This window comes from Poecilia reticulata, chromosome 3 (assembly GCF_904066995.2).
Source record: "Poecilia reticulata chromosome 3, P_reticulata-male-v2, whole genome shotgun sequence".
NCBI lineage: Eukaryota > Metazoa > Chordata > Actinopteri > Cyprinodontiformes > Poeciliidae > Poecilia > Poecilia reticulata.
The window spans coordinates 32,643,954-33,105,659 of record NC_088832.1 but is presented as its reverse complement, the minus strand read 5'-3'; the positions used below and the strand labels follow the sequence as shown (position 1 = coordinate 33,105,659).

The following is a 461,706-nucleotide window of genomic DNA, read 5'->3' as shown; positions in this document are numbered from 1 at the left end:
TTTGATTTATAACAATATTTGTTTCATGTTATAAGTGAAATAATTTCCCGGTGGAACTAGAACTTTTTCATCAATATTATCGAGTTATTAAAACCAGCTCCTATATATTGATAAAAAATTACTTGTAAATTAGTTTTATCTTATTTCTAGTGTACTAACATATTTGCACTAGAAACTAGACCAAAAGTATTTGGTAAGATTTTGTGGTTTTTTGCAGTTTACCTGTGAAATTATTCAACTGTTGATGGGCAGGACAAAACCAAAACCCTTTTTCATTAAATTTATCAATCTGATTATATTAAAAAATAATAACTTTAATATTTAATTTTTGTCCTGAATACTGCTGATTATTTTTAATTTTAAAAGTATTTACCTGTAAAATTATTTTGTTGATTAGTAAGATAAAACCAAAACACTATTTATGCAGTTTGTTTATGTTTTATAATCAAATTGCATGTGATCATCTAACTTACAAGCTTTTATTGGAGAAAAAAAAGTATTAAATTATTCTCCACTGCTTTCAGGAGCCAAAATATTACTTATTATTGATCACAAGACAAATCTAAATATTTGTTTTTTTGTTTTTTTGCTTCTTTCACTTCCATAAATCCAAACTGTAATGATTCATACGGCCACCAGGGGGCTCTGTGCTTTCATCCGTCCATCCAGCCTGGGATTCAAACCCTGAACCTTCTTCCTGAAAGACATCAGTACATCTTAGCTGTGTAATCATAACCATCAAAGCTTTAATAACCACCACTTATTATAAAGAGATCCAGACATTTTAAAAAAGGAACATTATATTTGATAGAAACATTTTTCTAACATCTATATGCTATCATCAGCTCTACTTGTTTTACATTTAAAGGGTTTTCAGGTTCACACATTACTAAAGTAAAATTTATTTCTATGGCAGAAGTTGAAATCTTTATGAAAATAAATTAAATTAATGAAAAAACAGTCTAAAGTCGCTGACAGAGATGAAGGTGTAACAATATATCCAGTTTAAATGAGAGATCTTACCATGAAGTAGATGTTAGTGCTGCATTTGTTTCGTTTAAATCTCCCCAAACACCTGAAAATTTTAAATTGCATAACTATATGGTCAGTGGAAACACAGCTGTAGATTAAAGGATTTCTCAATCTAAGGATGCACCGATTGCAGTTTTCTGTTCAATCGCCGATTATTGATCCGTAAAAAGCCTGACCTGCCGAATCCGATTTCAGCCTATACCATTTTTTTGTTTGAAATGTTGCTCAATACAGCAAGAAAGTTGCTGATTTGGCAACATTGGGGTAACTATTGTTAACTGTAAACGTGCAGAATGACCTGGTGGGCCGTCTGTCAGTCAAACCTCAGCCTGCAGATCAGAGGGCAGTGGCTGATTTTAGACCTGAGGTGGAAAAGATCAGGGAATAAGATCGGCTTCACATGGAAGTATCGTCCAATCACCAATCTCCCAAAATTAAGGAAATCGGCACTGATAAATCGGCTAGTCAGTAAATCGGTGCACCCTTACCTCGAACATGCAGGAAAGAATTAAGGTATGTTTTTGATGAAGGAATAACGTTATAACATGATGTAAAGTTTAAAAAAAAATATTTAACACAATACTGCCTCTTTAAAAAAACAGCAGCTTAACCCACTTATCCTCATCTCTGGCTGGCAGAGGCATTTGCTTCAACGGTCACCGTCAAAGCCACTGCAGGGCGTCTGAAGCATCAGCTATCTACCTGGTGACACACACACACACAGCAGGGATCACGGTAAAAACAAGCTGGACAATGGTGTGTGTGGACCCACAGATTCCCCTCACCTCTCCTATAACCAATCTTAATTCTGCTTCACGTTGTCCGTTGTTTAAAACAGGAAGCAGTGAATGTCTGTCGCTCTTTCTTTGGGACTTTGAGCAGCGATATGAAACAATCTGTTCTCATATAAACAGAGTTTCAGCTCAACACAGCCAGGGCGCGATGTTTAGTTTCAGTCTCTCATCTTGTCAGAAAGATTCAAAACAAAATCTTAAGTATTCTTACAGTGATACAGTGAAGTATTATTTGAGGAAGTTATCGGAGCTTTTTTTAATTCAACAATTTCTTAATATTGATGAAAAAGGTCACAATTTTTCACTTGGAATATTTTTTTATCAGAAGTGAAATAATCTGCCAGTGAAACTGGTGCTTTTTCACTAATATTAACTGTTAACTCTAAGTAAGCTCCTAAATTTTCCTAAAAAGTTACTTATAAGTTAGTTTTGTTTGATTTCAAGATATTTGTGTAAGAAACTATGATAAAAATAGTTTAGAGTTTGTGTTTTTGCAGTGTTACACAGTGAAGTGACTTTTTTAAAGCCTTTCATCCATGATTCCTGATGTGAGAAAATAAAATTTTCCAACTGAAAATCGTTTTCTTTGGAGGAAATGATCCAATCAAATCCTGTTCTGTGCATTCATGTAAGTCAATTTAATCTCTTTTCACTATTTGTGCTAATATATCTCGGTAAGATGTTTTAGTTTTTTCTGGTAATGATGAGGCCTGGATCTGAAAGTATTGTGCTCACTCAGGTTTTCTTTGTCTGCTTTTAAAACTCACCTGATGATCTGAGACATTTAATTGTGACAGAAAAGCAGAAGAAAATAGAGTTTGTGGTTAGTTTAGTCTGTTCCTTTGTTCTATTCTTACTCCAGCGTTGTGCGTCTCTTCCCGGCCTGACGGATGGAGCTCCTCGCTGATGAAACGGTCAACAGCCACACAGACTTTCCTTCCATTGTCTGCATGCCAAGCCGATGTGTAAGCTCCGCTCTCGGCCTTCTGTCACTGTAAATTTAGCAACAGAAGCTTCTCAGCTGCTCCTTTCCAAAACCTGAGCCCTCCTCTTCCATCCACAGTATTCCACCCATCTCCTTCTCCAGGGTCATGGATGCACTTCCCCCAGCCTCTCCACCTTCATCCACACACACACACACACTCCACTCTCATCCCGCAGCCAATAAGGGCCTGATGATCTCAAGTATCACTATAGCAGCAGGACTTATTCTCTGAGCGGAGCCTGTGGATTCTTACAGACCTTCATCTTCATCGCTGAGGGAGCTGCTCTTCCTCTTTTGGGTAAGAATTCACTTTTCATACACCTGAAAAACAGTTTTCCTATTATTTTGTTTCTCATTTTATGTGGAAAAAAACTATTTTTCCACAAAAAGTAATGAAGATATTAAAAGATTTTAGCAGAGATTGTTCACTAAACGCAGAAAAAAATCAGCTTTTAAGGGAAAGTAGGTCCATTGGTCAGTGAATTGATTGGTATTTTTATGCAGACATTGAAAATCTTTTGAAGTGAAGCGCCGGATTGCTGGTGGATGTATATTAAGACTTGTGAATTGTCCGCTATGACAATGCTGCTCACAATGTTCTGGTCAAGGCATTTGACATGAGCGCTTTATTTATCTGAGCTCTTTTTCTCTTTGATACTAAAGCTCTAAAATATATCCCATTAAAAACCAACACATCATCTGAAATTAAATCCTCCATTCATTTTAAACCAATAAACAATCCTACATGGTTAAATTATTTAATAAATACTCTATTGTGTCACAATTTACATTTAAAATAAACCAAAAAATGTTGATGGAAACTTGGCTATTTTCTCTTTCACATTGGAAAAAAACACAAAATCGTAAGTATTTTTCTCTATTTCTAGTGTAAATATTTTATAAAACCTGAGATAAGACAAAACTAATTTACAAGAAATTTTTCAACAAGATATAGAAGCTTGTTTTTATTCAAAAGGCTCTTTCCACTGCTACAAAATGTCTTGTTCTCAGTGAAATAATCTGCCAATGCAACTAATAGTTTTTTTTCATCAATATTAAGGTTATTTTTACTCAAAATAAACTCCTATATCTTGCTATTAAGTCTCTTTTAAGTTAATTTTATCTTATTTCAAGTGTAGTAAGATATTTGCACTGGAAACTAGAGTGAAAATACTTGGTATTATTTTGCGTCCTTGCACTTCCTGGCCCGTGTTTCAGAGTTTGAACTGATTCCCACCTGGTTGTTTAGCTGGAAACAAGGTTCACGCCTTGAAGACATGAGGTTTTGAGATGTGCAAGAGGTTCTCCATCTCCATCAGCTACTTCTCTCTCTTTGACACAGCACCTAAGAAGCTCCGTCAGTTTCAACACCAAGTTTCAGTTTCAGAAAGTCTTACGTTTTCAGAAGAAGAAAAAAAACAGAGAGCTCACTAAATATACAGCATGCTGAAATGTCGGTATGCGCAGCGCGACCACTGTGCACACAGAGGCGAGAACGCTGTCAGCTGCAGGTGGATCACAGCGCTGGTTGGTTGGAGGTGGGCTCTGATTGGCTGGGTGGGAGCAGGAGATCCTCCCGCTGGACCAAGCAGAGGGATTAAACTGCTATTTGAACACTGTTCCTCAGCTGATGGGCAGAAATGTGATCCAGAACTAATCCACAGAGTCCTCTGCAGCTGTGCCCACCGCTGAGTGCGAAGAGTCATCCAAAGGCAACTTATATATAACAGATATGATATAGAATATAAAGAGAGGTGATTTCACTAAAGAGAGACGATTACTGATCCGCAGAGAGAAAATGAATGGGTTTTACTTCATTCTGAAGCCTTACGTTGCAAAAACACAAAAGTTTCTACTGCAAACATTTTAGTACATTTCACATAAGTAACTTTTCAGCAAGATACTGGAGCTTATTTGTGTATTTTTGGTGAAAATGTACAAGATCCACTGGAAGATTATTTCACTTGTAACTCTGGGGGGAAAATGTCTTGTAAGTGAAATAATCCTCCAGTAGAACCAGAACTTTTTCATCAATATTAAGGAATTATTGAGTTTTAAAAACTCCTATATCTTACTGAGAAGTTATTATGTCTTATTTCAAGTTTCCTAACATATTTGCACTGGAAACTAAACTAAAAATACTTGGTAAGATTTTTAGTTTTTCCAGTGTATGATCTGTGCTTCTTTTTTTAAACTGTTTAGAAATAGAACAAATAAATTTTATAATTTTTCTGTCGGTGTACCAGAAAAGTTGTGTTTTCTCATTAAACTTGTAAAAAGTCAAAGCGGCTTTAAAATTTGCTTTTATTTTATGTTTAAAGGCAATTTGTGCATCATTTTACCTCAGTACATCTCAAGGAAGTAAATAAAACAAAACATGGGCGTATCTAGAACTTTTTCATCAATATTAAGGAATCATTGACTTAAAATAGGATCCTATATCTTAAAGAAAAGATACTTGTAAGTTGTAAGCTTGTTGTAAGTAAAAAAAAAACAACTCAATATTGATAAAGACGATGATAACAACATATTTTTCCTGTTACAAGTTAAATAATCTGCCAGTGGAACTAGTGCTTTTTCTTCAATATTAATGAATTATTTAGTTAAAACAAGCTCCTATATTTTGATGAAAAGTTATTTGTTCTGAATTATTGCAAGTGCACGTGATGTTTGCACTGTAAACAAGACAGAAATACTTGGTAATATTTAGTATTTTTACAGTGTTTTCACTAAAGTGGCTATTTTAAAGATTCTCATCCTCAATTTCTGATGTGAGGAAAAACAGATTTTCCAACTGAAAATCAAAAAATAACCTTTTCTTTGGAGAAATTTGAGAAAATGATCCAATAAAAGCCTGTTTTGTTTTTCTTTGTGCATTTAGCGCAGAAACAATCTGTTCATTTTTAATCGTTTCTTTATGCTTATCTGGGTTTACTGTGACCCATCCATCCTTGTCCCTTCGTGGGGTCGGGAGATGCTGCTGCCTCTCCAGCTATCGTTCTGGGCGAGAGGCGGGGTCACCTGGACAGGTCACCTGGACAGGTCGCCAGTCTGTCGCGGGGCTGGGACCCAATGGCATGTAGATAGAAAAACGGAGCGTCTGCAGCCAGAGGCGTCTTCATTGTGTCTAATTAACCTTCATGATGTAGGTCAACTAGACAATCCTAAATGCTAAAGTATAAGAAAACTGGATTGCTCTTGTGCCAAGAAACAGGAATATAAGTCTGGTTGCCCTCTGGTAAATAACCGCTCCGGATTGTCCTATAAATGAGAATCTAAACCGGTTCATTTATCGTTGTCCCCATCTGGAAGGTTCTGTGGGTTCTGAAGGAGTTCTACAGGGAAGCAAATCAGCTTATATACGCTGCTGAAATTTACATCAGTTAGTTTTGTCTTATTGCAAGTGTTCTAGGATATTTGTACGAGAAACTAGATCAAAATTATTTGGTAAAATTTTGTGTTTTTACAGTGTTGAGGGATAATGAGCCAAAACACGTTTCCAAATCAAACGCATCAATAGTTCATAACACATTATTCTTCCTTAGCAAACTCAATCTTCACCTAAATCCTTTAGAAAACCTGTTTGGTGAGCTGGAAAAAACATTTTTCAAATATTTTGAGATTGTTCCACTGCAGTAACATGTGCAATTTCAGAAATGAGGCTGCAGTACAGCACATGGAAAACTTTCAGTTTCTCACACAGCAATAGTGCAGATGATCTGCTAGGCGGTTTGACTCAGAACCAGAATTAAACATGTGAATACAAACTTGCAAAGGCGGTGATAATACTCGGTGCACAGCTGAGTAAACAATCCTGAACAAGCCGTGAAAATATTTCAGGACACGGCCTGCTGCTGCAGCTCTCTGCTCTTATCACACAGGCCACAAGCATTTGTCCTGCGACGCTAGTAATGCAGGATATTCTTTTCCATGAGAGCAAAGAGTTACTGACAGGAAACAGACTGACCTCAGATCACACAAACGTTTGTGTCTTAATTAAAAGTCTTCGTTGATAGCAAAGTGGAACCGAAGTGAAATCCCTTAAATAATAATAATTCTTAATAAGTTTTTCATTGCCAAAACTACAACGTCGTATTATAGAGGAGTACTTTTCCGCCAAAAGACTCCAAAATTTTTATTAATTTCTGAAATTTTCTTTTAAAAAAAAACCCCAAAGAACTTCTGAAATTCACAAGTCGAAAATTTGCTGGAAAAAATTCTGTAATTTTGAGATAAATCTCAGAATTTTATCTCAAATTTTTGAGATAAAAAAACTTGAAAAGTTGAAAATGTTCAATTTTTCAAACTCAGAACTTTCTGAATATTTTCTAGATCCATCCATCCATTTTCTTACGCCCTTGTCCCTCAGTGGGGTCGGGAGGGTTGCTGGTGCCTCTCCAGCTGGCGTGCTGGGCGAGGGGTGGTGTCACCTGGACGGGTCGCCAGTCTGTCGCAGGGCAACACAGAGACACACAGGACACACAACCATGCACACACACACTCACACCTAGGGGCAATTTGGAGAGGACAATTAACCTGACAGTCATGTTTTTGGACTGTGGGAGGAAACCAGAGTACCCGGAGAAAACCCACCATGCACAGGGAGAACATGCAAACTCCATGCAGAAAGACCGGGGCCGGGAATCGAACCCAGAACCTTCTTGCTGCAAGGCAGCAGCTCTACCAGCTGCGCCACTGTACAGCCCCCCCCCCGAAGTGAAATCCCTTAAATAATAATAATTAACTACAATGTTGTATTGTAGAGGAGTACTTTACCGCCAAAAGTCTCCAAAAGTTTTATTAATTTCTGAAATTTTCTTTTTAAAAAAACCCCAAAGAACTTCTGAAATTCAAAAGTCGAAAATTTGCTGGAAAAAATTCTGTAATTTTGAGATAAATCTCAGATATTTTTCTCAAATTTTTGAGAAAAAAAAAAGTTGAAAATGTTCAATTTTTCAAACTCAAAACTTTCTGAATATTTTCTAGATTATTCCTGAAATTTTAGTGGACATTTACTCCTGGTTTTTTTCTCTCTACAATGACTAATACGCTGTACAAAACAGTAGACGTAACAAAAAATAGCTTTTCTTTTTCAGTAAAACCTTATTATTAAAACTGAAGAGTTACTGGATATTCTCTGTACTTTGTATGAACCCAAAGCAAAAAGACTTCAGAACTTTTGAGATATTTGTGAATTAAGTTGTATTGTTACTCTGTCATGTCATGTTACCAGATATCACACGGCTGCTGTTTATCGTAAAGCTCTCATCGGTATAATGTGATTATATTTATTCTGGTTGAGATGTGTGAACTTTTTTTTTATGTATTTTTCTTCAGGTTTGAAGTTTGTTGTCATCATGTCCGACACTGAAGAAACGTAAGTGAATTTCATCACATTCATGTTATTCAGGTTTAATAGAAAACATAGAAAATTAAGTTGAAATTTGCTGGATCTACTTCATTTTTTTTCTTTCTCTGTCTTTTCTTCCTTCTTATTACAGGTATGAGGGTAAGTGAGACATCCACTTATTGAGTTTTACTTTTTATTTTTCCAAAAACACACTGTAGATAATTTATGACCGTTTTTGACATCCACAGAAAGTTTTCAACTAATTTTTGCTTCCTTTAATTCTTTACACAGTTTCTGTTCACAAAGACCTGACAGAATTTTTCCTCTTATTTTCTTGTATTGTCACATAAAATGTCAGCATCAGTAACTGAGAATAAACTTGAATGTTATGGTTTGTTCACTTATGTTTGTTTTTCTATTCCCACATATTTTTTTTTTCATCTTAATTTTTGCAAAACTGAAGAGGAGGAAGGTAAAGATGACTGAACCAACTTCACATTTATTACTTTTTTAATTTTTTTTTTTACATTCACACTAATAAGTAAATTGCCTTTCACCCTTAACTTGAAGTCTTTGACACTGACACCTGTTAGCCTTTACCTGCATCTGTCATCTTCTAATTTCAAGATATTTCAGTTAAATTTACAGCATCTTTAGCGCTTTTGCTTTACAGTTCATTAAATTTTCTGGTTGTCATCAAAAACTTTCATGTTAAAGGTGAATTTTGTCTGCTGAGTGACATTTAGACACATGGTTAAGAAAAAAATTAGACCTATTTATTTTCTTAACATGTGAAATCTTCACAGTGCCGTCTCTTATTGTCAGTACTGCTGTCATTGACCTGATTCACTCAACGGTCATATTTCAACTGGTCAGTGTGGAAAACTACTTGGGAGGAATTTAGAAATTAAAGACAACTGAGACGTTATGCTGAGAAAAATAATAATAACGGAAGGTGTCCTTAAAAAACTTTACTGGAAGTTTGAATGTTTCAACATATTTATTGTCCAGAAAAGTATGTATTAATTATCAGAGTTCCCAAACACTGTATTCAAATAAAAGTAGCACTGCAACATATTTTTACTCAAGTAAAAGTAAAAAGTATATATACAAGAAATTAAAGTATTTGGTAAAAAGTCGACTCAAGTACTGAGTAACTGATCAAATTATATTTTAATATTTAAAAATCACATCATCAGATGGACCAAAATATAAGCCAAGCGGAAAGTTTGGTATTTAAAGGACCAAAAGTACAATATTTCATATAAGTAACAAAAAATAATTACTTCCAAGTCAGTTTCTTCCAGTAAAAACCTTCTGAAGCTTTAACAGAAACTGCAGGTGAATTTTTGGTTAAAACATGTTTGTTTTTAAAATCGAGACATTTTACTCAAGTAACAAAACTACAGCATAGTAAAAATACTGTTAAGAGTACATTTTTCAAAAAGTTACTCACGTAAATGTAAACGAGTAAATGTAACTTATCACCCAACTCTGATTATACGACACTGATTGCTTTTTCTTATCATATTGTTAATTTGAGCTTGAGAAATACTTCTTCACATTTATGTGAATTTTTAGACTTTTTTTTTTTTTTTTTGGTTAATCGCCACTTTACAACTAATTTTCTTGAAATTTTAATAACTCAGACTGAAAATGTAATCTAAGTTAAGGGAGGAATCTGTTCTCTGTTAACACTAGATCAGTGGTTCTTAACCTGGGTTCGATCGAACACCAGCGGTTCGGTGAGTCGGTCTCAGGGGTTCGGCGGAGCCTCTGCCGACCGCGGAGGTAAAGACACACTTGTGTAAAGTCGTGATGACGCGCCGCTTCGCCATCACTTAATGCAGAGGATCAGGTTACATTGCTTAGCCAATCAGAGGATCACGTTACGTTGCTTAGCCAATCAGAGGATCACATTACATTGCTTAGCCAATCAGAGGATCACGTTACGTTGCTTAGCCAATCAGAGGATCACATTACATTGCTTAGCCAATCAGAGGATCACGTTACATTGCTTAGCCAATCAGAGCTGCGGAGGAGCCCTGATTGAAGGAGCTCCACTCTTTTTATCAAAATCTATAGTCTAAATCAGTGTTTTTCAACCTATTTTGAGCCAAGGTACATTATTTTAATTGAAAAAATCCCGAGGCACACCACCAACCAAAAATGTAAACAAAGATACTCTGTAGCCGCCTATATTACATATATAGTCATTCTTATCAAAGTGTCTTGAATAGGAATCAAACACAAAAATGCATTTTTATCACATTTTACATTTCTTATTTCAAATTGCACTTAACATATCCACTTCAAAAATACACCTGAACAGTGCTACAACACTGTGGTGTTAAATTTAAAGAAGTTGTAGAAAACTTCAAACTGTTTTACAAACTAATCCACATTCTTATAGCCGGAATACAGAAAATAATTCTTATTCTGAAAGAAGCAATAATATTTGGGAAACATTTCACTTCTTATTTATTGTTAAAATATGAAGAGTTGCATGTACAAAATGTAAATATCTTCATATTTTACCACCTAGTGTGAAACCTGTGCATGTTTGGATGAAAACAGCTGATTTACTGGCAGAAATTGAAGAAAGACAAAACTCTTCCTCAACAACTCTCAGTCTCTCTGGTTTTTGTTTTTATAGTAGCCAGGCTTCAGAAGCTCATTTCACACAGATATGTTGTGGGAAATGGACCCATGTTTTTTCCAACTACTGCTGAGCTTCACTGTCTTTTTCTTCACTGTCGTCAGTCTTGCTAGATACGATGCTCTCACCGCTACCTCTAACATTCACGCATCACTAATTCTCTTGTTTTAATGTAAAAGGCTGTGTACCTACTGCCATCTAGTGGTAAGAATATTACATGATTACGGCGCTAGTCGCTGCTACAGCAGACACTCGAAGATGGCATTATTTGCAGATAATTCATTTTCAAAAAATATTTTAAAATCAATTACTGTATTTTTAGGACTATAGAGCACACATACTAGCACCTTCAATTTTTTTTTTTTTTGAAAAAAAAAAAAAAAAAAAACTAGAAGCTGGAAGCTGCTCTCGGTTTTCCATAAGGACCCAGCAGAAGGCGGCGTCCTAATAAATCTGCTGGACGCAGCACTCCGTCTCCAAAGCCGAACCATGGTTTCGTTCACACCGAGCTTAAATGCAGCGGCTCTATTTCCCTCCTGAAGTGCCACATCGACAGCCCTCAATTTAAAAGCTGCATGATATGAGTTTGAAAACATTTCTCTGTCGTGCCTGCTGCTAGCATGTGGTTGAAAATTAGCACGTTCTTCTTTTGATTTACAATTTTTACTTCTAATGATTCACTTCCTGCTAGAGAGCCCCCTGGTGGTTGAAGAAAAATACACATCAAAGCCCCATCGGGCTACAATCCGCATGGTTCAAAGCTTAGGAAAAGAGTAGCAGTTTATAGCCCGGAAAATACGGCACCGTAATTGAATAATTTCCACGGCACACCTGACGATCACTCACGGCACACTAGTGTGCCGCGGAACAGTGGTTGAAAAACACTGGTCTAAATCTGCTCCTTAGTCGCATCTTTTCGGGGTTGCTACTGCCTCTAGTGGCGTGGGGGTGGTAACACAGCTAATATAATTACATTACTAAATCAGAATACCGCAAAGTATTTTGTGTGTCGGCGGTGGGGGGGGTGAATGCGCATATGAAACTGGGGGGTTCGGTACCTCAAAAAAGGTTAAGAACCACTGCACTAGATATATATTTATTTCCTGCTATTTTAAAAGTAAATGTAACTGGTAAATGTAACTAGTTAACAGCCAACTCTGTTACTGAGTAAAGAGTAATTTTGGACCCGACTCCCTGCTCCTCCAGTAGTCGTACGCATCAGCAGTTCAATATGGCTTCTGGGTGAAAGGTCACTGGAGTTTCTGCCTCCATCCATCATCTGTTTTTCTCTCCATTCTCCAGCAGCGTCCGCCGCTCACCCATCCATCCACCCATCGTTTCTGTAAATCTCGGTTTCACATTTGGTTTCTAATGGCTCTGTCATGTCTGTGGTCTTCCATTAACGGCCTTCTCCGGCACGCCAACTCTGCGGTTTGGTGCATGCTGCGTAGCCCAGGAGGAGGTAGTAGAAGTAGAAGTAGCCCCTGAGGCGGAGGCCCAGGTAGAGGCAGAGCCAGAAGTAGAGCCTGAACCAGAACCAGAACCAGAGCCTCAGGAGGTGGTGCAGCAAGTGGCTCGGGAGGAGGAAGGTACGTTTATAAACCCGCTGCAGGCCAGACGGCACTCTGCCTAACAGGGTAGACCTGAGGGTGCAACAGTTAGTCAAACTTGATGGCAGAAAGCTTAAAAATTATCTATATTTTAAAGTTCATTTGCAAAAACAGTAGGAACTGTGTCCATGCTTTTATTAGTTACTTTAACGTTTTATGTGGGATTGATTTTCAACAGAAGCCAAGAGCATCCATACCCTTTATAATGTCATATTTTTCAGTTGTTTTATGATAGCAGGACTATTATCTCAGGATAATGAAAGTTATTACTTTGTGGTAAATAGATTATTGCCTGGAGAACAAAAAGGCTTATTTAATAAAACTTCTTTAGGTCTACGGTGATACAAAACATCTTCATTACATTTTTAGCACAAAATCATTAATAGATAATTAGATTTTAGTCTCTCAGGATGAGCTGCTTTAGACGCTCCTGCCACTTTAAATCCAAATAAGCTGCTGATGGCCACGCCCAGCTGGCCAATTCCGCTTGGTTGCTAGGTAACAGGCTGGGCTTCCCTGCGGTTGCTAAGTAACGGGCAGTGCCTACTGCTGATTTGTAACATCACCTTCCACAGCTTTTTAAAACAACATCAATATTCTGTTCTTGTTGTTGAAAAGACAAAAAAACTAGAAATGATTGTCAATCTGAGATATTTTGAGATATGGTTTTCTGTTGTTTCATTTTTAAATATGACTTAACTTCAATCAACTTTATTTATTTAAACTCTAAAAGAATTTCCTTACACTTTGCTACATAAATCCAACTGTTTTGCTTATTTTATTAAAATATTATGTGTAGAGTTTATTATTTATTTAGCAGGTGTAAATAATAAAAAAATAGTTTATCCCATTATAATTAAAAAGAAAAATACTAAAAGGTGACTTTAATGTTATCACGAAAAGTTTTTGTTATCCTGAAATATGATTATATCCTGTTATTTCTAGAAAATGGCTGCTCTTGGCTACTATTATTTCCAACTATTTAAAGAGATAATTTTAAGAGAAGGATGCACTGTATTAATGAGGCCTGCAAAACTTTTTTTAATGATAATCTAAACATTTTAATAGTTTTGCAGTTCATTAATCGGTTCCTTTTTAACGCGTGTTTAGCTTCCTCTTTATGACTGCTTTCTTTGAACACATGAGTTGGCAGAAAATGTGAAGTAAACACAATCAAATGCTAAAATTTCATATTTTGGTACATTTTGGGTAAAACTGAAAATCCAGAATATATTCAGAAAATGTAATCTTTGGTTTAAAGTCACACGTTATTTCACATTATCAGGTCTATTACTTCACTATATTAGGAGTCTGCTGCAAACATTTTCCTCATAAACACCCACAGCTGTCACATCGTCTCCATCCACAAACAGTTAAAAACCGTTTTGTCCTGTTTCCAGCGTTATTGTTCTGTCATTTGTGTCTTAAATATGAGCTGTGCATACATGTCAGAAAGGGAGGCGTGATCAGGCGGTTGCCTTTACATGAGTCAGTCGCCCCGTGTCATCCTTGGCCTTCTTTTTGTTGTTATTGACCATCATCATTAGTTGCATTTTGGAAAACTCACGTCGTTTTTTCAAGGCCAAACCAGAAGGGATGATGGGTATTTTTGTGGTCATGTAAAGCCAATTCTTCACCTCCCTTTAGTCCATGTTTAAGCTTTTATTTTTGTTGTTTTTCTGTCTGCAACTGAAGAATGAAATTTGCCATTTGCGACAAAGCATTTACATTGGGGTGTTGGGATGTTCGGCTGATTTCAGCTGATCAAATTCAAGCTAATTCCTTATTCAGATGTGTTTCGAGTTCTGTGAATCCCATGGAATCACGGCAGAAGTCCCAGGCTTCGCCTGTTCAGCTAACACTTCATTGCCTTAGCAGCTACAATCTCAAACTAATAAAATTAGAATTATCTAGAGAATTCTGACTTTTTCTGACTCAAATTTTTGAGGAAAAAAAAGTTGTAATTCAAAAAAGAAGATAGAATTCTTGAAAGTCAAAACTGAGCAGTAAGAATTCTTAAAAAAAAAAAAGTCAAAATTCTGAGAAAAAATTATAATTCTAAAAAAAATTGAATTCTCAGAAAAAGAAAGATTCTGAGGTGGAATTTTTATTTATTTATTATTTTTTTTAAGTCCTAATTCTGAGATTAAAATCAGAATGCTGAGAATTAGAATTAAAAAGTTAGAATTCTAAAAAAAAAGTTAAAAATAAAAAGATGGTCAAAATTCTGAGAAAAACTCAGAATTCTCAATGAAATTCAGAATTTTGAGATTAAAATCAGAATTCTTTTTTTTCAGTGCCCCTAATCCTTTTCCATAGTCAAGCTGCTTTTGGGCATTGTAATTATTTTAATGAGTCACTTATGTATTTCTGTGGTTATTCTTAATTATGACAGGTTTGGTCTTCCACAGAACATCAACCCATCGTTGTACAAAGTCTTAATTAACATAAAGTGTTTATTATTGTGCCGACAAGTAAACCCTGGTTATCGTTAGGTATGGAGCTGCCTGCAGTGTCACAGCAGGATTAATGCTTGACCCGTTATGGGACTTCTGCAGCGTCTCCATAGCAACGCCCCAATCCAGTAAATGTGCTTTTTGAGCTCCAGGCTTTGTGAACATGTACCGGCTGCTCAGTCGGGTCACTAATGGTCTCTGTTCTGCTCTTGCTTTGGACGCTTGCTGCATGCAGAGGCCTATGAAGAGGAAGGTATGTGGACCTGCATTCTTCTCTGTCCTTCTGATTCGACCTTTTATGCCTCCCTGTTGAACAAGGGACTCTTCTAAGCCTTAATTCTAAATAATGAATCGGTCCTGGGTTCAGGAGGTAGAGGAACAGGCCGGAGGATTCATAAACAGCGAGTCGGCTCATCTCTGCTTCTTCTCTTTTTTGCATGAATGCGTCCTGCCAGGGGAAGATGGAGATCAAGATGGTAGTTTGTATTTCATGCTGAGTCATCGTTGCTTGGCTTGCGATTTCCTCCCCTCTGTTGTCCGTTTCTCTAAATGTTGTCGAAGTCTGAGGGTCACTTAAAACGAAACAAAGTCTAATCACACGCCTCCCGATCCTGAAAACCATTAACAGTACCTACAAGATCCAGTCCCTCCTGTTGTGTGACTTGATGTCCTGTATGCTTGGAAACTTTAACTATTAAATAGATAAATGTGATGATTTATATGACAGCATACTGATCCTGATTAGCATCTTAGCGATAAAATGGGTTTGATTTACATACTAATTCACAGTAAATTAACACGGATAAATAGAGAAGTTGGGTATAACTTTACTGTGACTATACGTTGGTACACAGTGCTGTGAAAAAGTTTCTGCCTTCTTACATATTTCTGCTATTTTTTTATTTTTATCACTGTTACCTTTCAGATTATTTAACACATTTTGACAACCAGAGCAAATGCAGCTTTTAAAATTTAAATGATGATTTAATTTATTAAGGGGGAAAAAAACTTTGTCAACCATTTCATCCATAACGGAGATTTATTTATATCAAGGAATAATTTGTTGCTTTTTTTATTTTATTTTTGGTTTATTTTGTGTTAAATTAATGGGATTTATTTAGTTAGTTAGTTAGTTAGTTAAACTTTATTGTCATATTGCATACACAAGGTGAATACAAAACGAAATTTCGTTGCATACAGCTCAGGACAGTAAATACGTATATAAATATAGAAAAATATAGAGTGAAGGAATAACAGTAAAAGAGTTCTTTGTTCTGTGCAAGAGGCAGATATAATGTGGAGACCAGATTTTCAAGTGCAATACGGTTGGGAGTTCAGCAGTCTAATGGCAAGTGGAAAATTATTCAATATTTAATATTTAATAATTCAATATTCAAATATTTTATACAAATATTTCAATATTTGTATAAAATTTTGTAAATATAAGATTAAAAGCATCTATTAAAGTGAGCTGCATTGAATAAATAATAAAATAAACATGTTATTTGACTTTTTTTATTTTATTTCCTTCTATATTTCTGTTAGTTCTCTTACTACAAAGTAACTCGATTTATAGATGATTTATTTATTGTACATTTCCAGCGCTAACCTGGTCTGGTTTGCTGCTGAAAGTTTTCTAAACTTTTAAAATAAATCCTGTTAATCGTGGTTATTTTATGATTTAATTAATTAATCAATCAAGTTGATGAGTTTAGCACATTTCAGCAGCAAGGCGGATCAAGGCGCTTTTAAAAACGGGGATGATTTGTTTTTTCTGGGTAAGTTTGGAGAGGATTAGAAATCTGCAAGAAGGCGAATATTCTTCCTCAGCACAGTTTGGTTATTGAAAAAAAATGCACAGTAATACTGCTTCAGTTATATAAATATACATTTATAAGATTACAGTTGATTAGCTTCGTGTCGCTTTAGCTAATCAGCTGTAGCATTAGCACAGCTGTGCTATGTTTAGCTTAGCTTCGCAACTGTAAAAGTTAGTTTGGTTAAAAATAAAACGTGAAAATTCTAAGATATAAAAACAAACTCGTACAAAAGCAGCCAGTTGTGTGCAGTTTATATATTTATGTAGAGGTTTGAAAGGAAACTTGTTGGTTTTGTTGTAGACTTGGCAGCTAAAAGATCGTATAAACTGTTGTTTTCACCTCAGCCAGTATTGCTGTGTGTTTATGTGACTTCAAACAGAAGCTTAACGAGCATTAATTAGGTCTCTGTTGTTGGAAAGGATTGTTAAAATTAAAACTCACTCTCACATTTCAACGGAGGTGAAGCATCCCTGAATCCAATGCAGACTTGATCCTAACTTATCGATATTTTCTCTTTTTCATTCCTGGTTTTATTCCGATCAGAGGAAAAGCCAAAGTTCAAGTGAGTATAAATATATATATATATATATATATATATATATATATATATATATATATATATATATATATATATATATATATATATATATATATATATATATGTGTGTGTGTGTAGTGCTTTTTAAATGTATTTTATTTATTACATTTTTATTATTTCCTTGAACAGACCCAGTGCTCCAAAGATCCCTGATGGAGAGAAAGTGGACTTTGATGTAAGTCATCACATTTTAGTAGATAAATGAATCATGATTTATTAATTATATATTTATATAACTAAATATATAATTATAAATAAATATTTCTTTTAATATTCATAGGATTTTTAAAATATAAGACTTAAAAAAGTATTGAAGTGAAGCTGCATTGAATAAGTAAGATAAATGCTTGTTTCATACTGGGTTGCACAGGAATCAGTTTCTCTAAAATCTTCATGTACCTCAGTTATACATTCACTGCTAGGTAAAAGTTTCTGTTGCCTTTTTTCGGTCTGTTTTTGGGAAAACAACACCCAGCCCCTCGTTGTTCAGCAGCAGGTTCTTAAAGTCGATCTGTTGTGTTTTTATCACAGGACATTCAGAAGAAACGTCAGAACAAAGATCTGGTTGAGCTTCAGTCTCTGATCGACGCTCACTTTGAGTGCAGGAAGAAGGAGGAGGAGGAACTGATCGCGCTCAAAGAAAGAATCGTGAGTTTCCCACGGCGTGCAGACATGCACATCGCATTCAGCTCCAGGAAGTGAGTCTGCTGCGCTTGTTGCAGGAAAAGCGCCGTGCGGAACGAGCCGAGCAGCAGAGGATTCGCGCTGAGAAAGATAAGGAGCGACAGGCGCGGCGTGAGGTAAAGCAAAGGAAACAGGCAAAGATGGGCAGGAACTAGTTACATTTACTTAAGTAAGTTTTTTGAAAAAAAAATTATTTAGCAGCATTTTTACTACGCTGTACTTTGAGTAATTTTATTATGAAGTATCTCTACTCTTAATTTCTTGGATTTTCTACCAACTGAATTAAAAACAAACCAAAAATTCACCAGACTCAGACCTGCAGTTTGTTAGTTTCATAAGATTTTTATTGAAAGAAACTGATTTGTAGAAATGCATTCTCCCTGATTTTGTTATTTTTGTTACTTAAAATAAAATACCAAAATTTCCACTTAACTTTAAATTTTTATCCGTCTGATGATGTAATTTTTAAATATTAGGTAACTGATCATTTGATCAGTTACTCGTACTTGAGTAAACTTTTTACCAAATACTTTTGTACTCTTGAGTAATTTATTTGAATTGCCTTGTTGCTGAAAATGTGCTACATTAATAAAATGACCTTACCTTGGATACCTTTTACTTTTACTTGATAAAAATATGTTGAAGTACTTTTATTGCATACTCTGCCCAGCTCTGGAAACAGGAAGTATGAAGCCTCAGTGTTTCACTGACCCCTGCTGGCCTGGAGGTGTTTTTGCATGTTGCTTAATTTTCTTTCTGGTTTTAATGTTTCCACAGGCGGAGAGGATGAGGAAGGAGGAGGCGGATGCACAGAGGAAGGCTGACGATGACGCCAAGAAAAAGATAGCTCTCACCAACATGGGGTCAGGCTTCAGCAGCCACCTGCAGAGGGTATTTAACCTGCTTCGTTTTTCCTTTCATGGAACATTTTACATTCAGTCTCAGGAAAGGCAGCCGTGAAATTTAACTTTAAATGTTTTTATTTCTCACCAGATTGATGCAAAGAGAGGCAAGAAGCAGACCGAAAGAGAAAAGAAGAAGAAGGTTTTGGCAGAGAGGATCAAACCGCTGAGCATCGACAGCCTCACAGACGACCAGCTGAGGTAAAAACATTTGATTCTCTGGGTTTTACTGCAAAGCACCAGATCTCACCAAGTAACTTTAATCTAGTTTCTAGTGCAAATATCTTAGTACACTTGAAATAAGACAAAACTAACTTACAAGTAACTTTTCAGCACAAAATATGGGCTTGTTTTAACTCAGTAATTCCTTAATATTGATGAAAAAGTTCTGGTTCCACTGGCAGATTATTTCACTTCGACAGTAGGAATAATATCTTGTTATAAGTGAAAGTTTTTATTTCTATTTTGATTTTCAAGCTCAGTGAAGCTTCACAGGCAAACTGTTAAATAAAAAAATCAAATCAAATGGTAAAATATAAAGAAATATGCTACATATTTAAGATAAACATTAATAAATCAGTACAACCAGATTAAAATCAAATATGCCAGCATGTTGGTGACGGTGGATTATAAATCAGAGTAAAAATTGGTTGTTTCAGAAGAACTTTGATTAAAAACTTGACTGCATTAAGGGGATAACGCTCTGTAAATAAAATACGGTAATAAAACTGTGATAATAAAATCCTAATATAACCAAAATAAAGTCATTATTCTCATAATGCCCTGACTGTATTCTCATATTACTACAAATTTATTCTTGTATTATTTCAGCTTTATTCTCATCATATTATGACTTTATTTTTTAAATATACCTTTTTCTCATATCATTACTACTTTATTCTCATATTTTTTAATTTCCCTCAGTATAGCCCTTATATCCTGTTTTATGTAAATGTAAAGAGTTGCAGAATTTGACTCAACCCAAATTTAAGATCAACCCAAATTCTTGCAAATGGATCCAAAGCTAAAATGACTGAAGTTGATCAGGAAAGGTCAACACTTTAAACTGCTTTATAAATAAAATTACCTCACAATGGAAAATACCACACATTCCTTTTGCCAAGAGGTCACAATTTACCAAAAAAAAGAAACATTTAAAGTGATGAATCCCAGGCAGTGAAAATGGTTCCTGCTGTGTTTGTCAGGGGAAAGGCCAATGAGCTTTGGGACTGGCTGACCAACCTGGAGGCGATAAAATACGACCACTGTGAGATGCTCAAGAGACAAAGATATGAGGTGAAAAATGTGCAAACCAGAGTTGAGCTTAAAAATAAAAATGTTTTATATAAATGTATTTGTCATAGGTTGAAATACTAAAGCATATAGAGAATTTCTCTTTAGATTTAATCTATAAACGCCAATAAATTAGTGACTTGTGGAAAAAATTACGTTTGTTTATTTCCTCCTCATGTGATCATGTGAATTTAATCGAAGCAAAATGTGAAGTTTCTTTTTATTAACTCAGAGTTGTTGTTTTCAGGTCATCTCTCTCAGAAACCGCATCGACGAGCTGCAGAAACAGTAAGTGACAAAGAAACAAAGCAGCTTCAAAATGGATTCCTGCAGTCTGGAAAACTCTTGAATATAATTAAAATAATTTTCCTCATTTGAATAAGGCTGCAAAAATATAAAAACATCCATGCACATTTAGTTTTTAAGTCATTTTATTAAAACCCTGGAACTGACAGATATCCTGACCTCGCTGGACATCATTTCTGTTGAATTACCAGAAACAAACCTGGAAACTATTATTATTATACTTTTGTTTTGTTTTAGCCGTAATAAGATGGAGCAAAGCTGTTTATGTGGTTGTACACTGCAAAAGCACAAAATCTTACCAAGCAGTTTTGTCTAGTTTCTAGTTCAAATATCTAAGTACAATTGAAATAAGACAAAATTAACTTAAGAGTAACTTTCCAGCAAGATTTAGAGGTGAGATTTAAGTAAAACATTTAGTGTCGATTATATTGTTTTCAAAAAGTACCAGTTCCACTGGCTGAAGACATTTTTACAGTTATAAGTGATAAAATCAGTCTGCACTTTTTAAATTTCATTTAAAAAAATGTAATTTAAATTTAAGAAATATCTACATATTTGAATATTAATATTTTCAACATTTGCTGGAAATAACTCAGAAATTTTTAGACTAACTTCAGAAAATGTACTGACATTTTTTTTTTTTTTTTTTGTATTTCCGAAGTTAAAAGTTTTCTACCTTTGAAACTCAGAAAATTTCCAAAAGTCACAAATTTGCAACTTTTGAAACTCAGAAATGTCATAGATTTTTCTGTAAAATTTCTGTGATTAATCGCAAAATTTCTACGTTTTTTTTGTTTTTGTTTGTTTGTCTTTGTTTTTTCTAGAACATTTCAGAGATTTTTTTTTATTTTTTATTTATTTTTTGGCCATAATATGCTGACAAATGCAAATGACAAATGCATGTATTGAATTTTTCATTTCTTGTGTGAAGAAATAAAGTAACATTTTGTATTTTTGCAGTGTAGATGAATTTATACAACAGTTCTCATTCTTTGGTTTAGGTTCAGTTTTCTGATCACTTGGTGTTGACTTTCTTCGCATCAGCGCCCCCTGTTGTTCGCTTTTAGTATAGCAGTGACTCAGAACGTTTTGTCATCTGCCAGCAGAGGGCGCTGTTCATCTGAAGCTCATCAGTCCGCCTCAGTTTGGGAGTTTCGTCTCCCTCCAGGGTTTTTATATAAAAGTATATGAAACATTTCTGTTTTATTTCTGAACTCGTGTTGCTCTTTGCGCCCTGCAGCAGCAAGAAGGGAGCCGCCTCACGCCGCAGGAAGTGAGCAGCGTCGGGGTAAAGGTCGGCCAAGGTCGCGACCTCAGCGCAGACTGTGTGGCGACGGCGACAACTGGATGTCTTAGTTCCTGTTTCTGCTCAAGTGCAATGGCTTCAGAATAAATATAGCTCCAATAAAAAAACTGTTTTAAAAGAAAATGATATTTTTGTTTAAGAAAAACTCTTTGCTTTGGTTTGTGGGAATTAAAAAGTTACTTAAATAAAAGCCTGATAAAAATAATATTAAAATAAGTATTAAAAAGTTGCTTCTTTGGTTTATTATTATTATTTTTAATGTATGATATTTATGGCTTCAGTATTTATCAATTAGGCAATTTTGCTAATTCATACTGGAAATTAAAGACCATTTTTTGTTCTTTAATATTTAATTAATTTAACAGGAATGTTCACTTTTATCCTTTTAGTGGCTATGTGTTTAAATGTTTATCTATATTCAAAACTGCTTTATTTTTAGGTAATTATAGCTGAAGACATTGTTACTTTTAATAAGCATCTTCACCAGATTATGCAGATATTTTATTTTTTAAAAACAGCATAAAGACCATTTGGCTGGCTTTTACACTGCAAAAACAAAATCTTACCATATAGGCTATATATATATTTTTATGTGAATATTTTTATACATAAGAATACAAACTTTAAGTAACTTTTAAGCAAAAAAAAAGCATTTAAAGTCAATGATTTCTTGATATTGATGAAAATGTGCTTGTTCCACTGGCAGATTTTCATTTTTATGTGAAAAATGTTTTGTTACAAGTGAAATAATCTGCCAGTGGATCTAGCATTTAAAATCAACATTAAGGAACTATTAGCCTAAAACAAGCCCATATGTCTTGAAGAAAAGTTACTTTTAAATTAGTTTTGCATTATTTAAAGTGTACTAAAATGTTTCCACTAGAAACTAGACCAAAGTACTTGGTAAGATTTTGTGTTTTTGCAGTGTACGAGTGAAAACCAGCAAACGGATCATAAATTAAATCGAAATGAATCAATATTATGCTCTAAAAAGAGCTGGAAAGTGTAAGTTTATGTTTTTGGCTAATAGCTCAGCCATATTTCATTAATGTATGTTGGTGAAATAAAATAATTCTGGATGTGAGAAGTTGTGGTTGTGAAAAAAGTCACAATATAAATATGTGTTTATTAAGATTTCACCAGCTCTTAAATATCATACAGACATTCACTCCAACACTTTAAATGTGTTTTGTATTTTGGTTTTTTTTTTGTCATAGCGTGACTAGTCAGATGTGCTAATGGTCCTCAGTTCTTATCAGCAGGAATCACGTGAAAAAAGTCGTCTCCAGGAATCCTGGATGCTTAAAACAGACAGCAGAATTCATTTTTTCAGCTAAAATGTGAAAAAACTCAAGGGAAAACTGTTTCATCCATAAGAAAATGCAGCTATTTCAGTGGCTTACTTCAGAAATCAGGAATAATTTAGAGTACTCCTCCTTAAAAATGGAGGCAATGTTTCAGTCCGTGCGGCAGGGGGCGCTGTTGGCTCCATCAGGATGAGATTGGCTCGTAGATGCTGCCGGGATCCGCAGGTGAAGAAGAGACGCCGGATCCGTCGTGAGGGGATTCGGCCCCCTGGGGGACCACGCTGTCTCCGGCGGGGGCCACGGCCCGGTCGGTGCTGATCCGCTCCACGATGCTGGACAGGCAGTCCAAGCTGGAAATGAGCGACGACTTGCTGCTGCTGCCGCAACCTTCACATGGGAAATTTTAAAAAGTCAGATAAGGTAACATTTATACAAAGGCATATTTATATATCAATATATCAGAGAAAGAGAAAAAAGTACATTTCAGCCAAAAAAAACAAAAAAACTCAGAAATGTTGAGATTTTAAGAGAATTTCTAGAAAAAAAACCAAGGAAATGTCGGAACTCCAAAGGTATAAAATTTGTAAGAAAAAAACTCAAAACATTTTGAGATTAATCAAATTTCCCAGAAAAAAAAGGAAATGTATGTGTTTCAAACTTGCTAGAAAAAAAGTAAGAAATTTTGAGATTAATCTCCGAAGTTTTCCGAGAAAAACATTTCTTAGCTTCGAAAAATAATTTGATTATTGAAAAAAAATCTCAGAAAGTTTTGAGAAAAGATTTAGAAGTTTCTGAACTACAAAAGTCGAAAATGTTTCACTTTTGAAAAATGTTCTTCCTGAACAGAAATGTCCTTGTTTTTTTTTTGTTTGTTTTCAGGCAAAATTTTAATATTCCAAACAACATACTTGAGATTAATCTCAAAATTTGAGCAAATTTTTGACTTTTCAAATTCAGAAATCTTTTTTCTAGAACATTTCAGATTTATCTCAAAATGTCTGAAGTTTTTTTTTTTTTTTTAAACCCAGAAAATTTGAAGTGTTTTTCTAGAAACTTTTTGAATTTCCAGCCTTAGAAATGTTGAAGTTTGTTGTAGGAAATTTATGACAGGATAAGAGTCCTGAGCATCTTATCCTAATTCTTCCTAATTTTTCTTTTAAAAAAAGCTGTTTTTATTAAATAATTACAACTTAAATTTTGAGTTACTTCAGATTCACTTTTTTAACTTTTCAGTTTTAATATAATTAATATAAATTATGCCAATAAACAAATGTCATCTCAAGGCTGCACAAGATCAAATATATAACCCCAGTGAATCCTGTTATCATACAATATAGTTAAGATCATAATGAAATTGGTCAAAGATTGTCTGTCTACAAAATGCCAGAAAATCACAGTAAACAGTGGGGAGGAATCATTCCTATAAGAATGAATTGGAAGCAATAATTAAGTGTTTTTTCACACCTGATAGTCCGGTAGACTGTTTGATTTGGGACCAAAATCACATTTGTTACATTTTCAGCTGGTGCAGTTCTCCGTCACTGCACTGCGTCTAACTAACCAAACTTCTGAGAAAACTGTTCCCCTCCTCGCCTGTGGGGGCGCTGCACCAAGAACCACTGAACGAAACGACATGAAAACCTCTGAACGTTTTCATGTCTATGCCTTTGAAAAAGACACTGAGCGCAACTTCCTTCTTCGCACAATTTAAATAAAAATGGAGCGGCGTCAGCTTTTAGCTGTTGTGGAATTTCTCTTTTGTCTTCGGCTAAAAACCACAAGTCATTTCTCCTGCTAGCTCTCGGCTAACGCGTTTGTTTTGGTTGTATTTTCCCATAATGCCCTGCTCTACAATCCGCTTCCTACTTCTTGCCCCAACAAGTCCACCTTTCTCCAGGAGACAACGTCCTTCTGTTTACCGGACCAGACACTCGTCCTGACCTCTACACGCTTAGCTTCAGGTCAAAGGTCATGATTTTAAAGCAACAACAAAACCGCATCACCTCCAAAAAGCAGCAAAATGAGACAGAAAGAAAATCCTCAGCACATCTTACTCCCACTGAACTTCAACAATGTGAGTCCTGTCCTTATTTGTTTAATGTTTTGTTTTAAAATTAAATGAACATACATTTTTTTCTGTAAATTTGGATTTTATTTGCTTTCTAAAACGTCTAAAATGACACTAAATTACTGAAATAACAGATTTATTAAGAAGAAATCTCAGAGGATTCGTTTGTTATGATTAAATTGAAGAAAAACCCCATCCAGAAATAACATGAATAAAAGAAGAAACTCATAAATTAAAAAAAACTTCTATATGGTAAAGGATTTAAAAAACCACAAGTACTCACCGTCTACTGTTTGTTTTCCACAGGAAGTGTTTCCGTTTTCACTGCTGGCCGAACACGGAGAGATGAAATCCATCTGGAGACATAAACATCAAATAAGGTATTTAAATTTTATTCACTGCCAAAATTACCACAAACTAAAACTTAAAAAAACAAAAATTAACCCAATTTTAATCTTTAAAAAGCTATTTTCTGACTTATATCACATTTGATTTTAGACACTTTTTAAAGTTTCCATTGATGAAAAAAATTCTCTCCAGTTCCTTCCTTCCATCCATCCATCCATCCATCCATCCATCCATCCATCCATTTTCTTGACACCCTTGTCCCTCAGTGGGGTCAGGAGGTGCTGGTGCCTCTCCAGCTAACGTTCTGGGCGAGAGGCGGGGTCACCTGGACAGGTAGCCAGACTGTCGCAGGGCAAATTCTCTCCAGTTATTTTAGCATTTAGCCGCAGAAGCGAATTCCAACAGACAAACATTTAATGTTTAGCCTGATTTACTGAGACAACGAAACGGTATGTGTTTTTATACCTTTTATGTAAATACATGATTTTTAATTAAAAAAGAAAACAGATATGCTTTGATAAAATAAAAACAATGTTTTAATCTTTAATTTGTAATTTTTAAAATCCATTTGCTGACTCACTTAACATTACCAACACCTGAAAAAGGTGAACTAGTTCCCTTCTAGACACTTTTTAAAATTTCCATAAAAAAAAAAAATATTTTTTTAAATGAAACCTTAAACTTTAGTTTTAAAAACAACAACAAATCTTAGCTAAACTGATGAACATGAGTTAGGAATTATATTTAAAACAACTTGGTGTAAAGAAACAGCCATTACACTGCAAAAACAAAATCTTACCAGGTATTTTTGTCTAGTTTCAAGTGTAAATATTTTAATGCACTTGAAATAAGACAAAAATAACTTTTTTCAGCAAGACTGACGCTTGTTGTAAGTCAATAATTCCTTAATATTGATGTGTTTTTTTTATAATTTGAGTTTTTCTTTTATAACTCAATATTTTGTGAAAAACATCTGCCAATGGAACTACAAATTTTTTCAATCACTATTAATTATTAACTGAAAACCAGCTTGTATTTCTTGCTAAAAAGTTACTTGTAAGTAAGTTTAGTCTTTTTTTAAGTGTATTATCACAGTGTGTTTCAAAGTGGCCCTGCAACAGACTGGCGACCTGTCCAGGGTGTACCCCGCCTCTTGCCCGAAACGTTGGCTGGAGATGAGCACCAGCACCCCTCCCGACCCCACTGAGGGAAAAAGGGTGCAAGAAAATGGATGGATGGATGGATGTTTCAAAGTGGAGACCGCTAGGGGGCGCTAGAGAGCTTCAAAAAAGTTGAAAGAGGAAGGAGGGGGAAAAAAGGAAAACTAAAAAATAAATTTTTAAATCATAAATGTACATTTCTTTACATAAATATGATCTGTTTTTCAGACATTACTATAAAACATAAGTTAAAATAACTAATTATTAGATAGAAATATCCTTTATTTCAGGAAAACTGTGCTGGCAGCAAATTTGATCGGTTGAAAGTCAAATTTATTTAGCTGCTTCGCTTCTTAACCCAGAAATGAAAACACTTCTGTCAAGAAAATGAGCAAAGGAAGCTCAGCTGTACTAACAAAACTAAAAACCAAGGAGACTAAACAAAATTTGAAGATATTAATATAAAAATCAGACTTTTTTTATCAAAAGAGGGACAGAGTTTATCTAGTACACTGCAAAAACACACAAAATCTTTTTTCTACTTTATAGTCCAAATATCTTATTACACTTGGAAGATAAAACTAACAAGTAACTTTTCAGGAAGATATAGGAGCTTGTTTTAACTAAATAATTCTTCAAATTGATGAAAAAGTACCAGTTCTTTTACCTTATTGTTTCACTTTTAAGATGGGAAAATGTCTTTTTATAAGTGAAATAATCTGATAGTTGAACTAGTGTTTTTTCATCAATATTAAGGAAATGTTTACTTAAAAAAAGCTTCCATATGTTGCTGAAAAGTTACTTGAAACAAGATAAAACTACCTTACAAGTGTACTAAGATATTTGCACTAGAAACTAGACCAGAAGTATATTACCATACATATATATATGTATACTTGTTTTTGCAGTGTAATATATTCAACATTATTGGCAACTAAAATCAGAAGGTATGAAGCAGCATTTACGCTAAATGAATGTAAATAAAAGTGAGGAAAAAATGTAAAACTCTGTTTCTATGCATATTTTGGAGCATTATCCAAAGGGTGTTACTGGTGGGGAAAGCGTTTGAATCCCTGGAAAATACTAGATCCCCTGGCCAGAGTATTTCACTTATAACACAGGAAAAATGTCCTGCTGTAAGTGAGATAATCAGCCAGTACTTTTTAATGAATATTGATAAATTATTCACGTAAAACAAGCTCCCTAATCTTGCTGAAAAGTTACTTGTAAGTTAGTTTTAAAATCAGAAGACATGAAGCAGCATTTATGCTAATGAATCTAAATAAAAGTGAGAAAATTTTTTTAAAAAATTCAATGTTTCTTTATATATAACATCTGCATTAGAAAGTGGACCCCATAAAAAAAATCGCTTTTGTGTTTTTGCAGTGCGTGTTGTTCCATTCTAAAGACACCATTCATCAAAACTAATCACAGGAGCCCAAAATAAATCTCCGGTTCCATTCCTCACATTTCATGAGGCAGCACATGGACCGTTCAGCTGTCGCGGCCTCACCGTGTTGTCGGAGCAGCTGGACTGGGGGCTGGAGGAGTCCGACTCGCCGCCGTAGCGCTCCAGCTGCGGGTAGAAGCCGCCGCCGTCGTTCTGGCCGGCCCGCAGCAGCGCCTGCAGGGACTCGATGTAGCTGATGGCGTTCCGCAGGATCTCCACCTTGGGCAGCCGCTGGTTGGGGTTGGAGGCCGTGCAGCGCTTCAGCGTCTCAAACGCGTCGTTCACCTTGCTGAGGCGCCGTCTCTCCCGCATCGTCGCCGCTTTCCTCCTGTCGGCGTGCGTCGTCTTCCTCTTGCAGGCCTTGCAGGCCCACAGCAGGCAGTGGCCCCCCTGGTGGAGGCCCCCGGGGGCCCGCACGTGCTGGTCCTCCTCCTCCGCTGTTGGCACGTGGTGATGGAGATGATCCTCCTCCGACTTCAGCAGGCCGCCGTGCGTCAGCCGTGCGTCCAGGTCATCGAAAAAGTTCAGGTCGCTGGTGTTGAAGCAGGGGTCATAGAGGTCATCAGCTGACGAGAGAGGGAAGGGAAAGTCTGACAAATCCATTGACAACCGCAGAACAAAACAAAAAAACACAAACTCTTCTGAGATCTTCCCAAAATCTCGAATATCGGACGCAGAGAGAAAATGTCAGCAATTAGTTGTATCTGAGCTGACAGGGAGTTTAAAGGGCCAGTCTGTGTAACTTCACTCCTTTGGTGTGGCCTGCCTTTATAAAGCAGACGGTGCGGAGGCGGACCAGCCACACCAGTGACCAATGGGTGTGTGTAGGTGTGTACTGCGTGGCTGTGTGTGATCAGTGCAGAGAAACAGGAAGCAGGGGAAGCGACAGTCAGGTTCAAATTCACAAATCACTGACAAAACGTTACGCTGACTGAAAAGACTCTGCAGCTCTGATGGGTTAAAACCAGCAGAACTTATTCCAACAGCTGTTTCTAACCAGCTGGTTGCAGAGAATTAAAGGTGAACCATTGTGCTTAACAGGTTAGGATGGATCTATGGGCGAAACAAAACATGTTCATTTTGAGTTTTTGCTCAAAATCTTCTCAGAATGTTTTAGAGCTTCTGTCACTTTAAATCTAAATAAACTGCTGCTGGCCACGCCCCCAAGCTCAATGTTTACACACATACATGAAAATGGCTGCAAACAGACGCACAATTACACAACCATATATCTTTGAAAAGCATTAGTAGAGCCTCCTGCACAACCAACAAGAATGCAGCAAATGGTTTCTGGATGGTGAGTCAAAAACATAGTTGGGTAGTAATTGGTTACATTTACTGGAGTAAAATGTACTTTTAGGAGTATTCTTACTACGCTGTACTTTTTACTTTTACTTGAGTAATTTTATTATAAAGTATTTCTACACTTACTTGAGTAAAATTTCGGAATTTTCAACCCACTGAATGAAAAACAAACATGTTTTAACCAAAAATCCACCAGACTCAGACACACACCTGCAACTTCTGTTAAAGTATCTAAAGTTTTATTTTGAAGGAAACTGATTTATAAAAAATTTTTGCCGTATTTTATCTTTTGTTACTTGTGTGAATTATTGACTTTTTTTGTCCTTAAAATACCTAAATTTTCACTTCACTTTATATTTTGGTCCATCTGATGACGTAATTTTTAAATATGAGATGATTTATAATTTGATCATTTACTCAGTACTTGAATAGAGTTTTTACCAAATACTTTTTCACTCTAAAGTAATTTCTTAGACGGCTTCTTTTTACCGTATTTTCCGCACTATAAGGCACCTAAAAACCTTCAATTTCCTCAAAAGCCGACAGTGCACCTTATATAATATATATGGACCAATATTGAGCCACAACAGGTCTAGCAACTACGGTAAGCAGCCGTCGACTTCATTTTCCCCGTAGAAGAAGAAGTGCGCGGTGCTTGCTGGGATAGTTGTCAGAACGCTTGTTTGTTAATAAAGTTTGATAATACATTTAAAGCCAGGAGGGGAGGGGTGGGGGAAGAGAGACAGAGACTGCGGCGGCAGCGTGTCGGTTGGTCTGTGTTACCCAGAATGCAGTTGGGCACAATATCGCAACACCAACACCGTGAGTGAAACGACGACTGGAGCAGCTACTATATAAAGCACTCTGGGACCATTTCTTTACAAATTTAGATGTGTAATAATAGAGTACAGAACAAATTGACAAGCCTCTATTCTATGCGCCTTATAATGCGGTGCACCTTATATATGACATTTTTTTTAAGTACCCCTTTCATTGAAGGTGCGCCTTATAATTTGGTGCGCCTTTATAGTGCGGAAAATACGGTACTCTTGAGTAAAAATAGGTTGAAGTAGTGATACTTTTATGTGAGTACAATTTTGGGGGTTATTTTACTCATCTGTGGTCAAAAATAAAATGTGGAGCTCAACTTGGGTTGCTAGGTAACAGGGCTGGGCTTCGCTGGGATTGCTAGGTAGCCGGGCTGGGCTTTGCTGGGGTTGCTAGGTAACTGGGCTGGGCTTCGCTGGAGTTGCTAGGTAACGGCGCAGTGCCTGTCGAGTGTAACTGAACAATCATAAGGTTTTTGAAACGGCTCATTTTGATGCTGTAAGTCATAAACAATCATAATCTAACTTCATGGTAGCGTTTGATTTCTTGATATAAATCAGAGAGGGAAATGTGCAGAGGCTTGTTTCGTCCAAAAAAACCCTAAAAAACAAGCAATGGGAGAAATTTAGCATTAAAATGTCAAATGTACATAAGATGTAATTATTTTTCCATTCAAATCGTTAAAACTGCCCCAGCATCTCTGAGTTTCTGCACATTGCTCCGTTTTCCTGTTTGCTGTCAGCAGCTCTAACTTTCCCCTGGAACGAGCCCAGTAACAGGATCCAGATCCTCCCATCATGAGTGGCTGAAATCAATCTGAAGGAGAATTTCTGGGAAGGTGTGAGGAACGTGCATGTGTTCTGCATCACAACTTCCCACTTTAACAACAATCCTTCATTCATTAAGAAAAACAAACAGCCGGTCAGAAACAAAATGAGAGGGAAACCGTGATAAACTGTTGATTTTTTTTACACCAACATTTAACATTTTGGCAACTTTCTGCCGCCAGTGGAAAAACTTTCTGCATTTTTAATTGATAGAATACATATTTTTTGTAATTTATACTGTTGTATCCTTCATGTTTTTTTCTGCAGGAAAAAAGTGTGCCCTTTTTAAAAAGCAGGGAGTGAATGCATCTCTCAAGTGTTAACAGAATACTGATGTCCTTAACTTAGATTACATTTTCTGCCCGAATGATTAAAATTTAAAGAAAATTAGTTATAAAGTGTCAATTAACCTAAAAGATATTTATTTTATAAACATTAAATGGTTGATAATTTGAAAAATTACTCAGTACTTGAGTAGACTTTTTACCAAATACCTTTTTACTTGAGCAATTTCTTGGACGGCTGCTTTTTAGTTTTACTTGAGTAAAAATATGTTGAAGTAGTTCCACTTTTACTTGAGTACAGTTTTTGGGAAACCACCTCTGTGAAGTTACAGAGCAGATTACTGTAGGATCTGACATCTCTCTACTCTTGTGATTCATAGCTTCAGGGGGTTTTTTTATCTGGAAGATGAAACCATGACAGATATCTCATAGTAATCAAAAAGCAGCAACTATAACCTGACTTCAGATCAGAGTGAGCATCATTTTCTTGCACTGCTTGCTTAATGCATCCTCTGCACTTGTATCAAGAATGTGAGTCATTCAGTTGCACAACATGCACAGCAGCTAGCAGGGTCAGGCCGTTAACAAGAAGGACCCACTTGAGCAACTCATGTATTTACGACTGACTGCATGCTTTCTTGCAACTGTAGCACAACATTACTCATAAAACGTCCTATGAAAAGTTTTCAAGGCATTCTTTCTTAGGCTGAAGGCAGCCTGAAGTGACACAAATTTGATTTGCTTTCTTTGCTTTAATGCGACCCACGTCACCTGGATAAACGATACGTAGCTGATGTTTTCAAATTAGACTGTGTCTGTACGGCCAGGTATTCGTCACGTCACCATTCTGCGTCCTGATAAGCGGGAATAAAAGCAACAATCGTAGCGCACTATATTGAAGATTAAGTCGTTAATGACTTAATCTTCATTAAGACTAAGTCTTAATGAAGATTAAGATTAAGAGATGGCTCCTGTCATTAGCATCCATGTTTACTTCCGCAAACACGGAGCGCTTCTTCTTCTTCTTCTTTTTTATGGCGGTTGCAAAACACCGCCATGCGCCATCTACTGCGCATGCGGGACAAATTCAGGTCATTCACAGGAGATCGTGAACGTTAGTTCACATTGGAAAATGTGAACTAACGTTCCCAAAAGAAAAAATATATATCTGATTTCACAAAAAATAAATCAGAATTAAGCTTTAAGGCCGGCAGTGTAAAAGTTGCTTTATTGAATTAAATGTAACCAATGACAGAGTTAGCTTACTGCGCTGCTGCTAATGCTAAATATGCTAGCAGGTTTAAGCTTATGGTGAAATAGGCAGCGTTGCTCTTTTATGAGGTTCAGTAAAAGTTGGTCACACATTTTTAGATGACAATGAGTGTAGCTACAACAGTAACAGGAAGCGTTATTTTTAGTTTAGCTCTGGGAAACAGTTATGTTAACCTATTAACCTCCTTCACTGGAAAAACAAAATGTTTGTCTAGTTTCTAGTGCAAATATCTTAATACACTTGCATTAATAAAAATAACCTACAAGTAACTTTTCAGCTACATACTGGAGCTTATTTTGAGTTATTTAATTCCTTAATATTGATTTTAAAGAAATGTATTAGTTCCGCTGGCATATTATTTCACTTATAAGTCGAACTTTTTCATCAATATTAAAGAATTATTCACTTAAAATAAGTTCTTGTGTTGTGCTGAAAAGTTACTTGTAAGTTAGTTTTGTCTTATTTCAAAGGTTCGAGATATTTGCACTGGACAGTAGACTAAAAATACTTATTTGCAGTGTTCCTTCATGTCAACAAAGCTAAAGCTGCAGCATTTTTTCTTATAAATTTTGTCCAATGATCACATCTGTTGTCAGCAGAATGAAGCAGACTCACCATCTGTGGGTTTCAGTTCTGCTGACACTATAGATATAAAAATATTTCAGATGTAAGGCATGTTTATCTGTACATCACATGATTAGAAGAAAAATAAAACAAACGAGCAACAACAACAAAAAACCATTACATTGCAGTGATAAACTAAGGGGAAACACCATAAACTGTAGTTTATGGTGTTATTTATTTTAGTTTATAGTTGTTTATTTTTTAGAGTTGATTTAAGGGAACTCAGTGTTTCAGCATCTTTGCAGTTTGCTAGAAGTTTGTTCCAGAATAGAGGAGCATAAAATCTGAACGCTGCTTCTCCGATTTAAATTAACTTTATTTCATGACACTGCAAAAACACAAAATATTACCAAGTATATTTGGCCTGTTTTGTAGTGCAAATACCTCAGTACACTTGAAATAAAACAAGTAATTTTTCAGCACGATAGAGCAGCTTGTTTTATGTCGATTATTCATTAATATTAATGAAAAAGGATGAGTTCCATTGGGAGATTATTTCACTCATAGTATGGGGAAAAACGTCTTGCTATAAGTGAATTATTACGCCAGTGGAACATTTTTAATTTAATAACAACAAATTGCTGACTTAAAACAAGCTCCTATGTCTTGCTAAAAAGTTACTTGTAAGTTATTTGCATATTATTTCAAGTGCACTACCAAGTTATTTGTTATTTGCACTACCAAAAACACTAATAAAAGTTAAGATTTTGTGTTTTTGCAGTGAATAATTTGCCTCCAATCAAAAGATAAAAATACTTATAGAAATGAAAATATTTTTTTCCCCACACAAAAACATTTTTATTAACTTCTGTTCATTTTAGTGGATGCGTTTACACCTAACCGTTACCAGTATATATCTAAACTTAGCCTGAACATAGTTTACAAGAAACGATATTCCTGCATCAGGAGGTGATTTTAATTTGCTCTAAATGAACTTGCGTACATAAAACCTGCAATCTGTGTGGGAGTGAATCTTCCCAGATGTCACACCCACATGTTTGGGTTTTGTAGAATTAGGGAGGAGTGAGACGATCAGTGACAGACACTAAAAAAAATTACACCAGGTTTGACTCACTGAAGTTTTTATAACCTAGAGATGAGATTTCAGGTTTTCTTCCAGAGTCTTGATTGGTTGTTCAAAGTAACAACAAATCTGGTGTTTCATTTAACTTAAAGGAACCACAAAAATTATCTAATCAAAATAAAAACATTAAGATAGAATTTAACTGTTACTTGTTTTTATTTTCTGCTTTTATTTGCTTTAAAACACTAATTTAGTAAATTAATTTCAAGGCTGACCTTCATCTTGAGCTTTAGAAACAAACTGAGATCCATCACTATGGCAACAGATCCATAATGTGAAAAGGACGAACCAAAGTTACATCTTGTTAACAAAAATGTGTTAACATTTTATATTAATCAAAATGGGGTTGCATAGAGTAACTATTAACAGTCAATATCCTACTGCAGGCCAGATGTTACATGATGGAAGAAGAAATATTACAGTATAGAGGTGTGCTGATCGATCGGTCACCGATCATAATCGGGCCGATTTTCGTGAAAAATGCATGATTGGTGATCGGCGATCATTGGCTCTTGTTGCCGATACCGATCACCTGCATCTCATTTCTCAGCCTGCCTGTGCAGCTGGTCTCCTCTTTCCTTCACACTGCGCAAACGCGCAGCAACAAAAAATAATAAAAAAATAAAAATAATAATTATGTGATCGGTATCGGTGATCAGTATCGGCAGAAAAAAACCTGATCGGCACAATTTAACTAACAGATTTTTATTTAAATTGCTGTGATCTTTGTTATTATTTTTATTATTGGCTACTAAAGAGTTGACTTGAAACTAATCAAAAATAAGTTTTTCTGATTAGTTAAGAGCAGCAGAATTATTGGAATTGATTCAAGTTTTGTTTAGCTTTTATTTTATTTAATTACTATCTAAAAAAATTAACTCGCCTTATCAGATCAGTTTTTATGCATCGTTAAGAAGTTACAATGATGTGCTGAGAAACACATCATTAGCTAATATAAGCAACCGGCTAACGCATTTTACACTGCAAAACCACAAAATCTTACCAAGTCTAGTTTCTAGTGCAAATATCTTATTACACTTTACATGAGACAAAACTAACTTACAAGTAATTTTAAGTCAATAATTACCTAATATTGATGAAAACATGATGGCAGATTATTTCACTTCCAACATATTTTCCCCATGTTATAAGTGCATTAAATATGATTGGGAGTTTTTATCATAACGATGTTAAAAACGTCAGCGTGTCAGGAGTATTTTCTTGCCCTGCATTCATGTTTGCAGTTGCAGCAAAGTTTGAGAGCTTTGCAGATCTGCTGAAATGATACCGCAGCTCGCCCTCTTCTAGAAGGGTCTTACATTTCATGAGCTGCTAAATTTAACAGAAAGCCTCCCCAGGAAGCTGCGGGACGTTTTGGGTGTGAGCTATTCTCCTCCATGCTGCAACTTTATCTGTCTGAAGCAATTTAAAGTGAAGAAAAAGCTCATCAGTACGAGACAACAAGAAACTCAAAAAATGTTTCAAAGTTGAATTTTCTCACGTTTTTCCAAATGTTTGAAGGAATTATCCAAGATTAAATTCAGAGTCTGAACCAAATTTCACAAAACGATAATGCAATGCCACCACTAATTATAAATATGCCTAAAAAAATCGAAATAATGTGTGTTTTGGTGGAGCACACTGCAAAAACACAAAGTCTTAACAAGTATTTTTGTTAGTTTCTAGTACAAATAGCTTAGAACACTTAATATAAAACTAACTTTTACGTAACTTTTCAGCAACACATAGGAGCTTCTTTTAAGTCAATAATTCCTTATTATTATTGATGGAAAAGTACCATTTCCTTTGACAGATTATTTCACTATAACAAGATGTTATAAATTAAATTATCTGCCAATAGAAATAATATTTTTCATCAAAATGGAGGAATTATTGACTTAAACAAGTTCCTATATTTTGCTGAAACGTTAGTTTTGTCTTATTTCAAGAGAACTAAGATATTATCACCAAAAACTAGACTAAAAATACTTGGTGAGATTTTCTGTTTTTGCAGTTTTTTTGTATTGTTTGTTTTTTTACCACCACACCAATATTTCAGATAATCAAATAAACTCAAAGATAAACTGTGAATTATTTTATTAACATAAACAAGCTGTCCAAACCAGAACGGTTTTATTAACTTAGTCACATTCAGACCTAAATACTGTTTCTTTAATCAAGAAATAGCAGAAGATGACTTCATCAATTGATGACCTCTGACCTCTATCTGGTATTCAGGTGCTGTTTTATAAGGTAGAAGGTAAAAGTAATCTAAAGGAACGAGCTGCGGTAAGTGAAACATACTAGAATCAAGAACACAAAACACAACCAAGATCAACCAATTATGTGATTTCAATGCACATAGTGCTATTTTATAGTCCAATCAAGAAACTTTAGTTATTATAAAATTATATATATATATATATATATATATATATATATATATATATTAAATATGACTTTAAAATGTTTTCCTTCCCAGTTTAACCCTTCGAAATTGAGTCTTTGTCCCTAAAAAGCTAAAGCTTTTTCTGAAACTCAGGAAGTCAAAACAACATGGCTTCTCTATTAACCCTTTAACGTTTTCACCAGCGTCTCAATGAGAAGTAGCTCAGACCTCAGCAGCTCCACCAGGTGTTTGCTAATTGCTGCAGGCTAGTCTGAAGGAGCTGAGTGGGGGCGGAGCAGCGTCTCAAAGGCGGAGCTAGGTCCACCCAGCCGTTTTGTACAGCTGAATGGTTGCCATGGAGATTAAAGGGTTTCTCAAACATAAATGAAAGAATCAAAGCAGGTTTTTGATGAGGGAAAAAACATTTTTAAAAAGTTAATTTTACATGATGCCGCCCCTTTAAACTTTATGGAAATGTTTGAGTAAAGTGCTAGTCTGAAAAAAAGTTTTTATAGTCCAGTATAGCTAAATCAGACCCACTCGCTCCCACCAGTCAAGTGTGTGTGTGTGTGTGTGTGTGTGTGTGTGTGTGTGTGCGCGTGTGTGTGTGTGTGTGTGTGTGTGTGTGTGTGTGTGTGTGTGTGTGTGTGTGTGTGTGTGTGTGTGTGTGTGTGTGTGTGTGTGTGTGTGTGTGTGTGTTCCTGCAGCTGCTCCAGGCTCATCAAACTGACAGCTGGTTTCCACTGAAGTCACTGAGAGCCTGAACCCACCGGGCATTTCTCACTGGCTCGGTTTACCGACAGTTTTCGGAATACGACCGGTATTAATGGAAATCTCTGTGCTGATGACACAAATCCCAAAATATTTACAGGATCTCAGTTTTCAGAATTATCCAAACAGAAACCAGTGTGAGGTTATTTTCTAAACATTTCTGTTTTTCCTTCACTCATTTAAACATAATGACTTTCTAAACCGTCTCATGTTGGTTGGATCTGAAACTAGAATATATTTTAAACAGTAGTGTCAGGCTTCTGAAATGCTTATTTTAATGCACTCAGTAATTGGTTGGGGCTCCTTTAGCAAGATTCCACACTTGTTCCATCCATTAAATTGTCAGTTCTCATTAGATAATCAGCATTACAAGCAATAAAACCATGAAATATTTTACTATATTTTAATCTGTGTATGAGTTTCACTTTCTGAAATAAGTGACAAAGGATATTGAAACTTTTCAAGATGTAAAATTTTTGTAGTTGTACCTGCATTTTCTACTTTTCTTGATTTCCATTGTGGTTTTGAGAAATAAACCAATTTTGATACGGCCGGGAAAAAAAACTATTTTTCTTTTTTTTAAGTTGTCGTGTTTCTATTGAGTGATTTTATTTTCTGAATGTCAAATTGTGCAAATAAATGCATCAAAAGTGTTTCCATACTTTATTACTTTATTTCGCAAAACTGAAACCCTTTTTTGTATCACTGCAGTCACATGATCAACCGGATGTTGCCACTGGAACAAACCACAAAGAAGAAGATGACAACAGGAAGTAATTTGAGGACTTCCATATGTTTTTAATGATTTATCACATGAACAAACTTATTTCACGTCTGATTTAAATTGTGTTTCTTATTTAACAAAACCACCACAATTGAGAAATTGTGTTTTTATTTTGGTAACATTAGTGGAAAATTAAAGTTTTGCGCACATTCGTAATGGAAGCGCAGCTATTGGAAAACTACAAATCCTCTCAAAATCATTGGAATCAAGGTAGAGTGGTCCAGTCAAAGTCCAGATGCTCCAAAATTCCTCCACAATGATTTGAGCGACTGATCAGTTCAGTAATCATGCAGAAACAATCTATGTAATGACCTAGTGGGGCTGATGCAGAGAGACTAAAACGGATTCATGCCCGCGGCCGAATCGCTGGTTTGTTGCTAAGCATTAAAAAGGGAGCATGACTTCATCCAGAAATCCCAGCAGCACCAGTATGAAGGGGCGACCCAGTCGTAATGGAACCAGTCTGATTCTGATCTTAATGCCTGTAAGTGCCCCCTCGGGCTTCACATTTGTTTTGTTGCTGCAGATGTTGCCGTGGCGTCACTCAGCATGGAGCTACATGGCTGCTGACGTCAGAGTGCGTGGTTCGGGCCGCGGTCCAAACGGCTCGGTTATCAGCCGTTAAAGCGGCAGCTGTGTCACTGTGAACTTCATGACATCCATCCTGATCAGATGATCACTGTGTGTGCACTTCTCCGGGCCTGGTCGGTTCGGGCTAGCGGCAGCGAGTCGGTCTGAGATCAGGACGGCAGCAGCGCCATTTTGAAACTGCTGCTGTATGGCAGGCCGTTTTAAAATAAAATGGGTTTCACCAAACTTAACTTTCAAGATTATCTGAAATTTATGATGGAATTTTAGGGTCACGCTAAGAAAGAATATATATATATATATATATATATATATATATATACCTACCAATAAATAAAACCTACCAATGGCTGGAGAAAGCTGGACTCAAGGACAGCACAGAGGCTCTCATCCTGGCCGCCCAGGAACAGGCCCTAAACACCAGAGCAATAGAGGCTCAGATCTACCACACCAGAGAAGACCCAAGGTGTAGGTTGTGCAAGGAGGCCCCTGAGACAGTCCAGCACATAATAGCAGGGTGCAAGATGCTGGCAGGGAAATCGTACATGGAACGACATAACCAAGTGGCGGGCATAGTGTACAGGAACATCTGTGCAGAATATGGACTGGAGGCCCCGAGATCAAAGTGGGGAACACCCCCAAAGGTGGTGGAGAATGACCGAGCTAAGATCCTGTGGGACTTCCAGATCCAGACAGACAGGATGGTAATGGCGAACCAACCGGACATTGTGGTGGTGGATAAAGAACAGAGGAAAGCCGTTGTGGTGGATGTAGCAATACCAAGTAATTACAACATCAGGAAAAAGGAGCATGAGAAATTGGAGAAGTACCAGGGCCTCAGAGAGGAACTGGAAAAGACCTGGAAGGTGAAGACCACAGTGGTGCCTGTGGTCATCGGGGCCCTCGGGGCAGACAGTCACCCCCAAACTGGAGCAGTGGCTACAACAGATCCCAGGAACAACATCAGACATCTCAGTCCAGAAATGTGCAGTTCTAGGCACAGCCAAGATACTGCACAGAACCCTCAAGCTCCCAGGCCTCTGGTAGAGGACCCGAGCTCAGAGGATGAAACAGACCACCCACGGAGGGTGAGAAGGGAATTTTTTTTATTTTTTATATATAAAATAATAAAGTAATATTACAGGGATAGTCACAAGATTACTGGGATAAAGTCATATTACAAGAATACAGTCATAAAATTAAGATTAGAGTTGAAATAATATGAGAATAAAGTAATACAATTTGAAATAAAAGGATATTACAAGAATACAGTCATAAAATTAGGGAATAAAGTCATAAAATTGCAAGAATAAAGGAATATTACAACTATTACAACTTTATTCTTGTACAACAGCCTTTATTTTCAAAATATGACTATTCTGACATGACTTTCTTGTACAAATTATTCTCGTTATTTTATCTAGTTTCTTAGCGTGGCTATAATACTCCATCATAGTTTATAACTAGACATATTAGGAAATGATATCTGTAATTACATTCTGACTGATATTAATGACGTCAGATCTACCATTGAGTTGCATGTAAGCTTTAATTCAAGATATCTGTAATTAATACTGACTATCTGAAACATATTTCAGATTTAAACAATTAAATTCTGATTAGTCATGAAGCCCATTTAAGATATTTCATATTTTGTTCCGACTGGAATCCGTTCTCTATCAATACTGCTGAATAATCACAACACAACTGTTGAGTGTCCAAAAGATTTATTGAAAAGTCAAATGTACATCTGTATGATACAAATCCTCTTTAACTTAAACTGTCCAGGAGTCTGTTGGTCACAAACATTTTTAAAAAAAACATCTTGCTGTTTCTTCTCCTTTTGGGTCGAATGCGTCTTACAGAGCAGAACTTCTGCGTTGTAGCAAACTCCAATAAATAAATAAAGTGCTCCACAAACAGCTGGATTTCAGTCAGTTAATGATGATTACAGAAAATAAAATCCACATCGCAGAATATACATTTTATGCCAGCCTTTCTAAAAGAGACAGAGAGAGAAATCTAATTTATGCACTGCAAAGAATTTCAAGAGCACTTGAATTTAGTTATTTACAAAAGACAACACGCAACGTTTTAGGTCAAATTTAAAAATGAAAACTGAGCTGGGAGGAGTTTTCTGAATTAAAAACGCTTTTTTCCTGATAGTTCTTATGAAATTATAAGTGAGGCAGAGATGGCAGGGTGCTCTTTAAAAGTATTTTTCTAATTGGCACGTCCCTGTGAGGGCAGGGAGGTGGGAACGGAGCAAAGCAGCAGGAACCAGCAAGATATTAATCAGATAATTAAATATCAGTGTGTTCTAGTTCCACCAGTAAAATTTGAAAGCCTACAGAAAGTGTTGCTTTATTAAGTTTTGACTGTAGTCACAAATTAACTGAGAATATCAGTGCTATTGTAGAGCGGGTCCTGGTTGCATCTGCTTCTGTGCTCCACAGCTCCACCTCCCTGCCAGCAGAGGTACTACACATACTGACTGAGATCAGCACAGAGAAGCCGCCGTTCGCATCCTCCCAGCACCTTGCAGTGGTGTTATTCACAGTCCCACCGCCAAGTTGTCCTCTCCGTGAGCACCTTTAGGCCTCACGCACCTGGTGCAGGTGAGGCCTGGGCTGCTGAAGGTGAGTGTTTGAGCCTAGGACCACTGGCAGGAGCAGTCGGTGGGCTCCTGGATGCTGTAGCTGACCCAGGTCGCGTTGCTGCTGCAGTAGAGCTGCACGGAGCGCCGCTGCAGCCCCGTCTCCCTGCAGCACTTACAGAAGCGAGCGTAGGTGTTGATGTTGTAGTTGTAGATGCTGGCGGAGGGACACTTCCCGTCGCAGGACACGATGTTCACCTGCAAGAAGCAGGCGGAGACGTCGCCATGGATACAGAAAATTACGTTATCAAATTTTATTTGTATAGCACATTTCAGCAGCAAGGCATTTCAAAGTGCTTTACATAATTAAAATAAAAACAGCGTTTGACAGTGAATAAACAGAAAGACAGAATTTTTATTTTTTAAAAGAAAAAGTTAAAAAAGATAAAAACATTAAAACCCGCACCCCTTGTAGGACTTCAGTTAAACGTCTCACACCTCAGAGTTTTAGTTAAAACGCCATTAATCAAGGATTATCACACCTCAGAGTTTTAGTTAAAACGCCATTTAACAAAGATTCTCACACCTCAGAGTTTTAGTTAAACGCCATTTAACAAGGATTCTCACACCACCCCCAGATATAGATTAGTTTTCCGGGCGTAGGGGGGGGCTTTACATAGACAGTGTGAAAGAGAAATAAAAAGAAGTTAATAACTAGATGAAAAGTAAAGATAGTGGATTGGATATTTACAGTTAACTAAAACAAACAAAATAAAAACCGAAAACATTTTTGTTAATTGGAATAAATGAAAACTTTAATTAACAGATGGATGGACGGATTGATTGATTTTCCTGAGGGAAAACTGAAGGATCCACATATTGAAGTGGCATGAGTCATATTTTTTGGGGTCAAAAGGTCGGAGTTCAGACTGCGATTAAAAGTTATTTTTGGTTGTATTTCCTGTGTGAACGTAGCGTTAGCCGCTTAGCCTGTTAGCCACTTTGCCTGTTAGCCTGCTAGCCTGTGGGACTAAAGCAGCAGATCCTCACCGGTCGGTTACTGCGGCAGTCGTTCTTCCTGATTGTCATCCTCACCGTCACTTTCTGACACGACTTCCCGTCTTCTTTACCTGTTCAAAGTCAAACCGAACAGAAATCTGTTGCAATAAAGATTAAAAGAAAATCAGAAGTTAAATCCTCACATTAAATAACACAGGAGAGGAGGATTATGGGTAAGAAAAGGGGAAATGGAAAGCCTGATAACATTGGTTTTATAGTCAGATTGAAGGGAAAAAGAAGAACAATTTTCAGAAGTAGAATTGATCCGTCATGCAGATATACCACAAAAAAGATTTAAATGATTTGTATACAATATAATCATATTTGACAATAATTAAGTACATATTTAAATAAATAAAATAAAAAAACACCAACACACATGATGTGCAACTAGAGATGCTTTGTGTGGCATTTTAGCTTGAAGGGATTTCAGTGACTTTTTCCTTCCAGACAATTTTCCATTGTTTTAAATGTTTTTTATTTCCGTTTGACATAAATTAAACTTTACTAAACCTTCAATTACCTCGATTCATGTAAAGTTCCGCCCAGAATGATTAACTTTGATCCAAATAATTTGGGAACATTTATTAACATGCAGGAAGTAGGGTAGTTTTTCAAAATAAAATGCCACACAGCAGCTTTAGTTTTTCACAAAGGTTTTTTTTTTCTTCCTTTAATCTTTACCTTGATGATCTGAAACAAAAAAAATAAAAAATACAGAAGAAATTTCCCACCTTCATTCCCAAATCGTCACATACTTACTCGTCTTTTTCTTTTTCTCTCAATGTTTTTCAATAAATCAGTTAAAACTCCAGATCATACAGATATTTCAAGACATTGAATAAAAAGACAAACTTTGTTTTCTCCCACTGCCTGAAGTTCAATCAGAATAAACATTTTTTATTTTTGCTTAGTTGAAATTAACAAAATTATTTCTATTTGCTAAAAGCCAGAAAACATTTTCAAATTGTCCATTTAAGAGACAGTTTTTCCTGATACTCACCAAATATATGGAAACTTTTACAAACAAAATTTCTAAAAAAAAAAAAAAAAATGTTCTCGCAAATAAAAATAATTTTAGTGATTCTGACAGACATAAAAGAAGAAAATGTTCTGATTTGAGTTCAGTCAGTGAGATAAATGTTTTTATTCAGCGTCAAATGTAAATGTTTACAAATGAATTGCACACTTTTCAGATGTTTATATGCTGAACCAACCTGAAGTGGTGAAAACATGATGCAAAGAGAGTCGATGGATGTTAAATTTGTTTTTTAAAGGGGAATTGTGACATAAAATCAACTTTGTTTATCTTTACATCTTCTTATAATAATATTCCCTCACAAAAACATACCTGGAGTGTTGATTTGATTCTTTCATGCATGTTTGAGAAACACTTTAATCTCTATGGCAACCATTCTGTTAGCCCCGCCTTCAGGGACAAAACTCCTCCCCCTCTCAGCTCCTTCAGACTAGCCAGCAGCAATTAGCAAACACCTGGTGGAACAGCTGAGCTCATGAGAGGAGCTGCTGCTCAGTGAAACGCTGGTAAAAACCTTAAAGGGTTAACAGAGGAGCCATGTTGGGATGACGGCGCTTCAGAAAGAGCAGGAGCTTCTTAAAGAGACAGAGGCCCAAGTTCTACACTTTAAATTAGAAAGTTAAAACTCTTTAAAGTCATAATGTATATATGATAGTGGTACAAAATGGCACTATATGTGTCATTTTGAATTTAAGCCATAAATTGAAACCTTGTTGCTTTGTGAAGCAGCAAATCACAAAAAAATTATATTAAACTAAACCAAGTTTAATAGAAAACAAAACAAACAGATAAAAAAATAGTGACAAAAAGAGGAGAAAACTTATTTATATTACTGTTATTGTAATTGTAATGAGGATCTACATGTTCGTTGACATAGTTACTATTAGTTAATGTTTATCTGAGGGATCAACATGTTTTTTTCCTTTAGGTCAGCAGCCTAAGACGACTTGTCCCACAGTTGGAACTAAACATGTTTAAAATGAAGGATGCACAAATAAGATGTTAGTAAGATGTAAACTGGGACAGGAATGGATCCGTTAATGTTTGTATAAAAGTTACTGGAAAATAAGAGGCGATAAAATACCAACATTAGTTACTAATTAAATAGTCTGTAAGACGCAGAGCTGCATCTGCTGCCTTGAAAGGAACCGATTAAAAAACTTGTATGTGACAAGTTGGGTATGAAAACTGTTTGCCAGAAAAGAACCCAAACACCGAAACTCTGACTCTACGGAAACATGCAGGCGTCTACAGGCCACTACCAACAGTACATTGTTGGCAATCAACAATGCACTGCCCAGACAGTGCTAATGGGGAGGGAGCTCATCTTTTAGGAGCTTGATGCTACATGTTTGTGTCCTCTCAAGTGTGAGTTCATTTTTTGTTGCCTACTCCTTTAATTTCAAGTAAACCACCATTTTAAGAAATTAAATCCACAGTTGATTGGTTTTCTGAAGAGTAAATGTTGGATAAATTAGCCTAATGAAATGAAGTGACAGATGAGAGGACGGTTCTGTAGGTTGCAGTTGCACTTTTTGGGCTCTCTTGTATCTTTTCTCATCTTTTTTTTCTTTTAAAGGGAGTACATTGTTGAATATCAACAATGGCACTAAGAAGCCTTGTTGTTGTGGTACCTTGTTCACAGTTTGTGTTAGCTGTGGGAGTCATTTGGCTAACTGGGAAGGGGAACAGATGAAATCCAGTACCTGGTGGGATCGGTACATGATGGTAAGGTGAAGCACACAAACCCACTTCAACGTCATCAGACGCTTCTCAGTGTCGAGTTTCAGAGAAGCTCACTGAGAAGCGTGGAAATCTGAACTAGCAGCAGACAGACGTATCTGAAAACAGCAGCTGGGATCCAGATGTGAGCCAATCCAGGTGAGTCTTTTGGGTTTAACTGAAGTGCAAACGTGTCGTAGACTAGCTGAACGGCAGGTTCAGTGTCAGCTGCAGCCTACAGCGCTACGCTAACTACAAACTGCTGCTACGCTCAGATCAGATACTCACACGTCTTGCAGCATCCGTCCATGTAGCTAACGACGGTTCCTCCGATCTGAGAGGAGACGAGAGTCAGCGAACGCATTACCATCATTTACCACAGGGAAGCTTTTCTGCAGCAGAGGCTCTAAAGCAGAGGTTCTTAACCTTTTTTGAGGTACCGAACCCCCCAGTTTCATAAGCGCATTCACCGAACCCTTCTTATTCCTCCTCCTCCGGTTCTCATCCTGACACACAACATACTTTGCGATATTCTGATTTAGTAATGTAAATATATTAGCTGTGCTACCACCCCCACGCCACTAGAGGCAGTAGCAACCCTGAAAAGATGCGACTAAGGAGCAGATTTAGACTATAGATTTTGGTAAAAAGAGTGGAGCTCCTTCATCAGTGCTCCTCCGCAGCTCTGATTGGCTAAGCAATGTAACGTGATCCTCTGATTGGCTAAGCAATGTAACATGATCCTCTGATTGGCTAAGCAATGTAACATGATCCTCTGATTGGCTAAGCAATGTAACGTGATCCTCTGATTGGCTAAGCAATGTAACGTGATCCTCTGATTGGCTAAGCAATGTAACGTGATCCTCTGATTGGCTAAGCAATGTAACGTGATCCTCTGATTGGCTAAGCAATGTAACGTGATCCTCTGATTGGCTAAGCAATGTAACGTGATCCTCTGCATTAAGTGATGGCAAAGCAGGGTGTCATCACGACTTTACACAAGTGTGTCTTTACCTCCGCGGTCGGCAGAGGCTCCGCCGAACCCCTGAGACCGACTCACCGAACCCCTGGGGTTCGATCGATCCCAGGTTAAGAACCACTGATCTAAAGTCATCTGACCTCTGCAGGTCAAGAGTTTTAACATCTTTAAAGCTTCCGGATTAAAACGGTTCCTGTTATTTTGAAAAGACTGAAACGATTTTCTGTCGGGCCTCATGTTCGTCCCACGTTCGGAAAACTGAACAACACGAATGATTTTGAATGTTTAACGTTAAAACAAAAAAAAAAAAAACACGGTTCCCGAGTTTTCACGAGTTACATGTTTACACATTTATTTTATAATGTCATATATTTTCAACTATTTCACATATATCACATGTGATGCATGTGTTTCACATGTGTATCATATTTTGTGTCACATGTAAGACATTAAATATGTGAAACACGTTTTATTTGTCTGATTTCACATGTGCATCATAAACCGTATCACATATAAATGACATGTTGCACATGTTTTTTCCACATGTAGCATTTAGTTATTTGCTTATATATTTACTAACTTAGTTATTTACTTGGTTAACGTTATCACTTGTTTCTTAGTTTATTATTTACTGATTTACTTAGTTAGTTACTTCTTAGTTTTATTGTTTGTTACTTGTTAGTCATTAACTTACCTTGTTAGTTGCTGCTGAGTTAGCTGCTTAGCTATTAGCTTAGTTATTCACTTACCTATTTACTTAGTTACTCTACTGTGTTTCTATTTAGGTACATATGTTCTTATCCATTTAGTTAAATACTTACATAATGAGCTGCTTCTGTAAGCTGCTGCTCATACAGATATTTACTTTTAGTTATTTTCTTACCTCATCAATGATTTATCTAGTTCAGCTAATAAAGCTGGAGCTAGCAGCTAGTAACTGTTAAAGCTGGACCTGCTAGCTGCCAGCCAGCAGGTCCAGCTTTATCAGCTGTGTGTTTCTGCTTCCTGCTGACCTTCATGCACTCCGTCTCATTGAAGGGGGGGCAGCTGTAAGAGTAGGAGATGAGGGTCGGTCCGAATGACGTGTCGGAGCAGTCGAACTTCTTGCAGTTTGACACCCAGGACCTTCCAGGCTGAAAACATCATCATCATCATCAGGTTACCTCAAACGTTTAACAACTTTACACAATTTGTTTTTATTTACAGGAATCGAACTTCAGCAAACGCTGGATGCATAGCAAACTGCTGACTAACATAAAAAACCAAATAATCTCTAAAATTATTATTGATAATTGCAGAGGTGGGTAGTAACTAGTTACATTTACTCACATTTACTTGAGTTACTTTTTTTCTAATTACTTTTAGGAGTATTTTTACTACGCTGAACAATTTCTGGGTACTCTGACCACCTTACACATCTAACACTGATGCAAAACTGCTTTTCCAGTTTCCCTTTTTTTTTAAAAAGAAGTTAAAACATCTTAAAAATAGATTATTGTTAAAAAGTTTAAACAAAGTTACAGTAAATATAGGAATATTGTAATATTTCACTCCATGTGTAATTTATGAGTTTCTGTGCAAAATGAGGTAGGAAAAACTTTAAACTTTCACAATATTCTAATTCTGTACCGACACACACAATAAAAACGATTCAGAAACTTATACAATCAACGTCTAGTATAATAAAAACTGAAGCTTTTCCTGCCTTATAGAGGCCGACCGTCCCGTTCTCATGTTGATAGATGCAGGAGATGTTTTTACATTCGCCGCAGCAGGTTGACTGGTCCTTAGGAGGAACATAGATCTGATTCTGAAACACAAGAATTCAGGATAATTAAACCCAAGAAACAGTTTCCTCTCAGTCTCACAGCCGATGGGTTCCTGGTGTGCCTCAGGAATGAGTCTTTGGTCCTTTCCGTTTTTCAGTTACAGTTCGGTTTTCGCTTTAAGTTAGCCAGTAGACATTTCATATTGAGCCTCAATTTCACTGAGAAACATGTTTTCCATAATATCCAAAGAAAATTCAGCTTTCTGTCCTAAATTCTCGCCGTTTTGTTGCTACTATGCCCACAAACTTGCCTACCAAAGTAGGATCATATTTTGGTGCTAAAGTCAACATTTCAAGACATTCCTTGCAATCAAAGAAAGAAAAGTCAGGAAAAATATCAGATACACACTGCATTACTGTAAACACAAAGTTTCTGTTACAGCTAATCCATAAAAATTAGAAATGTGCCGATCAGGTTTTTTCCTGCCGATACCGATACCGATCACCCATGAAGGCCGATCACCGATACCGATCACATAATTTATTTTTTTTTTTAATCATAAACACTACCGGTTACATTATGTGGAAAAAGGAACCATGAATTCACCTTAATTTAGACAAAAACTTGTTTTTAATCACTTTTTCCAAGAAGAAAACTAAACAAAACAGGCATTGTGCAAATTGTCCTGCTATCAGTAAAACTATCTTTAACAGACTGATAACATATGGAGGCTCTGAAGAGGCTAAATAATGCAAAGAGCCAAAATAAAACCTCTCAACATTGCCAAAAAAAATTTAAATATAAAACATTCAAAGGCAAATAGAGGATCCATTACAATAAACAATCCAGAGTTACTGAATGAAAACTTCCTGTTAGCATGGCGGCTAGCTGATTACTGCTAGTTCTGATTGGCTGTTTCTGACTGAGCGGAGTAATTATGCAGAGCAGGGAGGAGATCGATTATTTTTTTAGAGATTATCTGTCTCATGTTAGGATAATGAAAGTTTTAATACGTGTGTAAAATTTATTTTTTTAGGTTAAATGCTGCAGCTTTAAGCAGAGGTTCGGTGTGAGAGTCACTACCAGGTGGAGCAGAAGCGGCGCTCCGTCTGTGAAATATTACTACCTGTAGCGTAGCAGCGGTTCAACAGCGAGAGCAGAACCAGCGTCTTACATCGCAGCTCCAAGACTTAAATAATTTTGCGGGTTATTTGTTTAGCTTTCTGACCGTCATGCTAATCCGGGTGAGTTTTTGTAGCTGTGCTGCTTTACCTGCTATCTGATCCTCCATATGTCTTTTTTACTGCAGTGAGCCTCGATGTAGCCAAACTCCGTCAAGTATGACATTGTTTTTATGTCGTATTAGCTTCGTCGTGTTGATGCATTTTGACCTGCTTCAATTTTCCGCCGCAACACACAAACTTCCCCATTCACCCAGTGCGTTATAGTTATAGTTCCACATCACTTAGGATTTGTTGCTGCGCGTTTGCGCAGAGTGAAGGAAAGAGACCAGCTGCACAGGCAGGCTGAGAAATGAGATGCAGGTGATCGGTATCGGCAACAAGAGCCAATGATCGCCGATCATGCACTTTTTTACGAAAATCGGCCCGATTATGATCGGTGACCGATCGATCGGCACACCTCTAATAAAAACAATTACAAAACTTCAGCAAGTAAAATTTTACTGCCAATATCTTTAAAGTTATGAGAAATGTTACACTGCAGATACTGCATCTAATAAAATGTTACAGTCAATATTCTTTAAGGCTTTTAGAAATGTTAGACATGTTTATTCTTTCTTACAAATTATTGTCGACTACTTTGCATACATTTTTCTAAAATTGGAAGACTCCATGTTGAGACTTTTCTGCAGATCATACACTGCAAAAACACAAAATATTAATATTGTTGGTCTAGATTTTAGTGTAAGTATCTCCGTACACTTGAAATAAGAAAAACTAACTGAAAAATAATAATCAATATTGATGAAAAAGTTTCACTTGCAGATTATTTCACTTATAGAAAAATGCCAGTGGAATAATCTGCAAATGAAACTAGAACTTTTCCATCAATATTAAGGAATTATTGGCTTAAAACACAGATTCCCTACAAGCAGCTTTATGCTGTAAATTGAGTCTAAAAAAGCTGCCAGAGCCTCTAAAACATCAATAACAAACGTTTAACTTTGTGTTTTGACGCCTGGATGCGTCCAGACAAAGTAATAAATTTCCGTTATTGATCACGTCTCACCGGGTGGCAGTGGGCGGAGCAGTTCACCGTGGAAATGCGCAGCAGGTAAAATCCACTCGCCGGGTCCAGAACCTGGCTGCAGTGGCGACTGTAACACAAACCGTCGTCTCCGTGCTCCACGAGCGTCTGGCCCGGCCGCAGCAGTCCGAGCTCGCCGAACACACACACGGCCTCGCGCACTGAACACACACACACACACACAGATATGCACAGACACACACGTGCATGCACACGCACACACAAGGGTCACATTTTATGTGTAGATCTGCAAAAGCTGATTAAACTGGAAAAAAATTGAGTTTATGTAACATTTTTTATTAATTTGGAAAAAAAACTGATAATTTAAAAGAAAACTTTCCCTTTAAGTGGTGAAATTAATTTAACTGCAATAAACTGAATTCAACTGTGCTGTCATTAAAAGTGCATTTTGTGTGAGGATAAGTAAACGCTAATAAAATGAATTCAGTTTTTTAAAACTGAATTACAGCTGAGCTCCAGCATGTTTGGTCAGCTGGTTTTACCACTGCATGCCCTCCAGCAGTACAATGGCTGCTGGAGCACACAGGTGTTTTGTGGTTGACTCACCATCCACTTTCTGCATACTTGTTGGTTGTGCAGGAGGCTCCACGTATGCTTTTCAAAGATGTACGGATGTACAATTTCGCGTCTGTTGGCATCCATTTTCAAGAGCGACTGTAAACTTTGTCGTCGCATTTTTCGATTTGTAGTTGTGTTTAGTGATTTGTTTATGTGTTTTGCACTTCAGGGACACCGTACAGAAGTAAGCAGACTAAAATCTGATTATCTAAGAATTATTTTGTGGGGAAAATGTAATTAACATGTTTGGTTTTTGTTAGTGGAATCACACCGGGTAACGAGTGTTTGGTGTGCAGAATCACAGCCTGAGTGTTCAGTCTGAGCAGAACTCACCACACTTGTATCTCTTGCAGGAGCACTGGTTCTGTGGGTCGGACAGGAAGGCCCGGTCAAGCTGTGCAGCTTCTCCCTGAAGAGAAAGAGAGAGAGAGCAAGCCGACCCTTCATCCTGAATACTGTAAAAACAGAATATTGTTTCTCACAGGCAGGACTTACCAGGCTACATTTAGGAGAGACGATCTTTTCACAGCTGCAGACTGTAAACAGAAACGAGAGGAATGAAGATTATTTAGGTTTCCATTTTATCACTGAAGCTGAACAGCAGCGTGTTGGGATCTTACCGCATGTTTGGTTGGGACAGCAGAGATCTGGACTGGAAACGGACACGACCGACATCCCAACAGGACAGGTCAGCTGGGGACACCTGTAGGGCTCACACACTGCACGCACACACACACACACACACACATACATACAGAGTGAGACTCAGAAAGTTTCACTAATTTATCCAAAACCACAACAGAAGCTGCTGTTTTTATGTCCTAAATTTATTTCTACCACAGAATTATTTTCTGTCTCGATAAACTGTGTGGTTTCCTTCGGGGCTGAAACGATTAATCATGATTAATATGATTAATCAATTATTGAGATAACCATCAACTAATAATACACACCATTTGTTGAAACAACATAAACAGACCAGTAATTAAGTCAAAACTGTACAAAAACATGTAAATTTTGCCTTTAAGATAAAAAAACTTTGTAAAAATGTTCATAACTCCTCAAGCAACACTTTTATCTTCACCTCCTTCAAATTCTGTAAAAAACAAACAAAAAATCAAATATTAAGCAACTTTTTCTCCCCAATTATTAATTCGATTATCCAATAAATCAGCAAATCATCTCAGCTCTATACTGTTGAGTCGGACAGAAAGTTCAGACTTTTATAGCTGCTGTTGTTTTCTTTGCATTCACTAAAGGAATGTTGTTGCAATTTAGGCAACAAAATGTTTATTTTCTTATTTAAAAAGTAACTGAATAATTTTTGACTTGCATCTTTTAATGTATATCTAATATTGTATAAAAAAGGCTAATGTGGTTAAATGGAAAATCTACAGGATGCAGAAAATGTCTTATATGATTAATCGATTAATCACCAGAAGAATCGATTACTAAAATAATTGTTATCTGCAGTCCTGGTTCCCACTTTCTTCTCAGTCATAGTTACTGCATTTGCATTTGTTTGGATTTATTTTGGTCCACTTTGTTACAGAAACTAACTGTATTTCATTAATGTCGAAAAAACAAAATTTTGTAGTTAAATAAGAAACGCAATTAAAGTTACACATGAATACTTTTATTCACGTGATAAGTCAGTAAAAACATCATCCTCCAACTGATTCCTGTCGTCTTCTTTGTCGTTTCCGCCAGTGGCAACATCCGTTTATCACTTTTGACGCGAAAAAATGTTTCCATTGCATTTTTTTAAATAACTAATTTTAAAAAAACACCTCATCCAGGTCAGTGAGTGTGTGTGTGTGTTTCCTCACCGCACTGGTAGAACGGGCAGCATCGATCCGTGCCGTTGCTGTCGACGCTCAGCACCTCGCCGTCCCGGCAGGAAGGAGGCCTCTCCGCACAGGAAGAGCACACTGCAGGAGGAAAACCCGCCCAGAATCAACAAAATGAGGATTCAGAGGAGGAATAATCAGAAAAGGAGGCTGGACTGACTGCAGATGTGGGCCAGGCAGCAGCTGCCGTCGGCTCTGGTGGCGACCGGCGTCTGGTCGTCTCTGCAGGCGGGCAGCTCAGACTCACAGCGCTCAGGATCGCACTCTGAAAAAAAAACACAAAGAAGGTCAGAAACAGTCGCAGCGAGCGACGATTCACATCTGCAGTCAAACCAAAAAGAAAGTAAAAACGTAAAAAGACGTCAACTTTTGAAACTGAAAATTTCCACGCTTTTAGTAGAAAAGTTGGAAGATTATAATCTAAATATTAAATTTTTTTCTCGCTAATTTTCAACTTTTGGAGCTCAGAAAGCTCCTTATTTTTATCAAGATAATTTCTGAGATTAATCTAAAAAATGTTTGGCATGAATTTACTCTTTTTTTTGTTATTTATAATGGCCGCCATTATAGTGAAATTGTTTAAATATGTTTTGAATCATCTTCATTTACCACCGGCGCTTATTTTAGAGATAATTTTATCATCGTTATTTCTGTTCTAGAGGCTAAAAAACACACAACTCAACAAAGAGGCTGGAAGGGAGAATAATATTTAAATATTTTAATGTTTTTTTTGTGACTGTTGTCTAAAATTACTGATTTTCTGGCACTTTTTCAAAAGTTGCTTTTTTAAGCTTTAGTTTTCAGTAACATGGTTTTACAAAAAATCTAAAATTGCCGCACATGACCTTCCCTTCGTTCAGGATTAGTCTGAGTTTAACAGGCTAATTTCTACCTACAGCGTCTCTACTAAGCCGCTAAATCTGTAAAAAAGGAAACTCACCACAGACGTAGTCCGGACAGCAGGACTCTGGCCTGAAGTACGACACCAGCTTTTCCCCGTATTTACACTCAGGAGGGAAGCGATCGCACAGACTCTGGTTACAAACTGCAGAACATGTCAAACCACAGCATGATGCCTCACGGTTCTTTTAGTGATCAAAACGAGCCGAGCGAGCGCTTCGTTGGCTCACCGCAGACTTTGTGAGGGCAGCAGCTCGTGTCGTCAGACATGCTGATGATCATCTCCCCGGATCGGTGGCAAACCGGCGCCGGCGCGCTGGAGCAGTCGTACTCCACGGGAACGACGGTGTCGTTGTCGCAGCGGTACATGCAGCAGCCATCCTGCGAGGCCTTCCACACCTCGCCGTGCGACCGAGGGACGCCGCCGCTGTCGGTGCAGGCTGCAGACAGACAGAAGAAATCACATAGAACCCTGACAGGAATCAACTTCAGACAAAATAAAGAGACTTTAACTGATTTAAATCCATTTAAAGGTGTCAACTGTCACAAATAACATGCAGTACGAATGGCTGACCCATTTTAATTTAGCTTTTATTTAACTGAGCACTACAAAAACACAAAATCTTTCAGATTCTTCCTAATCTTAATCCCACAGAAGAAGCAAAAACACACACGTGTGTTTATGATTGTTTTGGACACCAGCTACACTGAAAAACACAAAATCTTACCAAGTATTTTTGCCAGGCTTCTAGTGCAAATATTTTATTTCACTTGAAATAAGACAAAATTGACTTACAAGTAATTTTCAGTGACATACAGGAGCTTATTTTAAATCAATAAATCCTTAATATTGATGAAAATGTCACAGATTATTTAACTTATATCAGGGTGAAAATGTCTTGTTGTGAAATAATCTGCTGGTGGAACTAGTGTGTTTATTCTTTTACTGCAGTGGTTCTTAACCTTTTTTGAGGTACCGAACCCACCAGTTTCATATGCGCATTCACTGAACCCTTCTGTAGCGATAAATAAAATATGATTTCCCCCCCAAATTCAAGACATAGAGGTGACACACCTAGAGTCTAGTTGGGTCACCCCATGATCACCAAGTCTTCTTAAAAGGTAGAGTCTCTGAGATCAGTTCTTCAAAATGTAGTCAGTGTTTTCAGCAAAGTTGATCTGACTGTCCAGGAACGACCCAAGGTATTTAAAATGTGCCACAGTTTCAACAGGTTGGCCATCGAGAGAAACTGGAACCTTTGTTTAGGTCATTTAATTAGCTCTACATTCTTAAGATGATGAAAAATTAATAATAAATAATAAAGACTTTGCTGTATTCTGATTTAGTAATGTAATTATATTAGTTGTGCTACCATCCCCACACCACTAGAGGCAGTAGCAACCCCGAAAAGATGCGACTAAGGAGCAGATTTAGAAGTTCACCGAAAGCTACAGAATTTGGTAAAAACTGTGAGCTTTGCTGAAGTAAATAAAGACACAAGTTCAAATCCCTGCTGAGAGAGGAGCTCCTTCAATCCGGGCTCCTCTGCAGCTCTGATTGGCTAAGCAATGTAACGTGATCCTCTAATTGGATAAGCAATGTAACGTGATCCTCTGATTGGCTAAGCAATGTAACGTGATCCTCTGATTGGCTAAGCAATGTAACGTGATCCTCTGCAGCAAGTGACGGCGAAGCGGCGCGTCATCACGACTTTACACAAGTGTGTCTTTACCTCCGCGGTCGGCAGAGGCTCCACCGAACCCCTGAGACCGACTCACCGAACCCCTGGGGTTCGATCGAACCCAGGTTAAGAACCACTGGTTTAGTGTTTATATGGTTTTTAATATTTTAAAGTATTGAGAAACAGGCTGTTTTGAATAAAGTTATATTCATTTTTATTGTTGTGACGATGTGAAGTGTAAAGCTGACTCAGGTCACTGCAACCAGATCTACCTAATGGCATGAATAAAGTTGATTGAGTTGTACCTTTTCATCAATATTAAGGATTTTATTTTTCTTAAAACAAACTCATATTTTGCTCAAAAGTTACTGCTTTTTTTTCTTAAGTGAACTAAGATATTTGCACTAGAAACTAGACACCTCTTGGTAGGATTTGGTGTTTTTTCAGTGCAGGAGTCTTTATTTCTGCACATTTGCTGATGTTTCTAATCCTGAGCGTGTCAGAAGAAAGCGGTAAAGTTTTGTCCTCCTTACCGCACTTCTCAGGGCTGATGCAGAGAGCCGAGTACGGCCGGTGGAGCAGCGTTCCCTCGGGGCAGACGCAGCCCTCCGTCAGGCCAGAGCAGTGGTCCGGATCGGAGTCAAAGTCGTGGTTGGGACAGGACTGAGACGTGCAGGCCGGCAGGCAGGCCTGGTAGCTCAGAGCGCCGGGACACACGAAGGCTGCAGGAGAGAAAATGTCAGCGAATGAAGTCAGGATGCACCGCCATCAATTCATCTTCAGGCACTGAAAGACAAATATTTTTCCATAATCTACCTTCTTTTTTCAGATTTATCCCACCTTGCAAATATTTAAAGGGGACTTATTGTGCGAATTGGGTCTCAACTGCTTCTAAAAACGGCCTGAGCACTTTAAAAAAAGTTTTTTTGTCTATAAGCTACTGTTTGTTAATGTCTGGAAAATCAGTTGTTTCAAAAACCTCCCAATTGTTGAGTCACATTCCACGGGCAGTGACTCGTTACCTAGCAACCCCAGCCGAGCCCAGGCCTGTTACCTAGCAACCCAAATGGAACTCCAGCAACTTTGGTCAGCTGGCTTTAACCCTACCGGGACGAAGCCCGCTGTGGAGCGGGCAAGCATGTGACACATTTATAAGGCTTCGTAGTAACACAGACGGCATACCGAGTGTTCATTTCACCTCTGGTGGACAGTACGGACTTCAAACTTTATAAAAGTGGTGTTTTCATATTGGTTTTGTGGTTATTTACTTGAAAATAAAGCCAGGAATATGATCGATCATTTCCGCCTTACTGTGTGGGGGTCTAACTGTACCACATTTCGACACAACCAATGAAAATGTCTTGATGGTCTGTTGCTAGGTAGAACGGAGACACGTGGGGACAAACGAGGAGGGGGGGGATTTGGATACGGCAAGAGACTAGGGAGAATTGATGCTGTGGATTTTACTAAGAGTGTTTCGATAGGTTTTTTTATACAGTAAGTATGTTATTTAGAGTTTGTGGTGTGTGTAGTGTTAGTAGTAGTTTTGCTAGCGATCGCTGCATGGCTTCGTAGCGAGCTCTGACGCACTGAGAAGAGAAAGACTGCGAGCCGGAATGGCCATTTAGACCTTGGCCTACAAGGGTTAACCACTGTATGCGCTGTAAACACTCCAAAAACACAAAATCTTACAGAGTATTTTTGGTCTTCAAACATCCGACTTCAAACATCTTAGTAAATTTGAAATGAGACAAAACTAACTTAGAAGTAACTTTTCTGCAAGATACAGGAGCTTGTTTTGAGTTTCTAAATATTAATTAAAAAGTTCTAGTTCCTCTGGTAAATTATCTCAGCATGGGGAAAAACGTCTTATTTTCAGAGAAATAATCTGCCAATGAAACTAGTATTTTTAGCTATTTTAAATAATTATTTACTTAAAACAAGCTCCTGTATATTTGATAAGTTACTTGTAAGTTATTTTTTTAGTTTTTCAAGTGCACTAGAAAACTAGACACAAACACTTGGTAAGATGATGTTTTTTTTGCTTTACAATGGCTGCTGGAAAAGGAAGTTTGTTTTGCTGTGGACTTAACGTCCAGAAACCACTCGCTGCATTCTTATTGGTTGTGCGGGAGGCTCCACTAATGCTTTTCAAACATATGAAGCTGTGTAATTGCTCATCTGTTTGCAGCTACTTTCACATGCGAGTGCCATGAAAACAGGAATCTTACGACAGTAATCCGGCCTCCTCCACTCGATGCAGACACTGAATTTATGGCAGATTGCCACATAGGCAGCCAGAGCCACACAATGGTTGTTCACATACTCTGAATCTCTCACCCAAACCTCACAAAACGTGCTGGGCGGCACCTGGAGACGAAGAAGCAACGATCAAACTAAATGCAACACGAGAACTCAGAAAGACGGGAGCCTGTTGAGGAGTTCGACGTACGAACGCGTGGCACGGCGTGAAGGCGTGGTCCTCCAGCATGGCCAGGCAGCGGGAGCAGTCACTGGTGGAGCAGTTCTGTTCACGCCGACGGCTGTAGCTGACGTAGCTGGTGGTGTTGGGAACCTGCCAGCTGTCGATGAACAGAACCGGGTCCTGGCTAACGCCCAAAACCGAGCCGTTGGGCAGAGTGAGGTCGTTGGTCAGATCTCCATCGCAGAAACCTGAAGGGGTTAAATATTAAAAATACTCAAAATGTTTCTGAGCGTGACAAATGGAAATAAACAGACTTCAGTTCTGGTTAATGTTTTCCAGAGTTGGGTAGTAACTTGTTACTTTTACTCATTTACTTTAGTAACTTTTTTGAAAAAATTGAGTACTTTTACTACGCTGTACTTTTTACTTGAGTGATTTTATTTTGAAGTATTTCTACTCTTAGTTGAGTAAAATGTCTGGAGTCTCTATTCACTGAATGAAAAATAAACATGTTTTAACCAAAAATTCACCAGAGACAGACTCAGATCTACAGTTTCTGTTAAAGTTTCATCAGTTTTTTATTGAAAGAAACTGATTTTGGAAAAAAAAATTAAATTGCCTGATTTTAGTTTTTTTGGTTACACAGCCCTGCGACAGACTGGCAACCTGTCCAGGTGACCCCGCCTCTCGCCCGGAACGTTACCTGGAAAGGCACCAGCACCTCCCGACCCCACTAAGGGACAAGGGTGTAAAGAAGATGGATGGATGGATGGTTATATGAATTATTGTCATTTTGGTCTTTAGAATTCAAAAATTTCCACTTAAATTTATACTTTGGTCCGACTGATGACGTTAAATATTAAATGATTGATCAGTTACTTTTGTACTCTTACATGAATACAGTTTTGGTTTCTCTTCCACGTCTCACAACTATTCAAGAAAACATGTCTCCTTGCTTGGAGGGAAGGTAGAAACATCTTCCTACCACAGAGGCCCATGGTGGGGAGTTTGCTGCCCGCGTCGTCGGCGTCGATCACCATCATGCCGGTGCTGTGGTACCACTGCACCTTCAGTCCGGCCGGGCTGCGGATCAGGTACATGTTGCCCGTGTCGTAGATCTCAAAGCCGTACTTTTTAAAACGAGGCTTGGCGTAGCGCGAGTTCACGAAGAGCTGGTTAAAGATTGAAGAGTGCAAGATGTCAAATATTTACGCAGTGCAGGACGTTGCAGTTTAAGGTAAGACGAGCAACTTACTCTCCTCTGCAGTCTGTCGACGACAACCTGGTTGGATTTGTGAGTGATGTTGAGTGAAACCAGACACAAGTTGGTGAAATTCCAGAGGAGCTTTAGAAAGAATAAGGAAAATATTCATCAGTGAGGCTTTGGCTGCATCACACAGCAGGTAAATACGACAGAAATCAGTTTTTTTCCACTGTGACTCTTTGATAGGTATTTTCCTAGAACCTACATAAAAGAACCACAGACAACGTATATGAATTTCATGACAAAGCTTTTGCAAAAGGAAAATACTCTGTCAACTGCTCCTCCGAGCCGTTCACAGACCATTCTGAAGATCTTTGGGTAGAGCTTGTCTTTTATTTTCAAACTTCAAAGAGGGAGGATAGGCAAGATAGACAGCAGAGGAAAAACAGCAAAGGTCGTAAAACATTTTACCTAAACAACTAGCAACCCAGTTCCAGATGCGATATCTGATCTACGGCCTGAGCCCGGTTCAAATCTCGATCAAACTGTTTCACATGTAGATGAACGGGCAGTTGTGACCTCCAGGTCAGTTCATACACACTAAAGAAGAGAACACTTTAAACTGACTAACATTAGACTGAATATGAACTAAAGTAACAACAAAATGATAATACCAAAAAATCTCTATCACTCTTCTATATGTGGTGCTAATGAACGGTCATGTCGCATTTTATCCATTAAAAGCATTAAATAAGGATGTAAACGATGACTAAGAATTATAATTATGAACTTGTGAAAGAAATCTGTCACTGATCCCAAAACTCCAGACTCTGACTCTTCATCCAAACAGATTTATCTACAGAAACTAAAAAGATCCACAAAAAGCTGATGCTGTTAATTGTGTTTTTTTCAGCTTCCTTCGTGTCGATATGATCTTGTGATCCAGAACCAGAACCAAACGAGAAGAAGCAGAATTCAGCTTCTACGCACCACAAATTTGGAATAATCTTCCAGAAAACTGTAAAACAGCTGAAACACTGGGTGCCTTTAAATCTCAACTTAAAACCCACCTGTTTAGAGTTGCTTATTTTTAATGTTTTTATCCTTACTTTTTAATTTCTTTTTATTTCTCACTGTTTCCTTTTTAATGCTTTCTTAAAATCTCTTTCTCTTCCTCAATGTTTATTCTATGTCACATGCTGTTTTTGTTTTTATTTTTATTTTTATTTTGTGAAGCACTTTGAAATGCCTTGCTGCTGAAATGTGCTATACAAATAAAATTTGATTGATTGATTGATTGTGATGATACCGTCAGCTCTCATTGCTCAATAGACTTTAAAAACTTTAAAACACTGTAAAAACACCAGATTTTACCAAGTATTTCTGGTTTAGTTTCTACTGCAAATATCTCATTATACTTGAAATAAAACAAAACTAACTTACAAGTAACTATTCAGCAAGAAATAGGAGCTTGTTTTAACTAAATAATTATTGAATATAGATAAAAAGTTCTAGTTTCACTGACAGATTATTTTAGGTGAAAAATGTCTCATCAAAAGTGAAATAATCTGCCAACAGAACTATAACTTTTTCATCAATATTAAAGGATTATTTACTTAAAGCGAGCTCCTATATCATTAAGAAAAGCTACGTAGTAAGTTAGTTTTGTCTTGCTTCAGGTGTGCTAAGATATTTGGACTATAAACTAGAAGAATCTCTTGCTAAGGTTTTGTTTTGCAGTGTAAAAAATCAGCTTCCATTTTTACTCTGCTGTGCGATATCAACGTTCTTCTTCTTTGCTTTGGGGTCATAAATTGTTCATGCAGAGGTCAGATTGTTGAGTCTAATTAGTAATATGAACAATCAACCGGATTCCAGCCAAAAAGTCAGAGCTGAGCATCAACACCTGCTGCCTGACGGTGGATTTGTGACGGCGCTCACCGGTCGGTCAGAGTCCGCCGGACATTCCTGAATCAGGACACTCAGGGTCTCGTTGGGAAGCTGGGCAACGATGTACGAGGCAGCTTTGAAAATGGCAATGCTGTCCCCATCAAAAGTGATCACATTCAGATCGGGGAACATCGAGCAGCGACCTGCGACATGAAACAATAAAATATGAGGGGAACTCCTCCTGAAGCACACGACTGAACAAGAAATGATCAAAACCTCTGGATAATTCTGTTTCCTCACATGGACAATCCCATTTCGGGCAGCACTTGTCTCCGTTGACCAGAACAGCAAAGCCAAGCAGGCCGCAGTTTGGAGGCTCGGCTGTGAAGGGGCAGCTCTGGGATTTGTTGAACAGGATCAGCTGGTTGTTGACACAGATGTACTTTGTGCATTCGTCGACTATCTCTGCATATGGAGGCTGAAAACATTTTTAAAAATTGGAGAGATGCTTGTAAATAGGAAAACAAGTGAACGGAGTTATTCTTCCATAACCTTTTGCCTGAAATATGAACAGGAGACTCATAAGTCTGAGGTTGTTTCCACAAATGATAGTCGGTTCAATCGGGGACCAAAGTTGCAACATTTGTTACATTTTCAGCTGCTGTGGTTTGCTATCACACTGCAATGCCCCTCCTCGACTGCAGCGGCGCTCTATTAATGCCCTGCGCTAAACGTCACAAGATCCCGCCCACATCTCCCTGCCGGAAGGCAAAAAACTCCTGGCCGACAATGACTAGCATTGGTTTTAGCTGTTAAGTTATGAATATAATCCACTAAATCTTAAATGTACACGTGATACATAAAAGAAAAAGGTATGCAGTGCTTTGCTACCAATTGTCAACATCACCACAATAAGACTACAAGGTCAGGAAAAAGTTGAATAAAGAAAGAAAATATCGCAGGAAAGGGAAGTAGCTCAGTTATGCTAGCTTGACTTCCACCAACCTTGACGTGGGATTCTGTGTTTTCAGGTTCAGTTAAAAACACAAAAAAAGATCTTTTGGGAAATGTTTGAGTGTTTTTTGGTGTTTAATCCTAAAACATAGTGATACTGTTGTCAGTTGTTATGGTGACAATTCTATGTATAGAGATTGAAAGAAGAAGAAAGCGAATGGTTTGGATCTTTTCTTCAATGGCTTTTCTGCGTTATTTTTCCCTTTGTTGTGGCAAACTACACTAAGTTAGTAAAACCTACATCTCCAGGTTTCCTTGACAGGATTGTTGTTTGGATTAAAGCAGACTAAACAGGGTTGGTGTGAACGCTCCCTTAGTGAACTTACAGTGCACGTCCTTACAGGAGTTTCTGACATTGATGTTAATCGCTCAACTGAAGAACTCGTCGATGCGGGCGCTGCGCGAGGAGAACTTGAAGCTGTTGTCAATGCTGGACTTGTAGGAAGTTTTTGGAAGGCGGTGGTGGATTCTTGCTGCGTTGTAGTTGGAACTGGAATAGCAGGCTCCTGGGTTGAGACAAAGACATCAGGTCGGGACGGAGATGTTGTCGTTTCAGCTTCTTTGGTTGTGGTCGACTCTCTGGTGAAGGCGGCTGTAGATGATGGTGAAGCCACTGGAGCTGTTGTTGTGGTCAAACGGGAAATTGATGTGGCAACATGACCAATCCTGCTTGCTGTTGTTGCAATGGTTGGAGATGTAGTAGCCGGTGAGCCAACCACGGTTGATCTGGTGGTGGTAGCTGAAGGTCTTGTTGCAACGGTGACCCTTGCGGTTGTCGGCCTGACTGTGGGCGATGTGGCTCTGGAAGTAACTGTAGATGTTGCAGGAAGTCTGGGTGTTGCTGAAAGGATGGATGTCCTCACAGCGGTGGGTGTGGCTCTTGAAGAGGACACCAGTCGGGTCGTGACCTTCTCCAGGATCGTAGATACCTCTGGAGTTGTTGTAGAGGTCGTTGTGTGGAGTGAAAACAAGGACGGAGAAGACATGCTTGTGGTTGTAGTTGACACTCTGGTCGTAACTGGTTTTGAAGTCTCTATGATTGGCTTAAGAGTGGTGTGAAGACTGGAGGGTCTCGGTCCTCTAGTGGTGGAGGTGAAGAGGGAGACAGGTGGAGTAATCAGCTTCCTGGTGGTTGTGGCTCCGCTTTCTGGAGCCGATGTTTCTGTGGTGGTGGTAGAGGCTGCAGAGGTAGATGTTGTCCTAGATGTTACTGGAAGAGGAGGAACTTCAGGGGATTTAGCAAACATGGTAGAAGATTCAGAGGGCAGCCCAGGTGTTGTCTCCATTGGCGGCCGGTAGGTGGTAGTGGAAGTGGAGGTGACCTCCCAGTGAGGGGGATACAGAGGCTCAGAGGTTCGCTCAGTGTACGGAGGATGGGTGGTGCTCTGTGTGGTTGGAGATTGTTGTAAAGTAGTGATTCCTGTTGAGAGTTTTGTGGTGAACTGAACATCTGTGGACATTGTGGATGTTTCTGGAATGACAAGGGGTCTTGAAGTTAGCTTGCTGGAAGTGGTTTTCCCCGTTACTGGAGCAGCAGCGGACCAGGAAGTCCTATCCGAATAGGCAGCTGACGTGTACCAAGAAGGAGCGGTGCTGCCTGTCGTCTCAGCAGGTCTGGGTGAAGCTGTTGCTGAAGAGACTGTAGAGATTTCAGATGCAGGAGATTCTGTGACTTTCTTTATGGTTGATGTTTGCCACCTTGTAGTAGCTGAAGTGAAGGCAGACGGAGTTGTAGAGGGTTTAACTGTTTCTGTTGTGGATGACACAGAAACAGTGGAAGAAGTTGTACGATCGGTTGGAATGACGTGCGAGGTCCTTTCTGTGGTTCCAGTTTGTGTTGCCTTACTGGTAGTGAAAGAGCTAACTGGTTGGAATGGTTCTGTCGTTGCTGTTGACAAATATCCAGTTCCTGCTCCTTTAGTGGGCGAGGTGAGAACAGGAGAAGCTGTTGTAGAGCTTGTGGTTGGTAGTTCTGGCAGGACAAACGGTGCTGTTGTCATTCCCTCTACTGGTGCAGCTTTATAAGAGGTAGTCGCTGTACTGGAGACAGTGGTTCTGCCTCTTACTGGAGATGTTTCTGAGACTCGGGGAGAAACTGAACTCAGAGTTGTTTGAGTAACTGCTGAACTCGAGCTTTCTGATGTGTCTTTATGTGGAGGACCAACCGTGGAGGTTCCGATTGTGGTCGACCTCCCAGCAGACGCTGTAATGGTGGTGAGCGGGGAGTACTGGGAGTCGGTCGGTTTAGTGGAGGAGGAGCCAAAATGACCAGTGGTTGTTCTGGACGTGGTGGGGCTGAATGAGCTCAGCCTGGTCGTCCAGCTTGTTGCAGCTGATGACGGAGTTTCAGTTACTCTGACTGTGGACGCTGCCTCCACTTCCTCTGGCCTGACAGCAGAGGGCGCCGTTGGCCCAGACAGAGTTCTGGACGGCTCAGGAGTTGCAGATGTAACTACGGTTTCCGGGCGGGCCGCCTCATCAGGGGCAGGTGGCGCTGTGGTTGAGGTGGAGTATTTGCTCCCAGTAGTAGCTCGAGGAGCAGCGCTGGTGGGAATTTTCGCTGCGTGGGGTGTGTGTGGGGCTGTGGACGATGTGGTGACATCATGACGTTCAGCTACTGTGGACGGCGACGCAGGCGCCACTGAATCTGGGAGCCGAACACCTGAAATCACATGAGCCCAATAAGGATTACAAAAACAAAATGTTCATCTAAATTTACCGTTTTCCTGAAAATTGAGCATCGTGAAAATCTTTCATTTTAGTTTTAGTGTTTTTATCCTTCCTATGCAGTAGATTTGACATAAATCCCCTGGACAGAATAATAAATATGTTTTTTCTGAAATATATTAACCAAATATTTTATCACTGCCCCTTTTTTTTTCTTATTGAGTTTTTTAATGTTATTTATTTTCAAAGTGATTGACCTGATCTTGGCGTTTATCAATGGGCTGAAATTAATACCCACAACGAGCCGCGCAAAATTAAAAATATAATTAAAGGTGAGTAAATGACCAAGATGTTGAAGTGATGCTGCTCTTACTCTGGTAAAGTTTTTCCTGCTCTACCACGTCTTTTCTCCAGACTGAGTGTCGGTGAAGCAGAATTTGTGCTACTTACAGTCGTCAACATCAACGCATCGACGGGTGATTTCATCCAGGACCGTGTTTGGGGGGCAGACAGGAAGGCAGCCCTCTACTCTGCACAGGAAACACATTCACAAAATAAAAGCCTCAACATGTCGGCTCCCATTAAACTGATCGTTTCACATCGTGTCAGAAACAGGTGAAGGTCAAAGGTCTGACTGTGGGATGGTGACGCAGGAGTCGGCGGACGGGTCGCTGCAGGTCCTGAAGCAGGGGCTGATGCAGGAGTCGTACCTCCACTGGCAGCGAGGACCCGGAGGGGTGTCTGGGCTGGGGCCTGAGCAAAAAACACACATAAATAAATAAATTACCACTTAAGATTATTTCCTCTCATTAACATGGCCACCAGGTGGCGCTGTGAAGGCCTAAGAAAGATGGAGGGAAAGTTAAAAAAAGATGCAAAATTAAAAATAAATTGAAACCCATCATTTTTTTTATTTTAAATTTTTCATCTTAATTTTTGTTTTCCGTTATTCAATCATATTTTAAAATAAAGCAAAAATTAAAATAACTTATTTAAATGTTATTTCTGATGCTGAAAGAATGTACGTAGCTGAACATAGACAACATCGGTAGCCTACAGGCTACTTATTAAGCTTAAGGTATTGATATTAGCTAGCTAGTAAAAACTGTGAAAAGTTCTTTGCGTTTTGCTGGTTTGCTGCCATGATTCTAACACAAACCTGTGCAGCTCCGCACAGCAGCAGCAGCAGGTCTCCTTCACGGCGCACAGGTGTAAACCCAGCGCGAGCGTCGTAGCGCTCATGTTGCGTTTAAAGGCGGCTCAGAAAAGCAGGTTACCACATGTTAACAATGGACGAAATAGTTCTAACTGCTGATAAAAGTGACAGAGGACACAGATATGGGAAGTGCAGAAGCCCCTACTGTATCAAATTGACATAGGAATAACAGAGTTGGCCATTCTAAGGTAAAAACCCAGCGCATACAGTGTTCAGGTTTTTTTTTTTTCCATCCAGACGGCTTCCCATGCCCCCATCAGGGGGCGCGCCCCACAGTTTGGGAACCTCTGGTCTATCTTATTACCCCAGTTTTTAATAGTTTTAAAGTGACGACCAAATGTATTTTTTCTCCAGCTTAAGGTGTAAAATATTACATTAGCAACACAAAAAGTGGCTCTTTTTTCGCTACTTCGGCATATTTTTACTGAAGGAAAAGTAAAAACTGCAGCATGGTACAAATAATCCTAAAGGTAAACCTTTAAAAAAAAAGTTACTCAGGTAAATGCAACTGAGTGAATGTAACTCGTTACTACTAAACTCTGGTTATTTCTGTGATGAGTTTGTTTTATGTTTGAATCGTTTGAAAACTGCTGTGTTGTGATTCTTTGTGTGACTCTGACCCGTCAGTCTGAACAGCGACGCCTTGCGGAAACCGTAGCTGTGTCTGAACTTGAGCAGGTGGAGGCGTGGCGGCGTGGCGTGCAGGAAGAAGCCGGGTTTGGCGTGCGACTCCAGCGAGTCGTAGCCCGAGATCCAGGTGTTCCTGTGGAGGACGAAGGTGGCTCCGTCCCAGAATGCATCACTTCCCTCCCACTTGGCCAGCCTCACCTGGCCGCTGGCGCTCGCGTGCAGGAAGTAGTTCGGTCTGTCGACGGCTTCAAAGGAAACCCGCGATGCATCTGTGGAGAGGAAAAAATAACTATTCACCGCTTTTGTTTCTAATGGTTTTGGACACCGCCTACACTGCAAAAACAGAAAATATGACTTCAAAGCACTTAAAAAAAACACCTACCTGATTTGTGGCAATAAGCTAATGTTTGTTAATGCCTGGAAAAGGAGCCGTTTCAAAAACCTCCCTATTCCAGGGGCAGTGCCACGTTACCTAGCAACGCCTGCCCTGTTACCTAGCAACCCAAATGGAATTCAAATGTGTAATTCGGTCAGCTGGTTTTAACCACTGTAGGCACTGTACACACTCCAAAAACACAAAGTCTTAGACAGTACAAAAATAATTGTACTGTCTTATAAATCTTGTTTGTTTTTTTTATTACCGGTATGTATTTTATAATTTGCTTGCTTTTATGTCAAGGTGACCTTGAGTGTCCAGAAAGGCACCTACAAATAAAATGTATTATTATTATTATTTTTGCCTAATTTCTAGTACAAATATCTTTGCACACATGAAATTAGACAAAAACTAACAACTTTTTAGCAAGATACAGCAGCTTGTTTTAAGTAAATAAATATTTAATATTGGTGGGAAAAAGTACTACTTCCATTGGCAGAATGTTTTCACATATAACATGGGAAAATTTTATTTTTATAATTTAAAAACTCTGCCAATGGAACTGTTTTAAAAAAAATCAATTTTAAGAAATTACTTAAAACAACCTCTTATTTCTTGCTGAAAAGTTACTTGAAAGTTAGTTTTTTTCTTATTTCAAGTGAACTAAGTTATTTACACTAGAAACTAGACCAACTAAGATTTTGTGTTTTTGCAGTGCAGCTCCTTTAAAATGTGTAATATCAGTTATATTTTAAGAGATTGTTATGGTTTTGAAGTAATAGATCAACTTACTCTAATTTAAAAACCTGCTCCTCTAATTCAAATGGCATAAACAACAACAAAAGTAATCCTGAACACTGAAACTTGTGAAAGTTATTATTTTAAGGTAATCAGCGTTGAATAATAAGCGATAACTGGTTGAAATGAGTGTTTGAAGGAACCAGCAGGAGCTGGAGCAGCTTGTTGCAGGTTTGGCCGGCTGTCAAGCCTGCAGCTTGAGTTGCTATATGAGAGTTTGCCAATCTGATCTCTGAACCCTTTTACAATGAGTCCATCGCCTTCATCGGTGTTTCACAGGAGAGCTCAGATCAACAGCAAAGGAAACTGCAGGAGTGAAGCCTGGCTGGCTGTCAAACGGCTGCACACCGAATCTGATTCACAGAGAAGTTTAACAGTTTACAAACAGATTCAGGGCGTTTAGCATAGAAAAATGGGCTTTTCAATCTATCCAACATCTTAATATGTACAACCTGAAATGAAAATATTAGTCTCTTAACTCACTCTTTGTTGTTTTCTTTGTGAATGGCCTCAACAACATGAATTAACATGTCTACTTGGGGCGTTTTGAGCTACTGGCCTATTCTGAAAGAGTGGATTTTAACCTTCCCAGTGATGTCAAACACATGGAAATCAAAAAATAAGTTTTTAATTTACTATAAATGTTGTGTGAATTAACATTTTAGGGCTATTTATAATTTAGAAGCACAGTAAAAGAGAAATAGACCCGAGTTGCTTTGGCAGAAATAAAAATCATTTCCTGCACTATTATCCACATATTTCTATAAGTTGTATTTATATGTTGTGTTTAATCATTTCTAATTAAATAAAAATAACAATAGCTGTTGACATGCGAGCAGAGCATCATAAACAAGCAAAGTCGTAACAAACAACAGTTCTTACCAACCGAGACTCGTTTGTTTTTTACTCACACATGTAAATTCAACAAAGATTCTTTGTTTTGTGACTTCAATTTATGTAAATGATGTTGTAATAACCCCTGGCTGATGTTATTAATACTTTGACATGGTATACTGTTTTTTATATACTTGTTGTACCTTTTTAATAATAAAAAGGAAAAAAACTGCTAAGATTTTCTTCTTTTCCTTCAATTAAAATAGCAAAAATGTGACTTTTACCTACAGGACAATAAATAAAACATGTGATATTTTACATCTGCCTTAATATTTAACATTATTTAACCTTTTAGGTTTATTATTTTCCTGTTTTTTTAAGTCTTTAAATGTTTGTAGTTTATTACTAGAACCAACAATGAGAATTTTCTTCTACAATCTTTGCTGTATTTAGTGTGTTTTTGAGCAGAAACAACTTATGAAATAAAAAGCCTACCAAAAGAAAAATTGGTGTTATGCTAAACATTTTCTGTTTAAGAAGATATAAACTTAACATGGAAAATTCCCGTCCTGAAAAAATGACAAAAAGTCTCAGAGGGCCAAATCTGTGCTATTCTTGAATTCTGGTTGGGGGACCACACAAAATTAATCAAAGGGCCACAACTGGCCCCTGGGCCACCCTTTGGACCTCCCTGATTTAGAGATTCTAAATCTAAACAAACATGAACTCACCGTGCGGCCGAGCTCTGCTGAGGCCCGGCGTCATCATGAACTCTGAGAGGATCCCAGGAGCGGCGCCGGCGCTGGTGTTGACCCGCTGCAGGAACACGAAGCCGCTGGACCGGCTGGCTGCCAGCAGAAACGTCTGATCCCACAAGGTCCAGAGCCTGAGCGGACCTTTACCCAGAACTGCAGGGAGGAGGCACCAATTTTACAAGAAACCCAACATGTCTGAAATCCACAGAGGTTTTTGACTATTTTATGCATTATTGTGTTTCCGTAGTCTCTAACAGTTTGTAACTTCACTTATTTTCATTCAGAAACATGAAAATGTCTTTCATAGCTCAAAGTCATCTTCCTTCAGATAAATAAATCAAAACATCATCAACTAAACTCTTTATCAAAAACAGGGGAAACATGAAAACAACTATTCCTCAGTTCAGACAGCATGAAAAAAAGTAAAGAGAAATTAGCTCAGGTTTCTGTTTTATTATGGGAATTATAGTTTTTAGGAAAACAAAACATTACTGACGAAGTAATAAATGTACAGCCAGCATATGAAGGAAAGTTGTTTCTTTTTACCTTTGTTGTAGAATTCACAGTCATATGCTGCAGGAAAGAAATAGAAACAGGAATTTAAAAAACATCTTATAATAATCTTGCAATATGTTATATTGTTGTTATTTGTACAACGATTGTGCATTAGGGCCAACGCACAACAAAAAACGAGTAAATTTGTGAGAAAATTCCAAGATTAATCTCAGAAATTTCCAATTTTTTCCCTTGAAAGATTTTTAGATTAATCCCAGAATTTCTGTTTTTTTGTCTCAAAAATGTACTCGTATTTTTCCCCATCAATAATTACCCTAATACACCATCGTAAGTGTGTCTATCTATTGAATAATTTGGCAGCAAATAAGGTTTTTGAATTAAAAAGGTTACTTATTTTGTCCATATGTGGTTTTCAATTAAAATGCAATTACCATGAAATGAACTCGATTAAAAATTTCAATTGAGGCTCATCAGGAATTATTATGTTATGCATCAGATTCAAATGTCAAATTTAAAGAACAAAACAGCAGAAAATCTTTGAAAGAACTTCAGGAAGAAAAACTCTGGCTGCTTAGAAAAAAGAAATGATATCAGACATCTGTTGGGTAAAACAAAGAAACGACCAATCTGGGAGATTTTTCCTTACGGCAGAGAGACGGCGAGCGCCAGTCGACAGGAACGCCCTCGTGGCAGCAGCGCCCTGCGTACGCCGCCACGCTGGTGCAGAAACACTCGCAGTCGCCGCCGCGGCTGCAGGCGCATGTGTCAGCGAGGCAGTTCATGTAGAACCAGGTGACATCCACCTGAGGACACATAACAGGCTTCAGGGAGTGAAAAATCATTTTTTCTATTTTCATGTCAACTATATGGAATATTTTTAAAACTTTCATGTTATATAGAGTCATTACATACAAAGTGAAACATTTCAGGGGTTTAATTTGAACAGGATTTAGTTACTCAGAATAATAAAATCTTATTTAAGCAATGATCATCGCATTAGTGCCATTGTAGACAGGAAAAAGTAAATTGTTGCCAAAAAACAGATAAATTTTGAGACTTATCTCTGAAATTTTCTATAAAAAATGGGAAATTTCTTAGTTTGAAAAGTTAAAAAAATTTTAATAAAAAAATTGAAATTTTGAGATTAAGCTCAGAAATTTTATAGAAAAAAACAGAAATTTCGGAATTTAAAAAGCTGAAAATTTTAGATTTCAGAAATTTCTAAGATTTTTCTAGGAAATTTCTGAGTTCAAAATATAGAAAATTTAATCATAAAATCTCAGAAAATTTGAGATTAAGTTCTAGATGTAATGTAAATTTCTTAGTTCGAAAAGTTGAACATTTACTTGAAAAAAAACTCAGAAGAAATTTAAAAGTTAAAAAATTTAGCTTTTTGAAACTCGGAAATGTTTGTGTTTTTTCTTGCAAATTTTTCACTTTTGGCGCCCAGAAATTTTCAAGTTTTTTCTAGAAAATTTCTGAGATTAATCTTGAATTTAAATAAGAGTTTTCTGGTAAAAAGTGCACTCTCTTTTTCTGACTACAATGATCCTAAAACCCTGTCATACAAGGAGATCTTGATCTTAACTGGGTTTGAACCTGGTTGCATACAGGAAGATAAATGAGTAAAACAGAGATGTGTTGTAGCGCCACTCCTCACCACCGGGTGGCAGGTCTGGAAGACTTCACTGAGCAGGACGCCACACTGACGCTTTGCAAAGGGCTCCCTGAGAGGACTGAGGCTGCAAGGATGTCTGATGTCTGGACTGTTCACACACTGAACACACAAACACACACAGGAAATTCAAGCCTTATAGATTTATTAGGGGAAAATTAGGACAAAGTATTACAATATTACAAGAATAAAGTCTTATGGAAAAAACTTGTAGTATTATCAGAATAAAGTCATAATATTACAACTTTACTCTCATAATACTATGACTTCATTTTCATATTATTACAACTTTATTATGAGGATAAAGTTGTAATAATACAAAAAAAAGCCATAATAATATGAGAATAAATTCATAAGAGAATAAAGCCTTAATATTTGGACTTTACTCTTATATGACTCTTTTTGTATTAATTTATTCTGATAATTTTATTTATGTATTAATTTTTTTCAGTATGGTCCTAATACTCCACCGTAGGAAATACTCACGCAGTTTTATCTTAAATGAAATGTCGCAGTTAATTGTTAAAACATGCAGCTAGAAGAGATGAAATACTCAGTTTTATTTTTCTCCTCAGTGAAATATAAATTATTTGCAGGACGCTCCGCTCACCTCCATGGCCGTCCAGCTGTTTCCAAACTCCTGCGGCGTCGGCGAGTCGATGTTGTCAGGCGTCCGCATTTCGTTTATTGTCTTCAGGTCAAAGTTCCCACACAGGCCGCTGAGTTTCCCCTGGACACGTTGCGTTATCTCACTTGGCTCTGACCGCTCATCGTCATGCATGCTGAGCAGAGTAAAAACAGAGACCTACCTGCCAGCGGGGGCCAACCTGGACGTGAACCGTTGTCTTCCGGTCCCACAGCACCGTCACGTCTTCTTCTGGGAAGTGAATTATTGTGAAATATCCAGCTGGCCAGATGAACATCTGCTGCTTCCTGTCGATCACACTAGACGGATTCTGCATGGGATTTGGTTACCAGTTACCTTCTTGATTCATACAGGAAATGTTTAAAACACAAAGATGGCGCTTACTGGTTTTCCAGAATCGTCGTCGAAATATATGAAAGATCCGCGGATGTTGATCAGAAGGGATTTCCTGCAGATGATTCCACTGTCAAAGCAGTCGACGTTCTCCACCAAAACGCTCAGCATCACATCAGCGCTGCTCTGTGGATGACAGGACACAAACGTAAACTGTGTTCCCCCTTTCAGCAGACTGGGAACCAGTTCACCCTCAGAGTCCAGCAGACTGGGAACCAAAACGGCAGCATCCGTTTCAATTCAGCTGCTGTGGTGCAAAAATCGGTTACAAATCTCTACATTTAAAGAGGAAGTATTATGCTAAATTCACATTTTGCACATTCTTGTACTTCAAATTGAGTTTCTGCTGCTGCTACAAACAACCCAAGCGATTAAAAAAAAACTATACAGACAATTTTAGGCAATAAGTTCATGTTTTTTGGTGTTAGCTGTTTCAAAAACCTCCAGAATGTTTGTGACTCCAAGAAAATGTCACAAATCGTCAGGCACTGCCCGTTACATAGCAACCCCAGCAAAGCCCAGCCCGTTACCTAGCAACCCCAGCAAAGCCCAGCCCGTTACCTAGTAACCCCGGCAAAGCCCAACCCGTTACCTAGCAACCCCAGCAAAGCCCAACCCGTTACCTAGCAACCCCAGAAAAGCCCAGCCTGTTATCTAGCAACCCCAGAAAAGCCCAGCCTGTTACCTAGCAACCCCAGAAAAGCCCAGCCCGTTACCTAGCAACCCCAGCTAAGATCTAGCACGTTTGGTCAGCTGGTTTTACCGTTTTAATGGATGCTGGAAAACACAAGTGTTTTGTTGTTGACTTACCATCCAGAAATCAGTTGCTGCATTCTGGTTGTGTAAAGAATGTAATGAACATGTACCGTTTTGCCGATAGACCTATCCTATCCTGTTTATGGAAGCAGAACAGTTTACCTTTAAACAGATGCAGAAATGATTAGGTACCTTAACAAGATAGACCTTGCAGGCCCCGACGTAGTCAAACAGCAGTCCGTCGAACGTCCTGTAGTGGCGATCACCGTAAGTCGTGCACATGGACGGACACGGACGAAACACACACTGGAACATCCCGTGTTGGCAAACGCTACAAGGAAAGAAAAGCTTCAGTGGTTTAGCATCAACTTGTTCCCACTTACTGCAGGAACCGCTTTTCACCTCTAACCGTCTCCATTTGTGAAGAGCCTTTGGTTTACCAAAGGCAGAAAAGTGCTGGTAAATTGGCCAATTGTGCCATTAAGCTGTCATCTACATCATCTTCCCTGGCTGTAACTTGAAGGAGAAGGACGGGAGAAAAACCGAGATCACTGGGAGGTTTCTTTCACCAGCCAGGGTCGGTTTGAAGCAGATGGAATCAGAGACATGTACAAGGGCCTGCTCTGTTTCCAAGGCCTATTCTCTGCCTCCCGATAACAGAGAATTACACATATCAGATGGCAACTTTTGCTGCTCTGACAACCTCACAACTCTGTGCTGTCAGGATAAACGTTGCAGCAGAACATTGTTGGAGATTTGTCTTCATTCTGAGGCAATTCTTAACTTTTTGATAAGAAGCTGTGAGATAATCTTGTCATATACTTCATACGTACCACTGGTAGCAGGGGGAGGAAACTCGGTCGCCAGGGAAATATTCTTTCCCTTTCCACAAACAGGGGCAGGCATCAGGCTCAAAGCACTCATCCCCATGTTTCAGTAACCTGGGGAAGGGAAATATGAGGTCAGGACTTCCTGTTTTAAAACAAGTCAAACCGAAATTATGCTCAAGGTCCAACTGAGAGATTGTGTAAGTCAGGTGACGTAGGCAGGGTTCCCACCGTGTTTTTGTCAAAAAATGTTAAGTTACAAAATCTGGTCTGTCAGCTCAGTCGCCTGTAGCAGTGGATAACAGGAACATCAAGTTAAACGAGTACTTTTGGACTTCCTTTACCAGAAATACCTCATCCAGCTCAACCAAGAGACTAAATGCTCCCCCAAAGAGAGCCACAAGTTCAAGTCTCTCCATTGACGACGGGATCTGGACCAGTCTCTTCTACTGCAAATGGAAAATCTCCAAAAACCTCCTACAGTGACTCTTTGAAACATGGCAGAGTGACGACACCATTCTGCACTCATTTGGGATATTGACCCTGTTCCTAAGGACGAACCTTAGTTCTTATAATCCCATTATTTCCATCACCACAACTCATGGTGAGGAATGTCTTTGGCTCTCGGACATCCATCCCTTTATCCACCCTATAAATCTCTCCTTCTCCGAATGACAGTAGCTCATTCCCAGCACTTCACCTGCTGGTTCCAACCTTCATCCTGGTGGTTTCATTTGGCTTTAAACAGCTTCAGTCCTTCCAGGTAAAGAGACACAAACAGAACCACATCATCTGCAAACAGAAGCAGTACAGACTGGTTCTCCTAAACAAGATATTCTGTACAAAACGGCCAACATTGGGCAACACCGAGTCCAATACTAACTGGAATAAAGTCTGTGCCTTTATTCTCGCTGGAATGAATGACCCTTCATTAGGTCCTAAATTACCACCAGGATTAGATCAGTAAATAAATCTTCTGGAGTTTGTTCCTGGTTCCTCTTGGACTCTGGCAGGGATCTCCCTGGTCACCAATCCTGTTTGTGGTGTTAATGGACTTCAAGAAGGCTGGCTGGTTTTGGAAGGTCTGAGTCTTTGCTTTTTTTCTACTGGCATCTTCAAGATGTGTTTTCCAGAATGTGCTAAGACGGTTCAGAGCTGGGATAAGAGTCACTTTCTCTAAGGGCCCCCAAATACTGAACTTCACTCCATGAAGCAGACAACGGTCAGGACACTAGCCAGGGAACTCCTTGGCATCCTCCGTAAATGATCTGGCATCCGCTACCAGAAGGCTTTCTTTCATGAACGGAAAATCTCTGCAACACAATCTCGAAAAGAGGAGAGCAATAAAAGGTCTTTAACCAAACTGTTGGAAGGTAATGGCTAAAAACTGAATCCAATAACTTAATGCTGAAGAAACTCTTGGTAAAGGGATGCTACCAACTTCCTGTCATCTGAAGTCTGAGTTTGCCTCTAGCTTAGCCTCATTTGTGAGTTCACTGACAGATGTTGGCTTCCACTGCAGGAACATTCCAGCAAATGAAAGAGAGCTTCAAGGGTGGGCAGCTGTGAATAAAAAGGAATAACACTCGTTCGCTACATGAGAAATCCAGACAATTAGGATTCTCAGAGATAGAGGGAGAAAACCAGTCTTTGTCTGGATGCCTGCATTTGCTCTCCTCCACTCTGCAGCACCAGGCTGATAAGTATCTTGTAATATGCAGAGTTGAGCTACATCCACTGGCGAGGCAGCAGACAATGACGTGACACACTGAATGGTGCCGCCATAAACCCGAGGTTCATCTGAGTAGAGTTACACGACAGATAAAACGCCGCTAACAGCTTCCTTTATCTGCGCGCCAAGCGGCCGTATTGATTACTCTGATCAAAGATTCTGCGATCACTTATCCTGCCGACCTACCAACATGTCACCCATAAATCCTCACAGCTACAGCCGGTCGGGGTGAATTTAATTTCATGGGACAATGTAAAAGCGCAAACTTGATCTCAACAGGGGTAAGAAGTTACCTCGTCTAAATTGTTATCACAAAATCAAAGCAAAGATTTGTACATTTAATTAGAAATTAAATATTTGCATCTCTAGTCGGAACCACAGATTCTCAATTGGTCTCAAGTCCCCAGCTGATTCTAATGGGTTTTCTTCCAGGATTGTAATTATCTCCTGAAGAAAATCCCACAGCATGACTCGGTCACCACCGTGTATCACCGTTTCCAAAAACTGTGTTCAAAACTACTTCGACATATTTTTACTCAAGTAAAAATAAAAAGTAGCCGTCAAAGAAATTACTCAAGTAAGAGTAAAAAATATTTGGAAAAAATCCATTCAAGTAGTAACTGATCAATTTATTAATCGATTCATATTTAAAATTACATCATCAGAAATGTAAAGTTCAGTGGAAATTCTGTTACCAAAATGACGATAATTCATACAAGTACAAAAAAAATTAAGAAAATGTTTCTAAATCAGTTTATTTCAATAAAAAAACTGATGAAACTTTAACAGAAACTGCAGGTGTGAGTCTGGTGAATGTTTGGTTAAAACATGTTTGTTTTTCATTCAGCGGGTAGAAAATCCAGAAATTATACTAGAAATACTTATAAAATTACTGAAGTAAAAAGTACAGCGTAGTAAAAATACTCCTAAAAATAAATATTTTCCAAAAAGTTACTCAGGTAAATGTAACTAGTTACGACCCAACTGTGGTTCTGGCCAATTAGTTTTCTGACAGAAAACTGTTTTCTTGCAGATATTTAGCTGAATGTGAACAATAGCAAAGTTAGCATTGGAAATATTTACAATTCTTCTGAATTTTTACTACATTTGTGCCGTAATTTTTGATTCAAGACTCTAATTTTATTGAACTATGTCCACTGAAAACACCATTTTAATTTCAGTACAATAATATTATCTTTAAGTATTTCTTCCAATTCCTTTGACATACTTAACAAGCAAAAACAATGTTTAATCGAAGACGTTTTAATTTAATAATGACTGTTCATTACTGTTTTATTGTTTTCTGTTTGCTGGTTGTTCCTTGGCATTAAAGCATCTACCGTCTCCTTTAGGAAGGTTTGCATCTCTTAAGTCTTTCCTGGATTTTTACCAGTTTTTAGCATTAATTTCTTACAGATAATGTTTATCTGGTGGTAATTGTATTTGTTTGCAATCACACACCTGCTCTTCGATAATTTTCCTCACTTTTAAGCAGACGCTGCACAGTCTGCTGTCATGGTCTCGCAACAAGAAGTCTAGAAATGCCTGGATTAATGAGAGAAACATTGTTCCTAAAATGATCAGGTTTAAGGACTAAGTCAAAAATCCTGACTTAAAAAAGGTGAAGCCAGTGGAGAAACTTTTGAAAACTATCAGGCAGTTTGGAGAACGATTGACCAAAACTGGTTGAAGAGTCTAGAAAAAGTCGGGGGGGTTTAAGACTTTTGCCCAGCATGATGTGTACATATAAACTGAAACTGATACCAAATTCCAGGAAACCGCAGGCTTCTGTTTTGGACCTAAAAGTTCAGGTTTATATGAGGTCAGCTGACACAGAACGAGGGAATGAATGGTCGACATTTTGATCATAAACAAAGTGTTCCTTTGTGAACGAAGAAAACACAATGGGGTCCTCAGTCAACACGGCAGCTAATTATTCCCCATTAGAGGTTTCAAAGTCCTGCTGCAGATAAATACCACACAGACGAGTTGAGGTTGCTTTTCAATTTTTATCTTTGTTTTTTTTTACTTCTTAAACTAAAGCCTTGCTTTGTGTTGGACTATTTTCAGTCCCTCAGCTAAGCAGATAGCGCCAAAATCAGCAAAAATCGGCGTTTTCAGGAGATCCACTTTGTCTGAGAGGAACCCAACGCAAACCTCTGTTCAGACTGACATAAAAACCAACAACTCTGTTGGTTTCCTGTAACTAACCCAGCTTTTAAACACAACGCATGGACATTTTATCCAGAGTTCAGGGTCATTGTCCCCTTTGTCCAATTATCAGCACCACATCTGTAGATCTGAGGTGAAGCTGGAGCAGATAAACAGTCCCACAGCATGATGCTTGAGAGTTTTCTTAGCTCTTCTCCAAACAGAGTTTTTATGAAATGGCTGTGAATAATAGTTTAAAAGCTTCAACTGAGCTCCTTCTTTTTAGGTTTCACTGTAAAAACACAAAGTCTTACAAAGTATTTATGTCCAGTTTCTAGTACCAACATCTCAGAATGCTTGAAATAAGACAAGCTAACTTACAAGTAATGTTTCAGCAAGATATAGGAGCTTTGAAAATCTCAGTTAAGATATAGTCCGCTGGTTTTATTGCTCTATGCTCTGTACAATGGCTGCTGGAAAAGACAAGTGTTTTGTTTTTGACTTACCAGCCAGAAACCACTTGATGCATTCTTGTTGATTGTGCAGGAGGCTCTACTTCTGCTTTTCAAATATGTACAGTTGTATAACTGTGCATCTGTTTGCAGCTATTTTAACATGTGAGTGTAAACGTTGAGTTTTGGAGGCGTGGCCAGCAGCAGCTTCTTACATTTAAAGTGATAGAGGCCCAAAAACAGCTGATTCTGCAGAACCAAACTAGAATCTCACTATCTAAGAATCATTTTGTACAAAAAACGTAATAAACATGTTCTCTTTCGCACTCAGACCCATCCTAAGCTGTTGGAGGAACCATAATAGGTCACCTTTAGCATCAAAGCAGAAACCAAAACTGTGATTCAGGTTGATGTAACCTCACAACCTTTAGTCTCTTCATTAGAGCTGAATCATCGCTGACCACCAATGAAGCATCTTTGTGGCCATATTTACCCCTAAATGCGTCCCCTCTCAGGTTTCAGCAAGTTATTAACCGCTCTTATCAAGGCCTGACCATCGGGTCCAGAGTCTGATGTCACCGTAAAGGTCGTCTCGTTTAATGTGTCGAACAGAAACGCCAGTCAGCTTTACACGTCTTAGATGAGGCATCTCTGCACATCTCTGACCTTTTCACAGCATCTTGTTGTGTTTCAAATGAACCTGAAAACCTAAACCACTTATCCAGGTTCAAAATGAACAGATGCATCTAACAAACCGGGAAGGATTACAGGGATCAGTGAACTGAAACAGACCTAAGGTTGTCTGTCTGCATCATCCACCGGCTTTAAAGACTTTTCTGTCTCCCAACGGATGAATCAGAGAATCCTAACCAACACCAGAACCAACACCATACGTGGCAGAAACAGTAAGATTTAGGAAGCATTTACTTTTTAAATAGAGCCAGGTTTATTTAAATCAATCAAGTTTATTTGTACAGCAAATTTCAGGAAGAAGAGAGAGGAAGAAGTGCTTTACATCATAAAAACACAAAAATAAAAAGTCACATAAACACCATTTGATGAGAACGATAATAAAAATTATTAATGTACATCATGTGTTGGTCGATGTTTCTTTTATTATTAATCAAAGGCAGCTCTAAGCAGGTGGGTTTTTAGTCTGGATTTAAATGAATCAGTGTTTCTGCAGTTTTGCAGTTTTCTTTTAGTGTGTTCCAGATGTGTGGCACACAGGAGCTGAATGCAGCTTCTCCATGTTTGGTTCTGGTTGTGCAGAACCAAACTCCAGACTGGTCCAGTTTGGAGTTTGATCATTTTCATGAGCTTCCATTCATAATAAATCAAGCTGCTAACTCACCCAGGCGGACAGGCACAGCCAGAGACGCAGGGCTCATGCGCAGAGCAGGTGATGTTCAACAGGTAGGACTCACAGGTGTGCTCACAGGCCACGCCCCTTCCTGCTGATTGGCTGTTCTCCCCGTCTGAGCAGTTCAGATGGAGCTGACCCGGCGGGCAAAGCCTGTCTGCAGAAAGTCAAAAGTCAAAATGTCAGCCAAAACGTCCAAAGCACTAAAAACTGAGTCAGGGAATCATCTTACCAGTTTCTCCAGTCTGAGGAACCAGTTTACCATTAAGACACAGTCTGTAGGGGAACATCAGGGTATGTTACACATTCAAACATTAACACATTTTAAAGAAGAATGAAAGTGGGCAGAAACATGACTGTATGCTAGCATAATGAAATGATAGCATTATGCTAGCATTATGATAGGATAATGCTGATAGCATCATCTAGCATGCTAGCATAATGCTATCATACAACCATACTGTTGGCCAAAGGCAATAGTATGAAATGCTGAAATGCTAAAAGGTCGACAGCTTCTACAATGTTTCTCTTCAGCAACATTCAGAAAAATCTCCCATAAAAACACTAAAGCATCAAAATTTAAATTTACTGAGCCTGGAAATCATTATTATGTTTTTATTCTATGTTTAATTCAATTTTAATCCTTTCCAGACTGTTTAAAACCAGGATTATTCTCATTTTGTGGTTTAACTGAAGACAATAAAAACCTGGAAACCTGAAGCATCTTGTGAGAAAGAAACTTTGGAGAAGATCTTACTGAACACCTGCTGATGTCAAGATCACGTCTCCGGGTTCGTAGTCGGCTCCGAGGAAACTGCAGGGACACTCGGACCTGTGGAGGAACAGGAGGACGGTATGACAACAAGAACATTAAAAACCATGAAATAAAAGGTCATTACTTCACTGCAGCGTCCTCCAGTTCAGGAATGTCACTCAAATGCACCACTAATGCATTTTACAAAACTAACAGGTCCAATTAAAACACTCCAGTTGTTCAGTTACATATATCCTAATTAAATTCTAGTTTAGCATCAAATCAACAATAGAGTTCAAAATGCTTCACATGATAAAAATATAACACAATTTGGTGTTTTTTGCTTCTCCACTGCAAAAAACACCAAATCCTACTGAGTTTCTTTTTATAATTTTTAGTGCAAATATCTTAGTTCACTTAAAAAAAAATAATAATAACTTACAAGAAACGTTTCAGCAAAATGTAAGAGTTTGTTTTAAATCAATAATTACTAGGTATTGATTAAAATGTATTAATTCCACCACAGGAAACTGAATTTTTATTAATACTAAGGAATTATTTACTTAAAACAAACTGCTGAAAAGTTACTTTTAAATTAGTTTCATCTTATTTCAAGTGTAATAAAATATTATTAAATATTACCATCGACTAAAAATACATGGTAAGATTTAGCATTTTTTGCAGTGGCAAAATAAAGAAAGTAATAAAACCAACTTGCAGAAATGTGTAACTTTAATCAAATTCTGGAAAATAGAACAAAAATAAATATAATATTAGAAGAAAAAACAATGGAGTATTGGGGCCAAACATTTTTTAAATAATTACAAAAACAGATATATTTATTCTTCATTCTTTATCCTCATAATTGAAATATTATAAATTTATTCTTATATAATGTTGACTTTATTCTCATACGTGATTCTCTTAATATTATGACTTTATTCTCTTAATTTTACTGTTTAGTTTTTTTTATTTGTTCCTAGTATGGGCCTAATGCTGTAATAAAACAAGAATTGTGTAGAAAAAATCTTTACGGAGATTCAAATATGATGAATCTATCTAAACGTGTGAAGAGTTGATACAGTGAGCTTTGTGTTTCCCTAAACAAACCATTAACTGTAAGAAAAGTTTAGGAAATGTTTGATTCAATGAGAAAGCCTCCTTAAAAGAGAGACTAATAAAAATAAAAACGTACAGAAACCATACATGACGTTAAACTGCATCCAGTTTAAAGTCAAATCAGCCTCTGTACTACAAACTCTTTCTCACTGGTTATCAGATATCTGTGTCTTCCCGGCCCGAGCGGGAATGAAAAGGGGGTTTCAGGGTGGATTCCTAGGTGTAACTCTATCACATGCTAAGTAAGGCACCGCGCTGCAGTGGGATGTAAAAACCCGGGACATTTAAGAGGAATTAGGCTGCGAGTCTTCCAGGGCGGAGCACGCTGAAAGGCAGAGCGCAATTATGGGGGTCCTCGAGCTCGACAAGGCTTTCCACTTAAGGGCTGACCCCAGATCCAGAGCAGATACAAATATCACTCTGAGAGGGTTTGTTTGGTGGAGAGCTTCCAGCTCAGCAGCCGTCTGCAAGGAAAACGCTGGAGCTGCTCCAGCAGCCAACACAAAGGCGGAGGTTCAAACTCCTCACTCGACACCCAAACGATTTTCAGCAAAACGCATCAGGAAGGCATATAAACCAAGTTAAACGACAGAAAAACTAACTCACACCAAATAAATTAGGCAGACAGGTAACTGTAACGACTGCAGGAACTGAAGGAAAACCTAAAGCTGGAGAAATACACTGCAAAAACACAAACTCTTACCAAGTATTGTTTTATGTCTAGTTTCTAATGCAGATGGAATATGCAAAGAAACACATAATCTTACTTTTATATTTATACTTAAATATAAAAGTGAGAAATAATTACATTTTATTTAGAAATATCATAGTACCCTTGAAATAAAACAAAACTAACGTACAAGAAACATTTCAGCAAAAAACAGGAGTTTGTTTTGAGTCAATAATTCTGTAACATTGAAGAAAAAGTTCTAGCAAATTATTTTCCTTATAACATCGTAAAAATGTTAAATGTCAAAATCAAGAAATTATTAACTTGAAACAAACTCAAAATAACTTGTAAGTTAGTTTTGCTTATTCTAAGTGTAACAAAATTACTTGGTTGGATTTTGCGTTTTTACAGTGTAAAAACAGTTCAAGCGCTTTAAAAAAAAAAAAAACACCCAGCAGTTTTTTGGCAACAAGTTAATGTTTTTTGGAGCCATTTCAAAAGCCTCACAATTGTTGAGTCACATTCCACAGGCATTCTGCCGTTACCTAGCAACCCGAGCTAAGCCCAGCCCGTTACCTAGCAACCCGAGCTAAGCCCAGCCCGTTACCTAGCAACCCTAGCTAAGCCCAGCCCGTTACCTAGCAACCCTAGCTAAGCCCAGCCCGTTACCTAGCAACCCTAGCTAAGCCCAGCCCGTTACCTAGCAACCCTAGCTAAGCCCAGCCCGTTACCTAGCAACCCAAGCAGAACTCCAGCAGAAGGTTTGGTCAGCTGGTTTCACCACGGTGTTCTGTACCAAGGCTACTGAAAAAGTCAAGTGTTTCACTGCAAAAACACAAAATATTTCCAAGTATTTTTGGTTTAGTTTCTGGCGCATATATATTATATAAAACTAATGTACAAATAACTTTTCAGCAAGATATTGGAGCTTGTTTTAAGTGAATAATTGTTCTGATAAAGCAGCTCATTCTGGAGAACTGAGCAGGCTGAGAACTGGTGGTCATACCTGTGCACACAGGTGTGTGTTCGGTGGTTGTAGAAGGAGCCCTGGGGGCAGACGCAGCCCTCCTCGCAGTCGCCCCCACAGTGCTGCGGGACGGACAGGGAGGAGCAGCGGCGCTGGCAGGTCGACACACAGGTGCCATACTGCATGGTGGCAGGACAGGCGACAGCTGGGCGAGGACGAAGTTTCATAATGAAGTTAGAATTATGGTAAGAAAAGCAGAAATGAAAGATCTTTTTCCCGAATCCTCACCACAGTCCGATACGTGCGCCCGGAAGTCGACGATGATGGAGAACCTGCGGCAGTGCCGAGCGTAGTGAGCCAGGGCGGAGCAGAGGCAGGGCGTGCCGCACCTGCAGGTGTCTGCGCGGCACTGCAGGTGGAACGGCGTTGGGCTCAGGTACTCATGACAGGCGGCGAACAGGTCCTGGTTCAGGATGTCACACATCTCCGAGGCGTAGGTCACTGAGCGCCGCCGGGGGAAACACAGGAACGAGGGTTTCATCACGGTTCTCACATCACTTCATTTCCCGCTATGCAACTTTCCCAGTACAGAGTTTTAAGGTTCAGACCTGGAGGCGTTGTTGAATTATTACAGCATGTAACCGAATACATACATTTGAAGTTTTGCAGATGATACTTAATAGAAATACTTCATCTTTTATTTTCAGTAGCAAAATTTTGAAATTTTGCTACTGAAAACAGCTTTAGAGTCCAGTGAAATTGCTTTTGAGTTTAAGCTACAGTGTGTCGTAAAATATGCTGGATTCAAAAATGTTGGGCCCCTTTTGTAAATCTCAGAGTTAAAGTGGGAATCTTTAGGTTCAATGCAAATACGCACAGTTTTAGCTACGCTACCTGCGCTAATTACAGCCAGCATCACTAAACTTCACTCGGCGTTTAATTTCCATGACAACAGATTCAAATCACCAATGTTTATCCTTTTACAGATTAACTTTTCTAAAAAGAAATCACTCTGATTAGTGCTGGTTAAAGATATGAGGCATACAGGAAGTTACCCAGGGCGGCATTTCAGGGGGCGCACAATCACTACATAGATATAAACGCAAACTAACTGCATTATATTTCATCCCAGAGTCTCAGATAAGTCCCTGCATTTTACGGAAAACCCAGAACACCTTGTGTGAAATTATACATTGTTATATTAAAATGGTACAAATTCCATCACGACGACGTATTAATAAAATCAGCTAAACAACTGATGGGAAATGTAAAGTAAATGAAGCGCTGCATTTCCCAAATTTATATTTAACCCCTGGAAATGGGTCAAAGAAGGAAACAGAATCAGATATTTAGCATGATTAACCTCTTCAGTCGACAGAAACATGAATTAGAGAAACGAACCGGCCTGCTGGTGGGTGTCACAGGGGTCGAGTGGAGGCGAGCTCAGGCTGAGGGAGCAGGCTGACGACACCTTCCAGGCATTTCCAAACAGGTGAGGGGTGCTCTCGATCATTCCTGAGGGAGATCTGCAGGAGATCCAGATCACCACATTGAGCGTCATCAGACCTTAAAACAATAATCTGGGTTCTTCACAGCAGACTTACACAAGTTGGAGAAGTCATTCTTCCTTAATACTGATTTTTTTTAAACGTACTGGTTCCACTGGGAGATTATTCTGGCATTCTGACATTTTTTTTATGCTACAAGTAAGAACATCTACCAGTGGAAGTAGATCCAAGGAATTATTGATTTTAAAAAACCTCCTGTCTCTTTTTGAAAAGTTATTTAAAATTTTTTAAGTGCACCAAGATATTTTCGTGAGAAACTCGACAAAAAATACTCGGTAAGATTTTGCGTTTTTGCAGTGCAGTTCTCTTTTAGCGCATTAGCATTTTTGCTAACTTTGAAAATGCTTAGCACTTAGCTTCTCCTACAATGATTTACTTAGCTGCAGGGCTGGACGATATAAAAAAAATGTACCATAACATAGGTATTTCTAATCAGTCGATTCTGATAATTATTGATTAGTTTTTTTGTTCTAGATATCTGAAATACTGCCAAACTGTTTCCTGTTTTATCCACAGTTTCCATTCCATCCCATTATTTCAATTTTTAAGCAGTTATGACTCAGTTCCTCAGCAAGTTGTTGCTAGGTAACCAAAGAATGAATGAGTTGCTAGGTAACCAGAGAGTGAGAGAGTTGGTTGATGCCAACAACCTAGCTTAGCTAAAGGATTAAAAGATTTTTTATCGTCACCTTTGATTGTTTGTGGTACGAAATACGGAGTCAGGTCCCAGAAGAAGAAATTTATCACACAAATAAAAAATAAATTTGTGTAATAAATAAATAAATAAAGTGATATTACAGTAATATTATAGTAATATTAAAATATTAGTAAAGTAGTAAAGCCTTTCCTCTGCCTACATGTCCCAGAATGCCAAGCGATTCTGGATTGGAGTTCCAATTCTATATATTGAATATTCGGGGAGTGGGAGGGGCGTGAACCGTCAGATAAGGCCTCTGCATGTTGGTGTTCCCGCTAAATCCTGAATATACCCAATTTGGGTTGTCTTGGACTTTTTATTGCAGCCTGTGGGGTTTTTCTTGTCTGGGAACGAGAATACGACCTGCTGAATGTGACAGGTAGCCAATCAGAAAGCGCGGTGACGTCAGAACAGAGGGGAATCCCAAACAGCTGACATATCGCGCAACTGAGAGTCCGGTGGATATCGGAGATGATATGTGGAAATGTTTATTATTAAATCTAAAGGTCATTATTATATATGTTTATGTTTATTCAGTTAAAAATGTTAACTGTAAAAAAACAGTCACCTCCAAATCATAGGGCAGCAAATAGAGCGGCTGCTTCCGTCGTCTTTTATCCACCACCTTTTCTTTTTATTACGTCTTTTATCTCTTAAAATGACTCCACAAACTATCACTACTGCTTCTACATCGTCATCCGTGTTTGGTTATTCTAAATTCCCGTATGCTATGGTGGGAGTTTTGTGGATTTTCTTCTGGAATCGTGATGTTCATTACTGGAATCGGTTCCTGCCGTGTGGCTGGAGACACGAACCGATCGAACCTGTTGGACTTTTATCAGCTCTGTGGTCACAGAGATTTGGAGAATCGGCCGACAATTCTTAAATCTTTCCATCTAAACCAGACTTAAGACTCACAAGCTCTACTCATCTCCTCTCGACCACTGCCCAAACACTCTAACTCTGGTCGCTATGGTAACGTTTATATATCTCTTCAAAATAAGATACAGATGCGCCACAAAAACGAACATTTTATTTTCGCGAAAATTTTAACTCACAATAATGACTAACGAAGCCCTGAGCTTGTTTCTCTGCAACAAGACGGTCCCATCTGGGAGTGATGAGAAACAATAACACCCGAAGTGTTGCTTATATCCACAGCCTGTTGGTCTCTACGTGGCAAAGCAGCTTGAAGCTTCATTGCCTCATTAGCAGCCGGTCGCCGCATGTTACGCAGAGCGGCTTGTAATGTGGGACTCACCTACCGGTCCGGGATAAATCCATTCTCCTGTCTCTTCTCTGGGCCTTTTCCCCTTCAGCAAAGAAACTTTCCAAAGACATCTGATTTGTTTCTTACTCATTTTGCTGCTTGTGGCCTCAGTGTTGGCGCGCAAGTAACCGAGAGAATCCGGTTAAAGGATTTTCAAAATAAAAGATCCTCCAGACTCAAATAATACATAAAACAGAAATATTTAATTATTTCTTGCGCGGCCCGGTGCCAATTGGTCCACGGACCTGTACCGGTCCACTAACCGGGGGTTGGGGACCACTGTTTTATCAGATGTATTGATATTGATCACGTATCTATCTCAATATATATTGTTATTGATCAAACCTACTTAGCAGTTTTATAAACTTTCAGTTGAATAAAATTTGACATCTGTTAAAAAAGTTCTGATCCATTTCCGATGTCAGCCATACGACAGTGACACCAGCAACCTGTCCAGTTCCCATAATTCATTGCATTTTTCTGTTTGAAATGAGATTAGCCACAGAAAGGTGCCGTCTTCCTGTGAACATTATGCACAAACAGCTATTTAATGTAAAGGGATGGCTGTAGCCTCAGTTTTCCTATAGCTGCCCCTTCAGCCACCGGCGGTGATGTATATCCACTTACAGCTGTCAGACAACATCCGGCACATTATGGTCGGCACAGTGGAGCCCCTTTTCCACTAACAGTAAATTCCTTGTTGGAGCGGCGTGTCCAGTCGGGCGCTCATCTGGCCGGCCTAAAAGAGCTGATCAGAGAGCGCGTCTTTTGATGCCGACTCGTGTGCATTACAGAGGGGAAGAGCACTTCACCTCCCTCCTGTCACCTGAAACAGGAGTGCGCGCTCCATCGCTCTTAATCGTCAAAAGGGAGGAGGGAAGGGTCAACGGAGGGCGCAGGAGGGGTCAAAGGGCAGCCGTCACACACTTACAGGAAGTCGTCCTGAGTGTTGCCATTGAAGGTGCCGCACAGCCCCACCGTGTCGTCTTTCCACGTCTCGTCGGCCTGCAGGTAGAGACGAAACTCCGTCCAGCTGTACTGCAGATGCAGGCCGAACGCCGTCCTCACCTGGAGGAACATGGACGACAGCTCCTGGATGTGGAAGATATCTGTGGGAGAACGAGGACATCAAGGCTGGTTCCACACCTGACAGTCCGGCAGACTCAGGTAGGGACCAAAACTGCAACATTTATTACATTTTCAGCTGCTGCCGTTCTCTTTCACATCGTCAAACGATTCAATCTAATTAAAAACCTGTTCCCCTCCTCGCCTGTAGGGGCGCTGGACACAAAAACCATTGAAGACCCAAAAACCTCTGAATGAGACACTGAACACAACTTCCTTCATGATGAAACTTGAACCAAAAAATGTAGGATTTCTCTTTTGTTTTTGGCTAGAGACCACAAACCATTTCTCCCGCTAGCTCTAGATTAGCTTGTTTTTGTTGTATTTACCCAGAATGCCCTGCGATGTAGTCCACTTCCTGCTTTTGGGGCAGTCAATAATCATCCCACTGTTGCCGCCTTATGGGTAACTAAAATCAGAAGGTACACTGCAAAAACAAAATCCTACCAAGTATTTGTGGTCTAGTCCAGGGGAGTAATATCCTGGTCCTGGAGGGCCGGTGTCCTGCAACTCTAGACGTTTCCCTGGTCCAACACACTTGAATCCAACAGCTGAATCACCTCCTAAGTGCAGTCAGGTTCTCCAGAGTCCTGCTAACGACCTCATTATTTGACTCAGGTGTGTTGAAGTAGAGATGCACCTAAAAGTTGCAGGAGACCGACCTCCAGGCCTGGAGTTGCCCACCCCTGAGCTAAATCTGTGCAAAAATCTTAGTACACTTGAAATAAGACAAAACAAGTAAATTTTCAGAAAGATATAGCAACTTGTAAGTAAATAAGACATTTTTCTCTTGCTATAAGTAATCTGCCTATGGAACTATGGTAGTACTTTTTCATCAAAATTAAGGAATTATTGACTTAAAATATCTTGCTGAAAAGTTACATTTAAGTTTGTTCTGTTTTACTAAAATAGTTGCACCAAAAACTAGACCAAACATAAGATTTAGTGTTTTTGCAGTGTAACTCTCTAGGCTTCATTAGATGGAAAGATCTTTCCAATCTGTGTAAAATGATAATCTGAGTTTCCTTTAACCGTATTGAACTCGATTTATTTTGTAATTACAATACGTCATTTATTCTTGCATTTATTTGAATTTATTTTTATTAATCTAGTGGAGTTATGATTGTTGGTTACACAGACAGAGGATGTTATCAGCCAGCTCCTGGGACAGAACATAAAGTATAAATGTTGATGTTATTCATTTATGTATCAAGTATCACGCAGCTTCACATAAGACACACAAAAGAGCATTGATTTGACCACCAAGACGCCGGCGTGTAATGAGAGCAACACTCAGAGGGGACGGCATTTTCTGCTCACAATGCAGGAACTGAACAGCTCTGCATTGGGAAAATATTTCCTCAATAGCACAGCTGTCATTCAATCTGCCTCCAGCATGAGTGCTGAAAGAGTCCTGGACGAGACAATGGCGGACGGCGATGAAAGACGAGGGACAGTACCGTCAGAATAGGGCAGCGAGACGCGGTACTGGCCGGCCATGAAGACCTCGCCGACGTGACTCAGTGTGATCTCAGTCCTTGGATCCTCGTCAATGACCAGGTTAACTGATTGGATGCAGGCCCCGTCTAGATTCTGCAATCGAGACAAGATGGACGTTTTCCCAAACAGAAGAAGATTCAGGAGACACAAAGAGAGCAAAAGTACAAAAGCAGTCAGGATGAAAAACTCTGTCCCACAAAATGAGATAATGTGGATATGGACCTTTAAGCAACAACAAATACAGCATTTAGCAACAACAAATACACTTTTCTTCTGGAATAAGAGAAATCCAGGTTGTGGCTGTTGGAATCGGGTCTGTGCAAACTGCAGCTTTTTTAAGTCTAGTTTCTAGTGCAACTATCTTAGTGCACGTTTAGTGAAATAAGACAATATTAACTTACAAGGCACTTTTCAGCAAGATATAAGAGCTTGTTTTAATATTTCCTTAATATTGATAAGAAAGTACTAGTCGCACTGGCAGATTATTTTACTTACAACAACAACAAATAATCTGCCAGAACTTTTTAATCAATATTCAAGATTTATTCACTCTTTAAATAAGCTCTTATTTCTTACTTTAAAGTTACTGTAAGTTAGTTTTGTCTTATTTCAAATGCACTAAGGAAGCACTGAGCAGACTAAAATCTCATTATTTAAGAATGATTATGTGAAAAACTGTAATAAAAATGTTTTGTAAAGTGAATAAACCTTTCCTAACATGTTTAAGGAAGCATAACAGGTCACCTGTAGTGTAAAATCCGCCGATTTAAATGATAAAAGCTGCATCACTTTCGCTTCTGAAGTGCTCTGATGTTTTCAGATGAATCGTTCCTTTCATAAGTGGCTCCACAGCCCAGAGGTTTTAGCGCCCACCTCTACCCTCCCCACTTTTACCTCCCCTTCCCATCATTCACCTCCTGCTTCTCCTACATAACCTCCTCTCTGTCCAGAGCCGCCGCCCCTCCCTCTCCCACGGCTCTGTCAGTCGGGCCAGATAAGCTAATCCTGCTGGCTGTTAGAGGTCTCTGCTCTGATGAGTGGGACATCTTATATCTCACCTCTCCCTCGCTCTGCTGGGAAACCCAGCGGAGAGGAGAAGAAGCCCTCAGTCTTTTGTCACTTTTCTTGCTGATTATCTACTCCTGCAGTCAAAACCCTCGACTCAGCAGGGATTATTGAGCACTTAAATTCTGATATGATCTACATGATGGACAAATTGCAACCCGAGCCAACAGGAGCCGCAGTAAAAGAAATATCAGGTTAGGAGTGACTCACGGCTCCGCAGGGGGCGTTCTGGATGGTGACGGCGAATTTCCCTGAGTTGCGACTTTTGGCGAGGACGTACTGACATGTCGCAGGGAAGGTGAACATCCTCCCGTCAAACGACTGGAAGTACATATCGCCTGTAACCGAGCATTCCCCTGGAAAAAAGCATTTTTCAACTTTACTTCTGCACACGAATATGCAAAAACACAACATCTTACTAATTATTGTTGCCTAGTTTCTAGTGCAAATAGACAGTAAGGCTTCCCTGACAGATGACTAATAAAACGTTTACAGAATTAATCTATAAGCACTTCATAAATCATTAGTAACTGTTTATTATCCATTAAGTAAGGGTGAGAAGGAGGCTGTATGCTAAATGCTTATTGTGCTTACAAGGTAGAAATGTTTAGTGTAAATAAAATACATAGGGGAACAGATTTGGTTCACTATTTGGCAAGAAACTGGCAGATTTTGTCTCCTTCTCACCCTTCACTTTCCATAATGAAATGCTTAGAGATTAATTAATAACATACTTATTAGCATTTATAAGAAGAGCCTTATTAGGGCCTGCTATGCAATGCAAAGCAGGAACTTATTGAGCTACACCTAATAGAATGTCTCTTTATTATTTATTATTCTTCCGTGACCGATAATAATAATAACCCCCACAAAAGTGGTATCAAAACGTGCGGCTTGATCCCGAGAAGGGAGCTTTTACTTTTAGTGGGATTATGAGTTGAAATGACGACATAAATTGATAAAAATGAGAAAATTTGAGGCAGAGTGTCTCACAGAATCTGTAATCTTTCTCTCTGAAACCCACACACAGCACAGTGGATTTCTGACTCCAAAACTCTTTTTAACTGCCTCTCACAGGCATAAATATCGCCCTATTGGTCTAAAAGTTGGTCATGACATAGATACACGGGCCTGCTCCCGTAAAATGTTTTCAAAAATTTGCTAGGGCTTTTGGTTTTTTGTCAGCGTCCTTGAGACCGACACTGGGTGTCTCACAAGTATAGAAACTCTGTCTCTAGCATACTGTCTGACAGAGAGAGTCAGCCCAGCTGCACATAATTAATTACCATAGCAACGGGTCCCAGAGAGCCGCAGTGAGCAGAAAGAGGTCTCACAATGCATTGTGGGAAGAATATATATTTCCTGTGACTATTCATATTTTGCTTAGTTAAAATGATTATTTCTCTGAATTTTTGAGTGTGAATTAAAATCCTTAGTGTGAAGGCTGAACATTTTTTTAGAAATAAAGAATTACCGACTGTATGTTTTTTATTTTGGACCGTGAGTGAGAACGATATGTGTGAGACTTACAGTCGTCAGTCCCGGACAAATTTTCAATGTGCATGTGGTTCAGCTCTTGTACTATAGCTGCGAAACAGATCAGCTTTAGCATTATGGTGATAGACGTGGCAAATGCTCCAGTCATTGCTCTTTGGTGGTGAACATGTTCACTATGACAGTATTGCACGGATAAGATCCTGATACTTAAAAAGGTGAAGTCCAGCATTGTGAGCTATAGATACAGTGCTGGATCTGAAGTGACATGCACATTTCAGCAGGCCCTATTTAAATTTCTTCAGGTATTTTCTAGTTGTAAAGTAGAACCCAAATATCTTAGAACAATTGGAATAAGACCAAACTAACTTTTTCAGCAATGTGAGCTTATTTTATGAAAATAATTCCCTTAAAATGATAAAAAGGGACTAGTTATAAGTTAAATCATCTACTTTTTAATCAATACTAAGGATTTTTTTTTTTTAAATGCGCTCCTATGTCTTGCTGAAAAGTTACTTTTAAGTTTGTTTTGTCTTATTTCCAGTGTAATAAGATATTTGCATTAGAAACTAGATCTAAAATACTTGGTAAAATGTTGTTTTTTGTGTATTTTTGAATATGAATTTTAATTTAATCAATTAATCGCCAGAATAATCTAAAGAATATTCGACACTAAAACGATCGTTAGCTGCAACCTTACTGTAAAGCATTTACAAACTATGAAAATCAGTTCTTCTTGTATGACCTTTATTAATTAAAAAGTCATTATTGCATGCAGTTGGAGGAAAAGCACAAACCTGGGCATGTGTGGTCGGTGCAGTTCCACACTCCACCCTCACATGTGCTGCAAAGAGAGCAGAGAAATCCACATGAAAGGCTGAGCTAATGGCAGGATTACCGGCAGAAACTGGACACACAGGCGGTCAGATCCCAGCAGATTAAAGGGACCGAATGCAGCTGTTAGGAAAAGAGCAGATTCTGTTTGCAGGAATAAAAAAATGTAACCCATGGACAAGAATGTCCAACTTAAACATTGAGTTAGTTTGTTAAATATATTCAAATTAAGTTTTCTAAAACTAAATTCATTTACTTTTGTTTAACTTAACTAATTTAATATATCTACTTGGATAAACTTAATTTGATAACTTATAACAAATAAACTAAATTTTTTAACTTGGATCACCTCTTTTCTGACTTTAGCTGCTTTAACTCGCTCACTCTTTGGTAACCTAGCAACAACTTGGAGAGTAACCTCTGGTTACTTAGCAACAACCTGCTGAGTGGTAGTAGTAGCAGTTTACGGTCTGGAATTAAAACTGTGGATAAAACAGGAACGTTTCAGATATTTAAAACAAAACGCTAATCAATAACTATCTATAATCTGCAAAAACACAAAATCTTACCTTGTTTTTTTTTTGTCAAGTTTTTAGTGCAAATATATTTGTACACTTGAAATAAGATAAACTAACTTACAACTAAATTTTTATCTAGATATAGGAGCTTATTTTAAGTCATTAATTCCTTAATATTTATACACAAAAGTGCTAGTTTTCACTCATAAGACATTTTTCACATGTTAAAGTGAAAACATGTGAAAAATGTTTTGTTCACATGTTTTCAGAATCCAAAGGACTTGGATTTGGAATATTTTCATCAATATGAACTTGTTTTAAGTTTATAGACTTAAAACAAACTCCTTATTTTGCTAAAAAGCTACTTCTAAGTTCCTTTTCTCTTATTTCAAGTGTACTAATATATACTCTGTAATATTTGATGTTTTTGCAGTGTATTGACGGATACAAAACCCTTATACGGTGATACGTTTTTCCGTCATATCCTCCAGCCTTAAATTTAAATTAACATCGAAAAGTTTTCAATGCAATACTTTGAAACAGTAAAACCCAAAATATTTAAGAAAAAGCAGCAGGGAGAAGTTATTTGATGCTCACCAGTTGTTGCATTCTTCCTGCAGAGTTTGTCCAGAGGGATAAAACATGCCGTGGTATTCACAGGGACAGTCAGCCGGGGCCACACAACTCCCTTCCTCATAAATCAGACCTGGGGACACATACAGAGAAAACTCAGGAATTAAAAAAATATAATAAGCTACTGTGAAAACATAAGTCGGAAAAACTTGTGTTGAATAATGCATCCAACAGTTTACCTTCAGGACAGTAGCATCCATCTAAGCAGGCCAGCTTGCTGTCTATGCATGTCCGCTCCAGGTTGCATGTCTCTGGGCAGCAGCTGATGCATTCCCTGTACTGCAGCCCCAGAGGACACTGCTTCACTGGTCACAGAAAAAGAGTTTCAAAACATTTTGACTTGAAACAGTCACAAATGGACTGATCCTGACTGTTTTTCTCAAGAAATACCTGCAGGGCATTAAGAACTAGGGATGTCCCGATCCGATCACGTGATTGGAAATCGTGGTCTAGATTCGATCAAAATCCGGCGTACATCCGGATCAGGAATCAGTTTGATATGTATAATTATTTTTAAACCTAAATACTATTAACAACAGTTAATATCTACCTTTATGTGGTGGTAAGGAGTCACACCAGTCAGACTGTCTGGAAACATCACATGCGCAGCACTTTGCAGCAGTGACTGCCGTAAAGTGAAGCAAAATAGGCATTAGCATAGATGGGCATTAGCTTGAAGTGGGAACACAGCTGCTAACTTAGCTACGTCTTAGCCGAATTTAGTGACCCCTCTAACGACTTTATTTTTTAAAAAGTGACTAGCTACAAGTCTAGCAACTTTGTCTGGGGACATAAACAACAAAACGGCCAAAAATCTGTGCAGTTACAGCGAGCAATGAGAGCAGCGCTATTGTCGTGCCACAGCCTGTGATAGAGAAGAGAGGATGTAAACACGCATGCGCAAACATCCCGATTATCCTTGGCGGTTGCCAAACAATGTTATGTTTTTTTTTTTTTAAACAACCAAAGCCAAAATAATTACTTGCATTTTATTCACGCAAACTCAGTGTTCTGCTAAATGATAAATAAAGTGGATCAAATAAAAAATAACGTACTTTCTGGATTTGTTTCTTCGCTCTTAGATTTTTAAATGTATCTTTGAAGTCTTGGATCGGCTAATAATCAAAATCAAAGGACTTGGATTCGGAATCGGGACATACGGAAGTTCTAAGAGGTTTCTAATCCACTACTAGATAGGGGTGGATATTGATTTTGATTTATGTTGTCACAATAAATTCCAATTACTACTATGTCCATATCCTTAGGATTTTTAATTTTACAATTTTCACCAAAGTTTTTTTTTATTATTGAGAATATCAATAAATGTGAAAACAGGATTAAATGCAGTTACTGTGTGCAGTTTAGTGATACCAGTCACATTTCTGTACATATGACTGGTGTCCTAAAGAAGCATACTTTAACGTCCCAGTTAAACGACGTATAACTACAGTTCTGCAGGGTTTAGAGTCCCAGTTGGCGGAGTTCAACTAAAAACCTAGAAGTTGGAGTCAGCTACAGAAACGTAGGTGAATTTTAAAAGGGCTACATCTGAGGTTTTGAGTATCCTTGTTAAACAGCGTTTTAACTAAAACTCTCAGGTTTTGGGGGTTTTTTTTATCTCTTTTTAATGTCACATGATGTCTTTAATGTTTATAAATTTCTTTTTATTTCTTTTCTACGTTTTAATGATGTAAAGCCCCCTGGAAAACGACCCAGTTAAACGTCGTTTAACTAAAGTTACCCTTGTTAAACAACGTTTTAACTAAAACTCAGAGGTTTTGAGTACCCTTGTTAAACAGCGTTTTAACTAAAACTCAGATGTTTTGAGTACCCTTGTTAAACAGCGTTTTAACTAAAACTCAGAGGTTTTGAGTACCCTTGTTAAACAGCGTTTTAACTAAAACTGAGGTTTTGAGTACCCTTGTTAAACAGCGTTTTAACTAAAACTGAGGTTTTGAGTACCCTTGTTAAACAGCGTTTTAACTAAAACTGAGGTTTTGAGTACCCTTGTTAAACAGCGTTTTAACTAAAACTGAGGTTTTGAGTACCCTTGTTAAACAGCGTTTTAACTAAAACTCAGATGTTTTGAGTACCCTTGTTAAACAGCGTTTTAACTAAAACTCAGAGGTTTTGAGTACCCTTGTTAAACAGCGTTTTAACTAAAACTGAGGTTTTGAGTACCCTTGTTAAACAGCGTTTTAACTAAAACTGAGGTTTTGAGTACCCTTGTTAAACAGCGTTTTAACTAAAACTCAGATGTTTTGAGTACCCTTGTTAAACAGCGTTTTAACTAAAACTCAGAGGTTTTGAGTACCCTTGTTAAACAGCGTTTTAACTAAAACTGAGGTTTTGAGTACCCTTGTTAAACAGCGTTTTAACTAAAACTGAGGTTTTGAGTACCCTTGTTAAACAGCGTTTTAACTAAAACTGAGGTTTTGAGTACCCTTGTTAAACAGCGTTTTAACTAAAACTGAGGTTTTGAGTACCCTTGTTAAACAGCGTTTTAACTAAAACTCTGAGGTTTAAGCCCAGTTAAACGACGTTTTACTGAAGTCCTAAAAGGGGTGCGGGTTTTAATGTTTTTATCTTTAAATCTCTTTCTCTTTCTCACTGTTTATTCAATGTCACATGCTGTTTCTATTTTAATCATGTAAAGCACTTTGAAATGGCTTGCTGCTGAAATGTGCTATACAAATAAAATTTGATTGATTGTTATTTTTTCAAGAGTAATATTTGTTGAGATATGATTGTTGTGTCATGTAGTCACAGCCATAACCAAAGTTACCTACAAAAAACAAATAGTAAATCGCTCTTAATGTCGTTGTTAGTTCAATAATAATAAACTGACATTTATCGTGGTATTTGAAAGTAACATCAGCTGATAAACACTTAATTTACAATTAACAAGAAAACAAGTTTGATATCTTATATTTCCCCAACAGCCATTAACAGGAAGAAATTAACAATTATTCATGCAACAAGTACAACTGTTTACTAGATGTAATAGCATCTAGTTTTATTATTCAATGTTATTGTAAATATATATATGTTTTTGTCATGCTAGTTTGATGCTCTTGGGGGCCCTCTGGTGGTGTGGGGGGGCTCTAGGCAGCCGCTTAACTCACACTCTGCATATTACCCGCCCCAAATGGTTGGTAATTTTGACAGAAAATCAAATCTTGCCAGCTACAAAGCTGCACATCAGAGCATGATTAGTAGAGTTTGGTTGTTTCTTGACTAAATGCGAGTGAAAGCGTACCACACTGAGGAATGCGCTGCCTCCAGTTGTGCAGTGGGTGGTCAGCATGGGCGCAGGCTCGAGCGTATTCGCTGAACACCTGGCATACCACATCGCCGCTGGGACCCGACCTTCAACGGAGTGAAAAGACAGAAAAGGACTGTTCGAGCGGAGCCAGGAGAGGTGTGGTTACACAACCCTGGTTCACTGGGCTGGTCCGACTCAAAATTACAACCCAAAGCCTGCGCTGCCGTAAACAAAAAGACAAATCACTGAGTGTGTGGAGCAGATTACTGGGGCTGAATCAATTTCAAAAACACACAAATGGGTGCAAATATAACACAAACAGGCATTCCCCAGGTCAGATCCTTGTAAAAAATGACAAAAAGTTCAAAAATTTAATTGTAAAATTGAAAAAAATGCAGCTTTAAGTTTAATCCACATATTTTTTAAAGGAGTGAAATCATTCCAGAGTCTCCATTTCTTCTTATCTATTATAAACACCAAACTGCAGCAATATAAAACCCTACCATCTATTTTTGGTCTACTTTTTAGTACAAATGTCTTTGTACACTTGAAACAAGAAAAACAATAACTTATACTTTTCAGCAAGATATAGCGGCTTGATTTAAGTTAATAATTCTTGAATATAGATTAAAGGTCTTGATGCTTTTAATGAATTTATCAAACTAAACTCATTTTAATTAAATAGCTAAATACTTTTTAATTAAAATGACCTAAATCTTGTTTTTATTTCTCAGAATTGACAGAAAAATGCTCTATTATTTAATTTTAATTTAAAAATCGTCAAACTGGTAAAATAAAAGATAAAAAAATCACAGTATTTTATTTCTCCTTATTATTCTTGATGATTTTTGGCCCTTGTGACAAAAATTGTGGACCCCTGTGGTCTAGTCAAAGCCTTGTGTTTCCAGGAGGATAAAATAAAAATAATTGCAGTCTCTTTCAGCAGTAGAGATTGCGACCGGTTGTTCTTACATGCAGAGGTCGTTGGAGCAGCTGGCCATGTAGGACAGCGGACTCACAAAGTCATGGCAGCTCTGGAAAGGCGGGTCCAGCAGCGCCGCACACACTTCCTCCACTTTCTGCAGCCAAAACAAGCCAAACAGAAAAGCTTCTCCAGACAAAACTGTAAAATACATCAGGCTTTACTTTGTTTCAGGGTTGGATGTGGGAATTATTCATCCTTCTTTTCCCGTCTCACCAGGAGGATTTGAGTTTCAGCGCCAGCGCAGGGCGACGGGAACGCAGAGGGAACATGGGGACATGGGTCCTGGTGGGGTTCCATCTCCATCCAGCTGTTCCCAAACATCTCTACGTCTGGAGTCAGCACACCTGAGCGGCAGGAAAACACTCAGCCTGACTGTGAGCCAGCTCACTTTTTACGTGTTTTTATACTTCTAAAAGCAGCCCAAGCACTTAAAACATATATATATATACATTTGTTTTGGCAACAAGTTAAAAGTGACCTGTTATGCTTCCTTAAACAGGTTAGGATAGGTCTATAAATTTTTTTATTTTTTTTTTACACAAAGTCATTCTTAGATGATGAAACGTTTGTCTAATTTATGGCCTCTGTCACTTTAAATCAAAATAACCTGCTGCTGACCACGACCCCAACTCAACCTCTGCAGTCGCATGTTAAATTGGCTGTAAAGAGATGCACAATTATACAACCGTAGGTCTTTGAAAAGCAGAAGTAGAGCCTCCTGCACAACCAACAATAATGTAGCAGGTGGTTTCTGGATTGTAAATCAACAACCAAACACTTATTTTTTTCCAGCAGCCATTGTACAGGGGACACAGCAGTAAAACCAGCTGACCAAACGTGCTGGAGTTCCATCTGGGTTGCTAGGTAACAGAGCAGTGTCTGCTGATTTGTGAGATAACATCCCGGAGGTTTTTTGAACGGCTTGTTTTCCAGACTCCAAAAAACATTAGTTTATAACGACTTGGTGGTTTAATCGCTTTAACTGTTTTTAGAAACAGTTGGAAGAACAAAAACATGCAAAAAGGGAATTTTGCACAATAGGTCCCCCATAATGATTTTTAGTGTCTGGAAAATTTGTCATTTCAAAATCTTTCAACGAATCACATTCAACGGGCACTGCACCGTTACCTAGCAACCTGAGCTGAGCTCCAGCTCATTTGGTCATCTGGTTTTACCGCTGTACAATGGCTGCTGGAAAAGACAAAGTGTTTTGTTGTTGACTAACCCTCCAGAAACCAAAACCACTTGCCGCATTTTTGTTGGTTGCACAGGAGGCTGAACTTCTGCTTTTAAAAGATGTACAGTTGTAGAATTGAGCATCTGTTTGCAGCCATTTTCACATGCAAGTGTAAGCGTTGAGTTGGGGGGCGTGGCCAGCAGCAGCTTATTTATATTTCAGGTGACAAGACGCCGTAAATTAAACTACATTTTCATTATCTAAGAATGATTGGATCTATCCTTACCTTTTCAAGGAAACAAAATCAGTCAGCTTTAGGTTTTTATTTACCGTAGCTCGTCTTCAGGTCGTCCTGAATGTCTGCATTGAAGTTTCCGCACAGGCCGCAGGTCCGGCCCACGAACTCCGGGCTGAGTTTAATGTAGACCGATCCGCTCCGCCCCTCCCAGGCCAGTGTGAAGCCCTGCTGCTGTGTCACCAGCACATACTGGGAAATCTGCTCCAGATGCAGCTCATGGATGTGATGAGGAAGCTGCAGACTAAACAGAGAGATTTTCATACATGAAGATGTAAAGTGAAGCACACGGACAGCAAGCACTGGTAGATCTCTAACCTTTGACCTTTGAAGGTAACGCTGGTGGCGTGGAGTCGTATCTCGCCGTCCCAGGGCAGGAAGAGGCTAACGGACCGCTGACAGGCGTAGGGAGCCGAGTCGCAGTTTGGGTCATTGTGGACCTGCAAATGTCCAAATCCGGGAACGTAAACGTCTAAAGGCCAACAGGTTGGCTTTAGAAACTACTGCAAAGCTGCTGCAAGCATTATTTAAAAAACTAAACACCATCCTAGTACTCCGTTAAACAATAGCAGTAAGCAGTGCTGTGCACAGAGCCATTGAAATGTTCGGTTTAAAACCAAACTTAATTTTCTGTTTTTTACATGGCCATCTTCAACTAAGCACAGGATCCCCTGACAACACTAAATAGCTAACTAAATATTTAGTTACCAAGCTAAACATTTAGTTTACAAGGTAAATATTTAACTTCAAACTAAAGATTTAGCTCAAAACTAAATATTTAGTTAGCAAGCTAAATATTTAGTTTACAGCAAAACATAACTTGTAGAGACTAAAACAAATTTGAAGGATTTTGAAAAATGCACCGTTTTAAGATGGAACCTGATTTTTAAGCAGTTTGTAATTTTATGTCCTTCACTGAAAAGTATTGGTTTGTTTACCTGGAAGAAAATAGAATCTAAAGTTTTGCCATCATGTTCTTGGTTGTGATAAAATTGTGATTGAAAAAAAAAATCAATCAGTAATCAAAATGCGTGTTTTGGTTTTCCCAGGCAGAGATAAAGTATCCCCTGCGTTTTCATGGAAACAAAGCCCTCGTCTGTTCCAGGTACTTTCAAGGCATTCTGGGAAATTGCAGTATTTAAAGGTAATTGATTCTAATTATCCTTTGAATCAACTTAAGAACAAACTTTCCTCAGGCTGGGATTGATACTAAGAGGGTAACGAACCAGATAGAGAAACTTCTGAGCTTCTCAAAGTCGTGAGGATTTGTTTAGTGTGAACCAACCTGGACAACAATGCTGGCCTGGGTGGTTTCCTCGCAGTCCCGCAGCAGCGTGTACGTGCATCGGCCAGGGAAGTGGAAGTAGAGACCGTCAAAGGTCTCAAAGTTGTACTGACCCCACGTCCTGCAGGTCATCTCCCTCTCAAAGCCGAGATTTGGGACTGGGCAAGCAACGAGAAAATAATGAAAATATCTGTTGAAATTATTACAATCATTAAAACACGACGCACGAGTTTAAGGATTTTCTAGACTGAAAAACGGGAATAGATTAACCAAAGTATTTTAGTGATGGCTGCTGAACACAAATAGGTCAATAACACATCATTCCTGTTTGCTGACAAACCTTTAAAAAGTATTTACTTAAAGTAAACTCCAATATTGTGCTAGAAAATTACTTGTAAGTTAGTTTTGTGTAATTTATAGTGTATTAAGATATTTGCACTAGAAACTAGACTAGAAATATTTGGTAAGATTCAGTTTTTGTTGTCAGGACATTCTGGATGCTTAAGTTAGCATTAGCATCAATTCTAGAAAAAGTTTGTGTTTTTGATTGGTCAATTGGAACTTCCCATATTGTACAATTTTAATGTGGAAAAATTAATTCAATTGAAATAAGTAGATTTAATATCCATTAGAAGGAAACTGAACTGATTACAAAAAATTGTGGCTTATGCATCAATGCTAAGTTTGTAAATAATTTTGTGCAACTAATTCTTGTTTGCGTTAATTATTGCATTTTTTATTGTAAATATATCTACTTTCTATTTGATGTTAAAAACAAAACAAAAGTAAATCTTTTCTTTCAACATTAATATTACCACATTATTTTTGAAGACAACGACCCAAAAGCAGAGCAGTGAGAAAAATCACTTTCGCAGATGACATTTTGATGATGTCATAAAACTGATCTCTCTATGAACAGCTTTAATTTCAAGTCAGGTGGCTCTTACGCTATGAAAAGTGAAAATATGCTAAATGTATGAGTTTAGACGGAGGGATTTATGAAAGTATTTGCCATGAAACGGAGAAAAGAGAAAGCAAAGCAAACTGACTCTAACTTTCTGTTTTAAGATCAATTTATGTGAATTTGGATACGTTTTGTGTTGTTACCTGTCTGACATCTGTGTCCAGTGGCCTGAAACAAGCTGCAGTCACATGACTCCGTCAAATAGCACTGTCCTCCATTAAGGCAGGGATACTCACACGGCTCCCCTGAGAGAAACCAGTAAAACCAGTAATTACCAGCCAGCCAGTTGGAACAGAAACATTTAAAGAGGATTATTTCTCCTTTCGTTTTATTTCAACATTCTAGATTCAGCAATATGTGTGCTGTGGCAGTAACAGATTACCTATTTTAATAATTTGCTTAATTTGACCACCAACCCCTCAACTTGCATTAGCACCATCTGCTAGGTGGGCTTTAGGTTTCTCTGGCCAGTCAAGCACATCATGCACAAAAGCACATGTATGGTAAAAAGGACGGTGGATATCACTCAGATCTATCACTCAGATAAATTGTTCACTGACACCAGGGAGTCTTTCAATAATAATGAAAAGTCTTCACAAAGATAAAACACTAAAATGGAGCTTCATCGGAAACCATAAAACTGGCAACAGTTTGATTACATTAATGACAATAAACGTCTGTATTCAAAAAATTTTGACATTTTTTTAAAGGAGAATAAGAGAAAAGTAAAACAAAATGAAGAGAACTGAAGAGAACTGCATTTCTCTTGCATTCTACCTGATCACCAGCAGGGGGCAGTGTCATTTGTCGTTAAAAGGGATGATATCCATTTCTGCGATTCGCCATTTTGAGGCATCAACTCAAACCAATCAGAGAGACTTTCCACACGCTCTTTGACAACCAAATATTTTAAGTAACTTTATATTTAAACTTGGCTGTAAAAAAAGAAAAAAAAAAGTAAATAAATAGTAAATAGTAGGAAGTCGCTAGGAGTTGTTTTGGTTTGAAAACCTAAATATGGAAAACGCATGATGTACCTTTATGAGTCGATCTGTATTTTCCACAAAAGTTGGAAACAACTACTTACTTTACTTTTCTATATGTTTTTTAAACTGTCTTTAAGTCCTGACAGTATGAGACAGATAATCTATTTAAAAAATCAAGCTCCTCTGCCTTCACCCAGTTCTCCCAGTCCTAACTAGAAACAACCAATCAGAGAAAGGAGGAGGGTCTTAGTGCTGTTAATCACCCTCTGTTTGGCACTGCTCCTTCTACTCCACCTTCCTCTCTGGTAGCAGAGCCTGTCATGAATGCTAAGGCTAGTTAGCATGGCCACTGATGATGGCACCTAAGCGGTTTTTCTATAACGATTCTCCGCCATTAGCTCATTTAACAACGCCTACACCAGATTGATTGACAGCGGTAAGACCCTTCTCCTGGTTCTGATTGATTGTTTTTAGCTCCCTGCCTTCTGCATTTCTTCAGAAGGCAGGAAGAAGGTGGGGGATATTGATTTTTTCACAGATTATTCGTCTCATATATAGCCATGTTAGATGGTTTTAACAAATATTTAATAAACATATTTGGCATCAAAGACACCTGATAAACGATAAAATGTCTGAAGAAAACCAGTGAAACTGGTTCAGTTCAGGCACTTTGGAAAACATTAATTCGTTCTTTCTTTTAAACCTTACCTGGTATTCTACGTTTTGAAGACTTTAGGGTCTCCTTTGCCTGCCTGGTGAGCAGCGAGACATTAACCGGCCGATCATCTGGTGAAAAGGCAACCAGTTTTCCTGCCGTTGTTGAACCAGTTGCCAGTTGGTTTAGCAGTAAAGGTCCATTCAGGGTTTGATTATTCGACATCCGGTTGTGAGATGTGTCTGCTAAAGCCACTGAATTTGTCACTGATTGATCAGCTGGAGTTGAAGTAGCTGGAGATTGACTAGAAAATGTTGTTGTGAGATCAGACTGGCTTGTTGGTCGTGATGAAGTAGCTGAGGGGCCCGGTGATGTTTGGCTGGAGGACAGTTGGGCTGATTTTGTTGTACTGCCATCTGGATATGAGAGCCTGGGAGGTGATTTACTGACTGCTGATTGGCTAACGGGGTCTGTACCTTCCAGTGATTGTCCAGATTTTGCTGTGATTATCAGGGAATGGTTTGACCCTGTCTTTTTAGATAATGATTTTCTGGACGGTGCTTTAGCAGGTACTTGTTTTTCAGGCAACTTCCTGGCTGATGTTGTACTCTCTACTTGTTGGATGGGGTGTTTTGTCTTTCTGGCAGGGTGAACTGGTGCAGTAGTACTGTGTTGTAATTGGGACTGTTTGGGATCTGTTGGTTTGGTTAGTGCTATACTTCTAGATGGTTTGGACATTACCGATGTGGTTGAAGACTGAGTGGTTTGTGTTAGTTTATCTAGGGACTGGTTTTCTGATGAAGCAATGCTTGGCATTTGTCCAGTAGGTCTTATTCCCTTGTTGACAGATGCGGTGTTGGTTGACAATTGATTTGCTGGTTCTCTGGAAGTTGCTGATTTGTTGTTTTGGGTTGTTGTGATGGGAGATTGACTGACTGATGTTTTGGTGGCTGGTGGTTGGGTGGGTGGTCCACCTTTGTTGTGTGGTGTCATTTTAGTGGGCAGTTGGTTTGTTTGACTAATTGATGCAACAGTGATTGTTGTTGGTTTGGACGTCACTTTGGTGGCTGACAGTGGGCTAGATGGTTCTATAGTTGATTGACTGGTAGAAGTTGTGGTCGATGGGTTTTTGGTGAATGGCCCAACGTTGACATCTGATTCGCTGGTTTTCACAGTCGTAGCTGTGCTGCTTGTTGATTTATTAGTTTCTGATGATATGCTTGATGATTGACTGGTCAGCCCCATGCTTACTGTTGACTGGCTGGTTGTTTGAGATTGGATACGGGAAACTAGATCGGCTTGAGTTGTCTCTGTTGTTTGGCTAGTTGATGTTGCTGTTGATTGTTGTTTGGATTTTGTTACTGGGCTGACTTCTGAATGGCTAGATGCTTCTGTAGATGATTGACTGATAGATGTTGTGGTTGTTGGGTTTTGTGTTAAAGGCACAACGTTGACAACGTTGATTTTCACAGTCTTGGTTGAGGTGTCACCTGACTTACTAGTTTCTATTGCTATGCTTGATGATTGACTGGTCAGTCCAGTACTTATTGTTGACTGGCTGGTTGTTTGAGATTGGAAACGTGAAGCTAGACCGGTTTGGGTTTCGTCTGACTTAGTTGTCTCTGTCGCTTGGTGGGTTGATGTTGCTGTTGACTGTTGTTTGAATGGTGGTACAGGGCTGATTCGAGTTGTTGTTGATGACAGACCAGCTGAAACTGTGCTGCTTGATGAGTGATTGATATTCTCTGTGGTGTGTTTCAATTGACTGGCTTGTCCAATGTCTTGGGACTGGCTGGTCATTGGGTTGGTTTGGGATTGGACTGGGTTAGTTGTTTGGCTTGTTGACGCTGTTGTCAACCTTTGCTGACTGTGTGGCACTGGGCTAATGTCTGACCGGTTGTACTGTGTAATCACAGCAGTAGGCAGACCAGATCTTGTCTGGAATTGGTTTGATGGTCCGTTCTTAGTCAAAGATTGTTTGGATGGTGTAGTGATTTTTATTGACTGACTAGTTGTTGGTGGTTGATTGGTTGACAGATTGGTTTGGGATTGGTTTAGATCTGCAGTCTTAGTTGGTAACCAATTAGGTGAGGTAGTGCTGACCGGTAATTGACCGCTGGTTGGGAGTCTAGTCTCAGTTACTGACTGAAGGGATGGATGGGGGTTATTTTCTGTATCGCTCTCCACATCTTGGCTGCCAGCTGTTGATCTTGAGGATGATTGACTCATCAACGGTACAGATGATTGGTCAACGCTTCGTCTCCACAAGTCATTTTGTGTCCTCTCTATCCTGGCAGACGTCAGGTTGGATGCAACAGTCCCGCTAACCAGTGATTGCCTGGAGGCTGAAGTGTTTGTTTCTAAAGCAGAAGTGGCTGAATGGAGGTTCTAGAAGGAGAGAAACTGAATCATTAAGTGTTTCAAGCAACTTTCAATTAAACTCTTTTTTTTCTTTTAGCTCTTAAAATGTTGAACTGTGCGGACAGTGTTGGCTAAAACACATTAAAATTAAGGCCCACAGAATAATTCACATTAGGCCTGTCGCAATAAGAATAAGAAATTGAAACAAGCTCAGTAATTTCCATTTGTCTGATTTATTATTTCTCTTTTTTCTCCTTCTACCAGAAACTGGATGATAAAAGTTTTCAGTCTGGTGCTTTAGTCTCAACCAGACCTTTCTTTCAGGACAATTTTGTTTACAGATACCTCTTAATTAATTTTATTTGTTGTTTCTGTTACTTTATTAATTTTGTACATTTAAATTGTCTTCCAGTTTCGATGTTAAATGTTCATTTTAATTTAAAGTTTATTGATCTTTGAGAATGTCATTATTATTATATTGCTTGAAAATGGTCTCAAAACAACAATATTATCGTTTATTACAATAATTTGTGGGACAATTTATTGTACATCAAAATTTGTTATAATGACATTTACAATACAGTATCACAGTACAGAAAAATATATGTGCAGTGTTATTTGAATGTAACTTTAAATAACCTTTAAAGTTAACTGGAGTCTGTACACTTCAGTTAACAATTAATCAATTACCAGGTTAGTTGACAATCATTTCTATGATGGATTAATCTTATTAATTGTTTCCGCCTGGTGATTAAAATAGCTTGTCTACTTTATTACAGATGTGCATTTGGGAAAATGTTCCTGTTTGAATTATGTTGAAGAATAAAAGCAACACAAAAGCAGGACTGGGAAAAAAAGGATTAAAAGAAGGAGAAGCCTTTGTTGTTATTCTCTTTTTCATCCAGGTCATCTGAGCCTCGCTCTCCATTTTGGCGAATAATCAGGTGTGTGATCATCTGAAATTTCTAATCATGAGATGTTTTCCGTCGCGGGGAATCGTTCTTTCACAATTGCCAGGGATACAGAAGCAATACTTGGGTATAAAATTTGTCAAAAGTTGGAATTTAAATCATCATCAGATTTGTTTTGGAAAGATTTTCAGTTTTCGTTGATCGCCTTGTTCCAACAGTTTGAGCCTCCCTCGATACCTGAGCCCTAAAACGAGGCTTTCATCTCGATGAGCACGAACAAAGCAGATGGCAGGCGGCCGCGGTGGGAGCGTGACCACGAATTATTAATCACTGATCAGCATCAGAGATCAGGAAACAGAACACACACAGTTTGGCTCAGAGATCCAGATGAGCTTTTGACCTCTGACCCCTTGCTGCTAATTGCATTGTTCATGAAGGAGCTCCCATGGCTTGGACCGGATTCTCACGCCTCCTGGTACCGAAGGGAGGCCCAACAAAAGGGAGACCAGATAGCGGCTCGGACGGAGGAAGAGCGAGACAACAGAGCAGCTACTGAATATTCCTGCTGGGACACGCCGACATGTCTACCGCTGAGGAGCAAATGTCACTGCACTGCAAAAAACACCAAATCCAACACAGTATTTTTGGTCTAATTATAATGCAAATATCTTAAATAAGATAAAACTAACTTACAAGTAACTTTCCTTCAATAAATATGAGCTTGTTTTAAGTAAATAATTTCTTAATATTGGTGAAAAAGTTCTAGACACCTCCATGTTTCCTTCTATTTACTTCCTTGATGGGTATTGATGTAAAATTAATTTAAATATAAAAGGAGAGCACATTTTAAAGCTGCTTCTACCTTTTACAAGTTTAACGTGAGAAGATTTTTTTATGGTATACTGAAAAAAACTCAATTTAATAAAATTTGTATGTTTTATATCTAAACTTTCAAGGAACTTTCAGGAAAAAATAGGAGCTTTTTCAGGTAAGCAATTCCTTAATATTGCTAAGAAACAGGTACTGGATAGTTTCATTTACAATTGGGCATTTTCCCATGTTACCAGTGAAATAACTTCCCAGTGCTCCCAGTAGTAACTGCTGAAATACAACACTCATTCAGAATTAGCTAATCAGAGCCAGGAGAAAAGTGTTAACAATGTCAATCATGCTTGTGCATGCGCCTCTTTGCTAAGCTACAGCTGGTTACCTACAACATAGCCTACCACAAATGCTAAAGCTAGTTAGCACGTCATACAAGTTTTTTTTCTGCCATTAGCACATTAAGTAGGATGCACAAGCTTGATTGGCAGCGCTGAGACCCTCCTCCTGCCTCTGATTGGTTGTTTATAACCTGGAGCAGCACATTACTCAGACTACTTAGAGAGAATGGATAGCAGATTGATCTTTTGTTATCCGTCTCATACTATACTGTCGCCATGGTTTTAACAAATATAGAAAAAACATATTTTTGTAACCCTTGACCTCTAAATATTGTGTAATCTTGGGCGAGTGTTCATGATTGGCATTTTTATGTGTATTTTAGGGCTGAAAACGTATCCCGATATAAGCGTTTCTGTCGGCATTGATAATTATTGATTATTTTTTTTGTTTTAAATATCTGAAATACTGTCAAACTGGTGTCGCTACCTTTCCTGTTTTATCCACAGTTTTCACTCCACAATGTTTTTTTTTAAGCAGTTATGAAGAATGGTGGCGAAACATTAACCTGCTGCTGCGCAAGCTAACTCAGCAGGTGGTTGCTAGGTAACCAAAGAATGATTGAGTTGCTAAGTAACCAGGGAGTGAGAGAGTGAGGTGATTCCACCAACCTTGGATCAGAGTTCAGTGAATATATCCTTCCAGATCTATTATCTATTGATACCGATCATGTGTCTGTTGTGATGTATATTGTTGATTTATTGATTGATTGTCCGGGACCTGATCTATTTACAACAGCACATCTGTCATTGAATGTTGCACTGCAAAAACACAAAATGTTAGCAAGGATTTTTGTCTAGTTTCTAGGACAAATATCTGAGAACCCTTGAAACAAGACAAAACTAACTTATGAAAGTAACTTTTCAGCAAGAAATGTGAGCTTGTTTTAAGTTATTTAAAGTATTAGTTCAACTGCAGATTATTTAACTTAAAACATGGGGGAAAAAAGTTTGTTAAAAGTGAAAGTATCCACCAGAGGAATTTGTACTTTTTCCTCAATATTAATCAATTATTGTCCTATATTTTGCCTGAAAGTTGTTGATGTAAAAAGTAAAAAGTACTAGTTTCACTTATAACAAGACATTTTTCCCATGTTGGAAATGGAACTAGCACTTTTTCATCAATATTAAGAAATTATTGACTTAAAAAAGTGTAAGATATTTGCAGTAGGACGTAGACCATAAGTAGTTGGTGTGTTTTTGCAGTGAAGGAGCGTTTCGCCGCTGAAGATGCGAGCCGTGCTGATTTCTCTGTGATCTGTGACCGTGTGTTCGCCGCTCCAAGCGGCTCCATCAGCATCACTGATCAATGCGGCGGCCTACCTGCCCTCCCTGGGAAGCGGTGTCCCATTTCTGATGCTTTATCCTGCTGCTCCCGCTGCAGGGACAGAGAGAACAACGAGACGTTTGTTCCTGCTGACCAAGCACTCACTCACCGATCCCCCCCCAACTGGACAGTGGAAACCCACCACCGACCCAGGAACCATCCCCACCATGCAACAAACAGCAAAACAAGACAACTAATACCACAGATACACTCAAAATGTGCATAATTAACAAACTGAAAATACACAACATTTTATGCATACTTGAAATAGGACAAAACTAACTTACAAGTGAGATTGGCACTTATAAATTATAATACTTTTTCATCAATATTAAGGAATTATTTACTTAAAACAAGCTCATCTAGAAAAGCTACTTACAAGTAAGTTTTGTCTTTTTTAAAGTGCTCTAAGAGATTTGCACCAGAAAGTAGACCAAAAATACTTGGTAAGATTTTGTGTTTTTGCTGTGTGATACCTGACAATGTTGCTATTTTTAAACAATCAGTTTTGTTTCGATAAAATTAATATATAATGGTTGTTTGATGTTGTTTTAGTGGTTAAATTGAAAGTTTTGTTGATACCATTTTGCACACAAACACAAAATCTTAAGTGTTTTTGGTCTAGTTTGTATTGAAAATATCTTAGAACACGCTTGAAATAAGACAAACTATCTTACAAGTAACTTTTCGGGAGCTTGTTTTGAGTAAATAGTTTCTTAATATTGAAGAAAAATTACCAGTTTAATTGGCAGATTATTTCACTTAGACATTTCTCTATCTTACTAGTGATATAATCTGACAGTGGAACTAGAACTTTTTCTTCAATATTACAGAATTATTTACTTAAAGAATCTTTTTTTTTCTTATTTCAAATGTGTACTTGGATATCTGGACCAAATATTCTTCATTTTAATCACTAAAATCACCCAAAATTGAGCTTTTTTCAAGTTTCCTAAGATCTTTGAGCTAGAAACTAGACACCAATAGTTTATAAGATTTTGTATTTTTTTTGCAGTATGCGACACACCAAAAAGAAAGAGTACACTTTATGCTTCCATTTTTTTTAATTACCAACATTTGTCAACAAGCATCAACAAACAGCGGCTCTGGTTTTTCATCCATATCAAATGTCACGCTGCATATTACACTGCAAAAACACAAAATCTTATGTCGTTTTTTGTCTAGTTTCTCATGCGAAAATCTGAGTTTGCTTGAAATAAGTCAAAACTAGGAACTTTTTAGCAAGAAATAGCAGCTCGTTTTAAGTCAAACTTAATTAAGTTTCAGTTAATGTTTTCATAGTTAGATATTCGTCATCAAGATAACTTTTATTTTAGAAATAATGTTACTTTTTTCCCCCAATGGCTGTCAGTAAATTTGAGGTTTGATGTCACAAAGTAAATAAAAACATGGACCAAGAACAGATCCCTGTGGTATTCCTGGCTTATGACAATAACAACTATTAAAGGTCAAATATTTCAGCTTTCTGGATTTTCTGTATTTCTGTGACCATCAAATTGTTTCAATAAAATGTACATTGATGGTCAGTTACTTTTATCAAAAATGTCAGCCTTATCTTTATTACATAACTGCATTAACAACCATTTCCCATTGATAAACAAACATTCAATTTAAGATCTTTTTTTGGGCTAAATCAGATATTGAAATGAAGACATTGGTAGTAACTAGCTACATTTACTCAATTACATTTACTTGAGTAATATTTTTGAAAAATAAGCATTTTTTCTTTTGTAGTACTACTCCTACTTCAGTAAAAATATCCGGGCGTAACTTCAACACATGCAGAAAAAAACATGTTGCAACCAGAAATGCATCAGACGCAAACATAAACATACATTTTGCATCAAAGTGAGACTTCCTGTTTTTAATCCATCTTTGTTTTTCTAACGTTTAGCTTCCAAATATTGTTACAGGAAAAAAAAAACATCCAAACATATGTTACCTACAATATTAGTTTTATACGTTTTATTCTTTAAAAGTGATTTACTAGTGTTCCCCATTGTTTAAAAGCAATGCTTATACATATTATACATATATTAATTAACTCACTTATTTAATGGATCCCAGTTTGAATCGTTTGATCTTTCAACACCTCTGGAAAGATTTGCTGAAATAAAACAAAAATAGTAATAACAATCACAAACGATGCATAAAGTAAATAGTAAAAAAAAGAAAAAAAAGAAAGTAAAACAAGACCAGGTAAAAAAAGTTATAAGAATGAAAACACGAAGCCGCGTGTTGAAATCATCTCCGGTCGCTGCACGTGAGACTCACCTTGATAAATGAGGATGACGTAAACAGTTATTAAAGAGTGAAGCGGCCTCTTCCAGCTGCGCGTGAATAAATCGGGATCCATTCGTGATCCGGTCAGGGAACCAGTCGGGATCACCTGGTGAAAACCCTCCGACTGGACTCCACGCGGCGCTCCATCGGCTCATCCTCCGGCCGCCCGCCGCGCGCCTTAAGAACCGCTGCACCTGCTCATTAGCATAAAATATGCGCCGGTAGGCGGAGTCTAATCTGCCCTGCACTCATTATCGGACAGAAAAAAACTCCTTTCACTTGACAGCACGCAGGGCCACAAAAATGGTGCTTTTTTCAAAAGTAACTTCTTAAAACAAAGTTTTAGTGTGTATTACTATTATTATTATTATTATTATTATTATTATTATTATTATTATTATTATTATTATTTTAGCTATTACAATGTTATCAAAATTAACAAAATGGTCAGATATTTGTAGAAAATAGTTGTGTACATGCAAAACAGGCTCTAAGTTTATGAACTATTTGGGTTGATTAAATGAGAAGTAAGATTTGCTTTTCAGAAAAAGAAGGTGAATGTTTGTGGTTTTAGTCACCAAAATTATAGATGAAAGCAAAAAATGTCATTTATAAATGGGAATCTATTTTTTGTACCTATTTTTTAAAAGAAAATGTAAATTTGTAAAAGAAAAAAGAAGTTGAAAATGTTACAGTTGGAGGATTTTGATCCGTTTGGGCCGCCCGTAATCCAGACCGCATTTTGGACACCCTGGATGTAAGAAAAACAAAGATTTATTCTCAAAAATCATCTGTTTTATTTAATTTTAGACACAAAATGACCATGCTGCGCTTTGAGCAGAAGACAGCGCCGTCCAGTGGCCATTTGATATGTTGTTAAATGAAAACGTCACATGAATGGCAACACTCTTTAAGTAAAAACTATTTATTTAATTAAATAAGTGCAAATAAAAATATTAAATAGAAATTAATTAAATCATTTAAATGATTTGATTTTACAAATGTTACAAATGTTGAGTAAATCCAAATCAATTTTATAGCAAAAACTGATATTTACTAATTGCATGAATAATATTTAGATTTGCAATTTCAAAAATCAAAACGTTTTGCTTTTCAAGCTCAGAAGTTTCCAAGTTTTTTCTAGAAAAATTCTGAGATTAATCTCAAAATGTGAGTTTTTGTTTTACAAATCTTTGACTTTTCAAGCTCAGAAATTTCTTAGTTTTTTTCCCTTATCCAATATGTTGTCTTAACATGTTGTACTTTTATGATCAGCAACAGAAACTTCAGAGTGGTAATATCACCAGTGTCAAAGAGCTGAATTTACATGTGAAAGCGTGTTTTTTGGCAGAGGAAACACTTCCTGTGTCCGTCAGTCAGCCGGTCTGGGTAAAAAGGCCGGACTGACGCCTCAGAGACCCGAAATGCTTTGTGTGGCCAAACCAGGAAGAATCTGATTTCATAAACGGAAAGTTGATCTGTAGAGAGCAGCCAGGCTGCAGAGGAACGAGAAAATAAAATAAAAAACACACTGTGCAGCTTTACAATTTATGCAAAGTTACATTAGTACAGGAAATTTGGGCTTAATTTACTTCCATATGCGTCGGCTAATATCTTAGCATTTCTACAGACTAAAGTAAAAAGCTGCATTTGAAACTTATGAATAAATCCAAATTTTCAGACTGAAACAAGCTGCTGAACTCACACACATTAGTGCACTTCAAAAAAGACATTACCAAGTATTTTTGTCTAGTTTCTATGGTAAATATCTTAGTCCTCTTGAATTAAAACAAAACTTACAAGTAACTTCAGTAAAAACGAGAGCTTGTTTCACTAAATCCTTAATATTTATGTAAATTTTCTAGTACGTTATTTCAGTTTATGAAAACCAAAAACCTTTCATTTAAATCAACAACAAAAAAAATCATGAAGCTTTGAAACAAAAACTTTTAACATAACCAAATTTATTATTGCCGATCTGTACCATCAGGTTTTCCACCTGCGCAATTTTCTGATTCGCTCGCAGACAAAAACCAGCTAAACACGCAGGACCTGCATGTTCATCCACCTTCCATCTTATTTACTTTCAATTTTTACAAACTGCACATAAAAAATAAATCAACATAAAATCAGGTGCAATGGAAAAACAAAACATTCAGTGTGAGGAATTTGACACAAACTCAAAAGGAAAACAAAATGAGAGTGGATGAATGTCAACTTTCAAAGATCAATGAGCGAACACTTTGTTGTGTTTGAAGTTCATAAACAATCAGCTGAAGGAAATCTTCCGTCCTCCATTTTCAACTTCAAGCTAAAAAAACAACAAACAAAAATGGAGGAAGTGGACCAGCAACCCCAAGCTAGTAAATCTGGATTAGTTAAAACACATAAATACCAACCATGTGTTCAACAGAATCATTATTTTCAGAAATGTTTCCTTATATACACGAGTTTCCCACACAGGGATCCACATTTAGTCGGTTTTCACACATCTGGCACATGACGTCTTCAGAGTTGTTCATTTGAGCAGAACCTAAATGATTTTACAAAGTTTTTCTACAGAATCAGCAGGAAAAAAAGCAGAAACTAACCTTATACGCACTGCAAAAACACAAAACTGAACCAAGTATATAAAACCAGTTTATAGTGAAAATGTGTTGGTGGACTTGAATTAACCTTTCAGCAAGATATGAGAGAGCTTGTTTAAAGTCAATAATTTATTTATTAATATAATATTATTTCACTTATAAGAAGTTATTTTTCCCATATTAGTGAAATAATCCTCCAGTGGATCAAGACCTTTTTATTAATATCAATTAATTATGGACTTATACACTCTTGTATATTGTTAAAAGGTTACTTGTAAATTTTATTTTAAATTAAAGTATACTAAAATATTTGCACTAAAAACCAGACAAAAATACTTGGAAATACTTTGTGTTTTTGCAGTTAAGTCAACGGTAATGTTAAGAGTTTACACTGTGCATGCACTTCAAAAACATAATGTTTTACCAATTATTTCTGGTCTAATTTCTTGTGCAAATATCCAAGTACACAAGTGATATAATACAAAAACTAAAAAGTAACTTTCCAGCAAGATATAAGATCTGATTTAAGTAAATAATTATTTAATATGGAAGAAAAAGTTCCAGCTCCACTGTCAAATTATTTCACTTATAACAGAGAAAAAATGTTTGGTTATAAGCGAGATAATCTCCTAGTCAATATTAAATAATTACCTTAAAACAATATATCTATATCTATATAATGCACAAAGATATTTGCACTAGAAAAATACTTTGTAAAATGTTGTGTTTTTGCAGTGTAACTCACCTGTTTCTCCTAAAAACTTAACATTTTTACAGACTAAACATAGTAAGTAAGCAGCCATGTGAAACAGCGAATTAAAAAGTTTGTGTGTGGATCTTTGGATCGAGTCCTGTAAGCCAATGAGCTCGCGGCGTTATCTGGGCCGGTGGTTGGCTAGCAGGAAGTCCTTGTCTTTGCAGGTGAGGCAGAGTTTGAGGTTCCTCAGGGAGCCGCCTGCGGTGTAAAACGCCCAGATGCCCATGAAGAACATGACGATGTAGGTGGGAACCAGGCTGGAGACGTACTGCGGGTTCTGGAAGGTCTGCAGGGGGAAAATGTGCAAATTAATAATTTCTCATTAAAACTTCTTAAAATTCTCATTTCAACTCTGAAATATTAAGATGTTGACAACGGATGTGAAAAATATTATCTGCATATAAATAAAAGGAAAAAATATATATATTTTAGCTGTACAGAGGCCTGGTAACAAGCAATTAATTAGATTCAAGTGTATGGAGCTAATTTGGTGCCATTAAGTTTGTTTATTTAAATTTTTTTTAACTGACAAATAATTTTGAAAAACAATAAAGGGATTTCAAACTAAAAAAAAAAATAGCTCAGAACTACGACAACATATTAAGGCCATTGATCATAGAAAATAAATGCATAAATTTCTCTGCCAAAAAAAAAATCTCTTCTAGAAAACACATACATTTTCAGCTTTTGAAACCAAGAATTTTTTTTGTTTTTCAATAAAATTAATCTCATTATTTGAGGGTTATTTTTTACAGTTTCCTTTTTTTCTTTTCTATCTACGGTGGCCCTAATCTGCCATAATAACCTACTTTTATAGATTTATTTCCTTTTTTTTCCCCAGTTAAATACATTATTGCCCATATTTGGCTCCATGATTGTTAACCATGATTTCAAACCTCCACATAGACCCGCTTGCCCCCTTCTGTAATTTTTCAATTTCAAATCCCGTTTCCCCTTTTTATGTTTAAAACATTTTTATTGACAAATTTTATGGCCCCAACTTAGCTCCATACATGCAGAAAGGAAGCAGAACAGTAGTAGCTCTAGAAAACCGGACCAACATGTAAAATGGGTCATTTTGCACGACTCCATTTAACTTCTAGTTGGATGTCATAATACCACGTCAATAACTAATAAAATCATAATACAAAATTAGAAATTTAGTGGTCATGTTGGAAATGTGTCTTTGTGGAAAAACCTAACAAATCTCAACAATAAGGTAACTATCCAAAACAATAACTACATAATTGTAAATAATTATTTATTTGGAGAGAAGTTTACTCACCAAGGAGGAAACCAGGAGGTGACTGGCGACGACTGCAGCTACGGCTAACCAGCGCTGCTTCTCACAGCCGTCGAAGAAGATGACGCCCCAGAACATGTGAAGCAGGATGATGGCCATGGTCATGAAGGCTGAGGAATTTAAAAACAAATGTGAGGGATGTTTAAAAAACCCTTTGTTTTGTTGGGAGCATTAAAAAACAAACAAAATGCTAATGAAGTGTTTTTGGTCTACTTGGCTACAAGTACCTGTTCTTTAAGATATAGAAGCTGGATTAAAGTAAATAACTCCTTAATATTAAATAAAGGAAGTACTAGTTCCACTGGCAGATTATTTCACTTAAAACAAGATATTTTAAGTGAAATAAAATGCCAGTGGAACTAGTACCTTTTCATCAATATTGAGGAATTATGTATTAAAATCAAACTCTTATATCTTGCTGAAAAGTTCTAAGATATTTGCACTAGAAACTAAACTAAAATTACTTGGTGAGAATTTGTGTTTTTACAGTGTCAGAGTATTCACAGAACCTTCAAAACCTAAATTCTCTACAAGTGGAGGTTATTAAAAATAAACTGTTTTAATTAAACTTCTGGCATTTTTAATATTATGTTTATATAAAACAACAACAAATTCTGTAATAAAACAGAAAAAGATCAAGTCAGAAAAATAAGTCTGAATGTCTAAATTTGACTCAGGTTTTCTACGTGATGAACGTTTGTAGGCAGTAATTTCATTAAAAATGCGTATTTGAATGCATTACAGTGGGTTCCACAAACAAAGCAGCAGCTAATTGAATAAGGAACATTCAGGAAGTGATACCTGATGACAGGAAGTAGTGCTGAGAGTCGCCGTGGATGCCCACAGTGCCTGGACCCACAGAGTCGGCCAGGATGTTGACCACAGAGAACGCTCCGCTCATAAAGCCGAAGCCGAGGCCGGACACTGACACAAAACAACAAAGCATAATAATATCCCTCTGGAAACCTAATATAACCAAAACTCCTCTCTGTAAAACTGTTTTATTTATTTATTTACATAGAAGAATCCTAGCTGGAACTTTTCTACTGCGTTTCTGGTACGCCCATTAATCTGACGCACAAGCAAGAGTAACAAAAATAATAATAGATTTTATTTCTATTCCCTTTTATATCTTTAGATATCAAAGGGCAAATGCAAAACAAGCAGTTGTAATGGATAAAAATAATTAAATAAATAAGAAAATGAACCAAATATTTTGCTAAAATTAAACGTCTTAAGGGCAACAGCAATGGACGACAAAACCGATTCTCTGGGGATAATTTCTGCTTCAAAACACAATCTGATTGGAGGCTAAAAAAACTATTATTACATTCAAGTTGTGCTAAAAGCAGTTAGCCTATCAACAAAGCTAATAAACCTAAAACAGCGTCTCAATGCTAGACATGTAGCAGCTAGCTCAGACGCCGACATTAATGTTAATTTTTAAAGAAGCTCCGTGAATGATCAGCGCTGGAAAGTTAAATATCTGCAATAGCACTTTGCACCAATTTGATGGTTAAATAACCTATATAAAAGATTAAAAACAACAAATACCTTTGATGCTGAGCTCATATGTCTATATATTTAATCGTTTCTGAATTGAAATTGTTGCTTATGTTGCCAATCATGGTTTTTGATTAAAACTAATTACAGACAATTGATTAGTAATTCTTATTAAGTTTCACCTCTAGTTGTTATTTAAACTAAGTGCAGCTGATCCGTACCGTAGGCGAGCTGTCGTATAGAAATTGGCATCGTTTCCTCTTGACTCAAAGCAAGAAGGCCTTCATTTGCTTTCCTGCAGGAAAAAAAATTTTTTTTAATTTTCTCTCGCTTTGTTTTGAGAAATTTGTCAAGAATATGTTCAAAAACCAGTCGGAAAAGTGTAGAACAAGTGAAAATTCCTCATTTTGTTTAACAGACAATGGCGTCGGTGTGGTGGGAAGACGCTGAAGCAGCTTACTTGAGCAGTTTGTAGTAGGCGAAGCGGAAAGTTTCCTGCAGCAGGACGGACAGCACCACACCGAAGATGAGCAGACCCTTCTGCTGCGACGCGCTCTCCTTGTTGCTGATCTGAACCGAGATGAACCACACCAGGGAGGCCAGCAGCAGCGACACCAGCCAGAAGAATGCCCTGGGAGGAAAAAAGATGAGAAAAATGTCAGTTTTTATCTCCAAGATTTAAGCATTAATGAACACTTTAGCAGAAAAAAAGAGACAATTTATTCAAAAGCTTTTCAAGCAGGGAGGCAGATAAGTTAGGATCTCGTCGCCGTATTTTTTTATTTCTAGCTCCCGGGATTCTGAGCAGATACAGGATGTACCCCAAAGTTTTACTCAAATAAGAATAGCTCTACTGCAACATATTTTTACTCAAATAAAAGTGAAAAGTATCCAGGAAATGACTCAAGTAAGAATAAAAAGGTACTTGACAAAAAGTTGACTCAAGTACTGAGTATCTGATCAAATGATCAATCATTTCATATTTAAAAATTACATAATCAAACAGATAAAAATTTAATTCAAGAGAAAATATTGGTATTTTGGGACAAATGACAATAATACATATAAGTAACAAAAAAATGACCAAATCAGGCAAAAGAAAATGTTTCCACATCCGTTTCCTTCAATACAAAACATGTTTGTTTTTCATTGAGTGGGTAGACAAACCAGAAACTTTACTCAAGTAAGAGTAGCGATGTTTCCTAATAAAATTACTCAAATAAAAGTAAAGCATGCAGTGCAGTATAATGTGTTCTGGGTGTTTTGCAACGCCAGTTTACTACTAAAGCTTTTAGAAATTAGATCAAAAAATCTAATTTTGGTATTATCTGAGATTACTTACCAATATTTGCTGCATTGCATCCTTCATGACTAGAAACATTTAAAACGTGCAAGACATTAAATATCAAGGATTGCAATTACACACAGCAGTCAGGTCGCTTGTACTTGAATAAAGGAGATCTGGTCTGAGGCGTATTTCCAATATCGGACAAACTGTTAGCTTGCCTCGTTTCTTCTAAATATCTACATAAAAAATTATTATTATTATTAAATTTGTGTCTTTCCGATTGTAAATAAGAGTTTTGAGTGTAATCATGACAAACGCATGTTTTCTAATAGTGGGTGAATACATCCATGCACTTGGCTTTAAACGGGAAGTAAACAAAAGCTATCATTAGCAGCCCAAGAGAGTTAGCTAGCCGGTTAGCAGCGATAGTTAGCACGTTTGTATTTCATGTCGTTCAGTGAACTGACAGAAAAATACTCCACAAACTATTTTAGCACCAACAAAAACCTCAAATGACGCCGCTTTCTCACCCTGCTATGAGGAAAATGACCCTCAGCGGCTCCCGGGCGATGGTGAACAGGAACAGGGAGACGGCTGGGCCGAAGGCGATGAATGTGCAGCCGAAAAACACCGCTGCCGTCATGTTGGCTCGGTGGCTGGCAGGTCCAGTGGCTCCAAAACCCGGTTCGCTTCTGTTCACAGCGAAACCGCAGGGGTTTGTCTTTATTTTTGACGAGGTAACAGCCTAATCTGAGCGCTGATTTCTCCTTCCTAATTTCACTTCGGTATCACAGGATTGTCGTGACGTCACACTCTACCACGTGATTCACTGGGGGGGGGGGGATTCATTTGTGGGGAAAATTCATTTCTTTTGTGCCTTTATTTAGAGACAGTAATGTCAAAAGTTTAAAATTCATATATACACACAGTGGCGCAAAAAGTGGGTATGCAGGGTATGCAACGCATAGGGGCGCAGCACCAGAGGGGGCGCCAAAACCCCGTCTGGAGGGGGCGGCGCGCCGATGATGTTTTCCTGTACACTTCTGCACATAACGAGGTAAATGTAGCGAGTTTTACCTTTCACGTATCGTCGCCTCGGGGGGCTGAGTGAGCGTCGCTCCTTGACCCTGACGTTCCTTCCCTCGGTTGGGGGGAGGGGGGGCACCGATCTATGTTTTCGCATCCACCTGAATAATGTGTAGTTGCGCCACTGTATACACAGACACCTACATTGCAAGAAAACATAAAAATATATATCAGAATGTATATCAGAGAAAGCTAATTCTACATAACAATGTAGGTCAGTGTAAATCAGTGTTCACGAATTTGTTTTAGCCAATATTTTGTCCGGGAATCGAAAACTTTAAGATCATTTTCCAATTTTATTCCTCAGGGTGGGGTCTCTGTGTGCAGGTCGGGTTTTCTGGTGGGGCTGGCCACCTGTCGGGGCTCGGGACAGTGGGAGGGCTCACGGCAGCGTGGGAATTCTGGCTCTTTGTGGAGAACAGCGGCTCTATTTGCTGCACTATCATCCATCCATCCGTCCATTTTCTTGCACTCTTGTCCCTTGGTGGGGTCGCTGGTGCCTATGTCCAGCTGACGTTCCGGGCGCAGGGCAACACAGAGACACACAGGAGTAACAACCATGCACACCCATGCACACACTACACCTATGGGCAATTTGGAGAGGCCAATTAACCTGACAGTCATGTTTTTGGACTGTGGGAGGAAACTGGAGTACCCGGAGAAAACCCACCATGCACAGGGAGAACATGCAAACTCCATGCAGAAGGACCGGGGCCGGGAATCGAACCCAGAGCCTTCTTGCTGCAAGGCAACAGCTCTATCAACTGTGCCACTGTGCAGCCCCCTGCATCATATGGAGGTGAATTGTTCCATGTGAACTTGGTTTTAACTTGCACATCAACATGCAGTAGCCTCATCTGACGGTTCAACACCCCCCGCTGCCCGTGGACAAAGATTAAAAAATAAAAATGACAAAATAAAACATCATGAACAAAACTGTGATTGACAAAATAAGCTCCACATTTAAAACATTTTCTAAAATATTCAACTTTTATTTTACAAGGAACGTTTACATCAATAATATTCATTCATTTTAGAACGAAACGGGTAAAAAATAAAGCATCCTAAGTTAATTAACGTCAAACAAAAATTATGTAAATTAAATATCAAAAGTATTGATTAGAACCAGAATACTGGACCAGATAAAGCACTTGGCACTTCAATATTTCATATGCTGATATATCATAAAATATTACATATTTTATCACAATAACAGGGGGAACTGTGTTTAAAATTTGTAATTTCTGATAACAGAATTTTCCGCCACAGAACTCATAGCCATCGAACATCAGACGTTATGGGGCAGCGCAGTGAAAAATCTAATTTTCCTTCACCTCCCAGGTTGCAGTTTGAGCAGCTGCTCAATGTGAGAACCAGAAACAGGAAAAAGATCCTCCAAGTTTAGACATGACAGCTGCTTGGCGGCTTTTTCTGGTCCGGCAGCAGCCGCTCCAAAACTATGAAACACCATCAAATAGCCAGGATCACTAACGGTCAGGAAAAAGATGACAGGAAATTCTCACCAATTGGAAGGAAAACACATAAAAATCATGTATAACTGAGGACTCACTCTGCATATTTAGTCATCAAGCAGGTTTTCCTCAAACTTTGCCCAGATGATTGAACTAAACTGAGCTAAATCAGTCGATGCTCCACTATTGTGCAGAGAAGAAATTCCTCAGATGTTTGTTTCAGGCTCAGCTGTTGCAGTCAACCTTTGGACCTTGATTTCAGACAACTGGCCCCTGCCTCATCTCAAACACACACACACACACACACACACACACACACACACACACACACACACACACTGAAGCCAACGTCTATAAAGACACCAGGAGCCAGTGGAGGTTTAATTCATCTCTTTTCACACACAGAAAGCAGGAAGGAATCAGCTGCAGGGACGATGGCTGAGTAAGTCTCTGTTTAAGGATGACTGTCTGTGATTTAAAATAAACCCTGAAAATCTGTTCCAAAGCTTCACATCATCCGTTTTGTTTTGGAAGGAAGAAGATGCCGCTGAGCCGCAGAAATCATCTCAAGGTATCGATAATGTTGGTGTTAACCTGCCAGATCTTCAGAGGTTTGAAATTATTTTACTTCTAGGATGCAAATAGAGAATCGAATCAACTTTTAAAGGTCAGAAGTATTAATTTATACAACCTGATGCCTTTTGGACGTTTACCTCTGATTTGTATGCTTTCAGTCAGTTGCTATTTATTTTGTGTAATGCACCTTTAGCCTGACTGCCACCTTTGCATTTTTGTACCACTTATAGTCCATCGTGGGAATAAAATATCCTTGCAGAAATCTGGTTTTTACTTTTTTCAATTCATAATTAAATGTTTGTACTACACTGTGTTATGGCCTTTGTAGGGAGAGACAAAGGAGGAGTAAGTTTCAGAACATTTTTGGCCCTTGAAATGCAGGAATTTAAAGGTTTTTCCCAGAAAATATCTGAGATTAATCTAAAAGAATTCGGATTTCTGTCTCACACATTTTCTACTTTTGAAACTCAAACATTTCTAAGTTTCTCCAAAAAATTTCTGAGACTGATTTCAAAATATCTGAGTCTTTTCCCCAAATTTGAAACTTCTAAGACTCCATTCCTAGAAAATTTCTAAAATTAATCTGAAACGTTCTGATTTTGTTCTCACTTTTTTTTATTTTGAAACATAGAAATTTAGAATTCTAAAAAAAAAAAACTTTTCTTGCAAATTTTCTTTAGAAACTTAGATTTTCCTAAAAAAAAATTATCTAAAAATTTTTGAGTTTTTCCTCATAAATTTGTAACTTTTTGGAACTCAGAAACATCCTTGTCTTTTTTTTTATTTCTGAGATTAACATCGATATCTCTAAGATTCTTGGTGGAAGTTTCTTTTTTTTTCTGTTTACAATGTTTCAGACCATCAAACAACTTTTCACATTAGAGAAAAGAGTAAATTCAAGAAACAGTTTTCACAGGAGGATTTGTTTATTAATTTGAGTAAAAACATCTATTTAAATCATCCTGATCCAATTATTAAAAAAAACAATTACCTCCACAAAATGTTATAAAAAACAGAGAAAACAAGAAACTGAGTAATCTTAACATTAAAAGTTAAACTACCAAAATTACTCCAAAAGTGCATCAACTCAGAAAAACTAACAATTGAAGATTTTGTCTACATCTGAAAATTTTGCAGAAATACAATTCTTTTACTTGCCATCCATCTGTAGAACAATTCAATTAACAAAAATTAAACTTGAAGTTGTATGTATTATCTATTTACTGCACAATAAAGGGAAACATAACGCAGAAAAATAGTTGGAAAACAGTACAAAACCTCTCTTATTCTTTTGTCTCGCCCTCTGTGCTAAGCTACATGCAGCCACGTTGCTATAGCAACTGACTGACAACCGATCTACGTCCATAACATCACATGGTATTTTTTTATTATTAAGGTTAGGTTAAACCCGTTAACCATTATTTCAATTGATAAATGAAATCATCATTAAAATTTCTCAGGATGTCTGAGACTAATTCTGTTTAATGATCTGAAACATTCCAGTTCGACATGGGAGCATATAGAGAAGAAATCTAAATGGGAGTTTTTGACCTCTCTGTAAGTAAGTGAACAGGTGTTTAAACAGCTTTAGCTGCATGTTTCCATTTCTCCTGCCAGAGTCTGCTGCTCCAGATCGGCAAAGAAATGCTGGAGGAGGAGGCCCGGCAGGCCGAGGAGGAGAAAATGGCGTACATGAGGGAGAACTGCCCCACCTTCTCCTTCCCACAATGCACCCTGGAGCTTCAGGTAAACTAAATATTATTTTTTCAAAATAACATTTTGAAATACCTGTACCTCCTTCTTTTGTTTGTATCTTTAAATAATTTCCAACTTTGCACACACACCATATGCATTAGCTAAACAAGCTAATGCAAGTAAGCTGCTAATAAATTAGCTAAATGAGCTAATTTAACTTGCATTAGCAGCTTATTAGCCAAATTACCTAATGCAACTGGTATTAATCTAAATTCCCAACATACTGTGAGTGTTAAATTAAAGATAATTGTTAAATCTTACTAAAAAGTTGGATTTAGGTATTAAAGTGTTTAACTTATGACAATTAACTAAATAATCAGCACATTTTTCATGATTTTAACACCAAATAGTAGAAGACAACCCTAATCCTGTTTGTGTTTTTAAGCCAATAAATGAATTGGCTGTTATTAGACATCTAAACAAGCTGTGGCATAAATTATTCTGAGGATTGATCTTCTTACTTTTGGACCATAAAGCTCACTGTTGCTCTGTCTCACCAGGAGCTGTGTCGGCAACTTCACAAGCAGATCGATTTGGTGGACGAGGAACGATATGACATGGAGATGAAAGTGAAGAAATCCAACAAAGAGGTTTTTCTATTTAATAAATTAATTCTTCTATATTAATAGAATAGCTTCATTATTTTTGAAAAAATATATACTTTTAATCATTTAGATTGTTAGGTTTAACACCATAACGCAATAAAATGGTCAAACCGGATAATTTATATGCCTAAAATTTGATTTAAAAGTCCCATCTGGCCTGAATGTCAACACCTGACTCTGTGCCAGATCGATGACCTGAAGATGAAGGTCCAGGATCTGAACGGCAGGTTTAAGAAGCCCACTCTGAGGAGGGTGAGGATGTCGGCGGACGCCATGTTGGCTGCCCTGCTGGGCTCCAAACATAAAGTGTCCCTAGACCTGAGAGCCAACCTGAAACAGGTGAAAAAAGAGCTGAAAGAGGAGGTGAGTGCAGCAGATGCTAGCAACCTCAACAGAAAGACTGTTTGTGACAGAACTGTGAAAGCTGCGTTTATGTTGCTGTCAGGAGAAGCAGACAGGCGACTGGAGGAAGAAAATCGAAGATAAAGCCGGGATGGACGGTAGAAAGAAGATGTTTGAGGCAGAGGCTTAAATAATATTGACCTCTGTGTTTTTAAAAAATGTAACACATTACAATAAAGACTTAATTGTACAACTAATTTCACTGATTTTTTTTATTTTTATTTTAAAAAGTCCAATAATCCATTTTTCATTTTGTTGTCAAACAACATAGCTACAGAGATATTCAGAATCCTTTGCAGGGGTGTCAAACTCCAGTCCTCAAGGGCCGCTGTCCTCAGGTGTGGTGCAACTAGTGGCGCAAAAAGTGGGTATGCAGGGTATGCAACGCATAGGGGCGCAGCACCAGAGGGGGCGCCAAAACCCCGTCTGGAGGGGGCGGCGCGCCGATGATGTTTTTCCCATACACTTCAGCGTAGGGGGGCCATCTATGTTTTCGCATCCACCTGAATAATGCGTAGTTGCGCCACTGGGTGCAACAGAGGCACGTCTAAAAGCCGCAGGGCAGTGGCCCTCCAGGACTGGAGTTTGACGCATGTGCTTTATGGCAATCAGTCAATCAACTTTATTTATGACATTAGGTAGATTTGGAGAGGTGTCAGCTTTCTTTACATCAACACACTATAAATATAAATATAACATGATTCAAAATGGTCCAGTAGTCAAAACACTACATTAAAAACCATAAAAAGACTCAAATACGGTATCCTCATTGGGACAAAATTAAAAAAAACAACAATAATAAAAAAAACTATGTCAAAACTATGCTAAATCAAATTTTGGAAGCTTTTGGTAACAGGAACAAAATTGGTTTTATGCTGCTTGATTTTACATTTAGGAAATTAAACGGCAAATAACAAGTGAAAATACCAAAACAAATGTGTGTGTATTGTTTTCTGAAAAGGTAAAGTATGAAAAAATATATTTTTGAGAGCAAATCAAACAAATATGTTCTAATAGTAGAGTTGATAAACTACAACACAATAAAATAAAATGTCAAGAGGTAATCTTAAACTATGGTATCAATATCATTACGTCAGTATCTTGGTTTCAACATCAATATTTTGTGTGAATCAGCCCACCTCTAGTCAATATAGAAGTTTGTCTATTAAATGTGTATTAATTGTTGGCAATTATTTATTTTTGATTTGGTTTTATTAGTCATACAGTTCCAGTTTCAAACTGAATAGGCATATTTTGATTGGTTTTCTTTTCTTCTTTTACTTAATGCTGATATTAAAGTGTGAATAATTTGTTTGCTACATTATCTGTGAGGGCTCTATCATCTCAGAATGTTGTTTAACCCTCTTATGACCAACCTGTCGGCGCCGACAGGATTTGGCTTGTGCACTTCCCATTACCGTAATTTCTGAACAGTTCAACATATCAAAAAAATTCCAAAAGTGCAGAAAAGCTGAGACATTGCGGTTTCAGGGCATATATGATACGTTACGAAAGCCACCCGGGAAAGTTGTGATATGAGTTTGACCAATCACAAGAAAGATTCTCAGTTGTGTCGTATTTGTCACCCAACCTACTCTGTATCGGTTGGTCGCATTCAAAAAATTCCAAAAGTATTAGAAAGTGCATAAAAGAGGCTTTTCAACGGTGTATCACATGTGCATGTTGCAGCAGATATTAGAGTAAATGTTTTCGTTACGGAATTTTCCTGCGTAGCTTCGTATGGACCTTACCAAGCTCTGCCCAGAAACGCCCCTCGAAAGTCCCACGTGGCTGCATGTCTCACAAACAAAGCCTTGCGGTGTTTAGTTTCTATGTGTAAACATGGTGTCTTTCATTTTGACTGACTCTCTGCAGAGTATTTTTGAGTCGATTAGTTTAGCATGTCTGCCGGATTTTCACAAAATATCAGCCACGACAATGGACAGGGGAACCAACAAGTTCATGTCATCTTTTTTGGACGACATCAAGATGTTTGAGCCACGCGATGCCTCCAACATTGTGCGAGTCACAGCTAAATGCTACCAGTTGATAAGGAAAACAGCAGATCCTCAGACCCTCAGCATAAATATAGCTGTGGACAAGATCGCTGATGGCTGTTGTTCTTGCAAGGCTGGGTAAGTCGGGCATTCATGGTTTTGAGGGTTACTTTTGAAATCACTGATTTCTGTTGGCAAATGTTCGAATGTGCCTAGGCCTGATACTCGGTACTCGGTGCTAGCGTGGCTAACACGATTACAGTTTAGTAAAAAGCCTTTTCAGGTGAAATAAAATCTTTAATGTATGTCAGATACGGTACACATTGCATATTAATCTGTTCAGCTAACGTAAAGCTGTAACAGACAGGCTTCAGGATGTAGAAGTTGTATCGGTACTGCCATTATGCTGTACTTGGCTAAAAGGTTTTCATAATGGATGTGTTTATTATTGACTTTATTTTTCTCACTCACTAAACACAAAGAAAGCAAAGCAATAATACTTACACCAGCAGACACTTAGTTCTTATTGATCCTACGGCGGTTGAGCTGCAAATGCGGTCGTGCACAAGCTTTGATCCAAGCAAGGCTTTCCGTTTCAGATTTTGGAAATCTGTGAATTTTAGTTCCACAAATACGATCAGGATACCTGACATCGCCTGTACAGATACCCCACCATTCTTTTTCGAGTCCTGACGCAAAAACTTTCTGCAGGTCTGCTAGTCCACAATGTACATTAGCATGTGTTTACTACTGTAGCTTGTGTTTGTGAGACGGTCAGGCACGTGGGAGCTGCGCTGTGACGTGAAATGTTCATTAGCCAATGAAACGAGGCCCCTGTGGTAAGGTCCATTGTATCAACGGAGTAGCAGTGCGAGAGAGAGAAGACGGAGGACGATTTGAAATTGCGCATAAAATAATGGAAATGTCTAAAAGAAAATCCACCAGACTGACAGAGGCTCCCAGAAGGCTGATATCTGAAGGCAGTGAACATGGCAGACATATATATCCAGGTTATGTAAAATATTTGTACAAGCTAATGTTAGTCATATGAATGCTGCACAACTATTGGCTAACTGTTAGCGCCATCTTGATTCCTGCATAATTTGTGCAATAACTATTTATTATACTGTGTAACAAGGCGGCCTTTTGCGGTTGGATTTTACAGTGAGGAAGACTACTTGAGGCAGAGTCAGGTGGAACCAGCAGTGGGTTTATTCTTCACAGCATCAACACACACAACTCTGTCCCTTCACAGGTGAAACTGCAGGCTTAAATAGTCTCAGCTGTGTTGGACCCAACCACCTCCAATTCACAGGGGGATCTCTCTTAACAAATCTCCACCTATTTAAATAAAATACATTTTATTAAATATAAACATTTAAATTTACTTTTTATAAATATTTTATATTTTATCTTACACCAAATGAAACAACTGAAAAACCCATAAACAATTCCCCGCCCCCACTTTTCAATGGCCTCTCCTGGAACCTTTAAATGGTGTCTGGACCCCCAGGGTAGTAGTGATGGGCAAATGAAGCCTCATGAAGCAATGAAGCTTTCCAGCCCTTTGCAAAAAGGTTAATTACTCGATGCTTCATTCATTGCTCACTAGTGACATCTGCTGGTGAAACTGTAACAGCCTTGTCACTCAGTTGGATCATTCTTCCAAAAATTACTAAATGCAATATTGTCACAAAGTTTTCCTCAAACTCATGTTTAGTAACAGGAAAATCAATGAAACCATATTTAATTATCATATGTTTTAATTATTAAAATGATTTGTAGCCAATCAAATCCTGGTATGTATTTAACATCAGTGGTTGTGTTGGGTTTTCTTTTATGTCATAGACGGATTTGACAATAAAGACATTTAATGTTTTAGTGTCTGGGAGTGCAGTGCCTGTTGGGGCGTTCACTTTTTCTTGGATTTATAATTGGCTCCAATCCCTTATATTTGGCTACATGTTGAATTTTAGTTCTGCAACACCATTAAATCTGTTTCTGCTGTGAAAGACTGATATATCTTTGCTAATCAGACTACAAATAACAGTGGAACTTTGCAGAAGGTGAGAAATTGGGAGGTGGAGGGTTAATTATAATTTAAGAATTTTATTGTGAGCGATCATCTCAAAGTATTCTCAGATGTCAGAGATTTTCCTCTTGCTGGCTCCATTTCAGACAATCAATCAAGTTTACTTGTGTAGCACATTTCAGCAACAATGCAGTTCAAAGAGATTTACATCATAAAATCACAAAAATATAAAGTTATAAAAAAACAACATAATCTACAATTGAGAAAAGCAGAAACAAACATTACATTTTAATGAGCGCCATCATCAATACACATCAAATATGTCGGTCAATGTTCATTTTATTTTGGCCACTGAAGACAAATATTCTCCCCTGATGCGAGACCAAAAGGACAACAACCCATGATGCAGCACGGCTCATCGCGCTTTTATTTTGAAAACAGACAGCAAAATGAAGCAGTCACGTGACCCATGCAACGCGAGGCCTCGTTTGTTGCCAGTCACGTGGTTTTCAGCAAGACGACACAAGCCTCGAAGCGGGGCTTCATCGGACACGCCCCCTTTTTACTCGGTACAAACCTCGAAGCCTGGATTCAAATGGCCCATCACTACAGGGTAGTATTTGTCCAAACACCCTGGAGAGGACACAGAAAAGACAGGTGAGTCACTTAATATCAGCACTCCACACCTAACAGATTATGCACAAACATTTGCTCAGTTTGACCCACCAGTAGCTCATTGCTCTGAGTAACAATTATCCTCCTCAGGGAACCACCTCACTTGTCAATGAGGAGCAGCTGTGCAGAGCCCAGAACAAAAGGCTACATGCTAATTACTAAAATACTCAAATACAATTAAAACTTCTCGTGTGCAAATTGTTATTTATGCGCAAATCTCTGCTTAAAGTGCAATGCTAAATAAAGTGCTTGTTAATAAAGTGCTTTTAAAGTGCGATACAGTGACTTAAGTAAAAACTGTCCCAGTAACGAAGCTCTTCGTTACATACTGAAAATAAAATCATGGCCTTCCAAAAATAATGTTCTAAGTAATATTTTTACCTAAAATGATTTTAGCGAAAAGAAAAAAAACACCACTTTTTTTTTCTGCCTAAAGATTAATTGGGCAAAAACAAACAACAACAAATCGGCAAAGTGAGGGATTGGTGACCTGTCCAGTGTGTACCCTGCCTCACCAGGTAATTAGCTAATAAGCAAATTATTTTAGTTTCTCCCAAATTAGGAAAAAAAAAACACTGGAAAGCTTTAATTTTCTATTGATCTCTTTCTGAAAAATGCAGCTACTTCCTGAAGTCGCATCTTTTTTAAGATTTCTAAAGTTTAGGATTGTCATATGCAGAGATTTTAAGCTTTATTTCAAATCATTCCACCCAGATGATTGAATACATAAAGCCAGCAACTTTATTAATGCAGATAAAGTGAAATTTGTAGAAATATTGGCACCACATTTTTTAAGTTTTCACCAAAAAGTGTGAGCTTTACAGGAATTTATCTTCTGATTCAACTTTAAACATGAAATGTTCCTTTAATATAAGCTTAGCTCTTCCTCTGGTTTTAGCTAAAGTTATTGTATTGATATTGGAAGCATTTTCCAATGTCTACTAACATTTATGAATTTTGTTAAAAATTCAAAAGGAACAGTTTATTGGTACAAACACCACTAAATTAAATCAGAATACGTGAATATATAATATTTGTATATATAATTGTAATGAGACTATTTCTTCCATATTTAGATTGAATACTTCTCCTCCACAACCTTTTCTACTAAAAATGTGCGTTATTTTTAATCAGGGTGTCCTGAGGAGGAAGACATGTTCAGCCAATAATAAATGCTCAAATACCTTTAACAATCCTTGTAGGTTAACTGTCAACCATCGGCTAACCGGCCCAGAGTTAACAGTTGGTTTCACCTTAGAAAAATGTGAAAAATTTAATTTATAAATTAATTTACATCTACATGGGGATTGAAAATATGGGCCAATAAAACCCTGAATAATAAATTTTTATTTTATGTTCAAAATCTGCACGCAAATTTGGTAATGCACAATTACGCTGGTTAAACAAAAATAACATTTTTATGTGTAATACTTAAATTTTGCATTAGGAATCGATGTTTTATGTGAGTGATCTTCAACTCTGATTTAAAAAAGTAAAATAAGTCCTAAATTAAGAAAAGGTATGGTAACCTACTGTCCCACAGAGCGCAGAATAAGTTTGGAGCCACAGTAAAAAAGCGTAATAATAGATAAAATGACTAACTTTAAAATTTCTTTATTAAAGATTCATTATTATTATTTATTACTTTGTTTCCTCATCTGAATGTTTTACATTATAAATCAGCAAAATAGTAAATTAACGGTTCACTACAAGTAATGAACACAGGTGTATAGTATCTGTTTTATAGGCCACAGCTGTGCTGAGATTAAATGAAAACATTTTGTCAATTTTTCTGGAATCCACTGGGAAGTGGTCAAGTTTTCCTCGCTCCTCAGCTGTTTGTTTAAAGCCCAGGTGCAGATCCAGGTCCTGCTTCATGGCTCTGGACGTTTGTGTCGCACACACACCCCTGTAAGACAAGCTGCATGCATCTCTGAGTTACTGGAAGCGCTCCTCTCTCTTATTGATTGCGAACTGCGGGGTTTGCAACAGTTAACATGACTTGGAAGAGACGTATAAGCTTTTCCAAGCGATCCCCTCACTGCAGCTCCCTCCTCTGTGCATTAGAGGTCGGGAGGAAGTGAGCCGACCTCGTTAGTCGATCACTTTCTAAAAATGTCCGTGGAGGGGAAACTCTGTAACATTCATGTTAAAATACTTTCAGTTTTATTCATTGTATATTCAAAACGACTCATGAATTTAGGAAGACGGGGGAGAAGCAGAACTGGGTCGTAACTCGTTACACTTACTTGAGAAACATTTTTCGAAAAGCACAATTAACTTTTAGGAGTTTTTTTTTTCTAAAATTATTTTACTGAATAATTTTATCCTGAAATATCTCTACTCTGAATGAAAAACAAACATGTTTTAACAAAAAAAATCATCAGACAAACACACATCTGTACTTTTTGTTAAAGTTTGATAAGTTTTTTTTTATTGAAAGAAACTGATTTGGAAAAAAAATAATTTTTTACTTGTATGAATTATTATAATTTTGGTCCTTAAAATACCTAAATTGTCACTTAACTTTATATGTTTGATCATCTGATGTAATTTTTAAATATTAAATGATAATATTTTAAAATATTATCATTTCTAATGATAATTTAGAAATGATTATTTTTAAATTATCATTTAAAAATGATAAAAACCCAATTAACCCAATTTAAAAATTGGGTTAGCTACTCAAGTACTGAGTAGACCTTTTACCAAATACTGTTTTACTGTTACATGAGTAATTTCTTGGTCAGCTACTTTTTACTTTTACTTGAGTAAAAACACAGCTCTGGAAAAAAGACCATTTAAAATGATCAGTTTCTCTAATTTTACTTTTTATAGGTTTGTGTTTGAGTAAAATGAACATTGTTCTTTTATTCTATTTACTACCGACATGTCTCTGAAATTCTACGCAAAATTTAGTATTTATTTGCAAAAGTGAGGAATAGCAAAATAAAAACAAAAAACATGTCATGTAAAATCCACTTTTTTATCTGTCAGATGCATTTTATTGTATATTTGGAGTTTTCAAAAGTGCATAAAAGTTTAATTTAGTCTCTACTGGTACTGCCTAGATACTTTTTAGAGATTAATTAATCATTTAAATAATCATCTAATTTAGTAATCAATTGTTAATTGGAGCTTCCTTCCTTCCATCCATCCATCCATCCATGTCCCATGTGGGTCAGAAGGTCTGGGGTCACCCTAAACAGGTCGCCCGTCTGCCGCAGAGCATAACTGGAACATATAGATTCAAAAACGGTTATTTGCTGAAAAAAACCAAATCTGTTTTCATTGAGTTCACAGAGTGACGTTAATGAGTCATAACTCATCTTTTCCTGTGTGGTTTGGATTTATTGACTGTGAGCAGCAATAAGGAGAAATTATATTTTCATCTCCAGTCCCGTCCTCCTCATGTTGCTCTTGGTATTGATTCAGAAACTCTGCTCCCGTGTTGGAGGCTTTACACCTTCAGCTGACTCACATCCTGCTGCGTCCACCATACATACCAATACATTTATTTACACTATAAGTTCATCTATTTATAGTAGAAATAAATCAATACAATTAGATAAATATGACTATTTATTGGACAAAAAAATCTTAACTATTAAATAAAGCGTTTTTGTTACAGAACACCATCAAATAATTTAAATTGGCGTTATAGAAAAATCCTAACTTTTGATTGGCTAACCTGCAGAGCAAGTCAACTTTGGGTCGATTGGCTCCATTAACAAAGTTCACATGCTTCATAGTATATTTTAATTTAAAAAGTAAGTATTTTATTTTTGATGTTAAGCTGCATATTTGGAAATTTTTTTTTACTTTCTTGTTAAATTGGTTATTGAGATTTAACTTGATTAGTTTCCACTCTTGGCTTTTTAGTGCGTTTTAAATGGATCTGCTTGACTAAATTAAACCAATGCTGATAGCCCATTAAATACTTTAATTGATACTTTTAATATTTAAATATAATCCATTTTATTGATGTTATTTCAATTTATGAGTACAATTTATGCAATGATATTTGTTTTAAAAGGGGTGCGGTTTTTTTTTTTCTGCTGATTTGAAGGGCAGAACTTTGACTCAGCGGAAAATTTAATGTTTTTGGTTGTTCTGTATTTTTGTGTTTAATGATGTAAAGCGCTTTGAAATGCCTTGCTGCTGAAACGGACTATACAAATAAAATTTTATTTGATTTGAATTTGATCTCATATTAGATTTTTCTTGTTTGACATTAATATTTTTATTTAATTTTAGTTATTTTATGTGTTATACTTACTCTCATTTACATGCATGTAATGAAACTTGGAAGAAAAAAGAGTAAATTTCCACACACAAAAAAAGAAATTTCTGAGATTAATCTAAAAATGAACTTTTTCCTCTAGAAAATGTTTGACTTTTGAAACTGATTTCCAAGTTATTGGTAAAAAAAAAAAAAAAAAAAAAGATTTAGAGATTAATCTAAAAAAAAAAAAAGTCTCATAATTTCTTCACTTTTGAAACTCAGATTTCTAAATTTTTTTCTAATTTTTTTTCAGATTTTTTTTTTCTTGCAAATTTTTGACTTTTGAAACTCAAAGATTACCCCGTTGTTTCTTTAGTACACTTGAAATTTCTGAGGTTAACCTCAAAATTTGAGATTTTTAGCAGAAATTCAATCCCTTTTTCATCTGCCTAACTTCCATCCATCCATTTTCTTTACACCCTTGTCCCTCAGTGGGGTTGCTGGTGCCTCTCCAGCTAGCGTACCGGGTGAGAGGCGGAGTCACCTGGACAGGTCGCCAGTCTGTCGCAGGGCAACACAGAGACACACAGGACACACAACCATGCACACACACACTCACACCTAGGGACAATTTGGAGAGGCCAATTAACCTGACAGTCATGTTTTTGGACTGTGGGAGGAAACCGGAGTACCCGGAGAAAACCCATGCATGCAGAGGCAGAACATGCAAACTCCATGCAGAAAGACCGGGGCCGGGAATCGAACCCAGAACCTTCTTGCTGCAAGGCAACAACTCTACCAACTGCAGCCTCTGCCTAACTTACCCAGGTTAATGTAAAGTACTTATGTTTTTTGGGGGGGTTTTGTGGCACTTTCTTTGTTTTTAGTCCACAGACTTTTCCCATGTAAGTGCATCTCAAGGGAAATGCATGCATATCCACTGTACTTGCTTAGGTATATTGGGTACACTGAAACCCGGTGTGCGTGGAGCCGCGGGGCTTAGGTTACGCTCTCGCTAATAAGGAGCAGCACAGAAACCTTGGCCGATGTGCCTTAGTTGCGGGAAGCCGGGCGGCTGCAGGCATAAATAAATCTCCCCAGAGGAAAGTCGATACAGCAGCTCGCATGTCGGCAGCAGATGAATATCCAGGCCAGTCTGCATCCTAATGGCTTCAAAGCATTGATAAACAAATCTAAGCAGAAGTAGAAATATGACAACTGCTGCAGGAACTCTCACTTCAGCGAAACTCGCAGCCAAAATTTAGAGAAATTATCTTGGTACATTTCAAATAAGTCAAAACTAACTTGCATAAAACTTCTGCAAAATATAGGAGTTTGTTTTAAATCAATTATTTTTTTACATTGATTGGAAAAAGTACTAATTCAATTAGATTATTTCACTTATAACGAGACTTTTTTCCCATGTTATAAGTTTAATAATCTGCCAGTGAGACTAGAACGTTTCATCAATATTACAGAATTATTGACTTAAAACAAGCTCCTGTATCTTGCTGGTAAGTAAGATATAATTATATTTGCAAAATAAACTAGGCAAGAAAAAACTTGGTAATATTTAGTTATTTAACAAGGTACACCTAACAGACTTTTATTTCCTACTGTCTGAAGTTAAATCAGACAGCACATTTTCTAATTTTAGATAAGTTATAATTACAAAACTAATTTCTATTTGATAAATACCAGAAAACTTAATGAACACATTTTTTTAGATTTTGGTTTTGTTACTTTATTTGTAAATTACATCAGAGACCAAAAAGCTAAATAGCAAATAGCTTAGCACACTTGAAATAAGTCAAGACTAACTGACAAGTAACTTTTCAGTGAGATATGAGCTTGTTTTAGGTAAATGGTTCCTTATTATTAATGATTAATATTAATTAAACTATGCAAAATAGTCGATTAAATTATGGTTTTGCAGAGTAATATGTGTAAAAACACATGAAACTATCCCTGATCATCCAACTGCAGCTGTAAAGAAGTAATGGAGGACAGAGATAAGGCAGCATAAGATATCAGGTTTTATCCAGTTGTGGTTTGCAAAACTGGCCAGCAAGGCTTTTTACCCATTTCCTGTGTTTACATAGGAAACCCGTTTAGAAGATTATCGGCCTCTGCATTCACGTCCTGAAAGAGGAAATGGTTGCAGCTCTGGTCAGAAGTTTAAGTCTACTCATCATGGGCATAAATGCTGTGTTTATTTTGGTGTTTCAGAGCGATGAATTTTCCTCAGTGAAGTAACTCGGACACTGAAATCACGAAGAATGGGCTCACATGGTGAGCTGCACTGCAAAAATACAAAGTCTTACTAACATCTTTAGTCTAGTAGTTTCTAGAACAGTGCATACCGCGGTAAAACCAGCTGACCAAACTTGAGCTCGGCTTTGGTTGCTAGGTAACGGGCAGAACTCTGCTGGGGTTGCTAGGTAACAGAGCGGTGCACGGCAAGAACAGAAATCTTACATTTGCTTTAAATTCTAGAACAAATATCTTTAGTACACTTGAAATAAGAAAAAGAAACTTACAAGTAACTTTTCGGCAAGATATAGGGGTTTGTTTTGAGTAAGCAATTGATGGAAAAAGTACAAATTCCCCTAGCTGACTATTTTAATTAGGAAAAGACATTTTCCCATGTTATAAGTTAAATAATTTGCCAATAAAACCGGAACTTTTTCAATGTAATCTTTTTCAAGATTTGTTTGGATGTAATGAATATTTATTATTATTTCTAATTTCTCAACTGACTAATTGTTGTGTGTTACTGAAATACTTTTAACAAAGTTATTGAAATTGGTGGGATTTTTTGTTGTTGTTAAATTAGTGTTTTTTTGTTTTTTTTTATCCAGTCAGGTGTGTTGGATATATGTGAGACAGACATTTCAAAAGATAAAATTTTGTTTTATTTTACTTTGTCCTTGCTATTACGACTATTGGTAACAGTAATAAATTATATAAGTGAATTGAAATGTTTTTTTGTTTTTTTTTACCATCATTTGTTTTATTTTTATCTCCAAAATGTGATGCTGGGAGAGTTTGAAAACTTGCCTTGAAAATGTTGAAAAGTTCTTGAATTTTACTGTGGGGAAAAGTGTATATTTAACTAATTATCTTCAGTAAATGGAGGGAATTAAAAATGTAAGCAAAATTGGGGAACAATGAGAGAACCTGCTCACTCATATGCACCAGTTTGGGTTTGTTTGGACGATGTTAGGTGATCATGATCATCTTTTGCAGTTTAATCGTGTTTGGGGGCGACAGCAGCTGCTTTATCATCATGTTGGCGATGATAAAGGAGCGATGCAGTTACTGCTGTTCAGTTGAGTCTTCTGATAGGGATCAATGGAAACAATGGAGATCAGTGGAGCCACACAGACTCGCTGCTGATTCAATTTACCGTCTCCATCATTCACATGATGCTCTGCTCCGACAGTATGCATGCAAACACACACGTTGTGATCCTTCAAGGTCGAATGCGTTTTGGAGTGCAGACAGAAACGCAAAATGATGTGAAAATAAAAACTCCTAAAATTAATTATGTTCTTATTGCAGCAGCATAATTTATCCTGAAAAGAAAATTAAATTTCCAAATTTGGGTACATTTATTCACAAGAAAAAGAAAATCCAGCGTGAAACCACAAGGCAATTCAAAGTGCTTTACATCGATATAAAGTCTTAAACAACTTTTTAACATAACCTGCTAGTGGAATCGTTTAACTCACTCAGCTTATGTACTGTTATTTGTCTGAAATAAAATTAAAAAAAGGAAAACCCACTCGCTCTACGGTTACCTAGCAACTCACTCACTCCTTGGTTACCTAGCAACAACCTGTTGAGTAACTTGTGCAGCAGCAGTTTACGGTTCCGCCACTTCATCCAGCACGACTATTTCATATGTTTTGCTAGGGTATTGTTTATTAACTTTATTATTAAGCAGATAATACTGAAAATTGTTACAATAAATTTGTTTTTGTAATTTTTAGACATTTAAAAATTTTTTAGACAATTTTGTGCCCTGAGGCAAAAATAATTGAACACTTGTACATTAAACCCTATCGAGTTTCAAAATTATGAGGTCAAGAAAATGTTTTTTCTCGGCTGCCATCATGAAAATAAACTTGACTGTCAAGTTGTCAGTCGCCAGAGCTTATGGCTCTCTCTAAATACTTCTGTTTGTCCTGTAATTAGCTAAATTAGTTGGGCAGCGACACAAAGACAGATTTGTTTTTATTTTTATATATGTAAAGGTGCATGCAGAGTAGCGTCTGTTCATTCATAGCTGAGTGAATTATTCATTGGTGCTCCTGCAGACTGTTCAGGGATCAATGCCTCCGTGTTTTGAACTGATATGGTTCTCTGCAGCAGGTTAATGGGGCCATCACAATTTAATCCAATGTTGGAGGTACTTCCTGAACAAAACGCTGCGCCACACCCTCTTGACACACTTTATGCAAGGCAGAACAAACCGGAGAGAAAATCACTGCCACTTTCTTGGCTATCACAAAGGTCAAGGGTTACCACCTGATCCAGTGACCTGATAGTCTGGTAGATTCAGTTCGAATGGGGACCAAAATTGGTACATTTTTTACATTTCAGCTTTTGCGGTTCTCAAACGAAACAGATGCTTTGAAAAAACTGTTCCCCTCCTCGCCTGTGGGGGCGCTGTACAAATAATCACTGAAGGAAACAACATGCATTTCACTGTACAAAGCCTGCTTTGTTTGGGGAGATGTGAATGTGTAATCAAACATTGATGTGGAACAAAAAAAAGCTAACTCTGGTCCGCCTCCAAACCTCCGTCTCAGTTCGGTTGAAGTGAAATCTGGTTCGGTTTGAATGCACACGTGATCGCCAAGCGGACACCGGGACTGATCCAAAAGCAGGAAGTGGACTGCAACGCAGAGCATTCTGGGTAAATACAACCAAAGCAAACGCATTAGCCTAGCGCTGGTGGGAGAAACGGTTCGTCATCTTTTGTCAAAGATAAAACAGAAATCCTACAGGCGCTAAAATCTGATGCTGCTCCATTTTTGTTTACATTTCACGAAGAAAGGAAGTTGTGCTCGGTGTATTCTGAGATTTATGTGTCGTTTCCTTCAATGTTTCTTAGTGCATCGCCCCCACAGGCAAGGAGGGGAACAGGTTTGTCTGCAGTTTTTTTTTTTTTTTGCTCAACTTGGCTATCTTTAGGAACTATTTCAACACAAAAATCTGATTTCGTTTGGTAAAACAATGTAAAATGTCTTATGTTTGTTCTTTTGCCTTTGTGTACATATTTTTGAAATGAAGTCCACTTTTGCACTAAGGGACTTTTCCAACGTTCTTTGATCAGTCTTATGAATAAAACGTTGCTGTTTAATCCTCATCCTTTCGTCTTTCCCTTATTAACCAATGGTGGAGTTAACATGATCCTTTTAAGCGCAACTTTTTGGAGTTCACTTTCTGCAACGCGCATCCCAAGAGTTTGCAGTCGAATAAATTGATTTCCTTCTTTTCCAGAGCGAGTGGCATCCATCATTCTGTCGGTCGGAGTATTAATGTGAACGGCATTAAATATTCAGCTAAGAGGAAGCTGAGTGTCACTATATTGTGTTTGATGATAGGAGTTTATTGATGACTCCAGCAAAAGGAGTTCATTGAAGCAGATCCAAGAACACCCCAAAAACCACTGGGAGTAATAATATTTGTCTGATATGAATCATGAATTATACATCCTCCAAAATCCTCAGAGCTCAAAGGAGTGCCTGCATGACCTCATGTTGACTGATGACTTCGTTCAGCTGCACTTTCTGGAAGTTTAAACCAGGAGAGACTGGAAGGTCGTTGGGTCAATAATCGAAGCTTTGTCGTTTCCTGTGCTGGGCTCAATCATTAATTCGAGCGAAGAAGCTGCGGTTAATCTTCAGGATCAATCTGTTTTTGCTCCACAGTCATGCTTAAACAGATTTAAAGCTTCTCGAGAAATGCACTTTGATGTTTCAAGCTCTAATGAAGTTGAAACGACTCAAACAAGCAGAAATAATTCACTTTGAAGCACTTTCTGGCCGCTCTGCTTCTCTTTTATCTTAATTCCAGTTTTTTGTGTGTAAAAGTGGAAGTGGGTCTGAGTGGTGGATGCTCTGCTCCCATTAACCCGACACCAGTCCTCCCGCCCCGCCCCGCTCTGCCCATTCGACCCATTCATTGAGACTGCTGGAGAGGAAACTGCTGCTCCCTCCGGGGACTCGGCATTATTATTATATAGGAACAGAGCAGGCGGCCGTCTGTTAGAGGACAGAAAGGTTCAGGCTAACATGGACATTTACTTCTGCTGCTGATACTTTATAGGAGGTAAGAAAACCATTTTTTATTTAAACTTCCATTTGCTTATAATCAATTACAAACGGGTTTAAACAACTTTTATCTTTCTACAGCTCGGAAATTTTATTAAGACTGTAAATAAATATTAAGTTGAGGTGAGTAAAGTACCCCAAAATTATACTCAAGTAAAACTACTAAAGGATATTTTTTACTGAAAAGTAAAAATTAGGCATCCAAGAGATTACAAAGTTCATGTTTTATCCAGGTCTGAAAACCTCAAAGCGACCCTGATACTGTATCATATCTGATTGTTGGTAGGACGTTCTTTTCTAAAATGCTGAGATAAACGAACACAAATGTTCCAAAAAGTTAGACTGGAATATTTGCATAAAACTCTTGGGGATTAATAAGATACTTTTATGAGAAATAACTTGTTACTTTTGGTTTAGGTGTGGTTTTGGCTTCCAAACTCCATTTTTTTCTCCAGTCTAATTGTTGAATCATAAACTTTAACTGAGGTTATCAGTCCATTAGCATGCTAGCTTCTGCTCTGATTCTTTTGTGATTTTCTATATGAAATAAGCTAATATGATCTTAAAACAAGAGGAAGCTTCATAAGATTTTTAATCTATACAGTAGTACACTTCTGCTTATCCAGTGGTAGGTTAAGTGTTGAAATTTGGCCATAAATGTGTTGAAATTTGGGTGATCAACTGCTAGGATCTTTAAAACGTTGCTGTTTTTGTAGCAGTTTGTTCTGATTTTTGAAGCATTGACATTAATTTGAACTAAAGGGCAAGTTTTCCTGTCCTATTTTAATGACAGCTGGCCTGTGGGATACATTGAATACTAAAAGGTGACCTATGCTTCCTTGAACTAGTTAGGATTTGGCTATGCTGCAAACAGATGCACAATTAGGGACGAGTGCTGCGAAGCTGTTGCTATTGCACCATGATGCAAACATGGGATGATGTTTTATTCAGTTTGTCTATGTCGATGTGTGTCTGTCCCTATCAAATAAACTTTATTTTTTAAAAATTATACAGCTGTGCATCATTGAAAATCAGAAGTGGAGCCTCCTGCACAACCAATAAGAATGCAGCCAATGGTTTCTGGACGGCAAGTCAACAAAACACTTGTCTTTTCTAGGAGCCATTGAACAGCAGTAAAACCAGCTGATCAAACATTCTGGAGCTCCACTTGGGTTGCTAGGTAACGGGGCTGGGCTTCCCTGGCGTTGCTAGGTAACAGCAGTGCGCTATTGTTGAGGTTTTTGAAACGGCGCAAAAAACATAAATTTACAGCCCCCAACCAAGAAAAAAAAGGCTACGTCGGCTTTTGCAAGGACAGGTGCTGTTTTTGGAAGTAGTTGAGACACAAATTTAAATACAAAAATGTGCAAAAATGTTTTAAGATCAACTTAAGCAAAGTCAAACTTGGTGACATTTGTTTTATGAAACCTGATAAGTGTGGCCTTTCATAAAACAAAAGTCACACTTATCAGCTTTATTATTTATTTTAACATATATAAAAATAAATATGTTCCTGTAAAACATGTTTTACAGAAAGAGAACAGACAGCGGCCATGTCAGAGAAGAAGCCTCGGGGAGCGGACACTCGACCCAAATCTGGCCTCCGCAGCTGGAGCGCCGACAGCTACATCTGGCGGGGGAAGAAGCGTTCCCGGAGCTCCCGCAATGGATCCAGTCCCGGCGGGTCGGAGGCGGACGGTTCCGAAGAGCTCGGCATGCGGTCCACTTCCTGTTCCCGGCGGCGCAGAGAGCGGAAGTGCAGCTGCAGCGCTCTGGGCGACTCACTGATGGCTGGAGACGTGGACGGCGTGTGCCGGAAGGCGCTCCACCGGCGGTCTCTGAGGCAGAAGTTTCAGGACGCCGTGGGTCAGTGTCTCCCTCTACGCCATCACCACCACCACCACCATTACCACCACCCGCCCGGCTCGTCTCGCCCCTTTTCCGTACTGTTCTGGTCCAAAAGGAAGATCCACGTCTCGGAACTCATGCAGGACAAATGTCCGTTCTCTCCCAAGTCTGAACTGGCCAAATGTTGGCACCTTATTAAAAACCAGGTGGCTCATCCAGGTTCGCTGAAGGACATGGAGACGCCGCTGAAGCCCCGGGTGTCGTCTTCCACTTCGCCACCGCAGACGCCGCTGTCCTGGGAGGATATCTGCTGCTCGCCCGCGCCGCTGGAGGACTGGGACCCGTCCTGCCTTCACGGCAGACCGGATGGCGCCTGTGGCAACACTGACTACATCCTGGTCCCCGATCTGCTCCAGATCAACAACAACCCGTGCTACTGGGGCGTGCTGAACCGCTTCGAGGCCGAGGAGCTCCTGGAGGGCCAGCCGGAAGGGACGTTTCTCCTGCGGGACTCCGCCCAGGACGAGTTCCTGTTCTCCGTCAGCTTCCGCCGCTACAGCCGCTCCCTGCATGCGCGCATCGAGCAAAACGGCAAGCGATTCAGCTTCGACGTGCGCGACCCCTGCATGTACCGGGATGCCAGTGTGACGGGCCTGCTGAGGCACTACAGCGACCCGGCCACCTGCCTCTTCTTTGAGCCGCTGCTCTCCAAGCCACTGCCCAGGACCTTCCCTTTCCCTCTACAGCACCTGTGCAGGGCGGTGATCTGCAGCTGCACCACCTACCAGGGCGTGGAGGGGCTGCCGCTGCCGCCTCAGCTCAGGGAATACCTCAGACAGTACCACATCAAGTGTGACGGGGCCTGCGCCGCGTCGATGCCCACAGCGGCTAACACGCAGGATCTGCACTGACGAGGAGGAAGCTACAAGTTAGGATGCTAACAACTAATCTGCTTATGATTAATTGTTGATTTATTAGATTCAAACTAGTTCTAATCAATTAATTAATCCGCTTAGATCTTCTTTTAGTCCAGCAGAGAGCGCCACTGGTCATCGTTAAGGAGCAGTTGATACAGAAACAAAGATGGCAGGCAAATCAGAACAGACCAGAGTCCGGTGTGGGTTGAAAAATGCACTTTATGCTGTTCTGTTTAGAAATGTAAACACTTGGCAACCTCTTTAAGTTTTCTGCAACTGAAGAGGTTCATGTTTGGTTATATTTTATAAATATGTCTAAGTTTAATAATGTAAGAGAACCACAATATTCTGTTTATTCTTTTATATGTAATACAGGTGACAAAAAAATATGTTACAGTAAAAAGATGTTTTTGTTTTGTTTTCTTTAAATTAGAATATTAAAATGTTGCCTTTTACATAATGCAAAGATGGTCTGCCATTGTCATACAAGAGAAAACTAAGGCTTTTACGAAAATGGCGGCTTATCAATTGATTAGTCAATCAACTTAAGATTGACTAATTATTCGATAACTTGCATCCTCACTTTAAGTCCATTCTGTGGTACAATTTTATCACCATTTCAAACAAAAAATGGCTCTACAATAATTTTACGAAAAAGCTATTGTACAGCCGACCTAATAAATTATTGATGTTGTAAATATAAGCACCAAAATAGCCACTTTAATAAACTGAAGCACATTGTAAAGCATTCTTAACTTAACTGTTTTACAGACTTCATAATAGTGTTTAATCATAAAGTGTAAAGAATAAGCTACATGGTTTTCAACTTTTTTTTCTACAAAAAAAATATCTTTTTAGTGTTTATTTGTAATCAACATGGTGGCCACCATCAATTTATATTAAACATCAATGATGGCCACGCTTCTGAAAAATTAGCAGAGCAAATTTTTCGTCAAGCTAGCTAAGTTTGCTAACTTTGAAAACATTTAGTGCACTTACTTTCTCCCAAATAAAAATTTCTAGATCAATTCCAAAACCCCAATTTACTTGTTTGTTTGGTAAACTTTCAGCTGAATAAATTTATTCAGCAACTGTTTTAAAGTTTTTGGCTATCGACTGTTGGGATTTTTTCATGTAGTTCTATTCATGCTCTTATTTTGAAGTGGGAGGAAACTGTCTACGCAGCAGTTTCGTTTCTCTCGTCTCATGTTCTTTCCCTTTTTTCCCCTCTGGATAACTATTTTAAATGAGTACAAAACACGGGCAGCAGATATAAATATAAATATAATATGGCCATTATATAACATGTAAAATATAATCCCAAAATTAAATTAGTTCCCGACGGTTGCAGTCTTTTAGGGGCTGATATAATTTGAACTGACATTAGCGCTAGCTTTAGCTTCTAGTTCTTACTATCACATTAAAATGAAGAGGAAAAAAGGGCTACCACAAGAAAAATACTTTGTGTACCAAATATTTTGCATTCAAGAAAACACTTGGAAGATTTGAGACTAATTAAAAGCAAAAAGGTTCAGATTTTCAATCTTGAAAACCATGCATCCTTTTTTCCACTTGTTTACTACTTTGTGTTTGTAATGTTAAAAAGTTCAGGGGTAGTGAATGCTTTAGTATAGCAATGTGCCCGACCCTAAATGTTGTAGCATTTCGCCCAAAATCACACCTAATGCCTTATTCAACTGCACCTTTCATCACTCCTTTCTGCTCAAACGTCTCTCGTCACTACAGGTAATTGTTGGACATTTTTGATCATTCGGACTGTTAAATCTCCAGATAAGGGACAAGTTGTGGTTGTTTCACATAGTTTGTTTTCTAGACTGTGGCAGGCTTTTATTGTCTTGATGTCCAATATTCATGAACTTAGTCTGTCTAAAACTGGCTTTGCATCTCAAACAGATTTCCTCTCATCGCCCCCAGAAAATGTCATCATTCCTCCACTTTTACTTGAGCAGATTGTCATAAAAATAGTACAAAAACATTCCTTTAGCATTTAACTGTTAAACAAAAATAATAAAATGTGTTTATTTGTAGATCATCTGATTCTTTTGGGAAGAATTCAGGAATAAAATCAAATGTAATTCTGCCTTTCGACCACAAGATGGCGCCAGAACTTAAACCTCATGCACTGAAACATGTTTAGCCGTTTTAGTTTACCCACGGTTGTGTTTTTACAGTATTAACGGTTTTATTTTTGAGCATATTCACCACACTGATAAACAATCCAATAAAAATCCTTTCCACCGTCTCTGTGCTGTTATTGTTTCTCAGGATTCTCTCATCTATGGAGCGTTTTAGGTTCAGCAGCTTGAATCATGCTTTGTTTTTGTTTCCGCTGTCATCTTTAGACAAGCTAATGATATGGAAAATGTTACTTAGAAGCACCTAGCTGCAAAAATACAACAAAGAAACAATTTATCCACCCTCCTTTGCAAAGGACGGCTCTAAATGGCAGAGCAAATTGAAAGATAAGGGCATGAAAGATTTGCTTTTTGATGGGATTCAGTTTTTTTTGTGAATGCATGAGTCATTCACAAGTAGAAAAATGACCTCAAGGGATTTTTATTTGTCCCTTTTTATTGAAAAGAGTGCTCTATTTCCACCATTTATGGATAAAGATTGGATAGTTTACCTGATGCATCAATTAGTGATTAATTAACTCAACTTATAATCACTCTTCAGATTGTCAGTTGTAGAAAATTAACCAATTTTCTAAAAAATTAGCATCGATTATTTTTCCTCTTATAAAATCACTAAGGCTCTTAGAAGTGATCATATTTTGCCAAAGTTGTAAGGTAAATAAATAAAAGTACTTTGTTAGTGTACTTTGAGGTATCTGTGCTTCTACATTTTTACAGATGTTTTAGGAAAAACATAATGAAGAGGTAATTATTGTGATGTTTATCTAAATATTTGCAGAACCTCAACCCATTAAATCAAAACACTAAAACTACTATTTATCCTCTATTCATTCGTCGGATGTTTCTCTGTATTAAGGGCAGACTTTACGCTGTTTATACTGTCTTTTTACACAAAAATCAAAACAATTAATACCTTTAAAACTTCTTAATTTATTCAATAAAAACGTTTACTCAATAAAAAGTTTCTATATAAAATAGAGTAAGGATACATGAAACAATAATCCTGCTAATGGCTCTTATGCTTTTCATAGGCGTATTTTATGCCTCGTCATGAGTTTTCGATTTTCCACCAGCTAGACAAGATACCGAAGCTCCAATAACCAAACCTCTCTTTCTTTTTGCTTGTTTTTTTGAAGAATGGCCTCTGACCACTGCCTTCACTTTGGCATTAACTAACAAACAAAATTAGCCATGTTTATTGTGAGATCAAATAATAATAAATCAGTTTCAGTTGGTAGAGCTGTTGCCTTGCAGCAAGAAGGTTCTGGGTTCGATTCCCGGCCCCGGTCTTTCTGCATGGAGTCTCCATGTTCTCCCTGTGCATGGTGGGTTTTCTCCAGGTACTCCGGTTTCCTCCCACAGTCCAAAAACATGACTGTCAGGTTAATTGGTCTCTCAAAATTGCCCCTAGGTGTGAGTGTGTGTGTGCATGGTTGTGTGTCTCTGTGTTGCCCTGCGACAGACTGGCGACCTGTCCAGGTGACCTTTCCTGGAACGCTAGATGGAGAGGCACCAGCAACCCTCCTGACCCAATTAGGGACAAGGGTGCATAGAAGATGGATGGACTTAAATGTAAAAATTATTTACACCACCTTAACACAAAACAAAGAGAATTATTATTTTCACCATTAACCAATACTTACGAACAAATCTTGTCTGAAACACTCCACATATCAATATTCAGCTTCATTTAGGAACTCTTCAGGGTTTCGTTCCACTATCTTGGATCTCTATTTTCTTTTTTTGTCGTCACCAAACAATATAACAAAATATCGACCAGGTGGAGTCCCGGTGTGGGTTTTCAAAAACTTGGTGGTCCAGATTAATTTCCAAAAGGCAGCATAATGCCTGAAAGAGACATTTATGCCACTAGATGTCACTCTTTCATCTTTTTAAGATTATGTACACAAATTAGGAAAGTAGAAATTAATAAATATTTAAGGGAAAACAGTAAAGCTCGTAAAACTTTACTGTTTTAGATTGTACTTTGCTGTAATGAGATAAATAAATGATCCTGAAATGAAGAAGTCTTTCTTTTTCGGGATTCCTTTAAGTGCCAGCATGGTCTCGGACACCGAGGAGCCTTTTGTATTGATTTTTCAGAACCGCTACATGAAATATTAATTGTACCTTGTATGATCCGGAATAAATTTTTCACATTTCAAAGCTAATGTTTATTACCAGATGCATGATGGATTTGAAATCCATGTGGAAATAATGACAATTTACTCTTTATATTTTGATTTATCAATCAGACTTTGTGTTGGAGTCAGACAACAAGCAGGGTTTAAGAAGCTTTTATTTTGTAAAAAAAAAAAAAAAATCCATCAAGTTTATCATGTAAAAATATAATTAGCAGAATGTAATATTTAAATAGAAATGTTAACACAAAAATTATGTGCTTTATTTTTATGTTTGCATTTTTATGAGCCGTCTTTAAGTTGGGAAATACTGGAAAGGTTGAAATTCAGTTCTGATTAATTAAAACTACACTAAATAAATAAAGATTCTGCCTAAATTGTAAATATATAATAACTGTATTAATTTTCAGTAAATTAACTGCATTTCTTATTGCCACATCAAGATTTATTTATCTGTCATAAATATGTTTATATTTTTCTATGAAAAATTAACACTTAAAATTAACACTTTATTAAAGCATATGAATGCTTTAATAAAGCATTCATATGCTTTATTAAAGCATATGAATGCTTTAATAAAAACAGAAATATAGAAAATTTAACAACAAGGCCAATATAATTAAAAAAAGAGAAAACGTTTCATATATTTCTGACAAAAATGTCGTTTTAACAGCTCTAGAGTTAAGTTCAATGTTTCATTGAGTTTAAATCAACTTTAAAAATGTTTGAGTTTCTGTTTAATAACATAATAAAACATTTTCACCGGAAGTTAGTCTGAAAAGAAAGTAATAAAGTTAACAAAATTCAGATTGTTACAAAAAACATCTGATTAGCCAATTTAAAAAAAAATAATTAGAAAATCAAAATCCAGAATATCAATGAAAACACGTCCCTTTCGGAGGGAGGGTCTTACGCGGTTACGTCATGACGTAACCGGCGGGAGTTGTGACGCAAGGCTTCCTTGTTTTTAATTCAGCGCGGGAGTTCCATTGGAGGAAGGTGAGAGCGCTTTCTCTAACTTTTGTTTTAAACCTTCTTTAAGCTGTCAGGACAACAGCTTTAAGTAGTTTGAGTTCAATGTCTGCCGTTTGTGGACCTCAACGTTCAGTTCAAAGAAGTTTTAACCGTGAAAAATAAATTTTAAACTCAGCGTTAGCTTCGCTGCTATTAGCTGAACTCAGAAATAGCTTTGACAGCTAGCATAACAGTGTTCCACAGAGTTGTTACAGTTGTGTAACGTGTTTATGTTTATATTTTAGTAAGTTATTTTATTTGTGTGTTCAGTCTGGTTTGTTAAAATGCCCTGCGAAAGGAAGCCGATGCGCTACGGCCACTCGGAGGGACACACCGAGGTCTGCTTCGATGACACCGGGAGGTACGTTTATTCATTTTCTGTAAATATGAGCAAATTAAAACCACAAATACTATGACTTGGACCAGTTTAGATGCTGAACTCGTTTTCTGCTGGACATATGCGCCGTCAAATCCCCTCACAGTCCACAGATCTGCAAAAAAGATCAAACGGAAAATTGAAAATCCAATCCAATCCAACTTTATTTATAAAGCACTTTAAAACAACCACAGCTGATACAAAGTGTTGTACAGTAAAACACAACATAATAATAATAAAAAAAAACTAAAAATGGATAATGTAGGTTGTTTTTGGATCCCAGCATTTGGAATCCAAAAGAACTGATGACAAAAATAAATAATAATATTAATAATAATTAAGATATTTTTAAATTTATTTCAAGGTGGGAAGAATAACAAACCTTGCAATCAGGGAGCTAAATTACAAAATTAGTTTTCTGTAAGAGAGAACTTCATTTCTGGCACCAAACAGAAAGGCTGTAGCATGGTAACACTTCAATCAATCAATCAAATTTTATTTGTATAGCACATTTCAGCAGCAAGGCATTTCAAAGTGCTTTACATGATTAAAATAAAAACAGCATGTGACATTGAATAAACAGTGAGAAAGAGATTTAAAGATAAAAACATTAAAACCCGCACCCCTTTTAGGACTTCAGTTAAACGTCGTTTAACTGGGCTTAAACCTCAGAGTTTTAGTCACTTCAGAAAATACATTTAAAAAATCCAAAATATTTCCTAAATCTGCCGTACAAACGTTTTCATGCCCTTCCCATTTACAAACATAAGTTTCACTTTACTTCTCTGTAAAGCAGTTCAGGTTGAAGAAAACTATTCATGCACGGCTGTTACCATAGTTTTTTATACATATATAAATAAGCTAACTGTTTTGAATTTTATTTATGGCAGTCAGAGTAAAAGGGGCAGGTTTTTCATTTTTCTATCCCATAAAAAACACATTGAAATGTGTGCTTATTAAAATATGACAAATTATGCATTAAATTTAGAGCCTTAATGTCATTTAAGGACAGAATTAAATTAAAAGAATTGGAAAGAGAAAAAAAAATTTAGACTTAATGGTTATTTATGGGGGAAAAGTTTAAAATACTCCATAAAAATGGAGCAAATTTTAATAATGCAATTCATCCACAAACTGTCAGATTCAATAATGTCATAAAGAAAAATATTTTATCTTTTTTTTATTTAAAAACGTTTGTCCAGGTATATTGTAACATGTGGAAACGACGGCGATGTTCGGATTTGGGAAAGCCTGGACGATGATGATCCAAAGTTCATCACCGTTGGGGAAAAGGCTTACTCCCTCGCACTCAAGGTTCGCCTCTTCTGTCGGATTGCAGCCTTCAGGTTGTTGTCAAATCTGATAAATCGGAGTGTGTGATTGTGGAAAACTTTTGTCTTTTGTTTCCACACAGAAAGGCAAGTTGGTGACGGCGAGCTCCAGCAACACGGTGCAGATCCACACGTTTCCCGACGGTGATCCAGATGGCATCCTGACGCGGTTCACCACCAACGCCACTCACGTCACCTTCAACCGCAGCGGCACCAGAGTCGCCGCCGGATCCAGGTGACTGACACCAGAAATGACCATGGGATCATTTTATTCTGAATGTTTTGTTCCCAAACAACTGGCTACTTCTCCAGTTAGTGTTAGAAATCAACTGATATGAGTTCTGGTTTAAGAAGTTCCATTGGCTTAAATTGCATACCAGTTATTTTTGTTGTATTGGATAAGAAGTATTTTTTCATTTATTTATCAACTGGGGACCAAATTTTCATAATTTATTTGACTCTACGGGGATAATAATCTTTTACTTTCTGGAACTATGGCACAAAAGTCCAAATTTAGTTTCATTAGACCATCAAAACTACTAATAAACATTAATCGTTTATTAGATCAAAAGTGGCTCCTATTAACTAATGCCCATTTTAGATTTTCGTTCAGTGTTGTAGTTTGTCCGCCACCCAGCAGAAGGCGCCGCTGGTCATCCTGAAGCGGAGCTGATGATACAGAAATCAAAGACGGCGGCCATCTTTGATTGACCGGAAAAGACAAACGGTCCAGAGTCCGATGTGGGATGAAAAATGTATTTTATGCGGTTCTGTTTTGAAACATAAATACTCGCTATTAAGTTTTCACCTTAATGGCGCTAATTCAGCTGAGCTACACGACAAAACAGCGCCAACTTTTCGATTAAAAAGTTACGGAAGCGCTACGAAGACAAGGCTGAGATGACAGAAAACTGTAGATTACCCAGAAAAATGGAAAAAGACATGATTTTGAGGGCTGTGGTGAGTTAACCCTTATGTTTAGAAATGGGGTCCAACCGACCCGTTTTACGTATCATTTTACGTATCATTGAGGCAAATGATACGTAAAACTCGTATCATTTGCCTCAATGATACGAGTTTTATTTAGCGAAGTTTTATTCGCTAAATAAAACTTCGCTTTATTTAGCGAAGTTTTATTGTTCCTACAGGAACAACCGCAGGTGTTTATATTATTATCTCCACCCTAAGGGGGTATAAATAAATTTCCGCCTGACAAAAACACACAAAAGTAAATCACTTATAGCCTCACAGCTATTAGATTTAATAAGAAACTTTTGGTACCTCTGTAAAGGTAAGATGTCATAGAATGGTTTTCTGGTGTCAGCACCATTGTAGCTTTGACCCTGCCTGAAATATTAGGGACAATATACAAAATATTTTGCATTTTTTTAACCTCGCCAAAATTTTCTTTGAAATAAACATTGCAAAACACTACCAAAATATTATTTATAGCACAAAAAAGTAGTACAGACTTTTAAATCTAAATGTTGTGTAAAAGTATACCAAATTTGGACTCAATCAGATGAATCATATTTATTTTAGAATGGTATTAGTGAGAAATTTCTTAGGCGGAGAGGCCATTTTGGCACATTTATCCAAAAATGTAACTAAACTGTGCCAAATGTGTTTTTTACATCAATACTGGGGGTTTGTTAAAATTAAATAGCTTATTACCATCTAATGACACTTTCTACATATAATATAACCATTGGTCATGACATTTACCCCATTTATATGCAAAATGTACCATTGTGCACACTGTAATATGTGTAATAATGATGACCTGAAAGCTCTTTCTTTGACTCCAAATAGAAAACTTTTATTGAAACAAGATAAAAACAAGTCAAAAATACTTTTTGAATAATTTAAAAGAGCAAATAAACAATTTTGAAAATCCACCACCACCAAAAAAAGAAAAAAAACAAAAACAAGTTCAAAAATAAAAAAAAGACCACAAACTACACGTTTTTGTGGTAGTCCTCAAAGCAATTCCTGTCTGGCTGAAGACATAGGGCAACGTTGCATTTGGGACAGTATAGTGGTGTTTTTCTCTTATTGCCATTCTGCTTGCACCACACACAAATCCTTCGCTTTTCCTCTGCTGTTCCCCCAAAGTATCTGGGAACTGACCCAGGGCATTTGAATGCACCGGGTTGAGCCGAAAATGATGTGCTAGGTTGAGGACAAGCTGCTTCTCCTTTAGACTCCAGTTATTACAAGCCGTTATTACAAGCATATAATCACAGAAATAAATAAATGGAACCAAAACATCAAATAGTTTGTGTGAAATTGCAGGGGAAAACTTACACATCACCGAGATCAAGTCTGTCAGCTGTGTCCGGCTCTTCCTCTTCCTCCTCGTCCGAATCCCACCAGCTATCAGAAGAGTCTTCCAGCTCAACATCGCTCCGAAATAGTTCTTCCAGCGCCTCCACATCGGACATTTTCCTCCGCGCCATTGAGATAATTTTTCCAAGATTTAGCTCCACTCGTAGCAAATCGAAAAACCGTTGTTCAAAAGCCTTCAAAAGCCTCTAAATCGTCCAGTTTCTGCTGCTATGATCGATTTATCATAAATAAATCAAAACTGAACTCACGGAACCGAGATAACTCCACGTGCTCAGACTCCCGTATACAACACCTGCTTACGCACGGAGAGCGCATGAATTACGCATACATTTAGATCGGGTTCCGGAAAATACGTCATGATTTTGCGTAGCCGACATCTTGTGCCATACTCTGAGAGTCTTTCCACTGTCTCGTGAAGCCACAAAATGGCCGTGATGATCAGCTGATCGGGTGTTTTCCGGGCAGTTGAGTCATCGCCCGAGGACCTTTAAATCTCATCAGCTGTTTTTAAATAGCTCTAAAATCTTAACATTTTGGGCAAAACCTTTATGCGGAATAGTTTTTGAAAGATTAAAGCCTCTTTTAGCGGATAAAAAAAAAAAAAAATGTTAAAGGCACGTGGAGCCTTTGTTTACAGAGGGAGCCGAGGTCACGTGACAGCTGGACCCACCGGTGGGTCCTTCGGGCTAAAGTCAATGTTTCACATATTTTATTTTTCTATTCAACTACTTAAGAAGTTCCTCTAATATTTAATGATGTGACAAAATCACATTTATTCAGTCGCTATTTAGTACAGCTGACACAAATATTGGTAAAATTTAAATTATATAGAAATATCGGCCATATTGACAAGAGAAAACTCAGGTTTTAACAAAATGGCAGCTTATCAGTTACTCTTTTTTTTTTTGTGGATCGTTTCAAATTCAAAAATCCTTTATTGAATATACATTCAAATTCTTCAAATTGTTGTTAGAAATGGTGATGGCTAAGATTAGCCATCTTTAAATTAACTCATTGACAACTTGCACCCCTAATAAAATTTAAAAAACAAAAATGAGTTTTCTCTTTTTATAAAGAGAATTTAATCTTATGGACATGAGAAACCTTCACAAAATGTTTTTTTAAAATCTCATAATCAGAGTTATATTTATGCTCCAGAGGTTTTTCCACATGTCGGTTTTGCTTTGTGGATCCGTCTGTGTCTGCTCTGCTGTGATTTGATTTCACGTTTCTGCTGCAGCTGAAACCCACCTGGCAGACAGAGCGCGCCTCTTCGGGTTGATTGGCTGTGATTGGAGCAGGATGTGTGTTTCCTGCATGAATTGATTCGTTTTGAGCAGCTTGATCACAACAATAGAAGCTCAGGACATGAAGCTGCATCGATGTTGCTGTTTTCTGGCTAATGAGGCCTGTTGTGTCATCGATCCCTTAAATTCTGGCTTCGTCGCCGCCGGAGGAGGAAGTCCGGATTATTTTTCCTGTTTCACTGTGACGGCGTGAAGTTTTTATTATTCTTCTGTTGTTTTGTTTTTTTTCTCAGTGATTTCATGGTGAAGGTGGTGGAGGTGTCAGACAGCAGCCAGCAGAAAACACTGCGGGGTCACGAAGCGCCCGTCCTCAGTGTGACCTTTGACCCTAAAGATGAATACTTGGTGAGAAAAAACAACTATTTTCTCTATTAGATTTTTACTCAGACATTAGCTGCATGTTTTCTTATTTTAATAATTATTTCATTTATTTACTATATTTTATTTCAGTACATTTATCAATAATAGTGCAAATAATTTATCATTTTTAAAAACATTTTCTTATATTACCAGGAATAATAAGATTAAATAATTAAACTTTTTCGCAATGTTTTATTTTAGTACATTTATTAATAGAAATGGTAAAAAATTATTTCTAATTATTTTTTCAAGTGTTTTTATAATATTACTCAGAATTATAATGTTGATGATTTAATTTATTTCAGTCCATTTATCAATAATAACAGTACAAATAATTTATCATTTTTAAAAAACATTTTCTTATATTACCAGGAATAATAAGATTATATAATTAAACTTTTGTTTTATTTTAGTACATGTATTAATAAAAATAGTAAAAATTATTTCTTAATTATTTTTAAAAAAAATTGTAGTATTACTACTAGGAATAATGATAATAATCCAAGTGCAATAAATATGTCACAATGCTTACAGATTAATCACCATAATGATACTTTATAGAGTTTTATTTCAGTATTTTATGTTGTTGTACACCTGAAATAATACTTTTAAAATGTCTTTTTGTAAGAGAAACAATCTGCCAATGGAACCAGTAATTTTTTAATACATTTTAATTAATTATTTACTAAAAACAAACTTCTATATCCTGTTGAAAAATTACTTGTAAGTTACTTTTGTCTTATTTCAAGGGCTCTTAAGATATTTACACTAGAAAACAGACAAAAATACTTGGTAAAATTGTGTGTTTTTGCAGTGTAAACGTTTTGGAGATCAAATTTTTAAAGTAATTTACTTAATAAAATAAAACAAATCTATTTCGACATGCATCTAGAGCCGTATTCTGAACTGATTTGTGTGTCTGAGGGGTAAAGATGATAAACTTGTTCTTTATTGATTCGTTTGCGCCGTCTGGTCTCTGTCAGGCGTCTTCCAGCTGCGACGGCTCGGTCGTCGTGTGGAACATCGAGGATCAGGTACGTCTGATTCCCATCAACCAACAAACGTTTCGTTTCATAGGTTGGAAAAACGCCGGGGGTTTGGAGTCCAATAAAAAATAACAAAGAAACAAAGCAGTGACTTTTTTATGCTATTCAACAATAAACTAGGTTGGATACTTTAAGTAAAAGAGTAAAATATAAAAAAAACATTGAAGAATAAATTATTGAAGATGAAAGTGATGAAACATTCTTTGTATAATTTGAGCAATAAAAATGAGATTCAGGTCATTTTGTTGAAAAGTAAGTTTAATAAAATCATTAAAAACTGGGTCTGGGTATTGAAAACTTTGTGCCAACATTTTCAATTCTAAGATTTTAATTGGTCTAATTTTACCCTGATTAAAAATGAAAAGTCTGAAAATTTGCTGGGGTTTTGAGGCAATTTGTATTATTGTGAATTGGACTTATGTTTGTCATGGTCATAAATTTAGCTTTAATTTATGCCAGAAGTTATTGGGATAAACGATGATATTGTTGTTTTGAGATTGTTTTCCAGTAATCTAGTAGTAATGGCATAATAATGCATTTGCAAATATCAATAAACTTTAAATTATGGGCTGCACAGTGGCGCAGTTGGTAGAGCTGTTGCCTTGCAGCAAGAAGGTTCTGGGTTTGATTCCCGGCCCCGGTCTTTCTGCATGGAGTCTCCATGTTCTCCCTGTGCATGGTGGGTTTTCTCCGGGTACTCCGGTTTCCTCCCACAGTCCAAAAACATGACTGTCAGGTTAATTGGCCTCTCCAAATTGCCCCTAGGTGTGAGTGTGTGTCTTGCATGGTTGTGTGTCTTGCCCTGCGACAGACTGGCGACCTGTCCAGGTGACCCCGCCTCTCGCCCAGAACGTTAGCTGGAGAAGAACCAGCACCTCCAGACCCACAAAGGGACAAGGGTGTAAAGAAAATGGATGGATGGATTTTAAATTCTAATGAACATTTAACACTGGAAATGAAAAACATTTTAAATATCCAGAATAAAGAAACAAAACAAATAAAATGAATCATGAAGTTTCGGTAAACAAAAAGGTTCAGTTGAGACCAAAACACCCGACTGAAAACCTTTTTATCATCCAGAGAGAAATGAGAAAAACAATAAATCATGCTTTAATTATCATGTTATTGATTGATTGTTTATTGACGGCTCTAATTTTAGTTGTGTTTTATCCTTTTGTTTGTGAAATCGTAATTTTCCTGTCTCCTCTCAGACCCGGGTGACCAGCTGGCCGCTGCTGCAGAAAACGAACGACGTCAGCAACGCGGCGTCTCTGTGCCGCTTGGCGTTCCAGCCTGCAGCTGGGAAGGTCGGTGAGCCGGGGTCCGCTGAGCGGGCGCATCAAAGGCGCAAATCGTCTGAAAAACGTTTCCATGTCAGTTTTTAGCTGTTCCAGTGGAAACCAGAGTTCACCTGTACGAGCGGGGATCCTGGGATCACGTCGGCTCGCTGTCCGATGAGCTGCTCACGCAGGTGAGAGCAAAACTGCTGCACTGTAAAAAAAACCCAAAATAAAACGATTGAGTTTCAGTTTGCTGTTTTTGGAAAGTGCTTGATATTCAAACTGCAGAGTTTTGTAATAAAATCAAATGATTAAAAGCCTAAATTTGGAAATAAAAAACTTTATTTACAGTTAAAACTAGATATTTTAATACACTGCAAAAAACACAAAACCTTACTGAGTGTTTTTGGTCTAGTTTCTAGTGCAAATGTCTTACAAATAACTTTTTAACAAGATGTAGCAGCTTTTAGATCATTTAAATATAATTTTAGATAACTTTTTAAATAATTCCTTAATATAGGACAAAAATATTTTTCTAATTGAAATGATTCCAATGCAACTAGTATTGTTTTATTAATCAATATTAGACAATTACTGATTTAAATTAAGGACTTGTCTTGCTGGAAAGTTGCTTGTAAGTTAGTTTTGTCTCATTTAAAGTGAACTAAGACATTTGCACTAGAAACTACAGAAAAACTTGGTAAGATTTTGTGTTTTTGCAGTGTATAGCCTAAAATCCATTTTTTGTTTTAAGTCAGTAATTCTTTAATAATGATAAAAAAAGTTCTAGTTTTATTAGCAGATAATTTCATTTGTAATAAGAATTTTTTTCCCATTTTAGAAGTTAAAAATACTTGGTAAGATTTTGTGTTTTTGTAGTGTACTCCTAGTAAAAAGACAAATAATTTTCTTCTCACTGTCTGAGGTTAAATCAGATTAAATCTTCTTGTTTTAGGTCAGTTGGATTCACTAAAATTATTTGCTAAATGCAAGAAAACAAAATCCTATAAACTCTTTTAGTTTCTTGTGCAAATATTTCGAATTTAAAAATCGGATTTTACATTAAGTTATTGAAACTGAGAGATTTGTTTATTTTTTGTTAAATTGCTGTTTCATTTTCAAACTAATCAGATGGAGACATTTCAAATATAGATACTATCACAAAATGTTATAGCTACTAATTTCATGTAATAGTGAAGTGAAACTGTTTGTATTGTTTTTTTTCTCCAAAGTGATCCTGGAAAAGTTTGAAAACTTACCTTGGAAGTGCTTGAATTTCTCGTTGGGAACAGTGTCTGGATGGAAACTCTGGTTCAGCTGTAAAGAAGCGTTCTGGAGGTTTTACTCCTCATAAATAAAGGTTCTTTTCTCTCTCTGCAGCCCGTGAACGTGGCGGCCTGGTCCCCTTGCGGCCGCTTCCTTGCAGCCGGCGCCGTCGGAGGTTTGCTGACGATCTGGGACGTGAGCAGCCGGCTGGTGGTGGAACGGTGCGGCCCAGAGTCGGATCTCTTAGGAACCGTGTTTATTGTCGTCGTTCTTACAGGTGAAATGTGTTTCCTGCAGGCAGAAGCATGAGAAAGGATTCACGGTGTGCAGCTTGGCCTGGCATCCGTCCGGGAGCCAGATCGCCTACACGGACACAGAGGGCTGCCTGGGGTTGCTGGACGGACTCGGCACCTCCGGTACCGGCTCCACCACGGTACCGCCACCTTCCACCTCCATTCTAACACTCACTGCTGTCACCAAGCAGGAAGCTCTTCCTGAACTGCTTCACTGTTTTTTAATAAGATTTCTGATGGTACTTGCAGTTTATACAACATTTCTGATGGTATTTGCAGTTACAGTTATTTTAAATAGCATTTCTGATGGTATTTGCAGTTACAGTTATTTTAAATAACATTTCTGATGGTATTTGCAGTTACAGTTATTTTAAATAACATTTCTGATGGTATTTGCAGTTACAGTTATTTTAAATAGCATTTCTGATGGTATTTGCACATCTCTTTTGTTTGCACAGATTTATTTTCACCAAAAGTATTTTTTTAATGCACATTTGTACATTTTTAAAAGTTGTCCTAACCATCCTACTCTGCAGATTCTTTTAGATTTATGGTGTGTTATTCTTGATAACTGCACTATATTTTATATCCTTTTTCAGTTCTTTTTAATTTTGTTTTGATATATTTTTGTCTTTCTAAAGCCCTTGATTTTTTTTTTCTTTTCTTTTTTAGCCAAATCTATTAGGCTCCTGCTTTGCTCAGTTTGTTCCACCAGTTAATTGAAGGTGATGAGATTAATTTCTGTCCAACAGAATCACTACATTTAATTTCTGTTTTGTCTTCAGGCTCCAGCTGTGAAACCCGCTAACGGCTACGACGACCTGTTTGACGAGGATGATGACAGACTGATGGATGAAGGACTCAGTGACACCAATTCACCAGTAAAGAAGGCGGCGGCGGCGGCGGATGAGGACGATGACGACTTCCTGATCCCGTCCACGGGTCGAGTGAGGAACAGAGGCGCCATCCTGGACGATGAGAACTCGCTGGGTGAGGAAGAGTTGGATCATTTCAGGTGTTTTCTGAACCTGCCATTTAGCTACAAGACTCTGAGGATATATTTCAAAACTTGCACGTTTTATTCCAGTATTTAAGTCTAACTCGCCTGGAACTTTCACGTTACATTCTGAAACTGACGTGTTACGAGCTGGACACATTTCAGGAATTACAAACTTCGCTCCAGTAATATCCGTGTTTCCATAGAAACGTTAAGCTTGTGTTTAATTTACCGGTTACATCCCCTGAATTTCATGTTTTTGTCTAAAAACTGCAGGTTAACATTTGTAAAGGTAACATTATAGAACTTGTATGTTACTTTCTACAACTTGTATGGTACTCTCTAGAATTTGTATTTCACTTAGCAGAACTTTTAAGCTGTTTTTTAGAGCTTGCATACTAATTTTAGATGCTAGTTTTTAGAGGTTGTATTCTACCTTTTAGATTTTTACGCTACTCTTATAGCCCACATGCTACTTTCTAGAACTTCACGCTGCTTTGTTGACATTTTATGCCACTTTTCAGAACTCGACCGCAACTTTTCAAAAAGTAGCATTAAGTTTAAAAAGAACTTAATACTACATTTTATATTTTGTGTGCTACTTTTTAGAACTTTAAGCTGCTTTTTAGGAGTTTACCATACGTGTTAGGATTTGTGTGCTACTCTTCAGAATGTGCAGGCTACTTTCAAGTACTTGCATGCTGCATTCTGGATCGTGCATTTTTCAACTTAACATTCCCAGAATCTAACTGGTGCAGATTGCTCAAATTCCTAAGGGGGAAAACTAACCTGCAAGTTCCTGAAACTGATCTGCGTTCTGCTTTTTAGAAGTTGCATGTCAACAGACAAAGTCAAACAGGTTGTTTGAATTTGAAAATTTTTATTTTTGGAACAGTCTGGAAAGTACCAGATTCTCTGTGTTCGGAGCAGCGAACATGAAGACCTGGGAAAGGATTGGCTGCTTTCTGTATCTTTAATGATTTTAAATGCAACACATTAAATTGTAAATGAGTTTCAAAACTAGGGCTGTAGTGGTACAATAATCTCACGATACGATGCACAATATTCTGCTCACGATACGATATATATTGCGATATTCAGCAAACGCTACAATTCAATACACTTTTGCGATTTTCTGAAAGATTTTAGAGGGACAGAGTGATTTTGGTGACATTTTGTGACATAGACTTGGATTGAATTAATTTAACTGAAAACTGATTAAAAGCACCAACTACACAACACCTGGCTCTGGTTGGACACAGACTTAAAGTCGACAGCTGGACAAAATGAATGAAAGAAGTAGTGAGAAAACTTGTTTCTTTTAATTGAAACAGTACAAACTGTAGCTTACATGAATGTGTAAAGTAAATAAAGTCACCAAGTACCTGCTCTGAATAGTTTGATACCTTTTTAACGCTTAACATCTGAAGGAATCACTCTAAGCCTGATGACCTAATCACTCTCCCGGCGAAGCAAGCAGTGAGTGAGCAAGGTGACAGTTGGATGTTACGATACTCGCGGATGAATATCGATTTTTTTCTAGGAAAGAAAATATCGATATATATCGCAAAACCGATATTATTACACAGCCCTATTCAAAACCTGTCGCTGTTTCAGCATAGACATGTCTGAAGTGTATGTTTCTGTGAGTACCTGTTAAATTTGAAGTTTTTTGTTCTTATGCTCTAATTTCAGACACAGGATCCCTTAAACTCGGTCAAGATAAGTTTGGGGACAACGATGATGACGACGCCGGCAGCTCTGTGGCCCCGGCGGCGGCGGCGCTGCGCCCCGTCTACGACGGCCCGGTGCCGACTCCTCCCCAGAAGGCCTTTCAGCCCGGATCCACGCCAGCTCACCTCACTCACCGCTTCATGGTAGGATGGACGCCCGGACTCACTCCTCCATTTTCCCGCTGTGGGTTTCCTCCCTCATGCAACCTAAACTGTCCAGATGTGGAACTCTGTGGGGATAGTGCGAGGCTACAACGACGAGCAGGACAACGCCATCGACGTGGAGTTTCACGACACCGCCGTGCACCACGCCATGCACCTCACCAACTCCCTGGGTCACACCATGGCCGACCTTTCCCAGGAGGCCGTGCTGCTGGCCTGCCCAAGCACAGATGACCTCGCCAGGTGAGGCTGGATGGACGATGCGGCTGAAAAACGTATCACGATAAAAGTGTTTCATAGGAGTTGATGTCAATAATTAGAGCTTTTTTGTTTTAAATATCTGAAAAACTGGTTTCCAGTTTTCACTCCACGCCATTTTTTAAAAAAAATTTTTTTTATTTTTGAGCAGTTAAGAGGAAAAGTGGTGAAACCTGAAACTGCTGCTGTGCAAGTTTCTCCACTGTTTGTTGCTAGGTCGCCGTCCTCTGCAGTCACGTGCATCGATGGCTTCCTCCAGAACGTCTCTAACGTCTCCTGTTTGCTCCCAGTAAGCTGCAGTGCCTCCACTTCTCCTGCTGGGACACCAATAAGGAGTGGATGGTGGACCTGCCGCAGGGCGAGGACGTGAAGGCGCTGTGTCTGGGTCAGGGCTGGGCGGCCGTCGCCACCAGCGCGCTGCTGCTGCGGCTGTTCTCCGTCGGCGGCGTCCAGAGGGAGATCTGCAGCCTGCCGGGGCCGGTGGTGTGCATGGCCGGCCACGGGGAGCAGCTGCTGGTGGTTTACCACCGAGGTACGACCCAAACTCACTCCAACGCGGAGGTTGCCCTCAGTCCAAACAAAGCCACAGGCTGAACAGAGTTAATTTTAATCATTTCTGTGTTTGTTTGCCTGAATATTAGCCTATCGAGGCAGATAAATGGGATATAAATAGGAACTCGGGACACTCAGAACTATCCTGAGTTCACTTCTTTTGCAGGTTTTGTATTTAAAATATCTTCAAATTTGATGCAGGTCTGACATGATTAATTGTGATAATCGATTATTGAATTAATCAACTAATTTAGTAATTGGTTAATCGTTAACTAGAGCAATTTGCAAAATGCAATTTGCTGAGAGAATAATATATCGTCACCTTCCTAAAATAATGGCCAAAGTCATTTTTACCAAAAGTTATTATTTTGTATATTTTTTAAAACTCACCTGGTTTAAATTCAGTAAAATTAATCTATCACGCACCAATTGTTAATGAAAAAAACAGAATAATTTACAGTAATTTTTACCTGCAGATTATTCAGTTAAGTAATGCTGTTATCCCGTTTTAGTGATTAATCTGACGATTAATTGGATAGTAAATGTTGTGTTTTTGTCAATAAAATGTTTATTTTCTTATTTAAAAAATTATTTGTTTGTTTATTTGCATATTTTAACATATTTCTAATGTATAAAAAGGTCAAATAAAAAATCTGAACAATCTGCCAATTTTTTTTATGATAAATCAGTTATTATACAGAAGAATTGATTATAAAAATGATCATAGCTGCAGCCCTAAGTTCGCTCTACAATGTTCGTAGAGGCTTTGAAATAAAACAGGCCCACAGCATCACACGTCTTCAGCCGTACCTAACAGCTTTGTTGTTGAAAATCTCAGTTTGCGTCACATGTTCGTGTTTGTGATGGTAGGACGGAAAAAGCCTCTTCTAAGCTTCATTTCTGATCCAGTTTGCATATAAATGGCGTCTAGTGGTTGTCATGGAGACGGGTGGGCTCAGTATTTTACAGATCTTCCCTCGTTATCCACCTGCTCTGTGGGTTTTGATGGCTATCAACTGTTACCTCTGAGATGAACAGGCTTTCAAAATGGCGGCCCTTGGAATTGCGTTGATGCTCATGTTTTTGTGGCTTCACGCCCACAGCGACGGGTTTCGACGGAGAACAAGCTCTCGGCGTTCAGCTGCTGCAGTTTGGTCGCAGAAAGAGGCAGCTGATGAGCGGCGAACCGCTGCCTCTCTCCCCCAAGTCGTACCTCTGCTGGGCTGGATTCACCGCCGAAGGTCAGAACCCGGACGAAGCTCCTCACGTCCGAACGAGGAGTTTGGTTTCAGAGCCGGTTTCTCGTGTTTGCAGGCACGGCGTGCTACGTGGATTCAAACGGGCTGGTGCGGATGCTGAACCGCGCGCTGGGCAACACCTGGACGCCGGTTTGCAACACCAGAGAAACCTGCAAGAGCAAATCGGATCACTACTGGGTGGTCGGGGCGCATGAGAACCCCCAGCAGCTCAGGTGAGCCGCAAACAAGAAGCTTTTACATGTTACTGCTGAGAGAAAAGATGATTATATATGGAGAATGAAGTGTTTTTATGTTGAAGATTATTACAGTGCAGCTCAAAGTATTTGAATATTTTTTTTACTCCTTTCAAAAACTTAAACTCTCTTAGATTCATTACATATGGAGTAAAATATTAAAAACTTTTTTCTTGTAAGTTTTATTATTATGGTTTACAGACAATGACAACCAAAAATTTGGTGTCTCAAAATATCAGAATATTATAAGATTAGTTTAAAAAAAGTATGTTTTAAAGAGCAAATTCAGGCGAATAAAAAGTGTTCAAGTCTGTACCAGGGCTTCAACCAGCAATTATTTTAGTTATTGATTCTGTTTATTAATCAGAAAATCTGATTAAAAAATGAGTCACATTAAAAATAAAAAGTCTCCAATAATCAAACATCTATGGAAGATTAGGGTCACATGAAAAAAGATTCTGTCTTTTTCCTTAAAATTTTATGTTTTAAAATCCTAATTCTTACATTTTGTCTCAGATTTATAACCTTCACGTCAGAATTTTTGTTTTTTTCCTCTGAATTATGGCGTTTTATTCCCCCAAAACTTTTACTTTTATCTGAATTATGACTTTAGTCATAAGGGGGAAAAAAATCAAAATTATGAGAAAAATTCAGATTTTTTTTTATTCTCAGTGGCACTAACCCTCTTCCATAACCTCTGGTTCCAATTATTATTATTACCTTGAATTGGAGTTTTGGGCCGCAAAAAATCAGTCCAGTAGCAGCAAACGGCCCCCGCGCCACACTTTGAACACCCTTGCTTTAACTTATTGGCAGGAATAAAACCGTTCCGTTCTGCAGAAATAAAGACTTGTGACATTTTGCGCTGTTAGTGAATCTATAATACATGAGCTTCATTGTTTTTTTAGCAGTTCTTGTTTACGGTTTAAATTTTGAAGTTCATGTTGGTTTATTTTTATTTGAATGCCTTCAGGTGCATCCCATGCAAAGGCTCCCGGTATCCTCCCACTCTGCCTCGGCCGGCTGTCGCCATCCTGCCGTTTAAGCTGCCGCTGTGTCAGACAAGCACAGAAAAGGGACAAATGGAGGTGAACCCAAAAACCCAACACACGTCGGGGAAACGGCTTCACTCCTCGTCTCATTTTGCTTCTGAGGCATGCTGGGTTGTTGCAGTGGAACGGTTTCAGGAAGTGATTCCTGAATTTTCCGTCCTCCATTTTGTTTCCAGGAGCAGTACTGGCGCTCCGTCCTCTTCCATAATCACTTCAGCTTCCTGTCCTCCAGCGGCTACGAAGTCGACGAGGCTGCGCAGACGCAGTCGGACAAGGAGCAGCAGGAGCTTCTCATGAAGATGTTTGCTGTAGGAGGGAGCATGAACCTTAACAATACACTAAAATACTCTAAAATACACATTTTTATGCTGTTTTGACTGATTCTAAAAACAAAAAAACACTTAAAAAAAACATCCAGCTACTTTTCAGCAATAAGTCTTTAATACATTTTTAAAATAAGCCATTTTGAAAACCTTCCTCAGCAGGCAGTGACTTTTCACCTAGTAACCCCAGCCACGTTACCTAGCAACGGGGCTTGGTAAGGGCAACCCCAGGGGAACTCTGCCCATTACCTAGCAACCCCAGGGGAACTCTGCCCGTTACTTAGCAACCCCAGGGGAACTCTGCCCGTTACCTAGCAACCCCAGGGGAACTCTGCCCGTTACCTAGCAACCCCAGGGGAACTCTGCCCGTTACCTGGCAACCCCAGGGGAACTCTGCCCGTTACCTAGCAACCCACGCTGAGCTCCACCACTTTTGGTCAGTTTGGACAGAAAGGAGACAACAAGAGAAACGAAAACCAGAATAATTTAAACGGCAACAAGCAATAAATCAGTTAATTTAATCAAAACAAGCTCAATAAGTTCTATTTGCATGACTTATCATTTTTCTCTCTTCCTGCTAAAACTCGGATGATAAGTCTTCAGTCTTATCATTTTGTATCGACCCAACCGGTTCAAGGAAGCGTGACGGGTCACCTTTGTTTGTTCCAGTTGTCCTGTAAACTGGAGCGGGAGTTTCGCTGCGTGGAGCTGGCGGAGCTGATGACCCAGAACGTGGTGACTCTGGCGATCCGGTACGCGTCCCGATCCAGGCGGATGAACCTGGCGCAGCGGCTCAGCGAGATCGCGCTGGAGAAGTCGACCCAGCTGCAGGAAGACGAGGAACCCGAAGAGGAGCCGGAGTTCTCCAGCGACAGACGGACTTCGGGGTAAATCAGAACACATCGATTAATCGATTATTAAGATAACCGTCCACTAAAATTGATAGCCAGAGTGTACAGACTCAAGAAGGCCTTTTGCTGAATGAGCAACTTATTGACAGAAGTAATTAAACTTTATAGCATTTTAGGCAACAGAATGTTTATTTTCATAGTTAAAAATTAATTGAACTATTTCCTAATTTGCATCTTTTAATGTATTTTTAATATAATGTAAAAAGTTAAAGGAAAAATTTGCAGAATGTGGCCATTTTTTTTATCCGATTAATCGCCAGAACAATCGATTAATCAAATAATCGTTAGCTGCAGCTCTAGATTAAATGGTCTATAATCTGGAATTGAACAAATGTTTCCAGTCTGGTTATTTTCCACATCGTTAATCGTCCTTTAACTTTATTTGGCCAGGTATCGGCAGACTGAAACTTACAACACGAGGCAGAACGAGGAGGAGGATGAGGAAGAGCGTGAAGAGGAAGAGGATGGAAGGGAAATGGAGACAGAAGAAACTAAAAGACGTGAGTTTTCAGCTCCTTTCCTCTCAGTTTTTCCCAAACTGTGGATGAGTCCAGCTGACGATCCCGTTTTGTTTCTCAGGTTTGAATCCTTTCGCTAAAGAGTCGGATTTTCCCGCAAAGCCGTCACTGACGCCAAGTGAGTCCAGGCGACCACCGGCGTGTCGAGCTCCGTTTGCTAACTTCAGTATCGTCTGTCTGGATAAATTACTTCAGACATGTTGAAGTAAAACTCTTTGGTTAAAATTAAAAATAAATAGGTTTATTAAGCGACTTATCAAAGTTTTACATCTGCATTGCATCAGGAAAGCTAAAAAATATATCTTTACCCATTTATGTTTATTTATCCATCCATCCATTTATCATCTAGCTGTCCGTTTATCCGTCTGATCAATGTTCCTGAATCTTTGCTTCTTTCTGGTCCAGTTGGTCGAGTTGGAAGATCGAACCCGTTCAAGGTGAGAACCGCAGCGCGTTTCTACGAGGCAGAAACAGGTTGTGTTTTGTAGCGTAAGCATTAACTGTGGGTTAAACCCGACGCGTTCAGGTTGCTGATTCTGGCAAGCCGACGTCTTCGTCTGGACAACCTCGAGTGTCAAACATCCTGGACAACATGAGGTCCAGCAGGAAGTTGGCTCCGCTCAGCGGGTCAGCAGGGAAACCCAGCAAAGGCCCCGTCCTCAAGCCACTGGCTCCCAGAACCAAAGCCAAGGTAACTGCGGCTGAAACGATTAATCACGATTAATCGGATTAATCACGATTAATCGATTACTGATCGATTTATTAAGCTGTTTCTAATATTATCTAAGACTTGAATAAGCGTTTTTATTCAATTATTTGACAGATTATTTGATAAATAAAAGAATCGATTAATCGTTACTCGCTGCCCTAAGGTGACATCATCATCTTTAAAATATGTGCGACTTGTTGACATATCTATTTAAATAATATGGATCATACTTTAGTGTTTTTTAGGACTTTAAACAAGTTATGACATTTCTGATCTGTTTGAGCAAAACAGAAGGTCTTTCATTTTTATTTCTTGTGTTTTTCTCCGACAGGCTCAGTCAACTTTGCTGCAGATCTCCAGCAACAAGACGGCCAATAAGAAAACTCCGGAGGCCGCGGAGCCGGCCGCAGATCTGCAGAAACAGCCTGACGCTGCAGCGCCACCTGCAGAGAACACAGAGAACAAGAGGTGGAATATATTAAAAGAAGAGCAGATCAGTGAAACTTCTGCGTTTAAAAAAAGAAATTAAGAAACTCTCTTTGTCTTCAGGCCAAAAACGGGCTTCCAGCTGTGGCTGGATGAGAACCGGAAGATCATAATCGCCGATAATCCGGACCTGGACGAGACGGACGTCATCAAAGAGGCGATGGGACGATTCAGGACGCTGTCAGCAGACGAGAGACTGGTACAAAAATATGAATTCAATTAATCCGTAACCTCAACACCTGCGCCGCTGTCCTGCAGAGGGAGATAAATATTCCCAGCAGGGAAAGCATGGTGGGGTTGGTGTCATGATATGGGGTTACATCGTTTCTGGATGGTTTTATATGGCATTTCTGTTACCTGGAGAACAAAAAGCTATGGTTAGCTAAAATGTTGCCAGTAGCATGTGGGCTATCGCTAACATTTTGACTAACATTAACTCACTCCATTCAGTATCTATTTTATTAAAATTAACTAAAATGCTAATTCTGGCTACATGCTAACGTAGCGTGAGGGCTTTCAGAAGCATGTTGGCTCATTATTGGCCACAAAAAGTTTGGACTAAGTTGCACCTGCATCTGCTTTTGAATTAAGTTTTTCTTTTTGCTATTAACTCCTTAAGTGCCACCCTCAACATGCCTACATGCAAGTCAAAGAATTTTAACTTGTAAGTAAAAATTCTTTGACTTGCACTTCACTGTCGTCATGACAGCTAAGGGTTCAAAAGAAAGTGAAAATCATGATTATTAAAAGATTAAAACATTTGTATACTATGAAGCAGCGGCCAAAATTTCCAAATTTATTTTGGAAATGAATTTATTTCCAAAATAAATTAATTTGAATGTTGGGGTGTTTGGACGGCGTCACCGTCGGTCGGTAAGGTGGGAAAATGAGGGCAGCTGTGTCACAAATGAGTCGCTTCACCTTTTCATCTTCCTGCTCCTGACCCTGCATACATCATGTCTGTCAGCGGGAAACGGGATCATTCAGAACAGAAAGCGAAGAGGATGAGGAGGAGGATGAAGAGGGTCGTTGCCTGGGAACCCGACGGTCCTGTGATGATGCTTTCAGCTGGTTGATATTCAGGAGAGGAGACGACATTTCTTTTTATCTGCTATTTTGTATTTTAGAGGTTTCTTGGATTTGGATACTTTAAATTTACTGATGCAAAAAAATAACCAGACACTTGCAGTGGATCCCCTTGACCAGCAGGGGGCGCCCAGAGTAGCAGTTCACTATTATTCTGCAAACCTTTACAAATTTATCCAGTTTAAAGAAACTGATTGAAACAAAGATCCTCAAAGTCTGGAAGCCAAAAAATTACATAAACTTTATTATATTTACTGTATTTTATGGCCATAAGTATCAAATCCTCTTCCTTCCTTCCTTCCTTCCTTCCTTCCTTCCTTCCTTCCTTCCTTCCTTCCTTCCTTCCTTCCTTCCTTCCTTCCTTCCTTCCTTCCTTCCTTCCTTCCTTCCTTCCTTCCTTCCTTCCTTCCTTCCTTCCTTCCTTCCTTCCTTCCTTCCTTCCCTCCCTCTCTCCCTTCCTTCCTTCCTTCCAGTTTTATTGAAAATCAGCCAAGAAGTGGGGAAAAAAAGATGTTTGATGATGACATCTCAGACCCTGAGGTCAGATTAGCAACAATCCACTGCTTTTCATGTCAGACTGGTTTGTTACCGTTAACGACAGCTGCTGGAGGTGTGTGTGTGTGTCTCTCTCCACTCGGCGGCCTGATGATTCATCCCAGATCTATTACGTCTAGGAAAACGCTTCCTTTTGTCTCTGAGAGAGAAAAAATAAAATCACGAGGGGGAAGAGAGACGCCGCCTGTCAATAGTGATTAAACATGACAGGATGCAATTTCCAGCCGCACGCCTGAGTGTCCGTGTGCGCCGTTAGTCATCGCCGTGCAGGTGTTCGCCGCCTGCGTTGGACGATGAGCTGAAATCTCTGGGTTTTTGTCCCGAACTGCAATTAACGTGAGCGTCTTGGTGTCTTCTGTTCCAGTTGTGGACAGAAAGGGCGAAAGGACAAAGCGGAGACGCTGCAGACGTGAAGAAAAGAAAGAGAGCAGAAAACGAAGCGGTGGAGAGCGATGAAAGTAACGCCAGGAAGAAGTCGTCGTCCCTGGATCCGTCCTCCAAACTGTCTGCGTTCGCATTCAGCAAAAGCTGAATGTTTTGCTCATGAAAAATGTGGAAAAAGATGTTTTTTTTTTGACGAGTTATATTTCTGTGTTGGATCAAAAGGTCATCATGCTCCGTCAGAGATGATGACAATCTGGTTCCTTTTTATATCCAATTTGTAAAAACCTTTCTGTATTTTAGCAATTTAATAAATATTAAAATTCAGATTTAGCGTGAATTAATGGTATTTTTTTAATGCAAATTAACAGTGCCGTTTGGAAAATACCCAACATTTTAAATTTTGCACATGTTTGTACTTCAATTTTGTGTCTTAACTGCTTCTAAAAACGGCAATAATTTAACTCCCCTCACCCCCCAAAAAGCCAGTTTTTGGTAATAAATTTGTTTTTTGGTGTCTGGAATATGAGTCGTTTCAAAAACATTTGGAATGCAACGTCACAAATCAGCAAGCGCTGCGTCGTTACCTAGCAATCCCTGCCTGTTGCCTAGCAACTGGTCCTGACCTGTTGCCAGGTTCTGAATGTGCATCAGGAGAATTTATTGGGGGGGGGGGGTTCTAATTTCCTAGAAAATAATTAAGAAAATGTGATATTTTAGAAGTCAAAAAAACTATGGAAAAAAACTCGGAAATGTTGGATTAATCTCCATTTTCTAGAAAAAAAAACAACTTGGAAATTTCCCTTTGAAAAGCCAAAAATTAGCTTGGAAAGATTAATCTCCAAAATTTTCTAGAAAAAAAAACAAAAAATTTTTTAGGTTTCAAGTCATTTAAAAAGTTACAAAAAGCAAAGATTTTTGGATTTCAGACTTTTGGAACTGAAATTATTATTATTTTTTTGTTTTTCTAAGAACCTTAGTGTTGATGGATGCGTTAGCTCCACCCCCTCCTAATCTCCTCAGCCAATAGGATCGCTCCCTGGATTATCCGGCCGTTATAAAGCCGGTGCTGAAGCTGAGCGGTTCACTTTCTCAGCTGAAACGCTCATCTGTTGAAACTCCAGAACTGGTCCGGACCGGTTCGCCAGGTTCTGAACTCGCATCTGGTTAAAAGAAAGAAAAACTGGTTCAACGGGCGGAGTTTAAGGAAGCAGAAAGCGGGATGGAGCACTCTAAAAAGACGAAGTACAGCTCGGGAGACAGGAAGGACTCCTCCGCGGACGGCGGCGCCGTCCTCAACGGACACTTTGACGGGATGGCGAAGCGGCCGGCGGCCGCCTCACCGGCGGCGGAGCCCGGCTCCCACCGGGCGACCAGCTCGGTGATGGAGAGCTGGAAGGAGGAGCGGACCCGGAGCCTGGAGGACAACGAGATGAGCCTCCCGTCGCTGGCCGCTGCCTACACCACCATCCTGCGGGGGCTCGGGGAGGACCCGCAGCGGCAGGGGCTCCTGAAGACTCCCTGGAGGGCCGCCACCGCCATGCAGTTCTTCACCAAGGGATACCAGGAGAAAATTATCGGTGAGTTTGTTTTAAAACCCACAGGGCTACTCGGAGGAGTCCTGCCAGGCAACAGGTGTGAAGCAGCTCTGAAAAACTCTCTTCAACTACATAAATAATCACTAAATTTGAGAAATGCGTCATAATTTGGTAATTTTTGCTTTTCATGATCACTTAAGGATCCATTTAGTGTTTGTGAGCAGAGATGGATGGAAGAGTGTTGAGCCAAAATGTGATCGAGCGCCTCTATGGCATGCCGTTGTAACATAAAATCAACTGCACTTCAGTTCCACTTCAGGTGTTAATTGATTTATGGCTATGGCAGACCGTTTTGACATATAATTTAAGAGAGTTTAAATTATTCTGACTAGGATAAATGACGTCATAATTACCATTGACATCTGTGGATATTTCTATTCAAGATATCTGAAACGTATATTTAAAAAATATACCATTAAATTATGTATAGTCATAAAGTAAATTTAAGATCTGACTTTTTGTCATAATTGTAATTAAATATAGCTTAAATATATTTTCAGACAGGAGATTCAGAGATTAGACAAGAGCAAATTCAATTCTAGTTACCTTAAAAGCAAAAAATACAAATAAAATTAAGATTGCTTTCAGCGTGAATCTGTCAGTAATGTGGGTTTAATTCAGTTAATAAGAATTTAATAAACTATAATGGACGTCCTCTTCCAAAAACGCTTCAGTTGACCTATGAGAGACTTTCCCCTGAATCAATGAAACGGTTGTTTGATTTGGGGGAAAAGCCTCTCAGCCATATAACACTAAGCAAACTGGTCTGCTGAAACCCGTCAGCGCAGCCTTGAGTTTCTGTTGTTCAAGCTCATTTTTATTTAAATGTACCCTCTAAGCATTATGTAATTCTGTTATGTGCTTAGTGCATCACAATAAATTCCTGTCAAGTCTTGTGAAATAACAACTTGAGCAAAAGTCTTGAGTTCTTAATCAGATTAGATGAACTTTCAACCTAAATCCACCCTCTGCTCCATAATGACTTGGTTCTGTTTCTTTTGCGTTTTAATCCTTTCTCAGCTAGATTAAAACCACTGAACTCAAAGGATTAAGAGAAACATCAAATTTTAACCACTTCACTCTAATGTCTCTGACGACTGAGTTACAAATGTTGGCATGAATTCATGCCAACATTATCCAGACTCCTGGGCTGTTTTCACACCTGATAATCTGGTAGATTCTGTTCGATCAGGTAACAAAACTGCAACATTTGTTACATTTTCAGCTGCTGCAGTTCTCAAAACGAACCCAGACTTTTTAACAAACCTGTTCCCCTCCTCGCCTGTGGGGGCGCTGCACCAAGAACCACTGAAGAAGACCTTAAGCGCAACTTCCTTCTTCGCGAAATGTAAACAAAACTGGAGCCGCGTCAGATTTGAGCGGTTGTAGCATTTTTATTTTCTCTTTGGAAAAAGACGTTTCTACGGAAGAGGATTAGGGCCACTGGAAGCATAAAAAATCTGACTTTATCTCAGAATTATGAGAAAAATGTCAGAACTGTTTTTTTGGGGGGGGGGTTTCCAAGTGGCCCTAATCCTCTTCTGTACATTTCTCCCATAGACTAGCGCGTTTGATTGGCTTAATTTACCCAGAATTCCCTGGGCTGCAGTCCGCTTCCTGCTTTTGGAGCGGTCTCCGGTCCGTTTGGCACCAGAGCTCAACCGAACCGAGACAGAGGTTTGTAGACGGACCAGAGTTCAAACCGGACTTTCTAAACAAACTCTGTGAAAGTCTTAACTCTTCCTACGTTTCCCAGAATGCTGTGCGGTTCTGGATCGGAGTTCAGTTAGTAATTTTTGAATATTCTATCAGATCTGATGTATTATCTATTGGTATTGATCACGTGTCCATTGCAGTATATTTTATCATTGGTTTATTGTCCAGCTCTGGCTTAAACACTGCAAACACAAAATATCACCAAGTATTTTCAGTCCAGTTTCTAGTGGAAATACCTGAAATAAGGCAAAACTAACTTACAAGTAACATTTCAGAGGATATAAAAACTTGTTTTTGGATAAATAATTATTTTATGTTGATGGAAAACTTCTAGTTCCACTGGCAAAATAATAAAACATGCTTCCCATATTACAAGAACTTTAATATTAATAAATCCTTGACTAGCCCCTATGTCTTGCTTAAAAGCTACTTAGTTTTGCCGTATTTCAAGTGTACTAATATATTTGCACTAGGAACTGGACCAAAAACGTGGTAATATTTAGTGTTTCTGCAGTGTAACAGCATTGGGCCGGGGTTGTTGGGTCCAACTGGGAGGACTTCTCGGCGCTCTACGGAGTGGCTGGAGTTGGGGATCTGCCCCCTCACAGCCCCATCTGGACGTAGTTTTGCTGCCATGGGTGGGGGTTGTTGTGTGTTTAGCAGCTATAAAGAAAGGAATGCGTTGGCTGGAAATATGCGCCGCAAGAAAAGCAGGTGATTCTTATTTTTCCTGTCTCATGTCACCTGAAAGCATCTCGCCTGAAGCGGCTCTTGGACGGGTCAGAAGGTGATGCAGGTAATGATGGCTGCGTTTGTCCGCTGTCATCAAGATGGAGGCGGCGCGCCTCCTTCCTGCTGATAGGCTGCAGCTGGAGCCTCCCCTCCTCTTGTTGGGAGGTAAAGAACAACTGAAAACACGCAGAGATGTTTCTGAAGATTGTTTTTACGTAAAACGTCACGTTGTGTAGCTGGAGCGTTCAGATGTTTGTTCAAAGGTCAAAGGTTAAATCCTCCTGTTGTCAGCTGCAGGACTTAAAAGAGGAAAATTCAGCTAAAATATAAAAATATATAGAAAAATAAAGAATATTCTAAATGTAAAATATTAATAAATTGCTCTGGATTTTACCAGATTAATGGGGTTTAACACGTTTCCTGACAAAACGTATTATTGGTGAGAAAATTGGAACAAAGTTTCTTTTACTTCAAAATTTACATTTATGATTCTTCACCGCAAAAACATAAAATCTTAAGTATTTTTGTCTAATTTCAGGTGAAAATATTTTTGTTTTGCCTTATTTCAAGCAAACTAACTTACAAGTAACTTTTCATTAAGAAGTCTGAGCTTGTTTAACTCAATAACGCCTTAATATTTATTTTTAAAAGTAATAGTTGGAAAATTATTTCACTTATAAAATTGGGCAAATGTATTATTAGTGAAATAATCTGCCAGTGGAACTAGTTTTTTCAGCAACATTAAGGATTTATTCACTTAAAACAAGCTTTCCTGTCTTTCCTAAAGTTATTTGTAAGTTAAGTTTCACTAAGTTCATTTAAATATTTGCACTGGAAACTTCATCAAAAATATTTGCCAATATTTTTGATTTTTTTTTAGCAGTTTTGTGTTGGTTTATCACATAAAATCCCATTAAAATGCATTTTGTTTGGTTTAATTTTAAAGTCCCAGATGTTTGGTCAATATTGGTCAAAAATAAAAATAATGAAGCAATTATATCTTGTCAATAAATAAAAGGGGTTTCCCTCATTTCCACTAACACACTGAAAAGAATAAACACCTTTAACTCTTATTTATATGATTGTTTTTTATATTTATTTAAAATGAGAGATGAATGAAAAGTAAACATGTTTTTAGATTCTTGTGCACAATAAGAACTTTAACATATTTAAAGCTTTAGTTAATCTGAGTCCTCTCTGTGTAAATATAGAGGAAGTTGGTGAGATTTGATGTTCAAACATCGGCCGTCGTCAGAGCGGATCGTTGACCCGGGACTGAATCTGTGACGCAAGAACCACACAGACTTCTGTTTGGTTCTAACTGCTTGTTTGGACTCGCTGCCCTTCTCTGAAACAAATTTAGACCCAAGCAGACACTTCCCTGATTGGGTTACACCATTGATAAAAATCTGAGTCATAAATGGGAGGAAATAAACCTGACGTGATTCGCTGTTTGAGCGGGAATGAATGGGTAATTGTTCCTGCTCCGTTCAGCTGGTGTTTGTCTGCTTGTGTGCAGAGATGATGGCTGATTGTGAGTAACGCTCCCATTACCCGATAAACACCTTTTCTTTCCGTCACCAACCTGACTGACACCCACTTCAGAGTCATTTATCCAATCATTACTGACCTGATGCCATTTCCCCAGAGGACGCGAATCTGAGTGAGACGCAACTTTCACCAACGAGTTAAAGACAAATAGTTCAGCAGATAATTTATTATCATTTCACATGCAGATACAAGGTCATAACTTGGTGCATATGTGCCCAGAGGCTTGCTTTTGGGGAAAAAACAACTTTATCTACTGAAAAATTCAAGATGGTGGGCATTTTTCAAGATGGCTTCCATGGTTATCATAAAAACATTTTGCACTAAAATTAATTTAAATGTGTTTGGTGTCAAATCATAATCTACATATTTTGATCAACAGAAATCAAATTTTCTTGAGCTTGTGCTTCATTTGTCTGGTGGACATTTTTCAAGATGGCCGCCATGCTTGTAATAGATTATATGTCTGCAGTTGAATAGGCACAGCTAGCCAAAAAGTTAGCTTCACTAACCACTAATTAGCTAAAGAATTATCTTAGCTATGCTAATGCTAAACTCTTAAGCACATGAAAATAAGCAGAAGTTAGCATTGAGCCACTAAACGCATTAAAACAATTAGCAGGAGGCTAACACTAAACCGCTAAGCTGTTTTTTAGTGCTAACCATTAAGGCAGCTGTCCCTCAATCTGTATCGCACATTTTCATTTCCTTCCAGTTGACTGGAGTAAAACTACGAATGGCAAAATCCTCAGTTCCAGTGTTTCCATCTGGTTTTGCTGAAAATTAAAGTTTTATGAATAGGATGATCAAAGTCAAAATGTACATTTGACCCCAAACAGAGATTTAAAATGAAAAGTCAAAAGCAAAGGATGTGGATTAGCAGTTTTTGCTAACAGCTGAGGACATTTGATTGTGAAATATCATCTCTGCTACCCAGATTTTGAGCTGTTAGCATACAGCAAGTCTTCTGTCAGAGGCCTCTTCAGAACTGTTGTAAAACTGACTGCTACTGGAGCTCCCAGTAAATCCTCAAAGGAACAGGATAAAATAAGGTTTAGGAATTAAAATGTATTACTGGGAAATATCCTCAAAATTATAATTAAACAAATATAAACCTGTTTACCTGCTGTACTGTTTAGACTCAGAGAAAAGCGTTGGAAAGTAAAGCAACAAGTCGGTGTCTCCTGTTTGCCTGACTTCACCTTTTCCAGTTCGCTCTGCCTCAAGCAGATATCCAGCCAGGAAATTAAAAAGAGCAGCGGCGGTAGTGAGCTCCGCCTGTGTCGTCATGTACAGATAAAACTGTTTATTGAACAGAAAAAACGCAATAAACCGGCGCCGGGAAGGTGAAAACGGAGCCTTAATTAGACGCCGATGTCTGTCGGAGAGAATAAACGACCTGCTTAAACGTCTTCCTGATGTTTTGCCCCTGTTTGTCCACAGATGTGCTGAACGATGCGATCTTTGACGAAGACCACGACGAGATGGTGATCGTCAAAGACATCGACATGTTCTCCATGTGCGAGCACCACCTGGTGCCCATCTTTGGCCGGGTGAGCGGACAGCTGACACTCCAAACAGAAACATGAGGTCAGAAGAGCCTTTCTCCAGCGGTCATTGGGTCAGAGACGCCGTAGGCTCCTGAGTTCAAAGGGCGATTTATAAAGATAAAGTAACCTGGCAGCCATGTTTCTGATCTGTAGGAGGAAGCTGGAGTACCCAGAGAGAACCCGCTCATGTACAGGGAGGGCGTCAAACTCCATTTAGAAAAACCCTGAGTGGAGATTCAAACCCGTCATCTTTTTGAAAACCAACAGTGCTACAAACCGTCCCATTGAGCCAAAACGCTTCAAAATGGGAAAGGCAAGAACACATGGCATTCACATGAGGCAGGCTGGCTGTTGGTGTTCAGTCAGGAAGTGGACTTTCCTTCATACATTTATTTGAAACCCCAGAACATTTTGGATAAAATCTGCTCTGTCAGATTTAAAGTCGTTTGGTTTGGGTAGGATGGCACAAGCGTGAGCCGCAAGGAATAGTTAAAACATTAAAGGGGAACTAAATTAAAATTCAGATTTGGGTCTAAGCTGTTTCTGAAAAAGGTGCATAAAAAAAAAAACACCCAGTCATTTTCTAACAATCAGTTAATGCTGTTCGATGTCTGGAAAATGTTTTAAAAACCTCCCGATAAGTCACATTCCACAGGGACTGCCGTTGCCTAGCAACCCCAGCAAAACCCAACCCTGTTACCTAGCAACCCAAACTGAGCTCCAGCATGTTTGGTCAGCTGGTTTTACCACTGTATGCGCTGCACAATGGCTGCTGGAAAAGACAAGTGTCTAGTTGATGATTTACTAGAAACCAGTTGATGTGTTCTTGTTGGTTGTGCAGGAGGTTCCACTTCTGCTTTTCAAAGATGTACGTTTGTGTAATTGCTCCTCTGTTTGCAGCCATTTTCTCGTGGGAGTCTAAACGTTGAGTTTGGGGGGCGTGGCCAGAAGCAGCTTATTTGGATTTAAAGTGACAAGACGCCCTAAAACAGCTCATTTTCAAAGGAGCAGAATAAAATCTCATTATATATTAATGATTTTGTGCAAAAATGTAATGAACATGTTCTGCGTAGCCCTTAGACCGATGCTAACCTGGAAGAATAATAGTTCTCCTTTAAAACATGGAGGCCTGAGTGTCACTCTGGCTTCATGAATGGGAGCCGAGTTGGCGAGCTTTGCTTTGAGTGCAGAACAGAAAACCTTTGTCTCACAGAAACATCTGAGCAGAGGCTAATCTTAACCCAACTCTGTGTTTGTCTGGAGGCCGCCGGTCTGAGCAGCACAGAACATGAGAAACAATCAGATTAGCTGAGATCTGTTTATCTTCAGCCTTCACATCATTACCGTCCACTAAACCCTGACGAAGCGCCTCATCCTCCGCTTCTTTCTGCTTTCCATCCCTCCATCTTCACCTGCTGCTCACAACAATGGCCGACTGCAGCTGATCCTTTTCTTTCCACTGCCGTCAGTGGGGCCTGGTGACGGCTGGGAAGCACATAAACACACGTTTGTTCAAGTCTATAAAGCTCCTCGTCCTTCACCCCATCATCATCATCATCACCATCAATCGGCGCCGCCGGGTTTTTTTTTTTTAGCTGTTTGAGGCGTTTTATTGCAGGTTGTCATTGGTTTGCAGTTGGCAAAGACACCTTATTACCTGTTCTGGGAAAACTTTGAGGTAACATTACACAGAATAAGATATAGAATTAGGCACTTATGACAGCTAATTAGGATTAAGATGGAAGAAAAAAAAGTAAATTTCCTCAAAAAAATCTTTGAAATTTTGTAGGAAAAACAAAAAACATTCCTGAGTCTGAAAAGTAGAAAATTTGCTAGAAATTATTTTTTTTTTACACTTTTTTCTGGGAAAAAGTGTAAAATTTTCAAATTATTGTCTAGAAAATTTTAAGAATTTGAAAAGACTCATAAATTTTTACATTTTTCCTAGACCATTTCTAAGATTTATTTTAAAAAAATTCTGACTTTGAAAAGTTGCAAATTTACTAGAAAAAATGCAAAAAATTTATAATTTCTATAAAAAATTATTTTGAAACGCCAAAAAATATTTTTTAGAAAAAAACAAGAAATCTTCTGAGATTCTCAAAATTTCAGTTTTTGTTCAAGCACAATTCCAGAGTTTTTTGGCTGAATTTTCCTTGTTTCTTTGTTTTCTACAAACGGTGGTTGCTGTCGTTTTTGTTTTGCCCTTTGTTTTTTTTTGCTAACTCTGAAAACATTTAGCGCGCTTCGCTTCCGATGAAATTAATTTTTCCAGATAAATTCTGAAGCGTTTGTTTACTCAGCTGTTTTTGTAAATTTTAAGTTGAATAAAGTTCGATATCTGTGCTGAAGTTTTGAAATATCAGCTGATAATTCTTCATAAAGTTAGACTTTTATATTCATGCTTTTATTTTGAAGACTGTCCATTTCCTGTCCTTCAAAGAAACCTTAATGAGAGAGTATAGAAAATGAGATGTACAGAAAAATTGTGTGGTTTTCTGTTGATCCTGTTTATTTCAACCTGATCCGATCTAATCGTGGCTGAAGAAGAGCCTCGTCATCGTGTTTCTAAACGTAAATAAATTGAGTGAAGTAGCATTTTGTTTGATGTTTATATCAGGCCGCTGCAGCTGAGCGAAGGAAGAACAAAGACGTGGAAAAGAGAGATCACTGCACGGCTTTTGCCGCTGCCCTTTCTCCTCTCAGTCAACAAATTGCTTCTGACATTTAAGTGAAGCTCACTTTCCTGTTTGTGTGTCTGAGAGTCGGAGCCTGCGGCCGTTCACAGCGGCTCTCATGCTCCGACTCCGATTCTGCGGACTTTTCCCCCTGATCTGCTCTCATCTGCAGCAATCATCACTAATGACAGCAACATTAACTGTAATTCCTATGAAATAATGACCAAATGGTTTTTATTAGTTTTATACATTTTACTTCTCAGTTCAGACTTGAATACAATCCTGAAGTTAATTTTCATGCTGAGAAATATTAAATCCCTTCTGATGGATTTTAAAATGCTGTGTGGTGAGTTCAGTCTGCCAGTAATTCAACAATACAAATTATAAAACTGAAATCATGGACAAGTTGGAGTAGACATCACTTTTGCTCCAGTTCTGACCAGCATTTTTTAAAATACTTTATATTTGCAACCTCCTCAGTAAAAACAATACTAGTGAATGGCAGCAGCAAAAAGTCTCACTTTTCCACACATTTTCAGTCTCTTTCACTCCTGAATAGTTGAACAAAACTTGTCATTTAAAAATCTAAAATATTGGCAGCAGTTACACTAACCTCTGCTCCAGTTCTGACCTTCGTCTGTTACAAGGAAACTTTATACTTTATCCTCAGTTTAAGCTGTAATTAAGTACAATTATCATCAAGCAACATTTTCAATTCAAAACCCTTTTGGTCATCCGTTGCTGTTGGCTGCAGATGTCACTGGTGCGTCAGATTTACGAGTGTACCAGAAACGAAAATACAAAAGTTCCAGCCTTTATAAAAATGTAATTGCATTAACACTTTTATCATGTTAAAATCTAAATTATTGCAGTAATGCCTCAGCCCTACTTTATATTAACCAGCTGCTAGCGGTGAATGGAAGAAGCTAAAAGTCTCACACGTTTTCATAATCTGTCTAGAAAAGCCTGGTGAGGTGCTGGAAACTGAACCAAAGTTTTCTGAATATGACATTTAAAGTTTATTTCACACCTGGACTTTATTAAACACTGATGATGCAGAACGTTATCTCACGATAAGATCACGGCCTTATCCTGGTGCTCCACCGATGAGGGAGAAACTGGTGTCTAGTGATAATTTACTGTTTCCCGCTGTGCAGGTTCACATCGGTTACCTCCCTAACAAACGGGTTCTGGGTCTGAGCAAGTTGGCCAGGTGAGTAAACCTGACATGATGGAGCGTCGGCCTCAGTGCCTTTAAGCTGATTATTAAAACATCAGATCCCACTGACCCCAATACCTTCAGGCTTATTGTGCTAACACCCCGTACATGCTAACACACACACACACACACACATTTCAGGATTCAACTCATTATTATTTTAGTAATTAACTTTTCTATCAATTATTTTTGATGATTAATCGGTTAAAAATTGGCACCTTTTGAGCCTTTATTCTTTACACAATATTTGAAATACATAAAAAATTTATTTTTTGATTCATAAATGAACAAAAAAAGTTTTAGTGAAGCTAAAAATGGCATATAAGTTCTTTATTCAACAAGTTTTTTCATCTTAAATGCAAAATATATATAGTAGTAGTAGTTTTTGCTTTGACTGTTTGCTTTTTTTAGTCTAAATACTCCAGTTAATGATTAATCAATAATTGAACTAATTGTCAACAAATGTAGTAATTGATTAATCACAATTACTTGATTACAATGTGTGCAGGGCTGACATTATTAGAGATAAATTTATCATGACTAACTTTGTAAATTGTTGATGTTTAAACAAAAATTTAATAGATTTTTTTAGGTCGAATGTGGGATAATATTGTATTTCTTTCCATCCACCTGTTTTTTTTTCTTCTTTATTCCTTCCATTAGTGTTTTGGTTTCATATTTTCACTAAAGTTTTACTCATGACGTAAAAGTGAAGTTTACTACGGTTTAATTTGTTTAAATTTTTAACCAGTTTCAGGACCCGACTAGAGCCCCTCCGTGTAAAATACCTTGACAAATAATGAGATTTTGTTATATAAAACAGGCTTTAATACCGAAAAATGATCAAATGTTACATTGTCGCCTCTTAGCTCATCTTATGGATGCAACCAAGTGAGGCGGACATTGCAGCTCGAGTTTATCTTTTTATTCTTCTCCGCAATCCGTTTCCTCCCTGAAGGGAATCAGTTTGAGTCTGTTTACATATGGCTGTCAGTCACACATAAACATGGTTCTGTTCGGTTCGGTCTTGTGGCATTTGGAGGTCTGTGAGGTCCAGGTTGTCCAAAGTTCGCCCGCTCACGGAGAAGAGCAGCAGGTTGAAAGTGAAGGTCGAGTCGATTTTCCCCGGGATGCCTGGTGGCACCAAAATGGATCCCTGAAGGATCCGACGCTGTAAGACGTGGCAGAAATGGATCTTCACCATGAGGACGGTCACTTCTGGTTCCGCACCGTCCTGCCGGTTATGAGCTTAAAAATATCCGGTTTTATGCACATCTATCGATTAATGATTAACTGAGGGGCATCCATTTTATGAAAATGGCCGACCGTCTCTCCATAAGATAAAGGGCTAAAATGTCCTGACTAAAAAGCATTTATTTTTAACATTAATGGTTCTGAACTTTCTAACTGACGGTCATCTGGGCAGGGTTAGGGTCAGTTTCATTTCTTGTGGTTCAAAAGCGGTTTTTAACAAAGAACTGCGTAATTCTAAGATGAATATCAGTGATTTTTAATGTACTACTTACTGTGAAACTAGCTAAATTAGCTTAACTGGTAGCTATGGTAACTGGTAGCTTTAAAATGTGGTTTACTCACATTAAACATGTTTGTATTTATAAAATATAATAAAGCAGGAACCTCTCAAGTTGCTGAAAATGTAACTAGCTTGTCGAGTGTTTATATTTCAGAACAGAACCGCGTAAAGTGCTATTTGAATCCCACACCAGGTTTGGACCGTTTCTCTCTCCCGTTGGCATGGCCGCCATCTTTCCTGTCCCAGCATCCAGCGGCGCCCTCTGCTGGGTGGCGGCTAAACTGCAACACTAAACGAAGATCTAATAAGATCCCATTAGTTAATCGATTGGAATTACTTTTAATCTAATAAACCATTTATCAACAACTGATTGTAATTCAATTAATTGTTTACATCGCTACATGAAATTGAATTTTGCGATAAAAAAAAAAAAAATTTTGTCCAGGATTTGAACTTTTCTGACCTGGACAAATAATAAAACATGTTATGCAGATTTTCAGAGACGATTAAACATTCAAACAAAATATTAAGTCTATTAATCCTGAGACAAACTCCTCTCCTAAAATATAAACGAAATATTTTTTTAAACTTTAAAATATTCTTTGACATTTTTGTGGCTGTATTAAATATTATATTTAGTTGTATAAATATGATGAAAATAAAAATAAACCTTTTCATCATCACCTATTTCTCAGCTATAATTAAATAAGCAAATGATTCATTGACCTTTCTTCTTTCCTCTTAGGATTGTTGAAATCTACAGCCGTCGACTACAAGGTGCTTTTATTTAAACGTTTCTCTGTTATTTTGACTTTTAAACTAATAAAATGAGTATTATTAATTACTTACAAGCATTATGTATAAAAATACAGTTCTATTGTGTTGTGGTCTGTGATAATCACATTTGTAGATCCTGTTGTCCTTCATCGTCTGTCTCTTGCTCCCCCAGTCCAGGAGAGGTTGACCAAACAGATTGCCGTTGCCATCACCGAGGCCCTGCAGCCCACCGGGGTCGGGGTCGTTGTCGAGGCAACGTACGTATCTCTCTACAGCCGCAGAAACTTTATTAATTTAGTCACGTTTAAACCATAATCTTCAACTTTTATATGATGGATCAAACGCGCTTTCTGACTGCAGCCTGCAGTTTGCACTTACAAACACCAGAGGGCGCTCCTCTCCCTGCTCATGTTGAAATCTGAGGGTTTTTACGGTCTGACGTCAGATAATTACTACAACAAATTATTTATAAACTTATCTGCAGGCTGCATTAGTTTTTATTTCTATTTGCTCAGTTATCTCTGATCTTGCTTTACGGAAAAACATCCGTCTCTTTCCAGCTGAATAGTTGTAAAAACACAAAATCTTACTGAATTTTTGGTCTAGTTTGTTGTGAAAATATCTTATTTTAAATATACTAACTTACAAGTAGCTTTTCAGCAAGATATAGCTTATTGTTTTAAGTCAATAATTCCTAAATATTGATTAAAAAAAAGTTGGCTCCACTGGCAAATTATTTAATTTATAATATTATTTTCCTCATGTTGTTATAATGTATTATATTTGGTCGCTTCTGATTTTAGTTGTTTAAAATGTGAATATTCTGACTCAAGTAGGTAATTATTTTAGTAATCGATTATTCTATCAATTATATTGATTTAACCATTAACTGATTACTAAATTAGTTGACGTTATTTCAATAATGTTATGATTAAAAACCTATTGATCATGATTAACCCTCGACGTAAGCAATAAGTCTGTTAGCCATTAAATTAGTTGCCAATTATTTCAGTAATTGATTAATCATTTCAGCCCTGGACTCAAATAATAAGTCTGTTTACTCCAGTTAGTGATTAATTGATGACTAAATGAGTTGACGTTTATCTCCGTAATGATTATTAATCGTTTCCAGAGTCTCCGGCTGCGGCGGCCATCTTGGCCTGCGTTCTCCGGGTTTAAATGTTGTTGTGTGTGTTTCCGTTCCGCTCGTCCCCTCAGCCACATGTGCATGGTGATGCGAGGCGTCCAGAAGATGAACAGTAAAACCGTCACCAGCACCATGCTGGGCGTCTTCAGGGAAGACCCGAAAACCCGCGACGAGTTCCTGACCCTCATCCGAAGCTGAAGACGAAGAAGCTCCTCTTCCTCCTGTTGCCTGGGGTTACCTCCACCTGCTCGGCCCACCTGCCGTGCCGCTGTGTGTGTGTGTGTGTGTGTGTGTGTTTCCGTCTCACTGAAGGCAGTGAAAGGTGTTTACTCCGTGTTGTTGTTCACTCTGACGACCCGATGAGCCGGAGCGTCGCCTCCAGCCGCTGACTGACCCGATTATCCTCACATTTTACCCTGCAGGTCTTTTTGTTCGCCAGACACCTGAGCTTTTCCTGGAAACTGGTCCTGAGAACAATTTTCTTTTAGCATACATTAATTGTTTTTGCATAATTTCGACGTAATCTATTCATATTTGTCCGTTGTTACATTTTTATTTTGTTTTGTAAACATCAAAATTGCAGTTTTAAGTCCTGAATGTAAATTCAGGAATCGTCACTGAGGGCATTTCATAAAGTTCTAAAGAAATCATTTGAGAATACATTCAAGTTTTTGAATAATCGACATAAAAAGTCACATATAAAAATATTTCAATAAACCAATAAATAAGCAGATTAACAATAACTTTCAAAGTAGAAAAAACACCTCTAATCTGAACATTTCAAGATGCACCAGCAGTGCTTGATCATCTACACTGGTGGAAGCAAAAAGACAAAAAAATGGATTTTAAATTCAAATATATTAATATTTGAATTTAAAATCCATTTTAAATTCTTAATCCATTTTAAAATCTTAGAGTATTTTACTGACGACATAAAATAACTAGATCTAACACTTTAATCACATCTAAAACTGCTGTTGTAGCTTTAAGACCCAGGCACAGTGTGTAGCATGCTACACGCTAGTTTTATGCTAACTAACTAACTACACTACATGCTAATTTAGTTCACTATTGACTGTTCTGCTTGCTAATTATGTTAATTTAATTTAGCTTAATGCTGCTTATAGCTAAAAAAAACCTTTTAACATGAACATTTCTAAATAAAGTGCCGACAGACCTTAAAACATTCACATCAGTACAAACCTGCCGGCAGAGAACAATTAAAACAAAACTATTGATTTTAAATTAAACTTATCTATTAAAATATAAATCTATGAACTTCTACTGAAGAGTATTGCTATGTTTATATGTAGCATGCTAAATGCTAATCATGCTAGCTGCTAACTACATTAAAATGTCGACTGTGCTGCTTGTTAATTATGCTAATTTTAATTAGCTTAATTCTATCCTACATGACAATTAATGTACATGCCAGCTATGCTAATGTGAGAAATGCTGCAAGAAAAGTATGCTAAAGTTTTTACCCTGGGCCAATTTTTTTTTATTATTTCCATCCATCCATTTTCTATACATTATATTTGAAAATGATAAAAGTTTTTGTGTCCTTGGACTAGACCCTTATCCCTGGTGGTCAGAGGGCCACTTCTGTCAAAGCTCCCTCTCCCAGGGCTACAATGTAGCTTACCACCATCAGTGTATGAATGTGTGTGTGTGAATGACTGAAAGTAATGTTGAGCACTTTCTAGTCCTCTGGACTAGATAAAAGTTGAACAAGTACAGGCCACTTACCATTTGTCTGGAATTTTGCACATGTATTTTCATCAACAAGAGCAGGATATGAGTCACATTTGGTTTTCTTTTTGGCCAAATTTAATAAATGGCTACACCCAATCTGGTTTTCAATTAACATAATATGATGTCATGGTCATATTTACTTTCAAATTAAATGGAAAAAAAAATAACAAAAGATAAATACTTTGTGTTGAACCTTACATTCTCCATTTTGCAATTTTAATTTGTATTTTTTTTAAATGCCTCCATCATTAAAATTTCAACCCCACTCCAAACATTTTCTTTTACATGTTTATCTGCATCGACTGCCTAAGTTAGCAAACCAAATTTAAACCATCCTTGAATTGTGGTGAGGGCCACACAAAATCATCACAAGGGCAGAAAATGGCCCGCGAGCCACATATTGGACATCCCTGAATTAAGTAGATAAAAAAAAAAAAATAATTGTCTTCTATAACAGCTTCCACGATTACTTTCTAAAAGTGATCAGTGCAAATAATTCAGTTAAAATCTATTTTGCACTGTAATTTGCAATGTACCTTTGAAACGGTTCAACTTCAGCTGGTTACCTGCTAACTGTGCTACAAGCTAATTTCTATATCAGCGTCAGAGCGTCGTCTCGGTGATCTTTAAAACCCCATAGATGATGTTGAGAAGACGAGCCGCCTAACTTCCGAAATGTCTGATGCTTTAAATTCCCCGAGGATTTTTATTAAGGTTGAAAATCGCAGCAATTATCTCCGGGTGTTAGCATTAGCACGTTCAGGTAGCTCCCATTGTTTTATGGTCTACTTGTAAGCTAACTGTGCTACATGCTAATTTCTAAATTTAGCCTCAGAACGCACTTTGGTCACAGTGATGTCTAAATAAATATAGAAAGCTATCCATTTTTTTTTAATTAAAAAGTTATTCTGAGAAAAGCATTGTAATTTTCTATTTATACATTTTATTTTTACGCATTTAATAGGCTACCATGGCTTACCAATACTCTGTCGATCCCCTTTTGTTTCTTTACACTTTATAAACCTCATATCTTAAAAAAAAAAAGCTGAATTGTTAGAACAAAAGCAATTTTTAAAGTCAAGCTTGTAAAAGAAAAATATCTGAATTCTTGTTGGAACCAACATTTTCCCTTGAAACATATATTTTTATTCCTTTGTGAGAAACTGCCTTTATCTGCCAACCAGCCTCTGGATTTAAACCAAAACAGATATTTTACGTCCATGAAAGGTTTATTAAATGTATTTCTATGTATGTGTGTGTTTTCTTCTCAGTTTCCATCCTGGTAGATGGACACTGTGAAGACAAGTTTGTTGTTTTGTGTCTTTGCACACCAGTGCATCATGATGTCCGCCGTCTGGTTTTAATGGTGTAACTGGAAGATGAATGTTAAAAAACGCTTTAACTGTTTCTGTGGCCTTGTTTATTTGTTGTGCTCATTTTAAAGACTTTTTAATCAAAGATAATAAAAGTATGTGACAGCAGAGAGTGTTTTATTTTGACTCTTTATTCCTGATTGACATGTTAAGTTTGTGAAATAAATTAGTTTGAATTTGATGTAAATGTAAGATGTTTGCTTAGAGCCACCCACAGGTGTTGTAAACTCACTGCTGCCCTCTTGTGGTCAAAAACAAAACCACAGCTGAGATGTTTTCTCAGGTTTCAACGCTTGAATGAAGAGATAATTTCCAAAGGATTTCATGAGCAAATGCGTCGAGATGTTTTGAATATTTTGTTGCAGAATCAGACAAACCACAAGCAGAGGCGTTTTGTTCGTTTGTTTTTATATAAATTGGGGGGCATGCCAAATCACAGCATTCTGGTACATCGCAGCAAAAGTACAAAACACATCAAAATAATTCTCATTTCATCGTTTTCACACCAAAACGTGTGTGAAGACGACAAGGATTCAACAGGTACCAACCAGTTTAAGCAGCCGGGCTCACGTTCAGGCTCATTTACTCAAACTTCTGTACGCATCTGGATTATTTTATTACAAAAATAATCCAGGAAATCTAAACCTGGAGGTTCAGTTTATTAAATTTAACCAGTTCTGTGAATATCCAGGTGCTAAAACTGCTGAAAGTAAGATTTATTATTGATGCAAGCAGTTTGCAGATTGACTTAAAAATGATAAGCTACATCAATTATGAATGAATTAATGTATTTTCAGTTGAATCATATCAAGTTAAAACATTTAGCAGATGCTAAAACACTGCAAAGTGAAGAATGAAAACCGTTTGGACTGAATCAATAAAACCAAACTGGATGTTTTTAAATAAATCGGTCGTTTCTGAACGTGAGCTCCACTCAGCTGTCGATACAAAACCATTTATTTCGTTTTGCTTTTTCATGATGTGTCAAGTATAGAAAAGAGGCACTGCCATTTGTTATTCTAAATACGACTTCCCCAGTCTTGTGCATGCAGTTTAAAATATAAATACATTTTTTTTAATTGTCTTTTTCGTTTTCTAGATTTTTTTTTTTTTTTGCAACTTTTTATTATTAAACATACATTTAAATTTTTTTTTTTCAAATATAGAAGTAAGCCTGCAGTCAATACAGGACATCGGCTCTTTGATAAAATAAATCTAAATGAAATAAAGGGAGAACAGTCAAGCGCTTTGTTACATATTTCCAAAAAAACATAAAAGTCCTGGCATCCAAAAACAAATACAAACTGATTTGCAGACTCTATGAAAAAATAAAAAAAGCATACATAAAATACGATAAATGCTTTTGGAATAACAAAGCGTTAAATGTTAATACTGCAAAGAGCTGATTTGGTTTAACACAAATTACATCACTTTGTTCACACATCAAGTCTCTTTTAAAGGAGGATTTATGTTTTTCTCAAACATAAAAACCATCAGAAATATCTTTATTTCAGATTCCCAACTGAATGAAACACACTGCCACCAGGCAAAACGTGTTAATCCGCCGCTAAAAGTAGTCCTCCCAAAACACCACGGGCCAGATTTCAGCTCGTTTTAAACGTCTTCCTTCTACAAACACATTTCTGACTCCAGAACCAAACGAAGAGTTTGGATCTGGATAAAATTAAACAGAAATACAGCAAAAGCAAACGAGGACAAAAGAAGACGATATATCTGAGATGTATGCATGGTGACCAGCCATAACACGTCAACACAAGACGGTACTTAAATAATAAAACAAGTTTTACCTCTGCAGGAAACACGGAGAACAAAAGGAAATAAATTATTATTTTCTACTTAAGAGCGACGCATGGCAGCGGAGAGAAACAAAACCAGCGTTTAATCTGCTTCCTCTGGATCTGAAGGGAGTTTCAGATTTTCAGTCATCCAGGATTTAATCTGGAGAGTTTTAAACGAAAACTTTCACGTAAAACCAGCATTGAAGGGATTTCATCTTCACACTGCAGCCTGGACTCAGGCCGTTTCACAGAAACCCGCACTTTGGGACTACAGCTGAAACGATTAACCCGATTAATCGTGATTAATCATGATTTTGTGATTAATCATGATTTAGTGATTAATCAATCGTTGATTGGAGCACAGAGACTCAAAAAATGCAGTTTGACACAACAACAACAACATGCTAAGAGCATTAATTAAGCCAAAATTGTACAAAAATTATACGCATTTTGCATTAAATGATGGTATTGCATATTGCAAACAAACAAAAATAATCAACAGGGCAGCCCTTCACTGTATTGATCTGATTAATCGTCAGAACTGAAGAAACGGTTTGGATGAAAGTCGAAACGTCTAAGAAAAGTTCAGCTGTTTTCATTTAAAACTCTCAGGAGTTTCTGCACATTTTCAGCCTCTTAAAACAAATTAAATGCTAAATAAAAGCAAAACCGTTCAGATAATGCAGAACAATTAAAATACGTAAAAATGTTTTTATCTTTCGAGCATCTCTGTGAAGTCAAAAAAACTTTCTAATTATTTTGAGGTCTGAGTTTGGATTAATGTTTGTTAGCATGTAGCTTTCATTAACGCAACGTTTCCACGTCACGGCTTCGTTCAGAACAGGAACATCCGAAATTCAGGTTTCACTGACAAATTCAGATAAATTATAAAGTATAAAATTTAGTAGAAAAAACAACAAAAAAAATCAAGAAACTTTCTGGGTTTCAAAAGTTGAAAATTTTCTAGAAAAAAAAAACAACTCAGTTTTTAGATTCAATTTACTAGTAAAATTTTTTTGTAAAGTCGAAAATTTTCTAGAAATTTTGAGATTAATCTCAGAAATATTCTAAAAAAAAAATCAAGAAATATTCTGAGAATAATTTCCGAAATTCTGGAAAATCTCAGAAGTTATGAGATAAAATTTTCTAGAAATAAAAAAAAGACATTTTGAGATCATAGATGAAAATGTTCTGAGTTTGAAAGTTAAAAATATTCGACTCTTGAAACTCAACAAAATTTCCAAAAAGTAAAAAATATTCTACTTTTTCCAAATTTCAATGTGTGGTGCATCTGATGATGTCATTTCTAAATATTAAATGAAGAATATTTTACCAATTACTAGTACTTGATTAAACTTTGTAGCATTTTTTCACTCTTAATTGAGTAATTTCTTGGACGGCTACTTTTTACCGGAGTAAAAATGTCGCTGATTTCTCCCTCTGGCTGCTCGGCCTCCTCTGGTGAAACCTGCTTCTCCACTGCATGTCAGGCCTGCAGGTTCTTCAGCTGAAGCTAAAATAGTCCAGACGAGCCGCCCTGCATTCTTTCACACCTGAATTTAGCGCCGCGCTGTGCAATCGGATCGGCGGGCCGAACGCTGGCCACGTCTGAACGAAGCCGTTTCATCCAAGCAGCAGGAGACTTTGTTAAAGCAAAGCAGAGACAAAATGGCCGCTGTGGCATAAAAGAAAACATTTTTAACGCCAGTCTCTGAGTTTAGATGAAGAGAAAACAATAAGAGCTCAGATGGTTCGACTCAGAACGTCTGAACTTTAGTGAGTCACATTATCAAGTGCAGGATGCAAAGAAAATACTATGAAATTACAACAATAAACCCTAAACTGCAAAAACACAAAACATCACCAAGCATTCAGAGGCCAGTTTCTAGTGAAAACACCTCAGTTTTCTTAAATTAGACTAAATTTACAGAAACTTTTCAGCAGGAAATAGGCACTTTTTAAGTAAATAATCCATAATATTGTTAGTTGTAAGTGAAATAATCTGACAGAGGAGAAATAAATTATTCTAGAAATAAATTACAACAGTGAGAGGCTACAACTGATGCTAATAGCAAAACTAGCATAGCTTTACCTGTAGTTATAACTACCAGCTATAATTTTACCATTTGAGCTAAAACTAGATATAATTTATAATTAGAAAAATGTTTTTATAACTAAAATGAATTATCTACCCAAAGCTGCTGTTCCTTGGTGAACAGTTCAGTTAGTTTTTCTCTTATGATATCTGCACTAGAAAACAGACTCAAAATACTTGGTAACATTTAGTTTTTGCAGTGTAATTATTAAAGAAACTGGTCTGGATTCACCAGGTTATTTGCTCTTTTCCTTAGTGGAAGTTTATTCCAGATGGAAGCAAATAGGGATAAATATTAAGACGACGCAAAATAAAAATAATAATACAGACAATATATTCTATGACTTCCTTTGCTGATGAAGCAAAGACACGCAGATGCAGTGACTGCGTCTGGCCAGCAGGTGGAGGTAAAGCACTAATCAGACAATCTCTGGGAGAACTACCCTTCATGGATTGACCAGTTTGTTTTTCACTTTTCCAACGAATACATTTTAGCGACATGCGGCTTCACGAGATCGCCCGACATCCCAACACGCTCCGATCGTCTCCCGTTCACGAGATTTCCTGCGTTTTCCTGCAAACATTCAGATTTAGACAAACTGATCCACTTCCTGCTGCCCTCGCTCACATGACTTCATCCTCCTCCTCCTCCTCCTTCAGAGGTCCGGCCTCTTCAAACATCCGCTTCCCCCTCTTCAGCATCACTTCAGCTTCATTCCTTCCTCTACTACATGCGTGTGTCAAACTCAAGGCGCATGGGCCAAATCCGGCACGCTGTAGCTATTTATTTGGCCCTCTAGACGAGAAGTCTGCAGCTTTTACAACCAAAAGAAAAATTATGGAAATTCTTGAGCTCTAAAAATCGACAATTTGCAAGAAAAAAACTCAGAAATGCTGAGATTAATTTCACATATTTTCTAGAAAAAACGTGGGAAATTTTCTGAGCTTAAGAGCTAAAAATGTAAAAAAATATTCGTGAAAATATGGAGATTTTTGACAGAAATTTACTCTTTTTTTATTCTATCTACATTATCGTTAATAAGCTGCTGTAAAAACCTGCATCTGTTGTTATAGCTAATCTTAAATCTAATTATTTTTAGTCATATTAGGAGCTGCAGGTTGCAGACTCTAGAGGGCCACATAAATAAACTTTAACTGCGTGTTTAAATATAATTTTATCAGCCTAATTAAATTAGTTTGCATAGAGCCGAATTCCATCACTGTTAAAAGATATTAAACATTATTTAATTTTATGCAGTAGAAATCGAATGGAGCTGCAAACTTTTAACAATTCATCAAAAAATCCTACAGTATTTTCCAGTCCAGTTTGTAGAGCAAATACTGCAGAGGAAACTAACAAATGTAGCAAAACATGGAGTTTTTTTTAAGTAAATGAATAAAAAGTATTGATGAAAAAGTTCCAGTCGGATTATAACAAAACTTTTCTCCCATGTTAGAAGTGAAAATCTGCCAGTGGAACTTTTTCATCAATATTTTGGATTAATTGACTTAAAACTAAATGTTGCCAACATGTTTCTGTAAGTTCTTCTCATTTCATGCTTATAGATATTTGCAGTAGAAACTGGACAGTAATACTTGGTAATGTTTTGTGTTTTTGCAGTGTAGGTAGTTTTATTAATAAATTTGTGAGTTTGACGCCGCTGCTCTTCAACATCCTCCGTCTTCCTCTGCTGCACTTCCTCCCGTCGTTCTCTCCGATAAAACCTCGCAGCCGGCCGTCGCTCGATAAAGGAGACGTTTGCTGTAAACTGGTTCGATGGCCGCCTGCGGGACGTAAAGCTTCGCGCGCTTCCTGAAAACGAGCGCGCCGTCCGACAGCAGCATCGTCGTGTAAACAATACGGACGCAGAAACAAGATGTCGGCTGAAAACTCGCAGAGTCGCGGCGCCAACGTCTACGAAGCGCCGGACGTTCGATCGGTCTGAGAATCCCGACCCGAACGCGGCGGCTCCGCTCGTCTCGTCTGAGGTAACATTACTGGCGCGGAAGACGCCATGTTTCATCTGGTCGGCCCGATCCACAGGCCGGTGTTGCCCTTCCGCTCGCCTCCACTGGGGGGCGCCAGTCAGGCGCCGTCCATCGCTGGCTTTGATGCTTTTCCTTCTCGGGACGGAGGAGAAAGTCTGTTTCTGTCCGACCCGATGGATGATGGGCTGCGTTGGCTGTTTGCCGACCAACCTGCGAGTGTCTGAGGTCCGATCCGGTCCGGCCCGGTCCGGCGGTGGAGCGCTGCGGGGAGGGGGGCGGGAGGACCGGCGACCTCCGGCTGGCTTTGAGGAGAACCTGCGGCGCCCCGATGACCTCATATCGTCGATGTGCGATCTGCACCATCTAACCGGGAGAGAAGTTCGGGATTTAACGTCTTAATCGTCACTAAAAAACATTTACGTTATTCTGTGTGAGCTGTGTTAAATACTGACTGAATAAACAGAAAATTCTGGTTTTATCAAGTTAATAAACTTAGATATGTTTATAAAATAACACAACAGAAACTTATGATGGAGTATCAGGACGATAATAACCAAATATTAAGAGAGTAAAGCTGAAATATTAGAATAAAACTGTAATATTAGAATAAAACTAATATTAAAATAAAGCTGTAACATTAGAATAAATCTGTAACATTAGAATAAAGATGTAATATTATAATAAATGTTGTAATATTATAATAAATGTTGTAATATTAGAATAAAGATGTAATATTAGAATAAAGCTGTAATATTAGAATAAAGATGTAATATTAGAATAAAGATGTAATATTATAATAAATGTTGTAATATTAGAATAAAGATGTAACATTAGAATAAAGATGTAATATTAGAATAAAGATGTAATATTATAATAAATGTTGTAACATTAGAATAAAGATGTAATATTAGAATAAAGATGTAATATTAGAATAAATGTTGTAATATTAGAATAAATGTTGTAATATTAGAATAAAGATGTAATATTAGAATAAATGTTGTAATATTAGAATAAAGATGTAATATTAGAATAAAGATGTAATATTAGAATAAAACTAATATTAAAATAAAGCTGTAACATTAAAATAAAGCTGTAATATTAGAATAAATGTTGTAATATTAGAATAAAGATGTAATATTAGAATAAAGATGTAATATTAGAATAAAGATGTAATATTAGAATAAATGTTGTAATATTAGAATAAAGCTGTAATATTAGAATAAAGATGTAATATTAGAATAAAGATGTAATATTAGAATAAAACTAATATTAAAATAAAGCTGTAACATTAAAATAAAGCTGTAACATTAGAATAAAGCTGTAATATTAGAATAAAGATGTAATATTAGAATAAAGCTGTAATATTAGAATAAATGTTGTAACATTAGAATAAAGATGTAATACGTCTGATTTTGTGTCAGTTATTTGACCTGAAGCTTCTTTTCTTATTGAGATATAATTTTACACTAACAACAGTTTGAACCAGGCCATCATAAGCTTCAGAAAAACAAAAAGTTTCATTTTTTGCCCAGTTCCCACCAAACGCTTCGCCGCGTTAAAGTCTGAAGACCGAAGCAGCGAAGAGACAAACAGCCCTGCTGAGGAAACGACACATCTGTGAAAACAGACGGACAGCTGCTGCCTCCGAGAGGAAAACTCATCAGGCTGCACTGGAAAAACTAAATACTGCATAGCATTTGGTCTAGTTTAGCGCAAATATGAAATGAGGTAAAACAAACTTACAAGTAATTTATCAGAAGCATATAGGAGATTGATTTACGTCAATATTTCCCCAATATTCAAGAAAAAGTTCCAGCTTCACTGGCAGATTATTTCACTGAAAACATTTTTCCATTTTATACGTGAAACAATCAGCCAGTGGAACTGGGACGGTTTTTGGTAAGATTTTGTGTTTTTGCAGTGCAGTACACATAAAATGTAAATATTAATAATGTAAAAAATAAAGAAATGTTTTCACTAACTTCTCCCGTATTTAGCAAACAAAAATAATTTTGATAAATCTGACTGACCTAAAACTGATTCAAATTCAGATAAATAACGTTTAATTACCCTTAAAAACATCATTTAAAATGTTTTAGTCTAATTTATTTGGAAACATTTTAATCGGCACCAAAAATCATTTCTGCTGTTATTTGAACTGTTTCAATATTTTAAATTATAACATGAAAAAAGTCATGCTATTAATAAAATAATCTGCCAATGTTTAAAATTGATATTACGGAAATATTTACTTAAAACTCCTATAGCTCGCTGGAAAGTTACTTGTTAGTTTTTTATACTTAAATTTTTTCACTAGAAACCAGACAAAAATACTCAGCATGACTTTGTGTTTTTGCAGTGCATCCCATTAAAATAACTAAGTAAAACCAGGCGTGTTGGTTTTTGAGTGCGCTCGGTGTTTGTTTGTTTTTGTTTGTAATTGTTGCAGTGAAAATAAAAGCAGCCGAACCTCCCAAAGCGTGTTCTGTCATGCTCAAACACAACGACTCGAGGCGATTGTTGATGTCCGGCTCCGTCACTGGAAACTGATGATCTGCGGAAAAACAAAACATTTTCACCAAATAAAAACAACATGAAGGAATAAATAATGGAGAATTTGGTCCAATCTCATGATTGTTCCTGATTTCTTCAAGTAAAACTGAGAATTATTTTGATACAAAAAACCAGAAAAGCTCGTAATGTTTTCAAGTTAATCAGATGCCATGAAAAAAAAAGAAGCTGCATTTACATTTTATAATTAGTTTTATATCATTTATTACTTTAGTTATCCATCGCCCATCATCAGCATTATTATGTTCATAATTGTTACAATATTAATTGTAATATCAGCAGCATAAGTCAATAATTCATGAATATTGATGAAAATGTTTTAGTTCAAATAATTAGTAAATTTTTAAAATCAATATTAAGAAATTATTGACTTAAATAAACCAATACGTTTCCTTGTAAGTTAGCTTTGTCTTATTTTAACTGCATTAAGACGTCTAGACTGGAACGAGACGAAAATGCTTGGTAAATGTGTGTTTTTGCAGAGTCACAGTCAAATCAACGGCTCTGCTTCATATTTTTTATTTCCTGATCATAGATGTTCTGAATCCAGCGGACAGATCAGAGACATAAACAGAGGATGTGTCGCGCTCACATCAGCTCTGGCTCCGACCCAGCTGCAGCCAGACTGTTATGTGTGCATGACTCTGCAGAGTCGTCAAAGGAGGAGAGGAGGGATGGGAGGAACGGGAGAAAAGAGAGAGAGTCGGGAAGGGAAGCCAGGGAGCCCCGTCCTCGCTGCACAAAGGCCCTCATTGTGAATCTGACCTCTCTTTCCTCCCCTCTCTTCCTCTCTCCCTCCCTCCGCCGCCTTGCTTCCTTGCTCTCTGCTGGCTTTTCTTTTTTTAAATCCGTTTTGTCCTCCTCGTTCTAAAAGGAGGGAGGCTGAGTGGCTGCTATAACCGTCCTCTGTTCCTATGGGACGAAGGTTACTGCAGGTCACTCCGTCTGGCACAGCCAGCCGCTGCGACGCGCCGAAAACACACTGTACACTGCAAAAACACAACCTGAAAAGCTACAACTCTGCTGGATGTCTGGTGCAGGGCAGATAAACACACTAAACGTGTTTAATTTCCTGTAACCAAACGGGAAACTTTGCATTTTGGATGGACTCACATGTGGTTTTTCCATGAAGAAACAGAAAATCTTACCAAGTATTTTTGGTCATTTTTTTAGTGCCAAATATCTTAGTTCACTTAAAATATGAGAAAATTAACTTTCCAATAACTTTTTAGCAACATATACGAGTTTGGTTTAAGTCAATAATTCCTTAAAATTGATTTTTTTTTTAAAAAGCACTTATTCACTGGTTGTTAAATTAACTTGTAATTTAGAAAAATGTTAAGAAAAAAAACAACAAACTGTTTTTTCATCATTATTAAGAAATTATTAATTCAAATCAGTTACTTGAAAGTTAATTTTGACTTGTTTCAAGTGTAATAAGATATTTGCACTAGGAACTAGACAAAATTAGCTCAGACAAATAAAAAAATTAAATAAGACGTGAATTTGAGTGACTATTCTTGTTTTTATGTCATAAACTGCAAAAACAAAATCTTATCAATTATTTCTGGTCTAGTTTTAAGTGTAAATGTCTTAATACACAAAACTAACTTAAAAATAACTTCCCATAACATATAGAAGCTTGTTTAAAGTAAATAATTCCTTTATATTGATACAAAAAATATACTAATACACTTATAAAAATATATATTCCCACAGTAAAAGTAAAATAATCTGCCAGTGGAATTAGCACTTTTTGAAAATCAATATTAAGAAACTATTTATTTAAAATAACTTCACCCATCTTGCTTAAAACTTACTTATAAGTTAACTTAGTCTGTTTTTCAAGTGCGCTAAAGTATTTGCATTAAAAACTAGACCAAAAATACTTGGTAAGATTTAGTTTTTTTGCAGGGTAACAACACATAATCCTTTATTTGTTATATTTCCCATTCTGTTTATGAATAAGTGTATCAAAATAGTCAAAAATTTGAAATTAATGAGAATATCCAGTCGGCCGAAATGGAAAAAGCTAATTTTATGCATAATCTAAGCTGGTTTTAATATTATTTGATTACAGTAAATACTACAGTGGCGCAGTTGGTAGAGCTGTTGCCTTGCAGCAAGAAGGTTCTGGGTTCGATTCCCGGCCCCGGTCTTTCTGCATGGAGTTTGCATGTTCTCCCTGTGCATGGTGGGTTTTCTCCAGGTACTCCGGTTTCCTCCCACAGTCCAAAAGCATGATTGTCAGGTTAATTGGCCTCTCCAAACTGCCCCTAGGTGTGAGTGTGTGTGTGCATGGTTGTTTGTCTCTGTGTTGCCCTGCGACAGACTGGCGACCTGTCCAGGTGACCCCGCCTCTCGCCCGAAACATTAGCTGGAGAGGCACCAGCAACCCTCCCGACCCCACTGAGGGACAAGGGTGCAAGTGGATGGATGGATGTTTATCTTTTATCTATTGTTTTTATGTTTGTAGTGAATCCCTGATGTTATGGACCAAGTTATTTCCTCTGACTCGATTAATCCCCGAGTCGGCCATTTTGGCTGACTGACTGGCTGCTAAATAAATCATAAATGAAATCGACAGAGCGGTAGCTCCTCACCGGCCTGCTGGAACGGAACCATGGTTTGCGGCGTGGTGTGGACCGGCAGCGACCGCGTCCTCTGCACGGAGCTGTGGGTCCGACTCGGCATGCTGTTACTTCCTCCAGGGTTGGCAAACCAGGGGCCCTGAGGAGAAATATTTAACATATTACCGAGTCGATTTAAAACTAGAGCTGGCCAATAAATCAATAATACATATCGTGATAAATCCATACATCAGAGTGGCAGCTCCTCACACAGTACCTATCAACAGGTAATATGTCTGACAGAATATTTTATAAATCTCTCACTAGGTTGGTGGAATAAACCAACTGTCTCACTCTGTGGTTACCTAGCAACAGCCTGCTGAGCAAGAAGCAGTTTCAAGTCCCCCCCAACATTGGTTGCCTGGCAACGACCTGCTGAGTAGGTCACTCAGCAGCAACCTGCCTCAAAACTGCTTAAAAATAAGAAAGTCATATTAAAAACACATCAATGGGTTTCGTTCAGACCAACACCAGAATAAACCAGAGAGTCGTTTCCCCCTAAGACCGGTTAAATAAAACTTAGCAAAACTATAGAATCAACAGAAATAGAAATATTAAACATAATTTCAAAAAGTTAGACCAGATATTTCTGAGCCAAAGCAAATTGTTCATAATTTCTGGTTCCAAATACGTTGATTTGTGTTTTTCCAAGTATTTTTGGTCTAGTTTTTCGTACAAATGTCTTAGTACACATGAAATAAAACAAAACTAACCTACAAGAAACGCTTTAACAAGATGTAGGAGCTTGTTTTAAGTCGATAATTCCTTAAAATTGAAGAAAAAAAATTCTACTTCTAAGTGAATTAATCTGCCAGGAGAAGATATTCTTCCAATATTAGGGCTGTTGTAAACGATTATTTTAGTAATCGAGTAATCTATAGATTTTTCTTACGATTAATCGAGTAATCGGATAAAACCAATTATGAAATAAAATATTGGTAAATCTTCCATAACACCAGTGTTACTATCGGATATCAACATCAGTCTATTTTTTCCACCTTTGTGCTTCCCTACCAGTTACTTTTTTGTAGACCGGGGAGCAACACGGGATATTTACGGCTCCTCCGTTCAGAAACTCATCTACCAGCCATGTTCCGCCTCCCGTTTGTTCAGACCGGGATGATATAAGTTTATTGTGCGGTTCGTCCGTAAAGCTGCTCTTACCCTGTAAGCATCAACCCTCAGCCGCCCGCCATGTTCAGTCTCTCCGCTCACCTGTAGAAATCCTCCTCAGCTTCTTCCCGCCGTTCAACCAGCAGCTCCGGAGCAGAAAGGCTGCCGAACTCCCGGCATCGCGCCGGTCATTTTAAGGATGTTTATTGGTCCCACAAAAACGATGAAAACCCGGAATTATCACCAATCAGTAAAATCCCCGCGGGCCGAACTTGAAGATTGGACGTTATGCCGCTAACACGTAGCTTCCGTCAACAACTCAGAGGCGGAAGTCAGAGCTCCGCGCAACGCAAATAATGTTCCGGCTGAAACACGGTGCGCTAAACGATAAAACATAAATTAACGAAGCTTCGAGGCAGGTCAATTTTCCTCGAGGAATTTTAATAATCGAGGTACTCGAATCACTCGAGGAATCGTTTCAGCCCTATCCAATATTATAAGTTAAATTGTCTTGTTCCAGAGGCAGATTATTTCACTTAAATATCCAATAGTTTTTAATTAATAATAAGGAATTATTTTTCCTATTTCTTGCTGAAAAGTTACTTGTAAGTTAATACACTAGAAATAAAGCAGAACTAAGATATCTGCACTAGAAAGACCAGATTATTATTAACATGAGAAAAAATTTCCTCCAATAAGTGAAATAATCAGTCAGTGGAACGTGTATTTTTAACCAACATTAAGGGATTATTTACTTAAAACAAGCTCCTATATCTGCTGAAAAGTGATTTGTAAGTTAGTTTGGTTTTAATTCAAGTGTACTAAGATATTTGCACTAAGTTAGACCAAAAATACCTGGTAAGATGTTGTGTTTTTGCAGTGTACAGGGAAAATCCTGCTTCCTTCATTTGTTTTACTACTTATTCAGCAAATTGCTGCTTTGCTGCAACATCTGCAGATGAAAAACTTTACTGGTGGAAGCAGGAAACCTTGTTTTCTCTCAATTCTCCTCCCTATGTCAGGTAGACCTAATTACGGGTCTGAGAGTAACCTGCATATTATCCAATCCCTCACCGCCCTGCAGCGCCGACGGCCAGCGAAAAACAGGAAATGCCTGCGAACTGTTCTCACTGTATCTGAGCCGCGCGCGCTCTCTCTCCCCTATATATATGCTGTACCTCGGTCGCCCCTCCTCCTCCTCACAGCTACAGTGACTCACAGCTTTCCCTGCCAGCCGACTTTTCTCCCTTTTTTTCTCCTGGCACTTCCACTCCAAAGACAAGAAGGAGGAACTGAGGTATTTCCTGTCATTGTGAGGGATGATGAGTAGAAGGAGGGAGGGGAAGAGGAAAAGAAAACCGCTCTGAAATGGGTCGGATCAGACCAAACTGAGGCAGAATGGGCCTGAAACCTCCTGCACGGCTCCGCCCGTTTCCAGTGTTGACGCAGAGTCTCTGGTATGTGGAGCGACCTGCCTACGAGCTCCATTCACACTCACACACACACACATACTACTCATCCTGCTTTTCCTCATCATGGAATAATGACAGAAAAACTATTTCAGGGAGAAGACGTGCTGAGCCCCGGCGGCTGTAACCATCCTGGAATGTCTCGCTGCTCAGTTCGGGAATGTTCCACTTTAACGTCAAAGATACGACTTCAGAACGAAGCAGTTTAACTCTGAAGCTTCTGAAAGTGTCTTTCCCTTATCACATATACAGAGTTCCCATAAGTCTGAAGTGGAACTGATCCGAGCCGCTCAACCGCCATCTTGGTAGGCAAACGCAGCACAAAACCTAGATGAACCATCCAGACCAACTAAAAGCAAATATGGATTCTGTTGCAGTATGACGTCACGCCCCCGTCTCCCTGCTGGAGGGCAAAAAGATGCAGGCTAACGAAGACGACCACTTCCTGACCCCCATCTGACATCAGAGTCACATGACTGCTTGGTAAGATTTTGTGTTTATGCAGTGTGACTAATAACCTGCAGTGTGGAAGTTGAAACTGGTTCAAAAATAGAGCCAGCATTAGTCACCGCTATCACTAAAGCTAAGCTAACATGAACGCAGCCAAAAACAGCTGAATGACTCCTCCATCCTCCACAGTCCAGTTTGACTTACATGCCTGCCCTGTTTGGGCCCGGTCGGGGTGCTGCTGGAGCTGCGGGGTGTGGGTCCCAGCAGCCCCCCGCTGCCCAGTAAACCCAGTCTGGCTCCCGGTAAGCTCCTGGAAGGCATGTGGAACTGGTGGAGGCTGCGCCTGGCGGACACGCTGCTCCCGACGCAGCTGCTGGTGGGGAGAGAGTTCGACTGACCGAAACGGCTGCAGGACGCAAGAAACGAGAAAGTCAGAGTGAAATCAGAAAAGTTAATAAAGCTACTTAAAAGCAAAACACATTTGTCATCACAAATGGTGGAAAAAATGGCCGGTTTGTGAAAACGTACCTCCTCTGAGGCCGGTAGCCCGCAATGTCAAGGAGGGTTTTCCTCGGGATCGACCGGAAAAGCCTCTGGACCTGCTGTTTCCATGACAACAGCCTCTTCTTCTGCGTCTCTGTGAAGGACTGAAAGACACAAACAGAGACAACAGCAGCTAAAAATCAGGAAGTAAACTAATTCTCCACCAAGTATTTTTGGCTACTTTTTAAATACATTTGCAAACTTGAAATCAGACGAAACTTTTCAGACAGAAGTTGGAGCTTCTGGCTGAAAAACTCAAATTAAATCAGTGATTCCTAAGTTTTGATGAAAAAGCTGCAGTACTTACTGTCAGACAATTTCACTTATAATGTGGGAAAAATGTGCTATGAGTTAAATAATCTGTAAGAAAGTATTTTGTCTGATTGCAATAAAAAGTAGATGGAAAAGAATAAATCGTGCAAATGGAAATTATTGATTTATGGTGCGATTAATCGGTTTATTGTGACAGGCCTGTATTTAAAAATCGGAGGGAAATACCTCGTGGATGAGACATTTATCGATGAGCTGCAGGTAGGAGCTGATGTTGTCCTCATCCGACCGCGACACGAGGAGCTGGGTGCAAACTGAGGGCAGCGTGAAAACAAAACATGAGACAGGGGAGTCCACAGTGCATTATACATTGGGATATTTTATTTGCTTTATTTTAGCAAATAAAATATCCTGAGGTTGGTTTCTTTGGCTTCCTGCGGCTACTTTGGGTTTACAATTTTAGCCCAGGTGTCTAAACGTTTGGACACCCCTGACACAACTCTTCCATCTCCATGTGAAACCACCTGAGCAGGTGAATGACGCTCACCTTTCCCCATGACCCGGGTGAACTGGCCCGGCAGATCCCCCTCTGCGATGACGCTGCCGCCGGACTCGGCCTCTCCTCCGCCGCCTCCAGGCAGGCCGGAGTCGGAGGCGGAGCTCTTGCTCTGCGGACTCAGCAGGGGGCGCTGCAGAGACGACTCGTCCCCTCCGCTAAAGGCCTTGATGGGAGTCGTGATCATCAGGTGGAGCTCCTGCAGCGGCGTGCGAAGATTCCCGCCCTCCAAGACGTCCTGGAAACGGGAAGGGAACATTCACCAACCAAACTGGGAGACATCAGCGTTAAAATAAATAATAACCAGAGGTGAGCAGAGCAGCCAAAAAGTGAGAGTAGCACTACTTCAATACATTTTTACTAAAAGTAAAAGTAAAGAGCATCTGTCCAACAAATTACTCAAGTAAGAGAAAAAAGGTATTAGGTAAAAAATTTACTCAAGTACTGAAGAACTGATCAAATTATCAATCATTTGATATTTAAAAATTACATCATCCTAAATAATTCATATAAGTTACAAAAAAATAAAGAATTTTTTTTCCAAATTAGTTTCTTTCAATAAAAAAATATGAAACTAATAAAACCTGCAGGTGAGTGTTTGTGTCTGGTGAATGTTTAGTTAAAACATATTTGTTTTCCATTCAGTGGGTAGAAAATCCAGAAGTTTTACTAAATAAGAGTATAAATACTTTATAAATAAAAGTACTCAAGTTAAAGTACAAAGTACAGCGTAGTAAAAATACTCCTAAAAGTAATTTCTTTCATAAAAGTTACTCAAGTAAATGTAATTGAGTAAATGTAACTAGTTACTGGTTGAATAATTGCACATCTGTTTGCAGCTATTTTCACGGATGAACATAAACGTTGAGTTGGGGGCGTGGCCAGCAGCAGCTCATTTAAATTTAAAGTGACAGGAGGCTATAAAACAGCTAAAATCTCATTATGCAATAATGAATTTGTGCTAAAAATACAGTAAACATGTTTTATATCTCCCTAACTTGTTGAAGTAAGCACAGTGGGTCACCTTTAACTTGTTAAATGAAGTAAAAACATTTGCCTCGACATTAAGTCATGTCGCAACAGTGCTGCTGTGAAAGGTTACGCCTGAAATTAGCTTCGTCAACTCAGTCCCTCCTTCTGCCTGACCTTTAATGTTGTTGTTCTGCTTTGAAGGATTATGAGTAAAGAGGGAAAAATGAGTTTCAAATCTGAGCCAAAACCTTCCCTTCAATGCAAAAACAAAATCTTACCAAGTATTTACTGTCTAGTTTCTAATGAGAAATGATCAGTTCACTTGAAATAAGACAAAACTAACTTACAAGTAAATTTCAGGAAGATAAAGGAGTTTGTTTTTAACTCTGTAATTCCTGAATATTGATGAAAAAGTTTGAGTTCCACTGCCAGATTATTTCACTTGTAACAAACTCCTTTCTTACTAAAAAGTCGCTAATAAGTTAGTTTTGTGTAACTTACTAGTGAAATCTTGCTACAAGTAACTTTTTATCAGGATGCAGGAGTTTAAGTAAATAAATCTTGAATGTCGATTTTAAAAAAGTACTAAATCCATGGTCAGACTATATAATTTATAACAACACATTGTTCCTATATTATGAATTAAACTAGTACTTTTCCCCTCAATTTTAATGAATTATTGACTTAAAACGAGTTCCTATAGCTTGATGAAAGGTTACTTGTAAGTTAGTTTTGCACTAGACACTAGGCCAAAAATCCAGTTTTCTGGATCAGTTCTTCTGTTGTTTTGTCCATTTACAGGCTTGTCGACTTAAACAAAAAGGTCCTAATTACCAAAATAAAAGTCAAAGCTAGATGACTTTTCATTTCTTGCATGAAACAAACCAACAGTTTCCGACCTTTTCCAGGCTGCGCAGAAGGTTCTGCCTTTCTTTGAGTTTCTGAATGCTGATTACAATCTTGTGTCGAGCTCCTTTAGTGACTTTCTGCAGAAAAAAAACAGATTAAGATTATAAAACATCAAGAAAAAATAACATTTTAATTGGTAGCTATGCTTCCTTTATGCTAACCACAGCAGCAGGATGATGAGGCAGACATTTAGAGACGTCTCGGTGTGGATGTTCATCACATTAGAGTTGGGCAGAAAGAACTGGCAGCACCTGGAGGAAGCGCACTGCTTCCTGGACAGCTGCAGCTGAATTAAATTTAGCTGCATCCCGCTTTTAATAATAGATTCCTCAATGCCTTCATCCACAAGGAAAGCAGCTGCTATATTTGTTCAGTGACAGAAGCAACTTTTCAAGTCAGTAGCCAGACGGCATTAACGCTCGGAAGATATTTTTATTGTAGCGAGAGAACAGTAAGGACAATTTGGATGCAACGGGATCTAAATGAGCGATTCCCAAATGGATAACTACCTTTTATCACTGTAAAAACACAAAATCTTACCAAGTATTTTTGTCTAGTTTCCGGTGCAAATATCTTACTAAACTTTAAATAAGACAAAACTGACTTACAAGTAACTTTTCAGCAAGATATTAAGTAATTCATTCCTAAATATTCATAAAAAATACCAGTTCCACTTGCAGATTTTTTTACATTTGTAACATAGAAAAATTATCTTGTCATAAGTGAAATAAACTGCCAGTGAAACTAGTACTTAAGGAATTATTGACTTAAAACAAGCTTCTACATCTTCCTGAAAAGTTACTTGTAAGTCAATTTTGTCTTATTTCAAGTGAACTAAGTTATTTGCACTAGAAATTCGACAACTATACTTGGTACGATTTTGTGTTTTTGCAGTGTAAATGTTAAAATCTCTTGTTTTTCGTGCGTTTACGAACCTGTGCTTCTAGTTGTTCTTCCGTCAGTGACATCATCTCATCGTAGGTCATTGTGGAGAAGAGCACGGCGTACTTATGGAGACGAAGACTCTTCAGCCATCCAGGAACATCTGTGGAGAAACTAAGTCTGTCAAATCTTTTTCATAGATCTGGAGACATTTCCGAGAACAGATGTCATCGTCAAAGCAGATTCAAGAAACAGCACAAGTTTGCCAAGTCAGAAGGTTAAACAAACTTCAATCAAAAGTATCTTATACATAAAAGAAGCCCCATGTAAGGCTTTAGCAACCGCTCAGCATATTACAAGTGAGGAAACAAACATACATGTTTTTCACATTTCCCATCAACCACCTGAATTTCAGGATGACTTCTATTTTTCAAGATGGCCGCCATTTTTGAGCCTTTTAAACCAATTACAGCTAAAAAAGGTCCCCAACTTTCATGACTTAAATAAACTTTGTCATATCAACTATGATCATCCTATTAATACAAAATTAAAGTAATGATATGTAGCAAAGTCTCACAGGAAGGAGATGAAGATGCAACACAGACTGAGAAACTTGTCTTAATGATTAGTGCTAGCTTCTGCTAATTTTTAATGTGTTTAGTTGTTTAAAGTTAGCTAATGCTAATTTATTTGTTTAGTGATCTAATACTAGCTTGTGCTAATTTTGTTATATGTGTGTAGCAGTTTAGCATTATCAGTTACATTTTTAAACCGTATTTAGCAGTTTAGTATTAGCTTCTGTTGTTTGTAAATGCTTAGCAGTTTAGCATTAGGTTCCACAATTTCCACAATCCCAAGTAGGTTAGCGTTAGCTTGCGCTAGGTTTTTTTAAAAATGTGTTTAGCAATTTAGTGTCAAGGTAGGTAAGATTCTACTTTAGCAAATTAGTGCTAAAGTGAACTTAACTTTTTGTTTAGCTGTGCTGATTTTAGCACAAACATAGCCATTAAAACAATGGCAGCCATTTTGAAAATGTTTGCAACAGATCAAGAAAAAATATGTAATTTCTATGGTTAAAAAATACGAAGGCAATGATTTGACCCCAAATACATGCACCTAAATGGTGATGTTAGTCCAAAAATGGGTGCCATCTTACATTTTTCAATGGATAACTTTTTTCCCCAAAAAGCTCGCCCCTAGAAACATCTGAGCCAAATTAGGTTCTTGTATCCTCATGTAAAATATTCTGCTTTACTCACCCCTCATCCCACTGCCGTCCTCATGGAAGGAATTGCGATGCAGACTTGAACTGCCTCCTAAGCCGCCATCATCCAGGTGTTCGCTGCCCCCACTGCCTGAAGAGGCGATGCTGCTCTGGGGGGAGAGAGGCGCATGGTCTGGGGCGGGGCCTCTGGACGTCCGAAGGTCCTCTTGGGACAGCCAGACGTGGCCCAGAGGTTGGTTGTTGGGGCCGCTGATGGGGGGCGTAAGGGACACGGAGCGCTTCAGGGGACTGTGCTGCTGACTTCCACTGCCGCTTGAAAGAACTGCAGAAGAAAAATATACTCTACGTTTACACTCACGCGTAAAAATGGCTGCAAACCAATGTACAATTAAATGCAACCGTACATCTTTGAAAAGCAGTAGTGGAGCCTCCTGCACAACCAACAAGAAGGCACCAAGTGGTTTCTGAATGGAAGCCAACAACATTCAACAACCATTGTACAGTAAAACCAGCTGACCAAACATGCTGCAGGTCCACTTTGGTTGCTAGTTAATGGCCGTGGCTAAGCTGGGGTTGCTAGGTAACTGCTCAGTGCCAAAATTGGGAGGTTTTTGAAAAAACTTGTTTTCCAGATACAAAAAAACATTGAGTTGTTGCCAAATAATGGCTGCATGTTAAACGCTTGGGCTGCTTTTGAAAGCAGTTGAGATCCAAATGAAAGTATAAAACTGTGCAAAAAGTGAATTTTGCATAATAGGTCCCCTTAAAAATACATTCAACATGGAGGTTTCAGATTGACAACTTTTAATCTCTATAGATCCTCCAGATTCAAGGATGCCCTCTAGTTGACAAATAGTCAAGATGGAGTTGGTTTCTAGTCAACAATTATTGTGTTGACTTAGTTTTGGATCATAATCCTAGTGAAAGACCAAATGATGGCCCATTTTTTTAGTTTTCTGGCAGATTTTTATTCATTATGTTCTGATTATCTTCAGATTCCATGACACTCAATCAAATACCCCACCTCACTGTGCTGCATTTCAATGATCCAATCTTACAGTAAATAATGTAGACTTTGTACGAATCATGTAGTTCAAGATGCGGTGAACTGAAAATTAAGCTTATGGCATCACTCACTGTACAATTATGTCAGCTAATAATCATCTGAGCACCAAAATTAAATTCTGAATCACCAGTTGGTCCGATAATAATTAAAAATAAAAACAAGACAATGATCTATTATGTCATGATGCAGCAGAACACTGAATTCCTCAGTTTTGGCCAATAGTCAGAATGGGAGGACATTAAAAATCTTAAGACCTTAACATTCAGAGTCACATAAAGACATTACAAAATCAGCCTTCTATCACTTGAATAACATTTCCAGGCTTAAAGGAGAAATATCCTATGCATTTATCATTAGAAGCTGATCCAGAAAGCTGCTGCTAAAACCAGGAAGACAAAGCACAAGACCTAGTTCTATAGTCCTTCCACTGACTGGAGCTCAGAGATACTGCTGTTTGTTTATAAATCACTGAAGAATGTAGCACCACAATACATTAAAGATATGCTGTTGTATCAACCTGTCAGCTCTCTCAGGCCTTTCAGACCTTCTGGTTCTGATTCTAGTCTGCACCCTTGAACCAAAAATGGAGAAAGAATTCAGCTTCTATGCACCACAAATCTGGAACAAACTTCCAGAAAACTGCTAAAGAAATGAAACACTGAATGCCTTTAAATCTAGACTAAAAACCCACCAGTTTAGAGTTGCTCTCAACCAGTAATATCTGGAACATTGATCAACATGCCTGATATGTGGTATATGGTAATATATGATGGTACTGGACAAAATGTAGTGTTGCTGGTTTCTTTATGATGTTTTACAACCATTTATATTTTTATAATGTAAATCACTTAGAATTGCCATGTTTCAGCAATATGTCATATAAATAAACTTGATCCATTGATTGTTGTTGTTACATCTCTAAAACAGGATAACCAAACTCCCTCCTTATATTATCCATTTGGTTTATCATCTTCCAGACTTTCCCTAAGGCTTATTTTCCTGTTCTTCCCGCTCTTGAACACGCCTTGAAGCTGCGTTGATCCAGCGTCTGCTGAAGCTGAAAGCTGATTGGCTGCAGCCTCTCTGCACTGACAACGTGACTTACAGATAAGAGCTCAAACCTGTTTGTTTTCAGGAAGTGAAACTAACAGTCACTGTGACTGAGAGCAGAAATGGAACAGAATCAGCTGGACCGAGAAACTTTCTCCTGTTTAATCTGTCTGGATCTACTGAAGGATCCGGTGACGACTTCCTGTGGACACAGCTACTGCATGAACTGTATTGAAACCCACTGGGATGAAGAGGATCAGAAGAGGATCCACAGCTGCCCTCAGTGCAGGGAGACATTCACACCGAGGCCTGTGCTAAAGAAGAACACCATGCTAGCAGCTTTAGTGGAGCAGCTGAAGAAGGCTGACCTCCAAGCTGCTCCTGCTGACCACTGCTATGCTGGACATGAAGATGTGGCCTGTGATTTCTGCACTGGAAGAAAACTGAAAGCCATCAAGTCCTGTTTAGTCTGTCTGGCCTCTTACTGTGAGAAACACCTTCAGCCTCATTATGATTCAGCTGCTTTTAAGAAACACAAGCTGGTGGAGCCGTCCAAGAACCTCCAGGACAACATCTGCTCTAAGCATGATAAATTGTTGGAGATCTTCTGCCGCACTGATCAGAAGTGTGTCTGTCTCATCTGTTTAATTGAGGAACATAAAGGCCATGACACAGTGTCAGTGGCAACAGAAAGGACTGAGAGGCAGAGAGAGCTGGAGGAGAGACGAGGAAACATCCAGCAGCGAATCAAGGACAGAGAGGAAGATGTGAAGCTGCTTCAACAGGAAGTGGAGGCCATCAATCACTCTGCTGATAAAGCAGTGGATGACAGTGAGAAGATCTTCACCCAGCTGATCCGTCTCCTCCAGAAAAGAAGCTCTGAGGTGAAGCAGCAGATCAGATCTCAGCAGAAAACTGAAGTGAGTCGAGTCAAAGATGTTCAGGAGAAGCTGGAGCAGGAGATCAGTGAGCTGAAGAGGAAAGACGCTGAGCTGGAGCAGCTCTCACACACAGAGGATCACAACCAGTTTCTCCTCAACTACCTCTCACTGCCAGCACTCAGTGGGTCGACACACTCATCCAGCATCATTGGCCGTCCTCTGGGATACTTTGAGGATGTGACAGCAGCTGTGTCAGAGCTCAGAGATAAACTACAGGACGTCCTGAGAGACTCATGGACAAACATCTCACTGAGGGTGACTGAGGTGAATGTTCTACAGTCAGAATCACAACCAAAGACCAGAGCTGGATTCTTAAAGTGTTCATGTGAAATCACTCTGGATCCAAACACAGCACACACAAAGCTGGCACTATCAGAGGGGAACAGGAAAGTGACAAGGATGAATCAGCGTCAGTCTTATTCTAATCATCCAGACAGATTCACTGGTTGGGGTCAGGTTCTGAGTAGAGAGAGTCTGACTAGACGATGTTACTGGGAGGTGGAGTGGAGCGGGACACGGGTTTTTATATCAGTTGCATACAAGACTATCTGCAGAGCAGGAAGTGGGAATGAATGTGGATTAGGATATAATGACAAATCTTGGGCTTTAGTGTGTCAACAAAACAGTTTTGGATTTGGTCGCAACAACATCTGGACCCCCATCTCAGGTCCAGTTTCCTCCAGAGTCGGAGTGTACCTGGACCACAGAGCAGGTATTCTGTCCTTCTACAGCGTCTCTGAAACCATGACTCTCCTCCACAGAGTCCAGACCAGATTCACTGAATCGCTACTGGCTGGAGTTTGGGTTGGTACTGGAGACTCTGTGGAGTTCTGTAAACTAAAATAGATGTCCTCTCTTCTCTCTTATTGTTGATCAGGTTAATGGTTCTGATGTCTCTGCTCTGCTGTTCTGTTGTTCTTTATTTTTCTTCTTTAAATGTAGTTCTCTGTGTTCCAGGATCCATGAAGGAAATCACTACTGATGTTTTTATTTTTATATGACAGAAAGATATACCTCCACATGAAAATGTAAACATTCCTGAATGCTTATAGTTTAACTTTAATATTTTGTATTAATGTATTTTGATGTTCTGGTTTCTCAGAACATCTTGTTTAAATCTGTTAATGTTGAAGTGAACTGAAGTTGCTTTTTTTTCTTTATTTTGATCCAAATAAGAAACAGTTTTCTACTCAATCCTTTAGGAGTTGAATACTTTTGCACAAATCCTTTTAAAAAATTTATTTGTAAATTTTTTTTTTGAATTATGTATAATTTTCTATAAACTTCACACTGTGTTGGTCTTTCACATTAAATTCCAATCAAATATATTTATGTTTGTGGTTGTAATGTGACAATCCAGAACGCTGCTGCTGGAGTTCTGACTAAAACCAGGAAGACGGAGAACATGACCCCACTGGCCCCACTAAAATGATGAATATTGAGGGTCTTGTAAATTTATAGTTAGTATGGGTTTTACACATAAGAAAATACTAATAAATTAACATATCAGAATCAAATAATCAGCTGCATGACTTTGAAATGATTGAAAAGATGCGACACTTTGATAGTCACATCACTATCAAAGCCTTTTTTCTTATTAAAAATACTTTTTACTCATAATTTAACAACTTTCTTCAATCAATAGTATAACTATTCTGCTAATATGACTTTGTTCTTGTAATATTATGACTATGCTTGTATTTGAAAAAAACAATCTCTTAGCCTGGCCATAAAACTCTGCCATACTTGTTTTACTGAGCTCTGCTGCGGTTTTTCTTTTCACGGTCAAATTTCTCCAGGATACAAGATCTGCGCTTGTATCCTCACCCTGTTTACAACTAGGGCTGTAGCGATACACTAATATCATGATACAGTATAATATGTGATGTTCTGCTCATGATATGATATATATCACGATATTCAGCAAATTATATGATTCGATACATTTTTCTTTACTTTATATAAGATTTTAGAGGGAAAGAGTGATTTGGTGACATTTTGTGACTGTTCCGTGGACTTGGATTGAATTAATTGAACTGATGGTGTAATACTGGTGTAATAAATGTTTTTGTTACACATTTGCTTTGTTTAAATGTTAATTGTGTGGCTTTGTGCATTTGGTTATGCAGAAAAGGAGTCTTTTTTTGCCTTATTCACTTATATTAGATCATGTAATTTATCTATTTAATTATTTATTTAACTGTAACAGGTTGTTTCATTACATGTCATTTTTAATGTACCAGTGCAACTGGGTAAAAAATGCATGTGTGATAGCTGTCATTTAAATCGTGTGGATTTGACATAAAACTCAAAGTAGGATTTAATGTTTCCATACTCACGGACGAAAAATTTGCACTTTCTGAGGAACAAAATATCGATAAATATCATAGCATCAGTAAAATTACACAGCCCTATTTACAACAGTGCTGTGTCGGTTAGCTCTACTCTCTTGAACAGGCAGCCTATTGACTAAAAAGATGTGCTGCTGTTGTATCAACCTTCAAGACCTCTCAGGTTTTCTGGTTCTGCTCTGCATCAGAACCAGAACCAAACACGGAGAAGCAGCATTCAACTTCTATGCACCACAAATCTGGAATAAACTTCCAGAAAACTGCAGAACAGCCGAAACACAGGGTTCCTTTAAATCTAGACTAAAAACCCACCTGGTTAGAGTTGCTATTGATACATAATCAATTAAACAATCAACATTCTGATGTGTATTTATGATTTTGATTATGGTAAATGACAAAATGTATCTCTGGTTTCACAACTGGTGACAGTATGACGACTTTGAGTTTTCTTTATGTTTTATGATATGCAGTAATTTAAAATGCTTTTGAATTTAAATAAACTTATCAATCACTGCTGTGTTAGATTAGCTAATAGCAGCAGCAGCTAATATACCACAGTGATCACTTATTAAAAATGGCAAAATAAACATAAAACCTGAAAACATAAAACTGAATGTTCTGATCTTTGTGTGGAAAATGGTTGCGTGTTTTTTTGGGGCGTTTAATCCTGATACATTAGTGGAGCTGTGGAGCTTGCTAAGGCAACAAATCTGTGTAGCAGAGCTGACACAGAGAGTGAGGGAAAAAATAAGAATATTTGAGTTTTTCAATAGTTTTCTGCTTCATTTTTTTCATTGCTGTGGTGCACTGCACTAAATTAATACCTACATCTCCAGGTTTCATTTTCTTAATGGGATTGTTCTACCGCTGCAGCGCAGCTATGGATAGCATGTAAAAGAATCGGATGTAAACAATAACATGTAGAGGTGTGCCAATCGATAGGCCACCGATCATAATCGGCCGATTTCCGTGAAAAAGTGTATGATTGGTGATCGCCGATCACGGTCTCTTGTTGCCGATCACATAAACCGATCACCTGTTTCTCATTTCGCAGCTGAGCCTCTGATAAAAGCTGCAGCATCTAACCTAAAAAAAAATACATTTTACATACATATTAAAACTTTCATTATCCTAACATGAGACAGATAATCTCTAAAAAATAATCGATCTCCTCCCTGCTCTGCATAATTACTCCGCTCAGTCAGAAACAGCCACTCAGAACTAGCAGCTAGCCGCCATGCTATCAGGAAGTTTTCATTCAGTAACTCTGGATTGTTTATTGTAATGGATTCTGTATTTGCCTTTGAATGTTAAGTTTTATACTTGAATTTTTTGGCAATGTTGAGAAGTTTTATTTTGGCTCTTTGCATTATTTAGCCTCTTCAGAGCCTTCATATGTTTTCAGTCTGTTAAAGATAGTATTACCGATAGCAGTCCAATTTGCAGAATGCCTGTTTTGTTTTTTTCTTGGAAAAAGCTATTAAAAAGCTTTTGTCTAAATTAAGGTGTCGGAATTGACACCTTAAATTATACAAATTATTTCCTTAATCGGAATCGGCAGGAAAAAACCTGATCGGCACATCTCTAATAACATCCAATGATTCTATACAAATAAACTTGACTTTACTGAAGGTAAAGTCATGGTTTGATCTGCCAGATAATAGGAAGATGAAAATATATATCTTTTCTACAAGTATCCATACCTACAGACAGACAATCATGCACAGTGACAGATTTACAGTCTTTCCTGTAAAACCAAAATGAAAAAACAATAAAAGACACCCCTAGCATCCTGGAGACAACTCAAGGGGGTAAACAGGATAAAAACGGAGCCAAAGAGCTTTTTGTGTCGCCTCTCTGACTGGGTCGGCTGCCACCAACACTCCAGTCTCTCCTCCTGAGTCCTATATGTGGTCCTCTTACTGTTGGCGCTATGTATAGGGCTTCATGAAGACTGTCTAAAATAGATGCCCAGCTAACATTTCAAGTTCCAGTCCCTAAATATTAGCTATTTTCTCTAAATACAGTCCGCCACAAAGGATGCCTTACAAGGGAACGGACGGTTGGTATGCGCTGCTGTGGCTCGGACTAAAGCTGGTCGGTTAGATCTGAGTTTCTCAAACTTTTTCAGGTTGAGGATCACTTAGCTTGAAATTGCCCTGCAATAACACAACATCTTAGCAACATATTTTAACTTGTTTATTATTGTTTTCTTTGTTCATGCATGCTGTTGTAAATGTGACTGGCCACAACAAAACCTTGACCAAGTCTGCTTGGGGCAATTTGAGTTATTTAAAGATTTTGAAAGTGTGAAGTTTTAACTTTCCAATGATGTCAAACACATAATTTAAAAAGAAGTTGGGTTGTGTGAATTAATATAATTTTAAGGCTACTTGTAATAGAGATGTACAATATACCAGCACCAACATCAGTGTTGGCCGATAGTCTTTTTTTTTTAACATATTGGTATCGACCCAATAAATAAAAGTGGGTCAATATGAAGAATCAATATTTATTTTTTCTGGTGGAGTTTTTTCCCCCTAATGGTGTCAAAACGGTATGAGATATACCGTTTTGACACCAAAACCAAGACTCGCCCGAGTGAGTCGGGTTTTAAATGTGCAGTAGGTATCAGTTATCAACCGTAACAGTAATATTAAAATCAGTGCATTCCTAATTTGTGATTCAGAAGCATAATAAAATTAAAAAAAAACATAGTCTTGAGTTGATTTACCATTATAGACACGTAAAGTTGTAAAAACAAAGAACTGAGGCTCGTTAATGACATAAAGTCAATCAAAAGAATCGAATCGCTCATGAACGTCACATCAGAAATGACTTAACTTCCTCCGACATGTAAGTGTTACATGTAAGTAATTCTGGCATTATTTTCTTTCCACTGAAATTTTCAGTTTTTCTTTTGAGTGACCTGGTTTTAAGCCACTTATCCATTATTATTTTTAATCACAATTATGTGGTAAACTAAATGTTCATGTCGCACTTTGAGCTCATGTCACAGCAAATAAACAGTTGTTTACGTGCAGTACCTTGTGAACCTCTAGGGGGCACCACAGTTTGAAAAAGACTGGTCTAGATAACTGATGGGACAATTATAATTCGACACGATGCTGATAGATCAATCAGATGCTGGGTATTTTCCAATAATAGTTGGTAAAAGTATCTAAAAAATACTTTATCCTAGTTGTTTTCTGCTCGCCATCCAAACCAAGTGGGCGAACTCCAGTTTATCAGTTGTGAAATCCTGAGGTTTTCGTCTGGGTTCGAGGCGGCAAGAAGCCCAGAATACAAGAGTGAGTTGGGTTTTAAATGTGCATTTATTTATAAACCCCCTCAGCTGTTTCTTTCATCTTCCAGAAAAAGAAAGGGAAAAAAATCCACAGAGCCCTTGCATTCATGTCTGGAAATATCCTGCGCTGACCATAGTTATGCTGAATTTCAACAGCCCTTCCCTGCCGGTGCGTCGTCTTCATGTGGACGCCATGTAGCTGCCGTGTGGGTTTGTTGAGGGAGCCGCTGGTCCGAACTGTCCAGAGTGTGTTTACAGTGCCGACTATTTCAGTTTGGTGTTTTGATTAAACTCCAGGAAGTTTCAAACCTCTGGAAGTGACTAAAAATAAGCAGAGTTGGGTAGTAACTAGTTACATTTAGACAATTACATTTACCCGAGTACGTTTTTTTAATTTTACTTGAATAATTTTATTATGAGGTATCACTACTCTTACTTGAGCAAAATTTCTGGATTCTCAAAAACAAACGTTTTAACCAAAAATTCACAGACACAGACCTGCAGTTTTTGTTCGTTTCATAAGTTTTATATTTAAAGAAATTGATATGAATAAACAATTATTTTTGCTTTATTTTTAATTTTTTTATTATAAATTATAGTCATTTTGGTCCTTAAAATATCAACATTTCCACTTAGTTTTATATTTTTACTTGAGAAAAAATATGTTGAAGTAATTTATGACTACGGAGTATTAATCAAGAAGCAAATTCAATAAACTATACTTTACCTGTCACAATGTGAGCACTAAAATATACAGTTATGAAAAAATTTGAGAAATTATACCCACAATCAGGTTGTATTTTGTCAAAATTATTGAAACACATTCTGTTGTAATTAATTCCATGTAAAACGAGTGCTATTCTGTCTAGCAGAAAAATCACAAATATCTGACATGTAGGAATTAATAAACCATTTGCAGTTTGGCTAAATTTCCTTCTAAGAAGAAAATTTTGTTTGTCAAAAAAGGAGGCAGTTTTAGATAAAGCAGTGAAATATACAGCATATTATCTGCTGTCAAAGGATGAAAAGTTATGAATTTAGGTTCTCTCATTATTATTACAAGACTTTACACACACCATTTTGAAAATGGGTTCATTATGTTATAATAACTCAATAAACAGACCAGTGAGATGTTGTCCGTATTTTCAGTCAACAATCAGCTTTAAAACTCTTGGTAATCAAAGGCAGCGACTAAAATTAGCAGAAAAATTGCAAATTCATCAGCATTATGTAAAATATTTTGAAGAAATGCAGCTTAGGAAATCCTAGAGCTACCGGCTGCCATTTTGAAAACATTATTTTTCCCTAATGCTGATTGGCTGAATCTCCAAAAGCAGAAATAAGGGCGTTAGCTTCTGCAGCAGGAATGCTTATCAATCGACTAACGTTTAATTGATGAGCAGCCATTTCTCTTAAAAACCTGAGTTTTCTCTTGTATCATGCGGTACAACCATTTTTACATAACACAAAAAGCTACTCTTTTACATAATATGCTACATTTAAGAAAAAAATCATTACATTTTAACATTATTTTGTGTCAGTTGTATAAAACGCGGAGTGAATAAACTGAAAATTGTGGTTTCCGCACATCATAAAATATAACAGAACAGGAATCTCTTAGGTTGTGAATAGAAAAAAAATAAAATATGAAAGGAATAAAACGTTTATTCGCACGTAGAAATGTTAAAACTGGATTAACTCACAACAGCTCACGAAATCAACCGTTATTATCGCCTTACCTTTTTTCTGCGTTGTCCGCTCCGCTTTCCTGCCATCACATTATTCACCTTCGTCGCACCTTAGTAGATTTTGGTTGAGAAGTTGAAGCTTTTCCGACACTTCGAGTTTGTTGAGTGTTTATATTTCAAAACAGAACCAATGAAAGTGCATCGGACTCTATTCGAACCGTTTCTCTGTCTTGTCCGGTGATAGCGCCGCCATCTTTGTTTCTAGAAAGATGTGGCTCGGATTACGAATGACTAGCCGCGCCCTCTGTTGGACGGCAATGAAACTACAACGCTACAAGAAGATCTAAGCGGACGTCAGTTAAATCAACCATTAATCAATAATTAACCACAAGTCCACTCATCGTTTGCATCCTTACACTACAAAAATACAAAATTTTACCTGGTATTTTGGTCTAATTTCTAGTGCAAATGTCTTACACTTCAATTGAAACAAAAACTAACTTGCAAGTAACTTTTCAGCAAAATATAGGAGCTTGTTTTAAGTCAGTGAATCCTTAATATTGATAAAAACGTTCTAGTTTTATTAGCAGATTATTTCACTTATGACAAGACATTTTACCATATTAAAATAATTAAAAAAAAACTTACAGTAAAACTAATACTTTTTAATCAATATTGATTGACTTAAAACAAGGGTGTTCACAGTGCGGCCTGGGGGCCATCTGTGACCCTTGGACAGATATTTTGCAGCCCCAAACTGCCAGTAGAACTCATACTTTTTCATTAATATCAAGGAATTACTTAAATCAAGCCCTATCTTCTGCTGGAAAGTTACTTGTAAGTTACTTTTGTCTCATTTCAAGCATCCTGATGGATTTGCACTAGAAATAAGACGAAAATACTTGGTATAAAGTTCTGTTGTTGCAGTGTATTAATGTACATATATTTGGTGTTTGGACTATTAAAACGGGCAGTTATAGCGTGATTTCAGCTACTAGCAGGCGGTTCTGCTGAAAGTACATATGACTACTTACTGGTGTTGCTTCCTCCACCAGTTCCAACAGTGTTGATGGTTGCCGGCACCGAGGATGATGGGTAAAGTAGGAGATGTCCGTTCTCACAGCCCTGCTGCTGGTGCCAGCCTCCGCCGATCCCCGAGTCCCGGGAGTTCTGCCAGCCGTTGAGGCGGTCGTCGGAGCCGTAGCGCTGGTGGTGGTGATGGTGGTGGTGCAGGTTGTACAGGTTCCCCGACGACGAAGAGTTCGTGGAAGACGAGGATCCCGACGAGGCCAGGGTGGACGGAGGCGTGGACTGGTGGTGGTGATGGTGGGGGCCGGCGGCGGGCGGCGGCCTCTCCAGGGAGTCGCCCCGTGCGGCGGCCCTCTCCTCCAGGTGGTTCAGCCAGAGCGCCAGGGCGGAGCGGTCCTCCAGGGAGGTGGCCGGGTGGATGAGGGCGTAGGACAGCAGCTGGCGGGACTCCTCCAGGTGGTGGCCGTGCTCGATGGTGTGCGCCAGGATGCGCGGCAGCAGGCGCATGTACTCGCTCTTTGCCTCAGTGTTGCCCGGTTTGAGCAGAGGGAGGTGGGTGAGGACCAGAGAGATGATCCGCTCCTTAGGCTCACCTTGCCACTGACTGATCAGACCTGTGACAAACAAAGAAACAAAACATAAGCTTCATGAAGCAATGCTAGAAATACACAAAAAAGTTAGGTTTCAAGAAGGATTCAGGTGCGTTGGTCATATCTGTATTGGGTCAAAAATTAACAGCAATTATTTGGGTTGTTTAGCCTGAAATACAAGAAATACAAATTAAAAGTTTTTACCACATTATTCATTAATTTGTAAATGCCACAGTTTCAAATTAAATCTTTAGCTAGATTTAAAATAGAAGACCCGATGATGTCAAAGGTATTCAGATTGCAGCAACATATTTTGATTAGAGCTAAATATTTAGCTAACTATCTAACTATTTAGCTTATAAACTGAAACTAGCCTGCTAACTAAATATTTGGCTTCCAGAGGCTTAATAGTTAGCACTAAACTAAATATTTAGTTTACAAACTGAATATTTAGCTTGGCAACTAAGTATTTTTGGAGCTAAATATTTAACTTGCCAACTAAATATTTTGCTTACAAACTAAATATTTGTAAGTGAAACATGGAAACAAGTTTCAAATTAATAGTTATAATTTGGGTTATTTAGCCTGCGTACTTAGCTAATATGTGATAAAGTGATGTTGAAGAATATTTTTAAGTTGAAGACTCCAGACACTCTTGAAATGCTGATCGCCAGACTCGGTGCCTTCATCAGGATGGCGACCCATTGGTGCTTCAATATGTTTAGATGGAAAAAAAGCTCCACCTTTGGAGATGTGATTCATCGATGTAATTAGTAAACACCTGCACAGCTTTAAAATAGAAGAGCTCACTATGATGTCAGGCCTACAGTCACCGATCCATTTAGATGTTTCGGTAAACACCGAGGTCCTGAAGGCTGGGCTGAACATAACCTGGAGGTCATGGAGCTCTATTGTTGTCTGTGAGCCGCTAGGATCCATTCCTGCCGCCTTGGGCCACAGCTATAGTTACCATCAGGTCAGGTCGGCAGCTTCAGTCAGCCGAACAAATAAAGACGGGACATAAGAGGAAGCAGGAACACTTTGCATCCTGTGGAAAGACACCAGCTGTAAGCTGGACCTCATGGCTCTGGCCTTCATACCCAGCAGTCAGAGGGGGCAGACTACCCAGACATTGTCCTCAGGTACAAGTAGTGATACTTAAACATATTTTTATTCAAGTAAAAAGCAGCCAAGAAATTACTCAAGTAAGAGTAAAATATGTATTTGGTAAAAGATCTACTCAAGTACTGAGTAACGGATCAAATGATCAATCAATTAATATTTTAAAATGACATCATCAGATGAACCAAAAATATAAAGTTCAGTGGAAATTTTGATATTTCAAGGTCCAAAACGACAATAATTCATATAGGTAACAAAAATAACAAAACCAGGCAAAATACATTTTTCCAAATCAGTTTCTTACAATGATTTTTTTTTTATTTTTTAACTTAATCAAAAACAGCAGGTGTGTGTCTGTGTCTGGTGAGTTTTGGTTAAAATGTGTTTGTTTTTCATTCAGTGGGTAGAGAATCCAGATATTTCACTCAAGTAAGAGTAGAAATACTTCATAATAAAATTACTTAAGTAAAAAGTACCAGTTCCACTTGCAGATAAATTCATTTATAAAAAGACATTTTCCCATGTTCAAATTTATTAAAACATTGTAATAATTGTCAGCTAATTTAGCAAACAATTAATCGTTAACAGGAGCAGACGGGCTCCTGGCCATTTGCTGTAAAAAAAAAAATCATATTCAGAGCAGTAATTAAGCCAAAACTGTACAAAATATTTATACATTTTGCATTTAAGATAAAAAACAAACCTTTGTCTGTGAATAAGTTTTATCAAAAACTCCTCAGTGGCAGTTTTAGCTTCACTGTTTCAAATTCACTAAAGGAAAGCTGTATCATTGCAATAAAATGATTATTTTCTTATTTTAAACAAGGACTTGACATATTTTAATGCATTTATATGTGTATACAAAAAGTTAAGTGGTTAAATGAAGATGTGAATTTTTAAAATCTGATTAAATCTTGTAATAATTAATTAATCGGTGTTAGTTTCAGTGAGTACTTTTGTAGTTTCAGAGTTAAAAAACACATTTGAATATTTATTTTTAAATAACTCAATATTTATTCCGTGCATAACTTTTTTCACATCTTGGTTTTGTGATCCGAACTGTCAAAAAGACAATGCTCACTGGAAAAAAAGGAGGAAAACTTTAGAGCTCTAGGTTAGATCCAAAAAAGAAAAAAGAAAGCTCTCCGGTCGTAGAGTAGAGCAGGCCCGGAGGCCCTCATCTAGGAATGATGTAATACTGCGGACCAGGAAGCAGGAAAAGATGAGGTAGAGATAAGTAACAAAATATGGAATGGAAATAAATGGAATGAATTAAGCAGCAAGACGTGTAAAGGGATCCAGGGAGTCACTGCGCCGCGCTCCAAGGGTGACGCAATCCCTCATTCCTCTGAGTGAAGCAATCCTGGGACTTTCTCGGAGCAGCAGTTGCACCATGAATGAAACTCATGGGTGGAAAATACCAATTTGTTGCAGAGAAAGTGTAGAATAGAAAAACTAACTTCAAACGTAGAGCTGGTCTGCCAGTTTTTAAAATGTCAACTTAAACGGTGAAATGTAGCTGCTAAAAGTTTCTAAATGATCAAATCTGAGTTTGAAAAAGGAACGTGATCGCACATAGTTTGTGTTTAAAACAGAAATCCTACCTGGGCTGAAACGGTTCATGGGATTAACTGTGATTAATAGATTATTGAAATAATCACAAACTAACATACAGAATCGAAAAAGGAAATTTTCTGCAATTTGCTAAAAAAAAAAAACTGTCAGAGAAGTAATTAAGCCAAAATGTACAAAAATGTACATATTTTACATTTAAGATTATAAAAGCGCTGAACTTTTCACATGTTTATGTTACAGGTATTTTTAGCTGCAGATGCATCCTTTGCTACAAATAACAAAACGTTTACTGCAGGAATGCCGTGTTGTACTTTAGGCAAAACTATCTTCTATCTTCTTATTTAAAAAAGGAATTAAATCATTGTTTATTTGCATCTTCTGATGTATTTCTAACATTATATAAAAGGTGATTAAATAAAATGCTTCCAAAATTTTTTATCCGATTAATCAATTAATCAGTAGAATAATCAATTACTAAAATAATCATTAGCTGCAGCCCTAGTATGTAACACATAAAAAGCTTTTAAAACATCAGGAGAGATAAGTTTTAGAAATAAACAGTAAAGATTTCCATAAAAGACTGTGGTATTTATTTTTAAAAATAAAATAAAATCATATTTGTATTAATCACTGATCTGAAATCCCACAGCTGTTTCAAGTTTATATTTGACAACGTAAAGATAAAATGACATAATAGACCACACACTTCAAAAACACAAAGAGCTTTTGTCTAGTTTCTAGTGAAAATATGAAATGAGAGAAAACTAACATATTTTTCAGCAAGATGATGAAACAGTTTTAGTCCCACTGGCATATTTCATATTTATAACAAGACAGTTTCTCATGTAAAAAAAACTTAAAATACATCAATAAGTAAGAAGAAAATGGCTAAAAAACATAAACCTGAAGCTCAAGATGATACTTTGTGCCTTTTTGACTGGATTTACAAGGGTTAAAAAGGTCACCAAGTCAAAGTGGAGCGGTTCACCTCACACTGACCGTGAACCGGCTTTCATCGCTCAGAGGAGTCACAGTTCAAACCTAACAGGGGTTAAAGGTCAACGGCTAACAGAAACATGCGCTATGTTTTCACATATGGATCTGGTTCTGATCAGTTCGGTTACAACGGTACACAAATCTGGAGCATCACTTTGACACATTCAACAACCGCTATTGAATGTGACCCACTATGCTCCCTTGAACAGTTTGGGATAGATCTGTGGGCCAAACAAAACATGTTTATTACACATTCTGCACAAAATCATTCTTAGATAATGAGATTTTAGTTTGCTCAGTTCAGAATGAGCTGTTTTAGGGCGTCCTGTCATTAACTCCAAATAAGCTGCTGATGGCCACGACCCCACAACTCAATGTTTTCACTCACATGTGAAAATGGCTACTAATATATGTGCAATAATACAATCGTACATATTTGAAAAGCAGAACTGGAGCCTCCAGCACAATCAGCAATAATGCAGCAAGTGGTTTCTGGGTTGGTAAGTCAACAATAAAACACTCGTACACAGGAAAATTTGCCATTTGATTACTGAGTCATATTTGATTAGAGGGCACCGTTACCTAGCAACCCGAGTTAAGCTCAGCCTGGTCACCTAGCAACCCAAGCAGAACTCCAGCACATTTGTTCAACTGGTCTTACCGCTGGCTGCGCTATATGCTGCAAAAACACAGTCCTATCAAGTATTTTTGGTCTAGTGTAAGTATCTTAGTACACTTGAAATAAACTAACTCACAGGTAACTTTTTAGCTAAATATTGTTAAAAAGTTTTGTTTTAAGCAAATAAAACAAGCGCCTTTTATTGATCAAAACATATTAGTTCCACTAGCAGATTATTTCAATTGGTAACACTTTATTTGAAGTTTGTTTAAACTTTACCTTTAATAACATAAAGTTAACTAATTTTTAAAGTGCAATCAGTAATATTTTTATAACAAACTTATATCAGTAATGATTTCTTGGTTAATGTCAAGTTGTCATAACAAAGACATTTTGAATAATGTCAACTTTGTATTAAAAGTGTCATAATTTACCGAATGACGCTTTATGACAATAGTCATAAATATTCATGAAGGCTTATTCATGTTCATGACTGGTGTTATGACATGTTTATGACAGTGTTATGACAGTCTTATTCACCCCGCTTCAAATAAAGTGTTACCTTTCAATTAATACACAACAATTTTACCATAAGAGAAATAATCTATCCGTGGAACAAGTACTATTTCCTAAAAGCACTTTGAATCACCTTGTTGCTGAAAATGTGTGGTATAAATAAAATCACTTTACCTAATTACCATAATTTCCTCAATATTTAGGAATTAGTGACTTAAAACAAATTCATACTCACTGAAAAGTTACTTGTAAGTCAGTGCACTTGAAATAAAACCAAACAAAGACATTTGCACAAGAGACTAGACAAAAATACTTTGCAGCGTTAAAATCAAAAGTTGACCAAAGTTCAGCTTGGGTTGCTAGGTAACCGGCTGGGCATTGCTGGGGTTGCTAGGTAACAACACAGTCCCAGTCGAATATGACTTAACATTTGTCTGAAATTTTCCAGACAAGAAAAAACATTAATTTATACCTAACAATGTGAATGTGAATGTTTCATTCTGCTCTTTCCTCATTCAACTGTACAGAATGGAGAGTCAAAGCAGTATTATTACTTATTTTAAACGTTATTCTAAAAGTAGAGCGACATAAGTGCAATCCCCCTAGCCCACTATCAGTCTGTGTCACACACAAATCTATCCCCCTGGGAACTTAACCTGCTTCAGTGAATTTTGCCCAACAGGTCCTGTTTAAAACGAATAAAAATCACAGTTCAAATCCAGAACTTCAGGCTAGCGACAGGTAAACAGTAGACGGTGAATCACACCAGATTCACTGAGAGGAACCGCTGAAAGAACCAGTGAAACCTCAGACAGGGAGTCATCTGTTGAGGGGCTGATACAGCAGCTCCCCGCTGGCACAGAGTGCACGCCACCCTGGCCAACCGCTGCCCTTTGACGCCATCAGTGGCACCGAAACAAGAGCGGCGCATTCAACACAGCTCCGCCGCCCTGTGACTAATCCCTCCTCGGTTTCCCTCAGGTCGAGCCCGCCACCTTTTGCGCCACAAGCTGGCCGTCTGAAAGCGCAACACAAACAGAAAGCAGGCAGACAGACGGGAAAGTCGTCTGAGTCACTCCAGCCAAGGAGGTCGAATGTCCTGGTGTACGGCAGACCATGGATGGACGGATTTCAGTTGATGAAAGTTTTGTTCTGGTCTATTTTGGTGAAAATGGAGCTTGATTTACTGCTCCAACTAGATTCTAGCTCTGACCTGTGGATCATCACAAATAAAAACTAGATCTTGAATTCAAGTAGACATAGATAAAGACCTCTTTCTTAAGGTAGAACTGATGTTCTTAATATATTAGGATTTATTTCTCTAGATTCTAGTGCAAATATCTTATTACACTTGAAATAAGAGAAAACTAACTTACAAATAACATTTCAGCAAGATATAGGAGCCTGATTTAAGTCAATAACTTCTTAAATTTAATTAAGAAATCTAGTTCCACTAGTAGTTTATATCACTTAACAGAATTGATGTCTTCATTTTATTTATACCGTTATTTATTAATGCATTTATTTTTATCTTCTTTAGACATTATCTATCCATCATCCATCTATAAATACGGCTTTATTACTAATCATACCTTAGTTTTCTTTCCTTGTAAATTTTGTTTGATTTACTAATATTTTATTTATTTAATCTTACAGAAAAGACTAAATAAGTGCAACACTTTTCGATGAGAAAAACCAGATTGTTACTGGCCCCCATTTGGTCACCCCTTTCAGAACTTTTTGGAGCCGCCCCTGCTGCATCATCTTCTAGCAGTAACTGACAAGACGGGTTGATTAAAAGCAGTTGTGAGATTTCCTCATCTGGATGAGATTTATCGTAATCTAGCTCTGCTTACCAAAAACACCCGTCCATCTTTCAGCCAGGAACGGCAACAAAAGCGAGTGAAAATCTAATTAAATAGTGCAAATCAAATTAAATCTCCAATTAACCCGAGTCTGTTGCAAACACATTTAACCCTGACCCGGATCCGGCCCGCTTGTCCTTTCATTTCGGACTCTGATCACGAGAAACGAGGGACAGCGGTGGAAACAATGTGATGGTTTGAGCTCGTTTGTTACACACTGATGCAAACAAAAACAAACCCGAATGGACAGCGAAACACACACATACACAACAAGCCAAACTGGTGGAGACACATGATTCCGCTCATGCTAAATATAGACGAGTCGACAGCGTGCAAAGCCACAACAAGGCAGACTGTGCTACAGATATGACAGCGGTTAGAGACTGGACAATGACGCAGCAGCTTTACGTCCGATTCTCTGATCCACATTCAAATATCCTCGCCTGATTTGACTTATAGGACATTCTTCCGTCACATTACAGCTTATAACCATCTAAAAATCAACCTTATATCTCTATCAACAAAGCTAACCTTCCTCATGTTGAGTTAACATCGTATTTGACACACAGGTCAGCAATGAGCTCAAAAACTGAGACTACACCAACTGTAAACAAGTCAGTTAAGTTTGGAGTGAGGATGCAAACAATGATCGATTAATGGTTTATTTGAGTAAAATGTGTTCCAATAGATTAGCTAACGTCCGCTTATAGTGTTGTGGTTTGGCGGCCGTTCAGCAGAGGGCGTCGCTGGTCGCCGTTAAAGTGGTGAGCCGTTGTATTTCAAGCCGCCATCTTTGTTTCTATTTCTAGCCGCTGTAGAAACAAACATGGCGGCGGGAGTATGCCTGAAGAGAAACGGTCCGGAGTCCGGTGTGGGATGCAAAATGCTTTTTCTGCGGTTCGGTTCAGACAAGCTCGACAAGCTTTTTAAGTTCCATCTTTCTAGTCAGAAAAGGTTACTGTTCTATTTTATAAATATGTCTAAATTTATTAATGTGAGAAAACCACAACTTTCTGTTTATTCAGTCAGTATTCACTGCAGCTGACAAAATAATGTTAAACTGTAATTCTTTTTTATTTATTTATTTTTTAATTAAGCATATGTCCTTACGGAAAGACGCTCAGTTCACACAAGAAAAAAAAATGTTTTTAAGAAAAAGGCCACTAACTTTAGATAACGTGCATCCTTAATTCTGATCATAATGACTAAAAAAATAGCATTAGTTTAGTCTCTTCTGACCTCAAATTAAGCCAGGTCCACCTTTAGTGGAGCTCCTGCTGCTAGATAATTTTTCTCAGAGCCACATAACCACCTGAGTGCTAAAACTAGGTTTAGCACTCAGGACCTGAGTGCTAATCTTGCCAAGTATTTTTGTCTAGTTTATAGTTTAAATATCTTGGCACACTTGAAATAAGACAAAGCTGACTTAAAAGTAACTTTTCAGCAAAATATAGGTGTTTATTTTTAGTAAATAATTCTTGAATATTGAGGAAAAAGTATCTAATCTATGTTGACAAATTACTGAATTACAACAAGCTCTTATGTTTTGAAAAGTTACTTTTAAGTTAGTTTTGTCTTATTTCAAGTGTACTAAAATATTTGCATTAGAAACTTGGCAAAAATGTTGGTAAAACTTTGTGTTTTTACAGCAAATAAATTCCATTGAGCTTTTTAGTTGTTATGAAACATAGTTGGGATGAAACATCCCACAATACCCAGCTTATACTTGAAGATGATGGGTGCAAAACAAGAAATAGTCTTACAAATGTGCCGGGATTACTTTCCAGACTCAAATATTTAGATTCCTTTGCTGCTTTTCAGCCAATTTCTTACAGTATCAAAACCTAACAGTAGCAAATTTAACATTGATGAATATTTATAATACAAACTAGAAAACTGCCAGAGCAGAACCAATACTGATTTAAATTTAATTCTTAAACCATTATGGATAAAACCTTCCAGAAGACAATCCCAGTCATGTTAATCAATGCATCAACATACTTAGCTTTCCAAATACTTTTCCATTTTGCCTTCCTCTTTTCTAATAAATAACACATTCATAGATTCAGGATGTTGTCTGGAAAGAAAGAGGGAACAAATTTGTAGTGGTGGGTGTTACTAGACGAGAACGAAGTTGTTTTTTTTGTTTGTTTTCTTTTTTCCAGTAAGTCCGAGTAGTGACTGGGCGGCGTGAGGGAAAAGTTTCTGTTCCTGCTTTCAGACTGGATTCTCCAGCTCAGCAGTGGGGAATGTGCTGGCATAACACAGGCTCTGCTGCTGAAGAATGGAGAGATTCCTCATGATCCAGAGCGCTGCACCTTAATCACAAGTACACTTACTGCCTGATTCATATATACTTTCACTAACTTTATATTAGATCATCACCAAACCAAGTAGGGGGGAAAAAATAAAGAAATGGAAAATATCAAGTTAGAGAAGTCACTTTTCAAGAAAAAAAAAAGAAAATTTAAATCAATTAATCTGATGATTAATTGATTAATCGGTGAAAGAAATTGGCAAATTTTTCATGTGACTTTTTTAAACAGAGGTGTTCTTGTCTTGCATGTAATTTTTATGCGTTTTTATGTTTGGCTTAATTACTGCTTTGACAGTATTCTTTCTGCAAATGACCCTTTTTGAGAGTTTATACTCAAATTAATGATTAATCGATTAATCAGTTTAAAAATTGGCACATTTTTCATTTAACCATTTTTTTATTGAAGTACTATAATAGATGCAAATAAATTAGTCAATTCCTTTTTTAAATGAGAAAATAAACATTTCATTCCCTAAATTGCAATAATATAGCATTACTGTAGTGAATTTGAAACAGGTGAAGCTCAAACTATTCCACCTGAGGAGTTTTGGCTAAAGCATATTTATAGACAAAGTTGTTCTAATTCTTAAATGCAGAATTTATGTAGTTTTGTGTAGTTTTGGCTTAATTACTGCTCTCACAATGTAGTTCTGTCTACAAATGACCTTTTTGAGTCTTTATGCCCCAGTCAATGATTAATCGATTACTAAAATAGTTGATGGTTATTTCAACAATTGATTAATCACAATTAATCTGATTAATCATTGCAGTTATAGTTACAAGTAATAAAAAATAATGACTTAAAGTTTCTCTTAAAATTGTGTAGTAAGCTAAACTAGTAAAATACATTTTTAAATATAAGTTGAGCAGTAAAAATGGAAGCAATATAACCAAATTTTATTAAACTACTTTTTCAAAAATGTTTTCCAAAGACATAAAATCAACTGCAATACATCAGTGATGTCTAAAAGACATCACTGATGGCCAGGCAAACACTATTGGCGGAATAGGAAAGTACTCCCTGCACAAAAGCAAACCTGAGCCTGATATTTGCACTCTTGTGTGGCGAACTGCTTGACCTCTGCAGTAACCCTGAAATTCCTGCCGATGTGGATCTGCAGCATCTCGTCAGCAACAAGCTTTTTGTTTGGTGCAACACTCAGCTGGACGCCACACTGAGCATTTCACAGACGGATTGATTCACGTTTAGACAGAAAACGTCTAAAAATAGGTAACTGAAACTAATTAATGGTAGCAGTTTTGTCATTTATAATTAGGACTGAAAAGATTAATCGGCTTAAATGTAATAAATCAATTACTGAACTAATTATCAACAAATTTTGTAACTGATTGTTAAGTGAAGCTTTATGATGATGTATTAAAGCCACTGTAAATGGAAAAAAGAAGTTAACTTGTGTCAAGAAAGTTTCTAGGAAAAACAAGGACAAGTTTGAAAAGTTAAACATTTACTAGAAAACAATCAGAAATTTTGAGATTATCCAGATTATCCATGTTTTTTTTGTGTTTTTTTCTTAAAACATGGACATTTCTGAGTTTCAAAAGTTGAAAATTTTTTAATTTCTGAAACTTCCAGCGAATTTGCAACTTTTCAAACACACACACGCATCCTCAATATCAACAAACAATTTAGAGATTAATCTCTCTCTTTGGCGGCAGTTTACTCCTTTTTTTCTATCTACAATGAGCCATCATACAACACAATGAAAGTAGTAATGGTAAAAATGTATGCATTTTGCATTTAAGATTAAAAAAAAAACTTTGTAAATATGTTCCAAAGTGTAGAAAATACTGAAAACTACTGTTTGCACAAAATAAACTTATGAGATACAAAAAAAGCCAAGCGAGTTGCCTGAATGTGTCAGAAAAGCCAGACGAAGACATTCATTTTCATTAGGTCAGCAGCGATCTATGAAAATGAAGTTCCCTATGAGCAACAACAATAAACTAATGTCAGCCAGCCCCAGCTTTGTTTCACACCTGTCAAGATTAAATGAAGCTCAGCTCTCATCTTTTTAAGTTCTATGCAACTCTTCAGCCAACAGGTCTCTTCCTCTGAGCCGCTTGTTTATTTATTCTGTTCAATGTTTGAAACAGTAGCCAAAACAGCTGTCTGCAAAGTGGGAAGCACCTGCATGACAATGAGGTGTTTGTTGATGCTGACAGTGTGTGTGTTTGTGTCTCCCGTCAGCACAGAGGAAAAGCATCATCCAGGCTCCTGTGGACACATCCTGCTTCGTCGGCTCCATCGGAGCGAAGTTCACGCCTCACTTCCTCCTTTAAACAAGTTTGTAGCCAAACCAGACGATAGCTCCACTCTTCAATCAAATACAACACTTTTATTTTAAAGGAATTTTGCTTCGTTTAGCAGGTTAGGATATGGCCTCATTACTTTTTTTTTCACAAAATCATTCTTAGGTAATGAGATTTTACACCCCCTAACTCCGCGGTTATACTAACATGTGAAAATGGCTGCAAAAAGATGCACACTTGTACATCTTTGAACAGCATTAGTAAAGCCTCCTGCACAACCAACAAGAATGAAGCAGGTGGTTTCTGGATGTTACGTCAACAGCAAAACACTTGTCTTTTCCAGCAGCCATTATACAGTGCACACAGCGGCATGTATATGTTTTGTAAATGTATATTTATGTATATTTATATATGCACATCTGTATGTTGTGTATATAGTGATATTTTCATAATTATATTTCTAGTTTAGCCTACATGATGATTTTTCCTACACTAACCAGCATAGAAAAATGAAAAACTGCAGTTTTTTCATTTCTGTTGCTCTTTTATTCTGTCTGCATTCTGCCGTGACAGCTTAAATTTCTCGATAAAGGATTATTACTTAGCGTTATTATTTTCATTTTACATAAATTTTATGTTGCTCATGGTTATTTACTAATATTTAACACCTTGTATGGAATAGCTTGTCAACTAATAAGCAATTTCCACTTGAGGATCAATAAAGTATATTCTATATTTTAAAACTAGCGGACCAAAAGCGCCGGAACTCAGCTTGGGTTGCTAGGTAATGGGGCTTGGCTCTGCTGGGGTTGCTAGGCAACGACGCTGGGTTCTGCTGGGGTTGCTAGGTAACGACGACGCTGGGCTCTGCTGGGGTTGCTAGGTAACGGCGCTGGGCTCTGCTGGGGTTGCTAGGTAACGGCGCTGGGCTCTGCTGGGGTTGCTAGGTAACGCCATAGAGCCTGTGGAATGCAATTTAACATTTGGGAGGTTTTTGAACCGTATCATTTTCCACACACCAAAAAATATGAACTTCTTGCTAAAAAAAATCCAGCTGTTTTTTTTTGTTTTTTTTAAATACTTGGGCTGTTTTTAGAAGCAGTTGAGACTCAAATGGAATTTCAAAGATATGAACAAAATGTGAATTATTCCTCTTCCTTTAGTTTACATGCCAGATATTTTGCTCTCTGGTCAGGACAAAGCGGTGCAGAGGCCTGCGGTCTACCTGCGGACGTAAGGAGAAGCGCTCCAGGGTTTGGGGAGGCTCTGAATGCAGCAGCTATGCTGGGAATGTGAGCCTCTGTTCTGCCAGAACCGGATGGGAGAAGCCCGAACCTCTATTTAAGGAAGTAGAAGCCAAGAACCACTCACTCTTCGTGCATCTTCAGTTTTGGTATATTTTGTCATGTCCCCAAAAGAGATCATCATATTTGCAAAAATATGTGTGAAGAAGTCCTTATAGACTGAAACATGCTAATGAAGTAAAACAGGACATAGTCCTGATCCTGAACCCAAAAGTAAGCTCAGTCTTAAAAATGGACGTATTTTTATAGATGATGATGTTCTCCTCATATCTTCAGAGACTAGATATAAAAATGTGGAAAAAGAAAAAGCTGTGAAAACTTTCCAGATGCGCTGTACATCGGAGCTGCAGCTAACGATTATTATAGCAAACGTTAATAATTAATTGTTAGTAATAGTAACTAACGATTAATTAATCATGATTAATCGTGATCAATCTTAATCTCTCTTAGTTGCTTCAGACCTAGATATGAACAATTACTAAATGGATTCATTGAATACCACAATGTCACAATATAGTGACAATTTAAAAATATATGTAAAAAATATATATTTTTAATAAAAGTTATGTGCTCCAGCTTTAACAAAGATGTGAAAAAGCCTGGGGTGGAAACTTCACTGAAAAGGAATTTAAAAAGCAGCAAATCTACAAAACATTAAACATCCAGAAGTGTATCAAGCCCATTTTTCCAGCAGTAATGAATATAAAAATTACGGTTAGTGTTTTTAAACGTAAACTTGAATATATTTTTTTATTCAACATCCACATCCTGCAGCACTGGTCAGCTGGGTGGCTGCAGAACCGTTAAACAAACGTCTGCCGTACAACAACAGCTTTACTGAGGACTGGGTGGAAATGAAACCGGCAGACCGGACCAACTCGCCGCGGAAACGTATGGTTCTGATTCTGGTCGGGTTGAGACAGGAGAGGCTGGTACCTGTCCTCCTCCAGCTCCTCTACACATGTACATGTAAACTGCAGCTTGTTGATACAACAACATTACACACCTGTGGAGCTAAATAAAGAAATACTCGGCCTGCTGTTGCTTCAAAGGTCATAGTATCACTGTCTTCTATTTTTAACCGTTTTACCATAGAAATTAATAGATTTCCATCATTTTTAATTATTTTTTATTAATTGCTAACCTTTACCAGGTGATTGACAGCGCTAAGACCCGCCTCCTGGCTCTAATTTTATTTTAGATGCAAAATGTATATATTTTTGTGCAGTTTTGTCTTAATTACTTATCTGAGTGTCTTGTTCTTTCAGCAAATGACTATAGAGTCTGTAAACTCCATTTAATAATTAATCAACTATTAAATTAGTTGGCGATTATTTGAATAATCAATTAATCACGATTAATTTGATTAATCATTGCAGGTATAGCTGTAAACTTCAAATAAACACAATACTCTCGGAAGACTGCAGTCGATGCGTCTCCATTATCCTGTTTTCTGTTTTAAACCCCCATTAGTGGACTGTCCTTTCAGCCGTAATCAATAAGAGTGAATTAGCATCAGTCTTGGTTTTGAAGACAAGAAGCACAGGATGAGAAACTAAACCTGCAGGATTTATGAGGCAGAAGTCGCCTCGTCCATCACCAACGGCTCGTCTGCCTCCTTCTCTTTGACCGTTGAGCTCAAATTGTTTCAAAGAAAACTCCTTCACACCTGCAGGTAGAAAATACCGTTGCTGTTGAGGTCCGGAGTGAAAAAGATTAGCTTTATTTTGTTTGCCGCGCAGATCGTTTGGCATAAAGTCTGTCCCCATTCCTGAGGTTCAGTGGGAGTTCACAGAACACGGCGTCAACTTCCAGAAATAAACCGTTTGCTCATGCGTGGGTGAGATGAAATAGTTTGGCTCTAGAACCAGTGACAAGAGTTTTTTGGCTCAACCTGCCCATCTTCCCATCTCTGGGAGGCTTGCAGACATAAGCAGCGTTTATCGGGGTGTGTGGAGAAAAACCTGGTCACATTTTCTCTGAATTTAGTTTTTCCCTCCAAACTGTACAACAACAAAAAAAAAAATCACTTTTTGTAGTGATGAAAATGTTTTCAACAACACTGCTCTAAAAACAGACATAGGGTTGTTAATTCAGAGGGCAGAACATGAGCGTTCATTTCTCAGAATAAAGAACAAAGTACATTAGATGGATGAACGATACATTAGTGTTTCACCACAACCATTTTACTAAATGGGCTGTAGAGTAAAATGTGCAGTAAATGTTTTCTTCTGTGTTTCTCAATATAAATTTTACTCTCTTCAAAGTGTTGGCTGTGTCCTTTCCAAGCTAAATCTGAATTAAAAGACTCAGAAATTAGGGCTGTAATGATACAATAATCTCACGATACGATACACAATATTCTGCTCACGATACAATATATATTGCGATATTCAGCAAACGATACAATTCAATACACTTATGCGATTTTCTGAAAATTTTAGAGGGACAGAGTGATTTTGGTGACATTTTGTGACTGTTATATAGTTGGATTGAATTAATTTAACTGAAAACTGATTAAAAGCACCAACTACACAATACCTGGCTCTGGTTGGACATGGATGCAGACTAAAGTACTAAAGTATTGTTAAAGTCAAAAATGATTGGATATGTAAGTTCAGTCCATTTACCATTTACTGAACCCGGGTTAGGAACCACAGCGATCTGCCAAAAGCTAAAATCCACAAACGGTTCATATACGTCTTAAAATGCTTAGAATTGCCCATTTTAATAGTTCAAACAAAAAACAACCACAAAATATTACCAAATTTTGGTCAGATTAACAAAAACGTTTTTTTAATTTTTTATTATTTAGTCCTTAGGTAAAATGTAAGCCCTTTATGTTATGGAAAGATGTTCGTTCCTCCTGAAACAAGAGAAAACTCAGGCTTGTAAGGAAATCGCCGCTTATCAATTAATGGTTAGTCAATCAACTTTAAATTAACTCATTAATTGATGACTTCCATCCCTAATTCTGACCATAAATGGCAAAAATGGAAAAGAAAACTCAAACTTATAATTTTAATAAATTGTATATTATTGCATGAAAATTGTTCTCCAGTCAAGATAACCTTGACCTTTCATGCAATAATATAAATTGTATATTATTGCATGAAAATTGTTCTCCAGTCAAGGTCAAGATAACCTTGACCTTTCATGCAATAATATAAATTGTATATTATTGCATGAAAATTGTTCTCCAGTCAAGGTCAAGATAATCCCACCATTAGCAAATCTCTAAATCCAGATTATAACACTGCAAAATCACAAAGATAAGATTACCAAGTCATTGTTTTTCTAAATTCAGTGTTTGGTGGAAAATTTAGCCAATTTATGTTGTGGAAAGATGGTTTTACTCAGGTTTTTAGGAAAATGGCAGCTTATTAATGGGTCATTAGTCGATGAATCAACTTTAGATCAACTCATTAATTAATATCTTGTCTAAGTTTTTTTGTGTATTTTCTTCAAATAAATGTCCAAATGTTGGTTGCAACAACTGGTGTCAGTATACGAAGGATGTGAGATGAACTTCAGCTCCAAATGGAAACCAGTCCTCCCCGCTGTTCATCTTTTTCCTTCCCCACCCCACCCATCTCTTCCATACCGCTGTGGACTCAGGAGACCTTCCCTCCACTGTGGGTGGAATCAGTTTCCTTTCCACTGAACGCACCCCCACCTCCTTACTCTGGAAAAAACTCCTGTTTTACTCAGCTCAAGACTGGGCCCACATTCCTAGACAGTATCCCCAACACTGGAACAATTGAGCGCCTCAGGCAGGAATGCGGACTTCCAGGCCAGGTTTTCATCAGGCCCAGTTTAGGCAGCAGAACTTCACTCGCTGATATGAGTCATTATACAACACAAGCCTTCCTGAGAACTTAGTCATCGTGGAGAGAAATGGATTTTGTTCCACATTAGCAGATGTAGGAGAAAAGCTCGGAGCATTCGGAATAAATGCAGCTTTGATCTGGGATCAGTTCCCGGATTTTTAGCCAAAGGAATTTGACATATTTGGCGTTTTTGAGTGGAAAACCGATGAGACGCGTCTGGACTGCAAAAAGGTGAAACTACATGCTTATCACGGCTGAAGAAATCGGTAAAACTGAGCCCAATTTAAATAAATGAATAAATAATTGAGGGTGATGTGGCCAAAAAATAAATCTCAGATTTAAAAAAAAATTTGATAAATGATTTATTTTCTATAACTGGATTTTATGTCAATCATTCCTCTTGAAAGTTGTACAACAAGATTATTAGGACAGGAATACAAGATTTTTTTGTTAAATTACAAGAATACAAGTTATAAAATTAGCAGTAAAACGAAGAATTTTACCAGAACATCCTAAAGAAGAAAAATGTGAGAGAAAAAAGCTTTGAAAATCTATTATTTTTTCATGTTGAAGTTCTCATAAAGTTACTACTTCATCCTTCTAATATTATAACTTTCTTCTCACATTATTTCAACTCTGTCATATCACTGTATTCTCATATTACTCGGACTGTATTCTTGTAACGTTATGACTATTTTTGTAAAGGAAATAAAAATCTTAGCCTGACTCTTATATTCTGTCCTGAATTCAATGTCCAAATAAATAGAAGCTGTAGAAAACACTTCCAAAACAAGATGGCCGCCCTGGGCATACTGACATCACTCTGGAAAATGGACACGTTAGTGGGAAAACAAAAGCAGATTTCCAAAATTTAAATCTTCAAAAACCAAAATCAATAATTGATTTATGGCCCATTCAAATATGCAACATTATATTTATTTTTTGTGTTGGAGATCTCATAAAATTTATATATTATTCTCCTAATATTCAGATTTTATTCTGGCAGTATTTAAACTTTATTCTTGCAATCAAAAATGAAAAAGCATCGTAGCCTGGGCCTAATATTCAGTCCTACAGTTCAAATAAATAGAAGCTGTAAAACACAAGGTTGTCAAACTAGATGGCCGCCCTGAGCGTGTTGAAATCGTTCTGAACTATGGTCGCACAGTATGGCTGTAAAACCTGTTTCATATCAGTTGATATCAATAATTATTGATTAGTTTTTTTGTTTAAAATAAACTGGTGGCGTGACCTTTCCTGTTTTAGCCACAGCTTTCACTCCACGCCGTTTTTGTTGTTGTTGTTGTTGTTTTTAAGCAGTTTGTGAGGCAAAGAGACGAAACCTAAAACTGCTGCTGAACAAGTTGCTCAAGTTGTTGCTAGGCAACCACAGAGTGAGTGAGTTGCTAGGTAACCAAAGAGCGAGTAAGTGAGTTAGTCGTGAGTGAGTTAGCCTCTCCTGTCAGCTAAGCTAACATAGGTTAGCAAACAGCTAGGTTAGCTGTCAGCTATCAAAAAATCTCCTGTCAGCTAAGCTAACATAGCTAAGCTGTCAGCTAAGCTAACATAGCTTAGCTGACAGGAGAGGTTGAGCAACTAAAGTCTTTCCTCCCTCTACCAGAGGAAAAACTCCCAGAATGCTGTGCGGTTCCAGATCGGAGCTCAGTGAATACTCTATCTATTGAATAATGTATCAGACGTATTATCTATTGCAATAAATATTATTGATTTATTGTCCAGACCTACTCTGAACTACTGAAACCCAACAAGAACACCGGTGGAAAAAAAGAAAACACATCCAGATTTTGCTAAACTTTAATGTTCAAAAAACAAAAATTTTGATTTAAATCGATAATCAAATAATTAATCGATAAGCACGATTAATCAATATTGATTAAAATCGATTAATTGCTCAGTCCTGATTAATAATAATAATCCTAAGCTGCATCTTATGGAGTTCTGGCTCGGTCTGTTCAGCTGCATGTACTTTTCAACTCTTTGCGGTCCGGTTTCCAGCACAAACAGCTGTGCAGGCCGAGTCAGCGCCGCAGCACTTTAAAATGATGTTAGTCATTCAGAACAGCAGGCCCACTGTCCTGCCCAGACCCCACCCTCACACTAATCCTGCATCCTGAGTGGGAATCTTCCAGAGAAAACTCTGACGGCTATTTTAAGTCTCCTCCAATATCCTTCCTTTTAAGACTAACCCTTTACTCAAATACGCTATAAAAAGATCGATAACGCACAAAAAACAGGACTGAGCTATGATGTGGTCATCAGAAGCAGCCAAAAACTTTGGTACAATTCATATGGAGTGATCTGAGCTTTAATTGGTTTAGTTTTGGGTTTGAAATTTAAGATGCAGCTAACAATTATTTTAGTCATCAATCTTTCTGATGATTAATCAGATACAATTTACCAAAAATCTACATTCTGTAGATTTTTCATTTAACCACTTAAGTGTATTTTATGCAACACTAGAAATACATAAAAATGCAAATAAACAAATATTAGATGTTACCTAATGTAAAATATCTAATCAATTATTCGGACGATTAATCAGATTTAAAAAAAATTGACATTCTGCTGATTTTTCATTTTATACACTTAAGATTTTTTATATTTTTTATACTAAAAAGGCTAATTACTATTAGAAATAGTAATTAGCCTTTTTAGAGTTTGTATACTCCAGTTAGCGATTAATCGATTACTAAAAATTACTTGACACAGTTAAGTAATCGTGTCAGAATCATGATTTATTGCGTTTTGCTTTATTTCCCTCCCTCGTTACTTTTGGATTTCTGGGATTTTCTTGGACTTTACATTGTCTTTTAACAAGAAATTTATAAATTAAGGATGAAACGATTAATCATTTCAAGTAATTTAGTAATCGATTAATCATTCACTGGCATATGCAAACTCAAAAAACAAAAAGAAAGTCTAAAGTCCAAGGAAATCCCAGAAATCCAAAATTAGTGGGGGTGGGAGGGAGCAAAACGCAATAAATCACGACTCTGACACGATTAACCAATCATGTCATGTAATTATTAATCGATTAATCGTTAGCTGAGTATACAAACTCTAAAAAAGGCAAATTCCTGAAAGAATAACATATTCAGAGCAGCAATTAAGCCCAAAGTGTACAAAAACACACAAGTTTTGCATTTTAAATGTGAATTTACACATTTCTTGATAAAAGAAAGTCTAAAGTCCAAGGAAATCCCAGCAATCCAAAAATAACATGGGAGGAAAAAAAGCAAAACGCAATAAATCACAACTGTGGAAGTCTGTGTGTGAGGCGGTGATCCCCGTTTTACTCGGGCTGCGTCTCAAGGAGCACACAAAGTCGCATCGCTCGCTGGCTGCCAAAACAAAGCTGCCTCTGAGACGCACAGAGAAGTAGGTCACAGAGGATTCCTTTCATTTGTACAACACTTTCCGAAGAGTTTTCCACTCGCAGCCCGAAACGTCCCACTGGGAAGTTAACCCTGAGGCGGCTGGAGCGTCTCCGCTCCGATCTGCAAACCAAACCGTGACGGGTTTTATGCTCGTCAGCTGGTTTTTAACACATGATGCATATCTGAAACAAGCTTTAATCTGAAGAAAGCTGCAACACGTTTTCCTGATCTGCAGCATTATGAAAGAAATGAGATCCCAGAAACAAAGCAAAGTGATATATCAGCCTTGCCCCAGCCCTTAAAATCTCAAACAAGCTACCACAACATACCAGAGGGATCACGTAACTACACAACCTTCTCCGTCCCCCTTCCACTCGGCAGCATGTGTTTTCACGTCGACTCTGCAGCTCCACCGATTCAAATCTTACTGAGCTGAATCAGCGAAGGGAAAAGGCAACCGCAAGTTGACACAAGTGAAAGGGAAAACAGCGAGGCGAGGCCCAAAATTCACTCCGGAGGTACAGAAAGTTACAGTTGTTCCACAGGAATGCGCCTCTTTTCCAACCAGACGAGTCTCCCCGTCTTCCCTCTGCTCTGTGCAGCTTTACCACTTCCAGGGTTTTTAGTGCTGCTGCAGGACACCAGCAGCTGATGGATGCTCACACAAAATAAAGAGTCAAACGGACATTTTCCACGACTTCCATTTGGATTCTTTAAGCTGTCTGTAGCTCCAACTAGCTAGCTAGCTCTCCTAAAATTCATATTTTGTGTGTTTTTATGCTACTATTTGGGTCTCAGCTGCTTCTAAAAATGGCCCAAGCACTTAAAAAACCACCCAGCTGTTGTTTTGGCAGTAAGTTGATGGTTTGTTGGTGGCTGGAAAATGAGCTCCAGTGGAGCAGGAGGCTCCACTTCTGCTTTTCAAAGATTTACAATAAATAGGATAAGTAACAAGCACAAGCTGCCAGTAGGTCGACAGAGAACTGTACTGTCTGCAATCAAAGTGAATGGGTGGTTTTTTCAAAGCTCCATCCTGATGCAATTTAGATCAGCGCCTAAAAATCTGCAGTGCTGCTTCTACACTGCAAAAACAGAAAGTCTGACCAAGTATATTTGTCTAATTTTAGAGCAAATATCTTATTACACAAATACTTTCACTTCTACCATGAGAAAATGTCTTTTTATAAGTGAAATTACTACTTTTTCATCAATACCAAGGAGTTATTTACATATGAAAATCATACATTCTGAAAAGTTACGTATGAGTCAGTTTTATCTTATTTCAAGTGTATTAAGATATTTTTGCTAGAAACTAGACCAAAAATACTTGGTAAAATGTTATATTTTTGCAGTGTACTGAAGATTTTCTGCACCACAACATGTTTTTTTCTTTTTGTGACAAACATTTATTTTCTTGCTGATGAAATACACGAACAAAAAAGCCCAAAAAATTCTAACAATGCACTTTGAAATGTTTTTTTGAAGTAAGGGAATTACCGTACTTTCTGGACTATAAGTCAGACTTTTTTCACAGTTTGGCTGGTCCTGCGACTTGTAGTCCAGAAAATACGGCATTTTGTTGAGGTTTCCTACTCAGTCTTAAAATCTGGACGTAAAACTACCAACATTATGATTTTCAACTGATTGCAGTTTTCTGGCCGAATCAGAGTTTGACCAATAATAAATTGAATTGAATTGAATTGAATTAGCCATTTCTCCTCCGTTCAAAATTCACAGCTGAATGTTTCGTATTCTTTTCTCCTACTGTAAGAAAAATGCATAAACTCCACTCAGCTGCAAATGAAGGTGGCGCTGCTCAGCGGAGCCGCTACTCATCTTTTGTTTTGTAAACAGAAATGAGCTGAACTGTCTGAGGCTGAGTGGAGTGTGTACATAGTTACAGTTTACACACGTTGCACAACTGTTAGCTCTCCCCCGGCAGCACAGTCACGTTTTATCCAAGACTGTGAGAGTTTTTCTTTTGTTTACCGAGTCGCTCTGTGAACCTGCACCGACCCCGTCATTTCTTACCAAGCTGCCTGAGTAAAATAAGTTCTAGTAAGCTGGTATTATAGCTGTTACATAATAATAATAATCATAATTGATGACTATGAGGTTTTTATGATGTAAAGCACTTTTTTACTTCCTTGTTGCTGAAATGTGCCATGCAGATAAACTGAAACGTGACAAAAATAATCATTTATAAACAGTAAAAAATGTAGAGAAGGTTATATTTAGGTCTGTCACAATAAGCAATAAATCAATTAATCGCATCATAAATTTAATCATTTTTCTCTTTCTACCAAAAACTGGATGATATAAGTTTCAGTTTGGCGTTTTGGTCTCAATTAGCCTTTGTTACAGAGGCTTCACAATTAATTTCATTTGTTGTTTTGTTTATTTATTTTGTATATTTAAAATGTTTTCCAGTTCTAGTGTTAAATGGCTTTAGAATTTAAAGTTTATTGATCTTTGAGAATGTATTTATGTGTTATTATGTCATTATTACCATTATGTCACTCAGAAATGGTCTGAAGACAAAAATATTATCGCTTATCGCAATAAATTCTGAGACCATTTACCGTCCAGGAAAATGTGTTACCGTGACGACGTTAATCATAGTAGCTACTACAAAAACCTAAAATATCTTTCTTTAAAGTCAAAGTATGACTTTAACATGTCTAACGTTTAAATAATTACAATAATATCGCGCCCTTCAGTGTCTAATGGTGGCACCAGTCCTGTTTAGTTTAGTCTTCTTTGTTTGTCTGGGAAGTCCGGTTCGGTTGGTGAGGTGTGAATGCTAATCAAACTCTGGTCCGCCAAAAACCTTGGACTCGGTACAGTGGAAGTGAACTCTAGTGCGGTTCGAATGTTTACGAGAATACCAAGCGGACCGGAAACTGCTCCAAAATTATGAAGCGGACTGCAACACAGGGCATTCTGGGTAAATACAACCAAAATAAACACGCTAAGCTAATGCTAGCAGGAGAAATGGCTCATGGACTTTTGTCAAAGACAAAAGAGAAATCCTACAGCCACTAAAACCTGACACCGCCCTATTTATCTTACATTTTGTGAAGACGGAAGTTGGTCTCTGTGTCTTCTTCAGAGGTTTTTCTGTAATTTACTTTAGTGGTTCTTGTTGCAGTGCCCCCTCAGGTGAGGAGGGGAACAGGTTGCTCAAAGGGTTTGATTGGTTTGGGAAACCCAGCAACTGAAAATGCAACAAATGCTGCAATTTTGGTTCCCAACCAAACCGAGTCCACTGGACTATCAGGTGTGAAAGCAGCCTTAGTTTACTTATTTACACCAGTTGGGATTTATTTATTATTTATATAATATTGTGTAGTGGAAAATTCAGAGTTAACACTATAAACTATTTTTTTTATTGACTAATTTCCAAAATAAAGAAACACCAGTTCTCGAACACATCTTCACACCTTTATCATTTCATTCAGGTTTTATTTCAGACTCTTCCTGACCTACAATGGGCGCCACACAAACCAGCGGTGGAGTAATATCAGGTGGTTTCCCTGCTGCGCTTTGATCTCTGACAGTATAAACAGTTTTATTTTTCCAGGGGTCTCCGGGGAAAACGCCATGCCGTCAGCTTTGATGCCTGGATTTATCAAGCAATAACACAGAGCAGAGAGAGAAGTGTGACCCGACAGGAGCGGCTCACCGGATCTGATAACCCGTCCGTGTGCCGCTACAGGTGCCACTCCATCCCAGCGGCGCTGCACTCTATTTTTCATGAGCCCAGTCGGTTGCCAGGGTTTCTGTTACCATGGCCGTGCTGCAGTGTGATGCAACAGAAACCGAGGCAGAACCCCCTCCTTACTGCTTCCCCTGTTGCTTTGGCCCAAAACCAGGTCAGGAAGAGCTACAAGACTGTAAAACGGCCAAATCTGCAACAGCTTCTCACCACTTCACGTCCGGTGAGATGATCCAAAATCTATCAGCGCATCTTCACGCGATAAAACCCGCAAATTAGGTTAAAAAGCAGCAGAAAACAGCAAAACTGGTAAAGTCTGCAGATTTAACTCAGACATACTGAGAAAGAAATACAAACTTTTAATTGTCAATTGATTGTTTAGACAATTAATCAAATAAAACAATTGGCATATTGTGCACATTTTCTCAGTTAAACCGTTTTATACAATATTAGAACAACATTAAAAGATGCAAATTAAAAACAGTTTTTACAACAAGAAAATAAACATTTTGTTGCCTAAAATGCAACAACATTCGCTTAGCGAATATTGGGTTCTTTTTAGCAAACGATGCATCTGCAGATTAAACAATATTTCTAAAAACATAATAAAAAAAGCTCCCCAGTGTGAGGCTGATTAGTTTCTGGATTATCTGACTAATAATTTGATATCAAAAGTGTTACTTTTTTTTTTAAGAATTTGAAACAGCCAAAACTGGCACCAGATGAATTTTAGGTAGAACATATTTCCAGACAAATTTCTTACGTTTTTTTGGCTTTAATAAAAATGTATATTTTTGTCCAGTTTTGTATTAATTACTGCAGAGTGCGTTGCTCTTTCACCAAACTGCCTTTTTTGAGTCTGTTTACTCCAGTTAATGATTAATCAATTAGTTGACGATTATTTCAATAATCGATTAATCTGATTAATTGCTCCAGCAAACACCAACAGACGGACAGACTCTACAGGATGAAATAATCTCTCTGAAACGTCCAATAATTCCCCCTTTGACTCATTTCTACGCTTGGAATCATCAGCAGCACAAACTTCACTGCATTTCATGTGACGGAGGAACATAAAGCTGTTTTTGTTTCTGGAGGAGTGGCAACGAAGAAACAGTTTGTTGACAGAACTCCAAAGAAAGAAATGTAACACTGCACATCACTCTTAGCACACCAACCCCGAAGGTGGTGGCAGCATCATGCTGTGGGGATGATTCTCTCAACCAGGAGCAGAGAAGCTGACTGCACTCGATTGGAAGTTAAATCACTGCAAAAACACAAAATCTTATCAAGTATCTTTGTCTAGTTATATCTTAGTAAACTTAAAATAAGACAAAACTAACTCAGATTGAGATTGGAGCTTGTTTTAAGTAAAACATTCCACCCTATGCAGTCGCTGCTCGCCGTGCGGCGTACAATCATGTGACGCATTTATAAGGCTTCGTAATAACAGGGACGGCATACCGAGTTTTCATTTAAACTCTGTTGGACAGCACGGACCTCAAACTTTATAAAAGTGGTGTTTTTATATTGGTTTTGTGGTTATTTACTTCAAAATAAAGCCAGAAATAAGATCGATCATTTATTTTGTGGGGTCTAAATGTACCACATTTCGAAACAACCAATGAAAATGTGTTGACCGTCTGTTGCTAGGTAGAACGGAGACACGCGGAAAGAGACGAGGGGGGGATTTAGATACGGCAAAAGACTAGGGTGCAGCGATGCTGTGGATTTTACTAGATTTTTTAGCCTATAAGTGTTTTAGTTAGAGTTCGTGGTGTGTGCAGGGTTAGTAGTAGTTTTGCTAGCTATCGCTACATGGCTTCATAGCAGCGCTGACGCACAGAGAAGAGAGACTGGGATGGCCATTTAGACCTCGTCTCCAAAGGGTTAATATTGATGAAAAAGTAATAGCTCCACTGGCAGATTATTTCATTTATAAAATTGGAAAATGTTTTGTTACAAGTTAAATAATCTGTCAGTGGAACTGGAACATTTTTAATCAGTATTAATAATTAAAGAAGTGCTTAAATCTTCCTGAAAAGTTACATGTAAATTAGTTCAGTCTTATTTCACGTGTTATGAGATATTTGCGCTAGAAAGAAGACAAAAATGTTTGGTTAGATTTTGTGTTTTTGCAGTTTAATTACTGACCTGTAGTGTGAAAACTGATATTGATGCACAACCAGAACCAACATTTGTTGATGCTGTGACAAATGTGGGTCATGAAAATATTGTAGTGAAAATAAAATAAAAGCAGAAGCGTGGATTTGAGTGTACTCTTCCTTTTTTATGTCATACACTGCAAAAACACAAAAGATTACCAAATACTTCTGGTCTAATTTCTAGTACAAATATTAGTAGACTTGAAATAAGTCAAAACTATCTTTAAATTACTTTTTAGCAAGATACAGCAGCTGTTTTTCACAGTGTAATCCCTTAATATTGATTTTAAGAAATTACTAGTTTCATTGTCAGATTTTTTCCCATATAATCTGGGTTATAAGGGAAATAATCTGCCAACAAACAATTATCTTTTCTTAAATATTGAGGAATTATTTACTTAAATAACTTATCTCTTGCTGAAAAGTTAGTTTTGTCTTATTTCAACCTTACTACTTTAGAAACTTGATAATATTTTGTGTTTTTGTCTTTTAATCTGAGAAGAAGCCGTCCTACCTGGATTATTGGCCTCTCCCTCCAGGACCTGCAGCTCCGTGCATTCAGCCAGGGAGTGCTCCAGGCACACCTGCAGGAATCGGGCCTGGGTCCGGCTCACCCTCTTCAGCAGCGACACCAGAGCCACGGTCTGCTCGCACTCGTTCCATCCCTTAAACCAGCTGGCCAGCACGCCCACCTGATCCCGAAACATCATGGTCTGCCGGGCGGGACGGACGAGGCGCCGCCGGATGCGGTGGGACGTCCCAGATGGCGGATAAATCCCTGCTGGAGGGGCTTCCACACCACCTTCGATTCCCGATAATCTCCTTTGCTGAGCGAGCGAGAGACAGGAGGAGAGGGGAGGCGGATCCGGCTCTAAGCAGGCATGGGGTGATCGGATCTGCTTCTGGCGGCTCGGTGGATCTCAGATGGGATTGATCGGTGCCAAGTCAGCTCTTTTCCAGCTCTAGCTGTGTCGCAGCAGCTTCAGTCTGTGGCATTTTCCTTCAGGGAATCCCCTGTCAGCCCTGCAGGTGGATGTCAGGCATTAGAAGAGAAGCATGTTCAACAGGGAAACTGCAACTTCGTACTTCCTGAGGCACGTCATTTACACAAGCACAAAACAACAGCTGTTCAAATTTCACATTTTTGTACTTCCACTGGGTCTCGGTTGCTTCTAAAAAACTTTTTTTTTTGTTTTTTTTGGTGTCAGGAAAACTAGCCGTTTCAAAAACCTCCAGATTGTTGAGTAACATTCCATGAGCACTGTGCCGCTACCTAGCAACGCCAGCGGAACTCCAGCCTTGTTACCTAGCAACGCCAGCGAAACTCCAGCCTGTTACCTAGCAACCCCAGAGGAACTCCAGCCTTGTGACCTAGCAACCCCAGAGGAACTCAAGCCCTGTTACCTAGCAACCCCAGAGGAACTCCAGCCTTGTTACTGAGGAACCCCAGCGGAACTCTGGCCCTGTTACCTAGCAACCCCAGCGGAACTCCAGCCCTGTTACCTAGCAACCCCAAAGGAACTCCAGCCTTGTTACCTAGCAACCCAAGCGGAACTCTGGCCCTGTTACCTAGCAACCCAAGCGGAACTCCAGCCCTGTTACCTAGCAACCCCAGAGGAACTCCAGCATGTATCCACATTTTTGTACTTTCATTTGGGTCACAACTACTTCTAAACAGAAATTCAAATTCAATTCAACAATACTCCATTGATCCCAAAATGAAATTAAATAAAACTACGTGGTTAAATATATAAATATATTGTATTTAATATAAAATAGACCCATTATATTAGCAATAACTTGATGTCTTTTGCCGTTTCGAAAACCTCCTGCTTGTTAAATCGTATTCCACGGGCACTGCCCCATTACCTAGCAACCCAAGCAGAACACGACCATGTATTCACATTTTTTATGTTTTCATTTTGGCATCAACTGCTTCTAAAAACAACCCAAGGCAAAAAAAAAAAGGTTTCCTGGCAACAAGTTAATGTTTTTTGGTGTCTGGAAGACGATCAGTTTCAAAACCTTCCCAGATTAAGTCACATTCCAACAAGCAACCCAAACAGCTCCAGCATGTATGTGCTTTACAATGGCTGCTGGAAAATACAAGTGTTTTGCTGATGACTTACCATCCTGAAAGCACTTGCTGCATTCTTGTTGGTTGTGCAGGAGGCTCTACTGATACTTTTCAAGCATGTACAGTTGTATAACTATGCATCTTTTTACAGCTATTTTCACATTCAAATGTAAACTTTGTGTGTAAATGCAAATAAGCAGCAACTTATTTGCATTTAAAGTGACAAGAGCCTTGAAAAAGCTCATTCTGAAAAAGGACAGACAGAAGTCTCATTATCTAAGAATGATTTTATGCTAAAAACTGTTACAAACATGTTTGGTATAACCCATAATCTAACCTGTTCAAACATATTAATTCACCTCTAAATACAGAAAATGCCACTAAAAATAATTTTTGCACCGTTTTTCTGGCGCCCCCTAATACACAGCGCCCCTGTGAGTTGATAAAGTGGGTTTTGTGTGTCACTTTCTACTTCTTTCATTCAGACTTGTGTCCCTGTTGCTGCTGCAGTGGGACAATTTAAATGTATTTACTGAAAGAAGCCAAACTCTGAAAACTTAACCGAGCATTTACAGCTGCCGCCTATGCAGCATAGGGCTTGTGGCATTCACCGCCGGGACAAAAATAAAGGCAAAAAAAAAAAGAAAAGAAAAATGTTTCTGGTATCCACCCATTCCTAAAAATACAGCTGTCGGTGATCCTGGCGCTGAATTTTCCAGAGGACGCCGGCCGGGTTACCGACGGCTGCTGCGGCGACTTCCAGACATTATTTGAATGAAAGGTTCGCCTTCCACGGCAGAAGGGATCTCTGTCTGTCTGCGTGGGAGACCCGGATCCACAGAGGAAAGCTGAGGAGCAAAATGTGGGAGCAGATCTGCTGTCTAAAACTGTCACTCTGCTTCATCAGCACCCAGCCTGCTGCGTGTGCGTCCAAGAAAAACACCAATATCCTCCTTATCATGGGATTAATCATTTTAAAGTTACACGCACATAAATACACGCAGATAATGCAACTAACCTGAAAAGTGGGGGATATAAGATCACAAGGGGACGCTTAAGAGGTTTAGTTTGAATTTTTAAATTATTAGATAATTATTTTTTTCCTACCTTCTGGCGCGGTTTGCATCGTCGGATTCCCCCGCAGGAGGAAACGCAGACTCGGCTTGTTTTTAATTATGAGGGGGGGCAGCGGCGCCCTTTCACTCCGGGTCTGCGGGGTTTGCCATCTTGCCTAACTTTTCCCTCTGAGTCCGTTCAGCAGACGGGCTGCGCTGCTCTAAACCGCTTTCTGGAAAGACGAGCGGGACGCAGCCGACATGTTCCGCTGCGTGGATGTCAAAATAAACTACGGAGCTTTATTTTGAAGGATCTCAATTGAGCTCATTTGAAATTTGTTAATTTTTTTGACAGGGGCAACATAGATTAATTAGCATTTCTTCAGAATTAGCCAAAAGGTTTTTTTTTCCATCTACTGATTTTAGATTATGCACAAATTGTCAATAAATACAATTTGTACAAACAGCATATACAAAACACAGCATACTTATTATGAAATTAAGTTAAATAAATTTAGTCTAACATAAAGCATTTTTAACTTAAGTTAAATTTAAACGTAAATTTTAAATTAAATATAAAATTAACATTATAGTAGATATCATTTAATTTAACCAACTTAAATTTCAAATTAAAATCTAAGTAAAACTTAATGTAGTCTGATTTACTTTGTTTTATTCTAAAACAATTTAGTATCAAAGTTGTTATCATCAATGAAAACTAACGAAACAACGAAGATGTAATTAAAACTAATCAAAAACCTCAACAACTAAAAATAAAGATACAATTTTAAATAACTTTTTTGAAATTATTAATTAGTAAAATTCATATTTGATGTTGCACATTTAGACAGATGCACCAGAGGCGTTGTGGATTTGAGCGTGAGCCTTTTATTTTGAAGGCTGTTCCCTGCCAGCTTCCGGCCTGTTTGATGTTGGCCGGGGAGGCTCGCGCTGCTAATCATTAACAGCGGAGCATTACGTCAGGGGCTTGGCAGCGCGAGGAAGCACCAAAATAGAGAGAGTTGGGGTGAAGGGGGAGGAGGGGCAGAGACCCCCGAAGAGAGAAAAATGTCAGAAACAGGAAGTCCGTCAGAAATCTACAACTTTTTAAAATCCTCAAACTTCAACATGGAGAAGCGACGGAGTGTGACGTTTTCCCCAAACTCACTGAAAACAGTTCACTGTGACGTAATAGGGCAATTCTAGGTAGAAAAAAAAACGGAAGTAGGTTTCAGCCAGAAAACTCAAACATTTTTAGATTAAGCTCTGAAATTTTCAAGAAAAAGAATTCTGAGTTTTAAAAGTCCAAAAATTGCTATAGACAAATGACAAATGTTGAGATAAATCACAGAATTCAAGGAAAAACAAAAAGAGGAAAAGTCTGAATTTGAAAAATCAAAAATTTAGTTAAAAAAAAAAAAAACATTTTGAGATTAATCTCAGAGATTTCCAAGAAAAACAAAGATTTTGAGTTTGATTTGCTAGAAAAAAGAATCTGAAATTTTGAGAAATTTGTAAGTCAGAAATTTATGCATTTCTGACTTACAAAAGTCACGAATTTACTATAAAAACACAAAGGAAACTTAGAAGTCTTCAAGAAAAAAAACTTGTGAAAAATATAGTAAAATATTTGTCAAAAAAACTCAGAAGTGTTGAGATTAATCTCACAAATTTACTAGATACAAATAAAAAAATTCTATAAAAAAATCGACATTTCTGAGTTTGAAAAATCAAAAATTTGTTTGACCCAGAACACTTTAAAAAGTATATTTCAATATATTTATGCTATAAATAATATTATGCTAAGAAAACTTATAAATACACTTGTAGTAGGATTTAAAAAAACTATTAAAATAGCAAGTAATAGTAAGTGTCCGTTTCAGTAATTCACAAAAGTTTACGCTAATGTTGAACTTATTGCTTAAAATGACCTCAATCAAATTTTCATAAACTTAAATTTTTCTAAATACGTCCGAATAAGTATTAAATTAATATACTTTCCAGTGCACAAGGACACGGTCCGTAGTATAATTGCTATATTCAAATATACCTAATAAAATGAACGTAAAGTGTTCTACTTTTGCGAAGGGATATCAACACGTTGGCCTTATATCGCCCCCGCGTGGCTGATTTGGGACATTACATTACAGAGGCGTAACACTTTGACGAAACTGCTAATTAGTTTTAAAAATGAGTCTCGTTCTGTGAGAACCACAGACTGGAACCTGAGATGTAATCAAAGAATAAGTAATCAATTATCTGTTTATCCCGGTGAATTAGTAGCTACATTATTAGCAATAATCTGGGTACATTTAATTAGTGATTTAATGATTATTTATTATTTTAATTGTGTCACATTTAACCCTCCATATTTTTAAGAAAAAAAACATATATTATTTTCATATATTATTATGTTTATATGTCGTGTGTATATATAGCGTGATTATGTGTACATGTGTCATTTAACTATGCAAAGTGCATATAATATGTGCATCTTTAAGGCATATAACTATAGATTATCCGTTACTGTGCATGTTTAATAAATAATACCAAAGAGGAATTATAATTCACTTCAGAATTTAGTATCATAGATCACTCATATTGCATGGCTACAATTTTTCTTCTTTTTCCTTTTTTCTGTATTTATGCACTGATCACAATACAAGTAAAACTCACACCCAGTTAAATTTAGCATTTATATTTCTATTACTTCTACCGTCCCCATAATCATTCATGCAAGCTATGGTGACCTCTGCTGATTCTTACTGAGGCATTAAATGTGCAATAATATGCACATAGTGGCATTTTACAGCACAATTAAGTAACTGTTACCTTCAGTTGTTCTAAAAATATCATATATATCAAATATGAATTAAAAGACATTTTCTTTCATACTTGAAATCCTTTTAATTGGGCCTCTGTCTCTTTCTGAAGCTCCACCTTTGCTGCCGGCTGATTTGAAGTGGGGGAGGAGCTTTGTTCTCAAGGGCGGAACCAGGTCCATCTCGGCGTTTTGTATAACTGAATGGTTGCCATGGAGACTAAAAAATTTCTCAGTCATGCATGAAAGAATCAAAGCAACACTCCAGGTTTGTTTTTGATGAGAGAAAAACATTATAACATGAAGTATAGCTAAAAAAAAAAAAAAGAAAAAAAGAAAGAAAGAAAAAAAAGTTGATTTCATATCATACTGGCTCTATAAAAAATGTTTGATCTTTTCGGGATTTAGAATAAGTTTTAGCTCATTTCCTTCCAGATCTAATAACCCAACCTCCTCTATACCAAACAGGTGACAGTCTCAGTAACATTATTTACTATGATATAAATCATAGTAAATATTTTAATTTTATATCATTATTTACTATGATATAAATCATAGTAAATAATGTTAGTAGAAAATGATGATCTAAGATCATCTGTTCATAACATCAAGAACAGATGATCTTGTGAACATCATCTCTTCATAAGATCATGTAAAACTTCATCTTATGGAGAGCTTAAACTGTTGTTTATTTTCTTATTTAAAAATTTATTTAATTATTTTATTTTTGTAAGGGGCTGCACAGTGGCGCAGTTGGTAGAGCTGTTGCCTTGCAGCAAGAAGGTTCTGGGTTTGATTCCCGGCCTGGGGTCTTTCTGCATGGAGTCTCCAAGTTCTCCCTGTGCATGGTGGGTTTTCTCCAGGTACTCCGGTTTCCTCCCACAGTCCAAAAACATGACTGTCAGGTTAATTGGTCTGTTTAAATTGCCCCTAGGTGTGTGTGTGTGCATGGTTGTTTGTCTCTGTGTTGCCCTGCAACAGACTGGCTACCTGTCCAGGGTGACCCCGCCTCTCACCCAGAACGTTAGCTGGAGGCACCAGCACCTCCTGACCCCACTGAGGAACAAAGGTGCAAAGAAAATGGATGGATGGACTTTTTGTAATTTTATGTATATAAACTAAACTTGAAATGAAAAATCTGCAGAATGTCAAAATTTTTTATGTGGAATATTAGAGTAATCAATAGAATACTTGATTACTAAAATAATTAGGTGCAGCTTTATAGAACATTAAAGAGAATAAAAGATGTGAAAACACATTGAAGAGTAGGAAATGAATTGTATATTTAAGTAATGTCTGTTAACAGACCTGCTTCTCCTCTATATTTGTGCAAATTTGCTAATATTTTGTCATAAGAAATCTGTTTGTTAGACAAATAATTTTGCTAATGTTGCTCATTTGTTGTCAGTCTTACAGCCAAGATTTCAGGTGACAAGTAGAAGTTGAATCATTTAGGATTTAAATCTGTTTCCGCGTAATTCTGTTTTTTCCTTAACAGATCTCTGTATTTCTATCAGCTAAGCGACTTCACGTCATTTCACACTTTGCACCACATCCGAGCTGAGCGGATTGTGGTGCAGGGAGGTGAAAGCAGAGCTCTATTTGCACAAGCCACTACTGTTGCACACAATCAAATAAAATACAAACAAACAAACATATTTCTGAATTTTGTGCAGCATGTTTTGCATTTTTGACTTGATAAATTTGCATTTTAATTTGCTGGAGTCTGTGATAACATTTTGCTGGACTTTTAACATTTTGAAAGATTTATTTGCTACCAAATAATTACTAATTGCAGCTTTAGAATGTAATACATAATGTACATTTACATTTAAGGAGAATAATTTGGACTAACGTTTGTAATAATTTAAGTAGAAAATATCAGAGGACTAACATGAAACATTATATGTGTAAGATAATACATGTTCTCGTGTATTATCTTACACATATATAATATCTATAAGATAACACATCTTTAAATATATTAAATAGATACAAATCTGCAGCATGCAAGTTTGTTGTCCTCTGTTTTTTTTCAGAAATTTCCTACCTGAGATGCTCCCAGAGCTCAATATTTTAACAAACGCTGACTCTGAGAATCAGTGATTTTAATCAGATTTGAAGCTTCAAAGTGGGATATAATACTTTTTTCAGTCACTTTCTGCAGTAAAATTGCACAATCAAGTAACTATGTTACATCTACTTATGAAAATATTTTTTGACTTCACGTCATTACTGCATCTGACACCTTGAAATTGGCATCTATCTCTTGAAGAACCTCTTATTCTTTCTGACACTTCCCCTTCAGTATATCATTACTTTAATAAGCTGGACTAAGAAGTAGTTTGCATGATAAGGTCAGGAAACACACCATTCCAGGTGTTTGCTAGTTGCTGCTGCTGCAAGTCTGAAGGTGCTGAGCAGGTCGAAATAGGCAGCGCATTGTAGGAGCGGGAGTTAACGCCCACGTTTTAGATTGTAAAGTTACAATTTTGATACTATGGCAAACTTGAGTCAGTGTGAACAACAAAATATATTTACATTTATTAGAAAAAAGCTGAAATAAATTAAAATAAAAGTGAATCCCAATAAATTTTTAATTTTACATAACCAAGGTGCATTTTAAAGTTTACATCTGGTTACATTCAAACATGTTGGATGGAGGGTTGTGTTGCAGTAGAGGGATCAGTGTCAGAGGTGCTGCCATGTTAAGGTATTAGTCTTCACTGACCATTTGTTCCAGTAAGATGGACTGTTCTGGTTTTTGCAGGCACATCGTCAGGATTCGAGCAGGTTTTTCTTCCCATGATTGTTGTGAATTTTTCCATCCAGATTCTCTTTTCAGTGATTGCTGTGAATCTTTTTCCGGTGATTGTGGTGAATCTTTTTCTGGTGATTGTTGGGTATCTCTTGATCCAGATTGGTCATCCTGGTTTATGTTCACACATGGTTGGGGATGACATGGCGTATCTTTAGAGGAGTGAGAAGGTCTTTTAAATGGCTTTCCATCCAGAAAGGCCATAGAGGTTTTTGCCCACGCACTTAAAGGGTTAGCACAAATCCTTTTCCCGTTGACGGTTGTGAATCTGTTGAAAAAAAAAGAGACTAGTTAAGAAAAAAATGGTTGTTACTGCACTTTTTCTTCAGAGAAGATAATAAAGAACAAACAGGAGAGTCGATTTTCTAACTTACACCACTGCTTGTAGTCTGCAATATGATTTATCTTCTTGATAGTAGCTCAACAGTAATTCTCGACGAATTTTGGTGCCAGTGAATTTTAGACAGCATGTTGAGATGCCACCTTTCACAAAAAATACAGGAAAGAGTAAATGACAGTTGCCAAACATCATTGCCATGCAACATTTAAAAAATCTAAAAAGCATGTTAAAACTTGCTTGAATAATTCACATACCTTGAGCTGAGATTGTCGGCACTATCACGATTATCAATAACAGGAAGGCGAAGGGGAGGCTCGTCATGGTCTTCTCTGCAGCAGAAACTGCTATGATGTGAAACGTGTTCTGTGGGCCGTTTTATAAACCACCAGTTCATTTGGCAGAGCAAGGTTTCTGCACTCACGACAACCACGTAGGACGGAAAGTACAAACTTCTTCCCACAAAACCCCCAGAGAGTGATTATTGCCCCACCACTCTTATTACTGGTAGCACTGAGGTGTGAAGACATTTTCTACAGCAGTAGACATTTTATGGATGTTGTTTCTAATTTGTAATTCAAATTATTTCAAATATATTACACCTCATATATGTGGTATAATTGGTGACCTGTCCACGGTGACCTCGCCTCTCGCCCGAAATATCTCGCTGGAGATTGGCACCAAAACCCCTCCTGACCCCACTGGGACAAGGGTGTTAGAAAACGAATGGATGGATATGTGGTATATGTACCAGAAGTTTATATAAATTATGTTGTATAACGTACTGGAACCAGTTACTAAATATTTACAGTGATGTAATATTTTACAGTGTCATTTTATTTTTTATTTTAGCATTGTCTCAGTTGCTCACAACACTTCTAAGCCATCTTGAAGATATTACTGCATTGTTATTGTGACTGAAATTCACATTTTGAGGATTCTTATACTTCCATTTGGTTTTCTACTGCGTCTAAAAACAGTCCAAGCACTTAAAAAACATACACAGTCTGTTTCTGTTAATAAGTTAATGTTTTTTGTGTATGGAATATGAGCCGTATCAAAAACCTGCAGATTTTTAAGTTGCATTCCAGGGGCACTGTTGTTATCTAGCAACCCACACTGAGCTCCAGCATGTTTGGTCAGCTGGTTTTACCACTGGATGCTGTGTTTCTGCTGCTACACTTCTTTTTGCAACCACAGCAGGCAAACAGATCAAACATTTTGATGTCATCGCTTTTAAAAATAGTCAGTGTGTTCCATTGAAACACAAATGGCTTTGGGTCAGAAATTATTATTTAATTTCCCTTTACTGATTAATAAAGTATTTTTAAATTTTGAATTTGAAATTTGTCTGTTTGTTTCTTGCTTAGCAGTCCAGAAATGTACTTGGCATAAATAATGCAGAATAAACCAAAAACAGAGTTTTATTCTAAAAACCATGCCCCCAATATGTTGGCACAAAAGTGGGATAACTGCATAATGCTAATCTGGAGAAACAAACCAAAAATGTAAAAATAAATAAAAATACAATAATTCAGATGAGCAGGAAAGTGTCTTTATTAATTCAAAAAAGATTATTCAGTCACACATTGGTTTATAAAAAGCTATTTAAATAAAAAGATGTTTAAAATATGAAAATTCGATTACATTTTGCCTAAGAATTTATAATAAAAAGGTTTAAGCAAATTATTAAAAAACACACTACTGTAATATAATTAATAATGATAAAACAAAATCTGACTATCAAACAATTGGGCAAGCTAAATGTTGTTCAGATCAACGCACCTTGTATAAAATTGATTAATCAAAGTGAATGTAACTTCATTCCCTTAAGTATAGACAATATTTTTAACAATTTCTCTTATATATGCCCATATGTATGGAGGACCAAAACTCCTCCATACTACAGCGTGTATATCCCCCAATACAAAAAAAATTCCAACGGTAAAATGCATCTGTTCTCTATCGCCCCCATGTGGCTAATTTGCGGAGTTACACCATGGAAACGTGACAGAATTTGACGAAACTGCCGATCCGTTATTAAATGCACTATTAACGGATCTTCTGTGAGAACCATGGACCGTGTTTGTTTCACCAAAACCTAATTTTTCCTCAACAGTCGCTGACGATGAAGACAGATGTGAGTCAAACGAGCGCGGCAGCCGGACGTCACGTACGGCACGTAGCGGATTGGAAATGAGGAAACATCAGGAAATGACACTTCACGTGAGATCACTGCCTCCTCACAGCTGCAGCTGCCGAAGCGTTTTTTTTCCTCACTTCTACCAAAACACGCAACTTGAAAGCGGCTTCAGATGAGCTGTAGTAAATAATAAACTGAGAGCAGAACCCCAGACAGATCCTGATGGAGTCGGTGGTCTTCCTCCTCCTCTTCCTCCTCCAGGTGTCCGGATCTGCACACGGCAGGTGTTTCTGTCAGGTGAGCGACGTCCTGCCTCATTTGAACCCAGATGATATTTATTATTAGAATTTGTTTGGCAGTTATGAGCAACTTGGTCACTTAATTCGTTAACAGTGGATAAAAACTTTTAAATTCAGACGTTATTTGTGTTCATAACACTATAAAGAAGGTTATTCCTAATCCACTTGGACTTTAAAGTAAAAATGTACTTTCTTTTTACACTGTAAACACTGTATCCATCTTGTGCTGCCATGTAGCATAAGAGTTGCTGATGATATTCAACACCTTGCATCAGACTCAGGGGCGTTGCTAGCTATTTGGGTGTCCTAACCGTAACACAAATGCTTTTTGGTGCCCCAACAATATTTATGCATTTTCTGTGCATTTCTTCTTATTTAGAGGTGGAAAATAGACATCATTCTTGTCCTTAATGCCTTGATTTACATTTAAAAGTTGTGTTTATTGTTTGTTTATTGTCTGACAAGTGACACATATAATCACGAGATGTTATGTTTTCCTGGGGAAGATTAATTAATTGGACATTATTAAAACCTTAAAAAATCCTTAAATTAAATCATTATTTTAGATTAACACGCTGCTGTTTAGTGAAAATAATTTTTGAAAGCTGAAGATGGGATTATTTCTCATGTCTTTGTTGCTTTTGTATTTATAATTTTTCATGTTCAAAGCAGGAATATTGTTGCTTCAGTTATACCTGCATGGAAAATTATGATTTTTTTATTTTTTTTGTCTACAACAGTAAAATAGTTTTGGTGAGGCATCCTGCCCCTACAGGTCATTTACATGTTTTATTATAGTGGCACTTATTCAGCAGTCAGGCTCCTGGTTTCTTTCTGAGAGACAAACATTCAGTTTTTTAGACTTAACTGAGAAATTTATGATTCAAATAAGAAAAACATTTTTTCCCCAGGTCACAGGTGAACTGGACGACTGTACATGCGACGTCGAAACCATCGACAGTTTCAACAACGAGCAGATTTTCCCCAGACTTCTACCTCTCCTGGAGTCCCACTACTTCAGGTTCTACAAGGTAATACAGACTGACTCGTAATTCACAGATTATCGGATTAAATAATCTGCTTCTAAGCGTTTCTGGTGACCTGTTTTCCAGGTGAATCTGAACAAACCGTGTCCTTTCTGGACGGCGGACAGCCACTGCGGTCTGAGAGACTGCGCTGTGAAGCCTTGCTCACCTGTAAGTCTCACCTGGATGCAAACTGTTTTTCTTCTGTCTTTCCTGCAGATTCAGCCGCAGAAAGCAGAACAGCTGTTTTTGTGGCAAACTGCGTGGAAGATAATGTTTGAAGGTCAAATTTGAAACAAGTTTTCAGCTTCTTGTTGACTCCACAGACTTTTTACTCTTTTAAAAGTGTGAAACTTGAGCTTAGTTTTACTTTTATGGTAGTTGGTATTTGATTTTGTGAGGTTTTGACTGCATGAAGATTTAAAGTTTAAAATTTTAAACTTTAAAAATTGATTTTCACATCAAAAATCTCTAAGAATCACATTCATAGAGGCAAAAATAAAGTTTTCCTCTAAGAAATGGACACACACTTTACTACTATCGACTCATAAAAACTTTAACGTGCCTCCGTTTTCCTCTCCGAGATGCTAATCGCTTTTTAAAACAACTGGAAGTGGAAAATATTTGACGTGAATTTAAACCTGTATTTGTTACCAGAACGAAGTTCCAGAGGGAATCCGATCCGCTCCACACAACAAGGTGAGAGAGTTTAAAGTTAACGCAGTTTGTACATTATAAAACTGATGAAAGTTACTGTTTTTAAATAAAAAATAAATAATGAATGTTCTTTTTACTGTCAGTATTCTGCAGAGGCGAACAAGCAGCCGCTGACTGAATGTGAGAAGGAGAAACATCTGGGAGCCGTGGATGTTTCTCTGAGGCGAGTCACAACCAAATCGACTCTTTCTGATATGCATGAAGTAAAAAGCTTAAAAATTTGGGGGGGGGGGTTGTTTTTTTTAAAGAAAACTGCTAATTTATAACCAATAATCAGCCTTTGACAACCTCCATCAGTAACAGACGGCGCCTTTTTCTGCAAACCAACAACCGAAATTCTGAGTCAGACGCTCTGAAACTGAACCCTGTAGTTTTATATTATGTTTTATTTAATTATTATATTTACAGTCATTTTTATAACCTGTCAATTAGTTAATGTTATAATCTGGCACAGCACATCAAATAGTGACATTTATGTTTGAGCTAGGGCTGCACAGTGGCGCAGTTGGTAGAGCTGTTGCCTTGCAGCAAGAAGGTTCTGGGTTCGATTCCCGGCCCCGGTCTTTGTGCATGGAGTCTCCATGTTCTCCCTGTGCATGGTGGGTTTTCTCCAGGTACTCCAGTTTCCTCCCACAGTCCAAAAACATGACTGTCAGGTTAATTGGCCTCTCCAAATTGCCCCTAGGTGTGAGTGTGTGTGTGCATGGTTGTGTGTCTCTGTGTTGCCCTGCGACAGACTGGCGACCTGTCCAGGTGACCCCGCCTCTCGCCCGGTACGTTAGCTGGAGAGGCACCAGCACCTCCTGACCCCACTGAGGGACAAGGGTGAAAGAAAATGGATGGATGTTTGAGCTACATTGTCTGGTTTTAAATAAAGTTTTTATTTATTACTATGATGATGATTATTTCTTTTTATTTATTATTATTATAACCTCTGCTTTTGTTTTCAGTGAGAAGACCAGAGAAGCTTTATTGGACTGGCGCAAACACGATGACAAGGCCGAGCGTTTCTGCGTTATTGACGGTACAGAAATGCATAAATATAATTATAATAATAACAATAAAGGACTATATCTAATACAAATTGATTTATAATGCAGAAAATATGACACTAATGATTGTCTTAGTGACTGGGAATAAATGAGGCTGTTTGCATATTTTAGAAAACAGAAGTGAGGATTTGCTTCTGTTTTGCTCTCTTGGTGTTGCTGAAATCGCCTGACAGATGGATGACTGTTTGTGACCGTTTGTGACTAATTGTTGCCGTTTCCCAGACGAGGAGTCGCCGGACTCCCAGTACGTCGACCTGCTGCTGAACCCGGAGCGCTACACGGGCTACAAAGGTCCGGAGGCGTGGCAGATCTGGAACAGCATCTACGAGGAGAACTGCTTCAAGTACGACGCAACGCAAAACCAAACGGCTGAGAGAAAATACTCTAGATCAGGCGTCTGCAGCCTTCACCAGGGTTTTCCATTACAGTTTCATTTTGTTGTGACGTTTTGTATATCTAAATTAGTTTAAATTTTTAGAGTGTGTTAGCTATTTTTTATTAGTTGGTAGTTTTAGTTTTGTCTTGCTTTGGTTCATTTTAGATCCATTTTGGTAATGAATACTAAACAGAAGATACCGTCTTCAAATAAAGTTATTAAATTATTGTTGAACAACAACCGACTCTGGTGTTTTAGCCCAACTTTTGTCGTCGCCGTTTTGCAGGCTAGCGTAGCATAGCGTAGCCGCCAGGGGATTATCGTGCCGTAATTTGCCGACAGTCGACATAAACATCTTGTTTGGGGGGAAAAAAAAAAAAAATTCACATCAATTTGAAAGACTAATAAATAGATTAATAAACATGAAAACAAAGATGATCATACACATAATTTCAGTGTGTTTTTGTTAGTTTTATAAATGCATGATATAGTTTCAGTTAGTTACAATTTTCTCCATTATTATTTAAATTATTTAATTATCATTTTATTATTAAAAAATATTATTAAAAAAAATTGTTACCAAATTAATTGTTTTAAAATGTATTTCAAATTGTATTTTTGAATTTTAAGTTGAATTAATTCATGTTTCTATGCATTTCACTTTACAAAAATGTTTTCTCAATTTATTTGTTTTTACTTAACAGTAATAACTTTATTTCTACTCTCAGTCTAGCCAAATAAAACTCGTTCAGAGCTGCAAATGCTACACAACTGTTTGAAATAAGAAGACTTCTGATAAAAATACACTGTAGGAAATTTGTTGACCACAATTTTATGTTTATTTTTAAGATTTAAAATAAAGATAAGAATAAAAAATATAGCAAAAAGTAGATGGATCTTTCTTTTCTGTGAGGCATAAAATAATTTAAGAAAAAAAAAACAGAGATTCCAACTTAATGACTAGAAAATCGGATCATTTTAGTGTAATTCTTGGTGGGTGAAAATTCAACTACACAAATTAAACAATTTAATTTTAAAAAAGCAAAGTCATGCAGACCCATTGTGGAAGAGCCACAGCGGCAGGTTGCAGATCGCTGGTTCTTTGGACCAGTTGGATCAAAGTTAGGAAGCTTCACCATGAAGCACCATTCAGGGTTTCTATGTTTTCATTTCAGGCCGTTCACCGTCAAGCGACCGCTCATGCCCAGCTCCTTTCAGAGCAGCTCAGGAAGTGAAGGTAAGCTGCATTTTATTTCAATCCTGCTAGCTAGCTAGCTAGCCAGCTAGCTTAAAATTCACATTTTGTGTGTTGTTATGCTTTTATTCAACCGCTTCTAAAAACATCACAAGTGCTTAAGAAAACCAGCCAGCAGTTTTTTGGCAATAAGTTCGTGATTTTTAGTGTCTGGAAAACGAGTCGTTTCAAAAACCTCCAGAATGTAACGCCGCAAACCAGCAGGAACTTTCCCATTACCTAGCAACCCCAGCAGGAACTTCCCTGTTAGCCAGCAACCCCAGCAGAACTCTGCCCCGTTACCTAGCAACCCCAACAGAACTCTGCCCCGTTACCTAGCAACCCCAGCAGGAACAGCCCCGTGACCTAGCAACCCCAGCAGGAACTTCCCCGTTACCTAGCAACCCCAACAGAACTCTGCCCCGTTACCTAGCAACCCCAGCAGGAACTGCCCCGTTACCTAGCAACCCCAGCAGGAACTTCCCTGTTACCTAGCAACCCCAGCAGAACTCTGCCCCGTTACCTAGCAACCCCAATAGAACTCTGCCCCGTTACCTAGCAACCTAAGCTGAGCTCCAGCATGTTTGGTCAACTGGTTGTAGAATAGTCCTTTATTAATCTCACAGTGGGGAAATTCACTTGTTATGGCAGCACAGTAATAAAATACACCCTACTGAATATATAAAAAAACTAAAACAACATAAACGTATTTTCAGTACTTACGAATTAAATAAATAAGACCCTAAATTAGCTCATTCTGAAAGCAGCTAAAATAGGAGAAAATGTCATTATCTAAGAATAATTTAGTGCACAAAGCGTAGTAAGCATGTTCTGTATCCCAACATGTTGTAGGAAGCACAACAGGTCACTGATAGCTTTGTTGCTGGAGTTCTCACAATCTGGTGTCCTTCACAGCGCGGACCTTCTACAGCTGGCTGGAAGGTGAGCTTTGTTTCCACCTGACCTGGAACAGCATCAGATGTGTTGTCCAGTTTCTTTATTGTTGGCTTGTTTCCTGTCTCAGGTCAGTGTGTGGAGAAGAGAGCTTTCTACCGTCTGATATCTGGCCTCCACGCCAGCATCAACGTTCATCTGAGCGCACGGTACCTCCTGGACGGTGAGGCATGCTAACTCTCCTGGATTTCCATGTTTGTGATGTCTGTTTTTAACCCTCCTCTTCTTCCTCTTCAGACACTTGGTTTCAGAGGAAGTGGGGCCACAATGTGTCTGAGTTCAGGCAGCGCTTCGACTCTGACCTGACGGCCGGCGAAGGCCCCAAGAGGCTCCGCAACCTCTACTTCCTGTACCTGATAGAGCTGAGAGCGCTGGCCAAAGTTCTGCCGTTCTTCAGTCAGCCGTCCTTCCAGTTGTACACGGGTCGGCCAGAGCAGGACCAGAAATACAAAGAGCTGCTTCTAGAGATCCTGAATCTGGCCAAGTCAGTCTGCAGTTAACTGGTTTAATATTCATTGATGATTAATGGTTCATTAGTCCAAACTTCGCTCCAACCGATTTACTAATAACGTCCATTTAGACCTTTTGAAGTCTGTCCAGCAGACCAGCTGACTCTGGTTGAATATTTGGATCAGAACTTATAGTCATAAGTAAGATGGATGCTTCTACACTGAAAAATCTCAATGTTTTGATTGAGTTTTACCAGTTCAACATGGAATTTGAGGTAAAACTGCATCAGTGAGTCCTACAGCCTCACGTTTGTAGTTTCTCTGGTGATTAGAAGCAACATTGAGACATTATGTGATTAATATGAGTCTTTTTGTTGGCAGTGATTATTTTTGTTCCTGTTTATTCTTCCAGATCTTTTCCTCTGCACTTTGATGAGACTTCTCTGTTTGCTGGAGATGAAAAAGAAGCAGCACAGCTGAAGGTGAGAAGCAATTAAACATTTCAGTGCATTTTTATACTCCTAAGAATATAAGATCATTTTTTAAATTCTTAAATGTGTTGAAAATAATCCATAAAACATCATTTTGGATCAGAAATCTTGTTGTGTTTGTTTTGGCCAGCAGAGGGAGCTCTTTGTACGACGTTTTTACTTTATTTTGAGACAAAAATACTGCAATCCCCACACAATCAGTTGTGCATAAATTTTAACACCTGTAATATATATATATTTTTAAATGTTGCTATGAATTCATCTATTTCAGTGGTGTCAAACTCATTTTTATTTTGGGCCGAATCAAAAATCTGAATGTTCTTAAAGAGCCGGTTGCACCAGAATCTATTGATAAAACCAATAAAACTGTTAAAATATCAATAAATAGCTGTTCCTCTGGGATTTGTGATTATTTTAGTGTTTATTTTTGCAATCAAAATGACAGATTTTGTGGTGAATATTAAGAAATATTTGTAATCATTATTTTTTTACAATATTTACACTAATGTATGATGTCAAATGTGACTCTATCACTCGTCGTATCGGTTACGGATTCAACGTTTTTGACCAATTTTGAGAAAATTAGCAGTAAAATCAGGAAAAAATGTGGAAATTTGTTGATTTTGTGTGATTTTTGCAGATTTGTGAAAAACTGGAAGGACTTATTGATGTAATTTTGAGTCCAGAGGGCCACATAAAAAGCTGCGGCGGGCCAGATTTGGCCCCCGGGCCTTGAGTTTGACACCAGTGATCTATTTAATTGTTGACCTTGTGAATTGTCTCTTGTTCCACCAGGAGGACATCAGGCTGGCGTTTCTCAACATCTCCAGGATCATGGACTGCGTCGGCTGCTTCAAATGTCGTGTCTGGGGAAAAGTACAGGTGGGGAAAAGTACAGGTGCGATCGAGCTTAAAAAGCGTACATTTCATTTTTAAAATGCTCACTGAGAACTTCAGTGACCAAAGGATCTATGATAGGTATTTTCACAAAGTATATTTTAAATAATGACATTTTGTTTCTGCTTTAAAATGGGGTAAATCCTGTATCGTAACGTAATGTTGGCGTATTGCATTTTGCATAGAAAATAAAATAAAAATCTAAATTTAGTTGTTTCTCCTTTTTAAGAAGAGAAGGATTATTTCTAAAAGGGAAATTTAGCTGGAAAACATTTGGAGTCGTCAATAGAAAAGAAACAAAATGTTAGTTTCTGTTATCTGGAAGGTCGGTTTTTTGATTCTGATGCAGGATTCTTACAACAATGTAGCAGAATATTGTAATAATGTTAGCAATGCAGCAGATTAACTCAGGGTTCGGTTTAATGTCAGGTTGTGACACGTTGAGCCTCCCGTAGGTTTTATGCCTACGTTTTGATACAGGCGGCTTTTTGTATTAGCAGTTATGCTAATATGTTTATATGGGAGTAAAAGTGAATTGTCTGCATGTATTTTGATTATGCACAACTTTGGATCAAAATATTACTTTAGATTTCAAAAATCATATATAATTATTTATGAATATTTATTTCCATGATATATGTATTTTTTAATCATGAAACAATCGAATAAAAGCTTTGAAAACCAGAATTTTTCAGTATTTAGGTAAAAAAAATTTAAAGACTGTATGATGAATGGCTGTTCAAAAGCACAAATTTTGACTGAACTTGGAAGTTTTGTTTCAGAAAACATCCTTTTTCTCTGCATGTGAAGAAATTGAGCATCATGTCTGTTCTCGGTTTTGCTCTGTGTGTCTCTCCGCCAGACTCAGGGATTAGGAACAGCTCTGAAGATCCTGTTTTCAGAGCGACAGATTGAAGCGCTGCCCCAGTCCACAGAGCAACGACCCGGTTTCCAGCTCAGCCGGCAGGAAGTCGTCTCCCTCCTCAACGCCTTCGGAAGGTCGGAATCTGTCGCCTTCATAATAAAATATCTTTATCGACCTAAAGGGGACCTACTATGCTTCCTTGAACAAGTTTATGAGCGATACGAAACATCAGATTTTACTCAGAATCGTTTTTAGATAATGAGTTATCCTTTCAGAGTGAGCTGTTTTTGGGTTCTGTCACATTAAAAACAAATAAACTGCTACTGGCCACGCCCCCCCAACTCCTCTCCCTTTGGGTTGCTAGGTAACAGGCTGGTGTTGCTAGGTAACGGCGCAGTTCCCTCAATTCTGACAAAACATTCCAATGGTTTTTGAAACGGCTCATTTTCCAGACACCAAAAAACGGATGCATGTTTTTTTTTTATGGCTTTGTTCCTACAAACAGTTGAGACACAAACGAAGCAACAAAAACGTGCATAAAGTAAATTTTGCATAATGGGTCCTAGGGCTGTTGTAAACGATTATTTTAGTAATCGAGTAATCTATAGATTTTTCTTATGATTAATTGGATAAAAACAATTATGAAATAAAATATTGGTAAATCTTCCATAACACCAGTGTTACTATCGGATATCAACATCAGTCTATTTTTTTCCACATTTGTGCTTCCCTACCAGTTACTTTTTTGTAGACCGGGGGAGGGGAGGGGTAGCAATACGGGATATTTATGGCTCCTTCGTTCAGAAACTCATCTACCAGCCATGTTCCGCCTCCCGTTTGGTCAGACCGGGATGATATAAGTTTATTGTGAGGTTCGTCCGTAAAGCTGCTCTTACCCTGTAAGCATCAACCCTCAGCCGCCCGCCGTGTTCAGTCTCTCCGCTCACCTGTAAATCCTCCTCAGCTTCTTCCCGCCGTTCAACCAGCAGCTCCGGAGCAGAAAGGCTGCCGAACTCCCGGCATCGCGCCGGTCATTTTAAGGATGTTTATTGGTCGCACAAAAACGATGAAAACCCGGAATTATCACCAATCAGTAAAATCCCCGCGGGCCGAACTTGAAGATTGGACGTTATGCCGCTAACACGTAGCTTCCGTCAACAACTCAGAGGCGGAAGTCAGAGCTCCGCGCAACGCAAATAATGTTCCGGCTGAAACACGGTGCGCTAAATGATAAAACATAAATTAACGAAGCTTCGAGGCAGGTCAATTTTCCTCGAGGAATTTTAATAATCGAGGTACTCGAATCACTCGAGGAATCGTTTCAGCCCTCATGGGTCCCCTTTAAATGTGCTTTTCCAGAAAGTTCTTGACACGTAAAACTAAATTGGTTTCTTCACACTTCTTTATAAATGTTTGGAAAACGTTCTCAGGATTTCCACGAGCGTCAGAGAGCTGAAGACCTTCAGATCGCTGCTGGCAGAGGAGCGATGATGACAAGGAGGATTTCTTCGGCCCCGGTCTACAAACTTCAACGTGGCTGTCCATTTTAATCCAGCCGTAGCGACTGTTATCACAGTCTGTGATGAGGGAGACTCAGATGTGAACAACTGGAGATGTTTTCTGTAAAAATGTCTTTTTTTATGTTGAATTTAAATGAAATTACAGATTTATGTGAGATTTAAATGCTCTTTATGTTAAAGTATGTGAAATAAAAATGTACTGTATTTGCAGATCTATAGTGAGAATGAAGGGTATTGTTAAAATGACTTCATGCAATAATAAAATTCCTTCATATAAGAGTCAATGTTGTCTGATTTAAAGAAAAGTCTAATAATGGTTTTGCTCTGTGGGTGGCGCTGTTGTTCAAGAAACTAAACCAATGACATCTTTTTAAATAATAGTTCAAACAACGACTGACCAATACATTTTCTTTAATATTAGCCAACATTTCACAGCTAAAGATGTCAAGTTTTTATTTTATTTAAGATTTTGATTAAGTTTTAATGTCCTTTACTTTCTTGAGATCCATTTTTGACATTTATAAACAGAATATAAAACTAAATTATCTTGTTTTGGCAAACCAAAAATGTTCACAAACAACTGATGGGCAACGTGACTTCAACTTTTATATTTTTCTTTTAGTTTTGCTGTTGATAAATACCTAATTCTGACGATTTATGAAGAAATTTGGGAAAAGTGATGATAGAATAGCTTCAAAACACATCATGTTTATAAATGCAGAACTAAATCTCAAAAGTTATGGTAGAAATTTTGAGGGGTTTTAAAAATTTCTTCCAGAAAACCCAACATGTTAGCTCAACTTCTGTTAGCTCTGCTACAACAATGGGAACAAGAGATTCTGAAATTGCTTAGTCACCTGTTGCTATGGAAACTCCCGCCTTTTCGGCTTAATTTTTATTCCTTTTTTATTATTGTGTCAGGAGAAATGCCAGACTAAAAATCAAAAATAAAGAAATTAATGTATGCAGGGTATAAATACAGTTTCATTTTTGTAGTTTCAAACAATATACTGCAATAAATATTTGACGTATTTTTCAGAGACTGTGTCACTATTGTATGGAATTTAATTTATTGTTGAGACTGAACACTTGTATGGAGCTAAATTGGGGCTATAAAGGTTTTTGAAAAGAAAAAAAACACTTGAATCTTAAAAGTAGTCTTGAACAGTTTTTTTCCTGGTTTCAAATCTTTGCTTTCAAAATGTTTTTCAGTCACAAATTTTTTCAGCTTCAGAACAATTTTTTTGGGTAAAAATGTTTTTTCTGTCAAAACTTTTTTTTGCAGATTTTTTTTCCAGTTTCAAATCTTTTTTTCAGTTTGAATTCTTTTTTTTTCGATTTCAAAATAATTTTTCAGTTTCATAACTATTTTTTTTATTATTTTGAACAAACTTTATTGCCCCAATTTAGCTCCATACACATGAACATGAAAATGACTATGGTTTGATTGCACTTAAATTAGTTATTTGGAGATTATATTTTTGTGAAGTGAAACCTTATTATATCAAATATTTTTGTCCCTCTGTAATTAAAAACAATGCTCAAGAAGTGAAAATTCCTACGGTCCTGTAAGGCAGCATTAAGCCCTGCAGCAGTCAGTGAAGGGTTAAGCTCTGTAATAGGATGAATGGTTATTGTGGTGAGCAGCATCTGATTACAGAATCGCCAGCAGGCTCGGAGGGGGAAGACGCTCAATATCAGCGGGGGAAGCAACATTTAATTCCCCCTGCGACGAAAACAAACTTCTTTTACTCTTTTATCTCCGTAGGAAGCATAAAATTTGACTTTTTTTCTATTTTAAACCGGAGCGAAGAGGAAAACTCCGCAGTTTTGTCGCCGGATCAGGAGGTTTGAGGTCGGCATAAATGGCTGAAGGGGGCCGACTGTCTCGGAGTAAAACCTGCAGGATGTCGCAGTTTGTGGAGGTGTGAATTCAGAAGCCAGGCGGCGAGCTTTGAGGCGAATATCGACGTTTCACGGCTAAATAAGAAGAGATTGAGGCTGGTGGAGGATTCAGTTTGGTTTGTTCCGCCAGCGCGGAGTTAAACAGGTAAGCCTTCTCACCTGGATATCTGCATATGGCTTTTCCCCTCATTGCTCCTCTTGTGTTTTAGTTTGGAGTCTGAAAGTTGAAAAACCTCAAAACAAAACCTTTCAGAAAGTCGCATTTTAAAGCTGCCAGTATGACTCTGATAGAAAACTGTCCAGACTCTTTCTAGATGCAGTTGATTACCTATAAAACATGTCAAGATCCGCATTTGTTTGTTTTTGCTTTTTTAAAACATAAAAACATTAATCAATGTGTATAAATGACCCGAAAATGTGTCCACGTTCTGATGACATCACATAAGGCAGTGTATCAAGCTCTTTTAAAGTTTGCACCTTTTTTTATCATTATTCACATTGTTTTATATAAAATACTTGCTTCTAATGGTATTAACTGTGTTCATTTCATCTCCAGCAAACAGAAGAACAGATTTTAAATAAGTTTTAAACACGTTTTTAACAGGGTAAGAAGTAAATTTCTTTGATTAATGTCGACTGATCAGGTCCATTCTTGTCTCTTGTGATCTCAACTCAAATTACCACAAAGCAGAGTTGGCAGTATTTATTTTTCTTCAGGGTGGGACAGAAGCACCTGGATATTTTTTGTGGAAGAAAAAAAAAATCCCAACTCAACATCGACCAAATTTAAAACAAGTTTTGGTTGAACTTTGACTTATAGATCCAACAAAACCAAAGAGAAAAATCTTTAATCTGATTAAATCACCTCTAAAAATCACCTGATCTGATAACTGAGCTGAAAAACTTAATTTGAAAGTATCTAATATTTTGCATGCTCTTTCCTCTTACTTTAAACACACAGTTTGACGTTTTTACCTCTAAATTGAGTCGAGCAGGTTTTTGCTGCGGCTGTTTAGTCATTTATACTCTTTTAATGTAGTTTTTATATAGCAAAGAACAAAATATGCACATTAGTTGGAAAGATGCAACTTCTGGTAATTTGCTGTTCCGGATTTTTGGAAGGATTGATGCATTTCCAGAAAAGAGCTCTGCTTGATTATTATTTTTTAATCTACAAATTTGATTAGACCTCCATTTTAACACTAATTTAGTTTTAAATTGTTGATGTGAAGGTTATTTCACTTTGCACAAGTTTTCATTTGGTTGTTTTGTGTCACACAGGAACTCCACTAAATTGGCTCTGATTCAAAACTATCCAAACGTTTGTGCATCCAAAACAGAAATTTTAAGTCAAATCCGGTGCAAACTTTGTCAGGAATTTCCCTTTAAGTATTTTTATTTAAGTTCTAGTTGTTTCTTGTACACACACAAAAAAAAAACACATTTAGCAACAAATCTTGAGTTTAAAATATAAATTTAGGGTGTCAAATAATTATTTAATCGATTAATCAGATTAAAAAATGGCACATTTTGCTGTTTCATTTATCCAAGTAAGTCTTTTTTATACTGTAAAACTGCATTTAAAAATTAAAACTCATTGCCTGAATGCAATAACAATATTTCTTTTGTGGATGCTTGAACATTCAAACCAAAATGTGCATCTGCAATCAACTTTACAGAAGATTTTGTCTCTCATAGGAAGGCAAACTATTAAAATTAAGTATCGTTTTTGCATCCAAAGCAGAAATTTTTATTCAGATGTGGTGAAAATTTTGACAGAATGTCCCTTTAACCATTTTTATTTAAGCTCCGTCTGTTGCTTATAGACAAAAAAACCCACATTTGGCAATAAATCTTCAGGCTGAAGCTCGCTCGTCTTTTTTTTTTAAGTTCAGGGATCGATGGTCGTCTCTTCAGTCGCCCCGTCAGCATTTATGTGACAGAGGAGAATCAATATGGCGGATGGCGCTGTAGCTTCAGACACAGCCGTCAATACTCTGCGCTGGGGGGCTGCAGCGGGTTCAGCTGATGCAATGCAGATTTACAAAGACACTGAGGGGCTTTATGGGTTATTAATCTGTAGGCAGATGGATTAAAACAAAATGTAAACATTGATAAGTCTCTGTCTGACAGCTCTCTGCTGTGTTACAGAGCAGAACGAGGAGCAACGCCAACCCTGGGAGCTCCAGATTTATTTTTAGGGTTGTTGATGTGAGCAAAGAGGCTCAGCGAACCTCCTGAAAATAAAAACAATGAGCTAAAAAAAAACCTGGAAGGCTTTGTGCCGCCGCAGATCTTTTTAAATCTCCGAGGGATTTATTCTGCTAACGGCTGGAGAAAGGCTTTCTGTGTGTTTGTTGTTGTTCTCCATCGTGATTTGTGGCCTTTAACAGTTGCATCATTTGCCACAGTTATGAAGCTAACTGAGAAAACGGGTTAAAGTTCAACTCAACATAGTTGTTGTATAGATTCAAAGCAGGGGTGTCCAAACTTTTTGCCACGTGGGCCAAAATTGTCGACTCCAAAGTAGCCACTGAGCAAAAAACCTAAAATCAAACCCAAAACGTGAACGGGATTTTTACAACAGTGTATCATATTGTAAATGGGGAGTAAATTTCTGCCAAACACTCAGAAATTTTGTGATTAATGTCAGAAATATTTGAGTTTTTTTTTTTTGTAAAAAAATTTAAGGCACTAATTTCAAAATCTCAACCTTTTTTTCTTAAATCTCTAACTTTTGGGTCTCTCATGTTTCCTTGTTTTTTGGCTGAAATCTAAAGTTTTTTAAGGCTCAAACCGTAGATTCTGTAATAAATCCTTCAGTTTCTTTTCAGCTTGACTGAATAGATTTATTTTCAGTAATACGATCAGGATTTGGGTCTCTTTCTATCAAAATTTTTGCTATATTTAACCAAGTGTGAAAAATAATAAAAGCTGATTTGAGTGGTGCAAAGTTGGCTTTTCATTAAAGTTCTGGATAAACTTGGTTGTACCTTTTGTTAAAACCTGGGTATAAAAAGACAAATACTTTGTTGTACTTTACATTTTTCTGTTAGAAAATTATGTTGGACATCATTTGTCTGCATCAATGGGACGAACTTCTATCATTTTCCAATTGCAGTTTTGGACCACACAAAAGCAATCCAAGGGCCACAACTGGCCCCTGAACCGCACTTTGGACACCCCTGATTTAGGCTTCACTTTAAATCCAAACATGAACTTATTCAGTACGAACATTTAACAGGTTTTATGCTCTTTTTTTTATCAGATCATCTGATGTTTCTGTTGCTTCAAAACATTAAAAATCCTGTTATCCTGTTGGCAGGAAGATATTTCATTTCATTGTGAAATTTGCATTTTATTTGAAACATGCCGTAAACAAACCAGTGTGCAACAATCTGACAGTAATTTTGCATGCAGATAAAAACTGCACAGGTTTTTGTTTTTCATGTTTAAAGATGGAATGACATTCAAATCAGGGCTGCCAGTATCGATTATTTTATTCTGACTATTAATCGGATAAAAAAAAGCTGCTCTGATGTTCTTTCAGCAAATTGCCTTTGAGTCTGTATACTCTAATTAATTATTAACCGATTACAAAATTATTTCAGTAATCAATTGATCATTTTTAATAATTTCAGCTCTTATTCCAATATGATGCTCTTTATACCTTCTTCTGTTATACTGCAAAATCTTACCATGTATTTTTGGTTTAGTTTCTATTGAAAATGTCTTGGAAAACATTTAAGTAACTTTTCAGCAAAATACAGCAGATTGTTTTAAGCCAATAATTCCTTAATATTGGCAATAAATTCATGTTTTTTTTATTGTGTGGAAAATGAACTGTTTAAAAAAACCTCCAGATTGTTGCGTCATGTTCAACAGGCACTGCGCCGTTACCTAGCAACCCGAGCAGAGCCCAGCCCCGTTACCTAGCAACCCGAGCAGAGCCCAGCCCCGTTACCTAGCAACCCGAGCAGAGCCCAGCCCCGTTACCTAGCAACCCGAGCAGAGCCCAGCCCCGTTACCTAGCAACCCGAGCAGAGCCCAGCCCCGTTACCTAGCAACCCGAGCAGAGCTCAGCCCCGTTACCTAGCAACCCGAGCAGAGCCCAGCCCCGTTACCTAGCAACCCGAGCAGAGCCCAGCCCCGTTACCTAGCAACCCGAGCAGAGCCCAGCCCCGTTCCCTAGCAACCCGAGCAGAGTGCCGGCACTACCGGTTCTACCAAAAACACAAAATCTTATCGAGCATTTTTAGTCTAGTTTCTAGTGAAAATATCTTAGTACAAACTTGCATGCAACTTTTTAGCAAAATATAAGAACTTAAGTCAATAATTCCTTAATAATGATGAAAAATTTCTAGTTTCACTGGAAGTTCATTTCACTTGCATGTCTTGCTTTAAGTTAAATAATAGTACTGTTTCATCAATATTAAAGAATTATTGACTTAAAGCAAGCTCTCTTGCTGAAAAGTTGCTTGTAAGTTTGTCTTATTTCAAGCGTTCTAAGATATTTGTACCAGAAACTAGACGGAAATACTTGTTTAGACTTTTTTTTTTGCAGTGTGAGGGTTAAAATCTCATGTCTGTTCAGGAGCCGCTCTAATCTCTGGCAGCCGCAGCAGGTTGAGTCTATCCGGGCCGGAGGCGGTACCGGCCCACAGTGGCTCCAGTGATGAGATTCTGGCCAGAGATGAGCTTCAGGAACGTGTGTGTGTGTGTGTGTGTGTGTGTGTGTGTGTGTGTGCGTGCGCGAAGAAGGCGGAGTAAATTTCATGGACTGTGCTGAGTCGGCTGCGTTTTCTTCTTCTCTTGTTTGATTCGCTGTCGGCGCCGGGCTGCAGGCAGAACAACTCAGTTGAGCTTCACTGATCTGTGGACAAAAGTGAAATGTTCATTAATGCAATTGTCCTTTTGACAGATGTGTGTGTTGTTTTGCTCTGATGGGAAGGAACTTTTTATTTATTTAAAGTTCACTTCAATTAAATCAGCAGTCATGCTTTTGTTTTTTTTTTTCTATTTTCTTGTTTTATAAAGCTGTTTGAAAGACAAACATGCCAACTAGTCAAGTGCTGATCAAATTATCAATCATTTAATATTTAAAAATTACATCATCAGACGAATCAAAACAAAGTTAAGTTGAAATTTCGGTATTTTAAGGACTTAAATGACAGTAATTCATATAAGTAACAAAAATAACAATCGGGCAAAAACATTTTCCAAATCAGTTTCTTTCAATGAAAAACTTTTGAAACTAACAAACTGCAGGTCTGTGTCTGAACTTTTCGTTAAAACATGTTTAGTTTTTAATTCAGTGGGTAGAAAATCCAAAAGTTTACTCAAGTAAAAGTAGGAATGCTTCATAATAAATAAAGTAAAAGTAAAAAGTGTAGTAAAAATACTCCCAAAAAGAAGAGTGAGCCAAGTAAATGTAACTAGTTGCAGTTCTGGCTTTTAATCTGTTTTTGGTGAACGCTTTAATAAAAAATAACTGACTCTCTCTCCTTCCAACCTGAAGTGGTCTTCCTGCAGGTTTGCCGTACCAGAGGCGTGAGCTAGCCGCTCTGACCTCTGCTGCTAAGCTCCGCCGCTCTCTGACTGCTTCATTAAGTTTCCGCTCCAGGCTTCATGTGTGGTATTTCGCTCGGCCTCCCAGAATGTGCCACCCTCCAGCCGGCACCGGGCCATAAAGCAGCGGCTCCTTTTGGGCTAATCTAACCGCTTGCTGCTTCGCTAACAACCCTCTCTGTTTTCCCTCCGCTGCCTCTGTGGACTCTTCCTCCTTCTGTCCCGACCGCTTTGCCTCTCAGGCTGCTGGAGAAACGGGCCGTCTTCTGTTTGGACATCTGTCCATTTGTATTTTCGTCTCTGATAAGGTAAGTCCTGCTCCACTTGGCTACAGCATGCTAACGTTTGTGTTGCATGTCTAATGTTTATTTCTACTTGTTTTATTTATATGTGATGTTTTAAATCTAACAAGGTGCATCTTATGGTCGTCTTGTTCCTTACAAAAATTATTTTTGTCACTTTCTGACCACAAACTTGGATGTATTTGTTGGAGATCCAAAGTGATGGATCAAGACCTAGTCCACACATAGCTCTCCATACATAGTCCATACACATCCACACATAGCCAGGTATCTGGGAAAACAAAAACATGTTTATGCATTTTGGCCTTTCATCCACACAAAAATTCAGTTTTATGTCACTAAAACGATTATTTATGAAAGTGGAGATTTGAGAGAACTCTGTGTGTGTAGATGGGAAACTGGTGGCAAATGGTGGACATGTTATATATACACTGCTCAAAAAAATAAAGGGAACACTTAAACACAATATAACTCCAAGTAAATCAAACTTCTGTGAAATCAAACTGTCCTGACGAGGGTCCCTGTTGTCAATCAGTGTTGCTTCCTAAGTGGACAGTTTGATTTCACAGAAGTTTGATTTACTTGGAGTTATATTGTGTTGTTTAAGTGTTCCCTTTATTTTTTTGAGCAGTATATATATATATTTTTGGTTTTGTTGGCTCTAGTGGCCTTTATTTGAAAGTAGTTCGACAGGAACGAGTGTTATGAGAGATGGGGAAGACATGTGGCAAATGTCACCAGGCTGGGAATCGAACCTGCGACCACCGGCATGAGAACAAAGGCCTCAATACATGGGTTGTGCTTTGCCCCTGTGCCACCACAGCACCCTGACGTGTTATATTTATATTCTAATACGGTGTTTAAAAGTAGTTCAACCTACATATCTGTCCACACAAATGAATCTCCTGGCGCCATGTTTACGTCGTAAGAGGAAGTCGTGGTTGTTTTGAAGCGATCTGATTGGCCTACATTGGTTTTAGCTTTGTGCTGCTCAGCCCCCTATGGGTCTGGCATGTTAAAAACAAAGTCCAGGGGCAGATTGGCGTGTTCATGTGGATGAGTACTTGTCATATGTACAATGAAAATCCTTTCATACAATTTTTTTTAAACCAATATGGTGGAGTTATTTGTTTTTATTAAACAGCTATGTGAGTTCAATACCTAAATATAGCGCAGTTATGGAGAGTTTTCCAACCTTTAACAGGTTTTCTTCTACATTTATCCAAGACTGGACAATAAATCAATAAGATATATCGCGATGGATTGGTCGTCAATATCAATAGATCACACAGCTGATAGAATATTCACTGAACTTCGATCCAGAACCGCACAGCATTCCCAACCTTCACTCACGGGGGAATCAACTCTCACTCACTCTTTGGTTGCCTAGCAACAACCTGGTTGGTAACAGTTTCAAGTCCCCCCCCCTCCCCCAAACTTTGGTTGCCTAGCAACAACCTGCTGAGTATAACTGACGCAGCAGTTTCAAGTTTCCCCACTGTGCCTCAAAACTGCTGAAAAATGGAAACCAACGTTGTGGCATTAACTGTGGATAAAAGCCACCAGGTTGGCAATATTTCAGATGTTTGAAACGAAAACTAGTCGGTAATTATTGTAATAAGTTCTTTAGCCATATTGCCCAATCCTACATTTATCCTGTATTTATTTATCTCCATTTATTCATATGACTAATTTCGACCAGATTCTGTCAATGCTGAAGAAAAGCATCTCCAATGTCTTGATTTATCATTGAAAGTTGTTTTTAACATAACAAAATGTGAATAATTTTGAAGGGACTGTAATTCTGAGTCTGTGTAGCTTTGAGAAATGTGAACTATTTAACCTCTCGCACAGCTACAGTTTTCAAACAACGTGCCTTTTGTTTTTCCTGACTTAACCTCTGCGGCATCATAACTAGAACCTGTTCTGGGGGTAACAGACGTTTATTTTCAGTTTTAAGCTGGTTTACTTTTAAAGTGACTCACCTGTCGATCTGCCAAGACAAACCGTGATGCTAGCACGCCGTTTGTTAATCAGCAAACTCTTAACTCTAGATTATAAAGCACTTTGTCATTTTCTCTGCAAGTACACCTGTAAGTACGCGTCTTTTTAAGACCTGCACTCAAGAGGCATCTATGTTTGAATACAACTTTTCCTGTTATAGTCAGACTTTAATTTAGGTTGAAAACAACCAGCATTAGTTCAGGGAAATTAGCATAATTAGGCACATCAACCCCAGAAAAAAAGCAAAATACTTTGTGACAAACTGCCAGAATTTGCTTAGAGAAACTCGTCCTGTGTCGATTCTGGCTGAAAGGCCGTCCAGGCAGGAAGAAGCCATCAAAATGCTGACGTTCATTTTTAGCATTAATGAGCAAGTGTTAAGTCACTTTCCCAAATGCAAAGTACGGCGGTGGCAGCATCATGTTGAGCAGTTTTGGAACTGCTGGAGATACTTTTGTCCAGAAATCTCTCCAAACGGTTTGATTTGTCGTTTTCAGCTGCGGAGGAAAAAGTTTGAATTGTTTCGTTCAGCCTGTTGATTTGCTGTGAGCAGCAGCAGCAGGTGGGGGAGGGGCAGCTCACACTTTGAGTTTTCAGTTCTGTTTAAAAACCACATTATTAAGCAATCACAGCTTAATCAGTCAGTGGTGAGTTACTCTCTCGCTGCAAAAACACAAAATGTTACCAAGTAGTTTTAGTGCATTTCTAGTCAAATATCTTGGATATTTTCCCGTGTTATAAGTGAATATAATAATAATAATAATAATCTGCCAGTCGTATAAATCCTTTTTGATCAATATTAAGGAATAATTGTCTCCAAATAAGCTCCTAGATCTTGTTAGTTTATTTATTTTAAGTGTAATAAGACATTTCTGTCAGAAACTGGACCAAAAATAGTTGGAAATATTTTGTTTGTGCAGTGTAGACCCGTTGCAATAAATTAAAATTAGCTCAATAATTCCCATTTGCATGATTTAGCATTTTTTCTCTTTCTGCCAAAATCTGGATGATAAATCTTCAGTTTGGTGTTTTCATAATTCGTTATTTATTTATTTTGGATATTTAAAATGTCTTCCAGTTAGAGAATTTGATGTTCATTGATCTATCAGAATGTTGCATTATCAGTAATACCGATACTATCGTTTATCGCGATAACCTCTGATAATTTATCGCCTGCTCTGGTTGTGATTAAATGTTTTCCATGTTCGGCTTCAGTCACTCTTGTCGGATTAGAGCGAAGCCTGAGTTTAGGGTTCAGTTTGGAGTATTTTTTGCCACCGGCAATCATCCCTCCTCAGACGTGGAGCCTCTAATTTCACGAGCTCCACAGCTGGTTCTGTTGGCGGCAGCAAACGGGTTCCATCTGCTGTTTGCACTTCTGGGTATTTTTAAGCCTCCGGGTCGCCGTATCTGTAAATACTGAAGCCTTTTCTGGAATGCAGCGCAGCTTTCGGGCAGGGGAGACGTTCGTTTACGCTAATCAGATTAATGGTGGCGAGTTTTGACACCGGAGCTTATGAGGTCCAGTCCGTCGCGCCCTCCTCTTCCTCTTCCTCCTCCTCACTGGTCTGACCCACTTTTCAATAAAGCAACAAGAATCTCCGTCTGCCCAGCTTTCTCTCTCGCCTCAGCCGGTTGCACTCCAGATTGTGACCCGGAATCGGTTCTGATCCTCTTTGCTCTTCTGATCGGCGGTGGTTTAAAAATTACCGTAACAATTATTCCGTAGATTCAACGCAGAACTGAAAAAACGCCAAATATCGAGTATTTTTGGTCCAGTTTCTTGTTTTTACTTTTTAAATTAGATAAAACTCGCTTACAAGTAACTTTTTTTTAAGTGTTTTGCAGTGTTATGACACAAAAAGTACAAACTCAAATTCATGTTTCTGCTTTTATTTTTTTTATTACCAACATTTGTTGGCTCAACTGTAGGTTAGTAATTACACTGCAAAAACTAAATTTTGCCAAGTATTTTTGTCTAGTTGTATTTTGTCTAGTTAGTTTTGTCTTATTTCAAGTGAACTATCTCGCATGTTCAGAAAGATATAGGATCTTGTTTTAAGCAAAAGTTTAATGTTTTGGTTCCACTGGTCCATTATTTCACTCGTAGAAAAACATTTTCCCGTGTTGAAAGTGAAATAATCTGCCAGTGGTATAAGTACATTTTTGTCAATATTAAGGAATTATTTAGCTAAAACAAGCTCCTATATTTTGCTCAAAAGTTTCTTCTGAGTTAGTTTTTCTTATTTTAAGTGTGCTAAAATATTGTCACTACAAACTAGACCAATAATACTTGGTAAGATTTTGTTTTTGCAGTGTATCAGGCTCTTGCAGATGAGGTTGTTGCCTCGACTCTCAAATGTTTGTGCAAGTTTCAGAAATGTATTTGTAATTTTCATTAATTACAAATATTTTGTTTTCTGTGAAATAAAAACAAACTTAAAGGCTAATTTGCTTCACAAAGAGAGTTGTTAGCTGACGTGTTAGCCTAGCATTAGCATTGTCCTCATGGTTTTTATACGACTTGTTGATGGACCTTTCATTGTTACATCTGCAGAAGTGTGAATATTAACTGTTCTGAATAATTAAACTGTGTGGAAGAACAAAACTGGAGTTTTATTCCATAATTAGGTTGTAAAGTCAAAAACGAAACGTTTTCGTCTCGGCATCTCCAGAAAAATGCATGAAATTTCTGGAACATCCGTCTCTTTAGATTTCCAAACCAACTTTATTTATAAAGCACTTTAAAACAACCACAGCTGATACAAAGTGCTGTACATTAAAACACAACATAACGATAAAAAATAAAAACTCTTGCAGTTTAGAAACAAACATACAATTTAAAACTAGATCCCGCTGGAGTTGAAAGCCAAGTAAAATAGGAGTTTAGTTCTGGTTCCCCTGAACCAGAACTAAACATGGAGAAGCGGCATTCAGTTTCTACGCACCACAAATTTGGAACAAACTTCCAGAAAACTGTAAAACAGCTGAAACACTGAGAGCCTTTAAATATCAACTTAAAACCCACCTGTTTAGAATTGCTTATGACTAAATTAGGTTTAGAGTACAGCTTTGATGTTTTAATGTTTTAATCTTTACTTTTCATCTAGTTATTAACTGTAGTTAAAGCCCCCCCAGAAAACATCCCAGTTAAACGAATCTATTTTTAGAGGTGTGAGAATCCTTGTTAAATGGCGTTTTAACTAAAACTCTGAGGTGTGAGAATCCTTGTTAAATGGCGTTTTAACTAAAACTCTGAGGTGTGAGAATCTTTGTTAAATGGCGTTTTAACTAAAACTCTGAGGTGTGAGAATCCTTGTTAAATGGCGTTTTAACTAAAACTCTGAGGTGTGAGAATCCTTGTTAAATGGCGTTTTAACTAAAACTCTGAGGTGTGAGAATCCTTGTTAAATGGCGTTTTAACTAAAACTCTGAGGTGTGAGAATCCTTGTTAAATGGCATTTTAACTAAAACTCTGAGGTGTGAGAATCTTTGTTTAATGGCATTTTAACTAAAACTCTGAGGTGTGAGAATCTTTGTTAAATGGCGTTTTAACTAAAACTCTGAGGTGTGAGAATCTTTGTTAAATGGCGTTTTAACTAAAACTCTGAGGTGTGAGAATCTTTGTTTAATGGCATTTTAACTAAAACTCTGAGGTGTGAGAATCTTTGTTAAATGGCGTTTTAACTAAAACTCTGAGGTGTGAGACGTTTAACTGAAGTCGAGGGGTGCGGGTTTTAATGTTTATCTTTTTACCTCTTTTTTTAATTCTCTTTGTCTTTCTAACTGTTTATTCAATGTCACATGCTGTTTTTATTTTAATCATGTGAAGCTCTTTAAAATGCCTTGCTGCTGAAATGCTATACAAATAAAATTTGATTGATTGATAAAATAAATGGGTTTTAAGACGAGCTTTAAAAGTGGACATCTACATTTCCTGTTTTCCTTTTTGTTTTAAAACCCAAAATTAAGTTTTATCAATCATGTTGATGTCAGAAGAAAACAAGAATTAAAAATGATAAAACTTTGAATGGGAACTTGGGACTTTATTTTTTTAAGTTTCCATGACGGACAGGATTTAAACTTTGGTTTAATGTCTAAAGTCCTTCATCTGTTTTGGGTTTGATGTGACAGAAACAACCGATTAGTAAACATTTATTCCACAAAAAACTAAACAATTGAGTCTGTTTATCCGCCTTCCTATCAGTTAATCAATACCTTGTTAGTTGATAAAGAATCAGATAAATTGAGCGTCTTGTTGATGTTTCCTATCTGTGGCCCAATCAAGGATTTTCTGCACTTGATGTGTTTTTGTAGGAAACCAACTTTTACAGCATTTATGAATGGAAAAACTTTTAAAGAAAAAATGTTTTCAGTTTAGAAAAATAACATTTGAGTGTCGCTACTTCAGCTTTTGAAGGTTGTTGGTCTCAGATGTTGCAGCTACATGTGAGTCACTAGTTATTTTAGTTTCTCAGCCAACATGGAGTTTGATTTCATGCAACTTGTTTTCTAATTAAAGAATCTGCAACCTCCAAAGAGCCATTTCCCCCCTGGACCAGCTAAATGAAACTCGTTTAGAGCTGCAACTTTTAAGAGCCACTATTTTATGTCTTAATTTTAAGAAAATCTGAACTTTTGCAAAAAGACTGGATACATTTTCATATATTATTTAGTTTCTTCTTTGTGTTTAATCCGATTCAGAGATGTTTGTTGACAACCTCAGGCATGTTTCTCATTCATATTCCACAGATTGCTCATCTGGTTTCTTAGAAAATATTTCAGATTCAGATTTTCTCTGGAAAATCTGAGATCAGCGCCTCGTTTGTGTTGCTTTCTGTTGGAGGAATCCTCCATGATGAAGCCCAAATTCAAACACCAATCCATGTGTTGGTATGTTTGAACATGTTTTACATGAATAAAGACTGTACGTAGTTTTTCTGATTCTTTTGCACGAGTTACTGCATCAATGCAGCGTAGCATGGAGATCTGCCTGTGGTTCTGCTGAGGTGGAGAGGAAACCCAGGCAGCTTTGATCACAGACTTGATGTCCGTTTTCCTCCAGACTCTGGGATCTTGATTTCAAACTGAAAAGGAAACTTCCTTTTCTTCTGAAAAGAGGATTTTAAACCTAACATGAGCTAGCTAGCTTCGCATGCAGATTATCTGAGGCAAGCTACCCAGAGTTGGCTAGCTTTGAATACAATCTAGTTGAGCACAATAGCTAATCTTATCTAGCTAGCTTTCAACACAAATTAGCTGATGCCAACAACTACCCAGTGATAGCTAATTTTGCAATACAACTGAAGTCAACAGCTAATCCAAGCTAGCCAGCTTTGAAAACAAATTAGCGAAGGCCAACAGTTACTCTAAGCCAGCCCGCTTTGAATACAAATGATCTTAGGCAAACAACTACTTGGAGTTGGCTAGCTATGAATACAAAATAGCTTGCAATACAAATTAGCTGATGCCAACAACTACCTGGACTTGGCTAGCTTTAATAAAAATTAGCTGAGTTCAACAGCTAATCTAAACCTAGCTAGCTTTGAATACAAATTAGCTCAAGCAAAAAGCTAATCTGATTTTGCCATCTTTGAATACAAATGAGCTGAGGCCAACCGTTGAGATGAACTAGCTACACTTTGATAACAAATTAGCTGAAGCAAACAAATAATCTGAGTTAGCTACCCAGATCAGATTAGCTGTCGGCCTCGGTTGATTTAAAGTCACCTAAACAAAACCTGCTTGACTAAAAATGAGAACAGCAGTCAATTTAGACTCCCACACCTTTTTAAAAGTCTAATAGCTCTGATTTGCTCAGTCCTGTTTTTCTAGCTCCGTTTAATTCAGTTGCTATTAATACAAACATACCCACTGTTGCATAATGATGATGATTTGTAATGTCTTCCAGTGGTTGTGAATGAGTTTTAACGCTCGATTAGCGGCCCACGGTGGAGCCAGTAGCTCATCGTCAGGCTGCAGCACGTTGCAGGGAGAGGTCTCTGCAGCTGTTGGCAAATTTTACACCCATCTGTGGAAAAACACCCACTGGGCCGTGGGTCTGTGAGGTTTACCCTCCGTCTCTGATATGTGCAGCCTGAGCTTTTAGGGATAATCTTAGACGTCACATGTCTCCGCAGATACAGACACACCTATGATTGCCCATGAGTCACGGGTTCTCGCTTGTGGTGCCACATTCTTTCTGCTGCCGACTGCTTTTGTTGTCGTAGCAGAACTCATGAGGAGCATCCGCGTTTATTTACAGCCGCCGGCGCTTCGCTCCCTGCAGATCCTCACCAAGGTTACGCTGCTGCACCGAGGCCTGCTCCCTGCACCGACGCAGCCATTTACAGTGAGAGGGAGCGTTGTGAAACAACCGGGAAGTCAAGTTGAGCCTTGCAGAACACAATCTCATGCGAAAACTATTCACCTCAGACAGTAGCTTTAAGAAGAGAAACAGACAGACTGGGAACATTTGTTGTTTCTATAATTGAGTAAATTGCTGCAGATTAACTTCCTGCACCAACTGAAAATTGGAATTGATCAATTTGAAAGGATTGAAGTCGGGACTCTGTTCAGCCAGCTAACTGATGTCGGCCTCGGTTAATTTGTTTTCCAAGACGGCTAGCTCATCTTAACCGTTGGCCGCAGATAATTTGATCCCAAAGGGAAATTAAATGTTGTAACTAGCATCAATTCAGATTGTTCAAAGACTTATTGTAGATGGCGTTGGCAGGAAACGGCTCTTGTAACTGAATTACAGCGACCCTGAAGAAACCTAAGAGTTGGTTTTAGATCATTTGTTTTTAAAGCTAACTAGCTCAGATTAGCGGTTTGTCTTGGCTAATTTGTGTCCAAAGCTTGTCAACTATTATCAAAACTAATAAGACATTACATTATGCATCACCCATACACATCAAATATGTTTATCAATGCTCCATTATTATTGTTAAAAGCAACTCTAAATAAATTAATTTTAAAAAACTCTGTGTTTCGGCTGTTTTCTGGAGGTTTGGTCCAGATTTGTGGTGCATAGAGGCTGAATGCTGCTTCTGGGTTTTCCTACAGACACAGATATTTACTGAAGCTTAAAGCCACAAGGAAAATGAACAGAAACAGAAATGCTACTTCTTCCAAAAGGATTGTGTTCTGAGCAGGGATTAGATTAGGATTAGCGTCAGTCAAAGGCACCAGTTGTACCATCATACAAACGATGAGCTTTGAGAGTCTGTGTGGCGACTCTCTTCTGGTTTTTGCAGAAATAAACAAATACTTAAGATCCCTTTTAAAAATGCCTTTAATGGTTTAAACGCCAAATATACCTCAGTTAGTTTTGTTTTATTTCACGTGTATTGAGATGTTTGCACTGGAAACGAGACCAAAAATGCTTGGTAAGAGTTGGTGTTTTTGCAGTGTGGGTTGCAGCCAATCGGCATCGAGGAAAATTAATGCCGCAAATAGGCGTCGCTCCAAAACAACGGGAAAATTACGCATTACTACCATTTTAACAAATAAAAATCTGAACTCTGTGGCATAGATTTGTTTTGAAATGATCTTAAGTCCTCTGTTGGAGACATACACCATATAAAACATAATCATTATTTTATTTTTTTCAGTAATTTACCACTTTGTTTTTGCCTGTCAAATTAGAAATACATTGAAATTTGTGGTTAATGTGAATGCAAGGAACTTTCTAGGAATATTGGATCACAGCAATTTGTTGACAGTTATGTCCACCTTAATTGAGGAGCTTTAAACTGCTTGTATTGATTGTACCAAAAAAGTCACTTTCCAATCTGCTGGTTAGATGTTCAATTTGGAGCTTTTTGACGGTTTCTTTCAGGTTGATCTTCTGTTTTTAAAGTTTTTACTGTTTAAAGGCTGAGGCTCAGCATTGGAGTCCTCTTCCCAGGTGATGTTGTGCTGCTTTTGAATCTGTGAATCCCTTTCGTTCTGTGCAGTCTCGTGTGCCGCCGCCATCATTCCGTGCTGCAGGGCCGACCCCAACATGTCTTCCAACGGAGACGTCAGCGACCTCGGCAGCTCCGACAGCTTCTGGGAGGTACAAATAAAACGCATTTAATACCGGGACACATTCCCACTGCCTTGCTTTGCTTTGTTTGTCATGCAAAATTCATATTTTGCACGTTTTTATGCTTCCGTTTGGGTTTCTACTGCGTCTAAAAAAAAACAAACATCCTAAGCGCTTAGAAAACTCACTCAGCCATTAAATTGGCAATGAATTCATATTTTTTTGGTGTCTGGAAAATGACTCGTTTCAAAAACTTGTTAAATCACATTGCCCAAGCACTGTGCCGTTACCTAGCAACCAGAACCCAGCTCAGCCTGTTACCTAGCAACCCAAGCACATTTGGTTAGCTGGTTTTACTGCTGTATGCGCCGTACAATGGCTGCTGGAAAAGACAAGTGTTTTGTTGTTGACATCCAGAAACCCCTTGATGCATTCCTGTTGGTTGTGTAGGAGGCTTCACTTCTGCTTTTCAAAGATGTACGGTTCTATAATTGGTCATCTGTTTACAGCCATTTTCAGGGGTGAGTGTAAACGTTGAGTTAGAGAGCGTAAAATCTGATGATAGAAGAGTGACTTTGTGCAAAAACCCCCCCAAAAAACATGTTTTGCATAAGCCGTAGACCTATGCTAACCTGTTCAGGGAAGCATTGTGGGTCAACTTTAGCTTCTGGGCTAAACTCACTGGGTTTTGCGTAAACTGTGGCTTCCTTATGTAATTTATTTCTGTGCCTTTGTGCTTCTGCAGCCGGGTAACTATAAAAGGACGGTGAAGCGGATCGACGACGGCCACCGGCTGTGCAACGAGCTCGTTAGCTGCTTCCAGGAGAGAGCCAAGATCGAGAAGAGCTACGCCCTTCAGCTGAGCGACTGGTCCAAAAGGTGGAGGGGCGTCGTTGAAAAAGGTCCGTCGTCTCAGCAGCAATGATGAGTTCGTAGTTCTAGATGTCAGAAAACTGGGAGTTTAGTTACAATTACTGACAGCGGTAATGTGCTAATAGCAGGGCTAAATTTTAGCTTAGCTCTTTTTGCTAACTTTGCTTCCCCCAACTTAAATTTTTCCTGATAAAGTTTTCATATTGTTTATAATTTGTGATACATTTCTTAAAATAATTTTGTTATATTTTTAGAACAGTTTGTATTATTGGGATTTTTACTGTTTTCTCCACTTTTGGCTCAATGAGACGATGGATCTATTAATACATTTGAGACTATTTGTGTAGTTTAGTGATACAGATCACACGTTTTTAATGTAACTATAGTGTTGTAAAGGAGCGAATGGGAATGTTTTTCAAGTTGCATTCACTCACAGCCATACAGTTACCTGTGAAAGAAGCAATAAATAGATTTTATTGTTACTATTATCATGAGTATACCACAAGATATTGCTTTAGCGTTAGCTTATGCTAAATGCTGTGTTGGTGTAGCGCTTTAACACTAGCCGAGCTTATATTTAGTGCTATAACTAATGTTATAGTTAACGATGTCCACCACTAATTAAAGGAAACTTTTACCTTCTTTGTTCAGAATTGCACAAAAAGCCAGACCGTTAGCTTAGCGGTTTTTCCTCCAACAGGCCCTCAGTACGGGACTCTGGAGAAAGCGTGGCACGCCTTCATGCAGGCGGCCGACCGCCTCAGCGAGCTGCACATGGAGCTGCGGGAGCGGCTAGCGGCCGAGGACAGCGAGAAAGTCCGCGACTGGCAGAAGGACGCTTTCCACAAGCAGATGATGGGAGGCTTCAGGGAGACGAAGGACGCAGACGACGGGTTCAGGAAAGCTCAGAAACCCTGGGTCCGCAAGCTGAAAGAGGTGTCTGTCCATCCATCCATCCATCCATCCATCCATCCATCCATCCATCCATCCATCCATCCATCCATCCATCCATCCATCCATCCATCCATCCATCTTTCTATGCCTACTGTACAGTCCCTCTGTTACTTCCCATCCATGCATGACTGGTTCTTTCCATTTATACTCTAAAAACATAATCTCTAGAAAGCAACTAATAACTTGAATCATGACTAATCGATAGTTGAAATGAACTAATTAAGTAATCGATTAATTAACGGGAGTATACAGACTCAAAAAAGGGGCATTTGCTGAAAAAGCGACACGCTCAGAGCAGTAATTAAGCCGAAAATCTACCAAAAAATTTCGATTTTTCATTTAAAAGGGTTAAATCTTTGTAAATATGTTTCACCCAGAACTATTCAAGTGGCTGATTTAGCTTCACCTGGTTAACAAATTCTGTATGAAGCACATTTTCCTATCAAATTATGAATTGATTAACCTGAAAAATAATCACCAGATCAGTAATGAAGCAGGAAGAGTTGAGTTTTTCATCTCAGGAGTATTTTTAGCTGGAGATTCATCCTTTGCTGCAAATGATCAAGCGTTCACTAAAGTAATGCTATGTTGTTACGTAATAACATTTTTATTTTCTCATTTAAAAATATGAAAAGTGACTTTTACATCAGTTTGCATGAAAGCTGCACAATTAATGGAAAATCAAATCTGTGTGCGTCAAGGTCGAGTCCAGTAAGAAAAGCTACCATCAGGCCAAGAAGGAGGAGTGGACGGCCGTTTCCAGGGAAACGCACGCCAAGGCCGACCCGACCAAATCCCAGGAGGAGGTCCGCAAATTCACGGTCCGGGCCGAGCGCTGCAACCAAGAGACCGAGAAGGTACATGACTGAAACGCACAGGAGTCCTTTTCACTCTGCCTTAGTCCAACTTCAGTCCAGAAAGTCTGGTCCGCTTGGGGAGGTGTGAACGCGTAACCAACCAGAAATGAGCTCTGGTCCAAACCTCGGTGTCAGTTTGGCTGAATTGAACTTGTGTGGTTTGAATTTATATGTGAACGCCAAGCAGACCCAGAGGCTGCTCCAAATAACAGGAAGTGGACTACAGCGCAGAGCATTCTGGGTAAAAACAACCAAAACAAACATGCTAGCTTAGCGCTAGCGGGAGAAATGACAAAAGAGAATTCCCACAACCATTTTTTCATTGACCATATAATTGATCAATTTAACATTTCTAAACTAAATTTGCTTGATGGAAACACACCAGTTTAGATGAAACTCACTTTTGGTGCTGTGATGACATGTTTGGGTTTTTTGCCCACATTAAAATTGGTTTATTTCTCATTATTGCCATTTAAACTTTTCTTTTTTTTTTTTTTTGCACATAATCAACAACCAGATGTTTCATCTGTCTCAAACCATGAAGATGACAGGAAGTAGTCGGAGGGTTGTGGTGTTTTTAAATGATGTACCACGTGAACACGCCTCTTCACGCCGGATTTTAATTGTTTTTTTATTTAATTTAAGCACTGCAGTTGCAAATTTGTGTTTCTTGACAAAGTTTTGCGCTCATTTGTAACAGAAACGCAGCTAGTGTCTTCGTTTCACCAGTGGTTCTTGGTGCAGCGCCCCCACAGGCGAGGAGGGGAACCAGTGTTTCAAATGGTTTGGTTGGTTTGACTCAGAAAATGTAGCAAATGTTGCAATTTTGGTCCCCAGTTGAACCGATTCTACCGGACTACCAGGTGTGAAAACACCCTTAGCATCCCAGGAGGAGCTCCAGTCGTCCCAGTCAGGGTGTGCCAGTGAGTCCAGTAAAACATACCTGCCTGTGTCTCTGCCTTTAAAACATGACTGGGCTTGTATCGCCTTCGTTTCGGCTCGGGACAAACCCGACGGCGGGACGGAGAAACTGAAGAGAGGAAAGAATCTGGGATGAATTCAGACTCGGCTTGGTGACACTTTCCCTCATCCAGACGTCTCTTATTTATTCTGAAGATGAATCACAAATGACGGAATAAAGTTTTAATTGTAGCAGTAAGAACAGAAGAGTTTCAGTCTTAGCCACCACACCTACAGCCCGATTAAAATGAAACTTTCAGGATAACTCGGGTTGTTTACATAACAACGTTTGCGGTTTCTGGCAGCACGAGGGGAATTACAAATCCTTAACTGCATCTTTTCTCTGAGGAACTCGTTAAAGAGGCTTTTTAAAACCTGAGTGGCTTTTAAAATGGACTGATTGAACCACAATACTTCCCATGACAGCCACAATAAAATAAAACGGTAATCAGAAACATCTGATCAGCCTGGGTGGAAGAAAACAAATGGACCACAAAATGAAGGGATGCACAATATTTGATCCAGATCTTCAAATTACATTTATTAGACATATTTTGCGTTTCCAATGAAGATGAAGGTTTCATGAAGCTTGGTTTTGAAGAAGCTGTAGAATGATCTAGTTGAGTGAAAGTATTTTAGATGCTGAACTAAAGCTGATCAAATGGACCCAAAAATCTTTGAAACGGAACCTATCATGCAAATGTTTTGCATGTTTTTATCTTCAATTTATGTGCTTAAAAAAAAGTTATTTTTGACAATAAGTTGATGTTTTTGGTGTCTGGAAGATGAATCATTTCAAAAAGTTCCTGGCTGTTGAGTTGCCTAGCAATCCCAGCCCGAGCACAGCCCCGTTGCCTAGCAACCCCAGCCGAGCACAGCCCCGTTGCCTAGCAACCCCAGCCGAGCACAGCCCCGTTGCCTAGCAACCCCAGCCGAGCACAGCCCCGTTGCCTAGCAACCCCAGCCGAGCACAGCCCCGTTGCCTAGCAACCCCAGCCGAGCACAGCCCCGTTGCCTAGCAACCCCAGCCGAGCACAGCCCCGTTGCCTAGCAACCCCAGCCGAGCACAGCCCCGTTGCCTAGCAACCCTTGTGGATCTCCAGCACATTTGAGCAGCTTTTGTTCAGAAACCACTTGCAGGATTCTTGTTGTTTGTGAAGGAGATTCTACTTATGCTTTTCAAAGATGTACGGTTGTATAATTGCGCATCTGATTGCAGACATTTTTATTTTCGAGTGTTAACGTTGAGTTGGGGGTCGTGGCCAGCAGCAGTTTGTTTAAAGTGACAAGAGGCCGTAAAAAGGCTCATTCTGAAAGAAGCTCAAACCAGACTAAAGGTTATTTTGTAATGTAATGAACGTGTTTTATGTGCCACAAACCTATCCTCACCTGTACAAGGAAGTATAATACGTCACCTTTAAATGGGCCTGGGCCAATAAATCAATAACAATATAGACACATGATCAATATCAATACATCTGCTAGAATATTAACTGAACTCTTGAAGCACTGCTTTCTGGGAGATGTAGGCAGAGGAAAGACTTAAGCGGATCAACCTCTGAGCTAACCAAGCTGGGTTGGTGGAATCAACTAACTCACTCATTCTTTGGTTACCTAGCAATTCACTCATCCTTTGGTTACCTAGCAACTCACTCATCCTTTGGTTACCTAGCAACTCACTCATCCTTTGGTTACCTAGCAACTCACTCATCCTTTGGCTACCTAGCAACTCACTCACTCTCTGGTTACCTAGCAACTCACTCACTCTCTGGTTACCTAGCAACTCACTCACTCTTTGGCTACCTAGCAATTTACTCACTCTCTGGTTACCTAGCAACTCACTCATTCTTTGGCTACCTAGCAACTCACTCGTTCTTTGGCTACCTAGCAACTCACTCGTTCTTTGGCTACCTAGCAACTCACTCGTTCTTTGGCTACCTAGCAACTCACTCGTTCTTTGGCTACCTAGCAACTCACTCGTTCTTTGGCTACCTAGCAACTCACTCGTTCTTTGGCTACCTAGCAACTCACTCATCCTTGTGTTACCTAGCAACTCACTCATCCTTGCGTTACCTAGCAACTCACTCACTCTTTGGTTACCTAGCAACAACCTGTTGAGCAGCAGCAGTTTAAGTTTCTCCACCAATCCTCATAACTTGCTTAAAACCTAACAACGGTGTGGAGTAAAAACTGTGGACAAAACAGAAAATCTCTGTTTGGAATCATTTCAGATATTTAAAACAAAAAAACTAATAAATAATTGATAACGAATGATGTAAAACGTTTATACTGTTTGGTTTTTGTCCAAAAATGTGCGTTGAAATAGTGCATTCAAAATAAAAGAAAGTAGCCAGTTGCTGTTGATTTTTATTATTTTGAAATTTTAAATGATTTCTATTTTTCTTTATCTTGCGATGTGCGGGAATACAAAGGTTTTCCGTCACCTTAGGCGGTGTTTGGTAGCTCAAAATGACAACATTGTGATTATTCAGACATTTTCAGCCACGTTTGTGTTTTGTAGGCGAAGGAGCGTTACGCTAAGGCCCTGGAGGAGCTGAACCGCTGCAACCCTCGCTACATGGAGGACATGGAGCAGGTGTTCGACCTCATGCAGGAGGCAGAACGGAAGAGGCTGCGCTTCTTCAAAGACGTCCTGCTGGACATCCACTCGCACCTCGACCTGTCCGCTAAAGACAGGTGGGAAGACTTTCACTTCCTCTGGGGGGGAAACGTGAAACGGTGATGGCCGCTGACTCAGAGCGAAGGCACGCAGCTCCTGCTGCATGTGGGAACATGTGTGTGTGTACACAGAGGTTAATACAAAACCTGAACCGTCGTCCATTAACTGCTGACCTCTGCTTTTATTTAAACAGGCTCAAGTTGCCATGGTAAAGTCCGAGTAAACAGGACAAAATAACTTTAAAGTAGCTTCACGGACTACATATTTTCAACAAAGTGTCTGGTTCTGCTTCTAATGTCTTTAATCTTGATGCATTTTTCTGATGCTCCCTCCCAGCTTCAACTCTTTGGATTTAATCAGAAAATTTCGGAAACAGCTGAATTTATTTTAAAAATTTAAACCCAAACTTAAAGGCCTCTCTGCTGCCCCCTACTGCTCTGCTTGAGCATTTATTTTTCAGACAGTTTCAGAAAAGGTAACAGGTGATTAAAGTGTGGCTAACTTTAAATTATTGGGGTCACAACTCAAACAAAATGGATTTTAGATTATATTTCTTTAGTTTATATGAATCTGCAAAGAAAAAAGTCAAGTGAAAGTAATTAATATGGTTTCTTAGACTACAATCATATGCTTTGAGATGAGTTTTTAATGTTTTTTTCTAATTTATTTGGAGTTTTTGGTTAAAAAATTTGTCTAAGCTGATTAAAATTTAAATCCTAGTTTTACAAGTTAAACAGTTTTAAAGTTAAACTTCCTCAGTTACATAGATCCTCAGTTATATAACTTTCTCAGTGTAATTAACTAGTAACACTTTCTAAAATCAGAGGTATTAGAAACGTATTCTGCAAAATAAACCTCAAACTTGATCATCAGGGATTTGGATAATTTAAAAAATATATATTAAAATTAAATGGAACAACTTAAAAGTTGTGAAAATATTGAATAAAAACAACAAATCTGGAAAAAAAAAACTTAATCTTTTATTAAGACTTTAGAAAAGTGCAAAAAGACAAGAACTTGGTTCAGACTAATATCATGAAGGACTTTATTGTGATGGTTTTATGGTTTTAACCAACAGCTTTAAGAACCTGCACCAGGATCTGGGTCAGACCATCCGGGCTGCCAACGATGCTGAAGACCTGCGGTGGTGGAGGAACACCCACGGACCGGGGATGAGCATGAACTGGCCCCAGTTCGAGGTGTGGAAACACACACACACACTCAGTCAGAACCGTGAAAAATAGGAATGCAAACAAGTGATCAACTTGCAACTCTTTCTTTTTAGCAGACTCTTTTTTTTTTTTTCGATTAATGGTTTATTAGATTAGAATTGGTTCCAATGGATTAACTAATGACGTCCGCTTAGACCTTATGTTGATGTTGTAGTTTGGCCTCCATCCAGCAGAGGGCGCCGCTGGTCATCCTGATTAGCGGAGCCGTTGATTCAGAAACAAATATGGCGGCCATATCAGAACGGAGAAGAAAAACGGTCTAAATCAGTGTTTCTCAACCTTATAAGCAGATATTTCAAATTCTTAAAATATCTGCTTATCAATTAATCCTTAGCCGATCAGTAAGATGAATAAACTTCAAATTAACTCATTAGAGGAGAAACGTTTAAACCAGCGGTTCAGCAGGTATTCAGTAGAACCGGGTCGCCTCTTGAGCTCTAAATCAATAATTCCCCGTTTGTAAACTGACTGTAAATAAGGAAAAAAGTTCTGCGTCGACTTGATCCAGAGTCCAATATGTGTATCTGTGTGCAGCAGGCTGAATATTAAACAGGTTTGCAGTGAATGCCTGGTTTTATGGTGGAGAGCAGTGAGTGGGGTCAGGAATGTCTCACACACACGCACACACACTTTCAGATTCATTCATCCTTCTGTGAAAATCTGCAGATTTCACCTCATATCTGCAAACATTACAGCACAAAGCCAGAAACTCCTAACAAATCCTGAATGCATTTTTCACAACAATCCTCCTTAATGGATTTCCTCCTGTATTTGTCCCCAACTTGTAGGCAGTGAAACATTACTCTCCCTCCTTTGTGTTTGAGGTGATTTGCAGTTTTGATTGTTGCAGTACATCAGGGATATGGTGACCTGGATTCCTGCCTTTCAGCCTCCACACCTCCTACTGTGGGTGTATTAGAACGACAGCGTCTCATTTCAGAGAAACAAATGAGGCTGAAATGCTCAGAAATGTTTGCATTTCTTCCAGTCTGTTTCTCTCTCACACTCAAAGGGAAGATTGTAGATTACTGAAAGTGCATCATGAAGCTAAATATACTCTCTGGGTGTCATCTGGATCTGAGGACGGAACGTATAAACAAACATGGCGGATGCTGCCTTATAATTTTCCAAGAAAAGACAGTTTATTTCTTAAACACACTTTCGACTTGTTTGAAAAATATACTTATTTCTAGCAAAAATATAAACAAAATAACTAAAAATGTCTTAGAACTTGGATGTAAACAAAAGTTGACTTAATCTAATATTGCAAATAAAACAACATGGTTAAAAAATTGTCATCCTTGTGGACATTTGATGAGCAAGAAACGTCTCCACCACTGACTATGTTCTTAACATCAACAATTCCAATACAAAAGTAAAATTAAGTACAGATTTTGGTTTCAAACTAACTTAATTATATTCTAACTGCCTAAAGGAAAATACTAAACTGATGGAGCTTAAGATTTACAGAAAATTCAACATTTGCAGCTTCAAATTTGTGCCAGTAGCTCTAGAAAAATATTGACGACTAATTAAAAATGGATCTAAGTGAAAGTTAACTTCATCTGATCTTACAAGTTCAAAATGTGGTATAAAAAAAATATCTCCTGTTGTCGTACAGGACATTTAACAAACAAAAAACATGTCCAGAGGGAGAAGTTGGCAGGGAGAGACGCATCTCTGTCCTCAGAGGAATCTCCCAGTGTTCCCACAGTGCCGCCGCCACGCAGACAGAGGCCCATTGTTCACAAAACACACACACACACACACACTCCAACAGCCTTGCATTTAAATCACTAGGAACATTTTTCTTTATCCACCCTCACCTCCATCTGCCTGGAAGTCAGATGTTTAAGCCTTTCAGACTTTAAAATTTACATTTTGCTTGTTTTTCTTATACTAACATTTCAGTCTCAACTGCTTCTAAAAGAACAAACTAAACACATAAAAAAGTGGCCTAAAAAAACATCCAGCTGTTGTTTTTTTTTTTTGCAGTACATGGTTCTCTTCACACCTGTGAATTTCCGTGGCAGCCATCTTAGTAGGCAGTTGCTATGACGACTTAGAACTAGCTCTCACTCCTATCTAGCCATTCTAACCTGGATAACAGGTCACCTTTACATGTTGTTCTTGTTGGTACCTGTTGGCACATTTAGCTCATTGCACTCACCTCCTTTAGTTTCCCAGAGACAATAAAAACGTCAGTAACTTCATCCGGAGCTGCTCTCTTTCTGCACCCTGTTGTTATAATGGGCGTGCACGTTAGCTGTCTGGTGTCTTCAGAGACGTGGATCTCTTCTGTTGTTTAGCTTTGATTCCTGTTTAGAATGAGAATAGAGAAATTAGTCATTTTATGGTTTTTTTTTTGTTTTTTTATTTGTAATCCTTTTTTACTTTTCCTCAGGTTCAGCTTGGTTATAAATCTGCTTTCTTCTTGTTCCTTGTGCAGTTTTAGGCTTTTCTGAAACATAAATTAATTAAACATTTGGGCTAAAGTGTGGAGTAAAGAAGTTATTTTACGTTTCAAACTTAAAAAACGTGTAAAACGATGAACAATTTGCCAGACTTGACAGATTTTTTTGTGCGTTTTTATGCAGGAGTGGTCTCCAGATTCAAGCCGCTCCATCAGCAGGAAGGAGCGAGGAGGAAACTCGGAGGAGAACGTCGTCACCCTCACCAACATCGTGTCGTCCGGTGGAGGAGACGCCCCACCCAGTCCCATCACTATGGAAACAGGCAGGTAGGAAAATCAAGTGCAGTCTGGTTGAAACAACAGAAATCTGCAATAGTTTATAAAAACTCCAAATTTGTCATTTGGTGGAACTGATCTGTGACGTGGCAGCAAATTGTTGCTCAGCATGATGCTGCCATTACCAGGGAATCATGTAAACATCTGAACTGTAAATCGCTCTGTCACTTAAAATCCAAAAAGAAGTGAAAGTATCCTTTACAGCACAACAAGAACTCTCCACTCAAACAGCTGAAGGTCAATATTTTTCCACTCAAATAAAATATTATTAAAAATATATAGAAATATCACGGCTTACCCCAGTCTATTATAAGCCTGGCAGCCCGCCATGCTTTATCAGCCCCCCGTCAGGCCAAGTGTTTTTTTTTGTTTTTTTTTTTTTGAAAAATTAATAATGGAAAAAAATATATATTTAAGTTAAAGTCAGATTGCAAGCATTTCTGTTGCTCTGAGCGTTTCACTGGCGGAGCAAATTTATTCCTAAAAGATAAGTTTATAGTTTATGCATTAAAAGCCAGGAGAGCGGACCAATCACACAGCTGGTGCCTCTGTGCGTTGAAGCCCGCGCTGCTGCCGCTTGATCTCAGCACAGATCGCGCGCGCCTCCTATCACTCAAACTGGACGCAGGCTGACCTGTATGGATATTTACATCAACCCCCTGTGAGGAATTATGATTCTTTAGAGAACTCTACATCAAGGTAAGAGTTTAAAACCGCCGCGTTAGCTCTGTTTGCGCAGCTCTATGTGAACCGCAGGAATAACTTGCAGTTGCTCTATCAGAGATGTGCGCTGAGGGAGCGGTGAGATTTGTCTTTGTGGAAAAAGAATTATGAGGCGTTTACATCTCAACATGCTGCCCAGCACGTGGCTCTGTCTTCCCGGTTGACCGGAGCGTTAGTGGTTAACGACCAGCACTAACCTCATGATGCAGGTTCAGCCCGGTGAGGAGCTTTCACGCTCGTCTCGTAGTGACGCATGACGCTGGTTTTATATTGTTATTGTTTTTAGTATTTTTCCGGTTACACTAAGCATTAAGCCATATCAAATGCTTTGTTTACTTAGTCAGCCAGAGTTGATGCACACGGAGATCAGAAAAACTCGGCCCTTAAAGTTGGGCAACCACAACAGCTTCTGTGTATTTAAAAAGTCAACAGACACAAAATGGAAAAGCTACTAAAGCCACATTAGCAGCAATAGTGCAAAGGATTTAGCGCATCATGCAGGGCCGGTCCCAGCCTGCTGAGGCCTGGAGCAGAGTTTCATCTTTGGGCCCCTTTTGTTGCTAAAAGCATCAGCACCTCTAACAGCTTCTGTGTTGGATTTAGTGAAATCTTGGAGAGAAGGAGTAGCTTAACTGGCCAACCTAAAAAGCAATAAATTATAATTGCTGTTTACTAAATTGTATTTGTGAACAAACGGAGCTCAAACTTAAAGATTAAACTCACAGCATCAGATTGTTACTATGGTAACAAAACAATCCAACTATGAATATTGTTCTTTGAACTTTTACAAAGTAAACTTGCCAGCTCCTTAAAATCTTACATTTAAGTGTTAAACAAATTAAAATCTTTTAATTTATATATGCTGAAACCATTAAATCAAATTTAGCAGCAAATGTTACATTTATATATCTGTGATTTGGGTTAAAATATTGGCATTTATGGTCCCCTGAAGCCCCGAGGGTCCTGACGGAGCCGCTGACGTAATTTGGATTCAACAGAAGTGCAAATAATTAATATTCATTTTAACTGTATTTTTTGATTTGTTGTTTTTAAGACTAGTTGTGGGTTTATATAGTGGTTTACTGGCAATGTTTTCCCACAACATATAATTATATATGTTATTATTATTTCATTAATCGATTATTCTGATGATTAATTGGTCTAAAAATAAAAATAAAAATTGGCACATTCTGCAGATTTTTTATTTAACCACTAAACATTTTTATGCAATATTAGAAATGCATGAAAAGATGCAAAAAACAAAATAAATTCCTTGTTTTTAAAAAAATTTATATTTTATTGCCTAAAAGGAAATAATATAAAATTTGTTTAGAGAACCCTTAATCATTTGTAGCAAAGAAAGCACATGGAGCTTATAAATATGAAAAGTTCAGTCCTGTTGGCCTGACTAAACAGGCTGATCTGCTAATTATTATTAGGATTAATAATTTATTAACAGTTTAATAAATGGATAGCAAAGGATGTTTGTTGTTTTTACAGCATTTGATAAAACTCACTCAAGTTCTGGGTAGAACATATTTACAAAGATTGTTTTTCATCTCAAATGAAAATATATGTATTTGTTTTACAGTAATTTAAAACCAACAGAAAATTTCCTTTTTTGAATCTGTATAGTCAACGATTGATTGATTACTAAATAAGTTGGGCTGATTAGTCGCTGCAGTCCTAATGAGAGCGAAGCAGCTGTAATAGTTTATGTGAATTGAGTGAAGGTTTAGTTTCCAGTTTTCCCTCATTTTAAAGCTCAACATGTTGGGATCAGCTTGCAGGAAGTCTCTGCAGTGGATTTCTCCCTCCGTTCCAGTCGGCGTAGTTAGAGCTGCTGATCTCCAGGAAGGTGTGAATCAGTCTGAGGTTGGATTTAATTCACTGTTTGCTAATAAACTGCCTATTAAAACGGATCCAAACTGGGCGTGTTTATAGTTTTCCCACTTCGTTTTAAAGGAGCTCAGCTTTACGTCCTCCCAGTTGGATTTAAGAGTCTGTTGTAGCTGCTGCTGTTGTTGTGTAAAGTTTTAAAACGACGTGTTTCTGTGGGCTGTTTAGTCCAGACGTGAAGAGAAGTCTACAATTATCCCTGAGCGTCCTGTGGGCGCGTGAGAGAGCTTGCTCCTGTTAAACCTCCCGGCCTCCCTGCGGAGGTTTTTAACAACAAACAGCGTCTAATGAGAAGCTGGAAAACTGAGTCCATGTTCTGCTCCTGCTGGGAGAGGCTGCCTCGCTTTTCTAGGATAAACATACGAGTTAGAGATGTCAAATGTTAGGAGACTAGTGCTGTCAGTCGGTTACAAAATTTAACCAGATTAATCTCATACTGATGAGTAATTATTATTTATCACTTTGGCCAACTTGTACATCCATCCATCCATTTTCTTACACCCTTGTCCCTCAGTGGGGTCAGGAGGGTTGCTGGTGCCTCTCCAGCTAACGTTCCAGGCGAGAGGCGGGGTCACCTGGACAGGTCACCAGTCTGTCGCAGGGCAACACAGAGACACACGGGACACACAACCATGCACACACACACTCACACCTAGGGGCAATTTAGAGAGGCCAATTAACCTGACAGTCATGTTTTTGGACTGTGGGAGGAAACCGGAGTACCCGGAGAAAACCCACACATGCACAGGGAGAACATGCAAACTCCATGCAGAAAGACCGGGGCCCGGAATCGAACCCAGAACCTTCTTGCTGCAAGGCAACAGCTCCACCAGCTGCGCCACTGTGCAGCCCCTAACTTGTACAGTGCATACTAAATGAAAATCTGCTTCGGTCCCCAAAAAGGCTTGTGTAGAAAAGGTCAAATTTAGTCGTGTTTGTTACAATCTGAACTCGTGTGGAGAGTAAAATTTAAACTATTTGATAGTTTCAACTTGTTTTTAGCCTAATTTCAGTTCCACGGTCTGAACCTTTAAAACTACCAGTTTTTGTTTGTGTTGCAGCTTCAGAGCTGCAGGTAAACTCTGGATCTGGAGTTTTTCATGGATTCTCTGCTTGACGTTTGTAGTTTTTGTCTCTTGGCGTCGTCCAGGGTGAAGGATTACTCTTCGGACTGGTCAGACGAGGAGAGTCCCAAGAAGGCTTTGGCGGTGAACGGCGTCGGGGAGGCGGAGGACAAGGAGGAGGAGGAGCAGGCGGAGGGAGCGGCGGTGAGAGCGCTGTACGATTACACGGGCCAGGAGGCGGACGAGCTCAGCTTTAAAGCGGGTATGAACCCAAACTGACTATCTTTATACCGCAGAGACTAATCTACAGACGGAGTTCTCAAAAAACGTCAGAGTTGACGTTTTTTTTTGTGTCTGGGACATGAGCCGTTACCTAGCAACCCGAGCTGATTCCAGCACATTTGGTCAGCTGCTTTTGCCGCTTTATGTGCTTTACAATGGCTGCTGGAAAAGACAAGTGTTTTGTAGCTGACTCATCACCCAGGATCCACTTGCTGCATTCCTGTTGGTTCTGCAGGAGACTCCACTTCTGCTTTTCAAAGATGTGTGGTTGTATAATTGCGCATCTGTTTGAAGCCATTTTCACATGGGAGTGTAAACGTTGAGTTGGTTGAGCCTGTTTGGATTTAAAGTGACAGGACGCCCTAAAACGTCTCATTCTTTCCTTTTCCTTCAGGCGACGAGCTGATGAAGCTCGGTGAGGAAGACGAGCAGGGCTGGTGTAAAGGACGGCTGAGAAGCGGACAGGTTGGCCTTTATCCCGCCAACTATGTCCAGGTCATTGCTTCCTGATGGCCCCGCCCCCTCTGGTCAACTGAGCCAATCAGAAAGCTGCACACCACCCACCAGGAACAAGTGGAGGCTTTCCGTCCTGACCCGAGGAAAATGATTCCTGCGGTTCTGAAAGTCTGTGTTTCTCATCGGAAAGAGGAGAACAGAACTATAATATCTGCCAGCTGTCGTTCAACGCCAGCAGGAAAACCACAAGTTTCTGATCGGATCATTAAACCCTCAAAAGAGGATAATCGGCAAGAGACGCATCCAAAACTGGATTTTTCTTTTACGTTTAGTCGTATTGGATCATTTCTACCAATTTAGAAGAAAAGATAAGTCAATGGTACGGCTTGAAGCTAATTAGCTTAGCTTAGCTTAAATCATGCTAAGCCCCTCTCCTAACTGCAAAATTGCATATGAGAAGCTTTAATTAGCAAATGTTCCCATTTCTACACATGCTCAACATGCCTGTATTATTTTTTTCCTCCGTTAGCCAAAGTTTTCTTGAAGCCAGCACCTAGTGGCCATCAGTGGTACTGCATGTTCAAGATCTTCCTTTTAAAAGGGAAAATGAGGATTTTTTTAAAATTTATGTGACAAAGTTGTCAGTCAGTATTTTGCATATGAGAGGTTGTAGCCAGAACAATATTGATTTAGAAAATTGAGATAAAACCTTGTGTAAATAAAAAAATAAAACGTACCATGCTAACTATGATGAAGCTAACTATGATGAAGCATTTGCTGGAAATGTTACATGTTGGTTAAATACCTGATCTCCGCTCAGGTCCCGCTGTTAGCTTGACTTTCTTTTTAGCTTCCAAAAGTCTTAAAACATGAAAATTTCTGATATCTACAAAATGTAAGATATTAATTACTGGTAACTATCTCACAGGACCCTATTAAACAAAACTGAGGAGAATTTCCTTCTAAATGAAAAGCCAAACTACAGACTGTCTCTCAGTGCCTTAGATGAAGAGGCCAGAAATGTGCATCGCCGCCCTGCTGGTTGACTTGTGGAACTACATCCTATAAATCCACAACTCCCCTCCTTATTTTATTTTTTTTTTTTTTAAATGAGGTAAATAAACAGCACAGTTCTTTTGTTACACTGACCTACCAAACTGTAAATGTGCAGCGCCGCCCTTGTGTTTGACTGTGGAACTACATCCTTTAAACGAACAGCGCCGCCCTTCGGTTTGGCCAAAGAATTGCATCTTTAAATTTCTGCTGTTGAACGGACAGAGGAAAAAAAACATTTATTTGGACTCTTGAGGATAAATTGGACTTAATTTTAGTTTTTCTGGTTATTCTGAGTTTTGGATGCAACATTTTCTTTGTTTTTTAAAAGAATTATAATAATAATAGAGGTTTGTTTATATTAACTTCTGGATAAATTGTTGCCACTTCTTAGATTTTTTTTTTTAAATATTGTTTATTTCCTTTTAACTCTTCTTCCAGTTTCTTTTTAAAGTCTGTTTGGCTGTGAACACAACAGTTTGACCTCAGTCACATGAAATAAGTAGACTTTGCTATAATTTTTTATTTTTTTTCTTGGGATTTGGTTTTCTTGTTTTAAGTTCTTGTTTGTTTCTGAGGAGAGTTTTCTCCGTCCTGCTGATCTGAGCGTAGCTACAGCTAACCTGCACACGTGTTTAAATGCTAATAAGAGATTTAAATGTTTAAAGCTACACTGCACGCACCTGTAGCATGTACAGCTTCATGTGGGAGAAATAAACAGAGCTTGAAACTTTTCAGACTCTGTTGTCAAAAGTTTGTTTTTGATGTTTTCACCACAAACTTTTAAGTAATTTTATTTTATTTTATGTGACAGAGGAACACAGTGATGCATAGATGTGAATTTGAAGAATAAGGATTCAGCATTTTGAGCTTTTACAGCCAACTATTTGCAAAGTGTGGCAGTTGTTTATATTGACCCAGATTTTGGCTCCTATGGCAAAAAGTTTGGCTGCTTTTTTTCCATTTTATTAAAATCAACAATATACTTTCTTTTTTGTAGAAAACGAATTTAAAAATAAATTGGAGATGCAAAACAAACATTTATTTGATGAAAATCAATATTGGTTCTAGTTGCTCCAAAATTAAGATGAATGCAAAAACCTTCATATTTAATATGACCTGTAACTTTTGTAAAATGTATCTAAGAAAAAAAAAACCTAAACGGTGAAAAGTGTCTATCTTCATTAACCAATTATGAAGCTAGCAGGTCTGGGGGGCCGCCCAACATCCTTCATAGGACCGCCAATGGCCCACGGACCGCACTTTGGACAACCCTGTACTAACTTTTTTAACTCCGATGGTTTTTATTTAAATTGATGGGAATTTTCGATAAATCCTTAATTTTGATTAAAAAGTACAGACTATTTCTCTTATAGATCAGAGGAGAAACTGAGTTTTAATGTCTGAAGCTGATATTTATGTCTAATTCTGTAATTTCAGAAGCTTTTAGTTGGTTATGAGTCACTGAGTGATTTTACGAACTGGGAAGATATAATTATTTGTTTCAGACCAGATTTGCTGGAGTTCGTCTCGTGTCCCGCTGGCATTTGTTGCTCAGTTATAATCTCACAGCGTCCCCTGGCGGGGAAACACGAGTTTTGATAGTTTTTAACAATTTGAGATGCAACAAAGGATTATTCTCAGGGGTGAAAGTAAGGGGGTACGGCAGGGTACTGCTAAAAGATTTAGCGGGGGTACGCAGTACCTGCAAGAGGGTGGGGCGGCTGTCTGCTAAAAATCAGTGGGTTCACTGTGCAGCCGTGAGTTCACCCACTAATCAGCCGTTACTGATTAATTTCTCCAGAACAATCCAAAGACTTAATCAGTTAATAAATAGCTTAACGCCGCCAGGACGCTGAGACCAGCACGTCCTCCTCTGACTCCTTATCAAAACTTTCATAATTTTATTAAAGAACAAAAAGTCAACAAAACTTTTCAAATTAATGACCCAATAAAAATAATGATCTCAGTGATTATTGTTTCAACAAGGTGATGCGCAATTCTGTGCGTTTCGGTTCCATTATCAAAACAACGAGCAGAGCAGGAGTTTAAAATGAACTAATGAACCACCGCTGTGTTCAGGGGAGGCTTATTAATGACCGCAAAATAAATATCAAGCCTGAAAACCTGATATTGTAACGGACTAAATGTTTTTAACGTAATCTGTGCTCGGCTCGAGGAGCGAGCGGTTGCCACGGCAACGGGTATACTTAAACGACAAAGAGAGAGAGAGAGTAAAAAGGTGCGAGTGGTTTTGAGTTGATCACCTGTTCGGGTTGTTTTACCTTTGCTGTGGCGAATCACAGCCGCTGTAGTTTCTGAACGTCCAACATACGACAAACTTGGACTAATTACCTCGTTCATTTGTTACGTCATTCACAACAAACATCACACACGGTAAATGTTTAAGTATTTAACAAACAAATGGCTTCTACCACGATAATTATGTGAAATTAAATTGTCTAATTCGAAAATAATAGTTTTATTGCTCTCTGGGATCTTGCTTTGAGCTCAGACTCTGAGAGGTTTTTCCTCTATCAATTTTTTTTTGCTTCTTATTTAGTGGAAATATTGATGTTGATGATACTTTCTCCAAAATAATAACATTTTTCAACCTTTATAGCTCCACTGTTGAAAATGAGAAGCTAACATTCACAAATGACAGTGAAATTAAATCCAGTCCAACATCTGTTTGAGGTGATTCCTCTGGAACATCCATCCATCCATCCATCCATCCATCCATTTTCTTACGTCCTGGTCCTGTTGGAGGAAAAATATCCCAACTTCAGAAGATGAGCTTTAACCTAACAGAGCTCTGTGGTTCCTCCTGTCAGTCTGAGAGTCAGGGTGAGGAGGCGCCATGTTAGGAAGAGAAGTGGAAGCTGCAGGATCTTCAGAACAAACAGGTCATGATGCTGGGCTACTGATTATCCCTCTGTCTGGACACAGGATCAATAGAACCAGTTTAAAAGCTAAAATGAATGGTTATATGGCAGACATGGAAAACTGGGATCCACTCCATGCCATGATGTTCAGAATTTAGGTTTCTTGGCATCTCAAGGTGTCAACATTGCAGCCAGTGGGGCTGAAGGAAATACAGCTTTATTTTGTAGCAGTTTTAGAGCTACCAGCTTTTATTGCTTCGCAAAAAAATTTATTGGCACAGAAACTCCAAAGCACCCAAAGAAGCAGTTTTACTCTTGTCATAATACCCCAAGAATGTAAAACTACTTTTCAGATTATTCTTGATACAAAGTTGGCGCATTCTGCAGATATTTTTATTTAACCACTTCAGCTTATGTTATAGAATATTAGAAATGCTTACAAAAATACAAATAAATTCCTCATAAGTTCAGAAAATCAACATTTTATTGCCTAAGTTGCAACAACAGCGTTCCTTTAGTGAAAGCTTGATAATTTGTATCAAATGATGCAACTGTAGCTAAAAATATACTTTTAACATCAACATGTCAATCGCAGTGATTATAGAATTAACTCTTTAATAGTGGCGTAGCCATACTGTTTTTTTATTTTTTTAATTATTTTGCAGAATTTGAACCAGGTGAAGCTAAAGCTGCAACTGCAATTCTTTCATTTTTAAACTTAAATGCAAAATGTAAATATTTTATTACAGTTTTGCCTGAGGTTCTTCTAGCAAATGTTTTGACTCTTTCAAAATTGTCATTTGTTCTAGAATATTTTTGATTAATCACAATTTTTTTATTTTTCTAGAATTTTTTTTACTGTAAAATAAAAAAAATATTTCTGGGAAATTTTTTAAATCTCAAAATTTCTAGGATTTTTTTAGCAAACTTTTGACTCAGTCAAATTTAGTTTTTCTATAAAAATTTTCAAATTAAACTCAATTTCTGGGTGTTTTCTAGCAGAATTTGACTTTTCAGACTCAAGTCTAATTATTATTATTATTATTATTTTATTTTCTCAATTTAATTTTTTTTCAGAAAATTATTTTTTTTCCAAATTTCTGATTTTGTTTGGCTGAACTCTGCTCTGTTTTCCATCTACGACGGCGTCGTGCATTCTAGACACACTAATATAGTTTCACTAATTATACAAGATGTTTGAGGCAAATATCTGAAAACTGCAGACATTTTTTATTAAATTGACAACTTGAATCTGTACAGCAAAATAAGACGTCACAATAATAAATCTGTTCTCCATAGTACATGGCATATTTAAAAAAAACTGCTCACCATCTAATCTGTACAAGCTGAAAATGAAAAACAAACTCATTAAGCATTAGCTTCCAGCTAGCTTCCCTCTGAGAATATAGACCAGCTTACATGCTACACATTCACTTAATCCCTCAGAGAAATTAATGTAAAAAAATCTGCAAATATTAGATACAAGAATTTAGATTAAAGCATATTAAACATTTGTATTTTTACATTTTTATTACAATCCCCATATCCAGGCTGTTTCTATATCATAAAACGATCAATTAAGCTAATTAGAAGGCTAACGGATTTGTTTATGGTGAAAATCAAAAAATTTCAATCTAGTTTTTGGTTCATTTCATTTATTCCCCTTTTGTTCTTCTGGATGGGCAGAAGAAATATTTCCACACGCTCAAAGAAAAGTGCAACACGAGAATATATGTATCAGGGCCATTTTAGTTTGAGTTTAATCTGAGATTTTCTAGGGAAAAAAAAACATGGAAATTCGAAAGTTGACTTGGAAAAATTTGAGTTTCAAAAATTGAAAATTTGCAAGAAAAAAAATCTCAAAATTTGAGCTGAATCTCAGAAATTTTTTAGAAGACAAGTGATAATTTCTGAGTTTCAAAAATTAAAAATTTGTTTAAAAAAAACAGAAATTTTGAGATCTCAGAAATTTTCAAGAAAAATGAGGAAATATCTGAATTCCAAAAAATGAAAAGTTTTTACCTTTTGGGTATTCTTTAATTTGAAAAAAACATTTGCAAGTGATACATTTTTAGATTAATCTTAGAAATTTTCAAGAAGAAAAACATGAAAATTTTCTGAATTTCAAATGTAAATAAAAAAAAAACCTTAAACTTTTGAGACTTTCCACATTTTTCTGGAAAATTTCTGAGCTTAATTTCAATTTTTGTCATTTTTTTTGCAGAAACATATTCCTTTTTCGTACATAAAATGGCCGTATTACGCCGTCATCACACCCCTCTCAATAAATTAGACACTGAAGTAAAAAAGTGCAGTGAAGTTAATGTTTGTATTAAATTAAACGGAGCGATGTTCATGAAGGCCGACTCGGAGTCTCTGATTCTTAACCGATGAGATTTGCTTCAAACAAACGCCAATTACGCAGCAGCTGCGATAAAAGTCCCAAAATAAATCATCATAAATCAGAACCGTCCGGAAACAGCCCAGCAGCAGCGGTCCGTCGTCACGGCAACAGCGTTCATGGAGGAGTTTAAATAAACGGGGCGGCTTAGTCTCCAAAAAGCCACACCAGGCGTTCAGAGAAGTCCAAACGGAGGCTCAAGCATTTGGTTTTCTACAGAGGAGAGCGGGTTGGGATGTGGCGTTGGCACTGTTAGCGGCGGCTGAGGGAGACGGAGGAAGAGGAGGAGGAGGAGGAAGAGCAGTCGGTTCTACCGGTCCTTCAGCTCCCGGGTCACTCGCTTGGTGATGCGGCCGCACAGCAGCCCCACCAGGAACAGGACGCACACGCCCAGCGCCATCATCAGCAGGATGTAGTTCTTGGAGGGCGACGTCATCACCTGCACGGCCAGGTCCGAGAAGCCCTCAGCTGGCGCCACCTGCAGGCCACACAGGAAACGGCAGCAACGTTTTCACAGGTAGCCGAAGGTTTCAGCAAGCCTCATTTATACCACGCCGTACTAAGGCCAGTGTGGACAGAACATTTAAAAAGGAGTACATTTTAAAATGATTTTAAAATGTCAAAAATTTGATTGAAAAAAAAAACAAAAATCATTGAAAAGTTCAAAATTTGCAAAGCCCTCAAAATGAAATGAAATGATTGAGCTCGTTTTCATGCGATTAATTGATTTATTGCTTATTGCAACAGGCCTATAAGCAAATAAATTACTCATTCACGTTTTCGTCTCTATAATGCTGTAATTTAACTGTTTAAACTAAACTGGTTTCAGTGGACAGCTAAGCAGTCCTTCCAGTTTGTTGTGATATTTTTAGGATTCTTGCAGATTTTTCCAAAATGTTGCACATTTTTCCAGCTCATTTTTGCCAGAACAGAACATCTGAAATGGCTGCATGTTCCCTCATCATGTTTTATGTCCTCTTTATCGGCTGCTGGTCTCTGGTTTCAGGTTTTGAAATGTTTCTGCTGTGTGAACCTCAGTTGTCCTGACGTCAGATTCTCCTCCAGAGATTTTCTCTCTGGTTCCCGTGTGAAAGCGGCGCCGTTACCTTGGCGGCGTAGCTCCACATGTCGATGCGGTCTTGGAGTCTCTTCTTGCACTCGGGTTGCAGTCGGATCCTCTTATCCTGCAGCGCCTCCATCAGACACGACATCTCTGAGAAACAGACGCTTCTATTAAAATGGAGAACGTTGTGCGTAAAGACAGAATAAAAATCACCCACGTCGCCCCCTGCCGGGCGTGATGGCGGCGCAGTGGTGTTTGAGGTCCAGGGCGCAGGCCGTGTGGAGAACCGGGTCAACAAATATGTCCGCCTTGCTCTCCTTCAGCATGTTCAGCACCTCCTGCGAATCAAGCTGATTAGAAAATGTTCTGACAGATTGACTTTGCTGCGGTGGTTCACCTTTTTGCAGACTTCCTGTTTGATCTTCAGCAGGTTCGCTTTCAGACATTCCTCCACCTGGCCGGTTTGCTCCTGAGCAGCCGCCTCCTCCGCGCACAATCTGGAGATCTGCAGGAGAAAAACGTGGAAAATCGGCTTCGTTTCACCTTTAAACTGTCATGTTTTAAGTGTAATAATCTGCCAGAGGAACTAGAACTTTTTCATCAATATTAAGGAATTACTGATGTACAACAAACTCCTATTTCTTGCTGAAAAGCTATAAGTTAGTTTTATCCAAATTCAAGTGTACTGAGGTATTTACACTAGAAACTAGACCAAGAAGTTGTGTTTTTGTACTAAAATAAATAATATTTTTATGCAACAGTTTAACCTCGTCTGAGCAGTGCATCTGCAGCTGTGGGTCCAATCTGTAGTCAAGCGCTGACTCCTGGAGAATCACCCTGATCTGGTCTTCACAATCTGGAGACAACCTCTGGACCAAAACCGAACCAGAATCACAGGATAACGGCATCAGACATGTGAATTTGTTTTCTGCTGAGTCATTTCTGAAGTGGTGAGTCAGGCTCAAACCTGGTCGGCGTATTTGAGTTTGAGGCAGGCGATGATCTGACCCTCCAGCTCGCTGTCCTCGCTGGCTTTGTTCAGGATGGACTGGCAGAACTTGGGGATGTCGGCTCGGCAGGCTTTCCTTAGCACCGGGTTCAGCCTGTAGTCTGCAGAAGGACCAAAAGTGAGATGGAAAACACTCCAGCCTGACTTATAGACGCATATTTCAGTGAGCTTACCAGTGTTCTGGGTGATCTGCCTCTTAGTGATCATCTGCTTACACTTGGGATCCATCAACTCGCTGTTCTTGTTCTGCTTCAGACACTGCAGGACGTTCCTGGCATCCGCTTCAGTGCAGAAACGCTGCAGGAGGGACGACATTTCTTGAGAAATACTAAAGCACTAACATGTCTAAAGTTTTTTCACTTTTTCTCACATTATAACCACAAAGCTCCGTGGTTTTTCTTGGAATTTTTGCTATCTAAATGCAAACAATTAATTACCTTACGATTAATTGTTAATACATGGGCTATTAGATCAAAATTAATTCCTATCGACTGCTTAACCTTCTTTCAGTGTTGTAGTTTGGCCTCCATCCAACAGAGGGCGCCGCTGGTCATCTTTATTAGCGGAGCCGTTGAGACAAGAATCAAAGATGGCGGCCACGCCAGAACGGTAAAGAGAAACGGTCCACAAGGAGTCCAGAGTGGGATGTAAATGGTCTTTATGCGATTCTGTTTTTAAATATAAACAGTCTACAAGCTAATTAAGCTAAGTTTTCATCTCTATAGCGCTTTATTCAGCCGAACTGAATGAAGGAGTAGCGGCAACCTCTCAATTAAAAATGACTGATGTGCTACGAAGGTGAGGATAACAGAAAAAAAGTAACATGATGGTGAAAAACATGGCGCCAAAAATAACTGCTGGTCTTTGTCGAGAAAAGTCGAGCTCATCCCACTTCCCCATGCTGGAGATTTTAGTTTAATAGTAATAATAAATAAAATTACCTTAAAATTAATTACACAGGTGACATCAAGACCCAACAGTAGAGTCAGACGGTAATAAAATGAATCTGGTTGTGTGTGTTGTTATTGTGTCCTGCAAACTTTGCTTTAATTCTACTTTTTTCTATTTAATCATAAAAAATCAAAGTCAGGCAGAAAGAGTCATGAAACAGGAAGAGCTGGTTTCCTGAAGAAAAGGGGAAGTTTCTATCTTGCATCAGGCTAAAAATAATTCAGACCATTCCTTATTTTAAAGCATTAAAGGTTTTTAAAGAATAAAATCTAAACATTTTGAGAGATTGGATAAAACCCAGAGTAAAATACTTAAAATAATGACTTATAATTATGCCAATAATTAATATTGGTTTAACCAGTGGTTGATGTTGGTTTGATTATAAGAATATTTACACTTACTCTCACACTTGTGGAAGTACTTAAAGGTAAAACAAGAAACTGTAACTTGGTATCGGATAATTAGAATAATGGGTATTCTTGGTTTCTTGTCAGAAGTGTCTGTAATAACTCACATTATGATTATAATAAGAGTAACTAATAAGTTATGGTTATTATAACATTATAAATGAATGTTAAATCAAAGAAACTAAAAGGTTATAAATGTGATTTTGACATTGAACTTGAAAAGGTGTAAAATGTTGTAACTGTAATTAAAGGTCCCTGATATGTTTGAGGTAGATGGTAGGTGGAAGGACAGGGGAAAAGAGGAACTGATAGGAGAGCGGAGATGACCAAGGCCTTATTGCTAGAACTTCAACTTTTCTAAGAAAAGAGAACAGACATCAGGACATAACTTCTCCAAGGTGATGGATATGAGATCATCTGTCCAAGCAGTCAGCCAATGAGACAGGCACAGCAACAAAGCTAGCCAATGTAAACGCACCAAAAGGGTGGATAAACCCTTTATAAGGTGGGTGCAAAAGAGGAATCGTTGGTTGGATCCTTCAGGCAGCTTCGAGCCAAGACGGAGATGGACAAAGAACTCTGCAGCTGAAGAAGAGCCGGGGCCACAGAACCGAAGACTGTTCTGCACATGGGGACCAACCCGTTAGCGCCGCAACATGTGGCTTCAAATCGCACTTCTCTCAACAGCTGGGTTTAGACCCCCAAAGACAAAGACCAAGGCAAAGATGAAGATAAAGACAAAGGCAAAGAGGAAGAACTGGTGTGTTCCTTCCGTGGGACCAGGAAGATCGTGAGACGAGGAGAAGGGAGCTACAGAGCTGCAAGACAAGAAGCTGAGGACCGCTACGCGCATGAGGAAGTCACCCTGATGCCCGAGACCTGCTGCTCTAAGTCAGTACTCTTCCTGTACTGGGAACCTCCTGCTGCTTCAACACCTTCTTCATCATCAGGCCAGTTCTGGGGTTCAAAATGCCAAACTCTGTCCGTCTCTCTCAAAGTTTCCCTTTTTTAGTTCTCAGTGTCAGCATTAGGGAAAGATAGGCTAGATTATTGATTTTACTTATTTGATTATTTCTGCTAGTGAATTAAGCTGTACTGACCCTTGCAAAATTGCCTTATTAATAAAATAATTAGCATTTAAGAAAATCTAAAAGATGTTGTGGACATTCAATTAATGAGTCACCTTAAAGTTCTTTGATGGTTGTAAAATAGCTATGAAGTTTGATTCTGGGAGGAAAAAGTAGAAATGTTTTATAGGTTGCTTTTAGCCAAAACTAAAACAACACCCTTGGGACTCGCCCGAGTCACTAAAACCAACCTGGTTCAGTAACAAGTGCAAGTTGTAATAAAGAGAAAGAGCGACCGTTAACAGGTGTGCTCTGTGAAACTAGCTTATTGCAGGCTGCTCAATCTGGCTAATTCACAGGGTGAAGAAGGGTGGGACATCTGGAGGGGGAGGTCGTTAGAAACCAGGCTAGTCTTTCTCGACGCCAGCTTAAACAGAGTTTACTCAGTTCTGAACAGGGTAAAATCCCATCAGATTTAGAAAACTCAAATTACCCGTTAGATGGAGAGCTGGCTGCACATCTCCCTCCTCTGAGAAGAGGAAGTAGAGAGAGAGAGAAGGGGAGGGAGGTGTTGCGCAATAACATCTTCATTTTGACCGCTGTGATGAGTTAATGGACCTTACCACAGGGGCCGCGTTTCATTGGCTAATGCCCATTTTACGTCACAGCGCAGCTATCATGTGCGTTACCGTCTCACAAACGCAAACTAATGTATCCTGATCGTATTTGTGGAACTAAAATTCACAGATTTCCAAAATCTGAAACGGAAAGCCTTGCTTGGATCAAAGCTGGTGCACGACCGCATTTGCAGCTCAACCGTCGTAGCATCAATAAGAACAAAGTGTTTGCTGGCGTAAGTATTATTGCTTTGCTTTCTCTGTGTTTAGTGAATGAAAAAAAGAGTCAATAATAAACACATCCATTATGAAAACCTTTGAGCCAAGTACAGCATAATGGCAGTACCGATACAACTTCTACATCCTGAAGCCTGTCTGTTACAGCCTTACGTTAACTGAACAGATCAATATGCAATGTGTACCGTATCTGACATACATTAAAGATTTTATTTCAACTTAAAAGGCTTTTTACTAAACTGTAATCGTGTTAGCCGCGCTAGCACCAAGTACAGTGTATAAGGCGTGTATTCAGCTCACATTTGAACCCTCAAAACCATGAATGTCCGACTCACCCAGGCTTACAAGAACAACAGCCATCAGTGATCTTGTCCACAGCTATATTTATGCTGAGGGTCTGAGGATCTGCTGTTTTCCTCATCTACCGGTAGCATTTAGCTGCAACTCGCACAATGTTAGAGGCATCGCGTGGCTCAAACATCTTGATGTCGTCCAAAAAAGATGACATGAACTTGTTGGCTCCCCTGTCCATTGTCGTGGCTGATATTTTTTGAAAATCCGGCAGACATGCTAAACTAATCGACTCAGAAATACTCTGCAGAGAGTCAGTTGAAATGAAAGACGCCATGTTTACACATAGAAACTAAGCTCCGCGACGCTTTGTTTGTGAGACATGCGGCCACGTGGGACTTTCGAGGGGCGTTTCTGGGCGGAGCTTGGTAAGATCCATTCATTTCATGGATCTCAGTTTTAATATTCATTCTAAAGAAACCACAGACTGTATGAATACCTCTCTGTTCATGGGGGAATCAATTGTTTCACATAGTTTATTCTTTTCAGCGTTTTTCTATCTAGAAACCCTACAGGATCTAGTTTTGTTATATTTTATAAATATGTTTAAGTTTAATAACGTTTAATTTGTTCAGTCAGCATTTAACACAGCTGACACAAAATAATGTTAAAATTTAAGGATTTTTTTAATTCAAGCTGTTATGAAACATTTTGCACATCGGGTCAATGTTATGGAAAGCCGGTTGGCCATTTTCATACAAGAGAAAGCTCTTTTAATATGTACAAATTATATTATCAGATGGATCAAAATGACAATAATTTATATAAGTAATAGTAAATAAATAAAATCAGGCAAAAATATTTTCTCAAATCAGTTTCTTTCAATAAAAAAACTTATAAACTTAAAAAAAACTGCAGGTGTCTGGTGAATTTTTGGTTAAAACATGTTTGTTTTTCATCCACTGGGTAGAAAATCCAGAAACTTTACTCAAATAAGAGCAGAAATACTTCATAATGAAATTACTGAAGTAAAAGTAAAATGTAAAAATACTCCTAAATGTTTATTTTTTTCCAAAACGTTACTGAATTAAATGTAATTGAGTAAATGTAACTAGTTACTGCCTGACTCTGATCATGTTGACATCATCATGACGTCATTTCCTGCCCATATTCACCTTGATCATCTGCTTGCAGACTCTCATGAGCTGGTAGTCGAGTTCCGGGTCGCTCATCTCCACCTCCTGCAGCTTGAAGATCCGCTGGTGGCAGCGCTGACTCAGCTGCTTCTTCTGCTCCTTCAGACACTCGATCATCTGGGAAGACATGGCTGAGAGGTCAGAGGTCAAACATGTTAACAAAGAGACATGCAGTGTTCTGGAAATGTTACCTGAGCGTTCCCGAACGCCACGTTGGGACACAGGCGGCTGATGTCGGACTTGCAGGGTTCGTACAGCTCCGGTTCCAGCCGGATGTCTTCAGACTGAGTCAGAATGAACAAATTATTTACATTTTTACTTTTACAAGGCAAAAGTAAAAAGTAGCCAACCAAGAGTAAAAATGCAGTAACTGATCAACACATCAATCATTTAATATCTAAAAATTACCTCATCAGGAACAAAATAATGGTCTAAGATCTGTTTTTTACTGCATAAAACAAGCTAGCATCCATGCTAATGATGTGTGTTTAAACTATTAGGGCCGAGTAACGAATCAATTTTATCAATAAATTCTTTCTTTTTAAGATTATAATTTTTTTATATTTTCTTTTACCTATGTTCTAGTTGGGTTTCCATTGTTCAGAGTGGCGGCCATCTTGCTTCACAAGCGTTTTTTACCGCTTCTTTTTATCTGGTCAACTCTACAACAGAATATTAGATTCAAGCTAAGATTATTTTATTTATTGGACGACTGAAGTCATAATATTAGAAGAATAAAGTAGTAATTTTATGAAAACTCCAACATGAAACAAAAATAAAATGAGGCACGTTGAGCATCTTGTGAAGTTAGACGTTGGTTTTTACAGATAAAAAAATATTTCACCTTTTAAAACATCATCGTCAAATTATTACCAACTGCGGTATTTTGAAACGATGGTGCAACAACTGTCTATTTTGTAAAAAGAATCACACAGACCATCCAGGCTTTTTTCTAATTAAAATGACATTTTTTGTCATTTTAAAATGTTTTTTTTTTGGTAAAATTGTGTCTTTATGCTAATATTGTGACTAAATTCTTGTAATTAAACAAAAATTCTTAATTTGTCCCTAATACTTCATTGTGCAACTCACATAGGATGATTGAAATAAGTCACTTTTGACAATATTTTCTGTCATTTTTAGAGAAGAAATCGGATCTGGTATAAAATAAAACAGATTTTATATTTTAACCACATCGCCCAGCCCTTCAACCTTCTAATGAAACTGTAAAAATCCACAGATTAAAGCTCGGGTCGTCTCTGCAAACAGACTTCCTTTCAGGTTGGATAAAAATGAAGGTGACAGCAGGTCGGTTTGGCCCGGTTCGGTCCGGTTCTCGTGTTTACCATCTCCAACTCCTCCACCCGCAGCTGCTTGCGACATTTCAGAGACACCCGCTGGTCTCTGACCTCCTGCAGCGTGTCGTTCCTCACTGTGGTGCTGAGACAAATTACAACGTCCACCCTGCAAGGACACGGAGACTTAAACGGTGGTCTGAGAAGCAGATTTAAAGGCTTTTCTCAGCTTCTATGTCAGGTTTTATTTAAAATAAATAGCAGAATCTGTATGCTATGTTAACACAGGACAGATGAAATGACACTGCATATTTCAAAACTAAGAACAGAGCAGGTGAAATGTTTATTTTCTTATTTAAAAAAGGAATTGTTTATTTGCATATTTTAACGTATTTCTAATATTATATAAAAAGGCTTAAGTGCATAAAAAATCTGTAGAATGTGACAATTTTTAACAATCAGGAGCCCTGCAGTAAAACATAAAGAAGGGTTATTTCCAGAATAAATACAAACACAGTACATATATTTACCGTATTTTCCGCACTATAAGGCGCACCGGATTATAAGGCGCACCTTCAATGAACGGCCTATTTTAAAACTTTTTCATATATAAGGCGCATAGAATAGACACTTCAGTTTGGGTTGCCAATTTGTTCCATACTCTATTATTACACATCTACATTTGTAAAGAAATGGTCCCCAGTACTTTATATAGTAGCTGCTCCAGTCGTCGTTTCACTCACGGTGTTGGTGTTGCGATATTGAGCCCAACTGCTTTCTGGGTAACACAGACCAACCGACACGCTGCCGCCAGTCTCTGTCTCTCTCACCCCTCCCCTGGCTTTAAATGTATTATCAAACTTTATTAACAAACCAGCGTTCTGACAACTATCCCAGCATGCACCGCGCACTTCTTCTTCTACGGGGAAAATGAAGTTGGCAGCTGCTTACCGTAGTTGCTAGACCTGTTGTGGATCAATATTGGTCCATATTATAAGGTTATAAGGCGCACTGTCGGCTTTTGAGGAAATTGAAGGTTTTTAGGTGCCTTATAGTGCGGAAAATACGGTATGTGTCGCTATGGTTACTATGAGTTGTGAAGCTGCATATTTTCCTCACTTCTTTTTAATGTTGGGACACAAGCGCAGAACGTCCTCCTTGCAGGCCATCTTGAACTTGTACGAGAAGCGGAAGTCCTTCATCTGAATCTAAAATTAGACAAATGAAAAGTAAATAAGTTGGACTGAATTAATGAACGATGTTCATGCACTTTTCCAACGGTAAAATTCAAACATTTTAAGAAAAGTTTTTAAACCTTTCCAGCAAAACACTCAGGAGATAAAACCTGATTAATATACAAAATATGAGAACTTTTATTTCAACTACACACATCAATAATAAATATTAATTATATTGAAACAATCCAAACTAATCCTGCTAAGATAAATTACCTTGATGCTCAAATTAAATGATCAAATATACAAAAAAACTTACAAAATAATCTCTTATCAATGTTCTTGTTAATAGAGTTTATTTTTGGTAATTCTGACATAAAACAAGTAAAATTTGGTTTGAATTAACTTCAGACAGTGTGAAATAAATGTGTGTATTTTTATTAGGTGTATGGAAAATATCTGGTTTTAACTGTAAATAATGTTTTACAAATTTAGGCTTTTTATCAAACGTTGTATTCCACTTAATTATAAATCTACAAACTTTCCAATCCTTGAAAACACTCAATTGAAACTGAAGGATTTCAAGCATCTGTACGAACCCTGAATGAAATTTATGAGCAAGACGAATCGATAAATATTGGAAATATTGAATAACAATAAATAGAAATGCGGTTTAGACTGACCAGCTGGAAGTGTGTGACGCCGACCGCACACTTTTCGTTCATCTCTTTCTGGTGTTTATTCTGGACCAAACACTCCATCAGATCTCCAGTGTCGATCTGGTTGTCAGCCACATCCTGGATATAAGTAACCATAGCAACAGGTGAGTGTTTTACAGGTAAAACCGATGAGCTGTGATTGGCTGTGTGGTCGCCTCACGTGGCAGTGGGCCTGGATGATGGGCTCACAGGCTCTGATCAGCAGGGCGTCGATCTGGATGTCCTGAAACACACACACACAGGTTTACGTCCGTCCTGCTGCTTCCACTGGTTTGCTTCATAAAATACATGACGTGAACTCTGACCTCTGACTCCAGCTCCGTCAGGTTGCCGACAACCTCCCTGCAGCTGGACACCAGGTCCTCCAAATGCTCCTGCAGACACTCCAGCTCCTAAACACAAACAAAAACAGGTTCCAAAAAGATTCATTTTACTTTCTGTTAGGATTTTTATACCTGAAATCAACCAAAATGCATCATTTAACCTTTTAAAGGGACAATATTATGAGTCTTCTAGGAACAGAATACCATTTTATAGCACAATCAAGTAACTTTGTGTTAAAATCAAATGGTTTTACTCAAAACATTCGCAGTCCAAACCGCTTCTGTCATTAATAACCTTTTAGTTTATTATAATTGAGTATTTCTTTATCAGACAACATGCTGGGAACTTTTAAAGGAGCGGTATTGTGTATGTGCCATGTTATAGCTCAATCAGTCCCGGTTCAGGTGTGTCTTACCTGTCCTGTGTCCGTCTTGTCGCTGCACCACTTGCCCAGGTCGGTCATGCAGCGCTTCTGCAGCTCTGGGTCCAGCTTCACGTCCAGCGCCCTCTGGTGGAGAATCCGCTGAACCTCCACTTTACAGTCCCGGGACAACTGCAAAAACACACACACGCACGCACGCACGCACGCGCGCGCACACACACACACACACACACACACACACACACACACACACCGTGAGAGAAGACAAACATAAAAACCTGCTGCAGACGTTCCTCACAAGCCCAAAGCATCAGCCCTCCACCACCATGCTTGACAGTTATGATCTTAAATTTTTACTCTTTCTGTAGAAAAGGCCGTAAATATTTTCCGTCAAGCTTTCCGGCAGCAACAGTCGCTTCTCTGATGTCACTGCAGATTTCCTTCTGCCCTCAAACACAACCTGCTCGTCTTTTAACTCTTACTAATATAAACTGTTATCAGGTATTCAATTTTCCAAGCAGAGGCATAAATGCACATAATTACAAATTAATTTGATAACTTTGCACCAGTACAGCAAATTAAATACACCAATAACTTCACAAGTTTGGTCAAACATGAAAAAACAACTTTAATTTGTTCAGTCAGTGTAATTACCAGTAAATCAGCCAATGCAAGATAAATAATAAAGAAACTGAAAATGACAAAACAGGTTGACTATCTTGGTAAAATGTAAAAATAAACTACAACAAACCTGTCAAATGGTTCAGAAAGTGCAATTAGGAATTATAAATATAAAAATAAAGCATGATGTCGCTCAGAGCTCAAAGCATAGACTTGGACTGATACCAGATCTAATTTTTTTAAATATTGAGACTGATACAGATATTAATATCAGATTGGCGCATCTCTAGATTTAATTAATTTGTTTTTAATCGGGAATAATTTCACTGAGCCGGTTTAAAGCGTTTACCTGCTTTTAATCTCAGTCGGTGATTCGTTTTGATTTGTTTGGCCCATTTTTAAAAAACCACCTTCGAAATCATCTTTCAAATTTACACAGACAATTTGCTCAATTCTTTCTTCCTGGCAGCCATGTTGTACTGTTAGCATCCTCCCTCTTCCCCTTTCCATCAGATTACCACCAACCTTCTGCAGCTGTTATTGTTTTAACACAACATGCGTGTTGCAAACAGCTCTGGTCTTTGAGAATGTGATGCCATTTTCCAAAGCTCCAGTTAGCATAAAATTATTTTCCACTAAACGCTTGCACACTGCTCCAGAGCAGAACTTAAGCGTTTAGCTCGTTAGCTCCATGTTTGCATGCAGTTTGAAATTAAAAGACGATGCAATCAGCTTTACAAATGTATTAATTCATTTTTCTGTTTAGCTGCAAAACTGTTAATATAGAAACCCTCATAAATGTACAAACTTTTAATTGGGTTGATATTCAATCAAATGCAAACACACAATTAATTGTAAAGGAGTATTGCGTCATTTACAGTATAAACCAGAAGTTTACATACACAGAATACAAAGATAAATATTTTTTTCCTCACTGTCTGAAGTTAAAGACCAAACTATTCTTGGTTTAAGCCACTTAGAATTATCCAAATTATTTCTATTTGCTAAACGCCAGAATAATGAGAGGCAATGTGTCAGAGATTTAATTATTAATGTCTTTAAAATCTATTTAATCAATGACGGAAAGCCCAGATGATGATCAGGGTTTCCCCCAGTGTTTTATAAGCCTGGCGGGCCACCAGGCTTTACTTAATCCATCTTTACTGTTAGTGATGTATAAAAAACTATTTGAAATAGGCAAACTATGCTTAGCCTGGTGGGGGGAGTAAAGCCTGGAGGCCCGCCAGGCTGATGATACTCTGAGGGAAACCTTATCATGTTGTGGGGCTGCTTTGCTGCAGGAGGAACTGGTTCATAAACCGAATGGCATCATGAGGAAATATTAAAACATCAGCCAGGAAGTAAAAACTCCAGATGGTCAATAACCCTCAACATCCAGCCAAAGTGGTTAAAAAGTGGATTAAGGAGAATAAAGTCGGCGTTCGGGCCGTCACAAAGTCCTGATCTCATTTCTTTAGAGAAGTTGCAGCAGATTGCAAACCTGACCCAGGGAGACCGGTTCTGTCAGGAGGAATGGACCAGAACTCCAGCAAACTGCTGTGAAAAGCTTAAGGAAGGGAAGCCAAAAGGTTTAATCCAGTCTGTACAGTCATAAGTATCTCTGATATGGACCACATGCATGTCCAAAAATCTTCTTGTTACATTTCCTGGCATTTAGCAAATTGGAATAATTTTGGTAAATATAACTAACCTACAAAAAGAGAAGAAAAAAAATTCTCTTATTTTTGTATGTAAACTTCTGGTTTCAACTGTTTGTGGTTCATAATTTATTAAAAATGTAATAAAGCTTAAAAAAAAAATCCCGATTGGCGTTTTTACTCATCAGACAGATTAAAAGTCAGATTATTTCAACCCTTCACCTTATTTTAGCCGAGACTGGACAGTCCTTACCTGCTCACCTGGTCTCACCTGTCAAATTTAAAGACATAAGTTCTAACATTATCACCCAGAACTGCTGAGTCGCGGTAAAGCTGCGTCTGTTTGGACGTCACAGAGTGTTGCTGTTACCCGGCGACCCTGCTCCTCTGTGCGGTAAGCGTGGCGGTACAGGCAGGAGAAAACGGCGCCTGGCGGCATCAGCTCGCTCGTCTCGTTCCAGCCGAGGGTGTGGCAGAGTCGGGCCGCGTCGCCCTGACACTTCCGGTACAGGATCGGGTCCAATCTGCAGAAAACACAAAATGTAAGGAAACAGGCCCATCAGCTATCGTATCCCGTTTGGTTCCACATATGGAAGCGCCACCGATCGGATTCTGTTAGGGGGGAAAAGATCCAAATTAAACTGATTACTGTAACAACTTTTTCTGGACGATAAATTGTCTCAGAAGTTATTGCGATAAACGATAAGAGAGCATTTTCAAGTAACATAATGGTAGTAACGGCATAATAATCCAAATAAAGATCAATAAACTTTAAATTCTAATAAGCAGTTAAGACTCCAACTGGAAAGACATTTTAAATATCAAATGTAAACAAACAAAGTAACTGAAACTACAAATAAAAAATAATTCTGTAAAGAAAATTGTCCTTCAAAAAAATGGCTTTAATCCTGGATTTATCTACCCAGAATATGTAATATGTAGCAACAAACAACATCAGTAGTCTTAAGAAGCTTTATATGAAATGGATTAACGGATCATCAGTTAGCTAATAGGAAGTTCAGGGATTGGCCAGAAAAGAAGGAAATACAGAAAACTTTGGTCAAATTTCTAAAACATTTGTGAGTGAATTTGTATTAATAGTTGTCATCAGAGGTTTCTGGAGGGTCTGGTTCCGGTGTTGCATCCTCCCAACTCACTTCCAGTCTCTGGATATGAAATACTGCAGCTCCAGCAGGCGATGCTCACAGTCGCCCACCATCTTCTCTGTGTACAGATGCTCCATCAGGCAGGAGAGGATCCTGCAAAACACAAACCTGTCAAACGCTGAGCCAGAAACAACAACTCAAAACGTTCCATATCGGACTCTACAAGATCGCATTTAATACAAAAAACATATATATTTAAAAAGGAGGGAAATTAATACTTAATTAAATCAAGTTTTTGGGAAATTGCTGCAACTGAAATTAGTTTTCATTATTTTTTGGTATTTTACTTGCAATTTTATTATGAATTTATTATTTATTTTGATCAAACTTAGTTTTATTTATTGTTTTTATCATTTATGTACCTGTGATTGTTGTGACGCACTTGGTCAGCTGAGGTTGTTGTAAAAAAATATCGACTAACACAGGTTATGATAAAAATAATGTATATACCATTTAATTTAGATACGAATTAAAGGATCCCTCAAACATAACCAAATGTTTTCTAACATTGTAACAGCTTAAAAAAGTATATTTGACACAATCCCTCCTTGCTCACATTGGGTCTCCGCTGCGGATGTGCTTGCAGGCGGTCTGGATGACGGACTCACAGGCCTCGTTCAGCGCTCGGTCGATCCGGTAATCGGCTCCAGGATCCGCAGACTGGATCAGAGTTTGCAGCTGTGGCAAAACACAAAATTAGAAAAGCCAGAAATAATTATTTCTGATTTCTTATTTGCCGTGTTCTTACCGCGCTCTGGCAGACGCTGTCGACAGCGCTGCTGCGGTCGCCTCGGCCGAGTCGCATCAAGCAGTGCAGCGTCCGGCCCTTCCGGTGCAAACCGGAGCACTGGGCCTCGATCTCCGTCCGGCAGTGAAGGACGATCTCTGGGCTCAAGGAGAAATCCTCCATCAGCATCCGCCGGAAGTCCAGCATCTCCCCCTGACACTCGCCGCTCACCGGACGGCCTGCACCACACAAACACGGATCAGAATATATCCTGATAAAAACAAAAAACACGCACAGAGACGATGTTTTCCATCTTATTTCCACCCATTAGAAACACAATGCCTAGAAAACTATTCAAGGCATTTAAATGTTTCCATTTTCACCTGGTTTACACATAAAATATAATATTTTCTGCTTCACTTTTACAAATTACATAAAATATTTTCAAAAAGTAGCTTTTATTTTGGACGTCCCTTCTGTGAGTTGCACTATGGAGTATGAAGGTCAGGCTAAGATAATTATTCTTTACTTTTGAGAAAATATGATCATAACATTAGAAAATAATTTTAACAGAAAAAAACATCTTAAAATTTAGAGAAAAAGTTATTTAATGAGGAAAAAAAGCATCAATATATTTATCTAGAGCCGATTCAATAGATCCAGTTGTTTGTATGTCCTGCTCCTGATATTTATTTCTGTTTGCATTTAGCAAATAGAAATAAATTTGGTGATTCTATCTGACCTAAAACAAAATACATCAAGTCTGATTTAACTTCAGACAATGAGGAAAAAATGTGTATTTGCCTTTTAAGTACTTTAAATATCTCGTTTCAACTGTAAATAACACTTTTAAAATTTGCGTTAGATTGACCTTTATTAAAAAACTGCAAAGTCTGAATACGAAGCACTTTCAAGGACCTGATGCAAAAATCAAGCACTTTTTAATTGAAATTGAAGAATTTTCAAGGATTTCAAGCATCCGTACGATCCCTGTTCACGCTGTGGGATTCTCCATCCAGGAAACAGCTGGCTGGAGTCAAACAGGGAAGGAGGGGAACCTGTCGGGTCGTCATGCTCTCACCTCGGTGCACCGCAGCCTCCAGGCACAGCAGCAGGTAGGACAGCCGCGCCTCGCGGGCGCGCGGCAGGCTGCTGTCCAGGCTGCAGCGCTGCTTCCTCAAGTCCAGCTTGCAGGCTTTCGCCAAAGAGTAGCTGACTCTGTAATCCTGGGAGATCAGCTTCTGTCGGGTCGTCAGGGCGTCTCTGCACTGGTGAGAGGAACATGAGGATGAACTTAACGCAGTGTGATTCATGACCTATGGGTCAGCAAAGTTATCGATTAGTAAGCGTTTGTGTTAAACGCATTATAAACACACAATCATAATTTTCTGAACTCCTCATATGACAGACATAGTTCACTACTTGGTGAACAGGAAGAGGCTTACAAAATGGAGGAGCTTCATAGCCTGAAATCTATGGATATAAACAATGTTTCAACGTAAAAGATGTACGAACTCTTCTCGTGAATAACAAGGATCTGGTGACTGGCAGAGTAAGTTCATGTAGTAACAAACACACAAGCTACATGTCCGTCTTCGCTAACAGATCAAAGCTACATTAGCGAAGCTAATTTAGCTATTTCGGCAGTAAGTACGACAATAATGATCACTGATATTTATCTTAGTATTACACAGATGTGGGTAGAGAACTCAAGTAGTTGTAATTTACTTATTGTTTCTAAGTTAGATAGGAACAAGGCAAAAAATAGTTCTAAGCTTTTTTTCTTGTTTATTGTTGTCATAGCAACTCCATAGCAACTGCCTACCAAGATGGCTGTCGGTTACAAAATTCCTGGGAGTGTGACGTCACATGAGAGCTGTGTGTTGAGGAGCTTTTCGAGTGTTTAGGCCTAAATGGTGCCCAAAGTGGGTCCTGGAGGCCCGGCATCCTGCATGTTTTAGTTCTCGCCCTGTTGCTAGGAACAACCTCTTCAGCATGTCAAAGTTTTCCTTAGGCCTCTAATGAGCCATTATTTGATCCAGGTGCGTTAAACCAGGGAGAGAATAAAACATGCAGGATGCCGGAACTCCAGGACCAACTTTGGGCACCACTGATCTAAGCGGATGTTATTAGTTGATCAGTTGGAACAGATTTTAATCTAATAAGCCATTAATTGTTTGCATCCCCATTCAGCAACAATCCGCCGACTCTCTGAATACCTTTTCGGACATGGCTTCCTCAAACTTATGGTTGAACAGACACTTGTAGACCTTCCCTTCTCCTGCCTGGACCTGTGCAGAGATAGAAATGTACTGTTTTAATGTGAAAACTTGATTAATTTCCGCTGGTTGTTCTCTGAGAGTCTCCGTACGTTCTGGCAGAACCTCTCCCGGTCGTCCCGGCAGGCGAAGAAAAGGTGCCTGTCGAGGTGAAAGTCATCAGACGACAGCTCCGCCACCCGCAGGATCGCTTTCTGACACTCCTCTTTGATCGGATGGACTCGCTCCTGCTGCTCCGCCTGCCTCACCAGCGCCCTCTCCAGGCAGGCGATCACCTCGCCCTGCGAGTGCGCATCCTGTGGAGAGATGCAGGGTATCCCACAGTAAAATTAAACAACTTTTCAAGCATTTCCAAGGTAAGTTTAGCACTTTGGAGGTAAAAACAATACAATACAGTGTTAAATTATATCATTACTATTATTACTAATGTGATAGTCTTCTACAGCAGGAACAAGATATACTAAAATATAAAAACTTTTTAAAATGTTTTTGAAATGAACAACATTCTAATTTAATAGAAAAAAATCTCCCAATTCTAGTAATTTGTAGATTAAACACAACAATAATTGTGTTTAATTTAAGACAATCTTTATTTTAATTCCACAGATCATTAAGCCATTAGGAATATTCAATATTCAAAAATAAAATAAAAAAATGTTCCCGCTAAGTTTTCTGTCTTTTAGCAAATAGAAGTAATTTTGGTAATTCTAACTTAAAACAAGAAAAGTTTTTTTTTATTAGGTGTATTAAAATATCTGGTTTCAACTGTAATTAAACAAATTTAGGCTTTTAATCAAACAATAGATTACACTTCAACACAAAGCTGTGCAGTTTGAATATGAAGAAATTTAAAGGATTTTATACAGAAATCAAGAACTTTTCCAAACCTTGAAAATGCCTCATTAGAATCTGTGACATGGGCCAAAATCATTGAGTCAGAAGGATTCAGGAAAAACCCTAAAACCAAGCAAAGTAGTCTTTTCTTTTTTTTTTTTTTTTGGAAGACAGAAATGTTGTTCATTGGATTTGCTAAATTGAACAAATTTATTTTCAGTATAATATCACGATTTGGGTCACTTTCTTTCAAAACGTTTGCTATATTTAATAAATTAAAAAGAACTGATTTCAGTTCGGGCTTCACAGTGGTGCAGTTGGTAGAGCTGTTTGTTGCCTTGCAGCAAGAAGGTTCTGGGTTTGATTCTCGGCTCCGGTCTTTCTGCATGGAGTTTGCATGTTCTCCCTGTGCATGTGTGGGTTTTCTCTGGGTACTCCGGTTTCCTCCCACAGTCCAAAAACATGACTGTCAGGTTAATTGGCTTCTCCAAATTGTCCCTAGGTGTGAGTGTGTGTGTGCATGGTTGTGTGTCCTGTGTGTCTCTGCGACAGACTGGCGACCTGTCCAGGTGACCCCGCCTCTCGCCCGGAACGTTAGCTGGAGATGTGCACCAGCAACCCTCCCGACCCCACAAAGGGACAAGGGTGCAAGAAAATGGATGGATGATTTCGGTTCAGGAAAGTCGGCTTTTTAGTAAAAGTTTCTGGATAAACATTTTTGTTTATAAAAGCTTGGTTATAAAAGATGTGTGTTGTTTGTAACATTTTCCATTGGCAATAATAATTTTACCCTGATTACAAATAAATTAAAAAACTCCTGTGGTGGAAAGGCATCATTCTTTAATTGCAGTTGGGGGCCACACAAAATCAGCGTAAGGGCCAAAAATGGCCCCCGGACCTCACTTTGGACACTCCTTACCAAACAAGCAGTGGTATCGACCCTGAATGACTGTGGCCTCAGTAAACTGACCTCAACTAAAGGAACAGAAATAATCTGACGTACCAACTTTAGTTTTGACAAAAACAGATTTTCAGATTATCAACATTGAAAAATGTAAATAAATTTTCTTTATTTTGGTTAATATTTACAGTGTAAAGCAGTGGACACACTCCCTCTCACCTTTTGTCCTACGTTGATGCTGCCGCAGCGCAGGCTGTTTATATCCTCTTTGCATTTATCCATGAAGCCACAGATGAGTCTGTAGTCGCTGAAGATGATACTGGTGATCTTGGTGATGTACTGGTTGCACTGGTACTCGCTGATGTTGCCTCTGTGATCCACCAGGCAGGACACCAGGTATCCGCGCCCTCGCTCCTCCTCGTTGCACTCCTTTATCTGCAGGTGAGGGGGATGAGAAGAGTAAACTAAACGAATCCGGGCAGGAAATGCCTCGTAAAAACACGCTGCAAACCTCAGCGATGGTGCTCCGGCAGACCTCCGTGGCCACAGACTCAAACTTTGGATCAGTCGTCAGGTTCAGTTTGTAATTCCACAGAAGCTGAGCAGAATAAGGGCACAAAAACCTTAAAAACTCACGAGAAACGAAACGAAAAGCTACGATTAAGATGTGAGAACATCTCAACATTAAGAAACTTTCCAGGGCGGGACACTTAACTCCATCTGCTAACCTTAAAACAAACTCCTTACTGCACAATTCAATAAATATTTAGTCAAATGGATATTTAAATACATAATTAGATGTAAATATAATGTAACAAATGCATCAAAACAAAAGATTGGGTTAAATTGATATAAATGAGTCAAACTGCAACAATGGTTCCTCAAATAGATCCAAAGTTGTGATTGGTTAAGCTGCACATCAATAGACCAATCAGCTTTTCCTTTGATTATTAGGTGTAAATCAACTGTTTGCATATTTAGAAAAAATACTCACATGGTTGCAGTCGGGTGCGAGCTCAATTTCCTGGACAAAAAAACAGAAAAAATTATTTTCAGACAGATTCACACATAAAGACGAAACCTCTCTAAAAAATTTGAAATTTAATTTAATTCATTTATTCCAAACCTCCATTTTATAAAAGCCTCCATTTGATTCATTTATTTTCTTACTGCAGGTTGAGTTGTACAGTGTAATAGACCGTCGATGTTCTTTATTTTGCAAGTTACACTGGATTAAGTTAGTGTTTATTTGGTAACATTGTTATGGTTTCTCTGAAAAAGAAAACCAAATAGAGGAAGTAGAAAATCCAAGATGGCCGAATGTGATGCCGCCATGTTCCTGTGTTAAGCTGTAAAGTTTTACTTTGAAGAAGGAAAAAAAAATTCTATGAAAATTGGGTGAAAATTTGTACATTTAAGTTATGAATTGATCATTGTGCTAGCTTCAGTAAGCATGTAACAAGCTAATTTGCAATGTTAGTTTGCTAATTCTATGCTTTTATGTTTCAGTTTTATGACGTCAAAGGAGAAGGAAATGGTCAGTGGCAATTCTTCCATAAATCAGCACAAAAAAGAAAAAAAAGTCAGGATTAAGATTGTTGTTTTGCTGTCTAGCTTCGTGAAAACTAGCTAAACAGTTAGTAAAAGTTAAATTATTTCTGATTTTGTTTTTTTTAATCACGTCATCACAGTGAACATGGCTCTGAGACAGCCGCTCAGGACCTTATTTAGTAAGAACATTTCTTATTTTAGCCTCTTTAAGGGAGAAAATCTGACCTAACACTGCAAGGCAACCAGACTCACTGCACAGTTTCTCTAATCAACTTTCTTAATTATTCAGTAGCTAATTAAACCTTGGGTGGTTTTAGAAAAAACCCCGAAAAACAATTGAGGAGCTGCTGCATTCAATGACCGCAAGAAATTCCAACTTTCCAGACCAGATAAAGAAAACAGAACCAGAACTCTATCAAGGTCAGCCAACATTGATTTCTTTCTTAATTATCTCCCAAATATGAAGCCATTTCTAAGTTAAAAATGTTTCATAAAAGGAATAAAAAATGTATAAATCAACAGCCAGGTGCCAAAACGGTGAGACATGATGGAATCGGAGTAAAGCGTTGATCCGACAGAAACCTGACTGGAGCAGCAGAACCTCCTCTAACGCCGTCAGTCAGGAGTCCCAGTAGATCGTGGAGCAGCGACTCAAACTCTGCTGCTGATTCTGGTTTTCCTCTCTCTGATTTACAGGAGCCATTAGCCTCTCCAGGAGGCCGCAGCGGGTTTAAAGGCAGAGCAATTATCTCAGGATCGCTAATGGCTGCAGAGTGACGGTGAAGAAGGAATGACAACAACATGGAGATTAACATAAGCCTTAAAAAAATCCCCCTTTTTGTTATTTTGTTCTTAAAAAGGAAAATCGCTACGATAAATATTAGCATGATATGCAGCCATGTTGGAGAGGAATGCAAACAGCTTCTCTATAAATGTTTCTTAGAAAAGTGACTAGTGGGAGTTTTAGCTTCAATCAGTTCAAATTCTTTTTCAAATTGATCAGTATCGTTTTTCTATCCAATTATTTTTGGTTAATCCAAAGAAATAATCATCAGATCAGCGCTACACTGTATTGTTAAGTCTAACAGAAAATCCTGAGCTTTTCACATGTTACAAGCATGTTTTAGCTGCAGACTATCAATGAATGTCATGTTATTGCATTTTAGGGAGTAAAATGATTCTTTTCTAATTTAAAAAGGCATTGAATTGTTTATTAGCATATTTTAATGTATTTATAATATTGTATTTTAAAAAGCCAGTGGTTAAACAAAAATAATGTGCCTTTTTTAATCCGATTAATGATGAGAATAATCGATTACTAAAGTAATCGTTAGTTGCAGCCTTATTGTAAAAGAAAGAGAATAGAACATTTTTTACAGTGTAACGGGGCTCTCTGTATGTCCAGTAAAAGGGAGAAACCTCGTGTTGCCACAAAATAACAACTCTTGAGTAAATGTGCAATGGAGAGAAATAGTTTTATAGTCCTCTTCCTCCCAATAAACAGATGTTTTTAAAACTTCACATTACAAAACAACGAGCTTCAAAATGTGCTTACCTTTCAAACACTCTCATAAAGTGCTTTGTAGTTTATATCTGCACTGTAGGAAAAAGCCACTCACTCACAAATGCAGTGCAGATCTTATATAAAATTCACTCCAAAGTCTATAAATAAACCCACAAAAAGCTCCATCGCAGATGCTAAAGGACTCCGTTAGCATCTTAAATGTCAAATTTCATGACAATGCAGTTGGAAAAAGACTGTAAAACATTCAGGTTGGTATGAAGAGCAGCATATCAGCACCTCATACCCACCACCAAGCATCAGGAGGGATGATTTGGGCTTTCCTTTCTTTCTTCTTGCAAAATATTAGTTAAACCAGAACTCTTCTGTTTGCAAAAATATCCTATAGTCAGCAGCAAATCTTTAATAAAGCCTGCAAAAAAACATAACTATGGCGAATTAGGGCTGCATCTAAGGATTATTGTAGTATAATAATCAATTATTTACATTCAAATAATTGATTATTTGAATGTAAAATGTAAATAATTTTGTGCAGCTTTAGCTTAATTCTCGCTCTGCGGTTTGTTCTCAGTAAATTGCCTTTTTCTTTGAGTCTCTATATTGTAGTTATTGATTAATCAAATAAAAGAATTGGCGCATTCTGTGGAATTTTCATTTATTGCTTTATTTTATTTTTACACAATATTAGAAATACATCTACTTAACACCAATACTGTGTAGGGCCGGTCTGTTGATTCATGTTTGGATTAACCAATAAATGAAAGGAAAGCAAAACTTGATTAATATGAAATAGTTTTTTTTTTCAAACAGAATTTGAACCAGGTGAAACCAAAACACTTCATTAGTTCTGGGTAAAACATATTTACAAACAAAGGCTTCATTTTTGTTTTGAAAGCAAAATGTATATGTTTTTGTATAATTTTAGCTTAATTAATGCTCTGAGTGTTATTCTTTCAACGAATTGCCCTTTTTTGAGTCTGTATACTGCAATTAACGATTAATCGATTGCTAAATTAGTTTGATATTTCAATAATTTATTAGTCATTGTCAGTAATTGTTTCAGAATATTTGTTGGTTCTGCTCTTTTCTTTTCTTTTTTTTTAGCCAAATTGTGGAAAGTCCAGTTTCGGTTCAGGAGCTTCAGGTCGCAGACCCCTGATCTAGACAGTCAACTCAATAAATAAATCCAACGGAAGCAACAAGAAAACATGCATTTATACATAGAGATACTGGAACAATAATGTTTCCACATGAAAGAATGAGAAAAGCTGAGCTGTCAAAGCTTTTCTCAGTTGGAACAAACGGTCACTGCAAATCCTTTGACCTCTAACGAAGAAGGAAGCGGCGGCCATGTTTGATGAGCATCGGCTTACAGTGATGAGAGGGAAGATCAAAACAACAGAGGCCATCCAATGATAGTCCAGTCAAAAGGCACGTGAGCAGAAATATGGAACGACTTTTTTTATCATGTAAGAAAAAAGCTGGCAGGATGTTTGGTTTTGACTTCGACCTTTAAGTCACCTGACAGATGAGTGACTGCTCAGTTACAATCTAACTAAGTCAATAATTATTTCAGAGGCAGAGACACTGAGAGCAACAGAGCTGAGCAGAGCAGGATCCTAAAACTTCATGTATGGAAAACGCCATGAAAAAAGAACCAAAAATGAAGAAACTCTTCCACTTCTTGTAGATTATTAACTATTAAATGACTCTTTGGAAGTTAATATGCTGCTAAAGATGGGTGTGTTAAACCACCAGCCTGTCTTTTATGGCTCTGGATCATTTCCTCCTCCACCTATACTCCTATTGCCGTTCAGTGCCAGCATACTGAAACCATTGTGAGTCAGTGAATTTCCCTTGATATCCAAGCATTTTGGACAAAATACTAATATAAATAAGCATACAAATGCTAAAATCCAACAAATATCCATTTATTATGAATTACTCTGGCTGCAGCATGCAGATGGTAGCGCTGTCGTCTTGTAGCAAAAAGATCCTGGGTATGTAGGTAAGCAGATGATGCTCAGCTCTACATAATAATGTCACCAGGTGACTCTTGAGCCCATTCAGCCACTGAACAGATGCTCAGAACAAATCAATGTGTGGATGTGCCATAACTTTCTCCAGCTGAACAGTAACAAAACTGAACCATTATTTTTGGACCCACAGAAAAAACTATTAGGAGCCATCGCTCAGCTTCAGTTTTTACAGCTAGAAACCAGCAACCAGGCTCTCTAAATCTTGCAAAGGTAACTTTGAAGTTATAGGAAAAGAATCGCCAGTCAATGCATGCTTTGAAAAAGTAACCAGTGAGCTATTTCAAAAATAACCTCTATATTCCAGGAAAGTAACCAATAAACTCATACATAAATCATCCTGCCAGTTCTACAAATGTTACTTTTAGTGTCGGGAAAGAGTGAAATATTTCAGATCATCTAAAAATTATATAATTTGCTTCTCTAAGATCATACTGTCCAATAAAATACACATAAGAATCAGCCTAGTAGATTTTAACTAAGGCTTTGGATGCACATTTTTTATTTGTTTTTGTACTTCATTATATTTCCTTGTGGTTTATTAAACTATTAAACATTAAATAAAACCATATAGAAAGAGCTAAAACACGGTATCTTTTTTTATTACTAATTAGTGGTTTATTGTTCATAACCCAGAGGTCTCATTGTATTATCATTTATTTCTTGGAGGTGGGGGTTAATTGATTTAAGACGCAGAGAGAGGTAATGGATCCGTCCTGAGAAGAATGTTATTCTTCAGTGAATAATTTGTTCTCTACGAGGCTGGGGAGTGTTTTCTTGAGGAAAACAGAGATTTTTGGTCTTGTGCATGTGTGTTTACGGTTTAGTCCGGGTCAGAACCCAGCAGCGGGTGGTGTGTGGACCCCTCTGCCTCGATGTCACGTTGACAGCCGGCGTCTCTTTTAACCACCAACCGGGGGCGACACACCCAGCAGATGCCCGTCATGTTTATCATCACCTCCCGGTGTGAATCCCCGCAGACTCGTCCACCAGCCGCTTACCTCTCTGCGGTCCTGAAGGCACTCCAGAACGGCCAGGTTGTTTGACCAGGTCTGCTTGGGGCACAGGCGGGTCAGGTCCTCCCGGCAGGCCGCCTCCTCCGCCAGCTTCCAGCCGCTCGCCCTTCGCGGCTGAGAGGCCCCGGCGGCAGCGGCGACAGGTGCACTATTATCCAGATGGTCGACGGCTTTGACATCGGGTTGTTTGGGCGGCTCGGCCGGGGCGTTCGCCACGTTCAGGCCTAAGACGGTTACCGAGCTCCAGAGACACAGCGAGGAGACGAGCAGAAGCAGCGGCGGAGAGCGACTCTGAGCCGCCATCTTCACATAACTGTCAAGTTAGAGCTGATACGGCAAGACACCTTCACTTCCGGTCAAGTGTCTCACAACAAGAGCTCACATGCGGTGAAGAATACACCATTTCCGGTCACTGTTACCTTGTAAAAATAAAAGCTTTATCATCATCATCATCATATATGTGTGTGTGTGTGTGTGCAGAAGTAAATAAACAATGGTTAAAATTTAAACTTAAGAAAATCAATACCCAAATGCTACAGGACTGTGACAAAAGTCCCTCATGGCACAGTTTTTTATAATACTGTTACTACTTAACTAATAGTGTTTTCTTTTTCAACATTTCACAGAGTTGCATCAAACAGAGAAAGGCATCACCTGATCATGGAAAGGGCTGTGTGCACATTGGCATGATTGACAGCGCTAAGAGCCGCCTCCTGCTCTGAATGGTTGTTTCTAGCACTGGGAGAAGGCATAGACATTTTTCACAGTTTATCATACTATAATGTCATGACATAGTGACCTTTTTAACAAATAGTAAAAAATAGAGACAAATGATTTATCCTCTTCTATCTGCTAACGCCCCCCCCCAAAAAAAAAAAACAAAACTGGTTTTATGAAGATACCTGTGTCTGTGTTTAATTGGCACTTTAGGCCTGAAAATATAAATATTTAGGCATTTCATTTTACAAAAACCTTATATGTGGAGTTTAATTTCTTGCATTGGACTGCAGAAGACAGCAGATGGCAGCAGTAACCTTTTGATTACAATCACTGCAGCAGTGCAACAGATTTGTCTAAATATGCTCAGCCCTCCAATTAAACAACCTTTGCAGAAAATTTCAGATTGTTTGTCTTGTAGAAACTGTGAAAATCCAGTCTCAGTTTTTTCTAACATCTAACCTTTGAGAACAAAACATATAGCACACATGTAATAGATTTATGACTCTGTACATATGTGTTGAAAACACTTTGCCAGCACTCCACCTCCACCAAGCTGCTTGAGCCAGCTTCATCACACACACAGCCCTTCAACACAAAATAAAACTCAGCTGCTGCATGCCAACCATCTCATAAATGGTCACAATAATTTTATTAAGCATCGATCAGGATGGGGCTTGAAGGCCATTTGGAAGGCGTTGTTAGTTTTTCGTTTATTAATTTGAACAGCCTTGAGCAGTGAGTCACTCCCAAGATGCTGCGATGGAGAACAGGATGGGAGGAAAAGTCTCCAACATCTTCAACAATCAGGCCACCTTCCAAAAGTTTTATGATAAAATAAGTGCAGATTTGTTCAGATTTAAAGCTTTCTAAAAGACAAATATTTTTGGACTATGTCGTGACCAGAATTGGATAGTAACTAGTTACTTAGTTACATTTACTTGAGTAACCTTTTTGAAAAAAATTACTTTCAAGAATACTTTTATTACGATGTACTTTTTACTTCTACTTGAGTAATTTTACTATGAAGTATCTCTACTCTTACCTGAGTCAAAATTCTGGATTTTCTTCCCACTGAATGAAAGACAAACATGTTTTAAAATTCATCAGACACAGAAACATAGCTGCAGTTTTTGTTGGAGTTTCCTAAGTTTTTTTATTGAAAGAAATCAATAAGAAATCAGGAAAATATTCTTTTGACCGATTTTGTTATTTTTTTGTTCCTTATATAAATTATTGTCATGTCAGTCCTTAAAATACCAAAATTTCCACTTTATATTTTTGGTCTGTCTGACGATGTAATTTTTAAATATTAAATGATCATTTTTATCAGTTAATCAGTTCTTGAGTAAACTTTTTAACCAAATACTTTTTTACTTTTACTTGAGTAATTTCTCGGACGGCCACTTTTTACTTGATAAAAATAGGTTGATAGAGACAAATGATTTATACACTTCTGTTTACTAAATAGAACTACTTACTAATAAGTATTTCTACTCTTATTAAAAATTTTGGGTACTCCGCCCACCTCTGGTCGTCACAGTATGAAACAAATAATCTGCGAAAAAAAATTGAGGTCCTCTGGCTTCTCCCAGTACAAACCAGAAACAACCAATCAGGGCCAGGCGGTGGGTCTTAGTGTAGTCAATCATCCTTATGTACTCACTGCTAAATGCGCTATTGGCAGAGAAACAACTTATTGTTACAGGAAAGGCGGGGATGAGCATGGTTCATATGGTATGACTGACAGAGTCGCAGATATACCTGCTGCAAATCCCCCCTAAACGAAGAATAAAGAGGAGCTGCATAGACACGTTTCAGATTTTTGTGTAAAATAAATAAGGACATGAATCTTTTTCATTTAATTTCACAATTATATGGCTATTTGTGGTGCTCTGTTAATAAAATTTATTGAAAAATATTGAAGGGGAAATTAGCATTTTGCTCATTTTTGTACTTCAAACCTTTCTCTGCTTCTAAAAACAAACCAAGTGCTTAAGTGGTCAGCTGGTTTTACAGCTGTATGCACTGTACAATGGCTGTTGGAAAAGACGAGCGCTTTCTTGTTGACTTACCATCCAGAAACCACTTGCTGTTTTCTTGCACAGGAGGCTCCACTTTTTTTTTCAAAGACGTATGGTTGTATAATTTCACATTTATTTTTGCGTGTGAGTGTAAACGTTGATTTGGGGGGTGTGGCCAGCAGCAACTTGTTTAGATTTAAAATGACAAGATGGATGAAACCAGCTCAAACATCAGACTGAAATCTCATAATCTCAAGGATTTTGAGCAAAATATGCGATGAACATGTTTTGTATCGCTCATGTTCAAACAAGCATAATAGGTCACCTTTAAAATGAAAGGCGTAAAAAATCTTTTTTATTAGATATTCCTACAAAACTTCATCCCTCTACACATCCTTATTACTGTTTGTCCTGCTTACTTCACAACCACCAGATGGGACATTTTTACAAGTCGTTTTTTTACAGGCTCCAAAATTAAAAATGGAAAAACTTCTGTTTTCTGTCATGATGGTCTATGCCAAACATTTCGGTTCATTTGCTTTGATGGAGAATGACAAGTGAGCATGAGAAAAAGCTGTCCTCACTGTCTGACGTTTTCCTCAGCGCTGTCTGCCCTCGTTAACCGCTCCTATTTTATTTATCTGCTCTGTCTGATGCACTTAGTCCAAAAGGAGCCATGGAAATTCTGGCTGTGCTTTGAAACGTTCAACATAAATGACACAATCCTGCAAACCCTTGACTGATTGGGTTGTTTATCCTCATGAGACACGAAACAATTCATCACTTTAAAGGAGGAAAATCAAGTTTAAGGGAAAGTATTACACAATCTGGGTTTACATCATTAATTAAACCCAGAATTAGGTCAGTTTCATTAACAAATAGGACTTGAGGTAATTTAATTGTCAGCATCAGGTAGATTACGTGAGCTCCCTCCTGCTGGGGGAATGTTTGTGTGTTTGTGTGTGCAGCGAGATTCTTTGCCTTGTGGGGACATAAATTACTCAGCTTCATCTCTTTACTTTGGTGACAAAAAATGTGAGTCACCAGCTAATAAAATATATCTAATTTCTCCTCATTTGCAGCTTTACAGAAATTGTGAGTCTTGTTTGGACTAAAAGCATTGTGAAAGCCTCCATTTGGGTTGCATAAATAATGATTAGAAATAGGAATGTTAAAAAAATAAAATAAAACTTAGTGTTTTCCGAATCTCTGGAGTCTCTTTGTCTTCAAGGAGCCAGACTATTGTATTTTTAAGTGGCAACAGACTTCATAAAGTTTTCTTTTTTGCCTCGTGCTCAGCTCTTGTTTCTAGCCATTTGAGAAAAAAAAACAAAAAAAATTTATTTTCTAAAATAGTTTTTTAGACAGCATTTAGTTTCAAACAACTAAATGCAGACTTGTGAATTATTCTGACACATTTCTAACAGTTTCTATGTAACGTTAGTTTAAGTTTCCTTTTAAAATATGTGAAAAATGTATTTTTTATAAGCGATATATCCCAGGTAATGGTAGATATTAATCATGGAGATTAGAGCTATTTTCTAAGTTAATGTGGGTTTGCTTATCTAATGAATGTTTTGGCTCAAAAGTGACTTCTTACCAAAAATATTATACTACGTACTTTATTTTTCTAATGGATGGTTTGTAATTTATAAAGGTAAATGTTTTACAGAACATTCAGTTCACTAACAAGGATAAAATAAATATTTAAGAAGATGTATAAAAAAGAATAATAAAGAAGTAAAATGAATTGGTTGTATGCAAGGTTCTGCTGTTGGAAGGGAGTTTTCCTTTCCACTGTTATGTGCATGCTCAGTATGAGGGATTGTGTACTATAGCTACACACGTTAAGGAGGAAGGATTGTTGCAAAGTCACTGACTAGATGCTTCCTTAAATCCACTGAAGTTCATTGTAATAATTTATTGCTGCTTACAAACTGAAATGTATGTAACCAATCCTGGAAGAAGGATTCTATATGAGAATAAAGACCTTTTATAATTCAGGAAGGGTCGTAAATATGCCTTCAATAACAAACCTTTGGATATATAACTTACTACTGTGTCCAAATACATGCATTAAGGTTAAAAATTTTCATTCAACTGGTGCAGATCATTGCTAATCTAGACATGATCCTCCACCAAAGCTGGACAGGTAACCGAGCTGAGATTATGCTGCAGCTGATGCGTCACCATGTCACTAATTTAAAAAAAATTATATCAAGTAGTTGCCTCAGAGATTTTAAACCTGCCTTTCTTATTCTGAAGAGAACAATAAATCTACTTGAGATTGACAAAATTCATTATGTTTATGCTATAAATACTGAACACATTGTGTTCCTCCACAAGCTTTAAAAGAGGATGATTTAGATTGAAAAAAAAAATCCAAAGTACAATCAGAAAGAGATTAAATGTATGTTTTTGAAAGAGAAGGTAATATTGTTGAATTGGATTTATGAGTTTGAAGCTGAATTACTGGAACACCAGAACAGTGGATATATTTGGCAGAAACCAAAGACATAAATCAGGAAAAGAACCTTGAATTGGAAGTGTTGGGATTGAAGTTGCTTTGCTGGATCAGGATCTGACCAGCTCACTTTCATTGATTACTGGGTATCAGTGGGTGCTTTAGAAAAATGGATCAATAATTGTTTGCATTTTTTTCCCTTAATGAACAAAACAAGAAGTTCCCAGCAGAGTTTATTTGTAGATCAGAAGCATGTAGGTTTAAAAAGTAAAATGCTAAGAAGCTGGGGGCATAGGGCACCCCGAACACTCACACATTATACTCGCCTCTGTGCCGGTGGGTAACTGGGATGTCCTCTGGAGTGATGTAAACATGAACGTGTGTGTGTGTGTGTATGTCGGCGGACTCCCATCAAAACCAAGATGGCGGCCGAGCGCTCAGCCGGCTCGGCTCCGTGACTGACAGAGGAGGCAGCCGCTCTTACTGCGGGAGTAACGGAAAGACTCCGAGGGAAAGCAGAATAAAACCAACCGCGCGAGCAGCGCACCTTCACCCCGCAACAGTAATGCAGCTGCTCCGGTAAACCACCGAGTGAAGTTCCGTGTGAGGACCGATTTGACGTTTCACAAGCGGGTAAGTAGGGAATGATGAACCGTTACCGAGAGACTGTGAAGAGATTTACCGAACAGCTGCCGCCGCGGCTCAGGACTAACGCACGTTATGCTAGCGATGTCGGTTTGTTTAGACGTGTTCATTGTGCCACTGGTTTTATCCTCATTATATAACTGAGCCCTCCTTTCTTATGTTTAGCCTGGAGCTGAACGTTAATCCACAGGTTGTTTGAATTGAATCAATTAAAAGAATCTAAATTTCAATAAATTTAGAAGACAAAACCACATCAAACCCGATGTCACCCGGTTTTAAACCCGCTAAGCGTTCAGATCAGAGCTAAAAATAACCCCCAATATTCCATTACCCTTTCTACACTCTACAACCTGAACGTCTCTTTGTTTTTCATTAGCTTTCCCATCAGAGAATGTGTAATCTGGTGCAGAAGTTGCACTGATTGCATGTGTTGAGTGATTTGTTGCTAAGACTGTAAGGTATGCGAGTGGGAAACAGCATTTTTAAAGCTCTCAGCTGGTGTGGGCTAAAATGAGCGATAGAGTAAAAGGGTAGAGTTTATGCAAATTAAGCTAAGTAAATAGTAAGCATGTGAAAGTTGAAGATGTGTGTCATATTAGCGCTGCAGAACAGAAACTCAACTCCATCACTGAAGCAAAGGTAGAGCAGGGGCGGCTCTGACATGAATGATGCCTTGGGTGGGCTGACCTTTACTGGCCCCCCAAACAGCCAAACACATTCCCTCTCTACAGCTTTGTTTTGCTTTATTAAAATTTTATATGATAGACCAACACAAAGCAGTGTGTTATGGAAAAGTGGAAGGGCAGTCATTAAAAAATGTAAAACATTTAGCATTAGCAATAGCATTAATGTAGGTATTGACTAGTGTTTATCAATATTGATTTGACGCCATGATCTGGTGCTGCTTTTTAGCTAGTTTTTTATCTGATCACTGCCCAATTACTCATGACGAAAACCTCCACAAGATTCCCAAGGTGGATGACTGTCACAACTTAAAACAATAAACTGGTAGTTCACTCTAAATTCATAATTATTTGCATTTCTTAAGACAGTCAATGATGATTGCAGAACAAGTTGAGTAAAAATACATCTGCTCCCCTTTTTGGGCTAGCTAGATGTAGCATGTAATTAACAAAGGTGTATTAATCTCTTGTAATGTATTTATTTATCTCTTAAACTTAAGTAAACCTTTGTCACCAAGTTTCTTTAAATCTCTTCTTGTGTCCATTTTTTGACCCTCATAATCCTTGTTCTATTCAGTAATTTAAATTAATAAATTGAGTTTAAGGATTTTGTGTATTCTCTTGCAAGTTGCATAAAGAAATCTAAAAATAAGTTTAAAAAAAAAATCTATCAATCACAATCTTGTAATTGATTGCATGCTGTGAAATGTAACAGAAAACATGCAAACAACAGGAAACAGACAAATTAACTTTAATTAAGGGAGCTGGAGTCAAACCCATAACTTTTGGTAGAATTGTGCAACACTAAAAAGTGTAGTTTAACCTGAATAAATAGAAATGAAAACACAAAACCCAATTTAATTAATGCCAACATTAAAAATGGTGCTAAAAAAGTAGATCAAGAACCTAAAGAAAATAAAAATGTAAAGCTAAAAATGCAAAAGAACCAGATAAAGTTGCTCAAAATTTGATTAGAGGATAATAATATAATCAAATCTGTATAAAATAATGCAGAATAAGAGAGAAATCCCCCTTATCCAGCCACAGTTTAAAACAGGAAGAATGTACTGTAACAGAACTGGCTAAAAAAGGAAGTAATACTATAATACTTTTGGCAAAATATGAACTAAATATACACATTTTCTAACCCAAGGGGTTTTTCCAAAGCATTTGAACTCTGGGACTTTTTCACCGTTTCTCACTTTGCAGCTACCAACTTTAATGTATATTACTGTGTTTTTTGTCAAAACACTGTATGATTGTGACATAGAAGGAGAAAAATAAATAATTTAAAAATGTATTTGTATTCCAAAATACCCACTGTCCTGGATGAGAGGAGCTGCAGAAAATATCCCATCTGTTTGATGTATCAGGCGTTACAGAAACAGCTGGTAGAGTTTCAGAGAGAGCAGAGGGTTTCCTTCCTCACTCATTTACCTAACATTATTTTCCAATGTTTCACAGGCTGGGAAGCCCTTTCAGATCTCCTCTAGTGTCAGAAAACAACCTGCAAAAAACAATTTAAACCTGATTTTTATCAACAAAGCAAAAAAAAAAACCTAAGTCTTTCTCCAATTCAGCATTAAAATAAAAAGAAATTATTATTTTACAAGTAGTTCAAGAAAGCAAATGTTTGTGCTCATAAAAACATAAAAATAAAGAAAAATGACTTGTGGAACTGCAAATAAGCTATAAAATGTTTACAGATACTTTTTTTCTTTCATGTTGGCTTATATACCCCAACTCTTGATGTCCATTGGGATGGACATTCAGCTTTGAAAAAAACTGCAATTTAATGATGGGAAATAGTTTCAAAATAACTTCAAACACAATCACTGGAAATATTTAAAATTACAAGAGCAATTTTAATAGGCTACCATGAAGTAAAATTTATAATTTTTAATGTAAAATATACACTTACTCCTCCCCTTCTCTAGTTTCAGAGCAATGCTTGTCTGGTGCCAATGTCCAATATTACTGGCACAGGTAGGCAGAGTACACACAATTTAAACTCAAGTCAGAGTAGTGATACTTCAACATATTTTTACTAAAGTAAAAGTAGAAAGTAGCCTTCCAAAAATTACTCAAGTAAGAGTAAAAATGTATTTGGTAAAAACTCTACTGAATTACTGAGTAACTGATCAAATTATCAATCATTTAATATTATAAAATTACATTATCAGGCAGATTAAAATGTAAATGTATATGTGGAAAGTTTAGCTATTTTTATGACCAAAATGACAATAATTCATATACGTAACAAAAAAATAAAATCAGGCAAAAGGAAAATTTTCCAAATCAGTTTCTTTCTTATGAAACTTTAACAGAAACTGCAGGTGTGTTTCTGTGTTTGGTGAATTCTTGGTCAAAACATGTTTGTTCTTCATTCAGTGGGTAGAAAATTTCAGAAATTTTACTCAAGTAAGAGCAGAGATACATCATACAAGGTTTCCCCCAGTGTCTTATAAGGCAGGCCGCTGGATGAATGACTGCCCGAGCGCCCCAAAACTTAGCAAGTTTTCTGAGGGAAACCTTGTTCATAATAAAAGTACTCAAGTAAAAGTAAAAAGTACTGCGTAGTAAAAATACTCCTAAAATAATTTTTTTTTCTAAAAACATACTCAAGTAAATTTAATTGAGTAAATGTAACTAGTGACATTTACTAGTAGTTAAATGTCACTGGTCATTATAAGACATACTGACCAATTGGTCAATAAGAAGTTAGTCATTAGCAAGAATCATTCAAATGACAAAATCCCTTTTTTTGTATTTGTTTAAACCCAGCAAATATATAATGTCCATTCCAGTGGACATCAGGTCTGAAGGGGTTAACACCTCAAAAACGTAACCTTTACTTTATACATGCAAACCTTTTGTTTTTAAACTTTTAATCTCATTGAGACTGGAAGATCATGTTGCTTTTCTGCACGTTGGTCAAGTCGTTGACCTTCTGTCGAACTGTTAATGTCCAGAGGGCAGAGCGTTGTCCTTTTATAATGCCAGGGAGGAAATAAAGGTCATACTGGAAATGAAGGAATGCTGTCTGACTGAAAAGGGCCAAATGGCGCGCAGTGTCACTGCCTGACCTGGTTGTGCAGGATTTACAGCGGTGAGTGAAACATCAAAAAGAGCCGGCTAGACTGTGTCTGCTCAGGTGATTGAAGCCTCAAGGTAACACAGATTCTTTGATAAAACCTGCTGTCTGTCCGTCTCTGGTGGCTGGGATGGGTTTTAATTCCTCAGGCGCACGGTGGCACGTTATTCCGCATCCCGAGTATTCACTGAACACAAACAAAACGGAAAAACAAGCTGACTCTACACACTGTCATTCTGCAGAACGAGGCAAAAGAACCCATTTCTTTTTTAAATGAATTCAAGAAAAACACGGAGGTTTGTTTAGGGATGCACCGATCCACCTTATTGACCAATATTTGAAGTTTAGCATCGTCCAATTCCAATTCGATACAGAAAAATAGAGCTGAGTTGACTTGAAACATTTTGTTTTTTAAGAACAGACATAAATGTACTGAGTTACAAATTCATTTGGTAAGTCTGCACCAGTACAGCACACTAAGCTTAGCTTCCCAAACTTGGTCAAACATGTAAACACAACGCAACTTTAATTTGCTCAGTCAGTGCAATTAGGAGTAGAACAGCCAATGTAAATGAATAATAAAGAAACTTACAAAAACAATAGGTTGGCTACCTTGGTATAACGTAAAATAACCTTTCAAATGGTTCAGAAAGAGCAACAAGGAATTCTAAATATAATGTAAAATAAATAATAAAGCATGACATCTCTGACTGCAAAGCGTAGAACAAGGCTGAATAGATCCACCCTTATAGATTGGTCACATTGTCACCAACACCTGATCTGGATTTCTTTTCAATATTGGGACTGATGCATTGGATTGGTGCGTCTTTAGGTTTGTTGTTAACACCACGGCTGGGAGATGAATTCATTTAATCGTTAAATAAAAGTTTTGGTTTTTGAAGATTTAATATTTGGAAAATGGTGATATTTCCACCAATGCTCTCCTTGCTCTGCAAGTTGCAAGTATTCTAGTTGAACAAAAATGCTAATAAGAAAAGTTAAACTAAGATTAATCAACAAGACAACAGACGGATCAAGGTAATAGCTTGTAATGTACATGTTGTGACGAAGGCTTGTTGAATTTGGCCTCGGATGCCCTGTCGGATGGTTTCCCCTGTCGGATGGTTTCCCCTGTCGGATGGTTTCCTCTGGGAAAATCATCGCTGTGACTTAATCAGACCCAAAGCTCTCAGCCTGTTCAAACAGTTTGGTTTATTTGTGTACACAAAATCATTGTTTATACCGCGAGTTTGTTGCAACACGGCATCTTGTTTCCCTGAATACACGGAGAGCGCCGCAGCTGCTCGGAGATCCTCACAAATTTCAACTTCCCCGATCGATAACTCATTAGAAAACACTAACAATGACTCTTTCTAAGTGTATCAACATGCTACAATCTAATTCTGTTTAAACAAGTGGCTGTAGAAGCTGAACAAATGGCTGCGGTCGCTATGTGAGGCTGGCAGGGAGACAACTCTGCCAACGACTGAATACAAACTGCAATAATAGCCCTCTGTGTTTGATATAAGGCTAAGGACTTTTTCCTGTATGGAGAGTGAAGAGTGCCAAATTACAATAAATAAAGTAAAGCTACCATAGCTGAAACATGAAATATTTCCATCTCGCTTGCTATTTTTTAATTTTTATTAAAACTTCTTGGTAATCTGTGAAATGTGACACTGAGACTTTATCGAGCTGGAGTGTTGACAATTAGTAGCAAAGTACTGCATTCGTTTTTCTTTTTTATATCATGCGTACACTGCAAAAACACAAAATGTTACCAAGTGTTTTTGGTCTAGTCTCTAGAACAAATGTCTTAGTTCACGTGAAATAAGACAAAATTAACTTAGAAGCAACTTTTCAGTTACATATAGCAGCTTGTTTGGAGTCAATAATTTCTTAATATCGATTAAAAAGTACTAGTTCTAATAGCAGATTATTTTTCTTATTACAAGATATTTTTCCAATGTTACAAGTGAAATAATCTGCCAATTACAAGGCTGTACTTTTTGCTTTTTCGTTTGTAATTTTATTATGAAGTATTTCTACTATTCAGTTAAATTTCTGGATTTCTGGAAAGAAATCGATTTGGGGAAAAAAAAAAGTTTTGCCTGATTTTGTTAGTTTTTGTTACTTATATGTATTATTGTCATTTTTGTCCTTATTTCCACTTAACTTTATATTTTGGTCTGTCTGATCTTAAATATTAAGTGATTGATAATTTGATCAGTTACTCAGTTACTCAGACTTTTTACCAAATAATTTTTCTCTTGAGTTTTTTTCTTGCATGCATACTTTTTACTTTAACTTGAGTAAAAACATGTTGTAGTAGTTCTCTTACTTGAGCCGAATGTTTGCGTATTCTGCCCATCTCTTCTTAAAACAAGCTCCTATATCTTGCTGAAAAGTTACTTATATGCTAACTTTGTGTTATTTTAAGCTTACTAAGATATTTGCACTAAAAAACAGACATATTTGGTTAGATTTTGTGTTTTTGCAGTGCACATTGAAGATTTAGCGTGTCATGTTGACAACTTGGCAGCTAAAACCAAAGGGAGTCATCAGTTTTTTGGGATCTTGCTCGCATAATGTCATGTTGCAAAGTGTCTATATTCAATTGATTTGTTTGCAGCTGGGAGTTTCTGCATTTCCTGATATTCTGTCTTAAGTGTTTTAGAAGCAGAGTTGAAATGGAAATGATAACAGGCATTTCTGCTGTCAACGGTAATGATTTGTCTTTTACTTTGGGTCATCTTGACCAAGAAAAGGCTGTACTATAAAAGAGAAGCTGCCAAAGAACAAATGAGAATAGGATTACATGTTTCTGGGGAATACCGTCCACAAACAGTAATTAGCTTAAAGAATAAAGAGTGTTAGAGAGAGGCAGGGTGTGCCATTGTTTAGTGGGTGGCCTCTGGTTTTCAATTGGAAATATAACTTTTGTTAAGTCCTAAAATCCTTTATTTTTCCTAAACAGCAAAGTCTATAATCTGTAAACACACAAACAGTGGGAATTAATTAGTTCTGGTTCTGGTGGAGGCAATTTTCCTCTATTCTTTCACATTCTTGATTACTATCTCTACGTCAAGATGGAACAGGCGGAGACTGTAATTAATGTCTTGTTTTAATTATCCTGCAGTAAAAATAGGCTTTCTTGGCGTGTTTCAGATTCAGTTTTCCCCACTTGGAGGAAGGATTTATGAGTTCTGTTGGATTCTTCAGTGATCAAGTCTGTATTCCTCTGCTGGTGTTTGTAAGCATGAAGCTTAATTCCCTGCTGTTTCATTCTTGTGATTCAGGGAAAAGAAAGGAAAGCCAACGCTGGCAGCTAATTTCCGTATTTACATAAATAACTCTGGCTCAAGTGATGCTACAGTGCTGGTTTCTGGCAGCCGGGAGATTAAAAGATCAAGCTAGAGACCACGAGGCTGGGCTGTGAGATCGGGTTTCATGGAGACTTTGTGTTTAATATCCCCAGATCTCTGCATTTCCTCCAGGCTAATACTGGACACACAACTGGGATGGGAAGACCTCCTGTTGCACTCAGCAGGAAGCTGCAATGTTGCAACTACTAATGCAAATTCACTCATCATTCACAAATTTTGACTAGGAGTTTTCACCTATCATCGCAACTTTTCCACAAATCTGACCAATCACCTTAAAGTTTTTGGTGTTCCTTTCCTTTCTGACCAACTAACCACTGCAACTCGGCTGAATTTTGACCAATCCCCTCAACCCACTTCTAATTTAACTTCTACCGTCTCTTTATAGCTGAATCTGCAACGTAAAATTTCTAAGATTAATCTAAAAACTTCAGTGTTTCTTTCTAGCAAATTTTTAAACTTTTTAAAACTTTTCAGTTTTCTTGTTTTTTCTTGAAAAATTCTTAGAACAATCTCAAAATTTCTGAGAATAATCTCAAAACTTCTGCATTGTCCCACCAAATTTTTGACTTTGTAAACTCATAAATTGCCTAGTTTTTTTTCTAGAATATCTCTGAGATTACAGCTCTTAATTTGAAGGAAAAGTCAGGAGGACTATTACAGAATTGTGTCGTCTGGTAGCTTCGTTTGGGCTTATTTTGTAGACCTGGTTGCTTATTTCTTTCCCCAGATCTGGCAACCCTTGCGCAGGATTGAATGAATGCAGCGTGGATGTAATTATAGGTGGGATGAAGATAATCATGAGGAGCTTGGATGAGAGTTTTTCTGCGTTGCTTTTTTTGGCCTTTCTCAACAGACGTTTTCTATCCCTTTTAACTTTTTACCCTGAACTTGAATTTAATCCGCTTCAGCATCTCTGGGTGTTGATTGAGCCCAAAATTACTTCTTTATAAGGAAACGGCTCTGATTAAAAGTGATGTGTAACGACTTGATGTTGCAGGAAGACAGAGGAACCGAAGGCCTGCCGCTCTCTGCTAACTAGAAGCAGATGTTGGACTTCCTACCGGCTCATGTTTATGTTCTTGAGCGCATTCCTTCACACCTCCACGTGTCTGCCCTGCTGCGGCTGTCTGGGTGCTGGATGTCTATTCAGCTGCGGCAGAGCGGGCCGGCTGGCCCACAGCAACCGCCGTCCTGAGTCCCCTTGGTGGTTTTCATTGGCCTCTCTCTCTATGAAGCTGAGGCAGCTGGAAATCGTTCCCCCTGTCACTTTGGCTCAAACTAAAACTCTTGTGAAAGTGGACCGAGGGCCCGAGGGTCTTGGACATCTTATCCCACTCCTCCCAGAACTCCGACTGGGAATATAAGTCGGCGAGTTTAGGCAGGGAAGCTTTGTCGTGGAGCCAAAGTTTAAAGTTTGAGTCTCCAATTAAAATCTTGTCAGACTGTTGCCAAATGTTCATATATCCTGAAGAAAACTGAATAAACAGTCTTTTAAAACAGAGTTTTGTGGATTACAACATTTATTATTCGGCAATCCATAAATTGAAATACACTCAGTGTGAAGGAACAGCTCATTGTTTCATCCTGGTTTTTATTAAGAAAAGAAGAAATCTGCTCGACTTCGATCTCTGGGCGTTGCCCTGGAGTTTCTGGTCAGTTGGCATTCAGAAAAGTGCAGTTAGCCAGAAAATTCAAATATTTGGCAGCAGATTTTAATTTGTGGACGTCAGACGCGATGTGAGTCACGGCTTTACATCATCTGGGCGCAGCAACTTTAGGGGAACCCAATAATTATTTACATGTGAAGAATAAGGGAGATTATACAGCACTGTATAGGGGAGTTTTAGGTTTAGTGCCCAAAATTTGTCCCGTTAGTCACAGCCTTCAATGCACTTTGTCAGGTTTTTAGACGATAAATCAACACAGACCATGAAGTGAATGGAAAGTGATGCATGGTTTCCAAAATGTGGTAATAAATGAAAATCTGAAAGTGTTGCATGCAGTGACTCTTTTGTACTCTAATGTTGTTAAACAAAGTCCTATGCAACCAAACGCATTAAAAAAGTGTCCTCAAGGAAACCAATGTTCTGCTCAGATGGCACAGATATCCAACTATTTCCATACAAAACACCATGTGTGGCAGGAAACTTTCACTCTACATAACTTTGAACTCATGCAGCTCATGTCCACGAATCCTTCAAGTTGTCCTTAAAGTAAATGGACATTAACCACAGGTCTTAAATATTTCCACGACAGGACTATTTAATCATATATTCTTGCATAGTTGCTTTTCTTGTGGGACTTTTCTGTTGATAAAAGTTTAAGTTGTTTTGTAACTGGAGGGTTGAGGCTACTGCTAACTAGCTGCTAATATACCCTTGGTAGCTAACTAGCTACGAAGCGTATAATTTCAATACAGCGACAAAAGATGAAAATTTTTCAACTTGTCGTGTTGCATGTCTGAGAATTTGTAACAGCACTTAAAAGACGATGCTTGTTCTTAAACTGACTGACTTTGAGCCGCTTATAAAAACAAAATGGAGAAATATTTGGTGACTATTACGTGACAGTTTATCTGAATTCTTTTGCAAGATGCTAAATATTCTTTATTTGGATTTTGATGCAAACGGCACCCTGAAGGAAGAAAAATCTGCAATAAAACAGCTCATAGACAGTCTAGTTCAGGGGTGTCCAAAGTCGGTCCTCGAGGGCCGGCATCCTGCATGTTTTAGTTCTCTCCCTAGTGGTAGTAACAATCTCCTCAGCAAGTCAGTATTCTGCTTAGGCCTTCTGATGAGCCATCATTTGATGCAGGTGTGTAAAACCAGGGAGAGACCTGAAACATGCAGGATGCCGGACCTCGAGGACCGACTTTGGACACCCCTGGTCTAGTTTGATTTCAAGGTGGCTTGATCATCTTTTCATAGATTTTGCATGTTTCAAAGTTTGGGACGGTAATCATATTTGTAGGGCTGCAGCTAACGATTATTTTAGTGATTGATTAATCGATCATTCTGACGATTAATTGGATTAAAAAATGGCACATTCTAGAGATTTTTATGTAGCCACTTAACTCTTTTTTATACTGTTGCAGCATTTGCATCATGCATTTCTACTCCTCTAGTAAATCTGATCCAGATGAAGCTAAAACTGCTGGATTAGAAGTTTAGACTAAAACATGTTTACAGTCGTTTTTATCTTAAATGCAAATGTTTTTTGTTTTTTTTTTGTACAGCTTTGACTTAGTTACTGCTCCGACTATGTTGTTCTTCCAGCAAATGGCCTTCTTTGTGTGCCTGTATACTCCAGTTAACAATTAGTTGACGAGTATTTCAATAATTGATTAATCACGATTAATTGTTTAATTCCTACATATTTTTTATAAATCCGTCTCCGTCATGTGTCTCGACAGTGTCCTTCCGTGTTGATTTCTGCAGACTGAGCTGGTTCTTCAGCAGGCTGTCCCATATATGTGGCACATATAGCTGCACTTCGTCCTTATGTAACGAGCCGTAGTATTCCTGCTTTCTGCGGCTTTATATTTTTAGCAGGCGAGGATGCTTTCCAGTCTCCAAGCCCGTCATATGACTCTGAGGGGCGTAAGGTGATACTGTGGGAGGTCTCTGCTGCTCTCAACTGTCAGACTGAAATGAATTAGGTCATAATCTATTTTATAGTAAGCTGAGTCTTCATGTAAAGTCCCTCCTGTTCGAATGTCATTTTGGAGGCACACAATGATATTTCAGCAAGTTTATACTTCAGCTTTGAATACGATTCTCAACTGAATAACTGCAGGATGGCTTTTTTTGTTTTTAGTCATTACGACAAAGCCACATGTGTTTAGGTATGTCATAATTTCTGCTTGGCGCTATATCAGTGAAAAACAGAGAATGTGTGGCCATGCTCTTTTCTCTGCACGCATATGTTCCCGTTGCAGAGCTGTTAGACTTTCCAATGCTTCGGTTTGCTCACATTTTTAACAAATAAATTACTCTCCTGTTTGGTATTTCATGTTCTGTTCCTTTCTTACTGAGGGAAGCGTGTCCTCTGACACCAGTGTTTTCCGATCTTGGAACAGTTTCAATCCTTTTCTATTGCTCAGACAGGAAGTGGGGCGCTGACTGTGGTCTTGGACTTGGTGTCCTGAACAGATGTGTTTTAGTTCAACCAATTGGACTCCCCACTTTTGCCAACATTTTGCAAAGTTGGTCAAACCCACCTGGACTTTTTGTGGCCAGAAAGACAAGTCTTAGGGTGAATTAAGACCCTGTAATCAAACTCCAGTCCATTTGTCTTGAAAGTCTGATTTGTTTGTGGAAATGTAAATACGCAATCAAACTCTGATGTAGACCATATAAGCGAACTCTTATCTTCCTACAAACCTTGGTCACAGTTGGATTATAGTGAACTCTGTCGTGGTTTGAATGCCAAGCAAACCACTCCAAAAGCAGGAAGTGGACTACAGCGCAGGGCATTCTGGGTAAATGCAGCCTAAACAAGGCAAGAGTCTAATGGTAGAGGGAGAAACGGTTCACAGTCTTACCAAAGACAAAAGACAAATCCAACAACCGCTAGAATCTGACATCACTCCATTTTTGTTAACATTTCGTGAAGAAGGAAGTTGTGGTCAGTCTCTTCTTCAGAGGTTTTTGTGTCGTTTCCCCCAGCAGTTCTTGGTGCAGCGCCCCCCAAAGGCGAGGAGGGGAACAAACCAAACCACTAGTTTGGTTTGTTTGATGCAGTGTGAAAGAGAAACACAGCAGCTGGAAATGTAATAAATGTTGCAATTTCAGTCTCAAATCAACCAAACTGTCAGGTGTGAAAACACACTTAGTCTCATCTGACCAAAGCCCACACTGGTGTGCTAAAATTCCCAATAAAATTAAATGAGCTCAGTGTGTTAATGTTTTCCCAAACAACCACTTGGCATGTAGATGGCGTCTTGTTTTAGAGCCTTAGTGGCACCAACATGCTTTAAAATGAGTTTCCATAATTTTGAGTTTCCACATTTTGAAATATCGCATTAGAACAGATTGATGGAAATGGCAAAATTCAAACTAGCTTTCTACACATGTATCCTCATAGCCAGTTGATGGAAACTCATAATTAGCTTTTTTTGTGACATTTAAAAAATTTGCTCGAAATTCACATGACAAGTGGATGGAAACAAAGCTACCGTTAGCTGGAAGCTTTGTAGATGTTACTTCACTTGTCATCGTCAAAGATAAAACTTATCAGACTTTGTCACAAATCCAGTTGTTTAAATAAATGGTCTGACTGTAGATCAGGCCAAATGTAGGCTAATAATAACATTTCCTGTAGACTGTCTGACTTACAATCACTTCTACTACACTTGAATAATATGTATTTATATCTTTCCCATTTTGAAAAGTGGCTATGAGAAATGAGCTGTTATAGGACCTTTTTAAGGGCCAATAATCAATCAGCCAATAATTTTGGCATCAGAAATCTGGTAATAACAATTATTTCTTAACACTGAATAAATGTAATCAATTTAAAAGCTGTATTTCTCCAGTTCTTTCTGTCTGAGACTTTTATGAGTTTCAACACTTTTAATGCCTTTTTGTCAGTGGTGCCAATAACTGGAGTGGAGAGGGGGCTGTACAGTTAATAGAATATGTCTGTAAATCTTTACACCCATACCTTCTGCTTTATCACAGCTGTATAAAAATCACTTGGCGCAGTAAATCAGCAGTGGCTGTTTTCTCGTCACGTTCCCAGAGTGTGGAAATGATGAGGCAAGATGTGTTCGTAATCTGAGCGCGAGAGCCAGAACACACTGAAACAGCGCTTTCTCACCATCTGTCAATAACACAGCAGCGGCAACCAGGCCAGCAAACACACGTTGTTCTCTGTTTGAACTCCTGCAAGGACTGTTGTATTTTAGCAACAAACACGCTTTATTCACTAAATGTCTGCAAAGAAACAATCATGAATGACATGCAGATTAGACTGAATCAACCAGAAACAGAAGATATAAACTTATCTGGACCTGAAGTTCATTTTCTATCCATAGGGTGAAATATGTTTGGGTGCTAACATGCTAAAATCATTTTACAACTGGTGAAACACAAACTGTTTTAAGGCTGAAACGATTAATAGAATTAATCGTGATGAAGCAATTTCAAATAATTGTCAACTAATTTATTAATCAATTAATCGTTTTAGTATGTAGACTCAAAAAAGGCCACTTTGTTGAAAGAACAACATAATTATTCATGGCAGTAATTAATCCAAACAATATATATGTATATACACAAACACATTTTGCGTTTAGGCCAAAAAATCATGTCTGTAAATATGTTGTATTTAGGCATTAAAAATGTTAAGTAAAATATAAATTTGGCCGTTTATTTGTAACTGTAAAGTATTTCTAAAAATGTATAAAAATGGATTAAGTGGGTACATAAAAACATTAGCAGAATGTGCCATTTTTACTCGATTAATCATCAGATTAATTATTATTCTGATGATTAAATCAACCAAAATAATATCTGGTTGCAACTCTAGTCCTACGTTTTTGCCTTTTTGTTTTTAAACTAACTCTGCAAAGGTTTGCTTTATTCAGAATGATGCAACAAATTGCTCCTACAGCTGTCATGATCCAAATGTGGTTACGGCATCATCCTTCATCCCAGGAGAAAACAGGCAAAGGATGAATGCAGCCCACTGAGACTCCTTCATGTCCTGAAGGTTTCTGTTAGTGAGCAGTGAGGCATGCTGGGAGATTACAACACCACACCCGCCCCAAAAATTACAAGTCTGCAGAGAGTGAAGGAGGATAATCATTTTGGGTTTACTTTAGAGCATGGTTACTCTGGAAGACTGAGGGGAAAACTGGGTGAAATATCTATTATTTATGGGAAAAAATGTTTTTTGTAAAGCGTTATTATTTTAGGACTGAAATGATTAATTGATTGCTGTCATAATCTTAAACTAATTTAGTAATCGATCAGTCATTAACTGGAGTATGCAGACTCAAAAAAGGCCATTTGATGATAGAACAAACTCACACCAGTAATTAAGTCAAAACTGTACAAAAATAGATACATTTAAGATAAAAAACAACAACAACCTTTGTCTGTAAATATGTTCATTTTAGGCAATAGAAATGCAACATTAAAAATGAATTGAATTATTTGTCTATTTGCATCATTTAGTTTATTGCTAATATTGTATAAAAAGACTAAAGAGGTTAAATGAAAAATTTGTAGAATGTGCCAGTTTTTAAAAAAATCTGATTAATCGATTAATCATCAGAAATTTGATAGATTAATTGATTTCTAAGATAACCGTCTAATTGATTCGGATTAAAAACACAAAAAAGAAGGATAACAGCTTGTTGAAGCTCTGCAGCAACACACAGCGTCTACTGCACCAGCTTCTCCTCACCCCATTAGTTTTCCTCCTAAATGCAAATGAAGCCGTTTCGTGTCACATTTCCACCTCATTTGTCCCACTTCCTCTGGATTCCTGAAATACCCTCTGGTATCGTGGCACAGCCAGCAGTCAGTGGTCATCAGGTGCAAAGCAGCGTCATCTGACCTGCTGCTCCTGGCCCAAGGAGGCTCTCTGAAGGATTCGTGTCGATTTCTGACGAAGGAACTGCATGAAATCACGAGGATCCCAGGTTGAGACGCGATTTTCCAATATTCAGACAGGCTTTCTGTGCCGTCTGAAAGATATGAAATGTATATTGTAGGTCTGGGAAAGACTGGAAACGGGAGGAATCTGGGAATATTAATATTTCCTGTCCTTCTGTCTGTCTGTCCATACATACAAATGTCCTTCCATTCTTCCCTCCATCAATGTTCTTTCTCTCCTCTTCCTCTGTCTCTTTGTCTGTATTTCTGTTTTTGTCGTCTCTCTCCATCTGTCTCTCCCTGACTTAGTCTTTCTGTCTCCCTCTTGCCATCTGTCTTTCTGACTTTCTCTCTGTGAATCTGTTTGTTTTTCTGTCTATCTCTGTCTTTATGTCTCTGTGTTTTGGCGCTTCTGTCTTTCTCTCTCTACCTCAGTTTTTTCTCTTTCTTTGTCCCTCTCTCTGTATCTCTTTTTTTCATAAATGTGGATTTTTGTTGTGTTTATTCTGGTGAATTTAGACTAAAACATTTAAGTTTGGGAAACTCTGGGATATTGGCATGAGAACTGCACACTAAGATCTTGAAAACTGTAAGCAGAAGTTTGGTTTCTCCTCAGAGACCTTTGTGTCAGTAAAGATGTTCAACATTAAATCTAACATCAGCTAACTTCCTAAACTCTATGTGCCTCTTACCTGAGAATGTCTCCTTCCCTCCTCACGTTTTCACTTTCTTCCGTTTACCCTTCATCTGAACTCCATTTAGCATGATTAATAGCTGTCATATTTTTTTTTATATCACTACTAAAACAAGCATAAAAGCCCGACTTCCTTCTGTGACAAAAATTAATCATTCGTTTGCATCTCTTCCCTCAGAGGGCAGCTGGCGGGGATGGGAAATGATGGAGGACAAAGGCCCCCGTGTAGCCGACTACTTCGTGGTTGCCGGTCTGACGGACCCGTCCAAGCCGTTGGACCAGGAGATCCACTTTGATGACGTGTGCCACAAGACGGCCAAGCCCAAAGCGCCCATCACAGACGTGGCGGTGGTGATCCGCTCCCTGGGCGAGGAGGTTCCTCCGGGGTTCGTGTGCATCGAGACCACGCCGAGCGGACACTCGGCCGATCTGAACAACGGCGGCCTCATGGCGCCGCAGATCTTCCTGTGCTACAGGCGAGGCCGCGACAAACCGCCGCTCATCGACTTGGGGTGAGTGACCTTTCACTGATTGATTGATTTCCCATCAGACCTCCACTATCATTATCATTACTGACTTGGTTGACGATTATTTTAATAATTGATTAATTTGATTAATCACTTCGGCACCACCCTGCAGGTATCATTATTGATTACTAAATTAGTTGAGAATTATTTCAATAACGATTAATCACGATTGAAGTGATTAATCGTTTCAGCCCTGCCCTGCTGCTGGTTTTGAGAACCGGCTGTCTCCCTCCTGGTAATGATTCACTCCTGCTATCAGTGCAGCTGCTTTGCTCTTCCAGCTTCAGGACATTTGAAGTTGATCTAAAAGGCTGAAGTCTTCTTATTTCCAGGGAGTGCTCAGTTCTGCCAGCAGCCGTTTTCTGTCGCAGTGAAAGGTGAAAGGGAAGCACTGTTACAGGTCTCTCCCTCAGCAGCATCACCTGAATTATGTGAATTCAATACTCCATCTTCACACACCTCAGGCAGGTGGTGACGACGCTAAACGGACTCATTCTTCTCCCCGACACTGCGGAGTTCAGCGCTTATCTGGCACTGATGCAGCCGCTCTGCTCAGACACAATCAGCATCTCGGCTGCAGTGAGCCTGACAAGCCTAATGGGTTTAAATGAGTGGCTGCAGCCATCATTTACACGCTTCTTCAGCTGTTGCTCCATGCAGTGGCGAATAGCTGCACAGCTGCTGTTTCAGGTCCTTTTAAATTTAAGGTATTTCTATTTTAATGCTTTTCTGTTTTATGAACAGAAATATCAGATAGATGCTTCAACTTCTCAGTAAGTTGAAGTTGGGATATCAAACTTTCATTTTTTTGAAGGCTGAAACGATTAATCGTGACGAATTTGTTGAAAATGGTAATCAATTAATCACTAACTGGAGTATACAGACACAAATAAGGCTGTTTGCTTAAAGAACAGCACACTCAGAGCTGTACTTATTCCAAAACTGTAAAATAATATCTATATTTTGCAATTAAAGTAAAAAAAAAAGAAAACATTTGTCTGTAAAAGTGTTCAACCCCAAACTGGTAAAGTGTTAGCTTTAGCTTCACTCCGTTTAAATTCCCAGGGCGGCCATCTTGTTTCACAAGCGTGTTTTACATTTCTAATTGTTTTGATTTGAGATGAGCCAGTTTTTGAAAATATTTTCTGTCTTTTTTAAGATAAAAATGTAACAAAAAACATTACAGTCATAAATTTAACGTGGTGTAAAATAAAAAGTAAATTTTAAGCCGTATTGCCAGACCCTAAATCCTAATTCTATTTTTTTAAGAGCGTGATTGTGTGTCTAGGTGAAAGCTGATTCTCTGATCTGTAAAACATAAACTAAATAAAAGTGCTGAAAATAAAGAGCAGTTCCTGTAAATGCTTTTCAAACCTTTGACCTTCTTACACAATCAGATGTGTTCAGGCGGTTTGTTCAAGGCCTCGCTCAGCAAACACGCAGTTCGAAACTACACTGAAATGCTGCGTTTGTCAATAATGGATGGATGAGTTCTGCTCTGGTCTGATGCATCTTAAAAAGGATCCTGCAGAAAAAGTAATTATGAATCTAACAGTTTTCCACTCAAAGATCTCTTTTCTGTATTCCTTTCAGATACTCCCACAAAAACCCTGCAGAGTAATGGAGGATAAGCGAATAAATTGGGGAAAATTACTGCAATTTTATGCTTTAACTTTAAGTTCTTGCCTTCTGAGTGGTTTGATTGAGGGATATCTTAGACATCTTAGTGCCATAAAGGTGCAAAAATTATCTTTTTATACATTAAAACACTCTTGTGAGCTCATTTTGTAATGTTTGAACAGTTTTAGTTGGTGTGCTTGAGTTCAGATGATGACCAATCAGAAGAGTCAGTGAGAAAAATGAAGAAAAAACATGAAAATTTATTGTCTTTCAAGACACTTTTGTACTAAATGCACATGTTCAAATCAATGCCAGAGTCTTTATTCCAAGGTCAAAACCGCAAACAAAAGAAGAATGAACATTTTTCTTTGCTCAATAGTTCTTTGCCGGAACCAGAACGTGCTGTTAGTTTGGGTTGGAGCGCAGATCAAACTGCCATCCCTGTGATGTTTGAAATATGCATGCAGCAGTGCAGCAGAGCTGTCCATTTCTCTGCATAAATTGCTGCTAATAAACTGAATGTTTTCCATATGGATGAGCTGCTATAAGTAAGAGAAGTTTTTGTTTTTATCTATTATGCATTCACTGAGGCTTTGTTCTCTTGTAAAGTGGTCCTGATTGATGTTTCTTCAGGCTTTCAAACTATTTCTAAGCTTTTATTCTAACATTTATTGCTCAAAACTTATCTTTATTCTTGACTGTGATGGCATGTAGTGTTGTACGTTTTCTAGATTTGTAGAAAAATGGACAAAAACTGTAGTAGACCTGTAAAAAATACTCCTGAATTACCATCCTTCATGTTTTTCACAGAAACCTTTTAAAAAAGCATTTCTTCATATGTAAATTTTCTCCTATGTGTAGAGACAACAGTATTTCAAAGCTTGAATTTAAATATTTTTGCTTGTCTAGTTCATTTTAGAATGAAAAACTTTCAGGAAGACTTGGCAGATCGTTTGAAAAGTGTTGCTCATGTGAAGTTTTCACAGAGCTTCACTGTTTATGTCACAGCCTTTTTCTAATGTTTAAAATCTTTCCTCAAAATTTACACACAAAAACTGGACTTAGTGACATGACGTAAAAATAAAATCTCAGATTTCTGATTTTAATCGATCCTCCCTCGCTTTATATTCTAAGAAGGTTATTACAAATGAGAGGAAGTATTTTAAAAAAGTTTTTTTTAATCCTCCGTTCTGTGAGTTATACAATGGAGAAATATAGTCATAATATTAACAGAATAAAGACGCAATTTTACCAGAACGTCTTAAAATTATAAGAAAAAATAAATTTTAATGAAGAAGAAAGCTTAGATAATTTTGTGTTGAAATTCTCATACTGCTAAGATTTTGTTATATTACTACACTTCTATTCTTGTAACATTAACTTGAATAGGACATCTTACCCTGACCCTCACAATCTGTCTTAGAAATAGAAGCTGTAAAACAAGATGGCCGCCACTCTGAACTATGGAAACCCAAGGAGAGAATTGGTGAAAAATAAAATCCAGATCTTTCACAAATTAAACCTTCAAACATCAAATATTCAATTAATAAATTAAATAAATGTATCCCCCAGCCCTTCTTCCATCCCATAACCTGATTTATCGGTAAAATGTTGTTTTTTTGTGGCGTCTGCACCTGGATGTGATGTTATTTCCCTCCCTGCAGAGTCCTGTATGAGTGGAAGGAGAGGCTGAAGCAGGGCTGCCACCTCATCCAGACCACGCCCGCTGGTCGTCCCGCCAACATCAGCGGCAATTCCTCCCAGCGGATCTACGTCACGTACCGCCGAGCGCCGGACAGCCAGCCGCACGCCTCCCTGGCCGTCACCGACGTCTGCATCATCATCCCGAGCAAAGGCGAGGCGCCGCCGCACACCTTCTGCAAGGTGGAGAAGAATCTCAACAGCAGCATGGTGAGGACACTTCAGGCTACTGAAACGATTAATAGATTATTAAAATGATTGTCAACTAATTTAATAATAAATCATTAACTGGAGCATACAGACTCAACAAAAGGCCATTTGCTGAAAACTCAGAGCAGTTCTTAAGTCAAATGTGGCCAAAACTGGCAAACTTAAACCACAAAATTTATTTTTAAAAATGCAAAAATGATTTTGTTGTTTTACCTGTTCAGTTTTAATGAAATCTTTTAGGGATGATCTGATCAGGTTTTTCTCTGCTGATTCCGATCGCCTGTATTGGCTGCTAATTTTTCGCTTCAGGTATAAATGATACTTTGTGATCTGGCAAAATGGTCTTGCAATAAATTAACCTAATTTAGACATAAAACATGCAAAATACTTGCAGGCACAACGCAGCAGCTCTTCAGTCAAAAGGACAACTGAAAAACCTTCAATCAGTAAAACAAAATTTAACAAGTAATATTTACCAAAATTACTTGTTAAGATTTTGTGTTTTTGCAGTGAATGTGTCCATTGTTGTCCAGATATTGTCACAAATAGACACTTCTAGTAGAAAACATCAGACTGATGAAGCACACTCACTCTGCTGCACCGTCACAAATAGTTTGAGCTGATAAAAAGTGTGGAAAACCTTCTTCATTATTATACAAAGCTGAAACATGGAATCATCTTATTTTGTCTTTCTGCCCAGCAAAAATCATGCAGGGCTTTTTTTCTTGCACTCTCCAGTTTCCAGTTACGCTTCTGAGTGCAGGAAATGCAGGAAGAGCATGTGGTCGTATTGATCTTGGTGGCAACATTCCTTGTGTTGCTGCAGCGCTCAGAGGTCACATGCATGTCTCTGCAGCCAAACGCGTTCCCATTTATCCCACATTTTCAGACACTTCTGATTTTCATTCTTTAAGAATTGAGACTTAAGACATTTATATGCAAAGTCATTTGTTCAAACAGGAGATTGAATTATTTGATATTTTTAGAACAGTTTCAGCTCAGACTGGGTGAAAGCATCGTCTTTCCACAGGTTCATGATCTCTCTTTGGTCTAGACTTTGACTGGACCAGTCTAACACATGAAGATTCTTTGATGTGCAACATTTCATTAGCTGTGTTTTTTTTTGCACATTTTTAATGGCAGCACAGCCATTGACCATATAACTGCACCAATTGGAGGCAGTTTTTTAGCCATATCAAAATTTGTTTATTTTGCAAAACTGCAATGGAAACTTTTTTTTCTGCATTATATGAATCTCATGAGCAGTAATTGTTACTACTGGCAGAAACCACAAAGATGACGACAACTGAAAGTAGTTGGCTGCATGTTTTTCAGTGACTTATCGTGTGAACAAACTCATTCACGTGTGATTTTGTTGCTTATTTAATGGAAACAACGTAATTGCGAAGTTGTTTATTTGTTTTTGGGGTTTTTTAACATAATTGTAAGACATTTTTCTTGTAAAGTTGCGTCTTTATTCTGCTAATATTTTAACTTTGTTCTCAATATTAGTCTCTGAAAGGGATGGTTGAAATAAAAGCTGTTTTTTTATATTTTCTGTCACTTTTGATCTCTTTTTTGAAAATAAAAGATTTAGAATCAAAAATTGGATCTGCTATAAAAATCTTTTTGATTTTCAAGCCTCATTGCCGAGCCCAGCTTTCATAACTTTGTTTTTTATGAATGGATTGCTGCTGCAGTTACTTCACCTTGTCCTGCTTCCTTCCCCTTGTCTCTGATTGTCCACCTTGTGCTCCTGCTCTGCTCCTGCCTGCAGTGGGGCTCCTCCGTTTACCTGTGTTACAAGAAATCTGTGGCAAAAACCAACGTGATCGCCTACAAAGCAGGTGAGCCTTCCTGATGCAGGTGTGTCTCTTAGCAGGTAAACCTTCATAACGTCTGACATCAGAGATGAGAGAAATCAGTTCTGACTGGTATTTTAAAGGGCCGGTATTATTTAAAATGGACTTTTTGAGCTTTACATCAAGTTTTTCCCTCATTAAAACATTCCTGGAGTTTTACCTTGATTCTTTCATGCACGTTTGAGAAATCCTTTAATCTCCATGGCAACCATTTAGCTGTGGAAAACGGCTGGTGGGAACTAGCTCCGCCTTTGAGGGGCTGTCTCATAAAGCAGCACCCACTCAGCTCCTTCAGACTAGCCAGCAGCAATTAGCAAACACCTGGTGGAGCTGCTGAGCTCAGTATAGGAGCTACTTCTCAGAGCAACGCTGGTAAAGACATTAAAGGATTTATAGAGGAGCCGTGTTGTGATGACTTCCTGAAAGTGGAGATTCTTAAAGAGACAGAGGCCCAATTTCAACGTGTTATACTACCAAATGTTTTAAGTCATATTTGATGTACGTGGCTTTTATATAACAATTGTAATATGTTACATTACAGTTCAGTGTAACATATTTACTTGATTGTGCTATAAAATGGCACTGTGTGTCTGGAAAACACAACACTGTCCCTTTAAATCAGGGGTGTCAAACTCCAGTCCTTGAGGGCCGGTGTCCTGCAACTTTTAGAAGTGCCTCTGCTGCACCACACCTGAATAGAATAATTAGGTCATTAGCAAGGCTCTGGAGAACTGAGGAGGTAATTAAGCCATTTGATTCAGGTGTTTTGTACCTGTGGCACATCTAAAAACTGCAGGACAGCGGCCCTTCAGGACTGGAGTTTGACACCCCTGCTTTAAATCATGAGCGCGGCTGTGGTTTGCCTCAACATGGCTTGGCTTTATGATATTTTATGCGATGTAATTCAGTTGCTTTTGTTTTTCCTGCATGTTTGTGTCTTCAGGGATGCAGATTGCTCTGCCTGCGTTTCTCTGCATCCTTTCTAACAGGTTGAGACTCGCTGAAACTCCTGCTCTGTCAGTATTTACGTTTGCTTTAAATCAAAGCCGTGTTTTTTATGGTGACGTTATTATTGTTACTATTATTTCACATGAAACATCTGTGTGATTTGGACGCTAAGAAGACAAATTGATTATTTTTCTGGCAGATTGAGTTTTGTTTACTTTCAGTCGGCAACATGCTGGTGAATCTGCAGGACACTGATTCTGTCTCTGACGAACTGACTGAGTCAGAGCAAAAAACCCCTGCAGATTTCTGCAGTTTGTTTCCACAGGAAGCTGCAGTAACCATAGCAACCAGACCATCCGTCCGTCCATCCATCCAAGCATCCATCCATCATTTTAGGGAAACATTTTTAAGTCTCTGTTGTGAAAAATAAATAAATGAAAAACATTTTAAAATCAGTTTTCTCCCTTTTCTCTGTGTGAAGATAAATCCCAGCTAAATGCTCAAATGGTCAGAGCGATGCGTCTGATGCCGTTTTATTCTTTCTTTTTTTATTTTTTTACATAACCAGGAAGTAAAACCTGTTTAAGACCCGTGGAAGTTGGATTGTTCAGAACAAGTACATTATCCAAAGTTTGCTGCAGCTCGGCGTTTGAGCAGCTCATTAAATGAAGTCAGGGTTTCATTATTTCTGTCCTGCTGACAGAGACTAATTACTCCACAGCCTTGTTACAAAGCACTGATTGATTATTACAGAGCCCAGGGTTTCTGCACTGACTCAATGAGGCGCGTTTTAACGACGGTTTTAGCACTATTGGAAAAGTAATTTCACCTCCACAAGAAGTTTTGATTTGCTGCCGCAGAGAGGAGTTCACCTCACTATCACTTAAAGCTTGTTTTCTTGTTTTTCTGTGTCCTTTAAGGTTTATTCAGCAGATATCCGGAGGAGGACTACGAGTCTTTCCCTCTGCCAGAGTCGGTCCCTCTCTTCTGCCTTCCCATGGGGGCAACAATCGAGAGCTGGCCAGCGAACACCAAGTACTCTCTCCCTGTTTTCTCCACCTTCGTCCTCACCGGCGCGTCTGGAGAGAAAGTAAGCTGGTTAAACGTCATTTTTATTCACAAACATCTGGACTGCAGCATCAGATAAAAAAAACTGGTGACAGGAAGTCTGTAACTGTCACATGTGCAGCTGTTGGGTCTGCAGACTAAACGCACCTAAAAAAAACACGATGCATTGCATCGCCAAAGGAAAACTGGGTCAGGCATGTTGCAGTCGGTACAATTCTGCAAATTCACGACAAATTGAAAGAGAACACAAACATCTCTGTTGCAACACATTAAATATTTCATGTGTTTGTGTTTCCCACACCACTTTTTGATTTAATTCCAGTTTATGCAAAATAATCTCATTATAAATCTATAAAACATCAAAACTGTGAGCAGGTTGCATTTAATTTTGTCCTTTTCTGGAGATTTAATATTTGACACTTAGTTATTTTTCTCTAAAAATGCAAGAGAGATTATTAAAAAGATGTTTCAGTTATTAGTCCAACATTTCTGTTTTATGATCAGTGATTTATTTATTTTTGTCAGAAATGATGCATAATCTTAATATTTTATGAGTATTTTTTTTATAATTTTGTACAATATTTTATTTATTTTTTAAATTAAATACATTTTACTGTTAATTTTTAACTTCTATTCATAGTTCTACTGTTTTGCAGCATTTTAGTGCATTATCATTATCTAAAGTTCTACATAAACAAGGTTGAAAATAAAATAAGGATGCCACCGAATAAAATCTGTATTTAATGTAGAAAAATCACTCATCTGAGTTTGCAGATTCTTCAGAACTGAGATCATTTTTCCCCAGATACTCTAAAAACAATGAATTGTGGTAAATTTTTTATCATAAAAGAAAACTTATGAAATATTTGCTACTCCAATCTGAACTTTTGGAAATATTTTGAATTATAAAGTTGAAGAAAAAACAGAAAAAATTTAAATTTAATTTGGAATTACATATTTGCATAGATTTGCATGCATCTGTAGCACAAACATGTTTCCAGTTTCCTGTTTTTATCAGCAGGAATAACTTTGTAACTTTTTGACTGCGAGCCCTTCACAGTTTGATTGATCATCTTAGCTTTCAGATTTCTCTCTGACGTGTCGCTGAGTTTCTGATTCTTGACTTTGTAAACATAAACGCGACCTCACCGCTCTGGTTCTCGGTTTGTGAAGAGTTCCTGCTGCGTTGAAGCCGGAGCCGACCCGTATCGCTGAACCGTGAGGTGAAACACAATCGGGATGAAAACAAACAACCTCCAGAGAGCAGCGATGGTTTAGCGGCGTCGGAGTTCAAATAGTGTCGAAACCTTGCTGCCGAGTCGAGGCTCTGTGTGTGTGTTTATGTTGGGAGAAAGGCAGGAGGTGTGTGTGACTCGACTTTTAACGCAGCTCAGCAGGACGGGAAGACTCGGTTTACCTGAAGAGAATCACCTGACAAACAACGCAGATATGAAACTGAATCAGCAGAAGTTAAAAAAATAAATTATTAGGAAGAAGACGCATTTTTTTTCTGGAGTTGGACAAACGTTACTACAACTAGATACATTAACCCAATTACAACTTCTTTTTTTGAAAAAGTTTACTTTTAAGAGTATTAAGAGTATTTCCCAAAGGGAAGTTCAGCCCTGCTCCACATTGATGTTCACATGTTGATGTCAGGACATGTGAAGGAATGCCATGTCATTTCATTTGAGGCAATAAAATGTTATTTTATTATTTAAAAAGGAATTGTATTGTTTATTTGCATCTTTTAATATATTTCTAATAATGCATAAAAAAGATTTGTGATTAAATGAAAAATTTGCAAAATGTGCCATTTTTAAAATCCGATTAATTGATTAATTTGCCGATTAATCGATTAATTGTCAGAATAACTGATTAATCGGTTACTAAAATAACCGTTCGTCCAGCTCTAGTGGACTTTCAGCATATATGAAGTGGATTCACTCGGATAATTACCAAGTTGCACAGTGAGGAGGTCCTGATGGAGGTCGTTTCAGTGAGCAGCAGCGTGAAAAGATGGATGTGATTTATCGCCTTCTCCTGTTTCAGGTTTACGGTGCTGCCATCCAGTTTTATGAGCCCTACCCACAGGAGTGCCTGACTGATACGCAGCTCTCCCAGCTGGGCCTCCTGAGCCCAGAACAATGCAACGCCTCTCCGTCCAGCTCTGCAGCGGACGCCGCCATCAATCCTGGAAACGGCGCCGCCAACGCCAGCTCAGTCTACACCAACAAGTGCATCTGCCTGCTGTCCCACTGGCCCTTCTTCGATGCTTTCCGCAAGTTCCTCACATTCCTCTATCGATACTCCATCTCCGGCCCGCACGCCCTGCCCATAGAGAAGTAAGCGCTGTCGCTTTAAAGTGGACCCGTCATGCAAAAATTTACATTTTGTACGTTTTAGTGCTTCCATTTTGGTCTCGACTGCTTCTAAAAACAACTCGGCTGCTTTAAAAACAAAAATTAATAAGTTGATGTTTTTTGGTTTCTGGAAAATGAGCCGTTTCAAAAGCCTCCTGTTAGTTGAGTCACACTGCAGTGTTGCCTAGCAACCCCAGCCAAGCAGGTTACCTAGCAACCCAGCTTCAGCAGGTTTGGTTTGGAAAAGACAAGTGTTTTTGGACTTCCATTTGACTCTCAACTGAAAACAGTTCAAACACTTAAAAAAAACCAGCCATTTCCAGGCAATAGGTTAATATTTTTTTGGTGTCTGGAAAATGAGCCGTTTCAAAAACCTCTGGAATGTTAAGTCAAATTTGATGGTCCCTGTGTCGTTACCTAGCAACCCAAGCAAAGTTCAAACATGTTTGGTCAGCTGGTTTTACTGCTGTATACAATGGCTGCTGGAAAAGACAAGTGTTTTGTTGTTTACTTACCGTCCAGAAACCACTTGCTGCATTCTTTCTGGTTGTGCAGTAGGCTCCACTTCTGTTTTTCAAACATGTATGGTTGTATAATTGTGCATCTGTTTGCAGCCATTTTCACATGCGAGTGTAAATGTTGAGTTGGGCGGATGTGACCAGCAGCAGCTTATTTGGATTTAAAGTGACAGGACGCCCTAAAACAAACTAAAATCTGATTGTCCAAGAAGGATTTTTTTTTTCCATTTTGGATAAAAGGGTAACAAACATGGTTTGTATCACCAATAAATCTGTCCCAACCTGTTCAAGGAAGCATAATGAGTCACCTTGAAAACAAGTTTTAACAATTCAGTAAGTACATCGTTAAAAAGGCAGCAGATGGTGCCAAAGAAACGGTAGACGGTGTTCTGGGAGTTTTGGTCCAGATGTGCTTTCTGTAGGAAGCTTCACTAGATGAGTACATTTAGTCTGATTTAACTAAATGTTACATAGAATAAATGTTACATAGTTATAAATATGTTTTTGATTACATTTAATAGTGGCTCCATAAATCCATTGTGTTTCCCTGTCACAATTAGCAATAAATCAATTAATTGCATACTAAATTAAAACAAGCTCAATCATTTTATTTTTTCCTAATTTATAGTTTCTCTTTTTTCACCATAAACTGGATGACAAGAGTCCTGTTTTTTGAAGACTTCATAATTCATTTTATTTGTCGTTTCTGATGTTTTATTTTGGATAAATAAAACAGTTCAGTGTTAAATGTTCATTAGAATTTAATGTTTGACAATGTGTTCTGGAATTATTACCATTATATTAGTTGAAAATGGTCTCAAAACACCAATATTATCGTTTATTGTGATAACTTCTGGGACAATTTATCGTATCGTATATCTACTTGATATGTTGCTTATTGCTGTCAGGTGTTGTCTATATTTTACCCGGCAGCCCTGATTTTCTGCTGGTTGAATCAGAGACTCGGATTTTACTGCTGCCTTCGTTCCTTCACTTTAATAAGTCCCTTTTCTCCCCACACAACACAAAAGTGCAATTTTTATGTTTTTTGCTGAAAGAAAATTTATTTTTTTTCCTGAAATTCTGCTGCTGTTTTAATGTGAAACAGCCTTTTTATGTGCCCCTGCTGCACATTAAAGACATTATTCTGCCACCCACTGCTGTTATTTCTGGCCTCACGTCCCCCGTTCTTCTTCTTCTTCTTTTTTCCAGACATATCTCTCACTTCATGCACAAAGTTCCCTTCCCGTCCTCCCAAAGGCCTCGCATCCTGGTGCAGGTAAGCTCTTTAATTGCAGGAGTGAAATCGGTGAAATTTCTCGGCTTGCCTGCTGGGTTGTGTTCGGCTCCTCCATTATGGATGAGCGTTTCAATGATTTATTGCAGGTGTTTGGTGTTTTTGCTTGGTTGACTCTCCGTTTTTTTTGCAGCTTTCTCCTCATGACAGCCTGATGTTGAGCCAGCCTGTCAGTTCTCCCTTACCGCTCAGGTGAGAGCAGCAGGTTTATTCACCAGCCTAAATATTCCCCTCTGACATTAGATGCAGCTTACTGACCTTGCACCTGAAATAAAATATGATTTTCACGTTTGTCTTCCTCAGCGGAGGAAGGTTTTCCACTCTGCTCCATAACCTCGGTCCGGAGAACGCCGTCACCTTGCTGGTGTTTGCCGTCACCGAACATAAAATCCTGGTCCACTCTTTACGGCCGGCGGTGCTGACAAGCGTCACAGAGGCGCTGGTGTCAGTAAGTCACTGCGTTCACGCCACACTGACACCAGAAACCTGGAGAACGACCTCCAGCTCGTTGTCCAGTTAGATTATCAAACTCTTTTCTGTCTTTATGTAAGAATGATTTTGTGCAAAAATGTAACAAACATGTTTTATATGGATCCAGTGGTGTCCAAACTTTTGGCATGGGTAAAAAAGTTTTTTATAGCAAAAACTAATAAATTTTTTTGTATTATTTTTACTTGCTAAATAAAAAATACAAATAAACATTAAATATTTTAATGAAAGGAGCAAAGTAATCAGATATCTGTAGATGACAGATGTGCAAATAGTAGGAAAAAAAAAACATACACTAACGTTTTCATCCTTTTCTGGACTTTGTGTATTTTTAGAGACAACAAAATGGCTCAGTTTTGCTTCATTTTGACAAACTTATTAACAACACAGGTCTGCAAATCTTTGTCTTCTTTTACTAGTAAAATAAATTAAATCCAAAGTAAAAACCTGGATGAAAACTTTGTGTTGCACTTTATGTTACCATCAGTGAAAACTTTAAATCTGCATCAACAGGATGAACTGGGATCGAGGGCCACAAACGGCCCCCGGACCACGCATTGGGCATCCCTGCAGTAGACTTATCCTGACCTGTTCAGGAAGGGTCATAAGTCACCTCTAAGGAGTTAATTTTTGTTTTTAACAGATTTGTTTGCATTAGTAGATTATAAAACATCTTAAAACTGTTGCTTTAGAATGTGAGTTTTCAGACGTTGAGTTTTCAGACGTTGAGTTTTCAGACGTTTCACATGAGCTTTGGGCTCAGAGGCTCTGAAACTTCCTGTGTTGAATCGTCGGCATCGGCGTGACGTTTGTTTTGTTCTGCTCCGCCTCAGATGATCTTCCCCTTCCACTGGCCGTGTCCCTACATCCCGCTCTGCCCCCTGGCGCTGGCCGACGTGTTGAGCGCTCCCTGTCCGTTCATCGTCGGCGTCGACTCCCGGTACTTTGACCTCTACGACCCTCCGCCTGACGTGAACTGTGTGGACCTGGACACAAACACCATCTTCCAGTAAGCAGAGAGAGAGAGGCATTTTAAAACAAACCTCTGCAAGATTGTCTGTGCTGTAAAATGTAGAATATTATCACAAGATATTAGTAATAACTAATAGATAAAATCATATATTAGTGAGTAAAAACTTTTTTTCAGTTAATTTGTATTGTTTTTATCTCTAAAGTGCAGATTTGGTTTGAAAATTTACCTTGAAAGTGTTTGAAAAGTATTTTACTTTTACTTTGGGAACATTTTAAATTTTTTTGCAGTTTTTTTCTTCTTCTTTTGAGTTTTTAAATTTAGAGACTTCTTGTAAATGAATGAACTTTTCCTCAAAGTATCCACATTTCGTCAGCAGTTATTGTTGTAACCGGTAGACCTTCTGGCAGGTGGTCTGAACTTTGATGTTGGTTTACGCCGAACTTTTCTTCGCCTCTCTGCTTTTGCAGCAACGAGGATAAACGCGCTCTCACATGGAAGATCCTGCCAAAGAAAGCGTGTAAAAACCTGATGAATGTGCTGAGTAATCTCCACCAGCAGCTGGTCGACGGTGAGTACTCTCTGCGTTTTCCTTTAAATATTTTTAAGGTTTTATGAATAGAAGGTGTTGAGGTGTTTTAATCTCATATTACGCCTGTAGCTGCAATTTTAAAGCTTTCTGGGTGATTAGGGGTAATAAAAAAACTGATGTGCTTCATTAATCATCCTCAGTTGTTTTATTATTCTAATATTTTTGCAGCTTTCATTCTTCACTCTTTCCTTGTCCTCTACACTCAACTGAAACTGAGAAATAATCCTTCCTGGGTTAATATCCTAATCAGCGTCTTGCTCTGTTCTTGTCGACTTTCTGAGCGGCTCGGCCGCAGAAACTGCTGCTTATTCAGCCGCAGTAATTGAATAAATGAATTTTCTGATTCAGTGAAGTTGAAAATCTCCTCTGCCGCTGCCAGAAGTCTGGAAATTGATATGCATTTTGAAGTTTTCCGGAGAGTTTCATGTCCTTTTGGGGGAAGCAGGCATAAACTTGAGCTTCATAGTTTTAAAAATGTATTGCTAATCCAGTTTGATACAGAAATACTTTAATCTCTCTCTGGGTATTAAATCTACTAGTAAAGTTGCCATCCGAACAACTACATCACTTTTTATAGAGGAGAACTCATTGGCTTCACAACAGGAAAAATCAGTGTTGGAAAAAACTGATTTTAAACAGCTGAGGAGTCAAAGATGATCAATTTAAACCTGCAGGATGGAACTTTTATTTTAAAAATATATTTTTTTAATGTATTTGTTACAACTGTCACCATGTTGTGACAGTTTAAAATGAGAGATAATCTGTGAAACAATCAAGCTACAACATCTTCTCCCAATGCTCACTAAAACCAACCAATCAGAGCCAGGAGGCGGGTCTTAGTGCTGTCCATCATCCTCCATGTGCGCTCTGCTACGCAGCAGGTAGCATAGCTTGTTGATGACGACAGATAAACGGGTTTTTATGTAATGGTATGTTCTTTCTCTGCCATTAGCACATTTAGTAGCGATTACATTAAGTGATTGGCAGCGCTAAGACCGGCCTCCTGGCTCTGATTGGTTGTTTTTGGTTTATTCATATGCTTCATATGCCGATAGTAGCTCGGGTGGTTTGGTCTCAACTAGCCATTTTTATGGGTAATTTTGTTTAGAGATTTCATAATTAATTTTATTTTGGATATTTTAAACGTCTTCCAGTTACAACATTAAATGTTCATTACAATTTAAAGTTTATTGATCTTTGATAATATTCTTGCATTATTATGCCATTAACATTATATTACTTGAAAATGGTCTCAAAACAACAATATTATCATTTATAGCAATAATTTCTGGGTCAAATTATCACCCAGATAAATTGATCATAAGTCTAATTGGAATGCTATTTGAGATGCTCATGTTTCTGATTGGCTAACAGTCAAACAGCTGCTTTGCTCCGTCAGTTAGCATAGCATGGACAGCTAAAATCAGAAGCTACAACACAACATTTATGCTAAACGAATGAAATGATTATGGAGAGTAGAGGATAAAAGTAGTAAAACATTCTGAAAGTTAGTTTCTTTACATATTTTGTAGCATTGTTTGCTAGTTTTCAGTCCCCAGCTGTTAGCTGTTTGGGCGCCGTGGCGTGGAAACGTTTGGGAAGCCCTGTGCTAACGCACGGCTCTGTCCCCAGGTCAGTACCGCTCCGACGGGCTGCTGGAGCTCAGCATGAACGACTCACAAGAGCTGAGCTGTGGGAAGAGCCTCCACACGCTGGAGCTGGAGATCCAGGAAGCCTTCCTGCGCTTCATGGCGGCCATTTTAAAGGGTTACCGCTCCTTCCTGCGCCCCATCACACAGGCGCCATCGGAGAAGGCCACGGACGCCAGCTCACTCTTCGACTTACAAGGTAACACGGCGAAATCGTCTGATCAAAACGACTTCAAAACCAGCGCTGCATGTGAAGCCGGAGATCGGACTCCCAGAGGAAGCGGCTGAATGAATTAACCCAACTCCTCCGTTTCCATGCAGCCGCTTCAAAGTCTTCACACAGGAACCCTAGCAAGTCCAACACAGGGTAATGAGGCACGTTTCCTCTGATGGCGCTCCAAAACCTGAGGAAGAAATACAAAAACAGCATGCTGAAACAGTTATTTATTCTCTTCCTAAAACTTAAGACTTCAAACTTTCGACCACTTTAGATGAAACTGCTTTCATCTTTTATAGGGAGGTGAAGCTGAATGATGGCCAGACCTGAGTAATACCAAGTTACATTTAGACAACATTACATTTACCAGAGTAACTTTAAAAAATTTCACTTCACTGGACTTTTTACTTGAGTAATTATTTTACAAAGTATTTCTGCTCTTATTGAGTAAAATTTCCAGATTTTCTACCCTCTGAATGAAAAACAAACATATTTTAACCAAAGATTCACCAGACACAGACGCTCCTACTTGAGTAATTTCTTGGACGGCTGCTTTTTATTTATACTTCAGTAAAGATATGTTGAAGAAGAGCTGCTCTTACTTGAATACAGCTTTTGCCCACCTCTGATAATTGCATACACAGTGTTGCATAATAGAAACTAGACAAGTTAACTAGAAGTACAGGTTAAATACAAGATGAACTATGAAGAAAATATGAGACGGATATATTTTGGAGAGATTAAATCCAATCAGATCTAATCTTAGTCATGGAAATGCTGAATGAGTTGGAGAAATAACCAATAAGTCAGAATATTCTGGAGTGGAAGGAAGTTGGATTTATTTGTTAAATTGGGAAGAAAGAAAGTTGATGACATGTGGGACACGAGAACAGTCTGACTCGCTTTCTGTGCTACTATAGGAAAACAAAAATATAAAAATAATGATGTCTGTAATGACACCATTTTGAGTTTCTCTCTCTGTGAGGCTGAAAATGTCAGTCCTGATTATTCTGCAGCTGCAGCGTTTCCACTCCAGTATCTCTGAAGGTGACATTTACGTTGCTTCTGAACTTCTCATTTCTCACATGATCAAACTCTTGTTTCTTTTTTTTTTTGTTTTCTGGGGATTTGATCAGTTCGACGTGACATTCAAGTCTGGTGCCCAAAACATGGAGTCATGCAAGGACCGGAAGTGTTCAGAATAAATCTGAAAGGCCATCAGAGTTACAACAATAAGTCTGAGATTGAAACCAAAACAGGAAATAAATACACAATATAGGTACAATGGGTAGAATGTCATAATAATAATAAAAATAACCTGCAAGGTGTTTTATAAATCGTCATCTTTTATAAAAATAAAAAGTTAATATGCGCTCTAAAATAAGGCAAATGTCTGACTATTTGTAAGTTGGTATGACTTTGATATGGTCATTATGTGGTGAAGAATAATATCTGAGATTTGATTTCTGAAAAACAGAAATCTGGCTGGCAGCCTATAGCTGCTGAACGAGAGTTTGATACTTTGAGGATCACCAGGATTTAAAACAAGGCCTGAACCTGAGCCCTGGGGAACTCCTTTTAAAATAAAGTGTGGTGTCATCTGCACAAGACAAACTTTAACAGTAGACATATTCTTACTAATAATTCAAAACAGGGCCTAAATCTGGGATTCTCCTTTTTAATATCTTCAAATTAATGGAGTAACATCCTGCTGTAAAACATTTACCTTTTAACTCTCATAAAGGCAAAGTAATCATGCAGTTTAGTACTTTAGTAATTAATCAAAAAACTGTTTTTAAGGCAAAAACAACATAAGCAATTTTGTTTTTCCCACAATTTTCTATAAACATTCTTTCTCTTTGCATCAGCAAAAACATTTGGAAACCTATTTAGTGTTTGTATGAACTTGATGAGTAAAATCCGCCGTCTTTATAGAAGGAAACATATTCTAAAATATTAGTTTTACCTCCAACCAATTTATTTTTAAATTATTTTATATAGATTTACAGACTTCTCACTAATTTCTTTTTCCACATTAAGGATTGGCTGGTTTGCCATTTTTGTTTTGCTATGGAATAGTTTTGTTAAGCCGTTTGTAGATTCTTGTTTTTCAGATGGTAAAGAGACTGAAATAACAGAGAAAATGCATTTTTATATTAGAAAAATGAAACTGCACAGTGTATAATCTGAGAACTTAATTGCTGGTTCTGCTTACAAGTGGCCTCTGTCACAAATAAAATATTAATCATCATGTGCAGGAAACACTCTGCGCTCACCTCTGCGTTGTGCCAGCGGCCGCTCTTGCTGCTCTCCGTCTCATAACAGCCGAGGCTTATTACCCAGTTAAGCTGCTTTCAGCATCTATTATGGAGCCGTTTCACGACGTTCGCACTCGTCCCAAATTGGCCATTACAGTAATAACTCCGTGCATTATCCAAACCAACACAAATGGACGTTGTAGAATATTTTTACGGCCTTTTACAGAATAATGGAGTCTTTAGCCACAAAGTCGCACACCTTTGGAGGAAGTCGGTTAATTGTTGCTGTCGCAGCCGGTCGTCTCTCGGTGAAATTAGCTCAGTTTTTAAAGTGTGATGTTTTAAATCTGCAGGATTCTTGAAGAGCCGCGACCGCTCTCACCAGAAGTTTTACTCGCTCATGACCAAGACCCAGATGTTCATCCGCTTCATCGAGGAATGCTCGTTCGTCAGCGACAAAGACACCAGCCTGGCGTTCTTTGACGACTGCGTTGACAAAGTGAGTTCCACGTTTTCATACTTTTTAATTTGGCTTCCTGAAAATAAATAAAACAATCTTTTCTCATCTTTCTCTTTCTGGTTCTGCTGTGGGTTGGAGTGTTTCAGTGAACCTCCTGTAACTTTCTCTGCCTTCAAGTTAAGTTTTCTCCTCTGTCTCCTCTTGCTTCCTCTTGCGAGCAGCTTTACAACTCGGAGCGGAGCGCAGAGAAAGGAGGGAAGGTAAGCTAGCTGCTGTTTCACCTCTTCTGCTTGCTTCCTAGTGTGCATTACATGCGAAAATAACCAAATAATTTTGAGTGAAAATGCATTGCATGGCTAACCTGAAGTTCTGATGTTTTCGGCGTTTTGCTTTAGGAAACCTGCAAAACCTTCAGGTCTGATTTAATCCTGCATTCACACCGGCTCTGTTTAGTCGCTTTAATAAAACCGTAGTTTGTTTGCGTAGAAAATGTGGTTCAAATGTGTAATCTAACTCTGATGTGGACCAAAAAAACTCCATCTAAAAACTTACGTTTTGTCTCTAGACATGCAACTTATTGATTAATGAGTTGAATGGTTGATTGATAAGCGGCCATTTTCTTAAAAACCTGAGTTTTTTCTTGTGTTAAGAGGGACGAACGTCTTTCCATAACATGAAGGGCTAAATTTTTCATAAAGCTAAATGAGAGAACCATCTCTGTTTGGACGGTTCTCTTTCCCATTCTGGGATGTCTCCGCCATCTTTGTTTCTGTATCAACTGGACTCCGCTTCGGGATCAGCAGTGGTGCCCTCTGATGGATGGAGGTCAAACTACGACACAGAAAGTCTAAACGGAGGTTTCTAGCTAATCGATTGGAACTATATCTCTGCTTGGTTGAAGTGAACTCTGCTGCAGTTTGAATGGATATGTGAACGCCAGGCGGACCAGAGACCAAAAGCAATAAGCAAAGTATACCTCAAAGCATTCTGGGTAAATATAACCAAAACAAATGTGTGACTCTAGCGTTATAGCCGGAGAAAAAAAAAGAGAAATCCTACAACCGCTAAAATCCTACCCTACTCCATTTTTGTTTACATTTTGTGAAGCAGGAAGTTGCACTCATTTCTTCTTCAGAGTTGTTTCCTTTAGTGGTTCTTGGTGCAGCGCCCCCACAGGCGAGGAGGGGAACAGGTTTCCATCGGATTTGGTTGGTTTGAGAGCCGCAGCAGCTGAAAATGTAGCAAATATTGCAATTTTGGTCCAAGTCTGCTGGACGATGAGGTGTGAAGACGCCCTTAGTTTCCTCATTTTCACCTCCCTTTTTCACATGGCTTCATTCAGGCAGCATCAGCCTGCTTGGTGTTCTGCATTTTTAATGTTCATTTAGATATTCACTGCATGCATTATTCCTGCTGGCTCTGCAGTTTCTCTTGCATGTGTGAAAGAACAGTTTTAGGTCATCAGACTCCAGCCTTCTGGCTCCATTATAAAAGGTGAACTAACATTAACGATCAAACAGAATGTGTGTCGTGTTTGCAGGGTCTTGATATTTTCTCAGCACCGCACTGCGCTCTGCACTAGATGTGCTGGAGCTGAAGAGTTGTGAGAATTCACAAAACACCCTTAGAGAGTCAGGGTTTCTTTTTCTTTTAGTCTCTTTTGCTCTGTCTGCAGCATTTTGGAGAGTTTAATTCGTGTTGGTAAGTTGAAGGTTAAACTTAATGTGTTTGCAGTTTCAGCAGCCGTTTTCCCTGAGTCACTTCCATGGGTCACCGGCTTCAGCAGCTTCACAACAGGCCTGCTGTAATTTAGGTTTAGTGGAAATGATCATGGAGCTTTTCTGTGCTGCAGTGTGGCGAGTTGGGTGTCCTGACCTCCTCCTGCTCCTCCTGTACAGACGATTAAATCCTGAGTTTGTCTTTGTGAGCTCTGGCTGTGTCATTTCTCGGCACACAGAGATCGCTCAAGTGAAGGAAAATCAGCTTAAAGTTCATTGATCCCTGAAGGAGAGACGGTTTAGAAATATCACCAGAGCTTTTTTTAGTAATTATAAATCCTTATAATAAAGACAGTAAAGATCAAAAATAAACAAATACAGCTGGACGCCTTCTGCAAATGATTTGCAATCATTCAGGTAAATTTTGTTATATTTGCATATAATACATTTCTATTTTAATTAGACAAATGAAGCAATCAGGATATTTTTGTAGCAATAAATTAATTAATCATATAACAAAGTAAAAATAAATCAATTAATTTCCATTTGCATAATTTATAGTTTTTCTTTTTATCAAAAACTGGATGATAAAAGTTTCCATTCTGGTGCTTTGGTCCCAAATAGCCATTTTTTAAGGATAATTTTGTTTATAGAGACTTCATAATAAATTTTGTATATTTTTTCTATTGCTTTGTTTGTATTTTTGTAATTATCTAAAGGTTAATCAATCTGAGAAGTACCAAATACCTGCTGCAGAAAAACTGTAAGCTGATCCTTAATCATCAGTATCTGCCAGTTTACTGCCTGGATGATATTTTGCATCGATATTTGATTCAGCTTATCTATTTTCTGAAGTTCTGGAAATGATTTACTGAACTCTTCATAAAGGGAAATTCTGAGATGACACAAGTCTTTACAAGATCTTACAATAACAAAAAGCTCTTATATTTATTACTTTGCAGCTTCTAAAGTGACACAGAAAACTTTATCTGGATGCTAAAAGAGAAGAAGTTATTTTAATGGTACATTTTTGTCCTGACTGCAAATATTCAGCTTTGTTTAATGACAACATATAGGAAGAAGAGCAAAAAGGATATTTCTTCCTCACTTCGTCCTCAACTGATTTAATTATTAGTCTTTTATTACCTTCAGGCTAACTATGCTAAATTATGAACTTTAATACTCACCTGGCCTCGCCTCGGTTCTGTTGGTGGATAAATCGGCGCCTGCACAGCTAAAGCCTTTCATTAAGCACCTTTCAGTATATTCTGCTTGCTACTGTGACTATTCATTCTCCCTAGATCCACCATAAATCTCCAATCTGTCCCCAGTCACCGCAGCAGCAGTTATCTCATTAAATCTAAGCAGCTCAGGAAAATAAAACGGGATCATTGCTTTTCCCCCTGGTGTGTGGTTGTAACCTTGTATCTTTTGGGTGAAGAGTCGCTGTTTGAAACGGTGATTTATAGTAATTTAATGCTCCTGCTGAGGCGATTGTAGGCTTGTAAATGTCTTGTACCAAACACATCGTCTGACAGAATCACAGATTTATAACAAGATGTAAAAGATGAATCTCTGAGGCGCAAACATGTTCTCTTTCAGTGCCACTACCGGATAATCTTCACAGATTTGATGCTTTGGCTCAAATGTTGTCATTAAATATACTTTTTAAGAAAAATTCACATGTACAGTTCTCTCTTAAAATATTTAAATCTCTTCAACTTTTCCAAATTTTTGTCATATTGCAACCACAGACCTCCTTGTATTTTATTGGGCAATACAAATAAAGAATCACAAAGCATTGTTTAATCCATTGTCTAGATTGAGCAAGAAGGTGAGCCAAGAAATTACTATTCATCCACTCTGACAAGGAAAGCAATAATCAGAAGCAGCCAAAGAGCGATTGAAGGTCCTAAAAACAGCTTTTCTCAAAGTAAAGCGATCTGAATAAAGAAAGACGTCATCTGCATAAAGGCAAACTTTTAACAGCTGACATGTTATTGCCAATTATTGACAACAGTGTCTAAAGCTGAGCTACCGGGAACTCTTCTTAAAATAAAGTACGGTGTCATCTGCATAAAGGCCAACTTAAACAGAAGTTCTTACCAAAAAAATCTGGAATTTATTTAGAAATTACAGACACTTTTCCTGAAGAACAAAGATAATTTTAGCCAAAATAAATAAATAAATAAAACCCAAATAACTGTCTTGATGACAAAAAAGGTCTTGCTCTTGACGGATCAGTTTTATTTGACTGGTCTGTTTTTTTCCCAAAGTTTTCAGACTTTTCCTTCGGTTATGAAACCTCTGAGATTTTACGCATCAGCTTACTGCTTGCCGTTTACTGCTGACCTATAAAAACGGCAAAATGTCACCCCGACGTTTGACCGCAGCAGATGATTTGTTGTTCCATGGATGAAACGGAGGCAGGAAGCTTGTTGTAAATGTAGCTTAGCCTGGTTGTCCTGCCTGTTTCCTATTATAGGAGCTTTATCTGTCTTCATTAGGGCTGTTTCTCTCCGTCTGGCTCTTTCCCTGTGATGTCATTAATTCTGTAATGGATGTGAATGTGTTTATTGTAGCTTTACTTTGCATTTGGGTGTCATTTGTTTTGTGTGTCACAGTTAGAGAAAGCTGCAGAGGTAGAGGGAAAACTAGGTCACCTACTGTCGCCCTCCCTCTTCTCTCACCTTCATCACAGCGTTAAATTACCCTGAAGGGTTTTTTTTTAGGTACAAGAGTTTAATTGGTGTGTTCACCAAACACTGACCCATGCATGTGACATCCTGATTTAGATGGATGCTACTCACCTGCTCAGGGCCACATTCCTGTTTCCATCAGGGTTTTTTTTTTTTTTTTTTAGCTTATTTTGATGTAAATAAATCAAATAAAGGCATTAAGATTACATGAACAGACACAAAAACAAAATGTGTGAAAATGTCATAAATAGAATCCAGATTGGTGCAGTACAGAATGTGTTTTTGTTTAGATGGTTCATAAATGAGAAAGAAAGTTAAAAATAAAGCATTAAATATAAAGGAGAAGGAGTTAAATACATAAAACAGGGTCTGCACACAATCTTAAAAAGTCTTAAAATTCATGTATTAAAATTAAAGCCTTAAAACGTCTTAAATTTACAGAAAAAAGATAAGTTTGCCTTAAATATGTTAAATTTAATATTGCACTCTATGTAGGTTTCTTTTTTTCTTGCAGGACTTCACTGTTGCAAGTAGACATCTTGACTCTAAGCGGTTATGGCTACCGCTAACAAGCAGCTAATATTCCCTTGCTAGCTAAGCAGCTAGCAGGTGTAAAGCTAGCTATTGCTATGAAATGATTACAGAAATAAGGAAGATGCTACTTTCACAGCTGGAAAGCAAACGACCAGAAACAAATGGCGACAAGATGAAAACAAATGTTGGTCGTTAATATCAACCTGGTTTTATTTACCGATACGTTAAAAAATGACTGGTACCGATGTTTGTACCAATATATCGTCCATCCCTGGAATAAAGTAAATAAATAAATCACCGTCTCTTCAGCTGAGATGGATGAAAGAGTCTGTAAATCAGGAATCTCTCTCCCTCTTTGTGTGCTGCGGTCTGCAGGTGGACGGCGAGCGGCCGGATGAGACGCGGCTGATCGAGATCGATGAGTCGCAGCGCAGCGAGCACACGGTGTTCATCACTCCTCCAGAGCTGCCGCCGCTGCCTGACGGGGAGGAGTACCCGCTCTGCTACAGGTACCGACTGGACCGTCTGGTGGGCTTTCATCTCCTTCTCACCCGTTTTCTGGACGGTTTTTGGTTGGTTTGCAATGTCTGTCAGGCGTGGAAAAGCACTTAGCTAAGGGCTCATGAAATTCTGGAAAATACTTTGATTTTATTATTTCTGTATAAAGTCTTTAAAGTGCTTGATATTCAAACTGCCATTTTGTAATAAAGTCCAATGTAACGTTTGATTAAAAGCTTGAAGATACGAAGAACAAAAAGGAATAAATTTCTGCCAATAAACTCGGTTTTAGATTAATCTCATATATTCTCTACAAAAAACTTGGAAATTTTTGAGAAATTGGCTTGAAATTTTTCAGAAATTTTGAGATTGATTTAAGAAATTTTCTAGAAAAAACTTACATTTTGAAAGTAGAGAAATTTTCTGAGTTTCAAAAGTAGAAAATTTTTGACTTTTGAAGATGTTCTGTTTCAAAAATGAACATTTGTTCTAGAAAATGTTTGAGTTTCAAGATCAGAGATTCCAAAAAAGAAAATTTAGAAAATGTCTGAAATTAATCTCAAGATTTCAGAGATTTTTGGTGGAAATGAACTCTCCCTATTTTTCCTTGACGTATCGTTTCCGTATCAATTCCGTAACGTTTTGACGGATCGTTTCCGTATCATTTCCGTAACGTTTTGACGTATCGTTTCCGTAACGTTTTGACGGATTGTTTCCGTATCGTTTCCGTAACGTTTCCGTAACGTTTTGACGGATCGTTTCCGTATCATTTCCGTAACGTTTTGACGGATCGTTTCCGTATCATTTCCGTAACGTTTTGACTGATCGTTTCCGTAACGTTTCAGTAACGTTTCCGTAACGTTTTGACGGATCGTTTCCGTATCGTTTCCGTAACGTTTCCGTAACGTTTCCGTAACGTTTTGACGGATCGTTTCCGTATCATTTCCGTAACGTTTTGACGGATCGTTTCCGTAACGTTTCCGTAACGTTTTGACGGATCGTTTCCGTAACGTTTTGACGGATCGTTTCCGGATCGTTTCCGTAACGTTTCAGTAACGTTTCCGTAATGTTTTGACGGATTGTTTGACGTGTTGTGGTCCTGCAGATATGACGGTTTCCCGGTGTTAACTCTGGAGCTGTTCGACCCGGTGGAGGGCCTGCGGACTCCCTCCTCCCGCCTCGCTGCCAGGCACAGCTGCCCCACAAGCCCCGCCCCCATGTTCAGACGCACCAAACAGGTGAGCAGCAGTAACCTACTTTTTGCTCTAAAGACAGTTTAATCTGGAAGAAGAGGCGTTTGCTGTGATTATAGCTTGTAAAATCTCTTCCAGGTACACCTAAAAAAATTAGAATATGTTTTTTTGTGTCATTTATTTCACAAAGTTTCTAGTATAATAAGGTATTTGCACTAGAAACCAGACAAGAATACTGGGTAAGATTTTGTATTTTTACAGTGCAGTGAATGAAAACCTAAAATCAGTGTCTCACATAATCTGAATATTATGGAAAAGCTATATCATATTCATAGAAAGCTGAGTGGAAGGAAAAAGTGTGGTAGGAGAAGGTTCTCCAGCAACAGGGAGATCAGCAGCCAGTTGGGTCGCCCAGTCATCTGCTGGTTCTGAAGGCAACACGACCATCTACCACATCAGCTTGGAGCTCTTCATGCTTCCTGGTTTTCACCCCCAGGAGATCAAATCAGCGCAGAAGATCGCCAAGAAGTATTCGTCCATCCCCCAGCTGTGGTCCAAGTGCCTGCTGCGCCACTGCTACGGCTTGTGGTTCATCTGCCTGCCGGCGTACGTCAAGGTGTGCCACTCCAAGGTGCGGGCGCTGCGCACCGCCTACGACGTCCTCAGGAAGATGCAGGCGAAGAAGCTGCAGCCGCCCGACGAGGTAGACGAGCCGTTTCCTGTTCAGCCAATCAGCTCCGTCGGAGCAAAGCGGTCACACAGGTTTCCCTGCAGGTGTGCTACCGGGTCCTGATGCAGCTGTGTGGGCAGTACGGCCAGCCGGTCCTGGCGGTCAGAGTCCTGTTTGAGATGAAGAAGGCCGGCGTTCACCCCAACGCCATCACCTACGGATACTACAACAAGGTATGTTCACCAAAATGTTCACCGGCAGAAACGCAAACAGCTGATCTGATAAAACAAACTTTAAAGATTACAGAAAATTCACATTTTGCACGTTTTTTACTTCCAATTGGGTTTCTACTAGAGATGCACTGATCCGATATTAATATCTGTATTGGTCCCGATATCTAAAAGAATTAGATTGGGTATCGATGTCAATGCTCCCAAACGATAAAGGCAGATCTATTCAGTTTAATTCTATGCTTTGTGCTTTGATGATTTATTATTTATGTCACATTACATGTATTATTCCTAACTGCACTTTTTGAAACTTTTGAAATAAAGTTTGTTGCTGTTTATTTCTATGTTTGACCAAATTAGTCGACCTAAAGTTTTTCTCAATTTCTTTATTATTTATTTTAAGTTTGCTGTTATTCTCCTAATTTCACTCACTGAACAAATTAAAATTGTTTTTTCCATATTTGGCCAAACTTGTGAATTTATTTGTGTATTAAAGTGAGTTATACTGATAGAGTTAACAAATACATTTCCAATTCAGTACATATGTTAGTGTTTAAAAAAAATAAAGAAATGTTTTACGTAAATTCAGTATCTGATCGGTATCGGCCGATAATAAAACTCAGATATTGGTATTGGAAATGAACAAAGTGGATCGGCACATTTCTAACACAAACGGCTTTTTAAAAAAAGTGTTTAAGAAAAAACATCCCAGCCCGTTTTTGACAATATTTGGTGTCTGGAAAATGAGCCATTTCAAAATTATTCAAACACTAATGTGACTTTTTTTAATTCTTTAAATGTGAGACTAAAAGTGAGACGTTTTGGCTAAAACACATTTACAGGCTGAGGTGTTTTATATCTTATCCATAATTTTTCTACTTTGGGTTTAATTGCTGCTCTGAACATGTTTTTCTTTCTTCAAATGGCCTTTTTGAGTCTGTATTCTGCAGTTGGTGATTATTTCAATAATCGATTTATCACAATTAATCATGATTAATCCAATTAATCGTTTCAGCCTTACTGAAAATTTGAGTGTGGGAAAACCTGAGTCTGAAAGTTCGACAGGAATAAAAGTTGCTTCATAAAAAGTGGAAGTTAAAGGAGTAACGGATTGAACTCGTAGAACAAGTAGTCAGACGACTTCAGCCTTGATGTTGATCGATAATTCATTATTAATCATGTTCAGATTATTGAATCACTCCACCCTGGTTACCCAGAATGCACCACAGTTTCCCTCCAAGGTTGATCAGTCTTGTGTCATCACTCATTCGTGTCCGGATGAATCGCGCCTCTGCGATCCGTCAGGAAGACGAGGCCACAGCAGGAAGAGTTGGATCAGCCATGTTCAGCATAAACTGCTGCAAAATAATGACCAATATGGAGATTTTTTTATACAACAAACATCTTAATATCTTAATTTTCTTTTCAGAAATGTCTCCTTGCATCTTCTTGCCCCCTTCGAGGTGCGGATGTGTTGATTAGTGAAGCGTTTGACCCCTGATTATGAGGCTAGCACTAGCAGAACAAATGGCTGCGAAGCGATAATCAGTGAGATCTTAGCACCAGAACATCATCACACTCTGCAGACAAACCCGGTCCGGTCCAAACGGCTGCAGCAACTCGAGAAACAAGAGATATAATTACAATGTGGCGCAGATTTTCACATGAAAAATATTTAGATTTAATTTGAAAACTAAATGTTGAATGTTTGAACAGCTAGTTTAGTAAAATGTTTCAGTTTCACTTATATTTCCAGTTAAAATAAAACTTTATTTATTTTAACTGGAAATATGAAAGTTTTCTTCAGTTGGTTAATTTTTTCTTCATTTCTGTGAATTACTGCAGTAAAGCTACAGTAACGATTACTTTAATTATCATTTATTGATTAATCGGATAAAAATCTTAGAACATTCTGCAGATTTTTCATTTATATTTTCATAGAATATTAGAAATGCAGTAAAATATTAAAATAAACAAAAACTTTTTTTTTTAAATTGGAAAATAAACATTTTGTTTCCTAAAATTCAACCGCAGCATTCCTTTAGTGAACTCTTCATCATTTAAGCAAAGGATGAATCTGCAGCTTAAAAAAATACTTCTAAAACTCGGCTCTTTCTGCTGCCCAAAGATAATCTGATTATTTCAATTATCAATTAATCACGATTAATCTGATTAATCATTTCAGCCATACTTGGTCAATAATGAATTAGGCCCAATTTAAATCCCTCACAATGTTCTGGTGACATTTTATGGTAACATTTATTCTCAAAAATCAAAATTTTAAATTTTTTTTCTTTGGAAAAAAATATGTTTTATGATAGATTCATAAAACATATCCAGTATTTTTTCCCTCCACCAAACTTTCCTGTCCTGTGTTTTGTGTGTAGGCGGTGCTGGAGAGCACGTGGCCCTCCAGCACCAGAGGAGGATACTTCCTGTGGATGAAGCTGAGGAACGTGATTCTGGGTGTGGCTCAGTTCAAACGAGCTCTGCGCCGACACGGACCGCCGCTCACCCAGAGCCCGCTGTCAGGTAATCGCTAACCAACCAGTAAACGTTGCCAACGGCAACCGACAACGTCTCATATCCACAGGAAAACGCCGGCCAGACAGTAAAAATACTGTTCCATTTCAAATGATCAGCAGGTCAAATATTTAAGTTGTCTGAAATATTTGATTGTTATTAAAATCCAAACATATTCAACAGCTCAGATCGCACTGTAAAAATCTAGAATTTTTGCTTTTTAAATTAACGCTCTGCCCCTTTGATTAACTTTTAGCCTGATTTCTCCGTTAAAATTTCTTCCTGATTTTCCAAACTGAAATTGCTCTGATTGCTGTTGCGGTTAGATAATGACTGCTCATGAATACTCCACATAACCACACCTTATAAGTAAATTATCCCTGCGGTTTGGATTTCTGACCTGTGATGTGACTCCGAGCAGCATTTTTCAGACTGTGAGGCATTTAATGTCTGAAAAAAAAAAAAAAGAAATCTGAGACAAAATTTTGATCAATTTAGAGAAAATGTATTCACTTTTTTCCATATTTCTGGGAAATTTTAAGATGATCAAAGAGCCAAGAAAGTTATATTGTTGTAGAGTGTGACGTTTAAGACGCAATTTATTTGTTTTTAATTTTAGGTTTTTCGTTTTTTCTTCTTCTTTAGCTTTTTTAATTAATTTAAGTAAATTTTAAAAAATTAATTTTAAAAACCTACTGTTAGGCTTAACTAATGATTAATATGCACTTTTCTTTTATTTAGTTAATTTAAATATTGAATTCAATAAATGCAACATAAATGTTTGTTAAATAATCCAACATATTTTTTTAAAAACATTTTATAAAAGATGTTTGTCTGGTTTTACATGTTAAAATAAACTATAAATAAACAAAAAAAATGTTTATATATAAAAACTTCAATATTTTTTCTTTTTTATATTTGAAAAATATCTAATTCATATATTAAATTCATTAAATAATAAATGCATGTAGAATAATCTCAAATATTTTTTTGAATTTTTAATTGTGAAAAATTTAATTTTTATCTTTTTTACTTAATTAAATATGTCAAAATAAACTATAAATAAATGTAGATTTTTTTTTATATTTGCAAAATATACAATCTTTATAGCAAAAGTTAAATAAATGAACCAACACATAATTAAAACGGATTAATTAAAAGCCTGCTGGATGTTAATCCGTGAAGCGTCTGTTGTGGCCGTTCTTCCTCCGCATGATAATCCCAGCCTGCTAATCCCTGCTTTTTTAAGAACCTCCCAGTTACCAGCCGCACTGTGGGTTCTGACCCGAGTCCGGTTCTGATCCGGCCGGACTCGACCAGTGGCTCCAGTTAAACACCAACCTGAGATTTTTCCTCGTTACTCTGAGCTGCTGGTCAAAGTTCATTACAAACATTTTCATAAAAGAGCCGAAGCTTCAGGCTCGATTCTGGAGGATGAAGAGACATCCAACCGCCTCATCCAACCGCCTCATCCAACCGCTTCATCCAACCGCCTGTTCATCCAACCGCTTCATCCAACCGCCTGTTCATCCAACCGCCTGTTCATCCAACTGCCTGTTCATCCAACCGCCTGTTCATCCAACCGCCTGTTCATCCAACCGCCTGTTCATCCAACCGCTTCATCCAACCGCTTCATCCAACCGCCTGTTCATCCAACAGCTTCATCCAACCGCCTGTTCATCCAACCGCTTCATCCAACCGCTTCATCCAACCGCTTCATCCAACCGCTTCATCCAACCGCTTCATCCAACCGCCTGTTCATCCAACCGCTTCATCCAACCGCTTCATCCAACCGCCTGTTCATCCAACCGCTTCATCCAACCGCTTCATCCAACCGCTTCATCCAACCGCCTGTTCATCCAACCGCTTCATCCAACCGCTTCATCCAACCGCTTCATCCAACCGCTTCATCCAACCGCCTGTTAATCCAACCGCTTCATCCAACCGCTTCATCCAAACGCTTCATCCAACCGCCTGTTAATCCAAACGCTTCATCCAACAGCTTCATCCAACCGCTTCATCCAACCGCCTGTTCATCCAACCGCTTCATCCAACCGCTTCATCCAACCGTCTGTTCATCCAACAGCTTCATCCAACCGCTTCATCCAACCGCCTGTTCATCCAACCGCTTCATCCAACCGCTTCATCCAACCGCCTCTTCATCCAACCGCCTCTTCATCCAACCGCTTCATCCAACCGCCTCTTCATCCAACCGCTTCATCCAACCGCTTCATCCAACCGCCTGTTCATCCAACCGCTTCATCCAACCGTCTGTTCATCCAACCGCTTCATCCAACCGCTTTATCCAACCGCTTCATCCAACCGCCGCTTCATCCAACCGCTTCATCCAACCGTCTGTTCATCCAACCGCTTCATCCAACCGTCTATTCATTCAACCGCTTCATCCAACCGCCTGTTCATTCAACCGCTTCATCCAACCGCCTGTTCATTCAACCGCTTCATCCAACCGCCTGTTCATCCAACCGCTTCATCCAACCGCCTGTTCATCCAGCCTGTTCTTCCAACCGCCTGTTCATCCAACCGCTTCATCCAACCGCCTGTTCATCCAACCGCTTCATCCAACCATCTGTTCATCCAACCACTTCATCCAACCGCCTGTTCATCCAACCGCTTCATCCAACCGCCTGTTCATCCAACCGCTTCATCCAACTGTCTGTTCATCCAACCGCTTCATCCAACCGTCTGTTCATCCAACCGCTTTATCCAACCGTCTGTTCATCCAACCGCTTCATCCAACCGTCTGTTCATCCAACCGCTTCATCCAACCGTCTGTTCATCCAACCGCTTCATCCAACCGCCTGTTCATCCAAGCGTCTGTTCATCCAACCGTCTGTTCATTCAACCGCTTCATCCAACTGCTTCATACAACCGTCTGTTCAACCAACCGCTTCATCCAACCGCTTCAACCAGCCACTTCATCCAACCGTTTCACCCAACCATTTCACCCAACCGCTTCATCCAAGCGTCTGTTCATCCAACCGCTTCATCCAACCGCTTCATCCAACCGTCTGTTCATTCAACCGCTTCATCCAACTGCTTCATACAACCGTCTGTTCATCCAACAGCTTCATCCAACTGCCTGTTCATCCAACCGTCTGTTCATTCAACCGCTTCATCCAACTGCTTCATACAACCGTCTGTTCATCCAACCGCTTCATCCAACCGCTTTATCCAACCGTCTGTTCATCCAACCATCTGTTCAACCAACCGCTTCACCCAACCGTTTCACCCAACCGCTTCATCCAACCGTCTGTTCATCCAACCGATTCATCCAACAGCTTCATCCAACCAGAGATGGAGTCTAAAATCTGATCAAATGTTTTTTGATCCGCTTTACATCTTCAATAAATACGACCTGAATCCATTAGGAAAATTTATAGATGATAGAAAATAATTAAAGCTTCACAGTTTAAAATGCATCCAACCGTCTGTTGATCCAACCAACTGTCCGACCAACCGACCGTCCATTCATCCATCCATCCATCCATCCAGCCATTCCTCCACAAATTCTGATGCTTTTATCTCCAACTGGTTTAAACCGGTTCAGAGTTCTGGAATCGACTCCGATTCTCCTCTAAGTCGTTTTGGGTAAACGTGGTGAACTCCAGGAAGGCGTTTTTTAAAGAACCGGCGCGTGGATCTGTGGCGGCGCCATCTTTGTTCACCAGCTTGTTGTTTCTGGGCAGATGGCAGCGACCTGGACGCTGTGAGTCATGGCAGTCTGGACAGCTCTGCCGACCCGAACCCGGCCGAGCAGAGCCCAGTAGAACCCGCTGACGATAGATCTAGCACAGGTACACCTCAGACGCTCGCTGCCGCCGGCAGTCCTCATGTTTCACATCTTTTTTTTTTTTTTTCCTCTTCTCTCATTGACGTTTTTGTTAATCCTCCCTTCTTTTGTACTCCGCTCCACTCGTTTTCCTCTTCGTTTCCCTCCATCCCTCCCTCTGGCGCTCGTTTTGTCTGTCCCTCCTCCTCGGCTGTGGTTTCTGCTCTGCTCTGTGCGTAACCCTTCACTCTGGCCCTGCCTGTGCTGCCGTTGCATGCAGTGGGCGGCGGGGGCGACAGCGCGGGGGCCAGGCCCGTGGCGGCCCGCTCTCCCTGGGTGGGCGCTGAGCTCAGAGAAGCCACTCTCCACCCAGGTAAACCTCTCAACCAGCCCGCCTCCTTCATCCTCCTCTGCATCTGTCGGGGTTTTTCTCTCTTCTTTTCCAAGTCACCAGCTGCGTTTTCATGACAGTTGTGAGCAAATCTTGATCAATATTTCGCTAATCTAAAAAAACCACAACTTTGCAACTTTGTTTTTATTAAAGAAGAAATGCAATTAAAATCACACATGAATAAGTTTGTTCACTCGATAAGTGATTTAAAAATATGCTGTACCACTTCCTGTCTTCGTCGTCTTCTTCTGCGTTTCTGCCAGTAGTAACATCCTGTTGTGACCTGTGTGATGTGAAAAAAGTTTTTCCATTCCAGTTTTGCGAAATACACAAATTTTGATAATGCCAAAAAAATCATCCTGGCACAAAACGTTATATTGAAAAACAAAATTGCGTGTTTCCATTAAGCACATTTATTTTTGTAATTTCAGTTTGCAAAATTACAATTTTGTAATTACAAATTTGTAATTTGTAATTACAAATTACATAGAACGGCTCTTAGCAGTTCTATGGAAACTATATAACTGCTGTTAGCTGTGTTTCTGTTAACCATAAAATTGCACGAATTGAAATTAATGGAAACACGTCATTTTTAGTTAATTTCTTATTTAATGGAAACACCACTATTGTGATTTTTTTTTCACATTAGTGGAATATAGTCAAAGTTTTTCTCACATTTGTAATGAAAACGCAGCTTGTCGTGTGATCTGTCGTTCCTCTCTCCGACTTATCCGTCTGCTCCTTTCCCGCTCTTCATTCTCAGCCCTGTCAGTGTTTTTGTCTTTGTTAATTATGGCGTGTAATTGCCCAGAGGCATATTCTGTTTGATGATCATTTTAATAACGGAGACGCGTCTCTGCGGGCGCCATTCTCAAAGATGGAGAGGTAACGGCTAAACATGATGGATGTGCAGCTCACCCATTGCTTCAGAGAAGAAAAGATGCTTTTTAAATTTGTAGCTAATGCTGGGTGATGGATTTTATTGATTAATCTAATTTTTGTTTTTTGAATATTCAATTTTTGGAAAATAAATTTTTTTTCTTCAATGCTCTCCATGCGTTTCAGAGTCACGGCCATCTTGTTTTACAGATTTTACTTATTTGGACTTTGAATTCGAGTCAAAATATAAGGGTCAGCTAAGATTTTATTTTTAATTAGGAGAATTAAGTCATAATATTAGAATAAAGTAATCATTTTATGAGAATCCAACACAAAATATACCCAAAAAATGTAAATGTGGAATGTCAAACATTTCGTGGAGTTATAATTTAGTTTTATTTATACTAACTTATCTGTAGGCTATATAGTTTTAGAGTTAATTCTTAATAAAAATACTGAATATTTTAATAGATCAGCATCAAATCCTTATCAAGGGTTTAAAACGACTTAGTCGAAGAAAGAAGCACAAACTGAGCTGATCTGGATTATTAAACTTTTTTTTCTCATTAAAATATTTTTTTCTCATAATTTTCAGATGTTTTTTCTGAAACTATGACCATATTCTCGTAAGTAAAGAAAACTTCTCACAGTAAAGTAAGGAAAACATAAAACATTTACATTGACTGATACATTTTCTTCTATGGTGGGAAATGATAGAAACAAAAATTGTTGTTTCCAATATAGTGAGGAAAAAAACAACATTTATATGTTTTTAAGATGAAAAACTCGTCTATAAATATGATTTAATTAGAACTCAGTATTAGCTTAGAACCTTGTGAAATTTTTCATGCTAAAGACTTTTTACTATCAATTATTAATCATTTAATTCAAAAATTAATCATTTTCTCTACACTGTGTTGATAAGTCGAGCAGAAAGAGCTGAAATGTTTCACGTTATTTTTTTAGGTCCTTTTGCTACAAATAATCAAGCATTTACTAATGGAATATTATGTTTACATCTTAGGCCATTAAATATTTATTTTCTTATTAAAAAACAAATAAAATTATTTATTTGCATCTTTTAATGTATTTATAATACTGTTTAAAATGAGCTTAATGGATTAAAGGAAAAATCTGCTAAATATTCAGATTTTTTTATCCGATTATTAGAATAATGAATTACAAAAACAAATAAACTAAATTCTGCTTTTTTAAGCCAAATTACTAAGAGCTACTGTGAAGGTTGCAGATCCCTGCTGTGGCTGATTATTTGTCTTTCTTACAATCCACAGAGAGGAAACTGAGGAAGAAACGTAGATTTTTGTTCTTAATATTTTTAGATTTGGTTTTTGGTGCAGAGTAAAGCCGTAGTTGGTCCAGATCTTTCCTATTGTTCTAAATTTCTATTTTTTTTCTGGGAAATTTGAGCTTTCAGTTGTTTTTTCCCTCCGTTTTTCCAGGAGATCAGTCGGATTTGGGTTACAACTCTCTGTCGAAGGAGGAAGTTCGGAGAGGCGACGCCGCTCCCCCCGACAAAGACGAGAAGAAGGAGAGCGACTGCAGCTCCTGTCAGTAGTTCATCTGATGCTCTTAAACTAAAACACGATTCTTCCTTTCCTCCAGAGATTTTTAATGTTTGTTTTCTTTAATCATCCGACCCGACTCTGGTTTTCCCGTGTCCAGTGTCGGAGACTGAAAGCGTGAAGGGCAGCAAGGACTGCCTGCCTCAGCTGGACCTGGAGGCCGGCTCCTCCTTCAAGCCTCGGGGAATCGTTCGGAGCAGCTATCCGTACGGGGATTCTGCCCGGAAACCCAGGAGCTCCACCAGCGCAGGTAACTCCGCTTGGGTTACTTCAATTTTCCATTGCAACACTTAGAAAAGGAAGAAACAAGCTCTTGAATTCAGGATATAAAACTGAGATCACTGATGTGTGCAGACATTTTGTTTCTGCACACATCAAACGGACATTATTTCAATCAGGTACATCACTCTTTCGTTTTTATAGTTTCTTCCTTATTGTGGTGTTTTTTTGCGCATCTGTATGTTCCAATACACTGCATAGTTACAAAATAGAGGCAATTTTTTTTCTACTTTTAAAATCAATTTTGGGACATTTTCAATCAATTTTGAAGGATTTTTCCAGTAAAGTCCGGTAGAATCGATTCCATTTGGGAAATTTAAACATTTGTTACATTTTCAGCTGTTTCTTTCACACTGCACTGTCAAATCAACCAGACTAATTGGAAAAACCTGTTCTCCTCCTGGCCTGTCAGTGTCTTCTTCAGAGATTTTTGTGCAATTTCCTGCAGTGGTTTGTTGGTGCATCGCCTCCACAGGCGAGGAGGGGGCACTGCACCGAAAAGAGGCACTGTGTCAAATCAGCAGCAGCTGAAAACGTAACAAATGCTGCGACTTTGGTCTACCTTGAATTTCATTTTTTGTTTAGTTAGTCGCATCCATTCTTCGGAGTAACATCATAACTGTTAGCTGAGCAGCTCTTTTCCTCCTGCCTGTCTGCCAGGCCACATCGCTGGACTCCTCTTCACCACGTCTCTGGATGAGATCGGTGAGGTTCGTGCCAACAGCCTGCTGCGGCGACACCGCAGCGCCCTGGAGGAGGTGGTGGGCAGCTCTGGCAGCGGCGCCGCTCTGGACTGGCAGGCGGCGCGGGCCGGCCGCGTGAGCGGTGACACTACGGGCAGCGGCGGCAGCGGCGCCACTGTCCTCGGTCTTGGCATGAGTCAGGCGGAGACCGACCCTGATAAGATTGCCGGACTGCTGGGCGCCGACGCCAAGATCCTGTCCGGTACCAACTACAGCCAGAAGCGTCACTTAGGAGGCTTTAATCACAAAGAGGAGGAGGAGGAACAAAGCTACAGTGATGAAGATAAGAGTAACACGGAAGCCATTTTTGATTTTGAGGATCTGGACTTGGAGAAGCCGTCTCTGGGGGTCAGACATCTTAAAAAACCCGTTGAGCGCAGCGCCAGCTACGGCGGCATGAGCTCTGCGGCGCCCAGAGGAGCCGTGATGCGTACCGGCATCGAAACGGGCTTCGACCCGCTCTCCCTGATGGCCGCTGAGTCGCAGAGCGCCGCGTACCCGGATGGCGACGAGGCCAGAGCACCGTGCGCCCGCCGTAATCTGGCCCGGGAGATCGAGCTGTACATGAGCCACCTGGACACGCCGCTGAGCAGCCGCACGTCCAGCTCCGAGCTGCAGGGCCCGGCCAGCCCGCTGCTGCTCCACCCCCATGCCGCCGCCGCCTTCCGGAGGTCCAGCTTGCCCCACGCCGCTCCACTCAGGACCAGCGCAGTGCCGCGCTCACGCACCTTCCACCAGGCGTCGCCGGCCCGGCCCGCGTCCCGCCAGCGGCTGATGTCGTCGCCGTCGGGCCGCAGCTCCAGCACCAGCCCCAGCCTGAGCCCATTCAGGGAGCGCCTGGCCTCGCCGTCCTCCTCCTCCTTCGCCCTGGACGCCCTGCTCACCCCGACGCTCGACGTCTTCAAGACCAGCGTGGTTTCTGCTGGGAAGGGCGTGGCGGAGCGGGCCAGCCGCTGGTACTCGCGTTTCGCGACGTCCAACACGCCAACCAAGGTACAGAACCCCGATGCTCGGCTTTAGTTTGGATTATTAAAGCTACAGAATCACATAAAAACAGCTTCATCATCAGCTTCATCAGAATCAGACCTTCATCAACCTTTAGAGTTTTTGCTTTGTGTCTGATTGGCTGAAGCTGCTGGAGATCTGCTGCCCCCTGCTGGTTGGAGGGTCAGGTCACTGCACATTAAAATCACTATTCATTCATTCATTCATTTGTTCATTCATTCATCTATTCATTCATTCATCTGTTCATCTGTTTACTCATTCATTCATCCATCTGTTCATCCATTTATTCATTCATCTATCCTCTTCATGTTTAGTGATTATAGTTAAAACCAGTAAAGCAGACTGGGACTGATGGTCTCCATGCTGGTTTCTTCTGTGAACCTGAAGGCATCAGAAAGTTTGTGGCTATAAAACATGGAGAGAGAGAGAGACGGACACATTTGATCCATTTCTCCATCTCTCTCTTTCTCCATCTCTCTCTCCATTTTTCTCTCTTTCTCTCTCTCTGTCTCTCTCTCTCCAACCAGGACGGCTTCAGCGACCGTCTGAGCATTTCCTCCCTCAGTGTCGGGGATCCAGACGGCTCCATCCAGGACGAAGCGGAGTTTGAGGAGACGGAGCAGCTCGGCGTCTCCCCTCAGAAGAACGGTCCCTCCTGTCCCCATAGGAGTCCTGTCCACAGCCGGGTGGACAGTCCCACTGCAGGACGCAGCCTGGGCAGACCCACGTCTCTTCCTCCTGGTGAGAACTTCCTCTACCTCCGTCTGGACGCTGATCCGACATGAAGACGGACCCGGACCCTGACAGGTTGTCCCGTTTCTCCAGGTTGTCCTCTGTCTCTGCCCGGGTTCTCGCTGCCGGACAAGTCCGACCTCGGATCGTCACGCTGCACCAGCAACACCAGCATCTTCAACAACTACGCTATGGAGGTAAAACACAAAACGACCAGAGGAGGCTGAGTAGAAATACTTCAACATCTATGTACTCACGTCAAAGTATCTAAGAAATTACTCAACGAAGAGTAAAAACGTATTTGATAAAAAGTCTATTCAAGTACTAAAGTATCAATCATTTAATATTTAAAGATTACATCATCAGATTGGTGAATAAAGTTAAGTGGAAAGTTTAGTATTTTATGGACCAAAATGACAGTAATTCTTATAAATTACACAATCTGACAAAACAAAATGTTTCCATATCAGTTTCTTTCGATAAAAAACTTCTGAAACTTTAACAGAAGCTGCAGCTGTGTGAATGTGTCTGGTGAATCTTTGGTTAAAACATGTTTGTTTTTCATTCAGTGAGTAGAAAATCCAGAAATATTACTCAGGTTAGACTAGAAATACTTCATAATAAAATTACTGAAGTGAAGGTAGAAAGTACAGTGCAGTAAAAATACTTGCAAGCTATTTTTCTCTCTGCAGCTGCTGATCTCCAGCTGCTCTCGCTGTAAAACCTGCGACTGCCTGGTTTACGACGAGGAGATCATGGCTGGATGGACGGCCGACGACTCCAACCTCAACACCACCTGCCCCTTCTGCGGAAACCCCTTCCTGCCGTTCCTCAACGTGGAGATCCGGGACATGAGAGGACCCGGGAGGTGAGCTTACCAACAGGGTCCTTCCCCTCCTTTTGTCAAGATTACATCGTTTTCCAGACTCAGCTCCATAGTTTCCATTGAGGAATGAACAGAAAAGTTTACTTTGAAATTATGATCATAAACAGAAGCAGGGAAGACAGGAGTGAGAAAGTGAAAGAAAGGAAGGTGGGAAGAAAGAAAGTAAAGAAATAAGACGAGGTGGAGTAAGGAAGTGGGAGTGAAGTAAAGAAGCATAAATAAAAAGAAGGAAGGTTGAAAAGAGAAACGAAGTGGAAAATGTTGGACTGTATTTGTTTTAAAGGTTTAATTGTTGACGATTTTTCCAAATCAAGTATTAAGTGAAGATTTTCAACATTTAATTGTAAATTCTACCAGAATATTCACTGTTATGCAGTTTCATCCTGATGGTTTAGATGTAAAGGCTCGGTCCATGCGGTTTGCCCTGTTTCAGGCTCTTCCTGAAGGGCAGCCCGTCCATGGATGACGCCATGACCTCATCGTACTCCGCCTCCACGGGTCTGGACACGGGGACGTCCACGTTGTCCACGCCGTGTCCCACCACAGCCGTGTTCCCTCCCTCACCCACAGCAGCCGCAAAGGAAACTCCTGGGAGGTACATCCCTGGTTCAGCCACGTATTCATGCTTAAACTAAATATTTTCAAACTTCAAGTTAAATCCAAAAAAAAAGCTGTTGGACCCGAAACCAAATCAGACTTTAAAGCATCAACAGATTTTACAAAACAGAGCTAGAAAAGTATAAAGAAAACAAGGTGCTTAAAACCACACAAAACAAAACAAATCCCTCGCACATCAAAGCACTTTTACTTTAAATCTATTCACATTTTGCATGTTTTTATTCTTCCATTTCGGTTTCAACTGCTTCTAAAAACAACCCAATGCTTAAAAAAACATTTGGTAATGAGTTCATGTTTTCTGGTGTCTGGAAAATGAGCCGTTTCAAAAACCTCCTGATTATTTAGTCACAGTCCATGGGGACTGTGTTGTTACCTAGCAACGCCAGCCAATCATAGCCCGTTACCTAGCAACGGTTAACCTTACAGTGGCTGCTGGAAAAGACAACAGTTTTGTTGTTGAGTTACCATCCAGAAACCACTTGCTGCATTCTTGTTATTTGTGCATAAGGCTCCACTAATGCTTTTCAAAGATGTTAGGTTATATAATTATGGATCTGTTGGCAGCCATTTTCGTAGTCCATGTGTAAACGTTGAGTTGGGGGCGTGGCCAGCAGCAGATTATTTGGGTTTAAAGGGACAAAATATGCAGAACTGAGCAAACTAAAATCTCATCATCTAAGAATGATTTTGTGTGAAAATGTGATGAATATGTTTTGAATAGGCCACAGTCTTGTCCTAACCTGTTCAAGGATCCATATTAGATCACCTTTAAACCAGTGGATTCATGCCGGCTGTTGCAGTATTGAATTTTTCTGGATTTGTTGCGTCTCTTCAGGACTCGGCCCAGCAGGGCTCAAGGCATCAACATCCCCACAGATCGCCGGCAGGGGGCGCTGTCCTCCGGCGGACCCATGACCCGTAGCGTCAGCGCCTTCGGCCCCATGGAGGAAGAGTCGCAGCTCAGCCACCACCTGCCGACGTCCGGCAGCCTGCCGAGTCATCTGAACGAAGCCGCGGTGCGTCTCAACGCCGACAGGAAACAGAAATGATACGAGGCAGAAAGGCAAGACTGAAACGGTTTAGACGTGAGCAGATCGGGGTCAGAGGATGCTGGGAGCAGGAAAACAGTTTCATCAATGTACACTGAAAAAACAGAAAATATCATCATGTATTTCTGGTCTAGTTTTTAGTGCAAATATCTTAGTACACTTAGAATAAGACAAAACCAACTTACAAGTAGCTTTAAGTTAATAATTCCTTTATTGATGAAAAAGTTCTAGTTCTTTACTTACTTCACTTATAACATTTTTCCTCATTTTCAAAGTGAAACATGAGGAATCTGGCAGTAGAAGTACAACTTTATGATGTAAAGCACTTTGAACTGCCTTGTTGCTGAAATGTTTCCATGCAAATAAACTGATTATTGATTAATGGCATAATAATGCAAGAAAAGATTCTCAATAAACCTCAAATACTATGAGACATTTAACACTGGAACTGGAAGACATTTAAAATATCCAAAATAAATAAACAAAACAACAAATAAAATGAGTTACGGAGATTAATTCTAAACAAATAAGGCTAGTTGAGACTAAAGCATCAGACCGAAGAGTTTCATCATCCAGGTTTTGGTAGAAAGAGAGAAACAAAAAATTATATAAATGTAAATGATCAAAACTGTACTTGAGTAAGAGTAACACAACTTCAGTATATTTTTACTCAAGTAAAAGTAAAAGTATCCGTCCAAGAAAATTACCCAAGTAAGAGTAAAAAAAGCATCTGGTAAAAAGTTTACTCAAGTACAGAGTTAACTGATCAAATTATCAATCATTTAATATTCAAAAATTACATCATCATAGAGACCAAATGATAAAGTTAAGTGGAAATTTTGGTATTTTAAGGACAAAAATGACTATAATTCATATAAATAACAAAAAATAAGAGAATCAGGCAAAATATTTTTTTCCAAATCAGTTTCTTTCAATAAAAAAAAACTTATCAAACTTTAACAAAACTGCAGGTGTGTTTCTGTGTCTGGTGAATTTTTGGTTAAAACATGTTTGTTTTTCATTCAGCGGGTAGAAAATCCAGAACTTTTACTCACGTAAGAGCAGAAATACTTTATAATAAAATTACCCAAGTAAAAGTAAAAAGTACAGCACAGTAAAAATAATCCTAAAAGCAATTTTTTTTTTTTTTCAAAAAAGTTACTCAAGTAAAAGTAATCAGGTAAATATAACTAGTTACTACCCGCCTCAGGATATTATTGGGTTTGTTTTAAGTTATCATTCGATAAATTGATTAATTGCGATGAATCCCTGTAAATCCGTCGCCAGGACCCGCTCAGCATGGACTGGCAGCTCCACAACCCGGAGCCCGTGACGGTGCCGTACCTGAGCCCGCTGGTTCTGTGGAAGGAGCTTGAGAGTCTGCTGGAGAACGAGGGCGACCCGGTGATCGCCGAGGCCGACATGGTGGACCACCACCCCATCATCTACTGGAACCTGCTGTGGTACTTCCGGCGGCTGGACCTGCCCAGCAACCTGCCGGGCCTCATCCTCACCTCTGAGCACTGCAACAGAGACTCCCAGGTCCGAAACGGTTCCCCGCCTCCGTCTGGCTCCCAAAGACCCGGTGGAGACAGTAACTGGGTGTTTTTGTCCGTCGTCAGGTCCCTCGTCACTGGATGTCCGAGGACAGTAAACATGTTCTGATCCAGATCCTATGGGACAACCTGAAGCTGCACCAGGACCCGGTCCAGCCTCTCTACATCCTCTGGAACACATACAGTGAGTCACGGCGCCAACAGGCACGTCTTTGGGTCAAATAAGAGACTGGATGTGGGGCCACAGGGGAGGCAGAAAAATCATACTCAAATAAGAAGAAATAATTCAACATATTTTTACTCAAGTAAAACTAAAAACGTATTTGGTAAAAAGTCAACTCAAGTACTGAGTAACTGATCAAATTATCAATAATTTAATATTTAAAAATTACATCATCAGATGGACCAAAATAGAAAGTTAAGTGGAAATTTTGGTATTTTAAAGATGAAAATTACAATAATTCATATAAATAACAAAATCAAAACAAATATTTCCAAATCTGTCAATAAAAACCTAAAACTGCAGGTTTGTTTCTGTGTCTGGTGAGTTTTTGGTTAAAACATGTTTGTTTTTCATTCAGTGGGTAGAAAATCCAGAAATTTTACTCAAGACTAGGAATATTTCAACATAAAATTACTAAAGTGAAAGAAAAAGTACAGCATAGTAAAATACTCCTCAAAGTATTTTTTTTTTCCTAAAATGTACTTTGAGTAAATGTAAATAAATGTAACTATTTACAACAGTGGCGCATTTGGTAGAGCTGTTGCCTTGCAGCAAGAAGGTTCTGGGTTCGATTCCCAGCCTGGGGTCTTTCTGCATGGAGTCTCCATGTTCTCCCTGTGCATGGTGGGTTTTCTCCGGGTACTCCGGTTTCCTCCCACAGTCCAAAAACATGACTGTCAGGTTAATTGGCCTCTCCAAATTGCCCCTCGGTGTGAGTGTGTGTGTGCATGGTTGTGTGTCTCTGTGTTGCCCTGCGACAGACTGGCGACCTGTCCAGGGTGAACCCCGCCTCTCGCCCGAAACGTTGGCTGGAGATGGGCACCAGCAGCCCTCCCGACCCCACTGAGGGAAAAAGGGTGCAAGAAAATGGATGGATGGATGGATATTTACAACCCAACTCTGATTCAATCCGGGCCCCTTCTGTTAAATGTCTGTGTTGTCCCACTAGCTCAGGATGTAACAAGGAACACGATTAGCTACCATAACTACGCAGACGATCCACATCCAAACACTGAACAGATGCTCAGAACAAACCAATGCATGAATCTGCCAAAACTTTCTCCAGCTGAACAGAAACAAAATTCTGGTTATTATCTTTGGACCTGAAGAGGAGCGATCCAGATGCTCAGCTTCAGTTATTACAGCTAGAAACTAGGAATCAGGATGAACTCTGACCTGAAGCTTCAGAGCCACATAAAGACACTTACAAAGTCGACCTTCCATCATCAGTTTATCTTTAGTCGCATTGATTACTGCAACAGTGTCTTCACAGAGAATAGACTTTGAAATACTGTTGTTAGTTTATAAATCACTGAACAGCTTAGCACCACAATACATTAAAGATCTGCTGCTGTTGTCATAGCAACCTTCCAGACCTCTCAGGTCTTCTGGTTCTGGTTCTGCTCTGCATCCCCAGAACCAGAACCAAACATGGAGAAGCAGCATTCAGCTTCTACGCACCACAAATCTGGAACAAACTTCCAGAAAAGTGAAAAACAGCCGGAACACTGACTTCCTTTAAATCTAGACTAAAACCCACCTGTTTGCTATTGATTCATAATAACTGGAACATTGATCAACATGTTTGATTATTTTTATGATGGCATTTGACAAAATGTAATGTTTATTTCTTGTGTCATGGTTTTTGTAAAGCACTTTGAACTGCCTTGTTGCTGAAACGTGCTACACAAATAAACCTGACGTGACTCTAATCCTGAGGGGTGAAACAGAACCTGGATCCACTTGGTAGAACGATTTCTGGAGCATTTCTTCTGAAACTTTGGCAAATAAAGTTTATCTGGACAGGAGTGGAGAGGAAGCGCTGCGGTGGCCTCCGGTTAATCCTGCTCTCTTCTCTCCTTCCAGGGCTTAATTGCACTGTGTTGTTAGAGAGTGAGTCCTCCTGCTCGTCCTCCGCTCTGCTCTGTGTGCTTTGCTCCATGCGCTGCTGTGTTTTCTGTGCAGACTCGGCCTCTTCCTGTCGTAGTTTCAGTGTTTTGATGGTGAACCGTATTCCTGCTTCCTGCTTCTCCTGTGACTGTCCGCTTCATTCGTCTCGTCGTTTTTCTGCAGCAGCATAGTGATGGATGTCACTGTTGGTCTCTAGTGGGTTTTTAATGGGACGTTGGTTGATGTTTCATTCACTTCTCTGATTTAAAATGCAGTTAGTTGGATGTTGACGGTTACATTTTTTCTAATTTTGTCAAACTGCAGACAAAAACTCCCAACACTTTTCATTGGGTTTTTATTTTGTAGTCCAGACGTTTGTAACCGGTAACCCTTTATACTTTCCACAGTGGGTCTTAACTTTGGATAAAGTAATAAAGAACCACCTAACCCTTTTAAATACAGATATTACACAATATTTTGTGTTATTTATAGCAATAGCAACAGAAGTGGCATAATATATACTTGTTTTGAGAATTTCTTAGGAAACGTCATGTTGCTTCAGTCAGTTGCACAAATATTTAATCATATTTTTGTATTTATTCATACTGTAATAGAGCCAACAGTAGAGAAAATAGTATAAACAACTATTCTGACAGACATTAGTATGTATTTATAGTTGTGATAAATCCAAAAATTGTTTTAAATGCATGGCTAATGGATATAACAAATGCAAGTTTTAGCTGTTTTTCTACTTCTTATGGAATAATTGCAATACATTTCCACAACATAATGACACTTAAAAATATAAGAAATAATTTAGTCATTATCTTGATTTTTTTTTTCCTTCTATATTTTAGAAACCTACAAATTTAAGTTAAATTACGGTCAGATGGTAGGTAATTATCAGAAATTAGACGTTTTCTTTTTTCCAAAAGCTCATGTAACATTTGTGGTTCTAAAGTTTTATTTAGCTGAACTGAGAGTAGAAGTGGTTTGCAAAGGTTGCAGACCTCTTTCACAAACAAACACACAGAAAACATGCATGTATGAATCAATCAATTTACACACAATTAATCTATTTGCAATTATTTTTGTGAATTAGTGGTTTATTTGGATACAATTTGTTCCAATCTTTTAATTACGGTAATAACTTATGCTTGACCTACTTTCAATGTTGTACTTTGGCCGCCATCCAGCAGAGGGCGCCGCTGGTCATCTTTATTAGTGGAGCCGTTGATGCAGAAATTAAAGATGGCGGCAAAACAGGAGAAGAGAAACGGTCCAAACATCCGGTGTGGGATGACGAATTTTCTTGATGCGGTTCTGTTTAGAAATATAACAACTCGACCCGACAATATCCTTAAGTTTAATCTTAGCAGCGCTTTATTCATCCGAGCTGAATGACGGAATTGCGTCAATTTCTCAACGAAGATGAGAATGCGCTGGAAGAGATAATGTAAAAAAAAATAAAAAATACATGAGGCCGTGAATTTTTCAGTCAGGTTTCCAGAGGCAAAATCACACCGACAGTAAAGATAAACTGCTTCGAGTCAAACCACGGAACGTTATGACATCTTCGTATGAAATCGATGTAACTGTGAAAAGGGTTTATTAGCTTGAAGGGATAAAGCAGAAAAACTAACTTTATATAAAAAAGCAAAAGACATGACGCCGATAAGCACGGTTGAGTCTGAGGGCTGTGTAAGTTTAATAATGTGAGAAAAACAAAATTTTCTATTTACTTGATACAAATATAATGAATGGTTTTGGGAAAAAGTCTACTCAACTAACTGATCAAATTATTAATCACTTGATATAAAATTATGTCAGTCAGACCAAAATATAAAGTTATGTGGAAATTTTTGTGTTTTATGAACGAAAATGACAATAATTAATATAAGCAAAAAATAACATCAGGCAAAGGAAAAAAATTCCAAATGAGTCTCTATCAGTAAAAACTGATAACAAAACTGCAGGTCTGTGTCTGGTTTAAAACATTTTTGCTTTTCTTTCAGTGGGTAGAAAATCCAGAAATTTTACTCAAGTAAGAGCAGAAATACTTCATAATAAAATTACTTTAGTAAAAGTCAAATGTACAAATGTAATTGAGTAAATGTAAGTAGTTACTGCAGCAACAAGCTCCTGATCTCTTTTCTCTGTCTCTTTGTCTCCATGTGTGTGTGTGCGTGCGTGCGCGCGTGTGTGTGTGTGTAGACGTGGGCTACCCTCTGTCCCGGCCGGTCCCGGATGAGGAGAAGCCTCTGACGGACGAGCTGCTGCAGGGCGTGGTGCGCAGCATCCAGAGGAATGACGTCGGTCGGCCGATGGCGCAGCTGCTGCAGCTGCTGGACCGGATGCTGGGGGTCAAACGCCAAAGGTCACCGTCAGGCAAACCGCTGGACTCCACTGATGCTGTAACGTTACTAATGATGGGTTTTGTTTTGGTTCATCAGGAGTTTGTACAGAGACATCCTCTTCCTGTCCCTGGTGGCGCTGGGAAAAGACAACATCGATATCGGTGAGTCAGAGTTTATCCATCCATCCATCCATCCATCCATCCATCCATCCATCCATCCATCCATTCATCCAACCACCAACCAACCAAACAAACCCAAAGTCCATTTCTTCTTTTTCTTTTGGTTACTCACTTTGAATCACAAAATTATTGTTTAATTTTAAAAACATGTAAGAACTGTAACATATTAAGTAAAATATATATTTTTATTAAATATCAAATATTACTTTTCCTGTCAGACGCCTTTGATCGTGAGTACAAGCTGGCGTACGACCGCCTGCTGCCCCCGCTGGTCAGGCTGACCCATAACTGTGACCGTCCTCCGGGCGCCGGCGTCATGGAGTGCCGCCGGACGTTCGGAGAGCCTTACCTGTGAGTCGCTCACCTTCACCTCCTCCTCTTCCTCACCGCTTCACCTCCAGCTCAGGAACCCGTAGCAGGACTGGACCGTCGCCGCGGTAACGCTCGGCTTCGTCCAGCACCTCGCCTCGTTTCTGTTGAAATCCAACCAAAATACAGAGAAAAAAACCCTGTAAATAAGCGCCAGTTTTTAATCCAGCATTTATATTGTGTGATCGTAAATCACATGGAGACTAACTGCAGCAATATTTTAACTTGAATTCTATTTATACAAAGTTAGCTTTATTTATTGCATCCTGTTGCAACTCACCGCTCTCGCCTGCAGACTGAAGGAAACCCGCTTCGTGTTGCTTCAAAACACCAAAAAATAAAAATAACTAAAAGCCGTGTTCACCAAGCAGCTGTTTGAAAAACCACTTCATGCCAAACATCGACATAAATGTTTCATTCAGTGACATTTAATGTGCTTCTGTGCTTTATTCAGAAAAGACCTAGCAAACCGGCCGCTCGACACGATGAGAGAGGAGCAATAAATCTAGATTTTACTTTTAAATATAACTTGAAATGTTCCCATAATAACCAGACGATGTCTCTCTTTCTGTTTGGTTTGTTTTAAAACCTTTTTCCAATGTTTTTTTTTTTTTGGTCAATCACTTTCTGAACGGAGCGTCATCATCAGGACTCCTCTGGTTTTTCTGGTTTTCAAAGTTCTCAAGGCCAGAGTTTAAATATAAAACCTGGAAGTACAACACAGACATTGTGATACACTGCAAAAACAAAATATCACCAAGTATTTTTGTCTCGTTTTTATTGCAAAAATCTCAAAATTAGAGAAAACTACCTTAAAATAAGCTTTTTAGTAAAACAGGAGTTTATTTTATGTTGGAAAAATGTCACAAGGGAAATAATGCCAGTGAAACTTTAACTTTTTCATGATTATTAATAATGAATTCCTGAAAACAGGCGGCTCAAATACCTTGTTAAAAAGTTACTTGTAATTTAGTGTTTTGCCTTATTTCAAGTGTACTAAGAAATTTGCACTAAATACTTGGTAAGATTTTGTGTTTTTGCAGATGGAGCAGAAATGCATAAAATATCAAAATACTCCAGATGTTACTCAGTGTTTGTAGACTGCAGGTAAAATACAGTTTATTTTTAAAAGCACGTATAATTTAGTTTTGGTCAAAACTTCTTTCTAAAAGCTCAACTAACTCTTCGTATTCAGCAAAAGTTAATTATTAAAATTTGCATCCATATTGTAAATTCTCAAAGAATATTTTGCTCTACAGTTATATGTCTAATATTTTCTGTAATTTTCACAAAAATGTAAACTTGACTGACGCTAAAATTCACATCTGAAATTAAATATCCAGATTTTATGCTTTAATTCTGTACGTGAAATTAAAATGTTCTTAAAATCCTTTCAATGTTTAATTTAATTTGCAAATATTTTTAAAAAACTGACTCCTGCAAAAATAAAAAATCGTAAGTATTTTGTCCATCTTCTAGTGCAAATGCCTTCGCACACTTAAAATGAGAAAAAACAACATTACTACGAACTTTTCAGAAAAATATAGCCAATAATTCCTTATTGATTAAAGAAGTATTGGTTGCATTGGCAGATTATTTCATTTATAAAATGTTACAAGTGAAATAATCTGCCAGTGGTACTTCCTTTATTTAATATTAAGGAATTATTGACTTGCATCAAGCTGAAAAGTTGCCTGTAAGTTAGTTTTTGTCTTATTTCAAGTGTTGAAAGACAGTTACACTAGAAACCAGATCAAAGATACTTTGTAATATTTGTTTTTACAGTGAATGAAGTCGAACTTTTCAGGTTTTTCCTCATCAGATTCTTCTAGATTGTGAGATTTTTGCTCATATTTAGAGGAAAAAGATAATTTTCTCTAAATTTTCTGTCGCAGTTGCTAGAAAACATGAACTTTGCTCAAAATCTATCAATGGCAAAAAAACAAAAAAGATCACTGCTAAGGTACAATGTTTAAAAGTGGGTCCAGAATATTTCTGATCCAGAACTTTACTGATATTTTAACTTTTATGAAGTTATAAACTAAATGAGATTCTGTTGGGAAGAACCAAACGAACTGGACAGAACTTGATGCTAACACCTTATCAGTGTTTTTATTTTATCGTATGTTTTTATTGAACGGTACCGGTCCCAGTTCTGGACCTGGAGTCACATAAATGTTTGTTTGTGGATTTGGTTGAAGGAGGACTCCCGACTTTAAGCTCGGGGGTTTCATGAACGTCGACCAAATGAGACCAAAACTGGAAAAAATGAACAAGTTGCACTTTAATCCTATCAGAAAAAAAATACCTGATGAACCGGGATTTCTGCTGCTTGGTGGGGGGGAAAAAAGTTTTTCCAGAACCGAGTCAATAAATGTTTTGTTTGCAAAACAAAAAATAAATAAAAAAATCACATTTTCTAGCAGCGGGTTCTTTTACCGGTGTAGAAGGTTGTGTACAGCTACTGGAACTGTAAATAAAATCATTTAACGCTCTCATTGTTGGCTTGTGTTTGTTTTTTAAAGTAGAAGAAATACCACTGAATATTAACATAATTTAGGAATTAAGATGTTTTTTTTCTCAATTATTTTGCCGATACAAGAGTTTGTTTTAACAATAAAATGCTAAATTTCTTAATATAAAACTGGCTTTAAATTTGTCAGTCACTCTTTAATCTGAAATGCAGAAAAAAAGAAAAACACATTTTTCAGGCAAATCAAACCTTTGTAAATAATAGCCTTTTTTTTACTTATTTATTTTTTTCTGGCTTAAATAAAGGTGCTGTTATTTTTTATTTTATTTTTTTTAACCACTTTTGACAAAAAATAACGCAGGAAGGTGACGATATTTAACGCTGCCAGTGCAAAAAGTTAAAACTCAGCTCATTTCTACATAATTTTTGATTAATATCTATTCAAGTATAATTTTAGTTTGCTCTAAAATTTAGTTTTATGCTAAATGTAATAAATTGTGATTAATTTCCATCCATTTCTTTTAAAGTATTGGATTTTACCTTCACATACTCACCAAAAAATAAAAATTCATAAATGTAAGTGAAGTGCAGTGCAGAGAAAATTTTAAAATAATCGCATAAGAAACTGTAGAAATATTTGGTTTTGTCCTAAAAACACAAAAGTTTGTCATTAGGATTTTAAAATGTTTCCAAAACTCACATTTGACCCATCAATACACCAGTCACTCTTAAAAAAAATAATTTATTGCAGCATGGAATTACCATCTCACACTTTTTTTTAAAATTTATCCATGTTTGCATCCATTTTGATAAAAAAAACAACAAAAAACGCCGTTTAACACGACGGTAACGGGACAAAGTGACGCCGCTCGGCTTTTTCCTCACAGCTACGACGATCTGACGCACAGGTAACGACACTTTTCTTCCTTTTACATCAAAACAGGAACAACAGAAGTTGGAGGGTCAAAGGTCAGAAATACTGAGCGTTAAAACTCAGTGCACATGGAATCTAAATGTTTTGAAATGTGGAACGATTGAACACAAAAAAGGTGCAAAAGTTTGGATTTATTGTGGGTTTCCTATAAATATTAGCCTTTTCTTGATAAATCATAACATTTTTGGTTTTATCTCAAATGACTGTTGCAGAATCTACCATTTTTCAGCTCACTGTTAAAAGAAGCTTAGCCATTAATCTGTATTATTTTCTATTAGAGAAAATCCACATATATTCAAACTACTGCACCATTTTTTTAAAATATTTTTTTTATTGTAGCATCTTTTCATTCTGGTAAAAAAAAATACAGCTCCAATAAACCAGAGTTCATGAAATTCCTCTAAATGATCTTGTTTTATTAATCTGAGGAGTCAGAATAAGCTAATCAAAATGCAAGAAGGAAACATTCTGCATCTCATTTCCAATTATTTCACGATTAGGTGAAAATAAAAAAAAAATGTCTCCAATTTTAAATGCCATAAAAGGACAGGAAGTAGAATACTGCTACCTTGGAAGAAAATGAGGATCTGTAATGAGTAAAACTACATTTACTGACCGGAGTTTCCTTCTCTGGCGATGCAACTTTGCCTTTCTAACTGTGGTAAATGAGCGCCATCTTGTGGCCGTTACTAGAAGTGTTGGTGCCACATATTTTACAAACTGAGATGTGAAAATACCGTTTTTATTTTATATTTCTCTACATGTGCCAGCCAAATTCTAACAAGCATTTTATCCTGGTAAAGGTAAGGTATATTCTGGCAGCTATTTTAAGACGTTTGAGTTTTTCTCGAACTAAATTGCAATAAACTGGCGCCTGCAGTGTAGATAAAATACAGACTCTAGGAATCCAGCAGTAATTTATGGGGATCAAAAACTAACGGCAATATTTAGCCTGTTATAACAATAGAAAAAAATCGGTTTTTAACCTAAATAAGTATTTATTTAGCAAGCTAAATATTTAGCTTCTACGCTAAATATTTGTCGTTTGAAACCCAAAGTAAATGTAGTTTTACTAATTACAGATCCTCATTTTCTTCCAAGGTAGCAGTATTTTGTTTGTCGTTTGAAACCCAAACGACAAGTATTTACGTTGATCTCAGCTAAATATTTAGCTAATATGCTACTTCATGTGCCAGTTATCGGAAGTGGACTATCAAAATAAAAGCTCTGTTTTACTGACTCCCGCATGTGAGCTCGCGCTGTGTTGACTAATTTCTAGAAGTCGGTATTGTCATTAAAATGGCTCGTACCGTGTAAGGTGAAATGTCGCACATGTCGAGAGGAAAAGCTAAGAAGTGACATGAGCTACATTTAAACGAGTCAGTCACGCCAGCACAAGTTTAAAGATTCGAAAAACCCAACTTTATTTTGGTGGTCCACTTCCGGCTATTGACAAGCTAATTAGCACTTTGCCTGTTATAGCTAATATTTAGAAATATTTGCTATAATACCTATTATTGTGATATATGCTCTAGCTATTATGATAGCTATAGCTAATAAGTAATGCTTAGAAATATTTAGATCGTAAGCTACATATTTAACTTGGTAGCGTAATATGAAGTTGGGAGCTAAGAATTTAACCGCAGACTAAATTTGGCTTGTCTGTGCGTATGGCGGTGTGTTAGGGCCATTGTAGATTAATAAAAAATGAATAAATGTCATCCAAAACACGAAGCAATTTTGAGAATCTAAAAAAATTCGTCAATTTTTTTTTATTTTGAAAATAAAAATATTCTCAAACTTTTGTCCATCTCAAAACTTTTTGTTTTGTTTTTTTTGCCAGAAATGTCCTCCTTTTTTCTATCTACAGTGACCCTAACATGCCGTCATATTATGGTAATTAAATATTTAGAATGGAGCTGGATGTTTAGTTTATTTATGAATGTGTAAACATGGAGAAAATGACAAATATTAAATCTCATGTTTTTTTTCTTAAGTAACTCAAATTATTGCAGTTAATTTTAGACTGTAACTTTACAAACAGAAGCCGATATCTATGAAATCCAGAAACTACAAAGGCATGGATTATTGTTCTGCGGCATTTCTGAAGGATCAGATCATAAATACTGGAAATATAACAATGATATTTATTCTTGCTGAGTGGGACTGAGACATAATGAAGGAATCTGGATAACTGATAATATTTCTGTACAAACTTGTAGAACCTCTGACCCAACATAAATCCCTCAGAACCGGTCCAGTCCAGGCAGTCTCTGCCGTCAGATTGAGACGGGACAGATGAGGATGCGGTCCTCCAGCAGGACGCTGAGGATGAGGAACACAAAGTACAGGACGAACATGGTGACGCCCAGCTTTTTGCTCATCTTCCAGCGGCAGGCGGCGATGGAGATGATGACGAAGAGGAGCATGAGGAAGAGCAGCACGATGGCGCAGAACAGGCCGTTGGAGCTGACCGCCACTGGCTTGTCATAGATGACGGTGTAGATGAGCCAGGGGACGGGCAGGCTGGAACCACACAGGGCAGGAGCGCGTTAGACGATTATTTTTAATGATTTCATGCTTTTATTAACCAGAAATGAATGTTCATTCTAATTATTGTTGAGAAATCACAGCCAGAATAGAAACCTGCCATCTGGTTTAAATATTAAACCTGTTAAATTTCCTGGTTTGAAAAGTTGAAAATGTGAGACTTTTGAAAGTCAGAAATGTCCTCCTTACAGAACAAAACATTTTTCAGTGCCACCGTTTACTGGAAAGTTTTATTTTGAACTTCCAGTTAATGGATCGCTCACCCAACTGTGATGTCAAAGATGTTGCTCCCCACGGAGCTGGAGACGGCCATGTCTCCCAAACCTTTCCGAGCTACAATCACGCTGGTGATGAGATCTGGGATGGACGTTCCTGCCGCCAGGATGGTCAGACCCATGATCTCCTCAGAAATGCCGATAGTCTCGCCTACCTGAGAGCACAAGAAAACCCCCCAACAATAATAGAGAATAGCTCAAAAATAACATCATGAACATCATTAAACCCAATTGAGATGCTGTGCCTTGGGCTGCTTTCACACCTGATGGCTCGATTGGCTTGGAAACCAAAATTACAACATTTGTTAAATTTTCAGCTGCTGCAAACAAACCAAACCTTTTAGCAACCTGCTGTTCGCATATGAAGGACTCACCAACAATTACTAACACTTGATTATTTTTAAAGGTCAGCACTGTTCTTCATATTCAGTAAAAACGGACCCACCTGATGCGCCCACCACACCATCAGGTAGGAGAAGATGCCGATCCAGAAGATGGAGCCGATAAACGTGATGATAAAGAATCTTCTGGACGCCTGGAAAACGATTTATGTTGCATAACATTTTCAAAACCCGAAGCCTCTGAACAAAAACTCACGGAGTCAGATTAAAACCAACAGAAATCCCGCCACAAAATCCAGCTTTAGGCTTTAGGAAAGTTTCAGCTGTTGTGATGATTGTGATGAAGAGTAATTGCTCACCGGGTTGCGGACGTCCGGCAGCGTGAGCCACAGCGGGAACACGATGGGCAGCAGGAACAGGTATGTGGCCTGTTTCCGCGGCCTGTCGGGCCACTCCAAGGACAGCGGCTCGCTCTTCTCTTCCTTCTCTTCTTCTGCTTCTTTGTTATCATCGACTTCCTCCTGTTCCTCGCTCTCACTAGAGTCGCCGCTTTCGTCTTCGCCGCCATCTTCCTCAGCGCCACCTTCCCAGGCGCTGTCCTGCGATCCTCCAGTTTCTCCAGCTGATTCTGCTGCCTGCAGATAGAAGATTGATTTTCAGAAACATGAGTAGGGATGCAAACAGTAAGTCCTCTTACGATTTCCTGTCATTAGGTTAAAATTAGTTTCAATCGTTCGACCAATAATGCCCGCTGAGATCTTCGTTCAGTGTTGCAGTTTGGCAACCATCCAGCAGAGGGCGCCGCTGGTCATCCTTATTAGCGGAGCCTTTGATACAGAAAGAAAGATGGCGGCAAAACCGTCCAAAGAGACTCCGGTTTGGGGGAGAAAAAATAACTTCATTCCGTTCTGTTTTCAAAATATAAAAACTCGACAACCTCATTAGGTTTCACATCAACAACGCTCATTCAGTCGTTAACTTTTAAACCAAAAATTACGGCTGTGCTACGAAGGCGAGGATGTGGCAGAAAAAGGCTCAAAGCTAACTTCCATCCATTAATCTGACCTTTTTTTAAAAAATTTTGATTCATCCTTTGCTATTTTTTTTTATTCTGGTTGTTTCCAATTAACACAGTAATCTTTTAAAGCAGTCTTGATAACAATTCTTCAGTTTATTTGAAGTTAATTCAGAGCTTTTCTCTGGACTTTTATCTGTGTTTTTGTTTTTAGTTTTCATCTATGCCTCAGTATTTTATAAGAAATCATTAATTTTGACATATGAAGGATTAAGCCATAAAAAAGTCTTGGCTCAAGTGATTTACCATTTCAGACAAGTTATCTGAGAATCAGTTTTGAACTGGATCAACCAACACACAGACACCAGAAATTATATTATAAAAGTATTAAAATCAAAGTAAATAATCTCAAAACAACAAAGTTTGGAAAAATTACAAGTAGAAAACATAAATAACCACCAACATTTCAAGTAGAGGAAATCTCTGAAAATTAACCTAAAATGTAGACCTGCAGCATTATTACTTTAGCTATCAATATTTTGATTTATTTATTCTGATAAAAAAAAATTGGGACAATCTACAGATTTTCCATATAAGCCTGTTTATAAAATAATAGCAATACATTAATGCAAATAAACAATTTGATTCCTATTTCAAACAAGAAAATAAACATTTTACTGACTAAAACGCAATAACATCACATTCCTTCAGTGATCATTTAGAGCAAAGGACGCATCTGAAGATAAAAAAAATAATTATCCCAACACCAACATGTAAAAACCTCAGCCCTTTCTATGCATGTCAGATGCATGTTTAGCAACCAAATGTGAAATATAAAGACTCAGCAACATACATCGTTTGTTTACAGAGATGTTTGCGCTCACTTCAGTTTCACTGCAAACTCAGACTGGTGGCACAAAGACAACGCCACAGAAATGTAAGTTTTTGAGCAAAACTGTATGAAGAGTGATGGTGTTAAATCGCCCTTTAGTGTTTTACCTAAATCAACCAGAAGATTTTAAAAGTCTTGCCTTTGACTCCTCTGCCTTTTCAGAGGTTTTCTGAGGAGTTTCCTCTGCTGGAGGCTGCGAGGTGGACGGCTGAGCTGCGGCGCCCCCTGGTGTTCCAGCAGGAGCAATTGACTCTGACTTCTGTTTTTGGCCCGCTTCTTAAAAGCAGACAAAAAAACAAAACAAAACAAAGACAAAACAGAGTCAGTCTCTATTTTGGCTTTATAAACTAAAAGCTGGAGCAATGTGAAACCTTTTCAGGAGCTACACATGTACCAGAAATTACCGCTGCAGATTCTGCAGGAATGAAACTGTAGCTCCAAACATTTAAACAATCTTAAAAGGGAAACGGTCCCGACTTCCTGCTGTCAAGAAATCACCTCTGACTCTGTCAGTGTTGAACCAATTCTCTCTTCTAGAGGAAGCTAGCTGCATTTCCACTGACCGTAGAATGACAAAATTAAAAAAAATTAATTTGCTTAATTTTGAAAAAAAAAAATTCACTTGTTTTTTGGTAAAAAGTTTTGGTGCTAGAATCAGGTGTTTTTTGACCGCTTCAAAATTGGTTTCCATTACAAAATGAGTGCAAAACTTTGTCAGTACTCTGCTAATGTCGAAAAAGTTTAACAATTGCAGTGTTTCCATTAAATAAGAAACGTAATTAAAATCACATGTGAATAAGTGAAAAGTTGCACCGTCATCCTCCATGTACTTCCTGTTGTCGTCTTCTTTGTGGTTTCTGCCAGCGGCAACATCCTGTTGTTGATCATGTGACTTGTGTGATGTGAAAGACGTGTTTCCTTTGGAGTTTTACAAAAAACCCCACCTCATCCTAGCACAAAACATTTTAGCAAAAAACAAGGTTTTTCGAAATTGCAGGCAAATTTATTTACAAAATGTCAAATTGCGCAATTAAAACGATCTTACAAGTAACTTTTCTGCAAGATTAGGGAGCTTATTTAAGTCAATAATTCCTTAATATTTATAAAAAAGTTACACTAGCAGATTATTTCACTTGTAAAATGGCAAAAATGTCTTGTTAGAAGTGAAATAATCAACCAGTGGAACAAGTACTTTTCATCAATACTAATTTTCCTTGGATCAAAAATCTTGAATAATAATCTGAACTTGAATGCATTGATAGAAAACTAGAATCAGTTTGACTTCTGAATCTGTATGACTGGATTAACTGTTTTTCCCCAGAGGCAATATTTGTTGTGGATTGGCGCTATATAAATAAACTGCATTAAATTATAGTTAAGACAACAAAATACACTTTAAACGTCTGTAAACTGATCAGCAACATGCAGCCAACCGAAACATGAAACTGAAAAAAGAGGAATATTCTCCTCCACTGTTTACCGTGTTTCCCCGATAGTAAGACACCCCCGATTGTAAGACGTATCGGGGGTTTCAGGGGGGTCGGCTAATATAAGCCGTACCCCGAAAGTAAGACATATTTTCGGGGAAACACGGGGGTATTGCCGCCTCCCTCTCATCTAGCTGCGCGCCGCCTCCTGCCCACGTCCGCACCGTCCCCCTCTCCATACGTCACCGCACCGTCCCCCTCTCCATACGTCACCGCACCGTCCCCCTCTCCATACGTCACCGCGCCGTCCCCCTCTCCATACGTCACCGCACCGTCCCCCTCTCCATACGTCACCGCGCCGTCCCCCTCTCCATACGTCACCGCGCCGTCCCCCTCTCCATACGTCACCGCACCGTCCCCCTCTCCATACGTCACCGCGCCGTCCCCCTCTCCATACGTCACCGCGCCGTCCCCCTCTCCATACGTCACCGCGCCGTCCCCCTCTCCATACGTCACCGCACCGTCCCCCTCTCCATACGTCACCGCGCCGTCCCCCTCTCCATACGTCACCGCACCGTCCCCCTCTCCATACGTCACCGCACCGTCCCCCTCTCCATACGTCACCGCACCGTCCCCCTCTCCATACGTCACCGCGCCGTCCCCCTCTCCATACGTCACCGCGCCGTCCCCTGCACTTCCTTTTATAAAACTGTTTTGTGGTGAATACAATACTGTTCAGGTTGTTAATAAATGTTAATTTTATGGTTAAAACAAAAAATTCGACAATTTTTTTCCAATATAAGACATACCCCGAAAGTAAGACATAGTGGGGCTTTTGGGGATAAAAAGAAAGTAAGACACTGTCTTACTTTCGGGGAAACACGGTAGTAGCTCTGTTTCACATCAATAAAACTCCCAAAAAGTTGTCTTGAAAACCAGATGAGGTAAAGTTGCTCTTCCCTCTGATGTGAAGCAGATCGTATTAGTGGCGTTGAGCTGCGTGGGCCTGGATGGAGTGGGAGTGGGAGTGTGTTCGCAGATAAACACTCTCCTCTGAAGGAGCCTCCATCTGCATGTTAACCCTGGGAGCTGATTGATTCGGCCTCGTTGAGGCCTCTCAAAGCGTCTTTGCCGCACAGCTCCGAGTCTGAAGCAGCTCATTAGTGCGTAATGTGATGCAGGAACACAGAGATTAAGAGTCAGAGCTGATTGTAGAGGACGCCCTCCTTCAGCTGTGTCTCACGGAAATATTAAAATTTATAACAGAACCACCGTCGCATCTGAAAAGATTTCACCGCATTCTTCAATCAACTGACTTTGATACTTTTCCTGTCTGTCTTTGGACTATAAGGGGTAACTGGAGCTTTTTAAAGGTGACCTATTAGCTTATCAGCCTATGGGCTCTAAAAACATACACTGCAAAAACACAAAATCTTACCAAGTATTTTTGGTCTGGTTTCTAGTACACTTGAAGACAAAACTACACGTATCTTTTCAGCATGATATAGCATAGCAGCCTGTCTTAAGTCAATACTTTCCCCATATTGATGAAAAAGTAGTTCCACTGACAGATTATTTTAATAGCATACAAGCTATATTGATAAGTCAAATAATCTGCAAATGTAACTAGTATTTTTTTAAAAACCAATATTAAGGATTTATTTACTTAAACTCCTGTATCTTGCTGAAAAGTTACATGGAAGTTTCTTTATCTTCTTTTAAGTGAACTAAGATATTTACACTATAAACTGGGCCAGAAATACTTTGTAAGATTTTGTGTTTTTGCAGTGTGTTCATTACATTTTTGCACAAAATCATTTTTAGATAATGAGATTTCAACCTGCTCAGTTTTGCCTATTTTGAGTTGTTTTAGGGCGTCTTGTCACTTTAAATCCAAATAAGCTGCTAATAGCCACACCACGCAACGCAACGTTTAAACTATCAGTTCCCCAATAGCTACAAACAGATGCACAACTATGCAACCATACACCTTTGAAAAACAGAAGTGGAGCCTCCTGCACAGCCAACAGGAATGCAGCAAGACGTTTCTGTATGGTAAGTCAACAACAAAACACTTGTCTTTTCCAGCAGCCATTGTACAGCACATATAGTAGTAAAACCAGCTGACCAAACATACTGGAGCTCAGCTTTGGTTGCTAGGTAACGGCGCAGTGCCCAGTGGCAGTTTCTGATATGGGCGACATGAGCAAGCAGCCAGCTGCTGATGTGCAGCCTGTCTGTGATAAAATGGCAGATTCTCCGTTTTTTCAAATCTTTTATTCCCACAGAGCGGTCAGATTTTCAGCTGCGCCTCACTCACCTTCAGCGCGGCGGTGATGCGACTGGTTCTGCTGTTTCTCTGTCACCGAGACATCCAGAGGTTTTACTTTGTTCTTTGCTGCAATTAAGAGAACCGTCACTTATACAGACTTAACAAGAGAGCCGAGAATCCCCCATCTTCCTCCACAAGCTGCTCAGAGTGACCACTTCACCGGATCTTTGACCTCGACACACAGCAACCACAGTAATGAGCCTCAATCAGACACGGGTGCTGAATTCATTACGGATAAAGTGAGTCATCCACCCACATGTCTGCCAGCTGCATGCGAGAACCAGCAAATAATGGAGTTATGCAACGCTGCTGAAATGTAATGGCCAAGTGAAGTTGTTGCATTTGAGGTTCATTTTTCAAAACTTCAGGAACACGACAGCCTCAAAGCAAAACAAGAGCTGCATCCACAGGACAGGAAACACGGAGCCAAACACGGGAGCATGCAAACCAACACAATTTACAGCAGCAGCAGCACTTTTATTTTGATTGAATTATTCCAAATAAGCAGTTCTCCAGATTTCCTGCAGGTCATTTAAAACCGTCGATCAGTTTTAGAGGATTTTTGGCCTGGAAGTTTGAGGTGGCATTTAGAAAGTTACTGCTGTCAAAAATCAACAGCAGTAATTTGGGTTGTCACAAAATAAGAAAGTGGGGGTGGATTTTTCAAAGTCATATTTTCATCATTCATTTACAAAAGCCACTGTTTCTAAATCATAAAAAGTAGAAAACTGAATATTTAATTTGAAGCTAAATATTTAACTTAGTAACTAATCTTTTAATTTAGAACTAAATATGTAGCTTACATCTACATTTAGCCTCAAACTAAATATTTAGCTTCAAATTAAAGTTTAAATATTTAAATATTCTTACTATATATTTATTTAAGAGCTAATTATTTAGTTCCAAACTAAACATTTTTAGCAAGCTAAATATTTAGTTCCATACTAAATATTTAGTGTGGAAATAAACTAAATAGAGAACTAAATGTTTAGTTTGGAGATAAATATTTAGCTTACAAGCTACACATTCAGTAGCTCTAAAGTCAAAATTAGACACTTACTGCCACAGTAAGTTAAATATTTAGCTTCAAACTAAATATTTAACTTAGAGCATTTAGCTCCAAGTTTGCTTCAGACTAAAAATTTTAGGGTCAACAGCAACAGTGTCAGCAGGAGTTTACATATCCGTTAAGGTTAAGCATAATAGGAAATGGAAAAAGCAGCCAAAGTTGAAAGGAAAATGAGGAGAGACCTTCAAAAAGCCTGGAGAACCTCTGATGAAGACATCCAGAAATAGGAGAGGGTTGAAACTTTGGCACAATGAAGAGCTTAGAAAGACCAGACTGAACATGATGGAACAGAGTTTGGAAACAAAGACCACATTTCTGCAGCTTACCTTTCTTCTGCACTAGTCCCTCCCCTTTGACGTCACCATTAAAGGACGTTTCTGATTGGCAGAAATAGACGAAGTCATCAACCACTTAAACTGCTCTGCCAACTTTCAGTTTATACATTTCAGACATAAAATGGACACAAATGAAGCTGCCACCAAGAATCCAAAAGACTGGAAACATGAGCAGAACTTCTGTACTCTACAAACATAACCCTGACATCTGGTACATTTTTATCTTGTTTATTTTAGCTTTAATAAATTCTCCCTCTGTTCTCCCGACACGAAGCAGCAGTGAGCGCGACAAGTTGCCAACCACAACAGAAACACGATGAGAAACGGCACAACCAGGTAGCGTCTCGCCGCTCTTACCTTCTGTGATTTTCTTTGGCCGGCCGGTTCTAGCGGCGCCCCTGAGGGCTGCTTCTGAGAACCACAGGTACGACACGGCATAAATAACCCAGAAGCTTTTAATTTAAAGGAGAACTATTATGCAAAATTTACATTCTGCATGATTTTATACTTCCGTTTTAGTTTCTACTGCTTCTAAAAACAGACCAACTCTTAAAAAACATCCAGCCTTTTTTTTTTTTTGGCAATAAGCTAAGGTTTTTTGGTGTTTGGAAAATGAGCCGTTTCAAAAACTTCTGGAATGTATCGTCATTAATCACCAGGCACTGCCTGTTACCTAGCAACCCCAGGAAAGCCCAGTCCCAGTTCTGGAGCAACCCAAGAGGAGCTCCAGAACGTTTGGTCAGCTGGTTTTCAAATTCAATTCAAATTCAAAAATAAAGTTATTGATCCCAGAGGGAAATTAAATGTTGTAATTCATTAAGAGTCTTCAAAGAGTTATTGTAGATCGTAATGGATTCTCTTGTAGCAGTCTGTATTACAGAGTCTGTTAAGAAGCATCTGACTGAAGACACTCTGTTTCCCCAAAACAGTCTCATGAAGAGCATGGTCAGGGTTGTCCATACTTTTCTTGATTTTATGATTTTTACTGCTGTAACTGCTGGACAGTGGCTGCTGGTAAAGTGTTCTGCTGTTGATTTACCACCCAGAAACCACTTGCAGCATTCTTGCTGGTTGTGCAGGAGGCTCTACTTCTGCTTTTCAAAGATGTACAAATCTTTAACTGCCCATATTTTTCAGTCATTATTGTATAGAAAAATGTAACAAACATGTTTTATATACCCATAGAGCAATCCTAATCTGTTAAAGGAAGCACAATAAGTCATCTTTAAGAAAACAAAGAATCAAATTTGAAATGTTTTCTTAATTTTAGTTCTAAAAGCAAAACAGATTTACAAATTTGAACGGTCAGTTTTTACTCATCCAGGAGAGTGATCTCCTCGGTCCAGCTGCAGAGAGCTGGACTCGGCTGGTTCCCCAGAGTGACAGCCACCAGCAGCACGCCGGCTCTTATCCAGCTTTTATTAGCCTGTATCGGAAAGCTGATTAAGGATCAGCGGTGGCCGCAGCGCAGTGGGAGCAGGGAACAGCGGCACGCCGAGTCCAAGGACAGCCTCAAGGTCGCACCGGTTCATCTCGCCGCGGTCAGAGCTGAGTCACCGGCAGCTTTAACGGCAGCGTGATGAGCTGCAGTTAGGAAGCAAATTTAAGGGTTTGTTTGTTTCCTGTGATGATCCTAAATGGTGACTGCTGATCAGATTATGTGATTAGGTTTTCCCACAACGTGAGCCCGTAAACATATACATGCACCTAAAGTTTTATTGTATTAAAGACAAACTTGTCAATCCAAGCAAAAAAAGAGGAGTTTGATGAAAAGGAACAAAATCTGTCTTACAAAGTATTTTTGGTCTATATTTTGGTACAAATATCTTAGTACACTTGAAATAAGATAAAACTAACAAGAAACTTTTTCAGTGAGATACAGGAGTTATTTTAAAGTAATCTGCCAATGGAAGTAATCCATTGGCAGATTATTTCACTTATAACAATAAATTTTCCCATTTTATAAATTAAATAATCTGAGGAACAGAGTTTCACTGCGGTTGCTAGGTAACGGGTCTGAACTTTGCTGGGGTTGCTAGGTAACGGCCTGCCTGGTAATTTGTGATGGACATGCCAGAAGTTTTGAAACGGTTAATTTTCCAGACGTCAAAAAACATCAACTTATGGCCAAGAAACGGCTGCTGGTTGTTTTTAGAAGCAGCACAGAACCAAACGCAAGTACAAAAACACGCGAAACGTAAATTTAGGATGTTTTTGTAAATTTTGCATAGTAAATCTACTTTAAATACTGATTAATTTTAGGAAGTACTCATCGAATAAAGAGGAAATTATGCTATTTTAACAGTTTTAAACATTGTTTTATCAACACATCCTGCCATAACGAGCCTTTTGAAAACGTTTATGGCTGCGATGTGGCCCAAAATGAAAATGAGTTTTACACCTCTGATGTAGCAAAGTTTTATTACTATATGTCAGAGTATAGTAATAACGCTTTACTTTGAGTATTAAACACAAACTTGCTAATCCAAGGGGGAAAAAAACAAAAACAGAAGTATTCTGAGAAGAAATGCTGAAGGAGGTTGATGAAAATTAGCAAAGTCTCTGTCTTTCACTACAAAAACTAAATAAGTATTATAAAGTGTTTTTGGTTTATTTTTAGTGCAAATATATTATACTTGAAATAAGACAAAACTAACTTACAAGCAACTTTTCAGCAAGACATAGGAGCTTGTTTTAAAGTCAATAATTCCTTCATATTGATGGGGAAAAAAGCTAGTTGAGGCGGCAGATTATTTATAACAGTTTTTTCATGTTACAAGTCAAATATTCACTATTAATGAAGTATCGACTCAAAATAAACCACTATTCTTGCTGAAGAGTTACTTTAAGTTCTTAAAGGTCTTATTTCAAGTTTTCTAAGACATTTGCATCAATAATAGACAAAATACTAAGATTTTGTGTTTGTGCAGTGAAGAAGCCTTTGTTGGCATTTTGGTCTCAAACTGAGCAGAAACCAGTGCGATCTACCTTCTCCCAGCGGGTCCAGTGTGTGGATCATCAGCTGGAAGATGGTGCTCCTCAGGGACGTGTTGTGGAGCGACGCCGAGCTGCCGCCTCGCTGTAAAACTGGACGCACCTGCAGGTCAGCAGAGACATGGTCACAATCTAAACTTTCAGAAAACACCGAACCAGCGAGACGAAATCAGCCTGATGTGCAGCAGATTCAGAACTGATCTCTGTTCCTTGAAGTCAGATTTCATTATCCCCTTATTTTACTTCAGATAACAGATTGTAAAAGCATAATGTAAAAGACGGGTGTTTATTTGTGCCTAAACTTTAGTTTTTTTATGCTTTGTTTATGGCCAAACATCATAAAAATGAATCCATGGGGTAGATTAGTTTTACCCGGAGCCGAGCTTTGTCCTCTTGAGTTTCTGGCTGCAGGTTGTTGTGCTGAGGGCTTCCCGGTGCAGCCGGCGCAGCTTCAGGTTTCGGTTTGTTTTCCGTTTTTTGGGAATCAGCAGGAGGAGGAGGAGGAGGAGGAGGAGGAGGAAGAGGAGCAGCAACAGGAGGAGGAGGAGCTTCACTGTCCTGGAAAACAGAGTTTCAGTTAAACACACAGTGCTGATCTGAAAGCTGTTTCAGATCAAACTAATTTCAATATCAGATTTTAAAAAAACATCTGAATGAAGACAGAAAGCTGCTTTTAAATTATGATTTCATGCATTATGGGGAGAAAATGCTCTCTAAACCTAGAAAAATATCCGAACCTTAAATTATCAAGACACATTTTTCACAAAATGAACATCAGTTTGCAGCCTATTGACAAAAAGAATATTCCTTAAACAATTAGTGTTGTTGTGCATTAAAACACCAGGGGTAAACTGCTAAAGCCTCCTAATTAGATTCTTGCATCCCATGGTGTTTCTTCTGCATAAATTCATTAAGATTTAACCAGCTTGGTTTGTTAAATATTTAAAAGAAACAAACCAGCAGCCTGTAAATAATTTAGCAGTGTGAAAGTGTTCGCTTGTTCCTGATCTCTTATTCTTGCTGCATGTTTGTCACATTATTTAAATATTAGTCAGGTAAAGATAAGTAGACACAAAATTACGACGCTCCATTAGTGCCAATGTAGATGAAAAAGGGAAGAGGACATTTCCGCCCCCCAAAATTATTTTTGTTGTAAATTTGTTAGAATTTTTTTTTTTGTTTCTTGATAAATTTCAGAAATCTTCTAGAAACAAAAATAAAATTTCTGAATTTAAAAAGCCACAAATTTGTTAGAAGAAACTGAAGGTTTTAGAATAATCTGACATTTTGTAGAAAAAACAAGGAAACTTCTGAGTTTTCAAAGGCAAAACATTTCTAAAAAAATACATTTCTGAGCTTGAATCAGAAATGTCATTGAAAATTTGCTAGAAAAAATCTAAGATTTTTAGATGAATTTCAGAAGTTAAGAAGAAAAATTTTAATTTCTAAGTTTGAAAAGGTGAAAATTTGCTAGAAAAAAAACTGAGAATTTTTTGATTTTATAGAATAAACACATCTTTTAGTTTTTTTCTAGCAAATTTTCGACTCAAGATTTTTGGTGGAAATTTTCTCCTGTCTTTTTTTCTGTCGAAGGCCCAAATTCACAATTGTACAAAATGCATTTTTAAATTAAGTTGTTATTGAGAGATAGAAATATTAATTATTTATGTAGATAAAACTCAACATTAAACTAATAAAACGCTTCGTTTTGGTTTGTGTTTTTCTTCAAGCAGAACCTCCATCTTGGTTCTGATGTTGGTTCTGCAGCAGATAATGTTCTGGTTCCTTTATTATTCATCAGATTGGGCCCCTGTAGGTATTTCAGGGACTGCAACAAAACCAGAGTGACATTTTCAGCTGCGGGAACACCTGGAGTCCCTTTAGCTCGGCGCCTTCAAAGGGTTTCACACAAACGCGATCAGTGGGCCTGAGCGAGCCGAGTCCAGAAGATGAAAGGATGCAAAACAAACCAGCAACAAAGGACAGAAGTTTGTCCAGAAACAATCGAGGCGCGAAACATGGAGGGAGGGAGGGAGGGAGGGAGGGAGGAAGGAAGGAAGGAAGGAAGGAAGGAAGGAAGGAAGGAAGGAAGGAAGGAAGGGAAGGAAAGGAAAGGAAAGGAAAGGAAAGGAAAGGAAAGGGAAGGGAAGGGAAGGGAAGGGAAGAGAAGAGAAGAGAAGAGAAGAGAAGAGAAGAGAAGAGAAGAGAAGAGAAGAGAAGAGAAGAGAGAATTACTGGGGAACTGATTGTTCCTATTATCAGCAGAGACTGAAAAGATTTAAATGTTTGATTCACTTCCAGTATAATATGATCTCCAGTAAATTTCAGTTGGCAAAAGTCAGGCCTGTCCTTGACGACAGGACAAGGATGGTGGTGCCTCCAAAGGCAAAAAGCTGGAAGTCTGAGGTAGTAAAGAAACGAGGCTTTAAAATCTTAGTGCGAGCAGGAGCATCTGAGACTTCATCGCTCACACAGGGAGTTCTGCGTTAATTAATTATTCTAGCTTGACTTTGACAACCTTATGGAAGCCCATTTCCGCCACTCTGTTAAAAAAAAGATCTCATTATAGTGAGATAGTATCTCAAAATAATGAGATAGTATCTCATTATAATGATCTCATTATTTATTTTTTTTAAGAGTGGCGGAAATGGGCTTCCATACAACCTTAACATGTAAATGTGATGGGGAATTCTGTGTTTCGGTTCAGTTAAAAAATACAAAAGGCGACCTAAACACCAACTCTGACATAAAATGAGTAGATCAGCTGTTTAAACTAACCACCGCACTCTAATATTAGCTAATAGCAGCGGTAGCTAATCGATTACAGCGATCACTTGATCGATTACAGCGATCACTTGATCGATCACAGCGATCACTTCTTAATCGCAAAGTAAGCATCAAGCCTAAAAACAAAACTGGACTGAATGCTCTGTTCTTAGTGTGGGAAATGTTTTGAGTATTTTTTGTACTGAATCCTTAAACGTTGGCGTTGTTGTCAATTGCTTTGGCAACGAATCTGAGTAGGGCAGCCGAAGCAAAGAGCGAGGAAAAAAAAGTGGTTTTGAGTTTTCCTTTCACGGTTTTTATGCATTATTTTTCCTTCGGTATGGAGCATAGCACTAATTTAATGATAGCTACATCTGCAGGTTTCTTTTAGCTAACGGAGTGGCATGTAAAATAATCCTTTTTGCCCTCCAGCGTTGTGCGCATGCGCGAAATTTCCGGACGTAAACAATAACATGCTAGGAGCTCCCAAAAATCTAACTATATATATATATATATATATATATATATATATATATATATATAAAATAAAAATTGGTATGTTTCCATTAAGTAATTTCGTTTTTATGATTTCAATTTGCGCATTTCTATGGTTAATGTTAGCAGAGCTAAAGACGGACAGCATAAAGAACCAGCCCGAATTTTTCTTCCGACCCAGATTTGGTCGAAAGTTGCCGCTCACTCACCTTCTCCGGCTCGGCCGTGCTCCACACCTTGACGATGCTCACGTGTTTGCTGAGCTGGCTTTTGAACGTCTGTTCAATCTGACTGTTGAACTTCATGAAGACTACGTAGCTCATGTAGCCCAACACCAGCAGCACGCTCTCCCACCACCAGATCACATTGTCCAGGAAGAAGACGATGAGCATGATGAGGTCCAGGATGTAGAAGGTCACGTCCCGGAAGAGCGGCCACCAGGTGAGGTGCAGCATCTCCCGGGAAAAGATGGCGCACATGCCGATCACGAACAGGATGTTGAAGACGGCAGACCCCACGATGGTGCCGATGCCCACGTTGCTGTGGGAGATGAAGACCCCGATGAGGGAGGTGAAGAGCTCCGGGGCGGAGCCGCCAGCCGCCATGAAGGTGGCCCCGGCCACGTCGTCGGAGATCTCCAGCTTGGCGGCGATGACCTCCAACGCGGGGACGAAGAACTCGTCGCAAACGATGGCCAGGGCAACGAACATGTAGATCATCCCAATAATGTGGAGGACCACCCACCCTTGGCGCCTTTGCTCCACTGAGAAGATGTCTTCCGGATAGTCCCCCTGACTTTGCGGGGGCTGGGTTGGGCGTTGGGGAGGAGGGGCCGTGGTGGTCAGCAGCGGGGGAGTTGGAGGCGCTCTGGCAAGTCGGGGATCCACGTAGACGCACTGCTCCAGATCCGTCCTGTTGACGACCATCACCAGAGGAGGGATGGTGCTCTCCAGCGACTTATTGGACGTCCTCACCTCCCTAAGTCTGACCTCCAGGGCGCCATGGCCGCCCCCGGCATCAGTCCTGCCGGGGGCTGGAGGCTGCCTGGTCTTCAGACTCAGCGTGTAGATGCAACACAGCAACGCGCCCGACACGAAGAAGAGGACGCGGCTGCGCTTCAGCCTCCTCCGCTGGGGCGACTGCATGCTTCAGCGTCCGGAGTCCCTGCAGGAAGTTAGGTCAGGTGCATTGCTAACCCCCCGCGGCGGCTCTTGTGCCGTTATGTGGCGAGAAGACTCCACAGACGGAGGAGAGGGGGTTTCATCTTTTCAACCTGTGGAAGGACTGAGAGCAGAGAAACCACCATCAGCATGTGCGGGTTCCCCTCTCTGTGTGCCGATCTGAGGCAGAGAGGTGAGTGTTTTTTTTTTTTTTTTTTTGGTGGGGTTGATGGAGGATGCAGACAGCCACCTGTTGCTATGGCTACATAATCACTCAGGCTGCGGATTCTCACGAAACATGAGCCCTTTGGGACGCAGTCCGCGTGTCAAAACAGCACATTTATGATGGAGAAGGAGTTCAAATTGGTGTTCTTTGTTTTTGCTGCGCTGCAGCCAACAACAGGAGAGTTCATGTGCAGAAAGTGATGAAAGCCGAACAGCTGAGGAGAGAGTCGGGTTTAATATCGCGGATCATGACGCAGTTTCTCTCACCATTCTTCTTATCGGTATTTTTTATTATTATTATTATTTTTAATAAAATGTTTAAAAATCAGCACGAAGCGGTTTCTTGCGCAGAGAGAAAGTGTGATCTTACCTGCAGCTACCGCCGGCTGCTGGGCCTCCTCTCCGCCGCGGACCGACCCCTCCAGCTGTGCGCCTCCGACGCAAGAGATGCTGACTCCGGCTTTTGGGCAGCTACAAGGGCGCAGCGGCTGTCGGGGTTTGGCCGGAGCTCAGCATAATGCCGCTAAGCGGATTAGATCAGGAGAAGCGCCTCTCACCTTCCCCTTCCCTCAGGAGGATGCGCTGCCAGCGGCGGCTGGATGCGCATTGGTGGTCCGGAGGAGACCCTGCGTCGGGCTGGGTGTGGTCACCAGGTGTTGCCTCATTGAATGATGTCCAATATCAAAACGATGAAACATATTTCTGTTCGGTCTGCCAGGAGAAAGAACTAACAGACTCATGTTGCGCTAAAATCTCTTTTTTGTGTGTAGAGTAAAAGTTTGAAGGATGTTTTCTTTTTTAAAAGCTAAAGTGAGATGATTAGAACTTAAATTTTCAACATGTAAAACTATGTATTTTAAAAATAAATAAAAACATACTTATTGCTGCAGACCGCATCTACCGTTATTCTTACGATAAATCGGATAAAAAAATTGACATTCTGCAGATTTTTAATTTAAACAACTTTTTTATGCTATATTAAAAATACATGTAGACAGCCCAATTTATGTTTTTAAAATAAGAAAATGAACATATTTATTGCCTAAAATGCAGTAACATTGCATTCCTAGTTTGATCATTAAGCAAATTATGCATCTGCAGCTAAAAAATGTGAAATGTTCAACCCGTTCTGCTGGATTTAACATCACAGTGTAGCGCTGATCTGATCATTTTCTTGGTCTAATTTATTAATAATTGGGTGAAAAACCCGCTCAATATGATTTTTTTTTACGCTAAACTGCAACTTAGGTTCTGGCTAGAAAATATTTACAGATAAAGGAAATGTTTGTCTTAAATGCAAAATGTATATATTTCCTGCACAATTTTGGAATTTGTCTTCTGAATACATTGTTTTTAAGCAAATTGCTTTTCTTGGGTATGGATGCTAACGATTAATTGATTACTAAATTAGTTGACAATTATTTCAACAATGGCTTTGTCACTATTAATTGTTTTAGCCCTGATTGCTATTATTTACAGATTTTAAATGATCATATTTCATTTAGTTATAGAAAATTCAAGGTTTGACTTGGCTAAGTATAGTAGTTTTCCTATTTAGAAGCCAAAAATGTGTAGAAATGTCCCTTATGGTACTTTTTTTTAACATTTAGAGTATAAAGACTATACTCTTTGACTTAACATTCATTGATTTCAAATCTTGTTCTAAATTAAGGCGATGTCTTCACAAAACTTGACTGCTAAACTCAAAACTCTTTCATAACTTAAATTCATTACTATAAGTAATGCTACTATACTAACATAAAGTAACATAAATGTTACTATATGCTAATACGCTCATCTTAATGCTACATTTAAAGATTATGTACATTGCTCTATATTTTATTAATCTATTAGAATTCAGTAAAACACGTCTTAAGTGTCTTCCAAAACAAAAATACTTACAAATACGAGTCATTTACTTTCGGCTAACTGCCTAAATTCTTGTTGACATGGTTACCGGAGAAAAAAAACGTCAAAGATAGTTTGCTCATAAGAGTGTTCTCTCGGTTTCGTTTCTGAAAATACAATACAACAAAGATCGTTTTGTAACCCAAATGTCACACTCTGATCAAATTTCAAACCCAAAACTTCTACAATTAGCTATGAACGCTTTACTGCAGGGGTGTCCAAAGTCGGTCCTCTAGCTCCGGCATCCTGCACATTTTAGTTCTCTCCCTGGTGCTACCGTAGTAACAACCTTTTCAGCAGGTTAATGTTCTTCTTAGGCCATCTAATGAACCATCATTTGATCCAGGTGCGTTAAACCAGAGAGAGAACTAAAACATGCAGGATGCGGGAGCTCCAGGACCGACTTTGGGCTCCCCTGCATTACTGTATGAACTTACTAATGTAATGTATTACCTTTTTGTTCTTAATAGAAAGCAGTAAAATAAATGAAAAACTTTAAAAGTTTGTAGAATATTTGCCAAAATTACTTATTTCAGTGATTGCATTTATATTCATCCTCCTTACACTGATACCCTTAAATAAAATCCAACATTCAGAAGTAAATCTGTAATTTAATCAGGTTGTAAATGCAGCTGTAATATATTATTAAACATAATTTATTATATAAACAAGATAAGTTAGGAGTAAAAATGTTTGGCAGCCATTTTGCTATTCAACATGGCAGTCTGATGAAAAATCTATATTTGGAGGTCAGTTTATTCAATGACCCCATCCAAGTTTAATGCTTTATGCAAAAAAGCAAATAACATATAATTAAAAAAAACTCAATTGAAGATAGTTAATAATATATTAAATTGCTTCTCTACAAACCTCAGCAATATCTTTCAGTATCAAAAGCAATAAAATAACAAAAATAATTAAATTAATGAAATGTAACTACACATTTTATTATTCAAAGGTCTTTATTTTACAATGCTAAAGCTATATCACACAGAACATTAAATAAAAAAAAAAGTGACAGCCTTGGATGAAACCTTTGAGATGCAAAATAAATCATAAAACAGTCTAGAAAAGACTCACAGCCCAAACATTTTCATGTTGTAAAATAAACTTTAAAAACACTCAAAGTAATCTGAGAGAAACAATAAAAGTAAAACATAAGTTTTCCTCTCCTGCTGCTTCGTTTTTAGTAGTAGTTTTTATTTCAGTTCATCCGGCTGCTAAAAGATTCCCCAATCAAACGCCACACTGTTCTTGGCGCCATGATTGGCACCTAAATCACAACTTTGTAACCATTTGAAAGACACAAAACGCAAAAGAAAACTTAGAAAATCAACAGGAGAAAATATTCTTCATTATTTAAGGAGACTGGCACACCACTGGTCCAAATCTTCCAGCATAAAGGTCCAAGAAAAACACAAAAGTACAGATCTTAGTACTCACAGAAGAGTAGTCTATAAGGCTTATATTTATAAATAAAAATAAAATAAAATAATATACAGGTGAACAAACTGATATGTTAAAAATCAGTAAAATGTGCTGAGAAGCAGGTTTTCACCCTGCAGATGGGATAAAACTCAAACGTTTTTGCTTTTTAAAGTAAAAACTGTCTGAATTCAGAAACATTAAATTTGACATATCACTTAAGAGTGTTGAAGCCCATGGTGTAAAAATTAATAAACGCAGGAGAGAAAAAATAGTGACATTCAGAAAATGTTTTGAGTATTAAACCCATACTAAGGAAAAAATAGAACTGTGATAAAGTCGAAATGAGAATAAAGTCTTAATATTATGACTGTAAAGTCAAAATAATGAAAATAAAGTCATTATGAGAACACACGCATAATATTCTGATAATACTATGATTTTGTCATTTCAACTTTATTTACATAATTTTATGACTTTATTTTTATTTTTTTAAAGCTTATTTACGCTCCCCTTGTGCGTCTAAGTAGGTGCGATCTTAACGTTTTAAAGTGCCACTGCCTTCATGCTTTTAATGTTGTTGAACCATTCAGCCACTAGAGGGCAGCTCTGAGTTAGCTAGTATTGAACAGGAGAATAACAAACATGGCGGCCGTTGATTATGGAGATTCTCCGAAAATGAGCTAAAAAAAAAAAGGCACTGCGGCAGATAGAGGCTGTCTGAGCGGCTATAGTCATAATAATTAACTATTTTTACGGGTATGTGTGCAGCCATTAAACTGATCGGAGTTTCTATCGTCGTCGTTGATTCCAGGTGAGCTAAACTGCGCTACGTTGCTCCATAACCGGTGTTTTTGCGCCGTTTTGATGGACTAAGATACGCAGAAAATGAACGCAGAAAAGCAGCTGCGAATTTAAGCATAAAAAGGAAATTAAAATATATTATATGGCTCTTTCTTCAGGGCGGCTTGGCCGACATTGTGCCAATAGATAAAAAATAATAATAAAAACGTAGCCATTAGCAAACAGTTGCTAATTGCTTATAAAACCCAGCTCAGGAACTGAGATAGTCCAAACTGCATGACGCAAGTTTATAAACACAGTTGCGTTTCTTTTAGTGGTTTTAATTGCAGAAAATGTGAAGTGTTCATATATGTCAACAGCTAAAGAAATATTTATTTTGTTAGTTTAGATTGAACTTTAGGAGCAGAGGAAAACAACCTGCTGCTAATAAAACTTTTACACTTACTAGTTTCTAAAGCAAAATGGACATTTGCTTTGGATTTAATTAATGAAAATATAACAATGTGGACCAAATTAATGTGGCCCACAGTTGCTCCAATATTACCCGTTGTTGCTGTTTTATTCAAGTTTCAGACCTGAAAAAGGACATTTTAAACCAGCTAACTGGAGTAACAGCTGATGCTAAAATCTCCCTGAAAGACATTTTAGCTCTAGAAAATGCAAAATTCACCTCTTCGTTGAGACGTTTCCCAAAGATTTTACTAGTTTGAGAATTAATATTGATAAATTAAGAAAGGCAATCAACATCATCCTTTATATTCTGTTTTCTGTCCATGCTCTGGTTTTGTTTTAGCTGAAAAGATAATGTTGTAAATTTGGTGAATTGAGATTAATATGATAAATATCACAGATGAGGATGAAAAAATTGACGCAGCTAAAAGTTGAGGTTCATAAACGTTGCATCAAAAAATCTCTACATTGTTTTTATCCCAACTTTTTTATTTTAAATATTACAAAATGTTCTGACTTGTCAAAAACACAGTGTCTTTGAACGCACCACAGAGATCGGCATGATTGTTACCGAACTGATAGTGCAGCAGAAGAACAGCTATTAAAATCATGCATTGGTCTTTTCCCATGCAGAAACCGTCATTTATATCCAAAATAAAAGATACGTGCAGAATAAAATAATCAGTAAATCACATTTCCATCAAATACCAACATTTGTTAAAGTACAAACTGATATTTAAGTATTTTCTAATCAATAAACAAAAATTAATTTGGATTAAAGCATTTGGGATTTTCTGGCTTTACTTTTTTCAACCAAACATATTGAATGTGTTTATTTTTCCACATTTAATTAATAAAATTAATGTGTTAAAGTTCAAGCCCTTAATTAAACCAGACTGCATGAGTTTCTGAACTAAAGTTATTAAAAAAACCGAAATAAAACCAGCAAATGAGCATTTTCTAACAAAAACCAATTGACTTATTATAATTATCATCATTGCACATAAATTATCAGCTTTTTAAAAAATATGATTTTTTTTGTCCGTCTTCAATCATTTTTTATTTATACATACCATTTATTTAACAGTGGTGCAAATTGTGTATTTTTTATTCAAATATTTATGTTTGGGAGTTTTTATGTCCCAGAAGTTAAAACAAATATATATACATGTAACAAATGTTTTAAAGCTGTGCAAAACAAACGTTTGTAACATCAGCTGTGTCCAAAGTGCAATTTATTTTTCAATTAGAGCAAAATTATTACTGAAATATTGGAATATTAAATGCAAGTATTGATGCTTTTATGTTCCTTCATTTAAAAAAAATTTATCCAGCAGCTTTTTTGCTCAAATCTACAGTTAATCTATTAAATTCGACAGAAAGAGACGGATCCAAATCAAGTTGTTTCTCCAAACAGATGAGAAAAAACTTGTTTCTTTGAAAAAGGCACCTTTGAAAATTATTTTTGTTTTGGTTCTGTGATGATTTACACTGCAAAAATAACATTTTACCAACTATTATTGGGATAATTTTTTAGTGGAAATATTTTTAGCTCACTTGAAATCAGACAAAACTAACTTACAAGTAATTTTTTTTATATTAATTGCTTAATATTAATGAAAAAGTGCTTCACTTATAACAGAAATAATTACCGGTAAACTAGAACCTTTTCCATCAATATAAGGGAATTATTGACTTAACACTGGCTGCTGTATCTTACTGAAAACTTACTTGTAATTTAGTTTTGTTTTAATTCAATTATATTAAGATATTTGGACTAGAAACTAAACCACAAATACTTTTTTGCAGTGTACAAAAACTTTTCCCACAAAAATGACAACCGAATGTGTTTTATTAAAATGCTGCATGTCTAGTTTATTGTTGAACAATTGTTTCTTTAGTTTTTAATTAAACACATTTCTCATTGTTCATAGTTTTGTGTTATGAAATAATAATATTACGCATCGGATTCTAACAAAATATTTTTTTGTCAAAACCTAAAATAATCAGATTTAGTCACATTTAAAATAAAAACTTATTTTATGCCCATTGATGTTTTAAACGTATCATTTGCTCCTTTAAATAATAATAGATTCAGTGAGAGCAGGACGTGACGGGATAAAGTCTGAAGTGGAGGAGAAGGCATTGGAGAGAAACCAAACCCCTGATCAGGTCAGGAGAAAGACAGGAAGTGGATCCGTTAGTGGACTTTCCTTTTCCGGGATCGGTATCGTCTCTGTCTCTGCTTGTACAGATGTCTGAAGTTAATGAAGAGTCCTGCAGAAAAGGACAACTTCTGTTACAATACAAGGCCTGGAAATCCTGGAAAGTGCTTGAATTTTGTCTAGGTGTTTTCAAGGTTTGGAAAGTGCTTGATATTCAACTGTGCAGTTTTGTAATAAAGTAAATTCAAATTTCTGAATAAAACCCAAAATTTAATCGACCAAATGCTTCAAGATAATAAAGACATTTTTCTGATCATCTGAAGACTTTTTTTTTTTCAGTTTGAATCACCAGAATTATTTTTATTTACTGAATGCCAGAAAACTTAATGAGAATATTTTGTAGCTTTCAAAACATTTTTACCATTGAAATGATTAATCGTCAAAATAATTGATTAATCAATAACTAGAATGATGATTATTTGCAGAGTTGGGTAGTAACTAATTACATTTACCTGAGTAACTTCATTGAATAAATTTACTTTTAGAAGTTTTTACTACGCTGTACTTTTACTGGAGTAATTTTACTCTGAAGTATTTCTGCTCTGAGTAAAATTTCTAGATTTTCTACCCACTGGATGAAAAATAAACGTTTTAACCAAAGACTCACCAGAAAGACACACCGGCAGATTTTGTTAAAAATGTAAAAGTTTTTTATTGTAAGAAACAGATTTAGAACAATTTATTTTGCCTGATTTTATTTTTCGTTCCTTATATGAACTATTGTCATTTTGGTGAGTCTGATTATGTAATTTTAAATATTAAGTGATTGATAATTTGATCGGTTACTCAGGACTTGTGTAGACTTTTTACCAAATACTTTTTAAATCTTACTTGAGTAAAATATGTTGAAGTGCTGTTACTCTTCAGTATTTCACAGGAAAACATGCATTTCTCACCCAGAAACATGAGGACCAGGTAGAGCTGCAGCGTGTAGGAGAAACTTAACGAGTGTCCGAGCGCGGAGGGCAGCGGGACGCTGAACAGACGCGTCTCGTCAAAGATGGGCAGGGACTGGATCACGGCCACCGCTGCAAACAACAACAAACTCTCTAAACGACCAAAACCCACCGCTGACGGCGACTTCCCCAGGTCAGAGGTCACAAACCTTCAGCTACGACCCCCAGCGGGTACAGAGGGATCCACAGGCTGTACCTGAGCCACGTCAGCAGCTTCCAGTCCGTGCCGATGCAGGCCAGCATGTAGAACGGGTATCTGACACGGAAAGAGCTGCAGCTGAAACACACGACCCGCTGAGCAACCAGAACCCCAGGTGACCCAAACTCACCTGAAGATCTCGATGGAGCTCCACAGGTAGAAGACAAAGAACACCACGGCCTTGTTCTGCATCTCGTCCAGGCAGCCGAAGATGACGAACAAAATGACGTTCCGCCCCGCCACCTAAAGACCAAATGTAAAAATTAGAGATGTGCCGATCAGGTTTTTTCCTGCCGATACAGATTCCGATCACCCATGAGGGCCGATCACCAATACCGATCACATAATTATTACAAAAGCACTACCGGTTACATTATGTGGAAAAAGGAACCATGAATTCACCTTAATTTAGACAAAAACTTGTTTTTATTAACTTTTTCCAAGAAGAAAACTAAACAAAACAGGCATTGTGCAAATTGTACTGCTGTCAGTAATACTATCTTTAACAGACTGATAACATATGAAGGCTCTGAAGAGGCTAAATAATGCAAAGAGCCAAAATAAAACCTCTCAACATTGCCAAAAAAATTCAAGTATAAAACTTAACATTCAAAGGCAAAAACAGGATCCATTACAATAAACAATCCAGAGTTACTGAATGAAAACTTCCTGTTAGCATGGCGGCTAGCTGATTACTGCTAGTTCTGAGTGGCTGTTTCTGACTGAGCGGAGTAATTATGCAGAGCAGGGAGGAGATCGATTATTTTTTTAGAGATTATCTGTCTCATGTTAGGACAGCGAAAGCTTTATGTATGTATGTAAAATGTATTTTTTTAGGTTAGATGCTGCAGCTTTAAGCAGAAGTTCGGTGTGAGAGTCACTACCAGGTGGAGCAGAAGCGGCGCTCCGTCTGTGAAATATTACTACCTGTAGCGTAGCAGCGGTTCAACAGCGAGAACAGAACCAGCGTCTTACATCGCAGCTCGAAGACTTAAATAATTTTGCGGGTTATTTGTTTAGCTTTCTGACCGTCATTCTAATCCGGGTGAGTGTTTGTAGCTGTGCTGCTTTACCTGCTATCTGATCCTCCATATGTCTTTTTTACTGCAGTGAGCCTCGATGTAGCCAAACTCCGTCAAGTATGTCATTGTTTTTATGTCGTATTAGCTTCGTCGTGTTGATGCATTTTGACCTGCTTCAATTTTCTGCCGCAACACGCAAACGTCCCCATTCACTCAGTGTGTTATAGTTCCACACCACTTAGGATTTGTTGCTGCGCGTTTGCGCAGAGTGAAGGAAAGAGACCAGCTGCACAGGCAGGCTGCGAAATGAGATGCAGGTGATCGGTATCGGCAACAAGAGCCAATGATCGCCGATCACCGATCATACACTTTTTCACGGAAATCAGCCAATTATGATCAGTGGCCGATCGATCGGCACACCTCTAATAAAAATAGAAATGAATGTAGGAAAACTGGAGATCAGAAAACACTTTATGGAGCTTCAACTAAAGCAGAGGCTCCAGAGAGTCGACTCAGCAGAAACCACAACCTTTAAGCTTCTAGTAGGTTGATCTGGAGGTGCACAGGTGGCATCTAGTTTCATAGAGCTGCACTCTTTTTCTCTTTCTACTCATAATAAATGTAAAAAAAATGTAAAAAGTGAATGTTTTCCAAACATTTAGCTGACAATGGGAACCTGTCAGCTAAATGTCTGTCCTTTATCAGAGTCAGGATTAACTAATATAAGAGAAACTTTAGATTAATAACAAATTTCAAAACTACGGATGCAACTAACGATTATTTTAGATATCGATTAATCGGTTATTCTGACGATTAATTGGATTTTAAAAATTGGCCCACTCTGCTGATTTTTTATGCAATATTAGAAAAATATTAAAGATGCAAATAAATGTGGAATTCAATTTGTTTTTACATAAGAAAATAAACATTTTCTTTGGTGAATGTTTGATCGTTTGTAGTAAAAGATTCATTTTAGCTAAAAATAAAAATATTTCTGACATCAGCATGTGGAAAGTTTGGTCCTTTCTGCATAAATGCAGGGCTGAGCTGGTGATTATTTCTTGGATTAGCTCAGTTAACCCTACCGGGACGAAGCCCGCTGTGGAGCGGGCAAGCACATGACGCATTTATAAGGCTTCGTAATAACACAGACGGCATACCGAGGGTTCATTTCACCTCTGGTGGACAGTACGGACTTCAAACTTTATAAAAGTGGTGTTTTTATATTGGTTTTGTGGTTATTTACTTAAAAATAAAGCCAGGAATATGATCGATCATTTCCGCCTTACTGTGTGGGGGTCTAACTGTACCACATTTCGACACAACCAATGAAAATGTGTTGACGGTCTGTTGCTAGGTAGAACGGAGACACGTGGGGACAAACGAGGAGGGGGGGGGATTTGGATACGGCAAGAGACTAGGGAGAATTGATGCTGTGGATTTTACTAAGAGTGTTTCGATAGGTTTTTTAAACAGTAAGTATGTTATTTAGAGTTTGTGGTGTGTGTAGTGTTGGTAGTAGTTTTGCTAGCGATCGCTGCATGGCTTCGTAGCGAGCTCTGACGCACTGAGAAGAGAAAGACTGCGCGCCGGAATGGCCATTTAGACCTGGGCCTACAAGGGTTAATAATTGTATAGTTAAAGATACCTTAAAAGATTTTCACACCGCATTTGAACCAGGTAGAACATATTTACCCACAATTTATTTTAAATGAGAAATGATTAATCATGATTAATCATTTAATCCCTACTGGGATCGGACCTGTCAGCTTAGTTAAATCCAGGTGGGGACAGGCAGTTCACTTCCTGCTGCAACGGTTCAAAAAGCAGAAGAAACTCAAGGCTCTGGTTTCAGTACCTGGATCATCGCAGGGAAGAATCCGGTTTTAACCAGACCCAGTAAGGGGTTGACGACCTCCAGCACGGCCATCATCTGGCAGAAGTACATCATGTCTGCCGTGGTGTGGAAGGTGTCGTAGAACGAGTCTGCGGAGGTCGAGACACACGAGAACAAACGTGACTAAGCGGCACGTTGCACCACAAATAACGGCGATCATTTGCAAAACAAATCCCTGCAGCGTTGTTTTGTTCCTGTTTCTATTCAAATGAGTCGTTTTGTGAAAAGCTCCTCCAACCCGGCCGGCAGAGCGCCGCGTCCGGCTGCGGCCGCCGGACTCCTGTTCCGTTTCATCGCGGCGTGAACCTGATTGTTTGGCTCTCCTTTCAGTTTTTGTCACCCAACACTCGACCAAAATGTCGCTCCAGCATCTCATTATGCGACCCATGAATTTTAAAAGCAGATAAAGAGCGCAAACGTTCTGCAAGTGATTCCTGTTTCCGTTTTCTGTCAACAGTTGAAACCAGATATTTTATAGACAGTAAAGAATGTCTTTAAATAAAAGTTTGAAACAAAAGAGTATTAAGACCAATGGAGGAAAAAAAATTCTGAATTCTTTCTGGGCTGCACAGTGGCGCAGTTGGTAGAGTTGTTGTCTTGCAGCAAGAAGGTTCTGGGTTCGATTCCCGGCCCCGGTCTTTCTGCATGGAGTTTGCATGTTCTCCCTGTGCATGGTGGGTTTTCTCCAGGTACTCCGGTTTCCTCCCACAGTCCAAAAACATGACTGTCGGGTTAATTGGCCTCTCCTAATTGCCCCTCGGTGTGAATGTGTGTGTGCATGGTTGTGTGTCTCTGTGTTGCCCTGCGACAGACTGGCGACCTGTCCAGGTGACCCCGCCTCTCGCCCGGTACGTTAGCTGGAGATGGGCACCAGCCACCCTCCCGACCCCAGTAAGGGACAAGAGTGCAAGAAAATGGATGGATGGATGAATTTTTTCTCCTGATTTTTCAGAATTCTGAATTTTTTCAGTTTTTTCTCTGAATTCCAAATTTCTGAGAATTTCATCTTTTTTTCTCAGTTTTTTTTTGTTGTTGCTTTTTTCCCCCCCTCCTGCCCCACAATTCAGGCTTAGAGTATTTATAGTGGATCAGAAAATTAATAATAAAAAACAGACTCTCGATCGGGAATCACGTCAAATGCTAAGATGCTGAGAAAATAAAAATGTTGTGTATTTTAATCCAAAACATCTGGTTTCAACCGTACACTAAACACTTAAATTAGGTTTTTGGTTGCAGCTAAACCAGATTTTTGCCCAGTGAAAGACGATACGTGCATTTAGTGTGATTCCTTTTTTTTTTCCATCAACAAACCTTGACCGAGGATGAAGAGTCGAACGGTCATGTTGACGAAGATCCAGGAGAATCCCAGGAACTGCACCAGGTTGTACATGAACAGGTATCCCTTCTTCAGGCCGATGTAGGCTGAGGAAACAGACGGAGAAAAGTTTCTGTCACCCACAAATAAAAATAAATGTCCATGTTGACAGAAAAGGTCGACAGTAGCAACACTTGATGGTAGAAATTAAAACGACTCACGATCTTTACGAACTCTCGACTCCACGCTGATCTTGTTGATCTTCTCCTCCTAAAACAACAGAAAGTTATTAAGCTCCATATTTACAATGTTTACATTTCTCATTGGTCAATTTATTTCATAAAAAAAAATCATGGCTTCCTGTAGATTTGCACTAGTAAATTAAATCTCTCCGGTAGAATCTTATGGCTGAACTCTCAGGGACTCGCTCTCGATATTTCCATCTTTTCAGAGACTTTATCTGGGAAAACAGGCTGAGAGCGACGTGGGTTAATCTGCAAACACGTCATAGTTACAGACACACGTCTTCGTCTTTATCTTGCTATATATGTGCCATATCCACCCAAAGGCAAATGTTCATCCTACTTATCAGTTATTATTTAGATTATTGCCTGTTAGACAATGTGGAGTTCTCATTTTTAACCCAGTGAAGGAATTAGATTAGTCACTCACTATTTAGACTAATATTATACTTCTTAGATATTATTGCAATCCAGAAGAGGAACTAGAACGAAGTTAGAATCCAGAAAAAAATCTTCCAGAACAGGAACATTTAGCTTTTATCATTACTTAGAAACTGTGGAGTACTCATTACTTTAGAGGATATTTAGAAAGCCCAGAGAATATTTACTTATACTTATCTAGCAAACCAGAACAGGAGTATCTAGTTTACATACTTTAGATCAACATTATTAGTCTATTTTTTCTTCTTTTGCCCTTTCCTTGGGTTTGTTATTTTGTTTGTATTTCCTTTTGTTGCTGAAAATGTGCTACATAAATAAAATTACCTTACTTTTCAATTTATTAACAGAATTCACCATTAAAGTTCCAAAAATAAATTTTTGGTCCATTTTAAACACATTAATGGATGAAAAAGAGGATAAGTCTTCATAAATCTGCCAAATGAATAAACATAAATGGACGGATGAATCGATGGCCGACTGGATGTTGTCGGCTCTTGCGTGATTTAAAAGTTTTGCTCTTTTCTCCCTCAGAGCGGTTCGTCTGGTTCTTGCCTTGGCCTTTAGCTCCATCTCAGCATCCGACTCATCCAACCAGCGGTCGAAGTCCGGAGCCAGAAACAGCGGCTTCTTCTCCCGCAGCGTCAGCCGCTCCCACCAGCGCTCGTCCCGCTTCCGGATCTTAATGTCCACCTGGCGCTGCGTCGACTTTTGGTGGATCTACGGCAAACCGAAAGGACCAAAAGCTTCACCTCACTGGGAAACAAATGCAGGGCAGCTTAAATAGGATAAAACATCTATATATGAAGCCATATCTCACAAACACTCTGCACATCTGACTGGTAGACAGTTACAAATAAAATCTACAAAATTTTCTTGCTAAATTTTCTGGAATTGAGCAAATGGAAATAATTTTGGTGATTCTAGCATAAAACAAGAGAAATTTGGTCTGATTTAACTTCAGACAGTGAGAAAAAAAAGAGTGCATGTGTCCCTTTATTATCTTTAAATATCTGGTCTCTACGAATGAATATTAAGGTCATCGTAGTTAGAAAAGAAGAACATTTCTCCCAAAAAGCACAGAAATGTTGAGGTTAATCTCAACATTTTCTGGAAATCTGAAAATTTTTCATATTAAAATACTTTTTGATTTTTTTTTTTCTAATTGTTGACCTTAGCAGCTCGGAAATTTCCACGTTTTATTTTTATTTTTTTCAAATTTTGAGATTAATATAAAAAAAATTCTGGAACAAACTTGGAAACGTCTGCGTTCTAAAATTCATCATTTTTTACTTTTGAATCTCAGAAATTTACATGTTTTTTCTAAAAAAAATTCCGTGTTTGAAAAATTTAAAATTCTAGACAACATTTTCAGAGATTAATCTCAAAGTTTCTGAGTTTTTTGGTGAAAATTTACTTTTTTCCTGCTCTATCTACTATGGCTCTAATACACTGCAGTAGGTTTCAACTATAAGTTACATTTTCCAAATTTAGACTTTAAATCAAACGTTGGTTGCACTTTATAACGAAACTCTGCAGTTTGAATATGAAGCATTTTTAAAAACTTTATACAGAAATCAAGAACTTTATAAACCTTGAAAACATTTAATCAAAACTCAAGCATTTTCAAGGATTCCAAAAACATATTTGAAATATATCTCTCTCTCTCTCTATATTATATATATATATATATATATATATATATATATATATATAAGTGTGTGTGCGTTACAAGATTTTGTTTTCAGTCATAAAACAGCGGTTTGGAACATTAACTATTAGAAAAAGTCAACAAGTTTGTATCCAGACCTCAGATTTAACTGGTTCCAGGAACTCCAGGCTGAACTCGTACTGGTTGTCTCCTTTAGCTCCATGACCCTGAGCTGTGGAGCAGAAACATTTTTTTTAACCATTTATAGGATATTTATCTCCAAAGCAGAAGATTTATGAACGGAGGAGACAAACCTCTGAACTGGAGTGTGTTGTGCCCCTGCAAACTGATATCAACATCCTGGAAAACACAGAAAACTGAAGATTAAAACCAGGAAAATTGACAAAATATCAGGATGGAGTTTAAATTTAAGCTTTTATTTTCTAAACTCTCAGTATTTCACAGAACAAAGTGACTTTCTACTAACCAAACTTACAATGAAGACAAAAATCACTTTTCAGACTTCAATAATTGGTGATAAACAGTAGATTTTATTGGAAAAACAGAAATATTTACTTTATAATCGAATGATTATTTTTCTGTTGAATGTAATTTCTTATTTTTACAGGCTTTTACACAAAGTGTTATGCTGTTGTATTTTAGTGTTATTTAGGTAAATGACTGATGTATGCAACCTGACAGCAGGTTTTCTGGACGCCTGTTTAAGCTTTAATTAAGCAATTCTTTAAGACTGAACAAGATCCGGAACCGCCATGAAAGGTCCTGCATTTTTAATAAACCTACTACCCAACAGATGATACAGGATCAGAAGGTTTTAACCTGCAGCTGGGTATGAAGAGCACAATATTCAAACAAAGAGCCCATCAAAAAATACCGATAAAGAACTAAAGTGTTTATTTTAAAAACTACGTCTTCTGGACCTTAGCTAAGCTAAACTACAGATAAATATTAAAGAAACACTTGGATATTTTAAATTTTGTGAGTCGCATTTAATTGATTTAGTTTAGTCGCCACAATTGAATGTTAGAGTTCAACTTTCTCTCACATCATCTTTTTAAAAACACCTTTACTTTCTCTTGTTTGGTCTCAGGTTAGTCAGCACTCGTTTTGCTACTCCAGCGTGCTGACGTCATGCGCAGGGACTCTTTAAATCAACCGACACTAGCTAACAAAAGAACTATAGGAGAACAGAAAACAACATTGCACAGAAAACGGTGAATAATCCTAATTATTTTAATTATTAATGGGTATGTTTTGGCAAGTACTTTAACCGCCAGTTAACCCACAGCTGGTGGCTGTTGGGTCGGACTGCCTCACCGAAGCGTCGCTCAGTTCCACCCGGAGAAAAATCTCTCCGTGCCGCTGCGCCCAGAAAACCTGCGGGGTCAGGATCTGCATGTCCACGCTGCGATAACTGGTGATTTACACGCCACGAAGAATCAGAAAATTCATTCAGACTGATCCATGGAAGTCCTCATCGAAGACTCGGAGCGATAGATGGGGGGGAATCGACTTCCGGAAATAAATCCTAGACAGATTTCAAAGTAACATAATACTTGGGCGACTTCAAAATAAAAGCGTCTTCTTCCTTCTTGGCTTTTAAACTGCTGCCCCACATTCAACGTGTTGGACTGCTGCCATCTGGTGGACTTGTGAGGTTACTGCAACGTTCCACCCAGTTTTTTTTATATTTTAATATTTTTCAATTACATTTTTACAGAATTAGAAATACAAAATGGAGATGTTACATTGGAATTAAATATTCTTGATTGTCAACCACTGCAGCAATCATTTTCAGTTTAGTTCATTTCTTATCCTCTTAACTCAGACTTTAGGAATCTCTGCTTTACAGTATATTGGAGGTGTGACATATTGTTCCACAAAAATAAATACATAATAATAATAATAATAATTTTAAAAAGATTATTTGGCATTTTGTTTCTTCATATTTAAACATTTCATGTTCAATTGCAGGACTCAAATTAGTGCAATAAAATATTTAAATCATGAATATAGAAACACAAAAAACGACCAGTTACTTCCATAAAATGGACAGATGGACGGAAATATTTTTCCATGTCATTTTATCTTTTCCAAATTTTCTAATACGTTTGGTCCAATATAGGGTTTAATGAATATCTACATTTTTATGTGAATTCGATCTTATTAAATTTGTGTGATTTTCTGTAATTTTTGTGCTTTTGGTGGACATATACAGCATGTTTTTCAGCTTTCTTTTTGGTTATTTTTTCTTTTCCTTAATTTTAATATTTTATACATTTAAATGGTTGATTATTGTAAAGTAAAAGTATAAAATGTAATACAGCGCTGTTGTGTAAATTGGTTATACATTTCTGAGATTATCTGAGTACTTATATAATTCAGACTTTTTTCTCACCAGTAATGACAAATACTGTTATCTTGTTATTTACAGTTATTCAAACTGATTGAAATTCAAGATTCTCCGCAGCTAGCAACAAACATGGGGTTCTTGAACGCATCATAAATCTAAACTCCAACATTCGGGTGAAATTTAAGGATAATCTCAGTTGTTCCTGATCATTTTAAAGCGGAAACCTCACCTTTTTCGGGTATGGATTGTCATAACTGTTCGCCCGGTGCCGTTGGGTACCGCCTCTCAGTTACAAAGTGCAACCCTCCCGGAAGATTAGAAAACCAGTTTTATGTGAAAGTTCGCCGGGTGAAAGGACATTTTTACCGAGAAGCAGACGCTGCTAAAGCTGTGACTTTCTTCCAGTTTGAGGCATTTGTAGGAAGATCTGCTGCAGTTGTAGCTGAGGTGTTTAAATACAGCTTCCTTTAGGATGAAACGGAGAGGTGAAACCACCGCGGAACCGTCCGGAACTCCGGGTTTGACCACGACCAACACCGCAGAGCAATCAAAGAAGATGAGGGTCATTTACGTCGTGTATATAATCGTTTCTTTGGATATAACCTGGATGTTTTTACAGTTTTCTGTTACCCCAGTAAGTAATTTCTCTGCTGTACCCGAATAGGAAACTCACATTTCCGTAATTTCCTTGAAACGCGCACGACTCGGCGTTGCTAAATCTTACATAAAAAGCTTTAAAGTTTGATTTAAATGGTACAGGAGTTACAGAGATAGTGTAACTTTACAGGTTGATCTTATTTAATTTGATAGAAATGCTTACAAAAGTATTATACTGTATATTTCCCGTCACTGGAAAAAGTACAAAAAGTACATTTTACGTTTACCTTTGTACAGTATTATTAAATAATTTGCGTGAATCAAATCTTTAAAATAATTTGGAGTAATATGTAACAGTTTAAAATCAACCCAAATTATATTATTTTCATCTCCAGATTAGACAGATTATATTGTAATAACTTAAATTGGTCTCATTCAGCATTTGTACAGATTAATTTGGACTTTGGCTGCTTTTTCACTCTTTTTCTGGTATTTGTACCCGATTGCACAAAGAGTGACATATTTCTGTTAATTTTAGCTGATTTTTAACAAATTTTAACTGAAACCCAAAATTCAGCCTCACAAAATATCTTCCAAGTTAAGTGTTAAGTGAGCTCTATGAAGAGTTTATTGGTCTCAAAAACCAATAAATAATGAATATGGTGTCAAAAAAAACCATTATAATTGTTTAATGCAATAATTACTGGAACAATTTAACCTCTAGCAAAATTTGTTATTGTGGCAGACCTTGTTGTCATGGATGTAGAAAGACAAATTTCTTCTCTTTGGTTTAGAATTGGGAAATTAAGCTTAAAAAAAAGAAGAAAAAAATAAAAGGCCAATACTTTAATAAATAAATGCAAATTTCTTTGCAAAAAAATAAAATAAATTGCTTCTTCTTTTGCCAAGAAGAACTTGCTTGTTCTTTTGAGAATTAATACAGTCAAATATGGCGTCTTATCTGTAAAATGTTTTTTGTAACTTAACCATCCATGTTTCAGTGTTGACTATAATCCCTAATTCTGTGTTGTTCTATCACAAAACATCCCTGTGAAATACATTAAAGTTTATGGTGACAAAAGGAAAAGGTGTTGTACTAACCGAGTATCTGTTTTATTTTCTATATTATGTTTTCACTCTCATTATTTCTCCACAGTATTTAGCAAAGAAACTTGGATTTGACACGTTGTGGTTTGGTTATTTGCAAACTACAGTCGGGCTGATTCAGCTAATTGGAGGCCCTATGTTTGGAAGGTAGGTATTAACGTCACAAAAATGGCTACCTATTTTTTAATATACGTTTAATTTGTTTATGTTATTTTTTCGGCAGGTTCGGGGATCTCTTCGGGGCCCGGGCGGCTTTGTCTCTGGCTTGTGCAGCAACCACGGTTTCCTTTCTGCTTCTGGCCGTCGCTAACCATCCCGTCCTGCTGTTCGTCCACAAACTACCTACAGTATTTATGCACGTCTTGCCTGGTTAGCATCACAAATTAGCCACAAAAAACTGCTTTAAAACAGATCAGTTAATTGTTTTAGAGCTGTAATTGTCATATTCTGTCTGCAGCATGCCAGATGGTTGTTACAGACCTCTCAGAGCCGGAGAAACGGGCCGAAGCTTTGTCCAAACTGGGTCTGTGTTTTGGTATCGGGATGATCGCTGGATCCACATTGGGGGGAAACATAAGCGCGCGCTACGGGTGAGCATCACTAGCTGGGTTTCCGTTACAAGTGTCTGTTACCTTGTCAGTATTCCCCAAATGTAAAAAAAAAGACAATTTTACAATTGCAGTATTTCCATAAATAAGACATTAAATTAAAATCACAAGTGAATAAATTTGTCCACATGTCATCAAAAACATGCAACGCCATCATCCCCTACTACTTCCCTCCTGTCGTCTTCTTCGTCTTTTCTAGCAGTAACATCCAGTTGTTGATCATGTGGCTTGTGTGTTGTGAAAAAAAATTGTTTCCAATGCAGTTTTACGAAATACATCAATTTTGATATGGATGAAAAACCACAGCACAAAAACTCAATCAAAAAACGTTAATAATAAAAAAAAAAAAGGTTCCTTTAAGCTAAATTATTTTGGTGATTATTTCGGCCGGGATGAGGCTCAGTGCCTCCAAATCCGAGGCCATGGTCTTGAGCCGGCAAAGGGTAGAGTGCCTTCTCCGGGTCAGGGGGGTCGTCCTGCCTCAAGTGGAGGAGTTTAAGTATCTGGGGATCTTGTTCACGAATGAGGGAAGAAGGGAGAAGGGAGATCGACAGGCGGATTGGGGCAGCATCTACTGTGAAGCGGGCGCTGTACCGGTCCGTCGTGGTGAAGAGAGAGCTGAGCCAAAAAGCGAAGCTCTTGATTTACCGGTCGATCTACGTTCCCACCCTCATCTATGGTCATGAGCTTTGGGTCATGACCGAAAGAACGAGATCACGGGTACAAGCGGCTGAAATGGGTTTCCTCCGCAGGGTGGCTGGGCTCTCCCTTAAAGAGAGAAGCTCGGTCATCCAGGAGGGACTCAGAGTAGAGCCGCTGCTCCTCCACATCGAGAGGAGCCAGTTGAGGCTCGGGCATCTGGTCAGGATGCCCTGGTGAGGTGTTCCGGGCACGTCCCACCGGGAGGAGGAGGAAGACCCAGGACACGCTGGAGGGACGATGTCTCTCGGCTGGCCTGGGAACGCCTTGGGATTCCTGGAGGAGCTGGAAGAAGTGGCTGGGGAGAGGGAAGTCTGGGCCTCCCTTCTGAAGCTGCTGCCCCCGCGACCCGACCCCGGATAAGTGGCAGAAAATGGATGGATGAATATTTTGGTGATTTCAACTTGCTCAATTCTTTGGTTAATAGCAACACAGCTACTCTGTGTCTCACTAGCTGCATTTTTATTACAAATGTACGCAAAACTTCCGCTGTCAAAACCACACAAATTTTGCAATTGTGGTGTTTCCATTATGTAAGAAACACAACTAAAATCACATGAACAAGTTTGTTCTGTAAAGTGATATATATATAAAGCGTTGTCCTCCAACTACTTCCTGTCATCTTCTTTGTCTTTTCCAGCAGAACAGTCGGTTGTTGATCATGTGACTAGTGTGATGTGAAAAAAAGGTTTCCAAGCAGTTTTGTGAACTATTTTGATATGGCCAAAAAAAATAAAAACACTTCATCCTAGTGCAAAAAATGTTTATAGAAAGACAAGTTTTTTAAAATTGGCATGTTTCCATGTAGCAAATTTTATTTTTCAAATGTCAACTTGAGTAATTATATGGCCAATGGGGAACACAGTGTTATACATGGCATGGATCCTGGCATCATTTCTGGAAATGTTTCTGCGTTTTCTTGTTTTCTTCAGGGAGACGTTTGCAGCCTGCGTTGGTGCTGCAGGGAGTGCCTTCAGTTTGTTGCTGGTTTTAAACTTCATACCAAAGTCTACTAAATCTGAGGCCTCTAGAAGCACCACTAAATGTAAGAAAGAATACTTACTGTTCATAGCTGATTCTGAATCTGTAAAATGGTGTTGCATTCAAGTTCATTGCATGAAAACAATTGCCAAAAAGAATATTTTTATGTTCTTAACTAAACCTATCACAATAAGCAATTAATCAATTAATGGCATGATAAATTAAAATGAGTTTGATAATTTCCATTCTGAGGATTAATATTTTTGACACATATTCCATGTTATTTATTAATTTTTTGCCCCCCCAAAAATTTCAATTTATTATTTTTGTTTTCTTTCTTATGTGACGTCACATTTGTAGCTCAGCCATCATGACAGGCAGTTGCTATGACAACAACAAACAAACCGCAATCTTAGAACTAGCTCTCGCCTCGTTCCCGACTTATAACCAGTATTGTACATTGCAACCATCACTCGGTCATAATTTTTGAGTACTCTACCCACCGCTGTGTAAAACTAAGAAAAATATCAGTGATATTTACTGTAGTAGTTGTGCCGAACTAGCAAGATTAGCTTGGCTAATGTAGCTTTTACCTGCTAGCTAAGGTGAAAAAGCCGTTTACAAGTTTACGTCCTCCTCGCATGCACAAAATCCGGTGGTGACAGATTATGGTGTAACACCTATAAAGTTAGATTTTTTTTTTGTCTTTAATGTAGTACTTTATTTCGAACACATAACATTACATAGAAGGTGTTTAACACAATGAGAAATATCAAAATACACTAATAAAAATAATATAAAATAACCACCGGAACTGGCCGGATCTTGACCACGTGACGTCCCGTTACCGTAGCCTTGGTTACCGAGGCAACGAGAGAATTTAAAAGCTATGAAACCCGGTCGCGCAGAAATAAAAAAATGGAGGTCTTACAAAATCTGAAAGCTAAATTTCAAGGAAAGCATTTAAAAAAGGGAATTTTCCTTTCACCTTATGAGCACCATGTTTTGTCACATATCCTTCCCCAAGTGGATCGGGAACTCGCTCGGATGCAGAGCAAAAACACAACTCTGGAAAATGAAAAGAAGGAGCTGCTGAAAAATATGGAGCAAAATATGGAGCAAAAGATGGAGCAAAAGATGGAGCAAAAGATGGTTATTGACACAGCCACGCAGAAAGCCGACCATGAAAAAGCCGCCAAAGTTTTCCAAAACCGAAAGCTTCTCCGGAGTCAGCTGGGGCAGTGCAAAATTCAGATGGAGGTGATGGTCAGGAAGATGAACTCAAAAGAAAACAACTTGAAAAAGGAGCGCAAGAAAAACGAGGTCATCAAGCAAGAGCTGGAGTCGTTAAAGAAAGAGTTGCAGTTTGTAAAACAACAAGCGGTCAGCCAGAAAGTCGAGCACCAAACCGTGAAGGACCAACTGGAACAAGTCATGAAAGACAGAGACGTCCTTAGCGGCAAGTTGGTCAACCTCCAATATGAGTGTTCAGATCTGCGTGGGAAGATCAACTCCCAGGAGTCAAACCTGACCCGGAAGAAGAACGAAAACTTGGAGGAGAAGCGCCAGATCCAATTGCTGAGGCTGGAGAACCAAAAGCTGGAGAGGGAGAGGAACTTCCTTTTTAATGAAGTGGAGGAGACAAAACAGGAAGTCCGAAAGATTGAGGAACAGTTGTCGGAGAGGAAGAAGCTGGAGAAAAGTTTGAGTCAACGCTCTTTGGACAAAGTGGCAGCTAGAAGAACCTCAAGAATCCAACAGAAGTCAAAATGGAAACCCAAACAAATGCCTCCAGAGTACCTGCAGCTGATGCTGATCAATCAGGCTAAAGCGCTGAAAAGGAGTCAAAAGTTGGGAGAAGAGCTGAAGAAAAACCTAAAAGAGCTGTCTCTGAAGTACAAGCAGAGCAAAGCGGCGCTAAAACTGCACAAAGAAAAGCTGCGGGCCGCCATATTGCAGCGAAACGCCTTCCAAACCGAGATGGAGCACATGCAGTGCGAAATAATGATCATCCAGCAGGACAAGCTCGGGGACAATTTCAAGGACTGGGCGCTGAAAAGGAACAAGATGATGAAAATGTCATGTGGAGACAAATCCAGCCGGTGCCTGCTCTGCACTGCCAGATACGACCTGCAGGTGGCAGCCTCCATGTATACAATTCAGTGATCACTGAGAAAGTGTAATAAACAAGTTGCTATAAGATAAAAGCTTGTTTTTCTGCTTAAAAAAATTATGAGTCAAATATGCAACACTGAAAATCAAAACGACTACAAAAATATTTTACTGATCGCGAAGGAAAATTAAATAAAAAACAAAATACACAATCACTACAATGGTGAATTAGGGCAATTGGTATGGAAAAGAAGAGTACGTTTCTGCTAAAAAAAAAGGAAATTTTGAGATTAATCTTATAAATTTTCTAGGAAAAAGAAATAAGGACATTTCTGAGTATGAAAACTCGGACATTTGCTAAAAAAAAAAAATCTAAACTTTTCAGATTAATCTCAGAATGTTTTTTGGTTGGAAAAATCTAAAATTTATTAGAAAAACAAAATCTTAAATTATCTCAGAGAATTTCTAGAAATGTTCCGAGTTTGGAAAGTCAAAAATGTTTTGCTTTTCAACTGAGTTTCATTCCACATTTTCTAGAAAGTTTTTTCTAGAAAAGGTTTGACTTTTCTAACTCAAAAGTTTTACGCCTTCTAGAAAATTTCTGAGATTAATCTAAAAATATGAAACTTTACTAGCAAATTTTCCACTTTACAAATGCAGAAATGACCTTTTTAGTAGAAAATTTTAGAGATTAATCTAAAAGTTTTTGTGTAGCAAACTGTCACCTTTTAAACTCTTTAAAAAAAGAAGCTGAAAATAAAAAGTTTTATTTATAATCTTGGACCATAGATTAAAGCTTTACACAGAATTAATTTTAGTGTATTTCTAATATTGTGTAAAAAAGGCTTAAGTGATTAAATGGAAAAAATCAGCAGAATGTCCCATTTTTTTCTGATTAATAGTCAGAATAATCAATTACTAAAATAATTGTTAGCAGCCTTATAATAACTGAATTTTTATTGTTAATCTGTTTTAATCTAATTTCTTTTAAGATTTTGAACAGGGCATTTTTACGTGGTTATTTGGTAACAAAGAAACTATTTATGAAGAAACACTGATGACTTTTTCTTGGACTTTCCTGCAGCAGAGAACCAAAACAAGAAGGTGTTCAGTTTGGGGGAGATCACCAGACTGATGAAGTTTCCAGGCGTAACGAGGATTTTTCTGATCAAAATCATTGCAGGTTTGCCATCAGGTAAGAACTATCTGCAATAAAATTAATGCACATTTGTCCACATATGATAAAATATATTGATATTTCCTACTAAATTTAGCATAAAAACAGCTAAAGATTGAAGAAAATTCCTCATTTTCCACACAACCTGTACATGTAATGCAAAAGAAGATGCATTTCAAATATTTAAATGGTTTTTAATCAATTAAAGTAGTTTATTTCTCCTCAGGAAAATCCTAAGATTTAATTTTGTGTTTCTTAGGCATATTTCAGGTGATGTTCTCCATCATTGCAATGGATTTCTTCAAGCTTGAAGCTCAGCAGAATGGCTACCTGATGGCGTATTTTGGCATTGTTCAAATGGTGAGATTAAAACACTCAGACCTGGGTAGTAGTTACATGTACTTGAGTAACTTTTTGGATTAAATGTACCTTTAGGAGTATTTTTATTGTGCTGAACTTTTTACTTTTGAGTAATTTTATTATGAAGTGTCACTATTTTTGTAAAATTTCTGGATTTTCTACCCACTAGCTGCGTTTCCATTATAAATGTCTCCAAAACTTTGTCAATTTCCCACTAATGTCGAAAAAACTCTTAATTTTGCAATTGCAGTGTTTCCATAAAATAAGAAACAATTAAAATCACACGTGAATATGTTTGTTCACGCAACAAACCATTAAACATGCAGCTCCTTCAGCCTCCAGCCACTTCCTGTCTTCTTCTTTGTTGTTTCCACCAGTAGTAGAATCCAGTTGATCATGTGATTTGTGTGATGCAAAAAAAAGTGTTGCCATAGCAATTTTGTTAAACACTCAAATTTAAATACGGCCAAAAAAACAAACAAAAAAAACAACAACTTTATAACAGTACAAAAATGTAAAGAGAAAAAAAGTTTTTCAAAATTGGCATTCTTCCATTAAGCAAATAAATTTTCATAATTTAAGATTTGTGCAATTTCACAGTCAATGAAAATGCAGCTAAGGTTGCAGTAATTAATGCGAATAAAGAAGATCATGCTTGGACATTAGTCCTTGAATCCTGGAAATGTTCTTCAGGTGGTAGAAGACCGACTTTGAAACCGTCTTTATGTGTCTACATGCAGCATAAAATTCCCACTGACACAGATTTGGCGTGTTTTTCCAGGTTGTTCAGGGAGGAGTGATCGGTAGACTCACATCCAGATTTCCAGAGAAATCTCTTCTTCTTCTGTCCATTGGCATTACTGCAGGTGTGGGTCTGGCTCAGGTAAACATCAACTCTCTCACGTTTCAGGATGATGCCAGACGATGCGTCAGGATGCTATGAAATCTTTTTTTATGTATTTGTGTTTCTTCTTTCCCTCCAGGCCTACATGCAGACAGTTTTCCACCTCTGCCTCACCGTCACTCCGTGGATGTTTTCTCTCAGCGTTTTTAACGTCATCACCGACAGCATGCTCACCAAAATCGTCCCATCCTCTGACACAGGTGACTTTATCCAGATTCTCCTGTTATGGTATCCATGGAAACGCCAGACTCTCAGCTGGAGGCTGATAACAAGCATTTGAGTTGAGCAGGAAGCATTTGCAGGACAGTTGTCAGTGATCAGGAAACTTCATCAAAAATACATTATATGGAGCTCTGGTAGTGCCAAGAAAAAAAATTGAAAATATGTTGGTGGTTTTTTATTATTATTTATTTATTTATTTTTAGGATAATATGGCTAAATTTGTTGTAATTTTTACTTCATTTACATTGGATTTATAAAACAAAAATAGACTGGAATTCAAGGCAAATATAAGCAATGACTTGTTTTATTATAATGAGATAAAAAAATAATAAAAAACATAAAAAAACATAATTAGATTTAAAATAATCTGGGTATAAAAAAACAACAAAAATATATTTCCATTATTTTGTTACAATGTTGCAAAAAAAAAGTATTTAAAACGTATTTTAAAAATATTAAATTTCTTTCATTTTATTAAAATCTCAGTATTTAAATATATATATAATTGTATTGTTTTATTATGATTGTATTACATTTTTTAAAAAAAACTTTAATATTTTAAATTATAATTGGATGCATTAATATATATAAATAATGTCTATTATAATTGCAAATTTAAAAAAAATATATGACTGAATATAATTTCTTACTGTTATATTATTGGATAAAAAATAAATATTGGTATTTAAGAAAAATATAAAAATATATATAATCTATAAGTTATTGTTTCATTATAATTTGATTAAAAAAATTAAAATATCAAAATAAGTAATTTTTCTCATGTAAAAATAAGTTTATCACGATCAGTAAATAAAAATAAATTAATTTCCCAGTTTTGGTGCCAATCTGTGAAAAAGGCAAAACACTGGTTATTATTTCACTAAAACCTCTGAAGAGTTGCTTTAATTTACCTCAGGTGCATCAATCTTCGCACAATTAATGTATATTTATTGTTTCCAAAAGTTTGTATATTTCAAAAAGGTTTATACACAATATGCTAAATAATTCAGGTAAGGCAAAGCTGCTGTAATATTTATACACTTCTGGTGGATTCTACCAAGTTTTAGCCTTATTTTGATACCAAGAAGACTGAAATAAAGTTTGTAATGCTGAGAAGAAAACTGAATTAGATTTGGGTGTGTGAATTTAGACACCCTTCAGAAAACCCTGTGGGTTTTTGCAGGGATTCTGATTAACTTTCTGTTGTGTTGTTTGGTTCCCAGGAACGATGCTGGGTCTGTGCGCCTCCGTTCAGTCGCTGGTCCGGACAATCGGACCGACCATCGGCGGTTTCCTGTACATGAACTACGGCCTCGCCTCCATAGGTCTAATTGAGTTTTTTGTGAATATAGTCGTGTTTGTTTACCTGCTATATCGACAACGCAGCAACACCGAGAGGCAGAAAGAATGAAGAGGCAATTTTATTTTTATATTCCATATTTTTATAGAACTAGAAAACATAAATGTTTAATCGTCGTTTGCAACATGCTGCTTTAATTTTACATTCCAGTTAGTCGAGATTTAACTTCATTACTGTTATTCAGATGAAAACCACTAGATGGCAGCAAAATATCGAGATTATTCAGAGATGTTTCTGTTGATCAGATTTTCATTTTCATTCCGTTTTTTTAAAATCATGATTTTATGTATAAACAAAGCATTAATTTTTTTACTTTTAGATTAGCAAAAAAGTCATATTTTCTTGTAATAATAAAAAAAAATATATATATATTTTTTTTTTAATGCAGTATTGTATTACACAATTATGACTTCACAAGAAGTGATGTTTGTAGCATCTCTTGTTTGCTGTAAATGTAAGTTTAAAAACAAAGTTTTAAGTACTGAAGCAGTGTGGTTATTTTTGGATTTATGCAAAGATCAAGGATAGTTTTGATTATTTTTGACTACTGTAAACTGTCTAAGCACGGCAAATTTACTTCTGGTCGCTTCAACTTTATATTGGCCACGAGCAGGGCTGAAACGGATTGATCGGGATTAATCAATTATTGAAGCAATCAACTAATTTAGTAATCAATTAATCGTTAACTGGAGTATAGAGACTCTAAAAAGGCCACTTCTTGAAAAAAAACAACATTCAGAGCAGTAAAATACATACATCTTGCATTTAAGATGTGCATTAACTAAAGGAAAGCTGCTATTGCGTTTTAGGCAAAAACATTTTCTTATTTAAGAAAGTTTCCCCCCCACCCCCATCTTTTAATGCATTTTTATAGTTGGATAAAAAAGGTATAAGTGGCTGAATGAAAAATCTGTAGAATGTATTATATTTTTTCATCCGATTAATTGATTAATCATCAGAATAATTGATTATTAAAATAATCGCTAGTTGCAGCTCTACAAACACGTTGGTTGTTGACCTGTGTTGAGGATCGAAAATCCTAACTGATGGATCAAAAATGAACTGAAATGAAATGAAACATGTAACTCTTTACTATGGGCCTTTTGTCTAACAACATGTAACTCTTTCTTGACCTTGGTAAAGCGTCTCAACACCTGTTGGGTAATTTTTTTTTTTTAAAGTGTCTCTCACAATTTAACATTTTGTATGTTTAGTTCAATCAAGTCCGTATCCGACTAGAAAACATTTATTATTGTGAATTCCAGATTTTCTTTGAATGGGAATGATTTCATCACAAGCATAATGAAAACATGATGCAGAAAAGCCATGCGGAAAGTTAGACCAGGATCTTACTGCCACAAAGTAACAGAGCCAACATCTCCACCCCCATTCAAATTCCTAATTTCAAAAACAATAAGCATTTAATCACTCTCTATTGTTTCCATTCATGTCTTTGCATTTTCAGCTGCATCCGGCTGCCAAGTCGCAGCTTGTTGAAGTGATGTCATAAAATCTGAAGCAGGTGTTTTCTTTGTCCGCCACAAAGTACTTTGTTTTTCACATATTACATCCAACAACCCCAGATAAAACGATCATATTGTGACAGGAGGAGGTTAAACTCATTATCTTACAGGCTTTTCTCTAAGCAGATGCAACTGGTGATTTCTGTGCCAATTTGTTTGACCAGCAGGAAGGGCAGCAGTTTTTGGCATCCAGATAATATGCTACAGTTGCAGATTTAGTTTATTATGTCATATAACATTCAGATATAATATAAACCTAACTATAAAAAACATATTGCTGGTTTAATCAGTCTTCAACTTTATGACCAAAGGGAACAAAGCTACTGTCAGACAGACTTAAACGAGCTGTGAGCTGATTTGAAGGACGTCACCATCTGCATTTTCATTATAAATGTGTGAAAAACTTTGTCGACATTCCACTAATGTCAAAATAAACAACTTCATAATTGTTTTGTTTCCATTAAATAAGAAACACGATTAAAATCACATGAGAATAAATCTTTTCATGATAACTCGTTAAACAACATGTCATGCCATTATTCTCCAAACACTTCCTGTCGTCGTCTTTGTCATTTTCGCCAGTAGTAACATCCGGTTGTTGATCATGTGACTCGTGATGCAAAAAGTGTTTCCATTGCAGTTCAGTGAAACAAACCAATTTCAATATGGCCAAAAAACCTCAACCTTGCGCAAAAAATGTTTGATCAAGAAATGTAAGTTTTTTCCACATTGCTGTGTTTCCATTTAGCAAATTAGTTTTTGTAAATTCAATTTGTGCAACTTACTGGTCAGTAGCTGCGTTTCCATTATAAATATCCGCAAAACTTTGTCAATATTCCGCTAATGTCGAAAAAACACAATTTTGCAATTGTGGTGTTTTTATTAATTATGAAACGCAATTAAAATTACTTGTGAATAAGTTTGTTTATGTGATAGGTTACTAAAGAACGCACCGCCCCATGGTTCTCCAGCCACTTCCTGTTGTCCTTCTCTTCATCGTTTCCTCCAGTAGTAACATCCAGTTGTTGATATCATGACGTGAAAAAGTGTTTCCATTGCAGTTCTGCGAAATACACCAATTTCAACATGGCTCAAAAACATAAATTCTTCTTTTTCAATATTGGCGTGATTCCGTTAAGGAAACTTATTTTTGTAATTTCAGTTTGTGGAATTTTGTGGGGTCTGATGGACTCTGATGGACACCCTTCAGGTGGATCTGAAGGGTGTCACTGTCCCTGTAACCCCAGCAGTGGAGTGGGGGGGCGGCCCTGACCGCGGTGGGGTGCCTTGTTACACTTGGCCCTTTGAGTCAGCAGGAACAGGAACAATGGTGCTGTTAACACTCCTGACGGGGACCTTTGGGTCCTCTGAAAGTTTAATGTGACTCTGCGAGCGACCTGCGCTCGCTGAGGTCAGAGATGAGCGCTGTACGTGTCGCTCTGTGGCTGCCTTGTGTCAGCTCACTGGAAACTAAACGCCAGTGGGGGGGTCCTCCACAGCCGGGCCTGTTTTGTCCCCTGCAGCATGGATAATGAGGCATCTGTCTCCACCTGCCTCATAGCGAGATGAGGCTCACTGTCTCTCTTTAAAAGAGCACAGGTTATCTATCTGATTTGACCACGGCAGGCCAGGCATATGATCTGAAGCAGAGGAGCCTTGAGCCTAAATGTTTTATACCGTGGCTTTCTTATGGCTGCTTGCAGAGCTCCACACGGCGCAGGAACACTTCGCTCAGTGTCTCCTTAAGTGCATCCAGGAAATTAACTAACAGATCAATCAAACATGAGGAACTCAACTACAACAGCGTTTCAGCCAATGGAAATTAAAGCTTCTGAAACAGTTAATCGATTATTGAAATAATCATCAACTAATTTAGTAATCGATTAATTGGCAAATGGTGTATAGGCAAAAAAAAAATTAACATTTTCTGAAAGCTTAACACAAATTCAGCCAAAACTGTTCTCTCTCTCTCTCTCTCTCTCTCTCTCTCTCTCTCTCTCTCTCTCTCTCTCTCTCTCTCTCTCTCTCTCTCTCTCTCTCTCTCTCTCTCTCTCTCTCTATATATATATATATATATATATATATATATATATATATGTATAATTTGCATACAACTGAAAATTGTTTGCAAGTTTGCTGTACCAAGAAATGTTTAAGAAATCCTGGTTCACATTCTGTGGAAAAAATAAAAAACAGAAAATAAATCACCTTTTCCTATCCAATTATTAACCAGTTAATCCAAAAAACAATAGAGCAATCAGCCCTACATTGTACTGTACGATGGAGCATTAGGGCCACGCTAAGAAACTCATAAAATTACAAGAATAAAGTCAAAATAACATAAAACATAAGTTTTAAATATTTTGAGAATAAAATAATAAAGTAACAGAATAAACTAATATTACGACTTTATTCTCACATTTCATTTGTTAACTTTATTCTTGTACAACTTTACAATAATAATTTTACCGTTTTTATTTTATTTGCATGAAAGAAAGAACAGAGTTTTTCACATGTTGATGTTAGAAGCAGGTTTTTAGCTCCAGATGTATTCTTTGCTGCAAATAAGTCAATCACTTAAGGAATGCTATGTTCTTTGGCAATAAAATGTTTGATTTGTTACTTAAAAAGGAATTGAACTTGCTTTATTTGAATATTTTAATGTATTTATAAAAGTGTATAAAATAGCTTAAATGAAAAATCTGCAGCATTTGCCAATTTTTTTATCCAACTGATTAACTGTCAGAATAAGAATAATTGATTACTAAAAGTCTTGCAGCCCTACTCTGCTGCAATGGCACACGTTTGTAATTAATTTTCTTGTTTATTGGTTGAATTTTGCCACTACAAATAATCCAAACTTGGCGTGAAATCACCTCAACATCCCCAGCAGGTCGTCGTACGTCGTGGAGTTGGCCACAGGAGCGAAAGGCGATCTTCTAGGGGTTTTGTCTTGGTGTAATCGGACAGAGACATCATCTATCAAGAGAGGGGGAATTACTGCTGGTTAACAAAGGGAGATAAGATAATGAGTGGGCAGACTGAGACCCAGTGAAGCACAGCTCGAGTTCCCATCCTGATTACATGGCAGCAACCAACTCCAAGGTGAAGAAAAGGAGAGGAAAAAGCTCAGTAAGATACAGGCGTTAGCTTCTAGCATCTTTAGTCAGTTTTTGATTTTTAATTTTGTAATGAGAAGAATAAATCAAGATTACCACGTCAGGTGAAAATGTCTAAAAAGCTTTAAAGGTGATCAATGGTGTAAAATTCATTTTTTACACATTTTTATACTTCAATTTGGGTCTCAACTTCACAAAATTCTTCTTAGATAATGAGTCAGTTCTACCTATTTAATGTCCCTTCAGAAAGAGCTGTTATAGGGCATCTTGTCATTTTAATCCAAATAAACTGCTGCTGGCCACGCCCCCTTAACTCAACTCAACTTATACACTTGCATGAAAAAATGCCTGCAAATGGATAAGCAACTATACAGCTATACATGTTTGAAAAGCGTTAGTAGAGCCTCCTGCTCAACAAGAATGCAGTAAGTGGCTCCTGGATGGTAAGTCAACAACAAAACATTTGTCTTTTCCAGCTGCCATTGTAAAGCCCAAAACCAGCCAACTAAAAGTGCTGGAATTCTGCTGGGGTTGCTAGGTAACGGACGGAACTCTGCTGAGGTTGCTAGGTAACGGCACTCGTGACTTAACAATTGGGAGGTTTTTGAAACGGCTTCTTTTCCAGACACCAAAAAAACATTACCTTATTGCTAAAAAAGTGATGGGGTTTTTTAATGCTCTGGGCTGTTTATAGAAGCAATAGGGACCCAAATGGAAGGACAAAAACATGAATTTTGCATAACAAGTCTTGCTTTTACTACATAAACATTTAGAAGCTTATTTTTTCTAAAAAATTCAAGCAAAATCCCCAGAAACACTTCAGAAAGCCTGAAAAAATTTATTCAGAAAAAGTAAGATTCAAAATGAAGGAATTATGGTTTGATTAAACGTTTTATTCAAACCATAACCCGAATGTGAGCCTCACGTGTGGAAACTCCTCAGACACTGTGTTGACCTGCGTCATAGGAGACGTGCTGCCCTCTCCCCCGTGTGGAGACCGCTCAGTCCTGTGATAGCGGCTCTGAGCCCCATGAGGCTCAGTCTGACCGGCACGCTCAGCCCTCACTCTCACTCCCTGACATGTGCCACAGCTCACTAATCCTCCACTGACGCCGCGCTGCAGCATCACACCGGACAACAGGACAATAAATGACCACCGTGCTGACCTCAGAGGGCTGCTGGTTCTCACTGGATCAGACAGGCTCGTTCCCTCTGGAGGCCATGTTTGGTTAATACAACAGGGCTTCCCAAACTTTCCCAGGCCTTCTCCCTCTAAAGAGCCTTTTAGCCCTTAGCAAATCTACAGACAATACTACAAAATATGTAAACAAACATCTAGGCCTATTATAATAACAAATATTGATGGACAATAAATTGTCCCAGAAGTTATTGCTTTAAAGTTTAAACAATAATATTAGTGTTGTTTTGAGACCAGTTTGAGATAATATGGCATAGTAATGAAAGAACACAAACTCAAAGATCAATAAACTTTAAATTCTACTGAACATGATTTAAATACCCAAAATAAATAAAACAAGTACAACTAATAAAATGAATTATGAAGATTCTGCAAACAAAGGAGTCCCTAAAAAAACACAAGACTTAAGAAAATAGAGATAAACGATCCATTTATTCATTAGGTAAGACCGACTATTTCTAGCCGGAACCTCTGAACCTCACACAGTAACTCCAGGCCTGGGTCCAGAGTGGGGCCATGGGCATGGGAACACTGCTTCCAGCTGTGTTGTTCATCATAAGGGGTCTTTGGCTGCACTTTGTCTGGTTCCTCATCCAGGTCCTGTCTGCCTTGGGTGACCCTACCAGGGGGAAAAAGCCCCAGACAGCATAGCTCCTACGTTCACTGGGACACTCAAACCCCTCCACCACGATAAGGTGGGAGTCTATGAAGAGAAACAATAAATCATGCAAATGGAAATAATTTTATTCTTTTTATCTTTAATTGATTTATTGCTTATTGTGATATTCACTTCAATAATTATTACATTCATTTGTTGCTTGCTCGACAAGCAAAGCAGCTTGATAAATTTGACAGGCAGCCAATCAGAAGATGAGCATCAGAGATAACAAATCAATTTATATTTCATTTTTGAATTATTTAAAAAAGATTTAATAAAAGCAAACAAAAACTAAACAATAAACAAATCTATGGGATTATTTTTTATTTTTATTATTTCTGCATATTTTTTCCCATCTTCCTCCAACTTCCGGAGACCCTCACAGCGCCCCCTGGAGGCCCCACTTTGAAAAACACTGAACTTCGCCATAGCATTAATAGAGCGTTGGCTAACTGTCTCACGAAACATCATGGAGCATCAGTGAAGTTTCTTTATGATTTTAATGCTGCTGCAGGATGATGACAGTTGGGGATTTGGCTATTTGAAGATCATATTAAAAACGAGGAGGTGGCTATTGCTTTAATTACAGCTGAGCTGATTAGACAACAATGCATTAGTTAAAGGCGGGAAAAAGCATCTGTTTGAACTGAGCCGTAAGCTCCGCATTTTGTTTGCATTACTCATACAGAACAGCATCTGTGTCATTCAGAGATAAATCTGACCATCATTGGTCAGATTACAGAGAACATTATAATCATTACAGTCACCAAATTTAACTCAAATTGGGTTGCAGGATTTGGGTCAAGCATCTGGAGGGTCCAGTTTGAGTCTAATATCAAACTGGATCAAACAATGATGTGGTAAAACTTGGATACATTTAGTGAAATTCACAAATATGTAACTGAGGTTCACCATGAGTGAAGTTGCCCCCCCACCTTCTTCATATGTAACAAAATTGGTGTCAAACATTTTACTGATTTCTGCAGCAAAAAAATAACTTTGTGCCGCTACCATTTGAAAGATAAAAGTTTCCAGAGGTCATCAGAGACCCACTCGTATTTACAATTTTTTTCAAAAGTAGTATTTGTGTTAGTAGGGCTTCAATTGATTTGTTGTGCAATCACAGACATACCTAAATTTAAATAAAAGGAAGTAGTAAATCATTATCATTACTCATATTCTTACCTTGTTCTATGCCTAACTTGTCTGGACTGGTTGGATGTATTTTTCATTCAGTTAATAATCATCCAGATTTTTCCTAAGGCTGATATTCCTGCTCTTAAACACACCTTGAAGCTGGACGGATCCAACAACAGCTGAAGGTGAAAGCTGATTGGCTACAGCCTCTCTTCACTGACACGTGAGTTACAGATAAGACTTCGACCCCGCTTCTACTTTCAGGAAATGAATCTCACACAGTCACTGTGACTGAGAGCAGAAATGGAGCAGAATCAGTTGGACAGAGAAATTTTCTCCTGTTTGATCTGTCTGGATCTACTGAAGGATCCGGTGACGACTTCCTGTGGAAGCTACTGCATGAATTGTATTAAAAATCACTGGGATGAAGAGGATCGGAAGAGGATCCATACCTGCCCTCAGTGCAGGGAGAAATTCATACCGAGGCCTGTGCTAAAGAAGAACACCATGCTAGCAGCTTTAGTGGAGCAGCTGAAGAAGACTGGAATCCAAGCTGCTCCTGCTGACCACTGCTATGCTGGACATGAAGATGTGGCCTGTGATTTCTGCACTGGAAGAAAACTGAAAGCCATCAAGTCCTGTTTAGTCTGTGTGGCCTCTTACTGTGAGAAACACCTTCAGCCTCATTATGATTCAGCTGCTTTTAAGAAACACAAGCTGGTGGAGCCGTCCAAGAACCTCTAGGAGAACATCTGCTGTAAGCATGATAAGTTGTTGGAGATCTTCTGCCGCACTGATCAGAAGTGCATCTGTTATCTCTGCAACATGGATGAACATAAAAACCACAACACAGTCCCAGCTGCAGCAGAAAGGACTGAGAGGCAGAGAGAGCTGGAGGAGAGACGAGGAAACTTCCATCTGAGAATTCAGGACAAAGAGAAAGATGTGAAGCTGCTTCAACAGGAAGTGGAGGCCATCAATCACTCTGCTGATAAAACAGTGGAGGACAGTGAGAAGATCTTCACCCAGCTGAACCGTCTCCTCCAGAAAAGAAGCTCTGAGGTGAAGCAGCAGATCAGATCCCAGCAGGAAACTGAAGTGAGTCGAGTCAAAGATGTTCAGGAGAAGCTGGAGCAGGAGATCAGTGAGCTGAAGAGGAAAGACGCTGAGCTGGAGCAGCTCTCACACACAGAGGATCACAACAAGTTTCTCCTCAACTTCCCCTCACTGCCAGCACTCAGTGGGTCGACACACTCATCCAGCATCATTGGCCGTCCTCTGAGATATTTTGAAGACGTGACAGCAGCTGTGTCAGAGATCAGAGATAAACTACAGGACGTCCTGAGAGACAAATGGACAAACATCTCACTGATAGTATCTGATGTGGATGTTCTACTGTCAGAACCAGAACCACAGAGCAGAGCTGGGTTCTTAAGATATTCATGTGAAATCACTTTGGATCCAAACACAGCAAACACAGAGCTGGGACTATCAGAGGGGAACAGGAAGGTGACACTGATGGATCAACGTCAGTCTTATTCTAAGCATCCAGACAGATTCACTGAATGGTTTCAGGTTCTGAGTAGAGAGAGTCTGACTGGACGTTGTTACTGGGAAGTGGAGAGGAGCGGGTTTCAGGTTCGTATAGCAGTCACATACAAGAATATCAGCAGAGCAGGATGGAGGAATGAATGTGGACTTGGTTTTAATGACAAATCTTGGGCATTACAGTGCTCCAAAAACAGTTTTAGTTTTGGTCATAAAGACATCTGGACCTCCATCTCAGGTCCAGTTTCATCCAGAAACGGAGTGTACCTGGACCACAGAGCAGGTATTCTGTCCTTCTACAGCGTGTCTGAAACCACGACTCTCCTCCACAGAGTCCAGACCAGATTCACTGAACCGCTACTGGCTGGGGTTTCTGTTGGTCATGCGACTAAAGACTCTGTGGAGTTCTGTAAACTCAGATAGATTTCCTCTCTTCTCTCTGATTGCTGATCAGATTCATTGTTCTGATGTCTCTGTTGTCCTGTTCTTTATTTTTCCGGTTTAAATGTAGTTCCCTGTGTTCCAGAATCTATGAAGTTGTTGATGTTTTCTTTCATTCTGTTATGACAGAAAAATTTCTCCACATGAAAATCTAAACTTCTCTGAACTTTAACAGTTGTGCTTTAATATTTGTATTGATTTATTTGGATGTTAACTACAAAAACACAAAATCTTACCAAATATTTTGTCTACTTTAAAGTGCTAATATCTTATTGCACTTCAAAAAAGACTAAACTAACTTACTGTGTTCCAGAAGCCATAAAGATAAACACTGCTGATGTTTTCTTTCATTATTATGTGATACAGAAATGTTTCTACAAATAAAAATCTGAACTTGTCTGTGCTCAGATAGTTGTGCTTTAATATATTTATTGACGTATTTTGATGTTTGCTCCAAAAATACAAAATTTTACCAAGTATTTTTGGTCTGGGGGCTGCACAGTGGCGCAGTTGGTAGAGCTGTTGCCTTGCAGCAAGAAGGTTCTGGGTTCGATTCCCGGCCCCGGTCTTTCTGCGTGGAGTTTGCATGTTCTCCCTGTGCATGGTGGGTTTTCTCCGGGTACTCCGGTTTCCTCCCACAGTCCAAAAACATGACTGTCAGGTTAATTGGTCTGTCTAAATTGTCCCTAGGTGTGAGTGTGTGTGTGCATGGTTGTGTGTCTCTGTGTTGCCCTGCGACAGACTGGCGACCTGTCCAGGGTGACCCCGCCTCTCGCCCGAAACGTTAGCTGGAGAGGCACCAGCAACCCTCCCGACCCCACAAAGGGACAAGGGTGCAAGAAAATGGATGGAATTTTGGTCTGGTTTTTAGTGAAAATATCTTAGTGCACTTCAAATAAGACAAAACTAACTTATAAGTAATTTTTCAGCAAGATATGGGAACAAGATTACAACACACCTAATGTTTACTGGGACAACAGGAGCAACAATCTGACCCGATTAAAAATGGATTACATCCCCACAAAATGTCCATATAGTTGGGATTGTTAGTTTTACTTTTCTTTCCAGTTTTTTTCATTGAATGTCTCAATAATTATCAATAAAATAAAATTAAAAAAAAAAAAAAATTATGTTAGTGTGCGCAGCTTAGTGATAAAAATCACACTTCTTCATATGATTGGTGTCTTATTTCTATAAGACACCAATCAATCAAAGTATTTGTGTTTGTGGCACTATAATTCCTGTGCCTTCCTGTCAATGTAGGTGACAGGTCATGTCCAAGTAGATTAGCAGATATGAGATGTTGTAAAACCTAACCATACCTGGAACTTTATTTTTGGTGTGTTTATGATGTTGTTTGTTCCCAAATGAACATCTAATCTCTATATATTTTTACTGTACGAGTCATAAAAAAGCCTTAAAGATAAAAGTTTTCTTTCGTCAATGTCCTTTGATAAGAAACAGGCCTGTTCTCCACACGTCTATGATATTTACTCAGGCGATTGATTCCCTCACTCTGATTATCACAGCTTTTGGGTGGCAGATGGTGGGGTTGCTGGTAATCCCAGCTGCCCACTGGACTGACCCTTTGAACTCCTGCCCGTCTAACACACCACACCCCCTCCCCAAACTCTTAACGAGCTAGCTAAGCTGCACGGCCAAAGAGCTGCTTTAAACTGGTGAGTAATGGCTGTGTCAGCAGTCAGAAGATGAGCCCCATGGTGGAGGAGGGTAAACAGCGGGGGTATTATAGCCCAGCTACAGCTAAACGACCGCCATTGTTAATGAAAAGATACAGTAAACATCATGGAAAATGTTACCGTACAGTGCTACCAACTGCAAGCTAGCAGACTTTGCTTACCAACGGGAATAGCTTCCCTTGCATAAGTTTATCGCAATAAATCAATTAATTGCATGATAACCTAAAACAAGTTCTCTTTTTACCAATAACTGGATGACAAAAGTGGTGGTGCTTTGGTCTCAATAGCCATAAAAAAAAAAAATAATAATAATAATAACATATATATATCTTCCAGTTCCAGTGTTAAAAGGTCATTAGAATTTATTGGCATTTGAGAATGTGTTATTGCTTTATTATGCATTACTATTATATTTGTTGAAAACATCAATAATAGTGTTTGTTGCAATAACAATTTATCATCCAGCAATAATTATGACAGACTACTGTAGGAGCAGGGGTGGCGGCACAAATACAAAACTAAAGTCCTTTTAATTATTTAGAGATAAATTTAATTAATGATGTCATTTAATCATTTTATGATAGATTTAATTAATTAATGGAAGATTTACACGTATTTTCATTTATTCCATTTTGTCATTCCTTACCTTCCATACATTTGGTGTTTTACGGTTAATGGAAACTCTAAAAGGTGTCTTGGGATATTCTCCAGAAAACAAATTCAAACACTCATAGTTATTAGGATGTTCCACAGCAGTTAACAGTCAGAAAAATCACTGGTGGGACTGTTTGTGTTGTCCTTGAACTCTTGTTTATTTAACTCAACTGAGAATGTCTGCAAATCTCTGTCACGGTTATTACGGTTATTCTGCTGGTTGGAGGCGGAACGTATTGGGGCCCACTGGATTACGGCTTTAAATAACAGACCATTCAGAAAGTATAACACTGTGTCTATTCACGCAGATGCTTAGATTATGGTTTAGTTTACAAAAATATAACAATAGTCATTTCAGTTACCTCATTTGCTGTAATCTTCTTGCTTCCTCTGTATTTCTACAGGGGGTTTAATCTCATCTAAAGTCATCTGACCTAATCCCCAGCAGCAGTAGCAACAACAGTGGCGGCGGTCGAGCCAAATTAGTTCTTTGACTGATAGCCATCTGTCAGACACATCAATTAATTAGTTCATATTTACTTGAAAGGAAATCTAGGCAGGTGGGGAGAAGATGAGAGGTTCTGACTTTGTCAATTATTAGGAAGTGAATACAAAACTTCACTTTTAATCCAGACATTTCAAGGTTTCAAATAGCGGGCCAGTAGAAATCATAGGCTGCACGTTGGATGGAAAAATGCACGTATCAAATGAATTAACGTGTAAAATGAATCTATACAAAAGAACAATCAATTTCTCTCAAGAAAAACATAAATGTTTATGGAAATTCAGTTTGATCTGGAAAAAAAAGAGATTTTCATCCAGCCTTTTCTTTAATGAAGGATGGTTACATTTGATGTTAGTATATCAAATCATAACGACAGAAAATTTCCACAAGGCAGAACAAGAAGCAAGTTAACCCAGAAATGCACCATCTTGATAGACTACCAGTAAATAGCATTACATAACATTTTTACAGGCTTTTCCTGCTCTTTGGGAGAACCAGTTGAGTATGACGACATATTAGGGCCACTGTAGATAGACAAAAAATATATATCTATTTCCGCCAGGAAAAACTCAGAAATGTGAGCTTAATCTCAGAAATTTTCTAGAATAAAAATGTTGACATTTCTGAGTTTCAAAAGTTGAACATTTGCTGGAGAACCCAAAGCTTGAGATTAATCCCAGAAATTTTCTAGAAAAAAAGACATTTCCAATCTTCAAAAGTTGATTTTATTTTTACTTTTCAAACTCAAACATTTCCAAATATTTGTTTTAGAAATTTTCTGAGATTAAGCTAAAAATTTCTGAGTTTTTTTGTGTGGAAATTTACTCCTCTTTTCTATCTACAATGGCTGTACTACGCCGTCGTAATTTAGCGTCTAGCAATAGGATATCTTGTGAAGAGTCAACATTTGTTTTTGCTGAGAGAAATAGTTACGTTTCATACTCAGAGTAAATGAATCTGTCAAATCTATAAAAGCTTTTTTTTTCCAACAATTTGTTCAAACTCTATTGACTAACAGTTTATTTTTAGAAACATTTGAAAATGTCCTTACCGCTAACCGCTAACAGCTTGTGTTTCCTCTGGATATTAACCAGCCACGCTTGCCGTCACTCGATGCGCGATGTTACGCTTCAAAGTTTGCTCACCTTCACGGGACATAATTAAAACTTATTTTTACTGTTTAATCGATTTAAAAAAAATTTTTTTTTGCACCTATGAATCCAACAATATCCAACAATCGCGGTTCTCTTGCCTCCGAACAAGGAAGTGGAATGCTGCTGCCATACAAAAAAGATGGCGACAGAGTCCCCGGATGTAGGGCTGTGACGTCATGTGAAAACGAAAAGGTATATTTGGAGCACATTTCTATTAAAAAAATCTTGGAAATTTCTGAGTTTCAAACATTAAAAATTTCAACATTTGAAAGTCAGAAATGTTTTTTCTAGAAAATGTTTTAGATAAATCTTAACTTTTTGAGTTTTTTATTTTTGGAGCTCAAAATTTTCCTTTTTGTTCTCCACAATTTCTGAAATTAATCTCGAAATTTCTCTGATTTTTGGTGGAAATTATTGTACGGTTCTCTTACCTGCGATCAATGACATTGAAAGCTGCAAGATGGCGACAGAGTGCGGTAGTGTGACGTCATGCAGAAACCTTTTTTTTTTTTCAACAATTAATGTTTAGAAACATATTTAAGACACATATTTAAGATTCCTGGAATATTTTTTATTAATTCATTTGTGTGAATGTATTATGGACTGACAACTTGTCTATGGTGTACTCTTACTCTTACCCATAACTACTGGATGTATTTATTGTCCTGGTCTCATTTTTGTTATAAGATATTCGCATTAGATTGCATTTCTTCAACTTAATAAAACCTTGTTAGAAAAATTATGTTAACCTTTTTGTATAATCTTTTTTCGGGTTAAAATAATGTGTTTTCAATATGTTTATTAGTAAGTATTATACTACATTAAAGATTCAGTGTGTGCATATGTGATGTGTAACAAATACCCAGAACCTGTAATCCTACTCTTTGACAATAGCTGACATTGAAAAGGATTATCCAAATCTCTTTAAGTTGATTCTCAGCAGAGGTGTGTTGTGGGCTGTAAAAACTGAGAAATATGTTTCTGCTCCCCAAAATTTGAAGATTAATCTCAGACATTTTCTTGAAAAATACATGGAAATTTCTAAGATTCAAAAGTCAAAAACCTTTGCATTTTGGAAATTTCCAAGCTTTTAATAAAACATTTCTGAGATTAATCTCAAAATTTCAGATTTTTTTTCTAGAAAATGTTCTTGCTGTTGTTTTTTTCTAGAAAATCTCTTAGATCAATCTAAACAATTTCTGAACTTTTTGATGGAAATTTTCTATCTACACCGTTATGTGTGAGTAAAAAGAACTGTCTAGATTCAAATATTTACAGATATTTATTTTCCAGGAAGGGTGAATAAAAAAATTACAATGTGCAAAATTAGGTCAGTTATTTTATCTTATTAAATATTTTTTGTCTATGAAAAAATATATATCTCTTTTCTATAGCAAACAACCAACAGAGTTGCAGATATTTTTTTCTTAACTCATTTTTTATTGTTAAAGTTGTGAAGAGCAATCATGTAATTTTTCTACATTTTTTTCTTCTTTTTTTCTTCTTCAAAATTTTGAATTCTGGGATTTTGTAAATTTTTGAAGTTTATTAATTAATTGTCCAGGTTGCAGCAAATCTAAAATTAGTAATCCAGATGATCCACCAGATTAAACATTTTGAAAAAGCCTTTTTCATAGTAATTTATCTTCCCTGAAGCAGACAAAAGTCCCTCACTTTAATAAAAGTGTATTGTTTGAATTCACGCTACACTAATTAAAGCCAAAACAACAATAAACACCCTGAACAAACCATTAGCAGCAGCAGCAGCAGTTGGCTGCTAAGTGCTTGTGGATCTCCTAAACAAACTGTAAGGCCCTGAGCTGCATCAAGAGGCTCAGCTGAGCTCCAATCTGACATTTATCTCTTCGGGCCGTTCTGCTGATGGCAGCACGACGTCGCTTTAGGAAGCAGCTGTTTACTGTCAGAGATCTAGGTCAGGACAGACAGAAAGACATGGACGTACAGGGAGTCAGTCTATGCTAACATTGTGTTCACATGAATAAATCTCTTACCAACTATTTTTCTCTGGTTTCTAGAGCAAATATCTTAGTACACTTGAAATAAGACAAAACTAACATAGAGTCAATAAGTCGAAAAAATACCATTTCATTTATATCGAGATAT

At 38.1% G+C, this 461,706-nt stretch overlaps 17 protein-coding genes, 6 long non-coding RNA genes and 1 pseudogene across 49 annotated transcripts; 15 read left to right on the top strand and 9 right to left on the bottom strand.

The window, feature by feature from the left end:
* Positions 1 to 12,192: 12,192 nt before the first annotated feature.
* On the top strand, positions 12,193 to 21,921 carry LOC103462939 (troponin T, fast skeletal muscle isoforms-like; the record flags this gene model as incomplete). The annotated part of the gene is made up of 12 exons (XM_081604876.1): positions 12,193 to 12,409; positions 15,122 to 15,139; positions 15,342 to 15,362; positions 17,250 to 17,268; positions 17,434 to 17,479; positions 17,836 to 17,952; positions 18,027 to 18,104; positions 18,766 to 18,879; positions 18,982 to 19,091; positions 20,096 to 20,186; positions 20,431 to 20,471; positions 21,730 to 21,921. Coding segments are annotated over 12 exons (909 nt in total), but the record flags the coding sequence as incomplete, so codon positions are not given.
* Positions 21,922 to 22,901: 980 nt separating this feature from the next.
* Positions 22,902 to 28,731, bottom strand: LOC103462938 (myoblast determination protein 1 homolog). 2 transcript variants are annotated; one of them, XR_533423.3, is made up of 4 exons: positions 28,192 to 28,731; positions 25,454 to 25,526; positions 23,199 to 23,489; positions 22,902 to 23,096 (listed from the first exon to the last, which is right to left on the bottom strand). XR_533423.3 is itself a non-coding variant. In XM_008406010.3 (3 exons), exons 1-3 carry the CDS (start codon positions 28,729 to 28,731, stop codon positions 23,287 to 23,289), a joined length of 816 nt encoding a protein of 271 aa, XP_008404232.1. In that variant the 3' UTR covers positions 22,902 to 23,286. The 2 variants fall into 2 exon arrangements, 1 of the variants encoding a protein (XP_008404232.1); XM_008406010.3 differs by having other exon boundaries at positions 22,902 to 23,489.
* Positions 23,388 to 38,641, top strand: LOC103462937 (uncharacterized). Of its 3 annotated transcripts, none has more exons than XR_533422.2 (4): positions 23,388 to 23,522; positions 25,000 to 25,176; positions 25,477 to 25,550; positions 38,225 to 38,641. It is a non-coding gene; the product is annotated as an uncharacterized LOC103462937 (long non-coding RNA). The 3 variants fall into 3 exon arrangements; XR_533421.3 differs by lacking the exon at positions 38,225 to 38,641 and adding an exon at positions 28,065 to 29,713 and having other exon boundaries at positions 23,414 to 23,522; positions 24,985 to 25,176; XR_533420.3 differs by having other exon boundaries at positions 23,416 to 23,522; positions 24,985 to 25,176.
* Positions 38,642 to 40,595: 1,954 nt separating this feature from the next.
* Positions 40,596 to 112,612, bottom strand: otog (otogelin). 3 transcript variants are annotated; one of them, XM_081605501.1, is made up of 57 exons: positions 111,589 to 111,885; positions 111,364 to 111,421; positions 109,290 to 109,344; positions 103,528 to 105,862; positions 101,977 to 102,078; positions 100,870 to 101,027; positions 99,903 to 100,024; positions 99,620 to 99,828; positions 98,326 to 98,456; positions 98,100 to 98,206; positions 97,122 to 97,231; positions 94,042 to 94,167; positions 93,827 to 93,935; positions 92,675 to 92,721; positions 90,594 to 90,739; positions 89,279 to 89,411; positions 87,625 to 87,802; positions 84,560 to 84,684; positions 83,447 to 83,659; positions 83,198 to 83,363; positions 80,406 to 80,480; positions 79,881 to 79,924; positions 79,640 to 79,805; positions 73,957 to 74,064; positions 73,316 to 73,454; positions 72,359 to 72,493; positions 72,138 to 72,284; positions 71,939 to 72,058; positions 71,314 to 71,430; positions 70,300 to 70,456; positions 69,684 to 69,710; positions 69,114 to 69,290; positions 66,365 to 66,643; positions 65,164 to 65,281; positions 64,979 to 65,058; positions 62,188 to 64,523; positions 61,148 to 61,325; positions 60,899 to 61,050; positions 59,009 to 59,098; positions 58,739 to 58,925; positions 57,781 to 58,001; positions 57,560 to 57,698; positions 55,862 to 56,050; positions 53,877 to 54,086; positions 53,687 to 53,791; positions 52,907 to 53,011; positions 52,726 to 52,827; positions 51,517 to 51,615; positions 51,392 to 51,432; positions 51,230 to 51,305; positions 50,300 to 50,478; positions 47,986 to 48,090; positions 47,294 to 47,413; positions 45,590 to 45,635; positions 45,214 to 45,285; positions 42,532 to 42,611; positions 40,596 to 41,739 (listed from the first exon to the last, which is right to left on the bottom strand). In XM_081605501.1, exons 1-57 carry the CDS (start codon positions 111,668 to 111,670, stop codon positions 41,539 to 41,541), a joined length of 11,634 nt encoding a protein of 3,877 aa, XP_081461627.1. In that variant the 5' UTR covers positions 111,671 to 111,885; the 3' UTR covers positions 40,596 to 41,538. The 3 variants fall into 3 exon arrangements, with proteins under 3 accessions (XP_081461627.1, XP_081461628.1, XP_081461629.1); XM_081605502.1 differs by lacking the exon at positions 45,214 to 45,285; XM_081605503.1 differs by lacking the exons at positions 45,214 to 45,285; positions 45,590 to 45,635 and having other exon boundaries at positions 41,619 to 41,739; positions 111,589 to 112,612.
* Positions 112,613 to 113,544: 932 nt separating this feature from the next.
* aph1b (aph-1B gamma-secretase subunit) lies at positions 113,545 to 119,864 on the bottom strand. The gene is made up of 6 exons (XM_008406009.3): positions 119,567 to 119,864; positions 118,209 to 118,379; positions 117,970 to 118,043; positions 117,047 to 117,169; positions 116,228 to 116,355; positions 113,545 to 115,228 (listed from the first exon to the last, which is right to left on the bottom strand). The coding sequence occupies exons 1-6, from the start codon at positions 119,677 to 119,679 to the stop codon at positions 115,061 to 115,063; spliced, it is 777 nt and encodes a 258-aa protein (XP_008404231.1). The 5' UTR covers positions 119,680 to 119,864; the 3' UTR covers positions 113,545 to 115,060.
* A 2,076-nt stretch (positions 119,865 to 121,940) lies between these two features.
* Positions 121,941 to 125,129, top strand: LOC103462935 (troponin I, fast skeletal muscle-like). Its single transcript, XM_008406008.3, has 6 exons — positions 121,941 to 122,036; positions 122,129 to 122,165; positions 123,788 to 123,916; positions 124,426 to 124,515; positions 124,717 to 124,893; positions 124,976 to 125,129. The coding sequence occupies exons 1-6, from the start codon at positions 122,029 to 122,031 to the stop codon at positions 125,060 to 125,062; spliced, it is 528 nt and encodes a 175-aa protein (XP_008404230.1). The 5' UTR covers positions 121,941 to 122,028; the 3' UTR covers positions 125,063 to 125,129.
* A 3,910-nt stretch (positions 125,130 to 129,039) lies between these two features.
* On the top strand, positions 129,040 to 145,233 carry socs4 (suppressor of cytokine signaling 4). Of its 3 annotated transcripts, none has more exons than XM_008406004.3 (2): positions 129,040 to 129,618; positions 141,739 to 145,233. In XM_008406004.3, exon 2 carries the CDS (start codon positions 141,759 to 141,761, stop codon positions 142,962 to 142,964), a length of 1,206 nt encoding a protein of 401 aa, XP_008404226.1. In that variant the 5' UTR covers positions 129,040 to 129,618; positions 141,739 to 141,758; the 3' UTR covers positions 142,965 to 145,233. The 3 variants fall into 3 exon arrangements, with proteins under 3 accessions (XP_008404226.1, XP_008404228.1, XP_081461626.1); XM_008406006.3 differs by lacking the exon at positions 129,040 to 129,618 and adding an exon at positions 139,634 to 140,203; XM_081605500.1 differs by lacking the exon at positions 129,040 to 129,618 and adding an exon at positions 141,411 to 141,523.
* A 2,928-nt stretch (positions 145,234 to 148,161) lies between these two features.
* On the top strand, positions 148,162 to 169,431 carry wdhd1 (WD repeat and HMG-box DNA binding protein 1). Of its 2 annotated transcripts, XM_008406001.2 has the most exons (26): positions 148,162 to 148,266; positions 148,552 to 148,642; positions 149,860 to 149,971; positions 150,072 to 150,223; positions 153,878 to 153,989; positions 154,988 to 155,038; positions 156,262 to 156,357; positions 156,429 to 156,521; positions 157,711 to 157,817; positions 157,894 to 158,029; positions 158,675 to 158,879; positions 160,582 to 160,763; positions 160,840 to 161,024; positions 161,330 to 161,571; positions 162,695 to 162,832; positions 162,906 to 163,062; positions 164,057 to 164,171; positions 164,312 to 164,443; positions 165,128 to 165,345; positions 165,760 to 165,869; positions 165,949 to 166,005; positions 166,293 to 166,324; positions 166,414 to 166,578; positions 166,928 to 167,064; positions 167,146 to 167,281; positions 169,088 to 169,431. In XM_008406001.2, the coding sequence occupies exons 2-26, from the start codon at positions 148,566 to 148,568 to the stop codon at positions 169,253 to 169,255; spliced, it is 3,315 nt and encodes a 1,104-aa protein (XP_008404223.1). In that variant the 5' UTR covers positions 148,162 to 148,266; positions 148,552 to 148,565; the 3' UTR covers positions 169,256 to 169,431. The 2 variants fall into 2 exon arrangements, with proteins under 2 accessions (XP_008404223.1, XP_008404225.1); XM_008406003.3 differs by lacking the exons at positions 148,162 to 148,266; positions 148,552 to 148,642; positions 149,860 to 149,971; positions 150,072 to 150,223 and adding an exon at positions 150,652 to 150,948.
* Positions 169,432 to 170,212: 781 nt separating this feature from the next.
* Positions 170,213 to 186,839, top strand: gch1 (GTP cyclohydrolase 1). 2 transcript variants are annotated; one of them, XM_008406000.3, is made up of 6 exons: positions 170,213 to 170,684; positions 176,142 to 176,251; positions 180,084 to 180,139; positions 182,425 to 182,456; positions 182,629 to 182,713; positions 183,675 to 186,839. In XM_008406000.3, the coding sequence occupies exons 1-6, from the start codon at positions 170,327 to 170,329 to the stop codon at positions 183,799 to 183,801; spliced, it is 768 nt and encodes a 255-aa protein (XP_008404222.1). In that variant the 5' UTR covers positions 170,213 to 170,326; the 3' UTR covers positions 183,802 to 186,839. The 2 variants fall into 2 exon arrangements, with proteins under 2 accessions (XP_008404222.1, XP_081461625.1); XM_081605499.1 differs by lacking the exons at positions 180,084 to 180,139; positions 182,425 to 182,456; positions 182,629 to 182,713; positions 183,675 to 186,839 and adding an exon at positions 177,690 to 178,599.
* A 283-nt stretch (positions 186,840 to 187,122) lies between these two features.
* On the bottom strand, positions 187,123 to 247,335 carry samd4a (sterile alpha motif domain containing 4A). The gene is made up of 13 exons (XM_008405999.3): positions 247,107 to 247,335; positions 244,437 to 244,945; positions 217,642 to 218,250; positions 206,239 to 206,526; positions 205,033 to 205,142; positions 204,088 to 204,174; positions 202,208 to 202,454; positions 201,889 to 201,974; positions 201,376 to 201,494; positions 201,052 to 201,253; positions 197,789 to 197,915; positions 195,085 to 195,168; positions 187,123 to 192,977 (listed from the first exon to the last, which is right to left on the bottom strand). The coding sequence occupies exons 2-13, from the start codon at positions 244,630 to 244,632 to the stop codon at positions 192,949 to 192,951; spliced, it is 2,184 nt and encodes a 727-aa protein (XP_008404221.2). The 5' UTR covers positions 244,633 to 244,945; positions 247,107 to 247,335; the 3' UTR covers positions 187,123 to 192,948.
* Positions 200,139 to 201,148, top strand: LOC108166199 (uncharacterized). 2 transcript variants are annotated; one of them, XR_014087021.1, is made up of 4 exons: positions 200,139 to 200,385; positions 200,493 to 200,702; positions 200,775 to 200,880; positions 201,037 to 201,148. It is a non-coding gene; the product is annotated as an uncharacterized LOC108166199 (long non-coding RNA). The 2 variants fall into 2 exon arrangements; XR_001776483.2 differs by having other exon boundaries at positions 200,493 to 200,880.
* LOC103462929 (tripartite motif-containing protein 16-like) lies at positions 208,415 to 210,480 on the top strand. The gene has a single exon (XM_008405997.3). The coding sequence runs from the start codon at positions 208,443 to 208,445 to the stop codon at positions 210,105 to 210,107; it is 1,665 nt and encodes a 554-aa protein (XP_008404219.2). The 5' UTR covers positions 208,415 to 208,442; the 3' UTR covers positions 210,108 to 210,480.
* LOC103462930 (uncharacterized) lies at positions 214,931 to 217,218 on the bottom strand. Its single transcript, XR_533419.2, has 2 exons — positions 216,659 to 217,218; positions 214,931 to 215,240 (listed from the first exon to the last, which is right to left on the bottom strand). It is a non-coding gene; the product is annotated as an uncharacterized LOC103462930 (long non-coding RNA).
* On the top strand, positions 224,678 to 230,946 carry LOC145551174 (uncharacterized). Its single transcript, XR_014087020.1, has 4 exons — positions 224,678 to 225,873; positions 227,085 to 227,248; positions 229,446 to 229,625; positions 230,703 to 230,946. It is a non-coding gene; the product is annotated as an uncharacterized LOC145551174 (long non-coding RNA).
* A 7,695-nt stretch (positions 247,336 to 255,030) lies between the features above and the next one.
* ero1a (endoplasmic reticulum oxidoreductase 1 alpha) lies at positions 255,031 to 265,331 on the top strand. 2 transcript variants are annotated; one of them, XR_014087019.1, is made up of 15 exons: positions 255,031 to 255,470; positions 256,384 to 256,503; positions 256,585 to 256,668; positions 257,155 to 257,196; positions 257,298 to 257,377; positions 258,165 to 258,238; positions 258,489 to 258,609; positions 259,818 to 259,879; positions 260,792 to 260,818; positions 260,901 to 260,993; positions 261,068 to 261,314; positions 261,692 to 261,761; positions 262,566 to 262,668; positions 263,530 to 263,666; positions 264,963 to 265,331. XR_014087019.1 is itself a non-coding variant. In XM_008405996.3 (15 exons), exons 1-15 carry the CDS (start codon positions 255,396 to 255,398, stop codon positions 265,021 to 265,023), a joined length of 1,380 nt encoding a protein of 459 aa, XP_008404218.2. In that variant the 5' UTR covers positions 255,034 to 255,395; the 3' UTR covers positions 265,024 to 265,331. The 2 variants fall into 2 exon arrangements, 1 of the variants encoding a protein (XP_008404218.2); XM_008405996.3 differs by having other exon boundaries at positions 255,034 to 255,470; positions 262,566 to 262,652.
* A 1,352-nt stretch (positions 265,332 to 266,683) lies between these two features.
* Positions 266,684 to 299,382, top strand: pacsin3 (protein kinase C and casein kinase substrate in neurons 3). 2 transcript variants are annotated; one of them, XM_008405994.3, is made up of 11 exons: positions 266,684 to 267,102; positions 272,768 to 272,833; positions 282,793 to 282,893; positions 283,609 to 283,765; positions 284,437 to 284,672; positions 285,392 to 285,547; positions 289,029 to 289,204; positions 290,266 to 290,386; positions 293,017 to 293,159; positions 296,941 to 297,116; positions 297,531 to 299,382. In XM_008405994.3, the coding sequence occupies exons 3-11, from the start codon at positions 282,840 to 282,842 to the stop codon at positions 297,644 to 297,646; spliced, it is 1,335 nt and encodes a 444-aa protein (XP_008404216.2). In that variant the 5' UTR covers positions 266,684 to 267,102; positions 272,768 to 272,833; positions 282,793 to 282,839; the 3' UTR covers positions 297,647 to 299,382. The 2 variants fall into 2 exon arrangements, with proteins under 2 accessions (XP_008404216.2, XP_008404217.2); XM_008405995.3 differs by lacking the exon at positions 272,768 to 272,833.
* A 3,357-nt stretch (positions 299,383 to 302,739) lies between these two features.
* LOC103462926 (Golgi apparatus protein 1-like) lies at positions 302,740 to 329,327 on the bottom strand. Of its 2 annotated transcripts, XM_008405992.2 has the most exons (27): positions 328,961 to 329,327; positions 323,845 to 323,874; positions 323,362 to 323,448; positions 323,070 to 323,285; positions 321,208 to 321,411; positions 321,056 to 321,127; positions 319,918 to 320,104; positions 318,858 to 319,075; positions 318,666 to 318,787; positions 318,101 to 318,202; positions 317,314 to 317,467; positions 317,197 to 317,214; positions 314,698 to 314,835; positions 314,264 to 314,350; positions 314,119 to 314,181; positions 313,923 to 314,036; positions 313,184 to 313,272; positions 312,116 to 312,233; positions 310,961 to 311,053; positions 310,749 to 310,886; positions 306,177 to 306,300; positions 305,962 to 306,104; positions 305,762 to 305,863; positions 305,392 to 305,499; positions 305,212 to 305,332; positions 305,038 to 305,144; positions 302,740 to 304,409 (listed from the first exon to the last, which is right to left on the bottom strand). In XM_008405992.2, exons 1-27 carry the CDS (start codon positions 329,276 to 329,278, stop codon positions 304,242 to 304,244), a joined length of 3,441 nt encoding a protein of 1,146 aa, XP_008404214.2. In that variant the 5' UTR covers positions 329,279 to 329,327; the 3' UTR covers positions 302,740 to 304,241. The 2 variants fall into 2 exon arrangements, with proteins under 2 accessions (XP_008404214.2, XP_008404215.2); XM_008405993.2 differs by lacking the exon at positions 317,197 to 317,214.
* On the top strand, positions 321,381 to 326,779 carry LOC103462925 (uncharacterized). Its single transcript, XR_014087018.1, has 3 exons — positions 321,381 to 321,471; positions 324,360 to 325,015; positions 325,098 to 326,779. It is a non-coding gene; the product is annotated as an uncharacterized LOC103462925 (long non-coding RNA).
* A 5,230-nt stretch (positions 329,328 to 334,557) lies between the features above and the next one.
* On the top strand, positions 334,558 to 400,127 carry LOC103463020 (C-myc promoter-binding protein-like). 10 transcript variants are annotated; one of them, XM_081605486.1, is made up of 35 exons: positions 334,558 to 334,813; positions 350,465 to 350,798; positions 354,098 to 354,344; positions 356,122 to 356,191; positions 358,075 to 358,244; positions 360,275 to 360,567; positions 362,316 to 362,382; positions 362,534 to 362,592; positions 362,704 to 362,848; positions 363,723 to 363,898; positions 364,330 to 364,430; positions 366,084 to 366,299; positions 368,929 to 369,074; positions 369,257 to 369,295; positions 374,362 to 374,495; positions 375,590 to 375,722; positions 376,174 to 376,380; positions 376,452 to 376,580; positions 378,965 to 379,109; positions 382,808 to 382,915; positions 383,171 to 383,263; positions 385,621 to 385,728; positions 385,844 to 385,993; positions 386,683 to 387,758; positions 388,298 to 388,511; positions 388,596 to 388,699; positions 389,195 to 389,370; positions 389,822 to 389,983; positions 390,842 to 391,022; positions 392,343 to 392,597; positions 392,678 to 392,795; positions 394,701 to 394,727; positions 396,939 to 397,101; positions 397,178 to 397,242; positions 397,479 to 400,127. In XM_081605486.1, exons 2-35 carry the CDS (start codon positions 350,488 to 350,490, stop codon positions 397,613 to 397,615), a joined length of 5,925 nt encoding a protein of 1,974 aa, XP_081461612.1. In that variant the 5' UTR covers positions 334,558 to 334,813; positions 350,465 to 350,487; the 3' UTR covers positions 397,616 to 400,127. The 10 variants fall into 10 exon arrangements, with proteins under 10 accessions (XP_081461612.1, XP_081461614.1, XP_081461615.1 ...); XM_081605488.1 differs by lacking the exon at positions 369,257 to 369,295; XM_081605489.1 differs by lacking the exon at positions 383,171 to 383,263 and having other exon boundaries at positions 334,559 to 334,813.
* A 697-nt stretch (positions 400,128 to 400,824) lies between these two features.
* Positions 400,825 to 418,674, bottom strand: LOC103462924 (sodium/potassium/calcium exchanger 1-like). Of its 4 annotated transcripts, none has more exons than XM_017304032.2 (11): positions 417,737 to 418,674; positions 414,639 to 414,824; positions 414,261 to 414,369; positions 411,630 to 411,683; positions 411,264 to 411,314; positions 409,857 to 409,934; positions 406,249 to 406,385; positions 404,562 to 404,837; positions 404,307 to 404,396; positions 403,850 to 404,016; positions 400,825 to 403,562 (listed from the first exon to the last, which is right to left on the bottom strand). In XM_017304032.2, the coding sequence occupies exons 1-11, from the start codon at positions 418,670 to 418,672 to the stop codon at positions 403,316 to 403,318; spliced, it is 2,331 nt and encodes a 776-aa protein (XP_017159521.2). In that variant the 5' UTR covers positions 418,673 to 418,674; the 3' UTR covers positions 400,825 to 403,315. The 4 variants fall into 4 exon arrangements, with proteins under 4 accessions (XP_017159521.2, XP_017159522.2, XP_017159523.2 ...); XM_017304033.2 differs by having other exon boundaries at positions 406,249 to 406,382; XM_017304034.2 differs by lacking the exon at positions 411,630 to 411,683.
* Positions 418,675 to 421,751: 3,077 nt separating this feature from the next.
* Positions 421,752 to 434,918, bottom strand: LOC103462920 (very-long-chain (3R)-3-hydroxyacyl-CoA dehydratase-like). Its single transcript, XM_008405981.3, has 11 exons — positions 434,783 to 434,918; positions 433,759 to 433,804; positions 433,603 to 433,676; positions 432,349 to 432,513; positions 431,335 to 431,383; positions 431,110 to 431,220; positions 429,760 to 429,887; positions 427,010 to 427,122; positions 426,830 to 426,936; positions 426,621 to 426,752; positions 421,752 to 425,776 (listed from the first exon to the last, which is right to left on the bottom strand). The coding sequence occupies exons 1-11, from the start codon at positions 434,861 to 434,863 to the stop codon at positions 425,700 to 425,702; spliced, it is 1,083 nt and encodes a 360-aa protein (XP_008404203.1). The 5' UTR covers positions 434,864 to 434,918; the 3' UTR covers positions 421,752 to 425,699.
* Positions 434,919 to 434,921: 3 nt separating this feature from the next.
* slc67a1 (solute carrier family 67 member 1) lies at positions 434,922 to 449,548 on the top strand. Of its 2 annotated transcripts, none has more exons than XM_081605497.1 (10): positions 434,922 to 435,009; positions 437,572 to 437,669; positions 437,746 to 437,891; positions 437,980 to 438,112; positions 439,762 to 439,874; positions 443,007 to 443,117; positions 443,359 to 443,459; positions 444,241 to 444,342; positions 444,443 to 444,563; positions 445,809 to 449,548. In XM_081605497.1, the coding sequence occupies exons 2-10, from the start codon at positions 437,659 to 437,661 to the stop codon at positions 445,994 to 445,996; spliced, it is 1,026 nt and encodes a 341-aa protein (XP_081461623.1). In that variant the 5' UTR covers positions 434,922 to 435,009; positions 437,572 to 437,658; the 3' UTR covers positions 445,997 to 449,548. The 2 variants fall into 2 exon arrangements, with proteins under 2 accessions (XP_081461623.1, XP_008404204.1); XM_008405982.3 differs by lacking the exon at positions 434,922 to 435,009 and adding an exon at positions 436,071 to 436,452.
* Positions 448,456 to 459,715, bottom strand: LOC103462923 (uncharacterized). The gene is made up of 3 exons (XR_014087017.1): positions 459,480 to 459,715; positions 450,345 to 450,447; positions 448,456 to 448,531 (listed from the first exon to the last, which is right to left on the bottom strand). It is a non-coding gene; the product is annotated as an uncharacterized LOC103462923 (long non-coding RNA).
* On the top strand, positions 452,865 to 455,890 carry LOC103462922 (tripartite motif-containing protein 16-like; annotated as a pseudogene).
* Positions 459,716 to 461,706: the final 1,991 nt, after the last annotated feature.

Excerpts from the sequence above, each read along its gene's own strand:
- LOC103462938 (XM_008406010.3), bottom strand. The coding sequence starts at position 28,731 with ATGGATTTGTCAGACTTTCCCTTCCCTCTCTCGTCAGCTGATGACCTC. Across the intron at positions 25,527-28,191 it reads CCAGCTGCTCCGACAACACG|ATGGATTTCATCTCTCCGTG; the intron begins GTGAGGCCGCGA and ends TTATGTCTCCAG. Across the intron at positions 23,490-25,453 it reads TGGAAAACAAACAGTAGACG|GTTGCGGCAGCAGCAGCAAG; the intron begins GTGAGTACTTGT and ends TCCCATGTGAAG.
- otog (XM_081605501.1), bottom strand. The coding sequence starts at position 111,670 with ATGGATCCCGATTTATTCACGCGCAGCTGGAAGAGGCCGCTTCACTCT. Across the intron at positions 98,207-98,325 it reads CTGAAACTCAAATCCTCCTG|AAAGTGGAGGAAGTGTGTGC; the intron begins GTGAGACGGGAA and ends TTTTGGCTGCAG. Across the intron at positions 72,494-73,315 it reads GCAAGGTCTATCTTGTTAAG|AGCAGCGCTGATGTGATGCT; the intron begins GTACCTAATCAT and ends TGTCATCCACAG.
- aph1b (XM_008406009.3), bottom strand. The coding sequence starts at position 119,679 with ATGACGGCAGCGGTGTTTTTCGGCTGCACATTCATCGCCTTCGGCCCA. Across the intron at positions 118,380-119,566 it reads GTCATTTTCCTCATAGCAGG|GGCATTCTTCTGGCTGGTGT; the intron begins GTGAGAAAGCGG and ends TTTTCCTCCCAG. Across the intron at positions 115,229-116,227 it reads ACCTCCTGGTTTCCTCCTTG|ACCTTCCAGAACCCGCAGTA; the intron begins GTGAGTAAACTT and ends TTCCCCCTGCAG.
- LOC103462935 (XM_008406008.3), top strand. Across the intron at positions 122,166-123,787 it reads GCCGCAGAAATCATCTCAAG|AGTCTGCTGCTCCAGATCGG; the intron begins GTATCGATAATG and ends TTCTCCTGCCAG. Across the intron at positions 124,894-124,975 it reads AAAAAGAGCTGAAAGAGGAG|GAGAAGCAGACAGGCGACTG; the intron begins GTGAGTGCAGCA and ends TGTTGCTGTCAG.
- socs4 (XM_008406004.3), top strand. The coding sequence starts at position 141,759 with ATGTCAGAGAAGAAGCCTCGGGGAGCGGACACTCGACCCAAATCTGGC.
- wdhd1 (XM_008406001.2), top strand. The coding sequence starts at position 148,566 with ATGCCCTGCGAAAGGAAGCCGATGCGCTACGGCCACTCGGAGGGACAC. Across the intron at positions 161,025-161,329 it reads AGCACAGATGACCTCGCCAG|TAAGCTGCAGTGCCTCCACT; the intron begins GTGAGGCTGGAT and ends GTTTGCTCCCAG. Across the intron at positions 165,346-165,759 it reads AGCGACAGACGGACTTCGGG|GTATCGGCAGACTGAAACTT; the intron begins GTAAATCAGAAC and ends TTATTTGGCCAG.
- gch1 (XM_008406000.3), top strand. The coding sequence starts at position 170,327 with ATGGAGCACTCTAAAAAGACGAAGTACAGCTCGGGAGACAGGAAGGAC. Across the intron at positions 182,457-182,628 it reads CTACAGCCGTCGACTACAAG|TCCAGGAGAGGTTGACCAAA; the intron begins GTGCTTTTATTT and ends TTGCTCCCCCAG. Across the intron at positions 182,714-183,674 it reads GGGGTCGTTGTCGAGGCAAC|CCACATGTGCATGGTGATGC; the intron begins GTACGTATCTCT and ends TCGTCCCCTCAG.
- LOC103462929 (XM_008405997.3), top strand. The coding sequence starts at position 208,443 with ATGGAACAGAATCAGCTGGACCGAGAAACTTTCTCCTGTTTAATCTGT.
- samd4a (XM_008405999.3), bottom strand. The coding sequence starts at position 244,632 with ATGATGTTTCGGGATCAGGTGGGCGTGCTGGCCAGCTGGTTTAAGGGA. Across the intron at positions 205,143-206,238 it reads GGACGGCAGTGGGATGAGGG|ATGTTCCTGGATGGCTGAAG; the intron begins GTGAGTAAAGCA and ends GTTTCTCCACAG. Across the intron at positions 201,254-201,375 it reads GGCTACCGGCCTCAGAGGAG|CCGTTTCGGTCAGTCGAACT; the intron begins GTACGTTTTCAC and ends TGCGTCCTGCAG.
- ero1a (XM_008405996.3), top strand. The coding sequence starts at position 255,396 with ATGGAGTCGGTGGTCTTCCTCCTCCTCTTCCTCCTCCAGGTGTCCGGA. Across the intron at positions 259,880-260,791 it reads GAGCAGCTCAGGAAGTGAAG|CGCGGACCTTCTACAGCTGG; the intron begins GTAAGCTGCATT and ends TGTCCTTCACAG. Across the intron at positions 263,667-264,962 it reads CTCCTCAACGCCTTCGGAAG|GATTTCCACGAGCGTCAGAG; the intron begins GTCGGAATCTGT and ends AAACGTTCTCAG.
- pacsin3 (XM_008405995.3), top strand. The coding sequence starts at position 282,840 with ATGTCTTCCAACGGAGACGTCAGCGACCTCGGCAGCTCCGACAGCTTC. Across the intron at positions 284,673-285,391 it reads GGGTCCGCAAGCTGAAAGAG|GTCGAGTCCAGTAAGAAAAG; the intron begins GTGTCTGTCCAT and ends GTGTGCGTCAAG. Across the intron at positions 285,548-289,028 it reads GCAACCAAGAGACCGAGAAG|GCGAAGGAGCGTTACGCTAA; the intron begins GTACATGACTGA and ends TGTGTTTTGTAG.
- LOC103462926 (XM_008405992.2), bottom strand. The coding sequence starts at position 329,278 with ATGGCGGCTCAGAGTCGCTCTCCGCCGCTGCTTCTGCTCGTCTCCTCG. Across the intron at positions 318,788-318,857 it reads ACAGCGTCTGCCAGAGCGCG|CTGCAAACTCTGATCCAGTC; the intron begins GTAAGAACACGG and ends GTTTTGCCACAG. Across the intron at positions 314,351-314,697 it reads ACAAGACGGACACAGGACAG|GAGCTGGAGTGTCTGCAGGA; the intron begins GTAAGACACACC and ends GTTTGTGTTTAG.
- LOC103463020 (XM_081605486.1), top strand. The coding sequence starts at position 350,488 with ATGATGGAGGACAAAGGCCCCCGTGTAGCCGACTACTTCGTGGTTGCC. Across the intron at positions 376,381-376,451 it reads AGCTGCAGCCGCCCGACGAG|GTGTGCTACCGGGTCCTGAT; the intron begins GTAGACGAGCCG and ends GTTTCCCTGCAG. Across the intron at positions 382,916-383,170 it reads TGACGATAGATCTAGCACAG|TGGGCGGCGGGGGCGACAGC; the intron begins GTACACCTCAGA and ends CGTTGCATGCAG.
- LOC103462924 (XM_017304032.2), bottom strand. The coding sequence starts at position 418,672 with ATGCAGTCGCCCCAGCGGAGGAGGCTGAAGCGCAGCCGCGTCCTCTTC. Across the intron at positions 414,370-414,638 it reads AGGACAAAGCTCGGCTCCGG|GTGCGTCCAGTTTTACAGCG; the intron begins GTAAAACTAATC and ends GCTGACCTGCAG. Across the intron at positions 409,935-411,263 it reads GGGACTAGTGCAGAAGAAAG|CAAAGAACAAAGTAAAACCT; the intron begins GTAAGCTGCAGA and ends TCTTAATTGCAG.
- LOC103462920 (XM_008405981.3), bottom strand. The coding sequence starts at position 434,863 with ATGCAGATCCTGACCCCGCAGGTTTTCTGGGCGCAGCGGCACGGAGAG. Across the intron at positions 433,805-434,782 it reads TGGAACTGAGCGACGCTTCG|GATGTTGATATCAGTTTGCA; the intron begins GTGAGGCAGTCC and ends TGTGTTTTCCAG. Across the intron at positions 426,937-427,009 it reads AGCTCCATCGAGATCTTCAG|ATACCCGTTCTACATGCTGG; the intron begins GTGAGTTTGGGT and ends TTTCCGTGTCAG.
- slc67a1 (XM_008405982.3), top strand. The coding sequence starts at position 436,291 with ATGAAACGGAGAGGTGAAACCACCGCGGAACCGTCCGGAACTCCGGGT. Across the intron at positions 437,670-437,745 it reads GGAGGCCCTATGTTTGGAAG|GTTCGGGGATCTCTTCGGGG; the intron begins GTAGGTATTAAC and ends TTTTTTCGGCAG. Across the intron at positions 437,892-437,979 it reads ATTTATGCACGTCTTGCCTG|CATGCCAGATGGTTGTTACA; the intron begins GTTAGCATCACA and ends TTCTGTCTGCAG.